Source organism: Zonotrichia leucophrys, chromosome 3 (assembly GCF_028769735.1).
Source record: "Zonotrichia leucophrys gambelii isolate GWCS_2022_RI chromosome 3, RI_Zleu_2.0, whole genome shotgun sequence".
Lineage (NCBI taxonomy): Eukaryota > Metazoa > Chordata > Aves > Passeriformes > Passerellidae > Zonotrichia > Zonotrichia leucophrys.
In genome coordinates this window covers 27,884,990-28,425,055 of record NC_088172.1, presented here as the reverse complement: position 1 = coordinate 28,425,055, position 540,066 = coordinate 27,884,990, and the positions used below count along the sequence as shown (strand labels likewise).

The following is a 540,066-nucleotide window of genomic DNA, read 5'->3' as shown; positions in this document are numbered from 1 at the left end:
ACATCATACACAGGGCTGTAGGAATGTGGAGAGGTTAACAGTGGGAACTGGCCTCCATTGTGGTTGATACAGGGAGAGTTGGGGACTGGGTGGACAGAGCTGGCATTTTAAGAGCAGGAATTTGGCCGATTTTGCTCCTTCTCATGGTGGGTCTAAATCCCATTATATTGATCTAGAGCTGCATTTATGGTTGAAGGCATTTGTATTTTACAATGATTTTGTGGGCTGTCAAGAGCAGTAAAAAACTAAGTGTGGTTGATCTGCTGAGTGGTAATGCACTGAGTTTGAAATGAACTTAAAATGAGTGTATTTCTTGTGTTTTGAGATTCTTCTGATGGACTGGTTTAAGTCAGTGTTTTGCTTTTCATGCACTTAGATAATTACTTCATAATGTAAGTATTGTGATAGTATTGATCATGTATTTAGGTTTTAGCCAATATGATTGAAGGAGTGTGCTTTGTACTATTAGATGGAAGGCACATGTAAACTGCCCTTAGCATGCTGTTTATTTCACCTCAAAGGAAGTTGGGATACACTTTACTCACGTCCTTTGACCTGCTGGCAATGCTCTCCCTAATGCACTCCAGGACACCTTTGGCCTGCTTGGCCACAAGGGCACTGCCAGCTCGTTGTCTGTCCCCCAGGTGCTTCTCCACAGAGCTGCTTCCCACAGGCCAGCCCCAGCCTGTGCTGGTGCCAGGGTTATCCCTGCCCAGCTGCAGGGCCCTGCATTTGCCTTTGTTACATTTGAAACTGTTCCTTTCTGCCCCTCTCTCAAACCCACTGAGTTCCTTCTGAAGGGCTGCACGGCCCTCTGGGGTACTGGCTGCTCCTCCCAGCTTTGTGTCATCAGGGAACTTGCTGAGGAGGCTTCTGCCCCTTCATCCAGGTCATTAATAAGTTAAACAATATTGAACCTTGGGGACACCAATAGTGACAGGCCTCCAACTAGACCCTGTGCCACTGCTTATGACCCCCTGGAATCTGCCATTCAGCCAGTTCTCAATCCACATCACTGCCAGTTCTCAATCCACATCACTGTTCACATAGGCACCTGGCATGAAACATGATTAGATTGCTGAGACTGATTAGGAAAATTGCCGGTTAAAGTTGTTCTTGAACAGCTCTCTGGGGAAGATTGGAAGTTTCAGTAGAATCTGGTGCATTAATGCAACATTATTGCAAATGAATTAGCTTCATCATGCAACCAGAGCAGGCATTTTTTAAGTGTCAGCCTGGGTTTCATTAACATTTTTCAGTCTGCTGTTACTTCATTTTCTGTACTGCAGGAATCACTCTTTATCCAGAATTGCATTTCCTAGAAGCTGAGCAGCTGCTGGGATCCTTTGTGACGTTTAAGGTTCATACTCTTAAGGTAAAGAGTAATCTCATGGAAACTCATGTATGATTGTTTCATACCTGTGAGAACTCAGTGGTGAGAATCTGTGTTAAAAACTCACTGTAAATAAATGTACAGATAGTGGTTAAATGTGAGTGAAATGCTGGTGAGTTAAAGGAATTACCTAGGTCTGATGTCTCACCTGTACTTCACTACTTTTTTACTCCACAGGTAATATGATTTATATCAGTTAGGCTATTACTCATTCAACAAACATTGAACCAAAACTAATTATCTAATGTTCTTTACAAAATTCTGTTACCAAGCCAAGAATCATTCTATGTTCCTGTGGCTGGTATATTGTCTGAAATGAGGAGCATCTACAATTTAAACAAAACTGAAAAAAATTTACTGTACCCCACACTGCTTGTTTTTAATATCTGAACTAAAGAAACGTGATTTTAAAATATTACCCCTCATATGTAGCGTGTGTAAAATGTATATGCACATTTTTGTACTCATGGGGTTTATTTATGGAGTTTAAAGCAGGTTTGAGATTGTCAGGCTTCAGGGGGAGTTGTGAGAGAGAATGAAATAGTTTTCAGATTACTCCATCTTGTTTTGCAGCAGCCTTTTAAATTTGTATTCTTCATGTTTCCAGGTTTGAAAATGGGGAATATAATTTAATTCCAGGATGAAAGGACCGTATTGCAGATGCAGGAATACAGTGAAGCAGTGCAGCTCCTTGCCTGGGAAGGTTGTGCAGTGTCCACAAAAAGACTTGTGATGTTGGATTAAACATCTGCAGGTATAGATGTGTGTGTACCTTCAGGTGTAGTGGAACCTTCTCTGAGGATGAGGAATGGTTTAATGAACTCTAGAGGACCTCTCCAGCCTGATTACTCTATGAATGTTGTAGGGCATAAGGAGGAAACATGTATCATTAATTGACTGGTGTAATTTTTCCCCTTTGTCTCATCCTTCCCCTGAATCACTCACTAGTTTTATCTTTTTATCTCTTTCTTAAAGATTAAGTACTTCTTTTGGCATGTGTCCACAGCTAATATATTTTGTCTGATCTTGAGAAGTATGGGGATTTTAAACTGAATGAAAGCACATAAATCTATTAATAAATTTTACCTCTTGATCATTATCTCTGTATTTCAAAGCCCATTTTACTCAACAACTGGCTCTTTGTGTTGAACTTGAAATAGTTCTGTCACCAAAAGGAACAATTTATAGTAAAACCTGCAGGAAATAATAAGATTTAGCACCACTTATAGTTTATGCAACTGGAAGAAAAGGAATTCCTGAATTTTAAAGGCTCTCTAGGTCACAGAATCATTGTTTCATTTGGGGTGGAAGGGACCTTAAAGATGATCTCGTTCCAAGCCCCCTGCCATGGGCAGGGATACTGTCCACTAGAACAAGTTGCTCAGAGCCCTATCCTGCCTGGCCCTGAGCAGTGCCAGGGATGGGGAGTCTGCATATGCTCTGGGCAACCTGTGCCAGTGGCTCACCACCCTCACAGTTAAGAATTTCTTCCTAATATCTAACCTAAAGCCACCCCTTTCAGTTTAAAGCCATTCTCCCTTGTCCTATTTCTACACTCAGTACATGCCCATGTGCAAAGTCCCTCTGCAGCTCTCTTGAAGGCCTCCTGTAGCTATTGGGAGGTGATCTAAAATCACCCTAACCCTTCTGTCTCCAGGCTCAACAGCCCCAGTTCTCAGCCTCTCTTCATAAGAGATGTTCCAACCCTGTGATCAAATTAATGGCTCTCCTTTGTTTTTTAATTTGACCCAGAGCCTTAATCCACATGGGCTGTGGTTGCAATTTCTGTTGATAAAGTGACATGTTACTTTGTGTTTGTCCTGTAAGTGGCATTTCCATACAAAGTACTTGTGAGTATCCCGTGGTACAGACTGGTTTGCATTCATGTATCAGCAGAGCTAAAATAAGTAGTTTTTGAACAAGTTAATGGAAACCACAACAACCAAACCATCCATATTGGTGGAAATTCAGAAATGTGCCTGCCTGTTGCTGACTGTTTTTCAAGATCTCCATCTTCTTTTCTTTGCTTAGTGTTTTAGACTATGGAGCATAGAAGAAGAGAAGATCTACCTTGAGAAGTTTTTATCTTACTCTTTGAAAAGGATTGATCACTGCACTTCCCTTGATAAATATATTTAATTAGAGTTGAAGGACAATAATTTTGTAGTAAGATCAGGTACAAGTTGAAATGCTCTCATTCAGTGGGGTTATGCTTACCTATAGAGATTTGGGTCAGCTTAATCATGAAGGCAAGTCCTTTTTCCCAGTTAATTCTTCATTGAGTGGGGGCAAAAGTAAAAATTCCATTTCCTCATTAAAGAGAACACTAGGCAGTTGAAGTGGGAAATACCAGCCCAGCCCTAATCAGAATTTATACTCCCAATTCCTGGAACCACCCTTCCCTTCCCTACAGCAGTTTCTGCCAAAGCTGCTTTCTCTCTCTCCTGCTTATTATCTCGTTTGAACATCTGGCTCTTTCTTCTGGAGTGCCTCTCTCTACACTCCACTTTTTTCTATTAATATCAGGATCTCTGGTACAAATTTGTACAGCTACAGCAGAGATTTGAGAATGAGCACTAAAATGGTAATCGTAGACTGGCTGTGTTTATCTTGAGCAGAAAGGATTTGTGTGAGCTTGGAGATACAGAGAGCTGTGGCACCAGAGGGGACTCAGAGAGCTGGGGCATAGTCCTGTACGTGTTACTGGCAATAGGCAGCAGTGTTGCTTTAAATCCCCCCAAAATCCACTTCTGCTCTGTGTGTATGTGTACTGCTGTGCTAGCTCTCCTTCACTAAGGTCTGGGTGCTTTGACTGGGACTGGTGTGTTTTAGATTTTTTTAAAAGAATTTTACCTGCAGCATTAGTATAATTGCAATGTGCATTATATACATGTACATTGTATATACATGTATATTGTATACATTATATACATATATACAATTGTACATTATGTACAATTACGCAAAACATTTAGCATTCAAAAGCATCTGAATAATATATTTTCTGATTTCAAACATGAATATATTTCCTTTCCATTTATCAGCATTTCTTCTGTAAACACATTTTCTTCTGTTTTTTAACCTTTATAATATGCCACAAGTGGAGGCCATACAGCATGGGTCATAAAAGACCACATGCCTACCTGTGAGGATTTAATCATCTTATGCAAGTGACAGTGTTGTGAAAAGTAATTATCTTGTCTGTTGGGGTTCTGCTGATATTCTTGTAAACTGAATCAAAAGGGAAGTTTCATCATAGGTACTTTTTCTCCTTTCCCAGATGTAAATTGTAGATTGCCCAATGGGACTGTGACACTGTTGCACTGAAAATGAGGCAATATTTTAAACAGATCTCCACAGCAAATAAATATCCTCTATCGGAGATATTTTAGGCAGGTTTCAACAAATCACTTTTGCACAATGCCATGGTAACTGCATTGCTGCAATTCAAGTAACACCAGAAGAAGAGGATTGTAGATGATCATTCTCCAGTTGTTAGGACGAGGCCTGACGCTGTTCAGTTTACAAGTACAGACACAACCAAGAACATTGTGTAACATCTCACATGTGCCTGTAGTTGGGGACTGGTGTCACCCATAAGCAACTTAGGCACTAAGGGAAGACATTAGAACGATTGGTAACTTTAGAGGCAGTTTCTCCAGGAGAATGCAAAGGTAACAATCCTTTATTCCTGCAATTCCGTCTCCCAAACCATGAAAGGTTCCAGTTAAAAACAGGAAGAAGATGGAAATTTCTGCAGAGGTGAGGCACAATTCTATGTCAGGTATTCAAGAAATGCTTGTCGTCCCTGGAGTGGTGGGAACAAAAGCTTGCTTCTGTGATGGCTTTTTGGGATAGATGTGAGGGCAGGGCTGCCAGGATATGATGGATGTGTAATGTGACCAAAGCAAGGAGGATTTATTCTCAAGTAGAGATCACCTCAGGGTGCTACAGGGTGAAATGAGCAAACAAGGCAGGTGGCTCCTTTCCTCCAGAGGATCTCTTTCCCGTCTTAAATGATGTGTACATGATGTCTACTGAAATGATTTCTAGAAAGCAATGCTCAGTGCCATCTGTCTTGGCCTTTAGTGATGTTTACATGCTTCCTCTTTATCACAGAAAATAATTGACCTCTGGAAGGACAGGACAGGAACTGACTTCCTGTCACTTATGACACACTGTTTTCCCTTGCCTCTGAAGATCTGGAGAATCAAAGATCTTTCCTTCAAAGAGGCCACCTCCCATGAAACTGAAGGAGTTTCTCATAGAGAGAAATAACTTGGAAAAAGTCACTGTTTAGTAAGGCAGTCAGTAAAGCAGCTGGAATGGAAAATCATTTTAGATTTGGCCAAATGTTTCCCTCAAAACATGTTCCAATTAATAAAAGAGCTTATCAATGTAAATGTCAAATTTTCAAGAGCTGAAACTAATCTGCTGTGATTTAGGGTTTTCAGTGAAAACTTTCAGTGTTTAATTTTATTGCCGTTTTCCCTTAGAAGGTGCAGTTCTGTACTGACCTGGTGTGGCTTCTTGCACTTCAGGGTCTTTTAAAAACTGGATTTCTCCAGCCAGCATGGCAAGGCTGGTACAGCTGGTCAGGTAATGTAAAGTCTTTAAAACTTTTTATCTGATTCTGCTGCTCCCCCTCTCCTGCAACATTTGAAATTGTGGCTTAGATATTTGGGCACTATCTAATCACAAGGATAAAGTGCTGGGCTGTCTGAACCCTTTTAAACTTCTCTCCTATGCAGGCATGTTTTTGACACCTCTAGTTATATTTTCTCTTCCCTGTCCAGCTGAGGAGTTCAGTGATAGAGGAGCTTTGGGGCATCTGGTGTCCAGCTGGGGTCAACCAGCCACTCACAGACAACCTCTTCATTTTTTTAGTCTGTCTTTAGCTGTTAAGTTTTAACAGCCAAACAATTTTGGCACTAAGTGGAAATAGTAGGAATGAAAATTATTATCAATGCTTTTTTCCCCTAGTGTAGTTGGAATTTGGTGACAAGTAACAAACAGCAGCTAAGTGGAAATGATTTCTTAATCACAGGAAGCCTTGGAACTTCTGGATTTGGGACACCCCTACTTCTGGCTTACTTTGTGTATCACTTCATCTAGCTCACTGTATTGAGTAATGCATTTTAGGGCATCTACAACTAACTTCAAGATACGGAACAGGCAGAAGAACTAGATGGGTTTAAGGAGCTGTTATTGTGTAAGGTGCTTGTACAGTCAACCAAGTTCTACTTTATGAGCTTGTGTTACTCCCACAGGTCCAATTTTCTGCTTCTTGGCTAAGACAAGAATTTGGACTGGCCTGCAGGCTTGCTCAGAGTTCAGGTGTGCTTGAATCTCTGAACACAGCTCAGAAATCCCCAGGACAAGGCTGTCCCAAGATTTTGGCAGCATCTATGCCTCCAGCCTTCCCTCTACTATGCATTCTCTGAGCAATCTTCCTGCTCTTTTTTGAAAGCCTTCTGTATGTCAGTGCGTTTTAAAGCTGGTGTATCCAGAAATATCTTCAAAATTTCAACAAGGTACCACAGGCTCCCAGTGGATCCTAGGCAGTGTTCCTCACTACCAAGCTGAAAAGCAATAGAATCAAAACTTTCAAAACATAGGAGATTTAACTTTCTTCCATAAATATTAAGGGTCTATAAAAGTAAAGTTGGCCACTGGGTTCAGAGAAAGGAGTATTAAGCCCTAAGGCAGAAGGACATAAATATACAAGGGACAGTAACTATTCTGGGGCACTTCAGACAGATTCTAAATCAGATGATGTAAATGCCTCCAAGCAAGAAATTTGAAAGTTATTCAGTTTTCTTTGAACACTGTTTTGCATATGGATTTCAAGCATTCAGAGAGGGAAATCTGTTCTGTCAATGGGATCTCATGTGTTTTAGCTGGAGAAGCAGTGGTAACATGTGAGCGAGCTGTGGTGCCATGCTCCGAATCCCTCAACAGACCTGTATCTTGGGTGAACTAAACTAGCATGTGATCATTGAGAAGGACTTTTCTCCCAGTTGAAAGTTCTTACTTGGATACATAACTACCCAAAGGCAGAGAAAGCTGATCTGAATGACTGATACATAATTTTTATTGGCTTTCATGCCAATAAATGCTGTTTGCATTCATTACTGAGAACCCGTTGCACAGGATGAAGTATTACTAAATCATTTCTTAGAATTATTAAGCATAAGCCAGCTTTCATCCCACATGCAGGCTTTGAACTCTTACTGAATAATTTTTTCAATTCATTGTCTTTGGGCTTTTTGTTCCACCTGCAGGTCTTGTCTTTGCCATCTATACAGCTTCCAAAACAATGGGGTTGACCCTGCTGCTTTGATGCGAGATGCTCTCGCTGGCACTGGAGGAGCTTTACCTGTGCTGAGATGATGTTGGCTGTATATTTATTGTGGCAATGACAAAGAACTGCCTGGCTTACTGGTTGCCTGTTGGTTTGGGTGCTGTTGAGGGGAAGGAGTCTGTCATTTTGGGGTAAGAGGAAGTGGCTGTGTAGGTGTTAGGACTCTCAGAGCTACTGGGCAGAGCAGACCATGGTTTCTGCTCTGCCTCAGAGGCCAAAAACTAGCAAGATGCTCTGCTTGGCAAATCAGATCTGCTGTATGCATTTCACAAACCCACTTCCTGGTGACCACATAATTTCCCAAAGTGGAATGAGGATGCAGGAGCACACTGAAAGCTGTGTAAGATTTCTGCTGTTCCATTGCTTCACACACATTCCCAATGTATGTGCTGTGGTGGGTCGCAAAATCAGAACAGATGAGACAAGGACAATGTCTCAGAAGAGCAAGGCAGGACAGAGGCAGGAAGATGGGGACAAACATGTTAGCAGGGCCTGTGGAAATAGGACAAGGGATAATGGTGTTAAACAGAAAGAGGGCTGATTTAGATTATATATAAGGAAGTTATTTACAATGTGTGTGATAAACCACTGGCTCAGGTTGCCCAGAGAGGTGGTGGATGCCCTATCTGTGGAATCATTGAGGTCAGGTTGGACGGGCCTCTGAACAGTCTGATCTAGTTGAAAATGTTCAGAGCTTGTGGCAGGTGGTTGGACTCTGTGACCTTTAAAGGACCCTTTCAACCCAAACTATCCATGATTCAATGATTCTAGAAAGTGAAAGTTTCCAAATCCACAGACTGTTTCTGTCAGAGCACTGTCTTAACTGCTGTGGGAACAAGCTGAAATTTTGGTCTGCTCTGATGGACAAGACTCTTTACAGCTTTGATTTCCTGACAGTATGGCACTCCATACACCATGCAAATAAATGCAAATAAATTTTGCTTTAAACAGAAGGTAGGGAAAAAAGGTGCATTCCCTGCTCTGAAATTGGCAATGTAATTAGAGACTGTATTTGTCAAAACATTCCTACCCCAGTTGCTGTTGCTAATGATTTAAACCAAAGACATCCTTTTCTCTGGAAGATACAATTAGTGAGGAATAAAAAGAATCTTTAAAAATATTTATAAAGAATCAGAACAATACACTGGGGTTTTTCCTTCTATTTTACTTCTGAGGTAGCTATGCTGGTCTGAAGAAAATCAGCAGAGTCTATTTTTGTGTACTTTGTGCCCTTGAAACTCTGTGGATCCTGCTCACAAAGATGACTGGAGCCACAGTCAGGAACAAGTTAGATCTTAAATGCCATTTTTAGTTGGGCTTTATATGTAGAAGGCTTTATATTTTCCCCCAGAGAACAGCTTCAGCATCTGAAGGTGATGATGTAGGTTTCTTCCATGGTTGTAGGATTAGATGAGGGCAATGAGATTGCAAACTGACAGAGCACCTGGGGAGAGGAGAAAATGTTGTGAACATTTGCAACCTCAGATGAGTTGTTTTTATTTTCATGTGACTTTCCTTTGAGCAATGCATAGTTTTGGTGTAGCCATGTTGTCAGACATGTGACATGTTCCTACAGCAGCACCTTCCACCTATTACTCAACAAGCTACCAGCACCATTTAGCTTGGGAACAGCCTTAGCTGGACATGGTTTCTGTATACTCTTCCAGCTTCCCCTTGAAGCCTGTAGATATTTACTTCCACATCATCTACTGCCACTGCGTGGTGTGACACTTCCTACTGCTAATGCTGTACCTGGCTCCATGGCTTCACCTGAGCTCCATTCCAGCTGTTGGTTTTGAGGAAACCAAGTGAGGCAGCTGTTTGCTTCTCATCCTCTTTGTGACAGTGCTGTTGATTTTGCAGACTTCTTTCATGATCCTTTTCAGTTGTCTTTTTTCCAGACTAAGTCCTGAACTATTCAGTAACTTCTTGTACAGAAGGTGTCCCATGTTTGGGATATCTGTAAATCTGCCAACAATTCAAAGTACTTGGCTTTCTAAAAAGCTCTTAATATTATGTGTTGCCTTTTGCTTAGAAGATAGGCTTGGTTTCTGTCAGTTCTCAGGGGGTAAGAGGAGAGGTCCTCCTGTGGGTTCGTAAATTGTTATGCACAGGAAAGAAAGGGTGGCAGACAATAGGCGGTTTCTCTGAGAGGAAAAGGAGAGTGTGGGTGTTACCAGAGCCCCTGAGCACTTCCATGTATTTGTAACTGATTTAGAAAGATAAATCATCACCCAGGAAATTAAAAATAAAGAAGGCTGCACAGAACTGTAGGACAATTCAGTAAACTTGAAAAGAAAACAAAGTGACAGCTGTGTGACATGATGGGACATGGCAGTGGCACATCAGCTGTGCAAAGTAATAGGGAGAAGCAGGAAAATCCAGTCACCTGTAGGGTCACAAGAGTGAGCTCTCAGCTCGTTAGTGGTATTCAGGAAAGATTTTGGACAAAGTTGTCTGAAACCATTGATTTGGCATTCAGCAATAAAGTTATTGGAAATGAGAGGAGAGAAATATTAAAAAAAGTAATTAGTATCTGCCCTATACATAAGCCTCATAAGAGGCTACATAAGAGCAGTACTGGGGATGTTGAGTTCTGGTTAGCTCACTATGAGAAAGGTTGTGGTACAGCTATGCACTGAAGAGAAACAGCATTTTTTATAAGAAAATTAGGAGCTTCCTTGCAAATAAAGATCATAAATGGGGAACACTCAGCTTGGAAATAGAGACAATTGAGCAGTCATATCACAGAAGCCTAATAGTAGGAGTGGTCTGTAAAGGAAGTTTGTAAAACAACTAAGTATTCTTCATGATGTAAGATTACATACTATCAAAATTATCGGGTAGCAGGTTTAAAACAAGCATGTGGAGTTGCATGTATGATAAACATGTACATTGTGAGATCAGTTACCTTAGGCTATTATGGAGACCAAACATAGGTACTAGTCCTAGAAGGGGTGAGATATCTACTGAGCTCTACTGTACCTCAGAACCTGGATGCCAATTCCAGCTCAAGAAACCTTCAGTGATTGCCTGAAGCTGGAAGGATTTGTTGAGGAGCTTGCTCTGTTCTTATCCTGTTCCTTATGCTTCTCCTTACTTATCTGCAATGGAGTAGGGAACTTTGCTCTGCCTGTAGTTGCCTATGAGGGGGCCAAAAGCTGTGAGATTTCCATCATAGGAGCTTAGGAGCAGATTAGCTGAACATATAACTTATGCAGGGTAGGTAGAGCTTATCCTCCTCCAGAAGCAACACTACACTCAGGGTCCTCCAAAAGTCACTTTGTCCCATTCCCTGCAATTTCATGGGAACAGTGAAAGTGCCTACCTCTCCACTTCCCATCTCTGGGTTGTCATCAGGACATGGCAGAAAGGGGTCCTGGGTGCCAAAGGACAAGAAAAGCTGAAACCAGGACAGTGTCAGCAACAGAAGTGCTGCTGGAATCACAGTGGAGGTGGAGGGTCAGTCACACCTCTGAAGGGCACCAGTGCAGACACGCTGGGATGAGGGTCCAAGGCCAGGCTGAGCTAGAAGCAGGGTCTGTGGGTGCTAGAGCCAACACAGTGTCAGTCTGGTGAGTTACTGGCAGCCTGCCCACAGCAGAATGCAAGGGGCAAAATTAGGTTCTTCCAAGCTCTGGGCGAAGCAAATTGCAACCTCTGAGCCTTTAGGAATGAGCTGCTGTTATAACATCACAGCAGAAGTGGTGACAACCCAGATGAAACATCTGAGGAGCAGTTTCACAACATATCTGGCCCATGAGCTTTCCATGGGAAAAAGGGCAGAACATGAACAGGCTTACAGGATGGATACCAGTCTCATCTCTGCTCTTTGTTTCTCCTTTTGGTAAGGTTGTGGTTTTGGAGTGTAAGCCAACCCACAGGGCTCTGTAGTGAGATGCAGGGTGCAGGTGCTGATGCTTGTGCATTTCAGAATGCACATTCTGCAAGAAAAATGGACTGGGGAAGTTACCACTGACTTGAGTCTCCTTCCTGCTCTCTCTGCCCCAGTGATACCAATCCTTGTAGATACCACTGAAAATGGACAGCAAGGGACTTGAAGAGCTGGGAACAAAACACAAAGAAAAAAATCAAGAATTATATATTTGCAATTACAGACATGAATTGAGCTCACAAGGAATTCAAAGAGCAGAGCAAGAACTAGCATTTGCAAATCACATCATACAAAGAAAGATACAAGCAAACAGTAGATTAGTGCATATTCCCTCATGTCCTCTTTAAAAATACCTGAAGATTTATGTGAACTATAAGCTTTTTTTTTTCTTTTCCTCATAGGGTCTTACTCTGAGGTCTTCTGTTATTAACAGACAAGTACTTTTGGCAGGAAAGGGTCTGAACCTCTGACTTTCAATAGTGGTCATCAGCCTTAAGTCTCAAAGACTGGAGATGCATCTAACCACAAACACCCAAGCCTGGAAATCCCTCCTCAGAGGCAAAACAGCTTCCAGGCTCTGACTAGGTACTGTGAAGAAACCTGAAGATGTTTTCCATGGCCATATCATACCTGTTATGAGGCTGAGCAGTCTGAAGTGTTTGATGGCTCCCACCCAAGTCAGCCTCATAGTGTCTACCACATATGAGTAACACCCAGTCTGTGAACCATAAGTAAAACCACTTTAGTATAGTTCCGTTAAGGTATGTTCTACAAATAAAAATTGAGAACAGCTCCCTGCAGTCTACAAATGCCTTCTGCTTCTACAAGTCCTCTCCTTTTTCTATGCAACATCTTTCCCTAATGCTTTTGAAACAAGAGCAACAAAAGAAAATATTTCTAGCTTATTTTAAACTGTTGCTGATAACATCTGAAGTGATTAAAGTATGTTTCATTTGTTTATTTTTGTTATTTTTCATTCATTAAATGGATGGGGCTTTAAACAATCTGGTATGATGTAAGGTGTCTTTTGGAACTAGATGATCCAGAGGATCCAACCCAAACTATTCTATAACTACGAAATGCAGGCATAGAGCAAAAAAAATTAGACCATAAGGGATGTGTTTGTGGAATGAAATCTGGTTGGAAGAATACCAATCCTACTGCTAGTAATCTTGAAGGTGGTATTTCTGTCATCCTGCTGGAAAGTAGAGGCTGACAGAACATAATCTCTTTGTTCCAAAAGTACTTGTGATTTTTTTTTTTTTTTCTGTTTAAAAGTGTGGTTTTGAAGTGTTTAAACTCCGACCTGAATTCCCCAGATTTTTTAGGCAGGACTCTTGAGGGATTCAGGCACCATTCACAACAGATCAGAAAACTGTTGTCTTTTGCACAAACTGACAAGAGAAGTCTTCTGAGCCTATCTGAGCAACAAGATATTTTGGGTATAGGGCTCACCTTGCTCAGCAAGCAGGACAGGTGTCCTTTACACAAAATTTCAGCTTGGATTGCAGACAGAAACAAGGGTTCTACAGCCTGTGCTTCAGACATCCCATTGTGAAGCATTACTCATTTGTACCCATACATACAGTAGAGGAGACTTCCAGAACCAATTCTCTGTCGTGTCTCTTCTTTCTCTCTGTCCAAGCTATTAAAAAAGTTTTGGATAGGTTTGTCAGCTGCACCTGTGAACCAACCTTGGGCTTTCATGGCGGACAGAAAAGGGAAAAACTGAATCTTCCATTTTCTTGAAATCAATTACAATCAAGCATTTTCAGTTCCTAGCCCACCTACAACAATTTTTGTTCGTTTTTCTGTGCTGCAAGTCCCTTGTCTCTTCCCTCCCCCAGTAAAATTTGCATGTTCCTAATCCTAGGATTTACTTAAGCAACTACAGAGGATCCTGAAATGGCTTCTCCTCCAACTGCTTTGTTTCCAGCTGGAGACAATTACCAATTTGTTCAATTCTCACCACATATATTATAAAGATCAAAGGCAGACCTCAAAACATTAGTAACTAATTTCAGTGTTATAGTTCTAATAAAATAAAAGCAGGCCACTATTGGGCAACATCTCTTTTGTATGTGGTAACTTCTTCATTGAATTCTGAGGTTTTCTTCCTTCTCAGATAGAATTAATCATAGTTGCAAGGATCTATGGATTACTGCTGGTTTTAAATTTGAAGCCGGGTAGCAGATGGGAGTAATTTGGTTATGTCCCCAGCAGGAGCTTGGAGAGAAGCAGAAGAGTGTCAATAATTTGTTTTTTCTCATTCTAATAAAATTCTGCATCCAGTGATAGAAACTCTTATTGCAAGGGTCTCACTTTATCACAAGCTTGCTAGCAGATGTTGATTTATTCTATACCAGTGCAAGCAGGAGGAAAAGAAAGTGCCAGAGTTCAGTCTTCTGGAGAACAGATTTGGGCAAGGATAGAAAGAGATAGAAGCTGGATTTACTGTGATGCTCTGCTGTGGGGGCCCAAAAGTCCAAAGTAGGGGCTATTGAAAGGGTCTGGAGAGGGAAAGGTGAGCACTGGTTCCCTCTCTGGTGCAGGTCATCTAAGCCTGAGACTTGCCACCAGTTAGCACAAGCAGACAGGAAAATCAGTGATGATGAGAGCATTATGTGTGAAACCACCTTACCTGACTTGTGTGCCAGTGCTCAGATCAAGGCAGGAGTAGCACCACTCTTGCAGCAAGATTCACAGCCTAAGAGGAGCTTGTCCCTGGGGCAGATGGATGGGGCTTCCCAGGGAAGAGAGGGATTAAAGGTAAAAGACACAGGCATAGGAGCAAGGTCTAGAAACTGAAAATCTAAGATCTATCTTTCCATTTCTCCTGAGATGTGAACTGGAATGCTTCACTGAAGATGATCACTGACATTTCCTCTGGCTGCCTGGCTGCTTCTCTTTCATAATGAATGTGGCTGCTGCTTTTTGGGCTGTCAGTGACTTCTGTTGTGGGTAATCCCTCCCCAGTGTGACCCTCCCGGAGCTCGAGGCACTATGTACCGTGTTGCCATACCTCCACCAGCAAGCAGTGTGCACTGCAGCTCTTGGCTTGGCCAGGGTGATTTTTGTCACTGAATTGTTTTGCTGTGCCATTCTCCCCATTGCTATCCCCCCAGACTATCAGGCAATGGATGAGGTGACATGGTGGCAGAGTGTGTGGGTGCCTTTAGCTGGTCTCAGTGTCTGTGTGTGACAGGCTAATCCCCTGTGCATGGGCTGGGTAGTCAGGGTGCTCTTGTGAGCCCCATCTGTCTGGATGTGCTGCAAGATAAAGGGGATGTCTTAAACCACTGTGGTAAAATTTGTTAGGGCTGTTCTGCCAGAGCCTGGAGTTAAAAGAGACCTTTTCCGTGTAGCAATGCCAGAAAAGATGATCACAAACAACTGGCTGTCACGAGTCTGCTCTGAAGTCCAAGTTTTTGCAACACCCCAATTTAAGCAGTTCCATCTCCCAGCGACTCCAAGAGTACCAATCAATTGGGAAAGCGTCCTGCTCACAGGGAAAGATTTGCTGGAGGAACTTCTGTCATGGAGCTGCATCCTCTCCATCAGAGCAGCATGGAACAAGCCAACCGCTGGCAGAATCTCTGCCCTGGCTGCCAGCATCCACATCACTTGGGGTGGCCCTTCTGCCCTTTCAGGGTTGGCCATGGAGCAGATCATTCTCTTGAGGTTTTTACTTGGACATGAGTTTGACATCACCTCTGTTTGACCTTTAATCTTCAAACAATTTTTATTAACTTTTTAAGCTTAAATAACATGTGGACTAATAATTTTGTGAAAGGTGTGGGTCAGGATTTCCCCCCTTTTTCACATCTGCAACATTACAGATTGGCTATGACCTACCACAGCCGTGTTGTGTGTGTGGCAGCTTGTGTCATTATAGCCCCAGAGGGTTTCTCAAATCTGAGAGCTGATTTATGGCAGTCCACCTTGACCCACACAAACCATTAGCTCACTTCTGACTCTTTTCTAGGTTTCCTGACTTTCTGCCTGGTGTATTTCAGAAGCAGAAGGGAAAGGTGGGATTTCTGCTGAATATAGGCCAGCTCTTCAGCCAGTCACTAGAGTTCTGCCAGTTCTTGCCAGATGGAGATTGAGCGCTGGCTTTGTCAGATGAAATGTTACCCAGCCAAGATTCAGTGGCATCTGGCTAGATATTCTTTGCTTCCTAAGAGATTTTCTATTACTTATCCCAAGTACTTTGGTTGTGGATCTGGTACTATCTGACTATAGCTTTTCCTCTAGCTGCTTGCAGTGAAGCATTTATGTACACACAATCACAGCAGATAAATCTATTAGAATGAGATAATCATAATCTCTTTAATCAGCACATTGTAGTAATCCCTTGTAAACAGACTGGCTTCAGCAAACTCTTTACTAGGTCAGTGTCCCCACTGATCTTTTCCCTCTTCAGTTTTGCTCTGTGTCAGCCATGTAGCAGAAGGTGTTTCAGCAAGATCAGGAAATTAAATGATTGTGTGTACAACCAGGAGCTGATAACATGCTGGTAGTATGATGATAATAGTGCATGCATATGCTATTTGGTGATAACAACTCTAAGAATAGCAATCAAATATATGTAGGAATAATGCAAACAAAAATTCACTGTGGTTTAATACATGGGAAATTCCAGTGGCTCTGATCTTAAGGCATTCCCTGCTCAACCAGCATTTGCAACATGCTTTTATTTGGTTTTCATTTACATTTGTTGCTGCTGACACCGCAGAAGTTAAGTTGTGTTTCTACTCACACACAATGCTCATGTGTTACTGTAAATGTGGGAATGAGTTATTGAAGGAGCAGGGAAGGTGAATTACACATCTGCCTCCAGCAAACTCTCCTTCTCTGAGTTTATTCAGTTGCTGTAGAATCAGTAAAAACATTTCTAAAGGAAAAGTGATTCATCCAAAGTGCTCTGACAAGAGGTCATCTCGCATTCCAAAAAATGGAGAGGAGTATCTCAACAGAGGAAAGCCAGTGGTGTTGCCTGCCTGCAGCCCCTGCTCTGGCCCTTCACACCATGCTGGTGTTAACACTTTTGCATGCATTTTTTAAAGGAGAATGCTTCTCAGTACGTGTTAAGGCCTTTAGCATGCTGGCTACTGCATTGGAGGGACTCCAGGTAAAGCAAGGAGAGCAACTGGTGCTTGGGAAATTGGTGGGGCTCTTCTAAACTGTAAGATTATATTCTCATTTCAGTCAAGAGCCAGAAACTCCAAGCTTGCGCCTCCCTGGAGAAACCAAGGAGGTTTGATGGGAACGAAGAGTGCCTCAGGCATCCCAGGATTTGCCTTAGAAGAGAGGACAGTGTACCCGTTAATGTTTGCGTTCTTTCCCAATTTTTATAGGTCAGCTTTAGCAGGCCTGCACACACTTGAAGAATGAATGACAAGCTGCGTCCAGTCCCGTGGGTCTTACTCATGGGACTAGTCCTTACTCATCGTATCGGCCCCCGCAAGGCCCATGAGCCTGCTTCTGTGATTGAGCCTTTTGGCAGAAAGGCCTCTTCATTCCAATGGGGATCTGCTTGTTTTGCACGCTGTAAAAATGCAGACACCGCTGGAAGGCAGCAGGAGTTCTACCTGTGCGAGCTCAAATGGGCAAAGTGCCACCTGGGGCAGTCATGGAGGCTGGGACAGTCCTGGTACCCCAGTGAAGGTCTGCAAAGAGATGCTCTCAATGTACATCCAGGCACAGAAATTTTTAGTGTTTTGGCTTCTCATCCTGGAGTCTCCAGAGGTTAACCTCCCCCTAAGGTTATGACAGTAAATAGGACCTTCACGTATTTTTAGTTGCTATAAGATGTATGCCATTTAAGTCAATTGAGGAAGGTGGGAATGGAGGCAGACAGTGCCCTTCCATGTGATGGGCTGCAAAGGACATTTCTCTGTCTCTGTTTTACCTCACACAAACAAAAATATTGCCATACTTAACTACAGAGCAGCTGGAATCCGGGAATGGGAGTAAGCCACAATGTGGGCAGCTGAAGACTATAAACTCTGCATTGGACTGGTTCCAGGTGCAGAGATCTACAACCTACAACATCCTAGGCATCCCTTTCAATGTGGCATCTCATCAGCAGCGTCCTTGGCTGTGGGTTCTGAAGCTAGCTGTGTCTTCACTGTGTTTTCATCTCTGTCTGCAGAGATGGATGCATGGACATTGCCCAGTGCAGAATAACAGTGGTGCTTCCTGCCCTGCAGAGCAGACAGTGGTGGGACACAGCAGCGCTGGAAATCTCTTCATTATCTCAGCTTCCCCTTAAAGCAGAGTGTCTGGAAGGAAGGATGATTTTACAGTTAGACCACTGGATTAGCAGAACTGAACAGCTTCTGCCTGTACTTTCCTGTGTGATTTTGAAAATCGCTTGAAATCTGCTTCGTTTTTTTTTTATTTTAGGAATAGGAGCAATTCCCTGTTTCCAAAGTGAAAAAGTTTTGTATTGTGGCTTAATTGTAAAGAAAATGTTTGTGAGAATTTAAGAAGTAACAAATGTGAGAAGCTGATAGGCTGTGGCACTTGAGGGTCCTGTTTGATGGTGGTAAAATGTGTCACAGTTGCAGAAGCCTTCCAAGTTCAATGTTGGTTCTTATTTTTCTTGAGGTGTCTCTTACAGATGCACAAAGTTCAACTTTTTGTAGTTAGAGTGATTTTTTAAGTATTCAGCCTAAAAACAAGGAGAGATTTTACCCTGCTGTGTATAACTTTCAGTGATCTGTGTGTAGGCGAATCTGCCCATGAAGAAAGGTCCTTTCTGATGGTGGGCACAAGGTTGCTGTGGCAGTGCAGTCCTGCACCATGGCCATCACTGACAGACAGGCACAGCACTTGGTAATCTGTTTAAAAACACCTGTTTAGGGTCAGATTGCTCTCAGGAACAGACATCCAGAGGTGCTGAGCGATCAACCTTGAGACCAGTTGTCTGGTTTGTCTCCACTGTCTTTGCTCCATCACTGAGGGTGTGGAGAGAAGGTGAAAAATATCTCAGAGAATTACCTGGTAGCCTCAGATGACATTGGAATTTCATAGTTAGTGGTTTTGATTTGGATTTTCTCATCTATGTTTTTCAATGAGTGGAAGGTGTTTTTAAGCAGGGATCTCCATCCCATTCAGTAAAACAGTGCTGACCAAATTGAGGTGGGAAAGGCTTTGCTGCAGAGACATGGCTGGACCTCAGAACAAAGAGCCAGAAGGGAATGTCCATAAGCAATTTTGGCTGAGGCATCACAGGATCCTTGGGACCAGCACTGGACTTCTACAAGGCCATATTCTCAGCCAGTCTAAGCTGTTGGTGCTCTTTTCAAGACAGCTGTTCTGCAGAGTGTCAACCATCAGCTTATAAACCTGAGTTTCTTCAGAAACTTCCTTGGAACTGATTGGATAAGCTAAGAAGGCTCCATAAATACAAACATTTTAACTGAGGAGTTGGACTTGGCCTGCCCATTTAATGAAGTGGTGGGCGTGTTTCACTGAATCTTGACTGAGACTTTTCGGGTGCTTTGGCTGCCCAGCCATCAGCTCCATCCAGCATTATGGGTTACTGCCCTTAGCTGCTCCAGCAGGCACTTTGGTGTCCCAGCTAGGCAGCCCATCTGCAGCAGCCTCTGCTGCTCTTTGAGGAACACAAGTGGGACAAATTTGCCAAATTTGTCTCAGAGAAAGATGGCCAGCTGGGAGAGGCAGTGTCTTCTGCAAATGCTCCTCCTCTTTCTAAAGGGAACTGATTTTGCAGTTGGTAGTTAGGGAGTTGCTCTGTATTAGCTCTTAAGAGCTCTGCTTTGGCTTGCTTAAACCCATGTTTTCAAGGGCTCTTCTACGTGCATATGTCAGAAGTTTGTTGATAAACCTGGGATGTCTTTTGTAGGAGTTCTGAAGCATCTTCCACAAGCAGTTTTGTGCTGATTAACTGCCACAGTTTAAAGCTTATTGATATTGTCAAGTTGATTGGGTTGTTGAAATCAGTTTGAACATGGTTTTGCTTAAGTCATTTCTTAAACTAGTCTTCAAAGCATGCTACTACATTGGGGAATAAATTTGAGAATAGATGTGGTTTTTGCCTTTGCACTGTGTGTGACCAATTTTTACTTGAAAAACAGTTGTGGTTCATATCAGAGGGTAAATTACTTATTTGACAGTTTGAAAGAATTTGGTAAAATCTCAGATCTTGTCCTTTCTATTTAAGAATATGCTAAATAAAACTAAGGAAGATTGGTTTTAAGAAAGACAGGAAGTCAGAACAAAAACATTATTCACCTTGGTTCATATGCTATAAAGCAGCAGAAAGATGCAATAAATTACAGATACTTTCACAACATCATTAAATATATTTATCTTTTCAAGGTCAACCATTTCCTTTTTGTCAGTGCACTTTGGTTATGCTCTGTTATGATCTCTCTTCCACTGCCAGTCCACAAGACTAAACATGCTTTATATTTTTCACGGTACATTTCCTTACTTCCTGTTCCTGCCTCCTCACGCTCACCCCCAGAGATTTGGGATGGTCTGAAGGCAAGACAGAGCTCCTGCTGTGTTTGAAGATAACTTCTGGTCTGGATGGGTAGTTCACTGTCTGGGTTGCTAATTTTGCTATGAATGGGATTCATAGGCCTCTATGAAACAGAAACAGACTGTTCTTCAGTAGCTTTCTAGTAGGTTTGATACAATTTATTCATGTTCATACCAATCCAATCCCATTTGTCACCACAATGGAGCTTAACCTGCTCTCAAGCTGATCTCTACCAAGATGCTCTGAGCCTTTGGATACATCTGTCCTGCCTCCATTTCTCCTTGTACTGTTGTTTCCTGGGTTGTTGCTGCAACAGTTCTTTTTACAGGAAAGTTGACTCGGTGCTTTTCATTAACCAGGAAAGACAAATCAGTGCCCCAGCAGTGAGGGCACAAGCAAACCCTCCCATTGCTGTCAGCGACGCCATTTGAAGGTGTCACTGGCTCTTCAGGGTGCCGGTGAGTGCTGGTGTTCTGCAGCTGACCATTTCCAAAGCTCTGGTGCTGGACAAGACCATACAAACAATCTCTGATCATCTCCAGCCACAAGGATTTGAGGAGTCAGCACTGCTATGTTATAATCTGTGTGACTTTGGGAATAGCAGGCTGGGGAGTCCTGGTGTAGAGGGTTCCTTCTGCTGAGGGATCACAGGTGTGGCTGCTGTGAATAAGAGGGTGCTGTTGTGAGACACCCTGGCAATGAAAATACCTTTTTCTGGCAGAGACAATCCTGTTCTCAGCCTGTGTGTGCACTCAGAGGTGGACTAGACACCCTCTCCACTGAAGAAGGTTTGCTGCTGCAGCTTGTGTGGTGTCTGGGGGAGTGTCTTGTCCTGCTGCTATGCCTAGCATGGTTTGGACCTAAATAGGTTTGGACCTGAGTCAGTTTGGACTTTCTGGCAATGTTCATTCCTTAGCTTGGGAATTAGCTTGAACTCAGTCTCACTAAGTGGTTTGGATGTTGCCACTCTGCTGCAAAAGGCTGAACTGAACTGAACAGATCAATTCTGGCAGGTAATTGTCCTCAGGATGAGAGAATGGGCCTGGGCCCATTTTATTTGCCAGTATTACTGTTCCCTTTGTGCCTCTCTCTATGTCCAGCATCTGCACCTGGTCTTTCTAAATCCTAAAGATGGCATTGTAATACAAAGGCATGACCTGAAATAGGACTGACCATTCAATATCCAGGGAGACATCCCTTAGGGTTTTCTGCACACCCAAGGTCACCCTGTGCATTCCAGTGCTCTCAAGGGACACAGGAGATGGGCTTGATTAGACAGGCGGGACTGGAGCAACGTAGTCTCCAGTCGTATTTCCTAATAACCTCACAGGAGTCCCTGCCCCAAGAAGTACTAAGACCAAGAGAGAAAAACACAGGGCAACAACGAATAGGGGCTGAAAGTTTGGAGTTCTTTTCTGGCATGGCAGAACTTGCTTGTGGCTTTCACCAAGTTTCTCTAAGCTTTAGTGTCTTGGCATTGAAAATGGAGCAAATAAGTTACTCCCATGGTGTAAACCAAAGAGTAAAACTCATTGAGGATCCATCAGCAGAGTTCATTAGATCAGCAGATGGGAGCCTTTGTGTGGCATTCATTATTTGCATCTCAGACCTCCCATTTTCTATCCATTTAGGAGGTTTTCTTGCCAGGGTGACTTGTTAGAACTGCCACTGGCATCTGGGCATGGGCTGTGCATTTTGCCTGCTCTCTGAACATCGATCAAAGCCTCTGGGAGGAGAACCAGCAACATACTAAATACATGTCAGCTCAGCTCTTTTCGCATGCAGGCTTTGCTTAGCCTGCGAAAGCTCATTGTCTCCAAGCCAAGTAATTGGAGGAGTCAAGGCCCTGTTTAACCTTTCGGGAAGAGCTGCTGCTTTGACATCCACAAAGAGCTGCTTTGCTTGAGGAGCTAAAGGTTCTTTGCAAGATTAGGCTCAGGTATTACAGCCCAGCACATGGCTGCTGGCTGTAATGAGTAGGGGGTGGGGCTGGGATGTGGGAGTCCCGGGGCTCGACTGACTCCTCTGCCTGAGGAATCTGAAAGTGCTCATCTTCCCAAGGACTTTGCCCCAGCCACTAGGAATGAAGCAGAATACTCCTGAGGGAGCTGGAGAAAGATGTTGCAAGCACTCTGTGCCTCGCATTAGATCTTTTGCTTTTTATAAAGTAATGATTAATGCACAGGATAAAACCCAGTCTTCTAGCCCTGAACAAGCAATTTCAGGCACTGGTTCCTGTTTCTGTAAACAGGAATGACTAATGGTTGCCCAAACAAGGATAACTTAGAGATCATTTTGTGATGGCAGACCTCCACTTTAAAGTCTTGTGCTGACACAGCAGATTTGAGCCAGGAATATTCAAAATTCTGGGTTAAAAAGATAATAGTGGTTTTCCTCAGTGTTTGAGCCTGGGCTGTCTGGTGAATGGGGTGAAAAATTCAGGGTAGAGCAGCCCAAATTTTTCCAGGAAATGTTCCACCTGAGATCCCAGTCCCCATCTCCCAGTCAGTGTGCCTGTTTAAGGCAGTCAGGAGTCAAGGCAATATGAATGTTACTCAACAACTGTCCAGCATTCAGTACAGCTGTTGCTTTATACATCATGTTCCATTCTGTTGCAAAATGTCTGTAACAAACACGTAACACCTTTCTTTATTATAGAAGCTATATTCATACAGCAGTTATTTTGGCTCTTTTTTCCCTCTTTAGTTGCCACTGGTGCTGTTTTCAGTGCTTCTGCCTGTGTTGGAAGTGAATTTAGACCAATAGACTAAAGAACTGTCGTTCCTAATCTAGTAGCAATCATAGTCAGCAATTTTGTGTTCAAGTCATCTAGTTAACAAGAGGAAAAATTAATTTCACCACTTTTATTTAACTTTAATTCCTTTGTCCCCTTTGAGGTTGTTACCATGGCAACTCAAGTCACCCTCTGATTGATCCCCATCATTCCTCAGCCTGGAAAAGAGGTTGCTGTTTCTGCTCGCTGCAGCAGGCAACACGTGAGGCATTTCTCCAGTGTCATGCCTGGTATTAGCAAGGTACTCCACAAGCTACTTTGGCATCTTCCCCTCTATAAATCTGTCCAGTCTAATGAGGATCATGGGTTATTTTAGGTGGTGGGCTGTTAGCTACAGTGCTAAAGACCTGACTTTCATCTACATTCTTGTGTAAGCAATTCCTCATGTTTGCTGTCCTTATGGACATTGCAAGAACAGAGGAATCTTGGAAGAGCATTTAATGTACATAAGAAACCCATTTTACTTGCTAAATTCTGCAATAATCACATCTTTAATTGAAAATGAACAACAGGAAAATCCAGGTTCCACATAATGTAATGAATACATTGATTGTAATCAATGAATACATTGATTACATTGTAGGTAATTAATAACACTCCTTTTTATTCCAGAACATGGCCAGAAAGCCAAATGTATCATTAGCACCTACTGAGGTGCTAACTGGGTTAGTATTTATGTCCAAAGAAAGCCAATAATTTTTGGTGTGTTTGAGCTGTGGAGTGGCACTAATATGTATCCTCACACTCTTATAAAACACTATTTTATGTTACACACATTGGGATGATTCTTGCTGTCCAAGCCCTGGCATAAGCCATAGAAATCTAGAAAGAGCTGGGCCAGTGCTTTGCAATTACACCTAACTCATCCCCTGTTGATGCCTTGGCAGGGAGCCTGGTGTAATGTGAGGCACTGTCTCATGACCCTGAGCCCAGAGACTGAGAATACTTAAAGGGCTCTGGACCACAGCTGTTTTTCAAGAACAGTCTTCCTTAAACGTCAATTACCAGAAGATAAATGATTTGATGGGCTGAAATGGTTGCAGGATGGATGCTGCTGCATTCCTGCATTTCTTGAGGAGGCTCCCTGCTTCTTTCTGCCTCCTCTTCTGTCTGTGGCTGGTGCAATGTTACCAGCATGCAGAAAGCTCAGGACACACTGTGATGGACAAGGAAGGTGGTCTCCAAGTCACCTCTACCTGGCTGATGTGTTTTCCATCAGGTTTTTGAAGCTGGGCGTGGAGCTGTTTGCAATTCTTTCGACTGGCTTTAAGTCTGCTTCATATCTGCTCTGTTCTGAAAAGTCTTATATACTTATGATAAAGTTAAAAAATCCAGGTGCTTCTGCCCAGTGAGTGGTACACAGCCAACCTGGAGTGTATTTATGCACTGAGACACAGGACAGAGGTCCTGGTGTCCCATTCTGGGAGTGGACAGACAAATGTTGCTTCTTGGTGAATGCCTACATTTTCACTACAGGGAGGACGTGCACCTAATGGTGTGAAGAGGACAGAACTAGATACTTGTCTTTTTTTCTTTTTCTTTTTTTTTTTTTTTGTTTGTTTGGGGGTTTTTTGTCTCTGTAAGTAGTCACAGAAACCTCCTTAGCAGAAAAAAAACCCACCACAAAACAACCAAAATACCAAAAACCAAAAAGACCAAAAACAGACAAAAAAACCCACCAAACCAAAAACCACCCAAAAAATCAAGACTATGAGGAAAAAAAAATTTAAAATCTCCTGTCTGCTCCAAAAAGGTACTGGAATGTGAGGCAAAAGAATAATTTGACTTTTAGGTTCTAAGCAGGGCTTTGTGGTTGACCACTGCCAATTGATGGTGCACAAAGCCAAGATTTTGAGGCCTGAGAGCAGTGTGGTGCTGGGAAATCTCTGCCCCACCAACCACCTACTGTTTGGCCTTGGGGTAGTCATGTCATCTGTCTCTGCATCTCTGCTTCCTTCTTAGAATAAGCCTTGTCTGTATACACTGGGTTCTCTGGGGTAAGGACCAGCCCATGACATTTATTAATATAGTGCTTGGCATGCTGAAGCATGACTCCTCTGAGGTTTCCAGTTGCTACTGAACTGCAAAATAATTAAAACTGTATGTTGAGGCTTCTTTTATGTAATGCTGTCATCTAGACAGTTGATGCTTATAGGCTTCTAGATTGAATTTGATTTAAACCTCAAATTATGTGTCTTGCTTCCAAGATTATTTGCTTACTGTGTGCTATACTGTCACGGTTACAACCACTGGAGAAGCCCTCTGCATGTGGAAGTGTAGCTGAGCATTTTTCCTGCAGGGCCCTTAGACTCAGACTCGTCCCTGCTCACCCCAAAAGAGCACTCAACAGAAAATACCCTCACAAGCATTTTAGAAAGGGGTCTCTGAATCTGCAAACTCACAAAGTGAGCCTGCCTTTGTCTCAGAGGCCTGAACAGCCACAACAGAAATGCTTGGCAGATCAGAGAACCCTCCACTAGGCACATGATCCTGGCTCTCTGAGGATCTGAGTCCAGGGGAACAGAAGTCTTTTGCAGATTGATGTGACATGGGAAAGCTCTCCTGTCACCAGCTGAACCAATGCCTAATGAGAAGCCAAGTCATGGTGGTCACAGTGTTCCTGAGCTTTCTGCCACTGCAGAGCCCCAGCTGCACCTTGTCTGCTTTGGCTGCACTCAGAGCAGGAACAGAAGTCAGTCGTGTCTGGTGTGGAAGGCTGCAGGGAACACTCCACATATGTTCCAATGTGACACCAGGTCAGCAGCACCTGTAACAGGAGACCCCAGAAGTGCTGGGCCAGATTACACCACCTTTGCCAAGGTTTCCATTTGAGACCATTGACAAGTGTTGGGACACCTACTAGGAGCAGGCTTTTAGTTCTTGTGCCACATTATTCCCAGAGCTTCCAGCTCTTCAGCAGCTTGCAGTCTTTCACATGCTGCTGTTGGCTGTGGAGGCCCTGGTGTGACCCAGAGGGAGCAGATGTGGCTCCAGCAGGACTAAACATGTAAACTATCAATAAGCTCAGCTCTGGATGTCCAAGTCTCCTCTTTGGTGCAGATGGTGTAGCCCTGACAGGTGTGCTCTGCCACATCACACAGGTAGGCAAGCAGTGCAAACTGTGGCAATGAGGTGATAATTGTGGCAGCAGCTCTTTGGCCACAGAGAGCAACGCACAACTTTCCCAGGCATTGTCCTGGGGAAGGCTGTGGGAAGATCAGAGCAAAGAATGAGAAACAATTCTTATCCTCACTTGCTGCACCTGTTGTTGTGAGCATGTGGAATGTGCTATGGAGATTTGTTTACCAGAGGGTGGCTTCTTGATTGGCCAATGGTGATGGTGTCTGGATGGAAGGATCAACTGGGTCAAACTGTACCATGGCTGTCTGTAAGGGTGCAGGTTTCTGAATAAGTATAGTGTAATAAAGTGATTGGTCAACCTTCTGAGAAGCAGGGAGTCAATGCTAATTATTACCCAGCTGGGGGCCTGTGGTGAGAGATAATCCCCTGAGAAGGAGCACAAATTAGACAGGAAATGGTTATTTTCAGTAAATGGCTATCAAATAAAACAACCATGATGGGACAGCTTAAAAAGACTTTTAATTAGTCCATTTTACTTTTGCTGCTTAGTGCTTTATGACTACGGATCTTTTTCTTGCTTTACATTTCTTTGCCAGCCTGTATTGTAGCCCAGTAGCCTATGTCAGGCTTCAGAAGCAGCAAGTTCTGTTGTACCAGAAGCAGCTTGAAAGCCCCCTTAGGTTTTGAAAAACAAAACTTCTGACAAAGGGTTGGTCAGGTACAGTGTTATTTCTTTCTCAGTTTTTTCTGACATAGCAAGAAGCAAGCCTCATTTGAGGAGGATAACACTGGAAGGATGCTACTACCAAAGCCCAGTCCCACACAGCTGTTAGCACTACCTCAGGCACCTGTCAGAAGTGCAATGAATTAGAAAGATTTGTGCCTTAGGTTTAGTGTTGGGGTAGCAGGCAAGGCACACAACTTCAGGGTGGGAAGTGATGCCATGATCACATATCCTACTGGAAGCAATGGAATTCCCTGAGAAGGGGTAAATCAGTGAAGAATGGATGGATGGCACTTACCTGATAAATGATTCCACTGTACTGATCCTGTGTAGCTAATGGGAATGGCTAATGTGTTCTGCACTTTGCAAGTTCAAGGGAGATCACTTCCTGTGACTCCTAGGGCTGCTGTTGATGTTGCCATGGCCAAGAGCTGCCTTGGCTCTGAACAATTCACTGAGGTAAGCTCCTTGCTGACAAGCTTGTTTTGGTTGGACTATTTCCTCCTGGCACCAGAAAAATGTAGCAAACCCAAAAGAGGGGTGGGATGGATCAGGCAGGTGTCTGGCTCATGTCCCTTTGCTACTAGTCTTGCCACAGCTCTGCAAAGGCAGCCTGGTGCATATATCCAGCCCCACATGGTCAGGAGGGGTCAGTTCTGCTGGACAGAGCTGCAGAAAGCCCCTAGGCTGTGCTGGAGGCTTCCCAAGCCAGCCAAAATTAAATGCTGGGCATGGGACTTTCTGAGCTGCTGCCTCTCTCCTGAGGATGGGCGCATACCCAAGGTCTGCTGCCTGGGACTGGGTACTAGCACTTCATCTCCCAGTGTTGATGGAATAGAGGCCTGGAAAATCTCTTATAAGTTGATGGGTTTGGGGCCCTTGTATTTGGATTCTCTGTGCTGGACCTTTATGTTTTTCTTGTTCTAAGGAAGCTGCAAGCACATCTTTTTCCTTGCTAACTTTAGCATTGGAACTAAACACTGGATTTCCTACTTACCACAGCCCTTTCCTAGGAAAGGGCCCAGCTGCCTCAGGCTAGTGGAAGCTCCAGCCTTGGTTTGAATTTCACATGTTCAGGGATGTGTGAAAGAGACATAACAAGCAGTGTAAAGACTGTTGGCAGATATTCAGTGTATACTGAGATATCATGAAAAAGCACACACAGACACATAGGACATGGGTGCAGACAAGACACAGACACACACATCTATGTGTCTATATGTGTGTGAGTGTGTGTATATATATATATATATATATATTCAGGTGTGCCTATGTAACCCCATGTGTGGTTCTGTGTTCAGTTTCCCCCTGGGTATCCACTGAGCTAAGGGCAGTGCCCCTTAACTCATGAAGTCTTTCATCTTGAAGAGACTGCAGTGATGTGGCTGGACCACTGCTATTATCCTTTACTGGGGCTGGTGTCTCCTTCTCAGATCTCCCAGAGCTGCTTGGGGACTACAGTTTTCAAGAAGCAGAACTAATTGTGCCACTTTATTCTTTGCTGGAATTACTTGCCAATTTTCATGAGGAAAGTAAAACACCTGATAAACTATGCAGGTGTGTTTCAGTCCAAATTGTAGGGGTGGGTTTAACTTGCAAAGATCATCTTTGTTCTAGAGACATGGGTGACAGAGCCTTGGCAGTGTCATGGATGCATCTGACCAGCCTGAGTTCACGAGCTCTGCAAGGAGGAATCCCTGGGGTAATCACAGGGACCATCAGGTCACAACTTGGAACGTTGGATCCATTTATAGGCAGCCCTCACAGATATATAAATGCTGCTGCTTTATCCAAAGCCCATTTTTAGTTCAGTAGCCTCTCATAAAAATGTTACAGTAGACAAAATATTCTGGACAGAAATCTGCTGAGCAGAAGAAATCCTGAGTTGGAAAGTACCCTTTCTTCAGTCTCACCCAACCCAAAACACTGGCTAACAAGTTTGAAATTGTATCACTTTTTAATTAAGTACTGACTGATGTTACCTTTAGAATGATGGGCTGGAGACACAGGGTGCTAATGATTAAATAGCTTGATCCCTATGCCATAATCCTAATATTTTGCCAGTTGGCTATCAAAGTATGTCCGGAGCAGAGCAAGCACTTGGCAACTTCACAGCCTCCAGTAATTTAAGAAAACCCTGATTGACTCCCTAGATTATGTTCCTATTTTAATCTATAGGCAGTACCTACAGTTGCTGAAGAGCTGTTCAGCATTTCCTAGGTTTCACAAGCTTTGAGGAACAGTCACCAGGAACTCTTTTTCCCAACAGCAAAGAGGTTTGTAATTTAATAACAGGCTTTGGACAGGAAGACAAAATGTTTCTCCAGGGAGCAGCAGTAGGAGTCCCTGCAATAAAAGACCTTAGTCATGGTCGTGCATGTACAGCTGTAAAGTCACACCTGGCTGTATCCCTTCCTTAGAGGGAAATTGTCTGGGGAACACAATTGCAAAATCCTTTGCCATGGTCCATCCTCTCCAATGACAGACTTACAGTTTTGTCCTGAACTGTGTGATGTTTCTTCAGCTTGGCTGCTTGTGTGGTTTCTGAACCCCTTCATAATCTCTAGAATATTTGGTTTAAAACAGAGCTGTGTTTTTCAGACACTTCCCCGGTACTGCCGCAGTGCCAGGTCTGGCCAGAGGGCTATCCAGCAGCCAGCAAATGACTTAAAGAGTAATTCCTTCTCTGACTGACAAGTTTTAATGGTATCACATTCAGCAAAATGGAACCAGACAGGGTAGGTTGTCCTTCCTAGCAGGAGCTCTCCCATCTGTGGCCAGACATGCTGGGAGCTGGGGCAAACTGGAGACGGAAATCTGTCTGCAGGGGTGGCTTTGGCTGTTGTGATGAACATTTTTGTAACTTTTCCATAGATGGATAACCCCTCCATTTGCTTCAATGATTGCTGATCCTACTCCTTTTTTTCCTTTCATTTCATTTACAGAAGCTTGTAACCAGTGATGCAACTATTGTCATTATTTGGTTTTGGTTTAGCCACAGATTACTTACTCTAAATGCTGCTCTTCTCAATGCAGACCTCTTGACAGGAAAGGCTTTTTTTCCTGAATATCCTACAGCAGTCCAGCCAAAGCTTCAAGAACAGATTTGTAATTGCCTGAGTTTAGCTCACTGACTTCACCAGATGTGAATCCAGGTGTTGTTTCAGAAAAAGCAACTGCTTTTCTCTGTTGGAGGATGTGTCCTTTTCCCCCGCTACAGGTACTGTGTTTGATTGATTAATGCCTACCCACTTTTTGTATTTCCCTACTGCTATTTTTCCAGAAGATTTCTGATCTGAGAGCAAAGCCAAAGTGCAAGATCTTTCTACTGTGGCATTTTCGATTTGATGGCTTTTTAAAGGCAATTTCCTGCAATGATGCCACATCCTCTCCTCTTCCTTGCTCTGGTTTTCAGGGCCCTTTGGGCTCTCCCCACATCTCTTGGGAAGGTTTAATTAAATAACAGTGTGGAGCATAACTCACTCAGTGATTTTCATCATATTGAAAAATGTTAACTCTTTCATGCTGAAATAAAGATGTGAAAAACCCTTTTTTGTGAGATTTCATTGCACTAATTTTCAAAAAAGAAAAGGTGCAAAAATATCCATTTCACCTTAGAGCTCCATGTGTTTTGTTGCTGTTAGCACACTGAATCTGGTGCAGGGATCACATCCCAGCTGTTAATAAAGTTTTTAAGGGTACTTAATATGAATTCATTACTAAACCAACAATTCTGCTGTAGTTGCTCTGGTGTTTCCCAGACACCATTATCTGATCTTCTAATTATCACAATTTTATTCTTGTGTGGGTAATTAACAGGATGTATTAGGGTTCTCTGTGTGAAATGCTGTGTTGTTTTTAACTCCAGAACTTATTTAAGACCACTTCATCAAGGGCCTGGAGCAGTGACCCCAGGTCCCAGTTTCCATGGTGTACAAGAAAGTGCAGGCATGATCCGTGGGACACTCAGCTGGCCACTGGCCAGAGGTCACCATCCAACAGGCACTGATGCTAAATTTTAGTTTAAATTTAGTTTAAGTTTAGGGTACCTGGCTAAAAAATCTGTCAGCTGCAGAGTCAGGGTACTTTGGTGAAGGTGGCAAGGCATGGTGACATCTGCCAGGTAATAGTAAATGGCAGAAATTTCTTGTATCAACCCATCATGAATTTATCTATAGGAGCACCAGGCCTAATTTATTCTATGTTTTCCTTAACCCAGCTCAGTGCCAGAATCCAGTGAGCCAGAATTAGACCAAATTTGCCTCAGAGAGGGCAGCATGAAGCAGAGGAGGTACCCAGAGGAGGACCAGGCAGAGCGGTAGGAGGACAGCTTGAACAGCAATCTTGGAATTTCTTTTAATTCAGCAGCCCTTTTGCATGGATTTTTAGGGCCAAACATTCAAGGGGTGTAAAGCTACCACATTCCTGCACAGCTTTGCTCTGGGAGAGAGGATGACTCAGCAGAAGCAGAAAATGCAGCAGAGATGTAATGTCAGGGAAGGGGTCAAATGTCTACAGTGCGAGACAGACTTTAAAGAGGACAGCAAAGTGCTTTGATAGCATCATGCCAACCTGAGGCAAGTGCAGGGAGCACCAAGTGAGATGATATTAATGTCAAAGCTGTAAACCAAAGCAAAAAACCTGAGTACCTGCCCAGCCTGTACTCTACCTGATATATAATGTGGGTTTTAACTTGGTGCTGGGTACAAAGTGCCCCTTGTACAACACCTCGGGGGGCATCAAGAGCAAGATCTTCACTCTTCATCACTATCCTGTGAAGGCAGAAGGGGCTTTCTGACCTCCTTTTTTCACTTGCTCCCACCTTGCAGAGTAACGAGTGTAGGATGCTGAGGGCCTAGGAAACCTGGTTTTCTATATGAAAAACAGCTCCATTGCATAGGGGAAGGCAGGCTGGGAAGCACAGCAATGCTCTGCTGCCCGGCCCCTCTCTGCCTGCAGTTTTGGAGGCTCAACACCCATGAGTCTCTGCTAACTTTCATCACTGCTCTGTTTTCCCATCCCCTGCACCTGATTTGCCTTACTGGGATTTATTCACCTAAGGACAATGGTGTCAAAAATGAGTAAGTGATAATTCAGGAGAGATAGGATGATATCTCCTGCAAGAGGATGCACATTAAGTTGTCAGCCTCATGAGAAAAGCAGGTGAGACCTTCCTGTTCCTAAAAGTCAGCCTTTGAAAACCTTCACTTGCTGATTCTGTCCCCATTCTCTCCATCCTCCGTACCATACATACTGACCCTGTGCTCTTCTTGAACGTCCCTGCATGCATTCATTCCACCCTCAGTTATATTAATTCCTATGGGAAAAATTACACCCTTGCCCATTGCATCAGTAACCACAATGTTTTCCAGCACCCTGAGTGGGGAGCAGAACATGACACTTACTTTTCCCAATGCTTTGGATGTGCACTCCCCTCTTTGCCATTTGCAAGCCTTGGCTCTGTTGCTGGTCCCAGAGCCACTGCATCACAACTCCTTCCCTCCTGTCCCCACACACCTCCCTCCTGTGCCTTGTGTTTTCCTCAGCAGGAAGGTGTGAACCCTTCTCCAAACACAGAGCTTCACAGGGCCACAGCAATGCCTTGCCTGCAGGAGGAAGCAACCAAACATGACCACATCAGAAGTCATCCAGTGGAGTATTCCAAGTCTAATTCCACAACTACATGGGATGGTGTAGCATTCACATTCTCTGAAAAACATCCTTTCTCCCAGGATTGTTCTCCTGGGAAACTGAGAAGCCTCAGAGAAAAAGAAAACAATTCTTACCTCATTTGCTTCTCCTGTGTTGTGCTCGCATGTGGAACGTGTTTGGAGATTGTTTACCCACAGGTGATTGTTTCATTGGATTCTGCTGTGAGTTCTTTGACGATTGGCCAATCAGGGCCAAGCTGTGTTGAGACTCTGGAAAGAGTCACAAGTTTTCATTATTAGCTTTTTAGCATTGAGTAAGTATCTTTTCTGTATTCTTTTGTATAGTATAGTATAGTATAGTATAGTATAGTATAGTATAGTATAGTATAGTATAGTATAGTATAGTATAGTATAGTATTCTTTAATATAGTATCGTATAATAAAGTAATAAATCAGCCTTCTGAGAACATGGAGTCAGATGCATCATTCCTGCCTTCGTCAGGACATTTCCCAGCAAACACAATAGGATGGAAAGTAAGATAAGGAGGAGAGCTTGCCTGCCCTGCTCACACAGCATGAAGTCAACACAGAGCTGTGGTCTATCCAGCCCATGTCAGGCTGCAGGCTCATCCCACAAATGCTTCCCCGTGTGGGCTCTGGCCAGTGGTGACATGGGAAAGCAGATGTTTCTGTCCTGAAAAAGCAGTAGCTGAATCCTGTATTGTGTTTACATTCCCAACAGATATGCAGTGTGGAAATGTCTTGAAATAGGAAGTAGTGTCCCAGCTGAACAAGTTAAAGGCATGAGATGAAAAAAAATTACTATCATCATTTCCTGAGAGACTTGCCAAATTCCACATTTCTGTCCTTGATTTGCACATCCTGCAGATGTGTCTGCTCAAATTTCCCTTCTGGTATTTTCCTCTTACACGGTATGTCAAGCACATTCACTTGAGTGAGGAGCTGGTATCAGTAATGATAAGTGAAACACCAACTGTCAGGAGGCAGTGTGAGGAAGGGGATGTGAGCCAGCACACGCACACACTCACGCACACACACACTCACACACACACACACTCACAGACCCGGCCGTGGATGGGCACTGACACGTGTTGTTACCTTTCTAGGCAACCACAAATGGATCACTGCTGGGGACTGCAGGTGAGAAACAGTATCTGCACAGTCCTGAGTGCTGCAATATGTTCCCCATGAGATGTTAAGAGCCATCTTTATTAACAGAGATGTACATTTGTTCCCTATATTGCAGCCTTGTGAGATTTGGGGACCACCTAACAGAATATTTCCAAATTGATTTCCAAATCTTGTTTAAATGGAAAACATTTCTTCTTGTCTCTCAGAAGATATCATCTACACATTTATTAGTGGGAACTGTTGGGACATATTCCAAAGGAGCTGAGGCAGGCTAGGAAAGCAAGGGTTTGCATAAATACAAACTGATTTTAAGATTATGGTTCTGATTATTACTTTTTTGTAATAACCTAGGCTTAGAAGACCTGATCATGAGCCTGCACGACAGAGATTCTATAAAACACAGCTGATACCTCCCACCAGACCAGTCTCTGACTCCAGCCAGATGCTGACTCCCACTTGCTGTCTCCTCTGGTTTATCCATGTGGAGGTCAGAGCAGGGCACAGCTAAATGGTCACCTGGAGTGACACCTCCAACAGGACCTGACCCCATTCTGATACAGTCAGAGTCATCTGCTCAAGCAAATGTGACCAGTCAACAGGCTTGGGAGCATAGGACTTCAGGCTAAGGCAACTAAATACCAACTTCTTCTTGCAGCAATTTCCCCCAGTCAGGCAGGGGACACCAGATGGCCAATGCTCCCAAAACACTGTTTCTGGGCTCCTGCTTCTTGCAGGGTCTATTCTTTTCTCTTTATTTCTCTGCACTGGGTTTTATTTGGAGGGGCTACAGTGCTGTGAGGAGCTGCAGAGGTGAAGGTTGGGTTGGAGAGGGAGCTCACCAGTTTGCAGGGGACAGCAAGGGTCTGGGTGGATTGATCAATTGTAAGGAAAAAGGGGAAACTAAGCTAGTCCTTGCTTGGAATGGCACAATATTATGTGCACAAGCAGTTGTGGGTTTATCATGAGGGACAGAGCTGCCCAGTGTGGTAGATCTGTGTGGGAGCCATGTAGATGCCCTCAGCAGCAAGCAGGCAGTGCTGGGCAGGCAGTGAAGCACCAATGACTCTCTAACAGACTAGTGATCGGATGGGATTCCCCACATTTCTCTAAAAATGGGTTTGCAGGGCCTGTCAAAGACAGGAGATGCAATCTGACAGACCTGCCGTGTGATGTGGTGCACCAAACCTCATTGTGCCTGCTGCAGCTGGATAAAGGAGAACTCTGTCAAAAGTGGTTGTCATGACAAAGAAATCACCAAGGAACAAGGGAAAGATAGTATCAAGGGAAGGAGATAAATTAAGGAGATGCATTTTGAATGTATAATGGGCTGGAAAAGTTGTCGGAACAAATATTGCCCGAGGGAGCTGGAGTGCAAGTCCAACGCCAGCCACGAGTGGAAATGAATTCGCAGGGTAGATCCCAGCTCAGCCCCAGGAAGCTGAGCACCTCAGTGCTCTGGGCTGTCGAGAGGCCCAGGCCAGGAGGAACAATAGCAAGAACAGATTAAATGGAGAGATTAAGGTCTTGTCTATACAAGAAAAGTTGTATCAGTTTATTTAGATGGATTTGGAGTGATGTAGTTCAACTGGAGAAAACCCCAAGTGTAGGGGCACTTCAGCTCCAGCTGCAGTGCAGCACAGCCTCACCTTTGAAGATCCAGGACCAGATGCCTATCTGAGTGTCTGAGTGCTGCTGAAATGCCTTCCCCTCAGCCAGCAGAGGTGGGGTGAGGACAGACTGGAGAAAGACTCTGAGACACCGAGGGGCTGTGGCTGCAGGCGCTGGGGGCCAGGGCCCCCGGGATGCTCCAGGACACCTCCCTGTGCTCCTGTGAGGCGTGAGAGCTATGGGGCAGGTGATGAAACTTGGCACAGACACCTGTGATGGTGCATGGGGAATTTCCATGCTGAGTGTTTTTATGCTGTCTAGTCCAGGTGCTAGAGGAGAATGCCATCGGAGCAGGGGAGGATCAGGACTTTGCTGGGATGCAGTCTGAACTGACATTGCCCTGTTCAGCGAAGTTTCTTCACATTTATGCGGCTTTGTTTCTCCTCCTGTGTGCTAATCCATTGAAGGTGATTAGGATTTATTTTGCTTTTGGAGCTGCCTAATTAATGAGTTATCCTCTCACAGTCTGCCAAAACGGGCAGTAATTTTCCTTTAAAAATCATGCACCAGCCATTCAGCAGCAGCAGCAGCTGAGCCCTGATGTGCCATTACAGTTGTGTTTTCTGAATGCAGTGTGAAACTGGCAGCAGAAAAATGGGACAGCACAAGCCACTGAGGCTGCACTGACAGCTCTGCATCACTCTGAGAAAACAACTTGCACTTTTTCTCAGTCTGTAGGAAAAAAAAGGGAAAAAAGGACTATTCTTGATGAGTTGATCCTATCAGATGCTGTACACACAATTTCATGCTTGGTGCACATCTACTGACAAAAATATTAAACTAATATTGATGAAACATTGGTTTCTTGGTAAATCACTGAGCACTGTGTGCTGTGGCCAGCACCCTCCACTTGCATGCACATACAGAGCTTGCATAACTCCACAGTGAAAGCAAATGCTATTATTAGTTTGTAAAGCAAGTTTTGTTGAATTTGGCAGACAATGTGCATGTGTAAATTCCCCCAAATTAATTAAAACGTTTAGAGAGATGGTGGAGATAGTAGCACTGCTCATCTAATAGATAGTTTTAACAGGTTCACAAATGCTTTTATGTAATTAATTAATGCTTGGCTACCTCAGGTGAAATGATCTGGGCATGCATGCTTCCTTAAATCAGAGCAAAGGTGGAGGGGAAAATTCATGCTCTGTTTAAGCAGCTTTTCATCAAATTTGGTCTGAAGCCCATTGTGGGTTTTAATTTATCTCTGGAAGACAAAAGTGATCTGAACTGACTGTATGAGCAGAAGATAGAAAATGCATGAAATAATAAATAATGCCATGGTGCTTGCCAGCACTGAGTGCCAGAATTTTCTTCTTGCCTGGTTTGCCTGGTTTAGCTCTTCCATTGTAGAGGCAGAGTGAAGCCAGGCTCAGGCCAAGCCAACTGGTCTGGTGCCAGCCCTGTCACTGGTATGATGGCATTGTGGTGGCTTTGCGAGACTCGAGCTGCTTAGCATTGGTCACTTCCTGCAAGAGAAAGCATGGGATGTTTTGGTGCATGAGCCACCCAAATTTAATGGGATAGATGCCAAACAAGGAGAGCTACTGACATCTGGAGTCAGCCCCCTGTCTATTTTGTGCACAAGGACACAGGGACATGCAAGTGTGAAACACAGCAACGAGACAAAGACCTCCTAGAAAAGAAGACCCACAGCTTAACCTGAAGATTTTCTGAAATTACTGTATAATTCTGATGTGCCTGGGAACATGGCTGAGGAAAATAACCTTTTTTTCATCAGATGCCAGATATGCTGACAGTGCTAACTGCTGATTAGTGTACCATATTAGTATGTACTTACTCACTTTTTGTTAATGCTCACCATGGTGCATTGCCCCTGCTCTAATAGGTAGAAAGCTGAATTTTACTTTTACTGCATTATCAAAATAATTCTTTAATAAATAGCTGTTTGTTTTCCCTGGGCGAAATCAGGCAGAATTAATGACCTCAATATAAAACAACCAATCTGAATGCAGATGAAGGTGAGTGGAGAACCTTCCCCTCATTTTCCTCTGCAAGGAGGAAGATCTGAGCCACCAAGAGAATCAACTTGGAGACCTACCATCCAGTTTTCCTCTCTTTGCTTTTCAGAACAGCATTACGCTTTAAAATCTTACTTATATAAAGCACAGCCACGTAAGCTGTGCTCCTTTCAGGGAGGTACTCAGCTGACTCAGACTCACCTCTGTCCCTTCATGGAGACAAGCTGGGTACAGCTCAGGAACACATCCAGCTTACTACCTAGTGTTTTCCAGTTCAGTTTAATCAACCTCTGGGTATAGCACAGCCTATTTCAGTCCTCTGATGATGAGGCATCTTCTCATCATCATCACTTGTTCATCTTCTGACCTTAGGAGATTTGCAGCCCAGGCTGCATGTGTCCCAGCTTTAATATATACATATAAATAGATATGTATACATTTTTCCTGCTCCCTGAATGCCAGGGACATTATATAGCCTCATGGCCAGGTTATTCTTTTCTGTGTGCAAGAGAAAGCTCATACTCAGCAGCCTGGTGATACTGGAAGCCAGGTCTCACTGGAAGTAGGCACGGTTCTAGAATAGGGATATTTCCCAGAAGTGGATAAAGTAAGTTAAGATGTGCTCTGGACTGATACCAATGCTCTTGTTATGGGTAGGGTTCCCTTGAGCACACTTACCAAATCAGATCAATCAAAAGCTTTGGAGCGCCTAAACCTGTATATGTTCAACAGTTTTTGCATCTCTGTCCAGTTTGGGACCTTTTGGAAAATCTTCTTAGGAGCATCAAAGTTGCCAGGCACATTCTTAATGAATGACCTCCAAGATTAAGTGCTGCTGCAGAGCAATTTCAGGTGCTCTGCATATTATTTTGTGAAGCTCATTACAGAAGTTGACAGGAGCACTGCTGGGAGGCTGATGGCACTTTCCCCTGGTCAAAGTAGCTGGAACACAACTCATTTTCGTCCAGGTAGTCACCTGGGGATATCTTGTGCAGCTCTGGTGTTGAATGGATGCTGAATGAGAAAGCCAGCAGTGCTGCTTCCTGCCTTGCCTTCGGTATTTTCTTTTCCATGACTGTGATGCCCAACGGACGAGCTCCCACCCTGGAAAAATGGCTTGTGAGCTAGATATCCTGCACAGCTGTATGTGAGAGTACTTCCTATTTATTGTTTAAAGAAAATCTCTGGAGTAAATTGTGGAAGAAAAACATGGGTATAAATGTGGATTAGGTTACTCCCTTGTAAAAGACACAGCGCTTCAAAGAGTGTGAAGCAAAGTGCTCACATTCTTCCTTTGTTTTTGCTTTGCTTCCTTTGACCAAATCCTTTTCTAGGATTACTTAAATCCTCAGAAGATTTTATCTCTGCTTGCACTGGTACAGTTCTGAAGTAACATCACTGGCTCCAGATCTAGGGCTGTGCAAAAAGAGCAGTCCAGTACCCATCCTCAGTCATCACATTTGAGCATTGCTGTAAATTGCTGTAAGACCTTGCAGAGCTGTATCTGAATCAGGGCCTTGTAGTGTCCAACACTGTTCCCTCTGTTCCCTTCTCTGATGGAAAGAGCATCCTGGCCAAATGGGATGTATGATGTAAGTCACATTTACAACTTCAATTACTCCATGGATTTCTTGCCTGTCTCTTATCATTCCTTGCTTTTCATCTTTCTTGATTTTCTTTATGTTCTTTTCCATCTTTTATTCTCTCTATGTTTATTTATCCAGGTTGCATATTTGTACATTCGTAAGTATGTGCACAGCTATAGGTACACTTTTTCTGGCCTGTCATGTCTTATGAGTTTATCTCATTCTAGCCAAATATGTATGTATGTATTTGAACATATAATCATATAAACATATAAAGAAATAAATATTTTCCTGACATCATTCTTACAGTTCTTGGGAACTGTATTTCCGAAATGTTCTGGCCTTGCTTGACTTGCATGTTGAAGATTCAGGCAAGAAAGAAGCAAACACCATCTAACGAATAAACAGAATCCAGCCTTTTATTTGCCAGAGTATTCTTCTTTGTGTCCATCTGTTCTCACTGTGAAGGGGTGTCATCAACAGGCACAATCTCTGCTGCTGACCTGTGAGGTCTAGCAGCTCATTCAGCAGGGTTTGGTTTGCTTCCCAAGGATCTCTGTAGCAGAGATCGGAGAAGTTCAGCATGATGGAGCAGTTTGGAGGAGCACAGGTCTGACTTTCAGGCTCAGCAAGAGCACACAGTCACAATAAGCCTCCTACAGCTACAGTGTAAGATTACTGATCTTTGGTGGTTGGGAATCACTTGCACCACAGTTACAGTTTATATGGTGATGGCCAGGCTGGATGTGCCTGCTACTCAAACCCCACAAGTCTGGCTGCATGGGGAGGGATGCAAATCACCTCATCTTTTTATAGCAGGACATCAACATTATATAATATATTAGCATTACGGGCACTTTAAAAAAAGTATTCCTCAACCATGGTTTTGATCTTAAAGTTTGACAGTGAAAAAGTGACCCTCAGAAGAGCCTGTGCTTCCTGAATGAGTTAAGAGGAGAGTCTGTGCTACTTCTGGATTCTCTTCTCTGTGGCATCAATTGAATTTGGCCCAAAATTTTGGTAGTCTGCAATTCATGGAAGAAGCAGATCTTCAGATTTCTTTTTCTGAACAAATCTATGGGACTGTCATTCAGACAGCAAAACCATCCACAGGCACGGGGAGTCTGTACAAAAGGCTCAGTTTTAACCTTATGCAGAAAACCAAGGCAGTCCTGAGAAAGGGGAGGCAGCCATTTCACTCTCTTCACTGAAATCCTTCCAGAAGAGAGACAAACCATGTCCGTGTCCTGGAGGAAGACCTTACTTTTGTTCTTTCTTGTTGTGTTTCTTCATATAAACATATCCAAGACTGAAAGTATTTGGCTGTTCTTCCTGTCTGGAAACATAAGGGGAGTCATGATGATTAGGTAAGTTAGCTGTGGGGTGATGCATCTCACTGCCTTAACCACCTGAAAATTAGGTGTCTTGGCTCCATGAATTCTCCTGGCTCTATGAGCCAAGGAGGAAAAAATTGCACCTTTGCTGAGCAGTTCAGCAACTGCCTTAAGCACCTGTCTTGGGACAGGATGACTTACCCTCCTGAGGTGTTTGCCTCTCTGCCTTACCTACAGAAGGAACGTATACAACCAGCTCAGACTGAATGTGTGATTTTTAGAGTGGAGTAAGCCATCCCTGTATGTCTGATTTCCTAGGCTGTGCCTCCTCAGTCCTGTTGCTGTGAATGTGCTGCTACCACAGCTGAAGTCAGCTGCCACTGTTATCATCTGTGTCCACAAGACTGCTGAAATGCAATGTCCCATCTAACAAGGACGCTCTTTGCAGGCAGATTTTCCATATCTCTTTTTTTGCACAGACTAGGAGGTCTCTCATTTTTTAGCATGAGTACTTTATGCAAGGGGACTAAAAACCTGTCCAACAGGGGTAAGGATTCACTGAGCAGCTGTGTCCTAGCTGCTCTGTGTCAAAACATCCCCATATATAGTTTTATCAGCTGGTTTTGGGCTGTTGGTTTATATCTAACATTGTTATCCTTTGGGACAAAAATACAGCGGTGCCTCCTGGACAAGTATTTTTATGCTATTAAAAACAGAACTCCTTTCCTTCCCTAAAAAACAGCTCCAGTAGAAGTCACTTTAAAAAGTAGATAATTTGCCGTCTACTTCTGGTTAATGCTTGATTTACATTGTTGTTACTGGGCCTTGTAAAAAAGGGCCGCTCCTATCACAACATTTCTAGATACAAAAGCAGTCAAAACCAGCCATTTGAAAGTCCTCTGCTCTGTAACCCAATATTATTTAGCTATGGCTTTGATCTTGAGCCTGGAAAAAATCTTTTCCTTGAAACATTGAAAGTTTTCTCAATTCTAATAAAGCATCAAAGGTGATACAGAATGTAGTTCAGCCCCTCTCCGTGTTAATTCACTTCATGAACCCAAAAAAATATCTTTTTTCCCTTATTTCAGCTTTAATTTCGTGTTTTCTTTGCAGTGTTGCTGATGCTCGGGGAAGTGGGAGGGAGGGAGAGAGCGCTGGGTAACTCCAGGCACAGCACAGCCAGATGCTTCCTCCCACAGGACTGCCAATGCCCTGAGCACCTCGAGACGTCTCGTGAGCACAGACTGCTGCTCCTGCCAAATTGCAGGAGGGTTTTGGGGATGGAGGCAAATATCCATTGAGTATTTACTTGATGCTATCAAACTCATTTGTCTCCTAACCAAAGACAGAGTCCCCAGAGGTGAAATTCAGTGCATCAATCCACCGCTCCATCTTTTGAAAGGAACATCATTAACGTGCCTAACACATGAACAAATGTGGCTTTGTTCCATGTTACTTCATTAATGCATTATTTAGGGTGATAGATTTGAAAGCCAGAAGGCACCTTCATGATGACTTAGTCTGATCTCATGAGCACCACAAACTGGTAATCTAGGCAGTAACCTGGGGTTGATCTGTATCATGTATTTTAGAAAAATGGCCAGTTTCCCATGGCAGTTTGGACTGATCTCCCTAGATGTGCTGATTTCCAGCAAGAGGTTTGCCAAAGGGAGAGCAGAAAACACTATAGCAAAGCTGATGTTTGCTGTGCAAATCTGGAACAGGAGTTTCACCCTAGGAAGCCAGACAAGCCCAAATACAAACAAAGATGGAAACAGCACTATTCTGTAGATCTGAATTTAGATCTAACCTTTGGCTGAGGGCCTATTTCCCCTCTTAAATCGGAGTGGAAAGCAGTTGACTCAAGAAAAAGCATTCACTAGTTGAATATCACGGGTGAATTCTGAAAAATTTCACCATTTTGGACTCCTGTGGAGAGAAAGATTTGTTAGTCTGGAAGAAAATAAATATCCTGAGAAATGTTGGTAATTTTATGTTTTTCTTTTCAATTGAGAAATCTGTTCTTGGGTTTGAGTGTACAGTCAAAAAAGGCTGAGCTATGGAAATGCATTTGTTTCTGTGAGCTGAATCCATGAACCTGTCTATGCTTTCTTTGCCATCTTGCTTTGTGAGCTGCTGGAAATTCAGGAATTTTTTGAAGTAGACTAGAGAAGACTGAAGGAGCCAATGTCCATCCCTGGAAACATCTTCCATGAGGTGGCTGCTCCTGCAAGGCTCTGCTCTCCCCACAGGGTGTGACAAAGGATCTGATAACTGGCATGTCACCAGTTATCAGATGGAGTTGGAGCTGGATGGAAGAGCATCCAGTCCACCTGGTGCCAGACCTGACTTTGCAAAACTGCCTGGGGAAAGAAAGAGATTAACTGACTGCAACACAAGTGGGTTTTGTCAAGTTAAATGGCTGGGTTAGGGACTGAGCAGAAGCACCCCATGAGGGGATACTCTGTTTGATCTGTATTTGAAAACAATGTCATAATCATATAATTCAACAAAATTCCAGGCAAGCTGTTGCTGAAGTGCTGTGGAAAAGTAAGTGTTGGGAAAAAAAAGGCAGTGGCAGTCAGGGGAGGCTGTGGTGAAGCTCTGGGAAGATTATTGATTTATTGAATGGAGGTCAAAACTACTCAGCAAAAAGGCAGGAAACCTTAGCACAAATAGGCTCAATGTGGAAACAAGGAACTTAAACATTGAGCAGGAAAAAACAGTGCACACAAGTGTAAATGAAGCATTTAGAAAAGTTAAATAAGGAAGGTCAAGGCTTTCCATGACACACATGAGCTGGTACAGTGCAGCAATACGCAAACACCTCTCAAGAGGCGTGACTGGCACTGCTGGCCCTTGCACGATGGAGGAGAGGCACGAATGGAGTGACGCATGATGAATTGGCTCAAGTGCCAGATGAGTCCAGAGTTCCTGGGCTCAATCTACTCAAGGAACAATCTCTTTGGGCAGGGTCTGACCTCCACCCCTGGGTCTGGCTGGCAAGACCACAGCACAGCCTCCCTGCTAAGCTCTCTTATCTTCCAAACCACAGTGGCCACATCCTAACTACCTGTGAGGAATGATCTCTCCCCCACGCAAACTCCCAGCCTGTGCTTAAGAAACTCTTGGGCAAGCACTAGCTGGCCTGGGACAAAATCCTGCCAGGGATCATGTTAATGATTCTGTTTAGCTATTAGTGTGGGCATAAGGGACAAAGAAATCCAGTATAAGCCCTTTGCCTGCTGCATGCTCATTTGAGGCGTTGACAAAGTCACTTCCCTTCTGGGCAATTTGTGGTGTTTTTTGATTGCCCAGTGACTGTGTCACCTGGAAACCAGGATGAATCCATGCATCCACTCAAAATCCAGCCCGGGGGATACCAGTACATTCCCTCAGTGCTTCAAAATGGCAGAAGTTTCAAGTAGCAAAATCCTCTCATAATGTCCTTTCTGCCACTTGGTGACTCTCAGTTTTCCAAGGTGTGACCTTCCTGAAGTGAAGGTGTGGGACAAGCTGGCTCAAGAGGGTGGTATGGAAGGGCAGCACCATCAGGCTGGAGTTATGCTGGAGCAAACAGACTGTTGCAGGGTTTTGGCACGTGGCTCCTCACTCACACCTTCCCTGTTCTCCTAAACAGAGACAGATTGTGTTAAAACCTCTGTGGCTGCTCCCCACAGCAGTTCTTGAGACAGGAGCTCAAGGCTCCCGCACGGTTCAGACTTCTGCTCCACCCCACCCTGCCTTCCTCTCGGCTGTCTGCTTATGAGTGCAGCTTTCCTGGCCACAGACCTGTCAGTGTATATGCAATCACATTTGTTTGTGTGCATTCATGAAAAGGCAACGCAGAAAGCAGCACTGGCACATGCAGCTCATGCTGGCTTTGGAGAAAAGTTGTCTGCATTTGTTTGCTTGCGCTTTTCATTACGCAGCCAAAGTTGTACTGGCAAGGCTGAGATGAGTGTAAAGTGGTTTGCCTGAAGATCCTTGCTGCAAGACAAGAAGGAGCAAAGCTCTAGAGAAAAACGTCTTTGCAGTGCTTTTTACTAGAGTTAGTAAAGCATTTGTTAAAGAGCTGCTTTGTTGATCACAAAGTGACTCACAGGAGTGTAAGAACTACCTTTGGCCATCAAAGCTGAGAGCTGCCTAACCACAAGTGAATGCTCAGGTGAAGAGTTTACATGGATGCATACACAGAACATGTTGTTACAAGCACCCAGTGCTTTCCAAATCTCACTCTTGTGGAGCTGGAGACAATTGACCCATTGGGATGAGTGGTGTATCCATCTCCCGTCTCTCAGTCACTGTGGAACTGCAAATTTTAAAATGCTGCATTGGGTTTTAAACCCTGCATCTGGGCTCTACAGAAGCATGTAGTAATGAATTCCACAATGCTATTTGTCAATGGTTAATAACATGGTTTTGTTTGGTCCAGACCCATTAAACAATGATTTCTCCAGCTGGCCCTTAGTTCTCACCTAATGATAATACTTGCTCAATATTTTCTCTTAATCCATCTCCTTCACAGGATCATCCTTTTAGAAATTCCACTCAGTTTTCCAGTACCATTTACCCTTTCCCCATGGCAAAGCTGTTCCATACTTGTGTTCATGCTTGTTATCATCCTGGAAAAGTTTCACAGACCTGCACAAACTCCTTACCACTGGTGACAATAATTGTGTGCACATCACACACCAGGGTCATATTTCAGAGAGCCACGACTCCATGTTTCTCCATGGTGAAGCAAAGCCTCTTGCTACTTGCATATACCTAGAGCTGATCTTCCTATGTGAGCCACTTTCCATGAGCTGACACTGAATTTTGCTGGCCAGCCTCTTGACATTGCAGAGCTGTTTGGTTTTTCATCAGGAGCTTTAGGTTGACTGGCCTCAGTTCTTCTCTCTGAAAATGTTGTCACTGCACTGTCCAAAATACTGCATTCAAATTATCACGTGTTTGATGATTTTTCATAAATCTCAGCCCAGTGCCTGAGGAGAAGCTGCCTGGGAGCTCTTAGTGTTGGTCCAAGGCTTGGGCAGGAGGGTCCCTTGTGGCGGTGGGAGCCTGTTCACCAGTGAGAGATGCTCCAGGTTCCCCAGAGAAGCTGTCCTTATTGGTGCCAGTCCAGACAGAATGAGGTCCATGGGGTGGAGGTGCTCCTCCTCGTGAAGCTCTTTGGAGAATGAGGTGAGGCACCCCCTGCATCTGTGGCTCTGAGCATCAGCCTCTGCTCTCCCAGCAGCAGCCACACACCTGGCATGGCTGTGCAGCAGGACAGACCAAGCCAGTGACGTGCATGTCATGGCTGAGGACACAAAGAGAAAGGTGCCATGGCTGTGCTCTGCCAAAAGGTGAAATATGAGTCTGGATAAGCAGGGGACGGGGCCAGGAGTCAAGTGTGGACTGTCCCTCAGCATGAAGAGGGTGGCCATTCTGTTTGCTCCTCTAGCTGTGGGTAGTTGTCCATAGCTGGGCATGCCTTCTAATTTGTAAGGTTCTTCTAATGTTCCGGTGTGGATAGCAGTGCTGGAAAAGCACAGAAAAGACCACAGTGCTGATCAAAGGTAAGGAATGGCTCCTGTCCAGGGGGTGGAACAGACTGGGAACAGAGATGGCTGGAGGAGGATGAGATACACATCCACAAAGTCATGGCTGCTAGGAAGAAAGCACCTAGGGGATCACTGTATGTTCCAGTAACAGAATCGGGGGATGCCAAATGAAACTCCCAGATGGCAAGGTCACTGCAAAGGAAAGGAGGCAGTTGTGCTCCCAGGGAGGAGGTGAAGGTGTGGGTCCCAGTGGTGCCAGAGGAGGTAGGTGCTCAGTGTTTACACAAGCTCAAATTAATGGAAGAATTATCCATTGATAGTTATTAAGTACAAAACCGCAACCTCTGCTCCAGGATATCCATGAAGGGTGGAAGAACATCCTAGAGCAGCAGTTTTATAAGCCTGTCCTTTTATACTCTTCCCTGGCATCTCTTTTTTGCCAGGAAGGGAAAAGATCCTGAGATAGATGGATCCTTGATCTGGCACACATGGGCATTCTTAGGAATGCAGGTGATTTCTTCACAGGAAGACAAAAGAGGGTTTTTCCGGCATTTGGACAATTTTGATCCCACCAATGGTATGAACTCAATGAAACAAGATTATGGTTAAAACAACTCCATAGGACACCAGTGCCCAAATCCTTTTGCGGTCCTTGGCCCAAAATGGCTGCTGAGGTGCCCATGTATAAGTCAGATCCAGAAAAGAGGAGCAACATTTCTATAAGAGAAATGCAGTGCAGACAGAAAAGCTGGTTGAGTTTGTCGAATATAGCCAGATGTGTTGGGTGGTCTTGGTGTCCCCTATGCAATGTTTAGGCTGATCCAGCTTTATTAAGTCATTCAACTTGGCAAATTATGAAGTGTTGAGCTGTGTCTGTAGTCAAATTATAGCGTTGTACTCCAAAAATCTATGTATGAGAGGTGCAGCAACAGAACTGGGTGCTCAGTGATGTCAGGTGGAGCTGCACTTTCTTCATAATGAGTTTTGTTTGGAAAGAAATGCTGGATGAGATGACATAGTTTTTGGGACTGCTGAGGTACTTCATGTGCTTGAAACCAAGTGAATGCAGCATATGAAAGAATCAAGGTCACCCTTGAGATGTGGGCCACCCAACCTGAGATCTTGGCTCAGCCGCACAAGAATCATTTCCTCAGCCTGCCAAAGCATGAACCAGGGGTTAGCCTGTGCTCGTGTATATCATGGTGTTCATCTGATAACACTGCCTGATGATTAATCTCTACAATTAATTGCACATTAATATAGTTCACTGCATCATATTGAAATGGCAACACAGATTCTCTCCTCAGCAAAACAGAGTTTTATGGCTTGTAATAGAACACATAGAAGAAAGAACCTTATTTCAAACTTGTGTGATGCAGAGTTGTTGAGTCCAAGGGTCACTTGTGTTGTGATATCCAGCCATCCCTCTCACCTTTTTGACACTCTACATGCAGCATTGGTTGTTACTACTCTGGCAACCATGGACATGGAGAGATTGTGGTTATTTTGGATGGTCTTCTCTGCTGAAAGAAGGAGACTGAATATCTGCACCAAGCCTCCTCTGAACCCTGGGCTGTACTTCTGTTGGGAGCGCAGTATCATGGAGCTGCTGTGGGGTGGGATTCTGTCCTGGTTGTAGCAGATAAGAGAGCATGCTGGGCTCTCCAAAGGGCTGTGAGGCTGCTCTGAGGGTGTGTGCCTCACTCCTCCCATGGCTGTCAAGGAGCTTCTCCAGGAAACTAAAGTCATGATTCAGTCATTTCTTCCTCTCGAGCTCTCACAGCAGCAGGCAGTTCTTCACTTTGGGTGTGAAGATAGGATGGCCTCTGTCTAGGGGAAGGAGAAGTCTTCCTAAGTTGCACCTATTTCACCTACAAATGACACAGTGAAACACTGAATGGGAGAAAGTGCAGTTCCTTCCTACAGGTGACCAACCTGTGCCATGGGTGCCTCATGACAGCACTCTCGGACCAACATATCATTTATAAAAAGCAATGGACCCAGGATGTATTAAGTCTGTGAAGAAACCAGCCATGGCACTGTGGTCTTCAAAGCGGAGAATCACAGCAAAGGAACACAAGAACGCCAAGACCATGCAAATGTCAACAAAAAGGAATCACCTCAGAGTATGTGCAGAAATGCATAGGTTAAGCTGACCAATGAACAAGTCTTGCACAACTTCTTTGTTGTAAGTTCTGTAAAAGCCCATAAACTGTCCAAAATATCAGCTTTGCAAATTATCACCTAGCACCCTTCTCTGCTCAATGTGGCATCAAAGGTTGGAAGGGGGATCTCAGCTCCATGTGCTCATCGATCTGGCTCTCTGGGCAAGGACCTAAACACCAGCTGAGGGACAACAGTGCAGTGGCTGGATGACAATCGTTACAGCTGGTGGAGAAAAACACAAGGCAAAGTTAAAGTTTGTAGGGACAGCCCAGCGGAACTGAGCAGGTTCTGCTCTGCTTCTTAGCCTTCTTAACCCATTCGGCACCAAATGTTGCAAATTCTGCACACTCCTTGGCTCTGAGTTATTTGTGGAAGGAAGAAAGGAAACCAGATGGAAAAATAGGAAATCTAAGCCACACTTTTAGAAGCAGAGAGAAGTTAGCCCATACTTGTTTGCATATAGTTAAGCAATGGGTGCCAGGAGGGAAGCAGGCAAACCCCACTCACTTTTCTGGCAGTAAATGTGTCTGCAGCACTGCACTGTGGCTGTCATTCCGTCGGGTGGGGGATGCTCTCGGGGGTTCTCATGTGACAGGGCACTCATCTGAGAGACGCTGAGTGCTACATGAAAATAGAACTCGTGAGCAATAGGGTGATAAACAGAGCAAGAAGAGGACACCTGAGAATTTGCAGTTGACCTGAGGCCATGGCTTCTAGTCTGGCTGGCCACCACCACACTGTCCTTGTCCCTGTGAGCGTGGGGCTCAGGCTGACCCAGTTACTTGCTTCCAGCTGGGGGTCAGAGGGGTCCTGGCTGCCAAGTCCTGCCCTGACAGATCTCCACAGGGAGTTCCCAAGGTCCCAGCACAGGGCAGCCACCAGCCCACATGCTGCTCTGACACCGGAATGGGCAGAGGAGCTGAATCTCCCTGAAAGTAATGTGATAGATGGACAATGTCTCCTTCTGGGACTCCCACATTATCCTCTAATGAAATAACCAAATTTTACTAAGTAGAAGTCACCACAACATCCAGATGAGAATGTGGATTGCCTTCTGAAACATGGGACCCCAAATGCTGCAAGGCAATGCAGTTCATGCTGGTAACTCAGCAGATCCACTATGAATTTAAGGAGAGGTTCTCAAGGCTAGGTGACATTTTATGGACTGCACTGAGGTGGATATTTCTTAAGTTGTTTTGAAAGACTTACAAAAAACATGTGTGAAAGCCATGTGAGAAGAGGAAAGGCCTCAGGTGGTTTATCCTAACCCTAAAGAAGAGCACATGGAAATGTTGAGAGAAGTTCCCAATGTCAAAAGCACAGATCTGATGAATGACAGGGCTCACATTAGAAGATGGAGTCTCTGTAAGAAGGTGTTATCAGAAACTTTTGTCTCTCAATTACAGAAGTCAATTAAAGAAGTCAATTTTGTCCTTCAATTAAAGAAGTGCTGTTTAAGCGCGTTGCTGTCAAGTACGGGCTTTGGCATGAAACCATTCAGTACAATTATCCTCAGTCCAACAAACTGGTGGAAAACCTACAAAACTCAGAGGAAACAGCTGTGGCAAGACAAAGAGAAGTGACCAGAAGGCAGATAAATGGAAAATAAACATGGGAATGCTCAAGAGTTAAGAAATGGAAGGAAGGAAACACAAGTATGTAATATATTAGCTAAACTGTCTCTAATAGCCTTCATCACATGGTGAAAGAGCTGAAGAATTGACAGGAATATAGAAATTCAGTTGTGTAGAAATGGGGGATATGTTTTAGAGAGATGTATATTGAGGAGTCCTATGTAGGTCTGGGAATTCCAATCAGGGATAGCTTCATCTCAGAGGAACAAGTGTAGGAAGCTGCTCTCTGAACACTTATCTCTCATTTGTGAGCACTTGCTATGAGTAGTAATGAGAGGTTTGCCTTCATGGTAAAAAAACCCAAACTGCTCCTCCCAGTGAAGGACCTTTCTGCTCTTATCTGCTGGTGCTTGGCACAACTGAAGCTGGGAGCAGCAGTGCCTGGCCTGCCAGAAACCAAGAGTAAGGTCACTGGGCAGAGAGCCAAGACAAAAGGCACTCCAGGAGAGCTGGGATCCGTGGGATTGCCAATTCTCTGTGGGGAAGAAGCTGCCTTTTCTGGTGGTACAAAACAATTGCCATAAGCAGCTGTGGTGAGCCTTGGCTGGGTGAGGTTATCCCAGAGGACATATGGGAAACAGGCAGCATGTCCCCCGAAGGCAGACCAGAGAGCCCTGAGCTGGCTGCTCTGCCCAAAAAAGCCTCAGAGGAGCCCCAGCCACAGTGGGCTGAGAGAGCTGAGCCCCAGGGCATGGCACAGCCAGAGTGAAGGCCCTTGTGGTGCTTTGTAGCAGCGAGCTGATGTTGGGCTGGAGACACCCTCCACCAGAGCCCAGGGTCTGCACAAGCTACACATGCACGCACTCTCTGGGCTCTCCTGTCTGGAGGAGATGTGTGTGCTACATCAGCCTCTAACAGAGGTCACCCCTTATATAAACTGCTGGGAAATAAACTCAAGAAAAATTGCTTCATAAGATCATATTTTTCATAGAAGGCGCTGGAGTGGGTGGGTTTTCTTTCAGAATTCAGTTACCAAAAGAAAGGAAGAAATGCTCAGCTCTTCTGGTTTAGATGCTGAGTCTCTCTAGAATATGGCATAATTAATTTACTGTTCTGCCCCTTCTTCCCTACTTTGAAAAACAGACAGTGAAATCTCAATGCCATGTGACTTTATTTAGAGCGTAGATTATTTATACAGATCATAAATGCAATGTCAGGACTAACCATGACTGTGAAATGGCTTTTCTCGCAGTATGAGCACCGGGTCTAAATAATTAATGCTTCTGAGGCTTCTCCAAGCCCCCAGATTCACATGGCACCAGGGAAACAGGAATGCTAATTGTAGAATCATCAGCAGCTTTGGTGGACAAAGCTCTGAACTCTTCTTCAGCTCCTCCATCTCTAAAACTGGGATGTCTGTCGGTTTTACAGTCACGTAGTGAAGACTGATTTATTGTTTAATTTGTGTTAAGAATTAAATAAGTGCTAAGTATTATTATTATCAAGCCAGAAGGGTGAGTCAATGACCTGTTTCCTATCTGAGCTTGCCTTCAAGGTTTGATGTTTCTGGCAGATTACAGGAATTGAATATCTGCCATAGGCTGTATCCATATGGGGATGCAAATAAAGCACTTTTTGTAGGTATTGTGTTGCTTCATGCCGTGTGATTACAGAATAAAGGTGCATAGATTAAAACTACTTTGGTGTGCACAGCATCTCCACAGGCTTTGCCATTCTGGGAATCACAGCAGTAGGTTCCTACAGGCACCTGAAGAGATGGGGACATGGGGCAGATGCATAGAGGGGACAGGATGTTTGGTTCTGCTCTGCTGCAGATTTCCTGTATGTCATTTGCAGGTCAGCTGGGAAAACCCTCACAGACCACTTTGGAAAAGCTCAAATGTCACCCACCTGCTATGGCTGTTCAGGTAAATCCAGGTGTCATTTGGGCCGTGCAGAACCAGTGACATTCCTTGACCGTGCCAGCAAGCAGGGAGCTCACCTATCTTTGCCAGGTAGTCACTGAGTGCAGTGCTAGTGTCAATACCATTTCTACTAATTATTACCAATTATTCACTGAGAAGCATCATTAATTTTGCTGAAACTTAGGGGATGTATGTCAACCCCCATGCTCTCCTGAGCTGATCCCAGAGAGCAAAGTCAAAGTTTGCATTCATTACTCAGCCATTCCTTGGCCTTTCCCTGTTTTCCCTTGTCCCCTGAAGCCATGTTCATTCCAGTGGAAGTTCTTACAATGGCCCAATCTTGTCCCCATCAAAAACAATGGGATCTTTGCCACTGCCTTAGAAATTAATATCTGAAAGGTCATAATTAATATCAGGATTAAGGTAGACTGAGACACTCAAAGCAAAATACCATCTTTCCAGAAGGAAAATGCCTTGTCTGAGCCCTTTTATCCGGAGGCTACCGGGAAAGAATGTTTAGTTTGGTTTTACTGTTCGGGAGTACGACCTCACAAAAGAGTTTTTTGAGTTCTCGCAACTCAAAAAACTCTTCATTTGTTAGTGAAATAAACCTTAAGGAATTTTATCAATATTTCTTTTTTTTCAGTTGTGACTGTATAAAATGAAGTCCTGAAGCCATTTCCTACTTATTTAAGTAGCTCAAAAAATAGATTGCTGAATCCCGACCTTTTGTGACCAGCAGCCCAACATTCTACTGAGGTTGGGCTGCTGGTTTTGAAGCTATGATTAATTATCTACTGCACCTTTTGATACTAAAATACCTGTGCAAATCTGGTCCACAATTCCCAAGGACAAGAGGTAAGTGGAAATGGAAAGACCACCTGCAGCTTCTGTAAGAACTCTTCATGTGTCCTTGCTGCTGTGAGCTCTTCACTACATCAACATAACCCCATTCTGTTTGGAGAAGTATGAAATATGGTGTTTCAGAACTGAATTTTTACTCCATTTCTTTTCAAGTTTGAATGTAAGGAGTCAGTCAAACACTAAATTCTGAGTCAATTATCAGTCTTTGTCAAGGGGATCAGCACTGGCACACGATCTTGCCTGATCCTGTTTCCACACACTCACCTGTTCCTTGTGTTTGCTTTAACCACTCCCTTGGCTTTGTGTCTCACTGCTGACTTGGCACCATGCTTCATCTCTCCTTTTTCCCTAAAACAGCCTCCCACTCATGCTTGTCAAGTGCCCACCATCCCCCATCAAACATACCTTTATCCCAAAGGAAGCTCCTTTGCAATCTTCCCTTGGTATCTCAGAGTGAGATGGTATCTGCCTCAATAAACTGGTGAACGTCTGTGCACTGAAGTCAGCAGAAGGTCAGCAGGGCTGATGCCTGCTAAATTTTGTTGTTAGTGGGTCGGTAATTGTTTTGCAGTCCCATAGGCCTGGTGCTGACAGCCTAATTAAAAGCAACAATTTGCCATAATGTTCTGGAATTTCCGCTGATGTTACTGCTCCGTTATTCCTGTTTGAAAGTCGGCTGAATTCTGGTGTCATCTCTTTCCTTCTAGGAATCACCCCAAGCCAGGATCTTACCACCATTACATAGCAGACACATTTATGTCCCACAAATGCTTTTGGCATAATATATGGAGCTTTACATACCTTTTTCTTGTATTGAATATGTTATCATAACCATTAGGATGAGTAATACAAAAATAAGAGGAACAACCATCTCATTTGGTAAAAAAATTAATGGCAACTACTGAGGCAGTCTCAAAAAAGGAGCCTAGAAAGACAGAAAACAATGAAGCTGGCTAGGTATGGAACCTGCTATCTGCTTGTTATGCTTAAACAAGCAAAACTCTCTAGCTACTGCTTGATAAAGTCAGCAGAAGAGAAGACCTTTGGGATACATGGATGCTTGCAGACAAGGACAGAAGTGTGACAAGAATCTGAAGATGTGATTTTCATCTTTATCACCTTGCTTCCTTGGTCTGTTTCTAAATCTACCTCAATAGTTGTCTTTCATCCTAAAGAAATCTTTTACACAAGATAGATTTTTCCACATGCAGTGGTGTTGCATATACCCTCCTTGTCCAGGTCCATCTCTTTGGCAGGAACATGCAAATAAAAAAGGTGGGAAAGATAAAGACACCAAGCAGTAAAAAAGAGTTGAAAAAAATGTAGCTTACACCAGCATAACAGAGAAAGAAATTATGGAGACCTGTAGGTAGAAGGAAGAAAAAACAGATATCAAAAACCTAGGACTTATGTGGGCAAGCAAAAGGAGAGTCTGTACAAATGGGCACTACTGATCAAGAAGGATTTCTATTGTGGTTGTTCTCATGTTTGCAGAGAACAGCAAAGTATCCTAGCTTGCCACATAAATTGTTCTGGGAGTCAATTTGACAACCAGTTTTAACAGGTGGCCAGAGTAAATCACAGACCTGTCAAGCGTAATGCCAGACTAGATGAGATACATGGTGTTAGGAGTTAGCAGTAAGCCTGCAAAGCATGGAGGAAAGCATGGATCAGCAAGGAAAACAGGGTCTGGACAACTGCCAAAACCCAACCAATTTCAGCCTTGTAAAATGGATTGTAACAAATGGCAGACTTCTTTGCTCTATAAATAAAAGGAGAACAAGGAAGAGGAGGTGGTTCTGCTTTGCAGTGAAAAGCAGCAGAGATGAAAGATAATACAGGTTTGGCTCCAAAATGAAATGAGTACTTCACTTAAGTTTGTCACAAGGACACCAGGGTAAAACCTGTATGCAAGGACACCTTGTCTAATGAGAGACAAGGTTCTCTATGTAAATGACAACTATAGCAGTGTGGTAGAAGCAAAAACCAAAGGATTCACTCTGTATATGCCAAAGGGAGCTGATTGTATTTTTCTGGCAATATTAAAGAGCTTCTAGGTGAAATTGCAGTTACAGCAATTTCAGGGGTAATTGCTGAAAGGTCAGGGTACCAAATCCAGCTTGGTGCATCCTGGCTGTAAGGTTGCAGTCATAGTGCTTTGAAAGGTGGATGGAAAGCCATCTGGGAACCATGAGCCATTAGTCTCACACAGAAGTAAATAGATTTTTTAAGAAGTGTGACTGAAAAGCTAATTGAAGCCATGTAGGCAAATGGAAATGAAAAAATACTTCATCTAAATATGAAGACTGTAGAATTAACACATTTCTAAACAAATGATACCTTAGGAAACTGCAACAGATCTAGTCTACTTGGACTTCAATAAGGTCTTTGTTATTGCACCCAATGACATAATTACAAAAGAGTGAAAAAAAAGGTTGAAATGATCATTACAAAATGGTGAAAAAAAGAGGATGGCAGATGGATGTATTCTGTGGGAAGCTGATGAGCCTGAAGGAGAAGCCTCTCCACAGAGGATAAGAATTCAGATGGGAAATGCTTATATCCTTATCAGTGACTGCAGCAGGAATGGCAAAAATCCAGAGTGTATTAGTAAAGTACAACGATGGCCATCACAGGTGCAGAAAAGGACACTCACAAGATGAAGCTTAATTTCCAAATTTGCAAATGCAATAAAAAAGGACTTCTCCATTTAGCCACTTCTGCAAGCTGGTTAGATAACTCTCCCATTTCTGAATGGTCTCTCTTTGTTTCCTGTGACAAAGAGACAAGTGATTCTGCAGGAGGTAAATCCACTTACTCTGTCTTGGCTATGTTGGCTTGGCCACGTTGCTCAGAAAAAAAGTGATGTAAACATTTATTTTGGCCTGAGTACGGCACTTGTAGAGCAAATCGGATGAACAGGATGATGTCAGTTTTCATTTTCTGATCTCAGCTTGGGTGTAAAGATAAGACAGATAAATAGTTCTTGGGCAGGTCTGTCTCTTTGCAGTGAGATGATGAAAACCAAGGAAAGGGTAAAGAAACAGGGAAGAAAATTGCAGACCAAACACCCCTGAGATGGCACGACCATGGGAATGGTCACTGTGGGGTGGGTGGAAGAGGAGTTTAATACAAGGCTGCCTCCAGGCTAGCTGAGGAGGCAGCAGCAGAGGGGTAAAGATTTCAGAGAAGTTGCATACAAATGGCTGTGGTCCTCCTTGGCTTGCATCAAGGTAGCCAGAAACTGAGCCAGCAGCAAGGGACAGGTGAGCCCCATGGCTCTCTTTGGTTGGGACAATCCCTTGCCTTCCTGTGCCATGGCCAGAGCAGCCAAACCCTGAGACTTCACCCACAGGGACACAGAGTTCAGTTTTGCCTTGACTGATGGGAAGTCTCAGATTAGCTCCAGTCCAGAGTAATGTTGCAAGCAGGGCCATCTGCAATCTCAGGCCTGTTTAGCACCACTGCCAAAGCCAAGCAGATTTCTTTAAGGACTGACAAAGGAGCACAGCACAGAACACACTGCATCAATGAAAGGCACAACCTGGAGCATGGCAGTGCTGGGCAGAGCTCAGCCGGAATCCAGGGAGTGTGGCAAAACACAGTTGGTGCAAAGTGCCCAGAGTTCAGAGGTGGACAACAAGACCTTGCAGAGAGGGAGGAAGAGCCTCTTGGGCCACAGACCTTGGAGGATTCAGCACTCATCATCCTTCTCTCTTCTGTTCTTTATGAACATTTTAGAAATCCATTAGAATTGCACCAAGTGCTATTCAAGTCCTTGTCCCACCATGTTCCCTACCTACATCATCACAGCAGCAATTTGCTCTTTTTCTTGAAGTGATCCTGAAGCAATCAGGTGTTGCATTTTTCAACCTCTGCTGGCACTGTGCAGCAGATAGACTGAGCAGCACCAGGGAGGCTGGCAGGCTGGCAAGCTGTGCACTTAGCAGCTCCATAAAGGCACGTCAGAGAATGAGTCATTGTCGAGCCTGCAAGAGACAAAAAGATTGATTGCAGAAGAACTGAGAAATAGATTTGATGATGACTCACAATATTCCACCCTTTTTGCATTCACAGACCTGCCAGCTGATTCATAACTGCATTCTGCTTTGCTTCTCCTCCCTGTCAAGATGATCCATCAAACAGTGTCCATCAATTAAAATTTCCACTCAAAAGAGGAAGGTGTATGAGGGAGCACCCATCCCTTTCTTCACTCATACCCGGTAAGCCCCGTGTTCTGCCCTTTAGCCTGCTGTAAAGCCTATAATTTTTGGGAAAGGAGGTGATATAGAGCCTGTACAAAAGATACCACAAACACCCAGTGATGGAGGTAGGGACAATTCCTTGCTGAATGTCTAGTTTTATGAAGTGAGATTTCCTGTGTTCTCTAACTTTATCATTATTCTGAGGTCTGCAGAATTTTGGAGGAGTTTATCCATGATGGGTCACTGTCTGTTTGCTTCTAAAATCAGGTGAGACATAAGGAATCACAAGCAGAAGGCAAAAATCTCAAGCAGATGTCATTGGTTGCAACTTGACAAGCAGTTCATAACGCTTCTGAAAATCCCACTCTCTGTTTTTAATATTTTCCAGGGCACATAGAACTCGGGATAGAAATCTTTTAAGAAAAAAAAAAAAAAAGAAGTCAGATTTATTTTATCTTGCAAGGCGTAGCCATTTTGGTCTTTTGCCTACTTGCCTGAAGAGTGTTGAAAAAAAAGGCGAATAAAATTAGGGAAGGGTAAATACATGTCTATAGCAAGAACCAGTCAAACACATACAGCTCTTATCTAGCATACAGCTCTAAAAAGCTGGAGGGTTGCAGGAGTGTTCACCCAAGAGGTCTCAATGACTTCACCAAGTGGTGTCATCTGCTAACACCTTTCCAGCACAGCTGATTTAGCTTCCCATAGCTCAGCTGGGCTCTCACTGCCAAATACATCATCACCAGTAACATGATTGGGGATGTCTGTCTATGTGAGGCTGCTTTTCTTGGACATTACAACTGTACAATCACCTCTCCTGCACCCTGATCCCTGAGGAGGCACCATGGACTGCACCCTGGCAGAAAATGGTGCTCTGGCCAGTTATTCACCAGAGACCTGCTCATGTTGTTGCAAACAGAATTTTTAGCAAAGTTGACGCTGTGTCAAAACTCAATGACAAGACAATGGTCATCACCGTTCCCAGGGACACTTGGAGTATGAAGTCCTATGCTATGACCAAGTCAAAAACTCCTCCTGGTCCATTTGCCAATTCCAGTATGGAGCAAAGGGGCAGTCACTGACCCTGTATAAAGGAAGAAATCTCATCCTGTATTCCAAACTTTATTACTTAATACCTCAATTGTACTTAATGATGTGTTTTATTTTATAAGCCATTTCAGTTTATGACTGTTCTCTTGGGTGGATTAATCTCTCATTAGTGCCTCATGTTTGAAAGGGTTGTTTTCCCCCGTTAACCAATTTAATGGGCTCGGCAGGACCCTGCTGGGTGTGTGCTGTGCAGTCTGCCCGCGTGACTCGGGGCCAGCTGGGCTCCCTTCCTGCCAGCAAAGGGACACTGTGCCACTGCACAACCTGCACTCTGTGGGACCCAGTGGAAGGCTGCAGGAGCTGGGATAATTTAGCTTGGAGGAAACAATGCTCAGGGAGGTTCTTATCACTCTCTAGAATTACCTGAAAGGAGATTGTTAGAAAGTGTAAGAAAAGAGGAAGTGGTCCAAAGTTGCACAAGGGGAGGTTAAATTGGATTTTAAGAAAAATTTCTTCATGGAAAGAGTGGCCAAGCTTTAGAACTGGCTACCTACATAAGAGGTAGACTCACCACCCCTTCAGGTATTATTTAGAAGTTGCACAGATGTGGTGCTTGGAGGTGTGGTTTATTGGTGGACCTAGCAGTGTGAGATTAACGGTTGGACTTGAAGATTTCAGAGGTTTTTTCCAACCTTAATGATTCTATAACTTTATGCACTTGTTTCTACTACTTCTTGTCACTGCCAGAGTGTCCTACCCCTGTGAATCCTGTCCATTCAGAGGCAGGGATGCCAGCCTAGGGTGGGGCAGCATGTTCTGCACGGAGGGAAAAAGCTTAGTTCCTCCACAGCCCTGAGGGGAGCTGGGCATACAGGGGGAGAATGCTCAGGTAGCATAAAGTCAGGCTACAGCCAAAGTGGGAGGCAAATCCAGGCTCCAGAAGTGATCCTGCCTTATAAATGCAAATAAATACATAACTAAATATTAAAAATATAATTTATAGCCTGTGGTAAGTAAAACAAGTGAATTATCCTTGATCAAGTCATGCACAGAAGCAGAATTAAGTGGTAGGATTTCAACTTACTAATGGTGTTTGCCTTTACCTACAGACATCTGTGTATAAAGACAGATCATATTTATGCTTTTTTTTTAACAGGGAATATGAAAAATAAGTATTAAGAGATGTCTAATTTACACAATTAGGAGTCAATATAATAGAAACACTGTGATGACTTAGCCTACCATGAGATCAGCTTTGTCCTTGGTCTTTTCAGAGAATTATAAGGCTGGAGGAACCCCAGAAGATCACCTAGTATCTTTTCATTGATCTTGCCCAGCAGAATGACTTGTTGGGGCTGACAACTGCACACATAGAAGCCTCTCTTCTTATCCACCTAAATAGGAAGACTATGAATGAAAAGCTTACAGTGAATAAGATTTTATATTCACTTTAAGCATATGTGTGAATAGAGGAGGGTAAAAGCAGCCATCTGCCAAGGGATAATTCATATATCTGCAAACATGAGAGCCCACAAAAGTGCTGACAGGCACAGAACACAGCAGAGCAGCATGAGCTCATTTCAAGACAGGCATTTCCCTTTGGTGAGTGCATAGCTCACAACGGTAAGTGCAATTTGAGTTGGGCACAGCCCTCTAAGCAATACCACACAGAACCAGATCCTAATCTGCTCAGCACTTTAAGGGCCCTGATCCTGCAGATGTTTGGGTGGGGAACACAATTCCCCAATGACAAGGTCCTTGCACCACGGGGAGTGCAATGCACAGTCCAAATTTGGCACCTGGCTTTGTGCCTGTGTGCAGCCATACTCCAGGGAGATCCCCTGGCAGTGTAAAGGGCACTGATGCAGGACCTTCCCTGTAGTTCTGGCCACTAGACCAAGGAGAATTCAGAACTCCTGTCAGATTGCAGGCAGGAGGAGTTGGGAAGAAGGTAGTACTGATGTCCATCCAGAGATACAACTTGAACCGCCCCACTGGTGCATGCTTACTCTGGCTCCTCTGAAGAATCTGCTTTGGGTAATTTGACTCTGTCAGCAGACTGGGCAGCAAGGAAGGTTCCAAAGAATGATGAAGCCATCATGAAGGTGACCTTCTCCAGTGTCTTTTAGGCTCAGATCTCAGGCCCCAATTCAAACCAGCAGTCACAAGTGTGCTAAAGAACAGTAGCTTGCAGGACTTGAACTGAAGGTTAAATTTGAACATGAGAGGAAGGCCTTTTCTGCACTGAGACTGTGGCTCTATAGCTGGTGTTCACATATCAGGGCAGGATGCATCTCAGTGAAAGCCTTCATGTCCAAAGAAGGGTCATGAAGCTGTTGAAGGGCCTAGGAAGCAAGTCCTATGGGGAGCAGCTGAGAGAATTGGGGTTGTTTATTTTGGAGAAAAGGAGACTCGGGGGGGACCTTACCTCATCAACTACCTGAAAGGTGGTTGGTGAGGTGGGAGTTGGTCTCTTCTGCCATATCTCAAGTAAAAGAATGAGAGGAAATGGCCTTAAATCATGCCTGGAGAGGTTCAGACTAGATATTAGGATTTTTTTTTCCACTGAAATAGGGTTCAGGCATTGGAATAAGGTGCTCAGGGCAGTGGTGGAGTTGCCATCTCAGGAAATGTTCAAGTGGTGTTTGGACTTGGCACTTGGGGACATGGTGGTGCTGGGTTTACAGTACTAGATAATCTAGAAGGTTTCTTCCAACTGTGGTGATTCTGTGATCCTGAGGTGAAACTCATGGGTGGGTGTCAGGGGGCTACTGCTTTTATAGTCACTGACACCAGTAGTGCTCAGATGAGCTGCACTGAAATGAGTTACCCACTACTCAAAACATACCAAAAGCTCTTGGGGACACAATAAGACTTAAAGATGAAATGATATATTAAATAATTTCTAGAAATGGAGGATTCATTTGTTCACAGCAGATATTGCACTGTGATCTTCAAACACGTAGAAAAAAAATGAAAGATTGCTTCAACCAGCTACCTCATTTCTTCCAAAGAAAGGTTACTTTTTGCTCTTTCAGTCCCTGTGGATCACCTTAGAGACATTTATGGTGGCTCATCTAAAAAGGCAGAAAGCAACAGTACTGGTGCACAATAGAGCCATGACCTTAACTAGGACAGCATTTCCCAGAGTAGCTTTGCAGCCAGAAATGCTGTAACATGTACACAGACCCAAACCTCCCTCCAGCAGCCTCATGGTGGCTCACCCTCATGCTCAGGATTCCTGCAGCTCTGGGGATGAACAACTGCAAACACATTTTTATCAGCTAGCCCAGCAGGAAGAAGCAAAACTGCCCATATCCTTTTGTTTCTCCTTTTCCCACAAACCCTCTCACAAACAGCTGAGCACTTGAGAAGTGAGCTATGGGAGGGTCAAATGTTTTATCTGAGTCACACCTAAGAATTGCAGTTGCCTTCTCATAGCCCCATTGTAGCTCATCTGCAGGCCATCCCTTGTTGTCTTACAGCACAAGAGTTCTATTGTCATTACATTGCAAGCATTCCATATTGCTGGAGTTTTGCACCTCCTTGGTGTTTCTTGTAGGCAGCTCCTCCAGGCACTGTCTCCTCCTTATCCTCACAGCAGCCACCTGACACCAACTCCCCTCAGCCAACCAATCCACTCTTTTATAACACTCTTCAGATTGGCTACAGGTGTGGCCTGTTAACATCAGGCCTGCTCCTAATCCTTAGTAATTGGTTCAGCTGCAACTCTTTAGGGGATAAGATTACAGTCTATACCACCTTCATTTACCCACACTGTATCCCCCTACAATCCCTTGTGGCAGAAATGTTCCCCAAAGGTGGGAAAGATGCCACAATTATCTCAGACAGGGAACAGGAGCAGGGGACAGGTCTGGGTTTTGGCATATTAATGCCCATGAGGTTGGCACAGTCCCTGGAATGGTTTTGGTAGAGACATCCAGTAACATTCCAAACAGTGGCCAGGCCCAGTCCAGGGGATAGCATGGGTCAAGGGCCACCAACAGCAGCTCTCTTTATGTCCATCTGACTCTCTCTGTCAGAGACTTGTGTTGCCTTCTGTTGGCCTCAGGACCAAAAAACCCACAACCCAATTTGTTTGCCAGTGCAGGAGTTGCTGATGCTTCTGCAGAAGAAAGGTTCATTCCTTTGTGCTCCCCCTACCCTCATTATTGACTGTCTGGTTCCATGAGTGCAGAAGTTTTAGTATGATTTTTTAGAATGTCTGGTGGTGAAGCGCTTGTTTGTCAAACCTTTGGAATGTTTCATACAGCAGTGCACTGCCTCTTTCCAAGTCTTGCCGTGGCTGGAGGTAGGCCAGATACACAAATCCAAACATAGATTAGGTTAAGACTAGGACTCAGTGTTTAAGACAGGGTTAACTTTAATTTTATTTATTTAACTGCTTTTAACTATAAATCAAAGGTTTTGTATTAGATTTGAGGACAATGATTTTCATGAGAGCTTGCCTTGCAAAATTTAACCTCAAAATTTTTTTCTGATATGCTCTGACAGTGAAATACCAAAGATCAGTATTACTGAGCCTGTTTTATGAATATTAAATTTCATATTTAGTTCATCCAGTGGTGTCTCTCTGTCTTCTATTTCCTGAAAACTTTTGCCAAATACTCTTGGGGAAAGAAAGATTTTATTCCCTTTTATTTCTAAATGGGGATGTGTCATATTGACATTTTGTAGTGCCTTCTTTCCAGCCACAGTGTTGGTGGCCATGCACAACATTCAGCCTCATTAATGGAGTCAGTTGCAATGGATCTCAGGATCTGGTTACATCATGGTTCACTTGACCACTTAAATCAGCCTGGCTAAGCTTGCTCTGAAAAATGAGGGAGTGAAGATAGCCAATAAAAACTCTTACAAAAGGAATGAAAAGTGAAACCATATCATTAGTAGCCATGGACCAAAAATAGAATCCCAGAATGGTTTGGGTTAGAAGAGACCTTTAAAGGTCATCTAATGCAACCCCTTTGCAATGAGTGGGGAGATTAACTAGATCAACTTGCCCAGAAACTCATCCAACCTGACCTTGAATGATTCCAGGGATGGGACACCTACCATCTCACTGGGAAACCTGTGCCAGGATTTTACCATATTTAATCCACAGATTCACTTCTTGTGCTGTCACAGAGTGCTATAGTGGTCCTGGCCACAGGGTCCAAAAGGGGTTTGATGAACTCATGGTGAGAGGTCCATAGATGGATACTAAAATGGCTGGATGGTGTTGCAGGCCTGGATGTGGCAGTTGACCAGGAAGGTGACCATGCTCACATGCTCTCCCTGAATAGCATCTCCTGCTGTTGTCCTCAGACCCTGCCTGTGTCTGGATCACTGCTCTGACACTTCAGGTCCTTTCTAATGTCAGTGTCTACTTGGTGTGCACAAGGGAAGGATACACAAGGCATGCTAACTGTTCCTGAGAGACCTCTGCAGTGCCCAACCCACTCAAAGGCAGATGGCAAAACATCACACCTGGAGTCAAGAACCAGAATCATGCAGCTGAGCACAGTACTCACACCCAGCTCCTGCAGGAGGGTGAGCTTCAGGGAGGTCAGTGTTCTTATCAGTGTAGTAACGGTGCCAACCACAGAGATCAACAATTCCCTTTTCAAATATGTTTCTAAAATAGCTCGTGTATTTTCTCTAAAGCCTGAAAAAGTTCTGTATGCATTCAATTCAGCAGAGTTTTGATTTTAGCAGGATTTGCAAGAGGTGTCTGCTAATGTTTTTTCTTCTTTTTCTTCTGCATAAAATACATAGGAGAAGAAACGGGCCAAATGATCAGTGCCAAATACCACAACTAAGCATACTTTGTCCATCATACGTGTCATTATCTTTATTATGGCATTTCATGTGGATTATAAAATGTCATAGAAACGTCATTGCTGCCTCTGTTCAAAGATATATAACAACAATAATAATCCCTTGCAAGTTTTATTTTTTTATCTGTGGATGTCAGAAGCTCTTTAAAAAGGTCATCATCATTATCCTCCCTTTATGGCAGGGAAAAAAAGACAAAGGCCAAGCTGTTCCTTCTAGCTTTAGGCATCTAGGATCCTTCTGCCGTCAGTGAAGGAAGACAGTAAAATAGGCATATGCAAGGAGATCTGAGTCCCTTTTTGGAAGGGACAAGTTCCCTCTGTGACTCCCTGCTACCCATGAGTCCCTGGAGCCATGCTGTCAGAAATCTGAAGTCTGGGGGAGGAACTAGAGCCTGGTCATTTGTGCCTGGTTTCTACTCATTCAACAACAGAGAATGCAACAGAGCCCAGCTCCTGATTCCCACCCTCATTCTGTGTGCCCTCTCTTTCTTTCTGAAATAATGATGAGGTGTGCCTCCAGCATTACCCTGGCTGCCAGGCTAGCATGATGTGCTGCTTTTGGCTGGGGTAGGGTTAATTTTCTTTGCAGTGGCCGGTATGGGGCTATGTTTTGGATTTGTGCTGAGCACAGAGTTGATAATGTAGAGATGTTTTTGTTTTTGCTGAGCAGGGCTTACACAGAGCCAAGGGTTTTTCTGCTTTTCTACTGCCACACTGGCAAGGGGAGTGCGAGTGCATGAGAAGTTAGTCAGAGAGACAGCCAGAACAGGTGACCTAAACTGACCAAAGGGATATTCCATATCATAGGACATCCTACTCAGTATAATAGAGTGGGAGGAAGAAGGATGAAAGGGGAGATCTTTGAAGTGATGGTGTTTTTCTTCCCAAGTCACTGTTATGTGTGATGGGGCTCTGCTCACCTGGAGATGGCTGAACACCTCACCTTGGGAAGTGGTGATTTAATCCCTTGTTGCTTTGCTTGCATGCATAGCTTTTGCTTTCCCTACTTAATTGCCTTTATCTCAGCCCAAGAGTTTTCCAGCTTTTACCTTTTCGATTCCCTCCCTAATCCTGCTGGTGGGCGAGGGAGTGAGAAGCTGTGTGGGGCTTGGCTGCTGTTGGGGGTTAAACCTTGACACATAGGTCCTTGTGTAGACAAGATTTAATGCTGGGTTTGTGGTAGGGCAATTTTTGTCTGCCCATGCCTGATGGTATAGTAGATAAATTACTGAATGAAACATACACTCAACATACTCTGAAGCCTCCTAAACACCCTGTGTGAAGTACTTTATCTGAGAAACCTGATCTCCCCACTGCTGTGTTACCTCTGGCAATGGCTCTGTGGGGGAAGTAAGGTGGAAGCAGAGCTAACCAGCATGCTCCTGTTGCAGGTCCACAGAAGCCAAGTCATGACAAGAAATTCACCCAGCCGGCTCTGCTTCCACCAAGGACACTGCAAATCAGCTGCTGGTCATGAATCATCATGAAGTCTGATCTTGAAGTCTGTCTTTGGCAGTGGCAATGTCCTTGAATTAATGTCTTCCGTTGTGAAAGTAATCCAAACATCATCACAGTCTCCCTAATTGGTTTTTTTTATTCACAATGGAGGGTATCAGGGTTATTACCATTGATTTCACCTACAGCACAGGCTGATCTGGTGATTTTCCCAGCATGTTTCTGATAAGGTTTTCCTTCCTGGACCTCCATTATACTGTAATTCTCCTGATAAAATCTATCACAAGTATCTTTTAAATACTGCAACTTCCACACAGGAAATGTTTAAGAAACATGATACTTATAATAGAGAAAATAGTGGAGTTATTAATATAATTCTGCACACACATACTACCATTAGTGTCAGTATGTTAATACAAATGTTAATGTAGGCAAATGTAAAGTGCACGAAGGAGTCTCACAATCCACCTGCAGAGAGGTGCTGTGTATTGAAGTTGCTGTGCATTTATGCACACTGAAAGGCATTCAACCTAATAAGATGCCCCCAAAGTTGGGACATGGGCTGTGAAAGCCACTTGTCTTGTAGCCAGCAGTCCTGTCTGCCTGGGTTCTGACTGGGTAACCAACCTTACATGCAGGTAAATTCACTGGGCATATCCATGCCTGGTCTGACAGCTGTCTGGATGTCCACATCCAGTTTGAAGAGCTCTCACTTTTCTATAGTGCTAAGAGTCCATCTCTGCAGCGGACTTGAAGCCAGGATGAGTTAATTTTGGAGGCTCCTCAGAAGTTAGATGGGCAGTGACAGCACAGCATTCTCCTCCTGCACACCAGCCAAGTGGAGAAGTTGTGAAGGAGAACTTTGATGCTGTGCCATGAGAGATCTCTGCTCTTGCTATCTCACCTGGGAACACCCAGGTGCTGAATGAGGCTGAGTCACTGTGCAACCAAGTGTGAGAGCAGGGAAAGCAGGAAGGAGAAAGTCTGGCTCTGGCCTTGTGATCAGGGCATTCATCTGATGGTTTGGGCACAGGGAAAACTAAACCTCTGACAAAATACTCTAGCACCATAGCTCAGCCTGCTTTGAGCAGGAGATTGAATTGGAAAGAAAACTCTCAAAATGCTCTCAAGTTAAAGAAAAAGTTAAAGGTAAATCCAAGGCTTTACTATATCACAGTAATCAGTTTAATTTGTTGTCACCCATGGAAAGACTCAAGAAAATAACAGCAACTAGATAACTGCAGTATGATTTACCTGTACAGTACAAGCTGCTTATTCTGATCAATTCTCTCATACTTTTTGCTTCAGTATGTTAGTACTCATGGACTAAAACTCAAGGCATTTCTCCTCCAGTGCCACTCTGTGTCTGAGGCTGTATTCCCAGCACTTGTTAACAATAGCATGCAGTGAAGGTCACTGCCCCAGGCCAGATGTGTGCATCGTCACAGGGGACTGCAATACTGACCAGAAGGACTACTAGAGAATAACCCATGTTTCATTTTTATTCTGGTTTTTATTCTCCATGCCTTTTTATATGAAATAGCACCTGCATATGAAAAATTAGGCAACCACTGAAGGATATTTTAAAGTCATTAACAGTGAATATTTAGATTATCTTCTCATCCTGTTGAAACCCAAAAGGTAGCCTGAAGACCAAGCTACAATATGACATGGGTAAGAGCAGAGTACTCAAGGTTTTCATTCCTCAGAATACAAAATACTTTGGTCTCACTGTGAAGTGTAGTTCAGCTCTCTCCTGGTAAAAGCATTGTAACAAGGCTGATAACAACAGGCCACGTGCTGTACCTGTTGCACAGCTACAAATGCAATGAAAACAAAGGCCAAATGTTACCTGCCTTTGCAAGGACAAGGTCATTTGATCACAGCAGAAGAAAACATGCCCAGAATTTGGCTAAATGTGTGGCCTGATAACAGCCAAGTCCTGGCACTGGACTATGAACTGCTGTGAAACAATTACCATTGGTCTGTTTTGTTTAGTCATAAATAATTCTTATCTCTGCACCTCCGGAGCTCTTTTCAGTATCAATGGGTTGATCTATGCAATCTTCCAGTGGTGAAAGGGAGGCAGTGCTGATCTGGGGCACCCCAGGCTGACCCTGGCCAGGAGCCTGGGCTCTGCTCTGGCAGCAGACACTGCTGCTGGCTTTGCTGAGGGCTGCCTGCATGGCCCCTGCAGTGTTCCAGGTCTGCTTGGGCTAGGGGACCCACCTGCCTGCAAAAGGCAAACTGTACTTTCTTTTCTACCTCCCTTCTCCCTTCTTTCATGGATTTTGCAAAGATTCTTGTTCTTGTCTATATCCAAAGGACTATACTAGGAGCAGAGTCTGTCTCACTCCCCATTTTGAGTAAAATCCCATTTATTTCAAAAAAGTGACCACTGGATCTCCCTGATTGCTCTATATCAAAAGTCTTCAACATTACAGGTACTACTTGCTGTACATCCTGAAGACATACTTTTGAAAAATGCTCCAGCAACCAGCTCATCACAGATTTTACACAACCTTTCTGAGTTATTTTCAGACCTTATTTTTCTCTTAAGAGTCACCAAAGCACAGCACCTGCTGAGCCAGGCAGTTGTGCACCAGCTGCGGGACGGCAGCCGAGGCTGTGGCATGGCATGGGGGCGAGTGAGTGACAGGGACACGGAGCAGTGACAGGGACACGGAGTGTTTGAGTCATCCCACACGCCCGGGGGGAGGGCAGAGGTGTAGCTGGGACCAGCACAAGGCACGATGCTGCACCGTGGGGACGAGGTGCTCAGCAGAGCTCCAGAGCAAGCGTAGGGCACCTGGCTAAGGAAGCATCCCTGGAGGCTGTACCACCCTACAAACACCTGAGTCATAATCCCCTGTCCTCCTCCTTCCTCCTGGGAGTGGCAGCAATTTGCTATCCATGTAAGCCTGCCAGAGCAAACCCCAATCGGAGGCCTAGGGACAAGCCTCCACCCTATTGTCCACCTACACCTCACCCTCCTGTTTTGGAAGGAAGGGAACAGGAAAGACTTTGGCTCTCTCCTCCACGCCTGGGCCCCAGGTCTAAGCAGCTCTGAGCTGTCAGAGGTGGTTTTTCCCAGGATGGTTTTCTTCCTTTTGTTTAGGTTGTTTGGGATTTTTTTTTGCGTGCAGAGGAAGAATTTGTTCTTGCTCTCCATCCCTGTGTGGGCATGCTGCCAGACACTGGCTCTCAAGCTGGATTTGGCATCTTCTCTTTAAAGGTAATATTCCATCTACAACACCAGACCATGGCTGGGTTTGCTCATCCAGCCTTTTCAAGGTTTTACAGAATAACTCTCCAAAGGTTTTACAGAATAACTCTCCAAAGGAGGAAACATGTCACTCCCAGTGATTTTCTCTTCATAGTCAGGGATGAGTGAAGCTCTTGGTAAAGGACTCTTCCATTTAAAAAAGCAGATCACCTCCTGCACTCATCTAATTGACCAGTTTTGTAAAAAATAGAGTGGATAATGAATAATCATTTATCACCTTGGAATCTCAATTCCAGCAAGTTATGGGGAAGCATGTGTCTGTCCCAGTTCTGTATTTCCCTCCAGTCTGGACTAATGGACCATGTGCATTAATTTATTCAGAGATGTCTTTCTGGTTTCCCCATTTAACCTACTTATCTTAAACTATCTTATCCTATTTGCTGCACAATTTCTAAAAAGATCCTACCCCAGGACAAGATCATTCTTGTGAAATTTTTGTGTGTATTGGTTCAGTTTTGGCAAAGTTAGGAGGTAGTTAAAATGAGACCTATAATGGAAAGCTAGCTGCTAGCGACTCTCCATTATACATGTCTACCATGCAGGAGAGTTGTGAGGATTAATTAATTTGTGTTTGTTAAGCACTTTGAGATCCTAAGATTAAAGGTTCTGTAGAAATGCAAATTGTTATTATCATGATAAATTCTTTATATGAGCTCATATATTTTGCCTTAGAGGCACAGTCTCACCCTGAGTTGCGTAGTTGTACACGTAAATCTTCAAACATTATGATGAAAATGTACCTCTGAAGGCCTGATGCTTCCTACTCCTCTACCACTTCATGCATAGAGCTGCCCTTGATTTCAGGCAGGTCCCATCAATGGCACAATTGTAGGATTCAATTTGTTTAGGAAAAGACTATTGTATGCCCCCAGGCTTCACATTGAGACACACAACTTTCTGTCTCACTCCATAAAACCATTACTTGCTGTCAGTAGTTATTCCATCTTATTAATGAAATGACTGAATGGATGACAAAGTCTGGATCTGAATTCTGACCCTTCCAAAACTCAGGTTTTCAGAGGCTTATTTAACCTGTTAGAGAACAAGGGAGGTAAAAGCCCACTAATGGATATAGGATTGAATGTCATTCCTGACACATAAGATGTGACTCCTTGACCCTTTCCCCTGCATGATTTGGCAAGCAAAGGTTTTCAGGCACAAGTTGCCCAAGGACTATTCCTCGCAGGGAGCCAGGCCACAGCTGCACAGTCTTGGCAGACCCATGATCCTCTCCCAGAGACAGCTCTGCTTTTCCTTCCCCCTTGCACAGGCTTGAAGCACCACTGCCCATCCCCTGCCTGCAGAGGTGTTTGACCATCCTGGTCAATGTCCTTGTCTGAAGCACTGGTCCAACACAGGGGCTGTGCAACAGACAGCAAGCAGAATCCTGGGAGAAGTGGCCACCCTCTTCCATGCCAACATGCCTCTGTGCCTTCTTTGCCACATCTCTGGCATGCAGACACCTCAACTCACACCATTAGAGGACTGAGTCAAAAAATATCATAAGGTTTATTTGCATCACCCATGGGCTTATCTGAGTGCAGAATACAGTGCCAGAAATACCAGCTGTAAAAGAAGTCTCCTGCCCAGCCTCACACCCAAAGTAGGATTATCAGCAGGCACCAGAGCAGGTCAGCCACGGCTTTTCCTCGCTTAAGTTTGAAAACCTCTAAGGATGACCACCCCACCTCTGTCTCAAGGTTGCACTACTCTCCTGGAGAAGAAGTTTCTCCAATATCCAACCAGAACTGCCAGTGGCACAACTTATGGCCATTGCTCTTCCCTATAATGTCTGACAACGCTGAGAATTTTGCACCATCTTTGTAGCTACCATTGAGATAATCACCTCTTAAACTGCTCTTCATCAGATTAAACTAATCCCAAATTAAACTCCAGTCATAATCTAAAATGTGAGGTTTTCAATCTGAGGTGTTGCTTCTTGGCTGTTTGCAGTGGGTAGTGTGTAGGGAACATTACAACTCATTCATTTCCTGAATATGACATTGTCTTTGTCAAGAGCAAGATGAAGAGTCTATTAAAATACAAAGTGCTTAAACTCTGCTATACCATCTTATATTGCCTACAGAATCCATGAATTAACTATAACAATGTTAGAGTCAAATCTCATTATTTGGCTCACTTTTGGTCCGTGCTGAGCTCTTACTGAGGATGATGGTACTCAAACACCTTGATGTATCAAGTATATTAAACAACATGCATATGAGAGCACTGAGTTTTAAAATTTTTTTTTTTAATATATTTGTCTCAAATCTGTAACTGTGAAGGATTAGACAATGCTCAGGCACAAAACTGGTGCAGTAATGTCAGAGTTATGTGCTTCACCTCATGGCATGTGAGGTTTTGAACTAATTTTTAACTGGTCTACTAAGCCCAAAAAAGGCAAATCAGAAAACAGATCCATAAGCATTTCTGGAGCTGAGCTGCAAAGCAAAGCTTTCCAGTCACTTCACAGGAATTTTGGTTACTCTGTCTCCTTCAATTTAGCCGTTGCAAGGAGTTATTTTAGTTGTCAGAGGTGGTTTTTCCTAGGATGGTTTTCTTCCTTTTGTTTAGGTAGTTTGGGATTTTTTTTTGCGTGCAGAGGAAGAATTTGTTCTTGCTCTCCTCTCCATCCCTGTGTGGGTGTGCTGCCAGACACTGGCTCTCAAGCTGGATGCTCTGACTCAAAAGGATGCGACATCACATTGTAGCACTGAGTTGCAAGAAACTGCATTCAAATGCCTAGAAAATGTGTAATAAAAGATGATGAAAAATGTATCCTGGAAACATTGTTTTCTCTAACAGTCTTTGTTGGATGACAGGGACGATTTGTAGGTTTTCTTTTCTCCGTGCCAGTGGACTGAAAGGTGACGAAGAGCTGCTGCCCCAGGAGAGCTGGAGGTCGCCCCTTGAGATTCCCCCATGCATATCCTGCACTCCACAGCCCACACAGTACCTCCACCTCACACAGGCCCACATCTCAGCACACCCCTATCAGGAATTTACTCTCTGCAATCCTTGGTAACTCACTGAATCTTCCTCTGAGTCACTTTTTCATCCATAAAGTGGAGTTACTATTTACCAGTCTCCATGAGCTGTCACAGGGCTTGATTTCTTGAGAAGCACAGAGACCCTGAATAGGCTGAGAGCGAAGGAAAGCAGCTGAGAATTGCCAGACATTGCCCTGAGGTTTTCTCCAGCTGCTGTGGTGGTGCTGGCCACTTCATCTCTCTCCCACTGGGCAGCTCTGCCCACCTGGCCAAAGCTCAAGGAACCTGGGGCTTGGCTCTAGCTCCTCCCAAATTTAGGGCTCTGTAAGATCAAGGACACCCCTCATTCAGCAGGGTGAGGGCCCACCAGGCTGCACTGCAAGCTGTAGGAGACACTGACAGCTATAGGGAGTCAGAGAGTCCTCCCCATCCCCTGTCCCTCCACAGCAGCAAGGGCCCTGCATGGAGAGAAAATGAGGAGGAGAAATATCAGGAAGATATGGGCACAGTCTCCTACCAACAAATGCTTTTCCAGTGCCCTCTTCTGGAAAACGTTTTTGGCCCAAGCAACTGCTTCATATAAGGTAGTCTGAGACTGGTGGTGACTTGCCAAGAGCTGCAGGAGCATCCCCCAGTTCTTCACACCCAGGATCTGCTCTGCCCCTGTGACTGGTGGAGCTGGGCAGCTGCTCATGCCCTTCAGAGCAGCTTGGCCAGACCCCCAGGGCACTAGCCAGGAAACAGGAAGCAAAGGACATGCCTCCTTTTTTGTACCTGGATATGCCTGAAAGCTGCTCTTGACTGTCCTCTGGCACTGGGACCCAGGGGTCCTGAACTGGAGCACCTCCTGCAAACATTATGCTCCTCAAAGCCAGCCCTTGCCACCACCAGCTCTCAAGGATCCTCCAGAGACAAGAACTGGAAGGAGGGTTAAATATTTGCTAATCCTATAATTTTGAGGAGCTGATTAAACATTGCTATTAAATATCTGCAAAATGCATGAGTTCCTCACGTAATTGCATCCTGTGGTTGTTTTTGTCACCTCTCTCCCTTGGAGCAGCCCAGCCTTTGCTCCCCAGCCTCAGTACAGCTCCATTTTGTCTCAGTGGCTACCCACTGGTCCTTGTCCCCCTGCCCCAGCCAAGGTCAGTCATCTGGGACACCCCTGGGGACAGCCACAGGCTCTGCCCCAGCCAGAGGGGAGAAGGTGGAGAGGAGCAGAGTTGTGTAGGAGTGCTGAGGCCAAGTGATGGCCATTGTCACTGCCTGGACCACAGCCCCTGCTTTTGAGCCAGCTCAGAGAGCAGCTGGCTCCTGTGGTGGCAGCACAGCCCTTCCCTTCCCTCTCTGTCTGCTTTTCCAATGCTTAATTCCAACTCAGACTACTCTGTGAATCTGCAATCCCCATTTATTCACAGTCAGCAGAAGAAAAATGAAATTAATTTTTATCTGCTGCCCACAGAGCCAAATCTAGTGGCATGTGAGCCCCATTATCTGCCCTGTTAACTGGCAGGGGAGGTGGTGTGAAATTCCTCAGGGGTTTTGATGAGTTATCTCAGCAAAGACAATGCTTGTGCAGTGGCCCCACTGCAGCAGAATTACTGTTGAGGGCAGGTAGTGTCCTTAGGACCAGCTCATGTAGGTGCTACACACTGGGATGGTTTTCCCCACTCCTTGCTCTTATTTAGAAAACTTTCTGTAATTGATGCCAGGATGTGTGATGACATACACACACATCAAGTGTATATATATTTATTTAAAGTACTTTAGGATATTTTGTTCCTTCTTTCATTAAATTATTTTAACCAAAACCAGCACCTCTGTCCCCTGACATTTCTTTTGTCTGTGTCCCAATCCACCTTTTGTTCATTACCTTGGTGTTTTCATTTATTTCAATCCTTTAAGGGATTGTTTTGCAGCCCCAGCCTGGTGCCGTCCACCCCCAAACCAGCTCCAGAAGGCAGGGGATATGGGATGGGCAAGGACATCCCATTGATCTGCTGCTGCCTGAAATACAACTGGTTGAGCTTGGTGGGAGAGGTGGGAGGATGGAACCTCTGAGGCCAGTGAGCACAACCTTTTGCTTTGCTCCACAGAGCATCCCACACCCCACAGCAGCCAGCACTTCCCATCACTTTTCCCCATGTAGGACAGAGGGCTTTCTCCACCTTGCAGTGCTCACTCACAGCTCTGCAGGAGGGTAGGGGCTGCCCAGATATCTACTTTCATAAAGCCATTAAAAGAGCCTTCGGTGACTTGGACATGGGGGCAGGAGAGCCCTGAGCTCTGTCCTGCAGCAAGGGCTGCAGAAAGGTTCCTTGCCTCTCTTATAAATGCTCCAGAGGTGGCTGGGTGTAAAAATCACTTTTTCAGCATGGCAAGGGCAGCTCCATCCTCCTACAAACATTGACAGGGCAGGAACTCAGTCCATAGGGCAGGGACTTAGTCCATCTACCATGGGGCGAGGCTTGAACTTTTTAAAGAGAGGGGGAGAGGAGCAGAAAATGTCTGTCCTGACAGGGGCAGAAAGCACAGTCGCTCAAGGCTAAACCAAAACTGGATTGAAAGGATCAATTGATACCTTCTTACCCTGGACGCCCATTTCTAAAACAAGCCAGTAATACAAAATAACCTTACAGTGGAAACAGCTACCGGTGTCAGAACCAGATGGAAAAACTCTGGTCAGCGTTATGGGAAGTGTTTTGGATAACACCTTCGGTGGTCAGAGGTGCAGGCAGGGGCAGCATCGCTGCGGACAGCAGCCAGTGCCGAGCACAGCGGCACAGAGCACCGAGCACAGAGCCGGACACATTGGATGGCTCTGTCATCCCACCGGCACGCCAGTGTGACACACTCTGTGTCCCCTGGCTCAGCAGTGCTCTCCTCCTCCATCTGCCAAAGGCATCGCTTGGAGCCGCAGCCCTCCGGCCTCCTGCAGCCGCTTTTTCACGCTAAGGCTGCGGTACCGATCCGGGAGTACCGAACCGGCGGCGGGGACCGCGCGGGCCATGCACCTGCTGGCAGCCCGCAGCGCTGGGGCCGCGCACATCACCCCGCAGGTGGATCCCGTCCCGGGCGGCCGCAGGGGGAAGGGGCCCCGGGTGGGACACAGCCCGCGTAGAGGCTCGGCACACACGGCAGGGGCCGGGCCGGGGCCGGGCCAGGGCCAGGGCGGGCGGGGCGGGCGGGGGGCGCTGTGCACCGTGCGCATGTCCGGCCGTACGTCACAATAGCGGCGGTGGGAGCGCGCCCGGTCCCAGCCGATCGCGGCTGGTTTGAGCTGGTGCGTTGCCACAGCGACGCTGCGGCGCTATAAATAGGAGCGCGACGGCCGTGGCGAAGCTTTGTCAGCCGCGGCGCCCCGCTCGCCCCGCCAGTCCCGCTCCTCCTCAGCCGGTCCGGCGCTCCCGCCCGGCTCCGCGCACCGCGCCCGGCTCGCAGGAGGAGGGGGAGGCGGCTCGGAGCGAGGGGATCGGCCGCCGCGGGGCTTGACAGCAGCTCCGCCACAGCTGTGAGGTGAGGCGGGCGGCGGGCTGTGCCGGGGAGCGGGCGGGCGGCGGAAGCGGCCGGCACGGAGCCACGTGTCTGCGGGGCCGCTGGCAAGCGGCGCGGCCCGGGCTGGGCGCCGGTGCTGCCGCCGGGCACGGGGAATCCCCGGCCCCGCTGGGAGGCGGGAGGCTCCGGGCGGCTGTAAGCGGGCCAGACCGGCTCGCCTGGGGAGCATTGGCGGCGCTTTCCGGCAGCGGGGGAAGGGACGGCCCCGCCGTTGCCGCCAGGCTGTTTCCGGGGTGGGGAAAGGCAGGTGCGTGGCAGGAACGGGGCTTGAGGCGGCCGGGCTCGCCCTTGGGCCGAGGGGCGCTGCCCCCCTGCACACCCGGCGGGCACTGGCCTGGGCCAGGAGCGGATCAGAGAGTCACAGAGTAGTTTGGCTTGGAAGGGACCTTAAAGACCATCCAGGTGTAACTGCCTACGGCAGGAACAACTTCCATTCGACCCGGCTGCTCAGAGCCCCGTCCGATCTGGCCTTGAATAGCCCGAGGGATGGGGAGCGAGCCCCTCTCCCGCGGAGCGCTGCTCCCCGTGCGTCTCGGGGTGATGTGAGCTGTAGTGAAGGTGCACTCGGGGTGATGTGAGCTGTAGTGAAGGTGCACCCGGGGCTGACAGGCGCCTCCTCGGGAAGCCGCAATGCCCCGTTGCCGAGGCGGGCAGCGCAGCCCCAGCTCGGCCGCCTCGGGCTCTGCTGCGGGACCGTGTGGCTGTGCAGGGAGAAGGCGTCCGGAGCACAGGGCAGCCGGCCCCGTCCGTGCAGCCCGCAGCGCTCTGCGGGCTCCGGAGTCAGGGGCGCCTCGGGCACCTTTTCTAGACGCAGCTTGGCTGTTTGAATGCCGAGCCTGCAGGCATGACTCAGCTCTAAGTACAGCTGCTAAATAGGGAAATGTTCTGGAGAACGAATTCTAAATGAGCATAAATTGCCTTTCTTCTGGAGAGCTGCAGACACTTTGCTCACAGTCCAAGTAGAAACATCCTTTGGGAGGCTACAGTTTGCACCTACATGATCGTGTTCTGTCTATATGCTGTGTAATTACACTGTAGTTAAAATTGTGCAGTGAGGTGGAGATGGAAAGCTTGCAAGAACTTTTTAACAAAATCTGTTGTGGCCAGTAAAAGTAATTTCCCTTTTACACGTTAAAAGGCAAAGTGCTGTTCATGCCGTTCTCTGCAGTAGGGAGGTTAAACTAAATTCTTTCTGATGGTGTCCCCATCTCTTAACCACAGCTGAAGTCCCTGAACTGCTTTCTGCAAGTCTATGATGAGATGCAACTTCTCCTTAGTAACAAGCACCTCCTGAGAAGTGTTTAATTTGCTACTTCTTATGGGTCTTTCAAAGAGGCTTTAAAGAGAAGACTTTAATCCAGCTTGTGGTAGAATTATCACTGCACGTGAATGAGAGCAGAAGGAGAATGAGGTTCAACGGATTGTTGGGTTTATTAGAATCAAAGCTTAGTCTAGTTTGAATCTCAAATTTAATTTGTCTCTGATAAGTGAGAAATGATCAAAAGATATGAAGTAGTTCTTGTTGCCATATGTTTCTGAAGGTTGAAATGAAGTGTAACTGCTGATGTTTCAAAGTTATTCAACAAAATTCAAATAATGTTGTTATACACATATATGGAATTAATGATTCTGTTGGGTTTTTTCTGTTGATCTTGTTAAACTGTAACAGCTGTAAAACATCATTTTTCAATTGGTTTATAGCCAGACTTTTTGAAAATAAAGGAAGCAGTAACATAATATTAGTGAGTAATTCAGAGTTTGCATAGTTTTCAGTCCTAGTCTGCATGACTAGTTTGAGTGTAAAAATTGCTGAGAGGAGGAAGGAGGCTGGATCCCGTTACATGAATGACTGGCAGTGCTGAGGTCTTTGAAAGGCAGCACACACTCTGCTTAACAGCTTGATGGAGAAGGCTGTTGTTCTGTATTTGGGCTACCCAGTGAAAGGGTGGCCCATGGACTTCATGGATCATGGATGGCAGAGGAGTGTGCTTTTGCTCCTTAGTTGTAATTCTCAAGGGACTTTCTACTTAGCAGACAGATAGATTTCTGTTAGCAATGAAGATTTGTAAGATCCTATTCTAAAGTGCTAATTGGGATCCCTGTTAAAACTTTTTCTGCAGGTCAGAGTTAGGAACCAGTCTCAAAGTGTGTATCTGCCACTCATGACAGCTGAGGTTCTCATGTAGCTTGGAGGTCTTGAGTAGAACAGGGAAGCTCTGACTACCAACACAGCAGCTTCAAGTAAAGCCCTGTTCTCATGTCTGCTTTATGCATAGTCTGAACTGTATTGAGAATCCAGATATTTACCTGGCTTGGACATAATGAGAGTTGTTACTACTCAGAAGTCAGTAGTCTTGGATTCTATATTGGCAATAAGTAAATGCTTTCTTCTGAAACTGGTGAGCTAAAATAGTGCTTAGGAGTTAAAAAAAAAAAGGTCATAAGTAGATGCTAGCCTTAATATTAATAGCTCTGATGTGAAGGAAAAGACAGCAGAAACTTCCAGGGAGCCAGACTAATAATAACTGACAGTATTTATTTGATAGGTTTTTTTCTTTGAGCAGATTCAGAACATCATAGAATTGTTGAACAGAGGAGAACTTGCCTTTCAGCTAGCAAGTTTATTTTGGCCTGCCTCCTTAGTTCTGATTACATCTGTTCTGTCATCATGCAAGTGTCTAATCTATGCAGCTAGAAGTGATCACTGTAGGAGCTGTATAATTGTAAATTACATGAGCACAAAGTACTGCTCATATAATGACTGTGTGAATCTAAGTGAAGTATTGAATGTAAACTATATAAACTCAAATTAAGTAACTTTTTTTTTCCCAGTACTTCATACCCGAGTCCTTTCACGTAAACCTGAAATCTTGGAAGTCATGAGTAACTTCAGCAAAGAAGAATTTGAGTTGACCTTCCTTGATGAAGGCTTTACTGCCAAGGATATCCTTGACCAAAAAATAAATGAAGTGTCATCTTCTGTAAGTATGATGGGAAAACCACTACATTTCATGATGCTACAAACTTATAAACTAATAGAACAAGTTGTCCTTGCAAATGATCCACAAGACAGCCCCCTCAAATGCTGACCTCTAGCCTTATCCTGTTATCTGTTGTTTGTAAGGTTAAGATGTGTGTTTGCTCTAGGATGATAAAGATGCCTTCTATGTTGCTGACCTCGGGGACATTGTGAAGAAGCACATGCGGTGGCATAAGGCCCTTCCTCGGGTGACGCCCTTCTATGCCGTAAAATGCAACGACAGCAAAGCTGTGGTGAAGACTCTTGCTGTTCTTGGGGCAGGATTTGATTGTGCCAGTAAGGTGAGATCTCAGCTGTCTTCTGTTCTGTAATGCTGGTATCTGTGCAGCCTTACAAGCCATGTTGGTGTAAAATTAAGCATAACTGAGTGGTGTTGTTTTTGTAGTTCTGATTACATTAATCATCTATCAAGAAATATCTTCTACAAGTGTAATCTGTTCTTTCTTCAGACTGAAATACAGCTGGTACAGAGCATTGGTGTGCCTCCTGAGCGAATAATATATGCAAATCCCTGCAAACAAGTATCTCAAATCAAACATGCTGCCAGCAGTGGTGTGCAGATGATGACATTTGATAGTGAAGTAGAACTAATGAAAGTTGCAAGGGCCCATCCAAAAGCCAAGTAAGTAATGCTAATTGTTCTATAATTCTTCCATGGGTTCCCAAGATACAGAAATATCTGCTTTATCTGAAACTTGTTCTTTATTAGTTTAAGGTAGTCTGCAAAACTATGAAATAATAAACATGCTTTTAACCAGTCAAATCTAATCTTGTAGATTTTACTAGCACTTTAGGAAGAGATAGCAGAGTAGCTTGTATCTTTAAGCTCAATCTCATTCTGAGATCATACCTGCCTGGTGATGATGTCTGTTATATTGAAACTTAACTCCTCATTTTTCCTGTTCCTAGGTTGGTCTTGCGCATTACCACCGATGACTCCAAAGCAGTCTGTCGTCTGAGTGTTAAATTTGGGGCTACACTTAAGACCAGCAGGCTTCTTCTGGAGCGTGCAAAAGAACTTGACCTTGCCATTGTTGGAGTTAGGTGAGCTGACAGTATCAAAACACAGTTGTACTAAATAAGTTTCCTTTAAATGGTCTACCTGACAATAGCCCTGCCTTTGCATGTGATGACATGACTTAGTACAAAACTTCTTGAGTAATTTGCCAAATAGCAAATGATATTTTGTATCTTTTTGTAGTTTCCATGTTGGAAGTGGATGTACAGACCCAGAGACCTTTGTTCAAGCCATTTCTGATGCCCGCTGTGTGTTTGATATGGGAGTAAGTCTAGTTCTGCTTTCTCTGGAACTACTGCTCGACTGTTGTGGCAAAACTGAATGAAGTGTACAACTGTTATGAGGTTAAAAGCTAGCTAAGTCACTGACTTGATGTTGTTGGAATTTTTTAGGTCCTGGTAGCTTACTTTGACCAGCTTGGCAGAACTAAAATTGGCAGCTCAAACTCAAATTACTGTTACTTGAACACGTGTTAGCTCTGTTTCAAGTGTTAATGAAATGACTTCACATTACTTTTTAAGCTAAAATGGTAAATTATAAACTGACATAAATTTTAAACTTTTCTTGACAATATTGCTGTTCATTTCATTTTAGGCTGAACTTGGCTTCAATATGTATCTGCTTGATATTGGTGGTGGCTTCCCTGGCTCTGAAGATGTCAAGCTTAAATTTGAAGAGGTATATAGCTTTGCTAAGAAGTTCTCAGGTTGCGAAGTCTGCTTTGAGTGTTGATCTGGATTAAATAAAATCTTGCTTTTTCTTCTTGTATGCAGACGCATTTGCAAAAATGTGTCTGCTTGGTCAGAAATGTAATTAAGAGTGAAAGAGGAATTAATCTGAAAACTAGAAATTAGATGAGCTCATTAGATACATAGTTAAATGACTGCACAAACATGCAGAAGTCTCAAAAAGTAAAGCCAGTTTTAACTACAGACTTGATTCTTACTGGCATGGACTTCTTTCAGTTGGTGCTGTACTTGAGACTGAATAGATTGGCACTGCTCCCAAACAGGGTGAAAGGGTGGTCCTGAGCCCATACTGTCCTTAGGGGTGGCAGCATATGAGGTCAGTGTTGGATTTGATTTAGGACTGGCTTTTGGATAATTAGGTTGTTCAGTGTTTTCCAGTCTGCAATAGCTCTGCTTTCTGAAGAGACAAGGGGGCTGAATATTGCTGGGACTTCCACTTAAAGCAGTGTTGTCAGAGCACCTTCTAACCGGAGGAGGTGATAATTGTTACATGCTAACACAAGGATACAGCAGGTTACATTAAACATTTTTTTATAATAGTGTGAGCCAACATTGTAGCCCTTTTGGTAGCTCCTAATGAAGTCTGGCTTCTCATAGTGCAGTATGGGCACGTGTGAGGCATCAAAAGCAAATTATATCATTGGGCTCTATGGCATGATACAGTCATGTTGCAGTTGGAGGCAGCTTCAGGATAACCTCAGAACCTGGAAATAACTGTTCATGAAGGCAGCTGAAGTTCAAGTATGATGGGAAAGCTCTCTGTATGCTTATGATCCCATGAGATGACATCTTTAGGATTTAGTAAGCTGTGGAATAGTGCATAAGTAGCAGCACTACAAATCAGATTTGAAGTGTGGGGACTTGCAGGGCATTAATGATGGTTTAATGAGCCTAGGAGGGGTGATTTCCTTCAGCCTCAAACATGACCTGCTTTGTTACTTAAACTTCAAGCTGCAAGTGGTGTCTGCTTTTGTTGCTTTGTATATAGTAAATTTAATTGCAAACAAGATTTTGAATAAGAAAAGAAACAAAAGCCATCAATAGAAATTACAATAGATGTTACATGTTTCACTAGTATATAATTTTGAATTTGAGGGTCTTACTTCATTTCAGATGTCTAAGGTAGCACCTGAGTAGCAGCTGAAATTCTAATACTAGTATCTGATTTTTTCCCTAGATCACAAGTGTAATCAACCCAGCACTGGACAAATACTTCCCTTCCGATTCTGGAATAAATATTATTGCAGAGCCAGGAAGATACTATGTTGCATCAGCATTCACTCTGGCAGTCAACATCATTGCAAAGAAAATTGTGTTAAAGGAGCAAACAGGTTCTGATGGTATGTAAATCAAGCCTTAGACTTACATCTGGCCAACTGTGCGTGTCTTTCCAAGACTTTTTCTCACTGGTGTCTCAACTTCTTCCAGATGAAGATGATACAAATGACAAAACACTTATGTACTATGTGAATGATGGGGTCTATGGATCATTCAACTGCATCTTGTATGATCATGCACATGTTAAGCCAGTGCTGCAAAAGGTATGCCTGTTCAGAAATATCACATACTAGTCACATATCATGGGTGTAGGAGAATCCTTGTCACAGCAGTCATTTCTCAGTTCACTGCTCTTTTCATGTTGCCAGACTCTGGCATTTAACTTATGAAGCACGCAGTGGAATTAACTCAAAGCCAGAGGTGAAGAACCTGCAAGCAGCTCTTCCTTTTCTTCAGAGGGGAAATGTTACACTATGATATTGCTTCTGGAAGTTCTGTTTTGACAGTCAACTAATTAAACTCCACTCTTCTTTAGCGGCCTAAGCCAGATGACAGCTGCTACTCCTGCAGCATTTGGGGACCAACGTGTGATGGCTTGGATCGGATTGTTGAGCGGTTCAACATGCCCGAGCTGCAAGTTGGTGACTGGATCCTGTTTGAAAACATGGGTGCCTATACTGTCGCAGCAGCTTCTACTTTCAATGGATTCCAGAGGCCAACAATACACTATGTGATGTCAAGACCAGCATGGTTAGTAACTAAGTATCTTAATTGATCAGTACTTCTGAGATCACTGTAATAAATAGCTCGTATCAGTTGGCTACCCCTTAACAAGCAAGGGTAGTTTTGGTGCCACAGCTCTTGTAAAGCCTCCTGGTGTGGGAAAAAGGCAGTGCTTCTGAAAGCTTTTGCTGTGTGGTTAGAAAAATGCAGATGCTACTAATTACTTTTCTCTGTTGTACATGCTTACAGGAAAGATGGTTTTAAAGGGGCAATGTTAGGAGACTTCATTAATCTGGATTCTAGCTAGTGTTTTATTATTGCACAACATACAGAATCATTATGAATTCTTTACATTTAGGTTCTGTGATTTGTAATCAGAGACCAGTCAATCACAGTTATAATATGTTGTCTTCTGAATTACTAGCTTACTGCAGGATGCAGAGATATTCAACAGTGTTGCTTCACAGTATGATCTCTATGTTTGTTTGAGAGCTATTCCTTGGTTTAGGTTGAGCTCTGACTCAGTGCTCAGTGCAGAGGGCTAGATCTCCATGGGAAGTTATTAAGCAGGTAAGTAAAGAAAGCAGGACTACCTTTTAAGTGCAAGGATACTGTGAAACTGCAATTTAAACAGCAGTTTAAAGTAACCTGTGTGCTCTGCATTGCAACAGAGGTTAATGGATTGCACCTTCTGTAAAAGTGGGGTTTCCTGTAAGAGGAAGCCCTTACCTCTCTACTGGTACCTGCCTGCTGAACTGGCAGAGGACTTTTGGGCAGAAGTGTTACCCTAAAGCATGATTTGCTCTGCTATTGGGTTGGTTTTGAATTTGTTGAAAATCTTTAAGTTCAGGGGAAGTCCTGACATAAAAGTAAGAGGAAGCTTCCTCTATTCTTCTACTAACCCTGCTAGTATAATCAGGGCTTTTATTTTTTCTTTCCCTTAGTGAAACTCCAGTCAATTGAAGCATTTTTCAAAAACATGAAGCCTTTCAACTTCCCTTAACACTCCAAAACTGTGTCTAATTGAACTAAAAATGGCTCTGTGGGAGAATAATTTGTTTTTTCACTGTATCGCTAGGTTGCTGTTAAAATTTAATACTTGGTCTGAGGCATGCTGAGCTTAATTATGCAAACATAACTGTAATCCAAGGCCACAGCCCAGCCTTCTTTCAGGCCTATGTGTGTTTTCTGTTTTGGCAAGAATATTCTGTGATAAAGGCTGGCCTTTAACTGAGAGGCATGCATCAATGAGATTATGCTGCAGATCTTTCTAGGACAGGCAAAAGTCTTTTGGAATGTCATCTACATATTCTAGAGGTGAACAACTAAATTTGGGACTAGAAACTGTGAAAGATAAAGGACAAGATGATTACGTATGTCTAAGTAAAAACCAGTAATACATGAGGAGCCATGCAGTGGCACAACTGTTTGCCTTGCATACCTAAGATAACTAGAAGTATAAGGTGACACCAAGCTGAGTGTTGCTGTTGACACATCTGAGGGATGGGATGCCACCCCACACTTGAGGGACTGGGACAGGCTTGAGAAGTGGGACCGTGGGAATCTCATGCGGTTCAACAAGACCAAGTGCAAGGTGCTCCAGCTGGATGGGGGCAGCCCCTGTTATGAACCCAGGCTAGGGGATGAGCAGATCCAGAGCAGCCCTGCTGAGAAGGACTTGGGGGTGCTGTGGATGAGAGGCTAGGCTTGACCCAGCCATGTGCCCTCGCAGCCCAGAAAGCCAAACGTGTCCTGGGCTGCATCCAAACCTTTCTATGAATCTATGAATTAAGTCCAAAAACTCAGTTAACTGAAGTTCTTATGAGGTTGTGTTTTAGTACAGCTCTTGTCTGAATATGGAAGGAGTTGCTTGGTTCTTACTGTTCTGGTCAGCTCCTTTCCTAGTCTGTTATCCATACTTTTTCTTGATTCAAGGTACCCAGTAATGTGAGGCTGTGGGATAAGTGATAGTCATGTTGTCAGGGATTTTCACATCTGAAATTCTGAACTACTGAGCACTAAGACAGTAAATCTGAATAGCATGAGGTATACAGATGTAACTGTATGGGTGAATCTTTGCAAATCTAAATCCTACACAGAAATGAAAAAATCATTTCTGTGTAGAAATGATTGGTATTGGCACTTACCCTAAAGCGTAGCCAGCCACAAATGACCTGCATGGTTTCTGCTTTTATTGTTTTTAGGTTTTTTCCCCTCTATGATAATATCAGGATTCCAGATGATGCATAAAGAATTAATTTCATATTCACTGACAATTTAAAAAAATGTACCTTACATTTTTAGGTAGATTGCAGTGAAACAGTTTTTTACTCACTCTTTATTTTTTTTTCTTTCTAGGCAACTAATGCAGCAGATCAAGGAGCAAGGGTTCCTAGCTGAGGTGGAGGAGCAGGATGTTGCTAGTCTGCCAGTCTCTTGTGCCTGGGAAAGTGGAATTGAATATCCAGCAACTTGTGCTTCAGCTAGTATTAATGTATAGGTAATATTTAGTAACTAAGTGCAAGGTTAGTCATTGAATTTAGGGCATTTGGGGGACTGTTAACTTAATTCTTGGTAGAATTTTTAAGTGTTTTTTTAACATTTAGGTTTGGCATAAATTCAAGAAAAATGACTAGGAGATGGGTCACAATTATCTGTGTTCCTATGGAAACTATTTGAATATTGTTTTATATGGATTTTTATTCACTTTTCATGTATGCTACTAAAGACTGACCCTCAACTGTCAAACAAGTATTTGTAGCTTGTGTATGGCAGAACGGGCTAAGCTTAGTGCTTTGTGACCTACCTGTTTTAAAATAAAGTATATTGAAATAACTGACCCTGTGTTTCATTAATCTGTAGAAAATTAATGTGTCATAGATGGCTCTTACAGCATATGTGAGGGCCGACCCGGTGCTGCAAGCCCAGAACTTATTAATAAATGGATCTCCCCTACCCTTGCTCTCTCAACTGAAGTGAAGGAAGCCCCCTCAATGGATAGGGAAATGGAGTTGTCTTTCTTCATATGTGATTAGAAGAAAGTTGACTGTCAACAAATTTAATATTGTGTGAACTCTTGTGAATTCACATTTATTTTTCACTACTGGACATGTGTGTACCAAGTTGCATATTGCAGGTTCAGTGCAGTGCTGGTTTTCTGCAAGGTAGTCTGCAAGTGCTGTGGCCAGCACTGGTGGCTCTTTATAAACATATCTAGTCATTAACGAGAGAACAGAGCACAGGCTGCACAGGTGGCACATTGCTTATGTGTGCCAGAGCTAAAACATGGTGCAGGAAAACCCAGGAAGCTGAAACTGTGGCTGACAGGCTCCCTGCCCTGCGTTGCCTAGGGCTTAAAGAGATAAGAAATGGGACTTGACATCTTTTGTATGTGCAATACGATTAGAAGCTCTTATTTAATGTTATGAAAAGATATGCTACCCTTCTGCCTTTGGATTAAATGTGATAGCTCCTGGTATTACTACTTAATACTAATACAGGGGATGTTGGTGAAAAAAGAGTCTGCTTATTGAAACAGAGAATTCTGACTTATGTTTAACCTGTGCTAGTTTGCTGCCACTTTTTGCACTAAAATTAGAGAATGTTTCTGATAAACTAATTGGTCCTACAGCTGGATTTGATCTATTTGCCAAAGGGTCCTAGACTGCAGGCATGCCATAGCAAATGCCTGATGTGTAAAGAGATCTTAATGTATTGAGTAAATACTTAAAGCTTTAGCTAACTTGAAGTGTTAGAGTTTAAAGGTTGTCCAAAGGTTGGCATTGCTGATAGAAACAGTGACACCAGCAAGAAGAGAAATAAAGCTGTTTTTCAGCTGTGTACAAGCATCTCTGAAAGGCAATGTTTAACCTCCATTCTGTGCTTCCAGCAGAAACTCTCCATTAGCTGAATTAGTAGGGTAAACAAGAGTGATGGGTACCTCATTCCTGAATCTCTTGAAGCATCCCAAGTGACTTTCTTTATTTGCTTTATTCCCAGCTTCAATCTTGTGATTAAAATGCCACTTGCCTTTATTCTTATGCATATGGCAGACTTCAGTACATACACATAGTGGAGCCATAGCCTTAATCTCATAGAAACTCACTGCATCCAAACCAGGGTTTCCTTTAGCTTCTCCAAATTCAACTGGAAATGTAATGATTCTTATATTACGTCTGTAAACAGAAGTAGTAAATGGTAACCAAATGCTAATACTGTAACAGTTCCACATCTTGCTCTGCCAAAGCTAAGTGTATTTGAACAGGTGTGCAGAAAATATACTCTGAGGAGCTGCAGTTGTGTAAGGCTGGGGCTGTTTTGAGTCAGAAGGAAGTTCAGCTGTAGTAGGTATCATGTTTTGTGATACCTGCACTAGCACCTACTTGTGCTGATGGGCAAGTAGCACAGTCTGTTTTCCCCTCCTCACAGCTGGTGGAGACCATGTCCAGCAGGTAGTTTAAAGGCAATCACTTATGGAAACTAATTAGTGAGCTTCACTGAGAAGAAGTTAGCAGGCTGCCAATTAATTTCTTCATCTGCATTTCTCTTGAATGGTTATTTTAGCTATTTCATTAGGTTTTATCTCAAAAATCCAAAATTTACATCTCTACTGGAGGCCAGGACTGTAGAAACATGCTAACCAGCATTTTGATCCATATGATGCTTTCCAAAAGAAATGTAGCTGATTGTAATTCTTTACCTTTCTCTCCTATGGCTGGTGTGTCATAGACTTGGCTGATGTTCTCTAAGCCATGTCTAACAAATGTGTCAAGTGTTTAAAACCAGCTAATCTGAAGCATCTCCTGTATAAAAAAAACCCAATGAATTTTGCTAAGGGACTTTTAGTACTTTCTGGGTGTCGTAAGTGTTTACAATAATGCTGGTGTGTCTTTAAGTAAGGCTTAACTTTCTGAAGTTATGCTGAACAGATATTCTGGGCTTTGGGATACTTCATCTCACGGCTGCCTGGCTCCTGGCTTCCATGGAATCTTAGTTGTCCATTTGTTAATTGACTTTAAAATACCCCAAGTGACAGCATTTGGTAATAGGGTGACCGTGGGTATTCCCAACAATCCACAGTAGGGAAATTTGTTTATTGCTGAAGTGAGGACTATGTAGGACAGCAAAGACGTAACAAAGTAAGCAGTGAGCTCATATGGTTTAGTTTGACCTTCCCTTGACGGCCTTTTGGGACATGAAAGCCTTTGCTCTGTTTTGCTGTGTTTATTAATCATATCTAGTTGTTCTAACTGCACATCTTAATTATTCCTCCCTGGGGCAGGCTTGTCTGATACAGGAGGAAGGGAGGAGCTGCGTGCCAGAAAAATTGAGATCAGCTGCATCTGTCTGATGTAATTAGCTCAACAAATATTAAAGTCGGAGCCAAGAATAGCCTGTGCCTTTCAGCTTGCTCCTTGTTAGCCTTGCTCTGTATGATGCTCTGTTTGTCTTGTCTGTCTCACTGTGGGCTTTGCTGGCACATTGGCAGGGACTGTGCCATCCCTGCTCCAAATGTCCCTGGTGCTCACTCCACTCACTGGCACCAGTGATGGCGATGTTGATTCCCTTGGGATCACACATGTAAAACAAAAGTAATATTTGAGGAAAATACCAAGACTTCTACCTGAGATGGCTTCTCATCACCTCATTTCTCTTTTGTGTATAGTGAAGATACTTGAGATCTAACTTGAGTTTAGTCCCCATGTAGCCATACATGTCCTGTACTGGAGTTCAGCTGACATTCTTTGGTGCACAGGTAGTTTCATATACAAAAAAAGCTGAGAGACTCTCATCCTCTGGAATTACATCAGATGGAAAATCTAAGGTGGAAATGTTTTTGGAGAGATTGGAGAATACTGACACAGAGTGAGAGGAGGTAAGGGACAAGGGGAAGTTGCTGATGGCCATGTACCACAGGGCAGAGATCCCTTGTCTTACTGCATGACCACTTAACTCACATTTTACTTTTTAAGCTGCTGTTTTCTAAGCTACCACATAGGCCTTGCAGACAAAGTGTCAGTGCCATGGCAGAGTCAATTTTGCTGCCTCACTTTCACCAGCAGAGAAACCCAGAGCTGGGAGCAGCACGGAGCAGGGACCCCATGGCTCCACCTGCAGGAGCAGAAACAAACCTGGTGCTGCTCGAGGGAGCTCTTCTGCCACAGACCTCATCCCCAGAAATTACTATCCTTTAAATAGGTGTTTGCAGCAAGATTTCCAGATCAAAACCAATGGTCTTCCACAAAAAAAAAAAAAGTTAAAAAATCATTATTATAAAATCATTAATATCAAAGTATTGCAAGAGGACCTTAGATGAATATTATTTGACAAAAAAAAATCATCGATCATTTGCAATAATTGTTATTTTTCATTTTTTCTTGAAAAAAGCGCTGATCAGTACAAAAAGAAGTGAGAGAGACTTGCTTTGGAGAGTGTCCCTGGTTTTGATTGCATCACCTGATTTTCTTTACAGTTTGAAGGCAGTTGGTATCTCCATGGTAATGGTCTGGTTTCAGGACCCGTGGTCACAAATGCCTGCAATTCAAATTTGACTTAAGCTCACTAAAGCACTGTACTTGACCACCCTAAAAATACACTGAGAGTGGGGAGCATATTTGGGCTGGGACTTAGGTTTTGGCAAGCTTTGCTCTTGCTCTTCAGTTGCTCTTGAGTTGCTCTTCAGAGCAACTCAACTACGGTGGTGCCACTTTTGGAAAGCTGATGATGAGCACCCAGAGGGGCACAGCCACCAAGATGGCCTTGGCAGGATGAGTCTGAGGGTGAAGGTGAGCCCTTTGGGCATGAATAACACTGGCTCCTTGAGTCCCCTCCACTTCAGCATGGAGAAGTCACAAGTGTCGCAGGGAAATCACTGGCAAACAAAGGGAGCTCCCTTCAGGGAACACACTGCAGTCTTGTGTGTCCATGCAGCCTTGCAAGTATTGCTAAAGTCCAGTAAATGTTAGACCCTTATTTGAATGTGTTTCTTGATGCTTACACTGCAGCAACAGTTTTCCTCTATGCATTAGTCTTTGCCTGAAGACAAAAGCATTAGCATGCTGAATCCAACCCTTCTTTTTCTCACTCATTTTAGAGACTTGATCCCAGTCTTAGCCACAGTATTCCCACAAAAAAGAAGTGCCTTCCAGTTACAGTTTCTTCAGTTCATGCTCTCTTAAGTGCTTTGCAAAGACTAATTGGTTCAGCCTGCTTTTTTGGTATGGAGCCAGCTGCCATGTTCCAGTCCAGAGAGCAGCCAGTAAGGCTGGGCAGCAGTTCAGGAAGGGAGAGAAAGGCAGAGACTTTCAGACCAGTGATGCAGAGACCAGAGCTTCCAGCTGGGTTGCTACCAACACCTTATCACTGCTAGGGATGAGGAGGCTCAGAGTACCTTGAGAAGTCAGCAATGACTGAGTTTCTCAGCAAGGAGCTGAGAAAGGGCAACTGTAGCAGCTCAGTACAAAGAATTCCCTGAATATTTTACAGGTATTATTGAGGCTACCTTGAGACAGCATTTCCCTACTGTGTGAGAACAGGATTTGGACATTCAGTTGGCATAAGCATCACCTTTTGTATTTGGCTACTAAGCTCACTAGCTGGAAAAAAGATACTGGCAGTCTTGCAAAGCACAGGATTGCAGTGCTTGGAACAAGATAACACGGATGCAGTCTTCAGTAAGAAGTGCTGCTACCCTTACTGTGAGGATAAGAAGAAAATAACCAATTGCATTGTTAGATTAAAAAAAAGCCTGCTTAAGAACTCCATTTACTTGCTGTAAACTATAGTTCATCACTAGCAACAGCATTTCACAGTAACAGCTCAATAAATATTTCTCAACAACGGCTGTCTGTTGAAGGAAGGGGACCTGGACACCAGCTGGTTCATCACAGGTCCCGTTTATTGAAGAAAGCATCAAACACTTATACAGCAAATAATAAGCTTATGAATATTCTGTAAGCCAAGCAATCTATTGGTTAAACTATACCATTAACTCTTCCTCATTCCTTAGGGGTTACATCTCTCTTTTCTCATGTCTCTTTCACTATTTGTTATCATACTACAGCTAGGCCCAAGGACACACTATCTTACAGGTGTCGGACTTGGAATTAGACACGGCTTTGTACTTTTCCAGTCTCTAGTCAGCTAAATTCCCAACATTTCCCCTATTTTTTTTTGGTTTTTTTTAGAAAAAAGCAAAGTTCTATGGGCTAACTGTGTCACACTCTTTGCAACACAAAAATAGACAATTCTAACAACTAAACAGTATTCTCAGCTAGCAAGGTTTCTCTCTTACAAGGGATCTAAGCTAGGGAAACAAACCAAAAAGGCTATCACTATTTATAGGATATGCTATACAACAGATACAAAAAGAATTCTATGTGCTACAAGGCTCAAACAAAACTCAGGTGTGCTAATACAACCTACAAAAATAAGCTAAAGGAGTAACATGTGCGCAGGTTTCATCTGCTTCGATTGTCTGGTAAGTTAGCTTTCTATTCTCAAACAGCAGATATACTTCAAACAGGAACGGCTTTACTCACAAATGCTTCTAATTGTCCCTTTTAACTAAAGTTTTTCTGATGTTCACGACAACACTTTGCACACAAGTCATAAAATAGATGCCTAGAATAAAAGCATAAATCTATCCAACACCACTTAAACTTAATAGCACTTAGACTTAAAATACTTAAAATATTTAAACTTAAATATTTAAACTTAACAGAACTTAACATCACTTAAACTTATCTTTACTTAAACTTAACAGAAATTAAACTCAACAAAACTTTAACTTAGCAGAACTTAAGTTTAACAAACCTTGCCCTTAACAGAACTTAAACTTCACAGATTTTTAAATCAACAGAACTTACATGTAAAATCACTTAAATTTAACAGAATTTAACTTTAACAGAACTTAACTGACTAAATTCTACATAACTTAAACTTAATATAATTTAAACTTAACAAAATCTAACTTTACTTAAACTTAATAACACTTAAACTTAACAGAAATTAAACTGAACAGCACTTAAACCTAACAGGACATAAACTTAACAAAACCTAACCTTAACAGTATTTAACATTTAACAGCACTTAATAGACAATTTAACTTAAACTACTTAGCAACGGATAAAACTTTATATAGAAATAAAATATAGCATTTATTATAACTTACTTACAGGCCTGATTCTAAAATACTAAGCTAAAACAACTTTCTTCACGTGTTTGCTGCAGCATTTTTATACTTGAACGCACTTAAACATAAGAAGGTTGTTCAAGGTATACCTGTGGAAAAATTCTTTTGAATTCAGTGCTTGCTTTTACCTCTACCACGTCCAAGCAAAGCTCAAAAATACAAAAAACACACTCATTACATCTTACTTATACAATCGCTTTAACATATCTTTAACATTTTGAAATTTTTCAAAATACAATTTCAGAGTTTGATGTTCCACCGACTGAGTTATTTTGGCTTCTGATATTTAAAGTCTATGTTAATGCAGGTGATTTTGACAGCATAACGGATGCTAAGCCAAATCGGCTGAAATTTGGTTCAACGCATTCACCACGCTGATTTCTCTTTCACAGTCTCTGCCAGGAAGAACAAAAAGTCTTTTTAACTTAGGCGAGGAACATCTTGATAGTAATGCTCCTTGGTGTCGCTTCTTTATTATCACTGGTTTCTTAATTGCAGTAGGGATCTTTTCTTTTGTTGACAAGAGTCACATTTATTACGGCTGTTAGGTCTAAAACTGAAGCTTTTTGCCGGCCGTGGGGCGGAGGGAGAAAAGCTGGCGCTGGAAAAGCGCTCTGGTCCCGCGCCGCTTGTGTCGAAGCAGGCGAACCCCCCGCGCTGGGCTCCTTGTTTCGCGAGACTCGCCGGCGGGCTGAATCACTGCGCGCGCCGCAGCCAGGGCTGCACCTGGCGCTGCAGCCATGGCGGCACGGGTCGCTCCCCCCGTGGCAGCTCCGCTCCCCCTGCGGCTGCCACCGCTATCGCTGCTGCGCCCATGCCGAGTTCGGAGTGGCACAGCCCCACAGGTGCCCCAAGCCGCAGTTGCTGCCTTGCACTCAGAGACATGCTGAAGCAGTGTATTGTGCAACACCCGCCATGGCTTGCCGAATTTCTTTGCTGTCTTATCATCTTCCAACACTGCTTCCCATTGTATATCCCCAAATTTTCTCTATTCCAAGAGTTCATAGACCGTATGTGGGTTAAGGAAAATCCCCTTAGCATATCCATAGGCTAATAACCCTGACAGCTCATTTTTTAAATCTATCCCCTTTACCCCTCGCCATTCTAGATACGTGGCGAAAAGATCATATGCTGCTTGCCTATCCATACCTATTCGTAAGCGCGCTCTTTGCAGCTTTCCAGGATTCTGGCAGCACATAACCGGGTCACCGGTTATGAACCCCGAGGGTCACCGATGTGAACCCCGAGGGTGCTCCTCAAAATTCTGGCACCGTCCTGGCTGCTCAGGACCCAACTCCAACTTCCTCGACCGTGGCGCATCCTCCCCCTTTTTCTTTTAGTGCGAGACAAGGGAGTCAACATTCGAGGTCACCATTTATCGAGAGAAGGGGACCAGGACACCAGCTGGTTCATCACAGGTCCCGTTTATTGAAGAAAGCATCAAACACTTATACAGCAAATAATAAGCTTATGAATATTCTGTAAGCCAAGCAATCTATTGGTTAAACTATACCATTAACTCTTCCTCATTCCTTAGGGGTTACATCTCTCTTTTCTCATGTCTCTTTCACTATTTGTCATCATACTACAGCTAGGCCCAAGGACACGCTATCTTACAGGTGTCGGACTTGGAATTAGACACGGCTTTGTACTTTTCCAGTCTCTAGTCAGCTAAATTCCCAACAGCTGTCCCACTTTTCTGCAGTCAAAGCACGCATTAAACAATTAAAGCATCTGACTGAAGTGAAAAGCAAAACAAAATCCAGTTTGCCAGAGAATGCTCATTCTGGGGAGGGAGATTGCTCCTGCATCCCGCCAGGATGGCTCTCAAACTCCTCACAAGTCAGGTACTATGGGACTCGGCTTCTTCTGCCATCTGGGTTTCATTCCCCTGTGGGTTATTTGGGCAGCCTGGTCTGGTGGAAAGGTGCTTCTTCCAGGGGCAGAGTGTTGGAACTAGTCAGTCTTCAAGGGTCCCTTCCAAACCAAGCCATTCTCTAACTCTGTGATTGATTCTATGATTATAGCTGGCCGTAAACAAAGCAGGGAGTTGTTCCTCTGTGATGGAGCCAAGGGAGATCCTCCCGGAGATAAGGACGTGGTGACTAATTAGCCACGGAAAAGCCCACAAGATGGAGCTCAGCTCAAAAAAAATGCATCCAAGAAACTTTGCCCGTCAGAGCCAGGGAAGGAGGAGGAAAGGAGCGAAACAGGAAGCTTTCAAATGAGTTCCACATTCCCGATGTTAGAGCACAGCAGGAGTGAGATGTTACTAGAGTGAACAAATGCAAGTAAGAAAGTACATGGGAAAAGTATGTACAAAGTAATAATTAAGCTATTGCACAGCTCGAAAAAGCCCCAGCCAAAGCACTCATCCCATCCATTCACAGAGATGGGAAATAGAAGATGTGAGGGCTTTAATACACAAAAAAACTTCAAAAAGAGCTGGGATTTCTTTAATTTTTTATTAAGGCTGTTACCTCAAATGTCCTGTCAGCTTCCAGTTGCCTGCTTGGAGCCCAGTCTGAGGCTTGGTTCTTTCAGCAGCTACTTCTGTGATGTTTTTTATTATTCTCTCTTGCTGGGGTTAATTTAGGTTTGCTGTTGTCAGTTTTTTGTTTTGGTTCTTTGCGGGGTTTTTTTAGTAAGTGTATGGAACTGATTTATGCCACCTTCTGTAGAGCAGCTTTGCAGGATTGCTGATGTTAAGTCCCATTGGACACAAGCTGAAACCTGGAAGTCAGGCTGGACGCAAGGAGAAACTTGTTTCATGGGGACAGCCAGGACTAGTGGGGTTGCTCCATCTCTGGAGGCTTTTGAGACCTGACAGATCAGCTCTGAGCTGATCTTGCAATTGATCCTGCTTGGAGCAGGAGCCTGGGCTAGAGACCTCTTGAAGTCCCTTCCAACCCTAGTGTGCTTTCCATCACCCTGCTCCCGAGTGGGTCTGGCAGTGTCGTGGGGCTGAGCCCTGCAGAGCATTTCCCTCACTTCAGCAATGGGGTTTGCCAGCACTACCAGCCTTGGCTGCCTGCCCTTCTGTGGGCTCTGCTTGGGTTTGTGCTCCAGTGCTAAAATGGATCTAAACTGGCCAGCAGCCTCTGAGTAGCTGCTGAAGGGAGGGGACCCAGTCCTGCCTCAAAAACATGAAAAAGTAGCCAGGAAGAACTGGTAATGCATGTTAAACTAAAGACACAGCGTTGCTGCTGGACCAAAGGGAAAAGTCTCATCCTGTTCCATGGAGCGAAGATTCCTCACCCAGGAGCCCTGACCCTTGCAAGGTGGCCTCTCACCCTCCTAAAGCAGTTTTCCTGTGTCCCCCAGCTGAATGCGCTGATCGCTGCTTCTTCTCCTGGGACAGCTGCGAACATTTGGAGGGAGCAAATGGCTCCAAAAGCTGAAAAGCCTTCCCAGCCTCAGGTTTAGGGTACTGCTGGTGTCCTTAGGACGGTGGGAGAGCCGCTGGATCCAGTAACCATGCCAGCAGCAGGGCAAGGGGGTGTCCTCCCCCGGGAGAGGGGAATGTCAGGGAGGAAGGATGTGGCACACAGAGCCTGCGGGGAGCAGGGCCCAACGATCCGCAAGTCTGCGGCCGCCGAGCCGCCTCACGGCCCGGCCCGGCCCTGCAGCCGCTACCGCTGCACGCCTGCAAAGGATGAGCCAAAGGAAGTGACCTTAAAGCTACCTTCTCTCAGTGGCTCAGAAGAGGAAAGCTGCAGCAAAGCGGTACCGTGGGCAGGACGTAGCCGAAGAAGGCGGCGCGGGTGAGGGCTGAGCGGCACCATGGCTAGATGGCAGCAGCGGCCCGCGGCAGGGCCTCGCTGCCCGTGCCTGCCGCAGCCATCCCCGCACTGCGAGCCCGGCCGCTGCCGCCTGCCCCTCAGCAGCACAGGGCCTTAGCTCCGGGACCTTCTTCCCAAGGCTCTGCTTATTGCCTGCACACTGCATTTCTGGGAGAAGAGAGGAAATTTCTTTATTACCAGCAAATAAATTGACTGGCACTGAGGCAAGCTGAGAGAGAAACAGAGCTTGCAGGGTAAACATAACTCCTTAAACCTTTGGCTTTTGAGCTCAAGGAAAGATGGTGGGGAGGGAAGAGGTCAGAGCAGAAGGGCCCAATAAACCTGCCCAGGGTGCATCCCTCCAGCAGCTCCCAGTGTTCTCCTGCCATATGCCACCAGGTCCAGGGGTCTGTAGGACTCAACAGAGACTCCCTGAAGTGTCTGCAGCCGGTGAGAGATAAGGGCAGGCTGGAAGAGTGAGGGTTCCCTAAAAACCCCTCTGCAGCAGATGAGTCCAGCCCTGCCCAACTCCCTGCACTCCCAACCAGAGAAGCATCTCATGGCTCAGGGAGAGCTGGAGACAGATGTCTTACAGTGCCTATTGCATGCATGGAGCTCACCCCTTAGCCAGGGCTGGACAGCTTAATCTGGGTGTGCCCTTGGATGCCCTGGGAGAGGCCCTGAGTTTTTCCCACTGCTATTGTCTTCTGCAGAAAACCACCCTGCTTATGCAGAAGATATCGGTGGGACTGCAGAAAGACAGAGCACATTTCTGCTGCCCTGGCTTATTGATACTGTCCCCAGTAATGCATAGGGACCCTCTGCAACCATCCTCGGCCATCCTGCCAGCTCCTCTATTCTTCCTGAGAGTCTGTGCACCAGCAGAAAGGAAGAAAAGAAAGAAAAAGTGAAAAGGAGGAAAAAATACTAGTCTGGTCATTATTTATTACTATGAGTGTAAAGCGCTGAATTGCTGATATCTAATGAGATTGTTCTGTCCTGAGCAATACCACACAATAAAGTACAATTTATCTTTGGGAGAGATGGATGCAGCTGAGCTGGTACCAGACTCAGGACAAAAGAGCATTGACGTCACCCTCAGGAGTCCAGCAGCAGATGTTTGACATCGTCTCCAGCCTCAGGCCAAAGGTACAAGCCTGCTACACAAATTACCAAGACAGATTCTCTGGCCTGCATTAGCTGCAGGGTCAAGAGGGGCTGATCAAAATGTTCCCTGCCTGCATTAGGCAGCTGGGAAACCTCTTGCCACTGCTCTGCACAGATATGGCTGACACTCTATGTGATTTAGCCAGGTACCAGCTGCCATGTAGAGAGTTTAAATTGTCAAGCAAAGAGCTAAAGGCACAGAAACATGGGCATGCAGACTGCACAGGGGGGACATGCTGTGCCAGAGCAGGGGTGGCAGGTCCTAGAGGCCAGTGTAGCCCCATATGATGAGTGCAATGCCCAGGGAATAATTTTACCCAGGTCAGCATCATCCTAAACTGTAAGACTCTCCAAAAGCTTCTTTGTCCTGTAAGGTGAGCACTGACTTGATATTTTCAGACCTCTACTCAAAGTGATCCCAATACCATTTAAATTTTTATCTCAACGTGCATGAATGGTTAGAACTACTGTTTTTTAGAGACATTTTTAATATTATGTAACTTAACTAAGCTTTAGTTAATGGGTAGTAGTTTTGCTGCCTCAGAATCAATATGGAGAAAAACTTCTGCAATATTTTGCCTAATCTCTAATGATCCTAAACAATCTTGTATCACCAGTAAACTTCTATCTATCTATCTATCTATCTATCTATCTATCTATCTATCTATCTATCTATCATCTATCTATCTCTTTCCCTTTTCAGACCATTTAAGAATGTGTTAGCTCTTCATTCCTGTGGAGATCACAGATTTATCAGGCACAACTTCCATTTGTAAGAGCTCATTCTATCTCTTCCCTTTATACATCACATTTATCTAGCATCTGCAATGTCTGTACTTTGCTATAGTTTCTACTGATTTTTTTCTGGTCCAGATATGAGGCTTACTGATTTGGAGTTCCTTAGACCATGCCCTGGAGTGACTAAAAGAAACCCCAGCTAATAATTTGGTATCGTGTTTGCTGGAGGCTGATTTTAGAAAGAGATTACACTCATCCTTCTGTTCTTTGGGTGCACCCAGGTGGCTACCACCTGATCCAAGCAATTTCTTTCTGTTCATTTAAGCAGGCTGTTGGAAAGCTTTTCCTGTGACATTTCAGGTGGCAGCACCTCCTCTGCCTAGGTTGCTGTCACCCATAGCAGTGGTTGCAACTTTGGTTAAGGGAAAGAAATTAAATATCTTGGCTTCTCACCACCATGCTGGTGGCATAAAGAGTAAAATATCACTATTCTGGGATGAAAAAAACCCCAAACTTGTTACTTTAAGATACATGGATAGAGTTAAAAACCTGCCTGGGTCAAATACATTCACTTGAGCTCTTCTCACATGTATGAAACCCCAGCTTACCCAGGTACTCACTGTGAAACTTCATCCTTTCTTCCAGGACACAGTACAGCATGTCTTTGGGCTCCAACTCCTTGTAACTCCCTAATTAGTCATCCAGATGGCCAGCCAGCCTACTAAGGCTGTGGTCAGTTCTCTGAAGTACCAATAATTCTCCCAATCCCATGGGCAGAGCAAGTGAACTTTGAGCTTTGTTTCTGGAGGCAAGTCCACCACGCCAGCCCCTGAAGCTGAATCTTAACACCTCCCCAACATCACTCCTTTTCATATTAAAAATAATTTCCCTCTGTTTTTAAGGAAAAGGCATGACCTGGAGGCAAGCTGGAGGGCAAATCTCATTGCTGTTCAACAATACAGGTGGCTACATACCATCAGTGGGACAGAGTCCCTGACCTTTCAGGGCTTGATTAAGCACTGACTTTCAGGGTGTGCTGGGCCACCCAGAAAAATCTACCCACTGTGTCAATGAACTTCTGGTGCAGGTGAAGAGAGGACACAGGCAGGGATGACTACAGTGCTCCAGTAGCACCCCCCTACTGCACTCAGAAACCCTTTCCTTCTGCATCATTGTCATGCACAACATGAGAATGTGCCATTTTTCCTGCTTGTGCCCTTTTTCCTTCATACACCCACAGCAGAGAAACCAACTGATCCAAACTTGGCAGACACTTCTCAGAAACCCACTCCAAATTGAACCCATTTCCTAGAAGCAGGTTTCTCTTATTTAAGCTGATAATTTGTCCTTATTGCCATAAGGTGAGGAAATGACTAGTGATTGAAGGGTGATTTAAATCACATTACTGAGGAAGGAATCAACTTCAGCAGTCTCTCTTCAGAAAAAGCCTTTAAGACAGAGCTGCGGTGCTGACAGAGATGAAAATTTTGAAGTGACTCAGACTTCAGGACAGAGGTGGGAATTGCTCATTCTAGGGAAGAACAAGGCAACCCCAAAGGCAGGACATTTAGCCTTGTCCTTAGGAAAGTGCTTGTGAGTACAAAGCAGCGCAGTAAGGAGCAACACTGTCAGTGCCATCAGCTTTGTGCACTGCTGGACATCAGCTGATGGACATTTTCAAGAAAGTCCCCTTGCTGCCAGTGCCTGCTGCCTGCCCACAAGTTCAGCTGTGAGGTAGCTTGCTGGGATTTGTGGGACAACCAAAGCAAGCAAGCATGGGCTGCTGGGGGAGATACCATCAATTGGTGCTGGCTCAAGCATAAAAAGGAAGTTTAAAAACACATGCCACATAAGAGCACTGAAATTTGTAGCTGGGTGGAAGGAGCCTAACAAAGGCAGCTGGCACTGAAGAAAATAAAATTAGAAAAATGATGGTGTAAATGCAAGGAACAGCACAAACCTTGCTGGTTGATGGTAGAATCACATGGTAGAGTTGGAAGGGACCCACAAGGATCCTCGAGTCCAGCTCCCAGCCTTGCACAGGACCATTCCCAAGACTCATACTATGTGTTCAGCAGCATTGTCCAAACACTTCTTGGACTCTGTCAGGCTTGATGCTGTGAGCTTTGTCTTGAGAATCAGCCACCAGAATATGGAAATTCACCTTAATTGTCCTTCACAGTCCTCTTTGTCCCTTTCCTTGTATTCTAGGTGATGCCAAATTCCACCAAAAGTGCAGGGGAGTGCAAAGCACAAGTGCCTTGAGAGTAACTTTGCCAGACAATTGCTAGATCAGAGAAGAGAAAGAGAAGACTTGGATCCCTTCAACTGCCTTGGTTGCCAGGCCACCCCATGCATGGTTGCTGGGCAGGGATGTTTTATTCCTTTGAAGCATCCTGCCTAGTGTGGATGTGTGAACTGTGCAGAGAATGTGAACATGGGGGGCTGCAAAGTCACCCCAAATAGAAAGTGGGGTTTCAAACAAGTGGCTTTGCTTTGAAAGGAAAAAAAAATTGAAATCCTGGCTCCTTTTTTGTGTTTCCATAGCAACTGAGGTGTCTCTGGCCTCTGCTGTGTGGACAGCATCATCTGGATACCATGTGGTGGGCACAGGAGGGGCCACATAGAGATGCAGGCAGGGTGGCCAGCGTCTCCCTCACAGGCACCCCAGGAAAGCATCACACTCAAAGGAAAAGAGGGAAAAGACCTTTCTTGGTCCTTTTTTTTGTTTGTTTGTTTGGTTTTTTTCACAGTTTCTAGCAGCAGTGCTGGCAGTTATTAAAGATCTAAGCAGAATTGGAGTTCTCGAGTTTCCTCAAAAGAGTAGTCCTGAAGGTTTAACCAATGTGGCCTGTGATGCCTTGGTCCCAAAAGACATTGGGATCCTCATGGGACAGCTGGAATCCCACAGGGGGCTGCTGGAGGAGCCCTGCTATATGCTGCAGCTGTCAGCAGGTCCCACAGGGGACTTGTGGTGACATGCCTGAAGCACCAGCAACTCAACGAAAAGTGGATGTGGAATTCCCTGCCAAGTAATTCAGAAGGGTTCAACAGCTGCTTTTAAAGCTGACTTAAGCCCTTCCTGATTAAAAGTGAAGTTCTTCTCTTACACACAGTTATCTTTAGCCCCCAGGGCTACCCAGGTGGGGCACAGCAAGGCTATGGAAGCCAGTTTCCCCAAAGATCACATTTCTCCAGAGTGGTCAGGGTGTCTGCCAGCAGCAGCTCCCGAGGCCTCACTGCATACGATGCTGCTGGTGAGATGGAGGATGGTGCAGTGTGGGGTAAACCCTGGCACCTGAAACCCATTTCAAGCACCAGCACTGTCCACAGCGTGCAGGCAGCCCTGCTCCTCCGTGTCACCACACACATGCAATGGCACTGTGTCCTTCAGCAGGCATCAGACCTGCTTGTCGTGAGCCTCACATGTATTGATAGTTCATAAGGAAAGCAGCAAATAACCATGGCTGTGCAACACTAACATCTAAATTAGCTGAGTTTATTTTATTTTCTCTAAGGAAAGTGTCTGTAATGTTTGCGTTTTGTTCTTGATCATTAATGGCATATTAAGGCACAGTCTGTGCACTCACCTTGTCCCTGAGGAACCAGCTGCCAGCACTGTGCCTGCTGCCCATGCATCCACTCAGCAGTGGAATTCACCCTAAAAAGGGTCCAGCAAAATATTAAAGAAAAAAATAAGGAGGAAAAAGACAAGTGTTCAGTCATTGCTGCAGCCCCAGGAGTGTGGTGTTTGTTCACAGCAGCTGGGTCTGCTGGGAGGAGGGGTCTCTTCTCCCACCCCATTTTGTGATTGAACCTTTGCACCAGAGCGAGGAGGCTGAAGCTCCCACACAGCAACCCAGAGGCAGCTGGAGATGGGAAGCCTGCTGCTCTTACAAGCTGCACCAAATGAGGGCTCCATGTCCCCAAGAGGATGATGCTCCCAGCTCCAGGCTGTGATGCTCAGCACATGGCATTTCTCCAGACTGCTCCCAAAAGACTTTAAAAACCATTCACAAGACTTTAAAAACCATTCACAAAGACATCTTGCTCCCAAAAAACCCAAATGAAAGACAAATTCAGGCAGAGGATTATCAGTACCAGCTCTGTTTCTCCCTAACTCAGTTCTGTTTCTCCATAAGAGGGGATGAGCCAATATCCTATGAGTTAGCTGGCACTCTCCTCTGAGCTGGGCGTCGCAGTGTTTCTTCAAACAAGCCTGATTTTTTTTATTGCTCATTATTCATGTTTGGTTTAAGACCTGGCAAGGAACACCCCAGCCCTGCTCCACAGATCTCCAGCAGTCTCATAGCTATGTGTAGAAAGTGTGGGATGGGCTGTTCCTGCAGCCACCACCACTGCAGGGATGCAGAAAGAAAATTCAAAGATGCAGTAGAACAGTTCTTAGAAACAGGAGCAAGGGTCCTACAGAGGTGAAAAGGAGATGCTGCCTGCCAGACACCTCCTCTGGAGCTCACAACTGCTGGGGCAAGCTCAGCACAGTACTGGCTTGGGCTGGTTACAGCCCAAACCTCGCATGGGAGGAACAAGGTGTTTCTCTTTGCATGTGCCCAAAATGGAGACACCAGTGGGAAATTGCAGTTTGAATCTTCTTCTCGTGCAAACAAGTCTCAAGGAAGGATTAGAGGCGTTTTAATACATAGAAGAAATACATGGCTGCTCTTGTGAGTGAGGAAAGACTGGAGCAGAACCATGCACAGCCAGAGCCCAGAATTACACAATCATTTAGGTTGGAAAAGACCTGTAAGGTCATAGAGTCCACCACTAAACCATAGCCACATCTACACATCTTTTGCATACCTCCAGGGATGATGATTCAATCACTTCCCTGGGCAGCCTGTTCCAATGCTTGATTACCTTTTCAGTGAAGAAATTTTTCCTTCTATTCCTAAGCCTCTCCTGGTGCAACTTGAGGCCATTTCCTCTCTTCCTGTTACTTGTTAGTCATCCCCACCTGGCTACAACTTCCTCTCAGGTAGTTGTAGAAAGCAAGAAGGTCTTCTCTCAGGCTACTTTTCTCCACATGTTGCTGATGAAAATCTAGATTCAATCCTGTCTCAATGTATATATACCCGCATTAGGCTTTAAGGATAGCACGCACTTGGAAACTAAAAAGCAAAATGCAAATAGTGACTGGAAGGTTGTCTGTGTCCTGACCTGGGAAAATCAATGAAAATTTATGTTGGGTGACTTTGACATGATGAGACCTTTAGGCAGGATTTGTCCCTGCTGCTATTCTCTGCTGCAGAGAACCCATCCCCAGTGCTGGGAAAGAGAAGGTACAGCCAAGTGCCAGAGAAAAACGGGCTCCCTTGCTTACACCTCATTTCCTGAAGAATGGCCTGGGTAACACTGCCAAGACAAATTTCACCCAGCATGTAATTTGTCATAATTGCTGTAATATATCTGTGACCATCTTGGATTTTAGAGTGTGACCCACCTTCTGCACTAAGTTCCCATACTGCTTTATGGAACAGTTTATTCAAAGAAAAAAAAATGTTAAGGAAGCTACGAAAGTCCTGGACGAAGGATTTGCATTATTTTGGAAAGATAAAAAAAATGCTGGGGTGGGTGCCCTGGAAGCACAGCTGTGAACTGGCAGTGGTCAGAGGTTTAGTGACACAGCTCCCAGTGCCAGGTACAGGGTAGAGATGACACTAAAGATGTGTTCAAAGCTACAGTCCACAGGCAGGGAGGGTTTGAGGGAGCTGATCATAACCCACCCAGGCCCCAGCAACACTAAACACCAAGGTGTGGGAATGTGTGTAGAGAGGAGCAAGGAAGGGATCCTGCTTCTCACTTTCATGTGACAGATAAGTCCCTCTAGTGACAGCTCAATCAATACAGATTTTGTTTGTGATAAATTGTTCCTCCATCAGGAAGAGCCAGCTAGCTCTTAAAATAACCCGCCCAACTGGTGATGGTGACCTTGCCTGTCTGTCCCCACAGACACCAGGCTGCTGCCATGACAGCTCCTTGCCTCCTCTGGCAGTGGTTTCTGACTCGTGGCTGAAAGCCTGGGATTAACCTGACCCTCTGGTGATGCACTGGCTGCCCTTTGGGCACAGTGAATATGAGAGTGTTCAGAAGTGTGTCTGCATCCAAACCACCACACTGGATATGTGTAGGCACCAGGTAAGGTCTGCTTGCAGGCATGCTGCTCCCAGCGATGCAGGCATGTCTCCAAAGCTCCTACACAGAGATGCTCTGCTCTCCTCTCCCACCTTTTTCTTTTTCAATAAAGCATCTCTCCTCCCAAAAGAGATAACAGCAATTATCAGGTTCATCAGCACTGTATCTGCCCTGGTGCAGCACAGGGAGCTCAAAATGCCAGTCTGCCCACTGGACCATTAAAGTCGATGGCTGTTCCTAACCTTTAAATATGAATAGAGCCCTGCATAATGGATCGAGGACTATCCATGGAGACCATCTGCCCCGTGCTTGCAGAAATGTTCACGTTGTTCTTCACAGGAGTTTATTACTCAGAGGCTATAGCTAAAAATACATTGCAAAGGGCCAGATTTAAAAACAAAGGGCCAATTCAAACTTAGCAAGGGAGACACCCAAAACTGAACCCAAGCACCACTGCCAACCACGCTGGAGTTAGGCTGCAACCAGACAGACTTTATCCAAAAGGTAATGACATAATTCTGAATTAGCTTAACAAGACCTGCAATTCATACAGAAAAGCCTGAATTTATGTAGTAATTAGCCAGAGCTTTCAGAGTGTTCAATATCTCCATGGCAAGAAAATAATCACATAGGTTATTAAAGTGAGGTAAAAATGGACACAATTATGAGATTTTTTTTGTACTAAACTACTTTTACTAAGTTTGACTCAATTTTTGACTAAAAATACAATTCACAAAAACACTTAAACTACTTTACAAGTTGAAGTTTCCTATTAATCACCTGGACTTGATTTGCAAAATGTTTAACCCCTCTACACAACAGTCCCTCAATGAAAGACATTCCTGAGAGCCCAACAAGCAATAAAGCTCTCTTATCTTTTCATTGATTTCTTAGTTGGTTTTGAACTTTGCCTGTATCAACATGCAAATGACATCCTGGAGAAGGAGCCTGGAAATAGTTCTGAGTCCTTGTTAGCAGCCAGGAAAGCAGAGACATCCTCCAAGGAGCTGCTCAAGCACAGCCAAGATGAACAAAGTCACCCAGTGACTGTGCATGCACCTCAGCCTGTGAAGCAGGTCTGATTTTCAGAGACCTGCTTGGCAGCAGCAGATAAAACCCTTTCCAGTACGCAGTTGGCCTTTTAATGAAAAGGTCCCCCATATCAGAAGTCACCTTTGAAAAGCTCAGCCTGGTTGGGCTTCAGAGCATCTCTCATTTTCCCTGGGATGCCATGCATGTCTGTCTTTCCTGGGCATCTTCCTTCACCTCTTCCCAGAAGGCAAGCTGGGAGTATCTTACTCACATCACTTGTGCCAGTCCCAGTCTGAAATGAAATCATCTTGACCTGAAAAGAAGAAACTCCTTAAAAGTCATTAAAACAGTGAGAGATAACTGGAAAAACCCCCAAATCTGGGATTGGATAGTTTAAAGAGGCAAAGGGAAAGACAGAAGAAATTGGGTCCGATGAAGCAGGACACATTCCCAGTGTCTGCATAGGGCTGTGCAGGGGCTTGTCAGACTGTGGCGGGCAGGAAACTCCATCACGGATACCTTGGCAGAGAAAAAACTGTAACATCAAAGAAATGGGAACTTTCTAACCTCTAAAATTTAGGTTCTTTCAGTTTCTTTCTGCAAAAACAAGGTAAGCTCATTTATCAAAATAAGCTTCTGTAAGGAGATTTTTTTTTTTCTCCATATGAGAAGAGTTTGGGCTTTATTAAACAGCTACTTAAACTTGCTATTCACTACAGTCGGCAAAGGAAACCAGAAGAAGTGAGATTCCAGGAAAAGGCAGTAAAATTTCCACTTAGAGAAGCAAATGAAAAAGAGCTGCTGCATTTATGAATGCTGCAGCAAAACAGTTTTAAAATCTTTGGCACCCAAAATATCATGCAATGCTTGACTGATTATGCCTGACTAATTTTAAGAATGCAGAAACAAGATTCAAATGTTGTGGTCCACCTCAGAGGTACCATCCCAGGACAAGGTCAATGACATTTTTTCACACTCTCAGAAGAATTCAGAAATTATAAAGCCCAGTGGCCAGTTCACATCTAAACAGCTGCTTTTGGACCCAACCCATGCAAGAAGAGTCATTAGTGTAAGAACATCTGCAGCACATCTAACACCCCAGCATCTCCTGGCAGACAGACTGACAACATGAACACAAGCAGGCTGGAAACAGACGATCAGCTACTGTGGAATTAGATTTTTTTCAATAGTTGGGCTTTTTTGCTGGGCTCGCCCTGGGAAAGCAGGCAGGCTTCTGATTAGCATCCCTTTCAGGGCTGCCTCATCAGCAGGGTGTTGTGGTTGAAAGGACTGTTGGTTTAATTGATCAAATTTGAATTTCCAGGGGAAAAAGTGAACACACTCTCTTGCTGGCAGGACTGACACAAGTTTGTATTGTAGACCAAGTCTGATTATATGTATTTCCACTTGGATATTGCAAACATTTCTCTCTCTTTCTTTTAATAAAGTATTATCACGTACTAGAACATTCTAGTTCACCAGTACTAGAACATTCTACACAGCAAAAATCCCTTCCTTACATGCTCAACATTAACTTCAGGCCAAATAATTTTTTGATACTTTAGTTTGCAGAGAGGGCAGGCTTATGCAGCTACTGGCAGACCTGATGAATGTGGAGAAAATTGCTTCCCATGCTACCAATATCAAATGTTAATCCAGCAGGTAAGGTACCTGGTACCTGACAGGAACTTTATTTTAAAAAGCTGTGGCCACGGTAGCCCAGCCAGCAGGGCCAGCAGCTTTTCCTTCATTGTCTTGAGTTGCTCTGCATCCAGCAGGAACTGAGTTGTCACCTTTCTGCAATCTTTACCCTGGATTCAGCTGGGATGGAGCTGGATCCCACAGGCACTAAGACCACTGTGTTAACCCAGCCACAACAGCCAGCTCCCAAAACCCCAATGCATTTAAAGGCAATGTGTCTCAGACAAGACTGAGAGGTGTGCAGGGAGCCATCCTTGCCCTTCCCCAAATACCTAACACTAGGAACTTGGTTCATGGCTTAGATCAAGACAGGCAGTGACAAGAAAAGTAGTCTTTTATTTCAATTAATATTTCTTGGCATTAGGCAGATATTAAATAACACTGGAATGCACAAGACTATTAACATATCGACAGCAAAAGGGAGGAGGTGTAGCCAAGTTGAGAACAGCAGTGCCAGTCACGTCACCTCGGGGCACTCAAAAGCCATTTAACGCAGCAACCACCAGAAAGTAGGACTCCACTGAGAAATACAAAATGAGGATGAACTCCTTTCAGGCCTTTTGTTAATACAGTAATACCGGAATGACTGACAGTAAAAATGAACAAATATTTGCATTCAGGAATTAAACAGAGTGAAATATCCACAAACTGCTAGTCATGCATTTCTTTTGGAACAGCAATTTGCTAATGCATAAATATCACAAAAAAACAATCTCCAAGATCTGAATAAATCACAGACAACTAGAAGAAACAAAGCTTGAATTCTATTTTATGCCTTAAATAGATGACCTAAATATTTAAAATTTTACTTCACCATATATATATAATTTATATATATATTAAAAGAAAGTAAAGACCATTAGATAAGTGCAAGCAATTTTCCTCAAAAAGAAAACTGGAACCATGCCCAGGAAAGCTGCTTTTTTTTTTTCCTTTTTTTTTTTTTTTAAACTTTCCACTCCATTCAGTCCACTTTTTTTTTTTTTTCTTTTTTTTCCCCCCAACATAGTAATTTCTGAAGCAAAATAAATTATCTACCATCTGCTATTTTGGGTAAAAGTCCTACCTAGCATCTTCTCGGGAACTACGGGAACATCACCTTTCTCACGGACTAAGTGAAGTGGTATCTTGCCAGCCATTGAACTCTCTCGTAGCTGCATGTAAACAAACCTTTCGAATAATGTTTCAAATGTGCAGAGTGAATGGTAACGTTACGGGGAAGCAGAACCGGAGCTGCCGCAGGAGAACTGCACTGGTGTTAGTGGGGGAGCGAGGGCTGGTTCGCTCGGACACACGCGCACACACACAATCTGGCAACGGGGTCTTATCCGCGAAGTGTGGAGGGATGGTTGAGAAGGCATCCGTTTGCGAGCAAAGCTTGAAGGACACAAGCCGAGGTTCTCTGAGCACACTGTCCGCTTTCATCAGAACTGGCTCGCGCTACTGGGGTCGCACTGTAACAACCGCACGATGGAGGGATCGCTCTTGGCACCTTTGATGAACTCTTCCAGCGACAGTTTACCTGACAGGGAGGACAACCAAAATGGAAATTGTTTTTTAAGAGTCAGTTGTTCCTGTCACCATTGCTGTAGCAGAGAATCCCTCCTCACCGAGGCAATGTAACATCTATCTAATCTATTGCAAAGGCATCGAGGGGAATTTAGCGCAATGCACAGCAGCTAAATCCTACTCAAGCCTTTAAGCCCAAATGCATTTTTCTTCTGCAAAACAACCCAGCATAATAATTGCTATTTCTTTGTTTAAAAAGACAGTCCCAAAACTAAAAACAACCGTTCCAATAACATTTGGCAGCTTTTTGCTCAGAGCCAGACTATATGAATAACATGACACATGAATACAAGGTATGGTACCTGAACACATGTATGCTTTGAAATGATGCTTTTATTATTAACACTTGAAACCTAAATATTCCAAATATCCCCACTTTGTCCTCTTGTTTCTTGTGACATGTGGGGCTGAGCAGTCATGGCTTCTCTGGCATCTACAAGGTTGGATCGGGGTTTGAGCAACCTGATCTAGTTCAAGATGTCCCTGCTCATTGCAGGGGTGTTGGGCTACATGACCTTCAAAGGCCCCTTCCAACTCAAATTATTCCATGATTCCATGACTTGCTGCGCCCTACTGGGTGTACAGGAATAGGATGGTTTTGTTTTTTCTTTTTTTACAAGCAAAGTCAGCCCTGGGGCACACCTACTGCTATGTGTTGCTCCTGAGCATTTCTGTTTTATACATCTTTAATTTAGGACAGAGGAATTGACTTGGAGGGACCTTGTAACAATCTGAGGTGCTGAAAATTGATCTCTGAAGGAGCAACCACCCCAGCATCCCCTGGCACCAACAGTCCCATGGAATGTCATGGTACAGCAAGGAGGAAATATTCTATCTGATCCTTCAGACCTCATGGTGGGGTGACCCAGCCCCCTGGCAGGTAGCTAGCATCAATACTCCCCTGCTCCAGCATTCAGAACCATGGCAGAAATAGGATGTGGCAACATCAATGAACAAAGAAATTTTCCCTATGAAAACGCAAGGCAACAAGCACCCTGCTGCACCCCAGACACCAGATTGATTACTAGACATGTCTAGATTATTAGACATGTCTAGTAATCTCCCATCTAGCTTGTGTACTCACCTACCCTACCCTCACACAACACCCCAGGGCTATCCTTACCCACCCCAAACTGCTATGCTCGAGACAGGACCCACGCACAAACATCTTGCACTTGGGAGCTGCCTGCTGCCACTTTTGGCCACATGCACCCAAAGAGAGAGAGGTACCAGCTCATTGTGCCAGTTTGCACCAGCCCCAGGATGCTACCAGCCTGTTGTGGAGATGGAAGAGGAATGACCCTGGTGGCCAGCACTGAAAACAGGTTGAACAGGGAGGAACTCCTCTCCCAAGTAATAAGCAATAGGGCAAGAGAAAATGGCCTCAAGTTGCACCAAGGAAGGTTTAGATTGGATATTAGGAAAAATTTCTTCCCCAAAAGGGTTGTCAAACATTGGAACAGACTGCCCTGGGCATTTAAAAGATGTGTAGATGTGGCACTTAGGGACATAGCTCCATGATTCCATGAATGAGCAAGCCTTCCTCTTAGAGAAATTACAGAAGCTCAAAAACCCGTGGCACACTAATTTCTGGCTTTTAAGCTAATGTTCCCAAACCAAGTGTTATTAACAAAAGCAGAGGTCTCCTAATTATCAGGATATTTACTGGTTTGCCCTTTGCCCTGTATTACTTAAAAGCAAAGCCCAACTCAAAATCTATTTGCAATGCCCAACAGCCAGATGGGAAAGAAACATTTTCAGCCACCAGACACACATGTGCAGATGTTATTCCTTGGTACTGCATGGATTGCAGGGCTGATATTTTACTGGGAATAGGATGATTTTATTTCAGCAACAAAGTGCAACAGATGGAGGATGCATGGATATGGCAGATTTTGGGACCACTACTCTGTTACACATCTGCATGCATTGCTACTTTCTGCAGACCAAAAATATTTTAATCATGTTATTTTAGGGCCCTCCACATGTTAAGCCAGGGGATGAAGTGCTAGTTTTGATTAAGTCAAAGGTAAAATACTTGAGGACTTCAGCAAGGCCAGGAATTTGCCCTGGGGACTGCAGTAGCAGACACCAAAATGCAGCCATAAAATCCTCTTAAATCAGACCCTTTATGTACATAAAATTGTATTTTTTCAAGTCTCCATATCTCAGTGCTACAATCAAGTTTTTGCTCTCACTGAGCACATCAATGGGACACAGTTCCTGACTGATGTGGGCAGCTGCCACCTCAGCCTCTGACAGGGTAATTCCCAGGCAAAAGCTCCACCTCAACAGGGAATAAAGGAAACATGTCATCAGGCTGATGAAAAAAGGAAATTGATCATTTTTTGCTTGTATTCTTCAAACCCAAGGAAATGAGCCAGCACAGGTGGAGGGGTTATGATGTGTGCACTGTCAGATAATTGATCAAGGAGCTCCACAACCTGGCTTGGGAGCTGCTACAACTCCCTGATGCTCATAGTGCAACAGAGGTGTGTGACCATGTGTTTATACATGCCATAAACACACACAGAAAATAAGTGTTATGGATCTGGGGAATTTTTGCTTTCAGGTGCCCTGCCACATTCAGGACTCATGGATACAGATGACAAACCCAGGAGTGCAACCCTATCAAGGGCAGTGGGAACAAAATCTTGTGCCAAGTTTGTGCTATGTCCGGAGAAAACAACCCAAAGACATGGGGATTTCAGAGGAGCCTTTGCAGAAGGGAATTAACCCATGAAATGCCAGGGAAGGACTGCTCCCCTATCAGCCCCCCAGCAGGAGAATTCACCCTCTGTTCACTGCTCACTTATTCATCCTATTTATCATGACCAGAGATGCTCAACAAGGTGAGGCAGAGGCCAGAGGCACCAGTGGGGACATTCCTACCCTTTCTTCCCTCTCCCAAAATTCTGCCATCTACCACGGCTGGGCTAGAAAACCTCTATTTCCAGAGCTTAGGAAGGGGTGCCAGTGGCAATCCTACCGTCATTGTTTGTGTCCATCTGTCTGAAGATCTTGTCTGTTCGCTTCTCGGGAGTGGATTCATCCTCTGGCATTTTCATTACTGATGAAACCATTTTGTAAATTGCCTGAGTATTAAAAAAAAGTTTAAAAAAAGAGATATAAGAAAAACATAACCCAAATGATAAAGCATGGGACAGAGGAAAAGAATTTAAGCCTGTAGCAACAAAAAAAGACAGCTGACCTTGGCAGGCAGCTGCAGGACTTTATAAACCAAAATGAATGGGAATTTCTGACTGCAGCTTTTTCTTTTTTTTCTTTCCTGTATTCATTTGTGCTTCAAAAGAAGAGCTGGGTCAGTTTAACTGAAAGCCAGAGTCTAGATTAATGTATGAGCAGGACTGAGCTGAAATAGAGGAGACAATGGTGCAGCAGGGCTAAGCCAGTGCCTCTTTCCTGCCTCTCACCCTCCACCCAGTTCTATGTATGCATGTGGGGTGCTACATGGATTATGGCGAATATGAATACACAGCAATAGGCGTAGTTTGCCTTTGGGGATGGGTAAGGAAATGCTTCTTCTGACTTACAAGAACACGAATAATGAGAAGACCTCTTTAGAGTGTCTGCAGTCCTAGACTTCCACCTAAATTATCCCACCCCAGCCATGAGGACCAGTGTCAGGGCAGTGGCTGATGCATGACTCCCTTGCACTGCACAGGACACACATCTCAGCTGCACAGCGGGTGACAAGCAGCCAGTGCCGAGGCCAAACCCCTGCCAGCATGTGGGGTAGGGACACAGGGGACTGTGCTGCCTGCCCCCACTACAGCCTGTGGTATACAGGTCCTCTGCCTTTGGGACACAAAGGCATGCTACAGCCTTTCATCCAGAGTTCACATTCCACATTTGAAGATTCAAAGCATTAACTCTGAGATTAATCAAGTCAACAGAATTTGCATTTAGGGTTTTTGATCCTGTGAACATCACACTAAGAAACTCCCAAGAGAGCTGCAGAATTTTGGCCGCAGGCCAGCTCACAAGTGCCCTGTTCATATCTCAGGCCTTTCCTCATCTGCATCTTGTAGGTCCCATCATGGGTCCTACAAAACCATGGGCTCAGGAGCCTCCCTGGGGCAGGAGTGACCCAGCTCAGCCCATCCGTCATCTCCAGCTCCAGCTGTCTCATGGTGAAGAGGTTACATCACCACAAAGAAGATGTCCAACAGAGATAATGCTCACCTGCACTATTTCTAGCATTTCCCCACGGCTGATGTACCCGTTGCCATCCAGGTCGTACATACTGAACGCCCACTTCAGCTTCTGCTCCAGCTTGCCCCGGGAGGTGACGCTCAGGGCGATGATGAATTCCCTGAAGTCGATCGTCCCGTCGCCATTAGTGTCAAAGGTGCGGAAGACGTGCTCCGCAAACTTCGACGCGTCGCCGTAGGGAAAAAAATTTGCATATATTTTTTTAAACTCTTCTACAGTCAAATGGCCCGTGGGGCAATCTTTTAGGAAGCCCTTGTACCACTCCTGTAGCTCGTGGTCTGTGAACTCGGTGTTCTCACGCAGGTCCTGGAGCACCTCGGGGCGCAGCTTGCTGTTCTGCTTCCCCATCCTCTTCTGGGTCTGGGTTCAGCAGCTGCAAAGCAAGAGAAAATCTGCCTGAGCTCCAGCCACACTAGGCAGAGGGGGCTGGGGAGAGGTAGAACCCTGCTAGAAACAGAGGGTCCCCCTGGGGCAAGGGGGAAAGAGGAGAAAAAGGATGCTATAAATCACCAGGAAAAGACCTCATTTAATTTGGCTTCCTTTCCTCTCCTCTAGGCTCTCTCAGTGACTAATATGCTGTGGAGGGGAAGGTAGCTCAGGAGGAAGTATTTCGGAAATATTCGTTCTTCTTATTAATCCTTATTATGTGGCAAATAATAAAGCTCAGTATTTTAGTTCTGTGCTGCAGTCCCACTCCTCCATCACACGGCTTGCAATGCCCAGCTCTGGATTCCTACACAGGCTGATCTGCTGCCATGACTGAGTGGGAGCGGGCAGGGACAGCAGCAGTGATGAAATACAAATCCATCTATTCAAAAGTGAAAGTAAATGCAGCTGAACAAGAAGCAAGAAGGGCAGGTGGCTCCGTGCCTGTCATGTTTGCATTGTCCAGATGCTCTTTGAAACCCTTTGGCTTATCCAGCTTTTCCTCCCTCCCTGCATCCCTTGCCCCACAGCAGTGGGAGCTTGGTCCTGTATGGTGGGGCTTGGTTGGTGCTCCTTGTGGCACCTGAGGGTCACTGGAGGGTGCAGCAAGGGTAAGCTCAGCACAGCCCATGCTCAACAGCAGCACCTCAAAAGGCTTCTCCCTCTTTTTCTCAGCCATGAAGGCAGCATGAGCAGATGGATCACTGCTACAGCAGCACCAGCACAAGGGATTTCATCCTTTCCAGCCCTCCCAGAGAACCAGAGAATAAGGCTTTTTAAAGCAAAATGTTTGGTAAAGCAATTCTTTTCATGTTTACTTGGGTTTATACTTTTAGAGAAGCTTATTCAGTAGGTTCAATATTCCTTCACCAGGGCCAAAACACATTTAAATCCAGGATTTCATCAGGATATCAGGAGAGGGCTGGGTCTGTCCTCTCTCTTGACAATGTCCGTGTTGTGCCACATAAGGTGAGACTGCCTGGCAATAGGAGAGCTATTTCAGCAAAATGAAAGATGGTCAATCTGCACTTAGGCAACAACAGCAAATAAACAAATCCTTGATAATTTCTTACTTTTATTCCTTGCATTCTTTCATGGCTACCTAGGAATATCAAACTGGGCTGCCGAGCTAGAGGTTGAGTTGCATGTCCTTCCTCATATTCCAGAAGTTTATTCACAAGTGTGCACAAACCCCTGTGACTGGTTTGCATAAATGATGTTTCTCTGCACAGACTGTTGTGCCTGTTGGGTTTGCTCAGAGCCAATGCAGAAGACAGGTTAGTAATAGGCCAACACTGCAGACTACCTGGAAACTGCAAGAGCTGAGCTGCAAAGCATGCAGAAACCAGGAAAAACAGGGGCTAAGCACTTCCCAGAGAGTAAAAATTCCAAGCATGCATAAGAACCCAAAAAAATTTAAAATGCTAAAGGTCAGCAAAAAATAAGCTGCTCTACAGCAGAATGTAAGCTTATTTTATTTGTATTCCATTTAGTCTGTGCACTGCCTCAGCAATGTAAAAAATCCACATCCTGCTCTGTGGCTTAATGCTCAGAAACAAACAGCTGCTCGTTAGTTCCGTGCATTAACGGACAACTGTGTTATCATTAGCACTTCTGTTTTCCAGAAAAGCTGCCAATACTTCAACTCCAAAGCTTTATTTTTGTCCATTATATTGCAGAGTTTTCTCCACATACCTGACATGCCTCTGCTTGCTCCCAGAATGAAGGGATGTTACAGCTCCTGGTCCCTGCCAGCATCACCCTAGGAGAGCATCAGGCTGCCCTCCAGTTAAACCACTAACTCTCAGCTACTGCCACTGCCTTTCCATCTTCCAATCTTCTCTGCCCCAGATAGTAATCCTTGCAGTGCCGAGGGCAGAAAACACAATATTCCAGTCTGCTGAAGTCAAATTGCAGAAAAGAGCAGCTTGGAGCAAATAATGGATCAGATGTGATCCATTTTTTTAAAGAGCAGAAATTTTAATAGTATGTTCCTCTCCTAGAGTGAGGAGGTGTCTGCAGTTTCCAGCCTTCAGTGAGCCCCTCCACTTCATGATTCCCAGATGCTTTGTAACAAGTAGTGTCTGGAAAAGCACTCCCTGCCTCACCAAGAAGTGCCTCAGAATTCCCTGGGAGAGGGGCAGGAGGAACAGCAGAGCCCACTTAACACATAAGCAGAAATTGCCTCAGCTTTATTGACTCTCAGGGTTAAGGACGGCAAAACTTTCAACTGGTAGTTAAAAGAGGTTTGTAAAGGTTTAATATAATTTCTCCCTATTGCTGTAGTATCTTTATCATTCCTGTTCCCTTGAAAAATAGACACCCCTAAACAACAGAGAGGTAGGGTAATCATTCTAGACTATTTCTCCTAGTGGTAGATACATCTTGTTATTTGAAGAGATGCTCATTAAATATCAGCTTCAAAAGCTTTATATTCAAGCAATCTTTGCATTCAAAAGATTACAGGCCCTTTCAACCCTTCCTCCTCTTTCACATCACTTGATATCAGAAGATGTGCAATGCTCTGAACACAACCTTTTTTTGCATATGAGCTTTCTGAAAGGCTTCATAACGTGTTCAGCCCAAATGCAATCCTGCAGTTGTAACCAATTTCACGTGAATAATTAAATAACCAACATTAACATTAATTTATTAAAGCCCATCTAAAAAAACCAGCTTTGATTTAAATTGTGTTGCAGGTAGCTCCTTCAAAATGAAATGCCTAAATATCTCATTAATCATGACAGCAACCCCTGCTGCTGGCATCCAACTGACATTTCATTCGATTGCTATAAAATGCTTTCATCAAATCACTTTCCAGAGGCTCAGCAGCTGATTTAGCCACAAGACCACTCAGAGGATGGCTGCTAATGGAAATCACAGGGAGCAGGGCTGGGATGCTCTGGTCAGTCCTGCGATTAGGGCTGTGTTTTGTTGCTTTTTAAACGAGCCTTTACCAGCTGAATTGTTGCAGTGGGTGTAGAAAGCAAAGCAGAAGAGACATCCTTGCACCCAATATTGCCCTGGGCAGTTAACAGAGACCTAACTCCATCATGGCTTGCCTTTCCCTCAATTCCCATCACACCAGGGTGAAATCCAGGGAAGAGATATCACATACACTGCAGCAAGGTCTGTCCCTGCTTTCCTTGATGAGCAAAAGCCCTCAGAGCATCTGGCACTATCACAGCAGTAAGAAAAACAATCCAAGGAATGCCCTTGAGGTGATCAGACAAGGAGCATCTTGGTTGTCTAAATGCAGAGCTGAGGCCTTAGCAAGTCAATCACTGCGCGTGAAAGAGACCCCGGGCCATGTAAGGCTTAAACATGGGGAAATGCAGATGCACTTTTGTTCCAGTTTCATACCAAAATTTTTGTTAAAATTATGTGGTACCTGTTCTAATTCTAATTAATTCTAGCCGGGCCCAAAACCAAGCTGCCAGAGAACTCCCACCTGAATGTAACCTCTGTCCTTCTAGGCTTACAAAAAATCAGTAATAATCTCATAGCAAAAGCCTAATAATGAGCAAAAAGGTCTTTTACTGAGGCCAAGACACACACTGGTGTCCTGGTTTCAGCTGGGGCACTGTTCATTTTCTTCCTAGCAGCTGGCACAGGGCTGTGTTTTGGATTTGAAAATGAAAATAATGTTGATAGTACACTGAAGTTTTAGTTGTTGCTGAGCTGTGCTCACCCCAAATCAAAGACTTTTGCAGTTTCCTGTGCTCTGCCAGTGAGAAGGTGCACAGGAAATTTGGAGGGAGCACAGCCAGGACAGGTGCCCTGAACTGAACAAGGGGATATCACTCCATGCTGTCATGGTCAGAATATAACTTGGGGGATTTGTCAGGGCAGGGGGCTGATCACTGCTCAGGGATGCACTGGGCAGCAGCTGATGAGCAATTGTACTGTGCATCCCTTGTTTCTCATGATGTTACCTCTCTCTCTCTTTTTATTATCTCCCTTTTCACTACAATTGTTATCATCATTATTATAATAATACTTCCTTTTATTTCAGTTATTAAACTGTTTTTATCTCAACCAACAGATTTACCTTTCCCCCCCAATTCTCATCCTCGTCCCACTGCGGGCTGGGGTTAAACCACAACATAGGGCTGTACAGCACTGGGTGAGTAACTGTAGCAAAGTCTGAAACAGCTAAAGTAGCAATTCTGTGTTTTTACCAACAGATGGACCGGCTGTCAGCTTCCCCACACTAAAGTACTTGAAATACTTGTCACAAAGCTCAGTGCATCCCACTTTCACAAGAGCTCTCTGTCAACCACCAGTCACAGCCGGTAGAAGTGTGTTTTGACCATGTAACCCAGAAAGCCAGAGACCAAACCAGCTTTTTACTGCAAAGCTTGTGAAAGCAAAACTGCCTTGAAATGAGCTCATCATGGGATCCTCTCAGTGAATCAGTTACAGCTGCAAAAGGAGGAATAACTCCTTAGAGAAGTATTTCCTTGTGCAAACCCCCTTGGATGCTAATTTAGTGCTAATAAAAAGAGGAAAATTGATGAAATGCCTGTCTATAGGACAGAGGTGCTTTCCAGCTGAGAAAGGCAGTGCACAGAGAAACAGAACAAATACTCTTCATATTATGTGAGCTATCTGCTTTGCAGGGGGGAAGTGTAGCACCATTTCTCTTGCGGTGCTCACTTATAAAGCAGAATAAGTGTGTCAAATCTGTTACAGTCATGAAGCTGCTCCATGACTGCAGGAGCCCAAAGAAAATGAACAGCATAAGCCAGGCAGCAAACATTGCTCTGGGTTGGTCTGAAATGCAAGAACCATTTAAACAGAGGTGGAATATTTTTTTATTAAAATACCTAAAGCATCAGACTTGTCACTGAGGCTCTATCTTTAAAAGTTTGATCCTTGTATTAAAAAAACAAAAACAAAACAAAAAACCAACAACAAAAAACTCCCAAACAAATAAACAAACAAAACCCCAAACAAAAGCTCCACAAACAAACAACAAAACAAACCAACCAAACAACACACCACAAAAAACTCCGCACAGGTAGTCCAAAGGCAAGGCTGAGGCACTGAAGATGTGTGCTGGCACAGTTCAGGAGCACGCCCTCGAGAGAACATTTCCTGCACGGGCAGCAGCAGCTCTCACCAGCTCAGCCACACACAGAGGTGCTCAGGAAGCCTCCAGCTCCCGCGGGCCAAGCTCTAAGAGGGAGATGGGCTCCCACACACCCCAGCTAGTGATGGTAGGTAAAAAATGATCATGCAGCAACAGGCTGCAAAACAGGATTATAACAACATCCTCTGGACCGTGCTTTGCCGAGGGCTGCTCAGGGGTTCTGATCTGAGCTGGGGATGGGGGGAAATGCGCAGTTACATGGGCTGGGACAGATAATGAACTCCAGAGTGAAGAGCAGATTTTGTTACATGTTTTAATGTCAGTATCCTAAGCAACGAGCGTTGCAACAGACAAGGCACAGGATATACAAACACGTTGCTATAGATATCTGGTCCTGCCTGGTAAACTCGTGTGAACTTCTTTCCTGCCCTGCGGCAAAAGCTGACACCCACATAGCAGCCACTGCTGCACCTGTCGCATTTTCCCAGGCTGCAGACACCGGCCCAAAAGTAACACCTTTGGATAAAGTCTGAATTGCAAAAAGGAGTATCTTCACCTCTTGAAAAGCTAATAATTTAGCAGTGAGATAAAAGAAACACCTTAATCAATAATGCTGCAAAAAATTCAAAGCCTGCAGGGTTTGAGATGCAAAAGGCTCCTGCCAAGAGGGGCTGAAGCTGCTTCTGTTGCTGCCTTTGGGGAAACAGAAAGAAAAACGAAACCTGACAAGGGAAGAAAAGGCCAGCCTAAATAAATAAATGGTCTTTTTAAATTTTTCACTTTCAGTGACTAATTCTGCTTTTATTTATATAAGAAACATTGCTTATTTGCAACTTACTTTCAAGTTCAATCCTTTTCAGAAGTTTATTAAAAACAGTGGGTGAAGGGGAAGGACCACTCAGTGTACCACCCACATTTCGGTTTCAGAAAACTCAGTAACAATTCACATACACTCATTGAATGTCCTTCGAAAGGTAGAGTGGATTGGTAAAGAGACCTCGAGCCACCTCACTGTGTAAGTTTACCCATAAACACATACCCAGGAACTATATGGTCTTGAAAACCTGATTCCATGTCTGGGATGAAAATCTATTACAAAAATAACCACCTACCCCTCACTTTGCCAAAGAACAATATAATTACAAATTCTCCAACCCTGCAAACAGCTATGTGAGACAAAGGCTGGCATAGTCATTTCACAGAGTCAGCTGCAAAGGCTGAAACAGAATAAATTTGCTCCCATCTATTGAAGTCACTTTATTCAGGATTATATTCCTGATTTACAGGGAAAAATCAGTTAGTCACTGACATGGAGCATCAGTACATTAACCTGAGAACCATTTTACATTCGGATCACAAGTGTGTGGGGAAGAGGCACTTGCAGATCCCCGTGGCAGGATCTTCCCAGGTGCTGGAGTCACTGCAAAGAGCGTGGGGATGCTGACACCTGCTGCACCCATTGCTGCCCACTGTGCCCACCAGCACTGACCCCCACCAGCAGAGGAGAGTTTGCCATGGATCACAAACTACCCCCAAACATCCATGAGTTGTTGCTAGTGAGTAATAAACAAGACCCATGTTGGGACCAGAAACATGGCAATTCTTTGGGGAGCTCTCCATGATGTTCTCCATCTCAGGGAGGACAGCTTATTACTGTAAAGGGCAAATATTCCCAATGCAGTAAGAAAAGCACAGAAATATTTCAAGTAAATTAGGAAATTGGGTTAATTTGGGTGGGAACAATTTGGGCAGTAATGCAGCCTGTGATTGCAGACAGGAAAAGAAAATCATGAGTGGATTTTCCTCATCTCCTCCCTTTGTCCTTTCTTTTTAAACAAAACCAAGGGAGAAGCAGCCAGTCCTATTTTTTTCAGATGCTGTGCAAAGCTGGCAAGGCTTAAAAAAATTACAGTTTGTTTACACAATATTGCAGATCAAGGAAAACATGTCTGCACAATGTCTTAGTGCACAAGGTTTTTTCTGAGAAGGTTGGGTTGCATGAGGAAAAACCCACGTCATGTTCACTGAATATAGTATTGTAATACATAATTTTTAATAAAACTCATTGAGTGCTGGCCTGCAGGATAGGGGAAGGATCCTGATGGGAACTGGGAAATCAGAGAGAACACTTTTAGAAAAAGAGAAGAAAAGTGACAAAGATTAGCACAAGGCACTGTGTTGATAATATAATTAAAACCACAGAAGTAGCACAGTTGGGCTGTTTTGTCATTAGATTTTAGAAGCTTCCTATGATGCATTTATTTAATTGATGAAGGTAAATCACAGAAAAATTCTCTACAGAATAATCACAGCCCTGAGAGAAAGGAATCCAGATTAAATTTTAGAATAATTAGTCAAACTCTGGCAGTAAGAAGAGCCAGCCAATGGCACCTGAGCTAATTCCACAGCATCAGAGCCACTCCTGTGGAGAAGATGGAGAGTTTGGGGACAAGGACACTGGCTAACTAGACAATGACCGATGATACCCAGCCCTCAGGCATGGTCTGCAAGACCATCCTCACCGCTAATGATACCCAAATAAAAAAACAAGGAAAAGATCTGACATCCTTTCATTCCCCAGCCGCAGGTACTGCACTGAGATAGGGGGCTTGGAGGAATCAAGGGCATTTCAGGGTAGCTACTTTGAAAAAGAGCAGGGAAGAGAGTTGGGTTTGCTTCCAAAGAGTGAAAAGAAACGTTTTTATTTAACTAAAAAGCTTTCTTTAGCAGGTGTATCTTTAGTGAAAATGACGCCTTGAGAGGCTACCTAGAACAGAGGCTAGACAGTGTTAAAGGAATAAAGTAGGGATTCACTAAAAGGCCTTTGAAGGATACACCCTGGGCAGTACAAGTGCCCAGCTGAGGCTACACCCAAGATGGACTCCAAGTCACGAGTTTTTACACTTTTAAAAGTTTTGGTCCATTTACATATTGGGGTTAATTGTCCAGTTACAGCTTCAGGTTATGAAGTCCCATCCTCCCAGTTTGCTCTCCTCAATTTGCTGTTTTTACACTTTTTGGGCCTGAAGCTGCAACAGCGTCCTTGGTTCTTGGCTGGAAAAGGATTGTTTTGTCTGACTAAACTGTGAGGAGAACTTGCTAACACTTTATATGAAGTTCAGAGTTACACACTAATGCAGTACAGAATCTGGATAATATGAAAGCTAAAACTTAAGGCATCAAAAATATGCTACAAAATGTGGCTTTGGAGATATGCCAACCAGCTACCTCTAACAAAAATTCAACATTAACTAAAATTATTAAGATATACTGGCGGGGAAAAAAATCAACCAAAAGAGAAAGATTCTTTGTTACTAACATGTTCAACGTCTAAATTCACAGCTATGGCTAACAATTTTTACTACTAATACACAGGCTGGTTTTGTTCCAAAAATATGACATCTAATATATATGCACTCATTTTATTAATCAAGGTTTCTAAGGTACCTTTTTTTAAAAATTGATCATCACTTCAAAATAGCACAAAAGCCACTAGTTAAATTCCTTGTAAAAATACTAAAACAAAATTTTTCTCAAAACAGTATCTTATTTCCCCTTCAGTGGCAAATAATAGCAATCAAATTGCTTCACAGCTTTATTTTCCTGTTTGTTGAGTGAAAAAAACCACTGAAGTTTCAAATCTAATAGCAAACTTAGAGTTTAACTTTCCTGGATTTTTCTCCTTACAGAGATGTGAATTAAAAACTGAGAGTGAAATAACTACATGAGAACAGCACCCCACTCATAAGGAAGGAACCTGGTTCTGCTGGATGCAGCAATTCAAGGAGCAGAAGACCAAATCTGCTGGTAGGAATCAGCCTGAGCTCCAGAATATCTAAGGATATTACTCAAGTTGGTGCATGTGACTGTACCAATCTCACAGGGATTTTTCAAAATTAACTTTTAGAACCAGGGAGCCACAATTACAGTGACTACTATCTTGTGCAGGAAAGCCATGGACCCTGGATAAAGTGTCACACCAGGAACATGATGCAAGGTTTGTGTTCAGGTTATTATCAGGGCAGCCTTTGTGCCTTGAGAACACAATGGCAGGCACCTTGTGTTGGATTATAGCAACATTTATGGTGGGATGTGGACACCCAGCTGTCCTGCACTGTCCTGCTGTCCTCCCTGTATGGCAAGGACTGCCCATGCCAAGGCACACGCAGGCTGGTGGCTCCCCGTTTGCCCAAGGCAGTGCCTTGATGGTGTGAACTCCAGAGCAAATGATCACAGGGATGAGCATGGTGCTCCTGTGAGGTGGATCCCAAACACAATGGGCCCTTTTGAGCAGCAGTGATATGACAGATCATCTCTCTGGCCATGCATGATGCTCAGGGATGTAATAATACCTTCTCTCACCTCTCACTTCAGCTTCCATCATTAAAAATGGGAGAGGTATCTCCAGAAAACAGCAAACAATATGATTTTGTGACTAGTTCCTCTAAAATCCCTACTAAAATGGGCCCCATGCCTTCACTCAGCTGTCAGAGAGCACGGACTGGACTCTCCCAGCTGTCAATACCAAAGCAAGAGGAGGCTGGTGCAGCAGCATAGCAGGACACCTCCAGTCCCAGCCCACACATTTAGTAGCTGCAACTTCCATTAATCCTGAACACTCAAGAGTTTGATTTGCTCTTAAGTGCATTCACTATAAATTATGCAGAAGAACAATATGACTGTCTGTCTCCTAGAAAGGGAGTGCTCCATATCAGAGGAGAAAGAAGAGATACTGGTAATTTTAGGGGCACCAAGAACAGCCCTATGAAAATCCTTTCTGTCTTCTGGCATTTCTGTGTAGCGTTTATGTCCTGGGTTGACTATATGATGCTTTTATCCCCAATCGTCTCATTCTGTTTATGTTGAATAATAATAAGTTTTGTACCTTTAAGAGTGTTACAGAGAGTGAAGGGGGAGAGAGAAGAAGCGCGCAGTTTGTTTTCAGACACTGCACTCACTCCTCCACATTCCTGCTCCTGACTGTGTTGTCTGCGGACAGACAGCGGGACAGAGAGCTTTTTTTTTGCTTTTTAGTTAGTGTTAGCTAGCTGGGGGAAAAAAAGTTCCCTGGACTGTTTTTTTCCCTTTTCTTTGGACCTCTTGGAACTGCTCTGGACTGAACACCCAGGAGAGCACCGGCAGCTGCAGCTGTGGCCCACTGGGCCGGCCCTGGCCTGCGACAATTCCAGCACTGAGAGACTGATCAGAGACTGAGTGAGCTGCTGCTTGAACCCGGGGTTTTCTCAGTTTGTCATCTCTTTTAGAGTGGCAAGGGGTCTCATTGTTTTGATACTGTTTTGGTCTTATTGTTTAATAAACAGGGTTTTTTTTCCACCTTTCTCCAAGGAGGTATTTTTCTTTCCTCCCGGACCAGTTGGGGGGAGGGGCCGATTGGATCTGCTTTTCCCACCGGAGCTCCTTTGGGGGGATTCTTCCCCAAATTTCCTCTAAACCTGGACAGTTTAACACTACAATGCAAATCATCTTGGAAGCAAATCATGCAATGTGCACTCAAGACATCACTTTTCTCATTAACCTCCACCACAGGGCTCCATCCCCAGCAATACCCACACCAAAAGTGTTTTTCTGAGCACTGTGGGTGAGGGCTGCCTGAAGCTGAGCCTTTCTTAGCAGGCTGGCTAAGAAACAAATGGAAAATCAAATCATGCTGAATTTTATATTTATATCTAACTGATGCCAGTAGTGGCCAAATGGGTGTATTTTCTTCCCTAACTGGGTATAGTAACAGGAAGGAGATGTGATAGTTTTGAAGCAGGAAGCATCCCAACAGGCGTGGGATGAGAAGAGCTGACCTGCACCTGAGACCACATGTGGGACACATCCTGTCCCACCGCCTTGGTGCCGCATCGGTGAAGGTCTCCATTGCAAAAACAGGAAACCTGTCTTCTCTCAACACTGATGCTGAAGATGGACTTTCATGTTCACATGAGGAGAAGGGGATGAGGGAGAAAATCTGCTCCTGATGTCCCCTTAAAATTGCTCTCTCAGGTGGAAGGATCTTCATGAACTTCATTTTAGCAAATGCAAAAAAGTGCCTAATCCGTAAGGTTTTACCATATCAGGCCATGGACAGATAAGCTTTCCTGGGTATGGCCACAGCAGGTGGTCAGGATACTGATCTCAGCCATTTTGTAACATCTTAATTTATCACTCTGGTCTCTGAAAAGACCCTAAAATACACCTGGTATCAACTACTAGTCTGCTCCACTTCTAATGGGACTAAAAAAATCCTACTCAACCAAATTCTGCATCTTTTGCAAACCAAGATCCACACTAGGCTGATATTTTTGGTTTTTTTTTTTTTTTTGTTTCCCTTCACCAAGGGTAACATTATCTATTTTCCTGGAAGCCTTCAGCAACTTTTCTGCAGGAGGAGAAGGTATCCTGTGCAAGAAACCATGTCAACAAGATCTTTCCGTAAATGCAACGTTTGCGTAAGATCAACACAATAATTTATCATTTATTTTTTCCTCTTGAAAGGAACAGGAAAAAAGTGTTTAAAGGCTGTGGCAGTGGTTAAAAGGAGGGCTCTGCTGGTGGAGGATGGTGCAGGAATTGAAAGTTTCTGAAGTGATGCCTTCTCCTGGGGGGTGCACACACATCTTTCAGCACACAACAGCAAGGCCGTTTTCCTTTACCTTCAAGCCTGCTAACAGCTCTTTGTTGGCACTACATACATTAAAAAAGGGAAGGCCAGCAAATGTACCACCCTCAGGGTCAGAGGAGTCAGTTCTACAACTGATAGAGATGTTTGGACACTGGCATTGGGGGAGAGGTTCCTGCCAGAGGAGGATGAAGTTTTATTTGCTCAGCTGAAGCGAGTCTGGACTATGGAAGAACCAGGTAAATCCTCCAGCTGACACTCTCCCCTGGCTGAGCCTGTCATTCAGACTCTTTTTACTCCCCTGCAAACACAGGCATGATCCTGCTCCTGGACTTTTTTAAGATAAACAAGGCATAACAGAAATAACCCCACATTTCCCCACCCCTGCTTTGAAGAGAGTAAGCAGTAGTACATTAAAAGCATTTTAGGCTCTTGCTTTCTTGTGGCTAACGTTATTTTTTTAGCTTCTTGGCCCTCTGTTGCAGAGATCATGACTTGTCAGACTTATTTTGAGACCTCCTTTAAGTTTCACCACTAAAAGTCAGTGGCAAGAATCAAATAGCCTCCCAAAGGAAGGTCGACCCCCATATTTCCTCTGCAACCGACATTTCCAACTGCAGGAGGATGGTGGGGCAGAGTAGACAGATGGGCATTTATACATGCCATAGCTCAGGACAGAACGCTTCAGCATTTGGTGCCCAAACTCTGTTTTAGAAAAAGAGAGGAGCTGCAGCTAAGGATGACCCTGCTGAACAATAGCACACAGCTCTGGCTGCGTGCTGGGTTTTGGAGCGACTCCAAGCAGGGTGGGACTGTAAGAAAGTGGACAAAAGCTTTGGATAGAGATCTACAGGGAGGAAGCGCTTCCTACTTCCTTCACAGAAAGGACCAGGGCTTTAAATAAACCTCCTGAGCTCTGCTGAAAGAAAGTTCTGTCTGACTGGGACCCAGCTGAAGGCTGATGGGGCTCTCCTAGGGAACTCTGCTGCCTTGCTGCAGTTTCCAGCATGCTGGTGGGAAGTGGGGGAGGACTGCCCGCAACCCCATTGTGACTCGCATCAACTAGACAAAAAAGCCTGTAAAACCTCTGACAGGGCTTTCAGCTCTGCCACCAAAGGTGCAGAGCCAGACTTGCCCATCAAGCACATCTTTTGAAGAAAAAGGTATATCAAAGTGTACATTTACACTTTGTAAAGCCATTGCAACATCATGCCATTTCTCAGACCCATTTACCCTTTAGCCCTTTCTTGTGTGGCCTATGAGGCTGCAGCAGCACGTTTATTCTGATGGACAGAGACATTCAATCTGTTCCATCCCCCTCAGCTCCTTTCCACCTTCCCCACCTCTGCAGCTACATGGGATCTTCCAGCCTTGCCTCTCTCCTTCCTCTCACATGGTTCCACACACAGACCATAAACATGGGAGCCAGGATTGGAAGCAATACCAATAAGAAAATGACTGGCACTTACAAAAAACCATCCCCCTCCTAACAAGTACCAGTGGAATATTTACTTTGCTTGGATGTAACAGAATCAGACCCTAAATACAATAATACATACTTGCAAACATCCAGATCTTTCCTCTGTACAGTACCACATCAATTATCTTATCCATCCATTTTAGGGTACATATTAGTTGTAATAACCCCAAGCTTCCCTGTTCTCCATCCTGAGCATCAGCCCAGAGCAAGAAGCCTGTTTGTTGTTTTTCAACCTGTCCTTAGTCTGCTAGAGCATCCATTGATTATAACCCAAAAGAAGACTTGTGCTGTGCCAAAATTGCTAAAATTTACATCTCAGACATTTTCAGTGGTGTGAAGATTTAATAACAGAAAATAAGAGAGAGAAGGAAGGAAACTACAGGTCTGAAAAATATCAGGCTAGACAGATTAAGAAGCAATGGGGAAAAAATATACCCCAAATTACATTCTCACAACAAAAACAAAGCTACAGGCAGGTCAGAAAGAACTGAGTTGTGCATACATTGCTGGAACAGTAAGAAATGGCTTTGCCATTTCTTCAATGGGATTCATGGGATCGAATAAGCAAATTTCACACTCCTGGAGGAAAACAATTATTTCATTAATGTCTTTGAACAAAGCAATTACCCAGCAGTTTGGAACAGACATCTGTGATACTGACCTGCTGAGACAGCCATTGAAATTGTACTTGGTCCAAATTTGTGAGAGAAAGTTCTCAACTGCTGTCCTGCTTTACAAAGGAGCAAAAGAGTCAAAACTACTTCTTGTAGCAATTATATGCTAGGCTCTGGGTTCACTGGGCAGCAAACTGCTCTCAATACATGTCCTCTTCTTATAAAATTCCTGGATTTTCCCTCCTAATCACATCCCATGGCAATCTAGCACTCTGCTGTGGGGGGGTCACTGTTGGGCCGAAATAAGACAAAGTGCAGTAAGAAGCAGCCCACGCCAACACCAAATTTGCAGCCAAGAACGAGAGAGGCAGAACTGCTCAAATGCCAGCCCTGGAAAGGCATATCCACCACTGGTACACACTGAAGCAAAGATACTGATTGCCACTATTCCTGCAAATTCAACATAGCTATTATAGGTTGTTTCTCTATTTCATGTTGTTTCCAAGCTGTCTTAATGTCCTACTAGCTTTTGTTACTCAGCTTTGTCCTAATGGCTTCTGTACAGACCTATGTCAGCGTGGATGTAACTTAATATACTTTAATGCAGTCAATGATCATTATTTCCAGTATTCCTGAAGACAAGATGCTCCTCTTGGTAAAACGATGTTCAGGCCCTGATATGGCAGATATAGTGTCAGTCACTTGCTTTCTTCCTGAGCTTTATCCCAAAAGCCGGCCAGGCTTTGCTCCCATCACTCCAGTCATGGCCTCATTCCTCTACTGGCTCAAAAATCAACTTCTAACTTCACCTCAAATATATTCAGTGCTGGTAACCACATTTGCTCTGGTCCCAACAACGTCTTGTCTGGAACTTCCCCTCTGCTGCACACAGGGATAGAGAGCCATCACTCCCACATGAGCCTTGGCTTTCCTGGTTTAACTGAGCAGGTTCTTCTTGCCTCCTCTCAGACACAAAGTGTCCTTTCCCCGTGTCACAGAAATCCTCTCCTGCACTTCATGCAGTGACAGCCTCCTGACCCCTGGCACCGCACGCACCCTCTCAACACCAAGTTTCCTTATCTGCACTGGGAACTCTTCCAAGAAGGGGATTTGCCTTTTGACCTTAGTGCCTTGGGTCAATCTGTGTTCAGCTCTGCCTGGGCTCTCCTCCACACTTCCAGTGAGCAGCTTCTCCCCTGTTCAGGGACAGACTTACCCTGTGTTTCATGCCTTTTTTGTTCCTGCCATCCAAAGGGGTGCCCTGCTCTCTCAGAATGACATCCTGATCTTTTTCCAAGCTGATGGCAAATGGCAGTGTCATGGCACCAGATACGTGATCTGATCCCTGAATGTGGAGCTTCAAAACCCATCTGCTGACAAGGTCTAATGGATGAGATGTAAAGCTCAGAGGAAAAACAATGCCAAGATGTAAGTGCTCCAGCACATTACTGGAACATCTCCACATGTAAAACGTAGTAGTGCGAGTCATACAAGGATTTTTCCAGTTTCTTCTCTAGCTCTAAGTGACAGGTGAATGAGGAGGACCACTTTTATCACTCATCCAGTGCATGAACAGGGAAGAATAGCCTATTTGTTTTAAAAACAAAATAGTAGGGCTGGACAAAGCCAACCAAAGAACCAAATGTAGCCACACCCTCAACTAGGGGAGACCACAATCACTCTCTATTTGCTACCCAGGATCTGTGTATTACACATATGTATTTCTATTTTATTCAAAACAAAGGTGTTTTTTTCCTCATAAAGGGTGAGACTCAGATCTGGCACATCTGAGGAACAGCTGAAACAAGCAGAAAGTCCATCAGGCAGTTTGATCTGAAAATACAGTAAAAAAATCCCCCCTCACTAAGCAGTGAAAAGGTGACTGAAAATACCCCTGAATGCTTCAAGCAGGCTGCAGGCTTCTTGGAGTGTGAAGAGTTTCAGGATCCACTGTAGGGGCAGCAGAAACAGTTCAGCAGATATTCATGCACGCTTACAAGATCCATGGTGCTTGTAGTCAATGAGAGATTTGCTGCTGAGAAAAGCAGGTTTTTTTCCCTTTTTAAAGAAATTTTACATCAAAAGAAATGTGTCTTTGCTGCTCTAACCCACGGGTGGGCCAACAGGGATCTAGCACAACTCTTCCCCTAGCTCCAAACAGCATTTGTACCAGAGCAACACAACATGATCGGCAAACCAGAAAGTCCCTCTGGACTGGATCACTGTGCAAGCCAATGGATGGGGAGAAACTCTGCAAAAATACCCCAAGTTTGCCAGAGTTTTGGGCTATGCCATAATGGCATTTGGATGTACACTGGGGCATGCAGGCATCTTTGGCCAGGCACAGCTCTGCTCAGCTGGGCACTCACTCTGATGGCCCATCACTGCTGATATGTGACTCATTAAAAATGTCTCAGCATGCCATTGAAGAAAATTTGTGTGTGCATAAACCCCCCCATATTGACTTTTCCTATGGAAAGTGCTTCTCCACCATGTGCTCCTTTCAGCAGGGAGGAAGCTGCAGCAGCACGTTCCTCAAGGCTGCACCACAAACTCATAGGGGCTGCAGGGAGCACCTCAGGAAAATTTCACAGAGCTCCTGAAAAACAGCACCACTCTCTGCCCACAAATAACCCCACTAAAACACATCCAATTTCTTGATAATGCTGTTACTGCCAGGATTTCCAAGCCTGCAGCTTTCCAGGAGAAATCCATGGAAATGCATGCACACACTCCAGAGCATACTACATTTGATATGAGTAGCCCAGTTTCAAGCATCCACACAAGCAGTGGATTTTTTCACTAAGAGCACATCCTAGGCTAGTACAAGTTAAAATTAACTAATGGCAAAGCCTACTGCTCCAGCTCTGCAAGGGGGAACACCTGCCAGTGACTGCCCCAAAACAAAAGCAAGATGCTGAAGAGCTCCTGCTGCAATGCAGAGAAGTGGCAGCTGAGATCTTGCTTCTGCTGTGCCAGGCACTGTCTACTGGGCCAAATAGAGCCTGTTGCTGTGCCAAAAAGGGGGTAATTCAAGCTGAAAGGCAGCTGATAGGGCTTCCCTGCTTTGCCAGGCAGCTGGCTGCAGAAACACATTTTGCAGCAGCAAACATCACCCTGCACTGATGAGGTGGAGAGTCCTTTCAAGTCAGTCGTTAGCAGGTCTAAAGGTGGGCTAAAGACAGAGGAGCTGCCTGATAAATGGCAATGCTTGGCAAGCAATTAAAAAAACTTTAAAAAAAAGGTTATGGTCCTTTTTCCTATGCTGCCTCCCAGTCCATTAAATAACACTACATTTACCCTGACTGAAAATAAAAAATTCATGTCTTAAACTTGAAGAACAGTTTTTCCACTCGGAGGAATTTTGCTTACCTTCATCAAGCAGTAGTGCCAACAGTTGTTAAAGTACAGTATAAATATTAGTCCTTGCCAGTAAACAGATGCAAACTTTGGCACCAGATCAGACTGAAATAATCACATAATCACAGAACGGTTTGAGTCAGAAGGGACCTTTAAAGATCACCCAGTTCAACCCCCTGCCATGGTCAGGGACAGCTTACACCAGAACAGGTTGCTTAAAACTCCATCCAACTTGGCTGTGAGTACCTCAGGACATGGGGCATTCACAACTCCAGGCAACCTGCTCCAGGTTCTCACCACCCTCACAGTAAATTTGTTCCTTATGTCCAATCTAAACTTACCCCCTTTCAGTCTAAAATCACTGCTCCTTGTCCTGTCACTACAGGCCCCTGAAAACACCCCACCTTTCTCCATGTCTTTTTATAAGCCCCTTCATAATGAAAGACTGCAATGAGGTCTCCTTGGAGCCTTCTACAGGCTGAACAACTCCAACTCTCTCTGCTTTTCCTCGTAGGAGAGGAGCTCCATCGCCCTGACCATCTTCATGACCCTCCTCTGGACTCACTGCAACAAGTCCATGCCCCTGCCTGTGTTGAAGGTTCCTGAGCTGGACACAGTGCTCCAGGTGAGGTCCCACCAGAGTAGAGGGTCAGGAACACCTTCCTCATACCTGTCAACATCTCACGTGGAAAAGCCCATCTGGGGAATGCCAACACGGATTGAGCAAACCTGCCCGACAGACTGAAGAATATATGCACAGCTACACTGGGCCACAATAGTTAAGCACTCCATTTCCATGCTTTATTTATTTCTGTTTAACAAACTAAAACCCTAAGTGCCAAACTGAAGGTTCAGTGACAACTCATACTAAACAAATTAGCCACTCAGATCATTAAAGCACTCGAGAGATGCTTTCCTTCCTTCTGTGTATGCTCTACTAATCTCCACACTTCCCTCAGTCTGATAAAGCAATTAAAAAATCCATTTCACTTTCAGTTTCTGACCAGAGAAAGCACTACAGGTTCACAAGCTACTGGGATTTTTTTTTTAATGAAAAATGTTATTCTTCATATACTTTCAGTAAATAATCCCAGTGAATTTAGGCATGAAACAGATCCCCAAAACAAAATAGGCAAGAATGTAAACTTGGTGCCTCTGCCTCAAAACACTTCCAGCCTCACCTAAGGCGTGACTCGGCTGTAAAGCAATTTATTGGAGCAGAGAGGCTGAGTGATGCAGGAGTGCTGCAGGCACGGCAAGGAGGGCAGGGAGTGCAGTACTCAGGCAGTTATGCAAGCGGGGAAGCACGGGGTGAAAGGACAGGAGGGCTCTGCGGGACAGCCTGCCTCGCAAAGCCCATAAGGAGCTTTGGCAGCGCCCGGCTGCCCCGCCGCCAGGCAGGTGACAGCAGCCAGCCTGCAGTGCCCTGCCGGCAGGGCCCAACCCACAGACACAGCCACAGGTGACAGCAGCCAACCTCTAGTGCCCTGCCGGCAGGGCCCAGCCCACAGACACAGCCCGAGGTGACAGTAGCCCCACAGCCACAGGTGACAGCAGCCAGCCTGCAGTGTCCTGCCGGCAGGGCCCAGCCCACAGACACAGCCACAGGTGACAGTAGCCCCACAGCCACAGGTGACAGCAGCCAGCATGCAGTGCCCTGGCAGCAGGGCCCAGCCCACAGACACAGACACAGGTGCTTTGCTGCTGGCCTTTGCGCTCATGGCCCACAGAGTGAAGCCTGTGGGATGCTGAGGAAAACATCAAAAGGGATTTGGTGCTTTCTCTGCCATGTATTTCAGGTTTAATGGTGGTTTTGCTATCCCCACCCCCCGGATTCTCTGCTGAAGTGCCTGTGGACAATGAGACTATTGAGAATTTACTACAGCACGAGATTAGTTTGGGTTTCAGTTTCTGCTGAGCCAGCTCATTTCCTTCCACGTTCTTACAGGAACAGATGCTAAAATATAAAAGGGCAGTAAGCATCATAAAGGCAAAAAAGGAAAACCCTTCATGCAACAGCATGAAGTTAAAAATACTTTTTCACAGCTTTAGCCAGAGCCATTCAATAGTTTGCTCTGCTGTCTAATTATATTACATAAAAGAGGCAAGAGATTATTATTTTTTTCTTAAGAACAAAAAAACCACAAACACATACACACCTCAAAATAACAAAACCCCAGCCAAATACCCAACAACTAACTGGCCAAACTGGCTGGATTAAAATAAATGTTCAAAGAAGCTAAACAGAAAAATTAGTTTTGCCCCCTCCCATCATGCATGACTGCAGTGCTGCCTTCAGACACCAAATTCAATTGCTGCAGCAATTAGTCACAAAATTCAAGGCGAGCTGAAACTGTCAGATGCTCCAAGAGCATCCCTGTGCTAGAATCAATTCTTCCCCCACAGAGGCAAACCAAACAGATGGACAGCCTGCAGCTCATAAAAAGCCACAAGCCATCCCTGGGCTGCAACAGTAGCAAGGATGAGGTGATGACAAACAAACTCCTGGCCCTTGTGCCAGGGCTCCAGTCAATGCAGGAGCACCTCTTCCCTTGAAGCACCTCTTCCCTTGGAGCATCTCTTCCCTGGGTGCTTTGGTGCTCGGTGGCCACAGACCAGAGCATCCCCACAAGGCCATGCAGAAAAGGAGCCACCAGGGCTGAGATTTGCTTTAGGAAAAGAATAGGTGGAAAGTAACCCAGATTGCCCAATTGCATCACACCAGCCATGTTTCTCTCTCCACAAAGTTACATTAATCAATTTTATTCTTTTTCAGAAAAGTCCCAAGTATGGCAAGATGCTTCTCCATGCAGCTCTGACATTCAGATGCTTTGCCAGCTAGATGGGCAATCTGCAACCCCTACTGACACTGTCTAAAGTACCTTTTATATACAGACATAATATCCATTATCCTCTGATGCTTTTAAAATGCTTCTCATTAGCCACCCCAGATGTGCAACCCACTGCTCAACAAGCCCACACCTTCCTGGTGCCACTCCACCAGCCCACAGCTGAACCTGCCTGCACCATCTCCTCCAAACTGTGGGGAAAATACATTAATATAGACCAGAAAACTGAGATCACAAAAGACCAAAGCCACTGATTACCCATCAAGTTGCTTCACTGCTTGATACAAATTTTTCCAGGAGGTTTCTAAACCTCTGAGAACTACCAAGCTGTGAAGTAAATATGCAATGTAAATACAGAGATGTTGGTAGGACTAATGACATGAAATCACTGATAAATTTAGGAGGATTTTCAGACAAATCTTTCCAAACCATTCTTTTAGATTTAAGACAAGTAAGGCAGCTTCATGGAGGTTCAAACAAGGTGGAGTAAAACAAATTTAGCTCACACAGATAACATAAATATCTCTGCTGGCAGCCTGGGTGAGAACCAGGCTCCACAACACCTTACTGAGGACAACCTTGGGGAATTTCAATCATGCTTGTAAAGAGCAGAGAACATGATACAACTTCCTATTGCTTTTGTCAACTTATTCATAAACATCTTCATATTATGAACATTTTAATCACCTGTGCATTGCCTACACAGTGTCATTAGGTTTTCTTTCAAAACAAACAAACAAGCAAAATGTAGTAACCTTAATGGAAAAATAAACTCCCAGAGCAACTCTTGACAAACACAGCTGCACCATCCCTTCAGCCAGGGGATGCCTTTCTCCCTTCCCTGCAGCTCTCCCAGAACCGGCTCAGCAAACCCCCCAGCACGCACTGCTCCTCCCTGGCTGGAAGGCCAAGCCCCAGCAGCTGGCACAGCTGGCACAGTCCCACAGTGGCCAGTGGCTCAGCTCTGGCACCAGTGACACCACCCTATCGCCACACTGCTGCGTCAGCACAAGGGGCTGCCATTACATGACATGTTTTTGATGGCTTCACCATTTCTCTGCTTGCTCACCCATTTCACCTAGACCTCTAAGCCATCCTAGACCTCTAAATTACTCTCTGGAATTTAGGTTTTAAAGTCAACCCCTTCCCTCACTGCCAAAACATACACTTGGGGCTGATGGAGGACCTAAACATTCACCCCACAACAAACATTTATGGGTGTAGAGGAACTTGGCACTTTGGTGTAGAGCCATCCTGGGTGGGACAGACACCAACTGACTGCAGTGTCACCCCCCAGCACCCAGAGAAGGAACAGCCCTACATCACCAGCCCCTGTCCTCACTGGCTGTCCAAGAGGGTGCTGGCTGCCCTGTACTCACCCCCTCACCTCACCCCTCCAGGTGCCCTGAGCTCCGGCAGGAGGATCTCCAGGCTGGATTGGCCACCCCATCCCTTTGGCTGCTCCTTCACAGCCCTGCGTGAACCAGGAAGTGGAGGCAAGCCAGCAGTTCATTTTTAGTGTTTTTTTTTCTCCTGTAAATAAAAAGCAAAACCGCATGCACAAACCACATGTTCGCGCTCACTCCACCCAGTGAGGGGTTTTACATTTCGCATCCTTCCAACGCTCAGAAATTCCTGGGCAATGATGTAGAGCAGACATCCACAGATTCCATTATGCCCCTCAGTACCCCTGGTCCTACACTGGCAAAATAAGTCTCTCAAACACTGAATTGAGTCTCTCCAAGAAGCAGGCAAAGCCTGAAGAGAGAGGTCAGTGAGGGTGACTCTGCTCTCAGCTTGTCTCCCCTTTCCCTCCTTCCCAAAATCCATCCAGGACATCCACAAACACTGGCAGAAGTTGCAGCTCACACTTCCAAAGCTTCACTGCAGACTCTTCGGAGAAAGAAGAGCTAGTGTGGGATTATGAGTCCCTTCCCATGAGTTCAACCACAGCTTTGAATCCCTACTAACTAACTAGAAGCTGGGTCTTGCTTCTCTTCTGCAGCTCCTCAGACATCATTCCTTGTAACTCCTTTGAGTGTTCCAGATAAACAAGCTACAGGATCTCAAGTGACTCCTCAAAGTGACACTCTCAAGTGACTCTGAAACTTTAGTTTCAGAGGTGCAGCAGGTGGAAAGAGTTAAAGGGTTTCCCAGCAGCAGACAGTTTTACAGTCAACAGGTTGAACTTTTGAGCTAGGACAAAACCACTCATTCACCTTAGGAACTTTAGGTACAGAACCTCGCTTCCCTCAAAGTTAAAATAAAAAGTTGAAAGATCCCCTGGTTTTTCCAAAATGTCTATTGAAACTTCACCTTCTTTAAAAGGGAGGGGGGTATTAGGTCAGTACACACATTTCTACACCCTGAGCAGCAAGACTTCTGAATCTAAGCAACAAAAACTTCTGAGGAGCAAATACATTTAACAGAAGGCCCAGTTTGTGCCCACAGTTTGATGTGGCTACATTCAGGCTCTAATGGCAAAATTACCTGTTTTCAACTTCTGTTCAAAGAGAAACTCCATACCAGCAGAGTGCCACTTAGACATGAACATTATTCATGCAGAAATGCCTGCTTCAGAGCTCTGAAAACACTAATTAATCACAGCACTGGCTTTATGAGTGATCATTTGCAAACGCCATGCCAGCTCTGCACCACCCTGAGATTGCTGGCAATGCCTCATCCCAAGCAGAAAAATGTCCTCACTACTTGCTGAACACAATACTGCTTGGACAGCAAGTGTAAGCCACCAGTTCTGATGAAAACAAACTTGAGGAGACAAAACAAGGCACTTGAAATCACAAGAAGGCATCTGCCTCATTTTAATATCTCCCTACTGACTTTTACCTCCAAGACAAGAAGAATTTGGTGAGTTTGCACAGCAGCTCAAAGATGCAGTTGACAGCTTCAAGCATTACAAGACTTGAAGACATAAACTTTGTTCCACAACCCCAACAAAAACATTATGTTTGTGTTTATAAAAAGGTGGAAGTTAAGATGGTTGGGTCACTCTAACCACTATGCTCCTCTACACTAGGATAAAGAGTAGATTCAATGCCGCCCTGCCGATACCTTAATTAATTCAAAAATCTGTTGGAAAAATTGGCAACCATTTTTGTATATTTTAGGAAGCAGAGCTGAAGTGGAACATCTTCTCCCAGTCCAACCTAACAAACACGTGGTAAGCTGTTGGCTTTAGGACAGCAGACTATGTTAGCTAATAACCATCCCTTGCTCCACTCTGGCTCAGGCCTCTTGGCCCATGTCACCCTGCCAAACTGGGTTTTCAAACCAGCTCATTGCTGGTTGTTGTGCATGTCATTAGCCACCTTGTCCATGCTTTATCCAATGATTTACTGTGCCCAACCAGCACCCTCTGAAAATGCACCAAGGTGCCTGGTGCCAAGGTTAATTATCCCCTTGCTTAAGAGCTGCAGGTTATTTTCTGTGGAGTGATGGAGAGGTGCATTTGCTGGGCAAAGGAAAAGCCTTATAAAGTGCCCCATTTCCTGAAGGAGCCTTAAATTTAAATCTACTTAACTAACTAACCCCACTGTGCAAGGAACGGTGTGCTTACTGTTAGCAAGTATCACAGAAACACCACAGTCAGCTACAATTTCCTTGCTTTGCAGGAGCAGCATATTCCCTTTCCCACTGCCTGAGGCTCTGCCCCACCTCTCTGCCAACAGGGCAGATTTGAAACTGCAGTAACACCAGCCTCCTGCTCCCCTGCCTTAACAAGGGAGCTCCCTCTTGTCTCACCACAGTGGTGGGCACAGACACCCCACAGAGCAGCACCAGAGGGCTGAAACATGCTGCCAGCCCCCTCAAGGAATGCTGGCACAGAACCCTCAGTCCAAACATCATCAAGTTCCCAAAGGAAAAGCATTCAAGTGTCTCCTTCCCAGCCTCCAAACCTACAGATTCCCCCAGCTGCCCAGCTGACTGTGTTTATTGCTGTATCCTTCACGTTATAGGTCAACATATACCAGAGAGACAGCAATTCTCAGCTAATCAGATTTCTGTGCAGACTGACAAATGGCTCCCAATAAGAATATAAAAACCCAGGAAAATCAAGAGTCTCTCTAATCAACTCACTTGATATGATGCAGTAAGCCTGCAGAAGGCTCACACACTTTGTTAACACATTGGATTGCACTTTGTGGCAGGATCTCAGGGGGCTGGTAGCAGTGGGGGGACCCCAGCCCAGGCCAGCTGCTGGAAGGAACATGTTCCTCTTTGTGCTCCACTCAGTGCTGTGTTATTTTGAAACTAATTCATGTTAATTCCTTGACATACTATTAGTGTGCTTGCCAAATGCCAAAGCTTAAAACTGGAGTGTGAACACACGCTCACAAAGGAGGTTCTTGCTCCACCACTGGATTATTCCTGCCTGGAAACTTCGTATAGGTGAGTCCTTCCTATCTCCCCAGTCAGACTTAAAAAAAAAAACATGAACTGACATTGCCAGTGGGGTGCAAAACTAATCCTATGGAGGCAAAGCACCTTGCCTTATTACCAACTCTGCAGCTCTGCTACATTATGTCCCTCCAACGTCCTGATCACACACACTTTACCCCACAAAGCTCACTCATGACTGAGAAGAGCTTCAGAAATATAATGATATCACTGACATATATATGGCACCCCTCCTCTTGCCACAGCAAGGCTGATGGTGACAGCAGGGCACTGCATGCTCCAGGAGCTAAATGGCTGAACCCAGTGAGTCAGGAGAGGAGGAGATGGTGTGCAGAGAGGCAGGTGGAAAATCACGGCCTCCTCCTCCACAATGGCTCCCAGCTGCTCTTAGAAGATGATGAGGATTTCCAGCTAAAACACTGCTGCTCTCAGAGGTCTGGCACCCGAGCTGCTGAGCAGGTAAAAGAGACTGTGAGTCTGTCAAGGTCCCTGATTAGGTGTGAAAGAAAAGCCCTGTGCACACAATACTCTTACTGAGGCTATAAATAGTCCCCTCTGCACCAAAGTTGTGCATACTGTACTGACACTTGTGACTTAATAGGATTTCCTAGGTAGCTTGAACCAGCTGGGGCTGCTGCAGGGCAGCCTTGCTGAGCCATTTTCACAACACATGCATGCCACTGTGACTGGGGGGAGCATAGGGGATTATCCTGTGTTTTCAGTGTCCTGATCACACTGAGGCAGGAAAAGACTCTGAGAAACTCCTAGAGGGGTGTAATGCATTTGCATGCACAGCATAAGCAGGAGAAAACTTCCAGGATGGCCTTTTCCAAGGAGCAAGCTTATCTCCCAGCTACACATCAGAACTTACTACAAGTGCAATTTTTTCTTCTTTATATTCATCCTTTTTTTACAGTGCTGGAGAGAGATAAGAAACAATATTCTAATAAAACATATAAGTTTTATATCAAATAATTTAAAAAATTATTTTCCTGTTCAAATATATAATGTCATTTCAGTTCCTGTAAGTAAATTAAACCAGTTCTCCCACTAATGGCTCGTTATTGTCTTCAAATATGTAAGACAAGAATTTAAACATCTCTTATACTACTTTATTCCTTCTAAAGAAATCCCACCCTGTTTGAGTTACTGTCTGTTAACCTGGCAGGCTGACCTGAGAACTGTTAACAAAATAATCTTTTGCTATACTATTTCCACTACCTCACCTTTGCCTTTGTGGTGCTTAGCAGCCTGCCAGTAGTGCTGGGAATTATCAAGTTTTGCCCTGACCCTTGGGGCATGTCCCAGATGTATGCCCTGCCCTCGGTCCTGAGGATGAGCCACGCTGCTGAGCCTGTGCCACCTTCCAGGGTACAGCCACAGCATTGCTTCACCTCCCCTGCCTCATCTCTTCCATCACCTGATAAAGCACTCCAAAACCTGTCTGCTCATGTGCTGTGGAAAAGCCAAAGCTGACCCTTTTATGCCCAAAAGGCACAAGTACCAAGGTACCTGACTGCACAGGCAGCTATTCCACTTTGCACTGTATTTGTAAGGGTTGGGCACCTGGCTGAAAACATCACCCCAGCACCTTGGGGCCTGAGTCCCAGACCAGGAGGCAGTAAGACTTTATGTTGCACAGATGAAGAATAAAAGGATGTTTTCTGGTGCCTCACATTCCCATCATCACTGCCTCACAGACAACTTACCTCAGCAAGGAATGATGTAGGACAGTTGCCTATTGGACATTCCCTGCCAGCCCCAGCTTCCTTCAGCTGCTCCATCACCACAAGCAACACAGAAACCCCCGAGAGCAATTGTACACATCCATCCACATGCTCAGTACTGCACAGAGTGGGCCCAACCTGCTCAAGATGAGCTCTCAGTCGTGCCTGTCACCCTGGACATGCTGTGTCTCCAGGGCTTAGGGATGCAAACTCTCTGTGCAGCACTTCTGTGTTTTTCTGGAATGACATTTGGCTATTTGGAGCACTGGGAATTTGTAACACAAGAAGAAGAAATAATAAAGTTGACCTCAAGCTGGTTCAATGCACTCATTCTGAAACTAAAGTAGCTAGAACATGGTGCATCATTTTTTCCTACCACAGTCTTAGCTGTTATGGAAAATGCAGCAATGAAGAAAAGGGCTGGCTCATGAGCTAAAATTACCTGTCTGCACCTCATCTGCTCCTTCAGTGCGCTCTGTACATCACAGCAGTGATACACATAGTGCTTGCATGGCTATCTAAGAACCTCAGGCAGAAGTGATTGCAAGAGAGTCATGTAGTTCAAAATTTCATTAAAGAAATGGCTATAATACAATCACAAGCCACTCAATGCACTGGAGACTGAATGTTGCTAAGGAAAATTATGAGCCTCCTCCTGCAAATATCCTTATCTACCCACAACATAAAAAGAGCCAATAGTGTAGCAACATCTATATTCAGCACAAGGACTAGACCAGAATAAGGTGATCATTAAATAGTTTAAAACAAAGACAATAGCAAAATGTAATGAGGCTCAACAAACCAAGTGAAACAGGGCTGAGAGGCTGTGCCAGCTATGCCTTGCACTTAGGCACCTCTTAGGAAACCTTTTGTAAGAGAAGGAAGGACAATCAGCTCCCCAAGAGCTTCCACACTGGATGGATGATGGACAGGTGGCTCCTTTCGCAAAACCCATTTTCTTTATTCTGCACAGCGGATAATTCAGCTCAAAGATAAGGGGGAAAAAAACAGAGAGGGAGGTAGGGAAAATGCTTGAATGCTAAAATAGGCAAATTACTGAGCTAGAAAATCTAGATTAAATCAAGCATTCCTGCAAATGTGTAATAGAGAAACAAATGGCTCCCATCTGGAAGCTCAGCAAATTAACTTGGATCCTGGTTAAGACAACGGCAACCAGAGTCTGCTTCCAGAAATGTAAATATCCAGTGTTCATTTGCAATCCAATCACAGGCTAAAAATATAAGACAACTTGGAGTGGAAATCTGATTTTGTGTCTACCCTCCTAATGGGAAATAAAACAAAAATTCTTTAGACACAGCAATCTGGACTCATTTTTCCTGCTTGGAGAGATGATGCAAGATGTCTTTCCACCAGGAAAGTCTTTCAGCTGCTTCTGATTGCAAGGCCACAGCTCACATGTTGGGGGCCTGACTCTTGTTCATCATATTCCGGTTCCTCATCTTCTTTTCCATTCTGTGACCCCTGGCTGCTCCACTGTACTGTCCTCAGCTCTGTTTATTTATACCACTTCATTTGATTCTTCTTACTAAGAGTATTCTAGTTCCTTTTTCCCCCAGAGGTTTATCTCTGGCCTTCCAGTAAGAGAAGGGCTCTTGGTCTCAGTTTGCAGATGGAGAACTCAACCACAGGCATGAAGCAGGCTCAGGACTAAATTTAGCCCAGAAGAGGATAGTCTTTCTGCCTGTAGATCAGGAAGGCAATTTGGAGCAGGAGCCTATTTTAGATGCTCTCTGGGGGTGTCTGCCTCCCTCTTGGCTATAGAGGGTCTGGGGAGACCAGCCTTAGACTCTGAGCATCATCCCTGAGGACCTTTAGATGCTACAAGGGGAAGGAAAAGCTATTACAAGTTAATGTCATCCACATGGTTGAGGAGCTGACACTGAAAGAGAAGTTTTAGGGTGTTCCACCAGCAAAAGGCATTCATGGAAAAAAAGGACATTTCTCTGTGTATGAGATACGTCCTTCTGTGATCACAGCAGGCACAGCCAGGAGTTTTAAACTACAGAAAAAACACCTCTAGAGACAGGATAATCAGGAAAATCAATTAATTCCCACATCTGGTTTTAATAAACAGATGGGGGGATTGGTAAATGTGGACAAAAAAGCACATAATACCCAAACTCAGGAGGGCAAAGAGCATATGAACATTAATAGCAGCAGTAAGATAGGATGTTAGATAATTAGCCAGAATTCACAGATGATGAGTAAGAAACAAGAGCATGGATTAACATACTGATACCAAGAGGAAGGGCACTGCAAGACAAAACTCAGGCAGCAGAATAAGAAACTCCAAAGGACTGCAGTGGTATGGGGTCAACACAACTCGGAAGAAGGAGGGGCCACATCACAGGTTATCCTACACCCTACAGAGCCTGCATGGCAGTGCAGTGCATATTCCCAGGTTCACAGCAAGACAGAAGTGCCAACAGGGCTTATCTTTCTGTGGGACTGCAACTTCCCAAAATACTCAACTGAAGAACCCACTATTAACGTAAAGAGCTGACCACAGATATTCCTGGAAGCAGAAGACAATTGTAATCCTCCAGCTGCTGAACTAGAAAAGGGCAGGTCTAATTTAGACACTGTAAGTAGCTAAAAGTCCTCAATGAAAGCAACTCTGGAGGCAATTGTAATCATGGAGAGGTGATTTAGGGAAACACAAAAATTCATCTTTTCAATTTCCCATAAGCTTTGAGGAATCTAAGGAACTCAGCATGGAAGTCAGCTGAATGGAAGTGCTCAGGAACACACTTGTAAGAAGCTTAGAATATCTGTATGGCAAAGATGAAAAAAAAAAGTTGGTACTGAGCAACTCCAACCAAAGTAGGGGAGATATGTAGGGAATGAGTCCTGATCTAAATGGAGAAAAAATCACCAAAAAGGGATTTTTAGGGCTAAGCAGAGTGTATGTGAGGAATGGAAAAGAAGGGCTGCTCATCAAAGACAGCTGTGTCAGAGGTCAGGAAACAAAGGGGGAAAGAGAAATTGCCAAAGTCAAGTTGAATTAGGTCATGCAAATAAAAATAAAGAGCAAAGATCAAAATGTTCTTCAATGATACAAATTTTTTTTTAAAAAGTACAGAAAGTGGAAACTAACAGTACTTGGCTGATGTATCTTAAAAGCAGAAAGAGCTTTTGTTGTTACTGCATCAGGATGGGGAACGCAGATGGAAAAAAATAAACTCACAGCACTGACAAAAAAATCCTTCAAACTATTAAACAGCCCATGATCAAGCTGAAACTGAAAGTGTTTCTAGTCAGGGTGGAGGTGAAGAGCCAACCCCCGGGGGAAAGTATCCAAGAGGGGAGCAATTTGTTTGGGCTGGAGTCTACTCCCTGCCCCCTGCAACTCCAGGAGATTGGGCTTTGTAATCAACACAGCCTCATGAAATCTGCTATTTTGAAATGTGCTGACCACAATTACCTCCAAGAGAAACCTAAACAAGAGGATGATGAGAGTGTGATGATGTGTGATGATGAGAATGTAGCAAAATATCTTAAAAATGAGGTTAAATGGGGTCATTCCACTTGTAGCCTCATCCCACAGCACCCAGAGGCAAAGGTGCTCCTGATGCTCCCCTTGCATCCCTTTTCTGACTTCAGCACAGGTCTCCCAAACTTGGAGGTTGAGAGGAAGAGAGACTGTTTATTTATAAGCACTGGTCATTTGAGTCCTTTCTGAAGAGACACCAGAGCTGCCCCACAAAACAATAATAATCTGTTGCTGGGTTGGAGCAGTCTGTCTCACCTTTATCTACTAAAATTTGGTAGCAAAGGCATTAAGACCAAAACCAAGCTTTCCTCTGAATAACCTTAACATAGCACAGATATCTCCCTGAAGCTCACTTCCAAACTTCAGCATACTGAGCAAATGCAAAGTACATAATTTACGAGCACTTCAGGACTGTTTCTTCTACTGTATGGAATTAAGAAAGGTGATTCATGTACCTGAAAAAGCTGGGACTGTAAAGGTGGGCAGTAGGAGCCAGTGTCAAAGTTTTCTCATTCTCCAATGAAAGCATCACTGTCAGAGCACAGAGTTCCCTTTAAGGGACAAGAAAATATTTCCAAGTGCAGACAAAATGTGCTATAGCTTCATCGAGTCGTGGTCAACCATGCACACAGCAACTGGCTTTGTGCCTGATGGTTAGTTATTGAGAGCTAAATGCAAAACCTCTGCAACAACAGAATTGGCATCACACAAGCCAGACAAGCAAACCTATTATTGTCCAGAATTATTATTACATTGTATTATTAGCCAAAACAACTTAAGGAAAATATTAAGAAGCTGTGAGTAACTCCATGACTTATGCCCAGCTCCACTGCTGCTCCTTGGCTCCAAGCTGGCTCAATGGGGCATCCAACCAAATGTATCATTGCCATTCAGAGTAATGAGGAACAGCATGGCCTCTAACCTCAGGTCACATTTGAGGACATCTCTTTAAAAAGGAAGACCAGAACCAGATTAAAAATTAAATTTAAAACCAGAACTAGCACAGAGGCTGGTCCACAGCACCAGCAGGTGTTGAGAGGGTTCCTCTGAGTCAGTTGTCCCGATGCAGCTCAGTACACATTGTTAAGACTTGTAGCTGTAAAAATGTTAAAAATGTACAAGTCTGTAGAACTCATGAAGAACCAAACTGGAATCTTTTCTGTGGTCTTGCCTTTTCTGTCACAAACTATTGGATTTTACAGTGTTTAGTCACCTCTCTAAACTCAGCAGCATATTCAGCTCCTAAACTAAGCATGAAAAGTTCTCCCTCCACACTACGTAGCCAAAAGCAGAGACCTCCTGAGAAGAAAACCAGAATATAAGCAGGTACTCCCCTTACAAAGACTGCTCCAGACAAAGAGATGACCAATGAATATTTTCCCATGCTCTGCACCTATGCCACTAACACAAAGCAAAACATTTGTGATCTCCCATCAACAAAATCTTTCAAGTATCGTTATTCACCTGGATTAAAACCGTGCTTGCACTTGAGTGCACAAACAAATCCAGCCAACCCCAAGATAATTTAAGCATGTGCCTCAAATGAAATACAAGACTGAATGTTCTGGCTCAGGGCAGTTTTCAGATCCTTTCATTACACACTTTTCAATGCAGGACAGAAGCACAATGCTGAAGCAAAGGAGAAGGCTGAAAAAGAAGCAGGTCACTCATCACAATTTATTTTATGGTCAGTGTTCTATCTTCAAATCAGACTTGGAGGAAAAGAACAGCAGGAAAGAGGCACAAAACATGTTTCAAAGACACTACTGCACTGGCTGTCTGGCAGTAGATTAATCATTTAGTTGTCAACCTTGCAATAACTCTAATTGTTTTGGAAGACATTCATATTGCAAAATTGTAAGCACATATAGTAACAGTGAGTCAAGCTGGATCTAACCCTTCTTCATTTTACATTTGCTTTAGACATGTTTTCTCCAGTACAGAAAGAACCAACTTAAAGGAAAAAAAACCCCATCATGTAGATTAGAGTTTATTGATTACCCAGACACTAATTCCAGCCCAGCTCTTTGAGATCTCTCCAAGGGGAAAGGAAGAGATGGTATTTACAGAAACTGCTTCTAATGAGAAAACCTTAAGGCAAGGAAGGTGAACCTGAGAGCAATGAGTACCAATTTTATAGAATATAAACAACTATTTGCTCTTGTAATTTCATTTGCCTTTCTAACTACAGTCCCTATTCTCTACCTTCCTCCAGAAACACCCACTGCCAGGCAAGGATGGCCAAAGCTGGATTACATCACTGTAACTGTGGGGAAAACATGTTATGATTTGCTTAAGCTCACATTTTTCAGGGAAGGCCTTAAAAAGGCTTTTAAAAGTTTAAATCAGTTGAAAAAATTTGCTATAAAAATCAGTGTCACAGAGAGACTGCCCCTTTTTCCCCACTGATTTGAACATCACACTATTGAATAGAGCTCTACGATGAAGGACTATTTTATTTCTAAAATAAAACCCTGTGTCCCAAGCAGCTAAGTTCACTTCAGAGAGGGCATCAGAACCAGGGAAATTACTTTCTGAAAAAGAAAAAAGAGCTACTTCTTCCAAGTCTTCTCCTTTAAAGACAATTTTTTTGATGGTAATTATGAGGTCTTTTTTGTTGGCTACAGACCCAAGCCTGCAGGACCTTCACACGTTTTACTGCAGGCAGAAGACACTCACTCCTGCAAAGCTAGTCCCTGTTAAACTCCTGGGTTATAACTAGGGGGTGTCAGGGGTGCTGAAGCTCCAACACCTGCAACGAGCAAGGAGCCCTGACCACGGGAGTGTCACCCCTGCCCTAAGAGCCCTTGGCTCTGCAGGCACCAGCTTTGCCTGCATCAGGTGTGAAGTGCCTGCACTTCTCCCACTGCCTAAGGAAGGGAGCTAAAAAAGCCCCAAATGAGCATAAAGCAACTACACTTTAAAGAATACTCTGAGCTGAGCTACAGCTGAACTTGGATACAAAGAGATTTGGGTTTCATGGACAAGCAGCAATGGCAAGAGAGGAATTAACTAAACAGACATTTGCCAAATACAACTTTCAAAAACAATTTTTCAGAAAATGGCAATTTTGGTGGAGTGTAGGAATAGATGGAATGGACATTCTCACAGCATCACATTTTTATTTAGAGAAGACAACCGGAGGAAAAAATAAATACATTTTGCAGATGGTCTGCCTCTGAGTGGTCCTGATAAAAGCTACTGTGCCCTGACTCTGGGCCAGCCACATTCCATTTCCAACTGCACAGCCTTCAGAAGCATTAGCAGTAATTAAGAAGAGGCAACCATAGTGATAAGCCAGATCTCTATAAAAGAAATACATGCTGCACTGATATTTTTTCTTGCACTGTTAGTGGACTAACAAACATGGTACACTCCTTATAAAGACATTTTTCAAGTCCTTCAGCTATTCTTCCAATGTTGACTCACTGAATCCCAGATGGGACTCTTGGCATCACTCATCCCAGCAGGTCTCCAGGACAGCACCAAAGACTTTATGTATGGTCACCAAAGAGATACTGCTCTTTCAAATTGCCACACAAGTGCCTGAAGCACAGTTCTTGGGAATTCACTGTGATCTCACAAAAAGCATTGAGAACCACTGATCTAGTCCAATACCTTTCATTCAAATAATTTCTCCAAGAATTTTGGTACCCAGTCACCACCCATTTGGCCTGTAGCACCTGTTTTCAAAAGATATGCAACCCTGACCTAAAAGCCTCCAGAGCGTGAGAACTCCCCATAGCCAGAAACAATTCTGTTCAAACAATGATGTTCTTCTACGATTAAGCAAGCAAAGGATGCACAGGTTTTGCTGTGGTAGAGGTAGGATAGAGAATTTGATCATTTTGTGTCATCTCCCTGTTTGTACCATATATAACTCACTGCTCACTTGTGCAGCTCACTGAAAGATTAGTTGGCTCATTCAGACAGGCAAGGGTAGACTCCTAAGGCGTTTAAGTGATTTGGGGCAGGATGATCATCTGTCTCCTCCCTGCCCACAATTAACTGTTCCATGGCCCCTGTCTGTGCTAGGGCTGAGCATGCTGGGGAAGTGAGAAAAACAGAGGAGCTGAGCTCCTTCCACCATAACTGGGAGCACCTCTTCTCCCTCAGCCTTCAGTGGTTCAAAGGACGTTGTCACAAAGGGAATCATTCCCATTGATGATCCAGGATCTTGCTTATTCAACCTAAAGCTCAGTGTTTCAAACAGCAAGGAAATTAAACAACAAAGCTTTGCAGTAAGCTAATAAGTCGTTGTGTATCTATGCTCAGATGGTTGTAAGGAGCATGACAAACTTGAAACAGCCTGCAAATTTCTAAAATTAAATAGTTCATGGTGTTACAGAGGTCAGCCATCTGTTCAAATGTTCATGTTTTAGTTAATATAACTCTTCTGCTTCCACTCTTCTCCCCTGACTCAAGCATACTCCCTAGGAAGATGAGAGTACAAATCCCTAGGAGAGAATATGGCTGAAGTCACCACCACTAGACAGCCCTCCTCTTCCACAGAGAGCTGCCCACAGAAAGCACCTTTGCGGCAAGGACAGGCTACAGAGGCAAACAAGAAAAGTGCTGGAAAGAACAGTGTATTATCCAGGCCTCCCCAGGATCACCAAAGCCTGCAGAGAGCCAGGATTTCTGGTGAGAAATTTGCAAGGTTTGCAAGAGAATTTATCAGGTTCTGAAAGCTGCACACAACATCCCTGATTTGTCAGGAGACCTCTGGCCCACCCTCCATCCCATCCTTCCTAATCTCTGCTCAGTCTTGCAGAGCTCCAAGGAACATCAGAGAGCATTTGAATATTCAGCTTTAAATTGCCATCTCATGACAGGAAGAAAGTGAAATCTGACTGCTCTCAACAGATTTCAATACATTTGTAGTGGAATTGCTTTCTTTATATAAAAATGGAGCTATCTGGAGTTATTCAGCAAGCAAGGCCAGCACGAGGCTGAAGCTGAGTTTATAGAACAAGTGGGCTCCAAGTTGTTTATGGTATGAAGAGATATGATGCAAAACAACCAAATTCTGCTGTTTAACATCCTTTCACAGTATGGGTTATTCTGCACTCTCCGCTATCTCTGGTAATAAAAGGACCATGAGTTCTGATGAAGGTGAAGAATGAGGGGGACAGGAAGACAGAAGCCAAACAAGCACTTTCAGGAAGAAAACAAACTTGGGCAGGGGAAAAGCCAAAGTCAAAAAGATGTGGAAGTGGTTGACTGAGAATAGGCTGGTCTTCTGCAACCATCAACCTGCTAAAAATGTATCTTCAAGGAAACTGGCCAATGCATTTTAGATATGGGTAGCCATGGTCCACCAGGACATCTGGCATGAAGGAAAAGACAAAACATGCATCTTTAAACCTTTGGCTTTAGGCTGGGAATGATGTCCTCAAAGGAGACAAAGCAACATGCTGCTTTATTGTGTATAATTTTAAACCAGCAGGAGTTGAAAGAGGTTTTGATAAAGACATTTGGATAAAATTCTGTATAACAGAGCTATTGTGCAGAACTACCTACTGAGTTAAACACTAAGCTGAATTTAGATGGAGAAAAGCGTCCCCATACTTACTTCTAAACCCATTTTGGAAGAGGTGTGAATTCCTGGTATTGCATATGGCTTAATTCAGTGTAATAACAGTGAATGAATTACTGGAAATATTACCATTCATTTTTTTCTAACACCTCCAGTTTAAAGCCTAGCGAATGCTTCACAGCTTGACCTTTGGGATGAATGCAAAAGCAGTACTACAGCATGAAAACAAAATATTTTCCTGCTTTTTTTAAAGTCAATACGACCTGTATTATTTGAAGAATGGTAGCCTCGGGGAATCTGTTTCACTGCAAAGCCATTTAGGCAGCTGTCATTAGTTTAAAAGCTCATTTTTGTTTAATGACTGCTGTTTCACATACTCCCAATGCCATGTATTGTAACTGTCATACCTAAACCTTAGATTTATGAAAGCATACAGCAGCAGCATTATACTCAGGGGTCTGCTGATATTCCCATTATTAAACCATTTCTTACAAGTTTAGGCATAACAAACCCTGTGTTCTGCGTGGGAGCTGTCATGGAGGTGGATGCTGCTCAGTTCCCCCAGGATGCCTGGCTGTCCAGGCAGAGACATCATCATCCCCAGCTGGGGCATCTTGCAGAGCTTGGGAGAAGAATGCTTGAGATGCAATGAGAAATAAAATAAAACTTATGCATTTGTTTAGATATTCTTTATCATCACGGGAAGGATTCAGAAGGGGTGGAAAGCATGACAAGGCCCACTCTCCTACTAAGTCCCACTTTATCCAGGGCGCAGAGAAAACGTGGCTGGAGGGGAACACTACCACAAAGTTGCTAAACATTTGGAAACAACTGAAGAACCAGATAACCTTCAAAACCAACTCCCTTTTTCTAGAGTCCCAGGCTATGATCTTTAAAACACACTGATTCAGGAGGACACTCAGAAGTCACTTCCCAGGTACCACACAAAATGCATAATTTAGTACCTGTCGGCTGTGAAATTCCTTTTGCACTTGCTATCTTCTATCAGTCCTCCACTCAGGTGCCACTTTGCAGGTAAATTCACCTCCCACTATTTTTATAGTGGAAAACAGGGACCATTCAATCCTCTTACCTCACTCTGTGACTGAAGAGCTGAGTCTATGAACTCTACTTGGTCAAACTTAAAACAAAATGACCAACCAAAATGAAAGAAAAAGGCTCTTTTCTTCAGATTCAAAACAGTTACAAAACGTGAAAACTCGGGGAAGGTATTCCTGGCATATTCTGAAACCAGTGAGCATAGATTTTACATTTTCAATTTTATATTTTCAGGCACTTGTATTAACATACTATCTATTGTGCTCCTTGTTGCAGTGTTAAAATATTTCATTATCATTCAGAGAGAAGGTATTTTCACCTAGAAAAAGAAAGGATTTAAAAACAAGCTGCCTTAGTGATTCCAGTATAAATTATCAGAACTAGATAATTAACTATTCTGACAAATAGACAGTAATTTAAAGAACAACTAATGAGACATGATCTACATTCATAAGGATATGTCTTAATACTGATGTGCAACAAAACAATTTCTGGATGGTAAATACCTAAAATGAAATTTCCTCCCCAAATTACAAAAAGTAACATTTTTCCTGAATTATTTTGCCTGTGGCATTTCATTGAATAAAATGACAAATTATATCCTCTTTGAAATTCAATGAAGGCCAAATACGATTTTTTGGGTGGAATAAAAACTTCTGTAGTTTAATTCACTTCATTTTTACTGTAACAGATTTACTACACTCAATTTACTGATGAATTCAATATTGAGATAATGAATTTTTGGGCTTTAGGGTATAAGATAGTCAGCCAGCAAGTATCTAGCAAAGAAAATCTCTCCCACCACTCCTGCTTGAAATCAGGAACACAGCTACAGCTGGGACCTACAGCCCAGTCTTCTTCCAGCTCTCCAACCCGGTCTGCACTTGAATAGAAAACAAAGTAGTTTAGTTGGAAGAAGACCCAGAGTGATCATCTAGTCCAACTGCAGATCCCAGTGCTTCTTTCCAGACAACAACAAAATCTAGACAAGGGAATGATGGCCACGTCTGCTTTTCCTAGGAATTCGTTTCAGCTCTCTGGAAAGGAACAGCTGGATTTTGACTGCTAAGAGACCAGATTTTATGGTAGCCCAAGGGTGATATTTATAAATACCAAAAGCATAGGGAGAAGGAAACAAAACTGCCTGGCTTAGCTGAGACTCTCTTTGTTCACACAAAAAGTTTGCACCTCAGCAGCCCCACTGGTGCTCTGCTGGAACTCCACTGGAACACTGTGCAGGAGGAGGCAACGTCTGCACATGACAGCAGATGCACACGCAACACTTGGTGCTGTTGGGGAACTCCCCCCCTCCCAAAAAAGCCCCAAAGGAAGCCTGCCAAACCAAACCATTAACAAAGCAATGTGCATCCTATGTCAAAATTATCCATGCATTTTGTTATGGCAAAATTGGCACTTTATGTTCCTTTACCCTAAATGGTGTAATGGAGAATTCACCAGCTGATTTCCATACCTGCTGCAACAGCTCATGGTCAGCAGGGAACAGGACTCTGCAAGAACCTGGCTGGGGATCTGCACTGGCAAACCCACAGCATCTTCTCCCCATTCACTGGACACTGTGCTGCCCGCACAGAACCATGGAGCACCCAACCATTACCATATGTTTCTTTTCTACTTCAGACAGTAGTCAAGCAGTTATTAAATGTTATTCTGCATTCCTGGTAATTAAGGAGAAGGTTTTAACCCCCCCCCCCCCCATATTAAATGTCCCCCTTGTTTCAAATGAAGGCTTGATGGGGATGGAAATGCTCCTTCTGTCTCTCTGTATGTGATACACAACTGCAGACCACACTCAACACAGCCATGGCTGCCTCCCACTGCCTTTGGGTGCCATGAGCCACTTACAGCAATTAAGCTGCTCACCAGCCAGGCTGTCCCAGGATACAGAGCCCAGGAGGATGCCCACATTCAGCCTCTCTCTCCATCACCCCTCCTTCCAAATGCCGATGAAGGTCAGAAAGGTTCCCAGAAACTCCCCCTCAGGAGACAGTGCTGCATTCCCAGCCCTGAAGCAGCCCCCATCCAAGTGAATTCTGGAGGTGGGAAGTCTTAGGAGTGGCAATCTCCATTTTACTGAGTTCCCCAGAAAGGGAGCTGCATCCAAGCAGCTTTAGGGAATATTTCCCTGGGCTACTGTAACTGTGCTATGCAATTCCTAGATCACCAAAGCAATGCAGTGAAGCAGTTTTTGCACCCATCATCTTTGCAAACCATGTTGACTTTTAGTGGTAACTCCACTCAGCAAAGGAACTTATTTTGATCATCTTCATATTTGTCCCAGTTGAGGAAAATCAGGCCTCATCTCATTGCATTCCCTTTCCAAGAAAGGCCATGATTTTTTTAGTTCCCCTCTGGAAACACAGTGGTTGGCAGTCTATCCAACCTGCAGGCATGCAGCTGGACAGACAGGCTGTCTGGAGATATTTCTGACTGCATCCCTTAGCCAAGCTCAACCCTAGGATGCACGTTTATCTTTGCATTACCAGGGTACCAAGCTGCTGCAGGTTAATGAGAAGGACCTGAGCAAGGTAAGGATCCACTCTAAATTACCATTTTTTAAAATTAAGACTGGTGGGGCCTGATATAAAAGCCAGCAAGGTGGATGGACAGAATTGCTGGTCTCATTTGCTTGAATTAGAGGGGTCCTCAAGGCTTCAGGTGGGTGAAACCCACTGCACTCCCTTGGTGACTGCCCAGGAAACTCCACTGAGCACTCCCAAACCTTGCTCCCTCTTTCACCAAAGCCCCCCACTCACACCAAAGCTTCTCCCAGCAAGTCCCTGACAGCAAAAGCCAAGGTACCACCTTATTTTATTCTGAGCCTGGCTAGCACAGTAGAGGTCACAGGAACATTAAAAATGTAATAACTCACTGTAGAGGAGAGAGGGAAAAAAAAAAGTGTTGAGTTCATGACTAATCTTTGCAGCTCTTGCCATAGACAGGATTTGTACAGACATGTTGATTTTTTATAAAAATAGTAAATCGTATTACACCCATGCTGCAAGACCAAAGATTCACAACGATACCTTAATACAGCTTAAATAAAAATAGTACTACCTGAGTCAATCTGAGCATGATAATGCTTGGTAATCCCACACTCTTAGGGGATGAACAGTTGTATAGCAGTGAATCAACACGAGATACTTGCATTAGGAGCCACTCCTTTTTCATGCTACATAGCAACATCTCTACAAAATGGAGAAGGCAGGTGGAGTTTGGGGGAGCACAGTGGGGAAAACAGGGCAGTTACAGACCCTTGCTATCTTCTAGCTTGGAAATCTTGGCTAAGTGTTTACTTTTTTAGAAAGAAAGCCTGCTTTAGTTCCCATCACAGTAAAGAATTAAGGAAAAAGTTTGAATTTTAAAAGTTTTTGAAAAGTGAGCAATCCCAAAGCCTGTGAGCACTCAAGAGATTCATTCATAAAACAAACACAGCTGAACAGCAGTGTTGCACAGTCATTCTGGGTTTTTTTTCTTAACATCCTTGAATGAGCAAACAGTGAATATGGAAAGTAAAAGTGCAGTACAACACAGAAGGTCTAAACAGAGGAGACATCAGTAAAACCTATTTATAATAAGAATGTAAAAGCTGAAGACTCGAATAGCAATTTTTAAAGGTGGCTAAGGAAAAAATTGGAAGCTTTGATTGAAGACATGTTAAATCATAATGAATTACTTTCAATTACTTTGTTACATAAGCTACTCACAAAAGGTGCTTCATTTGCTATTGTGCTCCCATTTGTTCTTTTTTAAGACACATTTTCCAGTTAATTGCACTTCCATCTCCCCTACCTGTACCCACAGTATAGATTTATGTATGGCAGACATGTGGCCCTCACAGCTCCCTCCAGACAGGAGGAAAGGTAACAGGAAAAGTTAACAGAACTGAAAGGTCTTCCTTTCCCTAAGAGGACTTGAGTTTGGGCTCTGAAACAAGGCAGATTTTAAAGGCTGTAGTGCAGATAATGCACAGGGGAAGGAGAATACAGCCTCAAATTCCCACATCTTGCCTGCTCCCTACTCCTTCTCTGCCCTGGTGCTCAGCCTGGCACTGCTGCTGGGATTTTTTCTTCACCAGGAAGGGTGATCCCATGGGACCCTTCCTGGATATGGGGATCCAGGTAGGCTGTAGAGAAGGCAGAGAAATGCTGACAAGGGCAGTAGAGGCAGAGCCAAGCTGAAAGACACCAGGACTCCAGGATGAGGAGATCCTGGTGAGGGGGGACATCCTAGTGATGACCAGAGCCAGGTCATGGGGACATGCCCCTGCCCTTGCTCTGTGCACAGAACAGCATATTTCCAACAAATTTCCCAACACCAATTGCGAGAACATTCCCTGACTTCCAGGTTTTGCCACAGGTGATCCTGAGATATGTTCAGAAGTTCAGCCGTCCAGTACTTCTTGCACCCTCCCACTCAAGGGGACCCCCCCTTCCCACAAACACAAAGACTGCAGAGGTCTTAACTCAGCTTTCAGTTTAAAAATAGGATGTTTCTCAAAGCCAGTTTGGTAGGACAGATCTGTCAGTCTGGCTGCAAAAACTTTCACTTTCATGTACCAAACACACCAGAGAAGCAGGGAGCCCTGTTCCAGACTCAGAGCCCCACGTCCCTGCCAGCAGCAGGCAGTTTCTGAAATGATGTTCACACCACCTCATGTCCCATCCTCTGCCCTCCCTGGCCATGGGCCACAGCCACTTATGTGCTCTTCCAGAGCCTCACAGAGGTCACAGCAATGCCACCACACCAATGCACTGCACCCAGACAGAGACAGCCCTCCTGACCACATCCCAGCTCTGACCTCCCAGCACAGCCACCCAGCAGCACCCTGGAACAGGCCAAGGCACGGGGCCCCTGGCCCAGCTGTGCATTCAGGTGTCCTGTGCAGGGTGGCCTTGATGGGTGCATGTCCCATCATGTGTCTGGCTCCCTGGGCTTCCCTGCCCAGAGCTGCTTATGTGCTTACAGGCAGAAACACAGGTAAGCAGCTTGCTGCATCAGACCTGTGCTATCCCAGCAGGACAGCATCCAAATGTCAATTCCCCGTTCCATGGCCAGCACCCTCACTTCCAGATGTGCTTAGCTGGGGTAAAATTCAAGCTACTTTCAGGCAGGCTCATATACATTTTAGTTTCATACTTTGTTCTGAAGCCATCCATGTGCCACTGGCCACACATTACATTTTGGAAAATGCCCATCTGGCTCAGCACTGGTCTGCCTTCAAGTCTGCCTCTTACTCCATGTTAAACATGAACTGATACAGCCTGACCAGTGTAAGGAGCTGTTATGCTCTGGAGATGTACCTTCTACTGATATGGATCACATGAATTCCCAAACTGAAATCATGGACAGACCTGGACTTGAAAACATGAGGAATACAGACCATTGAAGCATCAAAGAATGTGATGTACAACCACCCAACAACTCTAAGCTCTGTTAGCAAAAGTGCATCAGGAGCCCAAGCTCCTAGGAAAGACCACAGGAGCTTTTCAAAGCACTACCCAAAGAGACTACCCAGGAGAAAGACGTATTAAACAAACAGTCAGGAGTATCAACAAGTGATTTTTTTACTCATACCCTGTTCAGGTGTTACCTGAAACAGGAAAACCCAATTTTAAGTACAATTTAAAGAGACAGTTTAAAATTACCTGGATTTTGCACACATGGTATTACTGTCATCCATCTCATACTCCTCTCTGTCCTCAGAAGAAGAGTTTTGTTTCATTTTTCAACCTCTCAAAGAAGATCCACTGAATATTCAGGTCCCAGTACAGAAATTAGCAATACAAACCATGCAGGTTTACAATACAGATCCCATCCTATCTGCAGGGCTGGGGAAGAGGAGGGTTCATAAGCTACTGCTCACAAGAGCATTCTGGTGAAAGGCATGTGGGATTCGTGATTTGGGCTCACAAAACTCAAGTTTTAGGAACGCAAGCCTCAATATAGAAAATAAGTGTACGACAGCTTACTAAGGAAGGAATGCTGAAAGAGGGAGTTGATAAGATATACATTTAAGGGATGTTAAGTAAGCCCCTTATAAATACCAAGTAACCATTTCCTAGCACAGTGAACACATATTTAGGTTAACAGACACACCAAACTCCATCATCCTCCCCATATTTAAGTTGACAGACACACCAAACTCCATCATCTTCCCCTGCCCTGAGAAATGACCAGTGCAGATGGTTACATTTCATGTGGATGGACACTTCAAATCAGCCTAGGACCATGTGTATCAAAAGGCATCTGATCTATGGCAAGTGCACAGATTTGGAAGACAGAGGAGTCCATTAGAGGTTTGGGGCACTCGGCCATGGTTCATTAGTCAGTCTGAACACACAAGAGCTCTAATGGCCTGTATCCTGTGCACTAGGGAAATGCAACGAAAGAATGAACTTCCTGAGGAATTAATGGGTAATTATATAATTTGGTTCATCTCATGGGAAAGAAAACTAGAATTGAAAAAGGAAATAGAGTATGTATTTCTCTAGAAACAACGAAAACAAACAGTAAAGAGTGTTGCAGAGCAGAGTCTCAGCTGGCACCATCGGAGAGACCAGCTCCAGCAGAGGAAAAGAAATTGCACTGATTGACATCAGCATTTTGCACCTGCAATGGCACCAATTGGCAGTTCTTAGCAATCTCATCCTCCTGCAGCTCTTGACTGATTTAATGTTTCACTTAATCACAAATAAGAACCTAATGAAGTGCATAAAAATGAAATACGTGGAAGCCTTGGGTGCAGGCAGAACAAAATCAGTCACATGTGGCAGAGATTAGCATGGGTTATGCAGCTCATATAACTCTCTGGAAGTTGCATTCCTTTAGATTAACACCTTGGACAAAACAGAAGGGAAAAAAAATTCTGAGATTGCTTTCTGACACAGAAAACACCGCCCCAGTGGGATGTGTAGGCTTTTAGTAAAAAATGCAGCATAATTTGTACAGATTATCTCTAAAGTCAAGTATTTTTTTAGATGTAGCAGTTCACTTATGCAATCTCAGGAAATTATTTTTAGTTCAAAGGTTATTATTAAGTGCAAATCTTAACATTTTGACAACAAACCCCTGCTTAAAGATTAGCCCTGCCAGCTTTAAAATTAAAGCACACCATTAACTCAGCAAATGCAAACTTCTGCACTCAATGCAGAACAAAAAGCCTGCATTTTCTATTTCTCATTTAGTTTTACTATTACTAAATTATAGAGTGCCTCAAAAGGAGCAGGGTCTGCAAAGTACTCACCACCTATTTTGGAATCTCTTCAGAGAAGGTCCACAGGGCCCGATTACCTGGAAGAGAGGGCACAAACCAAACATGCTTTACATTACAGCTTTTCTCTAAGTGACAGTCTTCACACTCTTGGCCTCTCCTGTAAAAGCTACTGTTCCCAGTTCAAAAAAAAACCCCAGAAATAGTCTAAACATGCAAAAACCCTACTCCAGTTCTTACCCTACAATGGGAAACAGCTTTGTTGTGTATTTGCATTTTATTATTTGTCCTGAAATAAGAAATATTTCCATGTTGAAAAATGTACAGATTTGTCTTGAATTCAGACAGCAAATTCTTCTGATGTTCAACAATCTGTTGAAATCACCCTTTTTATTTTAAATATTTTTTTGTAAAAATTCATCTTCCAAAATAAGGAAGTCTTAAGTTCAGATTCAGAAGGTTTGCTTAGCTCATATCACAGAATATTACTACACCAAGATGTAAAAACTGGAACAAAATAAAGGAAGAATATGAGAGAGCCAATTCCAAGTTTACTGCAGCCACTGAGCATTGCTCTGAAAGGTTAGAAATCACTTTTCTTTCACTGAGCATGTTTCTCAAGGAAAAAAAAATAAAGCAATTTGCATCCCATCAGCATCTGTCAGCTCTGAATGCTGAGGGTTCATCAGGCTTCAAGGAGTCACAGATAAGAGCACCAGGAGCAAGGTTCACCTTCTCCTGTGATTCCTAATCTCTCAAAATCTGTGGATTAGAAAATCGAAAGCAAGTGACTTGCTCAGATTCCTTCTCTCACAGAGCTGATCATGATTCTCCTCCACCAGCAAGGCCAAGTTCAGCTGGGAAGAATTCATCTTCTCCAACCCAATAGACCAACTTCTTTCCTGCCAGATCCCTGTCTGACCCAGTAGCCCTGTAATTTCTGCAAACAAGTCCCACTGTGTTTAGCTCCCAGGTGCCTCCAGCCCACACCTAGCACACACATGTGGCCTGCCCAATGTCAAATCCCAGCCACAGACATCCCAGACAAAGCCTCCCAACAGCCTCCTTTTGACACTTCACCATCCCTACAAGGAGGAGTTCCTGCTTTTCATGATCCCACTCACACTCATTTCCACTGGCCCTAACCCCTACAGACACAGGGTTTCATATTTCTCCCCTTACAGCAAGCTGCTGCTGTTTGCAGACACTGTAAACTCCTCATGCCAATCCCACACCTCCTCTCCAGACCAAACACCCTTATTCCTTCCCATCATTCCCCTTGAGTCCTGTTAATCAGATCCTTGCTGGCCTTTTCCATTTTTTTACATCTTCCCTCAGGTGCAGTGCCCCAAGCAGGATTTAGTACTCCAGCAATACCAAAGCACCAGGAGATCCCAACACTGGACACAAAGTCCATCCCCCTGCTTATGGAAGCATGTGTCTGCTGCTGTTGGGGCAGGATGATGCTGGAAAAGCAATGACCCACCATGACCCCACAACACTTTTCAGTGGAAGCCCTCCAACCACCCCTGAGTGTTCCATACAGCCAACCCACTCACCAGAGATAAATGCAAGCCCACACTAAAAGCCTTCTGGTGGGAATGATGGACCCTCCAAGGTCATCTTCTGGTTTCAAGTCCAAAGCTACTTGAAAATCAAATAACTTTCTCCCCCCAAGTACTTGTAATATCCCCTAGTTTGGTGCTACTTGTTGAGTATTCTATCAAATGCATCAGTAACAATGACCCATGCCATTGGGTCCACTTTTGGAAATTCTCACACAACACTACTTCTGAGCTTGTTCACACACAGAAGCTAAGTCTGGATCATGGTCAGCACACCAACCTTGCACTATCCATAAGTTTCAACCAAATTTCTTTTCCTTAGGGTTTTTTTTTTCTATTAATATCAAAACATCACCAAAAACCTAACTAGGATTGGAGTAAATCATATAATCTGTTCTTTTTCTATCTACAGGACGTGTTAGCCTGCTCCAGAGAGTAATTAGGATGTCTGACATTATTTGTTCCAAACTAACCCATGCTGACTGTTACTCATAAGCACCCAGAAGATGACTAGGTGGGAAATAATTTATTAACTTCCAGAAAAACACTGTAATAAAAGTCAGAGTGACTGCACTGCGATTCCATCTCCTCCTTTTAAAAAAATTAGCACTATATATTTTGGTTTTTGATTGTTATGGTAACCTCACAAATTCTCCACAGGTTTTCAGAAGTAAACACCAAGAAGAAATTGAAAAGAAGTCAAACAGCCAGTGGAAATACAGCTCCTTCTACAAATCACAGAACAAAACAAGTGTCACAGAGGGTATCCTGCCCTGACTTGGGGTCACCAGTCACCCCCTGAAGGTGCCCTGATGACTGGTAAGTGATGCTGCTTGAATGGCTTGTACTGAAGACCAACCTTCCCACGTGCATCATCCCATCATCAGGGGAGCAGTTTCAAACAAACTTCCCTAAGGCCCAAAATGCCTAGAAGGAAAAATAAGTGCAAAGAGAAAACCCCTTAAGTGTGTGCCCCCTAAATGACTGTATTCCTATTTTATCCTGGTAGCTTCCCTCATCAGGACAGATTTTAATTACACCAGTCTTCTGCTCCCAGGAAGTATATTCCAATATATTTTCTATTACCATGAAATTTTCTGTTACTCTTGAGATCCCTGGGCAGGCACTCATAATGTTGCAACCTGGCAGCAACAAAAACATTTAAGCAAATAATTTTAGATTCAACATCTTTTTATGATAAAAACTTAGTATCCTTATCTTACAGAGAGATGGATGTTATTTCTCCAAGCTGCAAAACAAAGGAACCCCAGTGGAAAAACAACATAGGGACAGAACTTGGTCAATGGCAAAATAGGAAACACAACCCACAAACTTTTACTTTCTCTTCTGTGTTGCTGCTACAAAATTGTTGTACTTTCCCCATCCAACAAGTAAAATAGTGCAATTTATTTGGCCATATTTATATGCACAAAGTAAATGGAATTTGGCATCCCAAAAGACTTTCAGGGATGTCTGAAATAATATAAAACCATTGTTCCAACCTGCAGGAGTAGAGGGTAACTGGATAGCACACAATAATTTCTATGTTTACAGTCCATGCAGTATTCAAATTCACTGACAATTAAAAGTATGCTATAAATGAATTAGCAAAAGAAACTCATGGCAGAAATTCAATTACAAAGCAGAATTAAAGGAAGAGATATCAGAAACTTTTGGAGGCTGGGCAGGAAGAGGTGAGTGCATCAGTCTACTATTTTCAGAGCTGCTAGCAAAAAGCTTAAGAAGACTGCTCCAAACAATCATATGTAAAGATCCTCCTTACAAAGAGAGCTTAACTGAGAGATGTGAGAAACCAAACTGACAAATTATTTTTTCAGAACACATTTTGATCTGACAGGGGTAAAACTCCCTCTGAGAGGTCAAATATCACCCACCCTTGCCTGTCCTGCAGGCATTGCAGCTCTGCCATGTCCTGCAAAATCCTTGGACAGGCCTTGGCTTGTACCAGAGGCACTGCAGACACCTTTTCTTTTGTCTTGTTCTCCAAAGTGATTTTAACCCCATTCCTTTACTTTGAGTCATAGGCATTACATTTTCAGCAGATTCTTTCTGCTCGATGGAGAAGCCTCAAGTGCTGTGGCCACTTTTCTTCCCGTACTGGTCCCTGTTTCACCCTGCCCTGTTCCAGCTTCCATGTGCTCCCCTTGGGTTGATACTACCCTTCATCAATCTTGATGCCAATTACCAATAAACCTCTCCCACACCTCTGAGGTTCAGCTTTCATAGCTGCATGAAGACAAATCAATACTGTTATTAACACTGCCACGTTTGTGGGTGGCGTGCCCTGCCTGCAAACGCCCCACGCAGCAGCTGAGATACTCCCAGGACTACACTAAGGCTCTGCATTCCTTTATTTGCAATTTCTTTTCCAAGTAGACTCTGCTATTTTATAAATATGGGGTGGGGGGTTTTTAAATCTTTTTCTTGCAAATACAAACTGATGAAGGCTTGTAGGACACATAGTTTTGCCATTCCCTTCAGGTATGGGCAGCAATACTCCAGGGACAGGCAAGAACTAATTGTCCTGCGGCTTTGCAGTTGGGCTCAATGGTCATTGCAGGATCTTTACAACTGAGCTGTTCTATTCTATTCTAACTTTCCTCCAGTGCCCCCCAGCCAGCTCACTCATCTCCCAGCACTGCACCTCAGCTTTGGTTGTTCACTTCTGCACATGCCTGTGGATGCACCCAGACAGCACATGCAGCCATGCCAGTCCTTGTGCTGCTGACCAGCTGCTCTGCAGAGTGCCCACTGACCTCTTCCTCTAATGCACAGTCTCTTGCCACTCACATCTCACCCCCTTCTCCTCCCCATCTCTCACACCAGGCCCATAAGCCACCATGCCTGGAGCCCATCTCCACATATGATTCAGCCCACAATGCCAGGAAACAAACTCCCTGGCAGAAACAGAGGCCCCAAGGCCCCCACATTCCAGCAGAGCTGTTGGTCAGTTCACTCTGGCCACCAAAGGAGCACTGCCAACCTGACTTAAGAGAGCCCAGACACCATCACAGCCCAGTGCAGGCTCCTGGGCAGGTTTTGCAGCCCTTCCTGACCTCCAGGGCGCTACACTTAGGGAAACAGACACCGGCTAATGTAAAAGTGTTCTTCTCAATACCCTGATGTGGCTGCAGTGCAGAAACACCTTGGACTGTGCATCACCTGAGAGGCTGGTACTGCTGAGAGAGATTGATGCTGTGTCCACAGCTGCCCTCCTTTTTCTGCCTCAGATTCCTCTAGGGGCACCTCTCCCATTACCATTTCACCTAAGCAATGTGCTTGTAACACCCTCAGTACCTACAATAATAGTAAGAATGCCAGAGCATGGAGGAAACCCCAGGCACTGACAGTATCAGGAAATAGCAACAGGGAGGTGTTCAAAACATTCTTTGGAGGCCATGTATTGCTTATTTGGAACACCTTCTACACCTATTGGCTGAACAGCTTTAACAAGCTCCCAATGCTGCTTTGATTTCACATGCTGTAAAGCAGCCTGCATTTTTAGCAGGTGTCCAATTCCTGCCAGCTCTCTGCCTCCAGGGTTTCCCTTCTGCAGTTTACTTAGACAACCTTCCAAAATAAATTTTTGCAACCTGAAGCCTGTTGCTGTATCACTGGTACTTACATTTGTTCACAAAGCCACCCTGACACTGCTTGGTGAATTTAACCTGCAACAGTGAAGTGAAATGCAAAGCCAGGCCCATACCTCAGCAGGGAAAAAAACCCAAAGAATTGTGGAGGTAGAATCATAGAACAGTTTGGCTTGGGATGCACCTTTAAAGGTGATACAGCCCAACAGCCCTGCAATGAGCAGGGACATCTTCAACTAGATCAGGTTGCTCAGAATGCCTTCCAATGTCACCATGAATGTTCCCAGGGATGGGCCATCAATCACCTCTCTGAGCAACCTGTGTCCATGATTCACCACTCCCACAGTAAAAGACTTGTTCCTTCCATCTAGGCTAAAGCAACCTTCCTTCTGTTTAAAACCATTACCCCTTATTTTACCATCAAAAAACCAAACAAAACCCAAAACAATTTAATTCCACAAAAAACCAAACAAAAAACCAAAACAAACAAACAGAAAACTCAAACCAAACAAATAAAAATGCAGCTTAAAACAAAGGAGAGTGGGTCTGCTGGGTGTGGCAGGGCTGGTGGTATAATCTCTGCCCTGCTTTCCTTCAGTTTCCCTTGGCAATCGGTCTATCAGGTAAGTCAACAAGTCCTTGAGAGCACCAGATATTCACCTGGGAGCTTAAATGAAACTCTCCAAGTGAGTAAGAGACCCACATCCTTCTCTGGAAGGCTGTGACACTCCTGCCCAGGCAGGAACACCATGCCTTAGCTGTGAGACATCAGAGGGGGGCTCACAGAAGTCACAGAAATCCTACCAAATGAACACATCTATTGCCTTAGATTTTTCCTGTGAGATTTTAGAAAATGCTCCATGCTGCCCTATATATGTTCATTGCACATCTGCTCTGCTGGAGCTCTCCTTATAGCACAGCAACGCTTGGAGCAGACTCCAAAATGGCAGGACCTGCATTAGTACCTTAGGTCTGCAGTGACTAACTGTTCCACACCTCCAAAACCCCCATTCTGAGAATTCCCAAGGGTTTATTTATTGAACACAGCTGCAACGTGGTGGTTAAACCATTGACAGCCTGAAGCCTTCTGTACAAGAGTCTTATGTCTGACTGATGTTATCATAACAAGCAGTGATCCCTGCCAGGTTCAGGGAAACAGCAGGGAAATCAACAGGAGCCAGAAGAAGCTTGTGCAAAGGAGAAACCTGCATGCCAACCCGGCCTTTCATGAAACACATCATGGGTACTCCACCACACATTCATCTGGGTGGAGGCAGAAGGAATTCCCCCAACCCAAATTTCCAGGTTGTATTTCTGCATTATATGTCAGTTTTGGCTCCCGTCCCTCCTGACTTGCCTTACTGAATCACAGATCTGCTTAGATGTTGGGGTTTTTTTCCCCAAGAAGGCTATTGACAAATGCCACATACTGCCTGGTCTGACTTGCACTCTAGCAATCAGCCTTCAGCTAAACACAGTACAGACACCTGGGGACAGAGCAGTGCCAGTTATTTATCCTATTTTCTCTTAAACTTTTTTCCAATACAATTAACTAAATTGTGCAATTACACATTCATTGGCCAGGAAGTTTCTCTCTTCCCCTTTTTAGCCCCTTTTTGAGTTGCATTTCCCTGCTTCACAGGATGCTCTAAACTAAACATTACGTTCAAGTTACACAATAAAGATTTGGGAGTGATAGAATGAATGAGGAAGGTCACAGGAAGGGAGGTATCTGCTAAAATAAGATTTGCTAAGCAGCTACACAGGACCTAATGTCAACTGCCTTTTATTACAGCAGACTAATTTATACTAGCTAAGATACCAGATGGAGGGACAAAAGAGATCAATAGTTGAAATAGTTCAAAAATTTTCCAAGGACTGAATGAAACCTGAATTAATTCAAACCCCAAATTCTAGTGATATAAGCAGTTATTCCAGAGCCAAGGTGCCTCACATAACCTTAATCCTCTCTGCATATTGAGGCTCTTTTATGGTACACAAAACCACACTCCAGCTACAGAATATGCAGCTGCATTTAAATTAAGTTTATCACAAACCAGTGCTCCTGGGCAAATCATTTATTAATTTAAAAAAATCTACACACTCTCATCTTTATAAGGGGAAAACCATCTTGGAAGGGAAGCAAAAACCAGATGCACCAGTGTCTTGTTAACCTCCACAGAGCTGGAAAAGCAATGTTAAGTGCAAAACTTCCAGCACACATCAATTGCAGTTTCAGAGGCTGTAAAATATCAACCTCAGGTGACAAAGATTTCTCTAAGCTGAGGGTCTTCCCTGCTCTGCCAGGACAGGCTGTCCCTTCCTCACAGGCAGCCCTCCTGCAGCGCACAATTCACCTTGGCACAGCCTGTCCCTGCACAGCCAGGGCACGTGCAGGTGGGGCTCTCCGGAACACATCTGGGCAAACTCCTCCTCAGGAGCCACAGGGACACCAGGGCAACCATGCTGGAAGTCCCCTTGTCTTTTTGCTTGGTGGGAGCCAGGACCTGCAAGAAGCCAGGCTCCTGGAGAAGTCTGACAGTGACCACCTTGACGTCTTTGAGACCTGTCACCATTGCTATTCCAGCCAGGGATTTTTCCCTCTCCTTTCATCCACTTCTGACTACCAGTTAAGAAATGGCTTTAAATGGAGGCTGATATCATGAGCAGGAGCCTGGCATCTCCATGGCTTGATGTGGGCAGCAGGGTGAGATGGGGGAGGCGAGGAGACAAGCAGTGACGAACTGGCACCTGCAAGCCCCCCAGCACAGCAGCCACAGGCTGCGGCCAGAGCCACAGAACCTGGCACAGGGATGTCACTGTCACAGAGAGACATGGCAGTGGTGGCTCGCCTTGAGTGGCTCAGCCTGTGGCACTGCTCTGCCCCAGCACCTGCACACCTTCCTCAGGCCCCACTGCATCTGAACACTGGGCAGGACACAGGGAGTGTGCTGGCACAGCATTACACCCCTCGTGGTACTCACACACCACAGTCTGTCTTTCCATCTTTCCGTCTTTCCATCTAAGGCTACTCCACCTCAAGGCACACTTCTCACAAACCCCTGAGAAGCCATTAATATTCAATAGTCAGCCTAGACTTTTGCATGCATACATACACCTTAAGGACACCAAAACTTCTACTACAATGTTTTTGCAATGCTTTCCTGGAACTGAGCAAGCAGTGCAGAAGTTTTTGTTGGAAACATGTCTCCTCACCAAGCATAAAAAGCCATCAAACCCATTAGTGATACATAGAAGACCCCAGCACCAGCAGTGGGCATCAAACATCTGAAAACAAAGCTCAGCACAGCGAATTCAAAATGTCCCAACACAAATGGGGCTAACCTACACCTGGCTGTGAAGCCCCAGTGCTCAGAAGGTGATGGCTCAGCCAAATCTGAGGAAGATCATCTTTGAATGTGTCCAGCAACAAATAAGAGCTCTGAAAATGGCAAGTGCACCTTCATTTCCAAACCGTGCCTTCTGAATTACACCCATAAAAGCAAGCACTCAGTAAATTCAGCTGTTTCTGGTGCTATCAGTTCAGAACAGTGTGTCTTACTTAAGGGACGGGACTTCTGGGAAGCTACAGCACGCACCATGTGAACAGCCTGCCACCAGCCCCCAGCAGGGGCCATGAAAGACACAGGGGCCATGAAAAACACCAGGAAACCTGAGAGAAGAGAAATCACAGTTGGTGTGACTGATCAGACCAGATCTGACAAACCCCATGTGCACCAAGACATTTTGTCAGAAGAGAGACAGGGAGATCCCTCCCATGAGACGCTCAGCAATTGCATCCATCCTCCATGCTGGACAGTCCAGTGGTACCTCAGCAGCTGTCAGCAATGGAATTTCCCCCACAAAGATTCCTCTATTCTTTGTGACTGGTAAAGAAGCATTGCTGGAGTCACAGATTATTCAGGTTGAAACTCATTGGAGGGCTGCTCCATCTGAACAGGACAAGACGGATTCTTTGCTCCCTTGCAAATCCCACCAGGTCAGGAGGCTTCCCATGGGAACAAACCTGGCTGGGAAATTCAGCCTGCAGGTTCAGGGAATCTTTAAGGAAATGGGAGATGAGGGCTAGAGAATGAATTAAAGCGTGATCTTTTCCTGTCTCCTTGTAACAGAGCTTTAGGGCCAGATTTAAGAAAGAATGCCATTTTAAGAAGCGTGACACCAGCAGAACAGAAAGTTGTGGCTGCAGTCTACAGAGCTGAATCTCATTTACTTTCAGACCATTACCACCGCTTCAATTACCCTCAGTTGGAATGAAATCTAATTTCCATTTAAAAAATTATCTTTTGATGCATCTTTTGATAACCCTAGAAGAAACCCTGACTGTCCTGGCAGAGCTGCTGCTCCTGGGATGAGCCTGGCACAGAGGATCACAGCACCTCAGGCTCACACTGTGCTCCTTGTGGGGACAGGCAGATGCAGTGACCAAATTCCTGACATCCAGAGAAGGGGCTTCAGTCATCTCTGAGAGTGCAGTACCCAGTGATGAGCAGGGGAGCCACCTGAAATTAAAAGGTCTCCCAAACTGATTTCAGCCAGTTTGCTTCACGTCAAGCATAAGCCAAGGGAAATAATTTCCCATGGGATTTGGGGAAATCAGGCTTCTTACATCAGGGGTGGTCTTGGTCTGTCATCCTCCCCCTGGATGCAACCATCCAGGGTTCATTGCACAAAGCCACTAGAGAGGCTGACACAAGCACGTGCTCATTCCCATTTAAATGGTTCTGACTTTCAGAAACACATGTGATTCCACTACTGTCAAACATCTGTGTTTTCAACCCACGTTTTATTTGGCATAAGTGCCTCCTTTAATAAACTCTTACACACAGGAGCACCCATTTTCTGGAAAGCCTCCCAGAACCTCTGTGAAGCAAAGCTGACATACATGAGCTCAAGAGCAATAAAACCCAGCCCAGCAAAAATTGTGGTGACTAACCATGGAGGGCTTTACACTGATCCCACTTTCTTCCCCCCCTGTCCTTGTACAGTGACTCCAGCTCTCTCAGTACAAGAGCTTTAGGAGAGTGGACACCACGGAGGGGAGATCAGAGAGAAGACACAAGACACAGGGGTACTGACTGTTGAAAAAGAACCTGGAATTGGATGGAAGCTGGAAGGAAAAGCAGAAAGCCCAGCTTGTTCCAGGACAGTGCTTTGATCACCCTGCAGATGATGAAAGGCAGCTGCCTGTGACACACACTGGCCAGGCAGCTCCCGCCAGGCCCCTGCTCCCAAGCCGTGGCTTCAAGCTGCTGCCTTCCCTCCAGCTCTGGCAAGGGAGATACAGGGTTTTCAAGTGTCTTCTAACATACTGAAGAGCTGTTGCTTCTAGGCCTTTCCCAAGCACTGCAAAGTTTGGTTGCTTTTATTTTTTGAACACACATTTCATAACCCAAGTCGGTGCTAATGGTTACGCATCCACAACATCTTCCCATGGAACTCCCACTCTCCTCTCACACACTGGCAGCTTCCAGCCAGCAACCCCCAACTGCCCTGCAAAGAAATTTTCCCCAGATAAGTTTTAAGAAAGAAAAAGTGATTGTGTTTGGAGAAACTAAATTTGTCTGCTAAAAAAAATAAAAATAAAAAAAGCTTTATTTAAGAGAAAAAGGAAAGGATGCCCTGCCTATGCTAACTGGCTTTGACAGTGGCTATCTGCATTGTGACCAAACCAGTGAGCTTTCTCCCCTCACACAGTGGGCGAGCTGCCAAGAACAGAGCATCCTGCGCATAATGCCCTTTTGAAAGAAAAAAAGAAACCTGAAAAAAACTCCTGCTACCTCCGAGCAAGGAGAAGCTCCTTCCTGCAGAGCCAGGCCAGGCTGTGAGGAGCAGAGGTGAATGAGGAGCGGCAGGGAAGGCTGGCGAGGCCGGCCTGCAGCACGCCCACGCCTGGCTCCCAGCCCCCTGAAGGCATTTCTTTTCCTCCCTCCTCCCTCCGCCGCCCCCGACTATTCTAAAATGACTTTGCATGAGCCACACGCCAACTTCTAGGCACAAGGCACCGTGTATTTCCTTATTCCATGCCCAAGCTATACCATCCATCACGTTTTTATTTTCAGCAGATTACAAGAATCTGGAGTTTACACACAAGTTTACACAAGTACACGCTCCCACTCCCAGACAATTCGTGTGAAATGCTTCTTGCACTTCCATTGCTGGGAAGAACGTGCCCAAAGCAGGTATGCTGCATGGTTGGGGAATCAAAAACAAACCCCTCTGCCACTCTGACTAGTCCACCGGCTAATTCATTACGATAAACCCATTGTCCAAAACAAAAACATTATTTAATTGCTAAACCAGCTGCCCAAGTTTAGCTGTTGCTCTTGGCAAACATATCAGGATCTCAGTACGCCTGTTTTTCAGCAAGTATCTCTGTAGGTGCAAGCCATGCCTTCCACCCTTGAAGTCTCTGTCACCAATCCAGCGTTTTCCAACCTAAGTGGATATTTAAAGGGATACCATCAGCTTAAACACCTCTCTGAATGCATTAAGATTACAGCAACTGAAATACTAGCAAGCATCCTTCTTTTTTCCCCCCCCGCCCCGAGCTGTTAAACATGCAATTATGCAGCTGCACTCTTCCCCATCAGACAGCCTGATTTCCTTTAAAAACAGAGGGCAGAAAAAGAAAAAACAGAACATATTTGAAGGAGTCACCAAAAAAGCTGGCAGAAGCTCTCAGAGGCTGATCCCTGAAGTGCATGCAACTACAGCTATGTCTAAGTTTTCTTGCTGCTTTTTCAAGTAGATTGAGCCCCTTCAGACAGACAGCTCAATCACTGGGAAAGACATTGCATGCAAGGGAAGAAAAAGGCTGGCCAGGTTGTAGATGGCATCTTTTGAACAGAATGCTGCTTGGCATGTGTTTCCACATTGATCACCAGGGAGAATTCCTTAAATTACTTGCTACTCTTTTTGAATTTAAAAAGATACACACCTGCAGGACAAGAAACACAGAAACAACCCAAGTAGCACTGCCATTTGTTTCACACTGGTCATTCACAGGTATCTACAAACCTACTGTGCAAATGATAAGCAGCATTTCTTAACAATAATAATAATAATAAAGGCATCTTTCATGCAGTGCAATTCAGAAAAACTGCAATACTTCTTAGACTACGAGACTGATCTGCCCTCCCCCCCTCAGCTCCTGCCTTCTAATTCCAGCACAATCAGAGCGGGAGAATGCATAATTCATCCTGTGGCCGACCCTGTGGGTCTCCCAGTCATTAAGCAACACCAGACTTCCAGAAAGGTCACATTTCCAGGAGAGTCAGATGAAAATTCTCTCCTATCCACTGAAAGACTCCGAGAGGTAAAGTAAGGAACTCCTCATGGAGCATCTGCCCCCACTGTTCAAGGATTCACAATTCCTCTGCCAGCAGAGCATGACAACAGGCAGAGGATATCTATCTGGGTAAGTCGAGAAATGCAGAAATCAGTGGGTTAATTAGCAGGTTAGCAAAACAAAACCGACTTGTGGAACCTTTTATGCAACAAAAGACTGATGTAGTGAAGATAACTGTTTGCATTGCTTATACTCTCCGGCTGGGAGAGGGTTATTGGAACAATGGAAATTTTAAGCACTGATTGAAAAATAATTTCTGTTCATTAAAGCTAAACTTCAAAAACTTTGCAAAAGCAAATCCTTTCATTATCCATGGGTAGGATCACACACAGTACAGTAACACGGTTAACACAATGTAAGCTAAACCTCTTGCTAAAAGAAATTTAACTTGTATCCAAGTTAAGCTCAATGAAGATGCAGATGCTGGACACAAACAATTTTCTAATACAGATAATGAACAAAAAATATGACAGAAAACATTTAAAAAGAAGAGTCCGTATTTCTTCCATGAAATGGAAAACACATTGCATTTTTTCCTGAATCTGACCTAAAAGTCATGCTTGAAGGAAATTCCAGCATTCTTTGGAAAAGTGTGAGATCCTCTTCCCATGAGTATCAGTGCATCTTGCACATGCAAACAGCACAACATCATTGCTTACAGTTTCACATCACTGAAAGGAAGTAAAAATCCCAATGATATCGAATTTTAATCCACACTGCCTCCTTGGTCTACCAGGATTCTTGTCTCTCCCGTGTCAAATTAATCAACACTCAGAAGAATGTTGCCTTGCTTGTAAAAAAAAAAATCACGTCACATGTGGATTTTTAATTGCAACATTTCTAAACCCAGATTACATGCTTTCTTTTTTTATCTTTTTTTTTTTTTTTTTTTTTGTGGAGTCATAATCCAAGTTTAATGTTGTTTAGGCCACAAATTAATCTCTATCCCCATCTCCCAACAACTGCCCATGTTACTTCCATGGCCATGAGCTCGGGTGGTAGAATGGGGGCACCACAGTGCCAGCTGCGGCATGCAGCGAGCCAAGCATCGCCTGCACCGGCAGAGTGGCAGCCTCATCTGAGAGCTAGAAAGGTTTGTCTACACAAGTTCCTGCCGGTGCAAGCAGCCAGCTGCAAGAGCAAACCCCACTCCAGCACTGTAGCTATTCCCTGAACGGACTAAGCTATGCCAACAAAAGCACTTTTTTTGCCAGCAGAGCTGACTCCTCAGCAGAGCTCCTGACAGTGTTGCAACAGCCACTCTACGGTGGCACCCATTTTTTTCCCCTCACAGTTTCCTGCACTTCCACCTCTACACAGAGAAAGGCAAGAAGCAAAGAAATGCAGAGAATAGGTGTGAGGACAAGGTGATGCTGGCTGGCCAGCACCTCCTCACCGAACCTAAGGAAAATGTGAGATGATCTACCTTGTTCCCCAAGCCCCGCTACACTACATGCAGGTGAACACACTCAGCTCCAAGATCCATTCACCTGAATCAAAGGGTCCCCAATCCAAGCACCTGAGAAGAGCTGAGGGGTCAGGAGCAAGGCAGATGCTCGGCCCTGGAACAAGCACTGAGGCTCCTCCTGGCTCTGCTCCCTGGCCCAAAGCACCCGGCAATGCTGGTGGACTCCAGCATTGACAGCATGATAGCAGTGGCAGCTGAAACAGACCCCCAGCCTTTGCTCAAATTTCATCTCAGGCTAGAAGAGCTTTTGAACCTAAAATTATGACAAATACCTCCCATTAGGAAAAACAGAAAATATTTTGGGGAGGGAGTAATTGTTTCCTCCTTTCTTCCTCCCACAGAGAAAATCTGATCTTCCTATCAGATTTTTATTTGAGAATGGGATTACAGAACATTGCTCTGCTATGGTGCTTGACTACAAGTATTCCAGGGAAAAAGCTCAGGATTTTGTCACATAGGTATAAATCACCCAGCCATGAGCAGGAGACACAGACCTACTGAGCACCCAGCTGTTTTTCTCAGCAAACCTTTCGTTCCTGACAATGCATTAGATGACCTTTTCCCAAACCGAGCAGGAACTTATTTACATAGAAACTTTCTTGTAAACACACTTGCCTTGTTTTATTTCTTATTTCTTGCAATTCTCCCTACTTCGGCAGCTGGCAGTGTGTGCTGGAGCCATGTGCTCCAGCAGGTCCCCCAGCAGCCTGATGCAAACCACGGCTGGCAGATGCCTTTGCCGCCACAACCTCACAGGAGCGGGGTGTCCCCCCTTGCCCGGATTCCATGGAACTGGGGTGACCTTGGCCGCAGCCATCCGGCCTCCAGCACAGCCCCAAACATCTCTCAGGCGGGGAGACGGACAAAAAAGCAAACTCACCGGAGGCAAACGCCAGCATTTTTAAAAGGCCGATTGGGAAGGTTGGCAATAGGAAGTCCGGGTCTGTAGGAGTTGACTCAAAGGGCCCTGCAACATTCATGCGTCGGGAACTTCTCCGGGTAAACCATTAACCACCATAAAGCAGCGCTGCGAAACGCCCCTCACCATCGGGGAGGCTCTCACACAGCCGAGCACACACGCGGGCTGCATGGGGATGTGCACACACAGATGTACAGATATCCGTACACCCACAGGCGTGCAAGGACACAGACACACACGGCTTGGGGTTTTTTAAGGGCAGGGGAAACGCTGGCAATTCCCTCCGCTCGGGGCGAGGCGAGCGCTGACACCGCAGCCCCGCCGCTGCCGAGGGGGATCCGCTCGCATCCCCCGGGCGCGAAGCGGGCGCCGGGATCCGCTCCGCATCTCCGGGCGGCGAAGGGAGCAGCCGCCCCGCTCCGCGCCCGCGGGGATGTGAGAGAAGCGCGGAGCGCCCCGCGCCCACAATCCCGGCAGGACGTTCTGAGCCTTCTCTCCCCGAAAATACCCCCGCCAAAGGCAGGGATCTCCCCCTTCCCTCCAGCTTCGCTCTCCGACAGTCCCCGCGGCAGGAGAGAGCGCGCAGACCTCCCGCAGCCCCGCCGAAGTTTCCGCGCCGCTCCGCGGGCAGCGGCGGAGCAGCCCCGGCTGCTTACCCGGCTGGCGGAGCGGGGTCCCGGGGCGGCCTGGAAGCGGCGGCGGCGGCTGCGCGGGGGCGCGGCGGCTTCCTGGGAGCTACAACTCCGCGGCGGCGCCCGGGCGAGCCGCGCGCCTGCGGAGCGGCGGCGAGCGGGGAGGAAAAGAGGAAATGAGCGGGAGGCGCATTGGAGGGAGGGAGGGGGAGGAAGGAGCCGTCGCCGAGGGACCAGGGAGAGCGAGGGACGAAGCGCAACTTCCCCGGCGGGGCAGCGGGCGCGCCGGGGGGCGGAGCGCACCGCACCGCACCGCACCGCCGCTCCGCGGCCGCCCCGCGGCGTGCGCAGCGCCCGGCCCCGCGCTGGGGCCGCCCGCCGCCGCCGCTCCCGCCCGCCGGACACTTGGTATCGCCCTGCCCGCCCTGCGGGGCCCCGCCGCGGGCAGGAAGTGCGGGGCCGGGGGGGCAGCGCGGAGAGGGGGCTGCGCGCCCGCGGGGAGCTGCGCCCGCCCCGCTGGAGCTCGCTGCCGGCTCCACCGGCACCGCGGGCACCGGGAGCGGCGCGGGAAAAGTTCTGATTTATGATGTTGGAGGGTTTCACCACCTCACTTTTTTTCTTTTATTTCCTTTTTTTTTTTTTTACCCCTAAAACAAACAAGGGAACGGCGGACAGGGACCTCTCCCGCGGCCCCAGCTCGCCCCGGGCCCTGCACGTATCCCGTAGAGCGGCTGAAGGTGCCCAGTGCCTCCCCTGGGTGCGCGGGGACGGAGGGGGGACCGCGGCAGCGGAAGCCGCTTGGAGCTGCTGCTGGAAGCGAGGGCAGCCCCTTCCCAGCACACGGACCCCAGGCTTCCCTCGGAACAGAGCAATGGGACAAGCCAAGCCCCCTGCCGCCGCCGTGCCCCCGTCCCGTGTCAGAGTGGGGAGCGGCACAGGTGAGCTTGGTGCCGTCGGCTGAGTCCGGACGGGTGCCGTCCCTATCGCTGGAGACAGGCGCCCACCCTTCCCTCACTGTTCTGTGCGAGACATGAACTTGCAGAGCCTCTCCCCGTACCCCATCACAAAATGGAGGGGATTTAGGGATTGATGCTAATCTGCTTCCCGAGGGAGGTGATTGGAAGCATTGCTCAGAAATACGGCATGTAGCACAAAGTGAATCTTCCTGTTAGGATGTTCCTCCCCACCTGCCCCCTCCAAGCTCCTGCCCAGCACATTTTCAAGTCAAAAATATATGGAGAATTTAATGTAGTTGTCACTGTGCCTTATCGGTAGCTTTCACTCTGCCTCCCCTTATAGGATTCTCCACAAGCACCTTCAGTGCTGTCTTGAGATAAGAACTGAATAGAGCTGAAATCAAGGCCACACTGGGTAAAAGATACTAAAAGATCTAAGTGACAAAACGGGGGAGGGGGGAGGACAAACAGAAAAATTTCAAAACCATCAAAGCAGTTTTTCAAAGCTTATCTTTGCATTAAGTCCAACAGATTTTCATAGGGACAGGGGAAAATAAAAAAAAAAACAAACAAACCAACCAACCAAAAATACACAAAGAAACCAAACCTTTCACACTACTCCAAAGCTGGAATACCTTGAAACTGGATACATAGATGCAAAGAGAAGAAAACGTTACAGAGATTAAAATGTTACTTAACAATAACCATTTTCTCCAAGGCCCTTCAAAAATAGTTGAACCATCCTGCCACTTTAAAAAGAAAATAATAAAAACGTCAGCCAAGGAAAAGAACAAACTTGGAAACTAAAGCACCTGAACAGTTTAAACTAGAAGCAACTCAACCCCGAATATATAATGGAAAACTCTATCTAACCATCAGCACTGCCAACTTCACCTGCTTGAAGCTGGATTCTCCTCGCAGGAGACATGTGAGAAATGCCCTTGATTTCCCAGCAAAGCCTTCCCCGTGCCAGCATTCCCAGTAAAGCCTTCCCTGTGCCAGCATTCCCAGCAAAGCCTTCCCTGTGCCAGCAGGCATGGCTGGACTCGAGGATGCGGCTGTGGCTCCGGCCGTGCCACTCTGGCTGCTCTGCCAGCCAGGGCACTGGCACAGGTGACAACACCACCCTGCCCAGGAATAGGTAGCAATGGCACAGGTACCTACTTGAGGCCTCCTCCAAGATTTACAGCCCTCAGGGCTCATGTCTGGCGAGAGAAAACAGTTTATGGTGCTCTAGCCCAGTTTCATTATCAGCGTGGTTGTCACCCACAGCGGGTTTCCCTCTGTGTGGCGCTGCCCTGTGACCTGTGGCGGGCAGGTTTTGAGATGAGACCTGCAGCCATTTCTGGGGCTGCAGCAGCTCTTCTCCAGGCTGCCCAGGTTCAATGGGGATTGGCAGCTGTGAGCACTGTGTTCTGTGTGGGTCTCTGTGCTGTTCTGAACCCCGCTCAGCCCAGCTGTTAACGTGTCTGTCAGAGCTGCCGGTGTTGGGAGGCTCAGGGACATTCCACGGGCAGCAGGTACTTACTTATGAAATGCCTGTGGCTGCTGCTCTCTCCAGACCCTCTAATGTATGTGTATTATCACACAAGAAATTGCATCAACACTGAAAATAATTCTGTATTCAACAACTATTGGGGAACACACAACAAGATCCAAATGAGATGTTGCTATCATTTATGCCCAGCTTCTTGCTTCAAGAATTGCAGCTTTTCAGCACGCAAGCTGGTTCATTCCACATAGACAGCCAATCAGAGAAATACCACCAAGATGACAGATGATTTAGAGTCTTAATGCTTACTAAAGATCAATTCCTGAGTTACAGAAATCCCTGGGGAAATTAAGAAAAATGGCCATAGAAAGCTGACAACTGCTCACAAACAATCTGAGATGAAAAGAGGCTGCAGATCCATTCCTACAATCAGCTTGTGAGGGCTGCTTCTCCCTTCCCAGAAGAGCAGTGGAGCTGGGGAAGAATCTAGAAAACATGTCTTATGAGGAGCAGCTGAGGGAGAAGGGGTGTTTAGCCTGGAGAAAAGGAGGTTCATGGGGGACCTTATCACTTCCTGAAAGGAAGGTTATAGCTAGGTGGATGTCAGTCTCTTCTCTAGGTTAATAAGTGGTAGAGTAAGAGGAAACAACCTCAAGGGAAGTTGCTAGAGAAAGTTTAGATTGGATGTTAGGAAAAATTCATTTATAGAAAGCATGGTCAAGCATTGGAATGACTGCCCTGGGTGGAGTGGTACAGTCACCATTCCTGGTGGTATTTAAGAGATGCATAGATGTAGCGCTTAAGGACATGGTTTAGTGGTGGGCTTGGCACTGTTAGATTAGTTGTTGGACCTGATGATTTTATAGGTCTTTTCCAACCTAAATGATTCTCTGATTCTGTGAAAACATTTGCAAAATTGGTCCCACTGGGTATATTTGGCTTATTCAAAGTTTTTCTTTTGATGGGATGTGTTTGCTAAGCCTATCTGTAATAATCCCATGATGACCCAGCACGGACCTTCACAAACTTAAATCTAAAACTGCTTTGGCATGTCACCTTTTGTTTGATTTTTTCTTTCTGCTTTTCATTCTGTTTCCACAGTTAGGAGTGAGAAACAAAGAGGGATTAAATTTTATTCATTTGCATCATTCCAACTATATGGAATTTGAAGATAATGTGTGATTTTTTTTTTGCTGTCTGGGGTTTAATTATCAAAGGATTAGATGGAAACTAAGGTATTTGAGGTGTGTGGCTTTTTAAATTTCTTCTGTAATAATGTGAGCTTCATAAGGCTATTGCTAATCTTGAGTTACTATCTGCCTTCCTGTGGTTTGCCATGATTAACTGGAGGAAGAGATTAAAGTGGTATTTACCTTTTTTGAGCAGTTTATCGACTTGACCTGGCCAGCCCAGCGCCAAAAAAGCAAAGGAAGAAAATGCTGGCAAGGATTAAGGATTGAGGTCCTCTTTTCCCATCGCTCTTCTGATATCTGCCATGATTGTTGGGATGGAAAGTGCTGGTGGTGTCCTTGAAGGTGACAAAGTGTTCCAAACATGGCCAGGCATCTGGCAGGGGAGGCTGTTGTGGGTCAGGCTGGCTCTGATCTGCCTCTCCCAGAAGAGCCAGGACTTGCCTCCTCTGCAAGCAGTGACAGCCAAAAGCAAGTCTTCTGACTTTGAGCTGGGGCATCCTGGTCATCCCCACTGCAGCCCTGGAAGCACACAGCACCTCCCCAGGGGAAGCATCAGGCCAGCAGCTTTGCCTGGGAAGGAGCTCCTGCCTGGCTGGGCCATGTGCAGAACAACCCTGCAGGAGAGGCTGGAGGAGCAGCCCTGAGGCCCCCTCCATCACTGAGCTCCCTCACAATGTTTGTTTGATAAAGAAGAAAGCAACGTTTCAAAAGACAATGTAATTTTTTTTTTTAAATCCTCTTTTAATCTTGTTTTTGGAAATCCCTTAATGAGGGATCACTTTAAAGAAATTCAAATGAGTATGATAATGGAGACATGAGCCTGTGCTATTTACCTGTGATAAAACCAAGCTGGTTGGCAGGTGCTTGGGGAAATAAGAAAAATTGTTTATCAGAACATTATTTTCTTTGATAGATTTTGAATTCCAGTGATAAACTGATGGATGCTCATCTATAAAACCTCTTATCTTTGTTACTAAATGCTGGGGCTTGAACCTTTGCCCCCTCTTTGTTTAAGAGCTTTAACCCTCTTTGTGCTCCTCTGCATTTCCAAGTCAGACCAACCAAGCAAACACAACTTGGGAAATGCCAGCTGCATCCATGGTTCTTATTTTCTGTGCAGGCAAGCAGCATCACCTGAACAGGCAGACCTAGTATTTAATGTCCTACCCAAACAAATATGCCAAGGGGTTTTGCCAGTGCTCAGGATCACAGAAACTGGGGAGTGAAAAAGAGCAGGTAGACTTTTACAATTAATTTTCCTGTCAAAGCAAGATTGTTCCCTGCAGTATTTTCTAGTGTACTTCCCTGGCCTATTTTAGATGACCTTGTAGGATGGGGAGAGGCAGGAGAAGGAAATCTGCTAGCTACCTCAGAAGGCTCTTTGTCTACTTTGACTAATATAACATAAAGCAAGGGGAAATGAGTGTTCAGAGAATGTAGCTACAACACAATATTTAATGTAATTTTTGCATGTTTTTCATCTCCAGCCTACTTACCATGCCTACCACTATGCCAGTAACACCAGCTAGATGAAAAAAGGAAGTAACAAAAACAGTGTCAATAGTCCACCTTTGCATGATTGCTTTTCTTTCTCTTAGCAGGATTGTCTTGGGTGCTTTCTTCCCCTGTGAGGAAAAATAAATGGTAAGAGCTGCAATGATTGGCAGCAAGCCTGAGAACAGCAGATGTGAGCCTGCACAGCTGGACAAATACAAAAATGCACTTTCTACCTACATTTGTATTAAGGTTACCCCAGGGATACCCCAGTGCCTACGGGAGGGCCTCAGTATTTGAACAGCCAAAGCCATCAGGCACATTTACATATATGAGAACACTCGGTATCCTTTTCAAAGTCAAAAAGAGCAACAATTAAACCAACATAAAGGAAAATTGGCTGCGTGGTTTTTCTCTCCCATAATAGAAAGACTGAGGGTGGAGATATTAAAAAAAAATTAGGCTTGACAGAGGTGAAAAATTTATGAATTAAACTGACACGTTTTCATTTAATTTACTGTTGTCTACCCATTTATTACATGGAAACCTAAAAAGGACCTGATTTTGCCTCCCAGGCTGCAGTTGCTATGTCAGACACTAAAGTTAGGTGTTTTAGACAAGATTTTAATATTAAAGTTTCTTACGCAAAAAGAGAAAGACTTTGCTAAATAAGGAAAATGTAAAAGCTTCATTTCTCACTATGGTGCTTTGCTAGAGATTTTCACTCTGGGCTTTGCTACAATATTTGCTGGGAATCATCATCAAACAAAATTTGGGGCCAGGGGCATTTTAGCTGTATCTATTAGCAAAAAAAAAAAATGGAATTTCCTACATTCCATAGCCTGCTCATGATTATTTCCAGTTGCATCTACCAGCAGCCCTGCTGTGCCACAGGGTCTCTGCATAAGCACATCCACCATCAGGGCAGAGCCACAGGGCCTTGCGTGTCTGCCCATGGTACCCTGGCATTCCCACCTGGGCTTGGCATTCCCACCCAGGCTATTTCCTCATGCTGGCAGCAGCAGCAATTTCTAAACACAAAATGACATGTCTAATTTGGCTGAGCAGAAAATAACAGAGAGCCCTTGAAATGGATGAGTTCCCACAGAGAGAAGTAGCCACTGAAAAACTCGTTTCTGTGAGATGTAACAGAGTGAACTCGGGTTTTGTCATTGAACATGGCAAATTTATGCTGAAAAAGGGGGAATAGAGTAAGAAGACTCAAGTGTTTCACTGCAGCAGAAAGTACCAATACTGTTACTCTTTTCTATTTTGAAACACAACTGGAGAATGCAAAAGTCAGAAAATAAGTATGAAAAAAGCCACTGATGTGTCTAAATGAAAAATAGTTTTTGCCTTGCCAAGCTTTTCTAAAGCCAGGTATTTTTGTTCAATCAGAGCAATAAAAAATAATATTCTAAGCCTGGTGTTTCCCCACAGCAACTTTCAGTTTTGCTGAGACCACTTTTTTCCACGTGGCTGAACAAAAGAGAAAGATAAAGAAATCTGACAGCACTTCCTGGGATGCTGGAGCCAACAAGATGGTGCTGTGGTGCCCTTCCAGCCTGCGTGCTCTGGGACAGCTTCCAGAGGCCTGCAAAAGCCAGGGCACTGCACTGGCAGCAGGATGCTGCTTCCCCAGCACCCTGGGGTTAAGGGACTTGGCACCGTGCTTGCACTTCTCATCCAGGGCTCAGACCTTGCTGCTGGGCCACCCATGTCCTCATGCTGCTCCCCTCAGCATGAAACCACCCTGAAATACTTGTTATTGACATTAATTTCCATAGTTAAGGTGGGCTTATAGAAAGACGGGGGTAGACTTTTTAGCAGGGCCTGGTATAGCAAGACTTGGGATAATGGGTCTAAACTAAAAAAGGGCATATTTAGACTAGACAGAATGAAAAATGTTTTACAATGAGGTTGGTGAGACACTGGCACATCCACCAGAGATGTGGTGGGTGCCCCATCCCTGTAAACTTTTAAGGGCAGGTTGGCTCTGAGCAACCTGATCAAATTGATCTTATTTCAGAGGGTTTGGCTAGATGACTCTTAAAGGTCCCTTCCAACCCCAATCAATTTGTGGTTCTGTGAAAACAGAGTGCCTCATAAAGCAGCACTTCCCATGGGATTGAGGTCTCCTGCTTAGTACCTGAAGGCACAGCCATGTGGATCAGTCAGTGCAATTTGGAGAAAGTCAGTTTAATTTTGGCACTGGCAGTGGAGCACTCTTGTATTGCTCATGTTGGTAATTAAGAGAAAGCAAATCACAGGGGAGGACACTAAAAGTATTAATTAACAACATTTTCAATGAGAAAAAAGTTAGTAATTTTGGAAAGGTTGCTTTATGCCTGAAGAAAGTACTGAAATAGGGTAATCACACTGTTGGACATTTGACAAATGCACACTAGTAAGTAAATGGGGGTATTGATTACACATTTAGATAATCACCAGATCCTCCATGCTCCTGCAGGCATGTCCTGATTCTCCTGCCTCAAGCTTTGACTTCAAATGTGAAAGCCACACTTAATTCCAAGCATGCAGACAGCCACATTCACTCCCTGGCCCGAAACACCCACGGGTGTTTCCCATGAGCTGAGTGCCCAACAGGGGACCCACAAAGCCGCAGGGGCCAGGCTGGGGTGGGCACAGGGCAGCAGATCCCCCAGCTGGGGCTGCTCACCCAGGGGGATGTCACACCCAAGGGTGGGGGACTCCTGCTGGAATGGCTGGAATGGGCAGGACTCCTCCCCAGGGCAGGCTGCTTTCCAGCCCTGCCCAGCATCCTGCACTGCCTTTGCCACAGCACTACCAAAACATGCACTTTTTAAATAAACCTACAGAGAGACAGGCAGCAACTTTGCAACTAAAAAAAAATCTCACAGTTTCCATGGATGTTTGATCACCTTTTATCACAACACAAACCATGAGGCAATCTGCTTCAAGAAGAGGATATTTTCCCCTCTCCAAACAGACAATAATCCAATAAAAGAGCCCACTAGCAGGATCCTGGACAATGTGTGACGCTGTGTTATTATCACCATCCCATTGGTGTCCTGGCAAGATACAGCCATGCTCAGCTGATCCTCCTGACAGCATTCAAAGGCACAAGGTTTATTGGAGCCACAGCAGCTCCTCTGAGCTCCAAATGCCATGCAAATACCACCAGATTTTTTTATATTATCATTATACCAGGTGTTTCATATCAAATTATATCCAGGCAAGTAAGAGAAATTCAGTTATTTACTCCATGCTGGTGGTATCTGAGCAAAATTTATTCTGACAGAGGTTTTAAAGGCATGCCTTTATGCTGACAGAAACTGAGAAATAATTAAGAGCATCCAAAAAGTTCCTAAACTAGAGGTATTCCTAAAAGTGTTGGACTGGGTCACCTCTCCTGTAAGAGTTTCAGCACTGATTAATTAATATGCAGTTTGGCTTCAACTAGGCAAAGAACATGTTTCTGCCCTTGCACACATGAGCTCCCAAAAATGACACAACTGCTGCTTTTCTTTGGTATCCTGTCAGAAACAACCAGCCTTTAATGGCACATAAAATTTAATTTTTGATAACAAAAAGATAGATAAACAAATTACACTGGCAAGGGCAGAAAGCAAAAGTAGGGACTCTGGAGCTTTTGGGGTCTTCCAGTGTCTTCCTTTTCTGGCCTTCGCTAAATATGTTTTCCTTTCAGACTGACAATGCATTTTTCCACTGGAAGCAAGGCTGCTTGTTCTGAGTCATCACTGCAGGAGCTCTCCTGTTGTAGTGGGGTTCTCTGTGCCTGCCATGGGTGGCAGCCACCCCTCCCTCAGGGCAGGTCCCATCTCCCAGTGGTGGCATTGAAGTAAAAACACAGACATCCTATTAATAGCTAAACTGTAGACAGCTCCAGATGTGGAATTTGGTTTCTGAAATTACAGATTCAACCAAGCCAGTCCTGAGCCAGTAAAATTCAGTTGTGTTTCCTCTGACTCATAACTGTTTTTTTCAGAAAGGTTTTTAGCAAAATTTCTTCAGCAATTCCTCTGTTGTTGCCTGACTCATACTGAAACACCAAAATCATTATTAAAGTGAAATCATAGCAAAGGGTGTGGGAATACTTGCTGTTTATCAGTTCAGAATGCTTTAAGAAACATTTTTTGCTATGAAATGTGCTTTGTCCAATAATAAAATACTCTATTACTTACAAAAGCAAACAAAAATCTGTCATATGAGGCACCGAGGAAGTTTAGCACTTACAAAAAATTTAAAGCAAGGTTAATTTATTCTTCAATAAGCCTTAATTTATTCTTCTGGCACCTGTGTAATATTTGTGCTCAGCATCCCACCCAGTTTCATTCTGAAGTCCTGTCCATGACAGTGGAAAGGGGATGCTCAGTGTGCAGCAGGAGCTGTTCAGGTGTCCCAGGATGAGCAGTGGTACAAAGGACACAGCTGTGAGCAGGGATTCCTGATCATGGGAGCAGAAATCAATGCAGAGCTGGGGGCAGAGGTGTCCTCACAGCTCCCCTGACAGAGCAAAGGGGTGGGAGACAGGAGCCAGGCTAGTTAGCAGTCACTGAAGCCTCTGCTCCTGGGGAAAAGCTCCAAACCTGCTCTGTCAAAGGGAGATGTGCTGCAGGAGGGCTGGCATGGTGCAGGTGTCAGTCCCCCACCCTCCCTGTGGGTTTGCAGCATGGAAACAACAACAGCCCTTTACTGATGGAATGCTGTGCCTGGGAATGGCCTGGCCCCAGCTGCAGTGGGAGCCCCACCAGCCCACCCTGGGCTCTGCAGTGCCATAAAGCTCAGAGCCCTGTGGAGGTGGACCTCAAAGGTGTGTTTTGGTGGAAAAAAATGTTGCAGCAACGATTTGTTTGCTTTTGGAATTAAAACTCAAACTGTCGTGGCAAAAGAAGGGACTGAAGAAAATCCCCAGGTCTAGGAGCTCATATTTACCTTCTCACCAGCTCTGCAGATACTTAATTTGAATGTTGCTTCATCTCCTGTCTCCCTCATGTATCATCACTAATTAAAGTACACACTCTGCATTTACCCAGAGGAGGATGTGGGAGGCAGAAGAGGCTCAATCTCATTTGCTGCTGCTGCTGTGCTGCCTCTGCAGAGCCAAGTGCAGGGAAAGCAGGGTCCTGCTCAGGGCCTGGCAGGGCAGCACAGACCTTCCCCTTCCCTGCTCTGGGTGATAGAAACCCCCAGTGTGTGAGTGCTCTTTCCAGGGGAAGGGGTCCCATGAAAGAAGGGGCTCTAGCTCCTTGGGAGGATGGGGTGAGCCTGTTAAGGGCAGGAGCAGCACCTCCATGTGGGCACATCTCCCCCCACACCTGCTCTGGGGACTGCTCAGGCCGAGCTGAGCCTGCTAGAGGAGCTGTGACAGCAGCAGCCCAATAGGTCTTTGATTTGATGCCTCCATAACCTCCAAATATTCCTACTAACTTCCTGCTCAAGTGAAATTCAATCAAAGCTTTATTTGGACACATCTTCCCCAGCCTGCATCCCAGAGACCCCTCTTACAGTCCCCAAGAACCTGGCCATTCCCAAACACACACCCACTGTCCCTCAGCAGCAAAATGAGATTGCTGACTTCTCCTCCCCAGCTTCTGGTTCCAGGCTAGAAACCTGTGTCCTCCAGTCTCCAGTGCACCCCAGCCCCACCCCAGCCAAAATGTGGAGGTGCTTTTGGCAGTGCTCAGCTCTGCAGCCACCCTGCTCCTCATGCTCACAGCAGCCCCAGGTGCCCCACAGTGCTACAGGTGGCACCAACCTGAAACAGGGAAAGGGAGACTTTAAAGCCTAAAAAAGCCAGGGAGGGAATACAGACACTTTTAGCCTCAGAGATTATCTGTGCCTCAAAAGATTCAAGAAGATGGTGTCAGAGGAGAGCGTGCTGAACTCAGCACGATTAACATTTGGACAAAGTCTTTCCCTTGTCCCCATCTGAAGTTCTCTGCTCTATATGAGTGAAATGCATCCATGTCCATAAAAGCTATGGAAAAGCACTGCTGAGAACTTCTACAGCTCTGAATAATTAATTCACAGAACTATAAAAAGCTACAAGGGAATGAAATTTAGAAAAATCTAGTTTTAGGATAATTATAGTTCAAACCAGGAGAGCACTTGGACCCAAGACGGATGCATTAGTAGGACAACTGAGCATAGTGGATTCAATTCAGACTTGGCAGAATTGCACAGTCTTACAGACAGCTCCTCCTGAGGTGGATTCAGCCCAGGGAGAGAAAGCAGCCCCTACCAGATAACTTGATGAAGTGAGAAGAAGTCTACAGTAACACTGCTTGGTAGGGAAAGCATAAAAGAAAGGAGCACAATTGTTTCAGGTTAACATTCATGCCTCAGGTGTAAATAGGGAGTGATATTTTCTGAAATATTTTGTTACATGCTAGTTTAACCTGTTTCCCTTCTACTTCAACTTCCATGTCTACTGTGTATTCCTAAAACTGTTGGGTTGGGTCCCCTTTCCTGTAAGAGTTTCAGCAGTGATTCAGCACATTGCTTCCACTGCCATGTCTACTGTGTTACCGGTTCATAAAATCCCAGGTTTTTTGCAGACCATATCACATGAAGGCTTTTTTCAAAGGCCCGGATGCTGGAATTAATGTGTGGCTTGCACACACAGATCTTCAATTTCCTAACCAGTTATATTTCCAGTCCATAGCTTTCATGGCAAGTTTGAAAACATTAACCCTGAGCCGAGTCATCAGCAAGCAAACACAGAAGTTTTCTTTCATTTTCCTAAGTTTAAAGCCAGTCATTTCTGTGCCCAGTTAGATGCTGAATCTTTGGGATTGCCCATTTAACTCATCCCTCTCAGGTAGGGAGATGTGGGATTTTTATAGTTTGTGTGCTAACACATGCAGCCAGGCTGTGTACTGGGCATGTTTCAATTGAGTTCTGGAGGAGCCAGTGTTGGGTGACTGGTTTATGGCAGATATGCAATCCCAGAGCCCTCAGCATCTCACAGATCTCCACAAGACTCTGCACAGGATCCCCCAGACCAACTCTGCATTTATTTGCTGTTTTCTGGTAAAAGAGCATACCCACAGAGAGGCAGGAGTTTATTGCTTTTCCTTAGTAACAGCAGCAGATCACTTGAGAATTCAGTTCTATGCAAGCCAGAAGGGGCAGGCTGCTCACAGACCAACAAGGAGATTATCACTCCTTCAGAGGAGCTGTTTAAATGCCCAGTGTCCTGCTTGGCACAGGACCAAGCACTTCCAGTCCTACCTCCTGACTGAGGACACATGTGAATTGGCAGAGGGTCTGTCCTGTGTCAGCTTCTGCTCCCACAAGCTCCCTGCTATGGCATTATTCATTACCAGGACAAAGTTACTGGGCACTGCCTTAGCACATCATCAAACAAGGATTCTTTTCATAGTGGTGAGCTGTGATTTTCCAGAGACTTCATTTACTAAAAGCATTGGTGTCTTCCAAAGCAAAAGGCTCTGCTATATGGCACTGCCATTCAATGTGCACAAGAGAGGTGTGTACTATAAGCAGATGTCCTCTCCTTCATTTGCAGGTACAGGAGTTATTTGACTTGACAGGAAGCAAATGGAGAGAGGAAGGAAGAATAACTGGATCAGCCAAAAATGCACCCAGCTCTGCTGTGGGGCTCCTGCTCCAAGGGGAACAAGATCCATTTCTCTGAAACTCAGCTTTATAGGGTTCTAAAGTGGGTGGCAGGTAAAGCATCCTGTTTTTTTCCCTTGTGTCTGAAAACATTAGGGTCAATTAAAGGGAAGAGCATCTGCTGAGGGTTCAGATGATAGAGAAATGGAAAGTATGCCTGTAAGCTTATGGATAAAGCAAAGCAGGTGGGAGCTGTGGGCAGGAAAAGGGCAGAATGACAATTGAAAACATAGATGTTTCAGTGTGAATATAGCAGGAGAAGAGCCCATGCAATGGGAAATTGCTCTTCCACACCAGACAGAGTGATGTGCTGGGTGTTGAGGAGCGGAGCTTGCAGAGAGTCCAGCTGCCAAACAGGGGCAGAAAACACCCCAGGAGCAGAGGCTGACTGAATATGGATTTAGCCTAAATATGTGAAGCCTGAAGGGAAATATGATCCCCCATCTACATAAAATGTTTTCATAAATGGATGTCTACCATAAGCAGGAGCAATGAGTTTGAATCAAAGCAAGCAAAAATTCAGAGCATGCATGGGAAAAAAAAAAATCCTGCAGGTAAGGACAGCAGTTAGGGACATTGAAATTTCCATCATCCTACATACAGGTCAAGCAGGGGGTGGTTGGAAATTATGAAGTGGTACAACCCGCCTTGAGGCTGGAGAAAAAATTAAATGAGCCCTTGTGACTCTTTCTAGCCCTGTTCCTCTGTGATTTATCAGAGGATTCACAGCTGCAGCTTTCCACATTTTCATGGTTTAACAGTGTAGTTCAACACTGCAGTGGAGATGCTGGGAGAAAGTGGAAGCCCTCTTGTCTAAGCCCAGTGACACCTCAGCACTTTTGGAGCAAAGCCCCCATGAAGTCACCAGCAGGCTTTGCTCTGGTCTCCTCTGGAGCTGAGAAAGTAATGCTCATTGCTTTTCTCTCCATTTCTGGGGAGCTGAAATATAAACAACAAATTACAGATGGGTCAAAATAAGAGCAGAGTTTCTGCTATTCAGCTTCCAGGTTGCTTAACTCTTCTCTTTCCATCATTCCTTGTCAATCTCTAAGTCTCTTCAAAATCAAGATTAAAGAAAACCCCCTCAAATTCCTGTTCTGGAAGTGCCAATGCCAAGCTGTTCACTTTTGTGAATTTGTTCTGCTTTTGCAGCAGAAATTATTCACAAATTGAGATTCACATGGCCTTTCAGTCTCCCAGAATCTATTATGAATATACTGGCTCAGGCCTAATTTCTTCATGTGCTTTCTTGGAGGCAAGGAGCCTCCTGCTGCTGAATAGCATGGTGGGTTACAGAGAAGGACAAAGCATCTCAAAGGTGTTTAACCTCTTCACAGATACACACCTCGAAAGGACAAGGGAGAGAAGTCAGAGATGCAGCAGGAGAATCAAGCAAGACATTTTCATCATGAGGGTGAATAGTCCGGCACTGGATGTCTTATCCAGGGAAGCAGTGTTTTCTCCATCCTAGAGTTTCAAAATTCAGTGAAATGTGGACAATATCACCTAACTTTTAAGTTGGTCGTACTGTGATCAGAGATGGGACTAAGAGCTGAAGGACAGTTCTGTGATGCCAAAAGTGTTAAATCAGAAACTTCCTACATGCCAGCAGAATTTCCCATACTTTTTCATACCAAGAACATACTTTTCCACTGTATTTACATTAGGGTGTGTTTCCAGGCTGCCCCAGTCATACCCAGTGCCACCAAGCAGCTGGCCCAGGGCTTGCTGCTGAATCTGTTCCATCCCACCCCTCATCTCTCCTTGTCTCACTTCTCCTGCTGGATTCTGTCTGGAGTCTTGTTAATAAGGACAAACATCTCATTCCCTTGCTTTGTTTCATGATAACAGTATAGATACATATATAAATATGTTCTTTAAAATAAAATTCAAAGGGAAGAAAAATGAACACCCTTTCTTTCATTGCTGTGCCACTGCAGCATGGGAGAGAAAAATTTATGACAATTCCTCTCACTTTCTTATAGCATTTGTTGGGGTTTTAGGCCAAATGTCAGCCAGAGAAGACACGCCATAGCAGTAATGGCTGCAATCAGAGCAATCTGAAAATGCACTTTGCAAATTCTGAAAAGCATTCTCTCTATCTGAAAAGAGAGAAAAACCCCATGAAATCACCAGCGTGTTACTCAGATCAAAATGAGCACGTATTTTTATGCAGGCTTTGCTCACAACAGATTTTGCTTTCACTGGATCTGCTGGATGCCTACCCATGATTACAGGTCACCAGGAAGGGCAGAAGCCATTTTGACTTTCAGAGCCTGGGTGATTTGGCAAAATAGGGCTATTAGGAGATGACTGTCTTGTAAGCAAGCCAATTTTAGTGCAGCTCTGGAAGCTCTACACTGATGTAACCATGACATGGATGTAAGGAAACCACCCTGTCTTCTTGTAACACTTTTCTGCCTATTAGCTAGACAATAAATTTTTAGGAGTATTCTATTTCTTTGCATAGAGGTCAGATGCCTAAAGCCAGGATGACGTTTAAAACCAGAACTTCTTGGTTAAAGCACTAAAAATGTGAGCAAAATGAACGTACCTTTACATCCACCATTGTAAAGGAATGTGCAGGGCTGCCAGGGCTTCCATCACCTCCATGGTGGGGCTCTCCTGAACAGAGGGGTGCTTGGTTGTAGGTGGTGCTAAAAGAGCCTTTCTGGGTGCTTGCACAGGCAAAGGATGGACGAGACAATCGATCTGCCTGGATTTAAAAAGACAGATTTATGAAGAATAATTGCCTTCTAACTTGGCAGACAAGTGTACTGCCTTGAAGGGACTCACAGCTGTGTCCTGTTCTCATGGAGTTAACTGAGCTCAGAAAAAAACATTTGATCTATTCTTCCTGCCTTAATTCAACATAGCTGAGAACCTCCCAGGATATTTCTATTTGAATTGCAGCAGGCTTTCCATTTTGATGTGTTGGCAGTGAGTATCTGTCACACTGATGGAATTTTCTACATGGAAAGTATCACCAACACTTACAGTAGACAGTAGCATATAGATCACCCAAATGGCTGACTGTGTACTGTAGGAAAAGCAAGATGGGCTACCTTAGACTATTAATGCAGGTTGCCTTGAGCAACGCGAGTTCTGCAGCCAGAATCCCAGATTTTGTACCATTTCTGAGCTAGATTGACAGCTGGCATTTAGCTTCATTTAAAACTAAGCCACAAATTGAGTACATAACAAATAGATCAGGCAGCAGCACCACTCATGTTCATAACAACCTTCCAAACTTCATCTATCATGTCCTGCAACTCTGAGAAAGATGTCTGGCTCTCACTTTTTAAAAATACAGATTTTTCATTTTTAAATTTTGTATTTGCTCAGTACTTGAACACAGCTGGAAAATTCCTGCATAACCTTCTTCCCAGGGAAGAGGCAAAATCCCCTGCAGGGGGATCTTGAAAAGTGACCACAGAATTAAATGAGTAATACAAAGCTAATGAGACTAGAAAAAGAAAGAAAAGAAAATTTCATCTCCAAACTGAAGCTTTTTTCCTTCTCTGTTTATTTCCTTCTCTCGACACAGTGTTGCTTCATTAGGTCTATGTTGATGGTATCAGCAGTGAAAATGGCATTTATAGAAATATGATGCAGCCAGCAGGAGAACCAGTTTGCAAACCCTCTCAAGTGTTACCTGTGTGCCCTGACTCAGACTCCAAAGCTCATAATTTATGTTCTTTTACTTATATGAAGAACATGAGTAAAGTTGTAGAATAATTTCCAAGGTAGATCATTCGTACTCAAAGAAAATGTCCCATGGAAACTGTCTACAGGATAGTGTTACTTTGGGACGAATCCTAAATTCTCTGGGTATGTTGACCACATTGCTTCTTCACTGAAAATGTGTCTCAAGGCTGGTTTCTCTAATGCAGACCTTTGCAAGGCAAGAAAAAGCCCATAGTGATAATAATAATTTTACTGAGGGAACTATTAATAGTATCAACAATATTTGCAAGGCTCTGTTGCATGCAGAGGGACCAAGACATTGCCCAGGTCCATGTTAGGACTTCGGTCATGCCAACTTCTCCCTTCACTCTGCAGGAAGGAAACTCTGAGCTTGGTCCCAGCCTGGGGACTGAGACTGCAGGGGACAGGGCCAAGGAACTTCTCTATTTTAGTCTCAGTCCAAGTGCAGGTGAGGCAGCACTCAATATGAAATTTACATTAATATATTGTTAACATTAAATGATTACATTATGTGTTTCTGCTAAATCCAGTATTTGAGGGTTTTAAAACCTGCCCAGTTTTAAAAGTAAGACCCCAACACACTTCTTTGTACTGATATGGTGATCAAAAAGGACAGTTTAGGCCATTTCTGCCAGAAAAGCCTCTCCCTGGAGGGAAACTTTTCAGTCTTGCTTGAAATATCCGTTCATTTCCCTAAATGAGAGGCCATCCAAAGGTCTGGTTCATGACCTGCATATTCAATTTCTTCTGGCACTTACAAGACATGCATATACTAAATGCATGCAGATCTCAAACAAGGCTTCAGGAAAAATTTCCAAATGAGTAAGTAAATTCAATTAACTGAGTTTGCTCTTAAAAAATCATTATTTTTTTTAACAGTCTACAAACAACCATTCAGTGACCATGGGATGGTTTGTATTGCATCCCATCAAGGTGGTCAAACTCAGGGTGTAACTGGCAGCACAGAAGAGGTTCCTTCCATGTGGGAATGTCATAACTGCACTCCAGAAAGGTCTGAGAGCCAACAGCCCCTCAGTGTGCTCTGGGGGCCTGCTGAAACTGCTCAGTGGTCTCCTGGCCCTCATTCCCCAACAAGGGTGCACCTGATCTCCCTGCAAGGTGAATCACCTTCCACAAAAGCCTCCTCAGCTGGATTTGAGAGCACTGATCTCATATTGGAAATGTACTGCTCTTGCAAATGTTAGCTCCAAAAAATACTTTGCAGAGATTCAAGGCTACTTCTTCAAACCAAGCCTGCATCAGTCATTTACAAATGAAATACTGCTGCTCACATCTCCCTGGCACTGAATGGAAGCACAAAGCACTCCACACCCCCCCCATCCTCCTTCCTTCATGACTCACTGCATCCCTTACTCCTTTGCCAGCTTTTCCCTTCTTCTCCCAGTTAAGGTATCACACTCAGTCTGCTCCAGCTGCAGGAATGTCACTTTCCTGTGATCAATGCCCTGTGTCTACCCACTAATTTTAATACCTGCCTTGTCCTTTAATTATGTCTCGGCATTAACCCTGCTCAAGTGCTGTCAACCCTTCACAGTCCTTCCCTCAAGGAGAAAAGCAGACCCTTAACCCAGATGGCAATAAGTGCTAGGGTTCAGCATATATGGGGAATGGATCACTTCAGGTTTAGCATAGAAACACACAGAGCTCTATTTTCTGCTGTCAGGGTTAATACAAAAGGTATTAAATTCAGTCTATCCTGTCTCCTGTACTCCCCTCCTTCAAAGTGTCACACATCCTGCAGTATGATGTGCTCTGCCAATCTGTCCCAGTTCTCTTGATGAAGCTTGGAAAAGCAATTCATTCCTTAGCTGATATTATACAAGATATTAGAGTGTTCTGAAACATGTCTGCCAGCATTTTGATGGTATTGTTCAAATGCTATCACTAGAGACTCATCTGCTTAATGTGGCAGCAGTGCTCCTCTGTGGTGGCTTGTCCCACTCAGTGCCTGAGGAGACCTTGTACTGGAATGTCTCAGGCCTTTTCTGCTTCCCTCTGATGCACCAGCCATCATCTCTTGTGTGTGTGAGATACCTCAATCACCCCTATGCTCCATCCCAAAGCAGCCCTTACCCCACTGGGCTGCTTCGATCTGTGAATCCCTTCAAACTCAGCTCATGGAGCTGACAGCAAACCTTCACCTTCTATGCAGGAGGACATTCACATTTTAATTGGTGTTATTTCCAGTCCATTTGTTGGGGAGCATGCTGAAGAAACTCACCCATCCTGAATTTTGTCTTAGAAGGTCTTATGTTCCATTGATTACAACCCCACCCCACTGTCTTCTCTTGCTTCACATTTCAGCTTCTTACTGTGCTTTTTACCCTGCTCCTATTCCTACCATCCAGATTACCCTGTCTATCTCTACATCTGTTCTCCACTCACTAGTCTGTCTCCACCTGCTTTTCACAGCTTTGCCTTATGCATCCATATGCCTGAACTGCAAGTGTGGCATTCCTTCATCCTTGGCTTCCAAGCCCGATTACAGAGGAAGAATTCCTGAGATTATGTTGGGCTGGAGCCTTAAATCCAGAGATGAAATCACTTGAGAACTCACCCTCAGCACCATATATCTCAAGTGTAAGTGAAATAGTGTTTTTTTTTTTTTTCTTTACAGAGGTTTATGTCTTGGCCACATTTGAGGAGAGGGAAAAATGAAAACTGTTCCAGTTGCAAACCAAACTCTCCTACTGAGTTCATTTCCTGCTCCAAAATGAGGCCCTGCAGTTCAGGCTAAAGAGATCCAAGAATTCTGACTTAAGGAAATTAAACTGGTTCGTGTCAGGCTTTTTCCAAATTTGATGGATCAAATTTGCTGAAGCTTGCAAAGCCACGAACCTCTGGGATAGGTAGTATAATATGTCATTAATTTGGATTCAATCTTATTTGATAAGGAGGAATCAACTGAAAACAGGAGTTGAGAATGGAAATTGTTTAGTAATTCTAAATTCACACAGCTGTGAAAATTTAAATATTCTTCTCCTCCAAGAGTCTGGAAGCACAGAGAAAAGGTGATGAAATATAAATTACCAGGAATAATATTCATATTTAGTAAAATAAAAGATTAGACACTAAACAAGGTTTATTTCAAGTGCCTTTAAAAAAAGTCAAATTTTGGTGCTAGCAGTCATCTTTAGCCCCTTTAAAATGCCCAGTTACAGTTTCTGAAAATAGAAAATGCAAGATTAAGTTAGAAGCTGATGGAAGACCTTCCATGGTCATGTGTTACAGCTCTAGGATTCCATGCTCAGTTACCCACAAAAGATGTTTCTCTGTATTACCCTGCACCATACTGCAGAACATGACATTTTCAAGTAATTTGGGCCTTTCATGGCTTTAGTTTACCCCCATTTAAAGGGTGTTCTAGCCTCAAAGCAAAGCTGACATTTGTCCTCATTTGTTGATGGCAATTACATGTTCACCCAGCATTCAACAGAACAGACACTCAAAAGTTGCCCTCTGAGTGTTACCACGGTATGAATTAACAACATCACTGCTCTGTCACCAGCACAGCTTTCCCCCAGCTGCTCTGTCCCCCTCCATGGCTCACATAAAGCAGGTGTCATTAGTCCCTCTCCAGCAGCAGCAGTAGCTGCACTCTGCCTCCATTCCCACCCCAATCCCAATGCCGCAGGACGCTTTTCCCAGCCCAGTCCTCTTTCACGTGTCCCCTTTCACAATGGTCTCTGGACAAGAGTGGGAGCTCTGTCTTCCCCTTACTGAGTACCTGCAGCTCCTTTCCAGAGGAGGCTGGGCACTGGCTTTTCTGGATTTGGGGATCTACTCCACCCATCTGTCTATGGTAAACGAAGAAAACCCAACACCTCTGGGTTACAGATGTGCTGGACCTTCTTTCAGCTCTTTATGCAAAGCTTTCTCCTTGGAGATCACAAGTTGCTGGATCTCTTTGCACAGCACAGTCCCTGGGCACACAGCTTCATCCCACCACACTCATCCTCAGCCACACATGCCTTCTCCAGCTGCTGTCACAGCCTTGGAGAGGACTCCAGCACTGCAGAGGCCCCTTTGCCACCCCACCTTCACAGCATCACCCTTACTGACATCACTGTGGTTGAGGTGCTGCTGTTTCTGACAAGAAACCCTTTCAAACAGCCAAGCAGGGCCAGCCACAGATGCCTCCTGCAGACCCTCACAGAGTTATAAAACTCACACAGTGTGACCACCATACCTACACAGCACGTTAGCCACATCTGCCACTGCACAAAATTCTAACACAGAGAGCCAGAGAGCATCTTCAGTCATTTACCACAAAGAATGACACAAACTTCAAAGAGAAAATACAGCTGCGAGTTTCAGTAACTCAGAAGAAAATATGCTCTTGCAAGACTCCATACATATATCTTCTCACATTATGTAAAATTAATTTCCGTATCAGACAAAGCCAAAGAATTATTAGGATGAAAGGTCACTTAAAATGATCTGTGTTACTGATTTTATCAGCCAGTACTTACAGCTTTAAAAAAGTCAATGCCATCTAATAGTGTCCATATTTCATCTGTTGAGAAATCTAATACTCTCAGAAAGGAAGCAATATCAGACTGCATGGGCAGTCTTATGGGGAAATACAATTCTGAGAAACAATAAGGGGAAGAAAATCATGGAACCTAGATAATATGCTGCATTTATACACAGAAGAGGAGAAGAGGAAAGAGGGAAAAAACAAAATTATTGTGATGAATAGTGAGAACATCTTGCAAATAATGCAGATGCCAACATAAGATATCCTTTATTTCTGGAGATGGTAATGAAAGAGATGAAGATTACTGCAATGTCACTCCAATACTGTGAGAGCACTGTCAGTCCTGTCAATAATCCCAGTTACAGAGCTGTGTGTGTATGCAGAAGATATCGGTTTCTGAAATTCAGGAGTGCAGCAGTAGATGTCCCATATCAACATCTCTTTTTCCCAAATTTTGTGTTGTCCACCTCCACCCATAGGCTGCTGTTGACCCTATGGTAGCATCCAGATGCCCTGACTTGGGGTCCTGTTGTGTGAGAAGCTGCAGTTTCAGCTGGGCAGGGCTGTGGCTCTCCCAGCAGGTACCAACACGTGGCTGAGGGGCAGGCAGAGACACACAGTGCCCAGGCAGCAAGGGAATCCTGAAACAGGAGCGTGCCTTTTCTTCATTCAAACACACTCATAAATGTAAGCACAAGGAAACCTAACTAGATTTATCTAATAGCCATGAAAATCTCTCTCTAAGGGACAATCTTACCTCTCAATGGGCAGCATTGGTGGCAGAGCTTGCTTACTCCCTCACCTAGTCCAAGGCATGGCCATGCTCATTTCCATGGCCTGTATCAAGTGGCAATAAAAGCAGAGTAAAAGAGGTGCTTCTGCCTCCTGACAGAAGGATTGCAGCTGTGGCACGTCAGGACATCATACATGGAAAGACAGAGCATGTTTCTGCACTAAGGCGGGTGAGCTCAGTATTGGACACCAAGCTGCCCCAGTCACTGGCTCCCAGCTGCTGTGGCAGATTGTCTCCTTTGATGTGCACACAGACACCTTATTCACCCTTGCCAAGCACTTCACCTTGTCATCCCCAAGGGCCAAGCCATGTGCAGTGTGGCCAGCCGGGTGCCTTTGCTAGGAGCTGTCCCCTCCCTGCCACCAGCTGCCAGGCTGGGAGAGCTGGGCATGGGAATTGTTTCCAGCAGTGCTCTTACCACAGCTGTGATTCCACCTGTCCCCACATTCATTCACACATCCTCATGCACCTGCAATTATCCAATTATCCCTTCCTGCTGCCTGGTGGGCATTGCCCCTAGGGAAGGACACCGTCCTTTCCGAACTGCTCCAAGCCACCCAGACAGGCAGAACCTGCACAGTAGTCCTTATCTCTTATTTTATCCCATGCAATTTCTTGTTCCTGTTTTATATTAAGAGATATTTTTTTTCTCCTCCTCATCTTTAAAAAAAAGTCAGCTTTGTCAGTGTTCTGCTGCCTGAGCAATTGCAGGAGCACTGCATTAACTTAGGGGACAACACTTCCAACACAAGGCTTGTTTTGAAGCTGGTAACAGCATTACAGGTATTTTGCTTTGGCAAGTTTAGCACATGAGATTTCAACATTTAACACCCTTCCTTTACATTGTAGTTCTAGTCACATTTTCTTTGCTTAAAATGTGGGGTATTTTTTGGTTTTACATGTTTAATCTGCTTTTTAAGAGAAGCTCCATCTCCTTGATCTGGTCTGTCCACAAAAATACCACAGTCAAAAGCATCCTGCCGGATTATACTACATCACTGATCTGGGGTGAGCACATCTGCTCTCAAGTTCTGCCTCAAATCAGCAATTGAGATACTATCTCCCTAATCAGTCAGTCCTTATATTTTGCTTTAAAAAGCTGTATGTCACAAAACCAAGTCACCTGACTCCCTGAAACTTTTAAATTATTATCTACATATGCATCTTATGATCAAATCCAATGTGTCTTATCTGAATGCTTACCACTGTGCCTTGTTATCCCAACTTAAATCTAGTTAGGAATGTTATTCACTATTGTTATTTAAATAAGAATCCGCTCCTAGAATTACCTGTTTGATCAGGACTTCTGTTCAGTGGATGAATTTCATGGTCTTACTGAATTAGGCCTTACATTATCACAATTATGTGCAGAAATTACATGACCTTGTTTTGTATTTCCCTGACATGAAATTTTGTGTTTCCCATTAGCTCCAGATTTTTATCTGATAGCACAGTGATAATTTCTCCCTGAATGCCAAATATAGTCTACTTGGCAATTACAGACTCAAAAGAGAAGCAATTATTTTGCTTACAATGCTTCATGAATTAAGTTCCCAAAGGTTGAGACAGAGGTGTCATCTATTCTCCATGTAATCTGATATTTGCATGTTGATTGAATCCTCCTCCAGGAAGGCCACCCTGTTTAGCTCATCAGAGAAGAAGCAAGAAAGTTAATTCATACTTCAAAGGGGGTAGATGAAAAAGAGCAGCCATTACCAGAACGAACAATTATCAAAATGAACAATTACCACGTTTCTGTTATATTAGAGGTAAAACACACACGTGCATAAACAAGGCCAGGCCTCCTTTGTAGTCAATGGGTTTATGTGGATTTGTTCTGGCTGGGAATCAGATCAGTGCTGAAAGAGTCCAGGAGGAGCCTATGGAAATTTAGGAATCTCTTAGTGCCAGACCTCACCCAGCAGAAGCTGCAGCATGAGAGCCATTTGCATGTCACTACCAAGGTCCCTGAAAATCAAAACTTGCCCAAGTTCGGTGTGTCAGAGCCATTACCAAGAAGACTACCTGGTTTGTTCCAAATCAGGAGATCTCTGTTATCAATAACTAAGTTTAGCTGGAATAGCTGCTAAATTGCACCAAGATTTAGCCGGAATATACTCAGGTACCCAGACATTTGCCTTTATTTACCCTATTGCCATAAACCAATATTGTGTGTGACTCTCTGGCTCTATTGGTATTTTGCTTAGAAACTTGGAAGGAAGATTATGAGATTAGGGCACCTACAGTGGCAGCAGCTCTCTCCTAAAGGGTGGATTCTGACCACCTGCAATCTTCATCAGTTGCAATAGGTTCTGTCAGATGCAGATTGAAACAAATTAATTTTATTCATATCTTGTATGAGTTACTTGAATCTAAAAAACAAGTCATTCTTATTTTCTAGCATTCACCAGGATACAACATTTTAAAACTTAACAAAAGACTGAGATACATGAGGTACTATCTGAGGACTGGTGGATAAACTTTATCTGTACGTCTGGTTTGCAAATTTTTATTGTAGCTCATAATCTCTTGTTTTACAATATAAGTGGAAGATTTATTCTTTGCATGTGGTTTTTTCCCTAGGTAATTGGGATCAAGATTTTTTTGTCTAAAAATACAGATACAAAGCACAATAGCAACTTAAAAATAAAAAACATACAACAATTATTTTGGTTGTATAGTCCTTAAATCCTTAATGAGACATGACTGCTATTCAAAAAGTTTCTTATTTATTAATTTAGGCATTGTCTATGGTAAATTAATTGAACTGGCCATCAGTAACGACAGGGTCAGTCAAGACATTGAAACCATTAAAACTGCTCTCCTCACATCCCACTTCTATGAGAATGCAGAAAAGTCACATTCATTTTTTCCTATTTTGAAACAGTTTTTCAGCTTTCAATTAATTTTGCTTTGAGCTCAACTAGATGAACTTGCTGAAAAAAAAAAAACCCACTGCTGAATTCCTGCTGAGATTAAATAGCTGTAAAACTTCTTATTTTGACAAAAAACCCACCCTGTTTTAGATGCTTGTGAGGTGGTTTTTATGAGCTTTATGGTCTTACTTTTTCTAGTTTTGAAAATAAGCAATGTTATTCTTAAATAGTCTATTTATTTTATATCAACCTAAATTCTCAGCTATTATAACAAATTCTGCCCTAATACACTTTTCATAGTTTCATATCTCAAAACAGATCTTGTGTTTCATTATTTGCTTCTTTTAAAAATCTGGTTTAAATAAATATCTTCTGTTTTTTATAGCAACATAATTTTCTATAATGGCAAATTAAATTCAATGTGAATAAATAGACAAGAACAGCTCTTGCTTTACTTCCATGATAGTGGTTTCTGAGCAATCCATTACTACTCAGGAAAAGGATGCTAAAGTTATAATAGATGTAATGAGCTGTAAAGATACTGAATAATGATATCAAAAAATGTTGCTGCTGACAAGGAGTTATTTAGAACAAAAAAAAAATTGAAGAATTTCAGAAGGATCTCACTGAGCAGTACTTGGGCAGCAAGCTGGCAGGTAATTAATGGAAAAATACAGTGACACACATGGAAAAAATCTAATCCTGCCTAAGATGAATTTGAATTATTTTTTCCATATTGTTAATAGATGGGATAGTTTAGAAAAATTCAGCACAGTTGCAGTTAGAAGTAGTGATAATAAAAATAAGGAGAGAAGCAAAGGACAATAAAGAAATTGTCCTTGTGGTGCTGGGGCCACGCAGAGAGCACCTCCAGGTCTCGGTGCGTGAGTCAGGTGCCCTCCATCTCCAGCAGAATTGATGAGCTGGGAGGGACACAGGGCAGGGCAAGGAGGGTTCACGACTGGTCATCCTCAGGCCAGCGAGAGACAACAGATCAGAGGCACCACAGAGAGCTCCAAAGTCCAGGTGGGACAGAGAAGACAAGCAGGATGATAATTTCTCAGCCTGTCTCCTATCAGTTTTATTTAATCCTCTCCAGCTGGACAAAATTTTGAGAGTGCAGAAAATACCTGATTACACAACATCTCTAGAGCTCCTTGCCACAGGTTACAAAAAGCCTGTGGGTGCAAAAAACAGAGTTACACAAATCTGGAGGAGGACAGGAGCCCACTGAAGAGCATCAACCTGGAGAAATACCACCTGTGCCTCTCGACAGATGGGAGGTGCAGATGGAAAGAAGGTGTGAACATGTTACCACACGCTCACTCTCTTGCTTCACTCTTCTATAACTTTGAAAATAACCATGTTTCTGGGAAGGGCTGGATCATCACCTAGGCAGGTTTATGCATTTGAGCAATTCCTTGTGCCTGAAACTGTAACCTATATTATGCTCTTATTTTTCATGTTTTACCAGGCAAATCCATTCTCTAAGTATGATACCGGCATCATGCAGATACTGGTGACATCTCAGAAATTAAATGGGAAATACTTCTAATGGAAAAGCAAGCAATATTTACCTTTCATTTCTATTTAATATGCTTAATTCTGGTATTGCAGATAACAAAATCTGTGAAGGTGCTAAAACACTTGCAATTGCTGAATGATTTCAGAAAGTAATCAGAAAACTATATTAGTCTGATTGCTGCAATAGGAAAAAAGATTCAGTTATCAAATAAGTCATAAAAGATTCAAGTATCCTTGACCACTGCCTGCCTCCCTCGCACAAAGCACATTTTTATATCTCCATGGATCAGAAAATAACCCTGATGCTCAGCATCCAAATGGGACCTCTACAGATTGACTGGAACTCTACCCACACATGGTATTTAAATTCCCAAACTGACAGCAACTTAGAAGGAACTTAAAACAACAGAAACCCAACACTGCCTTTTACCTATCCAGGCATTAACATTACCTAAATGGACAGCAGTACATAAAAAGAGCTTTTAGCCATTAGAACATAACCCAGTAATATTACCATGGGTTTACATCTTTAAATTAGTGAGCTAATTCTACATCTTACCACAGCAAGCAGTGGGACACTTTGCTGCTTAAGGATTTGCAGAGGTGTAAGTGCAGCTGGAGACACAAGAAGAGCTTTCATATCTAGGTCTCATTATTTTTAAAGAATGTGATAACCAAGTCGTGATTGATGAAAGTGTTTTCATCCAGCCTCTTGGGACAGTGTGGCCAGCAGCAGCCCTGGCTGGCTCTAGCTGCAGTGGAGGAGGGCTGGGAAGGCAGCCAAAGCCTGCAGCTGCTCACTGGATGTGACAGGAGGGCATGATGAGCAGAGGCCAGCTAAAGATGGCAAGGAGAGAGGGTAAGGGACAAAAAGGAGCATCCTGGTTTCTCAATTTTTTCCGGTTCAACAACTCGATCACAACATTACTGATATCACCAGGCTGATATTTAGCCCTTTGTTTCATCAATTCTCAAGCCCTTTGTGTAGAGTGGCAGAGCCACGTCTCCTCCAGCCCATCTTCTGCCAGTGCATTGCACCACCCTGCACCACCCAGGCACTCAGTGACAGCCCAGCCTCACATCCTACTTTCTCAAAGACTTGTGCTAAGAACATCTGCCAGCAACAAAACCAGTGTTTATCCAGCAGACTTCAAGAGCCAAAAGGTTCCTGATTTAAATCTTCCCAAGCGTTTCCCTCCCCACAAAATCAGTGTTTTGCTGTCAGGGAAACAGACACTGAGCACTGATCTCTGCACTTTGGTCTGAAAAACAAGAAGCACTTGCCTCAAACCATTCAGATGAACTAGACTGTCCACCACTGGACACAGTTCAGATGTTAATAACGCAGGGGTTGACAGATGGAAAGAAAAACATTTCCTCCCCTTTCTTTGCCATGACCTTGCTTTCCTGGCAGTTTGGGAAAGGGGGACCCAGGACAGCTGGGATGTGAGGGAGCTGGTGTATGTGGCCCCCAAGGAGAGCAGGAAAGGGATGTTCATGGCACATCCAGCCCCAGAACAGAAATGAAACAGCTGAATGATACCTCTGAAAGCTGTAGAGCAGCCAGACTGAGGAGGGATTTCTCAGGTAGCCCAGCAAAGAATCATTCAGAGAAACCTTTGCACGAAACCAGATGGCCCTGAAGAGTCCCTGTCTGTGGGACCCTGCCGTGAGAGCTGACCCAAACCTGCCGACAGATAACCCCAGCCCAGGGAAACTTCTTCCTGGCTCCAGACCAAGACAATGCCCCCTGAAATTTCTTGGTTAAACGTAGATGGCAGAGTCCACCAAACCAAACCCTTACCCAGACAAAGGTCATTTATCTCCCAAGAGTTCTGTGCACATACTATAGTGAAAAGAGATGATGTTTACATTATTATTAAATTCTGATCATTGTCAACAAACCTGATGAGCAAAAAAGACCCCAAGCAACTAAAATATTACAGGGAGAAAAAATGCTTTTCTGGGGATATTTTTGAAAATGCTGGTGCTGTAGAATCAAGACTCTGTCTAGGAGCCTTCAGCATCTTTCCTGTTGCCAGTGAAACATTCCCACCTTTGAAAGAATTTCAAGCAGCCATGATCAACCCTGCCACCAGCCGTGGCTGAGAATGGATGTTTGGGAGCCCATCTCCAAACCTGGCTGAAAACCAGCATGGGGTGCAGTGGAGCAGTGGATTTGACTGTTCTACATCTTGCAGAATTGGACTCCCACTGACAGCCTATTTGATAGATTGCCAACAAAAGGGGAGGCATCCCAGCGAATGATGATCTCTGTAAAGCATTTGAATTCCAAAAGGCCTGCTTCTTCCCAGTAAGGACAGTCAGCAACAGGAGGGTAGCTCTGAAATATTGAATGATTGCAAATATTTTGATTCACAAAATATCTTTCATCCAAAAGGGTCATTATAATTAAAATTACCATTAAATGACAGTCTAGCCTATAGCACTGTAGTCTTGGTTTGCTCCCCACTTTAAAGCCCCAATGAAGTTCTTGAAGAAAATAGTGATTCACAACCCTCATTTACTATTGAGTGCCAGAATTTCACTAATAATTAATAACATTACTGTAGCAGTGTCCTATTATACAAATTTTTTCACATGCACAAAAGAACACACTTGTCAGCTGTGGCAATGGGAAGCAAAGGATCCACATCTCATAAACAGAGAAAATTTAGATCCAATTGCTTAAGTCATACTGAAGTTAACCAGAAATTATCACTGCAAGAGGAGTCAGGCTTATAAAGTTATCTTTAGTGACATTGACCTACCTGACTTAGGAAAAAAAGTCTGTGTCAAAGATAGGAAATGAAGTCTCTGATTTAAGTTGAAGGTTTTAAAGATTTGGCAGCACAAGTCCATAGCACAAGAGGCACTTGGTGCTTATTTGACCAGAAAAGTTCACCCTTTCCTTCCTGGGGTAGAAGCTCCAGTGCTGCTCCCTGATGTTCCCATCTGCTGCTAGAGCAGCCAAGCCCAGGGGCTTTGACAATGTCATAGAAGCAGAAGGGACACCCAGGAGCTGGCCCAGGCTGACCATTCATTCCAAAGGCAGCCCTAGGGATCAAGCCAACACAGCCTGGCTTTTTAAATAACACCAGGAATCTGTTGCCCTTGTGGACAATAAGAATTTGGGAAAAATTTATTTGCTTCCACTGAGATTATTTTTGTATCCCAAGTCCCAAAGAGCAGCCCTGTCACTTTCCAAGGATGGAGAATAAATAAAAACAGAGAGATAGAGGAAAGAATTCAACATGTACAAGCTGGGACAGGATGTAAAGACACCTCCAAGGAGGCACAAGAGCTGGAGAACTGTGGGAAAGCCAGTGAGATTTTCAGTGTGGAACATCACAGGATGTAGGACTCCCACTGGACGTGGGAAAGGCCATTGAAGTTGCTGCCATGACTGGCAGTGCATTGGTGGGAGCAGTGCACATATGAATAGCCCTGTATATATGAAAAGATATGGTCAGGAGTTATCTCTATTGGGAAGAAGTGAGGTGGAACCTGGGTAATTTTCATTAATTCAGGGATCTTCTATCTCTCACTATACCAATGCATGCACTAGTAAACCATTCACTGTGAATAAAACTTTTTTCATACAAATTAATTTTTTTTTAAATTCTATAAGCCTTCCATAGTTTGCTATATAAGAACCTGTCTATTTTATGATCCTATTCATTTTGGCAAGTGCTGAATTCAAGAGTTATGCTGATGTAGAAACCTTTACCAGTTTAATGTTCCTGTGAGTCGGAGGATCTTTGATACAGCATGTCTACATTAAGAAGATCGTTATTATATTTTGCCTCTCAACTTAATTAAAGCCTCTTTTTATGAAATGCTGCATTTGTAACTACTTTTCCCTTCCTGAAATGAGCCATCTTGTCTGGTACAGTAATTACAACAACATCATTGAATCCGTATTCATAGCCTGTTTTTAAAATATCTCCCATTTCTGAATAAAGACTAAAGATGTTGGTGGGTAGAAATGCTGATAAGATGGATCTCTGTGGCTACATTCAGTCATGGATCACTCAGCACACCCCTTAACAGGAACAGAAATTGTAAACCACCAAAGGATGACACCCCCAAAGTTTGCATTACAACAACACTGTCCTCAGCCCTGCCACGCAGCCACCATTCCCAGAAGCACAACAGGATACGGCCAACCACTTTTTTCCAGCTGGAAGTTATAGTTAAAATCCATCAATTCAAGCTAGGAACTGAATGAGCTGCATTGGTGAGACCCTCCAGGGCTGAGCACCCATGCCAGCTCTGCAACTGACTGATAGCACAACCACAAGTGACTTATTTCATCTCCTTGTGCAAGAATTTCCTCTCCAGTATTTGCTTCACATTTCATTATATGAGGAAACTGGAGACATTTTCTCATTAAGAGAGTGAGCTAGTTTTCTAAAACCTGCAAGCTACACCCACAAACAACTGTTGACATTAAGAAAGCATTGTGCCTTTAAAATGTCATTCTGGAAGTCTGAAGATTTCCATTTCAATGTTTTAGAGAATTTAATAAAGAAAAAATTAATTTTAAAAGGAGCAGCACATTTTAGGTGAAAACTTTTGACCCAGTTCTTCTCTAAGAAAATTTAAATTGGTTATCTTCATCAGTTTGTCAAGTTTAGGCAGGTTACAAAAAACCTCAGGATTTCGAAGACACCAGCAGAACATATTACAAAAACTTTAATGTAAAGAAGAAAGAATTTGTCTGACATAAATCTGCAGCTGTCAGATTCAACTGACATGGATAGAAAAAATTATCAATGCTTAGAGAAATTGTTTTAAAAATAATTTCAAATCCCCCCCACCAAATATATGAGGAAGAAAATTTATTCCTTTCTGCAAAAACTGCTATTGGCGTGCAGTAACTGAATCAAAACCTAGATACCCTGAATTATCTTTAATTGGCTCAGCTTTATCAGGCCTTTAACATAATGCTAACTGCTCACCCCTCAGCCACAGCTACATACACATTTATGGAAAACTTTTCATTTTCTTTGATGCAGAATTGCAAGTAAGGAGGGTAGAAATGCCTGGCATTTCAACCCTGCCATCTCAGATCAGCACCAGAATGTAACATCATCCCAGTGAGGAAAGAGAAAGGAACATTTATAACAGAATCACACTGTCAAAATTGAAACAGGAGTCACCTCAAGCCATGAACTGGGTTTGTTATGGTTCCCAATTATCATTTTATTATTCTTCTACATCTCTTTTCCATATTTCCAAGACTGCAACTGCTCTGTTCTTTAAGAACAACATTTTCAAAAGGACCTGAGATGACCATGGTAACCACTCATATACAGGGATGTCAGCTCAGATTTGTACAAGAATGCCAACTTATATTAAGTGCAGTACATTTAAGAGCTGAAATCCTGCTGTAGATGGCAAAACCAGGAGCTTTACTGAGCAGAATGTGGTCCCAGAAGGTTTTAGTAATACATGGAAATGGATATTCAGTAAAAGCAATGGAGAAAGCCCAAAATATGGAGATTTTGTCTGGGCTTTGTTACCATTTCTTTCCTCATTATTAAATAATTCAGGGAAGACCCTACACAAGTTTTTCAGAAAACACCCTTCATACACATCTATGTAGAATCTTGTCCACTGAGCTGACAACCTGCATCTTCAATGGATAATCCTTTTTGCTCTGCACAGTGACCCAGCACATGCAGTGGTCAGGAGTGCAAAGGACACCCTCAGTGTGCAGAACAAGTTGAGACGTTTTAGGACATATTGTGCTTGGCATGGGAAAATAATGTGGAAGGACCTAGAGGGAGAAAATCTCTCCATAATGCCTCAGCATGCTGCCTGATACAACATGAAAACTTGGACACTGAAATATAATTTTCTAAAATACACAATAATGAAATATGCAAATTTGGCCTGAGTTTTTAGAAACTCTGCTCATTCTGGCCAACTTCCACTTGGTGTACCTCAATAAACCATGAGAAAAGTCCCCAGATTCCCAGGGACAGAGCATAATGGCCACAGGGCACCCATGCAGAATGTGTACGCCAGGAACAGAGTCCTTGTCACCAAGGCACAGTGGAACCATTCCCTCTCCCAGCTCAAGGCAGCCACACTCTGCTGCTGTGCATCTTCATGCTATTAGCTGAGGGCCATGTGGTGTGGAACCCTGCAGTGCCAAAGCACTGCTTCACCACAAAACACTACAAACCAAAAGGTGGATCTCAAAGCCAATAAGAGAGTGTCACCTCTGAGACTTTGTTCCACATGCAAAATAAGATTGTACGTACGAAAAATCAACTTTCAGGTAAGATGTCAGCCAGTATTTTCCTTGCCATCCGTGACCTTGCAGGGCAGATATTTAGAGGAATGGAGTACCTCTCCTGTAAAGAAAGGCTGAAAGAGTTGTGACTGTTCAGCCTGAAGAGAAGATCCTGGTGTGACCTTATTGCAGCCTTCCAGAACCCAAAGGGGGCCTACAAGGGAATTGGAGGTCATTTTACAAGGGCATACAGTGATGGGACAAGAGGGAATGGCTTCAGACTGAAAAAGAGTAGGTTTAGGTTGGATGTTGGGAAGAAATTCTTTACTGTGAAGGTGATGCGGCACTGGAACAGGTTGTCCAGAAAAATTGTGGAGCCCCGTTCCTGGATGAGTTCAATACCAGGTTGGATGAGACTTAGAGCAACCAAGTGGTCCAGTGAAAAGTATTCTTGCCCATGGTGGGGGGGTTGTAAATGTGTAATCTTCCAACCCAGGCAGTTCTCTGTTTCTGTGATTCTATCCCAGCCTCTGGGCTAAACCTTGGTCCCCTCATCGAGGCTCTTAGTTTGCAGTGTGTCCTGCTCAGTCCCTCCGAGCCCTAAGGAGAAATCTCTCTCTCTGAATCCAGCTGGAAGCTTATCTCAGTAGCTGCCTTACCCAGTGCTTATCTCAGCAGCTGCCTGGTCTCTTTGGCCTCTCCTGGCTCTCTGCGAGGCTGTGCTGAAAATGTGCTTTCCTTCCCTGGTGCAGGCAGGCAGTCCTCTTTCCAAATGCAGTCCCCGCTTCACCCAGGATCAGCAGCCAGAAGAAGACAACCAGGGGGGTATTCCTGGTGCCTGGTTTTGCCCTGCTGACAGCACACAGAGCTGAGCACATGAAGATCCAAATCAGAGAGCACCTGCACATTCCCCTGCCTGTGGCCGAGCTCTCAGGAGCTGCAGGCTGGCTCTCCCTGCCTGCCATGTGACAACAAAAATGCTTTTTACACAGGTTTCTATGGGAACAAGGCTTAATGCTTCCACACTTTCTTCTTGTCTCCTTTTAATAACTTCTGAACCCTTCGGCTCATCCCAGCCAGAAGTTGACAGAGGAAGAGAAAAAATGCAGACATATTCTAGTTCCTCAAGAATTGTAAGCACAAGGGCTGAGCAAGCAGTGGAGAGAGAAAACATGATGTAAGAGGCTTGACAAATGGAAAAGCTGTAGTCCAAGCCACAAATCAGTGCCAGCTACATGAGCCTTTTTATGAGGTCCCTCTGTTCCCTAAGGATAAGACATCCACGGGGCCAGGATGCGACTGTCAGATATCACACTGGAAACTGGGCTTCATCCATACCTGTGCACACAAAACTGCTTGTACCTCCTTATCATCCAGTAGGTAGAAATATAAATAGTACTTGATTCTGGAAATCCTGAGGGATGAAAGATCAGTCTGAGTGTCACACACTGCTGGACAGAGTTTCTCCTCTGTTTTTAACCCCAGCTTTTCCTCAAGATTTTTATTCAAATTTTTTAATTCTGTTTTCTATATCAGTATCAATATCTGCAAGCAAACTTGCATACACACTTTCTTTTGCTATAATTGTATGACCAAATTGTTAAAACTGGCAACATTGGGGTGAAAATCTGTATGTTGTTCCTGTTCCTATATTGCAAACCTAGCTCCAGCTGATTTGGAAATTTTATCTTAGTCTGTAATGGGCTTAGAATTGCAGCTCTGCTGCATAAGGTTCAGCAGTATTCACAGTTACTGCTTTGGAAATTGCAGAATTTAATCCCAAATGAAATAAATGTCATTACAAACTGCTGTAGAAATAAATTTGACTTCACACAAAGGTTTCTAATTTTACCAACAGATAAAATCTTATTTTCAGGTGAGTGAGCCATGTCATAAAGAAGATAGAAGGTCATACTGAGGGCTTTTTTAAACTGTGTTGTTCACCTGGGGATGCTACAGAGGAATAAGGACAGGGCGTAAGTGGTGTTTTCCCCTATGGCAGGTTCTCAGCTGACAGAATAACTAGAGCGTAACTCAACAAAGGCATAAAAGCTGCTCTAGGACCACTGAATATTCTGCCTGTCAGTATTTTACTGTGTTTGAAACGAAGGATCCTTACTACATTAAGAGAAAAAATGACCAGCTTGCCAAGCTGAAAGATTTGAGGCTTGACTGTACTGTGAACTCCTCCTGTGCTCGCCAAATGAGAGCACCCCGAGCACCAGACCCCCGAGGTGCCCAGAGCCACAGAAACTGCAGCAGGGACTGCCTACAGCCCCCTCCATTAGCAGCTTCAGGCAAAAAGACTTGCCTTTGGCTAGCAAGAGCCTAAACTGATGGCTTGTATTTGCAGTGCTTCACTTTTTGACTGCTGTTTGCACCCTATGAGTTTCTGTACCGAGACGCTGCTGCCGAAGCCGCAGGTAAAGTGCTCAGAGCAGCCTTAGCAAGAGCCTTCCCCAGCCCACACGCCACAATTCATGTTCCTCGTCTCAGCTGTGCCATGATTCACTCCTTCTCCTGCGCCCTCCCAAGAAATTGTATTAAGTCCTGTTGTGTATCTTGCTAAACTGTGACATCCCAGTCAGGGCAGGCTTTTATTCTTGAACCTTGATAGCAACAATAACAGTTTAGCAGGGATACACACTGTGCACAGCAAAAAAACAAAGACCCCAAAAGGTTCTCCTACATTCAATCATAAGAAACAAAACCCTGTCTTTCCTTGTAAATTTTGCTGTATTACTGTGACACTGGGTCACAGATGTTAGTCTCCTCCTGGCATTCTCTCTTCCCACAGTTCACATACAAACGATTCTCTGAGGTCTTGAGAAATCAGCATAACATGAAACAGTAGATATGAAATGTGATTTTTTTTTCCTTGGATTTACTCATTTCTACAATATCATCGGAGGAATATCTCAAAACAATCCCAGATCTGTTTTTCCTTACTAGCTCATTTAAATTGTCTCTTGGGTACCCTAACCTACTTTCTGAGACTATACAACTGCCTTTCCTTGTAGTACGCTTCCTTTGCAAGTTTTCCCTTTAAAATAAGGTTGGGTATTTTATTCTCAACTACTTTGGCTTTTGTTATTTCCTTAAATAGTACTACAGTCATTGAAATACACAATCTGTATCCTGCCTTATGTCACAACCTAAATAAAAAAAGCAGTAGGCTGGTATAAAAACCTAGACGTATTACAGAGCAAAACTGTCATTAGAGGGAGAGGAACTCAATTCTCCTGGAGTAACTCAGCAATGTTTTCTACTTCATAAACTTCCATAATGTCTCCATTGAAGGAAAAATGAAGCAGTACATTTTGACCTGAGAGTATGAAAGAGGTTTACATTATTCTTACTTTGAAGATGGATGAAAGCACCTGAACAGCTGTAATTCAGAAACAACCACCTTGCAGCAGTGTTTTGCTGGGCTGATCGTCTTCCCCAGACTTTCGTGACCCACTGCACAAGTATTTGTTCTGTCTGCCCTCTAAGAATGCCTTTTCATTAGGCTTCAGTTTATTATACTTTTGTCTTTCCCCTCAACTGTCTTTTTCCCAGATATTTTCATCCTTTGCAACTTCCTACTTTGTTTCCTCTAGAAAACAAATTCAACTGTTACGTAGCTAGTAATGAAGATCAGGTATAAAATTTTTTTCCCTTCTGCAAGTCTAATCCCTTATGAGCCAGACAATCATCAAATTTTTAATTCTGTGGCATATAAAGTAACTAGAAGAATCTTTAGTTGAAATTTAGTTGTCAGTTGCTGTACTCAACCAAGTTACCCCTCTAAAGGAATGAGATTTTAGTGTTGAGGAGCCAATGTTATGCAAAACAACACAGCCTTTTTAGCAACCATACTGTAATAACTTGTGCATTTAGGATACAACCACCAGTAGAGTTTGTAGAGGTTTTCACACTCTACACACACTGCAAGTATTCCTTAACAGTGAACTTGCCTTGTCCAAATTAAACTACATAACTAAAACAAGGTTATTGACAGTTTAGGATACACCCATTGTTAGAAAGGTTTCACCAGTATTGGGAAAACAAACTGAGCATGTCAGGGAGATGGCAAAAATGTGAGGCCTAGTGACCCCTGCAACTTCATAAGAGAAAAATGTGAAGTGAGGATCAAGCAGAAAAGTGCAAGGAGGAGACAGGGGACACCTCACCCAGGGCCTGCTGAGAGGTAAGAAAAGTGATGGGCTGTGAGGCAATCACCATTCAGACAGGGGGAATGAGCCCTCTTATGTCACAAGGGCACGTGTGTATCTGGATCCTGTGGGGCAGCAGAAATGTTAAACACTTCAGGAACTGTAGGGTATCTGCTATTTTCCAAATTCAACTAGCTGGGTATAATGGTACAGCACCTAGGTCTGTGGAGTCGTCTTGTACAGTCAGGGCTCACAGGCACTGGCACAAAATAAATACCATCCCTTTGGAGGTGTAATAGCACTCACCCATGAGGGATTTCAGGATTTACAATGCCAAAATAGCACTTAACTCAGTGGGCAAATTTTCTCACCCAGAATTTAGTGAAAGTGAACCAGGGACCCCAAGACTTGGAAGAGCAGTTTTTAAGTAAACCTGGATGCAGAAGGCCATGGAGACGTCTCCCTAGCCCTCAGTCTCACTGCAGAGAGGAGCTAAGAACAGGGACATAGTGGGTTAAACTTGATTTTTAAGCTCTGCTAACCCTTTCAGGCTTTGCCTGAAGCCATTCCCTGGCTCAAGGACCATGTATGGCTCTCAGCTGCCTGTTCTACAGTAAAGCTGCGTATTTTGGCACAGATATACCACATCTGCACCTGCTCACAATTCTCTACTGCAGTGTGTGCCCACAGAGCTCTTCCAAGGCCACATCTGAGAAGGCTTCAGTATCAGGACTGGTGTAATGTCCAACCTCTGCTTCTGTGGATGCATGATCCAAACCCCACAGAACCTACACTGAGGAGCTGGCAATTAACCTACCTCATCTGGATGGTTGGATTTAGACCTTCTGCAAGAAAGAACACCTCCCCTTCACCATTTTATCTCCAGGTAGATGACAATATGATTTCTTTGCTCAGGAACTGGCCAGGTTGTGGTTTTCAGCACCTGTATGGAGCCCATTCTCTCTTTGTAGTCTCTCAAATCCCTTTAGATCATATCTGACCTTTTCACTTAGCAGCTTCCTAAGCAAGAGGCTTAGTTACCCTTTACTGTCATCTATAAGGAGATCTGGCTTCAAATCTGCCAGCCAGGGGATCCAGGAAACAGGACTTAGAAACAAGCACCAAGGGAAGGGAAGCCAATGCCATCATTGAGAGCAGTTGAAAAAGAGGGACAATTGTGTATGCACTAAAGGAAAGGCAAGCCAAGGAGGAGACATCTGGATCCTGAAATCTCCAGAGGCTGTGGCAAGAAAGAGGGCTGACTGGTCACCAGGGCAATGCATTGGTTTGACAGGACATGTGGATAGCCTGGTGCAGGGGCAGTGTCCACAGGTCTCTCGCAAACCCTTACAAGTCTGATGAGCCATGGTTCATTCTGCAGGCTCACGACAGACACAGAGAGCTGTGAGCACTGAGCTAGCAGGTGGATCTGACACAGTGGATGCCCCACGCCTGGAGGTGTTCAGGGCCAGACTGGATGGCCATCTGAACAACCTGGTCTAGTGCAAGGTGTCCCTGCCCATGGCAGGGGGGTCAGAATGGATGATCTTTAAGGTCCCTGACAACCCAAACCATTCTATGTTTCTATGACATTGTGCACCCACAAGGTTTGCAGCCCCAGCCTCTGCTCTGTCTCCGTCTGTAATTTGCAGTAGTACATTGCTTTGGGCTTTTTTTGCAAACTGCCTCAGCCAGCAGGCAGAGCTGGATGGTCCTTCTCTCATTGGCAGAAGGTTCTCTCCTTGCTGGTGGCCAACTAAATTCTTTCCCTCGAACTTTGAGTAAAGTACCAGTTTAATCTCAAACACTGACTAAAACCCTACTTCGATCTTAAATTTAAAAATCACATCAAGCTTTTTGAAAAAAACCCCAGGCCTTCATTATCATGAAGTGGGGAGTTAATCAAAGGATGTTTTACATTTTCCAGGAAAGGAACCTCTGAAGCATTTCCACTTAACTTGCTGGAATTTAAGGAACAAGCTAATTAATTTGTGGCTTCTGGAAGAACTTGAGGGCTTACTGTAAATTCTTAAAGACCCTTTAAAGTGATTTAAATGCTACAAAAAGTACTGAGACACCCCCCTTGGAGACTGAAAATACTTTATTTTCTGCAGAGGGGCTCGAGTTGCCCTCTCAGCCTCAGTAAAGCAACATGACTTGGACCAGCTAACCTGGGGTTGGAAGGCAAGTGTTACCCTACACTGGTTCTGGTTGAACAGACCTTTACAAGGACCCTTTCTCCATCACACACACATTTGTCTTGAAGCTTGTCAGAGTTCATTGGAAGACAAACTTTGCACTAAACTGCTATGCTGAATTAGGTCCTTGCATGTGGCTTCTCTGTGGAGAAGAGTAAATGTCAGCAGTTACAGCTGTGATTCTCTGCCACATAAATTGAAATAATACCAGAATTAAGCCAGAATGCCATCTGCAAGAGATGATAGAAAGGTAATAACAGCTTTGGCCTTCATCTTCAGAAGAGATGTAACTACTCAGTGTTTTGAGGAGCAGCTGAGCTCACACAGGTCTGCTCAGCCTGGAGGAGACAGAGGGGAGAGACCTCATTGCAGCTATAACTTCCTCTTGAGGGGAAGAAGAGGGGCAGGCACTGATCTCTTCCCTGTAGTGACCAGTGACAGGACCTGAGGAAACAGTCTGAAATTGTATGAAGGGAGGTTTAGGCTGGATATTAGAAAAAGGTTCTTCATTCAGAGGGGTGGGCAGTGGAACAGGCTCCCTCTAGCCGCATTTCTCTTCACAGAGAAAAGCAAGGCATGACTTCCCAAGAATATTTCTGGGTTTCACATTCTCTGAACTTCAGAGAAGGGAAGGACAATTCTTATCTTATTTTCTGTGCCTGTGTTTGTGCAAAAGTATAATGCATTATGGAAATTGTTTACCCAAAGTGATGGAGGTTTTTTTCCTTGGCCTGTCAGGGCCAAGAAATGTGTGTGTGTGTGTGTGAGGACTGTCGGCTGACAGTCATGAGATTCTGTGCATTTGTGTGCAGAGTTGACTGCTTGGCAGATTCAGTTTAGATGTAATGTAACATAGTGTAATATAGTATAGAATAATATAGTACAATAAAGTAATTAATTAGCCTTCTGATAAGATGGAGTCAGATGCATCATTCTCTTCCCCTCATCAGGCAAAAATATGATCAATAGCTCCCCAGGCAAGTGCTCACAGCACAAAGCCTGAGACGATTCAAGAAGCTCTTGCACAATGCTCTCAAGCAGAGGGTGTGGTTTTTTGGGCTGTGTTGTGCAGGGCCAGGAGCTGGACTTGATAATGCTTGTGAGACCCTTCCACCTCAGAATATTCTCAGAATATTCTGTGATTCCCAGAAGCACCACTGAGCAGTAGTTAAAGCCACTACAAAGGCTTTACATTTGAGAGTTGGGAATTCACAAGGGCACAGCTTCTTCCCTCTGTTTGAGTACTTTACACCATATCCCATTTTTCTCCTCATGTGAGCTGCCATCTCCCTCCCCAGACATTAGCTCCAGATATTCTGGCCCCTGATTTTGGAGCGATCCATCACATTAGATGGATGTGAGAACAGCTGGCTCTTCTGACTGAGTCGAAGGATGCCTCTTCACTCTTTAGCAAGAGTAGGCAAAGGTAAGTGACTATAACACAGCAAAAACACAGCACTTCCTACTGCTCCTGTGCTTTAACTTTGAAATTCTACTTCATCCCTCACATCTTGCAAAATTTCTAAGCCAGTTTCCTTGGAATCCATATGGGAGAACCCCAGTCTTCTCCCTAGTACAAGCTGTAGCTAGGGACTGGTAAATGGTTCATTCCTTGTCAGCAGCCTGCACCATTCCTGCCATTGCCCCTCGGTCACCTGGCTGTACTACAGGAAACCTCTTTCCCTCCCCTCAATTTCCTCCAAACCTGGACTCCAGGCAGGTGGTGTCCACTCACCACAGGTGTCTCCATCTAGAGTGAGAGCAGCAGACCTAATTTTTTGTACTCCCAAAGCGAACTCACTGCTCCCAAAATTTGGAAAAGGAATGAAGGCAGCTTTAGGAAGAATTAGCCTATCTCTTTGAGGGTCCTTCCCTCTCTCTGGAGTGGGTACATGGGAATTCAACACACAGCTCCCACAGATCACCTCCAAGACTCAAGAACCTAAATCCTCCAAAAAGTGCTCAGTAAGGACTTTAGTGCACACACTGCTCTGCTTTCAGCCTGGCAGGAAATGCCTTCTTGTCAATCTGCACACATTATATGCAACATTGAATACAGGGAGGAAAAAAACAGGTGACTTTATGAGAGGAAGGCTGGCAGCAGAACTTCTGACTGCTACTACACTTCAGAGCTCTGAGCTTACTCACTTGCATGAGCAAATCTGAACCACACTGAATAATTTATTTTTTCCCCTTTACTTCACTCCTGTATTGATTCAAAGGGACATCTAACATGCCACGAACTTAGTATTGTTACAACATAATCACATGTGAAGGAGCCAGAAAAATATTATTTGGCCTGATAATATTGTTTCCATAAGAAAATTACAGTGGGGCATCAAAGGGAAAGGAATTATTCTGAATGGCAGTTCTTTAATCTTTTTATTTACTTAAGGAAAAATGTTGTAGTGGATAGATAGAAAAACAAGCATTATGTGGAGGTGAAGGCTAGAAATGGGAGAATATATTCTAATTTTAAAGAAGTGAAGTCTAGAAAATATTTAACACAAAAAGGAGGTATATTTTTGTGAGGATTTCTGTATAATCTAAACCCATTTCCTCTGCTTCACATTGACGTGACATTCTAAAGGAGCACTTTAGTTCAAACCAGAACATCACTGCCAGACCAGTTTTCCAGACCAGCCAGTGGGTTGATATCCTAGCAGGTTTGCACAAATCAGAAAAGCCAGTGGCTAAACTCCACTGGCAGAAACATATTGCAGCCCTTCTTCTCCTGACTCATTAAGCAGCTGACAAGCCAAGTCAGGGAAGCATTTAACATTATTTCCCACTTATAAAGGACCCACTCAAGAACTTTAAAGAGCACAAAGTCCTCAGTATCAAAGAGGAGCCATAGTACAAATTCACATCAGAGAGACTGTGACAGTAAGAGGACTGTCACAGCTCTAGCATGAGTAGCTCCAACAGCTTGAGTAAATGTCCTACACAGAGCATTCAGGCTTATGCCTTGCCCTGTGCTTCATTACAGAGCTACCAAGAAGATAATTCAGACTCCTCCTGTCCTTGACTGTGCCTACAGTATCACTCACTGAGCAGCATCAGTTCCCTTGCACAGAGCACCAGAGGAGCATGAGGATCTGTCCTGCCCAGCCTGAGTAGGGGCACCCAGAGCCAGCTCTGCTGGGACCTGCTTGCAGTCCCTGTCACCCTCGTGCTGCACCATCTGTGCCAGTAGGGAACACGTGGTGGTCCCTGGGCAGCTCCAGCCCCTTTAGCTGCTGACACAGACAGGTGCCAACATTGTGCTTGCAGGTGCAGCTCACACTGCCTTGCACTGAGAGCAAAGCGTGACCTGACCCCAAAGGAGCCAGCTCTGCTCTCCAGCTCGGCTCAGCTCTGCCAGAAGGTGAAATCCCAGAGATTCTGTGCTGCTGGAGCAGCTGGGTCCAGTGACCATGTCCAAGGGGACTGGGGATACCCCAGCTCAGCTACTCGAGGCAATTTTATGCAACTATTCATAGAAATGTAGATTTTTTGCATCAAAAAATGAAACTGTGGCGGACTGGAACTGTTTCTTATTGTTTTATAGAAAGGGCTCTGTCTTGCAGAGGAGTCCAGCTGGGCAAACCTCTGCAGCAGTGGGGACCTTCATGAACAGGGGCCAGGGCAGAGGCAGGGACAGCTACACCCATGCTGCTGAGAGCTGAGTGTGGACTTGAGCTTCATAACCCTCTCCAGCCCAAAATGTGGCATGGACCATTCATCTGTAGAACCTTTAAATCTCTAGGGTGAAAATTAGGAACACCTCTTAAAATTAAAGTTGAACCACTGCTCTTAAGAGAATGTGCATTTTTACAGCCATGGATACTATAAATGCTGTATTAATATATGCAATTGTACAAAGCTACAATTTATTAGTTTCAATGTCACTTAGTATATTTAATCAGTGTACAAGCTCTTTAAAGGGATAATTCAAAGTAATTTGACACCCTTCATCTGCAAAATCAATGTTTTGCAGGTTTATATAATCTGTGGAACTCTGTTAACACACAAGCAGAAAGGTCTCTCCATTGTCAAATTTCAAGAAAAAATGAGAGGAGCAACTTCCATTAGTTCTGAGAAGTGGGGACAGCCAGGAGCTGAAGATAAAAATACCTAATCACTTCTAACCCAAAGATTCCTGAAACATATGGACACTTTGAAAAGAAAATGTGAAGTCAGAATTGGAGAGCTAATATACGCCTCATTAAATGAATATTTTTCTAATATTTCTTTATTCAACCTAATTTTCATGTCAAATTCTAGCACATACATTCAGGTTTTTTCTAAATTTAATATGATAACAAGAAAGTACTCAGGCTATTGTAAAAAAGCTAACAGTACTCAGGAATAAAGTATCTGTCCATCATCCCTATGGTTTTGTATGTGCTTAGAGAAGGAAGAAAATCCCTGAAGAACTTAATATTGTGGTGAGAAAGCTTCGCCTAAAACCCTGTCTGATTAAAGACATTTAACAGCCATCTAGCTGGACATGCTTCAACATTTCCACAAGTTCAAGTATTGAAAAAATTAATTCCCTTCTGTAATTTCAAGGAGAGTGTCCTGCCAAGATGCTTGACTCAAGCTGCTGTGAATATAGGAGGAACAATTTTAAATTTACTTCTACAATCCAGCTCTACATATATAAAAAAGCAGAGAAATCTGAGGCAGCCTTCCACTGTTTCTGCAAGTCATTATTATTTTGTACATTCACATTGCTTAACAAAAAGATGCAAGAGTTTATGTCTTACATTACAATAGAATTATTATCTATCCCTTTGGCATACTCTTACACTTGACAGTCCATAATGAGCAAATTAGTAGGTAAAATTTGCATAAATTACATTATCCCTGTTTTTACAGGCCTGTATGAGATTTCTCAACTCACAGAAAAGAGTAAATCTCCTCTCCTTTCAGGGGGTGTATTTTCAGATGCTGCAACAACTACCAGTGTCATGGTCATCATTTAGGTGGAGCTGTAATTTCAATGACTAGGAATGTATAAATAACACTGGGATTCAAACCTAGATGGTGACTGTTGTCTCAGTTCAGCACCTTCATCATTCCAGGCCAGGAGATCCTGGAGAAGTCCCTTGTACAGCCAACATCCAGGACCTGGTGCAGGGGTAGGAATCAATAACACCTTCAGCTACCAAATGGTTATGTTGTCATGGTCATCCTCACAGGCAGATGACTCTCCCTGTAAAAATATTTTAGGTGGATCTCTTTGCCTTTTGGTGGCTGTTAAAAGAATTTCTACATAAAGCTGATTTTAAATATACTGCATACATGCAAACTGTTGTTTAAGGAAACAAAACAGCCATCAGCAACAATGTTATAGACTGAGTTATTCAGAAATTAGTATTTCCTCTCCCAGGGGTATTTCAGATCTCCCAGATTTGTATTTCAGTCTGGTCACACTCCTCATCCTTTTAACAGCAGCCTTGATGGACATTTGCCAGAACCTCTACCCAGTGTATCTTGGCTTTCAGAGACTTTTACCTCCCTTTCTCCTCCAGCCCTCACCCCAGACTCGTGGGGAGCTCCATCTGAAGGCTGTGCCCCCATCCTGCTCCAATCCCCTTGGCTGTGACGGAGGCACCAGCAGCTCAACCACCTCCATGTCCGTGGGCTGCTCATCTGGGAGGAAACTTTATTGCAGCTCCATTAGTGCCCTCACCAGAAGGAGAGTTTGCTGCCATTACCCAAGGACCTGTCCGATACAGAACCACTAAACCTTTGCAGTGGAAACACAAGCATCTGCTGATGGCAAGATTTTGCTGTTTGCACAGCCATGAATGGACCTCTTCAGTCATGTCCTTCCTCTTGATGCAGGTAAACAAACCACAAGCACCTGCCAGAAAACATTTCTCCCCTGGTCACATCTCCCATCTAAATCTACACTCTGAATTTTTTGTGGATGTGCAGTGCAGGAAAATCTGAGGTAAGTTCAAAATGGGAATGTGGTTTTTGGATTTTGTTCAAGCTCTGCTGTCCTTTATTAAAGGTTTGCTCAGGATGACATTAGAGAGGGAATTAAATTGCATCAAGTTGAATAGCATAGTCATACTTTGCAGAAGGTATTTTGATTGATCCTGCACTCCTGAGAATGACTTAAAATATGGACCAGGTACCACCTTACTGGGAAATATTAACAAGAAAGAACATCCTCCCAAAAGAGGACAATTCTTTTAAAATTATTTGAAATATTGGATAAGTGAATTTTTACAACTGGAGACCTAAGTAATGCATTTGTGAAAGTAATGCTGAAATGCATCAATGGGCAAGCCTGGCAAAGGCATTGCTTTACATCCTGGAGTCTTCCATGTGCTTAAGGATAAGCAGTCGCTTCCTGGCTGCTGCAGGTACCATGCAGCCACTTGCTGGTGATATCAGAGTGACAGATGTCTTAGTCCAGACCAAGGGGTCCATGTGGAAATGGGCTTTCCTATCTGCTCAGAGCCTCACAGGAACCTGTGGAGCCCAGCCAGACACAGATCACATGCCAAGGACAATGTTCAGTTTCCTCACAGCAAAAGAGCTACTAATGGGAGCATGGAAAAACTATGGTACAACATACTGGGCAGCACACACAACTTGGTAGCTGCCACTGAGTCTGTGTGAGACTCCCCTGTAAAGGTTCCAGTTACCATAAATTCTCTGTTTGTGGAGTTAGGCACACCACCTCCAATAGCTCCATGTTCTGCTATTTCCCATTAATATTTCCATAGCTCACACACCATGATCACAACCTTTTTTTGGGTCCTCTTTCATCCATTCACCCTGTTCTGAAATCTATCCTAAAATGGCCTTCCATTCTTATTTATAGGCAATGCCAAAACCCAGTTCATCAGCACACTGCACTTTGTGTGGAGACCATTATTGCAAATATTGCTGGGAGTTTTCCCACAGGGACAGGCCCAGGGAAGCTCCTCTAGGAAATCCGTGCTGCCAAAGCTTTCATCCTCACAGCATCCTGCCTCCTGTAAGCCAGTTCCTCACAGGCAGTGCAGCTGCTAAAGCAGCAGCAGTTCTGCCTGCCTGGCATTCCTCCCTGCAATCACACCTCATTACTGTATGCTCAGTGCAGTGGCACCTTGCCCTGTTCACCAGGCACAGGTAGCAGAATCCACCCTTACTTTATGCCTTATTCTATCCATTCTCCCTTGTTTCAAAAGTTGTCTTCAAGTCTTTTAGGCTGTTGAAGTCAGACTAATGAAACCTATTCTACTGGTACTCACCAGCCTCAAAAAATTATGTAATGAATGCTTAGGAAACCATCATACATTTCCATCAAGGATGAGGAATCTGTATCAACAGAAAACAGCTTTAATCTGCAACTTTGTTTTGCCCACTGCACACAAGAAAGAGGGGCTAAAACCAGAATAGTTGTAAAGGGAGGTTAACTGGTATGAGCAGAGATCACAATTTGTCATGAAGAGTGAAAAAGGATGGTTCATTTTGCTCACCCTGGGCTGAGAAGAAATATGATTGCACTTTCTAAATAAATACATCACAAAACAAGGCATAAACAGAGGGAAAATTTTTTATACTGTAAATGTGGCACAAGTGATTACCAGTCCTGGAGACAGGGTAGCCAAGCTAAGCAGTATCCATCTCCATATAAAGCAATCAATGCATTTAATAATGAGGCACTATTGTCTGCTATAGGAAGAAGCCCAACTCAGTGCTGCTGAAGTTGTAAACAAGCTTTCAGAAAGTGTAGTTCCAAGCTTCCAAAATGGGAGCTTGCCCACCTCCCAAGGATCATTCTGACTACCCACCTCTGAACTCTCCAAGTCCCTCTGTTGGAACATGGGACCCTGGGGAGTGAGGAAACAGCAGCACTAAATTCTGTGTCCAGTGCTGCCTGCCTCTGCTGGAAGCAGCAGCAGCCCTGGGGTTTTCCCTTACTCAGTAAAGCAAGTTCAGCCCCCTGATCAGTGCAATGTGCACACACACACAGGAATCAGCCTATTCCTGGGCTGTCCAGCTGCCTCCATTCACCTCCCTTGGCTGTCCTTCCTAAGGGCTACCTCCTCTCTTCCCTCCCTCTGGTAGCACTTCCCATTTCCCTCACTTTTCTTCTTTCCATGGCCTCTGCAGTGTACTTCTGTCCCCATCCTGTGATGTGTTGATTTGGGGGAGAGGGCACCCCCTCTTTCCTGCCCCATGCCAGGTTCCTGCTCCCTCCCTACTCTGTGCCTTCCTGCAGCTCCACTCTCCCAGCAGAAGCTGAGAAGTTCCCCTGCCAAGGGAGCCTCTGCTGCAAATACATCCTCCCAGAGCAGAAAGCAAGGCTGCATCAGCTCACTCTTAAACTGCAAGTTTTTGCCTGGGAAAGCCATTCAAACATCACAAACAACAAAGAGACCGCCTGGATACTGTGCCATTTTTTGTAGTCACCTTTTGAGTCCAGCCTCACACTGAGCCCATTATTCCTGTTCTGTCCTCACTCATTAGCAGTGATACTCCATCCCTGACCTCTTCACTGTTTCCTGTTGTGTACCTGTAGCCATCACATTTCCTCTCAGACAATCTTATTTAAGCTCAGGATGTTGTGATCAATCCTAGATTTCTCAGCTTTTCCACCCAGGCTTAATTTTCAGACAATTTTGTGGGCTTGCTGCATGCTGAATTCCCTTCAATTTTGTCTACTGGAGACAACAGAATTGTTTATCAAGGTGGACAGCAGTACTATGCTTTCACACATGCTAAACCCCAATCTTCCCTTAAAACAAACAATTTGGCAGCATGGGTGGCATATGTTTTCTTTGGATCCATCTTTCACTCCCAGTCTCTCGATCTCTGATGCCTCCTTCCCCATCTCTGTCTCAATTTCTCCTAATTAGTAGTTCTTGTGCATAAAATTTTCTAGCATAATTATTTGCACAAGTTGTCCGATTATGTCATTTGAAGGCTTGTTTTGATGGCCTGTCAGATGTATCAAGATGACCTCAAATGAGGGCAGCATGTGTAAAAATGCAGAAATTGCCATTTTAATGGGGTGTGAGGATAAGTGCTCCTGCAGCCTCAGCCAATAAATGCTAACAGTCAAAGCCCACCAGAGATGTGAACACCTCTCCTTGCACTGCACTCCAGGGAAGAATAGTTCCCCTGGTAAAGAAAATGCAACAGACACTATTGATTAGCTGGAACAAAGAAAGATGAGTGCTATAACTAAAGAAGGCAGAGCTTCCTAAGCATTTCCAAATCATCCCCCACATCACAGGGTCTGTCTTCCACATCCCTCCAACCCTGGTGTGTACAAGCAGCATCTGGGCTAGGAGCAGCCTGGTGAGGCTGCTGGACATAGCAGTGCCCCAGACCACAGTAGCAAGCATGAGCTCACCGAGGAGGCACCAGTAAATGCTGTTTCTCTAGCTTTCATTTTTCTTTCAGACTCATTAAATTTCATTTTATCTCATCATCTGTAAAACCACAATAAAACATGTAACAAAAGTAAAGGAAGGGAACTTCAAAACAAAAAGTATCCATATACATACAGCAACCTGTTCTCCTTAAAGAGAGAAAAACTACCAAAAGAGCATTATATGAGCTATTTCATACTTTATTTTTGCATTTATACCATATCTCAGCTGTTGGATCACAAAGAAAATTCAGAAGAATGCAATCCTGATGTTGTAAATTAGACATCTCTGGGATGTCAATAACTCTAATATAACCTCTGCAGGTTCTCTAAACAGCTTTAGTCTTCACAGATGAAGGGGTTGACCTGGTAATTCCTAACAGGAAGAGGCTTCCCTCTGCTTTCACTGATCACTGTAGGAGACAATAACTCACAATAAAGCTTTCAGCCCAGCAAGATTTCTCTCTTCCCTCCCTCCTTTTATATTTGTACATTCAGACATGATCTCTCCAAGTGTTCAGTCTGCATGCTGTGTATTCCAAAGGAAATAGGTTTCCACACACATGTGAAAGGAGACTCACAGGTAGATTTCTCTCAGGGGATGCTGAATTGCACCATCCCTTTCAATGTGTTAAGACATCTGCAAGATACATGCCAGTGGGAAATTTCCGACTCACAAAATGGATGAGGCTGGAATGGTCCTCAGGCCCATGTTGCTGGGTTTCTCCTGGAGGACATCTCATCCAACCTCACCTTTTCAGAGCAGGATGCTCAGGACTGTACCCAGTCAGGTTTTGGCATCTCCACCAGCAGGGATTCCACAGCCTCTCTGAGTAACTGTGCCAGAGTTTCGCCACCCTCGCAAGAGGAAAAAGTGTTCTCAGATGGAATTCCATGGGGTTTAACTTGGGCCCAGTGCCTCCTGCACTGCCAGCATCTGGCTCTCTCTCCCTTACTCCCCTCTCCCTTCCTTACACCCCCCTCTCTTCCTTTCCACCAGGTCTTTATACACATGGAAATCCAAAAGAGCCACCAGCAACTTTAGCACCCAAATTCAGCATCAGGCAAGCGTTTTCTCCTCTGAGAGTGCTTTAGGGCCCAAAAGGCTCACAGGGGATTTCACAGTGAGTGACAATGCCCTGAATATTTTGGGCTGGAAGCCTGGAGAAGATTTGCTTCTGAGTTTTTGAAGGCAATATAACTTGGAAGAGTGGTGGTGTATAATACCAGTTCCAAATATTTCTTTGGGAACACCTGAAAAGGACATATCTGAAAATGAATTTAGCTCTGGCTTCTAACCTGTGCTTATTTTTAGCAAAGTGTAGGTGTGACAATAATAAAGATAGTGATGTCTTAAAAGAAATTATGAAGCATGACATTTATTTTCACCCTTCTTCAAAATCCTTTTTTATTGATCTGACTTGTACAATTTATAACCATGGCTGTATAAAGATAAGAAAAGGGACTGGGCATGCCTAGAAGTGAACTGTGAAAATCCTTTAAATGCTGCAGAGCTGAAAGGTAGCTTTAGCCACTGAAGTGATCTACCATGATGATATATTATCTGCTGAACAATTTGCAACTAATCCCATACTAATAATATGTGTTGATCATCTGTGAGCCAGAGATAGTGTGCAGGACAGAAGCCTTCAAAAAAGAAAATTAGAAATTTCTATATGATGTTATTCACTTCAGGATCTTCACAGTAAAGCAGACAAAATCAATGTAATAAATACAAGTGCTTTACTGAGGTCAAATGTGGGATAAATAGTTTAAATATTTGACCAAAGGAAAAACATTGTCTCTTCAGATTAGTGAGGGAGTAGATTCTAAGAAATACAAATCATGTTTCCAATTTGAAGTTTACTTTATTTTACATTTGTTTTGTCTGATGGACTTTGTGTCTGCATAGAAAGGAAGCACAAATTCTGCAGCTGGGAATCAAATCTAAATTTGCAGTGCTCAACAAAACTTCAGTGGTAAGAACTGCCTTTACCTAGCACAATTATACTTCTAGCATGGACCCATATTATGTCCATGCTTGGTGCCAAGCCAAAGGACTTGTTACCATCTACAGGACTTTCCTTCTCTATGCAAGAAAAATTCAGATTAGACTAAGTTTGCTCTAACTATCCTACTAATATCTTGTTATCTCTTCCTAGCACAGTGCTCCAGAATATTTTTGGTTGGTGCAAGGCAAGTTCTCCATAACCACCTTTCCCTGAGTATTTTCATGAAAATGCTGTCAATTTATTCATGACACCATCATCCCAGACGTTCCATGGTGTAACAGTTTATACTGGTATATGCAACAGCTCGGGAAAGCTGCAAGATCATAAAGAGTTGAGACAACCCAAATAAAGAGGAATGTTGCTGAAGGATCACAACAAATCTCTGATGCTGCTCTGTACCTCAGTAGACAATCTGGATAGATTTATTCAGCTGGTTTATAGTAGTAAGGCTAAGGATGGCTTTCATCAGTGTCTACAGCACAGCTCAGTTTTGTTGTAGCCACAACTGAGACAGAATTTCATTCCGCAATATTCACTGAATGGAAAACAAAGCAAGCGAAACACAATAACTGGCCCCACACCAAACCCTAATGCCTCATGCTGCAGGTACCTCAGGGCACCTGAGCACCCTCCTGCAAGGCTCTGGGCTAGTTGAACAGCAGTTCACCTTCTTCCTCCAACCCAGAGAGCTTCAGCCAGGGCCTCGTCACTGGTGACAGCCTCATCTGTTGGAGAAAGGGAAATTCTGGGGCTAGTTTAGGATGAAATGAAGCCTTTATCAAAGCACCAACTCCACAGCCTGCACTGCCTGTGAAAGGCTTTCCAACTGCCTCACACTATGTATGCAACACATACATGCAAAACTCCTCCTCTCCAAGTAACTTGCCTTAGAAAAGAACAGAAGAACCACTGAAGTGCGATACATATAAGTCACATCACTTAGCAGAATCCCAAGTAGCACATGGTGGTTATAGGAAGCTGCAGCAAATGAAAGTGTCTAGAGCAGAATGAGAGTATATGCTATGGCTAGTAATATATGCAGCACAAACGTTTTTAGAAAGAACCATCTGGGTGGTGTGTGTTACCACGTTGCCACTACCACCACTCTTCCTTTTGAACATTTGGGGGTCTTGATAACATCGGGGGGGAGGGAAAACAAAACCAGGAGATTTTCTGTTTTTTCAGCACCTACCTGTTGCACAGGTCAGATCAATAGAATGTTCAGAAAACTAAATTGCAATAGAAACAGTTTTCATGCAATGTGTTTCAGTGAATTCAGTAACTCTCGCTATGACTGCTTTAAGTACAAAAAAGACAAACCAAACCAAAACAAAACCAGCTTGCTTCTCCCTATCTTTAGCCATTTACAGCCAAATTTTCATGAGCATGACAACCTCTGACCCCAGGCTTACACCTTTTAAGACATTGCATTTTTCCAGTGTTTTCATCAAATTCCTTTATTTTTTTCTTCTATTTTCCCCCTTCTCTCTATATATATATGTATATTGACTAGATCATGTTTAATTTAAAAAGCTACTTTTTCCTCATTCAAATTTCCCAGAAAGAAGAAAAATTTGTTTCAACGTTTTACAAGGAAGATTTTCACAAGAAAAGTTTTTTTTTGATTTTTGATATCCCCTGGGCTACTCCACTTTCAGCTTTCCCCTCCTATGCCACATGAACAGGGTGCATTTTTCCAGAGTTCATGGTCCTTACCTATTGATTTTTCAGATTTCTGAGAATATAACAAGCAAATTTGCAGTTAATGGGGTCATGCTAACAATTGTATCTTAAAACAAACACCATGGTTGGTTGATATTTGAACAGCAGTCAAGTTTACTGAAGCAAAAATATTTATTTATTTATGCTTTCCAACACTTGTTGCAACCTGTCAGGGTGAAATGCAAGGGGCATTGAGGAGTACAGTAATCTATGCTGCAGAGGGGATGAAAAATTCTAGCCAATATATCAAGCAGGACTGAGCAGACAAGAATCTAGATGAAGTTAGGATAATACCTCTGGAGGAAAAAAAGGAGGAAAATACCTACTGTATTTTAATCTAATTAATGTGAAGAGAAATCGATAATCCTACATTTTAAATAAACTTAAAAAAAAAAGTGGGCAGCAGGAGAGGTTTAATTAGACATGTATCTTTTGTCTACTTAGACACAGAGTTTTGTTTGGAGAGCTCTTCATCAAGTGCCAGGGCTCACAGTAACAAGCAGTGCCAAGGCTGCTGCTTTTTGAGTCATAGGTCAAAGAACTAAAGGGAATGGCAGGGCAATTTTTCAACAAGAAGGAAATATTGGCCCAAAATTAAGTCACAATGAGTTACAGCTGGTGGGAGGAATTTGGAGACGTGCCAAAGTGAATTTTGTCGCTCTTGGTTAACTTACTGGTAGCTTTAGTGCTCGGGAAACAGGAAGAATAGTGACAGAAACAAACAATGTGCAGTAGTGGCACCCACACTGCCCCTGTCGTACTCACCCACCTGGGAGCCAGCGCAGGCACTCGCAGTGTAAGTCAGAGCAAATTTTATTGCTTAATACAGTTTGATCTCCCAGTGAAAACTTCAATTTCACCTCTGTTTACTTGGAAGCTGCTAGAGAATTATCCCTCTCAATATCTGTCAGGCAAAGAGCACATCCCACCCCTGTGCTGAGAGCATGAAACTCCCCTTTGATTGAAACATCTACACCCTGCATAATGCAGGTTTGACAATAGCAGTACTGTAGTCATTACTCTGATGGCAACCAAATATTTTCCCTCCTTTCCCTTATTTTTCAAGCCTCTAAGCTTTGGTGACATCACACAATTAATTTACACTAGTCCCTCCTGCCCCAGAGAAATACAGTTTGAGGCTTTTTATTTCTACATTAGTAAACCACATCCCTGATTTTTGATAACTTTCTTTGCAGCAGGATAATCTGTGTTCACTGATCCCAGAGCAGCAGAAATTCCTGCTCTGTTTTAATCACCTGGACTCAGCCAGCACATCATGAGAAGATCAGTTTGTACATATTTTAGAGACATTGGGAATAGCTAAATTCCTAGCACAGGTGGAGGCTTGCTGGCACAACCAAGAGGAGAAAGCCGTGGCTGCCATCACAGCAGGCAGACACAGGTTATTTCTGTGTACCAGCAAACTCCGGCCTTGCTTAACTGGTTCAGCCACAGCAATTCTGCAAGTTGTGATTTAGGAGATTGAAACCAGATATTAGTTGCCAATTTTTATCTCTCTTCAGGGCCTCTCAATTGCCTCCTTTTCCAGTTTCATGTCACAGACCTATTTCCAAAAGCTCGGTATTTTCAGAAGTTGACTTGCAGCTTAACTTAGAATATCAGCTCTGAGGCCAATGTCCACACTTACCAGTATTTAGTTGACTCAGTTCACTGAGAACAGTTCTGATTCCTCCTGGCTGGTAATTACAGCATCTGTGATATGAACCTGGTGTGCTTCAGTGTGCTGATTAGCACTTGGGCTCGCTTTAGGCTCATCCACGCTAAGCTTGCCCTGTTTACAGCAACTAACACTGAGATTACTCAGTAATTGCACTTGTGGGAACTGTAGCAACTGTGTTAGAGCTCAGTATGTTGTCTGCATCACTACTGACCACATTCAAAGTTAACTCAAGCAATCTCCAAGGAAATCTCCTTGTCAGCAATCTGTGGTCAGAAAAACAACTATAAATATGTCTTGAAAAAAAAAATGCACAGCTCCTTCTCTGTACATACACAACTCAGAAATGAATGTGAATCAACACAGCCCAAATTGCAACTTTGAGAAAATTCAGCTAAATAATGTGCATGCTAAAATTATGTGGAAGAGGGGACCCTCATGAAGAAGTTTGGTGCAACACAAAACCTGAGACATATCAACAGAAGGGCTCAGTGCTCATACTCTCTAGAAATGACAAAAATAAACACTAGAAGAACCAGAAGGGGAAAAAAATGGCATAAGTATAAAATTTCCATGGTACAGTCCAAAGAAACTGATGAAGACAAGAATGTCTTACAGCTCATTAAAATAAAAGCCAAATTAACTGCTTGTCCTCATGATTTCTTACTTGAAAGGCACAATAAAATAAGGTATCATGAAAAACGAAAGGGTTGACTGCAGTGGAGCCAGGCAAAGAATACTTTTTAATGGGAGCATAGGGAAGGTAGGAGAAAGAGGGAACAAATTAAGACCATGGCTGTCTCCCTGCATAGCATGTGACACCATCTGATAAACTGAGATGGAATTCAAGGTGTATCAATATGGCATCAACAAGGATCAGTGAGGATATTCTCAGAGGACACTGGCCCACAAAATGAGTGTCTAGGAATTCCAGAATAGCAGCCCTCATGCTGACACTTGCTGGATTTCACACTTTATTTCACAACGACCTACAGATCATCCTTTCCAAATGGCTTATATATGCTAAGAACATCTGCCAGGACTCCAGCTCTATGGGGAGAGTCCTAGCAGCAACTTGACTACCTTTGCTAGAAGAAACAGGACTGAAGCCATGTATGAGAAATTTGTCAGTATGTTCCCAATCAAATCACGCACACAACTAACCTACTTTAATGTCTTTTTGTTAAGTCACCCAAGCAAAGCAGTTCTTACAAGTCTTACTGACCCCCATATCATCTAATTTAGAAGATGCAGGAACAATCTTTTAAACTGGACTAGTAAAATGCAATGGGCTAAACTGAAGCCTGTTTGCAGTCTGCTTTTCACTTCCTGGGGGATGTACTGTTTCATGTGTGATAAGGTTGAACACACACTGTTCCTTACCCAGGAGAAGAGCAGCAGCCTGCTGACAGGGGACAGCAGAGGCGCCTGCCACAGACAGGGTTTTCAACACACCACCAGCAGACCAAACAAACATCTAGCTGGATTGCCATGCCCACCAGCTCATCACCATAGGAAAACCTGGAACATGCCTCAGAGCAGATCTTCTACTGATATCCGGGAAGCTGCTGTAGGCATTCTGGATTGGCTTATCTTCCTATTATAGACTCCCTGCAGCTTTTCTAAAGGTAAACACCATAAATGAAAGGCCCTTGGCAAGATCAGAGTAATTTAGTTATTAATTTTTTTTCTTCTATGCTTGTCTTGCTTATTTTTATGGGTGATATTTAATCTTCATCTTTCCTACATTATCTTACCAAGAGTCGCAAAACGTTGCCCATTCTCTTTGTTTTTCCAGATGAAAGAGGGTGCCCTTTGCTTCCCTCTTCCCTGCCATTATTTCCTGTTTCTGCATGATCTGCAGATGCTTATAATAAGTCTGGAGCAGATCCATAAGAAGGTAATTTTGTGGAGCAGAAGTCCTATAGTTAGCAAAAGCTGGTAGACAATGCTACTTTCAAGAAATAGAAAAACTATAGTTTAGTTTTGATTGTTTCTGCTTATCTTCTGTCAAACACTGTTATCTGATATAAAAATAACCTCCCTCTGGCCAGCTTGATTTCTAGTGATGGGAGATGGGGAAGAACTCATTCCTTCCCTCTGAGTAATTGTCAATAAGTCCAGCTGGCCCTGCTCCAGCTAATTCAAGGAGTCTTAGGAAAAGCATCGACTAGGCAATGGTGACAGAAGTAGGATATTTCACATCCCTGTTTTTAAAACTCTGCAGCAGTAACCTCACACTCCTTCAGGGGAAAAGCAGCAGCAGGAGCAGGTTGGAGCCTAGGGAAGAGGGAGGCCTCTGAAAGTCCAGAGAGCTGAGATAAACACACCCAACCACAAACCTCTGCTTTTTATCAAAGTACTGATTTCTCGTGTACATCTGCCCCCATCTTCCTCTCAGATGTTTTTATAGATGCACCTGAAAAAGGAGGCAAGTGGTGTAAGATGAAGTGGGATACATGCCTGGCTTCCAAAGACTTGCTTGTCCATGTTGCAATCTCTCCATTGCAGGGCTTCTGGCAGAAGTGGAATTCTGCAGCAGGATTTCCATGCTTAGAGCCATTTGCATATGTTTATTGTGAAGACTGAAGAAGGCAGGCAGTATGAGCTGTCATCCTTATCTGCCTGAAATCACTTGTTTGGTTTGTTTATTGTTTTGTTTTTAACTGTGATATACGATGACTTCAGGAAGAAACCTTTATTTGGAAGTGTAAATAAAATTAGTTTATCCAAACTCAGTTTTCTTGTCTTACTCTTCTTATTCATTCATTTTCATTTATTTTCTTCTTCATTTGATCTGTGTTCTCCATGTCTAGTCTACTCTTTCCTCTACTCATGGCTTTACTCAGGGCTCTTTTATTTCTTTATCAGCTCTTCCTGTTTTCAAAAGGCAATCTCACTCTTTTTCTCATTCTAGCATTCACACCCACCCTTTCACTTCCACCCCCTAACTGTCACCCATGTCTCTTCATCATTTCCTTTGCTCTCTTCCTTTTCTTACCTTCATTGATTTCTATAAACTCTACTGAAGAAAAAAAGAAAAGGAGGAAAACTGCTGCCCAGCCCAGCAGGGGAGGCAGAAGTGAGTGGGTAGGGAGGTCTAGTGGCAGGCTGACAGCTTAGGATGGGAGGATGGGCAGAAGTTATTTTGCTGCTGTTAGCAACAGTGCTTTCCTTTCTCATTTGTGATCACTGTTGTTTCCTGCCTTTCAGCTTCTCCTAAAGGATGTGCTACGGTATCAGCAGGGTAACAGAAATATTTCATTCCTTAGAGGTGAAATGTTGTAACCAGAGAGAGAATGGAAATCGAGTCTAAATGCACCCAATGTAATCTTTAAGCACCTAAACCAGGGTTGAAATTCTCATAGGCTCACAACTGAGACAATGGAGACAAAAGCAATATCAGAAGGAGTCAAGTCTTTTCTTGTTCCACTGACTATGTGGGAAGATTAGGAAATTTACTTCTCACTAGGTAGCACCTATGGATAGGCAGAAAAATATCCAAACTCAAAGATATGGAAGTCAGAGAAGATCCAATAGCAGCCAAAGATTAAATGTCTCTTAAACTCACCTTTTTGCATTAGACTACACAGCCTCAGACACTCAGAGGTCACAGAGGGCTGATTCTAAAACACATGTGTAGATCTCAGGTGTCCCTGTTGGGGCTGGGCATGGTGTTTGATCCTCAGACTCCAACCCAGCTGAATGCAGGCAAAGCCATTGGGATGGAGCTTGTGCTCACGATGACCAAAGAGATCCCACCATAGAGCCTTTCCCCACCAAGAATCAGTAATAACTAGATGCATGCTGTAAAAAAAACCCTTCTGTGATGCACCTGAAATCCTCTTCATCAATATGCTAAATCTGCACAACAGATTCATCAGTGGATTATTTAATTTACATTTTTAAGATACTACAATGCATCTGCAGCTGTGGCAGAGAAGGTGATTAGATCCATGATGATAAATGTACTTGGAAGGGACATTATTATTAGGTAAGTACTAATTGCACTTACTTTGATATTGTGTTTTCCACAAGTTAGGAGAGCTCCTTTTCCCAGTGAAGAGTTTATTAAAAGAACAATCAAGATTTCCTATTGCAGTCCTGGAGTACTTGAAATTCAGAAGGTCAGAAACAGAGAGGATTTTTTGTGCCATAAAACCTGGGTGGAGATCTTACATGGTTTTAACAGGCATAAAGCTATATTGAACCTGATCATTTTTAATGTCATCAAACACTCTCCCTGGCTGAAGAGCTGCTTGCATCAGGTTTCTGTGAGCTTAAGGAATTAAAACCAACCCAGTGGCCCCATCAGGGGCAGCTCTGAAGCTCCCTCCTCAGTGCAGCCTTTTCCCAGGCATTCAGTGAGTGCATGCTTCTTGCCCTGAAAGAGCCAGGGTGTGCACTGCCTCCATCCCCAGCACAGCAAGGTGGGCTCTGCCCTGGCCTGGAAGGGAAAAAATGTCACTGTGGAGAGAGATTGATGTTTCTGTAGCAATAGTAGGAAGGACAGTGAGGATTTAGGAAGGAGAGAGATTTTAGAAGGGGAGAGATTAAGGACCTGACTCTGTTATATTCTCTTCATAGGAGACCATCACTGGCCCATGAGCTGCCAGAACAAGGACAAATATGTCATTCTGGAAACTGTGCAGTTAATGAAGCTCAGATCCATACAGATTTGAAGCCTATATGTCTATCCTTTTCCAGTGAATCAAACAGCTGAAGTAGCTAAGTAGCTCAGGACAGAGAGCTGAGATTTGTGAGGAGAGGAGAGGGTGAAAAACCCTGTTGCGGTATTGAGACAGAGTAAGCAGAAGGCAGGAGCACCAGAAGCAGAAAATAATAGTGGGGAAAATAAAAGTAAGGTTTGGAGTTCTTGAGGTGCCTCTACATTGTATGGATACCCTGCAGGGAGGATTTGGAGGCAGACAGAAAACGGATGGGGAATTGGAGTGTGAGTAATAGAGCAAATACAGTTCTCTCTTAATAAAATCCAAGTCAGATCTTATTTTTGTTGACAGGAGACAGTGATTTCAAGCAAGTTTTTCCCATTTATGCTATTATGAATAAGATCAAAATGCAGACCCAGAAGAAGCCAGGATACATTATAATCAGCTCTTTGAAGTTCAGGGAACAAAACACAGCCTGATTGCAAACAAGGGTAGGAGCACTCTAATCAGTGTACCTTTTCAGATTAAGATATATTTAAAGATTTCCAAATAAGTGGAATCATCAGGTGAGTAGAAAAGAATACATTAGACATGGAGAAAAAATAATATCCTAGTTTTAATAGTGCTTGGTTGGAAAAAGCTCTATTTAGCTTCAGAAAGAAAAGTTGAGTGACATCAGATACACAGATTAGGAAGGAATAATTTTTGTCATTTGAAGAATTTTATTTTCTTTCAGAAAAGAACAGCAGGTTTTGAAGATTTCACGAAGCATGCAAGGATATCAATCTATCATAAAAACAGAAGGACAACTGAAAACAACTCAGAGTAAAGAATTTTCTGGAATCTATCTGCTATTATAACTCACCCTTAAAAATCAGCAGTTAAGAAGGAAAGGATTTGCAAAGAGCAATTACAATTTACTATGAAAAGCAGAGATTAATAGGCAGTAACTGGAGCAATTTAAAGAGGGGACAAGTATCAATACTATCTTTAAATGTGTAAAACTGGAAATTACATTTTTTAATTCATTCTCTACCAAAGTATGGAAACCGTCAGTTTGTGTTCTAACCCAAACACAATCTTGGACAGTAATAGATCATTGCCTAATGTCTTTCCAGCAAATAAACTTTAAATCCAGTCCCATGCTAGCTGGGGAAGTTCCCTGCAATAGTCCTTGGCTTGCATTTATGTGAATTGATTGAAAGTCCCCAAATGCTACATTAGTCAGTCTCCACATGCTGCATAAAGATGAGCACTCAGACAGCAATTAATAATAACTTACTTGGCATCAAGTAGAAGAGATAATATCTAAGGCTGATGCTGGCATGAAAATTAAATGTTATATTTGGCAAGAAGTTTCTAAACAGACCATAAAGGCTCAGGTGCTTTAATGCACATTTGTTTAAATGCCTGTTCCTTTTTCCCCCTCTGTTGTGTTTCAGTCCCTGTAGTCTGTAGTTTGGTTCATTCAGAATTTCATGGCATATGTTTTTCCCTGGAAACACATCTCTGGATAGCTTCCATTGCACACCCTTTCTCCACCCAACCAGATGACAATGAGTTGCTATGTTTCTTTTCTTGGAAAGACACATGGAAACCAGGGGAGGGAGGAACTAATTTTTACTTAAGAAAGAAGGAAAAGGAGCAGACAACTATGGCAGTGTATCTCACTGAGAATCCTAAGGGATTAAGAAGCAAGTATTTTGCAACTAATACACAATATTTATCCTTACATTATCTTATAGGAAAATGGTACTAATAAAATTCATTGTCCAAATACAGTTTGCTTTTGGAAAAAAAGGCCTAAGGGATTAATCTCTCCTCCTTTTGTTGGGCTTTTGCTTAGCACAAGAATATGGAGAAATTTTATTTTCCAAATAATCTTCTTTCTATTCTGTCATTTTGAATTTCCCCTAATCAGCTATTTTATAACAAAAAAATGTAATTAAAACTAAATCCCTGACAACTTCTCTCTGGGATTTTGCTATTATTAACCATTTAGCTCTCAGAAATTTCACTGGCCTTTTATTCACTCTCTGTTATGTCCCTGGGTTTGTTTTCTTCTCAAGACCATCCTCAGTGAAATTCTGGGGCCACTTACCAGGATGTTTTACCATTATTTTCCCTCTTGATCTTTCTGCCTGCATCAGTGCATTGAGCTGCAATGTTTTAGTTTGGATCATGGGTGCAGCTTTGAAAGGAGCTGTCAGGCAGTTGTCTCCACTCTAAGAGGAGTTCAGTGCACAGGACCAGGAGCAGGACCTCACAAGCACTGAAATGCACTCAGTGTGGAGCCAGGCTCATCACCAGCACTTGCAGTACAAACCACTCCTGCCAGGGCACACAAGACCGAGCAAGCCAGTGGGAACCCAGCCTCTGCACTGGCTGGCAGTGCCAAGTCCTGGGGTGGCAAAAAATCAGTGAATATGAGGGCTTGAATATGAGGGCTGAAAGCCACCACAGCCTGCAGGGAGGGGGAACAGCAGTGATCATCCTCATCTTTCCTCCCAAGAGCTCCTAGTGCCTCCCTGCCAGCCTGATTAGCCTTCAGCTTGGAACAGAAAACACTGTGCCACCTTTGGAGACTGCTCAGAGACCCACTAGGGCATCCAGCTCAGTGGAAACAGCATTGCAAAAATCAACCCACTTTTTCCTCATTTAATTGGATGCAGACTTTGTTTCTTGATTGAAATTTGACATAGTAGATAGGAATATCAGAATAAGTCTGCTAACTACAGCATTCTGGGAAGTAATTTTCACTGGTGCAAAGCAGCAAAGGAAAAAAAAAAATACTCCCACATAGATCCAACAGCATTTTGGAGCTGTTTTTTCACAGATTTAAAGGGTTAAACTGCAAAGCACAGGAGGAAGACCTTCTGTCTTTTCTTTCTTGATAAAGCACATAGAAATATTTCAATTCATCTTTTCAAGAAAAAAAACATGGGCTCATAGAGGAGTTAAAATGCTCATACAGGCTCATGTCTCTAAAATACTGAGAATTTTTTGTCTGCATTTTTTTTTAATAAGCAGGACTCTGATTATCAGTGTCATGCATAGCAGCTGTATTTTTATGAGTCAACAGAACTTCTACCAAAGCTTCTTTGGCTGGAGGCAGCATATTATCAAACTAGTCTTAGCCATGCTGGTGCCAGTGAAGGCCAAGAAGGATTTCTCTCTGTAGCATCTGGGGACCACCATTTTCATGCTCTACTCAATGCAGTGGCACATCAATGAGTTTTGAATGAAATCATGTCACAAATATGTAACCTCCTTAATCCTACGCAAACTGAATAAATAAATTTAAAAAACCTTAAAAACAAGAAGAAATATTTATCAACCTAATCAATAAATGGGTTGCTGGTACTGTAGAGGAAAAAATCTTTTTCTGCTTTCAAAGATTGCTACTAAACCCGAAAATGCTCTATTTCTCAGTAAGGTGGTTTTAAAAATAATACTCTATTGCTAAATAAAGTGATTGTTACATAATAAGAATATGCTTAAATAACCAAGATTGTCCCTTTTATTTTGTACTGTGAAGCAATTATTCAGGCATGATGAATATTTTCCAAGAACGACTGTGCTCCAAAATTAATCGTGCTGCAGCATTGTTCTATTGATCCATTCACTGTTTTTAAATAAAAGTAATGTGCTGAATTTTCAGAGCAATAGGCCACACAGAGCTTCAAAGAATACTCAGGACAGTGTCTTCTGTCTGTCTTGCCCTCAGATCTGCTGGGAGACCATGGGCAATTCAATCCTTCACTCACTACTTGGGGGAACCTTCATGTGAAGTAAAGTTATGACAGTTCAAGAATATTTCTCACATAAATGCAGTGAAGTTTAGTAACTCCTGTCTAGGATGAGCTGCAGGTTCAGGATGTGGTGTACCAGTGAACCAAACATTAATTGGCTATCAATCATGCTCTCTGAACATAAGCAAGAGCTATCTTCCTTTTAAATAGAGCACATTTAGGTAGAAAAAAGTATAAAAGTTATTAAATGTTAAGTTGGCAGCATTCAGAATAATCTGCTCTAGGTTTTTATACTCAAAATATTTGAGAACTATGGGTCTGATGAAGGAAAAACCCAATAGTGTAACTTTTATGTAGGTATTACAGTGTCTTAAAGAGGAGACAGGCAGCTGAGGTAGCAATACCAAACCACTGGGGGCAAACCAACCATCCTCATGGTAGAAACCATTCTGGACAGGGTCAGTGTAATTGTCCAGGGTACAATATTGGGTGACATTTGCTCCCGGCAGCTGCAGCAATGAGCACTGAGGGGTTGCAGCAGAGGGGCAGCCTCCTGGTTCTGCAGCAGGGTCCAGGGAGGTAAAACCTCCTCTTCCTCACACCCTCAGCACTTCATGGGGCTCCCAGTCCGCAGGAGCTGCTGAGACCTTTGCTCATGGAGAGTTCTATCTCAGTGGGTGTATTTGTCTGAAGGGAACAGCCTCTCTGGCTCCAAAGCAGGGGCCAGCTGTGCTTTAAAAGAGGCTCCTGGCCCATGAACTCTGAAACAAAAGGTCAGCCAGAGGTCCCTTTATTTCCAGAGTAAGATGAGCCATTGTAGGGGTGAATAAACCTGACTAGCTGATACGAAGCTCATTATGATGCCCATACCCATTTTTGTCCAGGAAAGTAAACCTGATCTCTTGGAAACAATATCTTGGGCTTTTATACAGTAATTATAGAGAACTAAGATCAGTATTTTTAAATGAAAGTGATGACAATGCTTTATGGAATGAGTAGCAACAGAGCTGATTTAGATCCTTTATACTGCTAATGAAATGTGAATAAGTAGGAGTCTCATTATCTGCACTTTAGTGTATGCCTTAGATTGTTCATTATCCTACCACTTAGTGAATTGGTATCTGTGCATATGAGTGATCCTAATGGTTTTTACACAAAAAGTTTCCAGCTTTGTTTAGAAAGTGGTGTTTTAATGATATTTTGGTTGTAAGCACAATATCTGCATACTAGCTGTATACAATGCCTAATGGTTTGCAGCCTCAAAGAAAAATTGTTTCAACAAAAACTAGATATTTTCTGAGAGATAAAATCCTGTAATATATACAAACCCTTTTTACTATGCAATAATTAGTATTTTCCAAGCATTCACTTCAAAAATGAGGCTTTCAAGCATTCTGAATCTCTTGTATTCATATTGCAGAGAAAGAAGATCAGAGACAGTAACCTCTTGACCACCTATGTTTGCAAAGAAAGGACCAGCAAAAAAAAAAAATCATTAGAGAACGATCTCTAATCCATGGGCTATTGCAGGAGGCAATAGCCTCTCTTATTCTGTAGGCCATAATTCAGCATCTTGCTTTTCCTGCCTCCTGTATTCTTCACATTGGTTCTTCCTGAAGTCCCCTCAGCTGCCACTGGTAGGATTTGCCATCCCAAGGAGGAGATGACACAGATGAGTGTGTGTTGGAGAGGCTAACCCCCCTGTCAACACACCTAATAAAATAAATAATAATAACATTCCATTTTTTCCTAAAGCTCCAAGCAACCCTGACAGAACTTCTTCCAAGTGTGACGGGACTGGACTTAAGTACATTTCCTTCATAGTTAACGTGATGCCTCCCAGTTTAATTAGATCTGCTGGATGTCTCTCTGCCATCTGCTCCCTTCCAAGAGCCAGCACCTGTCAGCATAAGCTCCAGCACTGACTCTCCAATGACTGGCAGAAAATATTTCCTCCTGTCCAAGAGGACAGACATTGTTTCCTAAGAAACCATCACCTGAGGGTGTCATCCACAGCAGAAAATAGACCACCCTAACTTTGATATTTTAATTGGATTCTCCTTGCTGTACAGTATCAGACAAGTGGGGAAAATGATAGGAGAGAGTAAAAACAAATATTTTAAGGATCAAGGAAAATGCTAAAATTTAAAAGGAAAAAATGCTCTTAGGAATAGAACACAGCCCTGTTTCACCAACACACACATCTGCAAACAGGACACCTTCTCTTCCCTCCTTTTTTTTAAATTTTCTTTTCCCTGTATTTTCTGTGTCTCACATCTATATCCCTCTAAGTTTCCAGAGGTCAGGAAAGCTCACTGTTTGAAGGACTGCATGAAGGGAAGATGTTTCCCTAACACCAAAAACTAATTTGGAACCAGGAGGCAATAAGACTCATTTTAAGAGGACAGATGACTTCCAGTTTGCATTTGTTGGCTGGAAACAAACCATTCATCTAAAATTCACTGGGGCTGAGATTTCTCAGGTGAATTCCCGGCCCCATCAAAGTCAGTGAGCATTTTGCCACTGCCTACACATTCAACATTTCTTGTGCAGAGAACCTGGAAACTACTAATGTTTTCACACACAACACACACACACCAAGGAAAATATTTAGAGCAAAGAAGAAAATTAATGCGAGTTCTAATATATCATGCTTTATCTACAAATAAAACTTAAGAAAGACTCAGCCAACACTGGGATATCATGGTGATAGCTGGTGTTCTAATTAAATATCACCTTGGAGATCATCCCTCACAGTCAAAAAGAGCCAGCAGATACCAATTTCTCAAACATGTAGCACTTAGATGAAACTCTGAACAACATTTGAAGGTTAAATAACATAATCAAGGAATTTGATCCATGATTGCTGATACCTCAAAAGAATTTTCTATTCCTTCTTCATATAGCATGACACCACTTCATCTTTTGTGCCTTTGAAAAAGGAGCATTATTGTGTCTCTAGCTTTTTGTATCAGTTGAGCTCTATGATTATTTTTCATTTTCTTTAACATTTTACTGTTTCTACTAAACATTTTTTTAACCCACATTTTTTTATTTGTATAGCAAGTGTCATTTCATCTCTGTTCATCTGGTAGAGCACTGCTATGTGAGGGGGATGCAAGTTGAAAAGTTAAACTTTCCACATTTTCTAAAAATTAAATAAATGAAACAAACAGATTATTTCCCCTCCACACCTCCCTCAAATCTGTGCTTTCTTGGAAAAGTCAGTAAAACCATACAGCTCTATCTTGGTGAATGTATTTGTATTCTCAAGTAATGGAGCTGAATTGGTGTTGTTATGTGTCAATGCATTTTTGGGCACTAATCCAAGCTTAGAGGTATATTGGAAGAAAGCAAAACTCTGATCTTTCCAGAATGCTGAAAGCACTGCCCTAACCTCATGAAAGGGAATAGGAAATGTGCCTTCAGCTTCAGCAAGCACTGGGTTATAGCAACAGTTGCCATCATTGATTATGAATATACCCAGATGTTCAAAGGTACCTAGCAGGTTTTCAAAGGTTCTAGAAGTCTAAATGCCACTGAAGGCAGTGTTGGAATGGAATAGGACATTTCTTAAAAGCCACAGCAGGCACCTGAAAGCAGCTGGTTTTCCAAGAACTCAGACTAAAAATCAGAGTTTTCTGAAAACTCTTCTCCTACAGGATTATGATCTTCAGTTGTCATTGAAGTTTCTGCAGAGATTGTCAGGATTCTTCCTTCATCACATCACAATGAGGACCTTGCAGGCAAACCTGGCATTTTTGGAAGCCACTATCTTTTGAAATATTAATAACATACCTTTTCAATCAATTCTTTGATCAGTATACATCATTTGCTGGTTTAATCTTTTCAAATACAATTTGAGCAGATGTCCAGACATATTTTTGCTCCATGTTCTATACTGGCTTATCTTCTCTTAGTCCAATGGTATTGGAAACAGCAAATATTAAATAGAGAGGAAATAATTACATCTAATTCTGTAAATTTTTACTTGCAGATCACCTATGTAGGAACTAACAATGCAGAGATATTGCAGTTCACATTCAAGTGCTGTATATCACACTTACAGGAATTTCACTCTCCTTACATCCAGGGAGAAGCTAGGACCTGCACATCCCTTGAGTTACAGGACATCAGGCGCAGCTTCCCTTGCAATAACTGACCTGCAGGATGTTTATTCACCTCCAGGATTGGGATACACATTTCACCTCCAGGACTGGGACATGGATTTTCACTCATGACCATAGAGGGTTCATTAGACACCTAAGGCCGGTCCTTCTGCTATTAGCATTTTTTGCCATTTGCCCTAAGCTGATGGGAAATGAGAAAAAGATGCCACATGGCAGCGGGCTGGTGGAAGGTGTGTATCCATCCCTACACAAATATTAGTCCACAAACACAAACCATTTCCATGAGGGATCAAACTTCCATCTCCCTCCAGCTACTTCCTGAGGGCTATTGTCAGCATCCAGATCCTGAAAGGAGATGCTGCAGCAATTAATTCAGAATTAAATTTTCTCCCATCTCCATTTCTGAAAGCTTATTTTACATCACAAAGCCTCCCATCCCAGACCTGTGGAGCTGTAAAGATGTACTTGGGATTATAGCTACTTTATTATTCACAGACATGTTTTGACTCCATTAAAGCCCAGCTGCAGATGTAACAGGTTACAGTCTATTTGTGAAAAAGAACATTTTCCTTCTACTTTGAGAGTTCAGAGATACATTATTTGATGTTTTCATCTATTCAGGCAATTATACCTGAATCATCTTGATGCATCTTGGAGGAAAAAAAAAAAATCAGATTCCATGGGGGCTGCTACTCAACAATGTAAATCATAGAATCATAGAAAGGTTTGGGTTGAAAGGGATCTTACAAACAAACTAGTTCCAACCCCCTGCCATAGTCCCAGATGTCCCTCACTGGATCAGGTTGCTTGAAGACTCATTGATCCTGACCTTGAAGCCTTCCGGGAATGGAGTACCCCAACTTTTCTGAAATGGCTCTACTGGTGTTTGTTTTTTGTTCAGTGAAAACTTCTGTGGCAAAAATAAACCTCAACACTTGTCTCTGAGTCATGAACCAGTTTTCATTAACTGAGAGTTTCAATGGAAAATTTTCAGCCAGCCTTAATCATACCTATCAGCAGGTCTGTAAGGCCCTCCCTGAGAGTTTGTGCCAGACTATCATTTTAATACCAGGAAACTGGCTGAAATTCTAACTAAAAATAGAACAATAAAATGTTCAAGTACAAATGCCATAAGCACTAAGCAGAAAGGCTATTGTGAAGAAAATCAAGGCTTAACAATCTAGAATTCTACCAGCATATTAATAAAATCAGGGCTGAAACAGAACTGGGTGATGATATTTGATTGGAGGACCAGAAACAATTTGAGAAAAACCTTCATTATTTTGCAATTAAAATAACAGCAATAGAAATTTGAAAAGAATAATAGAGTCATTAAGGTTGGAAAAGAGTTCCAAGATCATTGGTTTCAATCTCTGACTGAACCTCATCATGCCAACTAAACAACAGCACTAAGTGCCATGTCCAGTTGTTTCTTGAATACTTCCAGGGATGGTGATTCCACCACCTCCCTGGACAGCCTGTTTCAATGCTTAACAAATGGGAAAAAACTCTTGATTTCCAACCTGAACCTGCCCTGGTGCACCTTGAGGCCATTTCTCTTGTCCTGTTCCTGGTTTCCTGGGAGAAGAGGCCGACTCCCATCTGGCCACAACCTCCTTTCAGGAGTAGCACAGAATGATAAGGCCTCCCTCAGACCTTTTTTTTCTCCAGGATATACATGCCCAGCTCCCTCAGCCAGTCCTCATATGCCTCACTCTCTACATCCTTCCCCAGCCCACTGCCCTTCTCTGGACATGCTCCAGCCCCTCAGTGTCTTTCCTGCCGTGGAGGGCCCAGAGCTGGACACAGGGCTTGAGCTGCAGCCTCACCAGCGCTGAGTGCAGGGGGTGATCGCTGCCCTGGTACTGATGGCCAGGATGCCACCGGCCTTTTTGGCCACCTGGGCACAGCCTGGCTCATGTTCAGCTGCTGTTGGCCAGTACCCCTAGGTCCTTCTCCACCAGGCAGCTTTCCAGCCACTCTTTCAGCAGGCTGTAGCAATGCATGAGGTTGTGGTGACCAAAACACAGGAATGTGAGGAAGAAAAAGTTGAATACTCTTGTGCAACAGAAAAAAAACCTGCCAAAGGTAGGTAAAAATGTATTGCAGGTAGTGATAGGTTCTGGGCCAAATAAATGGCATCTGAGCAGTCCATCCTACAGATTTCAATATTTAGGTTAACATAAAGCTCTAGAGATACAGATGCAGATAAAGGGACACAAATGCAACCTGATGACACTGCACCTTGCATCATTCCTCTCCTGGTCCCTTGGTAGCATTTTACTTGTATCACACACTACAGGTGCTAAAAGAGAAAGGAAATGAAAGGCGTGGTGACCAAAAGAAGATTTATTTTTTAAGGAAAGGATTAAGACACAAAATGGAAAATTTACCTTCTTCTGAAACCTGGCACAAAAGAACTGTGTATTAAAGATTAAGAGTTAGTGTTTCTTCAGCCGTGCTCCCACAAGATATCAAGCCCTGTAATGCCAAGGTTGCCATGGATATCCCTATTGATTAATAAATAGCGTTATTAAGTCCCATGTAAATAGTGAATAACTGTCAGTTCTGAAAGAGATATGGACTTTTTAGGTAATAGGCTTTTTTTTTTCTTAATTAAACAGCAGGGCCAGCTGAACATTTCAACTTCAGCTTAAATTTCCTCCCCTGCTTCACTTTTTTGTGTTTTGTTAAGCAAGTACATCCCAATAGCTGGTGTACACAAGAAAAGAGGAAACATCAAATAAAACACAAATTAAAACCAAGACTTGTCCAGAGTCCAGGTTCATCTGGTCAAAAGTCAAAAAAGAAAGAAAGGGATAACTGCTAAACAATAAGAGAAATACTGGATTATTTCAGAAAAGCCTTCTAAAGATAGCAGCTCCAGGTCTCTAGGAATAAATTTGTCTCACTGGCAAGAACAGATTTGTCTCATAACAGCAGCTACAAATCTCACTGCTCAACATCATCATGTAAAAGCTCTGAAAATGTTCTTCAGACATGAACTGAGCAGCAAACTCCTGTGATACGATGGAGAATGGGGCTTGTAATCTCATCAAGAGAAGCTGAACTTAAAATTTTCCTGATGCCACAGTAACTCTGCAGGAGAAGTACAGCCAGTGTCAGGCTCTTCCCCCTTTACAAAAAGTGACCTTTGTAGGTTACAAGATGAAACCAGCAGCAGTCTGAGACCTTGAGAACCTCCAGTGGTTGGAAGAGCTGGGAATGACCTGGCATGGTCCATACTCTAGTGCTTCCCTGGTTTCTGCATGCAAACAAGTGCTGGGGCTAATGAATGCATGACTGAGTGTGAATGCAGGCATGCTGACTGGTTTTTCTGCAATATGTGTTTATTTTTTCCGTAAAGATTATTGCAAGTGAGATGGTGCTGGCATGAAATTTATCCAGTGGTTATCAAACTCAGACTGTAATATGCACACGCCTACGAGCAAAGAACATGCCCATGCCATAACTTACACCAGAGGTGCCAGCCACAGGCGTTCAGCCAGGAGCAGAAACAAAGCTGGGAGATTTAGGTGAACATCCACAAGCACCATGAATAAATAAAGAACCACCAAAGCTCGAAACCATTAACGCAAAGACTAGGTCCTAACCAGCTAAAGGTACAAATTCCTGCTTTTGTGGATAGCAAATTTGTAAAGGTAATTCACATCCTAGTGAAGGACAGAATGTCCAGTCCAGATGAGCCAAATCTGTGTGGCTACAGCAGCAGCAGTAGCAGCATAACAGCAGTTCACATCAACTGAGAATCAGGTCTAAACCTGTAAAAAAGGAAGTTGAAAATAGAAATAAATAAATGCATTAATTTCCTACTGCTAATTGTTTGTTTAGCTCTGTTTAGGAACAAAATGCTGAAAAGAAAAAAAACCCAAATTATTGTCAGTCATTTCTGGGTTGCCTAAGGTAAGAAATATTCTTCTCAGCTTGTTACTTAAGTATATAAGGCAAAGTTAAACACAGACTAAATTAATCCTAATGAAAAGATTTTAGTAACACCACATGAAGAGGCTAGCAATTAAAATTTTCAGTTAAAGATGTTGTATTAACCATCTTCAATAGACCATCCCATCTCTACCTACAATCCTAACAGAAACAAGATCCTGTTGGTTTTATCTTACTGTAGCTAGACAAGATAAGCCTTTGGCTGGTGATTTAAGACTGGCCTTCACTAATTGCTTGATGACAGCTGCCTCAGCACCTCACCTTCCTTCATTGTGGAGGAGATACAGCAGAAAACTGGGTTTCAGTGAAAGAGGATCAAGCTGCAAAACAGATCCTTTTTGAGGACTCTGAGTGTACTGCACATATTGTAAAAATTCCCAGCCCCTTTCAGGACTACTGGTACTATGGTGACATAAATACAGAGAGCTGCCTAGAATTTTTAACATTATTGACATATCAGACATACAGTTATTTTGGTTATAAAATGAAATCAACAAGATTTTGGTTTTCAAAAGCTGCAAATAGAAACATTCTTCATTGCAAGGGAAAATATTAAGGTCTTTGGACAAAAAAAAAGCCATGAACATTTTCAAGAGGTATTTTTACATTTGCCATTAAAGTCTTTCTTCAAATTGAATTGCCTTTGAAAAAATGTCAAGGGCATATTTTTTACTCTGTCCTGTATGCAGAAGAATCATATACTAAAGAACTTACTCTGAATAGGCACTGGGCATGATCCTATCAGACAGGATTTTTTTCATGTAGCTTTGGAAGAATTTTTCAAGTGAGAAACCCCTGAAAAATGTGAATACCATTCTAAAAGATGGTTCTTACTAACTTTGTGGCTCGCTGGTACCACTCAGCTCCTGCAGACAGGTCACAGGAGTGTGAAAGCCTAGCAAATGTAGCAGTGTAAATGCAAAATGGGCTCTCCTCCAGGGCCAGCTCAGAGCTCATTGCAGAAGCAGGAAAAACTGAGCTCTGCTGCCCTAGGGAAGAGACGATAAGCAGAATGCACTGTTCCCTCTGTAGGAAGAGGAACAAAGAGGAGACAGCAAATGTGAAGTAGAAGTCTCCTGGAGAGTCAGGATCTGGCTTGTGCTGCAAACAGGAACAGTGCAGCTGGAGATCAGTCACAGGGACAACGTTGGCCCACATCTATCTGCTGCTCCACACCCAATCTTCAGCCTTCTTCACCAGGGCTCCACTATAGCATCCATATAGTATCCATAGCTTTTGGTGCCTCCCTCTCCTGTACCAGCAGCTGTCAACACCTCTGGGATTTCAAAATATTTGGGAAAACATGGCAAAATATATTACTCTTTCCCTCATTGCCAGCTGCAGTAGCATGAAGTATTGCTACTTGACAAAACTACTTGACAAAAAATGTCACACATGTGTCTTTACTGTTCAGTTAGATTATCTTAGAGAAGTGTGAAGGGCTAGAACAATTTTAGGATGAATCAAATAACTTCATTCCCAAAAGCTCAATAAACACAACACCAAAGGCTTCCCTCTTGATTTATTTGCTAGAGAAAGCCATCATGGCACATTTGCTGTGGTTGAATCCACCATGCTGGGCACTTCAGCTTTACCTTGCGGGAGAACAAAGTTAGACAGGAGGTTGTGCTGGAACGACAAGTTTAAGACTTGAAAATTAATTTAATCCAGGTCTCCAGCCTTGTTAGTTCATTTGTGCTGTCTTGACCTCCAGCAGCCATGGTACAATGCTCAGAGCCACCACAGCCAATTGAAAGGGTTCAGCTCATTAAGAATTTTCATTTCTTGTCTGAGCTCCTTCAAGAGAGTGTCATTTTGCTTTAATGAAGTCATTGCACATGATACCATGGTGGTTTTATGAATATGGATTTACCTTCTAATTACTTCAGCAGTTAGAGAAAGGGAGACAGGAAAGGCAGAGATTTTTAAGGGTGCTACCATGCAGTTCTACACCTTCTGCAAAGGCCATTTCTTGCTTTTGTTTGTTTTAGATATTTCACAGCGGTTTGTTTACTCACAGCTGATGCTCTTTTCAGTGCAAGCACTCCCCAGCTCAAAGAGTTTGCAAGGAACAGTTTATTAATGGTCACATTATGGAGATATAAGGATAACATAAGGGTCATTGACTTCTACATAAGACACTCAAAGAAAGAAGAACAGAAGGTGGGAATAAATGCTTAACATGGGAGACATTCAGGACTTCAGCTATTGGTGCATAGTGTAAGCACCATGGTAACTTCTCTTCATTGATTAGGTCATGCTCTGGTAGTTTTGCAACTAAAATTATCTGGATGGCTCATTGAACTCAAAACTTCACTGCCCTACCAGCTGTGGTAGGCTGGCTCAGCCAGGCTCTCAAAGGACTTGAATGTTGCTCTTGATTTTTCTGAGCAGCGAAGGGAATAATGCAGAAGTACGTGTGGTGCTGGCACTCAGAGACAGGAGGGATAACCTTTGCTTTTGTATTTGTACACAAATGATATTAGGAAGCTCTCAGAAGTGTTTCAAGTCCCTGTGGGCTCCCAAGGAAGAGCTGGCCACCTGCTACTTCCCACTGTTGTATATGCAAGTAAGGAAAAGACAGAACATCTTAGCTTCTTAACAAATAAACAAGCAACCAACTGAAGCTTGGGCTATTAAACAAATCAATAGCATTATACTAAACCATAAGGCTCCTTTTTCTCAGAACACCAGCATTTTAGAGCCTCCTTATATTTGCACTAGACAAATACTTAAAATATCTCAGCAATTATTTCATGTTGGCACAATAATAGCTTAACTAGAATGGATCTTCTTATACATGAGAATACAGTGAATGATTGTCTTGCTAAGAAAAGCCTAACCCTTCAGAGGGTTCGTGTTCTTCTTCTAATGACTCACTTTAGGAGAGGTAGATAGGCAGGAAGGATGATTCATCTCAGGACACCTACTGTACACTATTCTGGAATACATTTTTCTTCATCTCTCTCCCACTCTACCTATCAGAAAGGGATAAACAAAACCATAAGTGCTTGTGGATTGAAAGAGAAGGGGAAATTGGCTAAAAGTCAATGCTGGCAATGGGGTGTCTTTACAAATGAGTAAAATAGTGGTGACGGCAGCACGCTGACATTTTGGCTTCACAGGTCAGATTGACCTTAGCAGATATAACCAATAAATCTGTATGCCTCAAGATGCAATGCTGAGTCAAAAGTTCAGCTAATTTCTCATGCTTTGACTCCAAGCTTTTGCAAACTGCAACTTGTATTCCAAGATCTGTTTCCTCTAAGAGCCCAGGAGTGAAATTTCAGGGAAAACGAGAACAGCTAGCGATTCAGTCACAGGCTGGATATAGCAACAGGAAAATGACAGTGTTATGATTTTCTGAAACTCACCTTTGAGAAGAGGTCAAGAGAACCATCTCAATAATATACTTTGATGTCACAGAAAATTTGCTAGTGGTTCAGCCATGCATTAAGTGCAATTCAGGCACTAGCAAGCCCGGCACAGTCCACTGACTATTATCCTCTCCTGATCATAGAAAAAAAAGTTGTTTCCAACATCTCAGGTATGGAAAGGGATGACATTTACTAGATCAGGTCACTCAGGGTCTCATTCAACCTGGCCTTGAACACTAACAGATATTTCTGCTGGGAATCAGTGATACAGACAGAAGGGATCCAAGGAGTATCAAAAAGGGTTACAGTGGTGTGGTCAGCATGCTGAAGAGATGGGATGTCATCCAAAGGCACATGGACAGGCTGAAGGAGTGGTCCCATGCAAACTTCATTAAATTCAACACAGAAAAATGCAAAGCCCTGCACCTTGGTGACGGCAATCTCAAGCACAAACACAGGCTCAGTGGGGAATGGATTGAGAACAAACCTCAGGAGAAGGTCTTTGGGAATATTGGCTGATGAGAAACTCAGCATGGCCCAGCCATGTGCCCTTGCATCCCAAAAAGCCAAACGTGTCCTGGGCTTCATCCAAAGCAGTGTAGGCAGCAGGGGAGGGAGGGGATTCTGCCCCTCTGCCCTGGTGAGACCCCACCTGCAGTGCTGCACCCAGCCCTGGGGTCCCTGCACAAGAAGGACATTGTTGGAGTGAGTCCAGAGGAGGCCACAAAGGTGCTCAGAGGGATGGAGCACCTCTCCTGTGAGGACAGGCTGGCAGAGATGGAGCTGTTTAGCCTGGAGAAGTGAAGGCTCCACGGGGACCTTAGAGCACCTTCCAGTGCCAAAAGGTGACTACAAGAGAGGTAGAGAGGGATTTTTTACAAGACCATGCAGTGATAGGACAAGAGGGAATGGATTTAAACTGCAAGAAAGCAGGTTTAGGTTGGATATTAGGAAAAAAATCCTTGACTGTGAGGGTGGTGAGGTACCAGAACAGGTTGCCCAGAAAAAGTGTGGACACCTCATCCCTGGAATTGTTAGAGATCAGTCTGGAAGGGGTTTTGAGCAATCTAGCCTAGTAGTTGTTCCACCACACAGCACAGGGATTTGGAACTACAGGATCTTTAAGGTCCCTTACAACACGAACTGTCCTATGATTGATTCAAGCAAGCTGTGTTCCAGTCTGAATAGTGATACAGGAAAATAAATTTTAAGGTGGTGTTCATATGCCCAGGCGACAGATGCTCAAGTCATTTTTAACAATGGCCAGAAAAGGAAAAAATCATCTTGTAAAAGCCAAGGGCATTAGTAAAGAGATTGCTGAAGCCTGTTCAGGGATTATGCAACTGCAGTTGGCTTAAACATGCACTTAGAAACACTAAGTGGTGATTTAACAGGACTGATAACCCCGATAACCCTATGCAGCAAGTGACTGAATACATCTGCAATTGCAAGTGCTGAAGATGTCAGGATAGGATTCATGGGCTGGAAATTAAGCAGAAAGCTGCATTAACAGAGGGAGGGCATTTGTAAAAATGCCATGGGGTAATTTATGACCACATTTAGTGACAATTTAGTTCTCTAGCTCATCAGAAATGCACAAGCTGCAGCAAAACATTCCATCCTATTAAAGCACAATGTCTGTGGTGAAAGAATTGCCTGTTGAAAAAACACTGCTACATCCTGTGATACTCCAGATTCACTTCTGTCCTCTGAACTCAGGTTCAACACAGATACATATCCTATGGCAACTAACCTGCAGTGATAGATTAAAATAAATGGAAGTCAAGGGAGAAAATTATATGTAAAATATAAACATTGCTGTCTGCTGGAAGCTTGCATGCCCTCAGTTAGGTCTAGCAATTTCATTCAGCCAGTCTGGATCTGTGACTATTTCAGGTGACTTTAAATCAGCACAAGTTTGTAGGAACAAACTTTCTTAAAAATATGACTGCTATTTCATTGTTTCCCTTGGAGGCCTTGCTAACCAGGGATGTAATTATAATGATGATAACAAAGTGATAGCCTTGTGTCTGCTGAGCAAAAGAGACCATGTGGAATTTAAATTCTCTTTAGATGGGCAAGTAAGTTTGAGCTTCTTATAGAACCAAGTCCTTGAAGAGTGTAGCTGGCTTACAAATACAAATACAGCTGAAATTTTCCCACAGAAACAAGTTAGCTATTACTGGATAACTTCAGAAATCCAGACTCTGAAGCTTGCCTTACTGAGTATGTTCTTCCAGCTCCGGTGGTGCCACTGGGAGCATGGCCCAAATCCCCACCCTCAACACAGACTATTCCTGAGTTAGGGATAATAAGATAGAGCACATTTTCATGATTATGTATCCACAACATTCTGGAGTAGTTTTTCAAAGGAGAATTTGCTGGGTGAACACAGAACCTCTGTTCAGTAGTGAAAGTGATGATGACATAAATATCTGCAAGAAACCAATTTGTAGCTTCTGAAAGACAACAGATTCACCAGGCAACTCCAGCTGATCATCCTAGGACTTTTCACAGACAGGCACATGCCTGGCAGCAGAAAGATGGGTTTCCCTTTTGTTGCTTATACATGAGAGCTGTCTACAGCCTCTGTCCAAGCACATTTCTGAGTTCAGTATTTATGACCAGAACCCTCATAAAAAGCCATGCTTTAAGAAAGGCTGCCATGATTCAGGTTTTTAATTTGGATTCAGGATCAAAGCTCATACAGACTGCTTCTGTATCAAGAAATGAGGCAACACAGGCAGACACTGGGAGTCAATGGTCTGTACTCTCAGGCTGCTAGAAGAGTCCTGGCAGTCTGTGCAAATGCTACAGCATCCACCAAAACCCTTCCCAAGCTCAGAGAAGTTGTTAGCACAGACCAGATTTTGCCCCCAGCAGGCACTTTGAATGTGGCCTTCCTATTTTGAAGGCTGAATTTTGACAGTGTACGTGTGCCAGTAGACCTCAATACTCAAACACAGTTTAATATGTGTTTCATTTCTTGGTGGAAATCTATAATAGATTCTGAAAATTTCATCCTGCATCTAACTCAAGAGTGGAGTCCAGAGCATCAGGGTGAGATTTAGGGATTATGAGAGACCACCAGAACACACTGAGCACTGCACTCTGATTTGGCTCGTTGGATCTGGAAGGGTCTTGTTATCTCAACTCTATCAGTTGAGCTAGGGATTTCTAGCCTCAGTACTACCACAAGTCTCCAGCTGGCAAAGGCTTAGAGCCTTGGTCTGGTGCTGGACCTACAGATGTTCCAGTCTCAGTGACTCTTTGCACCCATCTCTGACTGTCCAGGAATGGGAAGTTCCTCCTTTTTCCCTGTCACTCCATGCAAGATCCAGGCTTCTGCTGGTCTGGCAGCACCCTGAGAGCCGAGGCAGGCGATGATGAGAACTGAGCACACACCTGCCTGTCACCAGCCAGGGAAACCCAAATACATCAACCTCAGTGACAGCTCTGGTTCTCTGCAGCCCAGAAATGAGGCACTGCTGGCTGATAACCCCCTTGACAGACTGAGGCTGGATAAGCAAAGCAGGGCAGGCTTTCCAACAACCTTCGCCAAGCCACAGGGCACCTTGCCAGGAGAGATATGGCAGAGCATAAAGCATAACTATGCTGAATGGTGCCTTGGACTCTCATTCAGGTTCTCTGCTCTGGGCACTGCCTTGGCTTAGTGGGATAGTTGAGAATGTTGAAAAATCCTCTCCTGTCCTGGACCAGATGTTTGTGTCCTCCTTGCCCGCTGTGTGACCTGTCCTGCGCCATGGAGGAGCTGCTGCGTTTCATCTCCATCTGTCCAGAGTCTTCCCACTGCCAGGAAATGATGCCATCAGGAAGCATTCAGTAGCTGCACTGCCCATGGGTGGATTTGATGGATCTGGGCCAGAGACACACATGGGTTTTGGGCTCCATATCCACAGAAGACTGCAAATAAAAAGAATGAAGCTCTCGTGAATGGAGAAGGTTGTAAAAGTGGCTGTGTCATCCTGCTCTCCCCTGAAAGGTGGAAGTGAGATGCTGGCAATTTGGGATCACTTGTGGGAGTAGATTTGATTACAAAACTTTGTATTTGTGACATTTCTGTAAATGTCATTCTTCTAAGATATATACTCTGCACTTGAGTCAGGCTTTTTCCTTCCGATAGCTGAAGTGTTAATTATTAATCATCGAAACACAATTACTGGCACTCTGCTCCCAGAGGAGATAGAGGTTTAGCTTACAGTGGTATCCTCCAATAACATAAATTCTTACACTAATTCTTTTCTTTAGCAACATTCACATTTACCAAAGACACAAGCCACGGCTGCACGTGTGAGTACATGTGCATGTAATTTATGAGATTTGATTAACTGTGGGTCCACAGTCCATGTATAAACCTCTCATACTATCAGAATAAACAGTCCTTTTCAATGGCTGGCTCCACACTATCTTTGTTTGTTCTCTATCTGCCACAGGTTAACTGGCTCTTAACACTGATCAGAGCTACTGGTTTTCCCTGTAAAAAATAACTCATGAACTGCAAGGTTTTGTCATGGACCCCCAACCCAACTTCCTTGTGCTCTGTCTACAGTCTCTTGTTAATTGTTGGTCCCCCTGTTTAAAGGAGGAGCCCCCTAATTCTGTTTCACAAAAGCAAACTGTCTTCAGCATTATTTGGTTCTCACTAAACACTGACTTTCTTGCTAAAAACTGTATTCACCCTTAACCAAAAGATGCTTGCAGTGACACCAGGCAGACTTCTGAAACAAGGCAGCTTTCAGGTAGAATATGGTGTGTGGGGGCTCTGGTGTTGGAATTACACAGGAAAATATGCACACAAGCTCATGGCTGCAATGTCCCTCACGTCTCAGGCCTCCAGCAGGATTGTAGTCATCTCAGCAGCATGTAACTGAGTTCATATCAGTCTGTGTGCCTTGGCTGCCCATCATTAAAAGCTCATATCTGACCACAGGTCTTCCATCATTTCAGTGAGATGACTGAGTTCAGCTGTTGACAGCTCTTCATATTCTTTCCATGCCAACTGGGAATAACATCTAGCTTTTATTTCCCAGTCCCAGAAATGAGATTAATCTTCCTGTCCTAAAAGATCACAGCACTGAAATCAGCAAGGAAATGTTCATGCTTTTCATAAAAATAAATTTCCCATAATTCCTACAATCATATTTTAAGCTTGGGCTGATCTTGTCTTCTTGGATGTCCCCTGCTCAGAATGGCAGTGAAGTCTGTTTCAGGCTGCCAGCTCAGATGTACCACAGTGATAAAGGTTATATCCTCACATGAGCTGACAGCCCCACACAAGGCAGTATTTTCTTATATTGCCTGTTCTTTGCTGAGTTTCAAACTGCTTCCCAGAAAAAAAATAACAGAGTGGGATTACAACCCTCTTTGGAGAGGAAAGCAGAGCAACATACAGAAAGCACCTGGCTGAGATCAAAGGAATTTGACCATGTGTTGACCTACACATGGCTGCAGATTAAACAGGGAAGGCAGGAGCATTTTCTTTCACCACTCCCTTCCTGAGTACCCCAGCAGGGTCAACACAGCACACTAAAGTAAACTGAGGTGGGTGTGAGGTTAATTCGACTTCCCATTAGTTGCAGTCATTTGTGAGCTGCTGAACAACCCATCCAGAGGTCCTTGCCATGACTTCCAGGGCACAAGCAGGCAAGCACACACTCACTCCTGTTGTTCCAGTTTAATCTGCTGCCACATATGTGCCAACACTGCCATTTAGTGTGCTGGGCCTGCTGCAACAGCTTGGGCATGAAAGACAACACTAATTGCAAACAATGATCCTACACAGAGGCAGACACATCACTACCTGTTGTAAATCCCTACCAGCACAAGATGTTGAAAAGTGTCAGAGGTGGGGCTACCTTTTACAGAAAGTAATAGTGAAGGGTGATAGTGGCAAGAGCTCATGGAAATATGATCTGAAATCCTAGTGAGTTCCTGTGAAAAAAACAAACGAAGCAGAAGAAAGAAACAAGCAAACCAAAAGAAAGAAAGAAAGAAACACAAAAACGAATATGTTTTGTTTGCAAGTAGAAAGCTATCATCCAAACTTTAAAAATTTCATTGGGATTAACCTTGTGATTCAATTCCTGGTCTTACTGAAGCTCAATAACCAGATGAAACAGCAATCGTTAGTCATCTTAACCCTTTCTCTGGCGAGTCAGGATATTCTTAGCAAGTATTTTAAGCAACCCTTGATCTACTGATATCCTCGAAGCTACTCAAATGCTTTGATCTACAGCCTTGATCTGCAAAGACAGCTGAGACTTACCCTGCTCAACAAAGAAAACCCCCAACCAGCTAGCCTTGCAAATGCTTATGCTTCAGTGCAGGACCTGGCAGGTTTTATTTGTAACATTGCTCCAAGCTTTGTCATGGGTCTCCCTCTCCACCTATTCTCAGATGAGATTTACACCCTTAACCCCTTAGAGTTTTCACAACAGGCCACACAGGCAGTCTGAAAGCTGCAGTGCTGGGTAGAGGTATCAGCAAGCTCTGAACAAATCTGCTGTGGTACTGAAGGCTGCCCACACATGGCCATGGGGAGCTGATGTGATGCTCTGTCCTGCTCCTCCAAAACCCTCAATGGTGCATCCTCCATTCCAAGTCTGAAACCACTGGTGGCACTTTGCTGACCCTTGCAGATGTGCTGCCCTTCACTCACCACAGGCTGTCCCTGCAAGCTGCCTTGCCCTCCTCCTGTGTCTGTATTTAAGCAACTTGTCAATCCACCCCCAGCTCCTCCTGCTCAGAAATGTGCTGCCACACTGTGACGGTGGTCACAAGGGTTGCAGGTGAAGAGAGGAGACGAGAATGTCGACCTCATGTTCAGAAGGCTTGATTTATTATTTTATGATATATATACTACATTATAACTATACTAAAAGGAATAGAAGTTCTCAGAAGGCTAGCTAAGCTAAGAATAGAAAAGGAATGAATAACAAAGGGCTGTGTCCCGGCAGAAAGCAAGAACAGCTCTGCTGTGAGTGGTCAGTAAATCCAAACATCCACAGGAGACCAATCACGGATCCACCTGTTGCATTCCACAGCAGCAGATAACCATTGTTTACATCCTGTTGCAGAGACCACAGCTTCTCAGAAAAGAGAAAAATCCCAAGAAAGGATTTTTCACAAAAAATGTCTGTGACATCACACCACTGGGGAGATGACACACGATGTCCCTCACCAAGAGCCATTGATGCAAATCTCAGCCAGCACTGAGCTAGCTCCTGGACATTGCCATGATCTGAACAAATAGTTCAGGTAGCCCTTGGAGAGATGGGAGCCATATCCTGTTTGGCACTATCCAAAGCTCAGAGCCCATCCAAAGAAGTTGAGAGACTTGGTTAGGGGTCAGCATGGTGCTTGATGAAATTGGTGCTGGATGCAACAGCAGAGAAAGAGCAAGAAGAGACTTGAGGAGAGAGTGAGAGAATATGCGTTTCCATAGGTCAGCTCTCCTCAGAGACATTAGAGGTTCATTGTAAGAGATATAAAAATAAATGTCAGATGGCTCTCTCTTGATTAATCAAGCTTGGCTTTGCTGTAGAGATGTCTCCTTCAAATAGCCCTTTTTCCACTTGAAAGTCAAGGAAAAAGCCAGAGAGCATCTGACTCCTGAACAAGCAATACTGAAAGCAATTCAGGCTTATTTCTGTGGACATGCTTCCCCTATTATTTTAGCACAGCTGTGTAATCCCTGAGTAATTAAAACGTCTCCTCAAAGCTGCCACTCTCTTATGCCTTCTGATCTGTGTCAATGCTGATCTGTTCAGCTGTGTAGGAATATTAAGAGTGCCTGATATAACTAAGTCTCTTCAGCTTTTATCCAAATGATCTCTTCAACATCAGCATCAGCTGAAGAGAAGGACAAATTCTTCTTTTAATGTAATTTCAGATTAACTGTTGCTTTGAATGCAATTTTAGTCTATTTACACCAGTCTGATAGGTATCAGCATTAAACAGCAGCAAAGCATTTCAAGAGAACATGAAGACATTTTTAAATATATCAAGGGATCAGAGGTAGCTGATTAAGAAAACCATTAATAATTTGATTGAATATGGAATTGTCAGTCACTCAAAGCAGCTGAGACCTCTGGAAGCCAAAAACACAATTAAACAAGAAAAAACTGAGTAAAGATGTAGAGTAAATGAGGAAATTAAGAACCCAGTGTAAAAGCCACAAAAGGTCATCAACATCAACCAAGATGGGTCTGGACCATTTGCATTTTGTGGGGCATTCACTGCTCTGCAGACAGACAAGCTGCTCTGCTGTGACAAAGCAGACTTCGAACAGGCAGCTTTGGGGACACATGGGTTAGGACCATGTGAAAGAGAGAAAAGTAAACACAAATACAGAATCTTGGTTAGAAGGAGCATCCAAAAAGCATCAGGGCAGAAAATAAGTACAAACGGAAGCAATGTGACTGGATGAGCAGTGTGACAGATATTTGTGGAGGCAATTGGCAGCAATAAGAGCTCCCTCTGCAGCTCCCCTGTGCTTGGGCTAAGCTCTCAGGAGATACCAATGCCATACCCTCCCTGATGGCTGTGTACCACCCTTAGGGACTTCTCTATACACAGCACCACGTTTGGTCCTGGCTACAGGAGAGAAACCAGAGGAAAATATCAGCAATGGACTGAGGAGCTCTTGCAGAGCAGTACACACAAAAGTGGGATACTGTCTGACAAGTCAGGGTAGGAAAATGCAAAACTGCAGATACATACGTGCAGGACAGAAAGACAGTTATTAGAGTAATGTTGAGGTGACAACATTATTCTTGTTTTCTTGCTAAAAATCCCAAGGCAGTCATATCTGGGATTACAGGTGACACCAGGGCACTCTAAAACAAGGCTACACAAATAGGAGAGCCAGGCATGGGGACTGTCCTAACTCCAATTCTTTCCTGCCACCACACTCCATGATTTCTACACTGTGGGATGTGGAGCCAGGTCTTGCTGAGCCCTCTGTGGGTGTCCTGAGGTGAGCAGGCAGAGCAGTGCTGTTCGCACGCAGACCTGCAGCAGTGATCCCTCCTGACTGCTCCCAGAGCCATGAGCTTGTCTTGCTGAGTTTCCTTCAGATGTCTCAGATCCATCTCTGCCTTGCATTATTAATTGCAGCATCCACAACCACATCAAGTCTCATTTTCAGTACTACTACTAAACTATTTTCAGCAGCTTATTCTCAATGCCTGTCCCTTGGAAATGAGTTCCTGTTCTGTTAACCCTTTCATTGCCTCTGAAACACTGCAGATATCCTAGAGGCTGTGGAACTTCCTTTCAGCACAAGTCATTTTCCACCCTGGAAAAATGTGGGATATGCACATGTAAGTCCTTGATATCCAGGAGATAGCCCAAAGAGTGACTGAGCAGTGACCACTCCTCTGAGACACCAAGGTCTGAGCTTTCCCACTGCATTTCCTCGTGTAGGTCTGTCCCTGTGCTTTGTGGCCATCCAACAGACTGGCTGGGAGGTGCAGGACCAGGCCATCTGCTCGCTCAGGAGAGCTCTTTTGCACAGCACTAACTCTGAGAGCAGAGACACTCATGTCACTCTTGCTCCAGAACAAAGGCTGGGTATCAGTCTTGAATTACTCCTATATTACTCCCAGGTGCCCCCACTGACACTGGTCCTGAGCTGATCTTGTTCTTCAGTACCCCCTGGATCCACCATCCTTTGCTTCTACAGCAGAAGGGTTTAGATATGACAAAGATCATACATGTGAAAATAGACCCCTCTTAGAAGAAAAAAAAAACCCCACGTACAAATATTTATATAAAATTTATTAAGACAAAATGATCAAGACCTTTTCTCATCACACAAAGCACTGCTTTCCACACCGTGGGCAGGCTGCCCTGTTCACAGGATACACAGTGGAGCAGGCAGGGGAAAACAGAGCAGGTAGCTCATCTGCAGGGAGGGCACCAAGGGGTTTGTGAGGCCAAGGAATGCCCACTTGTGCCCAGGGATCCTGCAGGGAGCAACATGGCTACAAACTGCTGCAGCAGCAGCCCTTGACACCCTCAGCCACAGTAGCTGTTGCAGGGCATCCTTGGGTTCACAGTGGCTCTGGGAAGAAGGACATGCACTGAGCACCAGTGAAACACTGCTCGGTTTGGGCTGTGTATCTGTCTGGAGGGAGTGAGACAGCAAAAGTCAATTAGTACAAGCTCTAAGCACGGATGCTTTCAACTCCAGCAGCCCCTGATTCAATTGGTGGCATCTACCCAGGCAGCAGCTGTCACCTACCTTTCCCTCCAGAGAGAAAGGAAAGGTTTGTATGAGCAATCAGGAGCAGCAATTTTCCTTGACAGAAAAAGTCTGGAAAACAGAGAACTTTGTGTCTGGTATGCAGGGGTGTCCTGTTCCAGGTCTTGCTTTCTAGAGCACACATCTGCATCCAGTTCACTTTCCACACCTCAGCCAAATATAGCCCTTTCCCAAGCCCTCAGCATCCTCCTTGCACCCTCCTTTTTTTCTACCCTTGATTTTCCAGGACATACCCAGGGAAGCTGCACACATACTGTCTGCTCCTTTGAGCTAAATGTTTAATAGCTTCCATATCAAGGAAAGCACTTTTCTCTATCTTGCCTTCTCCTCTATTTTTCCAGCTTCATTATCCCTTCTCCATATATTATGACTCACTGTTAACTTGAGACCACTGGCTGCCTCTCCCTCCCCCTTGCCCAGGAACTCCTTACATAAATCATTGGGATTGCTGAACAAAAAAACCTCAAAACCAAACAAAAAATTAACATGAGCAGATTTATTGCTGCTTTTGTTTTCTCAATGCACAGACAAATTAATATTATGGAGATTAGGTTCCTTTGCTCAGCTTTCCCCAGCACAGTGCAATATGACAAGAAAATCCCTGTTCTGTGGGGAAAAAAAAAAAAAAAGGAAAAAAGAGTGGATAAACTCTGCTATTGTACAATCACAAAATCCTGAAGAAAGAGGATTATTAAAGTAGAACACAATGTGAAATGTAATCAATACAAAGACAGACTAAGATGACTCTGAATTGCAGAGGGACAACATCTCTTCTGTATATGATGTGTGGCAGGTAAGCCAGGGAAGGGCTGCTGCAAGCCCCATGAGTTTAGAAAAACTGTGTGTTTTCCTGGACTCTGAGCTATTCACAATGTCCATTTCACAAGGAGGGAGAGAGAAAGTTGAACAAGTCTTTAAGGGTCATCCTCCTTTCAAATCAACTCAAAGCAGAGTCTTTGTCAAGCTGACAGGACCTTATTGCTAGGTGGAACCATTGAGAGTTACAAAAAACATTTGTAACCAGAATCTTCCATAAAAGCACATAAAGAGCATCTGAACTACTCCACAGACAGTAGGGATGCCAAAATACTTGGCTATTTTTCTGACCTGTGTACAAGAAAGAAATTTTAAAACTGTTTTTCATTAATCTAAAAAAGTTACAAAGTGAGGGGTCTGTCTAGATAGGTGCATGCCTTCAATCTCCTCCATGGAATAATTTCTGGGAAACATAAGGACCTTTGGTAAGTTATTCAAATTAATAAGTCTGTGAGAACTGTGGACAAATAGCCCCTTCAATCCAAAACTTTCTTCCTCCCAAATTTATTTTCTTCTGTGAATAAATCTACAGACACTTTTACAAATGGAAAGTCAAGTTATATAGCGAAAGTCCTACACTTTTGAGGCAAGGCCATGCCTCAGATTTCAGTCAAGTTGCCACAGAAGTTCTGGGAACCTTCACCAAGAAGGGCTTCTCAAGAGCTGTATTCATCTTGGATTTCCAGGCTTCTGACTCCTCACTTTATTTTGTTTCTTAGAGCATTATAGTATCTTCCCAAGTCATTCATCCACTTGATCTGCAAAGATTTAATCAGTGAATTAGCCCAGAATGGCAATTTCCACCTTGAAAATGCTTTAATGTTCTAATACTTCAAACACCTTCAAAGCTATTTAATCACAATGATTCTGGGAGATAGATGAGTAGAAATCCTAATTTATTTTCAAAGAATATGAGTTTCTATCCCAGAAGTTCAAGCTCAGGTGCTGTCCCCACCCTGGACACTGCAATATCCCATGTATCAGCCTCCCTGTGGATCTGGACACCAGTTCATGCACGTGGCCCTCTGAGCAGGCTTGCCATTGTGTTTGGGAACCCAGACAGGAATTGCCTCCCTTGCTTACCTAAAATTCCACTGATGTGGACATAAGACACAATCTCTGAAGCTTTTTTCCTCCATCTGCCAGTATAAATCCTGCTCCCATTAGGTGTTATCAGCAGGACCAGCTAAGTGGTGAGATACCACCCTGGAACGAGGGAACCAAGTTCACCCCTGTTGCACTTAACTAAATGGCAGGTCCGCCCACACACTCTGAAGTGGAATTTTGCTGAAGGTAAAAATCAAGCTGTGCCTCTGTCCTCTGCTTCCCCCCCCCCCCCCCCCCATCTCATGCAGTTTAAGATGACAGTTCAGCGTATGTAAGTTATTATGGGATGCCTGTGCATCATGGTCGCTGGTCTGGACCACTGCTATTCTTCTCCTACACACACAACACACCCATGCACACACAGAAAAGCTGCCAAGTGCTTATATAATCTGATGTGTCAACAAAGCCCCTGCCAACTCTCCTACGTCTGGGGACTTTAAGTGGTTTCAACTTGTCCCAGACAGAGCATTTCAAACATGTGAAAAGTTCCCCTTCAAGTGTACCCAAAGCCAGCCCATCCAAACCCATACTGATTCTTGCTGTGTAAGTGGGAGAACACAACAAGTTCAGTTGTTGCTAAACAAGTACTTGAGAAAGCTCAGGCTGGCAGCCCTGCCTGCTGCTAGACCCCCATCCTCCCCTGGATGTGCAGCACAGCCAGCTCTGTGTCTGTGTCTGAGCAGTCACATGGCATCCATCTGCCAGGTGGGTGTCTGAGCACTCTCTTTGAGAGGCTGAGGGTTACATGAGACAGCTACAGCAGACAGGGCACACTGCTGCATCTCTGAGTGACAGCCCTTGGGTGCAACAGCCTCATGCAAGCCAAGGCAGGGAGGATCTATAATTTTTTACGCAAAAGGTTGTGGTCAGGTGATGGCAAAAGTTTATAAATCTGTATGTAACTTAGTTCTGGTTTTGTCTTCCCAGTGCTATGAGAGGTGGGGTCCCTCATGACGCCTGATGTCTTTTGTCAGGCATGTCCTCGTGTCTGATGCTGGTGGGGGCTGTACGCCACCACTGCCTGGCACAGCTCTCAGCCTGGTTCTGGGTGTGGAGAAGGCAAGTGGATTCACCTTTAGATCCTGCCAAAGCAGGAGGATGTGAGTACACAGCAGGAGACCCCCTTCCTAGGAGACAAATGTCTTTGCATGTTAGGTGCTGGAATATCCTGACTTTTTTAATGTTGCAAAGCTACCTTTGTATTAAAGCTATTTTTAAAATTAGTTTTAATGCACCATGGCCACATGTATTTTAGCCTACAGAATTAGCAAAGATTAACTTCAATGGTATTGTTTTCTTAATTGCTTTGCTGAACTGTAACTTGATGAAATTCAAGACTGAAGAACTTAAAGCCCACAGGCATCCAGAAAACAAAATTCAGTTTCAAAACAAAGTTACCAGCATTCAGCTATCTTCTGTACTGGGACAAGTTTGAGGGAGTTTTTGCTTTTTTAAGTTTAATAATTACAGCCCTGCAAGACGCAGAGAAGGACAGACAACTTCTGACCTCTTGGTAGCCAAACCATTCAGGTAATCAACCTAAAACATAGGAGACCTAGATTCAAATAACCAGGGTTAAAGAAAGCAAAGAAACTTGGCACCATGAAGACCTCTAACCACTGGGCTCCATATACTATCTAAAACAAAAATCCTGTTCTAGACTCTACAAGTCTGCATCAAGCTTTGCACAGCTCTTTAAAATGGCTGTACTTTGATCAGATAGAAAAAACTGCCATTAAACACTTAAGACTCCTTCAAAAAATGAAATAAATCTGTTTTGAACAAAAGGCCCAGCCATAATTCTCCTTCCTGTGTCAGTGTTAGTGCTTAGAAAGGTGCACACTCCTATGGTAATGTCAAAGCCCTTTCTACATGCAGAAGGGCCTCCTTACAGAGTGGCATCTCTGCCCTGCAGCTGTGCAAAAGATGCTCTGGCAGGTCTGCAATTAACCCCTTCCCACCTGAGGAGGACCCCTGGCCCCTTCTGTCCTGGGCCTGTGCCATCTTAGGAGTCTGAGGCAGGTGAGCAGCTCAAGTCGAGCAGAGACATCAGACAGTTTGACAGAAAAATGATGACTCCTGACTTCAACATTGAAAAAGGTCCATGAGCTAGCAAGATAATGAAGCTATTAATGAAAAGAAACATCATGCTGAGGCAGAAACCCATATGTGGATATGATTCATATATTTGAAAGGTCTAGAGTAGAATTTCAGTAAGATAAGCACAGCTTCCACACTCAGACTAAAGTGACTGGCGTCGCTGCCCAAAATGTAAGAAAAAAATTCATGGTTTTGTTGAGTCATTTTTCAGCCCACTGAACACATGCTCCAGAGCTCCTGCACAGAGGCAAAAATACACCCTGTGTACACACTGTCTTTATGACCCCTCTTCTCCCTCTCTCCCTCCCTCCACATCCTGCACCTCAGAGTTTATTACAGAGGTAATGGTTTCAAAATCATTCCACAGAGATAAATCTCAGAGTGTGCAGTGTTACACTGGCTTGTGCACCCAATTACCACTCAAGAATGTGCTAAATTATTCCATGGAAAGAATGAATGCTCCTCTTTCCTGTTTACTTTTCAGTATGTGAATATTTATTTTCTCGTGTCAATAATTACTCTAATGTTTCGGAACACTCCATTTAAAACTGGCTTTCATTCATAGAGAGAGTCATTCACAGAGAGAGCCATTTTTGAATGATAATGAGGCAATCAATGTTTTTAAAGGATCTTATTTTTCAAGTGAAAATAAGCACAATTTTACAATTTCTTCTCAAAATACAGGCTAATTTTTCAAGAAGCTTAAAGGAAATACCAATGCCACTGCAAGCATGTGATGTAATTTTCTAAGCTTTTATTTTTAAGACTAATTAATGATCTGGATATCTCAAAATACTTAATTTGAATCTAACAAGAAGGAGATTTAAATTCAGGCTGTTTCCAGTGTTTTTACCAATGCAGAATATTTATGATTCTCCTTCCATTTTATTTGAACTGTGCTGGCATTACAGGACCTAGAAGGAGGGTCAAAACTCTTCAGATTTTATGCTCAAAATCTTCAAAAATAACCTTGATGACAGAAGAAAAGTGGGATTTATTTCTGTTAGAAAGGCACTGTAGCGTGCATGGGCTGAACTTCACAACCCAAATCTCTTTTTAAATCTGGAGTCATATGCAGATGGAGTCAGGCAGCTGCTTACAGATTAAATGGATACAGATTTGTCCCTCTGTATGACTTGGTGACTGATAGGAGCATTCAGAGACTATTGAGATGAGATGCTGGCCAAAGGTCCTGGGCTATTAAGAGCAGTGACTTCCCCCACACAAGGCTTGGGGGAGCATCAATATGAACACGGGTGGCCAGACCACGTCAGCAGGGGGTTTCTGGTTCAATGTGCCACAGGAGAGCCTGCAACACACTGCGCTTCCCTGCTCACCCCCACCTGGAGTCATTGCTCCTGATGGTAGAAGGGAAACTCTCCATGAGTCAAATGGCAATAAGAAATAGAAGAATGTCTTGTGAGAGCAGATCATGGAAGGACTGTGCCCTCATTCACACAAACACACACTCTCTCATTCCTGGGATTGGGTATTGCAGTGGCACAGCACCATGAGCAGTAAACATGGAAAAGGCAGAACATAAGGGTAAAGGTCTAAACAATGCCTTCAGGAATAAGGTGCTGCCTGCTTTGTTGGCTTCGTTTGAAACTCAGTCAAGAGAGTAGAGCTGTTGGGAGTTTGGCTGGCTAAGGACTGGAAAAGTACAAAACCGTGGCTAATTCCAAGTCCTGCACCTGTGTAGATAGCGTGTCCTTGGGCCTAGCTGTAGTATAATAACAAACAGTGAAAGAGACATGAGAAAAGAGAGATGTAACCCCTAAGGAATGAGGAAGAGTTCATGGTATAGTTTAACCAATAGATTGCTTGGCTTACAGAATATTCATAAGCTTATTATTTGCTGTATAAGTGTTTGATACTTTTTTCAATAAACTGGACCTGAAGGACCTGAAGGACCTGAGGGACCAGGACCGGTGATGAACCATATGGTGTCCTGGTCCCCTTCCTTTGACATAGAGCAAGAGAATAACATGATGCTCCACTACAGGCTCTCCTCCTTGCAGGAGAGAAGGGGTTCCAGTAGGAACCCTCAAGAATAGTTTGTGTGGTGGTTGCAGTTCATAACAGACAGGAATCTGGACCTGGTCCTATGACAAAAGCTCCACGGAAGACATTTGACATGTATTTAATGAAAACACAAAACAAACTCCATCACTGGTGTGGAGTTTTGGCTTAACCACTTCTCATTAGATGATCCCAAGTGTTTTAATGTGCTATGGTACTTGAGCTCTGAGCTGACTAAATATTTTGTGCTTCCTTGTCAGCTTATTATAAAGTTTTCAACTAAGGAGGACTTGAAGTAATTCTTGTCAATATGTTTGTACTTCCTTCCTACCTATTTGTCAAAATTTAAAGAAAGGCTCCCCTCAATTGTAAATGTGCAGTGGGATACATTACTCATCATGTGCAGAAGACACATTTTAATACAAGAGTATTGCAGAGGTACTGCTGGAAATCCTGGAGTCCCTGCACTAAAGTACATCCCTCCAGTAATGCACACCTTGCACTTGTCAGGCTTCTGTACACTAGACTAGCTTTGAAGGGCAGTAAAAATTAAAGCACAAATAAATGTGTACTGCATCTGTGTTCTCCTCTGTCAGAGGGTTTGTATCTCAGTTCAGGGGTAATGCAACTATTTGTGCATTGGAATTTATTGCAATAACACTTCTGTGCACTGACAGGCAATCTACCCAGGGGCTGGGAAGATGATAATATCTTAATTGAAAATTCTTACATAAATTCAATAGGACAATTACTTGAGGACAATTAGTAGAGAACCTGCTAAGGGGACTATGTTGGCAACTGGTCTTAATGATAGAAAAACAAGAGAAAATAATAGAAACACTGGGGAAAAGGAAAAGAGGAAGAGAAGGCACCAGCAGTGGTATGCTCATGCCAGCTGTTGCCATGGTGCCTCAAACACCACTCAGGACAGTGCTGGTCCACCCCTGGTAATCCCAGTGTGATCCTGGTCAGAAGGGGATCTCCATCAAAGGCAACCCAACACCATAAGGGATGGAGTTTGTATTCACATCATGCTTGTACTCAGCCTCCATTTTAGCAGTGGAAGGGCAGAGGCCATCCATGCAGCACACGATCTTCTTGTGAAAACTGATGTATGTCAATGTTTCTTGAATAACTTAGAGCCAGCACAGCATGTTTGCACTTGGTCAGCACTTTGCATCACAGAGAGCAGCGTTTTCAAAGCTCTGTGAGGAGCCTTTCTGACACACTTGCCTGTCATGGCCTCTCTCCCAGCAATGCTATTAATACTGCTGCATGGGCAGGCTTAAATCACAGCAAAATTGCAGGTGTGGACACAAATTACAACAGTTATTGACAGACAAATAAAGAACATAATCTCATGATCTGAAAGTCCACTCAGCAGAGGCACAGTCAGTATTAAATACTCTTTGCTTAAGAAGTTCCCAATTGTATTAGATATTCGGGTGAAATTCAGTTTTCCTGAAGTCAGCAGGAACATTGCCAAGGTTGTCAGTGAGGCGTTAATTTTGCAGCCTGGCTTTGAAAACCTTGTTCCCTTTGTTAACACTGGAATTTTGGCTGCTGAAAAGAGCCACTTTTGTTCGAGGCAGCCAATTTCTTTTTGTTGTGGCTGCTGCTTAGCAAATGCACAGCAGCCACAACATCCTGACCACAACATCCCATTATAAATGGAGAAATAAATGATGAGCAGTACAATCAAAGCTGCTTCTCCCAAAAGATTTTAACTCCATCCCAATAGACAGCTAATTCTTCTCCCCCCAGTCCATCCCTGCTCATGAGCCTTGTGTTAGGGGCATTGTATGCCTCACATCCACCAAACACAGAGCAGCTCTGCTTCTGTAATGAGGTTTCTTTATTCAACATGACTTAATCACACAAGGAGGTGGGTAAAATATTACATTTTTCTTTCTTTGAGGATCTATAATTTAATATATATGTATCTAACTTATTATCTGGGTACACCATGCTAAAGTACTCAAACATGTATCAGTGGAGCTTGGTTTGGTTTGGTTTCTTTTGACCAAATATTTACAGCCAGAAATATGGCTAAACCCCAGACTTCTTGACTTCACATCCAGGCTATCAAAACCAAATCAGCAAATCATCTCTCTGCATCCTATTAACTCACCAGAGCTCTAGTTTCCCTCTTGATTAAACAACATTTGCCCAGGAAACACACTCTGGTTTCATTCGTGTACTTTGTGGTTTGGGGTCTGTTCAAGCAATGGAACTAGATCAGCTGGTCCTTCCTAGCTGCTGAGCATGAAACCCAGGCTCTGGCAGGATGGCACTGGCACTCTCTGAGTGGAGCCCTGCCTGCTGGTGATCCCTCAGCAAGATCAAAGTCAGGGGACAGCGTGCTTCCAACAACAGCCATCAGTGATCTCATTCAGTCTGACGTGCCTCTCATGCTCAAAGCCTGAGCTTGCACTGACATTGCTGATGCTAGGGGAGCAGCCTCCCTTAGCAAACAGTGTGCAGGAGAAGCAGATTAATGTTCAGGCTGTTTTCTCCAGACCAGCTTTATTCTGGCTCTGAGGACTTGACACCCACCAGAAACAGGAACACGCTCTGCTTGTTCTGTCCATGTGAAAGGAGTGTGGCCTATGGCACCCAACAGGATTCCTTGGTGGCAACCATGTCCCTGGAGGTGGGGACTAGCAGGATCTTCACTCAGAAGTGAAATTCTGAGTGGACTACAATGCTGATGCAGATGCATTAATGATCCTTAATCAATCCAGATTTACACCTGCTCTGTGATCTTCATTAAACCATGGAATATTTTTTGCCTCTGTTCCCCACCTGCAAAAGAGGATTATGGTGCTTCTTTGAGGATATATTCACTAGTACTTCCTTGAGTATATATTCACTAATGTTTCCAAAAGACACTTGAAAATTGTGATGATGAACATTCAAGAGTAGAAGACATTTCAGCCTCACATTTCTGCAGAGGTTAACACACAAATTTACTCTGCTATCTAGTCCTTTAGTCCAGCCAGTCTATGATGAATAACATTGAAGAGGGTTATCTTTTGTATTTTTCCAATATTCATTAGAATTTCTGAATCCCCTGAAACATTCCATGCTGGTTGAAGCTGCCAGTCTTCTGAAGCATTTCTGAAGAGCTTGAAAGCATTTTGAAGAGCCCAGTGCAGCTACTGGGTTTCAGTCCTCATATCAGGGCCTCCGATGTTCTCCCATCCTACGTTCCACTTGTGATCACTGTTACTGGCTGAGTGGTGGAGGCTTTGTACCCACAGGTACTTCTCCAGCTTTCTCTGAGACAGATAATTGGAGTGTGCAATTAAGTGCTACTGACAGCAGCTTTGGAATTGAAAATGTTTTGGGTCAACATCTATCGATTCCAGCAGAACAAAGACTACAAGGATTCACACATAAGGTGCAAATGACCTAAGGATTTTGAAAAGCTTTTTAATAATTATATGTTCCATACTTGCTCTCCATTTCTATCCTTCCTGCTTGTACACTCACTGCCAGAAAACCAGATAGCTGCTCTCAAAGGGAAAGGGAATAGTCCAAAACTCACAGAAAAGGCCACAAAGAAAATACACACTGCCTTCCCAACAGACCACACAGCATCTCAGGTATGGTAAGACAGGGACTAAAGCTGTTACTGGCCTCAGTTCACTCTCCCAGCTACACCAGTTAGTTTGTTTGAGACAGGAAAGCAGACACCCACACACTTGTTCATGCTGAGTTTGTTGCAAGCTGGACACAGAGCTCTCAGTCCTCCACCTCTGAAGACACACAGGAAGAAAGTCTGCTCACAACATCCAAGAGTGAGCCTTCCTCCTGTCCACACCACCTCACATGCCACTGCCATGCTGGGGTGAGGCCAGGCAGCCCAGTGTTGGAAAATCCTGGATTTTCTCAAGATGCAGGTTTGGAAGGTGTCCGCTATTCCCTAACAGGAAAAGAGGGAAAACTGACTGCCAGAGCAACTGGAGCTGTTTAAGACATAAAGAAAGCTGTGTGCATTTGATGATCCCTAGGGGCAGAGATCTTGGCAGCAGTGTCTCTCAAGGCCATTGTCACACACCACACTGCTCACAGCCGTGGGGATTCAGTCTTCTCCATGCAAGGAAACAGGCGGCAGGACACAGCTCCACAGCTCCTGCACGTGTGGGAAAGGGGAGTAACAAATTGTGTGTATGCACAACACGAGATTTATGGAGATCAAGAGTTCTACAGACACACTAGGTATTTAAGGTCTCAACATAGCCTGCAGACAGCCAGCCCTGGGGGCCAGTACATCCTAAAATAAACCCTTTAGATCCCTGCTCAGTGGGGTCACTCCCCAGGCTGCCCTGTCAACATCAGCTGGACTCACACTCACAGCTGGACCCAACAGGATTTAAATGCTGCCGCACACGTAGGCTCCTACTCCACAGTCAGTTCCAGACTGAAACCCTGCCCAGGTGTCAGGGTGCCTGTACTCAGACTGCAAATTACTTTCCTGGCCTGGTCTTACCCTCTCATGTATCTGCTGCTGTTGATGGATGAGACTGGCAAAGTCTTCAGGCTCAGGTTCACTAGCTAATGCCTCATCCTTCAGTAAAATGAATACGAGGACAAAAACTTGGCACAGACAACCAAAGGGTAATATTCTTTTACGTGAATCTGATTTCTGGACTAAAAGCACCTTTCAGCCTTATGCATTTTATGGTAGCAATTTATTTTTCTCTGTGCAACCCACACAAGTGGTAGGCTCTTCAAAACTATTATCAGTAAAGTGCCTTTCTCTTAACACATTAAAATCCTTCCATTTCTAATATTTGCCTCTTTTATAATTTAATGGTGCCCAAATCAGTGCTTGCCAACAGAAGCAGAACAGAAACACAAGCTGACAGTCACCACAGAGAAGCATCTAACTAATGTTTCACCTTAAAAAAGGTGACAGGAGAAATCACCACAATATAGATAAAACACAAAGCAGAACAGTTACACAAAAGCAATCATTAATTTGGAGTCCAGCTTCTGACATCTGCACTTCTGGACCAAGCGCCTGGGACCAGCCATTCCACACATTTCCAGGGAATGGAGTTGCTCACACCCTCAAATGGTAGTCACAGCAAAAGGAGAGTAAATCTCCTTAAATCCCAGCAGGCTGATACGGGTTTACCACAGAAATGGTGTTATCTAATAGCCTTGGTGATGTCAGACAGGAGCAGCAATACGGACCAACGGGCTCGTGCTGCCCTCCTGGAGGCAAAGCCCTTGGCATCAGGGCTTGAGCGTGGCCGTGGGGCCACAGACTGCTCTGGAGGAGGTCCAGAAATGTGGATAGGATATGGCCAGTGCAGGCTACAGAGCTCACTGCAACTTTTCATCCCATAAGGGTTGAATTTATCGTCAGGTTTGAGTTTCTTGTGAAAAAAATCATGCATTTGTGACAACTGCCCTGGCACCTGCCTTCAGCCCTAAAGCCTAAAAGCACCAGCCACCTTTATTTCTCTTTTCCTCTGCCTTCTGGCTCTTCACATCTCATGAGAGTGGTGATCATGAGGGGAAGCCATGACAAGCCAGGCCAAATTCCTGAGACACAACTCAGACTGTGGTGGGCTGTGAGCTTTTCAGGCTGGAAAGTTCCACCTGAGCAACTTGAGTGCAAGCAGGCTGCTACTGCAAGCCAGGCTACAGAATGTTTTCCAGGACCTGAGGACCTTCCTATTTGGAAGCACCTCCAAAATACTCTTTGTCCTTGAGAAGCTTTCCATATCCATGTGGCACAACCAGCAGTCACCTAAAAAAGTCTTCCAGTTCACTCCTGTGACTATTTGGCAACTTCCAGGAAGGCAAAATTCAGCATCTCATCACTACCACCGAAATTTTAAAAAGCTGCTGAGCTACTTTATCCTTGAACAAATCCAGGAAAAATTACAATAACCATTGATTATAATTCTTGTGTGAGGGTCAATGCACTCGTGGCATTGTAACCTCATTTACTGATTCAGTGCATGAATAATTCAACTTTTTAATGCAAAATTTGTATGTTTCAATTGTTCTTGAGCTTCACAAATACAGTAAGCTTCCTGAGGCTTTAACCTAAGCTACACTCATCTGCATTTTTTATTTACCACATTCACTATTAAACCAGAATTATCTTCAAGCATTGAACTGCCTTGCAAAGTTATCACAGCTGGCAATCTCAAAATAAATCTTTAGAACAATAAGAAATGTTGGTTCCTGAGTATCTGTCCTAGGGGAATTTCTTTTGAAGAGTAACATAGCCCACAGGGGTTTTTTTGCTAAAGTAGAATAGTCCGGTGTCTTTAAAAAAAATTTTAAATTGGATTTTGCAAGTATTCTTATAGCTGAAAGCTGGCAAGTAAAGCTAAACACAGCTGCCTCTCTCACTGGAGATCTAAAGAGCAAAATACCAGCAGCAAGTCCTTTTCCCATTCAAGCCAGAAAGCCTTAACTGAGGGTAAGGTTTCACCCCACATTTTTGAAGCAGATTTTAAACTGTCAAATTCTCTCTCTCTCTCAGAACTAGTCTGTCTGTCTCTCTCTGAATCTACACATGCACAAATAAACATTTGCTTATGGTCTTGCACAGCACCCTTTAACTTCTGTTTTCAGTCTAAGAGGGCAGAGTCTTAGTAAATGTCATTATTTCACTGTAGTATTTCCTATCAAAAGATCTATCTTGAGCAATTAAATCTTCCAGTCTATTTTATTCTATTCAAGGACATGCTTTTTGCTGCCAAGAGTTTAAAAATATACTTATTAATCTAAATGTTTATTTTGGAGGCACTGGGTTAATAATTTCCCCTGCCTCACACTTTGAATCTATATTTCTTTCACACAAAAGTGGGGAAAAAAAACAGGAATTGCAAGAGGAGTTTTAAACACCTCCTTTCCCCAGCAGCCATCTCTACTCTAAATGTCATCTGCAACATGTTTACAACCTAATAGCACCACTATTCCCAGTGGGAAACTCCAGATGTTGGAGCAAAGTCCTTTCAAATCCCACAGCACTTGTGCTGCTGCCCTCTCGGATCTGTCCCTCTGCTGACAGAGGAAAGAAGGGGAAGGAGCAGGCACTGCCATCAGTTTTCCCACAAGATGCAGATCCTTGGTTCCCCAGAGCATGCAGAATCCAATCAGTGTGTTACACCATTACTACATAAATGTCAGGAGTGGTCTCAAACTGCTGAGCTCCCTTAGACTTTACACCTCCTAAGGTGTGGAATAAAGCACACAAACCAGAGGGACACACAAAGCCTCTTAGTCCATTCAGCTGCTCCAAGGAGATGGGGCTAATCTGTAACAAAAATCAGCCTTGTTAACAAAATTCCCATTTAGGTTTGGATAAAGGCTGCCTCAGGATCAGGAAGGTGGTTCCTCAGCCTTTGTGTTCTAGTGTGCTTGCTCACAGAGCAGAAACCAAATCTTATGGCTTGAAGAAAATCACTGGCAGGATTCAGCAAAGCACTGCTGTTCTCCAGTTAGACACACTGACAGGTGCTACAGGGATGGATCAGTGATAAGCATTACTGAACTGAGAGAAAAAGGCAAAATTACTATTGGTGCACCTACTTGTTCTTTGTATTCCTTTACAGACGAAGCTTTCCTGAAATTGTCTGTTACATGCCACAAGGCCATCTATTCCAGCCACCTTCTAAAGAGACTCTGACACTGTATTTCAACAAAAACCTGCAATCAACATCTTAGCCAGCTCTGTTTGCAAGTTCAGCACAGTCATCTGCTTAATTTTGAATGAAAGAGCTGAGTGCTTGGCAAAACTGGTAGTGGCAATGTACAACCTGAACAGGCTGAAAAATAATCTCTCTGTTTCTTAAAAATATGCTTTGATATTAGCTTGGTTTCCTTCAGGCTCATAATAACAGGCTGAAAACAGAAAAGACTGTAAGGAGTTTCTGTTCAGTCAGGGAGCAATGCAGAATTGTCAGCAAGGCGAGCTTCTGGTGCAGGGTCCAATTCCCCTCATCTTCCTCTTGCACATTGCTATGTTTAGGCTCATAATCTGATTTTATCCATGTAGTCCTGTCCACCCCTCTGACAGGAAATGCAGACAGACAGCCTTTAAACCACACTTGCATTGAGGTGCCCATGAGACCAGGCAAAGTGGGATCAGCCCCCTCCAGGTCTTCTGTTTGCAGTGCTGCTCCAGCTGAGCCTTCCCAGGGGTGGAGCAGGGACACAGTGGTGGCAGAGAGCCTTCTCCCACCCCACGTGAAAGCAGCATGTGCCTTGGTGTCATTCTGAAACCTGCTGGTCAGGTTTGACCACCACTTGCCCTTTGCATTTTCGACTTTTTTTCCTACTGAGATGCCAAAGTCACATTACTGAATGCTTGGTAATTAAACACAGACTGCATAAAATGCCTCCTTTAAGTCTTCCACTGGCAATTAAAGTTGTTAGAAGGAAACACGAGGCAAAAAAAAAAAAAAAAAAGGCGGAAAATATGTAGGTTAAAATATAATTAGTAGTTATATTTATCACTGAGCTAATTCTGAGTGGAAGCAAACGAGGTGCCAGACTGCAGGCAGACATGGCCACTTTCTGGGAGGCCCACAGCAGGTCCCAATCTGCTGCTCCAGACTGTTTTGCCACTGAGCACTACACTGAGATGCAAAAAGAGTAAACCAATTGGTATCTGAAGAATTTGTTAAAAGGATACACAAATTCTTGACACACAATTACTCCCAAAAAAAAAATCAACGGGATTTTTTACTCCCACTCCTTAGGTCTGCAGAAAAACTCAGCCTACATATGTTAAAACGGAAAAAAAAATTACTTCTACTAATATTTTGTATCAGACATTCATTAACAATTATATAAATCTACTTTTAAACTGCTCATTTCAATTCTAAAAATCAAAACCTATTCTTTCTGCATAGCTTTTAAGCACTGTACAGCTTTAAAGCACTTTTTGGATGAATAGAGGGGAAGGTGTCTGAGCTGTATTTGAATCTTCATTGCTGAAAGCCAAACCTTTTCAGTAATAATCACATTTAGCTGCAAATATACTGATCCCTTCTAGTAACTATTGCCTCACATCAGAGTTCAGCACCTCAGCAGCGAGGTCTGATGCAATCACCTGACACTTCCCTTGGCATGGAAATTTGGTATTGTAAAAACCAACCTATTTAGAGGGTTAAAAACCAAGTCCCAGGTACTGAATTGACTGCCACTGGATTTTTCAGTTTTGGGGTTTTATTTTTTATGTTAAATATTTTAGGTGGGAGGAACACAAGAGTTGTCCTGCAGAAAGCCTCAGCCTGGTAGCAGGTGGGGTTTGGGGTACACAGAGTTTCCAGGGCTGGGATGAGAGAAAGGAAACATTTCCTTTTTCTCATCCACAAAAGACATTTAATTTGAAAGCCACTGAGGTACAAAATGGAAACTTGCAGTTCCCCTCTTTTCTGGCTTACTTTTCAGGTGAAACTGTACTTTTCTTGAGTGTCATGAATGCTGTACTGCAAAAGGTTATTAATAAATAATAACTTGAGTATGTATACAAGATCATTATTTAATCTTTCAGTAATCTTTTTCTATGCATAATTTATTAAATGTTTTATTTATTGCTCATATTTATTAAAAATTGATTATATTTCTTCTACCTAATGTCAATTTCCAGATGCAACCAATTATTAATATTTAATAAATTGAAAGATGCATGGAAAGAAATATAAAAAAAATAGAGGTGCTCACTCCACATGGACGTATCTCTCACTACATGTTAAGCAACCCCATCCTTTCTTTCCACTCTGGAATTGCACTTTAATTTACAATTTTAATTTACAATAAAATGTTTGAAGCTCCAAACTCACCAACCTCTTGCCTCAAGAAGCCTGTGAGATTTGGTTCTGCCAAGGAGAGACTCTGAAACTTAGCACACATCTCTGAGCCATCAGACTCTGCTTTGGAGACATTTGCTTCAACCCCAAAGCCTAGAGACAATAAATAAATAAAAACTCCAAATAAATAATATGGATGGAAAGCTTCCAAAAAACGTGAAGATATGATGCCACATGGCATAAGGTGATTCAAAACATTAATTCCAGATACTTCCTAGCACTTGCACATGGAAAAACAATTCTTAGATTTGCTCCCAACATCACTGGGAGCTGGGGACACCAGCAGATCTCCTGGGGGACACTGCCCTGCACATCATTGTAGCTCCAGCCCAAACTCCTCTTTAGCTTTTACCTGTTGCCCTGACACTAAGCTGGCAGCGCATCCATCCTTGTTCTTGCACTAGCCTGAGTGCCTGGGGGCAGCTCCTTGGCTAACCCTGTGCCTAGGCTCATCAAGAAGCCCACTTGAAAGACCAGAAGTGTCTTCATAAGCTCTGAGGTCTTTAAGACATGCCTGCTGTACAAAACAAAGCTAGAACACTGAGAAACTGGAAACAATTAAAAGCAAAAATCAAATAGTAATGACTTGGTTGTCTGGAAGGAATTGAGGAATGATTAAAGCAATTAAATCTGGATAACTTGGGTAAGAGATAACTGCAGAGAAGCACTTCCATAAACTTGAAAGGCTTAATCACCATCTAAGGGGTGATGGCACGCACAGAATTAGAGCCTGCACACAAACGATGCTGGGAGATGCAGGGGCATGAGCGGGGGACCTCAAACCCTGGGCAAGGCTGGGGAACCAAAACTCTCACAGCTGAGAAACTGGAGGTGTCTGGGCAGGAAGAAATTGATGAGACAACGGATCTACCCTCATTGGTGAAGCAGATAGAACAAAATAGCAGGTCACATCTCCAGAAGGAGACCTGCTAGGAGCAGGGCAGGGACAGGGAGAGCAGTAACCAGTGAGCTCTGCTCCTCCTGCCAGCATGCACCTGGAGCTACTCACTGCATCACTCTGCTGGAGCTTCAGCCTCAAGGGTTCCAATGATGTTTGAATTGACAGGAGCTCTGTCTGAGTCTGATGCTTCCTCCCACCCCTCGCTGCTTTCCACACACCCAATACAGATGTAGAAATTAGGCTGCAGGCAGTGAGAGCTGGGAAATTAAATGTGATTGCTGGATAAAACTTTGCAAGTGACAAATCCAATGAGCTTGTTTTAATCCTCTTGAACTGCTAAACACACTGACTGCCTGGGCCAGTGCACAGCTCTGTGTGGCAGAGCCAGGGACAGCCCTTTCTGAGGGACACCTGCTGCCAGCTTTGATTTGCACTTTGTTCTGATCTGTAAAGCTGAAAAGCAGTGTTTATGGGCATTATGTGTTTGCATACAAACCCTTTTAAAGTGGTAGGGGTGCACCCAGCTCATGTGCCAAGTAGGTCTTGCACCCATTTCTGACTGTTTATGGCCATAGCACCTGAGAAGCTGCTGCATGGAGCACAGAACATGGAGCAAAGGCTCTGTGCTGCTGCCACAGTGCTCCTCCACACTGGGGCTTCCCTCCCAGCCAGGCAGAGCTGTACCCCAAATGTGCCCCCCTTTCAGCCAAGCTGCTTGCAGTTACCTGCCTGTTCCCTGGGTTGCTGGGGCTTTAAAACATTCCCAGCACAGCCCTGCTGCCCCTTGCTCCTTAGCTGAGATGTTATCCCATGTTCCAAAGGTGCCAAAAGAACCATTCACAATTTAGCACCTTCCCAAGACTCCAGAATCAGGTTCTTCATCAGTCCTCCCTCAATATTAAAAAAAAAAAAAATCTGTACATGTGCCCAAGCAGCATTGTAAAAGCTAGCAGTGTAAACAAAGGTGAGCTTGAATGTGCTCAGGATCCTGCTCCAGGAATTCAGGATGTGAGGGATCGAAATTCCTGGTTCAGGTACCAGTTCTGATCCTGTAATGTCTTTAGGAAGGGGGCATCATAACTAATTAAGGTGCTGAAAGATGTAAGCAAATCCCATTTATCATGGTGATGAATTCCTGCCAATAGCTGATGGTAAAGCCTTGCACTCCAGTACAGGGGAGCTGAGCTGGTTTGGGTGAGCACCACATCCTGCTCCTTGTCCATCAGTGCTGCTCCTCACAACTTCATGCCAAATCTTACAGCAGCTGGTTTGGAAGGTTCTGTTCCAGAATCATGATATTGTGTTTTTGTTGTTACTTTCTCTTTTATGCCCCCACCAAAAAATTTTCAAAACCGAACTGAAAAATGTCACCCAAATTTAATATAGAGGGTGAGAAGACAAAACAGACAACACACGTTTTTAGTTTCATTATTTCTTCCAAACAAAATCTTGCTGTTTTGTTAAACAACCTCAATTATCTACCCAGGTGATTAGAGTTTAAAGAACATCAGTGTTATTTTCTAACAATCAGGGGAAACATCTCAATTAAACAAGAGTCTGAAAACCTTTTCCCATTGCTCCCTCACTTTTAAGGCTCCCTGCATGTCCCAGGCAAGTAATTGTCTGCTCCAAAATAGTAATCCTCTCCACAGAAAATAATAAGTCCAAAGTGCACCCTGGCCCCATTCTTTGGAGTCTACCAGCTCATTTTTTTACTGTTTCAGTGCAAAACCACAGAAAAAAAATTACTTTGTCATGATCCCACCTTATTACTGCCTGATGTCCATCACCCACAAAAATCCTCCAGCTGTCAGTGCTGAAGTCTCCAGTATTTCCTAAGGCATGGACTCTCAGAGTGGAAATTTTCCTATGGAAAGCATTTTGAAAGCAGCTCCCTCACACAGTATTCCCTTATAGAGTGTGCAGCCGTTTCCAGGGCAATGTGTGACATCTCCTCCACTGCAGTTAAAATCCTTCCAGATTAAGGCAAGAGTGCAGAAACAGCCAAGTGGGAGATCAGTAACATGTAATAATTTTCAAAGTCTCTGTCTCACTTATCAGTGCAAGCAAAGTATTTGCTTTTTCAGATGGGTATTTGGAATTACTCTGCATATGCTGGGGTCCTGAACAGTTTCCCCTGCTCCTGGGGGTTTTGTAGCCTGGGTTTGGGTGGTTGGTGGCCTCACTTAAAGCCTGGGCAGGGTCACCCCTCTTCTCTGAAACGGTCCTTGAGCTGAAGTCTGGAGCAGGACTGTCCTCAGTCCCTGCCTGAGCTACCCCACAGCTTTGCTGTGACCACGCTGGATGCCAGCCTGTTCCAGCTGATGTCCGGCCCAGCCTCAGGCCACGCCCACCTCCATGGAGACACTTCATGCCCTGGGCTGGGCCTGACAGAAAAGGTACGAGCTGAAATCTGTGACTATTAGTTTAAAAATTTGACAAAAATATATGGGGTTTGGGGGGAGAGGGGGCTGTAGGATGGAGACACTCCAGCTGAATAGTTTATCTGAATTCCTATGTTTCACAAACAAATTATTTCGACAGACATTTTTGTTCCAGTTGTTGTTATAAATAATGTCTAGATACACTTACAGTAGCATTTTGGTCCAAATCAAAAGCCTGCTTGTGGAACAAAATCTCCTGATGATGACCCCTACCTAACATTGATTTCCATCACTGTGGGGGAGTGGACCATACAAACTTGTCTCTTTCTGGATGAAGCTAAATCCAAAGGTGGGCTTCCACTGCCAGTGGATGTCCAATCCATGAGAACAGGCTGAAGCTAGTCTGAAGTGTCCTTAGAATGTCCATAGTAGAAACTTTGGGTCTTAAGCATTGGTTTTATCCAAAATCATTTGGTTAATAGGACCTTCAAATAACTTTTCAAACTATATATGAACTATCCAGGCATTTTGGGTTTCTATCTCATTAGGATAAGCAAATACTACTTGTAGAGAACTTGCACTATGTGAATACTCAGTTGGCTGATACAAAGACTAAAAATACTTTCTCTGAAGCTACAGTAATTTTTGCAAATCACTGATTCCGGGTTTTTTTCTGAACATTTTATTTCAGCATATTGAGGTTGCCTGTATCTTGTTAGAGTTAACCCAGTGATGACTCCTTGCATCACGTATTTCACATTTGTGGTATGTACATGAAGAGATGTCACAAAATGAAAATTTCCTGAAATAACAGAATCACAGATGCCACCATAACCAAAGGTCTGTAAAAACTGAGTCATTTACGTTGCATCAGAGGAAATAATTTTTGTATGAAAAGTTGATATGAGACTGTAAACAGTTAGAACAAATAGAGCAATTTTTACTTTCTTTAAAAATGCAACACAAGGGAGACAATCTGATGATTAATGCAGGCATTAGAACCTTGAAGCTAATAGCTGTATGTGTGGGTTCCACAACCACCCACAGACTGCTTCCCAGATGGTGCATATGAATCTTGTGTAGAGGTGCCCGGGGCAAGGTATGATGTGAAAGGAAGTAAATGTAGTAAAATTTGCCACAAAATTAAATATTTGAAGAAAATAATAGCTCACCACCTCATACAAACTATGGAATGTAAGTGCCCTTCCAGCAGGAACAGGAAACAGGAACTGGAAAGTCAGCACTGACTCCATAACAGCTGATCATGAAACCTCATCTCACTGCAGCAAACAGGACATTGGGCAGTCGGTCTGTTCTGCCCCATCCTTTTCAGGTGACCTCTTGGGAACTGTCCTTGTCAAGTCCTGAAAGAGCTCATAGTTTCAGCTTTCACAGGACTGCCCAGCATGCCCTCAACAAGACCAGTAATTAAAAGGCAAAAGCCCTTTGACATTTAATACTTGGTACAGTCACTGAATTTTAAGCAGTCACACAACAAAGATTAAGATAGAAGACAAAGTTAGGAAGCAAGGTATGAGGAGCAGGCAGATATTAAGGATAAAAATACAGCATCACTTCCCTCACCTTTCCAGTCAGAGAATCATTTTGTCCCAGAAGTTATTTGATTCTACATCATATTGGTTTGTGGTTTGATATTCTCTTTTTTGGACTAGTCCAATTTCATCCATGAAAAAAAGTAATTGGCCAGAGGTCTGCTTCTGTGCTTGAAACTTCAATTCAATAACCTCTCTTCTATTGTATTCCACAGAGATCCAGAAGTAATGTGTGCTCAGGATATGAGAGGAGTGATTCTCTGGGAGAGCTGAAGTTCAATTCCTTTATTTCATTTCAATAAATGGAGGTTGACTTTTAAATTGGCAGATTTGTCAAAGGTGATTTTTTTATCACAATTAAAAGCTCAAACATGTAGTGGTCTTATCAAAAGAAAAAAAAAAGATTTTTTTTTCCAGATTTCTGAGCAAGTATCAGCCAGAAAAAGCAGAGTGAAGGGAATATGACCAAAATATATTTTCACAAATACGATAATTTTAAAAAATTAATTTGTTCCAGCTGTGTTTGCTTCTCTCAAATAGGTAAATAATTCTGTTATGGTTACACACATTCTTACAAAAAGAAGATTTTGGAAACTCATGAGGATTCATGGAAAGCAAAGTTTACACAGAGGAGGAAATGAGCCAGACAGGAGTCAGACGGCACTGATCACAACCAGCACTTCAAACACATACAACTACCCATGGGAATATTGGAAAGAATTATAGCAACACCTTGTGCAAGACTTCAGACATGTTGAACTCAGCCTTGGACAAACACTGGGTCAAACACAGCAAGTGTCAAGAAATGTCACTTTTTACGATATTTAAAACTGTGATTGTCTTACCTGAAGGACCCCAGCCTGAGAGGGTTCTAGTTGCTTAATTTATATCTGGCTTTAATATTTATATTTATTAAAATCTTACATAGGTTTATATTTATCCAAATGAGGAACAACCATCTTTGGATCTGAGAAAGCCATCTCCCTAGACAGCACAGCCAGGAATGCTGAGTATTTAAAGCAGCTGATGCAAGGGGGGGGAAAAAAGAGGCTGGAAAGACAACAGCTTCAGCTGTAAAGAGGAGACAGCTGTGGTGTGGTGCCCACAGAGCACAGCTGTAATTTCAGCCCTGCATGACCTGCAGCCCATTGTGCCCTAACACAAATAAGTTGAACACTTGCTAACGCTGCAGCTGTGACAGAGCAAAACGGAGACAAGAAATCCTGGTGATAAATACCCTGAGCAAGGTGTGCAGCAAGCCAGATCAGCTGGCAAGCCAAATGGTTTAAAAGCCCAGTTTTGAGCCAGCCCACCAGCCTGCCCTGCTCAGGAGGTGCTAAGACCCTTCTGACACCAGTGGCCAGAAGAAGGACAGGCTCAAGCTGTGGAGCAGTGGCACCAAGCTGGTGTGCCTTGAGCCAGATGTGGAGCTCTTGTGGCCAGCGTGGCTGGTGCAGCACAGCTTGCACGGCTATCACGAGAATGGCGCCCAGTTGCCAAAATCAAAATAAATGTGGGCACATTTATGCAGGTGCTGTGGATCTTAGGACAGCACAGCCTTATGCCTGCGACCCTGGTGCCATGAAAAGCTCATCCATGTGGGCTTCCACTGTGGGAAGATGCCTTGGGTACCAGAAGCAGCAGTGGGAAAGAGCAACTGTAGTATTTAGAGGGAATGTAAAAGGGCTCACTTCCACCCAGGCAGTTTTCTCTCAATATAATTTTTTGCCAACTGATAGCAGTTCATAACCATGCAACTGGGGGAATCCCTGTGCCATCTGGAGCATTTCTGAATAGGAGTTTCATAAACCATTATGCAACACTTCTTCCTTCATGTGCATATTCCCAGGAGGGCATTGTTGTGGCCCAGGCAATGAATGTTTTAAATCCTCACAAAACTTGATCAGCTCTACCCTGCATTCCACCACCTTCTGTCAGATGGCTCCACTTGGCAGATCTTGCCATCCCACTCTGAGCAATATTTCAAAGTGTAGTTGAGGATCCTCCCCATTCCTCTACACAAGGAGGTGACACGGATTTCTGTTTCCCTCCATGGGTTAGTCACATTGTGAGTCATAAGCAGAGCACACAGTAGCACTACCAGACTCACCACCCTTCAGAGATGGGGAAGGAGAGGCCTGGCACTGCATGCCACAGTCCTGTCCCACCAGGCTGACATCCACCTGGTACTGTTCAGTCATCCTGGAGACGTCCAAAACCCAGCCCAAGAAGAGGACCAGGTTTTTTTTTCCCTGCAGGCATCACCCAGAAAAAGGCAGGCTTCAAAGCTGTCCCTGCCACACCACTAAGATTAGCACAAATATTCACTGTCTTCATCCCAGAATGGTAATACATCTAGCTGGAACTGGGTCTGCCTGCCCCATGTGAAAGCCATCCTGTCCCTATCCTGTTGCTTTCTAGCCACCTGAGGAAAGCAAAGCAGGGCTGCCCACCCTCTCCTGTAAAGCCCTTTGTGATACCGCTGAAGGAAAAATGGCAGGTTGGCAATTCATGGAGTGCAGATTAGTTTGTGGCCTCCAAGAAAAACATACCCTGGCACATTGTGAACAGCTGTGAACAGCTTCTGCAAATACAGAACTTTCTTTTTATTATATATAGAAATCTGATTTATTTTTCCAATGGATTAAGTGGTTTGTGAGTAAAATGCATCCATCTTTTCAGTGGCTTTCGAAAGAGAAGTGCTTTGCCTCCTGAAGGTCTCCAGCCACACAACACCACCATAAGTCCAGCAGCATCGTTATAGCCTGACACACTCCTGCTGCCAGCAGAAGAAAGGACAGCAGGTGCTGATTCCAAATAACAAATGTACTTGGCCTCTCACTGCAACCTCTCAGGGCGCAGGGACATTACTTGGTGTCTCTCCTCTTTCCAGAGAGTGGATAGAGGTCAAATGTCATGATATACACATGGATACATCATCTTTGAGATCTCTCCATCAGTACTGAAATGTCTTGATATTTGCTGGGCAGTAGAGACTGACAGATGGATGGATGGATGGATGGATGGATGGATGGATGGATGGATGGATGGATGGATGGATGGATGGATGGAAGAAAAGACCAATGGACACAAACTGTGTGGTCTCATTGCCTTTGAAGACCACACTGATGTGAGATAGCACACACCATCACAAACCATCTGGTGGCTGAAGTGGTCAGGCTGCTATTCTAGCATCAGAAAGGTCAGAAGTTGGACACGTTTCTTATGGAGGTTGTCTCATAAACAAAAAAAAGTGGAAACCCATCTTTGTCTGTGGCCTGTAACAGCCTTTTTGTGAGCACTTACAGACTTGGTACAGGAGAGGATGGCAACCTGATAATGACAAATGAACCCTCAGCATCTCAGTCAGCCCTGCTGCTTCATTCTGGTAAGATCATATTCATCCTGAATATGAAGCTCTCTGTTCCTCTGAGGTGGACATCCCCCTGGGACACCCTGCAGGCCGTCTTCTGGACCCTGGCACCCTGGAGTCACTCCATCACTGCTGCAGCACAGTTGGTTTTTTTAAACTTTCCATTGATTTACAACTGCTCCAGGCAATAATGATCCTGTTAGCTGCATGCTCTTGCTTTCATTAACAGCTCTTCTTTTCCTCCTCACAGTCTGTGAAACCCTCTTGTATCTATCTGCATGTCTGCCTCAAAGCAGGATTGCACTCTGCAGAGCAGGAATTGTTTTACTCTATTTTTTTTACCACGGTATGTGGCAAACCACAGCACATGGCAAACCATCCTGTCTGGGTTGCATCAGACATCAAGGCTTCCTCTCCAGCAAAGCCCCCAGCCCCACAACATGGTCAAGGCTGGTCTGAGTGCAGCAGGAAGCTCAGGCCGCTGGAGGCTGGTTGGGGGAAAAGGACCATCTCAGGGCAGGGACCTCTGCAAGACTTGGTGGCTCAGCAAATCTTTCTTGCTCTTTTAAAAGTACATTTCTAAATGTGCTGCCTTGAGGCCAAAGAAATTCCCAGAACATGCATGAATATTTCAGGAGAATGGAATGTGTCTACTTTTGTTCTCTAAGGCACAAAGGAGGAAAAAAAGGGTTATTTTCTGATTTCAAAGAAGATATTCTTAGTACAAACTTCCAGCAACACATCCAGACAAACACACAGAGAAATACTAGCTATATGAACATGTATGTGTGATTACCACCACCACCACCATTTCGACAGAAGCCCACCCTGGTAAACCTTCTTCATGTTCCTCTGCTATAAATCATTTATCTTAACACTTGATCTGGAAGTAAAGCACTTTCCCTCCCAAGAACACACTAATTGACAAAGGGGAAAGAAAAAAGCCAAGGAAAATTTGCTTTGCCTTTTACTGAAAGCCCCAGTAATGCACTGTCCTTGCTCTCTTTTCATGCTCAGTACCCAGAATGGCTGCAGAGCTGTTACCAGGCTGTTGGGCAGGGCTGGGGAGTTGAAATTTATGTATGGAACCCTTAGGGCTAATTGCATGTGCCACCTTTCAGGTGAACAGAAAATTCATACACTTGGCCTGTATTCCAAGTGACAGCCCTATCCCCTGTGTCACATAGACATGTTTAGAAAACAATTTTTTGTCCTTCATTACTGAGCATTAAATCTTAACTAACATGCTGCTGAGCTGAGAAATGCTCTTTGTTTCCAGCAGTGGATCAGTCCCCCACTGATGCTGCAGGCTCCTGATTTTGTGTCCTTCCACCACCTGCCCTCCCTGCACAGGACACCCAGCCAGCACAGCTTCAGGGCCCATGTTAGCAAGCAGGATGGCACAGAAACTCAGCCCCCATGGTTGGTGGGAGGCACAGGAGTGAGGCTGGGATGGGACAGAGTGTTCTGAAGCAGCTGCAGACCAGCCCAGTCAGTCTCTCTGTGCTTGTCTATACGCCCATGTACATTTACTCAGAATATTTCCACTCTGATCAGAAAGCCTGATGAACAGAACCTATGCATTTCAGCAGCTGTTCCTAAAGGCTGAAGCCTCAGCAGGCTGAGGTCAATGCTGGGGGTCAAGGCATTAACTATTTTTTTGTGCTAATATGGAAAAAATAAGTAATCCTCTGTTACATGGCTTTCTGGCAAAGAAGTCTGATCTCTGCTTCTTGTAGATACTTCCATTTTGTAACACTGCACAAGAGGGGATCCAACCATTTGGAAGTTGATATAACCAAATAAAATAACTGACACTCTATTCTTATTATGGGTATGTGCTGCTAACATTTCTCTTCCACCAACGCTTCACACACATCCAGGGAATGATGCAGTCTTTGAGCTGATTTACCACTAACCAGTTGAAACAACAAACCCAGAGGAATCAAATCCCCTCACATTCTCATATCTGAACAGAAAGCATTTGAGTGGTCAAACTTGTACTGAGCTTTTCAGAAAACCAGTTTGGAAAGGAATTCAGGGAACCCTCCAAACCATCTCAATGCCCTAAATCCTCCCACTGGCTGAGGTTAGAAAACATCTGGGGTCCAACTAGACTTCATGCCTCAAGAAAATGGTCCAAACAGCAGCGACAGACCAACATTTTATCTGGCAATTTCTTTTTTTTTCTGACTGGAGGTTTCCAGCTGCCAGCTAAGTGTAAATTCTCCTCACTTAAGGCAGGTAAATATTTCCTTGAAACAGTGCCATGAAAAACAGGAAAACAGCCCCACTGTGAGTCATTCTATCTCAGGCAATTTTTCATAATTGGACTGCATGGAACAGATTCCTCTTGTTATTGGTGTGATATCAGATAATAAAATAAATAATTTGCCACTTTTGTAAGCAGAAGGGAAACAAAACAGATTTATAGCATTGGGATTTGGAAACGCTTGTTACTTGCTTGTTTCCCATTTTGTGTCTTCTCAAGAGGTTAAATAAAAACATCAGTGTCTGTCTGCAAAGAGTTACAGGGGAAACAACAGTGTGTATTAAATTGAGACTTCAGAGGGGAATTTCAATCAGTGTATTATCAGGATGTTCTGACAAAGTTTAAAATCTCTAGAGATAAAAACAGTTACTATAACTCACAGCTATTTGATGCTGATCTGTGATTGCTCTTACAAGCAAAAATCAGGAAAAAAAAAGCAAAAATCAGAAAAAAAAGGTTGAAAATTTTAGCAGAAATTAAGGAACATGAAAGACAGGAAGGAAAGAAGAGGAAGGTGCAACAAGCAGAGAATCACATAATAGGTAATAGTGATGCAAAGCTAAAAGAAAATGCCTCAAAGTAAGAAAGAAGTCACTTATATTTCATACTGAGAGATGAAACCTGAGAGTGCATTACTGCAAATTCTCCATTTTGGGATGTCCTTTCTAAAACCACGTGTCTTAGTCAAACATAATTCAGAATGGGAGTAATAGATTCAACTTGAATCTCTAAAAGGATAAAACAGAAATAAAAGTAAGAAAGGATAAGCTCAAGCCTGCAGAGTCTCCTTCATCAGCAAAGCCTCAGCAAGTCAGAGTCCCTCAAGGAGAAGGACAAAGTGCCAAGGGAAGGATAAGCAGGGTTGGCTGTTGGGTAGATACAGTGTCAGGTAAGGCAGTGCCAAATGCCCCACCAATGCCAAATCAGAGTGAACCCAAACTCAGGCGGGGGAGATCCATCTCCTCCTGGCTGAGAGGCTACTGGGAGCACTCCAGTGGTGCAAGGCACACAGTAGCATTCAGGAAAGCCTCTCTGAAGAAAACAGTGAGATCATGAAGAGCCTGAAAGCTGGAAATCTTTCCAATCTATGGCATTAGCAACGGAAGGAGCCCACAGGGCTGCTCAAACCTGCCCTGGAGGTCAGAGGCCTCCCATATTTCCAGCTGTCCTCCAGGGTCACAGGCACCCACCCTAAGCCCAGAGCAACCCTGGGTGTACAGGGAGCTCCTGTCCCCTGCAAGCTCTGCTCCCTCCCTCCTCCTCTATGTCCCTGTCTGTGCCAAAAGGAGAGCACATGTCAGGGTAGAAGCTCAGCCCCTATTTTGTGTCACCTCCTGGAGGATATTGTCTCTTTCCATGTGCTGTATAGGATGCACAAGGCAGCACCATGTGCCTTCCCTGGGCATCAGATGTTCTGGGTAAATGGTGAAACACCCCTCAGACTGCCACTTGCCAGCTCTGCTTCTCCCAAAAGGCCACTCAAGATGTATCAAAGTCACCAAATCAGTGCATTTGCTTTGCACAAATTCAATTTTGGAGTTTCTCATTAATTCAGAGACATGAAATGATAGACTGAAGGTTTCAAAGCTGCTAGGTATGACAGATACTTTGCTTATGCCTCACTCTCACTTCAGTTCATCTTCCATGCTACTTGATACTTATTTTTGAGTAGTATATGCTGGTATGGAATTACAGACTAAAATCTTCTGAAAGAAGGAAATTTCTTCTGTAAATTCATTGATCACCATGTAAACCATGGAAAGAATAACAATACTGTATTGACTAGCCCCCAGATTAAACACGCTGAAGGGAAAAAAAAAGGAAGACATCTCACCCAGGAAAAGCAATTTGAGTTTTAGGAAGCCTTCCAAAATTCAAAAATTATTGTATTTAAATACAAGGAAGGATTATTGCCAAATAATCATTACTCAGACATATCTCAAGTGTTGTAGACTTCTGGAAGAAATCAGAAAAGAAGAAAAATCAGGAAAAAGACAATCAACAACTAAAGCTGAATTCTAAAAACACATGACTGCTTCAGCCTTCTCATTGGGTCTACTATGCACAAAACAGAAACATGTTTCAGAATTTGGCATTCAGAGGCACTGAAATTATTCAGTTACTGCCGTCACTCACTGGGAAACATGACGTTCCATCACATGAGTCATCTCTGCAAGGAAATGGGCACAAAATGTAGTGTGATGCATGCTGAGGAGTCACAAGTACAGGACCCAAAGAGAGAGGGAGTTTCTGATGTGTAACAAGAGCATGACTTTTGCTGATACCAACTGTGATCATGCCTTTAGCTTGGAGCATGGGATGGGCCATAGCGAGGAGGTGGCAGTGCTGCTGGCACCTCCCTGGAGGAGACCCCCTCCAGGCGGGAAGGAGACATGGAAACATTTTCCTACCTGCTCTGTGTCTGGTTGTTAGCACATGTTGGATAAAAGCACCCAATAAAACCAATTACTGCAGCCACTGGACTCTCACCATGTAGTGCAGCAATAAAACAAACTTGCAATAAAACAAGGGAATTTTCTGGGGCTGCTCTGCTCTTTCTGGTGCCCACTAATCCATGGCAGAGAAGGGCACTCATCTATCTCATTTAAGTCCACTTTAGATCCCGAAAAAAGCCATAACTCTCTGCTGAGCATGTTTGGGGAGAGCATACCAAGCCCTCAGCATCAAAGCAGAGGCAGGTTGACCCTCTAGAAACAGCTCAGCTGCTGCCGAGCACCTGGAGACCAGGCAAGGCAGCTCACATCACTGTCATGGTCTTCAGGGATGTGTCCCCCAGTCTGGCATAAATCCTCCTTCTGCTCAGGTGGGTCTAAATCTGTGCTATATGTTCCACTTGGTCTGGAGTCCCCAAACCCTGGGCATGCCCTCCACTGCACACGAGGACCCTCCAGCCTCACTCATTGCCAAGATGGGAATGTGAAGCTTCTCCACCTGAAGCTCTTGATTCTGGACATCCTCAGAAGCAGCACACCCAAAATTGCCCCAAACAGCAGCTGATGCTCCTTCACAGTGGCCCCTTTTCCCTCTTATGTCCCAGCTAATGCCCTTGACCCCTTGTACCTCAGAGATACACACCCCAAATGCAGAGCTCATCTTGGAGAAGAAGAGGCCAAAGACTTCCTACAGCATCAAGTACACAGATTTTATTGCACACAGTCTTCCCTTGCTGCTGTAGCTGCTCTGCAGAGTAGCTGTGTGGCACAATTCAATGCAGCTCATGACCCGTTCCTGTTGTGTGTGCATCTCATGCCCTTTGTTGCAGACAGCTGTTATTTATTCTAAGAGTGTCTAAAAGTCTTCCTCAGAAAAATCCTCCACAATTTCAAATGCCATGATTTTCTTTATCTCCTTTTTGATTCACAATCATACTGGGAAATTGCTGGGGATGTTTTCCCCCTTCACTTTTAGAAGTCAGGATTGTGTTTCACTTGCAAACAAAGCAATCTTACAGTCAGCCTCTTCCCTTAATGGGACATGCTTAATTTTTTCACTTTGCAATGAAAGTCCTTGATTAGCTAAAAACATGTATTAATTACTATTTTATTATGAATGTCCAGTGCATATCTTTTCAATGCAAGTACTAAAGAACCTAGACTGCATCTTAGCATGTTTGTGATCATTTGAAAAAATTGCCCTGCCTCATGGTGACGTAGGGAATCTCATCAAGAGACAACCCGGACTATGTGAAAGCAGTATGTGTACAAAAAGCATTCAGACAAAACCAGTATGGTATCTTCACTTTAAACAGGTCTTGAACAAACAGTTTGTACAAGGGCCTAGAAAATAGCAAAACTGAAGGAAACAGAAAAGTTCCAAATGAGTGGTTCATTACAGTGGAAAACAGCCAACCACATCTGGTCCTGCAGGTGGAAGTTTGCCTCCATCACCACCCAACAAAACTCCCAAAGGGCAGAAATGACATTCTAACTGTGTTTGTGGTGGCTTTTGATTCCCTAGCATGAAGGACTATATGAATTTACAAAAGGTCAAGGAGCAGTCAACAATGTGGTTTGTCTCAAGCCACATATTACCTATAGGGGTGTTCAAAAGCCCAAACACCAGAGAAAAGAGACCACTTGACTTGTCAGAGGCAGGGCACAGCCATCCTGGCTACAGAAGCTGCTGAAGAAGGACCAGGAGGTTGTATCTGGCTCCCTCATGTCCTTGGCAGCTTCCTTTGAAAGCCAGACATGGCTCAGCAGGGGGGTGCACTCACATCCTCCCTCTTGTGATCACCCAACAGCTGAGCACAGGGGAAAGCTGTGGATTTCCTAACCACAAAAGGACACGTGTCTAGAATCAGATTCCTTGTGGGTGCCAACAGCAAGATTGAGAGCTAAGCTCTTTTTTGAGTCATTCATCAGCTCAGATGTGAGTTGTCAGCCATTTGAACGTTTTTCACAAAAGCTGCCACACAGTCTGTGCTCTTTATCCATCCTCCAAGTATAGCAGTAGAGATGTGTCAGACCCACTATTTTCATTTATTAAAACTTTCTGCCTGGTTTGGCAAACTGGAGGAAAGTTCTAGATAGAGCTGAGCATTAATTAACCTTCTTGCATTCTCCTAAATCTCCAGTTCAAAGCAGTACATACTGTAAAACGTAGGGGGAATGATTCTCTCTCATTTAAGATATCCACTGAGATCCTGTGTCAGACTTTCCCTGCAGTCAAACCCAGGCCACTTCCCTCATGCTTCAGAGACTTCCAAAGCTTCTGTCCAGAGCATCAGTTATGCATCCCCCAATTTTTAAAGCAAAAGAGTTAGCTGAAACATAATCAGAGAATGAAGAAGGCTTTTAGGATAAGTCCAGTTCCTCATAATTTTTAGATACCCTACTTAGGTTAGCAGCACATGGTTTTATGACTTTTTGAAGGGAAAAAGTTGGAGCATTGAAATCCAGGAAGTCCCATATGACAAAAAGGGGAGCAATATGTTGGCACTGCTGGGGTGAAGCTGTGGGAACCTGTGTCCTGTTCCCAGTGGAAGCCAGGGCTGTTGTGTCTTGGTTTGGAAAGACAGGTGTTTGCTAAGGAAGGCAGGAGCTTCTCTTGAAATGGAAAATAAACTCTCTCCCTCTGAATTATTATACTTTTGAAATTAAGGGGTTCTCAAGCAAACATATGGAAGTAGGAATAACAGTTCTTTATAAGGAAAAGTAAAAATGCAGTAATATAAACCAATATTAGCAGAGTCAGAATACAACCTGACACCCTGTGGGTCAGGGTGTTGGTAGCAGTCCCATTAAATGGTGGCTGCAGCCCTCCTGCAGTGACAGATGAGGTTCTGGTGGAGCAGGGATCCTGTAGCAGGGTGGAGTTTTCCTCTGAAGGTCCAGTGGTGGTGTAGATGGACCTGGTCCTCCTCTGGGAACTCAGCAGAGAAGAAAGCTGCTCCTCCAGGAATCCAGTGGGAAAATGCTGCTGTGGTGTTCTAAGTCTCAGATTATATCCAGGTAGGAATGTTTGGCTCCTCCCCCGGGGCAGAGCATCTCCCAATGGGATGATGTAATTTAATCAGTCATGCAGTGAGACTCAATGGCCCATTAACAGAAGATATTTCCCCAGAGGGAGGATTGGTAAGGAAGAGATAAAGAAAACTGCCCCTCTCTGGTTTTGACAGGTGGCTTATTAACAGAAGATGAGGGCCCCACCTGATTCTAATGGATGGCAATAGAATACATACCCCTTGCATTTGTAACCTAAGGCACGCTGCCTGAGGCTGTCCCCAGGAGAAACCAGGCCTGTTCACATCTACTGTCTCAGCTGCTCCTAGGAGGGATCCCTGTGGATTTGGTCCAAATGCCCTGGGTGAGTCCAAACAGTTTAACAGTGGGTCCAGAGATTCACTAGTCCAAGCTCCCTACAAAGTCAGCAGAGAGGAAAACATTTCTGTAGGCAGCTCAGGCTTTCAAGGTCCAAGTCTGGGCATACCTGCTCTCCCTCTGTCCCACAGAGTCTGAGGCAGTTGAACTCCTGAGATGGATGGTTTAGGAGGAAGTCCACAAGATGAAGGTGGACACAAGGTTCATTTAGAGGGGCACTCACAGCTGAGTGTGGTTTGGAGGGATTGGAGACACTGGGCAGGGAAGAAGCTGGTCAGGGTAATACTGTACCTGGGCAGCCTCTGGGAAAGGGGATGGTGCCTCCCCAGAGGGGACAGTGTGTTCTTGCCACCAAAATGGGACAGTTAGCTGAAACCAGTGGGAATTGTGTTCAAGTACCATGGAGAAGGGATACAATATTACACCACAGAAATCTGTAATGTATTTACTGTGAGGAAGCTGAAGGCAGAACTCTAATCCCACTCAGTATTCCTTTTGTAAAAGTACAACAGTCTTTGCTTTTAACAAACCTGTTCTGCCAAGAGTGCTTGAAAGACCTTTGAGTTGTGTGAGGAGAGTCCAGCTCCTCTAGGACCTGCAGCAACTGAGACTCTGCATAATTTGTAATGTAAAGCATAACTAGAGGGAAAGGAATCCCAGGAGTTAACAGGTTTAACTCCACTAATTTCAATAAGTTATAGCACTGACTCCAGGCCTCAGTTCAACACACTATATTTTTAGTGAATTGGATGCAAAAAATAAACAAGTTTTTTCTGTAGTTTTTAGGAAGACAAAGTATACAGATTCTGACTTTTCAAAGCTACTCCCAGGAAAAAGGCAAGAAGTAAAAATGAGACACTTCAGGCTAAGAAAACAGCAGCAAACTGAAAAGCTCAGAATGGAAATAACCTTCTTTGTCCAGTAACTCATGATTTAGGTATAATATTCTGGCCCTGAAACTAAAGCTGAAGGAGGCTTTATTACAAATGCAGCTGCATTTTTAATTAGACAGTGAAAAGTAGTAGGAAAAAATAGCATAGGAACAATTTTGTATGGGGACTGTGTGACCTAATAGCTGTTTTTCGACTCTAATATCAATGATTTTGTGCTCTAGTTTCCTTCATCAACTGACTGGGGACTGTTTTTTAAGTCATTAGGAAATAGGAACATACCAATTTTATTTTAGAACCACAGAGAAATGGCACCTACCTATTAGAAAAAATGTGGGAGTTTTATTCTTACCTAAATTGATTGTGCATTCTTTAAACTAACTGGGCTGATATAGTGGCCATGCTTTTTCTGCTACTGATAGACAGAAGAGAGGAATCAGAGCCCATATGATATTTCCAGACAGCAAGTTACAGACTGAACTTGTAGAAGTGGCAATTCTCTGTGTTTCCATAGCAACCCAAGCTGCAGTTGTCAGTAATTAAAATTAACTCCATAGTTTTATTGGAATGCCAGGAGCTGCCTTCTCAGATGATGGAGACAAAACAGAAGCCACAATTTCTGCAAAAATAACAGTTTTCTATATACGGCTCTGCCATTCCACCAGCAGCATTCAGCCACGTTGCATCCTAGTTCCTGCAGTGCTTTTCCCGCATCTGTTTGACCATCAGTGGAAAAGGTATCTAGAAGATGTTAACCCAACTCCCACAGCAAGCCCAGAGCTTTGCAGATGCTGACACATGGTTCTCCTGCCTGGGCAGTCCTCTCTCCCCAGCCTAAGAAAGGTGAGAACAGCCTTTCTCCAGGTCAGGCTCACCTGGAGCCCACTGAGGCTGGGGCTGGTGAGTGGGTGCATCCTGTGACAGAAAAACCCATTGAGAGAGTCTTGCCAGGCTCTGACATGGCTTTAGGGTGGCTGCTTTCATTCTTAGCCATCTACCCTGAGCTGCCATCCTCAAAGCAATGTCTGTGCCACAGATCACAGCATGGGCAGGGCTGCAGACTGCAGCAAGCAGTGGTGCTGGTGGGGAGGGGAAAATTGCAGCCCTCCAACCCTCCCCAGCCTCCACTCCTTCTAAAATTCCCTAGATAAAGTGCTTGTCACCCAGAATATACCTGCATCCCAAGTAAGGGAGACAGGGGGAAGCCCAGCACTAAGCCCTGGCCATCAAGCACTGCTTCAGTCAGGTGATTTCTTGCTCTGCCCTGAACCTTCCCCACCGGCTGTCTGCAAAGCAGGGTTTGCACATGTGTGCTGAGATGGTTCACTGCAGGACTCCTCCCCAGTGTGACCATTAGTGTGACTGATCTGAGAAGAGAGCACCGTGTTTGGCTCCCTCTGCACCCCCACTTCTCCAGAACCATCCTGGATGGCTTTGCAACCTCGCATGTCCTGGTGCTGAGTAGCAGCAAAACACCACCAGGATCATGGGGAAAACCCACTGCTGTGGTGGGCTGCAACACTTCTCTCATTTTCCTTTAGACAAGTGAAACTGGAAAAATGCAGTAAAAATAATAATCATAGTTTTATGTGGGGCCCAGGGGAGAGCCAAGGCCAAGTGCTGATAAGTGTGGATGTAGCCAGCCTGCTCTGGAGGGAGCAGAACCAACATGAACCTGTTTGTTCCCCTTGGCCTCCCACACAAAGATCAGTTCCTGACTCTCTTTTATTTACTAGTATACACAGAGAGTACTGAAAACTAGTCCTGTGTCCAAAAAACTCCTAACTTAATAGAAAAATACATTATTTTGCTATTCAGAGAAAGATTATATTTTCCAACTGGCTAAGTATAAATTGAAATTCATCTCTTAGGGCCACAGCTTACCAGCAGCTAGCATCTCCAGCAAAACAGATTGTCATTAGTTGCTCTTAGTTGTTAGATAAGCCAAAATAAAGTGTTATATTAATAAAAAATATTTTCCTAGCATCTACCCTGAAAGGATAGCAGTTTACAGCAATAGAAGTACCTGCATTTCATGCTAATAATTCAAATGAGGCAAAAAATTGTAACACCATTGATTTATATCTTTAGGATGAATGAGAATACAAAATATATAAAAAACCATACCTTCTGCAATGAAGCCTTAAGGGGCTTCTATGGAAACTGACTTCAATAAAGAAGGCTTGAACTAGAACACTGAGTTTAAAATCTTTTTTTAAACGCAGTTTGAAGGAAAATTTTGTTGGGTTTTTTTAAGTTTGGAAATCAGCTTTCATTTTCTGCTTTCTCGTTTCCTTCTATTTAGACAATAAATACCTGGAAAATTTTGTTCTTCCTAATTTTCACCCCAGAAAGCCTCAAAGCAGCAGTTCAAGAATCTCTCACGGAGCAAACCAGAAGTGCCCCAGAGCTATGAGATTCAATAATCCATCCTGCAGATGGAACAACTCAGTCACACTATGATTATTGTTCACCACTTCCAGCTCTGATTTCATGCTGAAACAGAATTCTGGTAAAGGCACAACCCACAATTTCCAGGAACGTCCATACAAGCAGCACAGCTCAGTGATGATCATTCAGGGCATGTGCACAGGAAGGGTCTCTTTGGAAGCAAAGCCATGTTTAGAAGTCTCCAACTTGCAGCTTGCTATACAATGCTATCAATAGTCAAAATCCTGCCAGGAGTGACAATATTTTTCAAAATGAGCTTGTGTTGCACCGGGGTTGTATTGGCTGTATTGCTGTGCTGCTGCCTTTGACTGCTTCCTTTCCCTCCCACTTGAAACTTGATAAGATCATGGTGGGAAATGGAGCATAAGATGGACAAACAATGCTGTTACTCCATGAGAAATGCACTCAGGAATAGAGGAAATCCTACATTTCCTTATGAAGATAACTTTTCAAATAAGACTTTAAGCAAATATGCAGTCCTAGCCACAAGGGGAGCCTGACGTGAGCCAGGCAAAACTCCAAAATGTGTAAAGGGACACTTAAGCCTCTATCTAAAAAGTGTCTAACAAGTGCCAAGACAGAAATCCATATCCACACCTCGGGCTCGAAAAACTTAATGCCAATGAGCATTAAACTGAAATGTGTTCATGCAGACTGCCCAGGAACCTCTCTAGCTGCTCCACTGCATCATCCTGCCTCTGGTGCTGGAGCAGTCCCCCTAGAGTGCTGAATGTGTCCCACATGCAAAGGGGATCCCTGCAGCTGCCAAAACAGAGTGACACTCTGGCTTGTGCCCCTCAAGCAATGCACACTATATGCACCATGCCACAGGGTTTGTTGCAAGGATGGGGTGGGATGCAGAGCCAGAAATCTGTGTAAATGTGCTACCATCCCACAGGAAAAAATTCCCCATAGGGAAAGAGGGTACATGCAGGAAAGAAGAACAAGTCAGCAAATCCATCCTAGCCTATGTGGCCAAGGGGTCCTCAGGACAGCCCGTGGTTTTAAAACAAAGCACATGCTTAAGAGTTGCATTAGAAACCTTGTGCTGCTAACCTTGTGAGCAGCAGCACAGCTTTCCCAAAGCAAGCTGGCTGGCTGCCTCTCTGCTTCAGAGGCAAATTGTATTTGAGGTACATACACCAGGGACTTTTCATATGTATCACATATCTGCACAGATGTTTGGTGCAGTAGGACACAACAATCTGTGAATTGAGCACCTCAGTTTAGGAGAGAACAAATTCATCTGATGCAGCCTTGGGTTCAGTACTAGATGTCAACAAAAGAGAAGGAGAATTCAATCACCTTCATGCAGGTGCTCACTTCAAGCCCAACACACTTCTTTCACCTCAGGGAGGGTTACAAGTTTCAGAGCCAGGTATTACTAGGCCAATTTTTTCTGACCAGACAAAACTCAGGTCAGCAAAGGCCTGCCCAGAAACTGGAAAGCAGACTTTTCTGCATAGCATGATAGAGGTAGGAACGAGGGGGAACCCCAACTCTCAGCATTGCCTCTTGGAGAGCCCAGAGCTGCAAATAACTTTTCCACTCGTCCTGCTCAGCAGGACAACCTCAGCAGCAGCAGGGAGCGTGAGCAGGGCTGGCAGAGGCACTCAAATGCAGCCAAACCTGGCAACACCACTCTGCTGCCTGGTAGAAGTGGAGAGAGATAACAGCAAGAAAGATTTAAATTAAAGATATGGCTTCAAAACCTCAGCAACCGCACTGAAGGAGTTGAAACCTGTTCTGTGTGTATCTCTGACCTGTCAATGGTGATAAAAATGCCTCCTTTCCTCCTGCTTTTTTATATACTGCTACACAGCTAGATTCCAACATGCAGGCATGGCTTCTCTATTTTGTCATGGTTGGCTGCATTTTTCAGAACTCTTTCTTTTGACTTCATTAAACTTGAATAAAAAGAGGTCTATTAAAAAATGCAAAGGACTAGTTTTTCAAAATCAACCCTAGCCTTCAATTTTTCAAAGTTAGAGCACTGCGTCTTTCATTTGGTTTCATCCCACTGCAAAAGAAAGGAAAAAACACATTTAGAGGGTAACCAAGAACATAAATGTCTCAGGACCAAGCAGGACAATCCAACACTTCCTGCCCCATTCACAAGATGGGCTTTCCATGGTTATTGGTGGGAGGAAGAGATCTTCCCAACAGAGCCCAGAAACTGTCCCTGGTGAAGTGGTCACAGCACCAAGCCTGCCAGACTTCAAGAAGCCTTTGGACAACGCTTTGAGGCACATGGTGTGGCTCTGGGACTGTCCTTTGCAGGGCCAGCAGTTGGACTTTGATTATCCTTGGGAGTCCCTACCAGCCCTGGATGTCCTTTGATTCTATGACCCAGAACAAGAGACAAACTGCAGAACTCCAGCAGATCTTCTGTAGAGCCCTTTCCTTCCCTGCCTGGCATTAGGTGCCTGAGTTTAAATCCTTCAATCAGCTGTACAAATATCCACAGATGTGCATTAAACTTTTTCACAGCTGTGATCAACTCTTAAAAGAGCACTTGGCCATATCTTCAGGAACTGGGTCAGAGCAATCAATATTTTCCAACCACACAAGACAGAAATTTTGGGTCCGTTTTGGATTCATAACTAAGCACCCATTTTCAAGGTGATCTTGTCTCTCAGGCTTCTAAATCAAGCTGTTTTTAAAAGGTTAGCAAACAATAAAAGCTCCATATTTTAAAGAGCTTAGTGCACAGGGTTAAGCACGAACTGTTGCAAATTGTCAGTGCTCTTCTCACATCAACGGGACAGGCAATGACATTTGGCTTGGGCAGCAGCCAAGAGATGCACAAAAGCTCAGGCTTTTTGAAGCTTAGAAACACTTGTATAGGTGTCTAAAATGACAACTTGGGTTTCTGGGGGACGTCCAAGGAGGACAGACAGACAGCATAGTGGACTCTGCCAGGGAACTATGTCTCTGAAGTTGGAAAGACCACTGCCAATAAGCCTGGTGGAACCCACTGCTTTAACGAGTAACTCTCCACCAGGACCTGTTGCTGCAAACAAAAATATGATGAGAGTTTAAAATGTCAAATTAGTCAACATAATGTTTTTTAATTCACAGTAACGGCCACCAGAACAGCTGCTTTGTCTAATATTTTCCTTCAAGCAGAGAAGACCACAGCAGCATTCCTGGCATAACATGTAACACAGTAAAAGTCTTCAAGAGTTTTTAAGCATTTTTTTCTGTGAAACATTCAAAGCGAAGGCATCAAAGATCAGGAAATATGTGACACCTGCTCATTCCCTATATCTGATGGAATCTGGGGGTTAGTTTATATTGTCATTGGCTTCTGGTTGTTTCCTGCTCCAGACCAGAAAAACAATTTTTTTATGACTACTTAGGAGGAGGAATCAGTTTGGATGTTTCAGACCTAAAATCAGATCTGTAGCTGAATCTCCCTGAATTAAAGTCACTATCCCTCATTACTGGAAATATCAGACAATCCTCTGAAAACCATCTGTCATTTAAACCATGTTGCCTTTGTTCAAGCCTTTTGAATCTACTTTAATTTTCACAATGCAATTGTACAGCCAATACCTTTATTTAAGCTGACTTTATAAGGCAGGCCAATGCAGGCAGGAAAGGAAACATCTTCCTCCAAACCCATAGGGACACTCAGGCACATATTTATCCCACCTGCATCAGTGGGAACAAGTGTAGGGAAGCCAACTATTCCACAGCACGATTCAGCTCTCCCAAGACTCAGACCATCTTAGAAAGTGACCAGCTCTTTCCATTACCATACAGATAGCCAGAACTGAGAGGTGTGCCTCACCAAGGGCTGCTGTTAAGTGCTTAAAATTGGGATCACTGGAGAACTATGGCAGGTCTGAATACAGCCTGAAGTGTCTTTTAAACTGCCGCATTATTTAGCTGGACTGTTCACTTTGCTTTCTGTGAGTGTTAAATTGGAAGACAGTTCTAAAATACTCTATTCTAAGTACCAGGGGTTTGTTATTCAAAGGTTTTCATCCATCTCAGAAACTTTAACTATCCTGCAGACCTTGATAAGCTCAAGTGGGTACACTTGCTGCAGACCATGCCTCGTGGTCCCCTCACCAGCCAATTCTTTGTGAATACAAAATTGCCCTTGCTAGTAACAATGAGCACCAAAGCTTCTCCTTGAGGCATCTTGGAATATTTCCCTTCAGCTGCCTTGTGAAAGCTGTGTTATGTTGGAGCAATATTTGTAAAGTATTTTGTTAGACTCTGGCTAATGAAAAACCATCAAAGAATCTTTTTAAATCAAAGAGACCAATGACAGACTTGTCCTGAGCAGCAGACTCACCGTAGATTATGATGGACTCTCATTGTGTGTTGTGCACTGGAACTATATTTCCAAAACTAGAGGGGTAAAAGGAAAAAAAGAAAAGGGGTTTTCTTATCCATGAGCAATGGATGGTATAAAATTTCTCCCGGTTTGAAGGAAAATTAGAGCTTAGATCTTCCAGCTGCCACTAATTCACTTGTAACAAAGCATGATCAATTATTGCTATAAACAAAGCACATTCCAAAACAATTGAGGCTGAGGCAATAAAACCACCCATTAGAACAGACATGTTGGACAGGCTCCAGTCAGTCTCATTTAGGTGAGTAATTTAGGCAATGCTCCACTGCAATTTTAGGCATCTGGCCTGGGAGATGAGGGAGAAGTAGACAGCTCAGGCAGCCTGACACACTTCTCTGGAGGTTTCTTCTGGAATCAGTGGAGAAGAGCGAGGGCTGATAAAGGCGGGGGAATACAGGCAGCCCTGCACTGGACAGGGACTCTGTCCTGCCATGTCCTGCAGGCTGTGAGCCCACCCAGGAGGTGCCACAGCCAGGAGGGTGGAGGGCACACAGCCCCAGCAGGACTGAGCTCAATGTTACCCCCTCTGGTAGAGGAGGGCAGCTGGGGCCACCTCCCCTCACACAGGGGACTCTGCAGGGGCAGCTGAATAACGCCACACACTGCACGTGGCGCCAGTGTGTCCCACCATCAAATTCTCACTGTGCCTCCCTTGGCTCAGCCTCAGGGGCTCAGAACTCTCTCAGACACCACCCAGGCTGGCCTGGGGATGGCATGGGCCGTGTCAAGGTGCAGCCCTCACAGACTGGAGAGTAAGGGAATATAAATGTATGGATGCAAGCTGTGCTCTGCCAGTTGTCTCCAATACAAAAGAACAATCTCTGGCCCATCAATTTATTTGTTCAGATACAGCCACAATCAAAGCAGGGTTAAGAGTCAAGCTCACTTTCCCCTCAAAGGGGGCCTAACACCAAGGCTCAAGTACCATATTTTCTAGCTGCCCCTCACCTGAACTCATGACACTGTCTCCAAAGGGGACCAGCTTTGTCAGGAATAGGGTCCAGTATAGGTACTCAGCATACTCCATGGCAGATTGTCTCTATTACTCTCCCACAAACCCACCCAGGCAGGCAAGCACCATGTGCTTATGATGGTGGAAGCAACCACTGGATAACTGGAAACCTATTCCATGCCACTGCCTGGAACACTGTCCTGAGCCTTGGAAAGCAAATCTTATGGCAACAGGGCACCCCAGAAAGAATTGAGCCAGACAAGGGGACTCATTTCCAACACAACCTCACAGACATCTGGGTTGAAGAGCATGGCATTGTGTGGGTTTATCACATACCCTGTCATGTGCCAATCTCCAGGAAAATTGAATGATAGAACAGACTGTTACTGAGAGCAGTGGGTGGTGGGACCTTCAAACAATGGGATACACATTTAGCAAAGACTGCCTGGGCAGTCAGCACTAGAGGATCTGCCAGCTGTGCTCAAGCAAAACTTCTGCATAGTGTAGAAGGGGATAAAGTCCCTGTAGTGTGCACAAAAAAAGCTTCTGGAGAAAACAATCAGTTATTCCTGCATCAGGCAATGACAGTCCATCCATGGGATTGCTGTTCTCAAGGATCTGGCTGCATTTGGTGGGTAATGTGGGAGGATAGGGAAGTCAAAAGTTTTGTTCCAGGGGATCTGGTTCTGTGTGAGAGCAGCCAGTGATTTGGGTTGTATGATGTTAATTGCCATATAACACTGTATATGATGGCACTGTTATATGATGCCATATAACACTCATGTCACCACTGCTGGGCTGGCTACACGCAACATCAGGGGCATTACAGTAGGAATCACCCACATTCATGAAGAACAAACTTTGATGAGTCTGAGCAAAGACAGAGCCCAGATAGAGCTGAACTAGCACAGCAGTGATGGAATGACAACTGACTTCAGCACGCAAAAATCCAACACCACACACCACCTCTCCTGTCCCAAGAAGTAAAATGACAGATGAGACCCAAAGTCATGGACTAAATGAAGTCAGTGGAGCTGTTAGGGGATGGCACATAGACTAAGGGAATGATATCTGTGTTTATATGTCAGAAGACAGGAAAAGTGATGGTGGTTACTTGGGATCTATGGAAAAGTGTGGGAGCTGTGCATGACATAAATTATATAGAATAAGGGGTTAACATTGCTCTGATTCCAGCTAGGATAGAGTTAATATTATTTCTAGTAGCAAATATAGCGCAGTGTTTTGGATTGAGGATGAGAGCAATGTTGATTGTTATCAGCACACTGGTGTTTTAGCTGTTGCTAAGCACTGTTTACACTCAGTCTAGGACCTTTCAAGCTCTCACCCCATCCCACCAGCAAGTAGGATGAGGCACACAAGAAGCTGGGAGGGGACACTGCTGGGACAGCTGACCCAAGCTGGCCGAAGGGATATTCCATACCATATGGCTCCATGCTCAGCATACAAACTGGGGGGAAACCTAGCCAGAGGCCAGTGTTTGGGAGCTGGCTGGGCATCAGCTGGTGGGTGGTGAGTAATACATTGTGCATCACTTGTTTTGTACACTCTAATTCTTGTATCATTGTTATTAGTGCTGTTATTTTCCCTTCTGTTTCTGTCCTATTAAACTGTCTTTATCTCAACCCACGAATTTGACTTTTTTCCCCAGTTCTCCACTCCACTGCAGGGAAGGAGAAGGGAGTGGAGGAGCAGCTGTGCAGAGCTTAGCTGCTTGCTGCGTTACATCATGACACACAGCAGTCAGGACAGCTATAAGGTGCTGGTGTAGGTCCTCTGTCATGTAACTTCCCCACAGGTGAGGTCCCTGGAGGAATCTCTCAAGTGCTAGACTGGAACATTAAGACCAGTATCTATCACCACCCCTAATGTGACTGCAGTCCAGCTACACAGTCTCATCTATTTAGGCTGCTCTGGACAAAGACCAAGTGGCTCTTTGTCCAACCCTGGATCACCAAATCTTTTGAGGTGACCTGCTTCTGAGAACTGGCACATCTATTCAACCCTGAGCAATTGGCATTAGTCACCCAAGGAAGTTCTATGCCAAGGCCAAAGAGAAGTACAGAAAATTCTGGGAAGCTGATGGACAGGCTCGTCCAAGGTTTCAGTTGGGTTCAGAATGGTGGGATCCACGCCAAGATAGCAGGAGGAGCTCATCCTTGAATGCCACTCAAAAGGCAAAGTCAGATTTATTATTATTATTATTATTATTATTATTATTATTATTGTTATTATTATCCCTACTACTACTACTACTACATGCAGAGCTGCCACACAAGTTTCTGATACTGAATAGCAACAAGTGGCAATGCGAAGGTGTAAGAAATGTGTGAAGCATTAACTGTTTCTGATTGTTCCAGATCATCCAGCAACCAACATTTTGGAGAATACTTGAACTGGGTGCTACACTTGACTTTTATGCTTGACTGACACAACCAACTGTCTTCCATATACATTTCTTCCTTTTTCTTGTGTGAAATTTTCTGGTAGCAATGCCTTACATTCTGATGACACTCTATTATAAAATACAGTGAATAATTATCCTTTATTCAACTCTTCTAACCATCTGATATCACCCCCAGTCATCTCTTGGTGTTGAAATTTTAGTCTATTCAGTGTTTTCTGCTATAGAAACTTTCATATTTCTGATTAACTTCCTCTGCAACTTTTTATGTTCTACTGCCTTTGCAAAATTTATTTCTTATATAAAAATATAAGAATATATTTCTTTAATGTAAGAAATATTTCTTATTTCTTCTATGCAGTTAGGTGCTGCATAAATTCTGATTACATTGACCTAAATCTGCTTGCTCCTTGATTTTGGGCAATATCTACCAGCTAGGTGCAGACACACGTTTAGATTTCTCTTTTTGCTCCTACTCTTCAGCTCTGCCAGTTCCCCAATGGAATCAGTATTACTTGTCCTGTTACAGCAGGTCAAAGTTTTGGGATGTTGGATTTTTGCTACCCAGACTATTTTTTAAAAGTTATATTTGGGGAAGAGGAAGTATCTGATTTGTGAAAGGCAAATTAATCTAGGACCCACGCCCCAGCTGTCAGTACCTTTTGGGAAAAAAAACAGACAAAATCAACAGAACCTTTTAGTTTAGATGCCATTTATTAAAATGCAACATTCACATTGTCTGCAAATAACAGCCAGATGAAACTTGTTGGAAGGTTAAGTTTCAATTACAGCTGACATTTCCAAAACACCGTGTGATAGAAAAGCCTTTCATACCCCCAAACCCAGACAGTCACCTCATATCTCCTGTTTTGGGTCATCAGCTTTTCAAAGGGTCATCACTGGCAAAATCCACTGCAGAGATAGTGGCTGGCATTTTTGTGCTCCAGCAATCATGGGAGCCATCAACACCAGAGCCAAGTAAGGAGAGCAATCACACAGCATTCCCAGCAGCCTGTGGGATGCTCATGATCAGCACACATTGATGCTGTGATTTCACAGGAGATATTTGATTGTACAGGCAAGTCAAAAATCCATACGTGTGAGGGGAGCAAAGGGAAAACGCTCATCCATCAAACATAGTGGTTTGGGGAAGAATGGTTTGTCTGGGATTGGAGTGTTGTTTTTTCACCTCTCACAGAATTCCTATGAGTCTCAGACAAGCTGTTTATGCCAAGTTTAACAGAGGACTACACAAAGTCTTAGATAAGGATGGGTGCCTTTGGTTCTTGTCTTTCTGGGCTCCTTCTGGGCTTCTCAGGCTCATGTGACCAGGGCCCGCCCTCCATGGGTATTGAGAGCATCCTTCCAGAGTAACTTCTTAGGTGTCTTTGAATCTACTTTCCAACTAAATACCTGCAAGTTTCAGCTACTCCACTAAAAAAAAAAAGAGTTGGTTTGTGCATTCTAAAATGGAGAGATCAGGCTGGAAAACAAAGAGGCCCGCAAATCTCCAGTCATGCCTGAACTCAGAGAGGCGGAGCATCACCATCCCTGAATTCCCTCGCTGTTTCTCTGGAGAACCTGGGCAGGAATACCTGGGTGGGTTTCACAGCTCATGCCTGTGAGCTGGGTGGAAATGTTTGGAAATGCCCTCATCAGCTGCAACACCTTGAATTGCATATTTGTGGCTGGGATTGTCTATTGATTACAGCCAATATAATCAAAATAGCCTCTTGCGAAAAAAGGGTCTGTCACTTGGGTTGTTGGACACTACCAGAATATCCATTTGGAATAACTCTGGTTATAAGAAAAAGCTTCTCCTGAAAGTATATTCTGAGAGTTTCTTGTACCTCTGCAAGCCCTTTGGGAAATGAGACCCATCCAAGGAACAGAATCTTTCAAATACAGACATATGAGTCACAAAAACACCATCTAAAAATGCCTGTATGTGAGCAGATTTGTGCTGCCCAGAGTATAACTAAAAATAAAGGAATAATCTAATAAAGAAAACTACAGGAGGAAGACTAAATGACAGGAATTTTCTTGTAATGTGCCCCCAGCTGGTCTAAGCAGCTTCTGATTCCACTGATTGAGATGGTTTTGAGGCACAAGCTGTAGGGTTAGATAAAGGGCTGTTCTTAATCTGACTTACTTGAAAATACACAGCACACATCTGTCTCTTAGCTGCAACAAAATATTTATCTTCATCTTTGGGACAGGAAAATTACAAGATCAATTGAAATAAAAAATGTACATGTATCATGCCCATCTCCCCTTTGCCTTGAAAAATTATAAATATTCTAAAACTCCAAAGCAATATTCATAGTTTTGGCTAAACCACCTCTTGACAAGCAGAAATTTTACAAAACTACCCAATACAAGAACAGCAGCTGAACGCCCTCAGTTTGGGAAGAAATCTTATTTAGGAAAAGGTCTTTTCACAGATCCAGTCTCTTGCTTAAGGCTATTTTGTACTAATAACACTATTTGGAACATCAGTAAAATGGACTGACCACTGCACCCAGCACAGCTACTTAGTTTTCTCATCTTTCAATCACCTGACAAATCTTGCATTATTAAGATGCATTTCCCATCTACATGCAGTACCTCAAGCCATCTTAAGATTTATATATTGCATTAATCTTTTCATTGATGAGCACTTCCTAATGATGGGGGATTTTTGTCTCCCTTATTTCCTCCCTGAAAGCATTTAGCACTGGTCAGATTACTTGGCCATAAATGCTGAGTGCTGTTATGTGCACTGCAGGCTATTACCACCAGCTCCTTTTCCCAATGAGAGACTGATCTACACCCACGGCTGACAGCTCTCCCTCTGACACCACCTTTCTGATCACAGCATATCTTCTTTCATCCCAGCAAGCCCTTAAAATAAGGCTTCTGACCCAAGCACCAACAAAGTCATTGGGCACCTCTGCCCACTGTGAACAGCAAGACCCAGGAGTCCCTCTGATCTGCATCTGATGTCAGGATGAAATACACATGGGGTGTGCATCAGCCTCCATGAGCAGACTTCAATGGGAGGAAAATCAGGTTGCACAGATGCGTTTCAGACAACCTGCTGACAGAGAGCACTGAGAGATCAGGAGCTGAGGGCTTGCCAGGACCTGGCCTGATCTGTGCTCTGCATGCAGGTGCTGCTTCCCAGGAGCACTGGGTGCAGTGCAGCACACCAGGAGCCGTTTTAATGTGCATCCCTGGAGCCTCAGGGCACCCACTCCGCAGGGAGAAGCAAACCAGGGCATAGATAATGGAGATGAGCTGAAAGCCCAAGTAGGTATTTTATGCCTGTGTATTACAGGTGAAAATCAAAGGGAAAAATCCACTCTTATTTACATTTTATGGTCATGGAGGGCATTGAAAAGCTGAAGTAGTGCTGCTGAAACCCAGTCTGGGCTTTGATGAGCTTCAGTTAGATAAGATGGGAGGGTTATGGTCACTAAACTAGCCTGTTTAATTGAGCTGTTTCTTCTGTAAAATCTCCAGAGTGCTTCTTTTAAAAATGTGTTTAAGAATACAATTCTAAAACAAATATAATCAAAAAAATCTCATTATTGGCAAGGAAGATGATTTACTGGGCTAACTAAGATTAGTGGTACCTTAGGTCTTTTCCTCTGATAATTTGAGTGTGAATACACATAGCATTCCTTTGTTTTGCTTTAAAATAAATCACTTGCAAGTATTTGGAAATGAAATGGTACGGTCATTTCCTGCCTTAGGCTGACTCTATTTCTGATAGCCCAGTGCTTTCCACTAATACAATAATCCCTTTTATTGTAGAGCGGTATGCAGCTTGTTGTGATACCATTAAGGAGCTCACTGAAGGACACAATGGAGTGATTGCCCAGGGACCAGAGATGTGTGACCTCAAAGTGCTCAGCTTTTCTCCAGTTGGGGGGTCCAAGGAGTGCATTTACAATACACAACAAAAGAAATACATTTTGAATACAACCCATGGCTAACTGAATAAATATTGGAAAAGCTACTGCTAAACACTGTATTCATACAGTACAAATAGCAGGAATTCATTTCAACTGCTGAATGCCAAGCAGTACATCTATTCTTACAGTCATATTTTTAACTACTTTTAAAAAATATTTACCACTTCTCTGCTAACAAAAAGGTAGTTTTTATCATGATCTTTATTTTTGTCCTAAACCACTTACATGCCTTTTTGATCCTTGAAACCAAAATTTTTCCAAACTTTTCAAAATAAAGTCATTGTTAGTTTGTACTGCACTTTAATTTACACATTGATGTATTCTTCTAACCAGTATCTCACGCTTCTCTTTTTCCTCATTCTGTCCTAAATCATGAAAAATAGACAATTTATTTCAGAATCCAGTGCATTACCAGGAAAATAAATCTACATTGTTTCACTGCATCCTTCCATTAAAGACTGCAACCCTTTCTCCAGAAATGTCAGCATACATACCAAAGAAATTATATCAGCTCAAACTGCCTTATCAATGTACTCAGATTTACTAGTCTAGCCTCTGAACTGCAGCAAACACGGTAATAAATCTTGGCAGGAAGAAGTTCATTCTGATTGTTTCCTCCCTCAGATCAGAAAACCAAGCATGCATGGCATTATAAATTTTTCCTCATCCATAGTTAAAGGTGAGCTGTGTGCACCCCCCACACAGCAGCACCCCCCTGCCCCGATGGGAAATGAGCAGGAGAAGCTTGTGCTGGCTTGCAAGCAAGTGGCATTTCTTTAAGGAGGCTCTGTCAGATACACAGAGTGTTACACAAACACAGTAACCTCAGACAACTCACACTTCTGCTTTGGGCATCCAGCAGAAGTTGTGAGGATCTATAGTTCATTGTCTGTCCATCCCTGGCTCCAAGGATCTCTGTTTATCACCCAGGAGGGTATTACCCCCAACCCCCATCCCACCTCACAGTCCTCCACCTGGTGCTTCCCTACAATATTTCTGAGTTTAAATAATTCCCATCTCTCTGCCTACAGAGCATAAGACTCTGAGCATCCTCCTCCACAAGATGCAATGCCCCAGGACTGAACCTCAGCAAGTGTGAGAGACCACCAGCTCTCAAACAAGGCAGCATCTTTTAGGAGCAGAAGGCATAGCCTTGTTTTCCACCCAAATGAGGAAGTGCCTGCCTCATTAGGTGAAAAGGGGCTCAAGAGCCCAAAGAGACCAAGGCCATAATCTTAGTGTGTCTGTCTCTAGGCAGGGTGCAGCACCAGAAGTGGGGCCACGATGGGTAGGACAAGAGATCCCAATAGGAAATGCTGTTTAGGGAAAGCATGCAAGCCTCCCCACTTTCTCTGATCCATTCTGAATGCCCTCTGTTTGCTGATGGATCTGGTGAATAGTAGTTCTGTCTTCACTTTATCCACTGCCTTCATCACTCCCACACTAACTCTTCTCCATCCTGCAAAGTGACCTCTGGGCCCTGTCCTCTCCTTTCTATTTGTTAAACTCCTTTCCCATTTGTTACCTTCCCATTGCTAACCTTCCCAGTAGTTAACCAGCTTCCACCCTGTACCCAGGCTCTCCTCCTGTAAGCAGTGAGGCCGCTTCCTTCCTTGAGCAACATCTGGTGCTCATCCAAGTACCCACCCATCCAAACACATGATGTATACTGCATCCCCTCCATCCACCAGCTTCCTGAAACATTCCAAAACTGCAGCCAAGTACCCACCCATCCAAACACATGACGTATACTGCATGCCCTCCATCCAGCAGTATGGATGCCATGGGACAGAGAGAGGAAAACGGCAAGCGCTTCTCACAGCGGCTTGTGAGAAGTTTTAGGGAGTTGTAAAGACATGAAAACTTGTTAAATATAAACAATCTGCAGGTGGTATTTTTCTACTTCTTCTTTCTCTTCTTCTCAGTGTGTGAGTGTGAGGAAGATGTTTTAGTTAGTTAACCAGTCAAACAGAATGTATTACATCACTCTATAAAAACGCACGTAGTTCTCTTGAATGAAGTCTTCTTTGCTCTTTTCTACAATACTGCCTCCTGCCTGTTCCTGTGTTATTCTCAACGCAAGAGTGGCACACCAGCTTTCTGAAATATTTCCAAAACTGCAGCAGGATGCTGGGGCAGGATTCCCTTACCATGACATCTCCTTCTCAGGAGTTATGGGAACATGAAAACTTCTCAAGAATACTCAGAAAACTTATTCTTTGAAGTCCAGCACTTGACAGGGGATGGAAGTCAGAATCATGGTTCATCATCCCCATGAACAGAGGAACCCTTGGGTTGTTGGGAATTACACTGCCAGCTCACCAGTTATCAGGCATAAAGAGAGGTTACAAACCTTGGCCTGCACTATCTAATTCAGCTATTGGAGCTAATATTTCCCACATGTTTTCTTCACACTGATTTCACTCCTTTGACCCGCAGGCCCTGAGGAATGCACCCAGTGTGGTAATGTCTTCAACACTTTCAGCAATGCATTCATCAAAGTTCCAATGGGCTGTTCTGCAATGTCTTAATGTCCATGAAGTCTCATTTATCACTAAGATCCCTTTTATATTTTTCTACCAATTCATTACCTTTCTTTAGATGTATCTAAGGAACCTTTTTACTCTTGGCTTGAGTGTCTTTTGTGAGGTGTTTTCCAAATGCTTTTTTCAGCCCTCTTATTCTCATGTTTAAATTTAATCTCAAATATTTTATGAGCCTTGCCATTACTTTAATTAAAAAAATATTTGTTTTTCCTGGACAAAGAAAACTCTTTGTTTCTTTCCGATCTTTGTCTTCTCTAGGGCCACTCAAACTTTTTGTTGACCACGTTGTTCTTTATCACTTTTTATTTTTTGATTTTTGGCACACATTTCACCTGTGTTTCTAGCATTTCAGACTGTTGAGGTAGGTTGAGCTTGTTCTGTGTGACTTTTTTTTACTAACTACTGCCTTTTAATGTCGCTCCTTGTTTCTGAATGTAACATCTGCATGCTGAATTAATTTGTCCTGCTCTCTCACCACAATGTTGAAACTTTTTGCAGTGCAGTTGCATCTATAACCACCTCACCCACTAATGACTCCCAGGTAAGACCCAGTACACCACTGAAGAGCAAATCCAGGGTGATGACTTCCCCTGTGCATCCTAGGACTGCTTGTGATGTGAACCCAGCATCCATCACCATTGCCTCATGTAGGATCTCTGCAGGTGTCCCACATTAGCAGAAGCAACAGAATTCATTAACAAAAAAAAAAGAAAAATGGGAAGCACGCATTATTTCCTTTGGTTTTAGTGATGCACCCCATCTTCTTTATTCACTGTTAGATTGCAGAACTATACATCACAACGTCAGTTCATTAAAAAAGTGAATATTCTCTCCAAAAATCTAAATACTCACACCTGAGCATGTGCCAGATGTGTTTACATCAGGCTCCTATGTCATCCAGCTGAATACACTATTTACATCCAGAGCTGCCTTCTTCATAATGAATGTCCTTGAAAATGTTGTGATAATATTCTCCAGTGGAAAAAAAAAATTGACTACATATAAATTTCTACTAAACAAGTTTCTTAGGAAGCAATTTCATGATGGGAGAAGAATCTATTCCCCACCAGCTCTAATGTTTACTTCATCACAGGCAGAGCCATCACGTAAAATTTCTCCCCAAGGCATCATAAATAATGCCACAACACACTGCTCCATTTTTTAGCATCAAAAATTCAAGACACAAATGGCAGAGGCAGTGGCCTTTGTGAATGCTAAGATTTGTTCCCTTATAAAGCTTAGTTATTACCAGGTATTCTCAGAAAGATGTTATCACTGTATCATGCAATTACAGGACTTTATGTGATGGCAGACTACTTTACAAGAAGAGCATATGGAAAATACAAGAGCAGATCTATTGGTTTGAAGATGCTTTTGATTAAAGCACTGAAGCTGGCATGACACTTCTCAAGCCTTTGAGACTATCTATGTTTCAGAAATATCACAACACAGACATTTTCTGACAGATTCTGTTTTGGATTGGTAATATCCTCCATAAATCTGTGCCCGGAATCCAGTGTGCACCAAGATCTTGAAATTTGATGTCAAGGACTGGGAAACCACAAGAGTTTAGATAGAAGAGAAGAACTGCTAAATTACAGGAAAATCTCCAAACATGGGTTATCTCATGCTCCAAACGATCCCATTTATTTCTGCAGCATCTTTGGCCCTCGTGTTCCTTTACAGATGTTGTGGCAACATTTTTAGTTCTTACATGGGCTAAACTAGTTTCTGTGGTCTCGGATCTCTGCTTTAGAAGAAAATACATAAAATATCATGGTTGAGAAAGCCTGTTAATATTATTATTAAGTAATTGAAAATACATTATTTAGTTTCAAATAATGTCACTTAACAACTTATATAGCTACTTGGTAGAGACAAAGCTACACTGTACAAAGAATAAATGCATTTTTTGCCTCCTGTTGTATCTCTACTATGTGGAGGACAAATTCAAATTATGGAAATAAATTACATTTAAGAAAAAGGAAGGTTATGCTTAAATAGACTATAATTGACTAATACAAGAAATTCTAAAATACCTATTAGCAAAAGGAAAGAAATTAAATCCTTTCTCTTTTAATTCATAGGAAAAAAAAATCACATAAACATTTCTGCCAGAATTTCATTCTTCCATACCAAGGAAAATCAAAGGCAAGAACGCCTGTTTTCTTTTTAAAGGTCCTATTTTTCTCTCTAGCACCTGAATTCAGCCCAGTGCCAGCTGGGGTAAAGGAGGCGGATCGAAGGAGCCAGAACAACACTTCACAGGTTTTTGGAAAATGTAGCACCTTTTTTGCCTTTTTTTTCCTACTTTTTCTTCAGCAGTTGCAATAATTGTGAGAACTACTGGTCTTAAAGCAGTCTAAAACCCTTGCCTGCAGAATTTTTCTGCCAACTCCATGGCCCTGGGAGCTACCTTTGGAATAGAAGCTGAGCTGCCTTCAGCCAGAGCCAGCTTTGCAGCTCTGGGCACATGGAGACATCCTCTCTCCTGGAGCTGGTGAGGAGGGAGACAGAGATCTGGGAGGAAGAAGTCTTGTCCACCTCATGTTCAGCTGTGGGAGCCTGGCAGATGCGAGGAGCTGGCCAGCAGCTGGCTTGAGCTCCGGGCCGTTCCAGCTCCCATTCTAGCACCCTGCACAGCACTTCTAATTAGTTACATCCAAGTGTTTCAAGGTTAGTGTTGGCTCTAAACCAGGGAAAATAAATAAGAAAATTTGATCATATGCTTTAACCTTCAGTTCATGGTTGTTATGTGTCAGAGAAAGAAGTACGTGCTGTCACTTTCAAGAGGAAACACGAGCAATGAATTAATCAAGTTTCTGTCTCACTATCTAGCTGTCACCTGGCATTTATTAATAAAGGACAAGTTTGTTGTCTTATGTGATTTTTCCATGGTGGCTGGCCAGCTGGTTGGTAGCAGTTCCAGTTGCAGAAGTGCCTTTTACTTGCCAGCCAGATTAGCTCCTTCCCAGATTCCTGGGCAACTACACAAGACTATCTGACTGCGTCAATGCAGATATGAGTGATAGTCAGTGACGTGGTCAGACAGCCCCACCAAGCACCTGGGCTCTGGGCAGCTGGCAAGACCTTGCTGGGGCCAGCAAAGGTCCTCAGCTACCAGCTACTGGGCAAGAGGATGCTTTGTAGAAATTCTCCTCCGGAGATGCCACTCAAAGCAGAGCACCGGTATGTCCATGCAGCTTGTTGGAAAGAGTCAGGCAGCACCAGCACATGAAACCTCGTCACATGGTGTTGTGTCCACAGTCCACAGTGCTGAGCTTTGGGATGCTCTGAGTGATTGCCAGTTTTCCAAAGTAACAAATTGCAGGGCTTTCTGGATTGACAATCAGAAGCTGCTTCATCCCAAGGATCAGTGTCCTGGAAACTGCCCTGTCCCAACCTGGCCATGAAAAATTTACTAGTAAGATTCTGCCCTTGTGATAGACATGTTGACAGTAACATGGACTAGAGTTGGACTAGATGATCATTCTAGGTCCCTTCCAACTGAAATAGTTATCCTATTCTGTTCTATTCTAATCCATTCTATTTCCATTATATTCTTTCTGCCTTATCAAATTATGAAAGGCCTGAAATGCACAACAATACAACCCAGCTATTTTTGATTCATTTGACATGCCTAAGAAGAAAATTTGAGATCTCTATGGAAACAGTGAGATTCATCATAGGAAATTTATTGGATGGGTCAGTCTCTTCAGGTGACTTGGTGTTAGATACCAGTTATTTGCTTATCTACTTTTGTCTGGAGCAGATGGACAAGCTGCCCCACACAAAGAAACCACATCATTGTACAGCCCTGTGCCCCACAAGTCCACAAAGAGCAGTAAAACCAGTCATTTTCATCAGCTACTCCAGGTCTGAGGCCTCTCCATCTCACTTTCACCTCCTGTTCTGCACTACAAGGGAAAAGCAGCAGGGTCTGCCCCAGCACACCAAGGGCGGCTTCTCTTGTGGCCATCAGCAGGCCATTCCTGGAGTAAGATGACACACAGCATGGAGCAGGGGGCACAGACTCAAATTGTGTATGTTTGCAGGGAGGCACAAGTGGTTTTACCTATGAGACATTTACTGATGTAACCTGTTTGCTGGCAGGGGGGTAAACTGAGGTACTGCCCACAGGACAACAGGCAGGATCTCAACTGCCCAGACAGTGACACCTGGGAGGTCAGGGATGCCTGTCTCACACATCTCACCAAACAAAAGAGGATAGAAGCCCTCAGAAGGGCTAGAAAGGATAGAACTCCTCAGAAGATATTCACATGAGCAAGGTCCAACAGAGCCTGGAAATCTTTTGACACAGAGAGACACGACTGGAGGGTAGGTGGGCAGAGGAAATCAGTCCTCAACTCTCACTGACTTTCAACCTGACTCAGACACATGAATGTCCTTTGCACTGTCTGAAAGCTTCCCTTACCCAGTGCACTTAAAACAACAGTTATTTAGTTTTGCTGAACTGCTCAGAGCTGATTATGCCTTCTTATCAAAACCAGAGAAACAAGTGGTGCACATTTTTATGTACACTGTGCAAAATACCATCAAACAGATGTAGGTGTAGAGATGCTATTTGTGAGATGCACCAGCTGGCTCTGCTGCCCCTCAAATGCAAGGTACCCTGCAGTCTTCATAAAGGTCATGTATGTAACAGGTTGAAAGCAAAAATGTGATGTCTGAAGGCAAAAGCAGGCATGAAATAGTGGGGTGGATTTTGATACAGCATCTAGTTAGGATTTTTAGAGAAGAGAGAAGGAAGATCAATGGGCTCAAAATATAGTTTGTTTTTTTTAAAAAGAGAGTATGTATTGAGAGACTTCTCATAGCATGACAAGTTTGGATAAATTTTCAAAACTGGAGATGCCAGAGTTTCAGAACATCTCTATGCAAACAATTAGGAAAACTCATTTGCACTGCAGCAGTAATCACAAAAGTACAGAATCCACTCTCCTGTAAGGGCATTTGTGTGAGCACTGGCTTGGCTGACTTGCATGTTTGGCAGGTAAATATAGGGGATCTATTATTTCAACACCAAAGGCAATATTTCAACACATCTCTTCTTTCAGAGCCTAAGGTTGATTTTCAAAGGTGATCTAAAATCAAAAGCTGAACAGTCTGTTTCACCTCTCAAAACAGGACTTGAGCACTTTCAAATATCCTCCTCTTAATCTCCATTGACATGCATTGTTTCTGTTGCTCTATTCTGGGCAGTGAGGCTTTTGTAAATATATGAGTCAGTCCCATAGTACTGAAAATGTGAGCCTTGTCTTCTGCAAGGTAGTAAACCCAAGGGTTGTTTTATGCCCACACATCACCCTGGATTTCAATGGAAATAGCAGAAGGATGCCAGTGCTCCTCCAATAACTACTCTAGCAAAAGTAGGGCTTAAGGATCAGTGCCTTGGTTGTCACTATAACTGGTGCATCCTGATACCTTTTGTATGGCTATGTAAATAACTGCAGGGGAAAAACATCCAAACACAGAACAACTGTTTCAGTGACTCCCTGCCTGGGTGATGGAACAAGTAGTACTGAGAAACGATGTGACTGATGATGATCCAAGGCAAATTATAAATGTAAATTGAAGTGGTGGGGGGCAGAGAGGGGAGAATTAAAAGACCACCTCTTGAATAGATGGAAGTTGAGAAGTTGATCTGTAAAATAAACACTGTGTACAGCTATACTTCTGTCACATGCAAGCTGGAGTGAGAGGAGAACGTGGCATCCAGCTCTGAGCTCAATGCTGCAGCCACAGAGGAGCCGTGCAGGAGGGGCCTGAGCACCACACGCTGCACAAGAACAAGAAAATATCCAGAAGGGCAGGTCAGAGCTGTGAAACAAGGGATGCCAGTAATAAGTTCCCAGGAACTTCAAGTCATTTATCTCAGTTCAATGACAGGTTTATTCATTTATAACGTGTTAGGAAAAAAATGGTGCTTGAAAAATAATCCAAAAAATTCCTTTGTCTCTTAGGCTTTGCATATACATAGCTGCCCTGTGCTGCTTTCAGAAAATAACCAAGACAGACATTTTATCTGAGGAACACACATTTTCTTGTGTTTGGAGGTATGTCAGGCTGCCATTTATCATCGTATAAGCAACACTGAAATGCCACTGCTTTCAGATGAGGATCTCTCATCTCTGCCAGGTAGCAATTTAAAAAATATTAAAAACAGGCAGGTCTCATCACCAGTGAATATTGGACCAACACATTGTCCAATACATTGGCTCCTTTAAGGGTTTCTTTCTTATTTGTATTTTAGGTTTTACACTTACAGTAATAATTTCAACCAAAGCACTTTTTATTTATCAGACACAAGCAGATGTTCACAACTCATATATCACAGAGTCACTGAACAGTTGAGGTTGGCAAACACCTCTTGAAACCTGTGGGATCTCAGCACCTCAGGACTGAGGTGCCGAGTCACCAAGACCACCCTTGGGGGGCTCGGGAGTCCTGGAATGTTGCCAGAAGTGTCTGGTGGCTGGACTTTGATCCTACACAGGAGACGACACCTGTATGAGGATAGGATTTCACCGGGGTGAATGGTGAAGGGATTAGTTAATTAGAGGTGAAACACAGGGTTTAGGATTTCTTGTACAGGGGGGTTTAGAGAAGTAAGATGGAGGAATTGGGGCGTGTCCTGTCCTTCTTCTTCTTCTTCTTCTCCTCCATCTTCTGTGGTGATGGTGGCACTTTGGGATTGGTCATTACTAAAAGTGCACCGGGCAATAAGGGTGAAAGGTATTGGGGAAAAATGATAAATATTGTATACGCAACTTTGGGTATAAAGATAGGTGACCGCCCCGGAGGGCAGGGTGTGTGCTCATGGCTGGCTGCTGAGCAGACCTCTGTCGGCCCGAAAGAAAATCTTTTAGATAAACAATTAATAAACACAGAGACCGAAAGAAGAACTGAAGCCTCTTCTCGTCCTTTGATACGCGGGCTGCCCCAAGGCCACCCCGGGTCTTTCCAGGCCCTTCAAACAGCCGAAAACCGGACAGAAACCATCCTGTCAAACTCTCCAGCTCAGGCAGGGCCAGCCACAGCAGGTTTCCCATGACTGTCCACCTGGGGTTTGGATAGCTCCAGGGATGAATGCTCCATAACATCTTTGAGCAGGAATATGCCAATTTGAGCACCCTCAAAGGAAAGAACTGTTTTCATGCATCCAGACTAAATTTTCCTTTTTTTTCCTAATTTGCACGCAATGCATCTTGCCAGGAAGATTCTGAGAAGAGAGAAGTGTCTGGTTCACTCTTGTTCACTTCCTCCCATCAGGTATTTATGCCCTCCTCAAGCCTGCTCCTCTCTAGGTTGAAAAGGCCCAGCTCTTTCAGACTTTCAGCACAGAAGAAATGCTGCTGTGTCCTCGTCACCTTCATGGCCCTGTTCTGGACTCAGTTCAATAATATATCCATGTCTCTGTACTGAGGATCCCAGAACGGGACCTGGCACTCCTCATGTGCACTAATCCATGCTGAGCAGAGGGAGAGGTCCTTTCCCTTTACCTACTGGCAGCACTCCTCCCAGCACAGCCCAGCAGGCTGGTGGCACAATGGGCCATGGTCAGCCTGCTGATTCCAGGAGCCCCAGATCCTTCTCTGCTTTCCGGCTGCTCTGCCCCCAGTCCGTACCAGGGCATGGGATTGTTCCTCCCCAGGTACAAGACTTGGCATTTCCCCCTTGTTGAGCTTCACAGGGTTCCTCTCTACTCAGTGCTTCAGCCTGTTGAGGTCCCTCTGGATAGCACCACAATAATCTGGTGTATATTTACTCTCTTAAAGTCTTTGGAAACCTCTTTGATTCACCATGGTGGCACCACATGGAAATTTAAATCTCAACCTGTTGCAATCCTTCTACCGTGGAGACACCCCACAAGGAAGAAAGAGGCTGCCTTTTCAGGAAAAGTGTCTGTCTCACTCCTCAGACATGGATTGAAATTTATTGTCCTGGCTTGTTAGTCGAGGCAATGTTTGATTTTGATTTGAAATATTTCAAGGTTTGCTATTTCTCCCAAAAGGCACGATTCTCTGTAGCAACAAAATCTTTTTTTCTCAAACCAGCTGTACCACAATAGCTAATCTGGTAACAGAGAGATTCTACAAGGCAAGAATGCTCTGAGATCAGAGGGAAAATACACCAATACCAGTGGGGCCACCAGCAATGACTAAACTGCATTTATTGTTTTACTGTTCACTCCCTCAATGCCAGGAGCCAGGCAGCAGGCTGTGCTGACTCCATACAGTGTTTTCGTCTGTGCTGAGCTCAAATCCCACTCACACCCTCTGATACTCCCACTTATCCCACACAAGGGTTGTTGCTTTGTGACTGGTGGCAGCCAAGAAGATACCTGTTCTCCCCCATCCATCAGGATCTGGGGTAGAGAGAGACATGGGCAATTCTCTGCCGTGAGGCAAAAAACAAAGATCTACAAGAGCAGGCATAAATTATGCTTGCCACCACTCTCCTAATCTCTAGGAAAGGCATGCAGACCTTCGAAAAAGCACTTTTAATGTATGCATTATTAATAGAAAGCTAGTGCACAGTAATAGCACTTTCTGCTACTGCTGCTGTCTGCAGCAGGACGAAAGAAGGCCACCAGAGAACCACTAGCTCTGGAGGAGAGGCATGAGTGATTATTATAAACTCATGAATAATTCTGGTTTACACTTGAAAATTGCACTTGTACACACTCCTCTCCCAGCAGAGGCATTTTCAAAATGCACAGATTCCCTGAGAATCCATGTTCAGATGTTTTTGCCATTGCTTTTATTTAGAAGATATGTAGACAGGTACTTAGTGGCATGGTTTATTGGTGGAGTTAGCAGTGTTAGATTTATGACAGGATTGAGTCTTTTCCAACCTAAATAATTCAAAAACCACAGTGAAAAAGGTAAGCTTTCCATATAGCAGAACATCTAAACCTTCTGCCTATACAGGCCTGTAACAACAAAATCACAAGTTTCTTTCCTGAATCTGAATGCTTCCAGGCAAACCCAAGAAGAGCAGAGCACAGATGTACTGAAAGGATAAGGGAATTTCCTTTACATTATTCCCATTTGTTATTTCAATGATGGTTTAATCCACAGGAGTTTAAAGAACAGCTTTTATCCTACCTCAGAAAATTCCCAGATCCCAAAGCAAGCACTCTGAAACAACAATTTTACTTAAGTGGTGTGCCTCACTGAGGAAAAGCTGACCAAAAGCAGGTGTGACAGTAGCAAGGGAAGAGCTGCAGGAGTTGATCAACCATCTCAGCCAGCCCTGACCATGATGGGAAGCTGAGGCACAGGGAGGGCCTGAGACCAGCCCTGTACAAAGCTGGAAATAGCTCCTGCTTTTGGCTCACACATACCCATGAGTGTCACTTCTTCCAGACCAGGCTTTTTCTGTACAGACTCACCTGGCACCACAGCTCTCAGCTCTTTCCTTTGCCCTGCATCACCTCTTGTTTCTGTCTGGGGATAGAGAACCACAAAGGCTGCTGTAACAGGCAATCACATTGCTGGTTTTGGGTGTGATTTACCAGAAACCATGACGTTCCCTCTCCCTCCCGCACCACATAATTCGTGTTTCCACCATCTAGCTGCAAGGGCAGGGTGCTGCAAAATGAAAGTTGAATTTAAGCTGTGATTGACAGTTATGGGAGTATCCCCCAGAGAAACTCTGCCTGAATCTGATGGTAGAAGAGCAAAGATTATTGACTCACCAAGATCAAGGCTGTACAAGGGAGCTCATGGCTTGTGTCATTTGACTCAAATAGTCATTTGACTATTTTTGGGTTTGGGTCATTAACTGAAAGAGATGAAAAATCACCCAGTTCCCAAACCAACAGCTGTGCATCAGCCTTTCAGTCAAAGTGAATTGGCAAAAAACTATTCTGATTTGAATTTTTAGGTCAGGCTGTACCAGAACTTCATAAACTGCTCACACGTGCTGAATTTTTTATAGTGGTATTTTCAAGAGAATGGTCATTAGGTTGAACAGTGTTTATTCTGGCAGATACTACTGTTTCCATGGCATGCAAGAAAGGAGAATTTTATCTTCTAAGTAGAAGGAAGATAAGGTCATGGTAACAATCCCCCATCTACTCATCACATGGCCCCTTCCTCTCATCACTCACATTCAGAGTATCCCCCACTGTATTAGCAATTCCTGATTTCTGGGAAGCATTTCCTTTGCAGAGGAATATTTATTTATTTATTGACCTATTCAAAGCTTTAGGCATGTACAAAGTTTAGTCTCTTAACATTTTGTGAGCTGCCAGTGGAGGGAAGAATTCCAGGAGTCACTTGTTAGTTATAATGAAGCCAGACTGTGCCCTCCTAGGATGCACTTTGTCACTCATGACGGCAATGGGAAGCGCTGCCGTTTATCTGATGGCAAAGTGAGCCTCTCCCAGGCTGTTTTGTCCACAGGGAAAGCAGCTGGCAACCTTGCTTTCCTGAGGAAAAGACGAGCAAACATCCCTCCTCAAACCTGTCTTGTGGAGAGGCACAAAGCACAACAATGTGCTGCGTTTTGTTTGTTTTCTAGTTTTCATTTGCACATTGAGTCCTAATTTGTGAAACAACTGTTCAGGCTCAGATCTGTTTTGCAAATCATTGTGAATTGAGCAGCAGTGGCAGATTTGTTTCAGCCATTTTTGTTGAGCATGGTTGAATGTGAAACAGTGTGATTTGGAAAGAACAGGCAAAATGAGAGGAGAGTTTTGAGCTGCAAGTCCCTTGGCAGCACTGCCAATCCCTGTGCAAAGAGTAATTCACATCTTTTCTGAGGTTCCTGCTTCAGAAAATCATGACCAAGTCAGATGCCACCTTGAGATATAACAGTGATGTTTTAATGATACCACAGTGACACAGCCCCTCTGAAACAATGATCTCAGGACAAATAATTTAGTCTTGTTTTTCAAAATCTTTTGGTTGCAGCTAGGATTTCCTTAGGTTCAATTCCTAGAACAATAAGAATCTCTTCCCAAAATATGGCCAACAGAAACTGAGGGAGGCCATATTTCCAGGGAAAACACCTTAAAGGTCTCCCAGTCAGTGAGCAAACAGCTGTTCAAATGCCCCCACATTTCATTCACTGCTTGCAAGCAGCTGTAGGTGCAATCAAAATAAAACGATGAGAACAGCCTCACACCCTCCAGCTTCTGTGGTCACTGCTTGATTTGCATTATTGAGCAGTCTCACAGCGTCTGCCAGCCAAGGCACCGCCCTGCTGCAGTGTCAAACTGCTGCATCTTCACTGAGCATCTCCATATTTACCTAAAAAAAGAGACTTACCAAACATAATATATTTATCCTATATCTCAAGCCACCTGCGCATTATCATTCCAGTAACCTCTCCAGCAGGAAATGAACTCCACATCTTCACAGAGTAGAAATGTGAAAATTAATTGTTAAGCTACAAATGGATTGTTGGGAAGCAAAATGTGTGGAGGATTGTTCAGCCAAAATTAAACCTCTTATCTATGGAGAAAAGAGATTTATCACTTTAGTATTTTTGAGCCACGTTCAGGGATTTATTAGTGATTGCTTAATTAAGTATCTGCAAAAAAGTGTATACCAATGTGTGTGAGTGTACAACTGCAAGTCAACCAAGAAAATGTCCTGAGCTATAATGGGGTTTATGCATATATATGCATATTTGTATGTATATGTGTTGTATAAGTACATAAAGCAGTGCCTACAAGTCCCCTGCAGTGATAAAAAATTAAGTCAGAAATATGGTCATGGGAATGTTGAACTCACAGAAGAAGAGAGCTATTCTGTCTTCACTTCCTCTTCCTTTTGAAATGTCAGGAGTGGATTACCTTGACCTCTGTATATTACATATTCCCTTTTTGAATGTCACACAAGAGGAATAACTGCCACATCAATATCAATATTAATATTGTCCTTCTCGAGCCAGCCCAGGCAGCAGAGGAGTACAGTGTTAGTGGAGGGAGCACATTAACCCACCAGCTGGTGAATTCCAGAGCTCAGCTTCAAAGCCAAAGTCAAAGGCTACACTGTGCTGGGCATTGTTCTCTGGCTGATTCCCTGCAGCCATGACCCTGCTCCACCAGAGCTCCAAGCCCATCCCCAGGGTGGACAGATATCCAACAGCTGCCCATGACCCATCCAAGCCCCTCTGTGTCCAGGTCAGCAGCTGGGCAGCATCGCGGCAGCACCACCAGCACGTCTCCATCTCTACTCTGTGATCCTGCTGCCTTGCTCAGCTGCAGGGCTGTCTAAAAGCCAGAGAAGGCAAGAGGATTTTCTGTGCTCTTGATCAGAGTTTATAAATCATCTGTCAGTGGAGTCCATCCCCTGCCAAGCAAACAGTGCTTGAAAGAATAAAAAATAGGTCTTCACCCTAGTGCAGAAAAATTACACCTGCTATTACTTCTGAATTTGAGATTAAAACATAGCAATAGCATGACAGCCAAGCAAACCAACGATACTGCACTCTCTCTCTTCTGGTCAAGTCTTCCCCTTTTTTTTAAGTGACCACATTTTCTCATTTAATCCCATGTATTGCCAAAAGGTTTTTCCCCTTACAGTCACCAGCATCTGGGCTTACAGGAAAGTGAGTAACAATGGTTATGTGCAGGCAAATTAATGAAACACAATCTCTTCCTCCAATGCCTGTCATTAACAGAGGTCCAGCTCTGCTGCAGCCCTTTGAACCCCTCATGGAAAGGAAAGCTGAACTGGAATAAACAAGAGGAAAGATTGCCATCCAATCCCTATCCACCACTGTGCTTTCCATTTATTACATAACCACCAACCACCAAAGCACAAAATGGAGACTTAGGGCATGCAGAGCTGGCACTGGACTCAAAAACTTGATATATACCACAATATTAGTGAAAACAGGATGATTTCGCTCCTTCCCCCAAAACCATACCATGTTAGAAATCCCACATGCCTTATCACACTAAGAGGATTCCTACCACTGACACATTTCAATGTTCAGCTAACTAGAATTTACAAAGGCTGCAGTCACTTTGTCCTTGTCTTCTCTACAGAGTGAAGCTTCAATTCCCCTCTTCAGCCTCCATGCCCAGCTGGTTTTGGGTGGCCACTTCTCCCAGTGTGGTCCTTGCCTCAGTGTGCTCACCCATGCCCACTCTGCAAGCTCTGTACTGCACCGAACCAGGCATGCTCCTGGTGCTTCATGAATGCTAATTAATGGGACATGTGGAATGGCACAGAGATTAAAATGCAGCATTTTCTCTCACTGAAGAATGATTAATTTCTTGTACAGATGTGAGTGTTGTGCTTTGTTAGCAGGACATTGTGTGGCAGATAGGCACACACACAAACAGCGCCCCATCGGAATATTAATTAGTGCTTCTGTATGCAATTTATTAAAAAGACAGTGTTCCACATTCCACAAGACTAATGTCACAATTAAAATACTTGAATAACTCTCATGGTAATTTCCATAGCCAAGTGCTCATCCATGCCTACACACTCAGAGGAAACAGAGCTGGAGAGAAATTCAGTTTAGAACATTTAGATCTTTAGCCAAGAAGAGCCAAATTGGGAGAACAAATGGAGGATCCATCTCCAAAGCCAGGAATACACTGTGCCCAGTGGGAGTCTGCATCAATCAATCAATCAATCAGCTGTGTTTTCACATTTTTCATATTTGGCAGCTGGTAGGATGATCTAGTATCACACTGAGGTTAACTCCCAGTAGCGTTCAAGTCAGGCCCAGAAGCACACACAGGAATCCCACCAGGTCCTGTTTGCTCTCTGATTAAAACCTAGTTCTTAGTAAAACTGACTGCCTTCCCTCCTGTGACTGTGTTGACTGACAAGACCACCACAGTGTCACTCCTGACACTGGAGCTTTTTCACTGACTTGACATACTGCTCAAGTGACCATCTGATTTTGCTGGTCACAGGCTGCAGGGCAACTGCACTGCTGCTCTGGCAGCCTGTCCAAAGCAGCAGAAGGCCTGTGACACCTCCAGGCTGCCCAACCACATTCCAAAGAGGACACCACCACTTTGACAGATACCTACCTCCATGTGAAAGAAAGACATCCTTCCCAAAACAGTCCACACACCAAGAGGAAAATGGCAAAAATCAACAAGCCCAGGCCACAGAGCCCTCCATTTTCAAAGATGTATTATCTAGGTTCATGAGATGGGTTAACACAGAGTCCTCAGCTCAATTTAGGCTGTGAACACCTTGGGTATAAAAAATTTCCCCTTTATTTAAAGGGGGATCTGCCTGTCTGGCACAGCTGTGCCATGTCCTGATGGGACCATCCCAGCAGAGACCCACCACAGCTCCAGCAACCAACCTCAGGAGAAGCTGGGGCCTTGGCTGCAGGAGGAGGGATGATGGAATGACAGAAGTGCTGGCAGGGATGAGTGATAAGGGAAGATGAGCATATTTTATCTGTCACTGTTAAACTACATGGAAAGTGGCATTGTATAAAGAAGTAGTCTGCTGTTTCTCTGAAAGAGTTCTACCTTGATATGTTCCATGGAAAAAAGTTTCTGAATAATTTAAAATCAAAATTTGTTGTCTTCCTTGATGTCCAACTGTTCTTTTCTCTTCCTATTGCACTGACAGTAGAACAGAGCACAACAGGGCAGGTTGGAATATATTTTTCACCTTATTAGGTGAAGCTTCTTGACATTTATGGCACTGTTTGACACCCCACTGAGCTGCTGCATTTCAAGAAATTTGTCTAATGTTTCCACCAGAAATATTTTTAGCTTTTCTCTTCTGCAAAACATTTCAAAATTCCAGCTTTTCAACCCAGTTAAGGACAGAGACAAACTTCATGATGCTGGAATGTCTCACAGTACTTACCATTTCAGTGGGCTGCAGTTCAGCTGATGGGTATGTGTAACACCAACCTCTAACTCCATCCCTTCTATAACTGGAGAATTTCTAAGATAGGTTCAAGTACAAACATCAAACCTGACTGCAGGCAAAACTGAGCATGGTTTTCTCTGGGGCTGTGAATCACATGTGATGCTGCTAGAAATGAAGGATATCATGTATATCAAAACCAAAAATCCAACCTTACAAAAAAGGGCTATGTATTCAATATTCACTTTGCTCTAGACATCACAAATTATTTCCAAGCACATTGGTCATATCTCTCTCTCCAACCCATGTCAAGGCATACTACTTTGTCAATGCTAGTTCTGCATTAATAGATATTAATGGCTGTTTTTTCTCAGTTTCAAATTGACCCAAGATCTTCAGTATCTTGACAGGTTACTTGAAATGACTGTTCAAGTCAGCTCACATTTGTCACATATTTAAGTCACAGGTATTGAGCTTGTCAGCTGAATTGCCAGTATTGGACTTGTCAGCTGAATTTTTCAATTTGATGTCAGAGAAAACCAAATTGTTATTGACACACCACAGGAAACATCCTGCTCTCTGGACACAAAAAGTGAAAGGTTACCACAAGGAGCACCTGGGGAATTAAGAATATAAAAAATGGAAGAATGGGTTGTCATGAAGTCAGTAGGCAGTCCTGAGAAAAAAGAAAACAATCTATTTCTGCTTTTTGATATTCTACAAAAAATTTCCTTAGCTGAACCTTTGTTAGTCAAGCACAGTAGGGCTCCTGGCTTTCCTTGGTCCCACCAGATTTTCTATTCCTCTTGGAAGACTTTTAATTCTGGACCTCAAGTCTGTGCTCCTTAGGCACACTTGGTTTTGCATCATTGTTGGAGATGAAAGATGGTTGACAACAGTCATTTACCTGTAGTCAAGTCTGTAAAACAAGAGTAAAATGTTTAGCTGTTAGTCTAATAAGTAAAGCAGACATTATAGTGGTTACTGTATGTTTAAAATACAAAACCAACATAGTATCCAGAGATAAAAAAAGGGTAAGAAGGGAGCTGAGCTTCATTCACAACTTTTCATACAAAATTATTGAGTGTAAGAGTTGTATATGCTTTTGTGCTCAGCTGGGCATTCATTTTTCAAGCTGCCTCTTTGACGGATAGATGGCCACACAGAAGATGTGCAAAGCAATGTCAGAGTGTGTGCAATAATTTTTAAATGACATGGTGTCACAGGGAATCATCTCTAATAACAAAGGCTCCGTGCAGGGTGATGACAGTCCTGAAGAGGATCCTGTGATACTGAGCCTGTCATGAGCAACACAGCTTCAGGTTTCTTCCTATCCTTTTTTCCTGACAGTCACTTAACTGAAAGCACCACCTGATGAAAACTGGCAGCAGTGTCCTAGGGAGAGAAGGATGATGACATAAATTCAATAACCAGGGATCTTCACCCAGAGATCAAATGAAAGCCTGAGAGAGTTTCACACACACTGTTGTTTGGGTCAAGACTAGTTATTAGGCTTTCTTTTTCCCTTGGATTTTGAAAAGTATATACTTGCTGTTCTTCCAGCACAGCAGCCAGTTAAAAGAAAAGAACTACCTTTTATCAGTGGTAAACCTTTTAGCTGTGCCAGGTGTGGTTCCCCTCTCTGTGACCTTCACCAAGATCCCTTGGGAGCTCCGTTCCACCCCCGTCAGTGGGGAGCAGGAGTAGTAACTCCATACAAGTCAATAAATTAATCCTGGAACACAATGGCTGAGTCAGATGTGTACATTTTGTCCTTGATATTGACTGCAGACAACCTAAAGGTGTTGAGTAATAATTTCCAGGATCCCTTGGCAGCAACCCCTTGAGCAGCTGCCAGCCACTGCTCTCCACATGGCCATCTCCATGCCAAGGTGGAACTAAACTGCTTCTGCTCAGCCTGAGCACCTAGGGACCAAAGGGAAGCCTCAACACTACACATCTGGACTCTCCTACTGCTCCCCAGGCTTCAGAGGTGACCTGGGCATGAGAGATAAGGGTCCCTGTGAAAAGGCAGAGAGCGAGGGGCGAGCGCCTCAGCCACCAGCACAAAACCTGCCCTCGCTGCTCCACCTCTGAGCCAAAGCCTCACCAGGCTGTTACTGGGAATGCCTTTCCAGAGGGCTTAGTGCCATGGTACAGCAATGCCAGCAGGATGGCAGGATGCCACAGATGGAGCCCATGGGTGTGTGGCTGCACTGAATTCCCCAGGGAGGGATTACGGCTGATGTGTTTGATGAGCAGATTTATTCATGCACGGGATGCAGTCAGTCTCCTCATCTTCCATCTATTTTCTTGTAATTACAGGCACATATGGTTGTGTTTCGTAATTAATTTCCACAAATTAGAAGCATTCAGAGAAGGCTGCTTAGAATGAAACAGTCAGGGTGTTATGTGAGTTTGTCTTTACATTAATTGATTTTAAAACATTTGTAAGTAAGTTGGTCGTTCCAGCTGCAACAAGAAGATTTGATACTTTCAAAACTCATTTTCACTGGGGACCTCAGGGCCCTTGGTGAATCTAAACAAAATTAAATTCCCAACACTGTTCCATGGCCAGAAAATAATTTTTCCACAACTGGGGAGACAGAGACACAAATAGTGAGGGTTTCAATTCAGCCTTGTCATAGAAACTGCAGCAGGGAAAATTTAGGTCAAAATGTTTTTGTCAAAAGAGGAGAAGAATCCACAGGAATGATAATAAGATCAATGCTTCAATTCATATTTTTAGAATTCCCCTTTTTAAATGGCAAAAATGGTTTCCTGCTAACATATTACCAAATCATAATAGCATCAGACTTTTTACTACAAAGAAGCACTGTATGCATTGTTGTAACTACCTGGATTTAAAGAGGATCAGGGCATAGACCTTAACAAGTGTCAGAAATCCTGGCAGAGCTTACAGATGTCTTAGGCCATGAAGATTTACTTTGCTTTTACTTCAAGTATATGCCATTAAGAGATACTAGTAATTCAGTACTTGACACACAGAAATAAATCTGAGAATAATAAAAAGGAATTAAGAGGTCCTGACATTTCCCTGAATACCCAGAAGAATTCCTGGAAACTGAAGCAGTGGAATAATTCCCCAGGTAAGCAGTCTCCCATTACCTTCCAAGTTTAATTACAGCCTTGGATGTATGACTGGAAAAACAAACACCAGTGAAAAAATTCTGCCCTGTCAATAAATATTTTCTATTTCTGATTTGCCTCAGTATAAGACAAGCTTCTCCTTTTTTTGATATAGAGATTGAGTAAAAGATCTCAAGATACACTGCTACTTTTCATTGGCTCCCTACAAATCTCTCCAAACAGAATACTCTGCTTTCACAGCTCAGAATTCAAATATTCTCTGAATTGACATAAATTCAATTGCCCTGCAGAAAAATAATAATAACAAAAGATCTGCTCCAGGTAACTAACAAAACTTTCTTTAATGACTGTAGAATACAAATGAAATTCCAGATATTTGAAGATTTGTCTCCTCCCCACACAGCCATTTGTCCACTACTGTTAGCAGTCAAAGGAATTATTCAGGAGAAACACAAACACTGTAGGAAAGTATTTAAATAAATATGTAAAGCAGATTGCCTTATTCCATTCCTTTATTTAGAGAAAAAACACAGTGAATTTTGTTTGGCATTTCCTGATGAATGTCCTTCTTAATAATTGCACTTAATGTTCTCTGGCTGTAGACTTGTGGAAAAATTCAAGCTAGAAGGGACTGTTAGAGGTCCTCAGTCCAATCTCCCACTCAAAACAGGACTAGCTTCAAAGCCCTTCAAATTTCAGGTTTTATTACCCTGCAAATGAGCTCTGGACCAGTAACAGCAATCTGTGTGGTGCTGTAACATTTAGAGCAGAACCAGAGTGGCCAAAGATGCCACTTTGGGGCAGTCTGCTCCCTTGCAATCTGAAGGTAGTTTGAATAAACCCGACCTGTGTGTGGATTTTGCGCTTCCCTGGGCCCAAGGCTCCCTCCATGCTGCACAGGGGTGCAGTGGGAGGCTGCCCACAGGCTCCAGAGCCCCATCCCAGCACTGCTGGGTGCCCATGGAGCACAGGAAGGGCACAGGGGGTGCAGGGCAGCCCAGGCCACCTCCAGCTGCCCTGAGCCCAACTCACCCAGCACTGTGCTGAGCCCAGCACACAGCCAAGATAAAGCTGGAGCACCTGACATGTGTGTGCCTGCTCCCAGAGCTGTTTTTCACCCCTCCACAGCATCACAGCCATGGAAGAAGCACCAAGGCTCCTCAAGGCAGAACTCTGCCCTCTCTGACTGCATGAATTAGATCCAGACCTATTCAATCCAAATTATTATTCTGAATACTGTGGTGGAGAGAAACAATGCAGGCAGTACCACAGAGGTGAGACTAACAGAGTTAGATCTCCCAATCTCCAATGGGATTATCATGGCCATTTCTGACAGTCTTTGAGCCCAGCAGCAAAACCAACTGCACTCCCCCAGCACACACAGAAACACATTTTCACAAGCAGTGAATACCTTGTAAGCCAAGCACTCCCTGCACTTGCAGCAGCAAGGGATAATTCACAAAGTGGCTATTCAGAAAACAGCATAATAGAAATTTAATTCTGCTGTCTGAAGGATTTGCAAAAATCATTTGCCCAAGGAGAAAAATAACATCAGAGAGTAAAAGCATGAGCAACTGGGTGTGATGGCTGTGCACCTCCCTGCCTTTGCTCCAAGAGATGTGACTCAGAAATATCCCACACCTCTTCTGCAGCAGCAGCAGCTCCCTCCTGACTCCCAACAGCGCCGCGCAGGTGAGCAAACACAAGGAAATAATGACAAGATGGAAAAGTAAATGAGGGAGAGAGGATCCCACGTTATGTAACACTGCGTTTAAAGGATTAATTGGGACAGCCTGATAAGGATGAATTGAATGTGTGAGAGCTACAGTTTTTTTAATTGAGCAGCTTTTCTCCAGGGAGGAGAGCTAAGTTTAAACCATCTGTCCAATTTCAGTGTCATTTGCCAAGGAAATGATTAAATATTTTAAGATTAAATCAAAAGCTGGGAATCAAGGAGAAGCCTAGAAATTAACGATTTTGGGGTTTGTTTTACATGCAGTAATATGAAGTTCAAAGTTGGTGAGTTTTAAATGCCATTTCTCCCTCCTGCATGCACATACACATTGCACATATGCACATCCACAGTCAAGAGAAACACTGAGACACAAGGCAACATCTGAGTGAGCCAAAGCCCACTGTGCAGCAAGGGACCAGGGGAAAAAAATAGAAAAAAACCCAGAAAACTGTGAGAAAGGTTGGGACAGCATCTGCCACAGAGAGAGAATCCAAAAAGGCTCCTGGGGTGAAGGATCCTCTCATGGGTGCCTCAGGGGAAGACTGAACATGGCAGCACTGACCCCACAAAGTCATCTTCCAGGAGTCTAAGAGCATTTCTAAAGTGTGACAAAGGATCTGAACTACAGCTGCTAATCACAAGGTAACTGAAGAAATATGGGATTTCAGAGGATGGCTCATACAAAATCCGTCCTTCACCACCCCCACATGTTCTGCATGGCGCCCACCACCCCTCATGTCCAGCTGTCAGGTGCTGACCAAGGTAAGAGAGAAGTGAGGGCACAAAACAGAGCTCCTGTGCCAGCAAGTCACTGAGTATCTGCTGGGGTAAGGCAGGTGGCCAGAGTTCCTGCTTCCCTTCCCGTTCAGGGCATGCTAGAAAGATTTTCCCTTTACAGCTGAAAAGTATCCAGCAGTCAGGACTGGAAAGAGGCCTGCTGATAGGATTACCTGCTTGGAGTGGAGAAAGGTTTGTCTGGAAAGTCACTTAGCTCTCCTGACAAACACAGCACATTCCACTTAACCACAGCAGTCATGCTGTGCCCATTGCTGAATGAGGCTGGTGGGAGCTTGGTCAGGATTCAATTTTATATTAAGAAGCCTGCATTTCAGATGCTTACATTTACACTGAGTGCATAAACTCCCATCACAGTCCTTGGTGTTTTGGGGATCATTTTAGTTCTCTAACCAGAGTCAATGAGTGCCATTTGAGGGTGCTCAGGGTGTCTGCAGAGGGCTGATGGGCTCACCACAATGTCTGCACAGACCTGTGGGCTGCTGGAGACACCCAGGGACCTCCCAGGACCTCTAGGTGATGAAAGGCACTGGTGTTTAGGACACTGCATGTTCTTTGTGACACCCCTGGGCTGTGGAGCAGGGCTCAGCCAGCACTGCCTGCAGTGCCCCAGCAGGACACCAGCCCATGGAGGCACCTTTTCCACAGAGAATGTCCTCCTACTCCTGCCCGCTCCACTTTTAATGTGTAAATCCCTGTGTGCTCCCAGGCAGACCTCACCCTGCCCTGGGCACCCCAGACCACGCTCACTGTGGGTACACAGAGGTGCTGTGGTTGCACTGGAATTTAATCAGAGGCCAGTGACAGCACAGATTTTTCCATAAAGTCTTAAGTTGCAGCTCCAAGGGTTAAAGGGAAAACCTTTGCTTTTATTTCTTCTTATTATAAAGGAAGTTTCTGTCCTTTCTCCCTAGGAAGAAGCCTGGAGAACACGAGGAAAGCAAACCAAACCAATTAAACCAAGGTGAGCATCATTAGCATTTTCCTCTAAAACCTGATTATTTTTAACCCAAACTCATAATGGCCCAAGAATTCTTGCTCCTGGCAATGCTGTAGGAGAGGAATTAATCTCAGCTTTATCCAGCATTCGTCTAGCCTGTCACTGAGAGCTCTTTTAATGGCAATGAAGTGAAACAGGCACTTTCATCTCAGCAGGTGTCTCAGACACCACATCAGATGTTGGATATAAAACTTCACTAACTCTGGGCCAAAAAAATTCATATCCTAGCTGATCACTGCTGCAAAATGATAATAGATTTTTTGAGGTGTCATTTAATCAGGTTTTAAGACATAAATGTTATTTTTGTAGGGCAGCCAGCTCCTTAACCTCATTTACAGATTTTTTAATTTCTGGTTTTATCTTCCCTCAACAACTGGTGCATTTCCTAATGTCCAGCTAATCACATTCATCAGCTTCCCTTTCACCCTTATTAAATATTGATTTGTTTACAGAACTTTTCAAGCCACATCTTAATCAGAACTACTTTGTAACCAAAGTCATTTTTATCAATGAGAAAAATACCATTTTTTCTTCAGGTATTCAAATAACCTTTTCACATTATTAATTTTTATTCTTTGAAAAATAGCCATTTATCAAGTACGCAGATTATGCAACCACTTGTGGAATTTACCTCCTGCTTGCACAAAATCTGTCAAACTGGAGTATGATCTCTTGCATCCAGGAAAAAAACCCTCACTCTCTGTCCAGTGGTTTCTGTACCCTTGAAACAACTCTGATATTGGCTTCTCCACACGACAAATAAAAGGCAGACCTTTCACTATGGAAAGAGGATTTTTAACTTATAAAACTGCACTGTGAAGTTTTATAATGCGTTGTAATTTCTGGACTGCAGGGCTATTTTACTACGAGCAGCAGAAGTTCTTGAGCATCTTGACTGGAATAGTGAGGCATTAGAAAGAAATCAAATTCTCAGCATATCCATTAGCATTTATTTCTTGGTGAAGAAAAGACATTTGCAAATATGGGAATTTTTAAAGTGAGAGTATCTAATATTTTTCCTTCCTTATGAAAAAAGCAGTTATTATTTTGTATGCAGAAATATTTTTTCTGTTAAAGAAGTTCTTTAACCACTGAATTTTCTTCCCCTTTTGACAATATTATTTATTTCCAACCTGACTTTCAATTTAATGAAAGAAACTAAAGCTGCATTTCTTCCTGGTAAATTTAAAATAAATCAGAAATGTTAAGATGAAAACAATCTTCATCAAATTATAAATCATATTTTCTTCTGCCATTGCAAAATATGTTGAAAAATACAGTCTAAAATAACCCAGGTACAACCAGGCTGTGTGTCTATTTTAAAACAAGTTTATTGGATATTTATTCCTTTTTGTTGAATTATACTTTCTACACAAAACCACAGCTTGTGCAGACTAAGATTTAATTTCTTGCTAGAGCTGCTTCAGAGGAAAATTATAGAAAAAGGAAGGTATGACCGAACCAGATTCCACAGTCCCTTTTTTTTTTTTTTTTCTGGTAATTTCTATCTCGTCTTTAGAGGACTTTGTTGTTGAAAGACAGGAAAATGAGAGAAACTCAGTGCCTGTGGGCTGATCCCTCTGACCAAAGTGAAATCACCAGCCCTGGTGCAATCAGTGAGCACCAAGAAGATGTCTGCAAGAATTTTGTCAGAGTGAGGGCCTGAACCTTGGTGGTGGCTCTAGGGGGGACAGGCACCCCTTCCCAAGGAGCCACAGCCTTCCTTTTTAGCACCAGCTGTGCTTAAATAATTACAGCCTGTTCCAGGCTGGAGCACTACTGATGAGGAACTGGAAGAAGAGAGGATAGGAAAGCACAGGAAGGCTGGAGCACAAGTCCTAGCTTGTGCAGGGGGCAGCAGAGGGAGCTGGGAGCGTTTAGCCCAGAGAAAAGGAAGCTCAGGGCACACCTTATCTAGAACTATCTGAAAGGAGACTGTAGCAAGGCTGGGGTCAGCCTCTTCTCACAAGCAGCATGCCATAGTACCAGAGAAGATGGCCTCACCATCTAAGCTGCACCAGAGGAGGCTTAGATATTAGGAAAAATTTCTTAACTGGAAAGGCTGTCAAGCATTGGAACAGGCTGCCCAGGTAAGTGGTGGAGTCCCCACACCTGGAGGTATTTAAAGATGCAGCACTTAGGGATGTGGTTTAGTGCTGGAATTGACAGTGCTGGGCTTATGTCTGGACTTAGAGACCTCAGATTTCTTTTCAGCCTAAATGATTCTGTGATTCTCTGATTCCATGTTTTTATGAAAATAAAAGGGAACTGAGAGTCCAAGACTCACATCACAAAATCACCTTGCCAACCACTAAAAAGATGTTTCCATAGTTGGCTTGATTCATTGTTTTAATTCAATTTTCCAGCTCCAGCTGCAATCAGCTTCGGGACACAGCTGGTGGAAAACTTCTCAACCCTGCCAGACCACCCTGGGACATTTTGCTGGGCAGCCACACAAAGAAAAAGGGGCTGTGGTTGGGGCTTGACAATACACCCTGCATTGGCTGCTACATGAGGTGCTGCCAAGAAAAACCCAAGGCCCCTTCATGTCTCCTGAGTAGGAGATACTGCTGGTCAGCAGAAATGAGACTGGGAAGCTCTGGCTCTGGGGCCCAGCACAACAGCCCTGCTCTGTAAGCTGAGAAGATCCTGTGACATAGGGATTCCATTGAAATAGCTTCTTGGATAGTAAAGGCACTAAAACGGGGAGGAGTACCATCTCCTAGCAGCAGAACCAGAGAGCAGCCTGCCTGGGTTCTGCTGCAGATCACACAGTTACCTTCTGGGACCTTCTGTGCAGCCACAGGCCATGGGCTCCAGGCAAGGCATCCCCAAGAAGGAATTGTCCATGAGGCTCTGGGTGCAGCTTCCTGTTAAACTCTGTCTCCTCTGTCAATCAAAAGTCAATGTGTGTCCTACAACACCCTCTCCCTGCTTGCAAGTTATACCCCATGAGACCACCAATGAATCCATTCTGGCATGGAAGAATCACAGCACAGACCCCCTAAATAAAGCTGGTGCACTGTCTGCTGTGAATTGCTAAAGTAGGTTAAGCACCTCTCCTCCCAAGGCAGGAGATTCATGACTACAAAGTGTGTGGTGTTGCTGATATTCCTGTCCATTGTCATAAACATCTGTGTCAAATAGCCAGAACTCCTCAGATCTCATTCTTGTGTAGTGCAGAGGTGTGGGTGTGTAGTTTGTGCACATCACTGCAGAAGTGCAGGCCAAAAGCTGAAGCGCACTCAAACTGAGGAGCTGTGAAGCTGCAGAGGAGTCTGAGCCAGACACGACAGCTCACTGCCCTCTGCCAGCTCAGCCCTCCCTGACAGGAGTGCCCAGAGATCCCACTGCCGCTCACAAAGCAGGCACCTCCCCCAGCTGGCACACGCCTCTGCAGCACTGAACTAGACCAGTTTTGTCCTGAGTACACCGTGCTCTACCCAGCTCTGTAAGCCCCCATTCACTTCAGGAGATTTCAGGCAGGACATGTTTTCTTCCAGCTTTTTTAATGCTGACTGATATTCATGAAAAGTTTTGCTAACCCGCGAAGCAGCAGGGGAAGGGATACGGAGGAGGAAAATTAATGTTAGTACAGAGACATTCTGCACGACTTCAAGACAAAAAATAGCCAGGGAGACTTAAAGAGACACAGCTAATCCAATAGCTTGGATTCCAATGGTCTTGAAATAAAAGCAGAAATGAAGGCAAAATATTAGCATGAATCTAGGCAGTTGTATGGTCTGGGAATTAGGAACTGTGGCTGAATCTCTACACTGAGAGAGATTTTTCTGGAGAAACTGAGACTGAAGTAAGTGCTGTAACCTAATTTCAGTGCTCCAGAAAGCCAGTGGCAGAGTCAGGACTTAACTGGCCCAAGCCCAGTGCAGTGCCTTTTGCATATTGCCTGCTATGCTAGCAAGGTGACCCCTACATCCTCATACTCCTACCCAAAACAGAGAGGGAAACATTGTCTTCACTGAGATCAGGAAATAGATTATCATTAACTTGGACTCAATTCCAACCCTAACACCTGTCTTGATGGCAACAGAGCGCCATTGGAGCAGCTCATCATAGCAATTTTTTGTGCCAGAGTTGAACATCTCACTGGAGGAGGACCTCACCTGGTGTTTGCTGCCTCCCTCAAGAAATTAACACACCCACTGTGGGGAATGTTTGATAGGAAGGATGTCTTCCCTCTCCAGGAGACAAGTGGCATGGCTGAGGTGCTTTGCAAAAGGCACAAAATGCACCCACAGTTGTACCACAATGACAATCTGATATCTTCCAAAGACCTCCAAAAAATGGTTTTCAAAGGGATCTGAAAATGATCCCTACTTCCCATCATATCTGAGAGGGACATTGCTGTTGAGAACAGCCTTTAGCAAAACTACTTTAAATGAAAGTGCAAATGACAATTAAATGAAAAAATAATTGGCATTTAATGATCCCTTTTATGTACTTTTATTTTCTGGGTAAAGTTTGGTGTGATGGGTTAAAAACTAGATCTAGATTGTGCCTCTCATGCATCAGACAGGCTAACTATAAGACACTGAGACACTTGAAAGTCAGAAATGTAGGTGATGTTGATAACATCTTCAAATAGTGCAATAATAGCGTTCAGTCACTCAAGGTCTTTCATTTTTGGAACTGCCCCATATGAGCGTGACATTCATTAGTTCAAACCTGTATCGTGCTACAGCAGTTTGGAAAAAAAAAAAAGAAGTTACTAGGAAGAGTATTAAAAATTTCATGAAGTAGTTTTTCCCTCAGGCATTTCTTTCAAGGTCAGAAAGCCTCACTCTTGTTTTTTCTGCTGGCATGAAAACATGCAGAGAGATTATGTGATGTGAAGACCCACACCTAATCCTGACCTTTAATTCTGAAAAACCTTCATCTTTACACATTTTTTTCAAATATGACTTTCTTTGATCTCCATGAAATTAAGAAAAATATGTGCCCTGTTCCCTGGCATGCCTGCTGTAGGATGCCCACATAGAAAACTTCTTAGGGACCAGCAGAGCCTCGTGAATAAAAACTGCTCCAAACCCTCCTTTACCCAAGTCAGAAGGAAATATTTATGACAGCTGAAAGCTATGAAAAGGGCTGCATCTCTCAGCTTTTCGCCTTCCTTGTAGCAAAGCAAAGTTCACCTGGTTTGTGGTGAGGGCCCATGTTCCCCCAGAGGATCCCATGCAGGGCCAGATCTCAGGAACTGCCTGCTCCACTCTCCATCCCAAACCCCCAGCCCCTGCTCTCCCCATCATCCAGCCCTTCAAGTCCTCAAACCAATGCTTACAGCACTTGATCTCAAGGATCATTGGCAACATCAAAAGGAGAAAGACATTCATTTGGGTTCCTCTGCCAGATAAAGCATGGCTATTCCCAATGTCGCTTTCAAACATCAAGATTTTCAAAATTGGTTGAAAATAAGATTAATGGAGTTGTGCATGGAGGAATTCTATCACCATTAAAAACAGAGCTTGTCAGTATTTTATGACTTTTCTTTCCACTCAGCTCCAGCCCTTTTTTTTTCCAGAAGAATGCATTTGTTATAGTTCAGAGGTGTTTTCAAAAAAAATATTCCATTTTCTGATGACAAAATTTATCAAAACCACACAGTAACAAGGAAAAAGATTTTGAAAGCAGCAGTGTGATTTTGGAACCTAAATTCTCCTCTGTAACAATGATGAAGACCCTGTTCTGCCAATTCGTCAAATTTGGCTTCAGGGCTCCTACAGGAACACAGGAGTTCCAGGAGCAAAATCACCCCATCAGTTTGGTACAAATTCACCTCTAAAGTTTTAAGTTCCTTATTTATTTTTTTGAGAACTTTGTATTTATTAGAGTTGAGTACCACCTGCCCAAACCACCCTAAATTCAGACAGGAATGGTCTCTCTTAAAACCAGTTCAAAAACTTGAAGTTGATGCAGCCTGTGCCATGTTTTCTGGCCAGTTTGGGAGCACAGTTGCATTCCCAGCAGGCTCTGACAGGCAGCTGGCAATGCCCAGTGCCCTCTCCCCTCTGCTGTCCCAGCTTCTCATGTTTGCAGTTTGATGTCCCCTCTGGTTGTGCAGACACAAGTTTTCACAGGCCTGCGATGGTGTCAGGATCATGGGAATGGTCTGGGCTTTCCAAAAGACAAAGATCTCCAACAAGAAAAATAAATATCCATTTTTTCAGGCTCCTTAGAGTTGATAGCATAGCCCTACAAATAAGAGCAGCAACAAGAGAGGAAGAAGTGACAGGACTCTTCTTTGGGTGGAAAAAAATATTTTTAAAAAATTGTAGATGGCAATCCAACCTGGCCTTACTGAAAATCAGGAGGACCTGATGATCTTAGGTTCCCCTCTAAGACTTTTCCCCCCTCCCTCAGGTGCACACCCTTGATGTCACCTGCTGATGCTGGTGCCCAGAGCTCCAGCCCCAGATCCAGAGCAGGGCCAGCTCTTCCTGCAGGCCATCCCCAGCCCAAGCTCAGCCAGCATTCCACACACACTGTGTCCCTGGCATTTTGACTCATACAGTGAAGAAAAACACCCTAAAACAAAGCCCCAAACCAGTGGAGTTTTGTCGGTATGCCATGGCAGGATTCCCTCATGGCTTCACAACATGTAAGATGTGCAAGGAAGTGATTGAGTCATCATCCCTGGAGGTATTAAAAATATATGTAGATGTGGCACTTGGGGACATGTTTTAGTGGTAGACTTGGCAGTGCTGGGTTAATGGTTGGATTCAGTATCCTAGAGGTATTTTCCAATTTAAATAACACTGTGATTCTAAATTCAAAGCTTCCTGCAAGGTAGAATTTCATAACCACACCCTTGTGGCAGGAGTATCTGGTAGGGCTGAGCTCTCAGTGCATTCTTGCCCTTATGGGAGCACATCAGAGCAGTTCTTCCACCCTGCTCCTGCTGGGACATTGCAACTTTGAGACCACTGACCACCACCCCTCTGTGAAATTTAACTGCAACTAGCTTTTCTGTGCATGTACAGGGCTCCTTCTTTCCAAGCAGAATGACAGATGCTCTGGCACAGACTGCAACTCTCAGCTTCATTTCCATAGGAGGTCAGCCTAAAATCTTGTAGCCACAGATACTGCAGTGGATAGCTGGGCAGGCAGGATCAGCCCAAGCAGCTCCCCCCCATCTTCTCATAAATGGAATAAATTACATCCAGGAGGGCCCTGAGGCTCCTGAGTCCTGGGCCAAACCACAGCACTGCATGCAGGCACAGCAATCCCCAAGGATCATGATCCAGACCAAAAGAAGCCTCCTCTAAAGTGACATCAATGGCCACAAGTGAGCCAGCTGAGGGATGTGCCCAAGGGCTGCACACAAGCCTTGGGGACCCAGGGAAGCTCAGAGCCCACGGGGACCCAGACCAGTCCCTGCTGCACACGAGGAGCAATGACTCCCATGGCTGGCAGATGAAGAGCAGCCTGACAGAACACAATGCCATGCCCTGGCTTGGCACTGCTCAGACAGACACAAGCCTCAGCTTCACTGTTTTACTGGGCACAGTCCAGCAAATCCATTTACTCCCCAGCTAATGCTCATTTTATCACCCTCTAATTTTATGAGAACTTCCTAACACAGATAGCTCCTGCACTGTGTACACAGAAGGCTTCAGTGCTGACCTTTAAGGCTAATGGCTCTGTCTGCATTTGAGATATTTGGAGTTGTGCACTCAAAGTCAGATCTTGGGCTGACAAGCAATATTGGTGAGCACTCCCAGCAGGCAAAGCAGCATTCCAGTCGTAGGTGTGCAGGGAGTCTGTGTGGGCATGGAGCAAAGGAGCTGTCCTGCCCTGGGATCAGGATACTTCTAAGTTCAGTACAGGAAGGTGCTGCTGCTAGCTTTTGGGCAGCAGTAGCATCTTTTCAGCTACAGAGGCAAAATCTGAAAGCAAAAGGACCAAAGGATCTAGACTGGCTCAGTGCTCACCACCAGTTTTACTTTCTTCCTTGTAACACCCAGGCAAGATGTTGAAGCAAAGTGTCCAAGCAGTGCTTTCTGTAAAGTTCATGGTTCAGTGCTGCAAAGTCTTCTTGGGATAAGGTACCACAGCCCTGAGGTGGCTGCCACTGCCACCATCAGCCTCTGTCCAGTGGCAGTCCATCCCATGCCCTGACCCCTTGTGTTCTCATACCCATTAGAGTCTACAAGCCCTGTCTGCACTCGCTGCCAAACACAGGAAAGCGGTGCTCCAGAGAGCTTTCAACATAGAAAGAGCACACCAGAGAGGAAAACAACATGGAATGACTGAGCTGTCCATAGCCAGCCTGGTCCCTGAGCACGGTGCCCACCATGAAGTTATGATTAGGAGTTAAGTTTATCTGTTCATGCACCTTGCAGAACAGCACATTCTTGCAAAAGCCAGTGTAATTGATTTCATCATACTTTTATCATCTTACTAGTAAGATATATGAGTGCTCATATCCTCTGCTGGACCAGCATAACCTTGGGCATCGGGTTACCACATAGCTGAAGGCAAATGGGAACTTTCATTACCTGAAAGGAGACTAACACTTATTTTAAAGTCCCAAAAGGCAAGCAGAATTTTGGCATTACAATTGTGTTTTTCATCAAACCTTCATGCAGATGGAAATCTTCATATAGTATAGAGCTGTGTTAGAGACCCACACAGAAGAGGAGGCACTTCATATCTGCACAGAAATACTTAGAAGCAACAAAGACCTGGTCAAAGGAAAAGAGAACAAATAAAAAAATAGACATTTCTTCTCACATCTGACTACAACACCTGGATCCCAAAAGCAATTTTCAAGTAATTTCATAGAAACATTTATTGTCTCCAGTAAAGTATTTGCAGACAGTGAAACCTGGAATGGCTAATAGGCACTTATCCATGATCTGCATCTAAGGAGTTGCCTATTATTAGTTAATGAGCAGACAGCAATTCAGAGTTCTAATTTTAGCACCAACACATGCCAGGAACTGGAAACAAAAGGAAGCAAAGAGAAACAGGCCAGGGCTGAATAAAAAAGGATGTTCTGCTGCCTTTCCATCAGTTGTAGAAACCATCCCACCTGCCACATCTCTGACACCAGAGAGTTTCGTCTCCAGACAGCAGCAGTCACACCACGGTGTGGAGCAGAAACACAGGCACGGCACTGACCCCAGAGAGGAGCCAGTCTGCACCTCCCTCCCTCCTCAAGGCAAGCTCAGGTCTCCTCTACAGGTCCTGATCCGCCTCTAAAGCTGTGCAAAAGAAATGCTGCTACTAGAGGTTCCAAGGGCTGGGCCATGTCTTGGAATATCTCTTCCTCTTCTAAACCAGGACATCTTTCAAAGACTTCACTGTCAGGCTGGAGAGACCCAACAACACCATCCTAGTGAGGTGTGTGTGACTGCTGTGAAGAAACAGTGGATTGGTGATTGGTGCTGCAAGGACTCCACACCCATCAGGGAACAAGGATCCAGCAGTGTCAGTCATGGTCAGCCCCTACAAATACCTAAGAGAGGTTTAAACACTGAATTGTAACAGCGGAGCCCTGGCTCTGCAGAGAGGCTGGCAGATTTACACATCTTTGGCTTCACAGCTCCTCATCAAACATGGCCAGGCCCTTAACTAGGCGTCCAGAGCAAACAAAAGCTGAACATGGCACTGTGACATTGCCACTTTTCACTTAGCAGGCAGGCAATTATTCTCATGTTTAATTGTATCTGATGAGTGACACTCACAGGCCCCATGCTGTTTAAAATGTGACATATTTTATTTATCATAGCAGCTTCTACAGTTCTACAAATGGATGACACACAGTCCATTATCATTTTGGAAGCATTATTATTCACACAAACATGTCCCAGAACCTTAGAAATTTTTTTAATTCTTTTTTTTTCTACATTCCTTTTAAATTCAGAATGCAAATTCTCTGTCTTGCCAATGAGATTTCCTCCTCCTCACCAACCCAAAATAAATTAGAGAACAAGCTGCTATCTCTAAAAGCTTTATAAATAAAACATACAGCACACACACACATAAAGGCTACAATTTCAGAGTACTTTTGTATCCTGGATGGATTTAGAGATGTCATTGCAAATGCACAGATGCTGCCAGTCACGGGCGCTTAACAAGCGCTCTGAGGTTTGACATCCCATCAGACTGCAGCCCTTTGTGGCAGCTGGGGCCTCCCAGGGCACACAGAAACATGACAATTGCTTCTATCAAAGAGAGGAAATAATGGCAACCACACCGGCAAATACATCAAGGGACAGAACTGAAATTACTCTTTCCTGGCTCAACTAAATAAAAAATTATGACAGTTCAAAAGAAAGTTAAAAGTTTTCTGGAAGTGGCTAAATCACACTATTCCAAGCTGTCAGTGGAAACATTTGCTTTTTTCTTTACCTCAAAAAGAAACCATTTTTCGAAAAAAAAGTTTAAAAATTGACTCAATTTGAGTTTTGATTTTTCTACTTTTTTTCCAACCAAAACAGACACATTGTGAGGAGAGAGCAAGAAAAGAAAGTAGTTCCAGAGCTAAGAAATCCTGTTTACTCCATGAGATTGTGCTGGTTTTTAACTCAATTAACACAAAGCTGCTGTTTGGGCATGGCCCATCTGTCGGTGATGCCCGCAGGGGATGGCTCCCCGGCAGGGACAGAGGCTGCACCACAGCCTGAACACCGGCTCCAAGCTCTCCCTGCCTTCCAGCCCTCCAGCCCCCAGATAAACAGGCAGCAAAGGTGGAAAAAGGGTAAAAGAGAAAAACTGGAGTAGAAAAACAATACTACATTCCAAACTGAATAGCCTGAAACTTTTTAACCCATGTTTGGAAAAATGAGATGTCATCTATCAAAGCTGTCCTCCTGTGCCACCAGCACCCACTGTGGGCCAGGAGGCAGCTCAGGCACTGCCTGAGCTCACAGGGACTGGCCACAGCATCTGTGTGATCCCAGCACAGAGCAGGCAGGGAAGGATCACCGGCTCTTTAGGGCTTAAAAGGCTCCCAAGGGATCAAACAGATGGATTCAACAGCCAAAATGGGCTCTGCAGACAAGTGCCTGTCACAAATGCTGTTTTCCTGAGCCAGATCACAAGTGCGGTTAGCTTCAAGAGCCACGGTGGCCACTAAAAAGCTGAGACAAAAAAGAGTCATGCTGGAAGTTTTAAAAGGTGAAATGCATTTTAAACATTTTTGAGGTCTGGCTCATTGGCTCTGCTCCTACAGAATGCAGGACTGTTAGACTGTTAGACTTCACCTGAGCAGATAACACAGCTCTAAATGCACAAACTCCACTCTCAGCACGAGGCACACATGGAAGCCTTGCACGCCTCTGCCCAGCCGAGGTGATGCTGACCCCACAGCTGCTTGCCCAGCTGGGATGGGCTGGGAGACTGCTTGGGGAGCTCCAGCCCTGACCAACCCCCTGCAAAGGGAAGCTTCTGCCCTCACTGGCATTTCCCATGAAACAGGATACACACAAACTTCATACCATCTTTTTCTGCCCTGAAATGGGGAATTTCATCACCCATGTGGATGTCTTTGCCTTTGGAAAATGCTGAATTCCTGGCTCCAGTAAAGACCACAGTAAATAGACCTAAGGAACAGCTTCCTCACAGCCATTAGACTCACTAACCTCCATTTTCACTGCATTTCCCCTGTTCTTGGATGAGGAAGAAGAGTAAAGGGCACTAAGCTGACCTTCAGCATCCCCATGCAGTATTTCCACACTTTCTCCCAGCCCGTCTTTCTCAGTTCCTTTGCAAGCAGACAGCCCAAACCTGCTTTGACAAACCTGACACCACAGGGGCTCATCACACCCTATGTCTACTCTGCTTTTGGGCAATGGGGCCACTTTTTCCCAGCTGTCACTCACTGCTGTTCAGTAACCAGGACACAGCTGGCTCTCGGGCCACGACAGGCAGACAGCTACAGCAACACAGCTCAAAGCCAGAGTCCGTGGGAAGGTGGCAATAGGCAAGGCACAAAGGAGAAAATCAAGCCGCCATCTTAAGAGTGATTTCAGTGATTCATAGGAGGCATTTTAGTCAATTCACTGCTTAATGACTTAGCAGCACTGGCACAAGGTCAAATCACAAATGGTAAGAGCATTTCTCCAAAGCAATCACTTATTTCTCTATTTCCAGCTCTCCATTTCAACTTGAAGAGCAGCACTAAAAAGGAGAGAGAAATCAGCTTTCCATCTAAAAAAGACTTGTGAGAAACCACAAGTGCCAAGCATATTTCCTCTCCACCCTTGTCTCTTTTCATACCGGCCCAGTTCCTTAATCTGCTACAGCTGCCACTTCTCCAGTGGTGAAAAATATTTGTAATATACATTGCTGAATGTAACAGAAACACTGAAGAGCAACTGGAGATCAGTTAAACAGCTCTATCCCTAAGCAGCAACACGTTGAAATGCAGGAAAGACAAGTTATAACCAGCAATGGGTTGATGCAATGTACCAGGTTCAGTAAAATCTACCTGCAAAAATAAATCCTACTGAAGTACAGCTGATGTTGCATCCTATTTGCATGTGATCTTCATGTAATTGGTGGTAATAAGATGACAGATAAAGGCAAGAAAACCAGAAAAACATGGTATTAATTATGCAAACTCCTTGGTTCTAAGTCCTAAGCACATCAACATATCCACATCGTAAGAGATCAGGAGAATTCCAAGTAAAAGCTTGTCAGCCCCTGTCCTTTCCTCCCAGAGGGCAGGAGACAGCTGAAGCAGCACTCTGGGATCAGTGCCTCTGGTCCTCTGACCATGTTGCCCCCGAGGGATCATCTTTCACTTCAAAACCATCTTTAGCCATCCCTCTCCCTTCAGACATGGTTTATTAAAAGACTTGCTAGAGGAAGGCTGACATGGGATAAGACAGGGAGAAAGCATGGAGGAGCCCAGATATTCTTAGCTCTCACAGGTCTGTGGGGACATCCCTAGGTGGGGCTCTGAAACAGACAAAAGAGCAGATGGTGGTAGCAGCAGATAAGAGCCTTCCCCTCATCACTGCCCCCTCCAGATTTGACTGAGGCATTTAGTGAGCATCCATTCCAGCCATCCTGGATGCTATTTCTACGTGTCCTCCCAGCTGTTTCCACCAGACCTGAATCCCTCAAGTATTTTGTATATGCTGTGGTTTAACCACAACAGCTCAGCCTCACACAGCCTCTTGCTCACCCTCACCAGTGACATGAGGGAGAGAACCTGAGGGATGAGATACAGGCAGTTTAATAGCAAAAGCCACATGCACAAGCAAAGCAGAACAAGGAATTAATTCACCACTTCCCATGGGCGGGCAGGCAGTTCAGCCATCTCCAGAAAAGCAGGACTCCATCACACATAACACAGACTTCTAAGAACAAACACCATCACTCTCAACATCTCTGTTTCCTCCTTCTGCTGCCAGCTCTTTGTGCTGAGCATGAGGCCACACGGTCTGGGATGTCCCTGGGGTCAGTCAGGGCCAGCTGTCCCAGCTGTGTCCCCTCCCAGCTCCTTGTGTCCCCCAGCCCACTCACTGCTGGGGGGGGTGAGGAGCAGAAAAGGCTCTGTGTGAGCCCTGCTCAGCAATAGCAAAAACATCCTGGTGTTATTAACCTTGCCTCCCTACAAACCCAAAACTCAGCCCAATATGACTTAATGTGCAGAAAATTGTGTTTTGCTGAGACTAGGGCACTTGCTTTCAAAAACAAACAGGCCAGAAATGTTTCCTTTTTCAAAACCATCCTAATTTACTGATGTTCACTCTATCAGAGGTACCCTAGGAAGGGGTGGAACCTGAAAATCTCATTCTTAATGAGATGAGACAACACACTACACCTGAGAATTTTTGACTATGGGTGGGGCTAGTTTCAATCCAGGACAGAATTTCACAGGCTCACAGTGTTATACAACCCTTTTCAGTTTCCAAGAAAACAGTTCTCTTTCATGCTGCCTTTTATTATTATTATTAACTGAACAAACTTGAGTGATTGGGACATACAACATGACAAGAAAACAAAGATGGTTTGAGATGAGCATTTTTCATTTGTACTGCTCTATTGGATTACACTAAGACTGTTGACCTTATTAAGATTCAGGTTAACAACCCACTTCAGAAATATCTATGTGTGCACCTGAGTGTTAAACCAAATGCATGGAAGACATATTAAATCAAATAAAGATTGATAGCTTGCTGCTTCTATCCTACCAGTCATCCAGGCACTGCTTACTTCTGCATATACATGAAATAGTGAAAACTGAGAAGGATATTTCTTTGAAGAGAGGTTGCTCTCCCTTCAAAGCACACCTATCTTTACATAGGTACCTTTGTTGCACCTTTTTACTCCTTGCTTGTCCAAATCTAGCACAATGCAATGTGTGTTGTGTATCATCTGCTGCAAACCAAAAGCAAACCTGGGCTTGAATTCAGTCCTTCCTATTTGCAGAGGTTATAACCCTGAGATGAGCCCCACCACTTGCCTAGGAATCAGGTTTGAAAGAAAAGACAATATCTGAGAGGCAGAAGCTCTGAAATACATACCTTTCAAGGACAACCTGGATTTATTTTTGTTAACACACTCAGCCACAGCCGATTCAGACAGTGCACATATGAGATCCCCCAGAATCCCTTCCCACCATTCCACCTGGGATGCAATGAAAGGAGCCCAAAGAACTACACCTCCACCTCTGTTTGCCCCTGGTCAACCAGGAGCAGTGATGGGGAGCAGGATTTACCAAGACACACAGGCATTTTACTGCACCAGTAGTCAAAATTCTGCCTAAACCTCATCTCAAAGCTTTCTCCTTAACCCAGACATATCCTGTGTGTAGGTACCACCACCATTCTGGGTCTCATTCTCAACATCCTCAGCAGCAGAAACAGACTCAGGATGATAAAAGTGTTGCCTTATTTCAGGTTGTCCTCCCAGGCCTCCCATGACTAATGACTTCATTTCCTGATTACAGGAGGAAAGATAATATTCCTTGCAGCTGAACCAGACACTGCAAAAATCATTTAAGTGATCCCACCAAGACAGGGAAGCACAGGATCCTAGCCTGTCTCTGGCACATGCTCATATAGTTTGTTCTTGAAAACTCTGCTGATGACTACTTATAACCTTCCCAGATGATTTATCAGTGCATTCTTCCCTTTCTAGTTAAAATGCTCTTTCTTCACCCACTGTGAAAATTAACCCCACCCAAGCTGGGGTGCTCATGGACAACACCACAGCCTGGTGACTTCTGGCTTCAGACACAGCACTTTGCCCTCATTCACTCCATAATTCTTTTGAGTGCAATACTATGGCAGTCTCATTCTCCATCTAGCTCCTACCTGACAGATCCTTTTTTCCATCATATCAAAATCATAACAAATTCTGCTTCCCTTTTTTAAGCTCTTCTTTGTCTGTTCTGCTTCTCTCATACTGTCTTTTGGACACAGAGTTCTCAGTAAAACTTTTTAAATCCTACATTAACTTCTCCTTGCAAGCCTCCTGTGCCCCAAAGCAGAGGGATTGTTCTGTCAGGGAGCTGGTGGCTGGTGTTGGTTCAACACCATCACTCCTGCTTTGCACCTCCTTTTGCTGCACCACCTTGCCCTATCTCATCTTAAAGCAGACATGAGGGTCACGATACAGCTGCTGTGCTTAACAAGCCTCCTCCAGGCCCCAGCAATAGTCTGTGCTCACTCCAAGCCTCCAGGACACATGTGGCAATTAGATTTCACCTCTGCCTCTAAATCAAGCTAAATTATTCCATGTTTGCCACGGCTAAAAGCAAATACATGAACAAGACCAGAAGGTAAGGAACAGCAACTTGTTATGCAGCAGTCACTTGAGTCTGAGTCCTTGATCTTGGCCGAAAGAGGTCACAAGATCTTTCTCCCCTGCAGCACTTCATAAATGGGGTCCAGCTGCCTTGAGGGAACTGCAATTAAAAGTACTCTCCAGAGGAGCAGAGTTCCTCTGACAAAGTATTTCTGTATTCCTCTATATTAGGTTCTGATCCATGAATAAATGCAGCAGGCTTATCTCTGTTACTCTGTGTTTGCTTTAGTAGCTAGCATGAAGCCTGCATTTATTACCCAAATCCTGTTTCTAAATCTCACTCCCAGATAAAGCAGTAATGCCATGGCTGCTCTGCTCCGATTGCCCCACAGCTTTTTTCTTTCATAAGGAAAAAACCACACCTCTACCCTGCCCTGACTGACCTTCTGCCATCTGACATTGCTGCCAGAAACACCCTGGCATGTCCCAAGTTGCCATCCTTCCTGGGAAATCAACACAAGGGTCATAGTGACATCTCAAAGCAGACCCACACAATTCCAGTCTCCATTAATTCAAAGACTGGAAAAGACTGTGGTTATCTCCTCCAAAGTGGCAAAGCTGCACCTGGAGCCTCACTTCAGTAGCAGAGAGCAGTCTCCAGTAGGTAGGGGAGGGTCTCACTAAGAGAGCTTCACCTTTGTATATGCTCCAAGTGTTTTAAGTAGAGGCTGATAATCAGAAAAAGCTCAAGACTTTCCCTTTCTGGGAAGCTAGTTGGCCCAGGGAGCAATGCTCTCCCTGTGATACTCCTGCACTTCCTCCCAAACCCCAGAAGAGCAGTGCTGTCTATAAGAGAGATATTATGCTCAAGGAAAGACATAGGAAAGTTGTTGAGATGAGGAAAGGAAGCTTAGAAAGCAAAAAATACATTAAAAGAGAGAGCAGCCAGGAGGTTTTCAACAGGTACAAACTCAAATAGCTTTTAAAGCAATTCAAAATTCTCCTCTCCTGGCTCTAGTGAGATCAGCAGAGATCAGATCCCAGTTGCTCACCAGATTACTTCATCTTCCTCAGAAAGCAGAGCAGTCTGAGGGAAGGTTAAAATCTGCTTAAGACAACAACAACAACCCGGTGTTGTCAGACCAGGGGACCTGGTCAAGCTTGGCGGGAGCACCCAGAGCACCCTGGCAGGAGCACAGGGCTGAGGGAGCAGTGAGCTATTCACCCATCCACCCTCGGCCACGGGCTGCTCGAGCAGCTCTGGTGGGTGAGCACCTCACAGGGAGCTGTGGCAGGACATCCAGCCCCTGTCCTGGCTGGCCCAGGGACAGCATCTCACCCAGCACTGCACTCAGCTGCTCAGTCACCTCCTGTGAATGTCACCTCCACCAACCCCATCTCATACCCCTTTGAAGGGGGTTGTGTGCTCCCTCCAATCCTCCAGCAAAGGACCTCATGTAATCAGCCCCTAAACTGGGTCTAATAAAGTGATCTGCATCAGCTTTAAAAAAAAAAAAAATTATTCTGTCTTGGTTTAGGGTTTCTTTAAGCCCCCTAACCCGGCTCATTTTGACCATCCAAAGCTCCTGGACAATCATACATGACATGCGATGGGACAGCTGGGAACCTCCGGAAGGAGATCAGGGATGCAAAAGGAACCTAACAACAACTGGAAGCATGTCAGGCTCCCACAGAGCCAAGGTCTCAGAGCCACAGGGGTCTCAGATGCAGCACTCCAAAGCAGTTGTGTTATGTTGGAAGCTGTTAATTTAACACAGGTTTTTTTTTAGGCTTTCAGTGATTTATACAGATTTTAAGCAAGACTGGTTAAAGCAGTCATTTTGCAAGAGCTATGCCATCCATGTAGCTGCCTTTAATTACAAGCAACACCAAAGAAGCTCTTTTCCACTATCAGTTTTCTCATCAGTGCTCCTTTGGGCAACACTCCTTATTGAAATAAAACTTAATTTTGACAAAGAGCTTTTGTGAGGGTTTTTAGACCAAATACTTGACTGCTTCTAGAAGCCCAGCTTGGTACCAATTAAAAAACAGGGCAGTGTGACCTAGAGAATTCAAGAAAATGTCATCACCTACTGTGAGCTCCTGGGCAGCAGCTCTGTTTGCTAAAATTAGAGGAGCAAGAATCTTTGTTTTTAAACATGCCAGATTATCATCTTTTAAGTAAATGCTCCAGTGTTTCAACCTAGTTCATACAGGAAAACCTAACAATTTTTGTGTAGGTTGCTCTGACAAAACCTGGCATGTGCTGGATTTTCTAAGTGAGGTATTTTGTTGAGTAAGTGATGGAAACAATTTTTAAGAGGTCAAACCCTAGGACCTGTGAGCTGAAAATTTTACTGAAATCAGGTCCCACTCTATATGGACAGAAACTTGCAGTCTGCATTCTCACAGCAGCTGCTACCTGTTTTGTGCCAAGAACACAACAGGCATTGTCCAAGACAAGAAAAAAGACAGTTTATGCCCTAAAAACACCTAAAACCCAACAGACAATGTGAACTGGAGGCCTTTGGGGTGTTCTTCTTTGCACAAATACTACAGTTCATCAAAAATAAACTGAAGTATTTGAAAGGGAGAGGAAATCAAAATTTTGATGACTTGATGGTGAACATGGTGGTGATGCTGAGTTGACAGTTGGACTTGATCTTAAAGGTCTTTTTCAAACTTAAGGATTCTGTTATTTTGTGATCTCTTGGATAGTTTGCATCAGCCCAGATTAAATCTTCAAACCAGGAATCATTGTACAGCAAATCCCTGCAGGCTATGAAGGCATCCAGCTTCTCCTCCAGCTTCTCCTCCAGGATCCTGTGATCCTGCAAGAGAGCTACCAGCTGCCTTCATCAGTGTGCCCACGAACATTGCACATCACATCTTACATGCAATATTCTTTAGATTTTAATGGAGAACTAGTTCTTCTCTATGATCATCTAGAAACCATATGCAAAGAGCAGAACTGCCTCAGAATCTAGATTATGTAATTTATTTTCACCATTATTTTTATCCCTGTTGAATCCAGACAGACTTTTCGATGAAGAATATAAAACCCTGGAGTACATTTATTCAAGCAACAATCCCCCCAACTTTTGAGTCTTTCTCTCCTAGTCCAAAGTCTCCTGCAAAGGGCATCACTCCCTAGCACAGCTTTTGTATCCATGGACAGCTACACAAAAAGACATGGGGACCATTTAGAGGTCTCATCCTACCAAGTGACTGACTGTGGTGCTGTAAGCAAAATTCAATGAGGAGAGCCTGCAAGATCAGCCTCTGTGCTTGTTAGCATCCAGCACAGGGCAGCTGCTTTGGCTGCCTATTGACTGAGCAATCGACAACAATCACTGCATCCAGCCACAGAAACATCTGAGGAGTGCAGTGCAGGAATGAGGGAGGCATCCAAAGAAAATCAGCTGAAGGGCCTTGATCTACAAGACAATTATAAGTTTCCAAGTTTGCCAACTAAACTTCAGCATTACCCTTATAAGAAATCTTTTGTACGTGATATTTTGCTTGTCTGCCTGTAACAATAAACAACTTAAACATTAATTTTGCTGCTCCCACAGCTGTAAACTCTGCAGATCAGGATCTGTCTTCTATGCTTGTATCTAGGAGCTCCTGAATCAAACCATCTACACTGAAATGTCATGGTGAGGCCTCAGAAGTATCCCACACAAGTTACCAAAAAACTTCATGTCTTATGCATGTCCCTGGTTCTCTGCTCCCCAGATCATCAGTTCTCTCCCCAAAATGTTCTCACTTTGCAGGAGAGGGGCCTAATAATCAAAGGCTCTTCCAGAGGAGGATTTACAGGAGGTTTCTAAGAAAGGTGAATGACCTGAAGGTATGTCCTTTGCTGTCTTCCCACTGTTTGCACACATTTAAACTGAATTGTATTTTTAGACAGATTTGAGTTGGGTAATTTCCTTCCAAGTCCTTAGGAGCTATCACAACTCCTCAATGACTTATCTTCATAAAAGTCTCAGGAGAGCCTGGGAACGGACCTAACCCAGAAAGGAACTCTGTGCTCAGTGAAACAGCAGAGTTCAGGACAAGACTTTTAATTATTTCCCCTCTAAGCTCCAACAAACTTTCCCCTGGCTGGGTTCACACCAGTTCAGTGACCAGGCATGTCCAGGCCTGATAAAGGCAAGAATATTCAGCACAGAGGTTTAACACACACAGTCCTTACAGCAACATCCCACCTATTCCACAGATGCTTTTATCAAAGTGTCATGGTTTGACCAGGAAGGAGTGGGAATTCTGGGAAGCTGTGGTCAAACCAATGAAGGTTTTGGGTTTGAGACTGGCGTCCGGTGTGGCCAGTGGGGTTTGGACACACCTCCGAGAATACACAGGGGTTAAAAGCAAGGCACTGCCCTGGCACTTCCTCTTTTGGACATCGTCGGGCGAAGAGGTCAGATCTCTCCCCCGCCCGGCCCGCTGCTGCTGGGCGGGGGAGGGGCCAGCCACGCGGTAGGCCTGGGGCCTGGACAGAGATGGTGTTGAGGGGGCTTCGGGGGGGCTTCGAGGATGGAAGGGTGGAAGGTCCCAGAGAGTCAGCCCTCGGGCAGCCAGCACCCCCCCCCCCCCCCCCCCCCATCCCCAGGAGAGCAGCCAGCCAAGGAGGAGAAGGAGGGAGACTGCCCGGCCGCAGCGGCAGCGTGTGGGCAGCGTGCGTGGGAGTCATTCCGGGACCGACAGACAGAGACTGAAAACTTTTAACCCTTTCTTGCATGATTGGGGCCTTACAAAAATGCTAATCCTCCTCGAAACTGAATAAGAAGGGAGATGAGAGATGAGATGACTTGGCCCGGAGATTGTGGAGATGATTGGATGGGGAGAGATGATTTGGAGTGGCCTTTTGGCTGGACTTTTTCTTGTAGCCATGGACTCAGTTGTTCCTGTGACACAGACTGCATTTAGGGGGAGGCAGTGCCTCAAAACCAGGAGGGTTCATTTGTGAGGACCCCCCGGCCCCAGGGGGTTGGAAAAATATGGGGGGGACAGTTGTCCCAAAAGCAGAGACTGTGCCTTTTTGGAGTGAGACAAGGCATCCTTGAAAGACCACCCTAAAAGCAGCTCTGATCCATGTCTCGGTGGTGAGAGCACTGGGCATGGAAGGAACATGTCACAAGCGGCAAAAGGACTTTTTTCCCCCGGGCGGTGCCGAAGTGACAAGGAAGCATCCGGGATTTCAGTGTGTTTCCAGGAGAAGCCTATGGAACAAGAAGGACTCCTTTCCTCTTCATGAACTGCAGTTTGAGTATACTAAAGTGTCGTGCTGGGCTGGGCAGTTGGTGTTTTTTGAGAGAATGTATTGGATTGGGAAAGTCAGGGAGTGGGGAGGAGGAAAAGTGGTTTTTGTAAGGTTTTCAATTTTTTTTTTCCTTTTCCTTATAGTCTTTCCCTATTTTTCCTGTAGTTTTAGGTAATAAAGTGTTATTTATGTTTAAGTTGGAGCCTGTTTTGCTTATTCCTGGTCACATCTCACAGCAGACACCAGGGTGAGGCATTTTCATGGGGGCACTGGCTCTGTGCCAGGCTCAAACCATGACACAAAGTCACCAAGATCTGACACAGCTCAAATGCACAAGTGTGCTGTAAATCTTGGTGCCACATTGCCAGATAACTCCAAAACAAATAATTATTGAAATGGTCCCAAACAAGTTTGTGACTGTTGAGAAAGGACTAATGGGTTACATTGAGAGGGTAAAAACTTCCTTGAGTCTGCTCCCAGCCCTTAGTTTCATTGCACACAGGAGCCAGCAAATTAAGACTTGAGCTATTATAAAAATTTGCATAATGTCAGAAGCATTTGGTACCCTGAGGATGATGCACTCAGCAGAGTCTGACAGCCAGCACTAATGATGGCAGTGATTTCCAGTGGGACCAGAGCCTGGACACAGCAGAGGCACCACCACCAAGACAGACTTGATGCTGGCCACTTTGGTGTCCTGCATTTTAAGCAGCAAATGCAAAGTTTCCTTGGCACTTGCAAAAGATAATCAGAGCAGGAGAAGCAATCAGACTAAACAGGCACTGTCCAACCACTGCAACTAAATACATTATAGCTTCACTTTGGATTGACACTGCATGGATACTTTATTTAGAAAACAAAATGTTTATCTGTTTTCAGAGTCTTTCAGCTTCCAAATAGTTAAGCAATTGCCATTGTTTTCATTTCTACAAGGAGAAACTGAGAAATTATTCCCAATCACAGAGGGGCTAGATAAGTAATCACACATACACAAATCACAAATCCGTGACCACAGGAGAGTTTATCCTCCTCTAACTTCTGACCTGCCAACAAAACCAAATAAAAATCATCTGCTCACACTTGTCTACAGATAATGGAGTTATTTACTAACTAATCTTCTCCATGAACAATATTTCAAGCATTCGTTCCTCTCCATCTGCTTTGCTGTTTTATCCAGTGTGATAAACATAGGAGGTTGTTTCCTCAATTTTTTGTTCATTTCCTTCTTATAATTAACCACACTAGCTTTTTACAGCAGCATGAGAAACACCTCATTCCCTGTTAAATTGTCAATAGATTAAACAACAACTTGTTATATCCTGCTGGACTTACACCATCTCTAAGAAAAATGATCTGGATAATCACCTTTCTGTCATATCCTCTGTTACAGCTTAGCTTTTGGGCAGGGATCAAAGATATAAGATGAAAATTTACAGATGAAAATATATTTCAACCTTCCATCTATCCATAAAAAAAAGAAGAACAGAAAGAATACCATCAGCAAACACAAAGTACTTCTCTGCAGATTGATAGTTGGTAAAACAATCTGGAAAGAGTCCCTGACCTTAACTGAGCAACCTCTGAACTGATGCATGATCCCAAGGTCTGCCATTTGACCAGAGCACAACCACTACCCCATCACAACCACAGCCAGAATTAGATTGGAACCCAGAGACAAGAAACTAGACTTTATTGATCTTCTTACCTGGAATTCAACAGCACTGTGGGGAGGCCAGAAACCTGGACTCATGGGCTGAGCTTAAACTTCTCCTGTCTGGTGATTTCCAGGCAGTGTCTCTTTCAGAAAGCCAACCAACTACTTTTAACTTGGTGTCTGGATTTGCAGCTTCCTTTAGAAAGCTTCACATGAGTGATAAACTTGTAAATATAAAATGAAAATTGAATCATTACTGTTCCAATTACTGAAATAACCTGCATTTGCTAGAATTTTATTCTTTTACTTGTGCTCGTTAATAGCATCTAAATGTCAAGCAAAAAGCATCTTTGTGTCTGTGCATTCATCCTACTGTCCAAATTTATTCACCCAGCAAAGGTCAGGAAATTGCTGAATTACAAATGCAATTGTTTAGAGCAACTTTGTGCAACTTAGTGAAAGCTGCACTCAATTTGTTCAACCCAGCATCCTGAAGTTCCCATGGAAAATTTATTGTGCCAGATATATTAAGTGCAAATTGCATTATAAATTCATTTATAATTAAAACTGCCATTTCTGTGCCTCCTGCCATACCCCACTTTCTGCTTCAGCAGACACATCACTCCAGCCCTTGCTGTTTCTGTTTTAATCTGTGTAACAGTTAAATCTCTCCATACTCCTGGGAAATTCATGTACTCAAGAAACTGAGGCAGGAGTTAAGCAGTATTTCATGGAATGGTCTGGATTGGAAAGGACCTTAAAGATCTTCTAATCCCAGTCCCCCTGCTGTGGGCAGGGACACCTTTCCCTAGACTGGGTTGCTCAGAGCCCCATCCAGCCTGGCCTTAGAGCACTTCCAGGAATGGGGCCTCCAATACTTCCTTGGGCAACCTGTGCTTCATCATCTGCACAATAAAGAATTTCTTCCTTCCTAATATCTAATCTAACTCTGAAATGATGGGAGTGGGAGCAGAGAAGCTGCCACCTCTCCACTGGCTTTTTCTTACCCCTTCCCAAGACTGAGCTAAGCACAATGGCCTCAAAAACAAACGTGGCCAGCCTGGACTGCTGCTCCATAGCTCTGCTTGACTCATTCCAGTGATGACATAGGAGTCACCACTGATTTGATCTTCTCCACTAAATGCCCGCAGACACTGAGGGAGGAGCCACCAAGGACGCCCAGCTCCTTGCACTGATCATTGCCCATCTCTTCACGTGCCTCTACCACTGCTCACTCCTGCAGGAGACATCCACACCTGCCTTAGTCCTGCCCCAGGACAGAGAGGCCCCAGCCAGCACAATTTCATCTCTGAACCTGTCCCAGCATCTTGCTGGCACTGGAACCACAGCCCCCGGCCTGAGCAGGGGACAGCAGGCATGCAGCCTGTACCCCTTCCCTGCTCCCCAGGGTTAGGAGGCAAACAGCTCCTGGTGGGCTGTGGCAACCCAAATCAGGGCATCAGCACACAGCAGTCATTCCATAAAACCCAGACAGCACCTGCCAAGGGAGAAGAGCAGGGAAGTGTGGCATGTGCTTGAAAGGACTGCATCACTGGGGGACACCTCTGGTGCTGAGCTCAGCTCCACAGTGGTACAGGCATTTCTTACCACAGAAAATCACACACACACAGAGGAGTCTGTCACAGACATCTTTTGTGAAAAATCCTTTCTTTAGGATTTTTCCCCTTTCTGAGAAGCTGTGGCCTCAGCAACAAAATGTAAACAATGGTTATCTGCTGCTGTGGAATGCAACAGGTGGATCCGTGATTGGTCTCGGGTGGATGTTTGGATTTACTGACCACTCACGGCAGAGCTGTTCTTGCTTTCTGCCTGGACACAGAATTTTGTTACTCTTTCCTTTTCTATTGTTAGCTTAGCTAGTTTCTGAGAATTTATCCTTCTATTCCTATTAGCATAGTAATAATGTAATATATATCATAAAATAATAAATCAAGCCTTCTGAACATGACGTCAACATTCTCGTCTCTCTCTTCATCCTGAAAAACCCTTGCAAGCCCTGTAACAGGCATCCACAAAGCCAGTACTTCTCCCTCTGATGTGATACACAGCACAAGGTTAACCCACCCACCCAGAGCACCCCTTCACTTATCTCTCCCACCAGAGCAGTCCCACAGGACAGCGCTGGTTCCAGCATCACCTCCTCACTGTGGTAGCACCTCACATGGGATCTTGCTGGGCCAGGACTCAGGTATAAGCTTTCCTTGTGAATTTCCAGCTTAAAGCAAGGTGATGGTATCCTTGGTTAAAAGGGCACTAGAAGTACAACTTAATTACCCAGCATTACAACACAGCTCTTCTGAGAGGCTGCAGGAGGAAATTGGCACTGTTCTGATGGAATATTCCATGTGGCTAACAACAATTTCATGCAGCCTCAGAGAGGACAGTCAGTTAGCTAAATCTGTTGAAAGGTAAGAGTGACATGCAGTGTTATTCTTTCCTTACATGTAGTACAACTATATATTTTCAGGCTATATAGCTTATGTTTTTAGATGAGAAGAAAGCAAAATAAGAAAAAAACATCAAGCTGAAAATAAATTGGATGCAGTTCAGAAGGACAGTGGAAAAATACAGAATGACAAAGAGATGGTAAAGCAGCAACTTAATAAAAAAGGATCGGGGCATCACCACTAATCACAAGCAAGCAGTGCCCCACAAGCATTGTGTGCATCCACACCAGGCAGAATGAACAAACACCCTGCAACATCTGGGAGGGCTGGAGGCAAGTATCACCCAGGAATCAACAGCTCTAAGATCTCAACAGAAAACCTAAATGCAGTCTTGGACATGTGTTTCAGAAGGGACACTCAGGGGACCAACAAGTGTCATCAGTGACCAGATATGCCTGGCCTTAAAGGAAAGGTTGGACTAACTGGTGGTGAGGCAGATAAGGAGGGAAAAGGCTGAGGAGAGACTTGATACTTCTCTTTAAAGACATGAAAAATAGATACCAAGCAGAGGAGATTAATTGTCAGGAAAACCAAAAGGTTTACATCAGAAGGAGACAGAGTAGGCAAGAGAAAGGATTTAACAGTGAGGATAGTGAAGATCCAGAGCAGGTTACCTGGAGGTAAGGCATAAAGCCTTTGTTTGGTGCATATAAGTAAAGTAATTCAGGCAGAATTCACCCTGTCTTGGGACAAGGGATGGCCTCTAACTTCTGCAGGTAAACAAACCCATGCCTTTTGAATCACTCTCTCCTTTAGGACCTCTAAAGACAGCAGCTCTCATTGTGCTCCAAGATGTTCTCAGCATCACTTGAGGATGGGATTTGCCCTGCTGACAGGAACTGAGAGGCACAGCAAGAGACCTGGAAGAGATGGTCCTTTTGTCTGTTAGGCTGCAGGTTGGTAGGAAGAGCCACTGGCTGGCTCCTTACCAGCAGCAGTGAGCAAACCAACCTGACCTCACAAACACACTCACTCATTTATTAATTGGGAAAATAAATCACATGAAAAAGGGACATGAGCAGTGTCGGATCTCAAGATCTCAGTCCTGAGATGCTGAGCCTCCGAGACCACCTTGGGGGGCTCGGGAGTCCTGGAATGTTGCCAGAATGTCTGGTGCAGGACTTTAACTCTACACAGGAGACGACAAGGATGAGGCTTCACAGGGTGAATGGTGAAGGGATTAGTTAATTAGAGGTGAGACACAGGGTTTAGGATTTATGTACAGGGGGGTTTGGAGGAGTAAGATGGAGGAATTGGGGTGTGTCCTGTCCTCCTTCTTCTTCCTCTTCTCCTCCATCTTCTTTGGCCACGGTGGCACTTTTGGATTGGTTATTACTGAGAGTGCACCGAGTTATAAGAATAGATGGTATTGGGGAAAACGATAAATATTGTACACGTAACAAAGGGTATAAAGATACGAGGCTGCCCGGGAGGGCAGACAGTGTGCCATGGCTGACTGCTGAGCAGATCTTTGTTCGGCTGAAAGAACATCTTTTAGATAAACAATTAATAAACATAAAAACCGAAAGAAGAACTGAAGCCTCTTCTCGTCTTCGATACGCGGGCTGCCCCAAGGCCACCTCGGGCCTTTCCAGGCCCCTCAACAGCCGAGATAACCGACAGAGCAGAAAGAAGCCTGCTGCACCAGAGGGGAAGCTCAGCTCGGCTAAGAGCCTTCACAGCAGCACATGGGGCTTTGAGCTGTGGAGGGCACAGACGGTGAGCAGCAGGCAGTCTCCATGGGAGGCCACAGAAACTTGTGCTATGCTTGGTCCACAAACTCTTTTTCTTATTGGACACATACAAAAAAAAATTTAAATATCTAACAGCTCCTGTCAATATTAATTCTCCCCCAAGAGGCTTGCTATTCACAGCAGGATAACTAAAGCAACACTCATTACTTTAATTAGTGAAGGAGACAAAAAAATACAACCAGAGCTTGCAAAACAGCCACTTTTACTTTATTTGAAATGCCTACCACAAGCCCATACTTCTGCCCATAAAATTTCGAAGTACTCTTCTGCATGTGCTGTCTACAGAGCACAATTTCTTTCTGCTGAGGAGAGTTGCACCCCAGCAGAAAATGCACTTCTAAAATTTCTCAGGACAGATATATCCAGAAAGATATTTTATAACTGGTACTATGAATCCCAATGCTGCACCAAAGCAAGTGATACAGATGCAATGTCTCCAAAGAGACCAAGAGCCAGAAAGCCAACACGTTTCTTCAGCACCCTAGTGTAGTGGTAGTTTATGTCTGGAGTACAATTCCAAGCCATGGCTTAGCACAAAGAAAACAGGCTTTCATAGACTTTTTCCTTTCAATCAGTCACTCAAAATTCCCTTGCCAGCACTGAAAATTGGTCACCTGCTTTACCCTTTTCTGTGATCAGTCTAGATCTGAACAGGAAAGCAGGAGGCACGCGTGGTGGATTACACAGTGAGACCCTGAGAGAGAGCACGTCTGTCTGAGCAAGGTTCTGCCACAGCAGTGAAAGACACAATTAGGCTCATCATTTTTTAATTAGGAAATGACGTGTGATTTACAAGCCTTAGTGCAATGTGGTATTTGAACAGCGAGGAGTGACATTTCCAAACAGCATCACAGGAACCTTCTCTTCCCCTGCCCCATCCCCCCAGTCATTTAAGCAAGTCATTCAGACAAAGAGCAAAAGTCCTTTGTCTGGGTTTTAATCCAGACTAGTGGAGTCCTGTATGTGCTCTTTTCATTCTTTTTTTCCATCTTTTTTCCAGCCTCTTTTTCTTTAATAAGATGCAGTTTCTCCCCTGCAGTCAGCAGTGACAATAGTGACTGTAGCTGTCTGAATTTCAGCATACATAACCAGAATCTGAGCTTCCCTTGCAAGAAAGTTCACCAAGTCTAGGAGAGAATTATGCACCCAACAATCCAGCCATGTCAGAGACCTTGTCTGCTGAAGGGCTGTGGGTGGCATGGACCCACCATCACCACTAGCAGCCTGATCCTGCAGCCTGCTCCTCAGCCATGTCCAAGGTCAGAGCCACATCCATTATGTGAGGTCAATATAGAGTGCATGAGTGCAAAAGCTCAGAGTAGTTGTGTGGAAGGAGCTTGCTCTCAGCACACAAAGCCTGGTGGCTCTGAGAAGGAGGATGCTTTGCTCACATCTCCTGCTGCTCCAGAACCCACAGCACTGCAGTTACACATCTTACAGGCTGTATGATCACCTCGTACATCCTCCAACCACAGCTGCAGCAAAGAGATACACCAGCTCTCCCCAAATCTGGTGAATCTTTTTAAGCCTTCATCAACCAGGAAAAGCCAGGATGGTCATGGCATCTTTAGAAACCCATGGTGCCAGTACCCACCCAGGCTTTGGGGGTCACAGCCCTGTGGTGCACTCATCCCAGCTCAGAGGTTGTGCAGTGCACGCTCAGCACTGCTGGTGGGCACTCTGAGAGCTGCCCAGAGCACACAGAACTAAAGCTATGGAATGACAACTCTAAGGGATGTGGCTGTGACTTGCCACTTCACTGAGCTACAAAAGGAAATTCCTCACATGCAGGCAAGGCCTAAGCATAATGCAGCATCTCCAGAGGAAACATCTGCTCACTGGTACATAGGGGCAGAAGAGTTTTGAGAAACACAGTGAGAAAGAGTAATTGAAGACACCAAAATCACAGGTAAAAATCTCACTAGCAAAAATAAGAGGACTGAAATATTAATATTGCCCATGACTGCAGGGGGAACACAGAGGAGAAAGGTGGCAGACAGTACTTCAGACTCAGAGGCATGAGCCAAAGCATGACTTTAGATTTACAGTAGAGATGGATTACCATCAGCAGTCACAAGTAGATAGAGCCAGCCTAGGCATCAACAGAGACATTCCAAATACAACACACCTTTACACATAAAACCCCACCAGTCTGAATGGACTAGCAAGAGCTTGGCCACCAGTTTCAGGTGCAAGGCAATTATTCCCTTTGGCACACTCCCTCCACCTGTAACAGTGATGTGTGAGCACAGTCCATGCTATCTTTGATTGCAACCTGAGCAATGCCCCAGGTCATCACAAAGCCTCAATGAATTTAACAAGCCCTGCAGCATTACTGGGAGAAGTGAGCACCAAAAGGGAAAATATCCAACAGTCTACCTACTAAAAGAAAAAGCAGTCTTTATGAGGTAGCTCTTAATTTTGGAATTGCATTTCTAGAAACTGTACTTTCAACATAGTCATCGGTTGTGTTTTTTAAAAAAAGACATTTCTTACTGTTAAGGCTTTATCAGAGCATTCACACATGAAATAACTGATAACCCTTACACATTCAAAACCAGATTTTTTTTTTCTATCTACATCTTTCCATAACGACCAAAATATCCCACCTTGGGATTTGACTTTATCTGGAAGATTACTTGGATAATCTCAATTAAATTACACCTTCAAGACAATTAAAAAATGCTGCCTGTGGACTGCAAGTGCTTAAATATCATTAAATGGTGATACAGCAGTAATTTATGCCATCCTTGGAACTTGCAGCTCCCAGCCTCAGACTCAGAATTCAAATCTCTGTAATTTAAATCTTGCCTCTCTCTAAACTGAATAAAACATGACCTATGTTTGTTTATATTCTCCATATTTCATTCACGGTAGCTCTCTTCCATGCAAGTCTCAAAGACAAGCTCTGAAATATAGAGGACAATCATGAGGTATTTGTGGCTTATCTTACTCTGCTTTTAATTCACTTCACTGTTAATTTCATTACTAAAGAACTCCAGAACAACTCAGTATTTTCAGTATTTCTTCAGTTTTGTTGGGGTTTATGCATTATTCTACCTAATTCCACGTAGATTATTGAAATCGATTTGGCACAGTCCTATAATTCACCTTTTCACAGAATCATTAAGGTTGGAGGTCTTCAAGATCATCCAGTCCAACCATTAATGCAGCACCACCATATTGGCGCCTAAACCATATCCCCAAATGCCACGTGCAGATCCTCTGGAACACTTCCAGAGATGGTCAATCCACCACCGGCCTGAGCAACTCATTCCAATGCCTAAAGACTTTCAGAAAAAAACAAATACTAATATCTAAACTGAACTGTCTCTGGTGCAACTTGGGGCCATTTCTTCTTGTCAGTCACTTGAGACATGGCACAAGAGACCAATCCCCACCTCACTTCAACCTCCTTTCAGAGCTGGAGGGAGCAATGAGATCCTCACTAAGCTTACTCTTCTCCAGCCTAAACTGCTAAACAGTTCCCTCAGCTGCTCCTTGTAAGAGAAGTTTTCTAGACCCTTCACCAACTTCATTTCCTTTCTCTGGACCAGCTCCAGACATCAAAGTCCTTTTTGAAGTGAGGGGCCCAGAACTGGACACAGCACTCGATGTGTGGCCTCACCAGTGCTGAACAATCTCTTCCCTAGTCCTGCTGACCATGATTTTCCTGATCCAGGCTTTTCTTTTCTCTCCCACTGTGGTATCAGATGAGTTTTGCAAGGGAGTCATCTACTAGGGTGATGAAGAAGCAGGACGAGCAGCAAGCCTCAGCAGCAAGGGAGGCAGGAAGAGTTCTTGTCCTGTAAATATGTTTCCTGTCCTATCTGAGCATGGCTTTGCAAAGGTAACACCACTAGTGGTGTTATGAAGCACTAAGTGAACATAGGTGGAAGGCTCCAAATAAGACAGGCACCAGGCAAGAGAACATATCCCTTAAATTCTGCTCACATTTCCCAGCCAGAGGTGAGGGAAGACATCTCTTGTACAGCATTAATGGGAGCTTTATTAGGAACATGAGTGAGTGTGGTCCAACTCCTTCAGCTGCCTCAGGCACTCAGACTGGCACCTGATTTGGGTTGTTTAAATTAACTCCAGGCTCCAGAGTCCCTTGGGGCTGGGCTCATTCTGTCATTTCCCAGGTAAGAATGGAGGAGCCCCATCCGGCTCGTAACTCACAGGGAGAACTTCACAAGGCTTCCCTCACCATAAAAGACTTCTGCTTCCAGGTAGCCAAGCCACAAAATGCACATTGCATGTCTTAGGAAGCCAAAGAGCAGGAAAGAGTGGGGCACCTGCTCCTGAAGGCCACAGCACTGAGTTGCTGGAGGCAGCTGAGCAAAGCCAGGCTGCCTTCAAGGATTCTGCAGCTTCAGCATCAGAAGGCCCCTACTCTCCCCATCCCCTCAGATCACTCACAAGCTGGCCACCCTCCCCCTCAAGTATGAATGCACATTCAGAGGCTCTCCCTGGCCCAGCAAACACCTGGCTGTGGAACATAATAGGGAAAAAGCTTGACAGGCAAAGGACAGCTCCTGTGGAGCACATCACTTTAAGCCCACCATGAGAGCTGGCAGGGTGACCAAGAGGGGGACACCTCCTGCAGGGACCAGCTGCTCACTGCTGTGAGCCCAGCACTGCAAGCCTAGAGGAAATCTGGCTGGTAAGAGGACTGGATATTCTGGGGTTTTAGCCCCAGGTTCTGGGACAGCTGCAGCTGAGGTTAGCCACTGGCTGCTTTATAGCAGGTGGATAAAACATGGGTGGTGGGGACTCAGTTCTAGCCCCTTCTGCTGATTGCAAACAGCTTTTTCAGCAGGCTGAGCTAAACACAAGGGGTTTTCCCCTATAACAGGGCATTCAAGAGTTGCCAAGCAGCCATAGCAGAGCACATCCAGGTGCAGACTGCTCCTTCAATCTACGAGGGAAGCATGTTTGTTTTGCAAGACAGGAGAGATGTGCTTGACTGGTTTTCACTCCCACCCCAGGGAAGGCTGTGCATCACCATTCTGTTTCTTCACAGATCTAATCATCTGCTTCATCTCTTCACCTTGCAAAAAGCTGCTGCAAGGAGCAGCCTGGTGATAAATTGGCTGCCTCTTACACTTCAGATCCTTAACACAGTCAGCAAACTTCTCTCCCTCCACGGACTAGGCTGCCCAGAACAATGTTTCCCAAACAGGCCAGGCTTGGCCTGGAATACCCTTTGGAAGATGCTATCCCACAGCCCCAGGCAATCTTGAGCATCTCTGCAAACACAGAACTTGCTAAGGAATGGTCCCTAGTTGCCCTGGATCTAGCTCTGGAGTGAGCTGCCACAGAAAATAAGTCCAGTTTTGGAAGAGGGTGCACCTCTGAGCAGCAGATGGGATCTGACAGGCAGTCTTTGTCCTCATCACTGATCTTTTCAGCATAAGGAAAAAATACTACAAGCTTCGGAATTTTCCCTACAAGAACCTGTGAAACTCATTAGCAGCCAACAAACAGAGGGAATTCTCCATTTGAGGTGTTTTCAGGGAATGAGACTGTTAGTGCAGGAAAGCATAGAAGGCACATTTTCTGGGGTTGCAGGTCACTGTTAGACTGCAGGAATGTTTATACAAAGGGTCTGTTTAAAGTCTTCACATAGAGGGTCAATAACAATCAGAATACATAAATGTTTATACACATTAGCAAACATATAAGCTAACATACAAATTGCTTATGCCCATCCATAATACCTACTTTCATCTTGTTTGTATTACATACTCACATCCATGGCGCTTATGAGGATCCATGGAACAAGTTAATCTGTGATACAGATTAGGCATGACCTAAATTTTAGTCTGTATCTCTCACGTGTTCTCTCAGGACAGAGATTTTATTCAGAGAGCTCTGGTTCCTGTAGGTGGCCTCTGTGCCCACAGGGGCTGCTGCAGAGCTCGGGTACCTGCCTGCATGGCTGCAGACACAGCCTGAGCATCCACTCCACGTGAGCTCAGGGCTGCCTGCACCCACCTGGGCAGAGATGCTCCAACATCCCTTTCTTCTCCTTTCACCCATATTCCACAGACACAAGCATCACACAAAACAAAAAGGAAAAAACAAACAAACAACTGAAAAAAGACCCAATATGAACCTCACTGCTTGCATTCTTCATCTTGGCTGCCTTGATGCTACAGCGAGCACAGCATCAGGGCAAAGTGGGAGGGAGCATGTGCAAAGAGAGACAGAGGGAAAACAGATCACACAAAGAAATAAAAACACAAACCAAAACGTGTAACAGACAAGATCAGCAGCAAAAGAGGCACATTCAGGAGACAGGCACTGATGAGGCTGCCAGGTGAAGCGATGAGAGGAGCAGGCCCATGGCTGTGGGTTCAGCAGGCTCTGTGATGCTCTCATGTCCATCCAAACAGCCACCCCACAGCTGCCTTCTCTGTGCCTATCCGCCTTGGCTGAAACCAGCATGCAGCAGCTCCCAACCCACCAGGCAGCCTTTACAAACTCAGGGATAACCTGTGAGCCCAGGGAGGGCAGCTCTGACAGATGGGCAGGGCTGGATTTGGCTGCAGGGGCTGCAGCTCCTGCCTGCCACTCGCATTAGTGTAAGCTGCCCTCCTCGGGTTCACCACTTCAGCAATCACATAATCCCTGGGATTTAGGCAGCAAACAGAGTGCCTGCTCAGCAAAGGTCTGGAAAAGGTTGTGTGAGGTACAAAAGAGGGAACCAGAGGACTGGCTTGACCCCAGTGTGATACAGGGCACCAGCCGCTGGGCAGCACTGAGATCCCATTTACAAAACCCACAAGCTTCAGAAGCATCAGGGACATGATGTGATTCCAGCTGTGTAAAGCTGGAATTCCTGGCACCAGATGTAAATGCCAAAACAAGAGTTAATCCCTAAGATTGTGCCATTCATTAATAGAAATGAGGCACCTTCCATCCCTCTGGAAGCTGTTATCTGACACTGGTCAGATAAGCTGTCCCTTCCCCTTCATCAGCTCTAAGGGGTACTGGGTTTACCAGCCCAGATACAAATTTCCTTGTCATAAGCATAGAGACTTAAATGACACTAACGCCAGGACATCTCATGCATGGCACTTGCTTTTCATGCTACCACAGGCCTGCTCCATCCCAGCAGCTCATTGCCCAAGATGAATAAACTTTGACAGTGATATTTAGAAATATGCATCTTCTGCATCATATCAGTGAAGTCTGAGGGCAGTGGCTTTATGTAATAATTAACAACTGTTTGGGAAAATTATTCATTAAGTTTTAAGGGCAACATTATTTGTCATACTTGGAAATGTGGCTGCCTTGTGGGAAATTACTCTTCTTGCAGACAGTACAGGAGGCCTCTTGAAAAGTGAAGACTTAGCAACAAGTGCCTGATTATGAGAAATGCATACTGGATGCACACTGAAACCCCAGCTAGCAACATATACCATGGTACTTCAGCACTGACCTGGTGCTCCCACACCTCAAATCCCATTTCAAGGCAGCAGCACCACAAGCAGAGCTAACAAAACCAAGCTTTAGCAACCTTCAGTTCTGTGAATGGAGCCACAGCCCTGCAACACAAGGCTAATAATATTTTTTGGACACATGGATCTGGGTAACACAAATGACACGGTGATTCAGCTTAATTACAAACTTCCTGTTAGAAATATCAAGGTTCTTCCAATGGCACTGTCAATTGTTCTTCTGACTCATCCAGTTGTTCCTGTAACCTCACAAAACAAAACCTTTTTTGACCCTTAAGGTATAAATAATTAAAAAACCCATTATTTTGAAAGAGTACCTGGCAATCCATAGTTTCTGGAGCACCATAGTAACACACAGAAAGAATTACAACATTCTGCTTAGGGACAGTGGCTTTTATTAGAACCTCCACTCCCTGAAAGACAGCTGTAAAACACCCATTCATCCCTCATTTGGAAGAGGCACATTAATTCCCCACACCAGGATGGTCAGATCATCACTAGTGAAGGGTGAATCAGAAGTCCATCCATTCCAGGCCAATCTTTCAAGATCATTAGTTAAGAAAGTCTTGCTCATTTGAGACACAGGCTTGAACCTTCCTGCAAATTAGTTCTACCTTAAAGCACAGAGCTAGGGACCCAGCAGGAAAAACTCAAGGGCACTGGCACTACACCCATTTCCATCTCAAAGCCTGATCCTTCCACGTGAAAACAGGAGCCTCATATCCAGGTTCAGGGAGAAAATACATTCATGGTAAACAGAGACAATTCAGCCAACAGCAAAACAATTCTGAGCCTCTCTACCTCAGCAGAACCTCCAGCACAAAGCAAGAAGCAGCCTCCTTACCAGAAAGCTCTACAGGCTCCCAAAGTAAGAATGTTTTTTTTTTTTTAAGAAAAAGCCATGTTTTTAACTTACCTCTCAGGAGGTCTTGAACATGATTTGCAAAGCCTCAGGACCAAGTGGGCTCCCACAGCACACAACAGAGCATCACCCCAGGCTCCTGGGAGGCATTAAGGCAGCAGTCAGTTAATTAGGGTAGGGTTTGCAAGAGTCTCCCAGCCTTCTCTCACAGACAATACAGAGTGGCAGCATTCACTTCAACAAGGGCAGGATCAAGTTATTTGTGGCTCACAGTAGCCCACTTCTTCCTCCTCAGGTTTTTGTCTCTCTTTGGCATAAACAACTTGAAAAGCCTGTGCAGCTAATTCCCAAGTCCCACACAACTGTGAGACTTCCTTTCCAATCCCCCTTTGGTGAACTCTAAAATGACACACGGGGCATTAACAACCCCCATAATAAACCCTCACTAACATGACTTCCAGATCTATTTTTTCCATTACTCTGTATTCTATTTAAGAGCTTGATTTTGGGAGGCACAAAAGGCCTGATTTTCAAAGATGCTGTGATTGAACAGGGAGTGGGGAACAGAGATGTACAACTCTTCTGAAAATCACAACTCACACCGTGAAACCAAACACCAAAAAAATTACCAGCAAGAACTCTATTTTTAGCTATCCTGTGTCACACCATTCACCATCCCCAAGCAAACTTTCTGGCAAATATTTAGACTAAGTCTCAGAACCCCATGCTTTGTCAAGAGAGCTCAGTGATACCTATAGCAGCTGCAGGCACAGCACCTGCAGCACTGCAGAGAGCATCGCTCCAGCCCGTTACCATGGCACTTCTAGTGGGTTCTGCCTGCTTGCATGTAGAGCAGGCAAGATAAACCTGTTATGTTTTTAATATGTGATAAGCAGGGCACAACTAATCCCCAAATAAAATGGCTTTCAGGGCTCATCTAAGCCAGGCATTTGAATTTTCACACCAGGCATTTGTGGCAGCTCTGAAGCGCACTTTGCTGTTGGAGAGCTGTTCCTGGATGGGTGTTGGTACAAGTCACAGTCAGAAGCTGCTGTGCCCAGGGGTGGTGAGGCTGCAGCAGGAAGGGCTGAGCTTGGGCACCACCCTGCAGCCAGCCCCATCCCCTGCCAACAGCCACATCCCAGCACCTCTGGGCTGGCAGCACTGTGAACATTGAGGATTGCCTCAAAGCCACCCAGGTAAACACCCAACAGAGAGCCCCTGCACTTGCGCAGTTCAGGAGATGTAACACCTCAGCTTACAGCACAGCCCATTTAAAATGAATTTTAGATGAATTTTAGATGAACTACCAGCACAGCAATACATGGGGTTTTTTTGCTGCAAGTCAGATGCACTCCCCCTTCTACCTGCTTTAAGTATCACTTGATGCTTTTTTTCAGCAGCAGAGATTCAGGCCTAATAAACCCACCTTTAACCCCTCAACCTCAGTTCACAATGTGATTGCACCCACATAATTATTCCTGGACTGACACTACCCTGAGCTGAGAACCAACCCCAATTAGAGGATCTGTAGGACAAAACAAAAAGCCCCTCTCTGCTCTCTTCTCACCCCATTAAATCCACCTTTCTGCTTGGACTGCTTTTATCTGCTGAAGGCTTCAAGGAGAGCCATGACCTTGATTCCTGAGGGAAGGAGTTAAGATTAACAGACATTAGGATCTCTTCCCACTGAGGGCACTTGGGGTGGCACTTTAAGAAGTCCTTCTCTACAGGAGCTGTACTGCTTCTTTGCTATGGCCCCAGCACCCCAAAAAGAGCACAGCACAGTCCAAAAAGGGCTCTCAGAGAGGTGAATAAGAGAGAGAACAAACAGAGGTCTGGCATTCACTAAAATACATGACATATCTACAAGAAAACCACTCCTATCCTCTGCTGTCGTGTTGCATGGTGAATTAGCACATACAATGCACTTCCATTTACAGAATCACAGGGTTGGAAGAGACCTTAAACATGATCGAGTCCAACCCGTTCCCTGACACCTCAACTAAACCACAGCACCGAGCACCCCATCCAGTCTGGTTTTAAACACATCCGGGGATGGTGACTCCACCACCTCCCCAGACAGGCCATTCCAGTACTTTATCACCCTTTGTGTGAAAAACTTTTTCCTGATATCCAGCCTACATTTCCCTTGGTGCGGCTGGAGACTGTGTCCTCTGGTTCTGTCAGTTGCTGCCTGGAGAAAGAGACCAACCCTTATCTAAATGCAACCACCCTTCAGGAAGCTGTAGAGAGTGATAAGGTGACCTCTGAGTCTCCTTCTCCCCAGGCTGAGCACCCCCAGCTCCCTCAGTGGTTCCTCACAGGGTTTGTGTTCCCAGCCCCTCTCCAGCCTTGTTGTCCTTCTCTGGATACACTCAAGCATCTCAATGTCCTTCCCAACTGAGGGGCAGAACTGGGCACAGCACTCAAGGTGTGGCCTCACCAGTGCCAAGCACAGTGGGAGAATGACCTCCCTGCTCCTGCTGGCCACACTGTTCCTGATACAGGCCAGGGTGCCACTGACTTTTTTGGCCACCAGGCCACTTAGTGCCATGTCTGAGGTCATAAGAAACGCACCCATGCTGCAAATCAGGCAGCTCCCCCAAAAACCCCAGCAGCCTGTACCCCATTGCCATGACATCCCGAGCAGAGCAGGATTTGCACATGGAGCCTCTTGCCCCGCACTCAGCAAAGCAGGCAGCGTGGAGCACATCCCGTTCGCAGGGGAAGGGAGCGAGGGAGGGAGGGCTCCTGCAGGCAGCTCTGCCCAGGTGTGACAGCCACCTGGCACTGCACCAACAGCCGGGGCTCGGCACTGTCACCGAGCCGCTGGAGCAGCCGCTGCTTTCCTTACCAAGGAGCCCCCCTGGTGACAGCCACGCGTACTGCCTGCGACAGGGAACGTGTCACAGCACAGACTACTGCGCAGGGAGGCAGCTGCTGACAGAGAACGAGAGAGGTGGCAGAGCAGTGGGGTGTGAGCAGGCACCAGGGCATGGAAACACCCTTCTCTGCCCGGAGACCTCCAGAGCCACCTGTGCCACCCCAGGGGCACGGCAGCACCCTGCTGTCCTGCCGCCCACCTCCACACCAGCGACCAGCTGGGACATGACTCGCTTTAGAAAACCCTTTCCCAAAAGGCTTCTTCAAACAAAACTACTCCATCGTGGTGAACAATTTTCCCTAAGCCACACGAAATTCCCTCCCCGGGGGAGCCTGCAAAGTTACACTTGAGTCTATGGGCATATTTAAATGTTTCACAATCTGCCTTTGCATGTGTTATTTGGGGATATAAGTGGTGAAATCACATCTGCTTCTTGAATATCTACACAGCAATATTTAACATTTTATTTGAAATATTTTTGCTTTAATTAATTTAAATGCAACCCAGCCATCCAACTCTTCACGTATAATCCCAGGGATTTAGCAGCAAATGCAGCATCACAGCTAAATAATGGAAAGGTGGCAAAATTAAAAACTTACCATAAAATTAGCCTATTTAGCATAGTAAATAGCTTTTCAATTTGACAAGGGATAACCATTTTATGAAAATGTGTATTCAAAATAATCCTGTTAGGTCGCCCAACGTTTGCCAGTCTTAATCCACACACTGCAATAAACCCTGATCAGAATAAGTTTTTCAAAGTCTGTATATCTGTATATATTTATAGTATTATCAAGAGTAACTGCAGTAGTTATATCAATAGAATGAGATGCAATTTTCACAAGCAGTAATTGAAACAGCAAAGTTATTGCTAACCCTCCAATAAACCTAGTGTGTTCTGCCTAAAGTTATTACCAAATCCAATATACACTTAATATTTCAATTTCTTTTATGAGTGAATTACATTTAGTCCTCCTTATAGCTGACATTGCATTTCAGTGACATTGAAGAAATTTACAGCCAGAACAGACACTAAACACTTGCCCCAGCCAATATTTCACTATCTTGAAATGTCCCTTCCTAAAACACTCCCTGCCTCCAACCCTGTTTCTTACCTTCACCCAAGAGCTGCTCATTGCTCCACAGTTTCCCTGCCAAGCCACTGCTGCCTGCTGAATGTTAACTTTTAAAGCAAGGAAGTGCAGGGGTTTTGGTATTCCTTTTTTGAGGTTCACCTTGAAAATAAGTTCAAGAAGAGATAAATCATTCAATTAAATACCAAGAAGAGACAGACATAGGGAAATTCAATTGTCACCATAATCTTTGCTACTTATACAATCAGGATTAAACTAAAGTAGGTGGCACCTCATGAGTGCTGTTTGTGTCCTTAATCAGAAGAATCCATTTCAATGTTTCCCACAGCAGAGATCCAAGGCTGGGAAGATGGAGATCCATTCTGAAGCACTTAAACATACTCACTGCAAACTCCTGGATCACATCAAACCAAAATCATTACAGGAAGTGCTAGAGCCACCACAAACAACACTGCTGAAGCCAAATGCTTCATCTTGGTTTTGAATCATATCACGGCTATCCTGCTTGAGTATTTGGGAGATAAATGCTGACAAAATATTTTCATTTTAATGAGGCAACATCTTCCAGAGAGAACCAGGGAAGCTTTGGCCAACACCCGTGAGAAAGCAGACTCCCTGCAGTCCCTGGCAGCAGAGCAGCCCACAGGGCTGCAGAAGGATGCTGGAAAACAGCAACACAGGGCTGGTGTTTGCTGCTGCCTGCCCTGGATCCACTCGAGCTCACAAATGCCTCTGAGTCAGAGCACTGGGAACACCTTGGGGAGCACCTGGGAGCTGCATTCTCACTGAAAGGACAAACAGGTATGCGGCTCCCTACCTAAGAGAAGGATAGGAAAAACCCCTGGCAATGTGGCTAAAGGTATCAGAAACCACCAACAAAATGTGAAATTAAAAGCTGTGTAAGTGCTGTGTAAGTGCTCATCTGCCAAAGATGCGGATGAGCATGAAGCAGGAATGTGGAATAAACAGAAATGCACTGTCCTTCCCTGGTGCTGCACCTTTGTAGCCAGGGATCCAGAGATGCCCCTTCTCCAGGAATATATGCAGGAGATACTTAGATTGCAAGAACTGATTTGCCTGAATATTAGTCCTTCTGCAAATCAATACCTGCAGGCATCTTTCTCTGGGGCCAAACACCTCAGTCTTCATGACTGGCTTCATTACCCCACAATTTGTTTGGATAGCATTAAGTCCTAGCTACCTGACAATCCATTTACTAGATCCTTGTTAAAATGAAAATCTAGCAAAAAATCAAACTCAATTCTCTGCTAGGCCCAATCCAGGGCATGCAAGAATGACCCAAGCCATCCCTGATTGTATCAGCAGCACTTTGTAACAGAAGTAGCGAGAAGTAGCAGCATCCCCTGACCCCAAAAAGAACAGAAATACAGCTCAACATTTTTAAGGTTTTTTGCAAGCTCAGCACTCCAGATCTGGATACCTAAAAACTGCAAACTCTCCCCTACTTTCAGCTAAGTCCTACAGTAATTAGAAAACACAAATTACTTACCAGTGACAGGTAGCAGAAACTGGCCTGCGATATTTTTTTTCTCAGTCTGCAGCTCAGAAGCACTTGAATTTATCCAGAACTGGAGTCTTCACCCTTAGGCCAAGAGAAAAACCTCAACACATGTTCAGCATCAGGGAAATGCTCCAAAGTGCTGTATGAACAAAGTGGTATCACTTGTGGCACAAACTACATACTGTAAAATAAACAGGAGAAAAGCAGGAGTAATTTGGTTATTCAGGAGAATTGAAAGAACATTTCACTAAGGTATTTTTCTGTAGATATTTGAAGTTAAAAAAAAAAAAAAAAGAGAGAGACTAATAGCTGGTATTTCTTCTTCACCCAATCCAGGGTCCCACACCTATCTCTAAGAGCAGATACTAAATTACAAACACTACCATTTATCTGCTGATTAATGATATCAGGAAGATCTCATCACTGGGGGCTGAGATGTTCTCTAAAGGGATTTTCCCCTCATTTCTCTGCAGGCACAGGAAGCATCAATATTATCATTATTTCAAAAATCCATTGGGCATAACTTGAAATGTAAAACCAGTGTCTGACACATATTAGACATTTTTCCTATTAGCTGCATCTTTCACCATTCATTTCACCATTAATGTAAGGATTGTTTTACCACAGAAACCAAGACAGTCTATGTGGCTCATAGGATTCCAGGAACAGTTCCAAGGGATGAATTCCTAATAAAAAACTAACTGTCCATCAGGAAACAGGACATGGGACTTAACTCTGCAGCTCTTAAACCTGTCCTGATGAAAGCATTTACATCTCACAGTACATTTTGCACAAAAAGAGGAGCCAAAGCTCCATTACGTAATCAACAGCTTAAGATAAAGCAGGCTGTGAAAAACAGGCTTGGAATAAGACAACTCCCTTCACTCCCTGCTTCTGCCTGGTCAAGTTTCTGATTGAGAAATGGTGTGGAGAAAGTGGTTACCCCTTCAGGACTCACACCACTAATGTGCCTTCAGACTCACAGGCTGACTGTGCCCAGCTGCAGATGAGCAGCTGCAATTGTTCTCTGACCTCTTCTGGGCACAAATTCCTGTAATCACCCCAGGAAATTTGAGAAATCAGGGGATTTTCTACTTGTTACACTCTGATGGTGCAGTTACTTCCTGAGGACGTGGCTGTCATTGGGTTGCTTCTTATCATTGTCAATCACTGACAAGATTTCAACATTTGACACGTAATGTGAAGTGAAAATGTGTCAATTAAGGAGTGATGGAAGCTTTCTTACCTGAACCCCTGTATTTGGCTTTTTTAACAAATCACAGCAAAAAATGTAACAGGGAAAACTATGCTTGAGGTTACTCCTCTCCCATTTTATCTGCAGCTATTAAAAGCCATTAATTGTAACAGCAATAAAGAAACTCAGGGGGTAGCTAGGGATCAGTTATGCATAAATTTACCACTGACATTACAGCATTGCTGCTGCATCATCAAACACATCCAGTTTTACTTATCCCTCAGTATTTTTTCCTCTACTAGCCTAATCACTTTCCATTTTTCTGTGGCAATTGCAGACAGCCATTCTGATTCACTCACGAAGAAAAACATCTGCACTTTCCTCACTTCAAATCACTCCTGCTTCTTCCAACTCCCCTTCAAAATATATTCCAAAGGGCCATTTCAATTTTCATTGAAATTTATCTGAGGGAGTATTAGTTATTTTTTCAAGGAAATAAAGACTTATCTCCTCAATTCTTAAGCGGATCAAGTGTCAAATTGGAAAGTAATCCGTTTTCAGTAAACAAGTGTTCCATCAAGACTTGGACATAATCTGTTCAAACTAAGCAACAGCAAGACATTTCAACCCTTGTGAGAACAGAGAATTAAAATAGGTGGGATCAATTCAGATGCACAGCTTTTCTCCAGACTGTACAGGAAAAACTGCCTTGCATTACAGCAGGTACACATACCAAACCTAAGGCGTTTAAACATCAGCAGCAATAAGATTACCAGCAGCCACAGCAAGCCTTGCTCTCCTGCTGAATGACTTCTCATTCTTATCTAATCCATCTCTAATGGGTGCACAACTACAGTATCTATTACCCCCTAAGAGCAATGCTTGGCTAAAAGGAACGTTCTTCCTGCCGCCCATTAAAACTGATTACTTGGCCATCATATCCATTCCTAGCAATCCTATATTATGTTGAAAATAGTTGCAGTTTCTATTTCCCAGGATTGCAGACAGCAGATTAAATCTTTCTGCCCTAATTGTTTGCATATTGATCCTTGGCACATACCAAGAATCAAATGGGAAGAGATGGCTTTAATACAGGTAGACCCTACTCATAGATCAGAGGTTTTACCCTTTTTCTACATCATCTAAGTACATAAATTAACAGATTTGAATATAAATTGAATGCTGCTAAATCATACTCGGGTCCAAACTAATCTCAGTATTTTATCACTGTCTCCTTTGTGCCCAAACAATATAGCCTTAACTTTCTGACTTCTGATACTTTTATCACTTAATTTGATCAAAGCTTTGACTGCTGAGAGAAGCCAAAAAAAAAAGCACTAAGCCCAATTTGCTGAGACGGAAATGCTGGTATTTAGGCAGAAGCAAGCATTAAATTTCAATGCTTCAAAATAATGTGTCTGACTGTCCAATTTAGCACATCCTATTCCAGCTCCTAATACATTATTCTCAGGCCACTGCAATCACTGACCTGTTAGCAGCATCAGGGCTGCAAGGCCATTATTAGAGCTGTCAGTTCCTCGTCTTCAACTCCAGACTTGGGAGGATAGGATTTTTTTAATTATTTATCGGGGTTTTCTCCCTAGGATTGCCTTGTGCATCCTGCTAGCTTCACACTCAGGGGAAGAGCAGTCACACACCACTGCCCTCAGCGCAATCAGGAGCAAAGCCCAGCAAGCCTCTTCATTTTACACCGAGGCAGCACTCTCAAAGAAGCACCACATATACTGTGCTTTAAAAGAGGGAGCACTTGAGCAGCAAGAAGCAAATTCCCTCCAGTTTCTTTCCTGTGAAGGAAAAGGTTTTGAGTTTTATAAAGCCTGTTCACTTCAACTATGCTTGAGGAAAAAAGGCTTGCAGAACATTCCTTGGTGAATATTATACTGAATAATGGATAAACTCCTTCTGTGAGGCAAGGCAGTAGCCGTTTTCAGTCTATCCCACTGTCATCTCATCTCACTGCACATCATTTCCAGGAACTCTGAGACCAGAGGGACTCCTTCACACCACACATACACAGTTATATAAAGCATGCTCATTTTTACTACTGTTTAGTGTGGAATAACCATGGTGCAGTGTATACATTGTTTTCACTACTGTTAAGTATTAAAACCAAGACTTAACTGGCATGATGAGAAGCTCAGAATACTGCACCAGCCTGATTTAGATGAATTTACCCTGAAACATCATCTGTTTAGTGCAGCCTGAAAGTCAGAGCTAAGCACAATTTCACTTGATATCTGTAAACCACATGACTAAGCAGCTATTTCCTGAAGACCCTGCATTTCCTCAGAAAAGCTGCAATTCAAAAGGAAATCAGCACACAGCTTTGCCCATTGGAACACTGAAGCCAGTACAACGCTGAGTCCAACCAGCTCTTTATTACATCAAATACTGTTCCCAGGTATTCAAGAAAAAGCAATCAAGTCCACCAGTCAGCTACATGTTATTTTTCAGTACCCAGAATATCCCATTTAGTTCTTCACCTTTCATCCCAAGTTTCTTCCCATTCTTTGATATATTTTAAGATGAACAGTTTAATTCAGAGCACCATTTTTAAATTACATACCCAGAAAGAAGCACAAGTCATAAAAGGGTTAGGCTGCAAAAGATTTTGACATGCATTTTACTATTGCTGAATATTACAAGAGAGTTGTTTATTTTAAAAATTAAAGTGCCAGGTTTATGTACAAACTATTACAATAGTTAAAATGGTAAACTTAAAACCTGCTAAAAAAGCAGTGAGGTCACCATGTAGTTGCCTCCAGAGTTTTCTAGACTATTTAACAAATTTACAACTGAAATTTTATAACTGCTCCTCTGTTTATGGTGAGAACAGCAGAAGCCAGAGGTCAGTGCCTACAACCTCCCACCTTGCAGAAAGAAGTACCTGTATCTTTCATGGAGTGGAATACAATGTGCTGGAAGATACACCTGAGCATCCTATGCATTAATACCATTGGTAAAATCTAATTAAAAGGAGTTTTACTGCTGGAGCTACGCCAGCCTTCTAAAGTACACCAGTATCCCCACTGAGTGGGATTTCAGTACAGCAATCAGGGCACACTGACTCAGCACACACTGAGTGTTCCCTGTGGAAAGCAGGGCAGGGTGTAATGAATGCACGTGGTCCCAGGTCACTCAGAACTCTGCATCCAGGGTGAAAGAGTTGTCTGTGGGCTTGGACATGACTCCCATCCTCTGATATTCACCTACTCGCTTCTCAAAGAAATTGGTCTTGCCTTCCAGAGAGATGTTTTCCATGAAGTCAAAAGGATTCTCTGCTTTGTATATCTGAAACACACAGGCAATTCTGTAGTCACCACAGGTGCTCACATTTTCAGTATTCAAGAGCTTTAGAGACCAGCTGGAAGGAGCCATCAGCAGCCTTACTATGTAGTGAACAAAAATCTCTGCCCCAAGCCTTCTCTACTCTATTTGTTCCTGTCTTATTTTAGCTGCAGTAAAGCAGCTAAAGAAGCACAACTACTAAGACAGCTTTTCCCACAGCATCCTTTTGCTCTTTGTTCTGTGAGTCTCCAAACAGAATGCAGCAGCAGAACTGCTAAATCATTTTACAAGTTAAAACAATACTGCTGTAGCCAGTTTAGGATTTGGATTTCTGGAGGAAATTAACATTGTCTTTTCCCTATGAAGCATTCAGTGTATTATTAGAGGCTCACCTTGTTAAATCCCAGCTCCAGCATAAGCCGGTCTGCCACAAACTCGATGTACTGTTTCATTAAAGTGCAGTTCATGCCAATCAGCTTCACAGGCAGTGCCTCCGTCAAGAATTCCTGCAGATAACAAGCATTTCATGTACACAAACTGGCATTCACTCTATCATCCAGGTTAGTTTTATGCCCAACAGCTCCCCAGCTTTGTTAGATTGCAATGGAGCTCCTAAACAAGAGGCAGACAGTTACCTGTTCTATGAGAACAGCATTCATGATGATTTCCCTTACTCTCTCCTCTGACGGTTTGTGTATCAAGTGCTTGAACATGAGGCAGGCAAAATCACAGTGCAAACCCTGGAAAAAAATTTCCAGAAAATTATTTCAGGAACACTGATTTAAGAGAACGGATTAAGTGGCATCACCTTTGCCAGGTTACTCTTTCTGCCTCACCAGAAGGCATCACAGGCAAGTTCTGCCAGCGTAAGGCACAGCAGCTGTGAGCACTGGTGAGAACCCTCCAATACTTTAGAGGAAGTAAAATGCTAACTTCATTCACATGCTTCAGCAAGATCCACAGTGACACATGTTTACACACTTTAGTGAGCTTTATAGCCTGCCTGTTTCTAAATATACTCCTGTTTTACAATGCAGGCTCCAGTTGAGTGTCATTACTTTGAACTACTGTGGCACATTACCATCTTAACTGCTAGAATTTGACTCATACCTCATCTCTACTGATGAGCTCATTAGAAAAAGTGAGTCCAGGCATTAATCCTCTTTTCTTCAGCCAAAAAATTGATGCAAAAGAGCCAGAAAAGAAGATTCCTTCCACAGCTGCAAAGGCCACAACACGTTCGCCTGTTGAGAGAAGATTGATGGTAATACCACAGAGAAAACAGGATTGATACACAAAAGTTGCAAACTCCATCCTGCAAAGGAAATGAAGTTGGTTTTGCCTGAGTGTATTATGGGCTGTGCTTAGAAATTATTGAAGATTTCTGATCATTAAACAAAACAAACATGAGAGGAAATGGGAACTAATCAGAATAGCTCCTAACTAGCTGAAGCCAAGGCTCCTTCCCCCTGGGTCAACCCTCAATACTATCCTTTTTCAGATGGCTCACTAAAAGGAGCAGTCATTTTGGCAGCTGATTTCTGCTCATCTTTGGCCATGAAAAATGTTTCAGTACTAGTGAAATAATGATTTGTACCACCTCACCTTTGAGACAAGACAGGAGGAATCACCAAGGCAGAGGAGCTACAGTCCCCAGGCAGACATGTCTACTGGATATAGATGGCCATGACATGTCCTGACATGTGGCAGCAACTTACAGTTTGATCATGTAGTCAGGCACATGATTGCCACATGACCTTATTATTCATCATGTCAGCAGTTGTACAAAGATCTCCTGTCAGTAGCTCATTTGAAAATGAAAATTGTTTTCTTCACATTCAGAATTATACCAGTCTTATACTGGAAAGCATGTACTCTCTGACACCAACAATCCCTGGTAACTGTGAAGTCTGGAGAAATAGTTCCTCCATCTTTAGGAGAGGAATTTCACTTTGTTTCCAATAGATGTACTCACCATATGTTGCTTTCTTGTCCCCAATCCAGCACATGGCCCAATCTGCCTTCTTTTTAACACATGGCAACGTTTCAATAGCATTGAAAAGAAATTCCCTGAGAAAGATAAAACTCATTAGGATAAGACATCAGCAAAACCAGCAAAATGAGGATCCACTGCCATAAACAGTATTGATCACTTAAACATGCTCTGCACCTTCATCCTGGTAACTTTCTCCCTCTCATCTGGCACCAATGTAGCTGTGTTTGTTCAAATTTAATTCCTTTTTCCTTCACACACCCATCACATCAGCACCAGCTCTCCTGAATTGCCATTACACTATCAAGGGGAGAACTATTTCACCAAGTGCTCTTGGACAAGGCTGTCCAAACTAGAGATTAACCAGGATCCACCTTACAGTAAGAAGGCATCAGACCTCTCACATAGGTATGACACAGAAAGCTTTTTAAGTAGCAGTAAACTCACTTAAAACTAAATATACTCCCTCTGACTGCTCCACCCTTCACATTGTGTAATTTATTTCAGTTCTGAGTGATTCCAGTTTCACTCTTAATGTAAGCAAGGTCTTACACCTCAGATGAAAAAAGATATTGTGAAGTAAAGCTGCTCTTAAACAGCAGTAGCTTTTTATATAAGCCTAATTTACATCCTAAAATTAGCCTGAAAGCCAGAGAACAATTGACAGGCATTAGCTAAATTCTGAATATTTACTGAGTTCTGAACTTTTCATCATCAAGGAATACAAACCTCTCCTGTGAGTCCTTAATGTAGGTGTCAATGAGAAGACTGTACATTTCTGAATGTATGTTTTCCATGGCAATCTGGAAGCCATAGAAACAGCGAGCTTCTGTGATTTGCACTTCTTGACTGAACCGCTCCACCTAGAGGAAATAAATAAGCATTTGCAAAAGTGTTTGTGATTTCCATGTTAGATGCATTAATGCTGTATGGATCAGTTATGGGTCAGCCCACAAAAATCTTTGGATTAATTCCAGATATGTGGATTGCTAACAGCAATATACAAAGCAGCAACCCCTCAGAATTTCAAGTCAGAAGGTGTTCTTTGGTCCCATGGGAAATGGGACAATGTTTTAGTTTTACTTATCCCCCATTAGGAAGAGCACAGAGCGTAGGAGCAGAACAAGGGCTGTGAAACAGCCAAGTGCTGCTGCCGGGCAGCACTCAGTGCCAATGGGGATGGGCAAACTTGGAGATTACAAACCCAACCCCAATTTGGTAATTAACACAGGACAGCCCCATGTCTTCTCAATGCTGTAGCACTCCATGATCCAGCAAACCAGCTGGATCAGCCACAGCAAACAATCTGAACATGTGAGTTACCTTGTTATCTACCCAAAGCGGTATTTCTGTGGGGACTTCCTTCACACTCACCAAGTTCTCATTGACAATGCCATCACTGGCAGCAAAGAAGGCGAGGACATGAGAAATGAAGTACTTCTCCTCAGGCTTCAGGGACTCCCAGTGCTGGAGGTCTTTGGAAAGGTCCACCTAAAAAATTACAGGATAATTAAGGCAGGGATGCTCCGGGGAAAGGCCCTGCCCAGGGCAGCGGTAGAGCGGCCGTGGCCGCGCATCCCTCACCTCCTCCGCCGTCCAGAAGGAGGCCTCGGCCTTCTTGTACATCTGCCAGATGTCGTGATACTGGATGGGGAAGATGACGAACCGGCGGGGGTTCTCCCGCAGCAGCGGCTCCTCCTCCTCCACGCCCCGCGGCACCTGGAATGGCGGGAGAGCGGCTCGGGGCGGGGCCGGGCTGCGGCGGGACACTGAGGGCGGCAGCTCGGGGAGAGCCCGAGCTAGAGGGGCTGGGGGGACGGAAAGAACCCTCTGAGGGGGCTGGGCGAGGGGGAGAGACCCCCTGAAAGAGAAGGGCCCAGGAAGGTGGAGAGACCCCCGCTGAGGGAGAGGGGCTGGGGCGGGGGTGCAGTGCCCGGCGGGGACCGTAAGGAGACACCACCGATGGGGAGACAAGAGTGGAACGGGGATTCAGGAGCCTCCGGGAAACAGGACAAGGGCGGGCGCGGTACCCGGGCGTTCTGCACTCACCGGATTGCCGTCACCCTCCTGGAAGATCTTGCGGGCCGCCTTGCTGGCCAGCACACGGGCGCTGCTGAGCGTGGGGGGCTGCGAGGAGAAAGGGGCAGGGTGAGCTCGATGCGGCGCTGCCAGGCGGGGGTGGGAGGGTGGGAGGGAGGGAGGGCGGGCGGGCGCTCACCGTGTTCTCCTTGTTGCTCAGCGCCAAGCCTTTCATGGGCGACAGACTCTTCATAGGAGACTGGTTCTTCTTGGGCGACACCTGGGGCTGGTCGTGGCGGGTGGCGAGCGGGGTGCGGGTGGACAGCATGGCTGAGAGTGCGGCGGCAGCAGGAGGAGCGGCGGCAGCAGGAGGAACGGCTGCGGTGGGAAGAGCGCCAGGAAATGGAAAAGCGCCCCGCCGGTCTTTATATGCCCTTCGAAGTTGGCGCCAGAACGGCCGGCTGGCCACTCACAGCCCTCGCCACGCCCACCTCCGCCCGCCCCCGCGCTCCCATTGGCTGGTGCCGCGGGTGGGGCCCCGCCTCCCATTGTCGTGGCGACGGCGGGAGCAAGGGCCCCGCCCTTCGCTTTGGCGCCAACGGCGCGCGGAGAAGGCGGGCGGGCGCGCGCGGTCCCGCCCCGCTGCTGCGGCTCCTGCAAGGGGAGCTCCGGGTGCGGGACCTGCGCCTCGCCCTGCCTGGGAAAGGCTCGGCTGCCGTGCAAGAGTCCACAACTCGCGTCTGGGTACGAGAACCGAACCCGGGCTTGGGGTACAGAGCTGGAAATGGCACTGAGCCTTGCTTTCCCCTTTTCTGGCCCCTCCTACCTACCCATTCATCTTCACTTTGAACGCTGATGCCTGAATTTGGATAGAAATTCCACATTCCTGCATTTAGAGGCAGAAATTGGCTTCCTGCAGAAAATGAATCCGTGTGCCACCCGGTTTCATGTGTTTTAAATAAATAGTACAAGAAAAAGGAGAACACAGGTATGAAGAAGAGGTGAATATTCATAATTTCTAAAAGCCAGCAATTTTTTTTATTAATTAAATTGCAACATTGATTTCCTTGTCCATTTCCACAAGGGGTCTGCTTCTGTCAGCTAAAATGTTTTCCCTGAAGCAGTTTTAATGAACCAAGAGCTCCTTGAGACTTGGAGGCCCCTCAGTCACACAGAATTCAGAATGGCCTGGACTGGTGCCTGTCACCTCAGCGTGTTCCCAGGGACAAAGAGTTACGTGGCCCAGCACTGTGCTGTGCTTGGCTGGAGAAGGGGCAGGCAGAGCAGGAGCAGAACTATATTATGGTACTATGTTAAATTTACTGCTGTGGGTTGGGAAGAAAAACAAAAGTACTCTCCTCCAGCACCACCTTGGACACTGGAAATTCAAACAGATTATTCATTTTAGCAGGTCAGGTATTTATGCCAAAGTCATAAATACATCTCCATCCCAGGAGAGTGAGCACCGCAAAACCCCTAGTAGGGGGCCAAAATCCTAGCAGGCAGCCTGGACAGGCACAAACACATTCCTGCTCTGTTCCAGGTAGTTGGTCCTAGAGGCAGGAGTACCAGGCATCTCCCAAAAGGCTTACAAGCGTCCCTATCATCTCCTGCCATCTCTAGAGCTGCTGGGAGAGTTGGCAGAGAGCTGGAGCAGCCCTCTTCCCATCCCACCCCAATAAAGAAGCTCCAAGCCACCACAAGCCCTGGGCCAAGGGCTGTCACAGTGCCACAGCTGTGCTATCTCTGCAGTCCAGCTCCTGTTCTCAGAAGCCCGTGGCAGGGCACCAAAGCCTTGTCCTGAGCACAATGGCTCTGCAAGGAGAAAAAAGCACCAGGGAGAGAGAGCACAGAGAGGGTCTATAAGGAAGCATTGCAGCTCTGTGCTGCTGGATCTGCCACAAAACGGTGTTTAGAAATGAGTGCCCATGCTGAATGTTTCTGTTACAGCAGTTTAACCCAGCTGCAGTGTTCCTCCCTTCACATGCATCCTACTCCAGGAGGCAGCTGCATTTTGGGAGTGACATCTTCACAGCAGCTCTTTGGCAGAGATGGATTAAAGGCAGTAAGCTGCTGCCCTGCTCTGAAGTGCTCAGCATCAGGGATGGCAGGGATAGTGACCAGGGATGTCAGCTAGCTCCTGCCCTCTCTTTGGGTGTGTGAAAGAATGCCCTGCCTTTATGGCTTCTGGCCACTAGTTCTCAGTACTGTGTGCTTAAAACAAACAGCCCCAGACTTGTATCAGTTCCTCGCCTCCTTTGTTGGCAGGAATTCAGACACTCAGGTGGAAGTAAGAGCAGCCTGGGGTGTCTGGGTGAGGCAGGTGTGGGCTGTTGTGTAAGCACCCTGTGTGCTTGAGGTGCCCCCAGGCCCCCACGCTGGCTCCCAGCACCCAGCTCCAGCCAGGCCCTGACATTCCCATCAGCTGCACGTGGAGCTCAGCCTCTGGCCCAGCCACTGCTGTTGTGGTTCCCTCAGTGCCAGCATGGCAAAGCCCTGACTCCCCAGGCACAGCCTACAGCCCCCAGGGCCCATGTCCCCAGCCCCTGTCTGCTTCCTCAGGCTGGCTGTTCTGGGGCTCTGGGCTCACTGACCTGCTGGTAGTGCTCAGGGCAGGGCTCTCCTTGCTCACAGGATTGCTTTTCTTCCATTTTAACACAGATTGCCTGCAGAACAGATAGACAGTGACTCCAGCTTGCTGACTGCCTCCCACCACTGCAGCAACTGGTCTGATGAAAGTCAGGGAGGAGAACTGACTCATCACTAGCTGAGGATTCAGTGTTTTGATGGTTTTCTCCTGGTTTGTTTGCGTGGTCTCATCCAGCCACATTCATCCGTGCCAAATCCTGAAATCCTCACCCACTGCTCAGCTGGTAGGGTTGATATTTGTACAGAGCACCATGCTCAAGGGCCCCTGCTGTGGTCTGAGTCCCACATGCAACACAAAGAAATCCAAGTGAATAAAAGCTGGGACAGGGTAGGTGAGCAGGAGAGGCCACCAGCCAACATCTCTGAGATGGTCAGCAGTGGTCTCAATGGCCTCCACTTTCTCCAGCAGGTTTGGAGGTAGGCCCCAGCATTTCCTCACCCAGCTGTGCTGAGGAGAATGCTCCACATCCCTCCAGAACTGATCTGAACCTAAGGACTCAAAAATTTGAATGAAAAATTTCCCCCAATATCTGTCTGCCTGTTGAGAGGTGGTCACCCTCCATTTACTCCAGGATTTATAACTGCAACAACGGAACTGCAGGGCCTAGGCACTTCAACAGGCTGCTTCACTGAGAAATCTAGAACAGAACAAAACAAGTCTTCATTAGCATGATTCTGGCTGGATATCACATTTGCCAGTGCAGCCCAGTCATTTGCAGCACCATCTTTAGCCATCTGCTTACCTGACAGCCTCTTGGAGATAATGGTCTGTTGGAAAGCAAAACTCTCACAGGGTTAACATCCCCAATGCCTTGATTTTTTTTTAAACTGTAGTTCTTGCCTATTCAGGGTCCTTACTCAACATTTACAACTCTCAGGACAAAGTCTCAGGTGGTGTATGACCACATATGGCAATGTCATAAATGGAAATGTTTCTTTGCTGTTCAAGAAACTCAGCATGGTGCTGCAGATACAGTCACACAGAGGCCAGGTAGATGATCCAGCACTGAAAGACTTTCAAGAGCTGGAAACATGAAGCTTTCCAAGCATCTGCACTTCAGCAGTCAGTAATATGCAAGAGCAGCACTGATTCTGGAGCCTTCCTGAGGACCTGTGAGCACACTGGAGCTGCAGTAGCAGGGCCCACATGGCATCCATACCTGTGCTCTAGAAGGGTGTCACTTTTCCTGGCTGGGAGCACCTGCTCCTTGTTTCCTGCAATAGCAGAAGGCAGTGCCTCCAGCCTGTGGCCCACCAGTGCCAGTGAGGTGTCTCAAGCAGTCAGTGTTTTGGGCTTTGCTTTGGTCTCAGCTCCTGCACTCTGCGCATGGAGATTGGGCCTGGCATCTTGCTGCACATGGACAACTACCAGTCTGCCTCTAGCAGCCAGTCAGTCACCACAGAGCAGTGAGCTTTCCTGAGGGTCACACTCCTCAGCATTTACTCATCCTGTTGGAGGGTGCAGCCCCAGGTCCTTCATTCCTGGGCAGGCCTGTGTTGGTTTTGTTGAGCAGGGCTGATGCACAGCAGCACTTCTGGGACATCTCCTCATTGCCACCATACACACACAGTGGTCTGAGCCACCCTTTCCCTCCTGCTCCAGAAGACAACCTTGCCATCTTAGTAAGGCAACCAGGAGCCCTTCTGTAATTCCAGATGGTTGCAAAGAAAACCAGCCTCAAACCTTGAAAGTCAATTAACCAAGGAGACAAAGGTGGGACTTAAATCATTTTTCTTAACTGGGTCAGCAGGGGGCAGCTTGGTCACCACCCAAACCTTACTCACAGGGAACTCGTATGCATTCCACATCCCTGCTCGGTCTTCTTCCAGTGACCTTTTCTTCTGCAGCAGAAACTTTTTTTCCCCCTGGAAAATGCAGATTATCTTCAACAAAGAGGATAGCTCCCACTACCAGACCTCCTGATGAACATTGGCATTCCTATCCTAAGAAACCACCTAGTCAAAACTGTCATGAAAAGACAGAAAGGATGTTGCTCCAGATGGCCATGACATTTGCACTCATCCAGCAGGGCAGAGAAAACAGGGAGATTTATCACTGAACATTTTTCTGGTGGCATCTGCCAGACACTTCCCTGCAGAGCATGAAAACGTTCAGTATTTGTCAGGATTCAATTACAATTTTGCCAAAGAAGGGACTGGGAAAAGCCAGCTCCTTTCATGCCCTATCCTGTTCTGCCATGGCAATTTCATTGTGGGGTCTAGCAGTGACCCCATGGTGACAGGAGAAGGTGCAGGGGACTGTTTACCTGGTCAGTCCCTGTGCACAGGGCCAGTGCCCCCCATGAAAATGCCTCACCCTGGTGTCTGCTGTGAGATGTGACCAGGAATAAGCAAAACAGGCTCTAACTTAAACATAAAGGACACTTTATTACTTAAACTACAGGAAAATAGGGAAAGACCATAAGGAAAAAGAAGAAAAGAATTGAAAACCTTACAAAAAAACCATTTTCCTCCTCCCCACCACCTGACTTTCCCAATCCAATACATTCTCCCAAAACACCCGGTACGACACTTTAGTATACTCAAACATCAGTTCATGAAGAGGAAAGGAGTCCTTCTCGTTCCATAGGCTTCTCCTGGAAACACACTGAAACCTCGTGTGCTTCTCTGTTACTTCGGCACCGCCCGGAAAAAAAAAAAGTCCTTCTGCCGCTTGTAACATCGTCCTTCCATGCCCAGTGCTCTCACCACTGAGACATGGACCAGAGCTGCTTTTAGGGTTGTCTTTCAAGGATGCCTTGTCTCACTCCAAAAAGGCACAGTCTCTGCTTTTGGGACATCTGTCCCCCCCATATTTTTCCAACCCCCTGGGGCCGGGGGGTCCTCACGAAGAACCTTCCTGGTTTTGAGGCACTGCCTCCCCCTAAATGCAGTCTGTGTCACAGGAACAACTGAGTCCATAGCCACGAGAAAAGTCCAGCCAAAAGGCCACTCCAAATCATCTCTCCCCATCCAATCATCTCCACATCTCATCTCTTATCTCCCTTCTTATTCAGCTTCGAGGAGGATTAGCATTTTTGCAAGGCCCCAATCATGCAAGAAAGGGTTAAAAGTTTTCAGTCTCTGTCGGTCCGGAGCGACTCCCATGCACGCTGCCGCTCCGGCCGGGCACTCTCCCTCCTTCTCCTCCTGGCTGGCTGCTCTCCTGGGGGGGGGAGCTGGCTGCCCGAGGGCTGACTCTCTGGGATCTTCCACCCTTCCATCCTCGAAGCCCCCCCGAAGCCCCCTCAACCCCATCTCTGTCCAGGCCCCGGGCCTACCGCATGGCCGGCCCCTCCCCCGCCCAGCAGCAGCGGGCTGGGCGGGGGAAGAGATCTGACCTCTTCGCCCGACGATGTCTCAAAGTGGGAGTTCCAAGGGCAGTGCCCTGCTTTTAACCCCTGTGTATTCTCGGAGGTGTGTCCAAACCCCACTGGCCACACCGGACGCCAGTCTCAAACCCAAAACCTTCATTGGTTTGACCACAGCTTCCCAGAATTCCCACTCCTTCCTGGTCAAACCACGACAAGAGCATGAAAACGTTCAGTATTTGTCAGGATTCAATTACAATTTTGCCAAAGAAGGGACTGGGAAAAGCCAGCTCCTTTCATGCCCTATCCTGTTCTGCCATGGCAATTTCATTGTGGGGTCTAGCAGTGACCCCATGGTGACAGGAGAAGGTGCAGGGGACTGTATACCTGGTCAGTCCCTGTGCACAAACTGGCAGCAGTAGAAAGGATCCCAAATACATCCAAGAAAGTGAAAGATGAGCTAGGAATACTCCTATATAAGAAGGCAGTAATTGACCCTGGGAATTGAAACCAGGAGAAAAAAAAAAGATAAAATGGAAATTAGAAAACTAGAGAGAGGCAGTTGTTCACAGCACTTAGGGGAGCATGAAAGCACAGAAAAGTGGGTTTATGTTGGACTTGCATTGAAAGGGATAACCAGAGGTAGATAAATTGATGCAGGTCTGATATTAAATGAGACAGAGTCCTGTATGGGAATGTAATGGAAGACAAAAAAAAGATTGTCATCCATTATCCTTTTGGCAGTACAGTCAAGCTGATAAAAAAAATCCCTTGCTTTATAAGGACACATTTGATTCACTGCTTTGTGACACTGAGAGGATTAAAACTGGCTAACTGATAGATTTTAGAAAGTCACTGTTGGGACACATCATTACCAGCTCAATGTCCTGAGGTACTTGCAAAGTTTTATGTGGTAGATGTTGTGGGTAGTGAATGTGTGTAAAAGTAACCTGTCCTTGATATTAATGAGGCTAAATGCAGGATCATGCACTAGGGAAAAAAACTGAAGGCCACATTTATGAACTGCTGGACTGGCCCTGCAGAGAGATGCTCTGGGGTGGTGATGCATAGCAGCTCCATCAGCAGCCTCCCAGGCTAACCCATGGTCAAGGGAGCAAACCAGATCCTCTGCTCCATTGGCAGAGGGACTGCAGCTGGAGCCATGACTGCTTCTCTCCTGCCCTGTGTGGGACAGGATCCATGGGGCAGTGCCAGCATGGACAGGATCCATGGCTCAGCTCCAGGTTCAGCCACCCAGAGGCAGGTGTCTGCTCATGGGTGGGGTGTGGAGGGTACCTGAGACATTCTAAAGCATCCTGCCTCACCTCACTGTGCCAGTCCTCCCAGCCACACATCTAGGCCCTCCAGAGCCTCTGGAATGGCACAAATATCCATGTTTAGGCAACAAAGTCAAGACATCCAATGAGTTTTCTGCATGTCTAAATGCATTGCCATTATCTCAAACCAAACCCACCCCCTGTGCCCAGTCCCAGCAGCAGAGGGTGAAAAGGGTGTTGACAATGTGGGAGCTGTTCAGAAGGGAGCTCCAGGGCATACTAGAGGATTACAAACCTCCCCTAGGGCAAGATGCTGGAGCAGGCTGTCCTGTTCACTGCTGTGGGAACAGCTGGGGAGCAGCCAGGTAACCACCCCAGCCAAGCATGGCTGTAATCAGCCAGTGGGGAGAAAAGGCATGAGCTCTTGCAGCTCTGAACAGTCACCAGAACATGGAGTTCAGAGAGAAGGTATTTCCCACCAGGGGTAACTATGCATTAAACAGCTTTCTTGAGTGCATGGCAGATTCCTCAATTCCCAGTCATGATTTCAGGATTTCACATGACAGTTTTATTCAGGCACGTTATGTTTTGCTCAGCAGTTACCATCAAGTTTTGCTGAGCATAAAAGGATTAGGATATCTTATTTTATTAGTTCTTTTTTTCTGGCATCCATCAAGATGTGCTTTCATTGCACAGCAAGCTCAAGGGCCTGCCAGGAGCTTCTTCCCAGCTATGCCTGTTGGCACACCTGTCTGAAGAAAGGGGGTGGGAAAGAATCTTCAAGATAAGGTTTTAACATTGAAAACATCAATAAATAAATAAATCACTGATATTTTGTTGCAGCAAAACACTTTGGTCTCACATCACTCCAGCAGAAAAAAAAAAAAAACTCTATAAAACAGGAGACAAACAGGTCTCTTACCCACAGAGCCCCACTGGTGCCTTTTTCCTTTTTTTTTTTTTTTTTGTTTTGTTTTGTGTTGTTTTGGGTTTTGGGGTTTTTTGTTTTTTGTTTTGGTTTTTGTTCTTTTTTTTTTTTTTAGAAATAACATTAAAATGGCCCCAAGCTCCTGCCAGCAGCTGCCCTGCCCTGAGCAGAACACACTCTTCCCTATCTTGTGCTAGCAGTTATCAAAACACTTTGCAAAGGAAATACCAGAGGTGGAGATAAGCACTGGGTTAAATTCAGCCCCCACTACACTCAGGTTTCCATTCTCCCTATCACCTCCTCCTCTGCCCCAGCTGATGGGCCATTAATCTTAAAACCCAGAGAAAGTTGTGCCACTGGAAGAAAGCAGCTTGCTGGCCAAGCTGAGCAGCCTTCAGGCACACCACCTGGAATCAGGCACTACAGGGCTGCTTCCATCACACTGCTTCCACAAAACAAACACCTCTCAGTGTACAGTATTTATAGTACCCTATAAATAACCTATAGCAATAACCTTAGAACTCAGAGAAAGTAGTGCCATGGGAAGAAAGCAGAAGGAATTAAGGTCATCACTGTTTTCCTAGGTGGCTGACATCACAAAGAATTAGTTAACCACCAAAAAATTATTCACATGGACATTTAAATGCTGAGAGGAATGATCACCAGATGAGAGCCAAGAGCAGGCCCTTGTCTCCCACAGCAGTGCTAATGGTTAGGGAAAACACACTTTAACTTCTGGCCAAGTATTTCCAGCTCTCACCATTGCCAGGAGGAAATTGTGCCTTTTCCCAAAGCCTTTTCCTAATGTGCTCACACTGCTTTCATAGAGGCACTAATAAAAGGGGAAGATGTCAGGGATTGTGAGGAACATGCACCTGCAACTGCTTCATTTTTCCAATCAGTCCAACTGAGTGCAGCCACAACTCATGTAAAGTTGTGTTAAATAGAGAAGAAAGCTGTATTCAGCTTGCCTGGCAAGCACAGGAGGAGCAGCCACAGCTCAGAATTTTATTACCTCTCAGTGGGGCTAAGCTGGCTCTGCTCCCATTGATTGTGGAGACAGGTGAGCAGCTATTATCTGCTCTGATGAGGCTGAACAGAAATAGAGCTAAACTAGACATATTTAGCAACAGGGCATTTATACAAGTACCCGATGATGTAAAGAATAACCACCACCCTGCTGTCAAACCAAAAAAAGCATTTGGCTGTCTGCCTTGAGCATGGTCCAGGCCTCAAGGGGCACGGGGTGCAGACATCACCACCTTCCTCCACAGCTCTTACTCAGCCTCCAGAGTCAGCTGGGGCTTTTGATCCTAATTTCATGGTGTGAGCCTAGACTTTAGTGGGTGAAGTTCAGTCCCCCTGCAATCTACAGCTTGGCAAGTGGAGGTGAGAGGTGGGAACGAAGCATTGCTACCTTACAGAGGTGGAGAGGCCAGATGTGAGAAAACACTGCAAAGCACCACCCCTTTAGCCATTAACCACTCTGAGCCAGCTAAATTCAGGGCAGGGGCTAAAAGCAGCCCTGCCTGTTGCTGCTGAGGCAGGAGAGACACATCCCCTGCCCCAGGCACTCAGTGATGCTCTGCTTGGCACACCCTGTGCCACAGAGCAGCACCCACGCTGGGAGCAGCACACAAGCTGCAAAGCTCTGAGCTCCTTCTGAAGGGCCAGGCAATGGCAGGTCCCGTGGCTGGGAGTTCTGTACCAGCACAGAGCAGCAGCCGGCCCCTCAGGGCTCTGGCACAGCTCTGCAGTGGCCAGGGCTGAGGAGTGACCTCGCTCACTGAGTCCCATCCTGGATCTCCTGCTGCTCCCCAGGCTGCAGCCACAGCATCATCAGGGGTTACAGGTAGCACAGGGGGGAACAGCCTTCAAAACTGGGGGCCACAGCCAAATCACCCCACAAAAGCAGTCAGCAGTGCTGTTAACTCCCAAGGGACCAGGACCTGGCAGGGAGGACAGAGTCGTGCAAAAGGAAATGCTGCTGAACTGTTCAGCCCTCTGCATCCCCTCTTTTGAGCTCCTGGATGTAATCCAGGCTGTGTGTCAGGGACAAGGGGACATCCTGGGTACCATCGGTGACATGTCCTGGAGGTAAGCAGTGGCTTTCCCAGGCATGCATCACTGTCAGGTTCTCCTCTCCCTCAATGCCTGCTACTGACTGAAGCAGTGGGACATCTCCACGTGCATTGTGTTTTGAACTGTGCAGTGTCAGAGATGAAAGCACTGCTGGCTGCACCCCTGGGGTCTGCTCATAACTCCAAAAGGTGACACATCAGATGCTGCTGTTTCAGAGGTGCTCATAAAAATCATCAACTGAGGTAACAGAAAACAGTGACCTCTGTCACCAAATTTGTCACCAAGCTGCAAATTCAATGCCATTTTATAAGCATATTTTCAGACATCTCACTGTTAGCTTCAGCCAGTTCAGCTTTATATAATATTGTACAACCGATTAGGATTGCTTTACATTTCTTCTGGATTTAGCAAAAGAAAAAACATGGTGAAGTTGGGGGGTTTTATTGGGTTTCATGGACCCAAAGCCACATTAGCCTCTAGGCAGTGAGCTAGAAAAAAACCCATGTTTCTAATCCAGAAAATCTCCCTGGTCTCTATTAAGCATTAAATGACTGGTTTATTCACCAGGAGGATGGTAGAGGGTTTTTCACTCACAATCCTTTCAAGATTATTATTATTCTACTTAAAAGACCTTGCAATGTCTGCTTTTGAGTCTAATCTGTGTTAAACAGGAGCTGGGATCAAGCTTTCTCTGGTGAGCTAACAGAAGCTTTGTTCCAAACTCAACTTCTTTATGAAATGCTCTTCTGGAAACGGTATAAAACAAACATTGGTGGAGAAAAAAAGGAAAGAGAAGAAGAAATTATATCTTTCTTCTTCTCAAATCAGACCTCTGCTACTACAGTTACTCCCTGTGTTGTGCTGAGTCCTTTTTTGTGATCCGCCTTAGCTCAGACCATGAGAAAATCCCAGTCCTACATGCATTTATTAACAAGCTCAGGTATATAAGGTTTAAAAGGCTCACTTCTGATAAGAGAAAATTAAGAAAAATAAGTAAGTACATTGGGCTTGCAAAAGAGCAACAGCTTGCTTAGAAACGCCTGTGCTCAGTAGTCAAAGCTATCATCCATCATAGAACCATTTTAAAAGACCAGACATTTCCTTTTTCCCATTTTTAAATGAAACTAGATGAAAAGCAATCAAAATATTCAGTAAAATGTTTGTCAATGCCAGCTTGTGTTTGTAATATCATGTAGATTACTAAGATGTTTGTTCAGCACGATTAATAGTATTTAAAATAAAGTCTATGAAATAGCCACATCAGAAATTCACATAAAAATTGGAATATTACCAAAAAAGCTTAAGAAACTAAATAAAAAAATCAAAGGACTGAGAATTTCTCATGTCTCACCAGGTGACATGAATTTAATTCTCCTTTATAAGAAGTTATTGAGTCCAACTTTAAAAAGGTCTTTGTTCCCCTTATGTCTTCAATGACAATTTAAGGATACAAAAGCAGCACACTCTAAAAGTCATGGCATGACTCTTCTGGCTAATAAAACCACAGAAGCCCTGGTACAACATTGAAGCAGTCAGTGTTAATGGATTACAGGGTATGGGGCAGTCCTGCTGCAGAGGCATCCAAAGCACTGCAGGAATGTGGTGGGGCTCCCGTGGGTTTCTGTCCAGGGCTGCTCCTTCTCAGCAGGTGGCAGAGCATTCAGATTGTGGCCTGCTTGGATTGCTCTTGCCATGGAGAGCTAGAAACACTGCAAAAAGCAGGCAGGGACAGTGACTGAGGCTGCTGCTCTCAGCCCCAGTGTGCAGCTGCCATGCTTGGGAGGGCACTCCATGCCAGGCACATCCAGAGTGACCCAGGGATGAGCAAGTTCCTCTTAGCTGGGTGCAGGAGGCATCACCACTCGGGCACACAGGGACAGACACAAGTGCACAGGAGAGCCTGGTGCTTGGCATGTTCTGCCTGTACTTTGTGGTGTGATCTAGCATGTGGGTGCATCCCCCAAACACCACTGTTGGGGTGTGGACACTTCTCAGACCACTGAGTGGCCAGGGGCTGCACAACTTCAACCCTGTCTTCAGTGGGCACAGCAGGACCCATTCTGCTGGGTGCTGAGTTTAGGTACAAGGAGCACACACCTGAAAAAAAGAAAGATAAATTCAGTCACAGAGCCAGTTAACAGCTGAATGAAGAATAAAATCTGACCTTCTCACTCCAAGGCAGAGACCTATTGCCAGTGGTTCCCACTGTATGTTTTCCACAGACCCCAAGAGCCTTCATACTATTTTAACAGATCTTCAAAAATCAACTAAACCTATTGTCACAACAGGCTGAGGCTCACACCTGTAAGATAAGCATCCTTTGGGGACCCCTCACCTCAGAAGAGAACACAAAGATCTGCTGCATTCAATCCAAGAGCTCCTGAATCACTGCCAGCTGTGCAGCAAAGGCTCTTTATGATGCTGTGGACTGGCTCAGCTAAAGGCAGCATGGCCTTACATTGCTTTGTGGGAAATGAGCCACCATCAGCACAAAGGGAGCCCAGCACAAGATTTTATAGCACCCAATATTTCCATCCTTATTACACCAAGGTGTCAAACAAGATCCTGAAGATGCAATGGCAGCAGTTAGCATGCTAATGGCTTCACTCATTTTCAGCATCCTACAAACCACCCAGACTGGGAAAAAAATTGCAGCCTGCCTTGGTGTTAGCACCTTGCAATTAAATCCTCACCTTTCCATCTCTTGCTTGGAGCAGTCTTGCTAGAAATAGTGCAGCCATGCCTGGCTTGCCACTTTTCTCACATCTTTATTATTCCAGCAGGCTGGGGCCACTTGGTTATTGAGGGCCAGCGATTCATAAGCTCTGTGGAAAGCCATTTCATGAGAGCACAAAACCCACACTGGCACTGCTCTGTTAGACACAGCCTTTGGAAGCTCTGCAGTGAAATCCATGTACATTTAGAGGAGACACCATAGTTCCTGTGCCTGTAACTGCACCTGGTGAGTGACCCTGCAGGGACATTCACTATTAGTCACCCCTCTGGGCTCCAAAAGGCACAAGGGGATGTCTCTTTTGTCAGGTGTGCAGCACATTGCCACAAAGGAAAGTGAAGGCAGCCTCTTCCACAGCCTTTGTAACTGCAGTTGTAAAAGAAAAAAAAAAACATAAAAAACAAACCCACACAAAACCTTTTAATTAAATCAGTTACTTCAAAACCAAGACCTACCCACATTAGCATTAAGTCCTTCTGGGAAGGAGGGAAGTGTTTGTGCCAGCCAACAAACATCTCTGTCCTCTCTGCTTTGCCCTTACAGAAAGAAGGTAACCACATCCACCCCAAGAGGGGCTGGAAAAGTTCATTAACTGAGGGTTACACAACACTTTCACAGGGAAGCCATGTGTTTCCAGTTTCATTTTGTTATAATTAGGGTCACACACTAAAGCAGTGTCTCCAGGACTTTAATACCCAATTTGTGTAAGGGGCATTTCAGAAAACTCAGCAAAACTTTCCTTGCTATTAAGCAACCTATTATTCCCACATAAGTACACTCGTGGCTTACAGATGCCCTGACATGTCTCAGAAGAAGCAGGTAGTAGGCAAAAAATTTGCTTTAACTAACTCTCTGATGCAGGGAGGTTTATTTACCCCACTGCTAAAAAAATAAAAAAGTAAAAAAATGTTCTGCCTTCATTGAAAACAAGCTTGGTTCAGGTGGCCATGTGAACACAAGAATGGAGGGAAGGCAGAGGCATTGGTGTCTTCTGGGCTAAACCCAATATATTTTTCAGGACTGGTCAGCAGAGGTGGCAAAGCTGTGCTGTTGATTGTGTGACCTGAGCTGTGACTTCGCTGCAATGTGGCACTGACCCCAGGGTGAGGCCCTGGTCTCCTTGGGCCCAAGGCACCTGAGCAGATGTGACAATGAGCTTTCATATGGTCTGTTAATGAAGGTCACTAAAGGCCCTCAGCAGATACATGGTTTGATATCTCTTGCACAAACCCATGTTTCCATTTGATCACTGTCAGATGGTATTTGAGTGCTAATACCTACAAATACCTGAAGCACTTGACCTTCTTCTGGAAATTTTAGCCTGTGTTTTGAAAGCACAGACATGACTGCATGTCCTGCTGAAGTGCTGCTGACATTTCATGACATCCTGCAGCTGGCTAGACAGGGACAAGAGCCCTAGAGGAAGAAAAGGAAAGATTTTGCAGAGATGAGGTCCTGGTGGTATTGTACACAGATATTTAAAAGCAAGGGCATAAAGGGTTATTTAAGGTCACAGTAATAAACAGTTCAGCCTGCAGAAAATCAGAGTAATGGCAGAAGAAACTCACATGTGAGACTAAAGGTAATGAGTACATCATGTGACAGATTCTATTATTTTGTTTGAAATTATTTTTCTATGGAGAGCATCTCTGCTCCCTGGGGTCTGCCCCCATAAAATACCCCCATCTGCCCTGTTCTGCTTGGGTTTTCAATCTCCAGCCTCACATAGGTGATAAATCTGCTAAGTCTGTAATTTACTCACATGTATACCTACCTCCAACTTTCCAGAAGTTTCAGAGGAGATTCAGAGGGTCCATCTGTGCATGTAAATAAGGCTGGACAGGGCTTGTCTAGGAGCAGGGCCCACCTGGCACAGCCTGGCCACCTCTCCACAGCTCCATTCTCTTCACACCAGTCTCCAGTCTGAGAGTTAAGGGTGTAAAGCTGACCTCCCCAGCACCTGTGGAGGCCAAGGAAAGGATGGACATTTTGAGAGAATAATAACTGATGGATCTGGTCACACAAATGAGTATTGGGAGTCATCCTGAGCAAAGAACCTGAGCATTTCAGTGGCCTCTGTGTAAAGGTGAAAAGACAGCTCCACCACTGAGCTCAGTTGTTTCTACTCCTCAGGAGCTGGGCTGTGTGCTGTTTTCCCCTGTGCAGACTGGCTGCATGCACATTGGCAAAAATACACCCTCCTCTCCATGTGGAATGTGATTGTCCAAGCAATCCCAGAGTTGGACTTGTGGTCCTCACTGATCCCTTCCAACTCAGGATATTCTCTGATTCTGATTGCAGCCATGGGCTGTCAGTGCTCAATCACAACATTCATGACTCTTCTCAGAGCAGCTCAGCAACAGGACAAAAGCCACACACTGGAACAAGGGAAATGAGTTTTTGCGGTGAATGTGGTCAGGCACTGGAGAAAGCTTCCCAGAGAGGATGTGGAATCACCATTTTGGAGATACTTAAAAGTGCACAAGACCCTGAGCAGCCCAATCTGGCTGGCCCTGCATTAAGCAGAGGGTTGGACTAGAGCCCTTCTAGGGATGACACCTCTAGGACATCTCAAATGGTTCTGTTTTCCCATGAGGAGATTCACTTTGCTGGAGTCTCTGCCCCTCCATGAGCTGGAAAAGAAAAAGTCTGCCTTGCCAGCAGTATCAATTTGCCCATCTCCATTCCTAGTGAAACTACTCTGTGTTTGCAGATGTCAGAAGAGATGCAGTGAGCTTACAAAACCAAAACCCTTGGATCTGTGACCCATATTTCTGGGGAGTTCAAGGGAACAATCCTATGTCTCCTCCTTCCCTTTTTAATTCCCAGCAGCACAAAGATGAAAGCAATGCCAGTTCCTGAGCTCCCATACCTCAGGCCTGCCTTCTGGAAAAGCACAGCTTGACATTTTTAACTGCATGCTGAAAGGTACATTGGACACTAGCTACAGTCTGTACAGGTGAATGTTTCTATAAAGGAAATGCTTTTAAAAACTTCCTTGTCATTAATCCCTACAGATGTGAAATACCAAACACTGTACAAATTCTTTCAACTAGAAGAATGCTAAGGCTTCCTCTGAGGTAAAAGCACACAGTTTTGCACATTAAAGAGAGGGTAGATGAAAGGAAGGTCTCTTCACAAGCGATTTCATCCTGTTCCCTCCACCCTTCGCAGATAAAACCCTGGGAGGTCCTGCCTTGCCTCTCCCTCAGGCCACCCAGCTCTGGTCCCGCCTCCACTCCATCCGGGAGATGGATATGCCCTATCACAGGCCAGCTCCAGAAATCTTTGTAACAAACTCATGTTGTCTCCAGGACTGGCGAGGAGACACAGGTTTGCTAGCAGCAGGATAGGTGATGCATACCATGGAGGCAGCAGGCAGAATCCCAGCACAGCCATTCCATGGCCTGTGCCATAAAATCCAACATTACCCACATGCATGTCTTTATCCCAGGTCATCTGTGAGGCATGGATGTAGCTCAAGTCTGAAATGGGCTAAGGGCAGAGGGACTGCCAGCACAGCCCTGACAGCTCCCACAACTCAAACATGTGTCTGAATACCAGGTGAGTTTTTTTACTTGCTGGTAAGGCATTCACCTCAGCTGTTTTCTTCCTCTGTGCAAGTTAAACCAGTTTGATTGCATCTGTATTTGGTGGTCCCTCTCCATCAGGCTTCCCTGCTAACCAGGGCTTGGCCTTGGCTCCACAGAGCAGAGTCTTTAATGGCAGAGTCCCAGGTTGGTGATGATAAAGGCTGCAGAACTCAAGGTCCACCAACCTAACAGTGTCTCAAGTCACAGGAGTTTACATTGCCCTTGACCCCCATTTCCTCTCTTGCAGGGCTCCAGGCTCTCAGGCTGGAACAGAAAGCAAAGGTGTGGGTGTCAAGAGAAGAGGTGTCCCTGGGCATGGACATCTGCAAGGCTCAACTTGGCAAAGTGGACCAACAGCAATGCCAGGTGTCACAGCTGCCTTTTGCTCCCTGGACAAGCATGACAAGGCTGTAGCACATCTGTGCTGGGTAAGCAGCAGGGAAGTGCTCCTGTTGCCCCTTGCCTTCTTCCAGGCTGGGACAGGGCAAAAGCCACAGGAGAACTGGTGCTGTCCAGGCAGCAAAGCAGTTTCTGCTGTACAAAGCCAGGCCTGTCACCTGCCTGCTCCCCTACACCCTGCCTGGTGTCACCCCAGGCTTGTGCAGGTCTGCTGAGGTCCAAGCCCAGCAGCAGCTGTAACTCCACTGAAGTCTGGGATTTAGGGCCTTAGCTGAAATCCTGTAGCCTTCCAAACACCGGGAATGGAGCCTGTCCAAGGTCAGCCAGCTTTCAGAAACCTCAACCCTGTCCTCCCTGAGGATGAAAAAAAAATCTTCACAGATCTGGAACAAGAACAAAGTTTCTGCAGGAAGGGGAGGCTCATCTCTTGCTGATTAGTTTCACACACCCACAGGATCTCTGCAGAGCTCTGGTGCTTCTTTACACCCTTGTGTTTACTCAACAGAATAAGAGGCAGCCATCACTAAGGGCCACCCACAAAGTCCCACTGTGAATACCAGGACAAAGGGAGGAGAAAGATGTGGCTGGGGAGCCTCAGCAGGACACACAGCAGGGCTCTCTGCAGGAGAGAAGCCCACTGGGGATGGAGCAGGGGTGTGGAATCCACAGGGCATCCCTGTTGAGAGATATGCTGGGGTTGGGAGTCACAGTGGGAAAGATCAGGGGAAGTCAGACTTGAAACGACCTGGGACAAACTCAGAGGGGCTGAGTGGAGTCAGGGGCAGCATTTATGCTACTGGTGATGTGAGAACACCACATAGACAGCTTGAGTCATCCCACTTTGGCAACAGCATCCATCCTGTGGCCACTGAGTGGAATTTGCAGCTTTCAGTCACTGGTGGGAACACAGCACTACCAGGTGGACACCAGCTCATCTGCATTGTGCTGTGTCTCACTTGCTGTGCAGCTTTCCCCCCGCCTCCTCCACTGCAGGTGATTTTGGCCTTTTTCCTCATCTGGCCACAGTTTGGGACTCACAGAGGGACTCAAAAGGAAGGGCTGTCTTATGAGCACACGAGCTGCTCACACAGGATGCACTGTCACACTCCAGCTGTGGCACAGCTGTCTCTCCAGTGTGCAGAGATGCTCGGGCAGGAGCCGGCTGCAGCTGCTGCTGGTGGAAAGGCACCAATGGCCCAAGCCCTCTGTGCTCCCAAAGGAAAGATGGCAGGAGGACAGTGTGGTGGGAGACACAAAAGACAACTCTTTGGTGGGCTGGGTCTTTATTCTTGTGGTTTTGAACAAAGCAGAGCCCATCCCTTGAAATGTGGGAAGCAGGGAGAAAAGAAGTATTTACTGGCAATGCTTAGGTTGCAGTAAAATCCAAGGTGTGTTGAAAGAACACTCCTAAAAAATATGCTTTTATATTTAAACATCTGTTCTCAGCAGGTTTTTTGTGCATTAGATGAGTCAAACTCCAGCCCTGGGCCAAAGCCCATTAATCACACCGGGGCAACCTCCCTCCCTCCTCCAGCTGTGGCTTCCCTGCTGCATCCTGGCCCACAGCTGCCGAAGGGTGGCTCTTCAGTCAGGGAACTGGCCTCGCCTGCTGCAAAGCACCCACCTTTCCAGCTCATCTCAGCCAGGAAAGGTGTGTGCAGCGTGAGGGAGCAGAGATGAAACAGGTTTAGGAACATTAACTCCTAACCCTCACCTTCCAACTCAGCCTCTTGGACCTTTCTTCTCTGCATCTCAATGGCCTCTCTCTTGCAGTTATTTTTCTCTGGGGAACTTGTGGAGGCGAAGCAAATTTCCTCCTCCCACTCCCCGTTTGGGTCCCCAGGCAGACAACACTGGCTCAGTCCTCTTTCTCAAGTCCAGCAGAATTTCACAGCACATCAGCTCAGGACATGGCACAGACCCACCAGATATAAGGTCTCTGCATCAAAGCAAATACCTGAAGAGCTGTCAACATTAGAAATAAATTTTTCAGAAGGTTTTGGGTCAGAACTGTAGGAAAACCCAAGTGAAGATGTTATCTGGGTAAACATTTGGAAAGCCAAGTGATAGATGCTGGCTCTGCCTTGAGCAAGGTACACATTGCCTTTGCTACACACAAGTTAATGTTAGAAAGGCAGATTAATATATAAACTTGTTCACTGAAGGGTAACACCAATCCAGCAATTTGCAGTGGGGAAATGAAGGTTTTCCTGCTTGTTCTATAGAGACTAAATCTTACTGTTTTCTTCTCAGAGCATGGCAAAAGCTGTCTAAGCTAGCTTGAAATCTAAGCAACCTTCTGATGGGCATTCACGGGCTTCTTCTAACAAATCCACAGTGAAAGTCCGTACCAAGACCTCCAGGCTCTCTCCAAACGTGCTATGGTGTCCTCACAGTGCAAGGCAGGAGTGTCCAGGTCCTGGCAGTGGTCAGCCAGCATCCATGCCGTAGTGGAGGACAGCCAGGAAGGAGCAGCATTTCCCCACGCTACATTCCAGGGAAGTGGATACCCTGTGAAGGACACCTGGGAAGCATGGGAGAAATCACCCTTTCATTCAGCAAGCAAGAGGGAGAGATCCATTCTGACCTTATGTATTTAACTTTGAATTTTAATCCTTTTTGTGGTTAATACAGGTGACTACAAAAAAAACCCTCACAGTTTTCCAGAACTGTTATGACAAGGGATTGCATCCATCTTTGTTGAAGCCTTGCTAAAAACACAGCAAGTATTAGGAAAGAAAACTAAATCTAAACACATGTGCTGTGATATTTATTGTTACAAGATGAGCTCCTTCAATGAACTAACTGCAAATAGCTTAGACAATTTCTGGTGGGAACAAAAACTTGGAAAAACCCAGTTCCCCAGGTTCTGTTTTGATTGTTGCATTGGAGGGAGATTGTTATTTTACCCAGCAAAGAAACATCTCGTCTGGCTCTCTGAGGCTCCCATCATAACTCCTGGGAGTGCTGCAGGTGCCCATCACACCTCACCAGGGTGAGCAGCAACACAGCCCAGCACAACACCCCTCCCAAATTCTGGTGCTGGGATCTTCTTGGGGTGTTTTCCCTGCCAGGGGAACATGTCTGTGGGGCAGGGGGATGTTCTCCCATCTTCCTCACCCCTGCCTGGCACCAACACTGCTGAGTGCAAGGGCCAGGTTGGGCTGGGCTGGGCTTGGACTGGCTATAGCCATGGAGATCTGTCCTGTGCCCAGAGGATTGGTTGCTCCAGGAGTTGAAGACAAGAGACCAAAGACCTGAGGAAGCAAAAAACTCAGGCTCTGCATCACAGAAGAACAACAATTCCTTGGCTTTAACAAAGAACAGGTCTGAACTAGAGGGTCTCCCTTTGAGGTCAAAGTGAGGTGTAGGATAGGGTTTGTGAGATCATCCTGAAGCAACCATGGACTGGGGAGAAGGCAGGGAACAAAAAATGCTGCTGGAGCTGGCTGCAATTTTTCACATGCCCTTTCTCTTCACTGATGGAAGACTGTCAGGAGAGAGGAGTGACACTCCTGCCTGTAGTCTGGGGATAGGATGAGACATGGCATGAGGCAGAGTCAGGTATGAGTTAACAGTACGGTTTAGTCTCATAGCTGGGGACTGAGCAATCTGAAAATAAGATCTGAAAGTCACATTTTGTCCAGGCAATTGCATGCCTCAGCTCCACTTTGGCCTTTGCTCATAAAAGACCAATCAAATTCTACAGCAGGATAAAGAAGTGTTAGTGGCTTCCATGGATAATGGTAATCTTAAAATAATCCCACATTCCTCAAATAAATGTGATGGTTTAGAAAGACTTGGGTGTAAATATGTACACGTTTAAATGTGGGTGTATATGCATGTATGCATTTATCTCTCTAATTAAATCTTTTATTAGAAGGCATGATTGAAGGGTGCTAACAGCGGGCATCCGTAGCATACATCCTTTTCTTTCCCAAAGCAGAGGCTGAGAGTGCCAGCACAGCAGGAGTCAGAAGAGGCCATCTACCATGTAACTCCAGCATCATTGTCCAGAAGATCTCCTGGGCTTCCACAGGATTTGGGAAAAGCCAGGAGGCAGCACTGCTGGCTCCCTCAACACTGTGCTTTTGATGTGAAGGATTCTGGCTCCTTACTGGTCTGGCTGGGTGCCATGCAAAATTGATCCACATGCCACATTTGGCACTTGTACTACACACTTCCACCCCTGCTCTTGAAGATCAGCCAAAACACTATCCACTGGCCCTGCTGGGAAATGGTCTTAAAAGGCACCAGGCAGTCATAAAAAGGAATTTGCCGATTTTAATTGATTTTTCTAAGGAGTCATGTGCTTATTAGGCCTTTAGCTTTTGGGAAATTTTCTTTTTAATTCTCACCAGTCCTTCAGGGGCAGGGAAATATCACTGAATGGCCTCAGAGCCTTTCAGTGTCACTACTAAACCACAGCAGCATTTGGGATCACTGCTGCTCAAACACTTTCCTGGCTCCAGCAATGATCTGCTTCAAAACACAAGGTTTGGCTCATTTTGACAGCTGGTTTATGGAGCCAGCATTGCTTCCAAGTGAATCTGGGGAACTGTCCTGGAATGAACTGTTTCCATGGGGGCAGCCAGGAAACTTTCCAGGAGGCTCCACTCCCTCAGAGACAGCCAGCAGGGATGGAGGAGGAGGAGGAATTTGCTCACTTCTTGTTGAGAAGAATTTTTGTCTCTGATGTTTGCAGAGCCTGTTCCCCTTCGGACATTTTGTTTGGGGCTATTTCATCCCATATTAGCTCCACCATCTCCTCCTCAGCAACCAAACCTCATAATTTTCCCTTTCTCCAAGACCTGCCTCAGATCCAAAACAACTTTGTGACTGGCCTGGCTCTGGACCCAGGGCTCTGCATGTGACATCACACCCCCACACTCCCAGATGATCTACTCTTCTGCCAGAACATCCTTCTCAGTCACAGTTTGTGTGGGAAGGGACCTATGAAGGTCATCTAGTTCAACCCCCTGCCATTCCAGTACACCCAGTCTCTCAGAGCCCCATGGCTCTGACCTTGAATGTTTCCAGGGACTGGGCATCTGCCACCTCCCTGGGCAACCAGTGCCAGTGTTTCACCACCCTCTTTGTTAAAAAATATCTTCCTTACATCTGGTCTACATCTGCCCTCTTTTAGTTTAAAACCTTACTCCTTGTCCTGTCAATACAGGGTCTAGTAGAAAGTCTGTCCCCATCTTTCTTGTAAGACCCCATTGCTGTGCGCTCATCTCTCTGGCAATGATCTGACCTCTCGTTGCCTTCTTTGCTCCAGCCCCCTCCACTTCAAATTCTTGGGCTTTACCTCAGTGGTTCAAGAAGAACCAGCAGAATGACTGACTGGTAGATGAAATCATTGCAGTCAGTGCCGAGGAGCAGCAAAAGGAATTACCTGTGTGCCTCCTGCCTTTATCAGCCTCTGGCTTGAAAAGGAGGGAGGCAGAACGGGCTGGACACCAAGCAGACACTGTACTCCCGTGCCCTCCGTCCCTGGAGGGAATGCCAGCCCTGCCTTTCATATCTATAATCTTCCACTGTCGAACAGTGTGCAAATATTGAACTGCGGGAAGCAAAGAGCAGCCGAGGTCGGCTGGGGGATCAGCTCCACAGGCTAGACAGGCTGTCGGGAAGCAGAGAGGCTCAGTGTGTGGCCATCGGCTGAAGGCCTGCCCGGCTGGCTCATCCCTTGCCCGGGGGCTTCCCTGTAACCCAGGCACACGGCGGGACCGCACTCAGTGCCGCAAACCCGCCCCGGGGCCATCCCCCGGGCTGGGCTGTTCTCTGCAGGACCCGTCCGTGAGAGCTGTGCTAAAGTGTAGCCCAGGAGTGCTGCTCGTGCTGCAAGGCCCCGAGGATGACAGCAATGTCCTCCCGCAGCCCGGGGAAATGTCTGTAAGGATCTGGTGCTTGGGAGGCCCGAGCTAACGGGCTGGGCTGGAAACTTTTGGAAGGGACAGGGGAGCGCGGCAGCCTGCCCAGAACCGCGATCAGAGACGGCCGCGCACCCTCCCCGGCGCCGCCGCTCCCTCCCCCGGCCCCGGGGCGCTCCGGGGTGGGATTCTCCTCCCGAAAGGCTCCCGGACCGCCGAGCGCCGCTCCCGCCCCGGCCGGGAGAGGCGGCGGCTCCCGCGGCTCCGGCCATGGGCAGCGGCAGCAGCCGGCGGCGGGGGCCCGCGGGCAGAGCGGGGCAGAGCCGGGACCCGCCGGCCGACGGCGAGGGGGCGGCCGCAACTCCCGGCCCCGGCTACCGAGCCCCGGCCGCCGGCGGCAGCGCCGAGCCCCGGAGCGGCGCGGAGGCGGCGGGAGGCGGCGGCGGGGCCCCGCTCCAGCAGGCGGTAAGTGCCCGCCGGCCGCGAACGGGACCCCCGACCCTCCCGGCGGTGGCCCCGGGCCCCCTAGCCCAGCCTAGCCCAGCCCAGCCCGGGTGTCCCCGCCGCCCTGGGCAGCCCTGCCGCAGCCGGCGCCACCCGCCGCGGCCGCGGCTTCCTCCGAACATCAACAGCGTTACATTCTTTTGATCTCCGCTGCGAGCCAGGCTCCAGGCTCTGTTGCGTTTTCTCTTTGCTGCTCTCTGGGCGTTTTGTCTTTGCTGTTCTCTTGGCGTTTCCAGTCTCCGATGCAAGGCAAACACGGTCCCGAGAGGGGCCATCCCGTTTTTCGGTCTCCCAGTGCTACTGGCAGTTTCTTTTCCTGACTTGTAGAAATATGTCGACTTTTTAAAGTTCGGTTCCTGCTTTTTCCTGGGTCGGGCTCGTAAACAGAAGGTTTAAAATGTGAATATAAAGCTGCCCTTTAATGTTTGCCAATCCGCTGCAACTGCAGTCTGGCTCGTCCTAAAGGCACATTTCAGTCTCTAACAAATAATGGATTTGCTTCCGAGGGAGTTGAGATTTATCTTTTGGGCTTTTTTTCCAATCCAAGAATAACAGCAGCATATATATCAGCTGGTGATGAGGTCAAAAATCAACGACATCTTTCATCTTAGCTTGGCTTTGGAAGCTGTGTGTTTTTTGTTAGATAAACACTGCTCTCCACCGAAAGTTGTCAAAATAAAGTAATAAATTCAAAAATTGAAAGAAATATTTAGGACCTAGGAACATTCTTCATTGCATGCCTCAGTTTTGCTGTTTAGGTATCATTTCCATCACTGAGCTGCACATCAGTGGGTTAAGGATTACTTTAATACAAACTAAATTTTCCAGTCAGAAACTTGGCAGGGTTCTGTATGAGAACCCTTTATTTAGACAGGTTTTAAAGAAAAACCTCGAAGTAAGGTTTGGAAATTGAAGAAAAAAAAAATAGACATCTTGTACTGACATATTGTTTTCCTTGCTCTTTAAACTCCAAACCCTCCTGCAGAATGAATGGAGCTTATTCCAGCACTAGTTTCTCCTCTGAGGGCCTCTCATTTAGGAGTAATCCTCCTGACTTCTCCCATTTGTCCTTACTTATCGGAATAGAGGCTGCTAAGAGAAGTCTCAGGTAGTTTCAGGGCAAACTTGAAGCTTTTCTTGGTAGCCCTCTATTTTCCTGAACCTGAGATGGCAGAGTAAGTTGTGGGCTTACTAGTCTGACTCCTTAAGGCCTAAAAAGTCCCATGCCTGTGAAAAGGAGGGAGGAAACAGTTTGGAGCACCAGGTTTTGGTTGTTTGCTGGGTGCAATTTAGTCTCTTAGGTTGTTGTGCAAACTGCAGTCCCACCCTTCCCAGGAGGCTGGGGGAGGCAGTTTCTGGAAAGCGGTATCATCTTCATTGCATTGCTAGTAATTTTAGGGCGATTTCTCTCAGTCTTGACAGCTTCTAAAGTCATTAGTAGTTTCTGTCTTGTGGTAGGAAGCTGCTTGCTTTGCCCTGTTCAGTTGTCCAAATTGGAGGATAAGCAAAGAAATTTCAGAGAAGAAAGGATGAGTTAATTCAACAGAGTTAATGGGGGAAAGGTGAGGCAGGAAGAGGAAAGGCAGCAAGGAGGTATCACAGTAAGAAAGTCTGATAAGAAATAGCCCCTGAAGGAGCAGATTCTGGCCAGTGGAAGTAGAAGAGACCTTTGACACCAGTCAGAAGAGAGCAGAAGTGCAAACAGGACTCACTGTTCTGCTGTGACAGCTGGGTTTCTCCTAGGTGTGATGTGCATCAGTGTTGTGTTTCACAGCTGAACCCTGGCACAGTTTGCCATCCAGCAGCGAGCTGGCAGCACTGATGGGCACTCAGGCCAGGTGACAAGGGCTGGTGGAGCATGCAGCTGCCTTTAAAGACTTGAGCAACCTTAATTATATTCAGATAGTGCTTGGGAGCAAAAAGGGTGAAAGCATATCACAGTAGCAGGCTGGGAACCAGATCCTGATGCCTCACATGCCTCAGAGCAGACCCCAGCACCTCTTTCAGCATTAAGCATCCATTTTCAGCTTTGCTCTCAATTCCAGATGGTTGTATGTGCTATTCCTTGTTTCTTTACTCAAGACAGAAAAATGTAGTTGAGATTTTGCAGGTGCTGCTGCAGCACAGAGCAGGGGTGGCAGCTCTTGGTAGAAGCTAGGGCAGGGGCTGTGGCCTCAGGCATTTCCCCATTGGTTTTCTGAAATGGAGGAATAATACAGACGTGTTAGGGTTTCAGTTTTAACAGCTTTTCCCATGGCACCATCTCTCCTCCTGACTGGCGACAGGATGTGATTCCATGAAGCAAATCACCCCAGCTGCAGCACAGGAGTAGCACAGCTAGAGGGTGTATTCACCAACTTCTAGAGGGACTGTAATATAATTTTAAAGCACCCGAGCGTTGAAAGCTTTGCCTGATTTTTTCAGCCAGATGTTTTTTCTGCAGACTGATGTGGCACAGCGTCACCTCGTGGCTGCTGATCCCCAGCTGCAAACACAAAAGGGTCCTGAACGGACATTAAATGCCATGCCCCATTAACTTCTTACAGTAACTCAGGTTTATTTTTCTGCTCTTGTTAAAATGTGCTTCCCTGAAACAGAAATTTGATCTTTCTGATTCCACGTTGTTAGCAGTTTATTTCAACATTCTCTTCCTGGTTGTATTAATAATCAAAAATGCCCTCAAGTCAAGATATTGTGCTACACTTCCATAGGGAGCATGGGCCCTTTAAAAATGTCTTCTCCAGCTGAATATCTGGGACTCCCTGAACTTCCCAAAGTCAGATTATTTCAGATTCTGGAGTTAATGTCCAGTTGTAGATCTGGCATTTGCTGAGTTAAAGGTCTTCCTCTCTGCCCTATTATATTTCTTGTCTTGTTCAAAGTACCTGAAACTTCACCAGAGCCCAGAAGCAGCGAGTTGTGCTGTCCCCTCAGCCAGCATCACCCTCCCAGCACAGCTGTGTTGCACCTGGACTTGGAAAATTGCTGACTAGGTATTCTCCACAACTCCCCCTTTCACTTGGCAGAGCATGGGTGGCTTTTGCCCTGGAAAATTTGTGATCTAAAAACTACACCCAGGGCATGTGCAGAATAGCTGGGAGCTGCTGTTTTAGTTGGCAGGAGAGGAGAAGCGTGGGAACTCCTTGCATCCCTGCCCACTTCCTGTGCACCGCCTGCTCCTAATTCCTTGGCTGGCCAGAGGATGTTGCTGCAGACCAAAGCAAAGCTGGAAGTGCTTTGCCTGGGAGTGCTTTGCCTGGGCTGCAGCTGGGGCCTTGCGTCACGTTTGGCACCTACTGGCACCCTAGGTAAGCTGCTTTTTTTAGCCAGCAGTACTGGCTGTGGGTTGGAGAGGCTGATTCCAGCAGTGCTGCCTGTCTCAGCCCCAGTCCCGGCAGTGCTGCAGGATGATGCCCTGCTGTGGTAGCAGCAGTGCTGCCTGTCTCAGCCCCAGTCCCAGCAGTGCTGCAGGGTGCTGCCCTGCTGCTGCACCCGAGGGCTCTCCACTGATAGCCTCCCTCCCTGCCACAGCAGCAGTTGGCATTTCAGCTCAGACTGACCCACCAGTCCAGTTCATGGAGTGTTTGTGTAGAGGGATTTGGGAGGAGCAGAGGCAGGGAAAGAGGCACTGGCATACATGTTTCAGAATCCTGCATTGTTAAACCACACCTCATGGACCAGCACTGGCAGAGACCACACTGCTCCTGTGTAGATACTTAACGTGGCTCAGTCACTCCTTGGATGTGAGTTGCACCTGAACTGTACTCAGTCTGTATTTCTGCTGCATCTCAGGGCTGTATCCATATGGTAAACTGTACCATAGCAGCTGCCTGGCCCTGGAGCATGATGGTCTGCCCCACTGAGCTGGCATGATTTTTGGTTAGGACCAGCTTGTAGTCTCTCAGATAATGACTGGGCGTTGCTTAGGGACCAGCACAGGAACCATCTCAAAGAGCTTGAATTTGGCCTCTCAGTTTTGGAGACAATGTTAGTAGTCCAGACTGCAGCCAGCTGGTTTCAGTGCAGCTTGGGAGCAGCTCTAGAGCCTCCAAAGGTACATGGCTCCAGATCACCCTGTGGAAGGTTCCAGGAAAGGGTGTTCTCATCCAGCTTATTCACAGCTGCTGGAGCTGACAGAGTAAGTAGGGGGTTAAGGGCTGGCAGGGCCATGAGGAACTTGCACTGGACTGGGGGGAGTGGGAAGCTGCACCCCAGGAGTGTTGGTTTATGCACGCAGCAGAGAGAAATAACTCTTGCTTCCAGCTCTCAGCTCTGCCTTGCTCCTAGGAGCTGCTGCCCTAAGGGATGGCTGAGCTGTGTGAGCAATGACTGTCAAACCATTCCACCCCACATGTCATGACATTAAATTAAATGTTGATACATGCTGGTTGAGCTTAATATCCAAGCCTTTAAACTTGGAGGAGGGGATGATGTGGGGCTTTGTGGCACAGCAGACGTCAGCAGAGGATGCCTGTGCTGAGAATGAGGTGGAAAACGAGGAGACACGCCACGGTCTCGATGAGTAATAAAAAGATGACTGCAAGCTGCAGAAAGGAGAAGCTGACTTCATTTAACTCTTCCAGGACACAGGCCAACCAGGCCAGCAATTACTTCTTTAGCTGTAGGATAGGAACCCATAATATTAAAGTGTCCTGACATGCACATCATGCTAACCCACATAAAGGGCTAATACTAATTATCTGCTGAACTTGCAAGACACCCATTACAGCACTCCCTAGCCGGCTGGGTGGGGTCAGTGTTTATTGTGTCTCACAGCCCCGGGCAGCCTGTGCTCCGCTCCCTGCCTGCTGCCCGGCACACGGTGTCACCCGGGCACCCTGAGCCAGGTGGCCTTTGCCTGCAGGAACTGGGAGCAGCTCCCAAACTGTGGAGACTCTCATGGCAGGGAGAAGGCAGAGGCTGGAGGTGCCTCTTGTTTTCGCTTGCCACCATTTTTGATTCATGCACTGGATGAAATGTTGGTAGACATGTACGTGTGCCAGTTCCAAATTCTCTTGGGCAATAAGTATTGCTGCTGACAGATCCCTTGGAAAAGGTGGGAGCAGGTTTTGCACAGAGAAGCAGATTTTGCTAACCAGAGCTGCACTATCCTGATGACGAATTAATTCTGTCTTCCACCCACACAACACGTACAGCTCGTAATATGGAGGAGTCAGCCACAAGGGAAGAAAAAACAGACAACCTACTGTACAATCCAAACCCCTCCCTGGAATGATCCAAGCCCATCCTTTGCACAGAAGTATTGGAAGCTGGGTTCTCACTGTAGGAAAAACATCATCAAAGCACTCTGAAAGAACTCTATTTCCCTTGGTGCTGAGGATGAATAATGTTCTTCACCTGGTGGAAGGAAACTCAGGCCTCAACAGTAGTCCAGTGGATGATGGATGAGGAGCTGCATTGTGGGATGCAGTCCCAGGAGAAGTCAGCCATCAGAGCTCAGCATGCTGTTCTCCTGGCACTGCTTCTTGCTCTTGTTGCATGTGGGACATTGCCAAGAAACAATCATAAATAACCAGGAGAGAACTGTCTTACCTCACTGTCAGCTTTCTCACATACCCTTGTCTCTGCTTGGACCCAGAAGCTCTTTCTAGAGTAGTTCAGCCTCTTCCAGAGAAAACAAAGTGTTGCCAAAGAGCAGGGACTCTTCTTAAAGGATGTGGAATGCCTTTTGACAGGTATTACACTAAAACTCGATGAAAAACTGGCAACATCTTTTGTAATTTTTTGACAAAAGCAGCTAGGATGGGAAACACAGTGTACAACAGATACCTTTTCTGGCTCCTGAAACAGAAGCTACTGAGGGCTCACCTGGAAGAGATGCTCAGCCAGAGCCATCAGAGAAGTGTCCTTGCTGCAGCTCTCCTCACCTGCTGAAGCATGGGAGCCAAAGGTGATCAGAGCAGCACAAAGGCCTTGCAAGAGGCAGGAAAGAACTGAGCAGTTCGCTGCCAAGCACCTCTCTATCTGCCTCGCAGTGTCTGAGACCACAGTGTTTAAACCTCAACTCCTGTCCATCCCCCATGAGAAGCAGCTGAGGAAGGAGTGCAGTGAAAAAATATCCTTGCAAATTGAAATCAGGTGTCATGCAATACCCTGCAGACTCCCAGGTGGACATTTCTAGCCAGGGGATGGCACACACAAGCCTGACCAATATGAACAGATTTTAATTGGCACAGAACTGTGTGTGAAGCCATCACTGTTGTACCAGCAGTGCCTGTAGTGGGGCATTGTCCCTCCATAGCTCCCACACTTTCCAGCACCAGTCCCGTGCATGACCTTGAGGCAGCACAGGTTTGAGCTATTCTGAGAGCATGTACATGATCTTACTGAGGAATCACTTGATCCCATCCAGCCCTGCCGAAACACAGCAGAGCATCAGGCAATGGCTCTGCATTGCAAGCTTTTCCACACCTCTCCCTGGTTCCTTTGCCTCCTGTTGGAGGTTAGGTTTCCTTCCAGGGATTTTTTTCCCCATAAGTTGCTACAAAACACTAACAACGGGGTACTTGAGAAAAACAAAAAAAGTGGCCACACTCAGGGGAGGAGGGCCGGGCAGGTAAAGGATGGGACTGGGGCACGTTGAACCGATCACGCCACTGCTCCCAGGAGTGACTTGGAGGAGGAGGAGTGTAGCTTTGTCCAGTGGTCTGTGGGCAGAGCTGGGGCTTCTGTCCCCAGGACAGCCTCATGAGGTTCCCTGTATATTGAGATGACATTCGACCTCCTCTGTCCAGCTGACATCTTTAGGTTAGGGTGAGGGGTAAAAAGGGTCTTAGCAGATACTGGATTCTGTTGCTCACATCTAGACATCGCTTCGATCTGTCAATTTTGTGTTGGCTCGTTGTTTTTAGGGGGTTTTGGCTAGGTTTTGGCTAGGTTTGGTGAGGAGTGTCTCCCATTGCATGCTGGATCCGATGTCATTTGCATGCCAACTCGATGTCCCCTCCTCTTCACTGTCTGGGTGCCATCCTCCAGGAAGCAGCAGGGTGTTACTCGACAAAAGGGGGAATTCTTAACCATCAAGGACAGGTAGTTAATGAAAACAACAGGTGATTACAATAACAAACAGGTGATTACAGTAACAAACAGTTAGAACTCCACCCTGGCAGCAACTAGCCCAACCTGTGAACTCTGCAACCTTTTAAAAGAATGGGCAGCTGGTTTACTCACAGCAAGGTGCTGGCTCTATCTCTTGGCTTCCGAGGAGCAGGGTAGGAGCTGCTGCCTGGGAAAGGGAATTTGCTGCTGCTGCTGCTGCTGCCAGAGCCCAGCCCGGAGCTGCCCCTTCTGCTGTGGGGTGAGCCTCTGCTCATGAGAGCAGCCACTGAAGTGGGACCTTATTAATCCTCACCTCACTAAAGCAGGGACCTGTCCCCATCTGCTCGTGTGCCCGGGATCCTGAGCTCGCCTCTCCCTGCCCTGCTGGGAGCCAGGCCGCTGCTATCCCACCCCTGCTGTCTCTTTGCACTGCTCTGAGCTTTCGCTGCACTGTAGCCCTGCACCTCCTGCCTGCTGAGACATCCTGCTGGCCCTGCTTGCTGCTCTCTAGAGTTCTGCTGGGGCACCAGCCAGGTGATCGGCCACCCCAGGGGTTTGTGAGGCAAAGCCTCTCCTCCGTCCCTTCCCCTCTGGGCCCAGCCGCCATTGCCGTGTGCTGCCCGCGCCACAGCGCCCCCTGCAGCACGGGGGAGTCACTGCACCCGCCCTGCCCGCCGGGAGCCAGCAGCGCCCCCGTCGGCCGCGCCCGGAACTGCACCGAGGGGAAAGCGCCGCGGCTGGGGCGGCCGGGCCTGGGTTTGTGTCTGTGTGGTGTTAGTGCCAGAGCTGGTGTGGTTTGTTTGCTTTATCATCCATACTTGTAAAGAACTGTTATTCCTGTTCTCATATCTTTGCCTGAGAGCCCCGTAATTTCAAAATTATAGTGATTCTGAGAGAAGGGGTTTACATTTTCTATTCCAGGGGATGCTCCTGCCTTCCTTAGCAGATGCCTGTCACTCAGACAAAGACACTTCCCTTTTTTCCTGTACAGAAAATATTTTCTTCTGTTCCACACTGATGGAACAGCTTTTCATTTCTGTTTGCAGGAAGGCCCTGATTTGCTGCAACCTGTTTAACTTGTTTGTGTTGTTGTGGGATTCAGGGTAGTTTGTATGAAGGAGGCCTGCCAGCTTCAGGATTGCACCTCAGAAACAGCAATAACAAGCCAAGATGCAAAGCCATGTCCCACTCCCTTTCCCTGTGAGAATACAGTGAAAAGGTAGAAGAAGATCATAGATATATTATTCTCAGTAGCACCTGGCTGCAGAGGATTCATTTTAATACTGGCCCAGCTGGGGACAAACGGTGCCATCCCTGCCCCCCATTTTAAATACCATTAGGTTTGGCTTTGATTGCTCCCCAGGTATGCCATTAAAAGCTTGGGGATTCCAGCATAGGGAAGATGGATGTTTCACCCCAGATGGATAATTTTTCCAGGAAACATTTTTGTCAGGTGAAAATTGGGTTGATGTGGCTGTGGCTTCCTTCTTTAGCAGGTATTTTCCTACTGTTACCTGCAGCTGGTGGCACAGTGGCATTCATGGAAAACTGTGAGGTTTAGCAGGCCAGCATTCAGGGATTTTGATTCTGTAGCCAGCAGCCACCCAGCTGTCCTGAGTGCTGAAACAGAAACAGCAGAACAGGGCTAGGAAAGGAGAGTGTCTTGTACCTGTATTGTCTCCACAGAGGTTGTTTGGAGGTTTAAACCAAACCAGGGAGTTTAAACCAGGACATGTTGCCCACTGTAGACAGAGATAGGTTTCATAGAAAGAAATAATGGTTTGGGTTGGAAGGGAGCTTTGAAGATTACCTAGTTTCAACCCCCCCATCATGGGCAAGGACATCGTTAACTAGACCAGATTTCTGAAAACTGCATTCAGCCTGGCCTTGCACACTGCCAGGGCTGGGGCATCCACAGCTTTTCTGGGCCACCTGTTCCAGTGCCTCACAACTCTCACAGTAAAAATTTCTTCCTAAGATCTAATCTAAATTTGCCCTTTCAGTATAAAACCATCATCCCTTGTCCTGTCACTACTGGTCTTGTAAGCAGCCCCTCTCCATGTTTCTGTAGACCTCTTTTAAGCAGTGTAAGGTTGCAGTAAGGTTTCCCCAGAGCCTTCTCTCCTCCAGGCTGACCAACCCCAACTACCTCAGCCTGTACTCACAGGAAAGGTGCTCCATGTCTCTGGTCATTTTCATGGCCCCCTCTGGACTTGCTCCAACAGGTCCATGTCCTTCCTGTGCTGAGAACATCAGACCTGGATACAGCACTGCAGGTGGGGTCTCACAGGAGCAGAGTAGAAGTGGAGAATCACCCTCCTTGAATTCAAATTATTTTAACTGTCTTGTCTTCTATCCTAGGCTTTGTTACCCAGAAGCCCATCAAGCCCAGAGAACAACAACCTTGACCACCAGTGAGTATCCCCTGCTTTCATGGTATCTTCAGCATGGGGAAAGCACATGGAAACAAGGGGCCTTTATGCTTTTTCTTCATTTGTAACACTGTACAGAAGAGCTGAGAATGGTGTGAAGTGGTTTATAGCCCTAAATATTCCACCCTTTTACTTATTTGCAAATTAAAAAAAAAATCAGATGCTGCTTGAAAAGATTCAGGCTCTAGCTCAAGTGTAGTATAGAGGTTGTGAGCAATCAGAATTTTGGGTGTCCTCATGTCAGAGGCACATTGGAGTAGTTAGTGCAAAGCTGTGGAGAATTGCTCCAGCAAAGAGCTCAGGCCCTGATTCACCTGTGGGCTCTGCAGCATTGGAAAAGCAGAATAATGTCTCTGCTCCCCAGAAGTCTTAAGAGAAAGCCCATCGGGTGCTCCAATGCTACACCAGTTAGAGACAAGAGTGTCCCTCAGGGACAGGGGAATGGTGGGGACCTGCTGCTCTGGGTGCCAAACAAAAGAAACCAGAAATTTTCCACAAGCAAAAGCTGCCCAGAAGAGTGAGCCTCTGAGTCTGCCTGCACCAGGAATGGGAACAGTCTAACCCATGCTAAAAAAACAGGTGAAATGAACAAGCTTGGAAAACTATCTTAAAATATCAGCTCCTTACGTTAAAGAGCGACTCTCTTCAGCATTAAGCTCTGACTCTCATGCAGCCCCTCTGCTCCTGCAGCACTCAGAGCAGACTGATCTGCAGATGCTGCTGTGTGACCCACTAACGCCCAGCCGTGCTGCTGGCTGTGTCAGCAGAGCCCAGGCACTGCTGCAGTTCCCCTCCCACTGCTGCTCTCCCTCCCAGCTGGCAGGGAGCTCACCTGGCAAGGCTTGTACAGGTGCTCTTGCAGGGACTTCAACTTCTCCTGGGCTTCCCAGCATCCTCAGTGGGCTTTGGGCTGTGATGCCAACTGAGTGTTCTCCTCCTGGGGTGCACAGCCAGCCCTGCCAGGCCCCTGTGCAGCTCCCCAGGCACCCACTGGCCCCAAACATCCTGCCAGGGCTTCTCCCTCCCTCTTTGATGTGCAAGTGGGAGGTTTGAGACAGCAGAAAATGTTTTCTGATCTGGGATGACAGAGCAGGAGATTATTTTCATTTAGGTAACATTTACTTTATACGAAGAGTCCCATAGCACTGCTCATGTGTGAAGTGCCTGTACTGCCTGAGATAAGCAGAATTGCAATTTCTGCTGGCAAGAACTATGCAAACATTTTTTTGGAAATGGCCCAGCACCCAACAAATTTTTGAAGACATCAAATCAATTAAAATCAAATCAAGCCACAGAAAGAGAGGTTAATGTGCATGTGTAGGTGTCTCATCCTTCACATTTCTGTGGCTGGAATCATTCTAGGTAAACACTTTGCAAACAGCGAAAGTCAGCCTTGTCTTGCTAGAGTTGCTGACTGAAGAAATTCCCATAAAGCCAATTAAAGGAGAAGCACATGCCGAGGAAGGAAAGAAGAACTAGATAGGCAGTCACGCGAGAGAGAGGTGGGTGTGCACTGCTGTCCTAGAGCATGGCCCTGTGTTCAGACACCACACGAGCCTCTGAACCAGCCCCTGCCGAGTACTTTGGATGTGCTCCTGCTTGGGCTCTGTTACCTCTCATCCTCACTCCCCCAAAATATTCTGGGAGCTGCTCTCCAGCTTCTGGTAGTTCAGGGGTGAATGACACAGCCCAGGCACACAGGAATGATTTTATAATTGCTGCCAAGGCTCGTGGCACTGGCACGGTTACCGGGGCGTTGTTCTGACCCATTTTTCAGCTGCTGGGCCTTGCAGAAGGCATTTTAATGATTAACCCTGGACTTGCCCATCCTCAGCAAAATGATAAAAAACACTGGCCTAGATTCACCCCAACCTAGTTTTCAGCCACTTAACTCAGATTTGTGCCTGGGAGTTTGTCACCCTAGTCATCCATCAGGGCCATTGTCACAGGAGCCTGCAGGCAGCTCTCCCCCACACCAGGCACCTGCCTGACGCCAGGGATATGGCACTGACAGCCATCCCCACGGCTGGGATCTTGCTCAAAGGTAGTTTTGCTCACTATTGGTGTAATTTTGTCCTTTGCATTTCCTTCTCCACATTGCATAGTTCATTGTCTTTTCACTTAACAAAAAATCCGCCCATAACTCCTGCTTCCCTTAAGAAACTTTAAATACCGAGAAGCCTGTAGCTGAAATAGAACACATTTCTTGCTTTCCTCTTTCCTAAATTGCTTTGCTCCAGCCTCTTAAATCACTTTTACTGCTGCTTTCTACACTCCCTCCAAGCTGTTAACATTTTAGCAGTGAGGCGCCCAGAAGCCTGCCCAGTAATCCTGATGGAGCTGCACTAGCCTTCTTTTTCCTTGCTGTCCTATCACACTGCAAATTCGCCTCGTTGGCTTTTCAGCTAACTCCTTCTCTCTCAGCTTTGCTCCTTCACAGATTTCTCTCCTTCCCCAGAACATCTGGGATTTGAAAATCTTTCCGCTCAGGGTACTGACCAGTTACTTTCCTGGCTGGAAAGTGTAATAGCCCTCAGGTGGACTCAGTGTGTGTGAAGCCAGGCTCTGCAGCCCTGGCATGTGGTGACAGGAGGAGCAAGGTGCCTCCTCTGCTGCTGGAGCAGCTGGGGGAGCACAGGAACAGGCCTGTGGGCCACCAGCTTTTGTCCTGTGCACATCATGAGCTTGAGATTTCCCTGCCTCAGCTGCTCACTGAATTCTAGGATCAGCAGAAATAGCTGCACCAATGTGCCTTTGAGATGGAGGTTTAGGTTGGGATGGCCTCAGGAGGTCTCCAGTCCAGTCTCCTAGCTCTGGCTCCAGGCTGGAGCAGCTGTGAAGTCAGAGCAGAATGCTCCAGGCTTTGTCCCATCAGGTGTTGAAAGCCTCCAAGGATGGAGCCTGTACAACCACACAGCCTGTTCCTCTGCTTACTGTCCTCAGGGTACAGAAGTTCCTCCTTTTATCCAGATTAAAGCTCCCATTTTTTTATTTCAGTTTTCCTGTATTAAATGATACAGAACTTGGCCACAAATAGAAATAGTAAGAACAGCTGTTTGGTTTTCCTTTGCTTTTGAAAGAAATGCAGCCCTCTCTTTTCCCCTCATTTCTGGGGTGTGCATAGGAAGTGGAGCCTGCTTTTGCTTTTTCCAAAGCACATCTGTGTCTCAACGAGTTTTACCTGGAGATTTTCTCCATGCAAACCAAAGCATGGAGAATAATTAACAGTGGGAAATTATGTAACTGCTAAGAGAAACAATGGCTCTTCTGTGGGCCTGCAAGCAAGCTGCCAGGAGCTCTGCCTCTTATTCATCACGTAACATAAAATTAGTTAGAGGATTGTCACAATGCGGAGTTTAAATCAGTAAATTGTGTGCTTTAACTCAGATTTCTGCACTTCCTTTTCCCATTATTGCTTTGTAAATGCTGCTGTATGGTTCGAGCTCTTGGACCTGTAGCTTTCTTCTCAGGCCTTACCTAGTGCAGTGGAAATCAGATACCCTGCAGCCCTCAGCAGGAGAATGAATAAATGGAATAAGCAGAAGAGTCCAGTTACTAAATCCTGCTTGCTGCTAGTAGAACTTGCCATCAAGGGCATAGTGCAGTGTAAGTAACTGTAGAATACCTACACTAGCCAGTGTCACCAGCTGGCCATCAGGTGACTCCAGGAAAAACACCAGGCTATTTCTGATACTCAGGGGGCATGGCAAACACAGCGTGGTCAGAGCAGCAGGGCTGGACAGGAGCCTGAGGATGCTGCCTGGCCCAAGGAGAGCAGTGGAAATGCACCTCCTCTGTAGGACAAAGTGCCCTTAGAAAAGCATTTCAGGGTTCTTTTCTTCAATTTTGACTCTACATTTACGTACCTGCTTTGGGGCAGTTTCTGTGATTTTGTCTAGTAAGCAGGTCCTCAGTTTTTTTTAATTAAAGGATGCTAATGGATGAATTTTATTCATCCCATCTGCAAGCTGGTTGGGATAGATCTCATCCTTAGAGGAGTTCAATAGATAACAAGTTTGGGACAGATCTGGAGCCATGCTAGTGGATATGAAAATCTCTCCTCTTTGGCAAGGAACTAACTGACACACAAAACTGAAACATTTATTTCTTGTTTACTTCACTAGTGGATGGTGACAAAGTCTTAGTTGACATGGCGTGGCAGAGCACTTTACAGTTTGGATTTACCAGCTCAGTTCTCCACTTAGCTCTGCCCCGCACCATGCCCTCCATTCTGAGGAGCCATGTGTTCCAAGCCTGCCAGCCCGGCTTGCTGAGCTCCCAGAGCTCTACAAGGCCAAGGAGAAGCATTCCTTGTCAGCTGCTGGCTCCTCTCTGGAGTCCTGGAGGACAAGACCAAGTAGGCTTAATTGGTGGCATGAGGTACAGTGGTCAAAGCCTGCAGAAGACTTGTCACTGTTCTCCCTTATGCAGGTAGGGACAGATTTCTCTTGTACCCAACAAAAACCACCTCTGATAACACCAATAAAACCCCTACCAGTTCCCTTTGAGTCATTCATCAGCTCCCACTCATGGGAGGGCTGTGCTGATGTGGAAACAAAAGCTGTAAGAGTAGTTTGGGGGAGCTGCATTCATATTTTGTTTGAAACTCAGATTCCTTATGAATGCGAATAATCTCTTTTTGCATAAAACCTTAAAAGTAGCATAAAGATTACACTGTCCTTTAGCTGGGCCTGGAGCCTAACTCGAAAGGTTCTGGGAGCTTGATCCTGGAGCGCTGTAAGGGTTGTACTGTAATGAACTCCCAGACTGAACTGGGGCCAAGTGATAGCAAATGTCAGCAGGCACTGTGCCAGTGGGGTATGGGAACCAGACGTGACAGAGTATCCATGTCTCAGCCAGCCACATGCAGCTCAATCTTTCCATTCACAAAAAAAAAATGAAGCAAGGATCTTGTGTCTTCAGAGCCTGATTGTCTCTCACAACACCACTAACTCACTCCCTTCCATGCCAGGTGCCCAGAAGGCAGCAAGAAGCCGCTGGGGCAGCCCACGATCCTGTACGATTACTCGGAGGAGGAGCTGATGGCCAGCATCGAGCGGGAGTACTGCCGCTGAGCCCCCAGGGAACGGCAGGCACAGCCCGGGGCCAGCCTGAGCACAGCTCCTGTGGCACCACAGCTGCACGGCACAGGGGCCTCTGCAGGGGACTGGAGCATCGGGGGCTGCTTGGGAAGCACTGAGGAGGAAGTTCCCTTGATCAGCTCCCAGGGAGAACAGGAAGATCCTCACCAGCTGCTGATTTCTGATTGGTGCCCCTGCAAGAGGGACCAATTCATCTTAAAAATCAATATTTAGAAGCTCATTTCTAAATGCTGTTTTTAAAGGAACATGTACTAGAATTAACATCCTGCTAGAGGTGTTGAAATGTGGTGCTTTGAAGGAAGATCCTGCTTTGAATCTAGTAAAAAATTGCAGCAATATCATCTGATCCAGAACTTAAGGAGATGTTGAAGGAAATTCATGTTTCTGCCACTTAAAATGTGCCAAATTGCACTTGTGCAAGCCTCAGGTTCGGTCTGAGTTTGGTACTGTCTCTTTCAATCTGGTCCCAATGTGGTCCCCAGTATGGGAGATAAGAGGAAAAGGGGATTGAACCCACCATCTAGTGCATAGCCAGTGTCATCCCAGAGTTCAAATCCCACCACACTGCCAAATTAGGCTCCTGGGAGCCATCAGGGAACACAGGATTTATATGATCCCTTTGGGGCAGAGTCCCAGCATAGGTGTCCTACCTGGGCATGGATCCATCCCAGTGATGGGAGTGAAAGCAGGAGGCACATCCCCATTTCAGTCATCCTCCTCAAGGGGTACTTGCATGCTCTTGGTGAGCAGCTGCTTGGGATCAGTTTTCAGAATTGCTGCTTCTAGCCTTTCCCTAATATTTCTTGCCCTACAAGAAAAATCACTGCATTTTACCATTAGCTGACTGCAAAGTAAACCAGAATGTTCTCTCTCCTAAGGAAATAGTATTTTCAGTGCTCTCAGACAGGGAAGCCTGATATTTTGGGTTTCTGCTTTTATTATATCTGCATGTTAACATATTATGAGTATCTACTTATTATCAGAAGTAGAAAATTACTTTATTTCTATCTTCTGCTGAAGCATAAAAGACATCAGACGAAATTTTCACTACCTGTAAATGCAAGAAAAAACTACAGACACCTCTTGAGATGCTGTATTTTAAGTACTTTATGATTCCTGGGACCTGTGAAACACAAATAAATGCATCTGTACTCTGAAGCCCTCAGTGAAGGAATCAAATGTTCTGAAAAAGGCTCTCTGAAAAATCATGCTCTGGTACCTGCAGAGACTAAGCAGGATGCATCCCTGGGGGATGGCAGGTGGGATGCCTTGAGGGGGGCACCAGGTCACAGCCCTGGCACACAGTCTCACACCCCAGTTGTGTTCCCTGCAGCTGCCTTCAGCAAGGCTGGGCACTGGGAGCTGGGGAGCCCCCAAGCAGCCCAGGGTGGGCAGTGGGAGGGAGCCAAGCTCCCACAAAGCTGTGCATGCTTGGAGGCAGCAGCTCCCAGCCCACCAGCTAGGGCATGTCGACAGGACCAGGCATAATAAGGGTTTAAACTGGAAGAGTCTAAATTTGGGTTTAACATAAGGAAGAAATTGTTCACTGGAACAGGTTGTGAGTGCCCCATCCCTGGAAGTGTTCAAAGCCAGGGTGGATGGTGCTCTGAGCAGCCTGGTCTAGTGGAAGATGTCCCTGCCCATGGCAGGGGGATGGGACTAGATGGTTTTTAAGGACCCTTCCAACCCAGGCTGCTCTATGATTCTGTGATACCTTGGTGGCCCAGAAATAGCTGGAGGAGAGAGCAGATGTCCTTGCATTGTTGGGAGAAGTTGGGTGGGCCCTCTGGAGCAATGGCTCTCTAACCCTCCTGGAAAAAATCCAGTTTTGAACAATAGCAGTTCTTTCACAGGAACAGTCATTTTTAGACCTATTAATGTCACTGATCTGTGGCAGGATACAGTTTCTCTGCAGTTTATGGAGAGCCCACTCACCAGATCTCCCAGAGCTTGTGTTAGTTTTCAGCAGCTCTCAAAGACCTACTGGGAGGAACAGAATCTGCCTGTGGAGAGCAGAAAAAACACAGTGACCCCAGCACCACAGGGGACCACAGTACTCTATATTCTTTTGTAATCACAATATTGGTTTCTATTTTCTTTGAACTTGGATTTCATTCTTTCAGCTAAGACCTTCCTTCTGTCAAGGTCCCCAGAGTCTCTGGCACATGTGAGGAGATATTTCACTGAGCTGTCACAGCTCCCCCCTCTTTGTGTTTTGGATGGCCTCCAATGACACAGCAAACAGAGGGGAGCCACGCTGCTGTCAGACCATGCTGTGACAGGAGCAGGCAGGGACCAGGGCTCTGCCTCCCCCAGGTCACCCTGCATGTCCCCTGCCTGCCCTTACAGGGCTGCTCTTGGTGACTGGCCCAGGTAACAGCTCTACAACCCACTTCAGACTCTCCTACAGGAAAGCCCAAGTATTCACAATTACAGAAGTGACTAATTAAAAATAACACCTAAGCAGAACATATTGTTAGGCTGCAAAAAAAAAAAATCTCTACTGAACACAGCAAAGCACTGGGCTGCTTTATAAAATGAGCTTCTAAAATAACCAAGAGACAAGCACATTTCTGTATCTGGAACAAAGGTGCAGTGGGTTTCACAGATAACCTTTTCAGCATCACCAACAGAAAAGGAGGAGCTGCAGAAACACAGGAAGGTCCAGAAAGGAGTGATGCATCTGGGACAGTCACTGCACCAGGGAAAAAGTGCGAGAAAGAACTTTGGGGATGCAAGGAGGGACCTCAAACTGCAGTATGGTCTTGCAGGCTTTCTCTGTGCCATAAAATGATGCAAGTGCAGACCACAGAGCCAGCCAGCAGAGACAGCCCACAGCTATCTGTCTTCTCACCCCATGCAGAACAGGATGGTGGTACCCAAGTAGGTTCCCAGTCTGCCCAAGAACTGATGGGGACTGTGCTCCTCCATCTGGGTCAAACTGCACCCAGCTCCATGCCCAAAAGGGACAGCGGCAGTGGGGCTGGTGCCTGGGAAGCCACAACTACAGTTTAGTTTCCTGGTGTCAGTGTAACTCTGCTTTTGGTCCATCTTTTGCTCACAGAAAATAGGACACCAGATCACTTGTAGGTGAATAATAGTATGAAAGCAGTAGCTGCCCACAACAGATTTCAAGAGAAACTTCTTGAATTAATTGGTTTTTACACTATAGAGATCACTGCCACATCTCGGGGATGTTGTCATCTTGTTGCAGGGGTTCCATACTGTTGTCTCCTTATCACAAAAGTTCCCTACCTTCTTGGGGGCAGCCCCTCAGAGCACTGACTCCTTCTTCTCCTCACAGCAGCCAACTGACTCTAGGTCCCGTCTCAATAACCAACCCACTCTTTTATAGCACACTTATACTCATTGGTTACAGCTGTGGCCTGGTAAAGTCAGACCTCTTCCTAATCTTTGATAATTGCCCAGCTGCAACTCCTTAGGGGTAAGATTACTTTCTATACTATCTTTATTTTCTTATATCCTATACCCCTACAAATGCTGATATCCAACCAGCTGAATTATTGAAAAGTTTGTTTTCTTTTCATGGTATTTCTCTATAACCACCATCAAATCACAACTGCTTGAAGGACAAGAAATTACTCAGCTTGCCAGTACTTCCTACCCCTAAAACAGTTTGCTGGAATTAAGCAGGGCTCTGGAGAGTCTCTTACTGATAATTTTGGAAACTACCCTCCTGTTTAATACCCACAGCCTAAGACAGGATAGCTGACAAGTGCTTTTGAGCTGACACTATTAATCTCCATTAATAAACCAGCGAAAGGCTATTATTTTTAACCAAATCACTACATTATTCATCTAACAAACACAAATGCTACATGCTGCATTTTGCACTAGTCCAAAAGGAGCAAGAGAGCCTTGCTCAGACAGAGCCTCTGCCCCAGCAAGGGGGGCACAGGGGCCCACAGGCCCTGTAGCTGTGCCACAGGAACCTCATGGAGCTGCCCACCACATCTGCCAGCTGCCTGGCACAGACCACATCCACAGCAGGGCTCCCCCTCACCTCACCCTGGACACAGGACATGGCAATTATTTGCACAGGGTGAAGTGGATTTATCTGGGCAGTGATAACCAACAGAGAAGTCACTCGGAACTCAAGAGATGCTACAAGAGAAACAATTAAACCTAAGGTGTGATTCCCATCTGGGACAAACTCTCCCAGGAAAGGGTATGCTCCAGTTTCCTCAAGTTTTCTGCATGTTTTCAGATGTGTCCATTGTCTTCTGCACACATCAGCACTTAAGTCATCAATTTCCTTCTACACCTGAGGGCTGAAGCAGAAGAGGAGGAAGGCTGCATTTGACAGAGGATCCCAGGACAGCCTGGACTGTGAGGTGTGGCTGAGGCTTTGCAGCTCCCTCCTGGACTGTCTCACCATTTCCTCAGCCTGCAGGTTGCTGGCTTTTGAGTCATGATTTACTCTTGCTGCAGACATGGAAGCAATTTGCCTTCTCCCAGGCAGAGTCTGCCTGCCTCAAGCTGCCTTGCTGGATGTGAATTCAAGGTAAACAGGCAGATGGGCTCACAGGTTAAACTCCAAAACCAGCCTGATTTATCCCTGCAGATGAACTCAAGCCAGAGGCAACCCTGGGGCAGGACTCAGCTCATGAGATGGCAGATGAAAGATGGTGGGTACAGATTTCACAGCTGGAAAGAAAAAATTAGCCAGAGCTGCGGCCTCAGCTGGAGGAACACACCAAGCATGCAGGATGGGCCACCTCTGCCACCTCTGCAGCATCAGAGTGGATTCACTCTCCCAGTGCCCAGGCTTGACGAGGATCAGTGCTCATGGGTTTGCAAGCCAGCTCAGGCTTCTGCTCAGCCCAGGGCTTGGCTGTACAACCACACAGGGTGGTGTGTGTAACAAGCAATGCCACTGTCTGCAAGATGAAACATAAGCCAATAGACATGTTTGAGCACAAATCCACTGTCCTTCAGAAAATGATTCCTTTTTATGGATTTAGAATGGGTTCAAAACAGAAAGCCTTGCCCCCAACAATGCTTGTGTCAGCACAGGGGTAGTTGGGAAGGCTTTCTTGTATGCAGGCTGTTTTCTCTCACTGGATGAAGCTGTTCCAGACTCCAGCCCCATTAGGATGTGGACTGAGTGCACCTCCTGGCTACATAGGACAGCTCAGACCGCAGCGTGTAAGGAAAAGCACGAGGGTGAGCACAGACTGAAATCCATTGCCATGTTTCACATAAACAAAGCCAGGGAAACAAAATAAAAATCAGCAAAAAAAAAACCCTACAACAAGTATTCTTAGGGATATAATTGGATGCTCAGAAAAATCTTCCTTGAAAAATAGTAGGGACAGGTAAGACATCTTCCCCTGGGAGACAAAGGCATTGTGACAAACTGCAGAGCCCAGGGGCTGAAGTTTTTGCTGTTCTGCCACAGCATTAAACCTGCACCTAAGCTTTCCCTTCCAGTTGTTCTCCTGAGGGGGAAGCAGAACCAGCCACGAGATCTCTTTTCACCTTCCTCACACGTGCAAGAACAATGTGCTCCTCTGTGGACAAAGCCTTGAGTCACTGCTCCCAGGTCACTCCCTGAGGGCTGCACAGACTGAGCAGAGAAAGGCTGTGACAAAACGCTGGAATCATTACACCTTCTCCCTTTCTGCTGGAAATAAACATTTCTGCAGTTCAGGAACTGGTCAGAGGGAAACAGCATAAAAATGTAGGTGTTTACTGCTGCTGTCACCATCACTGGACACCTTTTTCCCAGCTGAGACTGGGAGGTAACACCCAGCCTGCCATGTCCCCACCAGAGCAGAAAGAACTGGGACTAGCACAGCCACCTTCTGAATTAAGTTGTCATTTCTGCCTTATTTCTAGCACTCACTCCATGCACAGCTTGTGACACTAACAGAGCAGCACCCAGCACATCCCTTTCAGCTGCGGGAGGCCAGGCTGGGAGTGGTGTGGAGCTGGGAACTCTTGTTCCCAGAGAGCAGCCCCAAGGCCTGCTGGGGGTGTGCACCTTCTACCAAAACCACAAGATGAGTGGTGTAAAATCACAAACAAGTGAGCATTGGTCAATTTACAACAGGATCAAAAAAATCCAACCTTTACAGGGAAGTGAATTAGCTAGCCCCAAAGTCTTCCACTGGCCTAGACACACAACCTAAACCTGAAGGATTTACATAGTTCTGGAATGGACACCTCTGAAACCTGAAAATCCATGATTTTTTTTATGACTTAAAACCAGTCACATTACATACATTTTATTTAATAAAAGTTAAAAACACGTACAAAAATGCAGTTCCATTTCCGTAAAATATAGGCTCAAAATAAAAAGACTGAACAGTAGAGTTCAGGCAGTAAAGTGCAAAGACAGCAGCTATGCCAGTCATGCTTAATCCATAAATAACCCTTAGACAGCAGCAGGAAGGAACAGGCAGAGCAGACACAGGCACAGCTATTCACGCACATCCACAGGGAACGATCCGCACATCCCAGAGCGGGCTGCCAGGAACTGCAGGCCAGCCTCACCCAAACAAGGAGGGAGCAGCTGCTTTTCCACATGGTGACACACATACATGACACACTTTTAAAAGTCTGTATTCTCCAAGTCCACTGTTTCCCCCCCAGCCCCGTAATGCAAAAAACATGACAATTTATATAATTATGACAAGAGTTCCCAAATTGTTTTCTCAGGTGAGCACCATAAATAGTCAGTCTGTAAAAAAATGAAGTGCTAAACGGGCTACTAAACTGAGACAGGACATGCTTCCCCTGGTTAAAAGCATGCAAAAACAGCATCCAAAAGCCAGACTTCTTCTTCTAAGAGATTTCTGAGGGAAAAAAAAAGGAAGAGCAGCAACATCTCTTTGTTCACCACAGAAACTTGGAAAACTAGGTAGCAACAGAGAACAGCAACACCACAAGGATCCACTTCACCAGGCAAAGAGGTTCCAGCTGAGCCCTTTGGAGAGTCCAAAGCAAGGTCCACACACACCCACTGGCACGTACACTGGGATTGCAGCACGTGTCAGTGAGCAGGGTGTGGGCCTTCACAAGGTCAGGCACAAAAACTTCAGTACACTTAGCACAATACTCCAATTTAGTGCAGTTTGAAAACTTACCACTCTTAATTATAACTATAGATTTTAGTGTAAAAAATGACAAAATCTGCTTTAACTGAAACAGGTCTCTGCCAAGTCAGCACCTCCATAGGTGAGATCCATGCTTTGCCCATCCTGGGAAGCAAGACCAGGATTTCAGAGCAAAGCAGTAAAAGAGAGTGCATTCCTAGTTATCCACAGTTGATGCATATAGGAAGAACAATTCTCCTCAGTGCTCAACTAAGCTTCAGTGCAGGAGTGGCTGAAGGGAGAAGAGTCCAGAAGGAATAAGCACTCCAGAAATATTTCATTTGGGGGGGGGAAGCTGTCTCCCAGCAAAACAGCTGGTGCTTTCCTGCACTGTCAGCTCTGCTACAGTACACACACATTCCTCCTGCACCTGGGAATGGAGCAGTCTGACTGTGCTATGGGCATTTTGTTACTCACACCATGCTATTACAACACAGCACTCCTGCAGCCATTGGTTCCATTTCTTAACTATTATTACACTTTGTGTAAAAGAAAATCCATTCAACAGGGAGAGTGTATTGTTTAATAGAAAAGGGTGATTTTATACAAAGTACTGTGGAGAAGTATAAGGCCACATGAAGAGCATCATCAAGTTGACATCGTGGCTATTTCTTAACTCAAGACACAATTAGTATTTCCTCTGGTGCATTGATACAGGTAAAAGAAAGCCTTGAACTATAAGGTGCACAAGCATCCACAATACAAAAAAACCCTTTAATTTTTTTATTTCTCCTCTACTCAAAAAATATAAAGAGAGACCCACTAATTTTTCATGGGCTATCTTGCCATTTTTGCATTTTTCAGTTTATTTTGATATGTTGGTTTAGTAGGACCAAAAATAAAGCATAATTTTTAGTGTCAAAATTTCTAAACAGTGTTTGCACTTCTACCTCCATCAGAGAAGTCTGGCTCCTCCAAACTTTGCTTCAGTGGCATGTGGACTCGAGAATGCTTCTACCAACAGCCACATCAGCTTCTACTTGCAAAGGGTATGAATTCCTAAAATGTGAAGGATTTCAGCACTTGTATTCTCAAATAAGGTCATTCTGGTATGGTTTGTTTTAAAAACTACTGACTCACTTTGATCTTTGATCTACCTGCACAAGGGGGGTGCAAGAGCACTAGCCCATGGCAGGATCAGGATTTGCAAGTGTGAAAACCAACAAATATGTTATCAAATGGTAAGTGTTTATAAAACACTCTGAATGCAATAGTTTAGGTTTACTGAAAAGGAGTTTCCAAAACTCTGGGTCTCATCCAGCACAGCCCTACTAATGCAAGTAATTTGCCTGCATAACAAGACCTAAATGAACAAATACAAAATATATTTGGTATAGAAAATAGTACTATAAAAATTAAAAACCACCCTGTTTTACTGTCCATCAAAATATTAACAGCAAGCATTACAACTTTTTTTAACCTATTGCCAAAATAATTTCCAAGGAGTTCTACTTTCCTGAAGTGCTGGTGATTGCAATTGCCCAAGTACTGAAAAAAATCCAACAGGGAAGGGATGAGGAAATATGATAGATTTCTCACATAGCACTATCAACAGAGGACCTAAACTGCAGGAAACTAAAGTACACACAAACACGGGGAAAATAAAAGCCATTGCCCATTCTGCTGCTGCCATCGGAGCTCTTCCTGATCCTCAGACAGTCTGCAGAAGGCGCCTCTTCACTCTAGCCCTGGCAGGCGGGTGACGGCACGGGGATGAGCATACTCAGAGCACTGCTGCTGCTGCCCTTGGGCTTCTCTGCCGTGGCAATTCTGCTGAGCTTGCCAAGCTCTGTCTGCCAGCTGGGGGTCTTCTTGGTGGCCATGTGGCGGCGGGTGTGCTTGGTGAGGTGGTCGCTGCGCATGAAGCGGCGCTCGCACACCGGGCACGAGAACTTCTTCTCGCCCGTGTGCGTCCGGCGGTGCCGTGACAGTTCATCCGAGCGGGCAAACTTCTTGTCACAGCCCTCCCAGTTGCAGCTGAAAGGCTTTTCCCCTGCAGGACATAAAGGAAGCGTTTGTTACTTTTGAGAAGCTATGTTGCAGTCTTATCAAAGGGCTAACTTAAAATCTGCCTTGCAGGAACCAGTGAGTTCACAGAACTGCTCATATGTGCAGTCAATGTAAGATTAAGCTAAAGTTCTGTTCCAGAGAATAATAGCTATCATTTCTACTTACTTCCTTGTATCTCTCTTTAAGTGTTCTTTAATCAAGTGTGCTTTTTCAGTTGCCCAAAATCCCAGGTTAAAGAAATAGAGCCTTCATAAAGCTGCCTTATCCTCTGACTGAACCAGAAGCAAGCCCCTGCCCCCATCCCCATGCATCTGTATCTCTCTGGCTGCAGCATGTCATCCACAAATACAGGAGGCAAACAGGAAGCCTGGAATGGTGCCTCAGTGTCCTGCTGCTCCAGTGATCCAGTCCTGCACACAAACACACGAGCAAGCACTCCCAAGCAAAGCCTGTCCTGCCAGCCCCCAGAGACCAGGAATGGCAGCAAGGCTGCCCACATCAGCTGCTGCTCATCCTGGGCCACTGCTGGACATCCCACCTGTCCTGAACAACCACAGCTGCAACTACTGCCTGCAACTCCCACAGGGCTCCAGATAAACATCCACCATGTGGCCCAAGATTATGGGGACACTTTGAGGCAGAAGAGAAGGGGCCCAAACAGAAAGGACACCCCACAGGAGTGTTCTCATTTCAGGTGTTGAGAGTAAAGTCTGTGTCGTCTGGATGTGTTATGATCTAGCTAGTCAGCATGCAGAGAAAAGGCAGAAAAAGAAAGCTGAACCACTCTTCCTCCTGATCCTGTAATGGGAACTGGCTAGTGAGGGGTCAGTGTGTTTCACCTGCCACTGTATCTTAACCATGATACAGGGACACACCCAGGCTCCCTATGGATCAGCCACATGCACAAAGCAAGGCACTTGCTGATAGTCTGTTTATCCTGGAGCACCAGGTTTAATTCAGTGGCCTCTCAAGCCAGGAGCAGAAGCATCATTCTACCTCTGAACTATGGTTTACAAGAATTATCAGCTTCATGTAGAGGTTAAGCTCTTTCCCCAAAGGAACTGTAAAGACAAGCTGCCAAACTAATGCAAATCCCATCACACAAGCTGACATCCAATAAACCAGTGACTGTAGGTAACAGCAGCCAGGGGAGAAAAGCCAAGGAAAACTAAAAATAGACAGAACTATTCTATACCAATCTCCCACCATGCCTATCCTTCAACATCAAAAATAATCCCTGAGAACTCTAAGTTTTAATTTAACAAGATCCTGGAAGCAGAAAAAGGCTAAGTAAAACACATGTAGACTGTTTCCCCACTGACACAATTTATGGAGCAACCACTTCATATTAATTACAATTAATTGTCATTTACTACTAAAATTCCCCTTTTGCAACTGAATAAACTGTTACACTCTCATAGGAGCTCTGCTTCCTAACACAGCAGCCAAAAATCTCAATGCATTCCCATTTATCCTACAAAAAACTCTGGGGGAGCAAAACAACGCCAAAGAAACAAAAAAAAGCAGTTTCTGAGTTTCTCTTTTCTTTTACTCATGTGACAATTAAGACCAACTACCTGTACTGTGTTTTGCCTACACCAGACCTCGCCATGCTCCAAAACAAGGGACTTGCACAATTCATTTCCATCTAGTCCAGATGGCAGGATTCCACTTAGATCTAAACACACGCACACAGACGGCAAAACTTCACTCCAGCTAAAGCCTGTGAAATTCAGCTAACACTACAGGGTCAGCTGAGGTCTCAGAACAAAGTACATCTTGTTTTGCCTGTCCATGGAGAATGAACATTCCTTCCATCCCCGAGATGAGCAAAAGCTTCCCCATCACCTGCTCCTTCCCTTTCCCACCCCCTCCATGCAAAGAGGAGCACCCCACACAGGCAGAGCCCCCCTCACGCACCGGTGTGGGTGCGCAGGTGGGCCTTGAGGTGGGAACTCTTGAAATAGGTTTTCTTGCAGCCGGGGAAGTCGCACACGTAATTCCTCCGCCTGGAGAAGTCCATCTGGGGGGCACAGGTCTGGCCAGAAGCGATGAACACGGGAGCAGGGGCGAGGGGCAGGAGCTTGGTGCTGCCCACAGTCACCAGGGCCTGCGGGCACGGCGGCGCCTGCGGGACAGCGGGCTGTGGCAGAACCAACATGACAGTCCCCTGAGCCACAGAGGGGCCCATGAGCACAGGCTGGGGGAGCGGGGCTGTCTGGGGCAAGATGGGCTTCATGGGAGCTGAGAGTGCTGGAGCTGGAGGCTTCACATAGGCATTAATCATGCTGCTTTGTCCATTTAAAGGGATCATTTGACAGAGAACCTGGGGGCTGGAGACGGGGGCAGGTGTCACTGGGGTAGCTCTTTTTTGCAAGTCATTCTCACAATTCTTTGGTAAGTGGGTTTGTGGCGAAACAGGCCGGACCGGTAGCTGCCCTTTATTGGTCACAATATCACTGGAGTCATGTGCATAAGGCTGATGTGCCGGAGAGGTTTTGTCGATTAAATCATCCGCAGCCCACGTGTCCTGTGGCAGTCTGGAATGTTTTGGGTCATCCGCTTCACACCAGTCTCTGGAAGCGCTGCAGCCCGAAGTCACCTTTGTTTGCTCTTGCACGGCAGGAATGTGATGGTAAGCAGAACTATCACCTGTGTGCCGTATGACACTTGTTGCCATGGCCCTGCAGGGCGGAGGGGCAGGGAATTCAGAGATCACTGGCTTCTGCCTGCATGGTGGCCCCACGCTGGGAGCAGACGGCCTGGCTGTGGGAGAGGCACCGGTGGCTGAGGTGACCGAGCAGGCAGCTGTGTTTGCCATGACTGTCCTTGGCTTGGAGTAGGTCACCTGTGAGGACAGGAGCGTGGCTGCCGACATCTCAACGAAGTCAGGGCTGTGTGGAGGGGTCATGCACTGCAAAACAACCCGTAACAGTGTGCATCAGTGTAATTCCACGGCACAGTTTTCCCCTGTTTTCACTCTGAAAAATAAAATTACATGCCCTCTCCCAGATCTCAATGTGCCTCTTAGAACAAACTGAATAAAGTCTACCGCTGTGGTTTAATCCCAGAGGGCAAGGAAGTCCCATGAAGCTCACTCATCCTCCACCCCCCAGATGGATGGGAAGGAGAATCAGAAAAAGCTAAAACCTATGGGTTGAGATGAGAACTAGTTAATAATTCAAATACAGGAAAATACAATAATAAAAATATAAAAAACGCAGATAAAAAAAAGAGAGAGAAATAAAGCTCAAGAGCAACAAATGATGCAGAGTACAACTGCTCACTACCCACCTGGCCTGATCCCAAGTAGTGACTGGCCCCTCCTGGCCAACTCCCCCCAGTTTATACACTGAACACTATGCTCTATGGTATGGAACATCCCTGTGGCCAGATTGGTCAGTAGTGTCTTATCCATGTTCTCTCACAAGGCTTCTCCTCCTCACTGGCAGAGCAGGAGACACTGATAAGTCCTTGGTTTAACTGCTGCTGAACGGTGCTTACTCTAAAACATCAGTGTGTTATTAATGTTATTCTTACCTTAAATCTCAAACACAGTACTCTGCCAGCTACTAGGATGAACACTAACTCTATCCCAGGTGAAAACAGGACAATATCCACCCAATATTCTATGCATTTACATCATGCTCACACTTTTAAATACATCCCAAGTAACCACCATTACTTTTCTTGTCTTTTGATACAGGTATCATTCCCTTAGCCTATGAGCCATCCCTCTAAAACATCTGCTGAGCTCATTCATGGATTGCTTTGGGCAGGACAGGACAGGACAGATGGTGTGTTATGTTGGATTGCAGCCTACTGAAGTTAGTTCTCATTCCATCACTGCTGCGTTTGTCCAGTTTCATCAAAGTTTGTTCTTCATGAATGTGGGTGATTCCTACTGTAATACCCCTGATGTTGCGTGTAGCCAGCCCAGCAGTGGTGACATGAGTGTTATATGGCATCATATAACAGTGCCATCATATACAGTGTTATATGGCAATTAGCATCATACAATCCAAATCACTGGCTGCTCTCACACAGAACCAGATCCCCTGGAACAAAACTTTGGACTTCCCTATCTTCCCACATTACCTACCAAGTGCACCCAGGTCCTTGAGAACAGCAATCCCATGGATGGGGCTGTCATTGCCTGATGCAGGAATAACTCTGATGGTTTCCCCAGAAGCTTCTTTGTGTGCACTACAGGGACTTTATCCCCTTCTACACTATGCAGAAGTTTTGCTTGAGCACAGCTGGCAGATCCTCTAATGCTGACTGCCCAGGCAGCCTTTGCTAAATGTGTATCCCATTGTTTGAAGGTCCCACCACCCATTGCTCTCAGTAACAGCTTATTCTATCATTCAATTTTCCTGAAGATTGGCACATGATAGGGTATGTGATAAACCCACACAATGCCATGCTCTTCAACCCAGATGTCTGTGAGGTTGTGTTGGAAATGAGTCCCCTTGTCTGGCTCAATTCTTTCTGGGGTGCCCTGTTGCCATAAGACCTGATTTCCAAGGCTCAGGACAGTGTTCCAGGCAGTGGCATGGGGCATGGAATAGGTTTCCAGTTATCCAGTGGTTGCTTCCACCATCATAAGCACGTGGTGCTTGCTTGCCTGGGTGGGTTTGTGGGAGTCGGATAGAGTCCATTTGCCAGGTGTCCCCATAATTGTATTTCAGCCATTGTCCTCCACACCAAAGAGGCTTTAACTGCTCGTCTTGAATAACAGAAGTGTGTGTTTCACAACTATGGATAGCCCAACAAGAGTGTCCATGGTCAAGCCCACCCCTTGATCATCACCCCATCTACATGTTGCATTTCCTCCTTGATGGCCTCAGATATGGGCTCACCAAGCAATAAATAATTCACTCTAGAGAATCTTGCCAATCCAGATCCACCTGAGCCACTTCAATCTTAGAAGACTGATCCACCCATTGGTTGTTTTAATGTTCCTTGGTGGCCCAAGTCTTGGGTACATGAGCATTCACTGATGGACCCTTACAACCAGGCTCTCCACCCAGGCAGCAGTACCTTGCCACAAGGCAGCAGCCCAGATGGGTTTACCTCTGCTCTGCTTCCATCACTGCCACCACTGCACCACAGGGCATCTGCCACCACCCGTGAATCAGCACAGAGATAAAGCATTGGCTGTTCTTCCTGTTCAGCAGTGTCTAAAGCCAATGTTCACCTCTGCAAAGTAACTCAATTCACCTTCTCCTTCAGCAGTTTCTGTAATTTTTTGTAGGCTACACCATACAGCCACTTTCCATCTTCAGTGCTTTCCTACAACACAGCAGGAATCTAACAGGGCATACTGTTTCTCATTTTGGGGTAACTTATTATACAATAGAGTCTCTTCAGCATATGTCATCTCCTCACCAGGTGGCATCCAGGAGTCTGCCCTCTCACCAATCCCAGGAGTCTTGGAAGTAATCACTGAGGTTTCCTACTTGAGAATCCAGTGTGACCAGCAAGACCCACTCATTCCACACAGCATCAGCTACAGGATGTGTAGGAGACCCATCCTTTGCACATCCAGCCCAGCACCAGGAATCAGGATGCCAGGGGAGCTGTGTTCAGTACCAATCATTTCCAAAGCAGCTGGATGCAAGCTGCCAGTATCTGTTTTACAGCTGGAATACAGTGGGCTTCAGATCCTCTGTACCCCAACTCCAAAACTCTAGAAGCTGACCTAATTCTCCCCTGTGCCTTCTACCAGAGGTTCCAGGTAGGGCCACTTTCTTTGGCTGCAGTGTAGAGCACATTTTTTGTATCTTGTCCTGCCTGGACTGGCCCAAGGGCTGGGGCAGAGTTAATTTTCTGCATGAATTATCTCCTGTTTAAGTTGTTCAAAGGCTTGTTGTTGTTCAGGGCCCCATTTGAAATCATTCTTCTTCTGGGTCACTTGACAGAGAAGGCTGACAATCAGACTGTAATTTGGAATGTTCATTCTCCAAAACCCCACAATGCCTGAGAAAACTTGTGTTTTTCTTACTAGCTGGTAGAAATGTATCTGTTATTTTGTTAATCAAATCCATTGGGATCTGATTACATCCACCTTGCTATTTTATTCTTAAAAACTGCATCTGCTGAGCAAGCTCCTGGACCTTACTTTGTTTTATGGCAGCTTTCACAGAGATCTGGACTATTTTCTTTCCTTTCTCAAAAACTTCTGCTGCTGTATTGCCCACAGTGGTACCATCAATATATTGCAAGTGTTCTGGAACTGGATTAGTCCATGGCAAATGGTTCAAAGTTTTGCCATGTGGGTTGGGGACACTGACTTAATCTGGATCTGTGGGTGACTGTGCCTTGCTCAGGTCATAAGAAACCCCTCTGGTACAGTTAATTCCCTCAGGCAGCAGATGTGTCTCCCCACAGCAGCCCACCTGCCCAGGTGACACTGCCTCTTTCCTGAAGGGATACCTTTCCTTCACACTTGACCGAGTTGCCTCCACAGGCTGAAGACTTGTGACATTTTTCCAATCACCTCGTCAATGCTCTCTTCCCTAGGAAGTCATCCCAACTGCTAAGCTTCCCTATCTCCTAATTCCAGCTACTAGCCCCACTGGAGCAGCCAGGTGATAATGTGCACACCTGGACAGCAGCTGAAACCTCATCACATCCCTCAGGGACAGGGACTGAGTGGTTACCTCTTGTTCTGTCTCTTCCTCCATCCAGTTTTTGTGATGGCCCTGCTTCATCCTCCTTCACTAAATGACCTGACTTTGGTGTCCATTTCTTCTTGTGTACAAGGAAACTGATAATGGCCCAAGCTCATCATCCTCTGCCTCAGCTGCATCATCCCCGGCTGGGGTCTGAGTGGTCACACTGCATGTGTGATGCCAGGGTCTGAGCAGCCACAAACAATTGCTTAACCCTAAACAAGACCTGAACCACATGCCCAGCTCCTGCTCACTCACAGACCATGATTTCAGCATCCCAAGGATATTAAAAACTTCCAAAGTTCCCATGCCTGGAGAAGAAGGGGAAGATTGTGCATGTCTTCTACACAGGCTGGCTCTCTGAGGTAAAAAGGCAAACAGTGTCACTATTAGCAGCTTCTGATAGGTGGTTCCCCAAGTACAGAGGTGATGACAGAGGAGCTGAGAGCATGAAAACCAGATGAGTTTCAAGGGCAGCAGTTCTGTGCTATCACATAATCCAGTGTTACAAAGTACAACAAAATGATAACCTTAGCCCAGCCCCCAGAGATGATACCATAACACTATGGGGAAAATACACAAGATGTAAATTGTTACATAACACAACAACCCTGATAGCAAATAATTCAACACTGTGATCAACAACTAATAAACTAATAAAATGAATCCTGATAACAAATTTGTTTCAGCACAGTCTGGTCAGATCTGTCATAGAGGAGAATCAGAAAGATAAAACTCATGTGTTGACACAAGAACAAGTTAATAATTGGAATAAAGTAAAATATAGTAACAACAATTGTAAGAATAATTACAGGGAGGTACCAAAGAGAAAGAGCAATAAAACCCAAGAGAAACAAGTGGTGCACAGTACAATTGCTCACCACCCACTGGACAATGCCCAGGTCCTTCCCAACATCACTGGTCATCCCAGTTTTTATGCTGGGCATGACACTCTATGGTGTGGAATATCCTCCAGGCCAGTTTGGATCCCCTGCCCTGGCCATGCTACTTCCCAGCTTCCTGGGCACCTCCTCACTGGTGGGAATCTGAAAAGTCCTTGACCTGGGTGGGGTAAGCACTGCTCAGCAACAACTGGAACATCAGTATGCTACCAGCATTATTCTATTCTAAATCACAAACACAGCACTGTGCCAGTTACTAAGAATAAAACTTACTCTGTCCTAGCCAACACCAGGACACCACATTGCCTTATCTCATGGCCATACTGATTAAGCTCAAAAGTGTATTAATAAAAGGAGGGCAATGAGGCAGCTGTAAACCTACATAAGACACTGCAAGTATACTCACTGCACCAAAGTCTTTCATTCCTTTCTCCTCAGCAATGGGCACAGCTGTAAGAGGCTATGAGCAGAATAAACAGTCCAACAATAGATAGCACTACTCCACTTTTCTATTTCAAGCTCCCAGCAAGCCCTAGATCTTTTCTCAACGATTACCTCATCGTTTCATGGCTACCTTTTAGATAAAGACAAATGAAACTGCTCTGTCCCTTCTTATTCATCCATTTCTCTCTATGCTGTCTTCCTGCATCACCTCTTCTTCCTGCTTTCCCACTGAAGGGTATCTCCTGTGCTGCTCCAGAGACAGTGTCAGCACTGAGCAGCAGGAGATATTATGGCAGCTGCATGTCAGGCTGCTCTTATCTCAGCCTCTTTCCTCTACTATTCCCCTTTTACCTGGCAACTGCATGCTAGATGCCTACCGGTTGAAATGGGCCTTAACACTCTAAAACCCTAATGGCACCAAGCCTTTTTTGAATACCTACTTTTGTTGCAACATAAATTGAAACAAAAGAAAAAAAACTGGATTCAACCAACATTAGTCAGCTGGAGTAGACCAATGTCTGGAGAAATAACAGACTACATGTACAAACACATAATACAGAAACTAATTAAATTGCCTATTTCATAATGGCAACGTGTACTTTCTCTTACAATGACCAGTGAAGCATAACATCATCAAGCGCCTTTTTTCATACAGTGCCTGCAGAAATGCTGATGCCAAATCACCAAGGCTCACTGTGCCATTCCTACTCAAAGTGCTCCAAGGAACCTACAACAGCCATCTCGACATCCCTGTCAAATCCAATAATCTGTCAGCAAGGGCTTTCACACCTAAATTTAACAAAAGCCTCTACATTTGCTATACCAGAGACAGCAAAAAACCACAAACTCAACATGCCCACCTCACTACTCTGTGCACAGCACAGGCTGTGGCAAAGGGACACCTGAGCAAGCCTGTCTTTTCCAGCCAATTTAAAGCATTGCAGGGCTGTGACACCCTCGTGTGGGGCATATTTGTTTGGTATTCATGCTTTTCTTACCAGTGTGGATAGACAGTCCTTTGGAAACTCAGCCGGAGCCTCGGCGTGCATTGTGAAATCCCCAGAATCCGAGAAGGGCGTGAGGGGCCTTATCTTTAATATGTCAGCTTTCTGTGATCTTTGCCCCCAGGAGCTCATACAAACAAGGGCTTCAACAGCTTCGATGTCGTTCTGCTCCAGGGTGCTGCAGGTGGACCTCTCGCTGTCATGGCGCTGCCGCTCTCGGATGGACTCGTAGATGTCCACAATGTCAACCTGGGTGCAATCGGATTACCGGCTGTTAGCACGAGTCAGACACAGAACTGACACCACCCACACACTGTCTGCTCACAATGAAGGTCAACTGAAACAGATCCCATGCCCGTGGCAAGACTTTTACCAGCTGGCTCATCTCTCACTCTTCCCCGAGCAGCTCGTCTCCACACTCCCTTCTCTTAAAAAAAAAAAAAAAAAAAAAAAAAAAGAAAAGGAAGACATGTGATTTTCCAGGAAAAGAACAGATATGTGTGTGGCTCACATTTCCAAGCTTACTTTCCTGGATGACACTGCTCTGAACAAACACACCCCATGCTTCCATACAAGCATAAAAGAGGAAAATCCTGACTTTGAACCTTGTTTAGAGAAGGCTGTTTCCTGAATCCAAAAGACTATTCAGCACTAATCTCATTCTAGAAACATTTAGAAGATAAATTTCAGCTGCCGGTAAGATGCTTTAAGGTATGACCATTGACTTGGAGTACTGCACATCACAAAAGATTTTTAATCCTATTTTTAACAGGGAAGCCAGGATGGGGAAAAGATGGAAGGAAAATAGTTTTCAAAGTACAGTGGAACTGTTTGCATTGTACTTCAGAAAAGCCTGATGCTACATAGGTGCTAGGTATCTAAAACACACTCTGAGTAAAACGAAGACAAATGTAATCATACTGACATATTTCCAATTGCAAGCATCACAGAATATTTTTGTGTGCATGTGTACACGTGCAAAACACTTGACTTCTCTGCACAAGGATATCCAAACTTCACAAAGCTCTCACAGTGCTTGGCAGTGGGTCCAAAAGCTATGCTAGCCTGATGGGTTATTACTCACATGCCAGCTCAGTCTCAGCTAGGCATCCAGGCTCCTCCAGTCTTTAGACACACCAACTAACCTGAAGGCTGAGATTCAGAAGTGTGGACCAAGCCTCTTGAGCCTACTGCTGTTACACAGAGTGTTTATGTACTGCAGGAAAAAGGTTTTAACTCTAAAGGCAACACCGCACAGTGAGCATGGCCTCAAGCCCTAGAAGGAATTCTACTCATTGGGTAACAGCACATACTCTAAGTCAATGAGTTTTGTTACTGAGTTAAGTAATGTGGGATGATCCTTATTGAACAGTGTCACAAAGATGGAAAGCTGTGTTTGCACTCTAGGGATGTGCAGGCAACCCTGCTAAGCATCACGTATCAAAAATATTGGTACTGCACTCACAGAGGACTTTCACCTCAAACATGAGGTACGAGGCATGGAGATGTCACGATCTGGGGGCTGGAAGGGGTAAAAGCAATTAACACGTTGGAGAGAGACTTCTAAGAATTTCCAGTGAAAAACGGTGAGAGGAAAACACGGATGTGCGCCTACAAGCCTGGCACTCAATGGCCTGTGACACCGGGCCACGCCAGGCGAGGCTCGGCACCGAGCACAGTCTGCCAGCGCTCCGCCAAGCGCGCCTGCAAGCAGCCAAGCCCACGGGCTGATATTTTCCAACCCTACGTTTCAGGACAGCAGCTTTCCCTGAAGAGACATTTAAAAAAAATGTGCCTCGCTTCCTCAAAAAACACCCCGAAATCCAAAAAAAAACCTCACAAAAAAAGCTCTTTCTGCAGACGAGCGCTGCAGCGCGGGCTCGCCGGCTGCTGCCAGGGAAATGGGCAAGCGCGCCGGGCGCCTGTCCTCACATCACCCCGCCGGGAACGACGTGCGGGATGCGGGCACGGGCAGGGACGGGCGGGAGGCGGGCATAATGGGCACCGGCAGGGACGGCGGGATGCCGGCAGGATGGGCACGGGCAGGGACGGGCGGGAGCGCGGGCAGGATGGGCATCGGCAGGGCGGGTCGCTGGCGGGAAGGATGGGGCACGGTCAGGGAGCATGGTGGGCGGGCAGAGCGATGCGGGCAGTGCGGGTCGCTCCCGGGCAGGACCCACCGTGCAGGCAGTGCGGGTCGCAGGGCAGCGGGCGGGCGGTGCCGGGGGGCAGCGCGGGTCCCACCGCGGGCAGCGCCTCCCCCCGCCCGCAGGGGCCCCCACCCGCTCCCCGCCCCACGGCGCTGCCCGCGGCCGGGCGGTGCCACCGAAGGGAGGATGGCGCGAAAGGAAGCAGGAGGAGGAGGAGAAGGGGGCGGAGGGCAGCTCCCACCCTGCCGCCGCCCCCGCACGGTGGCTGAGCGAGGGCCGCCCCCCTTCCCTGCAGGTGACCGGAGCAACACCCGCTCCTGAGGGCTCTGCCCTGGCACTGCCGCCCCGCACCCGACGCCCAACCAAGCCGCTCCCCGCCGGGTGAGTAGCGGTCCCGGCCGAGGGACGGTCCCCGCACTGTGCCCGCCACCGAGCACGTGCCCGCGATGCACTGGCGCTGGCCATCCCCACCGCCCCCGCTTCCATCCCTCCCTCCGGTGCTCACCGCGGGCGCATCTCCCATGTCCGAGCAGGGCGAGCCGTGCATGGCGCGGCTCGGGCGGGCGGCGTTGGCAGCGGTGCTCCCGGGCAGCGGCAGCGGCGGCAGCAGGGGCGCGCACACAGCGGCGGGAGCGGCACCCGGCAGCGCCGCCTTCTCCCGGCCCCGCCCGCCGGGAGCGGCGCGGCCGCGCGCTGGGGGAGCGCTCCGAGCGCGGCCTGCGCCAAACAGCGCGGGGGGAGACGGTCCCGGCCAATCAGCGCCCGCCGCCGCCCGCGCCCGGCCAATCAGCGGCGGCGGGCGGCGTGATCGCGGCGTGCCGGCGGGAAGGGCGGCGCGTGGGCACGGCCGGCGGGAAGGCGGGGCGGGGGCGGGGCTGGCAGGGGCGGGGGAGCGCGCGCTGGAAACTGGGGGAAAGGTCGGGGGCGGGCGGCGGCCGGGAATGCCCGCGCGCGGGGGGCGGGGCCCCCGCTGGTTCCCGCCCCCCCCGCGGTGCGTGCGGCGCGGCACGAGCGCTCCCGCCAACCGCCGCCCGCGTGCGTGCGCGGGAGCACCGCCGTGCCCGCGGCTTCCCGCCAACCCTGCCAGCTTCCCGCCAACCACCGCCAGCTTCCCCGTCTGGGAACGGCGCCCCTGCTCCCGCAGCTTCCCGCCACCCGCCGCCAGTTTTGCCGTCGAGATCCTGCCTGCCACGTACGACAGGGAAGGGATCGAGTGCCTGCCCGGCCACGGCACTGCTTTGCTGGAAAAAGGATTTGAGGCCACAAACAGCCTTAAATCTCCTCCCAAAACCTGTGAAGGGTCAGTGTGATGGATCATTGAATGGTGTTGGAAGGCCTCCCCTGGGCCAGCCCAGAATGCAGCTCTTAAAAGCCTTCAAGTCACAACATATATTCTATTAAAAAATGTGTGTTGTTTGGTTTTTCCTGTCCCCAGCCCTTGTTTTCATTTTCCAGGGGCAGCCGAAGTGTGTTGGCCCAGCAGGATTTGTGGTTGTACTGAGCAGCACCAAGTGCTGGCAGTGGCGGCACCGAGCCCAGCTGGGGCAGCTCTGCATCTCACAGCCTGCCAAGGGACAGGAAAGACCTGTGTCCCCAGGGGGGTCAGACCTGTGTCCTGCAGGCCTCCGATGGCTGCTGGCTTTGCCAGCACTATCCCAACCCTGCCCCTTCCCTTATGCCTCCTAGACACAGAATGAGGACATAAAAAAGCATTTTATCCTGCTGAATTATCTCTGTTTGTTCCTTCCCTGATTTCTGAAGACGTTACATCCTCTGGTATCCACACAGAGAATCATCTTGAACCTCTGGGCACCTTCTGCTGTCAGCTTCATTTTGCCACTGGGGTTGATTTTTTCCCTTACAGTTGCTCCAAATCCCCGTCTTTCCCTGCTGCCCATGCAGTTTCTAAAGCTTCACTGCACTGTGCTCATCCCCGCTCTCCATTGCTGCAGATTTCAGCTTTTCCAGCCCTGGCCCATCCCAGCCCACCAAACAAGGAGAGAAAGGGATCTCCCCGGCCAGCCCTGTGCCGTGCAGGGGTTTCCAGCAGCTTTCTCTCTGTATTTGCGTGAGACTTGCTGTGCTGGAGCCCTGGCCTCTGCTGTGGGATGGGAAAGAAAATGCTGATAATTCAAACTGCAAATCGAGTTCTGACATTGAAGAGTTTTGTTCACAGAAGGGAATCAGTTGTGTGACAGAGAATGGAAAAAGTTTGTGAAAATGCTGTCAGTGACTAAAAAGCACAGCTGAGGTGGCACAGTGGGGACACGGGGTTCGTGCCTCTCAGTTGCATGGATCCTTTTCAAGAAAAACCTTTAGGGAATCGTAAAACTAGGAAAATACTGCTCTATTTTGCATGTTTTCCAGTTCTGCTGTCGTTGGGAAGTGACTTGTGTTTTTCTCCTTGCTGCCTGTTGTAACACATGCAGCTCCTGCTCAGAGCACTCACTCGCACAGCCTTGGTCACTGACATCAGGGACTTTTCATTGAGTCAGAGCATCAAAGGCAGCACAGCACCTCGCCAGGGAAGAAGCTGTCACAGGGCAGCAGAGTGGAATCATTTCTCCTGACTCCCAACAGGGTGTTTCCCATGTCACACACCACAGACTCTGCCCACGTGTTCCAGGTTCCCCAGGAGTGCTCGCTACAGCTCGTGGGTGCAAGACCAGTTAAAAGAAATGATGCTACAGGTCTGTACTCCAACTTGTGCTGCAGGGAAAATGTGCTTGATTGTGTTCTCCTTGCTGAGCTAAAAATGGCAACTCAAGTTTTTTAAATAAATCCGTGGAACTCTTACCAAAGTCATCTAGTTTGCCTTTGCTGCTGCCAGCTGAGGCAGTGTTAGATGAGGAAGGAGCACCTTCACCCTCACATCAAATATCAGGGATCTGAACCCCACAGAGCCTGAGCCCCAGCCCTGGCAGCCTTAGAGCTTCTCCCTCTCTCCCAACTCCTACTTCTCCCTGCTTACTTTCCCTTCCCAAGGCTGCATCAAGGTGAATAATAAAGCAGTGAACATTATCCTGCTTCTTTGTACTTGTGCCTACACCCACTGATTTCCCCGTGGGTTTCACCCAGCAGCACAGCTTCCTGAGCAACACACAGTGAGATCCTTGGGATGATCCATGCTGGCTGCAGGGAGTAACCTGGAACAAAGCCCAGGTATCCTCAGTACTCTGTTCCAAAGAGCTCAGAGCAGCTTCCCCACGTCCGTGACTGCGGGATGCCTGGCTGTGGCAGGGTGACAGTCCCTGCATGGCTGTGGCAGGGTGACAGTCCCAGCCTGGCTGTGGCAGGGTGGTGTCCCTGCATGGCTGTGGCAGGGTGACAGTCCCTCCCAGCAGGGCCATCCTGCACCAGCCCCCTCCCTGCAGTGCTGCTGCTGCTGTGGCATTCTCTGATGGGGCTCTGCGAGGGCTGTGGGGTTTTATAAAGGGCTGTTTGACTCAGATCCCTGGCAAACACTTGAGAGAAAAGTCTTTGTCTTTGTTGGAGACACACAATGCCTTTGTTCCGAGGTAGGAAGGAGCAGATGTGAGTGGCTGCAGTGCAGGGTTGAGAAGGCTCTGCTCTGGTTATCTTATCCTTTTGGCTGGGATGACAAGAAAGAATCAAACATCCTGTGTGAGTAGCAGGGAAAATAATTAATACTGGAGACTGAAAATAACAAAAGGTCATGCAGGCAGCTCTCCTCCATTCCCTTTTTGTAGCTAATTATGCCATAAACCATTCAGAAGAGACCGAATGGGGAATATTATGGGCTCAGACAGTTTTCCTAATATTTACCAGTAGTTAAAAATAGACCAAAGCAGTTGTCTGGGGTGCAGCTCTACAGTTACTGCATTTTGGCAGCAGCATCTGAGCTGGCTGCATACAGCAGCAGGCTACAGTAGCAAACACACAGAGCCTAGCAAATGGCTAAATAAATATAGATATCTGTCTAAATAAATATAGATAACTACAATCAGTGCTCCTATGCAGGGGTCTTGAGAAGATACATGGGAAGAAGTGAAAGACTGCAATAGGATGCTTGTGGTGAGACGTGTGAGGATGCACCTCTGTCCCCTCTCCCTGCTCTCTTGCGAAGGACAGGGCAGTCAGAGCTGCCACAGCCCCAGATTGTCCCAAACCATGCTGGCTGGGCAGGCAGAGGAGAAATGGCCCAGCAGAGGGGAGCTCTGCCAGGTCTGGCTGTCACCAGCTGATGGAAATGCTGCAGGCCAAGGGCAGGAGCAGGAGCAGGACAAGGACCTGAGGGATTCACCCAGGGGAACAGCAGAGATACAGAAAGTATCTATAGTCAGAGTTATACACAGGGTATCTCTGAGAAATAGTGGGGGAAAGGGATAAAAGGGACAACTATGAAGAACAGAGATGGGAAGAAGAAGAGAATAAAAGAAAGCACGCAGACCAACAAAGAATATTTCTTGGTAGAATAATTTTGGAATACAGAAGTGATAATAAATCCACGGGCTTTTACAAAGACTGGTCCGGCTGACACGAGTGTGTGTGAGGGCTGTTTTGGGGAGCTGCCTCTTTGCTGTGGAGCCAGCGTGTCCCGCCGGGCTCAGGCTGCGGGGACAGGGACAGGGACACGCTGCGGGGACAGGGACACGCTGCAGAGACAGGGACACGGACACGCTGCGGGGACAGGGACACATTGCCGGGACAGGGACAGGGACACGCTGCGGGGACAGGGACACGCTCCCGGGAGAGGGACACACTGCAGGGACAGGGACACGGACACGCTGCGGGGACAGGGACACGCTCCCGGGATAGACACACGCTCCCAGGACAGGGACACGCTCCCGGGACAGGGACACGCTGTGGCGACAAGGACATGCTGCAGGGACAGGGACACGCTCCCGGGACAGGGACACGCTGCAGGGACAGACACGCTGCAGGGACAGACACACGCTCCCAGGACAGGGACACGCTGTGGGGACAAGGACACGCTGCGGGGACAGGGACACGTTGCCGGGTCAGGGACAGGGACACGCTGCCGGGACAGGGACACGCTGCGGGGACAGGGACACGGACACGCTGCAGGGACAGGGACACGCTGCCGGGACAGGGACACACTGCGGGGACAGGGACACGCTGCGGGGACAGGGAGACGCTGCCGGTGGAGCCGAGGGCAGCGCGGGCCGGGACTCGGAGCCAGGGCAGGGCAGACGTGCTGTCCCCGCTGTCCCCGCTGTCCCCGCTGCGTGTGGCACCTGCCCGAGGCACATCTCGCTGGTGCCGGGTGTCGGGTGGCGCAGCGAGCCCGTTGTCCGCCTACGTGTCCGCCAGCAGGGACAAGACAGACAGCAGCCCGCGCCCACAGCCGGGACAAACCAGGCCCTCACGGGCTGGCCCCAGCAGCTCTGAGCCAAAAGTCAAATTCTTCCTCGCCTGCATCGCCGGTGCTCGCTCTCAGAAGCAGATTGAGCTCTGGTGCATGGGTGAGCATCCAGGGAGGGGGACACAGCCAGCACTGCGTAAGGAAACACAGCTGGGTTGCAACAAAAGGAAAGGCTTTAAGAGAAGAACCACAAAAACTGTTTCCTCCTCTATTTTAGACCCAGTGTGCTGATAGAGTAAACACATGCTGCCATTTTTTTTTCTTCACTCCCAAAAATATGTTTCTTCACAAAAAAAATATTAACTGCATCAAAGACTTTGTGAGCCCTGGCAGTACTGCAGGGACAAATCACCTCGCAAACAGATTTGTTATGAGTATGTGAAACATAGTGTGTACTGAACTAAAAGAATCCAATCCACAAATACTGATTACAGGTGTGGACTGTCCACAGGTCTGCTGTAATAGAAATAAAGAAGTGACAGTGATAAGTGTGACATACTAGTGCACCATCTGCTTGCTTGAGTGCACCATCTGGGTTTTCTACTGCTGCTGCTATTTGTGCCCTGATCTTATTTTAGAGCCACCAGGAGTTGGATTCAAAAACCAGCAAAAATTAAAATTTTAATTTTATATTTTACATTATTTATTTATTTAATTGTTCTTATTGCTTAAGAGGATGTCTTCATTGTTTTCACTGTTCCCTTGACCTCAGCATTACTGTTAGCTAAGCCTACACATATTTTCTGACACACAGTACATTAAAGCATTAGCTGTGCTGATGGACACTCCCCTCTTTTGGTCATCTCAGGACTTGTTGGGGCAGGCATCAGGCCTATATGCAAACATGTGTTTCATCCTGAGTCGCCTTAACAGCCCTGCAGTGTTTTCTAGCAGCCCTCAGGTGCTGGAGGACATCCTGTGTGACCAGAGACTGACTCCGGGACCACTGGATGTCGTTCCTAGGGGATATTGGCACCACAGGGGCAGCAGTGGCCTGGCATCGGCAGTGCTCCCCAGTACCAGCCCTGGCATCTCCTCTGGGACATTGTCCACGGGCACCCAAGTGTTGTGCAGCACCAAGTAAGGAATGGTGCCCATGGTGGTGGTGGGGATGTGGTTGCTAACCCATCAGCAGGTTTATTTACAAACTCCTCACCACCCACTCTGGCTACACCATCACCTTCTTGCAGCTTCCTTGGGCTGCGCTGTGCCCACTCCCATCTCTGCTCCTGGGTGCAGGGTCTGCATCCTGCTCGCTGAGAGCTTCCTTTGCCTCCCAGACACCCCGGTGGGCAGAACAGCTGAGCTCCCACAGACACCTGCAGCTGAGCCAGCCCTGCTCCCTCAGGGGTGCAGGGTTTCTGTTTCCCTCTCCAGTGCCACGTTTGTCCCATTGGGCGTCACAATGCCAAGTGCTGGGGGGCAGGGAAAAGCTGCAGCTGGCGGGACAGACACCAAACCCAGGGACAAGGACACGTCCCTGGTGAATGACAGCCAAAGCAAAGAAGGGCATGAGCTGAGGAGATTGCTTGTAAAGGTAACTCCCCCTCAGTGCTTGCACTCAAACTATGCCATCAATGATTTTATACCCTGAGCAACCTCCTCCATAAAATGCTGAATTAACTATATATTGAGGGACACAGTCAAGTATAGGATTTTACTGCTGAAAAATACATTTTCCATTAATAGTTAAGTAAATTAAAAAGCCACCTTCCAAGCTGTTTTGGGGAGAAAAGTCAGTGGCAATTGAGTTGTTTAATAGTTTAGATCCCTGTTCTAATATCTGAAGGGAGGTATCTCACCCCAGCAATGGCCACATCCCATCCCTGCCCCAGCTGAGGAACTGGAAAACTGCAATTCCTGTTGTTGTGATACTTCCTTGGCAGCATTGCTAGTCATACATGACTCAGTCAGCTCCATTCACTCTCTGGGCTGCAGAACAGACCCTGCCTGCTGCTTGAATCAAGTATCCAGCCAGCTTGATGCTTTTTCTCCTAACTAGTGCTTGCCTGGACTTACTCACTTGTGCAACTCCCCTTGTGCAGTGGAGATCCTAACACCTCCCTTCAAAAGCACTTTCCTACTTAGTTTTACGCTATTTACTTTAAAAGGACAAGGAGTCCCTACTTTTTTCCCAGCATGGGTAAATCCTTACATCAGCCTTGGGTGTGCACTTCCCCTTCTCACTGCTGCACTGCTTCAGGATGTTAGGAGGCACAACAAGATAATGTGAAATAAACTCGGGTTCCGATTCTGTGCTACAGCTCTTCTGTGCATAGCTGTGCTATTTTCCCTTCCTGAGTGCAGGCAACACTGTTTGCACTCAGTTTCTTTCCCCTCGGGCATCCTTCTACGGTGGCAGCAGAGCAGAGAGCTGAGCAGGCACCACGTCTGGCAGTGCTTTTCCAAGGGGTGGATGTTGTCCAGGGATGCCCCTAGCTGCACACCCCACTCTGGGCTGCTGCTCTTCTCTTCCCCATGGCTGCAGCTCACCTGAAGCAGTCCCAAATCACCACCTCATCTCTGATCTCTTGCTGTTATTTCCTCCAGGAGAGCCAGCACAAGACAAAAGGCACAATCCCAAGCACAGGAGGAGTTTCAGAACACCAGGAAATACTTCACTGTGAGGGCAACCCAGGAATGGGTTGCCCAGAATTCTGTGGAGTCTCTGTCCCTGGGGATGTTGAAAAGCCCTCTGGGCAGGGTGCTGGGCAGCTGACTGGGGGTGGTTGAGCACAAGAGTTGGACCAGGTGCCCCCAGACATCCCTTTCAACCCCAACCATTCAGTGACCTGGGAAGAGTCTGAGGCTGAACATTCACAGTCAGTTCTGCTGGATGGGAAAGGCTCTGAACTGGGGAGAAACATTGTTTTTACCCCAAAACCTTCCCTACACACCCAGTAACTTCCACCTTACAGCCAAGCTGAGCCCTGGCTGCAGCTCCTTGTGCTCCACAAACACCACCCCACCTTTTCTCCTGAGCGACTGACCCAAACAAGCTGAGCTGTGAATTCCCTGCCTGAGTACCTCAGCCTGACTGTTTGGGCCAAACACAGATTTGCCTGGTTGGCAGCTTGGTTTTTGCCCCAGCTCAGGTCAAGTCCTCCTCCTCCCTTCATCAGGGAATGAAATCCCAGTGCTGCTGCAGCCAGCCAGGTCCCTGCTGGGCACATTTCCCCCTGCACTTTATGGCATTCACACGCTCTGTCACGCTGGATTACATCTGCCCGAGTGCTGTCGTCAGGGAGCTCAAATATGGTTCATGAAAGCCTCAAGATGTACCTTTAGAGCAAAATAACAGCAGGGTAATGGGTAGATGTAATGCAGCGTGAAAAAAACCTTGAGGATCAGAGAGAGAGGGTTTTCAAAGCAGGGTGATGGGGGAAATTCCTCCAAGAAATTAAATATTGCACAATTTGATGGTGTTGAAGAGCATCATTAATCCCCAGCACTTAGGAGCTGAAAGATGAACCTAAAGAAAAGAAAAAGCACGAAGGAGAGTGATTTAGGGTCGAAATCATCATCTTAATTTTTCTTTCTCTTGAGATATCTTTCAAATTTTCAGTCCTGGAGGAGGGCTCAAAATTTTCCTTTGAAAAATACAGTGGAAGTCAGAATGGGGTCTTGGGGGTGCTGCTGGCCATTCATGGGGCAGCATTGTGGTTTCTTGCCCTGCAGCATGTACAGAGGAGCAGGGACAAGCTGTGCCTCTGCAGAGAGGAGGTGGATTTGGGCCCTTCTCTCACCAAAACCCTCACATCTGCTGAGGCTGGGCAGCCCAAGGCATTGCAGCAGCCCCCAGGGCTGGGCTGGGGGTCACTCGCAGGCAAAGCTCTGGACAGGGCTGCCATGAGGGGCCAGCTCATTTGGGAACAGCCATGTAGCACAGCAGGGGGTGATTCAGGCAGCAATGGATTGGTTTTTAGCTTGCCATCTCTGATTTTATAACTGTCTCCTTCTGTCTCAGGCATTACCCTGACCTGAGGCTTTGTAGACAGCAGGTCTCAACCAGCCTCTTTGCCTGCAGCCTGGGCTCTTTTTTAAGCACACAAAGCAGAGGCAAGTGGGAGGGCAGAGGCCCTTTAGGACATCCACAAGATGGGGAACCCAGCACTGCTGCTCCCCAGAAATGCTTGGTCAGCACTGGCTGACAGGCACGGAGCATTTCAAGTGAGAAGCTGTGGGAACACAATCTGCAAAGCCGACCACTGTGTGATCACTTCTCCTTTATTTACTTATTAATAGCTCACCTACTTGTTTAGGAAAAAAATCAAGCAAGCCTTATCATGACAAGATTAGAAGCACCATCAAACCAAGCACTGGCAACAGCCCCTCCCTATGCCCCTGGCACTGCTGCCTGGCAGAGCCAATGCCAATCCCTGTGCTCCTGTGCCCTTCTCCCAGACACCTGTCACCCCCTGAGCAGGGCTCATCACTGCTCCCTGTGTCCCTGCAGACAGCAGCTGCTCCAGGCTGTCTCTCCAGGCCAGTACTGGGCTCTGTCTGGGCATGTTCTGATGGCTGGGGCAGGCAGGCTGGCTCCATCCAAACTCCTGGGCAGTGGCAGCAGGACAGTGCCCTGCTCAGCCCAAACCAGCAAGCTCAGAAGCTGGAAGAGCAGATTGAACAGGCTGGCAGGGCCAGCACTGCCTGGCTGGGGCTCCATCCAGCTGTCCTCTCCTGCTGGACACTGAGGAATTTCCCTGGTGCTGAGCAACCACAGGACTCCATTCACTTTTCCCCAGGTCACTTCACCCTGTCCAAATTTCACTCCAATTCCCACTGTCTTTTTCACTGTCTTTTTCAGCCTGGTAGCAGCAGCCACCAGCACAGCATGTTCCACCACCCCTCACTGCTGTAATCCCTGAGCCCAGGGCTCTCTCTCCTCCAGCTGTTCAATCCCCAGGACACCCAAACACTGTGTTCCCACTCATCAGAGCTGCTGCCAGGCTTTCCTCTGCCTTCTTCCCAGACTGCAGTGGTGGTGAGTGACCTGCAGGCCTGCTCTAGGCTCGGGATGCCACCTGAAGTGACCAATTCTGCAGCAGGGACACACCAATTCAATTCAACACTGGTCACCAGCTGCCATTGGCACATGCATCTGCAGCCTGCAGGGTGGCCGTGCTGGAGGCATGACAAAATAAATCCTGCTTGAGCCAGAGGGCACACCAGCCACCCAGAGCTGCGTGCACAGGTACACGGATGCATGGGGCAGGGCAGCACTGCCCTGTGGGAATAGGAACCTGTGGGATGTGCCAAAAACCCCACAACCACCCCAACCACAGCAGCTACTGACACTAGCCAAGGGGGGAAAAAAGCCAAACATTCCTTCTGCAGCATTGTGAACTATGCAATGTTTCCAGTGGCGTGGCAGGATAGTCCAAGGACAAGCAGCTAAACAAGTTCTGAGAACTCACATATTAGATCAATCTAAATATTGTCTAATATTTAATAATTCAATTGCAATAATGGCTCCAATGATCTAAAATACAAACCAAATTGAGGAGCATCAAAGCTCCGTGCTCTTGCATGTGCTCTTTGTCCTGTTTGTCAAAGTTCCATCAAGAAGCTGGAGGGTAATGCAGAATTCAGCTTTCCCATACAAAAAGAGGTCAGATCTTAAAAGCCTAACTAAATGTTTTCACTATTAGAGCCCTGAGTCATGCCCCAGGAAGAAGCACTGAGTTCCATGTAAGGCTCCCTTCCCTGGGAGCTCAGAGCTGCATCTCTGGAGGTTCACCCTCACTTCCTCTAAACTCACTTGAATAGGAAAGGGCTGAGGGGTGTCAGGAGGAGGAGGGAGTGCTGGCACAGACATCCACACACACACACACCACGTGAAGGCTGAGGAAAATGGTGGTGCCACCCAAGCAGGGAGGAGGGGGAGCAGCTCCTTCTCAGCCAGCACTGCAGCAGATTCTGTATCATGCTGAGGTTTGCTGTGAGATGGCCACACACCAACTGTGGGGTGTGGGGGCAGAACCCTGCTCAGTTCCAGCAAGCACAGACCCAGGTGGAGATGACACAGGGCACCCCCAGCACTGGTGCATCCCCCAGTCATGGCAACTGCAGCATCTTCCTGCACCCGGGGCAAACCTGTGAGCAGAGCCTGCACAAGAACTACAAATAAATAAGGAAATAAGGAGAGGTTTTCCGGGCCTTTTCCTAGCCCAGAAATGTTCTGCCACCCACGCTACTCCCCACCCAGCCCCAGCGTGCTGACACAAGCCCAGTGACTGGGAAATGCCAGCACAGGAGCTGCTGCAGGGGCTGGGAGCCAGCTACAGCAAAAGCTTGTTGAGACATTTTCTGAGAGTGAAAAAGAAGAGGTGAACACCACTCCAGGTACCATGGTGCTAGGATTATGCTGGAGATGTTAGCGTGAATTTTGTTTTCAGTTTGGGCAAGTCAATGTCAGCAGCTTCACTAGTGTTCCCCAACACACCTGAACTTACCCATGGATGTTCTGCTCTCCTGCCAAAGGAAAAGGTCCTATGGAAGCAAATGCTGCAGCTTCCCCACACACTGAACTGAATGAGGTCAGCTGGAATAAAGCAGGGAATGAGAATGGAGCTGGCCATCTCAGGTGGGAATAACAACAGCAAGGCTGGCACTGGGATTATTTTCTTTTGCAAGGAGAAATGAGGAAACAATCACCAGGGTTTTATAGATTCCGTGTCAGAGGAAAATTGAAGGGATAAGAGCAGATGCATTTGTTATATAGAAGACTCATCATTAGAAATGAACATATAAAATTTAATAGCTTGGTTTAAAATACATTTTCAATTAAAAAACAGCAGGCAAAACAAAAAAAAATCAGTTTCATAAAACATACATGACATTGCTGCTACTGTTATAAGACCCGTGTCCCAGAATATCTTATAGTGGAAAACAATTGTCAGATTTAGTTCACATACTTCATTAAGCAGTAAAAAGAAATAACATTCATGTCAATCTTACTCTATGGAGATTCTAAATCTACTTCCCTGACCCTAGACCAAGTTTCTGTAATAAAACTTCCACTTTCAATAAAAATGTGTAAATATATATATGTATTCTATATATCAGGTTTTTTTAAAAAATTCCCTTGCCATAGTAGAAGGATTCCCGTGGCTGCTGAAGGGAAGCCCGAGCAGGAGCTGGTGCTGGCTGGGCAGAGCTCCCATGGCTGCTGTGCCAGAGGTGCATTCCTGTAGGGGGTGGCAGCTGCTGGCCAAGTCTCTTCAGCACTGAGCTGCACATCAGCCTCTCCCCTTGGGCCTGAGCCCACACGCTCTGGCCACACAGCCACAGCCACAGATGCACCGGGGTGAGTTTGCTGAGGGGAGCTTGCAGTGCCCAGAGCATCACCAGCCCTCTGTGGGGCCCATCAACAAAAGAGGAGAAGGAAGGAGGAGGGGAATAGAGGGGGGAATGGAATGAACCAGCTCAGGATTGATCCAAATACAAATTCCAAAATACTGTATTTTATATAAATCATTAAAAAAGAATGTGGGGGGGACTTCAAGTGGTCACCTGGACTCACCACCAAGGGAGAATCAATTACACCTGTGACAGTCCAAGGATACCTTTGCTCAGCCTGGCTCTGAGGACCTTTGATGCCAAACCACTGCCTCTATGGGCAACCTGCTTTCTCACTAGAGAGAACTGCCTCAACACCCAGCCTGAAATTCTGTGATTTACATCCCTACTCCCTGTGCTTGCCATGGATAGGGAGGACATGTCCATGGGTCGGGAGGCTGCTCCCATCAATCATCCCATCTGAACATGAGTCCTCACCAGGCAGAGCATGCAGGCCTTCCTCCTCAGAAGCCATGAGCCTTGGCCAAAGGACCACGTGGTCCATGCTCCAGTGGAGACCTTGGCAGTGCCAAGCAGAGTCAAAGAGGAGGGGGGGGGTCTCCTATTTCTTCAGGTCATGCTCCTGTTGATCAACTCAACGTGGCATCTGCCTTCCCCTTCCAAACAGCACCATGACAGAGCTAAGCAATAGCAGGTTACAATTTGTTAACCATTAAGTAGAATCATTAATTATTAAGTAAAATCATATGCTACTTTTCTGGACTATTTCTCCAGTCTTTCCAGGTTGACCTTCATGTCCTAGGTGAGGTATGTGCAGCTTTGTACTGTCTGAAAATGTTACAAACCTCTTTCAATACCCAGATCCCTAACTAAAGCCTCACACCAGACATGGCACTCATGTTCATCTGCTCACTATCTAACTGAGGTTTGTGCCTTAGTGCTGCCCTTTAAGTGCTCCTCTTTCACTTGTTATTAACCAGAGAGTGCCTTTCCTTCATAAGCACATGCACAATGAGTAAATAGCACAGGGCAGTACTCTCTGGGGGTGCCTGGCACACCCAGCTGGGGCTCAGGATGCCTGCTGTGCCCACTGGGTCTCTCCAGCTCAGCAGCAGGTCCATGGTATGTACAGACACCAAGAATGCATCACCTACTTGGAGGCCCTACTCCCTGCTAACACTTCGCCTGCTGAGCCATTTTGGCACCTTCCTCTCTCAAAAGCCTTGCCTGTGATTTCCACTTGTTGACATCCTAGGCCTTGCAAGCTGGCTCCTCTAGCTCATGGGTTCATCCAGCCTGAGCTGCTGGTGCAGACAGCATCCAGCTGAGCCTTAAGTACACTGCTACAGAAAAAAACCCACCCCTGGGGAGACCTTCTTCCTGACCCTCAAACATGAGACTGCAAGAGAACTGCATCTGTCCAGCTCCTCCTGTGAACCAGCTCAGACTCAGCCCAAAACACCTCCCAGGACAGCAGTACCCAGCTGTTTCAGGACTTAGTGGCAGTTCATGACAGAAACCAGGACTTCCATCACCTGCCTGTGCATGAGGATTTAGGAGAGAGCTGGTATCTTTTTCCTTCCACACAGGAAGATCCATGTGTAACAAGCAGGTCTCTTGTGCCTTCTATGAATGTACAAACGTGTGCTCACCTGTGGTGCATGATAAGGGTTTGTCCATTGTTAAATATCTATGTTAAATATGATTTCTCTGTATATGGCATCCTTTTAGATGGGCTTCATTGCATATATTCACGGTATATACAGAACACCATATTTTATATATATTATATATTGCTTATATGTACACATTTACAAACCTTCAAAAATATATTGCACTTATATACAATATAGCTTCATCTGATGAGAGTTCACACAGTTACTAAGGCGAGTTCTTCATAAGCAAGGCAGTTTTACATTCCCCCCAAATGACACAAGTGATTTCAACAGTCTGCCCTGGTCACAAGTAAACATTATAGACTTTTCTCCAACCTGCATGCAACTCCTACCAATGTCAATCAGTAGTTTTGCAGCTCTCCCTAGCACAAAACAGTCCAGTAAAATGGTATTAGCTGATAACAGGCTCAAACATGGTTACTAAAAAGATAAATAAGACATCACCAGTCTAAAAGGCCACCTTACAGGAGATTTCCCCTCCCATAGCTACTAGTGGTTTATACACTAGTAAAAATATATACATGCTCTCCACTTAATTGTCAGTCTTGACTTGCCCATTTCAAGTGCAAATAAGATCATGAGCAAGAACACAAACACAAATGTATTAAGCAAAACCACTGCTCTGCTCCCCAGAACAAGTCAAACATCTGGCTTTCTTCTGGAGGTGATTAGTGTTTTGCTCAACATACTGAATTATGGGAAAATGTTCACTTGAGACCTTTGTTTAAAATCCACAGTGATCTGCGATCTTAGATCTCAGTCAAAGTCAGCTTGTAAGATCCTCCAACCTCTTCAATCTGCAGCTGGAAGGTATCTTCATTAGAATAGTGTTTCACAATGTTATCATCCATGTTGACCAGAATTCTGGAAAAACAAAACAGATCAGGTATTTTACAGTTCAAATGCCAAAGGCACTCTCAAACCTAAAAATGCCTGGACTATCCAAGGGTAACACAAGATCCTGCTCATCTCCCTCTGACTCATTGCTTGCCACAGCAGATCTGGCTGTTCTGACCCAACCCTGCCATCAAGACTGGCAGCCACACTTCTCAGGAGCTGAATGGAAGGATTCAATCTGGCTCCTGGACCAGGGAGGGAGAGAGATCTTGGAACCAGCAGAATCCTTCTGAAGCTGCAGACACCTGGAGCTCTGAATGGGTTTGCTAGTCAGTTATAAACCATCAGCACAAAACCCTCCAGAGCTTGCACAGAAGAAACCACCCATGCTTGGCCACTTCTTTCATTTGCCAGAAAGGTCAGTCCCTGTGTGTTTGTGTGCACACATGCACACAAAGCTGTGCTTAGCAGTGGTTTAGAGATCACAGATTTTAAGCTTTTTGCAGCTGTTCTGGTGGGGTAATTCTGCTATGAAAGCACAACTGTGGAAGGGTGTAATTTTCTGGCTAGAAGGAGAAAGGGCTGAGACACTAAACTGACAACCACTTATAGACAACCCAAGAAAATTACTGAGAAATTAAAAGATAAAACAAAAGCAGACAATGTTCAGAAACTCAATTACTTATGCTACAAAATAAAAAGATTAAGTATGGCCTCTGGGAGAAACAGACACTTCACAGCTAAGTTCTCTTCAATTTAGCCCACAAAAATACAACCAGGGTTTGGTAATTGTAGCCAAAGGCAGATATAGTAAGCCCAGACACCACTGGAACAATTTAACATGGGTTGAAGGATGTTCTTCATCACTGGGAGTCTTTTAACAAACTGAACTTTTCTTCCTCTGACATGATCAGCTCTGGTTCAAATATCAATTAGCTCAGAGAGGTTTAGTGACTTGTATTTACCCAGGAAGCCAGACTACATATTTCTATAGGGCCTTCCCATAGTCTTCAGCTCTGTGGATGATGTTGTGTGTACCTGTGTGCACACACACATAACAGCAAATGGCATTCATACATCTGCAGTGCATGGAGGAATTATATAGCAGATGTGCCTATGGCTTTGAAAAAGGTCTTCATATTCTTAAGCAGTTAGTGCACAGGTACATACTCACCCTTTTTTACATTTTTTGAAGATTTTTCCTATTTTATCAAAAGGAACATCATACTTGTCAGATATCTAGAACAAAAGAAAGCAATGATCGGTGAAGCAAGGAGACTGCTGTCATTGTCTTTCGCTTCCTATTTTACAGAAAGGAACAACCACAACAAAAAGCCTGCAAATGAGGACAACTGCTCTGCCCTATAAAGGTAACACTAAATCCCAAACTATAGTGTAAATGTACAGATCAGAACCCCTTCTCTGCATTTAGCTAACTTCTGTACAAAAAATGTAACCATGTTTGAATCTGGATACTTCTCATACAGCAACCTCCTGCCCCTACTCTCAAAACCCCACCCACTAAAAACCCACTCCACACCCTGACTCTCATTCTCTCTTGGCCCTCTGTTCTCTTGGCATACTGAAAACCATTTTTAAATTTAGTGTCAGAGGGATCAAGTGAAAACCAGTCATGACAGTGGCTGAAAGAAGAAAATAGCAACAGAGAGAGGACCTCTGCTGCTAAGGGCATGAGGCGATCAGAAACATTCTCCTTCCCCAGCAGGGTGACACCAGTGTGGAGCCACGGCCACTGACCATGGCACTTCACTGCACAACCTCCAGAAAGCCTTGAGGTCAGTAACCTAAGCCTGGTTTACTCTGGCAAACTGCTCTGTCACACCACAGTAAGTACCAAGCCAAGACACTGCTTTGACATGCAAATCTACAGGGAGTTTCTCCCAAGCTACAGCTGTGAGCACTTGGTTCCTTGCTTTAAGAAATCCGAGTGAAACAAAGGAGGTGCAGCTTCACTTCAGGACCATGGGGTAAGGGAGGACTTCACAGCCTTCAAACCCTCTCTCCATGAGCCCCCACCCTCCAGCTGGCAAAGCCTCACAGCCAGGAAGAGATAAAGATTCTGGTTACACAACTATCTCTACAACCAAAAGTTAATGGCCAGACCTGTCTGCACATCCCAAAGCCCCTGTTCCCTGAGCAGAGGCATTAGTCACAGAAAGAGACAGGCAAGTGTCAGTTCTGAGCTCATGCCAAATATGACACCATTCCTTGGACTTAAGCTCTGTACTTCCCTTGCTCTGCAGCAGCAGGGATAGTGGAAGGCTATTTTGGAAGTCAAGCAGCAGAGAGCAATTTCACACATGTGTGCACAGATATATAAAAGTGTTCAGTAACACACAGAAGCTGGGAGTTGCAGCTCTGCATTACCAGCTTGTGAAAGGTCAGTGCAAGGCCCCAAACATGGTTTTGAAAGGCTGAAACAAACCCAAGCCACTGGATACATTCTGAAAATCTCTCCATCTCCTAGTAAAAGTACCCCCTCTGACAAGAAGAACATCCAATCATCAAGTCTCACAGACCTGGATCTTCAAGGAAGGTGTCTTACACCAGACCCACAGATGTGTACTTAAAAGACAAGCCTCCTGAATTACCTTAACAATAAATTAAAGCATTATTTGCATTCATTTGTATATTATTGAAAGGAAATCTTTCTTATTGTTCTTATCCAGAAGGGCAGAAATGTGTGGACACAAGCTGTGACACAAGTCTGACTCCTGTGACTGACCAGTGTGTAAGGACTGGGTAGCTAAGGCTTCTTCTCAAGGACTACAAAATGACCTCTACTTACAGCTTCCATGAGGCCTTTCAGAGATGGTGTCTTCAACATCAGTGCATCAAAGACTTCCTCTGACTCTTTTCGGACATACAGCAGCACTGGAAAGCAATTTGGAGAGGAATTAACTGTGCAATTGCTCCTCAGGAAAAATCTGTGTCCCACAGTGGCTAAGCACACAGGGACATTCACTGAGGACCTTATGAAGAAATAGACATACATACATTCAATATTCATTTAACACTGTAGCGCAAACACACACTGCTAGGTTGGCTCAAAACTTACTTCTTGCACATAAAGCCACTGTATGCTCAAGCCTCTTTATTGTCAAAATACCTCTGTATTTTCTTTATTTTCTCTATTATTAGAAAAAAGGTCATAGTTGAAACAAATAAAGGAGAACACAAAACACAAATCTTTGACACTCTTGGATTCTTCCATATCTTAGTCATCTGCCATAAGACTTTCCACAATCAAATGATTTGACAGATGCTATCACAGCAGGTGAAGCCATCCTGGCCAGCTCCTAATTTTAAAATAATTTATTTGTACAGTTCTGCGCTCTTCCTACACTGTCTCATCTTTCTTCCTGCCCCTTGCTGTGTTTCAGTAATACTCTTACACCAGAGCTGACACACAGTGCAGGCCTGGTCTGCTCTAGGAGGGGAATGAAGAGCAGGAATCCCAATTAGGTGAGCATCCCTCGCGTTCTCAAGCTAGCACAGACTCACTGCATGTAACATCAGCCTCATTAAAAACTGCATTAAGGCTGAGGAATTAGCCAGGAGAGCAAGAAAGCTTGGACTTTAACAGCTTTGCTGTCTTTAATCCATCTAATGACCAGCTATTGCAGCCTGGATTGTTTGCAAGGGCTCATCAGGCACAGCTTTGACACACCTGCAACATGCAACAATTATGGGCATTTCTAATGGAACAAGGTGAACTCAGGACAGCACAGCACCTTGATGCATTGCCCAATTTGCCTGTTAAAGGCAGCTTTAAAAAGGGAGGACTGTAGATTTGAAAAAGGAAGACAGGACACACAGTCTCAGTTACAGCACAGGTCAGATGAGAGTCAGCCAAAGGAGAGAGAATCTCATGGGGCTTCTTTTATGGCATACAGCAACATGAAAAAAACAAAAAGTATGATTTCCTTCTATAAAATTCATCCTTCCTTACTAGTTTATCCAGACTGCAGAAGTGCAGCCCCATTATGGTCAGACTTGCTAGACTTAGCATTTGCTTCTTCATAGGTTTAATACTTCAATAGGTTTAATACTTCAAGCTTTGTTCTGGTCCTTCCAAACACAACTATCATCAATCAGGCACACCACCTCCAACACCCCAAAGGGACCTCTCATCTCCTTCCACAACACCACAGCAACATGAACTTGCAAAGACTGAAACTCAGTTAAAAATCAGCTGAATATTCTCCTAGCTTGGATTTCAGAGGTGAACATCCAATTTCCTGGCACCATGAAAGATGCAACAGTTTTACACCCAGAGCCAGTTCCTGGTGTTCATTGCTTATAGTCCTGGAGGGGATTTCCCCAGTATTTTGTAGCAGATTACATGATGAATTCTCTGCCCCAGTCCATGAGGGACACTGGTAAGCTGCTCACCTCATCTTGACTCTCTCCTTAGAGGTTCAGAGCCCATTATTGTCTGAGTTGGCAGAAACACCCAGAAATTCTCACAATCTAAAATATTTACAGAGCTCAACCATATCTTGATACATGAACTATCACTACTCAAAGCCAGAAAAATCAGTCTGAAGTATATATCAATATGAATTAAAACATTCTTTAACCTTAGATGTCTCTCTCTATCACGATGTATAAATACTCCAAAAATTCAGTCCCTGAAAGAAGAAAATACCTCTTTTTGGCTCTTCTACTCTGGCCATCTTATTTGGAGTAGCAATAAAGTCCTCTTCACCAATATAAGCTCCTCTCTTCAGGTTGGAGCTGTCGTTGACAGGGCAAAAAGTTAGCAGTGGTACAATTACAGGGACTTGTCCCTCTGTCTGAGGGCAAGCTGTCAGGAGGTTGAAGGGCAGATCTTACCTTTCACCCTCTAGCTCTTCTGAAGCAACAGGAAGGACCTTTAAAAACAAAGGGGAGATTTTGTGAGTATTTCATCCAGAACTAGAGTTAATTTTCTCTTATAATCTTTCAACGCTAAATCAAATGACACTTTGGCTGCAAAAGCCAGTAAACATCTTCTTTACCTTTTTTCATATAAAGTAATGAAGGATCTCAAATGAGACACAGGAACAAAAAGAAGCTAACTAGCTTCCTCCCTGGACTGGTGTAGAATCTTCTGACAAAACTCAGTACTAAGGCCTTTGTAAGAAAACATGCAGGAATGTCAGGCTTATGGATACAAGTTTATTCTCCATTCTTTGCTAGGAGTTCAGGCAATGCTCTTAAAAAGTAAGGTTTAGATTATGTTAGAGCATGGCAGAACTCCTGGCACAGCAAAGTTCCAGATTTTGAAACCTGGCTGCATGCTAATTTTTCCCCTTCCTGTTTCTTGTAAGCTGGAACTTTCCAGGAACACTGAGGCAGGGCACCCTGGCAGTGGATCACAGAGCTCACACACATGCCATTTCCTCAGGGTGGATTTTCACCCTGCAGCCAGATCTGGAGGAGTCTGTGCTGTACAACAGCACACCAGGATCCCAAGGGATGCTACAAGAAAAAACCACCCTGCAGTTCATGCAATGGAAAAATCCTTTCAGGTTCACAGAAACTGGACTCGATAGGAAAATTACTTGATGGTGAAAGACCCCCAGTTAACTGCAGCCAATGTATCTTGGAGGAACATTTCTTGCCCACATGAGACTCAGCCTGTATTTGATTGCAGCACTGATGCACTCTGACATTGCATATGTACACACACACACAGCATCCCAGGCCTTTTGCAAAAACATCTCAGAGCTCCTCATCCCCACAGCCATGAGCTTTACTCACGTGAGCCCCACGCTGCAGGTTTGCAAAGTGAACATCAGGGATGAACAGGACAGGCTGAGTGTCGAGGTCCATGAAGGGCTTGAAGATGGTGATGTCAGTGCGTTTGTGTGAGGGGAGCATGGGCACTTTGACATCAGAAACTGTGGAAACAAAGATCAGGCTTGAGGATACTGAAGGCTCTGATGGGGCCCTACATCATCTAAAAGGTACATACACTGCTGAACAAGGGTATTCTGCAGTCAGGGTCAAAGCAAAAAGCTCCTGTGGTAAAGGAGTTGGAACTTTGGTTGCCTCCCTCTCAGCTGAGGGCCTGTGCCCTGAGGGTTTGTTTCTCAGAGCAGTCAAAGCTTTCTCCACCTCTCCAACTGAACGGCTCTACTTTGTTTAGATATTAATTAGGATGGACAATAACGTGGCATCAGCCCAAGAGAGGAACTGAGGTCTTCCATGTACCAAGTCAGCCATCCAAAGAGAGGGCAAAAATCAGTCCCGGCCCCACCTCCTCCCTCTCAAGTCCCTCAAAAGCTTGCTGGTGCTCCTATGCCAGGAGGATACAAAGAAGAAAAGGGACAACTTGTGTGTTCCCAATTGGGAGCATCTTAAAGAGACAGCACCAGAGTAGCTGTCAGCACCACAGAGTGAGTACAAACACTGGTTTGTGCAAGTTGTTATATTTAAAGTTACATTTTGATTCCATACTTCCAAGTTTCACATGCTAGTTCCTCCCATTGTTCATCCTGGTCACCTCAGGGTGCCAGTCCCTAGTCCATTCCCCCAGGATCTGTCTCCCACAGAGCCCTTTGGCTCTCACAATGTACCAGCTGATGTGACACAACCCACCAAGAGGGCAGACTTCATCCACAAAGACCCTCTGAGGAGAAAGTGAGGCAGAAGGTACCTTAAATCACATTTCAGACACATTCATGTCAAACTATCACAGTTGAAGACTTTATTTTACCAAGTGGAAACACATCCATCTGAGGTCAAAACAACTGCAAACAAAATAAATGTTTTTCACACAGAACCATTTCTCATGTCCTCGGTAGAAAATACACTATTTTCTCCTTGCAAAATGGATTTTTTTTTTTAAAGATTTCTCAATTTCTGTAAAAATAACTTTGCCCAAAAGCCACCACCTGTTTCTGCTGTTGAAGAGCTCATGTACACATGACATTTGTGATCCTGGAGGTGAGTATAACAGCTTATGGCTTCCAGGAATCAAAAACTTCCCACATAAGAACCTAAAAGCCAAAGATCATACTTTCCAGGAAAATAAGGATCACATCAGGCTAAGCCCAAGCCTGGAAAATTAACATTGGAAAGCAGCTTTTGTCAAATCATGAGATCCTGGGCAATGTGTACTGAAGCTGCCTTTCCTTTCCAGCCAGGATGCCAAGGGTTGCAAACAGGAATCTTCTGGGAGCCGCTGGGGCTGCTGCGCTTGTGAAACGCTAACAGTGCGCTAAACCTGCCTCTTGTGACGTGCCTCGAAATAAACCAAAAACCCAGCCCTTTCCACAGCTTCCCTTGAGCAAATGGGATCCCTTCAGCACTATGTTCTGAAGCTGCTCCAGCAGCCTGTACCTGCTGTGTCAGGAAAATCCTGCCTGGCGAGCTGGAGGCGCGCTGGCTGAACCAGTCGGGCTGCGGCAGCGCAGCGAGCGACAGCACGCGCCTGCCCCGTGCAACAGGGAGACACATCCTCCTCTGCTGCTCAATAACCACTCATCCCAACACAGCACCTGCCAGCTGCAGCAGCTAAAGGAAGATGCTCAGCAGGAAGAAACTCTTCATCCTTTAGGTAGCGTGGAATGACTTGCTTTGGACCACTTTGCTCTAGAAGAGTGAGCATAGGGCTGAGAGGGTGGAGGCTCAGCTTCAAGGCTGCCACAGCCTTCCTGATGAGTTGCAAACATGTCTTTAATGTAAGTTAAAAACCTAAGTTTAGGATCAAGCTGAAAATATTTGGAACTGATCATTCTCACTGCCACCTGAATTGGGAGGGTCTCTAGCCCAAAAATCCCACCCTCACCTCACCACTTCAAGGGCTACAAGGCATCCTGACTGAATACACAGCAGGACCCTGTCTTGGACAGAAAGAACTATACAGAATGAAACCCTAAATGACTCAGTGTGTTGCAAAACACAACGCCTGTTCCATAAGGAGCTGCTTAAAACAAGCACTGGTCCATAGAGGATAAACATTAACTTGAGAGTTCTACTGCACAAGCTATTTGCAGCCAAAATGCAACCCAATATTTAAAATACTGATATAAAAAGTTCTACTTACAGGCATTCAACTGAGAGCTGGGATCAGTGCACTTTCCTTTTCTTTTGCTCTGCTTTCGCTCTTCATCCCTGATCTTCCTCTCTGCTCCCTGTCAGACAAAAGATTAAGGCAAAGCAATGGGTGAGTGAAGAAAGAGGGGGAGAGAGAAAGATAAGATATTTTTAATTTTTTAGGTTTTTTTCAGCTGCAGAGGGAGGAAAACCAATTCTTCCAGAGCTACGTTTGTGGAGGTCAGTTCCACAGTACCCGAGCTGCCGGTTTGCCAAAGTGTGTGTCAACTTTGAGATCTGCTTACTTCTAAGTCCTACCATCTAATGAAATCCAACAACAATATCCAAGATGTAAACACTTGCTTTTCTTTCAAGTCAGATTGAGATATGGTGACAAAAGATACCCATGTCTATAAGGATTGTGTAAAGAATTAGATAAAAGTATAATTGAAGTGTTTAAAACAATAAAGAATTGCAGGTTCCCCCAGTTTAGGAGATCCCTTGCTTATCATTAAAGTCACACCACATTTGGATCACCAAGTGCAAGATACCCCCTGCACATTTCACACAGAGCCTGCTGCAGTTGCACCAGCCTCCGCTGAGCTCAAGCTGCAGACATGCACTGCTTTAAAACAGGGATAATTTCTTCTTTTTATCAGGGCCAGGTCATGGTGGAATCCACAGATTCTCTAACTGGGTTCATGCCTGCACTGTTTCTGGCCTTCCAAACCAAGCAGCAGAGGGGACAGTGCCATATTGCCATGTTTTCTGCAAGGTGCAGACAGCCATGACAGAGAAAGAAAAGGAAGAAAGAAGCTTTGGAATAGTGTTTGTTCCTCCAGCTCTGCCCAGACCTCACATGTGACTGTGGGTTAAGTCAGGGATGTCACACTGCCAGCAGCATGAAGTGATAAGCCCACAGGAGATCCCCAACACTCGGTCCTTGTGTCAGTCCAGGTCACCAAAACTGGTACACACAGGTTCCAGCTGTCTCCCAATGCCCTCCTGCAAAGCGGGGCAAAAGGTAACAGCTACCTGGCCACACCAAGCCATGATTTCTCATTCCCTCTTCTTCAAAGCTGCCAAAACACACCCACATCCTTGTGTGGTACTGGAGGAACACTTGATTAGCTACAGAAAATGAGGTGTCAAAACTCCTGTGGCCATGGGGTGGGAATCTGTGCCTAATGGTGCATGGGAGAATGGGAACAGCCCTCCTCATTTTCCAGTAAATCAATGCTCTATAGATGCCAGGCTGCCTATGCCCTGCTGATAGCCCTGGGCTTATCTGCACCAGCAATAAAAAGGAAAATTAGCCAAGATATTTGACACACATTAACACATATTGTCTTCGCTTCCACCCAGTGAAGGGGAAAAAAACCAGCTTGAGGCAGCTGCAGTGAAAGGGAGAAGACACATGAAGACATAGGCATTGCCAGCTTTGCTTGACCCAATAAAGCTGATATAGCCCACTGCAGTGAAGACATCCCTCCTAAACCTCAGCACAGCTGCACCTGAACCCCTCTGTGTCCAGTGCAGTCACAACATCTCAGCTTTACAGCAGGAAGATTAGATTAGGTTCCACATCTAATTTTTACCTTTCATGTGGAAATAATAAAGTTGTGCTACTCAAACACTCTGCTACAGAACAGCATCTGCTTCCTTGTGGAGAACACGCTGATTCAATATGAGCACACATTTTGAGAAAACCTCTGCCCTCCCATTCCCCACTTGAAAGTCAACTTTGATGCAGGCTACTGAGGCCCAAGTAAATATGTCTCAAAACCCACATTAAAAAAAAAACGTTATGTCTTGGTAACAGGCTTTTCTGCCCTGCCAGCAGAGCTCAGGGAGCAGTGGTTTCAAACTGAAAGAGGACAGTTCCGGATATTAGGAGAAGGTTTTCTTCTGATGAGGGTGGCGAGGCACTGGAACAGGTTGGCCAGAGAAGCTGTGGATGCTCCATCCCTGGAGGTGTTCAAGGCCAGGTTGGATGGGGCTTTGAGTAAGCTGGCCTAATGGAATGTATCCCTGACCATGGCAGAGATCTAGATTAGATGACCTTTAAAGATGCTTTGCAACCCAAACCATTCTGTGATCACTCAGCTGAAAGAGCAGCTCCGTGCTGCTGCCCATCAATGCTCCAGCAGCCTTGCACCCACTCTTTCCTTCCAACAGCATCCCACTCATTTGTTCCTACCATCCCATGAAGGCCTCCCCACAGCACTGCCCCTTGCTAGCAGGGTAACAGCAGGTCCCAGAGGGCAACACGAGCTCTAGCCAGTGAAACAGCGAAACCCTGTATTTAATTCTTCTCATGTGGATGCACAGCTGAGGTTCCATTCAGAATAGAGGAGGTCTTCTTCCTCTGGGACAGGTCAGCCTCATCCCTGCTCAGCCCAAATACTGCTGGGCTAAGCCTGAAGGCAGCTTGTGCCATAACATTCTACAGGATGACACCATTATACCCACACTGTCCTGGAACCACACAGGAGTAGATGAAAACCAAACATCCCAGGCATTGCAAGCACAGCCTTGACAAAGGAATAGAGGAGACATCTGTGTTGGTGGCCACAACTTCATCATGTTCTGCTGGTGTGCGTTTTTTCCAACAGACCTCCACACCACAGGCTGGGCCCTCCATGAAGAAAACACGGGTAACAGAACTTCTACAGGTACGAGTGGTCACATGAGGACAACCACATTCAGGGATGGATATAATAGTAACAATGGTCCTATAAATATTCACAAGCAGCTGGTTGATTACATACAGTTCAATATAGGGCAGAAAACAGGGCAGGTGCTCCTTCTGAAATGCCAATGCTCTTCAGGAGCCTGAAGCCAGCAGCCAGCATTGGGGTCCATGAGTACATGGGGTTTGTGTATGATATGACAGCATGCAGGGCTACAGGCATGGATTCTCTGAGGGGATGTTTATTCCAAAAAGCAGCTTCCCCATGCCCAGCAGAGCCAATGCCAGTCAGCTTAGGATGGCCAAGGCCCATCAGCAATGGTGGTAGTGCCTCTGGGATTATGTATTTAAGAAAGAGAAAAAGTGTTCTGCAGCAACAGCCAGGAGCAAAGTGAGAATATATGAGAGAAACAGCTCTGCAGATGCCAAGGTCAGTGCAGAAGGGGGAAGCCAGGCACTGGAGCAGAGATGCCCCTGCAGTCCATGGCGAAGCAGCTGTGCCCCTGCACACGGAGGTCCATGGGGGAGCAGAGATCCACCCACAGCCTGTGCAGGACCCCACACCAGAGCAGGGGAATACCAAAGGCTGTGATTTCATGGGAAGTCTGTGCTGGGGCAGGGTTCTGGCAGGACCTGTGGCCCCATGGAGAAAGGAGCCCATGCTGGAGCAGGTTTGCAGGCAGAACTTGTGGCCCTGTGGGGCACCAACACAGGAGCAGCCTGTTCCTGAAGAACTGCACCTCATGGAAGGGACCCATGCTGAAGGTGTTTGTGAAGAACCTGTGGGAAGGGCTCATGTTGGAGAAGTTTGTGGAAACTGTCTCCCATGGGAGGTACCCCATACTGAAGCCAGGGAAGAGCGAGTGCCCTGCACTGCTGCAGGGGACAAGGGAGAGAATTAGGGAGTGAAGTTGAGCCTGAAAAGAAGGGAAGGGTGAAAGGAAGGTACTTTAAGATTCCGTTTTTTATTATCCTATTATTCAGTATTATATATATATATATATATATATATATATAATTCAGTATTTTATTATCCTATTCTGATTTTGATGTACATTTCTCCTTCCCTTTTTCCCCTCCTCTTTTAATTCAGGTACAATTTGCAAAGTATCTGGAGGAATAAATCAGGATAGTAAGTCAAAGTCCCAAAGGGAAATAAAAGATGCACTGGCATTACTATATTACTAGAGTTGCTGAAATTTCTGCCATGGCTTGAAGGAAGCCATTGGAGTCTATATGCCGGCTACACATCAGCCTTTTTATTAACCAATTTGTCTTATTAGCAGTGGCACAAGCCTGACAGTCATTTTAGCATTGTGTCAGTAATTGATTGGACAATTCAGGAGTAAAAGATCCTCCCTACCCTGTATAAAGTCTGTCCTTTCTGTATTGTAGAGAAAAAAGGTTGATAGCACACAGGATTCCCAGATTACTCTGGTGAAAAAACAATAGATGACACAGTTGCTTCAGTCTCATCTTGAAAAAAGAAAAAGAAAACAGAAAAAGAAGGAAAAAGAAAAGCCTGAAGAAATCTCATGAGACCCAAGCCTCTCAGGCTTACTGGCAAGTCTTTAAGATGGCTCTGGAGAGCTTTGCTAAGTCCCTTTAAATTCTCTGCAGAAAGTATCACAAGAGGAGCAGCTACAGACAGCTCTCCCAGCTGGGAGGAATGCAGAGGGACCCATTTAAAAACCCACAGATGGACAACTGAACGTGGCAGGGTGAGTTAATGGGATGCTACAGCAGGCGCACAGTGCAGAGGCACTGGATATTTTGGGAGGTAAGGGGTGACAGAACAATGGTGCATGAGATGAATCTTTGTGCCACTGTCCTAGGGAACACCAGGCAAGACCACACACTGGTCTGGCAAAGCCAGCACAGGACCAGAGAGGGGGGTGACAGATCTGCCTCAGCCCTGCAGCTGCACTGAGAGGCATTTGAGCTGTCACCTGAAAGAGTCTGCCCTATGGAGATGGAGTCCAGATTCAAAGAATAAGAGGCCTAAATCAAGCAGGATATCAGCAAAATAGGAAGTCAACATGGTTCACAGCAATCAAAAGGAATGGGGAAGTCCAGGAAGCATTTATCATGGCCTAGAACAATCTTGGTCACTCTGGAAATAACATTACACATTACTTGCCCTGGACCTTCAAGAGACTGCTCAGGCAGGAACAGGTTATGAAGATTGGGAAATTGCCTTTCTTTGCCAACTCAGTTAAGCTTTTACAGCTACTTTCAGCTCAGCTTCTGCTGTTTCTTTCATAGCTTCTGTTGAATACTGGCTTTAGGATAGGCATTAATTCTGTGTGCTAAATTAGTTAGGCAGAGCAGCTAAATTACAGCACCCATTCAGCTTATAAATGGGCTTTTTTATGCTGCTGTATCTCACAGTGGTACATCTTTTGTTCACAAGCTCTGCAAGTTATTGGTTTGGGGGTGTTGGTAACAAATGCAGTAGGAAAACATGAAGAAATTTAAAAGGACCAACACAACAGAACCCGGGCAAAAAGACAAGCCTGCACTTGCTCCAGTCAATGGCAATGATTTCTCCTGCTGAAGGCTCTTCCCAGTGTCAGTATGCCACTGACTGACCTTTCTCTAAAGTCAATGCTCAGGAACTTAGCACTCCAGCATTTTGAGAGCAGCAAACTGAATTGAGGTCATCATAACATGTACGAGCCAAGTAGAAGGGGTTGAAATGTTTTAAACACAGACAGGACTTCTCAGTGAGTCAAAATAGCAAGTGACACAATTAGGGAAAGGAAAATAAAAAGCTGCTAAGCTGTGGAGCAGCCTTTCCAAAACAGTCACTGCACATTGATTCAACCTTACCTTGTCGCAGAAGACTTTAATTTGGCAGTAGGCTCTGTGGACAGGTTTGTTACTCCTGTTATTGTAGCTGTAAGTGTCAATCTGAAGATTGAGGGGCAGGCCTTTCACTCCCTTCTGAGAGGAAAAATCTGTGCTGAGGCAGTTGACAGAAATGAAAACCTGCAGAGGAGGAAAGCAGCAGCTGTCAGTAGTGACACACGGACTCCTGGCTGACCACTGAGCAAGGGATACCTGGGGAGTGCTGAGGCCCAAATGCTGTCCTTGCCACTACAGCAGCACCTTCTTTCTTCTGGGACACCAACTAAAACCCACAAGAAGCAATATAACATTCTTAAGTCTTTACATAAGCCACTGGAGGGGACAAAGCCACTTTGTCCAAAACAGATTCCATCAGACCCTCCTAACTTTAGAAAGACTCCACCCACCCATCTTTCCAGCCAAGAACTCTCAAATGTCACCATCAAACTTTTAGCAAAAGGGATGATCCTACAGTCAATCCTCACTGCTCAGCATTTATTAGCATCTTGGTAAGAACACAACCATGTTCCAAAAAACTCATGTTACTCTGGGTAAGTTAAATCTTTCCATGAGTTTGACACGAGCACAGCTTATGCTTGAAAGCACTTGGTTGAGGCTTTTTTCAAAAGGCTATTAAAAACTTTAAAAAAAATATTAGGCAATATGTAATCTTTAAAAACAGAAATAACACCATTATTCCAGTGAAGGTTTCTGGGCTTCACACTAAGTTGAACACTTGGAATATTCCTTAGTAAGACCTTCAATACCCTGTTAACATTCAGCTGGAAAGGGTAAGAGAAACAGTTCCATTATTACAAAAAATTAATTATAGGGAAAATTAATTACACGTAGGAACATATCTAATTTCATTTTCATAACTGCTTGAAAAAACAACAAAGAAACCCTCTCAAAAACACAAATCACACACAACCAGAGAACAAGTCCAATGCTGCTTAAGAGAATAAAGAAATATCCTGAAGTGGATATAAGCAGATAAACCAGAGTACTTTGTATCTAGATAATGGGCTTGCAGCGTGCCAGGCTTTTCTACAGACACAATGCCTATTACTGGCACACCTCAGAAGCTGTGAGGATTAATTACCAGGAATTTACAAGCCACCAAGACCTGCAACAGCTTCTCTCCTCTCTGCCTGAAGAATAAAGGCTGGGAACTCACTGCTTTAAAAAATAATCCAAGCGTTGGGAGCCAGGAGCACCTTCCCAGAGATTTTGCAGGAGCACCATGCCAGCCCCCGATGCTCACTTAGGTGGTGCCTCCAGCAGCACCATCAGAGCAGCGAGCTGGTGCCACCTCCCGGAGCTGCAGAGGCTCACACAGCCTTGGGAGAGCTACAGGCTCTGGCTTTGCTAAGGGCTGCTTCTCAGCGTCCTCTTTGCACGGCTCTGAAACATCCTTTACCACTTTTAACAATGATGGGAGATGGAAACGTAAAACCCTGACCTGCTGATAGTTTGTAACCACTGATTTTTCCCTGCCATGTATAATAGAGCTGTATAAAAAGCTGGGGCAGGAAGGAAAAACAGTGCAGGAGAGGGACTTCTTGCAATAACCTGTCTGAGTATTGGAGATTCACACGCTGCTTCCTGAGAGGGCAGCACAGCTGCTCAGCAAGCAGCCCCCCTATTCCCCCCTGGGCACACCATCCCAGAGATTCCAGTTCCCATGTCCCCACCAAGGCCTGCTGGGCCAAGGGACATGGGATGGGTGAAACACCACCCACCCAGCCCAGGCCAGCACAGCAGCCCCTGACCCACACCGCTGCCTCTGTGGGGGCTGAAGCCAGGAACACGTGAAGGATGCCAGGGCAACTGGTGCTCAGAGCCTGCTCACCCTCCAGCTGTGCCCCAGCATCCCAAACCCACGCTGTTTCAAGACAACTTTTTGTGAAGGCATTAAATACACAATCTCTAGTCAGGAAAATTATTTTAAAAGAAGCTGTTTGCAGTCTTTCCCAGACTAACCCAAAGGATGGCTGTGCGTGCTTTTATCCACCCCACCTCCCTTCTTGCTACCTTTGCCTTCACAAGGACATTTTGCCTGAAGTGCTGGTACAGCCCGGGGGAAAGCTTCAAGGAGTTTGAAGAGCTGCTCTCACCAGCTTAGGAGTTTGGTAATCAGATGTATGCATACACCCTGAATAATTGCATTCCCTGAGCAGGGGTTTTGTTTTTTAAAAGACCCTCAACTCTGGTGTTTGCATATTTTTACATTTTAAATTTTAATTTTAAATTTACCTATACTGAATATTCGCTCAACTCATTTCTGTATTAAAAAAATTGCTACAATCTTTAACAAAAACATGCCCAAGCAGCCACATCAGCAGGTCCACCACTGTCTCAAAATTTCTGTGAAATCCCTCAAATGAGTTTCACACCACTGGACACCAGAAGATTCAGTGTGCAGCATCAGCAGTTCACTAGCACATGGTGTCACTTCTCTTCTGAGATTTCAAGTTCATGGTTTCAGTTTTTATGGCTTACCAGCCTCACAAAGCCCACTGGGCTGAAGTAGAAGAGTTGGTCTCAGCACAACAGACACATGTTACTACAGCAGAGCTGCACAGGTATCCCATGGGAATTTAGGACTGCCTGTCAGATATCAAAGATTATCCTCCTACTTCAGAGTCTCCTCATTTGATTAGCTTTGGCTTTAAGCAGCTGACTTCATTTTCATGCCATTTAAATCTTCAGGACTCTAGGCAGGAGATGACAACTACAACCTAATCATGTCTCTGAAGCAACAGAGGCACCAGCCTGTCTTCTCCTGTTTGTACTAAACCATTTCAGCTCAAAAGGAGCATCTACTTCTCCCTACCCACCCTGTAACTCCTATTTTGAGCAACTTCAGGTTCCCTCAAGCTTCACAAAACAGAATTTTCACAAACAGCTTTTCCCAGTTTGGGCTAAGACAGTTTCAGGTTCTTAATGTACAGGAATATTTGACTTACATTAGAAGTAAAATGTAAGGCCAAGTGACTGCATCAGCTATATCCCCACCCCAAAATTGCCAGAAGAAAGAAAAACGTAACCACAGAAGTTGCTCTGCGTCTTCAGCCTGCTGAGCAAGATTCCTTTTCATGTGTCCAACCTATTTTTCTAAGGGCAGTTCCGCATTCTCAGCTATATTAAGATTTGTTGTTACTTTTAAAAAAACATTTTCATCTCACCTCCCAAGATTCAACATAAAGACAGCACTTAAAAATAGAGCACTGTCAAGCCTGGGCACTTACACACATGAGTCAAGCCTTCAAAAGTTACGCAGATTTTCTTTAAAACTGAGATTTGTAAAGGGATTAGAAACCTGTTCTCGAGTTATTTTGCTTGCTTGGCAGTTGAGCCTCTAGTCTATATTTGACTACATATATCTAGGCTATCACATAGCCAGGCTTTTCTCTCTAACCCAAGACAGGCTTTATTCCCTTTTTTTTTTCTGTTGATTTTTTCCACGCTTTTTCTAACCCTTTTAAAAAAAAAAATCTGAGATACTCATTGAGGCAAATGGCTTCACAATGGTGGCATAACAGATAAAATCCAACAGCATGAAAACTGTGAGCTGCTACAAGCTGCTAACCTCCCACACCTGGCATTCACCCCAACACTCCAGAGCCTCCTTTCCCCAACACCATGCTGGGCTTCCTGCAGCCTTTGGGGCAGCCCAGCTGCACACAACAAAAGAATGAACGCAGAAGGATTAAAGCACCTCCTCTGGGATCATGCTGGAAGTTAGCGTGGGAAGAAGTCAGACCTCATGACTTCTCTGTCTGCTTTAACCATCCGACCCCTCATGCCTCTCCTCACCTAAGGTGGGAGGAACACACCGTGCCTACACTCAAATCCACGAGAAACAATCTTCCATTTTAATAACGCAGAAAAAAAATTAATCCAACAGCTCTGCCGTGTGCCCTCAAGGAAGGGCAGCAGAGACAGCCAAGTTCTTTCCACACAGCACCTTTTTTTAACAAGATCTGCCTTTCAAACAAACCAGGAAAAACAGACATAATTAAAGGGCAATCAAAGCACTGCAGGAACCTCTCTGTCAGCGAGATGAAAGATGCCTTTTTTAAATGAAGGCTTGCATACCCAGATCTCTTCTCCTCAGTTTATCTTGGACGACCAACTTTTCTGTCACACAAAAAGCACTGGCAATTCTGGTGAGTCCAAAGGCTACATATGCAGCAGCTTTAGATGAAATGTCACCTTGTGCAGGCTCATCTGCCCAGTTGGAAATGAGCAGTGTAGGTTCTCACCCATGGCAGCTGGGGCTGCCACAGGCAATGGGGAGCAACTTGTGTTAGCACATCATGAACTCTGACCAGTGAGAGCAAACACAGGCACAGGTAGCACTATCCTGCAAAGTCCTGTACATCCTTCTGGATAAGGATCTACACAGGCAGACCTGGGACTTTTCCAGGCTGATCACCTTGCTCCACATTTATTCCGTTTCAAGAGAAGGCACGTACATGGTATTATCTCCTCCTATTTATGAACCTATATATTTCTGTGTCCAAAGGATTAAGACATTACTCAACAATCCAAGTCCACTGGATATTTCTTTCTCTATTAAAAATTCAGGTAACAACCTTAGCTCTTTTCTAACACTAGTACACCAAAGCCTCTCATTTTAACCAGTTTGGGTTGGAAGGGACCTTAAAAATCGTCAAGTCCAGTCCCCATGTTATGGGCAGGACACATTTCACCAGACCAGAAGGCTCAAAAGCCCATCCAACCTGGCCTTAAACACTTGCAGGAACGAGGCACCCACAGCTTCTCTGGGCAGCCTGTTTCAGTGGCTTAGCACCCCTCACAGTGAAGAATTTCCTCCTAATACCTAATCTGAATCTGTCAGTTTGAAGCCATTCACCTTTGTTCTGTATCACTGTAAGCCCCTGTAAAAAGTCCCCCTCCAGCATCTTTTAGGCCTCCTTTTGGTCCTGGAAAGTGTTCTAAGGTCTCTCCAGAGCCATCTCTTCCTCAGGCTGTACAACCCCAACTCTTCAGCCTGTCTTCATAGGAGACATTCCAGGCTATGTTATATTCAGTCTATGTTATATTCAACTTAAATTGTCTGTATGTTTTTGATCTTGGATGACTGTGTTTGTACAGAATACAGAGTTTGGAGCCTACAATACAACAGGTTAAACTGCAATTACCTTCTTTCCAGGGAATGCAGCTGCTTTTCTCAGCCTTGGCTAAATAGTTTCAATGTTATGCCCAAAATACAGTAGGCAAAGGGATTCCAGCGGATCTAGAAACCATTTTCCTGACACAAAGGCAGTGTATCCCTCTCCCATAAAGAAAAATTAACCAGAATCCTAAAGTTTGTAATTTCAATGCTGACAGCTGAAATCATATGGTTTCTCTAAAGGCTTGGACAAATATAAACCGCAAAGAGGAAAAAAAAACCCAGAGTATTTTCTAAAGATTGGTCCCCATGCGTTTCCTCTACACTGCAAACTGGTTGGATGGAAAACATCTCCTGTCCAACAGCCTTATGAAGTACACCAGCAGAGTTCCAAGCCCTTCTGAGAGGCAGAGCTGTCAACCTGGGCACTGCCCTGTGCCAGTGTAGCTACGTGGCTTCCAAGATTGGCTCTGGGAGAGAGCCAAGCAGCTTCAAGTGCAGGCAGGGCAAGCACAGGTCTGCCTGCACACATCCACGAAGGCATGTCCTAAGAAAGCAGCTCTGGGAAGACTCTTCTGTATTTAAAAGAAAAAAACCCCAAACCCACACTTTGGTAAGATCACCTGAGAGGTGGCTAATCTTACTGCTCTCACATTCGTTTCTTCACCTCCCACACGCACCACAGGTTTTGCATCAGCAGGAGGTGAGCCAGGAAATAGATAAAAAAATTGGGCAATTCATGCACCTGTGGGCTCCTGAGCCGCCTCCTGCCTTTGGGATCGGATGCTCCAAAAAAGGCTTGTCTGGCACATGGCTGACAGGGCTGCATCCGCTCCAGCTCTGCCAGGCAGCCCCAGCACCATCCTGCTCGCAGCCCAAGAGAGAGAGTTTGCATTCAAACCTACCACTCCCAATCTGGGTGACTTACACAGAGGCCATCGTGGGTCCCACACCATGTCAAGGAATGACAAGTGGGAAATACGATCCACCTCCAGATAAAGAACATCCTCCTAGCAAGTTTACTCCACCATCAAAACAAAAAGGAATGGTAATGAAAGGAAAATACATATTCCTGCTCCCAAAGAGCAATGCTGATTGTTATTCCAACCTGTTCTGAGGCAAGGAAATATAGGAAAGTCTCTGCTTACACCACCTGGGAAACACGAGGATAATGGTTCCCAGTCCTACTGATGCTTCCTCCCACCCCACGCTTTGATAAGATAAAGCTGCTGGGCCAGGTTTTGTAAGGTTGGTTGGAAAGAAAGTAAAAACAGCAGTTTGGAAAAAACCAGTGAAAACGTGTTGAAAAAAACCCGAACAACAAATAAACAACAAAAAAACCCCACCAAAAACTCCCCACATCAACAACAACACAAGTCTCCAAAAACAACGACAAAAGCTGAAACACAACAACAAAACACAAAACAGAGACTTAAGTCTATAAATGCACAAAAATGACTGAAAAGAAAGAGTTGCCATCAGACAAAAAAGTAATAGAGAAAAGGGAAAAGAAAAACAAAAAAATCACCTCTTAGTTTTCTCTATAGAAAAGCAAATGTCAAGAGACTTTCCTTTCAGCTTTGGGAAACATCCTGTGAGCTCCTACTTGGAAGGCCAGACAATGGCAGAGGCTTGGGACATGAAGGTCAGATAAAATACTAGGTTGAAAACTTCTACTTGGCAATGCTTAAAATCAAGGGTGGCACATGCTTGTTTTCCACAAAGCCCAGGACAGAGCAGGGAGAGGTCAGTGTTAAGAGGCAGGTAAGCAATACTTGCTATGACTTTCCTCAGTCACTGCTCCAAAGGCCCTGCGTACCTGCCTCAAAGTATTTGTGGTCTGCAGCCTTGGCTTCACACCAATCTCTTTCCTTTAAGTATGTTTGACTCATCACATTTCATAGTTTCATTTCCAACTAGTCAAACCTGTACCTCCTCAATGCTGCTGAAGGTGGCAACACCTTCTTTAATGAGGCATATGACTGCTGCTTCATTACAATGGCATCCATATAAATGGATGCAATATTCATCAATCAAAAAAGTTTAAATTCTTTCTATAGTGAACACCAAGGGAGGATTAGGCTAGAATAAGCTCCTAAAATAAATCAGTAGTGTACCACCCAGTCTCACTTCAAGTTGTAGCAAGAGATCCACCCTCTCCAAAAACTGAACTCCTCTAAACAAAATAATCTTGCCAACACACAGGAGGATCAGCCAAGAAGACCACCCTAATTGCCTAAATTTTTATTTCAAAACGCTATCCCAAATTAGATGCAAATTACCATAATATTAGGACCATTCCACTCTTCTTGGACCAAAAAAAGTAATAAAAAAGTACTCTTTAATTGCTCTGTCATTCAAGGCATCAATTAAGAGACACTAACAGCATCTTCCCTTTGGTGAAAGGCAGCAAAAAGCTCTGTCACAATATTCTTGAGCTCAAAATGCCTGTTACACTCTCTCCATGTATTCCCTTTTAGTAGAATGAGTTTTGTCACACAGCATCTGGCTTACAATGACTTTTTTTTTTTGGGAGGGAAGGAGTAGGAGGACAATAGAACCCTTAATGTGCAGTGACATCATTTTTGGCTGCAGTTCCATTACCCAGCCTATAGCAAGCCAGACCAAAGACCTCCACGGGGCCCTTCTCTGGGAGCTGCTGGAAGCAATGCTGCCTTTCAGAAGGGGTGCCCCAGCACACAGGCAGGATCCCTGCCCTGTCAGAGCTCCAGAAACGGGCAGGAGGCTCTTGCAGTCACTGTGCAGACAACAATTCACCCTGTTCAGACAAGAGGCCCCAACCCACCTGCTCCACAGGGCAAGAGCTCAGACAGGATTTGAGCAAAGCAGGATCCAGCAAAGCCAGTTAACCCTGGGGAAACCAATCTGTCCAGATTGTTCAAGTGCCACTGACCTGAGAGCAGGCCATGTCCCCAGGCCAGAGTTAAGGGACAGAATTTGCTTTGCAGCCTAACGGGTAACATAGCAGAGATAACAGGACAACAGCCAACGTTAGGAAGAGCAGTATGAAACGTGCATTTAGCTGCACACATAGTGGCAATCTTCATTAAAAGACCTTTATTGGCTTCCAACCAAGAAAAGGAGGGCCTGGCATGTTGTACAGACCTGGGAAGAGATGGATCCCAGCCTCAAAAACTTGTGACCTGAAACTACAACCATTTACTCTGACTAACATGGGGGACACAGACACAAAAAGAGCTGCAAGGATTCCTATTCCCAACTTCTAACATCCCCACATTTCAAAGACAGCCAAGCCTGCTCAGTGAACAGGAAGGGGCAGACACCTCTAGAGAAAGCTGCACCCCAGCTCTAGACACCCTAATGAAGTCATAGGTGCAACAGATGATGAGCTTGTGTTCAGACATCTGAAAGCTTCTCTGCAGAAGAACCCCACCTTGACTGTCTGCCCACGGCAGACATCCATCATGGGGTGGGAAACTGTCTGAAGTCTCCACAAGCCTCAGGGTAACTCAGCTACACATCTCATCAGATCATGCTTCCACTCCAGCAGGATGGCTCCTGATTGAGGAGCTACACTGGCTTTCTTAAATACCCCATTCAACAACCCATCAGTCATCAACTGATTTTCTAGTCCACCCTCTTCCCTTTTCTGCTCACAAAGCATGACTGCCTCAACTATTCAACTATTCCCTTGTCCTGCTCTGGCAGGTGATGGGATCAGACCTCACCCCTAACACTGACATCTGAAAGCCCACCTGAATCACTGCTTACCCCTCTGCAGTGTCTCCTGACAATCCTTCTAATCCCACTCTCCTTCAAATCTCAACAGAACCACTTCAGGGCAGGTTGCCTCTTTCCAAGTCTGGCCTTCCTCCCCAGCCCTCGTTCCCTCCACTGTCTCAGAGCAAGGAGGCTTTGGATGCTGGGCTCTTTTCCAGTTTGAACACACTCTTGCAAAGGTCAGAGAATACTTAAAGCAGCCTCTGTTGAGAAGCGGCTGCTTCCAGCAGCTCCTGTGATGTCCCAAAACAACAGAAGAGGGCAGAGAGGAGCAGCCAGAGAGAAGCACATTTGCTCTGAAATCCATGGACACGGTCAGGTCCCAGAGTGGGCAGTGTTTGTCATGCATGAAATATCCCTGGTTTCTACACCCAAGGGCTCACTAACAGCACAGCAATGCAGGCAGCTGTGGGGCAATTCCAGCTGTGCAGAGCCAGGCTGTCCAATGTGTCCAGCAACCAGAGCCCTGGCCTTGCTCTCTGCTCTCCCAGCACAATACAGCTGGGAAATTCCTTTCTAGAGAAGGAGCACATGACTTGTATTGTATGAAAAAAGCGTTTCTTCACCAGAAAGGTGCAGTTTACTAAACCCCCTTAGTGCCCCAAGGGCACTGGCAAACCACTCTCAGGCAGGTGACACCCTCCTGAACACACACACTGGCAGAGGTGCAATATTCCTGTACATCCCCACAAGAAGGCAAACACATGGTCCCAGAGCTGCTACGGGCAACCCCTTGTGATAATATGCTATTTCTGCTTCAATCTGACACACACCCTGCGTGTCCAAATGAGTAACTACATCAGAGAGCCCAGACACAGAACTTCATCACCTCCCATTTGACATGGCTGCACAGGATCAAATCATTTCCACAGCAAACTGGAAGCAAAAGCAAGAGGGAAACGGGAGAAGCAGCAAGCCCAGAAGAATCACCTGGCACTGGTCCAGGTAACTCTAGGGCTCAGGAAGCAAATTTCTAATGATCAAGGCTTGCTGGCTGGTTAAACATACTGTCCATGCAGCACTTCTGCTGTTATTAAATATAAACACTGTATTTATTTTTTTTTTATTGCTGTGAAGGAATTTCTGTAACATCAGAAACTCCGCTCTATCTGTTCCTAGCTTTCTTCATATACTTTAAGACTGCTGTCAGGGGTTGGGGGGAAGGGAGGGAAAGGAAAAGAGAGAGCAAGAGCATACAAGGTAAATGAACCATGCAATAAAAATTGTTGAAATTGGCTCAGACATTTCCTGATAAGATCAGAAGTAGAGAAAGAACTGCAGATCTTCTGGTGAGAAATTCAGTCACTGAGAAAACACATCCACTCAGGGAAAACATGAAGTTAAACTGACATTTAAGAACATGGAGCCCTTGCTAAAAATGCCAATTCTTTAAATACTGAAATCGAGGGTGTTTTTGTCTTAATATGATTCTGATCCCAAGAGTCAAGGCTTGCATATTTGCTATCAACAGCCCCCTCTGAAAGTTCATATAAACCAGGACTCTCAGTATATGGATCTCACACACTAAGACTGTGAATCTGGAGGCAAATCTGCCTCTGTAGCTAAAAAAGTCTGTCTCACAGCTCCCCATACCATTTCATCCCATGAAGTTGAGCCATGAGGTCAAATACCACCAAGAGGGTCCTTTAGAACTTTTCAAGATGCTATTGGCAATTTGATTATACACTGAAACTACTCATTCAGGGGTCTGTAGAGTAACTTGGCAATAGCCACCTGGTAGGAAGGGATGGCTTTCCTTGGGGCAGCCACAAAGCTCTCAGCACCAGCTGTGAGCCCTGCTCCTGAGTTAATGGCCTGTCCCTACTGCTGCAGAGTGGCTCAGCCAGCAGAGAGGCAGCTGCACAAAGTGCTTCCAGCTCCTTGAGGACTTGCATTGTCCTGCCTGCATGATCCACCCCTGTGTGCAAATCCTAAGCCTTTGCATACCTCCTAGACACCGACTCCCTGCGTTTGTTAAATGTTTGACTGGCTATGGCAGCAGGATAATACTTAATGACTGCTTTTGACAGTTCTTCTGTTTGTTCACAAAGTGAAGTGCTTCATGTTTTAGAAATCATGTCAGCCTTTTAGCATCCTCCAGCAGATAAGGCCCTCCCTGCCAGCCCTCTCAAGCCGACTGAAGCCAAATCTGCTGAAAAGGGAATCCTGGCACCCAACACCAGACTCAAAAGTAACATCCCACACATTGCAAAGCAGAACTTTCAGCAGCAGCACACACACAGCTCCTCACTGCTGTCTGCTACGCATCCCAAACTTCTCCCACAGAGCTGAAACCTAGCAGCAGTCTCCATACAGTATTTTCTCCACAGCCCTTGTGCAGGACAGTGCACAGTTTGTGGTGACAGCAAGCTCTGTGCAGTGACAGCAGCCCTTGCTCCTCCTGCACAGCAGGAGCACACACAGCTCCAGAGAAGGAGCTGTGTTCTTTGCTGAGAGTTCCCATGTTCCCCCAAGCCAGGCTCTCCCTAGACATGGCACCCTGCAGCCATCAGCATTTGTCCTTGTGATGCTGGTGACTACTGGGACTGCTTGCTGGTACCACTTACTAGCAGTGGTACTAGCAAATTTCTAGTGATCAAGGCTTGCTGGCTGGTTAAAGAAACAGCCAGTTTCCAAAAATGAATGGAAACCACTCCCAATTTTTAAAGAAAACCCAGGCAGTAATAAAATTCTCAAAAGAAAATTCCTTCACTTTGACTCTAGCAGCTAACCAGTGAGAAATGCCTCTAGAACTGGGCTGGCTCCATGCTTTGACTTTTCCTTGAACCTACAAGATACACAAGCCTTTTCCAGCAGCCAGAGTGGCTCAAAAAGCTGTAGTAAGCTACTAGCCAGGGAAGCTTCCAGTACCTAGACACCTACAAAGGCACCCACAGCTCTGAGGAAAGATCAAACCAGAGTTCACCAGGAGGCTGTTCTAGTTAAAAATAGGTCACTGGGTGTTGGGATCCGGGGTTTAAGCAATGCATGCCGCAGCTGCTCCCTCTCTGGTGGAAGGCAAGGTCATGGCTGGAGCCCCAGCTCCCCTGCAGCTGCCCCCTACACCTCCCTCACACCTCCTCTGCTCCAGAATGCTCCCTCTGTGCTTCCTTCTGTCAGTACTTGTCTCTCAGGCAGCCACTTCTGCCAAGAACCCTAAAGCAGTTGCAAAGCTCTCCCAGTTGCACATGCAAACCCTCTTAAGAAATAGCCAGAAGGTTTTGCCTAATGTAGGAGCGTAAACAAACTTGTTACATGCTAATCACCAGGTAGGCCACACACCCTTCCCTTCCCCCAGCCCCTGAATCTGCTCAAAGGACAGGAAATACGATCATGGTCACATACCTTTGCTTCCTCGTTGATGTCCCAGGTGAAGGATATTGCATTGTAGGCGATCTCCTCAATGTTGCTGATGGTGTTGAAGCTCTCCTTATAGTCAGCTGTCACACAGAAGGGTTCATGAGGGAGGAAGAAGAGATATTACCTGAGTTCTTAATCACATGAAGCAGCCAGAAACTGTACCTCTTCAGCAGCCCCTTGGGGGGCAAAAAAAAGCTGAACTGTACCTTAGGAATGGATTTTTAAAGAGGCTGGAAATGGATCTCACACACAAAAAAAACCTCAACAAACAGGAGGAAGGAGCAAAATGGAACTTGCAAAAATTCTAAACTAGAAACTGCAGTGACAAAGGCAGATCCCAAATATGAGGTGTTTCATGCTAAGTGCGGGAAACTCTACCCTGTATGGCAAGGACATAAGCTCTCAATAAAACTCCTTCAATAACAAACAAAGATTTGCATGCGCGTCTGCTTTAAGTGCCAAGTGATTAATCCCTGCTTTGATTCACAGAAGGAAGGGACCAGGAGTACAGCCCAGCCTTCAGCCAGAGAAGGCTGGAGCCCAGCCAGCCCCAGCCTTGTCTGGAGGCAAGTGGAAATTTGCAGTGTTTTCTTTTTTTACATGTACCAAAGACGAGTTGTGAGCAAAGCTGTGGGAAGGAGGATCATTAGGCTCAAGGTATTCCTACAAGGATCTTGTCCTTTGAAGAAACACAATATTTAGGACAGCCACTGGGACTACAAGCTGTGACTTAGCTACAAGTACCAGGATATTTTAAGAAAACCTGTTGTATGGAGGGGATTGTTGGATTTCCCAAGACAAAACCCATCAATCAAAATACTAAAAAAAAAAATTAAAAAATCAGCCTCTTTAATAAGTTCTAAAAACTACAGCATTAGTTCCAACCACAAACCATCTCTGGGCTTTCAGCAAAGCTATGGAGGGCAGAGAGGGATCCAGAAGTTCCTTAAAATAACAAAGCTTTGGCAGAAAACGGAACCTTGCCAAGGAATTAAGTCTTAAGTCTGACATCAGCAATGAGAGTGTTCCTTACCTATGTCAATGCATCTTTGTTTGGCTGTGTGCTGTCTTGAGTGCCAGTATTTCCAGTGCCTGAGCTGATCTTCCCTTGTTTTGTCTTCAGCAAACACAACCATAATGACACTCTGAAAGGAGAGAGGGAAAGATTAAAAAAAAAAAACCAAACAAAAACATGAAAGAGAAATAAAGAAAAGGCCAGAGAGTACATTTGGTTTGGAGCTTTAGGCTTTTCCACTTGAGGCACTACAGTATACCTGGAACACCATTGCCAAACAGGAAGGCAGACAACAGCACTTTCTGGGTCATAAACAGAGATGAGCAGAACTGCTCTCCTAACCAGAATTCAAGGATCTCATTCCAGGTGTTGCATCACCTTTACACAAGTGCTGACACCACTTCTTAACAGTCTGAGCCAAGCTGGGCTGGCCTGGCAGTAGGTGGACAGCAAAGGAACGAGCACTGACGTAAGAGCACAGCTAAGCTGGCCTTTGTGCTGATGCTCTGGTCGAGATTGCTGCACTTTAAGGTTACCACGGTGCACACCCTCCCTCCCAAGAAACCACAAGTGCTGCCACTCACTCGGACTTTACTGATGGGGTGGTGGATTCCTTCAGTGCTGCTGACTTCTTTCAGCGTGATTGGGTAAAATTGACCTTTATTCAGGTAAGTCATTGTGCTGTCCCCAGGCTTCTGTCGGAGGGACTTGGAGGCTTCCAGAGTGTATTCAAAGTTATTCCTATAGAGTGAAGAGGGTAGTGATTGCTAAGGCATTTTCCTGGAAAGCTGATTAAACGTTCCACATTTAATTTGGAGAAATTCCAAAGTCGTTAGCTGACTCATTAAGCCATCAACAGGCAAAGAAGTTGGAAAACAGGATGAGCCCCTTTTCCAACCATTTCCTTCATGAATGAACATTTTAAGAGAAGTTCTTGGCAAGCTAAATCCTAAGACACATCAGCAGGCAAGACTGGAAGGTCCCTATTCAGGCTGAGAGCAGCAAGCTGCCCTCAATGAACAGAAAAGTATCTATTAGCAATTTAATTAAATTCACAAGTTAATAAGCTACTCAGCGGCCATCACCCTCTCAGTCAACTGCAACTATCAAACAAGTTGCTCCCCTCCTCTGGAGCTCAGGTGAGTTTTATTTCTCCTGTTTTTGATGTAGATTTCCAGCAGACTGAGAGCAAGACAAGCACACCAGGGAGGGGGGCACAGATGGAAGCAAACTCCCAGATCACTCCCAGATAGTACTGCCTCTTCCCATGGGACACAGATTTGGTGCAAGGACCGTAACTGAAGATGGGTGGTATTTACAGTCCTCCAGGTAGTTTTCTTTAAAGTATTTGTTTTCTTTAGAGATACAATATTATCTTTACAGCTACAATTTTCAACTGTGAAATTCAAAAAAGCAGACAATTGTGGGTTTGAGATGCACAAGCCCCCTCAAAATCCAACTGTGACTTGGTGCAAACTGGCATGAGTTGTACTGCTTGCTCATGGACAACTAAGAGAATAGGAGGATATGGGAAATGGGAGCCTTAAATCATTACCCAGAAATGCTGTCAAAAACATAATCTTCTGAATTCATGTTGGCCATTCGGAGATTCAGTTCAGTAGGAAAGAAAACCTGGAGTAGACAAAACAACAATTAACACTGCAGCAAAAAGAAAAGTCAATACTAAATAGATACTCCTTACCACAGAACTTCTGTCAGGCAAATTGTTCACCAGATAACAACTGATTTTTGGTTTCAACAAACAGGACACTTGAATAGTGTTTTAATCCAAAACTTCTGGGTGTCAACTAAGCACAACATCTAGTAAGCTTTCCAAGTCAGCTTAAGGCAAAATTTTAATGCTTTCCTAAATCTCAAAGGGTAGAGCTACACAGCTCTTTGAGGTTTGGCTTAAAAATCAAAACATGGTTACACTGCTATTTTCAGTTGGTATCATAAAACAAAACCCATAGATTTTCTCACTCAAGGGCCCTACATAATCCAACTGTTTTCTATGGACACACACCACACCTAGAAACTGGCAGTAAGGAAGCTTACATACAGTCACTTCACTTTGGTACCTGCAAAGGCACCACAGAGTGCTGAACTCTTGCAAAACCTGGCTCTATGGATCGAGATAACTATTTCCACACTCTGCAAGCCAAAGCCTCTGTCACTAGTCAGATTAGTCATTCACTTTTGATAATGATTGCATGTTGCGAAGGTTCTATTTACCAAGTTTTAATTATGCACTTTTCTGGGAAAGCCTTCTATTTCTAAGCCACTGGACAGCTTTCTGTCATGTAACAAGAACAGTTAAAGACAGAAGTGAACCTCTCCATCCAGATCAAGACAGACAGACAGACACACGGCAGCTGCCTCTCCCGGTACCTCTTGCACACCCTCCTTGAACGTCTCCGAGAAGGTGGAGTCTGGCGTTCGCCTCTGCGAGTTCTGGGGCTGCGTGCTGGAGCTGAACTGCTCGGGGTTGAGGTTCCTGTCGAAGACCACCACGCGCTCGGGCGGCTCGGGGTGGTACACGCCGGGCGGGATGCCCACGGCAAAGCCGTGCGCCTGCGTCTCCGTCTTGATGGAGTGCGTGGGCATGGTGGCAATGGAAACCGTCACCGTCGTGTCAGGGGTCGTGAGGTGGCCTCGCTTGTCCATGCCCATCTGGGGGGTGTGTGGAAGTACAATATTGAAAGGCACATTTTTCAGAACCTGGACCCTGTTTTCTCCAGCAGAAATGAGTGATTGTTCTGTCACGTTTGGGATGCTGTTCCTTAAAAGGGCAAAAAGAAATCAGGTATAAATTATACAGCTTATTTTCTCAATAAACAAGAGCTAGAAAAGCTTTTCAACCTTTTGGACAAAGACAGCTGACACAAACTCTCCTGCTCCTGCAGCTCAATCCTAACCAGAAAAGCTGAGAAACTCATTAAAAAAACCCCATAACTCCTCTCCCACTGTTAGTCATCCCACCTTGGAGAGTAATCACCCTGGAGCAAAGGGTGAGGGTTCACAGCCCAGATCCTCACTGCCTGGAAAACAGCAGACCAAACCTAAGCACTTCCCACCACACAGTGGCACACACAGGCTCCACGAAGCTGCTCTTTGGCAGAGGGAGAAGGACTGACAGCAAGGTTGCTGCTCCTCTGCCCCAGGACTGTGCACCACCTGGGAAGCACTAATAGGGAAATTACACCCCTCGTTTCATGCACAATCCCCCAAGAAAATCCGCACCAGGACTCCTGGGAGTGGTTTGCATGACTTGCCACTCTCCACCCCACCACACTCATTTCTGCCAGGACAGCACTGAGATCTGTGGCTGAGCTGACCTCATGACTAGTAACCACTAAGTCAGCCTGCCCTCTCTTTCTCCCTCCCCACCAATTGGTCCTGCCCCCTCCTTTACACCAATTCAGACATTTCCCCTGCCTCCTTGGTGAGCCAGTTCAGCTTGCCTGGCTGGCAGAAAACTAGCCAGCTTTTCCTTCCCTGTTTGGTGATGGATCAGTGTGAGACCCAATCTGGTTCAAGAGGAGCAGTGGGAACACATGGCTGGGAACCCGTCTGCTCTTCTCGACAACAAGTCACTCACTCAGTTCAGCCACACCACAAAACCTCACCTCAGGTCCTTAAAGCATTCTAGTCTGTCCAAAGAAGAGGATGGTAGGAGTGGAAACTGGCTTGAGTGAACCTCCCATTTGTTATATTTACCTAATCAGTAAAATCTGCTTGGGAGGCATGAGAGAGGGAAGGCAGGTAGGGGAAACCAGACAGAGGTTCCAGAGAACACAAAGGAAGTCCCCAGACAATACAAAACCAAATCACAAGCACTTTGCAGAGCTTCCCAACTGGCCCATGCATGACACAGCAATGCTGCTGGCACCTGAGAACAAAAATCAGCAGAGAGCAACAGAAGTAACTCCATGAAAAATGGAAAGTGTCACCAGTGACTGCAGCCTAGAGGGATGCCTGCACCTAAAGTTAGAGAGCAGCTTTTGCTGGGCTGACTATATGACATCAGCACACCAAAAGCAGATGGATGGCATTAAGCAGCAGTTTGAGCCCCAGTTCTTCACACCATGGTTCAATCTCCATCCTGTTCCTGAGGCAACACAGAGGCACAGAGTAAAAGCTAACAATTTCTCTCCACACTGCAGCAAGTTACTTTCCTTCAGCAGCTTTGCTGGTTGAGGAGGCAATGGAGGAAATAGAGAAGCAACAATAAAAAATAATACCTTTTGTTATGGTCTTGTTCAGGATGTTCTACCTCAGGCTTGGCTGTTGAAGATCTCCTCTCCCTTGGAACCTGAGAAATTTAAGACATACTATAATTCAATTCTTCCTCCCATACAAAAAAATTAGCTCCTTAAAATTTGGTCAAATTAAGGAAGCCTTGCTTTGGATGCCAGGCCAACCCCAGGAGATGCCCCACAGACCCCTACACAGCCAACTCAGTTCACATGTGTCAGCCCTGAGCTCTTGCCAGCAGCAGGTGGTGAGAACACCAGTGCAGAAAATGATCCATCCATGGCTGGAGCACAGTCCTGGGGTGAGCAGGACCAAGAGATTTCCCAAGGTTTTCTGGCAGTGCAGGTTTTCTCCTCTGCAGGCTGGCAGAGTTCAGCTTGCTGGATGAGCTCAAAGCTTGTGAAAAGATGCTGTTCCACAGCCACTTCCCCAAGGACACGTGCTCTCCAGGCCATTCCCTCTAAGACCAGTTGAGGCTCTCCTTTCTCTTCTGTGATCAGGGAATTTGGAACATATTGAGACACTACAGCTCATATTTGTGTATGGCCACACAAAACACACTGGCAAAAACTATATTAAAACTTTTATACACAAAATGTAACCAGCATTCTGGATTTAAGACAGCTCAGTATTACTTCTTGTATTTTATGCCACAGACAGGATTTGCCCTGAAAACACAACATCAGTCAAACAAGTCACCTTGCCCACACACATGCCATTTTCCTGGCTGCACTGCAAGGCCAAGGCTCACAGGAGAAGGTGAACTCTTGGAGCTGTGCTGGCTCAGCTCCTTGCATGGAGCACATAACCAGCACTCCAGCAACCCAAACAGCTGTTGCAGCTGCTGGCACAAGCCTGTGTGCTCAGGTCCCCTCAGCCACACTGCAAGTCCACACAAGCTCTCCTGCCAACCCACACGTAAGGCCTAGGACTTTTGTCACCCTCATCACGCCTCCTGAACGAGCAAAGCAAACATCTTCTGGTGTACGTATGGAGGAGTGAACTCCCACCACACTCCTTCACCAAAGCCTGCTCAGATCCTGCCTCCATTTGCCAGCCTGGGTGCAGGGTGGGGAACCACTTCAGCACGAAGGCAAAGGCTGAGGGCACACCGGCACCAACAGCGTTCTTCTCTACACAGCTCTGACTGGAAACTACATCCTCGTTCTTACACCTGGAATCCCCAGAAACACCAGAACTCTTTGATTTCCCACAGTAACCAGCAAAACTTGGAGAACCTCTAGATGGAGACTGCTGGGAGACCAGCACTAACTAGTCACTGAAAAATAAGAGTTTTCCAACCTGTGTTCGGCCAACACTCCCGAAAGAATTTTTATCCAAAATTTGTTTCCTATAAAGCCTTATTAACCACAGTTGAGCAAGCTCAGTAGTTAAATGGAAGGAAACAAAAGTTTTTTGGTTTTATTGTTTTGGGTTTTTTTAATAGGAAGGTGATCTCATCAGCTGCCTTTAATATGCAGAGGGAGCGTATTAGAAATGCCTCGACGTCATCTCCCTATAACATTACTCCATAGCAGCCCTCAATAAATCTTTCAACCTCCAGCCATTCTGCTTTATCCAAGTGTGCAGCCTACCTGTTCTTCCACCAATTTTTTCTGTGCACCCACTGATACCCAAACATAAGAGGAAACCCTGAAATAGGCATTAATGTACAGCAAATCCTTTCTGCTTTGCCGAGCATGAAGGATCAACATCAACATTCTTTTTGTAAGCTACAGGTTTAGAAATCAAAATTGATCTTGTGGATTAAAATTGTTCTGGTGAAAGCATGTTGTTGTTTGGGTTTTTTTTCCCCAAAAGCACAGAAAGCACATGCACAAAGCAGAAAGGCAGTTTTCTCACAAAACTAGCTGAATAACATCCACATCAGTGAGTCTGTGGCATTTTGTCATGCGTGTGTGGAGTGTTAATCTCCATATTAAGCATTACAAGAATATTTCGGTATGTAAGACATATTCAACTCTTAAAAGGGCAGGCAAGGGTTTTGTCTGCACCGGGCAAACTCATCCAGTGCTTCAAGAACACAACTGAGGCTGGCAACTGCACTCACCACTGTTAAAAGACACAAGCCACAGTGCCAGGCAGGAGAGCCAAGTCAGCCTCCTGGCCTTCCTGCATGCTCAGCAAAGGAATAACAGGCATCTCCACCCGGTGAGCCAGGCCACCATAACACAGGCGTCCCAACACAAGCAGGACCCCTCCCTGCCTGGAAATGCCTGCTGGTCCCCACTGCCCTGGCTAGAGATAACTATCCTAGCTTATACTTTTGGTATTCGGGAAACAGAGCTCAGCAAAATGCACCCCATGCAGACCAGAATGTTCTCTGACTGCTCAGCTCAGCTGTGAGCACCTAGGAAGGCACAGGTCTCCAAGAAGACCACAAACACTGGGCAAGACAATCACTGCTATCAAAGGATTAACAGATCACAGCAGCTGAGGCTCACTGAGGGTTAGAGGGATGCAGACAGCAACTCTTTCCGGTGGACACTTCAGCCCCACACACCACCAAAATCCTGTAACTGTATCTTAGTATCAGCTGAGCTTAGGGATCCTGTGAGTAAAAGGAGTTTCTTACTCCATGTATATATATATTCAGGCAGGGATCTGGTACGAAAGTGTCACTCTTTATGACATTGCCACTTGCAGAACCTGGGGTCAACAGAAAAAGTGCTACTCAAGTTGAAAAGTAGCAAAGTGCTACTTAACTTTTACATCAAGATCTTTTTACAGAGCTAAAAATAAAACAGATTTTCAGAAAGAGAGACATAGGGTTTTTTCAATTTAAAACCCACACTGTTTAAAGTCCTTGTGATCTGTTCACAACTTCTGTAAGATCCTCTAGCAAATGACACCTTTTCCACAGGTGGAACACGAGCTCTGCTGGGTACCAGAGCAAACCCAGGCCAATCTACCTTGTAGTAATCATAGAGCAGTCCGAGGGCAGCTGCACTGTCTTCATCCCCATTGATGCTCATCATAGCTTTGGTAGCTGCTGTGAGGGGATTTTCAAGAAAAGTTTTCCAGGCCTCATCTTCATTGGTGTAAGGACGTCTCTGAGAGTAGAGAGAGTCATTCTGAAGAACCAACACGGGTCTTTTACTTGAATCATAAAAAAAAAGAAGAAATAAAAAAAAAAGTCACCTGTTAGAACACATGAAAAACATTCCAAAAGTTCTTCAAAATTAGCTGCCCCAGTTTCAAGTGGTTCATATTCTGATTCAGTGTACTGCAAGGATTAGTCAACACAAAAAGAAGCCCAGAAACTTAATTCTGATCTCACTCATGCTCAGAGTAAATCAGGATTAATTTGACCAAACTCAGATGGATTACACCAGCCTCTACAAAAAGACAAAGCCATGTAAGAGCACAACTGACCTGCTCATGCTCTGAATCCAACCCAGAAACAGCAACACACTTTCTGGCCAACCACCTACAAAGCTCCAGCACATCCCATGTAAAACTGCCAAGGCACAACCTGATCTAGTTCCCATGTGGAACTAGAAAACGTGCATTAATGAAACATCTCTTTTCTCCAGTGCTTTCAAGTGTCTTCACTCTCAGAACAGATCTAAAAACGCCACCTAGAAGCTACTGATAAGTTACAGATGACATGGGGAAATTGGTAAAGGGGGGTTCAAATCAATTAGGCAGTGTTTTTTCCTGACAAGGGGGAAAAAAACCAACTTACTGCCTAGTTACAGTTAAAATAATCCAGCATACTAGTTTGAAACACACTCAGATGAGTGAAGAAAAAGGAAAAAGATGAGTTATTCCCTTTGTGCTGTAGTATATATATATATATATATATATATATATATAAAATTATATTTACTCTGAACATTTGGAGATTGCTGGGAACCAACTCCAAAATTACTTGGAGATTCTGTCCACAGACAAGAGCAAGATGTGTAGAAAATGTTGTCCTGCCAGCCTAGATAATATTTTTCTGTTCTATTGTAAAACATATGCTTCATCTTTTAAGTCAGCTCAAGTTAATTTTTAAATCTGACTTTTAAACCAGTTCAGTTTTCTTTCCAGTGCAAGTTTAACATTAGTTTACTGCAGATGGGCTGGGGGAGCAGGAGAGGCTTTTTAACTTTCCTAATAATCCCAAACTTGACATTTTTGGTGAACTGGCTACAGTTAAAATAGAAAAGTAGTTATTTAAAAACAACTACTCCCACAAAAAAAAAACCCCAAAAAACCAAAAAAAAACCAACAAAAAACCACCAAAACAAAACAAAAAAACACCTTCACATCCTTTTCCTAGTAGGGAATCCTTCTTTTCATCTATTTCAGATACATTCAGAGACTGAAATATACTACAAATACAAAAAGTTGTGAAATAGAAAGTTGTGAAATACTCTAATCACTATAATCAGCTTAGCAGTATCCTACATTTATCACCACCTTCTACCAAAAAGATTGCAAAGCAAATTATGCATTCGACGCTTTATCAGTTACACAAGTCACCCTGCCGAGCTGCCGTCGCACAGCTTGGCTGAGCTGAAGGCACTGAAAGCAAGTGGGAGTTTCCAGGACTTGTAAGAGCACTTTGTGGCTATAAATCAGTATTATGTAGCTGAAAGAAGAGCAAACAAAAATGACAAAAGAGACAAGTTCTTGCACCAAGCCCGTTCTTTAGGTCCTCATACGTATTTGTGCACACACTGAGACAGACACCCAAACGCAGAGGACAGCTACTTTGTATCAAAGTGAGACGACCCACAGAAGAGAAAGCAGAATTTTCTTTAGGGACGTGGTACAAGCTATTGTTCTTAATATAAAGGAATCCTCAAATATCCATAGCAAATGGGAAGACTCACAGAGGAAAAGGCAACTGAAGTAACCTGGGTGCAGTTCCCTTGATCCATCCCCACCAAGCTGAAGGGCTAAGTCAGCCTTGCTGAACTCACAAAAACACTATGCTGATTCCCTCCAGCAACACAATACTCACATGGGAAGGGAAAATCATCAGAAAACCAAAAATACTGAGAACGAAAGCCTCAATTAGCCAGAAGCCTAGCGAATGCAAGAGCTAAGTATTTCTGTGTGATTTTTTATCATTGAAACACCGAAATTCAATGCACATTGGCCTAAAGGTAACCCACCCACCTAAAAAAGCACAGCAAAAGTTATCTACAGAATTATCAAGAAAAGCAGTGTTTGGCAGGAACTCCCTACTTCAGGGGAACCACAGCTTCTTTCACAAAAATGAGAACATATTGATAAGAGAAGGCAAACACATCTTTTTTTCCTACGTTTTAGAAGATAACCGGCATGCTGATCTGCTCACACAGTGGTAGAAGTCCAGCAGAGGCAGAAAATTAAGCTTCATAGAGCAGTTCTAATAACTTCCCAATTATACTTTCCACTTGACCACAGCGGGAGCAGAGAAATACTACAAAAAGCAGTGACTCTTTGCCTGTGATCTATACCCCAGCCTGGGATGCTCTGTGTTCAGACCACAGAAACGATTCCTCCCTCCTTCGCTGCTGCAGGTCCTGTCCCTGTCACCGTGTGAGCCCAGAGGCGCGCAGCCACGCTGTGCCCGCTGCTGCACAGAGCTCGCCCCAAACGCTGGGGCAGCACCACGATGGCTGTCACTGCTGCGCCACAACAGCAAAGTGCACGTACCCAAACCGCTACCACCTCATCTACTAAGTGTCACTGGAAATAAAAACACCTATGAAAAATCCTAGTCAGAGACATGAGTTAAGCCAGCTGCTGCATTGGAGTCCTCTTCCTAGAAAGTAGCATGTTGAAACAAAAAGTTGGGTTTAAAATCCTACACGTTCCCTAGGAAACGAGCGCATTTGAGTCACCAATCATTCAAAGCATAGAAATTTTTAAATCGGCTCTTGAAAGCAAATCACTTCAGAGCTACCCCATTTTCTGGCACCCAGGTGTCCACGGCCACTGTCAGCAGATGGACACGGTGACAAGTGCAGCAACAGACCCGAGTCCGTAAACACAGCCTGGGATCCGCTTGAAGGCGACGTCTCGTACTCAACACCACGGAGTTACAGAACACACACACCTCGAGCTCAGTTTAACTCGTTCAGGACCCAACTTCGGCTACTCCGGGGTCGCCCCAGCCGAGCTGGCCGGGAGCCGCCCTTACCTGCCGAAGTCCACCTTGCCGGAGGGATGCGCCTCGTAGAAATCCATGGGGGCGGCTGCGGCCGCCGGGCAGCGGCGCGGGGGCTCAGCCCGGCTCCCTCGGCCCGGCAGCTCCTCCCGACGGCGCGGCCGCCGCCACCGCCGCCCGCATTTAAGGCGCGGCCCGGCGGGGCGGGGGGCGGCCCCACGCCTCGCTGCGGGTGTCGGGTTTCAAAGCCGGCCCAGCCCCGGCGCTCGCCCCGCGGGGCGGGGTGGCCGCCGGGGTCGCCCCGCTGCGCCGCCGGCTCCCCCCCGGGGCTCAGCCCCCGCTCCCCCCGCCGTTCGCACCGCCCCGCCTCGCCGCAGCCTCCGGGTGCTCCCCCGAGAGAGAGGAGCCAGGGGGGCGGACCCGTGAGAGCGGCTGCTCCGGCCCGGCCCCCGGGCGGCGAGCCCCTCTCGCCGCAGCCCCCCGGCGGGGCGGCAGCACCGGTCGGACCGGACGCGGTACTTCTTCCCCCGCCCGGCTCACTCACTTGTCGTAGTCCTGTGTCATGTCTGGCGGAGGCAGCGGGCGGCAGGACTGGCCGGGCGGGTCGGGAGGAGCAGCGCCGCGCACCCGCCGCTCCGACGGGTTTTGTCGGCTCCTCTCGCCCGCTCAGGTGCTCCCGCAGCCGCAGGTGGACGCGCGCCGCGCCGCGCCTCCCATTGGCTGCCGCGGCCCGAGGGGCGGGGCCGCCGAGTCCCAATTGGTCGGGCGCACTCGGGGGCGGAGCCGGCGGTGTGAGGGCTCCGCGGGCCGGGGCGGCGGGACAGAGCTGCGAGCGAGGGGACAGGCCGGGAGCAGCCTGGTGTCCTTCCCGTGCTAAAATGGGATTCCCTTCTCCCTCTCTCCCCTCCCATGTAGCTTTATTGCTTTTTCATGTACTGCACCCACTTTTAGAAAAATCTAAACTCGCCACAGTCATATGAATTGTCTTTACTACGGTCTTAAAGTGTGCCGCGGCAGGTTGACGTTGGACATTAGGAGGAGTTTCTTTGCGAAGGAGCGATTAGACATTGGAATGGGGTGCCCCGGGAGGTGGTGGCCTCCTTGGCCTGGCAGTTTTTAAGGAAAGACAGGATGTGGCACTGAGTGCTCTGGTCCTGCTGACAGGATGGTGTTTGGTCATAGGTTGGACTCGATGATCTCAGATATCTTTTCCAACCTAATTGATGCCGTGAATTTGCACAAGCATGGCACCAGCTGCTAAGGGGCAGCATGCTGATCCATGTGTTACTCATTGCCTCTCAGATGAACCCGGGTTTGGGAAGCAAGGGACACTTACAATGTGAGCAGTGCTGAAACTGCATCAAAATGCTCCAGTGTAACACCAACAGCAGCATCACAAACAGCAGATTTATTCAAACTGGCATGCATGAAGTTAAATCAGATCTTGAGTTTCTCCTTGAGAAATAGGGGTGGGAGGTTGCTTGTCTAAGTAACAAGTTGAATCAAACCCATATAGCAACAGTGCTATCTATCATATGTCAAGATGCTTCAGATAGCTACTGTAATTTAAAAGTATGCTCACTAATAAGAGGTCTCCTTCTAGGTCAAAATCTCTTCTCTATTTGTACAGGATATACTCCAATGCAAAATTATAGAAGAACAATTCAATTCAACCGAAGGAAATATGAAACTGAAGACAAACTTTAACTAAGGGTCTAATCCTGGAAGTTGCTTAATATCCTCTGATTGGATTACAGTTAGTGTTCTAAAAACAAAATATTTTGTTTGGATCTGCAAACACTGCCATTAGGACAGCAAAAGATAAATACCAATACTGAAGTAGGATCTCGCTCTACAAAGTGAAATGAACTGATGTAAATTTCTCTTTATGACAAGCAATAAAAACTATTCTATATTTTGAACTCATCTTTAAAATGTAATTCAAGATTACATAGAAGAAATTTCTTATCTGATCTCACATTCAAAAAAAAATACTGTCATCTGATCAAGAGGTTGGAAAGTTACATTTTTCCAAACAAGTATAACTTGCTTTGTTTCCGATACAAATTACAAAACCAGCTCAAAATCGCAAGTACTGGGAAGGACTGCTGACTTTCTTGGGTGCCATTCACTCCTCGTGCTCCCCGCTTCTGTTCATAGAATTCTGGGATGTGCAGACACAACAGCTGCTTTTTGGCACAGGGGCACACTTTTCATTAACAATAAAATCTAATACTGCCCTGTAGCCATAGGTGACCCAGATGCAGTATGTGCTGGAGTTCAGTCACATGTTTATATTGCACCCCAACTGCTAAAATCTTAGTGATGTGCCACACTCGATATTTATATTTAACTAGAGTTTACCATGATTTTATTCCAAATAACTCAAAGCTGTTTGTCTCTGCAAAAGGGCTGCCTTTACTTAACAGCCTGATCCCCTGATGAAAACTTGGTTATCACCATAGCAATCACTTCCACATTCAGGAGACAATGATATAAACACCGGATTGTGACACCGCTGACTAATCTGCTGGTCACAATCTAGACTCTGCAACACCACTTGTAGGTGTATTTATGTGATGTCACTAACTGGGTTGCATCACCACCAAGTAAAATCGGGCAAGAAGCACAAGGGGATTTAGCAGAGCTTTGGCTGGGGCATAAAGCCATGCCAGCCTGGTGGGGCAGTGCTCTGGCAGGACTTCCCTTGCCCTGTTTGACTGCCCTTCCATCCAACTTATTCCTTCTCTCAGCCCTTTCACCTCAAATTCACTGCTCTCCTCCACTTTTCATGCCCTTCCCTTAACCTCTCCCTCTGCCTCAGTCCTTCCTTCAGCATTCTCCTTCCTCTCTTCACACATTTGTTTCCTTTTAAACGAATCCCACTCCAAACAAGGAAGGACCCCCACCACACTCATACATCACTGGCACCCATCAGGTTGAGCACTGTCCCATCACGCTTGCCCCTCTTCCCAGCCTGTCTTTTCACACTGCTGTGTAGAGAAACTGCAATTTGTTCTGGACAAGAATTAGCTACTGTTATGACTTACCTAACAAATATGGGTTTAAAATCTCATACCTGATAATTATCATCTACATGCTCTGGTCATTCACACCTGTGTAATAAACAAACAAGTTGCATCAGGTTTGTGGCAGTACTTTTGATTTCACAAAACACGGCAGGGAGTCAAAACAAGATACTTTTTGCTTAATCTGAAACCATAAGATACAACAGCTGGGCTGCAGAGCTGGATGTAAAGAGCAGGGAAGCTCCTATGCTTTCCATTACACAGCACACCAGGCAAGCTTTCCTTCTCTGCCAGCAGGCCTGTAGTTGCTAAGGATAGACCTGGAAAAGTGAGCCCAAAGCTGATCACTGACCCCTGCAGAATAAGCCTGAAGACATTAACAAGATTAAAAACAAAACCAAAAAACAAACAAAACCCCAAAACCTAAACAAACAATCATAAAACAAACAAAAAAACCGCAACCCCCCCAAAAAAAAGAGCCCAAACAGAGTTTCACAAACTCAGGGGAAACTGAGGTGAAAGAAGGCACAAGGGAAAGAAATACACGAGTGACAGTGGAAAAGGAAGCTGGAAATGCCTTGTAAGAAAGAGATGGAAAAAAGATATAGAATAAATGAAAGCACAATGTGTGAAATATCAAACAAAGAAACAGTTTGCTTTCCACTTCAGTCATATCCCTATATACAATCTTGCAAACATTCCTTAAAGATTTTCCTTTTGATTCTGTATTTATCCCTAAAGATAATGTAAATCTTGTTAAAATTAGTTACAAACTACTCAGGGCCAAGAGATGTAGTTCCATCAGCCAGACTGAGGACACACTGAATTTACTACAATATAAATTCACCAATTTTGCAGCAGCCTCTATATTACAAAAAGTCAGCCTAAAACCTAAAATTTTATTGATGATAAAATCTTTAGCACATTTCACTGAGCACTTCTCACCTCTGGTCAATATTGTGCTCCCTCTGGGGCTGACTGCTGTGCCCATGGGTCCTGCCACACGGGCCCACACTGGTGCTGTGAGAGGACAGCGGGTGCAGCTCCTTTGGTGCCCACTGTTCCCTGCCCAACCCACTTTGCTCCGCAGCACAGAAGCCACCAGCTGCCCAGTTGGGAGTTATGAATGCCCCCGGTCTCAGTTCAGGAAACAACTGTTTGCCACAATTTTATATCAACACAGCACAACAGAAGCACCCCAGGATCGCAGCGCAGGCACTGAACACGCTTGGTGGCATTGTCACAAAGCTGTGGCAGGGGCTGCAGCTGGTGAGCAAAGTCACTGCTGGGACAATGGGATGGTCTGTGAGCTGACACAGAGTACTTCTACAACAGAGAGCAGCCGTATGAGACTACCAGAGGAAAGTGCTTGTATTTTCTTCTAAAAGCACCTGATGTGCTGCTGGAGGCCGAATGTAGATGCTGAGGGCGGGGGAAGCGTGTTCTGGCTCTGGAAATGCTGCCATGAGCAGTTGTACAAGGGCAGCAGTAACCTCACGTGAGGACAAAGCTTCCATCTCCTGTCCCGGTAATCCTTACTCTTGCTCACCATTTCAGCAGCATCCGCATCCTAGCAGAAGGAGCAGTGAAAGACCTTTCACATATGCCTGTTTCCACAGCTTGGCATCTCCTTTATGCTCTCCCTCATCTAACCTGGCCAGGAACAAAGAGCTTCACACATAAGGAGCTACAGGACCAGTAACTGTGGAGATGCTGGAAAGCATCCTGCATTTAGCATAAGGACAAATGCAGTGAGAGACACTGCTGTAACCAACCCACACACAAACATCCTCAGCCAGGAAATATCTACAACCATATGTGCTGGGAAGCCCTTTCCATCTGAGATCAAAATAGAAGATTCATTACACAGAATCATCCTGACTTTTCTCCACCTGTGAAGGACAAAACTTATGCAACCTGACATGGGGAAAGGAGAGATGATCTAGGGCGCAGACACCTTTGGGGATTTAACGTATCCAGACTTTACCTGTCCCAAAGGCCCTGTGGGTCCTGGCTCTTTTGCTCCCAGCCCTGCAAGACTATTGCCTTGACAACTTATTACAACATCCTGAATTTTTTATTCAGAACAAGCAGAAGTCCTATCTGTCTAGAACAGGAGAAAAGCCATTTGAGGAAGGGACTTTTGAGATTTCCAAGATGTTATGAGAAAGCAAGATACTCATTGCCTTGCCTGCAAAACTGCATGAAATTTTCTTAAATCTCTTACGCATGATTGTTTCAGGGGTTGTGCTAAAAAATGGGTTAGAAAAGATGAAATTGCAGTGAAGCCCATGCAATACACTATGGCAAATAAATTAGACTAGCATTGCTTACAGACATTGGGCTTTGCTGATTCTCATTCTCTGGTTAAATCAGGTTTAGGCCTTTCACTCTGTGTAACTCAAAAACCTCTCCTTCATGTCTGGACTACAGCAAAACTTTGAAAATAAAAATGTATTTGACTGAGATGAAGTTCATACTGAGAACACAGACTACACTGATGTAGTGAAAAACTACTAAGGGTAAAATACCAATTGCGCTGAAGGCTGTGCCTTTCAAAAGAAAATGAAATATTTGTTCTATTTCTCCAGCAAAACAACAGAAAGCTTGCATTTAGGAGAATTTGTAAAGCCAGATTACTTTTGCCCATTTAAACACACTTTTTTTCCCCTAAGACATAAAGTAGGAAAAAATCAAAATTCACTTTAGAAGGCACATCAAGATCTTAGAATAACTGATTTGCTATTAAGTTAATAATTAATTAAGTCTTCTCAGTATATACTGTTTAAAAAGTTTATTCTAAAACCCCCACTTGCCTTTATCTATGCACTTAAGAACAGTCATTCAAATTTTAGAGTAAGAAACTAAACAAGGGGAGCCTCTTTTACTCGCATTTTACACGGGATTAAGTACAAAAAAGTAGCTGAGCTTTACCTGGGCACTTTCAGCAACTAGTTACAGCAAGGAGCTGTAATTTCCAGGCCGAAGAGAGGCGGCTGGAGGTGCTGTGCGGCGCAGCCACCCTGCCCCGCGGCGGTGCCCGCAGCTGTCTGTCTGTCTGTCCGCCCCGCCTCCGGCCGCTGCTCACTGCGCTCCGAGCAGCCGGCCCAAGAGAGCTCGGCTCCTTCACCCAGGATCAGGCACTCCTGGGGCTCGTCAGCTTCTTAAACACCATTACTCCAACCCTAGTGTTGATTGATTAAACTGCACAGAACGAACAAAAAGCATTTTTGGGGCGCACCCTTTATTTTAAACCTGACTCTTAGCCTATGTGTCCAGAAGGCACACGGCTCTTGATGATTAACTGCAGCTTTATGCCAGTTTATTAAAGTACAGCCTTAATTTAGCCTAACATCTAAGGGAGCTTTCTTACGTTTGTAACAATGAGCACAGTATTTTTAATTTGCGAAGCTCAGATTTTACTGCTACAGTAGTTTTAGAAGAAAGCTCTACCTATAATTAAGTGTGTAAGTCCTTCAAATAAAGACTTCTGAATTAAATTAATCCTTTATATATACACTGAAGTGTCTTTTAGATAGGTAATTCAAAACTTTAACAGATATTACAGTAAAAAGATTGAGATGCTTTCAGTCATTTGAGCCAGCACTGTTGAAAAGAGTGACAATGTGTATTACACTTCTATAGATTTTTAACTGACACAAATATTCTTCCAGAAAAGTACAAACACTAACTTTACCAAATACCTACAACTATTAGTAATTCATTCAGGTGAGGTCAAATATAATAGGGGATGGCTAATTTTAAAACACAAACACAGACACGAGAGGTGATTTAAACTGCTATGTTCCAAGTCCACTAATGTAAACATCAGTTCAGACACACCTCGCCAGAAGTCTGAGGTATCTAGCACAGCATGGCAGTAGATGTAGACATGCTGCCCTGTGCCCACTTACGAAATCTCTTAACACATACAACCAAGTAATAATTCAGTCTCTTTCCTCTTCCCACATCAAGCACAGTTTAGTGCTCTATGGCTAAAACTATGCCTTCTCATCTGCCTGTTAGTCACTTTATAGGACCATTGCTTTAAATCCCTGTTCTGCAGTAATTAACTAAAATACCTGAAAAAGCAAAAACTTTCACCCAAACTGTGTCTTTTGTGTCACCCCAAATCAGGACACCATATTACCCCCTGCCTCTATTGAGCTAGCCAAGCCTCCTGGTTTGCCAGTATTTCCATGTAACTATTAAAACTTTTAGTAGTCCTGTCTGCCCTGTTTGTATGTGAAATACCACTTTACCACTTGCTCCAGACAGGTAGGGCACATCACCTCTCCTATCATTCACCTGTTCCCAATTTTTAAACAACTTCATGGTTTAAACCCTTCGCAATCTACTCACTGAACCGATTACCCTTCCAGATTACATCTCATTGAAGCCCTTGCTCAGGGAGGAAGTCATTACTCTTTGTCAAGTCTGCAGGCACCATTTTTCTTAATTATAACAATGCTTAGGAACAGTTGTTGGTTTTGATCAAACAGATTTGGTAAATTCTGTACTCTGTACTGATGGTTGGAAATGATGACTTTAATTTCATTGAGCTGAAAGCAGCATAATTAATCTGGGTATCTACACAGCATCTAGGTTCAATATATCTATATTGTTATGGTGTCTTTCATGGTGTGGCAGCACCCAACTTCATATACATGTCCTCTGGGACAGTATAAAAACATGGTGTATAAATAAGATCCAGCATGAGAAACTGGTGGAATGGCCAGGGCACAAGCTGCTGAAGATGCTGCATTATAAAGTGGTCAGAAGAAATTCAAGGCTTTAACAGACTTGCAAAAGAAGAATGACAGGAGGATCTGGCAGTTAGGATCAGATTTTATAGTAGGTACAAAAGTATCTGCAAAATCTGTGAAGCCTGAAATGGAACTTGGACCTGAAAGGTGTTAACCTAAATGAGAGTCTCAGGCACAACAAGAGACTGGGAAATATACAACATGCAAGGAAATGTAGAAAACAGTGCCAGAGTTGTTCCGGAAGAATTGGAATGTTGTTTAGAAATACTAAAGAAAAAACTCACTGCAATGACAACATTAAACAACTGCTTTTTTTATTTGTTAACATAGTATTTAAAAACAAAATAAGAAATAGAAATATATTTACTGTCATACAATGGTAGGTAAAAAAATAGGTATTTTAATTGCAAAATCTCACAATGTAATTAGATGCTAATGTCATGTCCAGTACACTCAAAATATGTACAATTATGCCCCAAAAAATGGTAATTTCACAGCTTCCTGTTGGCTCTGATGCAAATTAATGAAATAAATGGTCATTAACAGTTTCCTTGGCAGTTTCCTTTCCCAGTAACAGTGACTTAAATTATAGATAAAATGACACTAAAACTGAAGTACAGTAGTCGATGTCAGCACTCCCATCTTAACAAAAAATGTCCATAAGACAAAAGAATCAGTGTAAGTTCAGATGTAATACCATGGTTTGGGATCCAACCAACTAATTTACATGGGTTTAATACTGGAGGTTTTAGGCCTTTTTATCTTCCTTAGCACTGTGTTGTATTTTAGTTTTTTACAGAGTTTTTTATTAAAAAGTCTGTGTTCTATCATACACACCTCATCATGGATATAAGAGGGTTGAATCCTCAGAAGAAAAGAGAACAACCCTAGCACAAAATGGTAACTCTGGGGAAACTCCACTTCTCTGTAATGAGCCAGATGACCACACAATCTGAAAAGAAATGGAGAGAAAACAAAAGCCCTAAATTACAAGTACATTTAGTACTTAGCTAGCATTTATATATTAAACTGTAATTAGAGACAAACTTTACACTTTACCAACAGCATAAATCACAATTCTAGTTTACAGTGTTGATTCCTGTGAAGTGATCCACTCCTGCAAAACCATGAAGTATAGGACTGAACCAAGGTATCTTCAGAGCTGGTGCAAACACACTAAGAAGAAAAAGCCACTATAGCTCCTTGCATTATGAATCAGGATCTTACTCAGCCAGGCAAAGAATACATTTTTTGACTTTCAGGACTAAATGGAATCTCTGTTTGTTCTTCCAGCTTTTAGAAAATGTAGCAAAGTCTTAAAATGACTACCTCACCCTATGTTTTAAATTTCTAAGACTATCCAATTCAAACACCTTAGGTTCTTTACTCTGTTCTCTCTCCACAGGGTTCCCCTCTCATCTCATCTTCCTGACACTATGTCATGGGATAATAACCCATTCATTTATTGTCCATTGCCTTTGTGTGCTAAATACAAATTACATGTATAGAAACAAGAGAGAAAAGCTAAATTAAGTCAATGGAGTAAAAGAGTAACATAGGAAACACTCAAGCAAACACTGATGAGGTCAACAGAAAGTAATTAGTGCTGTAGCAGCCTTCTGCTTAATTATTTTGTAGCTTTTGTGGTTAAAATGTTAATGAAAATGATGAGGTGATTTTATTGATGAAGTATATAATGAAAATAGCAGACTAGATTTGCTGGTAACCAAACAAAAGATGACACAGAGGACAAGCTGCAGAGATACATTAAGTTCACCAACTTAGGTTGGAAAAACACCAAACTGGATAAGGCTCAAATTTAGTTTAAAATACTATAAAGTTTCAATTTTTAAATAAAGACACTGTACATTGCTATGGGGGTTCAGGTGTTAGATTCACCTATAAACTCTATACATCTTCTAACTTACTAGGTATTGCCTTGGGATGTGGAGAAGCAGTTTAAAATGTTCCCTGTGTCTGATTCAGAGCAGCTGTCTTAAATACTCACCAGAACAACAACTGGGATCTGTCTGTCCCAATTTACAGGTAAGTGTGCTAATTACTAGACTATAAAGTCATTTGCTCGCTCCCTCTGGCCCAGCAAACATTTACATTTTACCTCAAACTGGAGGAACAGCCAGACCCGTCCTGAGTGCCAGGCAAGCTGCACTTCAGGGAGCACAGTCTGCTCAAAGCCTCCCAAAGTCTGGCACATTGGAAACCTGCAACTAGGTCTCTCATGCCATACATCCCATCCTCTGCCCTACCTGACACCTCCCAAAAGAATTACAACATTTTTCACACACTGTAGTACCTCATCACGTATGGAATTGTACAGTCCTTCAGCTTGGAAAAGACTTTTATGAACATTGAGTGCAACTCCTGTCACCTAAAGACTTAGGTGTAATAGCTTAGGTAGAATATAATAAATAGAACAATAGAATAATAGAAAACAACAAATAGAACAGCAAATCAGTTTAGAATCCAGTTTAAAACAAAGTTTTAAAATAAAACATAAAAAACATTTCACCAAGCATTTGACTGATCTCAGCTTTGCTGACACGGTAATTGTACTTTAGTCCCAGGAATAAAGCATTATAGCAGTCCTGTTAGGCCATGCTGATTTTTAAATATAGAGAATTTGTAAGTTTTTTTTTAGTTCTACTCTACATACACAGAGGATAAACCCTCATATCTGAGGGAGTACATGTTGTTTTCCAATGTTAAATAAGTGTCAGATGTATACTTAACTACTTGCATTGCAAATGATATAATGGGAAATTTAACCGGTAAGAATTTAAATTCAAATCTTGTTTCATGAAGGCTATGACAGTTTGCCATTAACATTTTAATATATTACATATGAAAATATAGGTTTAAAAACAGACTTTGCATGGAAGATTATTCACACAAGCATACACCGAAATATCCACTCATTCAATGTGTACATAAGATTTACGCAAATCTGTGGTAAAAGGATTATTACCTCTACTCCCTTAAAAAAAAAAAAAAAGTTCTTATTCATACAAAAGAATGAATCCATATAACCAAACCTCTTGTAATGCAACACTGTGCTTACACTATTCCAACCCATTTATGTCACCGTGGGTATGTGAAAAGTAATGTGAAAAGGAAAATAAAGATAAGCAAATAAATCCACTGAAGGACAGAAAAAACAGCATACTCATAAAACCCAGCTATTCTCAAAGGGAATGGAATGCTTTAAAATCAGGACCAGACTGCACAGGGGATATTGATCTCTGAATACCATTTCAAATTATATACCAGATAAAGATATCACATGTTACTCAACAGACAAATGAAATCTCATTTCACATGAATGTAACCAAACCTTCTTTCAAAAAAAAAAAACAAACACTTTTCAATAGCATACATGAGAAATTCAGGAGACTCCAAGCCAGCTACAGAGTTGATCTTCTTCATTGATATTCACCAGTACATTCCTCTTCTGGATTAGGGTTTCATAATACAACCAATAGCAGAATCAAAGTCTGGTATATGATCCAGACGTCATTGTGATTAAGGCCATCAAAAAATCAGTATAGTGATTTAGAAAATTAATTTTCTGTGCTTTTTTAGAGGCCAGGGAGGAGAGGAATGAGACTGTTTTTCCATTCTCTGGAGAGCTGCATCCCAAATATTTTTATAAAACACTGTAAAGAAATGAAGTGAGTATTTGCACCTAGCTGCTACTCTTGCTCTGTGACTCTAGTTGTTGATTTTGTCTCATCTCTCTTCTCATAAGCTCATTTTGATCACTCTTCATGTTACAGTTTGTCTACTCACAGTCCAAGACTATCCATTCCTCACACACCCCTTTCTAGAAATGACTGTAACTGTATGTGAGCACATAGCTGTGCACACACCCTGTATTTGTCATTTGCAAAAATGTATGTACAGGACTTTCTTTTCAGGAGAACTTTCCAAAATTTATTTAGCAAAAATGTGAATACTTACTTCTCATTACACAGTTTAACTGTACACAGCCAATAGTCAGGGTTCATGACTGTCAGTAAACCACATTTTTCTTGCAAAACTCCCTTCAGGCTATGCCCGTGAAAACAACTCCCATCTGTGTTTTCTTCAGACCAACTTAACTGAAAACTTGAAGGATTTGGCTTTTCAGCACGTTGCACTGAACCAGACAGCTTGCCAAACTGATTTTGTAAGTTCACAACCATTTCTGTGCAAAGAGAAACAAAATAAACAAATGTAAAACTACTAAGTACCAGAACACTGTTTAGAGGTGAGTAGTACAACAAGAAAATGGGGTATTTGTGCTTTTTAATTTTTTTTTTAACCTCTGCATGAAAGACTGAGAAATCCTGGAAGTCTCTAGGTTATCTCTGCCACCCTCTTTGCAGGTTTTAGTGAAACATTTTGAAACATAATTCAAAATGCTATGTCTTTTATACCTAATGATATTAGTAGTGGGGCACTCTAAAACATTCCTGCAGGTAAAACCTGTAAAATCCATTTGATACTGCCAGGATATTTATGCTGATAGAAAGCACATTCATACACACATGGATTGAAGGTTAAGCTTTTCATGAAGCAAATTTCAACTGGTAAAAAACCCAACAATAAAAAACATCATTCCATGTTTGCCTGCTGCTAGTGGATGAACGACAAGCTTTTCTAAGTTATTGAGGTTGAGAAGGGAAAGAAGGTATCATGATAGATCAGCACACACTGTATGACTGCCTATGCCTTGTTTCTCTAAGATAAAAAGCAGGTTAAAAAACATTGTTGGAGCTTTAGCTGCTTTTTATGAGTTGTATTTAAAGGAACACATTCATGTAGTGAAAAAAAAAAAACCCACAGGGAAAAAAACCTCCTAAAATAATCCAAGGGCTGGGAAGTTTATCTTTCAAGATGACACTAAAATCTATGATCAAAATCAAAGGTTCAGGAAGGTTTCTGAAAACCTGTACCTTGTACATAAGTGTTCTAGAGCACTGTCTCTATTGTGGTACATTTGCTTTAAGATCAATCCTGCCCAGTTGCAATTATGAGATATTCCTGCTCACAACGTTATGATAAAGCCCTATAATCTAAGTGGTCCTCTTCCAGCTCCAAGAGAAGCAGAGCCAGAAGAGGAATCTCCTTTCCTAAAAATGCAGGAATTAAAGGGCATCTGAGTAAATAATCAGCTTGAAATGAATACATCTAAACATGATTTTCCATGGAACATGACTTGATGGCAGGATCACTCCAACAGGATTTTGAAGAGTAAGTACTTAAACAAACCCCCACTGCATTCTTGAAGGAGAAATCCAACATGTGTAATTCAAACCAAATAGGATTATACAACTTGTTTAGAAGTCCCTGAACCAGTCACTTCCAGAAACTGAAAACATATAAAAAGAAAAATACCACTTGCCATACTTAATATGTCTCTCCAAATACCTGCTGCTTTCTGGATAACATAAAATGTAGAATGAAGAACTCCAGATCTAATTTGGCTGAATAAAATTCTGGTTTTCCTTATTTCTGCAGACAACTGGGGTTTTGTGGTTTTGTTTCTTTGCTTTTATGTCAATACCAACTCCAGAAACTTCTCACAAGTACTTCCAGAGCTACTAAAATTCAGCAGCTGTACCTGCATTCTCACCACATGGTGCTGGCTACGCAAGTAAAGCCTTCCTTGCTTTTTGCAGAGGATTGCAAGGAGTGGGAGAGAAGAGGGACATGCAAGATCTACCAAAGGACATACTGGGATATTCATACCAAAGTGTTCAAGAAACTAAAGGAGGAAACAGACAGGAAAGCTACAGAGGAACGACAACTCACGAGGAACAGTGACATAAAGGCAAACTAGAGAAGATGAGGACAAGAGCACTCATTCTGAGACATGGCTCAGTAGGTTGTTGGGAAGACTGGCAAAGGCAGTTTCAGCCATGCATGTTTGAAAAATTCTAGCCACAGGTTGTAAAACAGTACTACATTAATTGTACCCAGAGATGAAAGAGAGGAGACAAAATATTTTAAGATGTAAATGTTATCAGTCACAGCTGAAGATCTATGATGGGAAAAGTTGGAGCAGATTTCTGTGTTGCTCGGAAGAAACAAAGTTTACTCACGTCTTCTCTTTAGAACTTTAGATTTATTCTTGACTGAATAAAACAATGGCTTTTCACATCTCCACAGATACCTATCAGTAAGAGACATAAGAATTGTTAACAAAAAGAAAGCTGGACCAAACGAATAAATGAATAATAAATTATTACAAATACTGCTAAAGTTTTAAATTAAAAGCAAAATAATCTAATGCTTAGTGCTATTAAGAGCCACTGCCCCTCCAACATATAAAGGAAATCTTTCTCTGAGTAGGCAAACCAAGGCATGTTAGCCTAGATCTACTGTAATCAGTTAATTGTTCAGCTGTATAAGCTATTTTTCACAGTAAGTGAGCATTTAATAAATAACCTGGATAAAGCTTATGAGTATAAATAGAAAATTAAAACAGTGATTTAGTAATTCTATTCACTCAAGCATGGTGAATGGATATATGGAACAAATTCTAACTTTTTTTCATTTCTGTAGGGATCAGAAGTTCATGCAGAACTGTCTACCTTAAAAAAGAAGTACTTAAAAGCCTCTTACTTGGCTTTTTCTTCATCCAGTTTCTTTTGCTCCACATCCAAGGAATGTTTTACCACCTCATACCACTTCTTGAATTCAAAATATGGGCCCCCTGAATAAAACATACACACTTTAGTTTGGGAAGAAATGAAAGAAATGACAGAGAAGGTCTCCAAGCACTTAGACCCTACATCTTGCACCTGTATACAAACTAACCCAAATGCTATATGCTTAAAGAAAACACACTTGATCTAATAATTCTGTAAGAAAGAGAAACATAGAAATGAGGTGAAGAGACAGCATGTCATAGGAAGTGCAAAGAAGTCCCATATCTTAGGTTTCATTGATTTAGCACAAGTCAAACCTTTTCCCTCTCTTCTGGAAAGGTAAGCCTAGAAACTACCTCCTCTCTACCAAATCAACTAGTTCTCCACTGTGTGGAGTGGCCTTCAACCGTTTCAAAGTTGAAATCAAGGGATTAATGAAACTATGCATCAAGCTGAAGTTTAAAATAATAAAATCTAAAGAAGATCAGATGCAAAATTTCACCAGCTAGTTTCACCAGCTCCCCACTGTCTATCCCACTACCTATGAAATCTTACAGGGCTGGAAAGATAAACTAGACAATGGTCTTCATATCAGTCTCTCATGGTTTGGAGCACAGGAACTTCACTTGTTGATATGTGAACAAGCATTTACCAGCACATGCAAAAACATGAAGACATAGGACATTTAGCAGCACCTTTATCACTGATCCTCCAAAGAGGCTCAAGACTCAAGCAGACCAACTGGGATAAGAATTCCAAACAGAAATATGGTGTAGACTTATATATTTAAAAATAATCAACTCTTATCCATGTGGGTGGAATATCTGCATTGTGAATTAACCAGACTTTGCATTTCCCCATGGCCTGAGCTGCACTGCATGCGATGCTTGCGTCATGCTCAGCTTTGCCAGCCAGCTGTTCAAACTCTCCTGAAGGTGCATACACTGTTCTTACAATCAAACTTATGTACCTTTTGTATTATTTGCATTTCTGCTGTTTGTATTATCCTGCTTCAGAGAGTCTAGATTCTAAAATCATAGATGGTCTCAAAAAGCAAGAGATACATGAAAGGAACAAAGACCCCTCAGCAGTCATTGAAATTCAAAGGTCTGGATACAACTTCTTTTATCAGCTCCTTAAACCCCGAGGTTTAAGTAAATACTCCTAAATTGCTGGGAAAGCAGTGTGGGAGCCAGTAGAAATTGGTGTTAAACTTTATATGAATTATTAACATCTGTCACATGCAAACCCATTGTCAGAGACACAATGCTGCACTGTAATAACCCTTCACCTGGCCAGTACTGCTGGTCTGACATTCATGTAGCTGAGCTGACTGGAAAATACACAGCTCTGATACACACATACATATACATCTACATAAATCTCAATCACCTTTTATTTGAACAAAACCCATGTTCTGTGAACTGCACACATGTGGATGTGTGCAGTTCACAGAACACACACAGCAGGTAATTATAACTATCTATTGTACTGCTTCTAGTGTGGTTTGAAGAAATGTAGGAGCTGAAATACTATTTTTAATTAAAAAAAATTGACTAGAGAATGGATAGTAAAGTTGAGAATGGAGTCAACATAAATTGAATCTTTAAAACTCAGTATTAACCATTATTCATTTAAGCACTCTAACTTTGGGAAAATGCCAGAGGCAGTTTTGAGCTCTGGCACTGATCAGTCATCTAACAGAAATTCTCTCATCAGCTCCTCTGTGCAGCTGCTCACCATCACCCCGACATCTTAAGCACAGGGACAACAAAACACAGCACATGGATCATTTGCACCAGCAGATTTTAAAGTAAAAAAGTGGGCAAAGAATGAGCTGTTAATTCCCAAGGGCAATGAGACTTGTTAATAAGGGAGAAACCCCATTAAGACATTAATGAGCCTGAGCTTGTAAAGCAGTTGCACAACTCCTCACTCCTGTCACTATCATGTACTTCAAGTTTTCAAGGGAAGTAAAAAGGAAAATAAAAATCCACCATAAGTTTGTGTTTCCACCTTAATGTGAAAATTACCAGTTTTAGTTAACAGGGATGTCTCTAGTTACAGCAGTAATTGAGCTCACACATGACTAACACCATAATTTTATTATGGACCTAAATTTTAAACAAAGCATCAGAAGGGTCAGAATGACCCAAAACTGGATAAAAGGCCTTGCAGATAAACTGCAACACATCTTGGATCTTATCTTCAACAGTGATTTGGATCAGGCCATGGAACATCTTCCTGAAGATTTCTAATCTCTGATTTGGTCTTTCTGCCCTCAAAGAACCATGTTCACACCATTATCTTCTCTATCTTAATTGCTGCTAGCTTTTCCACACTCTCTCAGGATTATTTGGACTAAGAAACTAGATTACATCTGAAATATGTTACACACTAAGACATTTTATTTAACAAGACTAAACAAGTTTGGATTTTATCATAAATGTGGTTTGATGCCCCTAGTAAGTATCTGCTATTTACAATCAAAGTGTGCTCCCTTTTCACAGCGTATCCATTCATCTCCACCTACCACACATAAAACTCTAAACCAAGAGGCAAACATGCACAAGTAGAAGTAGAAAGGCACCCAGCAAAATGTGTACCAAACTCCCCTATCCCAAACAAAAAGAATTGTGCAGGTACACTGAGGCCAGTTTACATGAACAGGATCTACTTTTCTCTCCAAATAAAATTTCCCCTTAATGAATGACAAAAACACATTTTCATGATCAATAAGAAAAGTCTTTCTAACCCTGATTGCAAAACAGTTTCATTTACAAAATCATTACACTGCTTCTACTAGAATATTTATATACCTTCTGTGTTATTTTTATTTCTTTCTTCAGCAAACTCTGAAAGCAACCTGTAAAAAAATTTTTAAAATCAGGCTCTTTTGTAGATCCAAATGCTTCACTTTTCACATGAAGTTCAAATACAACAGACAAAAATGTCATCCTAATTTTATTCCAAGTATCAGATAAAACCCAACTAATTTTAAAAGTAATTAATATTGCATGTTTAAAATGCCTTCAAGTGTATGGTTTAAGCCACTGAACTTAAGTGAAATTCCAGTGGTATAAATTTAACTCTAAAGAAAGAATGATCAGAGACAAGCATTTGCACTACTTGAAATTTGAGGGTTGCTACAGATTTGTCTGTACACTTACCATTCATAGTGATCATCTAATAAAAACAATAATTTGAGCACAACTACAATAACTGCTGCAGCAAGAACATCATATTTCACTTTTCTTGTTGACTTATTTCCAGGTGTTAGAGTCAGGAAATCCACTTCTCCAATACCAATCTTTTTCACCACTCGACAAGTCCAATTATGCAATTCATCTGATTAACATAAAAACATAAAATGTAAAGACAAACTAGAAATGTTTTTACAGTGCAAATATGTTGGGCATTGAGGAAAACACTGCTTAGGTCTTTCAGGACCATTTGACAGCCATATTTTTTCGGTTGAGGAGTATTTTTGGATACTTTTAAAAATACTAGGCAACCTTCACTGTGCTTACATGGAAAACACTTGTGACTTATTATATATTCATATGGAGAATAAAAAAAGTCATATTTAATAGTGCTTTGATGTTACTTGAATAATATAGTGAGATCATCCTGAATATTCTTGCAGGAAAGCCTACTGCAAATCCACATAAATACATTTTCAAAAAAAATGCCCAAAAGCAAAAAACTTGTTGCAAACTTTTTTCCTGCATGTTGACTGACCAGGCCTGGCTGCACAGAGGAGGAGCAGGGCTGGTTGCAAAGCAGCTGGCTGTGCATGCAGAGCAGCTTGGTGGTGGCAGGGCAGCACTGCTGCTCCCCAGCAGAAGCTGTGCCAGGGAGATCCAGCTGCAGCCCCACAAGGTACACAGCAGCCTATCTATACAGGCTCTTATTACTCTGCTTATTTTTCGCAGATACAAATCCCCCAAATTTCTCACCTTTCCTGTTCAGCAAGAAATACAGGAGTTGATTACATCACCATCAGATTCCACAAAGGTTAGCAATGTATGACTAAGTACAACCTTAATCCAGCTGTACTTATACCCTCTTGCTGCTTACAAAGAGTTCAGAAGGAACCTGTTTTCAATCCTCTTACACATAACAGTAAAAGTCAGAAAAAAAGTGGACACTAAATTTTCTTATAAATACTAGAAGCATATTTAATTTAATTTCAGATACATAAAATAGTCTCTTAGTTGGTATTTAGTGTCCTTTAACACTCCCAATTCATTGCCTTCTTTTAGGAGTTGTTAGACAACAGCAGCAGCCCTTTTCAATTAAAAAAAAATGCTTATACATGATAAAAATCTAAATTGCATGGAAAAGGACAATATATTCCTTTTTTGCAATAATTTTCAAGCACTACTTAGTTTTGCATTTCTCTGTAAAAGATCTGAAAATAACAAAAATGCAGCCTTTTTTTTTATTGAATCGATACTTCACCATCTGTAAAATAATGTAATCCTCTATGGGATCACAACAGTGGTGTAAAACTACAAAATCAGAATTACCACTCCATAATTTTAGCCCTAAACCTTTTGGTTATCATCTCTCCATTCAATTGTCACTAAATGGAAAAACCAAACACTTTTATTCATTGTAACTAATTGCAAAATAACACAGTAACTCCCTCCCCTACTATGAACTGTTGGAATGTTTTGAGAAAAAAATTTACAGGCTACTTGTCTGTTTAACTCATCTTCAGTCACAAAGATATTTGATAGAAAACTTGGTAACCTAACAGAGAGTTCACATACTAGGACGTACTGGTCTTTCCTTGACAAGTCAATATTCAAGACTTCATTGTAGGACAGACAAAAAATGTCAATACTTATATATAATTTCAGAACTAAAATATAAATCAAGTGAGACAGAAGCTGATCTGTCACACAATATTAAAATAAATAGTAATATACAGTATTATATAATACACAAAATATATTCTTTGTTAAAGAATATTCATCCATTACTACATATGAGAATTTCAGAGCTAAGCAATCAGGTCCCAACTACATTAATCATTTATCTGAAGTTAATGTATCACATGGATTCAACAGGCACCTTTTAGTTCACATGGATACTGAAAGATTTACAATGAAGTATCCACTCCACAGCCTTACAGAACCAACATCAGAGTGCCCCTGCATATCTGGGCCCATAACACATACTCTAAATGTTTGAGGAAGGTGCTTTCTATAGAAAGAATATCTTTCAGTTCAAACTGAAATGGGAATAAATTAGAAGGAAAAGAGCAGGCACTTTGAAGTAGTAATTTAAGCCTTTTTGCTAGAGTTTAATAAACCACAAAAAAATTTTATCAGTTCAGGCTAGGGAAAATATTTACCAGGTAAATTAGCTTCCATCAAGTACTTCATGCACAGCATGTCTGGATGAAGAAAGCAGCTTTCTGTTATATCTGGAAAACGAGGCAGGTCTAAAAATGCTGCAAGCTCATGCATTTTGTTGAATACTTCTTTATATTCAGGCCATGACTGCAAGACAGGATTGGAGGGGTTATACATTTGCTCTATTACCATATTTTTTAACTATTAAAAATTATTGATGTTAAATTCGGAATTGTTTAATACAGGATTATTTATACAGACTCTTTTAGCAAACGATGACTAAACACACATGCAAGAATGGAGCCACTTACATTACAGTAAATTACAGCCATTACAGTACTGCAAAGAGAAACTGCTAGTTTTAAAGCCCATGAAATACAAAAGGAAAAAACAGAAAGTTGCTTCAGATCTTCCACCACCTCACTACATTTCTTGTGAAATGCTCATTATGCATCCAGAATCTCCAAAACTGAGAGCTTTGGGAAAAAAAAAACCAATAGAGATGTAACTGAGGGTGAACTGTCTAAAGAGCTGGGAGGTCAGAGAAGCACAGAAGGTGGAGGCTGGCAGGGACTGCTTGAGACCACTGGGTCCAAGCCCCTGCTTGGTTCAGTTCAACCAGGCTGCCCAGGAGCATAACCAGTCAGAAACTGAACATCTCCACAGATGGCAGCTTCCAAGGGTTGTGGGAAATCTGCTCCAGTGTTTCACCAACTCCAATGTACAAAGGAAAAAAGATTTTCTTTCCCCTTACGCGTAAATGGAATTTCTTGTATTTCAATTTGTGCCCTTTTCCTCTCATCCAGTCACTGGATAGCACTAAGGAGGATCTGGTTTTCCTCCTTTGCAGCCTCCTGCAGGCACCACACCATACCTGCCCTGACTATCCTCCAGCTCCAGCATGAACAGTCACAGTGCTCTCAGCTCCCCTCATCTGTCAGGCCCCACTCCCCCATCTCCAGAGCCCTTTACTGGACTCTCTCCACTGCATTCATGTCTCTCTTGTACTGGGGAGCCCAGAGCAGCACCCAGCACTTCTGATGCACCTCACCAGCGCCAAGCAGAGAGGAAGGATACCCTATCTCCATTGAGGACTTGTGCAGTCACCAGAACTGCTCAAATCCTAGTGACAGTGACCTTGCAGTGACACCAGCCAGCTGCCTCAACACTTGTGCAGCATCTCATCGCAGCCCATGAACCTTCATATGTCCACTTCATTCACATATCCCCTAAACTGCTTCTTAAAAACTGAGGCAAAAAAACCCAATCATCACTTTAGCCTTCTCCTTGGTTTTTGTAATCATATTCCCATTCAGCACCAGGCCCATATCCTCTAGAACCCTTCCACAGAATCTTTCATGTTATTTAGTTAAAAAAAAATCCATATTTGCATATTTATTAGTGACTATAAATCTGAAATTCTCTTTTTGAAACCATTGGCTGCATGAGAAAGTTCTCACAATTTGTACTGAGGTTTGCTGCTATAGGAGAATATAAATTACAGCAAGATTTTGACATGTTTATTCATAATGAACTCAGCAGGACCTGAAGTTTGCGTAAGTATGGATCTGAGGTTTGACCCTCATTTCACAATACCTGAGCTACTTCATTAAATATTCTTAATTTTCTGTAGTTACTTCAATTTACCTCTAAAAGCAACAATTTCAGTTGTTCAGGCTACTTCAACATTTTAAATGTATAAAAAGCAATGATTTTTTTGCCTTAGCTAGGGATTTTTCTAATTCAGCTGAGCACTTTATCATGTATTCATATTTTATAAAGTCAATTTGTAAATTTGGAACCTTCCAGTAAAAGAAACTTAGCAGGGCTTTACATTTTGTGCACATCTTCAAAACTTTCCTGAAGAAGAGTGAGTGCAGGCTTCTGCTCTTTTTTTGGTTCAGATTACAGAGTAACTGTGTTTACAACAAGACATGATGTGACCTAATGTAGTTTTATTCAATAATTTGCCTTCATTTATTTTAATATAAGCTCTGTAGCCAATGCTCAAATTTTGTTTTGAGTGATTACCAACATTACGCTCTTTTTAAATGATCTCCCCTCAGACTGCAGTTCAGACTTGCATGAACACATGCTAAGGCAAATGAATAATTCTGCTCTCACCTACTATTACACATGTAACTTTTTGTAACAGTTAGGAAGTTGTATCATGTTCATTACAGTTTCTAAACAGTGTTAAAATTGGCTTAGACTGCTCCAGGACTATCTTGAGAAACAAGTAAAACTTGCACTACCAGAGCTCTGCAGAAGACCAGGCTCACAGTACTTCCCATTCCTTCTAAAAAGCAGTGCTAAATTGAATACCAAACCAATCTTGGAACAAAACCTGAATCATATGTAACTTCTCTTGAGTGTACTGGGAGAAAAATTAAAGTCCCACATAATTCAAATAAGAACATTACATGAATACTATTCATAATCAGATAGCAAGGAAATATGCTTTCCCCTAATGAAAAGCAGTTGAATTAGTAGCTTCTTAATAATATATCACAGGTGAAAATAAATGAAGACACTGGGAATTTAGTCATTTGAAGCATTCCCATTCTCAAACATCAAACTATCACCAATAGAGTTATCCAAAGTCTAATCTGACACTGAGCTACTTTAAGGAATACAGATCTTAACTGGAGGACTCCAATAGACACCTTTATCACCTTTCACCTTGGCTTCCCTCCTTGTACCAGGGCAAGGAGACAGCTTTCCTGTCCTAGGTATTGGTCAATCAAACCTTCTTCCCTCTGCCCACTATCTGCTTTTGGTTCAAAGCTTTTGTTTGCAATCTGCAGAAGACAACTGGGTTCTTTTTCAAAATGGCTAGAGAATGCTTAACTTTGCAATGACAACCAATGCTTTTTTTTTCCTGAAGACAAAAAAGTGGTATAAAAACTACAAATAAAAATTAAGACAGAGCTACCACTTAGATTATTTTTAAAGCACTGTTAACAGACAAAAACTATTCTTGATGTGTGTTCGTAAGAGATCAGAAAACACTTAGAATGTGCATCCTAATAGAAGATAAAGATCAACCAAATCAACTGCTGTTTCCCAGGGTTTAAAGCCTAAGCCCAAAAACATTCCCTGTAGTAGTCCCAGCACTGTGCCACAATGGTGAGGCTGAACTGAACCCCTGCTTCCAGCAGCACAGTCACCTCTGGAACTGGGAGCTGCAAGCACAGCCACATCCAGCACAAGGTCACACCTGCCTGGGGGACAGCACAGGGCTGAAAGGCCAGGGCTAAGGACACTGAAGGGGTCCTGCAGTAACCAAGCACTGGCTGTTTCACCAGTCACTGTATGCCCTGTTCATACTCTGCTTAACTCTGAAAGAGCTGTGGGTTCACATAATTTGACAAATTATTCTGTCAAATTTCAAACATATTGGGAGGGTTAAAAGAGAAAGAACTCCCAAATTCCACACAACTGACACAGCAAATATTGAGACAATATTAAGTAAAGATGCAGCAAACAAACAGCCTCAAAATTAATAAAAGTTACCACCTTCTACTCACCTATGTATCTCTGAAAAAAAAGAACCTGATAAAACAAGTTGCCTTGGAAGTCAACCAGCAAATTCACTAGGAAAGCAAGATCCAGAGCCAGGGCCTCCCTCCTTTAGTTAAAAAACTCTGCCTCCAGCAACCCATGATTAAACCCCAAGGGAGGAGTACTTGGACAATAGAGGACAGTGTTAGATCATATGCCACACACCTTCCAAGTATAACTTTCACTTATCCAATCATAAATTAAAAACTTCAAGATGTATTTCTGTGGTATATATTAGGACAACTCCCCTGTCCATCACCACATGAAGTTACTAAGTTCTCACCTTGTTTTGGGAACCTGGGAAACACAACAAAAACCACATATAAAACTCAAGTTACAAACCCTTAAGGGCACCTAATAATTCCAGGAAGACTGACAAAAAGCCCTTTTAAAGCTATTCCACCTGCTAGTCTTTTCAGGTGTTTCGCAAGCTGGGATTCCTCCAAGACTGATCAACAACGCTGACAGAGTCTGTAACTTGTCCAGATGGGCTACAGAGGTTGCCAAGACCTTTTCTTAAGGTTTGTTTTTAAATCTTTGTCTCTTATTCCCACATATGACAAATAAGGGCACTCCAGAAAGCAGTACAGAAGATTAGTATTACTTGAGAGTACTTTCCCCTGCCCCCTGAGCACAAGAGAACAAAATACACATCGTTGAGTCAGTGAAAAAGTGTCTATAACAAGATTTTCATAATGATAAATATTCATTAAACTATTTAAATCAGTTGTCTTTATCTTTCAAAGTTACATGGCATTTTTCACCTGTATTAGAAAACAACAAACTGGTTTTCAGGAGCAGAGGAGCCAAACTATTAGCATGATAATCAGATCAAGTAACAGGTAATTGTTTTGAGTAAGCCAAGATTGCAGCCTCTCCTACTTGTTTGGACAATATCAGAATATTGCTGATCAACAAGCAGAAAACAGTATGCACTGGCTGGCTTTCTAGAACAATTTGCAGGCTCCCTAGTTTCTTGTTTTAAATGTGGTCTGACTGACTCTCTTCTTGGATAATTGTCTAAGCCACTTCCTTCACCCGTGTCAGGACAATATCACATTACTTACATATTCACAATATTCACAACTCAGCTTATGTTATAATGATAATGTTCTACTATTTCTGAAAATAAATAATTATACAGTTATTCTAAATTCTTCATTTTATATTTTCCCTTTCATCTTTCTTTCCTGTTCAGTACTTTTTTGCAGCACAATTCTCTTCCTTTTCCTTCTACCTGTGCATTTCCATCCTGGGATCCTTTTTTCCCCATGCCTGCACATTCTCTGAAGTTTTACCTATGTACATTCTCTGAAGTTCTACCTGCCTTCTGCTGCTTATATTCCACACTGGACATTTTTCCCAAGGGATTTCTTTAATGATCATTTAATACTGGAACCTAATAAGATCTGAATCATTTTTTCATTATCAGCTTTTTGTAAATCTTAGGGAATCTTCTAGTGTTTAGAGTTGGATATGCAAGGCTTCATCATTTTTAAGATGACAAATTCAACTTGGACTGAGTTTGAAAAAGAGTGTACTAAACTTACCAGGAAATGGATTAATAAAGCCATTCAATTTGTAGGTTTGGAAAACAACAAGTTATGAGGGTTGAGGAATGGGTTTTTGCAACACAATCCAGAATTCTGCTTCATACCTTGTGTAAAGCAGGGCATGCTCATAGAATAAAATAAAATATATTTATTGAAAAATAATACACCAAATGGCTGCCCTAGTGGATGTAAAGATCTTTGAATGCTGCCTGGATTGAAACACACATTCCCAGGAACCTAAGCTGGCTTTACATTTACATAAGGTAAAATCAGGTACCAATAATGAGCAGAGCAGTCAAGTTCTCTATGGCACCTGGCTCACCTTACTTTGCTTCTGCTGCTTAACTGGTTCACATATATCTGGTCATCAGCAGCATGAGCCTGATGTGGGATGACAGCAGCCACAGTGCATGCAGATTGCACAAAAGACTTGACAGTAGAGACAATAACTGTATTAAATGTGAAATTTACACCCAAATTAGTATTTAAAACTGAAGGAAATTATCTTGTGGACCAATTATTACATACTAGATCATTAACATGGTCACAAATTATATTTTTCATGTTTTTTGTATATTCTTACAGTACTACTAATCTAGCTACCTCCCACATAAACCTACACCAACAAATACAGCCAATTTATTTTAAAACAACATAGGTTTTCCCCCTTGCCTGACCTCTATCTACCTCTCAGGCACAACCACCATCACACCTGAAACAGCCACAAACGAATGTAATAGCCATCAAACACAAATTAAAGGTACTTTAACATTGTGTAGCACAATGAATACAAACTTTGAAAAAATAGGAAATACTGAAACTTTTTTTTTCCATTTAACCTAGCTGGAAAAAACTTAATGTAGGCAACTTTGTAATGGTTAGATTCTGAGCAGTCTTTTCAGGAAAGCCTTCTTTGTCAGAGCAAAAGGTATACAGAAAAGACATAGGCAATGTTTGAAGAGACTCTTTAAAGGTCCCTTCCAACCCAATCCCAAACAATCTTGAGATTCCATGGCATAGTCAACACTGTCACCACTGCTGTACAGAAACACCCCAGGCTTGTGATTGGCTGGTGAGTGTGAAATTGGACAGGGAGGAACCCCTGCCCCCTGCTCCTGCCTCCTTTCCTCAGTCACATCTGAAACAGGAGAACAGACTCCAGGAGCCCCACGTCTGACTCAGTGCACTCATTTTTACATGGACTGTATTAACCATGAAATTTACACCCAAATTAGTATTTAAAATGAGTGGATAGCATTTAAATGAGTGGATAGATTTCTCCAAACCCTGATATCCATGAATCACATACAGATGCTGATGTAACAGTGAGAGGGTGTGCCTGGAATTATTAAAAGGGAACCAAATGACAAGAAGAAGACAGGTGAAACTGCTAGAACTCCATTTAGGTAACTGCAAAGAAATATGCATCTCGTGGAATTTCTTCCATTAGAAAGACAAAGAGACCAAGCACACAAGTAAAGCTGCTCCTTTACAAGCCTCCTATCAAGCAGAAGGAAGAAACAAAAGGAAATCAATTTGTTCACCTGAGAGGCAGACAGGCTGCCCAAGTTATCCATCAGGTCACATATGGGCAGAAGGGAAGAAAAAACCAGTCAGGATAGTTTTTGAAAATCACAGAAATCACACTGGCAGGCTCTCACTTCCTCTCTCTCTTTAATAACTGTCTCAGCTGCAACAACTACTACATCCTAAAATCCCAAATTACTCCTGGTCATTGCTGTAGAGCAAGAGAGAAGGGCCTTTACATAGCAAAAAGATTAATTTTAGAAAATGACTCAATAAACAAAGTTTATGTCTTTTTGAGAGAAAAAAGGTGCTAGACTGCATTAAACCGATCCAGGCAGTTCTTCTTTACTGAAGAATTCAAGATGGCATGAGGATGAGCCAGCAACCTACATACAAAGAAAAAAGCCATCTGAACGTCTATTACCGATGTACTTCTTTACTAGGGAAAAAAAAAATATTTGGCTGCCTAATAGGCTTTTTAATGGGCTACTTTCAGAGGAAGACATATTTTTCATTACATGATTCCTGGTTAAAGTGGTTTTTGAATAAATGAGTTTCAATATTATTAAACCACGAGAGACACGTGCTTGAGCATTACATTGTTCATGTTCACAAGCAAACTCAGTCAGGTATCACTTTTCCAAAAACTGTAGTCTTTCTAAAAACACAAAGAGGACTCCAATAAGGAACTGAACTGTCATAATGTATTGAAATCTAAGAGTTTGGAAACAAATTTTATTGAATTTCATAAATACTTCAGTAAGTTTGTTTTCTTTCTTCATTAAGTAATGCTTAAAGACAGGTATGGACAAGCTAGAGTTTCTGTTACACAACAGCAAGCTCTCATGATAAACTTGATTACAATAACCCTTTCAGCAGTGAACTTCCTCCTCAGCTTTTTTTCTTTCAAATAAAAGCCTCACCCTCGCTTCTTTTCATTCCGCACTACTTTCTACCCTGAACAAGTACTGCATGCACCTGCTAAAATGCACCAAAAATACAGAGTTAGGCAGAGAAAAAAGCCCCTCTGATGGATACACACCCACCCCAAAAAAACCTTAAGATTACAAGGTACCTCAAAACACCAGCAGACCAAAGCAGGAATCCCTTCTTGTTTGGGAAAGTAAGTGCAGCACAGCTGATTAGCAGAATTTGTATAGATAGAATGTTATCATTCTCAAAAGATTTTTTTTTAAATAATAAATAAGAAAGAATACCTTCTGTCTGAATTTGAATTCTTTAAATAGTTACCACTGAAAACAAGAAATAAAAAAAATCATATGGCAATTAAGGTCATTCAAATTTTAGTCAGGAAAAGAAGTTCTTACACATTAGACCTGGAATATTTTCCAGAGAGGAACATTTCAGCAAATAGAGGAACATGTCTAAAAGCCAGTCTGATGGATAAGCTTTCCAGGGAAGCAGAAAGCTGTTAACAATCCAGTCCAAACTCTCCAGGAGAAAACAGCAAATATTTTGACCTGCATTTATAAGTTCATGAACAGATTTAGCCAGGAATTATTCTGTCTGAATCAGACCCAAACTAAAATATATATATGCAATCCACCAAAACTTAAAAGTGTTATGTACATGTCCATAAGTCAGCAGTTTCCTAAGAACTGTGTGATGACTTGAAGATGTGCTTTAGCCAGTAGCAGATTATTAAGGGATACAAAATCCTTTCAAAAAGCCAGTGTGGAAAAAAAAAATACAGGCACCATTTTACAGCATTTGGAAAATCTTCAGGTTTCTTCATGACTGTGGCACAAACCCACCCCAGACCCTCAGGCAGGTGTCTTTGTCCCAGTTTTCCACCTTGGGACAGAGCAGCACAACACCTGCCCTGAGAGCCCAGCCCAGCAGCAGTCTTGTGACCAGGGGGAACGATCAGCATCAAAGGAGGAGAAAGGACCAAAATATTCTGCAACTGAGTTGGTTTCACGTGGCTTGTACTAATGCAGGCTTGAACTCCATATTAAATGAGGAAAAGGAAAAGATTCCAAGCAGCTCCCTACTTCCTGCATGCTGAACTCAGACGCTATCTCGCTTTAGAAACAATATGAGATGAAATTGTAACGACTACACCCTAGAGCATTTATACAGTCTCAGCTAAATGCACGTTCTCTTCAGTAATTCCTAAATTTCATATGCTCAATTGTAAAACTTTAATCAGCATTCAAAGAAATGAAAAGAAGATAGAGTATTAACTTAATCTGTTCACAAATCAGGACCTGTACTTGCTGTTAGGGCCAAAAGAGGACTGCACAGAACCGAGGACTGCTTAAAAATATTAAGGGTAAAGTGCAAAACCCCTTGAGCTGCGGTCCCCGTCAGCCCAGGAACTCCCCCATGACCTAGAATTTATTTATTCTTACATGGCTTTTCATGTTTCTCTTCTTGCTACATTCCTAGGCCAGGCTTCTTGCAAGTGTTCCTGCTTTCTCCTGGCATTGGGATCATCACTACTACTCAACAGTAAGGAATTTTACATTGTGAGTTATTAAACAAGCAATTCCTTTATAGTTCCTCCATCAAAACAAACCAAAAGGTCACTAGAAAAATACAAGCTATTTTTCAAATAGAAAAGTTTTGCTTAAGAAAAATGTGTCATATTTACTGCTTAGAATTCTTTGGTGTAGGCTAGACATACCCCTTTTATGCAATGATTTTGTGTACTTTTACCATTTAATCATTCCTCAACATTTTTCAAGTTGAATAAGAAACACTCTGAGATCCGTAAATGTGAAACTTTATCAGACCATATTTAGTTCACTTAACTTAAAGGCTTGAACTATAACTTTTAAAGAGTTGTTCTAAGATAACTAGTTAATGAAAAATGAAGTTTTATGATCTTTAAAAAAGTCTCCCCAGAACACAAAACCCACAAACTGAAAGCTTAACTGAAACCCCAGAACAAAAAAAAAAGTGACTGTACCACATCAATCAAAATAATCTATTTAGCCTTGCACCCAGAAGCGAGCAAGCAAAATGTACAGGGAGAAATTTAAGAACCAAGCAAGCCACAACACTACCAAACATCTGTCCAGCTTTGTACCTTTTGTGGTTGACTCAGCAGTGAGATCTCACTATTCTTTTGTTCCCAATCTCTATTCCTCCATGACATTTGTACAGTCAGCATCTGGCCCTTTTAACATCCAGAGCATCATTTAAGGCAAGGAATTTCACCAGTCACCCACAAAACGTATGAAGCCACATCTGCTGCTGTTTGATTCTGAGCCTGTAAACCAGCAACCTCTGCTGACACCTCCCAGTCCTTGAATTGGAAGAGACATTGAACAATTGCCTCCTGAACATGTTCTACAAACTACCACCACATCTTCCTCTTAGTCACCTCTTCTTTAGGTTGAAAGATAAGTAGATAATATTAATTTTTTCTTGTGAGAAAGTTGTCTCTGTTTGATAATGCTTGTTGTGACTCTGTACCTCTCAGTTCTTCTGCAACAAAAGGAAGGGTAAGAAAAGCAAAACAATAAAATCTCTGTATAGTATTTAAGATACAGTACATTATAGATTCATACATTAACATACATTTTTTTCATCTCCATTCTTCATTAGATGTCAGGATTAGAAAATAACTTTATTGTAGCTGGTCTAAAACAACTGTGTGTTCAAAAACTGCATCATAAAGGGACTACAGAAACCTGTATCATTAAAATCACACAGGTATTTAAACTAAGGCTGCTACCTGAACATAGCAGCATTGATAACATCAGCTTTCAGAGAACACTGCAAACCAATTTTTCTTTACTTAATACTATTTTTTCCACCTAGAATAAAGATATTCCTGTTAGCTGTTGGACAAGAATGAAGTCTGAGAAATTTCAAGCAGTATTTCTCCATCTGTGTTCTCCTACCTATGAAGCTACAAGATTGTATATCTCAGTAGATGCAACAAGGGGAATATTTGACTTGTTCCGAACTGCTCACATAGAATCTGGAATTTTATTAAGGAAAAAAAAGAGGAAAAGTGAAAAAAACCAAAGACTTAATTTTTTTTCAAAATTATCATTCTTCTTTAAAAATTCCTTCTGCCTGTGTAAGTAATCTTTGCATGTATCAGCAATATGCATTTTACTTTTTCCTAAATGGTTTATTCATCAGAAATAGTCAGCAGACCATTTTATTTAAAAAACCATCTTCAGACTAGAAAATTATTTAACTTGCTACTAGCACAGCATTGATACCACCTACCAAATCAGCAACACTAAAACAGTCACCAAACATTATAAATCATTTCCACAATAACCATTTCAGTACAATGTCCTCACACAATATTCACAATACAAGAGTTTACAGAGAATTTCACTCCTTAGACAATGGGACAAGAAACATAAAGCCTTAGAACAGTGATTCACTTCACCTGTCCCTCCTAGAAGAGTACTATAATTAGGAGACTGAGTCCACACCCACAACTAAAGAAACACCAGCACTTATGAAATACTCTCAAGTTTATGAACTTCTATTCACATACTCAAACTCTGTAATGAAGCAAATTCTAATCCTTTGCTTTTAAGTTGATGAAATTACAGTACCATAAATAGCATCTTTGATATAAAACATTAAAAAAGAATGTACTATCATTTGCTGTATGAAAGCACTCAGCCACATTCCATTCAATTTAGGGTACAAACCAAGGAATTACAGGAGAAAACTGAAGGGACACATTAGCCTGAAGAGCAAGACAAGTACCTATATTTTTAGTGATGCCAAAAACAGTCATAGTGAGATTTCCAAGGATCTTCAGTGGTCAGTATTACAGTTTCATATGAATTTATGCCTTGACCTATGACAGAGCACTCTACAGATTTCTAAGTAGCACCATCCCCTCTGCTTTTCCCTGAGCACTTCATGGTTCAAGGATAGAACTCATTCTTCCCTGTGGTGCAATGATGGTCACCAGTGATCTTTTATTAAGGGAGAAGATTATTAATTCTTTCAGTTTGAAAAGAATGATGAAAAAGTCCTTAGGCTTTGTTTTCAAGCTTTGCAAACTTGCACAGACCTCCAAAAGAGCTGAGTGTAGGCAAGAAGAGAGAAGTACCAGTACTCTAACAACAGTCCCTCTGCTAATCTCTGTCCTTCCTTGCTGCCTAGATTTATGTGGCCTAATGAAAACACAGTAAGTGAGAGAGCAGCTACTTTTCAAAGCTTCCCAGGGAAGATCCTATCTAAGTTTATACACTTCAAACACAGTAAAATACCTGTGATATGCTTCTGACTGCAGGAAACAAAACAAAAGCAGCACAAGGTATCTAAACCAAAATGCAAACAAGTGTTTCCAATGTGAATAAGCCAAGCAATACACCTAGATACACGAGGGATAGTTTCCTTGTGTTAGGTACTGTAAATCAAAGAATTAGTTTTCAATAAACCCATAACACTGATGCTACTTCTGGTCAGAAGATAGATAAATTATTCAACCAATCCTGGCGGCATATTTTACAAGAACCTCCTCACATTTAGTAACAACCTGGTAGAGATTATTAGAAATTACTGGGGATTGAATGCCAAATTCTTTCTAAAATTGAGCCATTATGCTCAAAAGCTAAGGACTAACCAATTCCTGCTTTTGCCTGTATATGGCAGGTCAAATCACAGAGCAACTGTCTTTCCTTAATCCATGAGAAACCCTCAATTTTTATGTTTTCCTCCAGGCTACCTGACAGTTCTTCTGCCCCCAACATTCACAGGGAAATCAAAATCAGGAGGCGTCTTAAATTACTTAAACTTTTCAGCCAAATTTACAAAACAAAATGGCTTTTACTATGCTTGAACAAAGCTGAATTGATTCACATACATTTTTGTGGCACATCTCCATGTAATTCAAAGCAGCTTTACTGAGCTACTGAGTTGTTGGACAGTCACAAGGCACAAAGTGTTTATGTGGTACAAGTATTAACAACCCTGTTCTGATTGTAATATTGCCTGTAATGAAGAGAATGAGAGTAAGGATATAAATGTGAGGCTCCATATCTTTAACCCATCTGCAGTAGTGAAACTCTGGAACATATAATCCTATTTTAACATATATGATTAACACTACATGTCATTTATAATGTGGAAGACAAGTCCCACATGGGGTAGTAGTGCACAAGGATACAAGTCCTGAGTTTAAAACCTTTTCTCAAGTAGACCTTTCCAAATACAGTCCTGGTAGGTCACTACATTCCCAGACAGATCTGCCATACTCCTCTTTTTATTGTGGGATAATTGGACAAAGGGAAAACCACCAAAAAATGATCCCCCTTTTTGAAGCAAGGGGAGGCATTTGACTGCAGTGCTCAGAGGCATATCCTCGATAAAAAAAAAAGAGACAAGAAACTACAGATATTCTGCAATGAAACACAATGTAAAGGTGGTTAAGTTGTAAGCACCAGGGAAACTTAAAACCCAAGCAACCCAAAAATCTTGAATTTCAATGCCACAGGTAAATAGGTATGTCATGAAATAGGAAGAAAAGCAAGACTGTGATATAACTAGAAAAAGAATACGAATCCATTGCATTAAAATCACATGTAAGGAAGAGAAAAATTATGTCTGCAAAAAAGTAAACCACTATCTGATAAAATGGAGTATTTTACAAAGGAGAGGCCCAGATAATTTACACACAAGAAGCTTCAAGGAAATAACTGAGGAGTTCTCTGAAAAACAAATGTTGTTTTTTAAATAATCTTAAGAAATTCTAAACATCAAAGGGCTCCCCACTTTAATATGCAGTATTTAAAAAAATGTAAAAGGGGAGATTCAGGAACTGTAGAATGATTAGCTTGGCATGGATCCTGAACAAATTAATACTATGGCAATGGGAAAAACAGAAGCTAAAAATATCCTGTCAGTCAAGCAACCTTTGTAAGGTCAGGAGAGGAGAGGAGAGAGTGGACTGAAGCTCCAGCTCCCATAAGAAGCTGATCTGAAAAACCTTTTTCCTTTTTCACAGTAAAGTTCAAGGGGAAACAAATCAAAATTACCACTAAGTCTCACTGGAAGAACATAACTCATACTTTAATCAAAACTCAAGAGCTGCTCTGCAGGAAAGAGCATCATGAAGAACAAAGCTGCAAAACAGAATGCTTGATTTGCTAGCAAAGGAACAGCCTGGCAAATTCATCTCAGAAATCAGATCTCTCATATCATCATCAGAAGTGAGACTGAAGCTGACACAGAAAAATCAGTGACAGAAGGATTAGTGCTAAAGAAACACGGATACCAAAGTGCGGCCAAGAATAAAACCAAGCAACATTTTAAAAAATGGAAGAGAAGAACAAAAAGAAAATACAAACTACAGAATACTGCAGAAGAAGAAACAAAAGAGTTGGAAAGTTTCCAGGCAGAATAGAGAAGAATGATCATCTCTCACACTCTTCAGGGAAACCTTTCATTCCTAAATAAAAGAAAAGAAATTTACTAATCCAAGCTAGGGAGGGTGTGTGTGTAAATGCATAAGAGCAAGGTATGTACTCCTCCAACACAAATAAAATAAAGCCAAAGCATCATACAGAACAAAACACTTCATGCTCCACTGGCATATTCTCAAAAGAGCTGAAGACTTCCAGTCTACTTTATGAATACATTATAACATCTACTTCAACACCTATCACAGCACACCTTTAGGGAAAGGAAAGCCTTGCATGAATTATAGAGCACAAACATTTGTTTTCAAACTGGTCAATTTTCCATCAAAGCCAACATCAGTTCATAATGGAGCATTAATTAAAAGTCCTTATTCAACTGAACACAACTGAGCTGCCCAGAGCTACTGGCCTAATCCAGCACAGAAAGAAACATAATATTAATGTAGAATGATAAGCCATTAAACATGAAGGAAACAAGGTATCAGCAAGAAGGTAAGAACAATAAGCTTTCCAGTTAGGTGGGATAAAAGGGAAAAAAATCATGGCATGTGAGTTTGAGTTTCATGATTCATCTCTCTTGTCCACAACAGTGATTTATGACTAGCAGAGTATATTTCTGTTGCTTTACCAGGATGCATTCAAGAATTTTCCACAGGCAAAGGTAAGGAAGAACGCTAACATCATTCTCAGCTGGAAGTTTGGAAAGCGTTTCTGTATCATGGAAAATTCTGAGGAGTAACACTAAGAGTCATTTAAGAATCAAGACATCCAGGGATGGAAATAGGCAAATTAGAGCAGAATTCAAACTAAACAGTGCTTCTGTTAATCTAAGTTGGAAGTTGCATGTGTAAAAAGAAACAAAAAAAAGCTATACTAAGACAATCAAAAAGTAGTATAGATGGTAATTTTATCATGCTGGCAAGGTCAAATCAAATCTTTTTAAGTAAGTACATTCCTTGTTACAGGCAGCAATACTCCGGATCATACAAAACAACAAACAAAAAACATGAGAAAAGAGAGGATGGAATTGAATTACAGAACAAAAAAGGAAGAATTTTTAAGATACAGATTCCTAGGCAGCAAGGTGTTTCAACAACACTGTCAACACTAAAACATTCAGTGTCCTTGTAAAACCTGTGGATTTAGAATTGTGCAGCTACTTCCACCTAAGAGAAAGGGAAGGGGGAATGGAGAAAGGCTTCTAGAGAGAAGCCATTCTGTGACCACACTCCAGGGCAGAAGAAGTGGCAAGGATAATTCAGGAAATACCCATTCTTTTTGTCTTCAAGGACAAGGTGGTAGACAGCTCTGAACAGAATTCAACTAACCCACCAAGCTCAACTTCCTCCAGGCCCCCCATCCCTGGGGGAAAAAAAGAGATTCTTAACTCATTTCTTCCTAAAGTTTTCTTTTAAATTTGGAGAAGAGACTGAGAGAAGGGAACTTCTCTGAGGTCCCACATCATGCTCCTTGCCAAGTCCAGATACTTGTGCATCCAGAGACAATCACTTCCAAAGCTCTTTAGCACAAGAGGATCTGAAAGATGCTTATGAGACTACACCTATCCTGCTGCACACAGCACATACTCCAAAGTGACGTGGTTGTTATCTTCAGTACTTTAGTAAATCACATTGCCCAACATCCATGGGAGTGACCTGCTTACCTATATATACACATATATTTAAATTTGTGTGTGCATGAAGAATGTGAGAATCAAAGCATTACTTTTGGACATTAAAAAAAACTCCACTTACAATGCATTAAAGGTAAAATAAACTGAAAAATAGTGTGTTTTATAAAAGTAATGAGAGCTAAAGGTAAATTTGAGGAAGGAAAGCATAACCAACTTTTAAGCCCAAGAAAATAATACTTGAGAGATAATTTGGTATATAATCCCAAGTCAAAATGCATGGCAAGACAGACCTATGGCAAAGACAACTTGTTGATAGCTCAAGGCAAAAGGGATGCTTTAATCAATTTTGTATAAGGATCAAGATAAATCCTTAAAAGCAAAGTGGAGGATGTGTATCTTAAAGATGTATCCCTACTTCATGCAGAAATAAAAGAGGGAATTTGTGTGCAGACAGATTATATCAATAAAATAATACAAGCTGAAAACAAATTATTCAGTGAACTTTATAGATACTAATAATAATTTACAAACACATTTTAACTCCTATAATAATGGGTTTTACAAGAAATAGATATCCTAAAATTCTAGATATCCTATGTGCATTAAAAAGGGAACAAAGGTGACTTCCACCCAAAGCAGAAAAGATGACTGCACTTATCAAAGATGTATTGGGTACTGGCACAAGCCTTAGGATGAGCAGAGATCTACTGTAGTTAATTTGCAAACACAAGGAAAAAAACCCTTCACCTCCTGCACAGAACAAAACCAAACACTTATATATCTTATTCCTCCTTCAAACATACAAAAAAATTTTAATCAAATGGAATAAGAATACTTCTTTTAGAAAAAGGAAATTTTGCTTTTCCTTCCTTGTACTGGAAGTTAGAACTTCTGAACAGAACAGGAGCATCTTGCTGTTGCTGTAGTTTGCCCTGTTACCCTTCTCACTGTACCTTTAGGTAACACCTATTTTCCAAGGGCTAATTTCTAATATACACATGATTTAATAGAGGAAGGGATAAATAAGATTACTAATAAAGTAAAAGCTTAGAAAATTGACTCGGAACATTGGAAAGAGAAATACATATGGAAGATAAACAACTAATTTTTTCTCAAAGATCTTCTATAAAGTATTTTGATCCTTCAGACAACACTTTTGAGTAGTACTTCTCTCTAGCTAGGCCCTGACACCTGTCTAACAGTTATACATCATGATTAAAGATAGTACAGAGAGCTGGAGGCTCCTTTTCTCTTTATGAGACAGTCATGCTCAAAGCTCCCACACCTCTGGACAGAAGTGTTCAGATATAACCATACCTTTGTGGCAGCTATTTTAAATAAAGTTCAGTTTTAGCAGAATGAAGAATTATGCCCTTCTTGTTAGCTGTTCCACTACCAAAATATGAAGGGCCTATTTGCCACCTACACTGAAAAGCTGGAACAGAATACAAGGCATTCTGGAGGTTGGAAGGGACCTCTGGAGATCATACATGGAGTCCAACACCTCTGCTGAAGCAGGATCAACTGCAGCAAGCTGCTCAAGACTCTGTCCCATCAGGTTTTGTGTACCTCTGAAGGCAGGGACTCCACAGCGGTCCAGGGCTGCCTGTTCCAGCACTCAATCACCCTTAAACAGTGAAAAAATTTAATATTCAAATGGAATTTCCTGTTTTTCAGTTTGTGCCCTGTATTTCAGTTGGGTACTGTCCTTCCACTGCACACCACCAAGAGGAAAGCCCAAGGCCATCCTCACTCCTCCCCGACAGACATTTATACACATTACTGACATTGCCCCCAGCCTTCCCTCCTCAGGGAAAATCCCCCAGCTCTCAGCCTCTCCTTGTAAAGCAAATACTGCAATCACCTCTAACTTCTAAATAGGATGCAACACAAGGAAAAACTGTCAGTGATACAGACTCCATTCCTAAACTACACAACAGAGAAATTTATCAGATGGGAAGCCTGAAACTTGTCCCATTCCTTGCATATGGAAAACTATTACTGACAAGTTATAAAAATCCCTTTGTGCATGTACACATACACATGCCATTACACAGAAAGTAGGTGACTCACTTCATAATAACATAGCATTTACTTTTCTAAGACCTGTAACAACTTCAACCTTGCACAAATTCAGCATATTTTGAGTATGTGGGAAATTGTTACTAAAATAAGCCTTTAAGCCCCTGAGAATATTTATATACAAGATGAGCCTCATCAAGTTAGGCTCCATCTGCACTTAACTGATAAAGTGATATTTAGTATGATTCAAATCCTTCAAGTTACTACAACAAAATTACTTCTTGATTCAAATTTGGGATGCAAAGGACACAACTAAATGCACTAAAAATCTGTTCAAAATTAAAAAGGAGTCATATGGAATAGTCCTGTCAGTTATCAATATTTTGGAACATGTCTGCAGCTTATATTCACCAGACTTGAAGTACAACAAATAAAGGCATTAGAGCAACTTACATACCTGGTTATAACAGCCATAATATCATAAAGGTTTTTAAGATAATTGTCTACAAAATATTCAATACAGAGCAAAGCAGAAAAGAACATAAGCTATATTTTCAGAATGGAGTATTACACAATCTCATTTCCTGCTCCAGGACAATAACCTCATCTCCTGAATTTCTCAAAACTCAGATGCCAAAAGTAGACACAGTAAGACATTGGTCATCTCAGTGCTGCAGTGAGAAACGTGATACAGCAAAGAAGCTAGTAGGGATTTTGCAATTATCAGCCTCATGATGTAGTAAAAAACCATTAAAACTAAATACAACCAAGTATATGCCTTACTAAAGTAACATTGAAGGTAGAGTAAGGAACAAGGAGCAGATATTTCTAAAAAGAGGAAGCCCCAATAATAATGGAGTGGCTGGAAAACAAATGGTACAGTAAGCCTACAGAACTACACCTATATATCTCAGTGAAAACACAGTTAAGAGATTACCTGGTTAGTGTGCATATCTACTAATGCTTTGGAAATGAAGGGAGTAGCCCTATCCTAAAAGGAAACAGTAGGATCCTCCAAAGGAAACTCATCTCCTCTCGGTGAACCAGTTCTCCCACTTTCAGGTATGCTACAAGCTTTACAGTTGCAATTCACAAAATAAAAACTCATGCAGAAGATGAAGGCAAAGAAGGACAAAGACTTAGAACCAAGTTTATACTCATATTTCAACCTAACATATTTTCTGTTAAGGAAATTCCTAAGACAAAGAAATCAAAAGCTTTTATATTAAATGATTTTTAGAAGTTGAGGTCATAATTCTCATTTATCCAGACAGGAAAGCAGTAACACAAACCCAAAAATGCTAAAACTTCTGAAGGGTCACAAGCCCTGAACAACTCATGACCTCCTGAATATAAGCTACATATTGGAGAATGTTAATGTTACTTGCAACATCATCAGTGAGGGCTTGGCAGAATTGCTGCTTTCTGTTCTTAAAAGCTAAGATTTTATTTGCACACTTCAAAAATCCGTAATAATTTTTTATCTGCAACAGAAATGCCATTGAGCAATCGTTACAATACATAAGAATCTTAACAAGGGAAACTAAATTTCACTCAAGACTGTATTACTATTCAGTTCCTAGAAGAGCTGTATTGCCTTACGTAGATTTTAGGTTTGATATATTTCAATCAGTACAGCAAGGAAGAGAACAAGGGATAGCATCTAAACCATATTTTATTAAAAGAATATGGAATTGCAAAAAAATTCAATAGCTATTTCAGATAAGCACCAAAAGGGATAATATATGGCCATTACACTTGAAGCTTAATCCTGTTTCTGAGTGTTTTGAGAGCAGTTCTGAATACCCTTTTCTCCACAAGTACTTATTGATTTCATTCTAACTTAGGTAATCAGTATAATAAGACTGGTTAAAGATTAAAGCACTCCAAGTCACAGAGTGCACTAGGTTCTGCCAGGCTCCAATACTGTGAAACATGAACTGTATTATATAACAATAGATTTAATCAATTTACTAGTACAGTGACCAAAATAATTAAAATACCACTAAATAACTAGGTTTTGGTTGGGGTTTTTTTAACTTTTCCTTTAAGAAAAACATTACCTCTACACAAAAGATCTTAAGATCAAGTCCACATAACTTCATTTTCTCTGGAAAATGCTGGAAAACATTCATATATGGAATATGCCCTTCAACAACAAACCTGCATTAAAAGAAAAATAAAGACCAAATCAAAATAATATATAAGGTAACAAATTAATGTGTTCATTATAAAATTAATATACAAATCACCTTTTGATTTGAAATAACATCAGTATTATGGCACCTAAGCAATTCAACCTGAAGTTACACATTGGAAATGTCCACAGAACAAAAACCAGTTCAATCATTTAACAGGCTTTTAAGTTCAAGCTGAGATGTGACTGACAAATGATAACATTATGGCAGTAAGCATACAATCAACAAGCTTACATGGAGTTTGTTCTACACATTCTTCAACTACTGCATTTCTTGAACTGCTTTAAGCCTCCTTTGAATGGCATGATTTTTTTTTTCAAAATTCTCAAGCTTTAAGTAAATTTTACTTTTAAAACACAGACTTTCTGCTGGAGGAGTTTGAATCGGATAACACGATAGGGAAGAAAATCACAGAATGTGAGCGGATATACAGAACTGAAGCCACATTACTTACATTTCTATGATGATACTTTTCAAAAACATGATTACTGAGGGATGAATAGAAATGGTTTTAATAAATAAAAATAGTTTCATTCTTATTTGCACACAAATAATGCATCTTTGTTGTTAAAAACTGGTTTTGGTAAGTGGTTGACAGTATTATTTGATATTTTTCTTGAAAACACACACACACATATATATATGTAAAAGACGAGACTTAAAAACAGATACCAATAAAAAGCCACCACTACACCAAACCCCTCCTCTTATCCAGCATCTTAGCAGACACCCACAATAGGACAAGCAAGCACTGAACAAGCACACATCCTCACAAGGCAACACACCCATTCCACACTAAGGCACACTGGTAGTCTACCATAGGACTAAGCTAGAAATGCCTTCCCATCTCCTCCTCTCCAAACCAATTTTGTTAAAAGAGTACATTAAACCTGAATAAGTTAACATTACAAACAGAGAAGACTCTAATATCAGGACTGAAAACAATTTTCTTCCCTGCTGATGAGTGTTATCTCTCTGATCTTGCTACATAGATTAGTAACTTCTTAATCTACAAATATTTAATGTCCCTTCTGAGCCTACAGCAATTCACAAGCTTACCTGCTATCTCCCTGTTCTGTGCCTCATCACTATTTGTTCCATGTTATGTAGTGTGTATCTATTGAAGTTGACTAAAATTCTGTTTAAAAGCTAGTTACTGCAAAGTTTACAGTTACAGTCTACTTTTTTTTAACCAGTCTTATCTGAATGTTCAGTTTAATTGAAAAAAATTAGTTAAACCCAAGATTAAAATAAAAAAGTGCATTTCATGATTGAAACTGTCTCATATAGTTAGAATAATTTATAATGATTCCTGAAAAATAACAGCAATATGAAAAAATCATATTGCCCAACAGCCTTTGTTCCAAAGCTCTGCTTATTAGTCTTTTAAGTGAAGAAGTAACAGGTGGTGCACAGTCCTTTCTAACCAAATGGTGTAATGATCATTTTGCAAGTGAAATTTCAGTAGCTTTCCTCAAGCAGCAGCAACAGCATTTCCTCCCCCGAGAGGAGATGTGCGCTGAGCTCTCATGAGGGTGCTCTCCAAAGCAGCCCCCCCACCATTGCTGGTCCTGGCCACCTTGCCTGACCTGCTGAGCAGCTGGCACATCTGTTCCTTAGCTCCTTTTAGCCACCCACTACACTGAGGAACAGAAGCTTCAGGTATGGTCTCACAAAGTTGATTGAGCCAAACTAAAAGCTCAACACAACTAGCAGGACCTCCCTCCTTGTGAACCAGCCATGAGCTGCTGGCGCTCATCTCTTCCCCAAACCTAAATCACAAGAGCAGCAGAAAACCACCTGTTACACTGTTGCCAGCAAGGCTTCTTTCATCATCTAAAAAACTGTGGAGAGGCTCACAGATGGCTCTGCAAGTGAAACAGTTGCCAGAGGGAAGGGGGGGCATGACACAGGCAGGAGTAGAGGGAAGCAGGACCTTCCCCTTTCAGCAGCAGTGATGCATTACTGGCTCAGCTGATGATAAGCTTTGGCTGACACACGCTAAGGCACAGTCACACCATTAGCTGTCAGATATGAAGGCCTGGAACCAAGGCACTGAGAGCAGCAAACGCCTGAGCCAGCAGAGCAGCAGCTGGGAGAGCACAGAATCAGGACCTTGTTTCGGGTGTGGTGTGGTGGTGATGCAGCCAAACCACCCTCACAGCTTGCTGCCTCTGAGATGGGAATCCCACCCTCCTTCAGTCCCCTGCCACACATTCCTCCCTGCTGACAAAAGCACTTGTGTGACTTCCCAGAGCATCAGACTGGAATTAGTCTCTTCAGGGTTTCACTCCAACAGACTCAGATGACTGCAGGAACATTACTGCCAGCACAAGGCAGAAAGGGACAGCAGTGAAGCACTAAAATGTCCAGTGAACCTTTTACAAAATTTATCTTCTCTAGATCTACTTCTTTCACCTAATAAACCATAAACCACATGAATGCTAGCATCCATGGCAAGAGAAAGAACAGGAATGTTTATGCAAGACCACGGCACCAAGAACTTGGAGCAGCTTAAACTGATGCTGGAACCCCATCCCTACATTGCAAGAGACAAGCAGTGTCCACCAAAATATTTTTTTTTAAAAAAAGTTTTCACTAATTTGGTTGTACCAAGTCAAAGCACTGCAACTGTTTAAAAGTAATATCTTTTCTATCTTAAAATTATTGTCTCCAGAAAAAAAAAAAAAAAAAGAATGCTCTTTCTTCTCAGGTTAAAAGTTGTTTTTACATTCTAAAAATACAGCACAAATACCCTGTTGTGAATAGAATGTGCTGATCATGCAAATTTTAACACTTAATACAGAAGTACAAATCTGGAATAGCACTTCAGAACAGCTTCTTTTGTCTGCTGTTCCTCCAAACCTTTCATTTAACAGACAGATGGTCAAAACACCTGCAGGACTATGTTCTGTCAGGGAGGTGCTTGAAAACTTGGCTGGCAGATGCAGTACACAGTCCATGTTCTTTTAATTACAGCAGTAACATACATTAATAAGGCCCAAGTATGAAAAAAATCCTCGGTCCTCAGCATGCTAGAAGGAAGTGATGCATTTGTTAAAGCCACAGTAATGCCACAAACTGATTATAAGTTTAGTCTTGCCAGCACAATTAGGTATAATCTCATATGAAAGGCATTATTTCACAGAATCTCAAAAGTCTAGCATCTTGAACAAAATCCAACTACTTTATTATTTAGATGAATAATATACATCATATGGACTATTGCAAGACTGCTCGCTATGGAAAAGGATTTAATGCGTAGCGTAGACATGAGCAGAAATGCTGTTGAAAGTGTTATTTTTAAAACAAAATGTTCCTGTCAGAGGAGGTAATTGTAGTGTTTTTCTGCTAAGTGTGTCAAGTAGCAAGGAGGAGTGTATTTTTGGTGTTGTAAATCCTTTAAAAGCTGGCAGATTGCCCGACTGTAGTGCCTAAGCATGTATCACAAGGGAGGAGTGGTAGTCAGCTGACTTCAGGGTACAGAGGAAACCAAACTGAGGAAAAAACAAGGCAGAACTTTAAACAGAACTCTAATTCAGCTGGTTTAAATAAAACAATTTGCCTACAAAGACTTAAAAGGTAATGCTGAATACTTAATGCTTTCTCTGCATAGTTTTCATCTTCAGTCTGTCGTTATTTTGTATCTTAATGCATGCAAAAATGTGAACATTGTCTGATTTTTTAAACTTAAATATTCAGAAGTCAGAAAACAAGTATTTTATGGTAGTTCACGCAATTTAAAATTCTTTCTACTTCTTCATCAAACTTGTTGAAAGGCAAAGACCTTAAGGGTAGGGAGGGAAGCATGATAACGTAATTACAGTCTTATATAACTATCATATCATGGTAAAACTTTGCAATACAAATAACATTCTTTTAAACTTCACTTTCTGTACTTAATCCAGTTCATATGTTCAGTGCATTTAAAGTTACTGAATCATTGTGATTTATACAATCTTACACACATAAATTGTATCTAATTACATTATATATTCTCATTCAAATAATCTTATTTCAATTTCCAATTATTAGTTTTAGATTATGCCTTTCTATGCCATATTTGCTACTTGATTTTTAAAATCCTTTTCCAACCTTTTTACTGCTTTCATGTTTTCTCTAAATCCATTCAAGTGTGCTCATCTCTTAAGGATATTAGTCCAAAGGATAGTCTCCAGGTTCTTTTTCCAGGATCTTTTCTGCAGTCTCCGATTTTTAATGTGCCAAACACAATAATTTACCATTCATATGCAAACAAAACTATCTATCTTCCCTCTTGACAGCTGACTTCAGCAGTTGTTGTTTGGTTGGGTTTTCTTCCAACCACACCATTGTACTAAGACAGAAACATGAGATGATGTCTTTGCCTGGTATGAGCCAACAATGCTTCCAGAGACAGTTTCCAAGGTACAATAACCAAAGAATATATATTTAATTATTAATTTTTGTCTCCAAACAGAATGGGGTAACTAATAATTTTTTAGTGTGAACCAGTTGCTCTGTCCCAGAAATTGTAATTTATTACCTGGATTTTTGCCATATACAAACATTATCAGACAGGTTTTACATTATTTATTTGCTAATCATTAACAAAATTACTAAGGAAGAAGGTAGCCAGTAAAAATCTTGCTATTGAACACTACTTTTGAGTTCTACTATTTCTTAATCTACTCAATAAGTACTTTTGTATTGCAGGATATTAGTTTGAATTCTGAATATTATAGCATTTTAATGAAAATTTTACAAGCATCTTTTATGCAATAGCATATCCAGTTATGCAAATATGCAATGGTTTGTGCAATTCTGATCAATGAAGGCAACAGCCACCCCTAAAGTAAAACCAAAGGGTTAAATTGTTTTGCATAGAAATTGATTATCTAGTAGTAACTACTGTACTTCAAGATATAAAAAACCCCCCTTTTGGAAAGTAGATGTTTTGCAAAAAAGATCCTTGAATATCCATCCCTGTTGGAAAGTTTGTACAAAGCTAGAAAAGTGCAGGTGGAACCTGGCATGCCAGGGGAGAGAGGCCACGATGGAACATCAGGCTCTGGGGGAAAAAGCCCCTTACATTCATCACACTTTCATCAGCTACACCAGATGTAAGCACCACAGGTAGGGGAAAATGTACCCACTGCCTTGCCTTGTAACTCACAGGTTACATATTTGAAAAATAAAAATTAAAGCACTGAACTTTCAATCAGTTTTTCCCTTACTTTGTCTGAGTTTTCAATTTGATTTGCCAATGTATTTACTTGAGTATTTCTAGTCTGTATAGTTTGGCCGAGTAATATTTTTTCATCATCTGTTTAGGAATACTCAGTATTTCAACAGTTGTTAATAAAGGGTATCAGAACACAAAAGGTTTTCCAAGGAAAATCTAGGAATTCCTGAACTTATTTAGTCCTGATTTAAAATATTTTTTGCCAACAAGAGTTGATGAATTATTTTTCATTCCTGAAGTAAAGTCCTTAAGGGAAGTGTTCATGGCCTTGTAGGGGAGAGAAGGGAGCTGCACTGTCAGCAGTAGCCTGACAGTCTCCATTTAGCATCAAACCCTATTATTAGAACAATTTATTTCTACCGTATTAAAAGGTATTATTCTGAACTCTCATAATTACAGATACAAAGATATGAAGACAAAATGATCTTCTTATATTAATTTCAATTCCATTGCATGAAGTTACTTTGCTGCACTTCAGATCACTGTATACTGCTGGTATTGTCTGCATGATGACACTGATGTAAGTCCTGGAGAATGTTTACTCATTTAATTCTGACATGCTGACAACAGCAAATATCACAGAAGTGTGGCCATACACACCTCCAGCAAGTCTTAAGAATTTTTAAAGGAGAAGGATAAAAAACTTCTCTAACTTCAAAACCTTCTTCCTTGCAGGTCTTTGAAATTCACTGCAACCAACAGAGGATGTCCTCCAACAGCAGCTGCACAAATGGTTATGACAAAGGAAAGACAAGACAACTAAATATAAAGAACTTCTCACTATTACAGAGCACATTCATATGAGGGCAATAGTACAGATCTGTTTTTGAAAAAATATTATTGTTTATAAAAGCAACAATTCTTCTTTAGAGACCATTCATACCTTAAGAGCTCGGACAATGTAATTGGTTCTCTCACCCAGAGCAAAGCCAAGTAACAAAATGAAAGTGTCATTGGCATTGTCATCCTCAGTTTCTCCTTTTGGTTCTTCATTAAATACAAGCTGCCATCTACTGATCCAGAGTACACAGAGGTGCTTTCTTGGGTTTTTGTTAAAAGAAAAGAAAAAAGGCAATTGATATGATAGATACATGAACCAAGCATGCAAAAATCAAGATAAAGGAACATACAAGACTTGTTCAGCAACTAGTAACATTTTGAAATCATCACTTTGAATTTTTTGCTTGTTTGTGTGCTTTTCTATGAAACAATTTAACCCCAATTTATTAATCTACCACAATATGAGAACCTGTTTCACAAAGTGCTATTCCACTTGACTAGGACATTAACTCCTATAGAACATATAACTAGTAGTACTTATGAGCCGGAAATACTGTTTTCCATTTGAGACTGTGAGGAAACAAGGGAAAATCTGATGCACTTAAATCAATGCCTCTGAGTTTGGGATTAAAACACAGTTTTAAACTTCAACACAGGCAAGACTTTAATGAAAAAGTAATTTACAATGCAGAAATGTTACTGATGTTAAAAGTCTGCCCTGAATCCATCTGTCCAATGAATATATAATCTCCAACTGTGGAAACAAAGGTATTCTTCTAAAAAATGTATATAAATTCAATGTCAAAGAAATAACTTTAGAACAAGAATGCAGGAAATAGTGAAGAGGGTGGGAAAAAATCCAAATAAATTAAGACCCAAACCTCCCTACTTCCTTACTCAGGTGAATCGTTAAAAACGAAGAGAAACCAAGAGAAAAGTTTGTTTAGTAGAGTGATTTATGAGTTTGGAACCTTTTCAGCAGTGAAACCTGAGAGTTCAGAAAAAGAGGATTAAAAAAAATTAAAAAAAAAATCTGTAATCCTCTCTTCCCTACATCATGACCCAGCCAGGATGAAGGAAAATGTATCTAAAGCACACAGGCACAAAATGTCAGCATTGACTCTGCAGGGATTTTCCTCACTTCACTTCCCCACAAACTGTTCACCCGTTCAGGCAGGAATGGCGAGAGCTGGATCCACAGCTCCCCGGCTGGAAGGGCAAGGGCAAAGAGCCCGCTGGAAACAAGTGGGACCTTCCGAGAGCCCGGCAGCTCCGCGGGCTGGCGACAGCCACACCTGCGAGGCGCCAGGGTCAGCGGGGCAGGGCCACAGCGCCCGCAGGTCGGGGACACCGCGCACAGCGCCTTCCAAGGCCGGGCTGCGGTGCCACCTACCGGCCCCGGAGCCGGCGCTGCGGGCACGGCACGGCCCGGCACAGGCACAGGCAGAGGATGGGCACAGCCCCGGCACAGGATGGGCACGGCCCCGCCACAGGATGGGCACGGCCCCGGCACAGGACAGGCACAGGCCTGGCACAGGACAGGCACAGGACGGGCACAGGCCTGGCACAGGATCGGCACAGGATGGGCACAGGCACGGCAGAGCCCCAGCACAGGACGGGCACAGGCCTGGCACAGCCCCGGCACAGGATGGGCACAGCCCCAGTACAGGACGGGCACAGGCCTGGCACAGGATGGGCACAGGATCGGCACAGCCCTGGCACAGGATCGGCACAGCCCTGGCACAGGATCGGCACAGCCCTGGCACAGGATCGGCACGGCCCCGGCACAGGCACGGCCCAGGCTCTCAGAGCCGGCCCGAACGGCCGGTGCAGAGCAGCGCATCCCAGCACGCACAGGGAACAAAGGCAGGAACACGGGAACATCGGTTTAATCCCTGCAGTCAACTGCTTCACCTTTCACATGGATACCTGCGCTTTAAGGCAGCTCCGTGACTGAAGCTTCATTGTTAATTTCACATTCAACTCAATTTATTTAAAATAATCCTCATTATATTTGTGGCCTTAATGATAGCACACAATTTCCTTTTATTTCTTCCAGCCTATGCATGGCATGACAACACACAGTTACACACAGCTAATAATTTAAGAGTTTTATAGGCTTCTCTAGCATTATCTCAGCACTATACTCAGTGGAATTTGCTATTAACCCTAGATGAAAATAACAAAAAAAAAACAAAGCCAAAAAACCAAATGCCATCGGGACAAGCCTCTTAGGGAAAGAAGGGTGTTGAGCTTTCTAGTCAGTAGCAATAACAGCTCAGCAGAAATGACCCTAAAGAAAATATTTATGAATCTTCACAAGAGTTTACAATAGACTAGAACACACACACATGTTGAATTTCAACAGAAAAAACTATTTCTATGTTTGTCCGATTTCACTGACATTTACTTTAAATATCACTGAACTCGTAACTAATTTCAAGTGATTTCAGTGAAATTGATGTCTACTGGAAGCTGAATTCAATCTCTGAAACAACTAACCAAGACAATAAATTATGGCCTACTTAGGACTACCTTGCTGTTCTAAAACTTTAAGCAGCAGACCTATAAAAGGCACAAGTACTGAGGAAGAAAGGAGTTACCCTAGACACTAAAAAGGGGGAGGAAATTCAAGGGAATACTTTCACTAGAAATTCTTCACTCAATTCTTTCCTTTTTGTATTATATTTGTATACCACCCAAGATTCTACATGCACAAACATACAGTGACTCCTTTACCTCAAAATGTTGTCATTTTAATATATAAGGAAGAAAGGTTCTAGTACAATATTTTAAAAATTTTGCATCACCATTTTTATACCTTTTTTTCCCCCACTCCCTAATTCTGTCTGGAGTTTTCTAATTGCTGCTGATCAAATTTCTCACGCTTTTACAACTTCTGGACTCAACAAAATAAAAAGCATGAAAAAAAAAGATTGCATTCTTCTGAGGGTAGAGAGGCAATATCACAGAAAAACAGAAACATGCCATAAGGATAGTACATAATAGAGGAATAAAGAAGGAGAGATGGATAAAGAAGGAAAAAGTAAGCAAAGAATAAAGCAAGAGAGAAAGCCATCCTAAGTTTAAAACACAAGCCAAAGCTTTCAAATATGCCTTGCAATGCATTTCCAGTATCAGGCATTGCAGCATTGTCTGGTATTACACTTGCCCAGCAGAACCTAATACTCCAATTCTCTACAACATTCTAATGAAGAAGTTCAGCATTCTGTAGGTATTTTCCTGTTGCTATTGTGAGCAGAAAAGAGAAACTGATGGAATGGTAAAATATGATTTTTCATAGAAGGGGTCATTGGGAAAGCAGTAAAACGACTGTGGAGACAAAGATACAGAAATACCAAAATAATGTAAAGAAAAAAATTAAAAAGCTAAATATATGTGTGGGAGAGAAAAAAGAATACACCCCCTTAAAGAACAAATAGATGTTTTTAACATCAAAGTCATGACAGACAGCTCTGCTATTGGTTAAATACAGTTTAAAAAAATGGTTAAATATGGTTCAAAGCTGCTGTGTTTGTGAACATCTAGCTTAGAAGATATAACAGCAATTTTTTCCCACTCCAAACAGGAGGCATGGAGCAGACTTGCTATAAACCAGAACTTCCTCCTGCATTTCCCACTGTATTTCCAGGTCCTGTTCAACTTTTATGTCCTTGGGTGGGGGTTGGAGGAGGAAGTCTTCTATTTCTGGTAGAATATAAAGTGTCACACAACACTGAAAACTTTACAACTTCCAACCAGTTCCTCCAATACACTGTACACAAATATACTTTAAATCTTTTTATATTTAAAAACTACAGAAAAACTAGATTTCAGATAGTTCAGCTCACTGCTCCTACCTGAGACCTTGCTCACTGATGAGGCAAAGCTGCAGTCGGTCTGCAGATCCCCCTCACTTTCAGAGAGAGACAGCAAGTGCAGGAGGCTGGGTCTCTCTGGGTCACTGTCCACATCAGTACTGCTCTCACATACCTGGGGGTTGTAAATAAATATTTGTATTAGCTACTTTTAGTTACAGTTTTGATCTTAATAAACCACATAAAGCATGACAGATGCAAAATTAACAGCAAAAGTTAAAACCCAAACTGTTCACATTTTTACTCCATGAATCATCAGTAAGTGGGGAAAAAAAAAGAAAAAAAAAAAAGGAAGTATTTTTCAAGGATTTCTCAAGATCAAAAAACTTCCAGTGACTACATTTTAATCTGCTACAATGACCAGAAAGTTGGCAACACACAGAATCAAAGCTTGATCAAATGAGTAACTTCAAGAGAGCAGGCAGGAAAGGATGGTGGCTGATGATACAGTTTGCACTGTCATTTGTATTTACTGATTATCTATGTCAAGACAAAGCAAAACTTTTAAATAAGCAGTTTCAAATAGTCACAGAAATATTCATCTCTTGAAATAAGACTCCAAAAAACTCTAAAACCCAGTAACATGGACATGTGCAAGGCTGTTTATATGATCTCCTTCATACGGAGGTGACATTATTACCAGCAAGATACGTCTCCTAAACAAAGAAGATTTCTGATGTTGCTTTTAAAAAGATACCAAACATCTTATGGAACTTGAGCTTTCACTTACTGATAATGTTTTGACAGTTTCCCCAGCTGGTCTCTTGCAATATGCCTGTTTGCTCTTCTGAAGGTAACACCTCCAAAAATTGCACAGAATTTCATCCTGATAAACACAAATGGATGGTAAATGGTACAATGTTTACAAGATCATTAATTGCTGAGAGAACAGAGTGTAATTTCTAACTCAGGAATCTGAATAATATTCCATGTCTGATTTTACCAACTGTGATTTATAAAATACATTTTAAAATTAACTGAGAAACAAATTTTTATTTCATATGCTCAATGATTTTAAACAGGGACTTGTGTGATTCACTTTAAAAATTAAAATACTTTAAAATCCCACTTTCTGTAACACACACACACACAGAATGTACAATTCACACTGACGTCTACGTACCTTCATTTGTGGACATACTCCTAATGCTTCTAGAGCTTCCACTTGTTTCTTGAGTACAAGCTGAAAGCCTTCACAAATATACCATTCACAACCTCCATCTAAGGAAGAAAAAAGGGGGACTATGTTTGTTTGTACTATTTTGGGTTTATGCACACATATCCCCATATCTCTATTTAGTAATTTCAGACCCTAGTGCATAAACCAGCTACACTGAACACTCCATTAACTTCCATTTATTCACAGCCTTAAACGAGAAGAAAAGTTACTGAACAAGAACTTCACACATTTCCCAAGAATAATATAATTCATTATAATGTCTAGTGTGGCATTTGTAATTGAGCAGAGCATTGTTAAATTACCAGTTTAAAAATAACTGAGAACCTGCCATTAAAAATGAAATATGAACATTCCTTTCCCACCCCTGACACAGAAAACTGGAACATTACAGTAGTGAGTCAGGCAAAAAACAGCCAATACCACTTTGGTGCTTTACCATTCTCTCCCATAGAATCATACATGTTAAATAAAAGAATATCCCAACTTCTAACAAATCCTAGCCCAACATGAATTTCACAGGGAGTGGGCCTGCTCCAATCTACATTCTACTATTCTAGTCACTATTTCTTCAAGGCTGTATTGCAATTACATTTTGCCCTTATCTCTCTAAATTTACTACTAACCTTTTCTACAGGCTTTTGGTTTAGAAATTTTCTCTGCATTTCTCAACTCCCTTTTCATTCCTTCCACACCTGTTCTTCACCACTTTTGTTCTGAAACACACCTTGCATCTCACCATCTTGGGCATTATCTGCCCAAAGCTTCTGCTTTAATGACGCTGCTCTTAACTGCTAACCAGTGAGCTAACAGACACAGCTTACTCCCAAACATTCATGGAATACAGTGTAACATGACTGCATTCTGAAGGTAAGGATTTCTTTCTCAAGAAGCCTGGGGCTGGCTAATGACCTTCTCAACAGGATAAATTAAAAGCATGAGTGGTCCAGACTTTAGAAGCAATACAGGATAAGGAAAAGTGGAGGGGTCCTTTTCACACCTCCCTTCACTTCCACACAAGTGCTCTTCTGGAAGGAATGTAGCAACCCACTGCCTCTGCAACAGAGCAAAGGTAGATGAGCATATCAGAGAGAAAGATAATCTCTTACTTTATTTGGCATTTTAATGCAGTTTTGTTTTCTGAAAGTGGCCACTACAGTAAGAGATGCATCCAGCCAACACAGAATATCCACACAGCTCTAGTGGCAGCTTTACCACTACATCCTTATGGCCCAGATCCTCCTATGTAATGACCACTGTTCTTCTGAATATTCATAAATTAAAAGTAGAAGAATGACTCTGGATGAATGATGCAGACTGGTTCAGCTACTGGAACTGACTGTTTGAAACCTCTTGCATGCAGTTTGTGTGTAAGCTGCAGGGCCCAGTGCCTGTAATACAGCCAGACTGACACCGAGAGCTGGACCACCATCACACCTCACCTGCCAAGACAAACAACCTCTCTGGTTTTGTGATGGCCATCACAGGGGAGGAACAAAGGATCACCACATCTGAATGCATGCCTCCAGTAGCTTCAGTGAGTATTTGCTTCCAGAAATCAAAGCAGCAGTAGTACATGGCTCCATTCAATCAAAAAAAACCCACCTCTGGGCTCACCAGAGGTCACCTGTGGCTCAGGAAGCCACCAAATGTGATCTCTGAAGGTTGTGGCAGCATCAGGGAGGTGCATTTTGCTCCACTCCTACAGTCTTTCTTGCCTATCTGCTTTTGTTTTCCACCAAAGACATAATGGTCTAGGTGAACAGTGGCTGAACAGCCACCCTTCTGCAAAATACAGACAGAAACTCATACATACCATTTTTTTCCTGCTTTTTTGAACCTTTGGAGATTGTTTGGACTCTTGAATTAGTAATAAAATCAGTGTTTACAACTTCTCTAGTTCTCTGCAAAAGAGGAATACAATTTAGCAAAAAAAAGGAGCCAGGTCTAACTTGCATAGATTGTCCCATCATAAAACATAATGAAAGAATTTACTCAAAGTTCCTAAACTAACAGAAGATGAGACAGTCTGAACTTTTGATTCAGAAATTTCAAAAATAGACAATTACTATCATGGACACACAAGTGACATGCATCAGGGTTTGTCTAGATTTGGACTGCACAAAAGGCAGCAACACCCAGACAATGCTTCTAAGGCACCTAGAGAGCACACTGACACCACAGCTACAGCAACACAGCCGGTCAGGATGGCTCATTCTAAATGTTGGGATTTCAAGGAACATTAGTTTTAAACAGTGTCAGCTAAAGCATGAAAAAGGAAATGCCCTCAATGCTTAGAAGAAAAATCTGTAATTTTCTTATATAAAGTCAAGAAGCAATCAGAATAAACCTTTTCCAAGGCAGTAACTCATCTTTTTACCTCAGTAACGTTGTGGCAAGATCTACAATAAAATCTGCCTCCATCAGTGAGACCCCAGTTCACTTCTGAACACTGAGCACAGCGCTCGTTAAAATCTCTCTGAAAGAAAGAAAAGCCAGAAGACTTTCACAATTGCTTCAGTAAAACAAATGGCATTATTGCTGGCCTACTGCACAGCTTCTGAGATGATTTATAGTGGAGAGGATTTACAGCCTCTGTGTTAGCTCTGGCTGGTAACAAGCGATCAGCGCACTTGCCATGAGCCGCAGTAACTCTGAACGCGTAATTGTAGCTGGGAAGCGCCCGTGTGTGTGAGCGGCAGAACAGCAGGAATGGTGATCCACGCCTCGCACACACGTGGAGCGGCTTTCAATACAGCCACCCATCAGAAATTAAAAAGGAGACACAAACTCGAGTGGGAGGCGAAAAGAAAATTATATTTCTAGAACTGTAAAGAAACACACGCGGTGAGAGAAAGCCCGCACGAGCCGGTGCTTCCCGGAGAAACGGGAGAGGGGAAGAGAAGAGGGAAACCCGCAGATTAAAACTAAGTGGTTTCCAGAAACGCCCGCTGCGTGCGTGCTGGGGAGAGGCAGCTCCGCCAGGCCCGGCTGAGGGGCGGCCAGCACCATATCCGCGGCCGGCACCACAAACCCGGCCGGCACCGAGCGCTGGCCAACCCCGAGGGGCCGGGTACGGCCTCGCCCGCCGCCTCCGGGCCCCGCTGTGGGCAGGGCAGGGCCGGGCCGGGCCGGGCCGGGCCGGGCCGGGGCAGGAGAGCCCGCCAGCGCCTCCCCCTTTCCCCCTGTCCCGCCGCCCGCAGCCGCTGCCCGCCCGGCGGGGAAGCGCCCCGGCCCTGCAAATCCCGCAGCCCCACCGTGTCCTCCTCGTCCATGGCGGCCGCGCCAGGGGCGCACCATGGCAACCGCGCCGGGCGACACCGCTTCCCGCCTGGAAACCGCGGCCCCGGCGATTGCGTTCCGGGCCGCCGCGGGCCCCCGCCAGGGGATCACGGGGGCTCCAAGGGGTCACTGCGCCTCACGGAGGGGACATAGACCCAGGTGTGGGACATTGGATAGGAGCAGGAAATTCTTTCCTGTGAGGGCGGTGGACGCTGCAGCAGGGTGTCCAGGGAGGTTGTACACGCCGCGCCTTTGGAAGTGTTCAAGGCTGGCTTGGATTGATGCCTTGAGAGGCTCCCTGGACAGAGGCTGGGCTGTGGTAAAGGACTAAAGTCGGGATTCACTAAAAGGCCTTTGAAGGATACACCCTGGGCAGTACAAGAGCCTGGCCATGGCTCTACCCAAGATGGACTCCAAGTCATGAGTTTTCACACTTTATAAGTTTTGGTCCATTTACATATTGGGGTTAATTGTCCAGTTACAGCTTCAGGTTATGGAGTCCCATCCTCCCAGTTTGCTCTCTTCAATTCTCTCCTTTTTACACTTTTTGGGCCCGAAGCTGCAATGGTGTCCTTTGCTCTTGGCTGGAAAAGGATTGTTTTGTCTGACTAAACTGTGAGGAGAGCTTGCTAACACTTTATATGAAGT

At 44.3% G+C, this 540,066-nt stretch overlaps 7 protein-coding genes and 1 long non-coding RNA gene across 14 annotated transcripts; 2 read left to right on the top strand and 6 right to left on the bottom strand.

The window, feature by feature from the left end:
- The first annotated feature begins 74,269 nt into the window (after positions 1-74,269).
- Positions 74,270-84,243, top strand: ODC1 (ornithine decarboxylase 1). Its single transcript, XM_064707716.1, has 11 exons — positions 74,270-74,556; positions 77,428-77,576; positions 77,743-77,916; positions 78,085-78,257; positions 78,545-78,679; positions 78,837-78,918; positions 79,248-79,331; positions 80,580-80,742; positions 80,831-80,943; positions 81,216-81,430; positions 83,762-84,243. Exons 2-11 carry the CDS (start codon positions 77,475-77,477, stop codon positions 83,901-83,903), a joined length of 1,383 nt encoding a protein of 460 aa, XP_064563786.1. The 5' UTR covers positions 74,270-74,556; positions 77,428-77,474; the 3' UTR covers positions 83,904-84,243.
- Positions 84,244-105,485: 21,242 nt separating this feature from the next.
- Positions 105,486-360,931, bottom strand: HPCAL1 (hippocalcin like 1). 4 transcript variants are annotated; one of them, XM_064707714.1, is made up of 6 exons: positions 360,773-360,931; positions 185,813-185,974; positions 154,946-154,992; positions 110,945-111,347; positions 109,728-109,833; positions 105,486-106,691 (listed from the first exon to the last, which is right to left on the bottom strand). In XM_064707714.1, the coding sequence occupies exons 4-6, from the start codon at positions 111,320-111,322 to the stop codon at positions 106,594-106,596; spliced, it is 582 nt and encodes a 193-aa protein (XP_064563784.1). In that variant the 5' UTR covers positions 111,323-111,347; positions 154,946-154,992; positions 185,813-185,974; positions 360,773-360,931; the 3' UTR covers positions 105,486-106,593. The 4 variants fall into 4 exon arrangements, with proteins under 4 accessions (XP_064563784.1, XP_064563782.1, XP_064563783.1 ...); XM_064707712.1 differs by lacking the exons at positions 185,813-185,974; positions 360,773-360,931 and adding an exon at positions 170,504-170,819; XM_064707713.1 differs by lacking the exons at positions 185,813-185,974; positions 360,773-360,931 and adding an exon at positions 169,809-170,047.
- Positions 360,932-369,795: 8,864 nt separating this feature from the next.
- RRM2 (ribonucleotide reductase regulatory subunit M2) lies at positions 369,796-375,134 on the bottom strand. The gene is made up of 10 exons (XM_064710137.1): positions 374,937-375,134; positions 374,768-374,845; positions 374,303-374,437; positions 374,093-374,209; positions 373,448-373,581; positions 372,701-372,795; positions 371,836-371,969; positions 371,361-371,465; positions 371,118-371,231; positions 369,796-370,728 (listed from the first exon to the last, which is right to left on the bottom strand). The coding sequence occupies exons 1-10, from the start codon at positions 375,063-375,065 to the stop codon at positions 370,576-370,578; spliced, it is 1,194 nt and encodes a 397-aa protein (XP_064566207.1). The 5' UTR covers positions 375,066-375,134; the 3' UTR covers positions 369,796-370,575.
- Positions 375,135-397,650: 22,516 nt separating this feature from the next.
- On the top strand, positions 397,651-413,841 carry CYS1 (cystin 1). The gene is made up of 3 exons (XM_064707711.1): positions 397,651-398,051; positions 407,511-407,563; positions 412,554-413,841. Exons 1-3 carry the CDS (start codon positions 397,857-397,859, stop codon positions 412,654-412,656), a joined length of 351 nt encoding a protein of 116 aa, XP_064563781.1. The 5' UTR covers positions 397,651-397,856; the 3' UTR covers positions 412,657-413,841.
- On the bottom strand, positions 412,720-416,006 carry LOC135445361 (uncharacterized). The gene is made up of 4 exons (XR_010439515.1): positions 415,939-416,006; positions 414,619-414,686; positions 413,334-413,491; positions 412,720-412,856 (listed from the first exon to the last, which is right to left on the bottom strand). It is a non-coding gene; the product is annotated as an uncharacterized LOC135445361 (long non-coding RNA).
- A 2,976-nt stretch (positions 416,007-418,982) lies between these two features.
- On the bottom strand, positions 418,983-433,638 carry KLF11 (KLF transcription factor 11). The gene is made up of 4 exons (XM_064707710.1): positions 433,497-433,638; positions 430,836-431,090; positions 423,735-424,728; positions 418,983-421,797 (listed from the first exon to the last, which is right to left on the bottom strand). Exons 1-4 carry the CDS (start codon positions 433,536-433,538, stop codon positions 421,487-421,489), a joined length of 1,602 nt encoding a protein of 533 aa, XP_064563780.1. The 5' UTR covers positions 433,539-433,638; the 3' UTR covers positions 418,983-421,486.
- Positions 433,639-445,254: 11,616 nt separating this feature from the next.
- GRHL1 (grainyhead like transcription factor 1) lies at positions 445,255-491,483 on the bottom strand. Of its 4 annotated transcripts, none has more exons than XM_064707708.1 (16): positions 491,357-491,483; positions 482,215-482,401; positions 479,269-479,339; positions 477,416-477,806; positions 476,580-476,656; positions 475,609-475,765; positions 475,043-475,154; positions 473,995-474,089; positions 461,727-461,885; positions 456,213-456,300; positions 453,923-454,062; positions 453,014-453,051; positions 452,826-452,914; positions 450,963-451,048; positions 449,328-449,392; positions 445,255-448,180 (listed from the first exon to the last, which is right to left on the bottom strand). In XM_064707708.1, exons 2-16 carry the CDS (start codon positions 482,278-482,280, stop codon positions 448,066-448,068), a joined length of 1,749 nt encoding a protein of 582 aa, XP_064563778.1. In that variant the 5' UTR covers positions 482,281-482,401; positions 491,357-491,483; the 3' UTR covers positions 445,255-448,065. The 4 variants fall into 4 exon arrangements, with proteins under 4 accessions (XP_064563778.1, XP_064563776.1, XP_064563775.1 ...); XM_064707706.1 differs by lacking the exon at positions 491,357-491,483 and adding an exon at positions 485,938-486,037; XM_064707705.1 differs by lacking the exon at positions 491,357-491,483 and adding an exon at positions 485,427-485,525.
- Positions 491,484-493,478: 1,995 nt separating this feature from the next.
- On the bottom strand, positions 493,479-539,469 carry TAF1B (TATA-box binding protein associated factor, RNA polymerase I subunit B). The gene is made up of 15 exons (XM_064707704.1): positions 539,394-539,469; positions 538,517-538,615; positions 537,953-538,040; positions 536,083-536,180; positions 535,690-535,785; positions 534,942-535,074; positions 531,185-531,341; positions 524,943-525,042; positions 505,207-505,354; positions 503,012-503,189; positions 502,661-502,707; positions 499,816-499,906; positions 499,293-499,363; positions 497,167-497,392; positions 493,479-494,140 (listed from the first exon to the last, which is right to left on the bottom strand). The coding sequence occupies exons 1-15, from the start codon at positions 539,409-539,411 to the stop codon at positions 493,912-493,914; spliced, it is 1,779 nt and encodes a 592-aa protein (XP_064563774.1). The 5' UTR covers positions 539,412-539,469; the 3' UTR covers positions 493,479-493,911.
- Between the last annotated feature and the right edge of the window lie 597 nt (positions 539,470-540,066).

Excerpts from the sequence above, each read along its gene's own strand:
- TAF1B (XM_064707704.1), bottom strand. Across the intron at positions 538,041-538,516 it reads CTTGCCACAACGTTACTGAG|AGAACTAGAGAAGTTGTAAA; the intron begins GTAAAAAGATGA and ends CCTCTTTTGCAG. Across the intron at positions 499,907-502,660 it reads AAATAAAAATAACACAGAAG|GGGGCCCATATTTTGAATTC; the intron begins GTATATAAATAT and ends TGTTTTATTCAG.
- ODC1 (XM_064707716.1), top strand. The coding sequence starts at position 77,475 with ATGAGTAACTTCAGCAAAGAAGAATTTGAGTTGACCTTCCTTGATGAA. Across the intron at positions 80,743-80,830 it reads GGAGCAAACAGGTTCTGATG|ATGAAGATGATACAAATGAC; the intron begins GTATGTAAATCA and ends AACTTCTTCCAG. Across the intron at positions 81,431-83,761 it reads GTGATGTCAAGACCAGCATG|GCAACTAATGCAGCAGATCA; the intron begins GTTAGTAACTAA and ends TTTTCTTTCTAG.
- GRHL1 (XM_064707705.1), bottom strand. The coding sequence starts at position 485,473 with ATGGATTTCTACGAGGCGCATCCCTCCGGCAAGGTGGACTTCGGCAG. Across the intron at positions 475,155-475,608 it reads ACCCCATCAGTAAAGTCCGA|AGTGTCATTATGGTTGTGTT; the intron begins GTGAGTGGCAGC and ends CTCTCCTTTCAG. Across the intron at positions 449,393-450,962 it reads TGAAAGGCCTCATGGAAGCT|ATATCTGACAAGTATGATGT; the intron begins GTAAGTAGAGGT and ends CTTTTGTTCTAG.
- KLF11 (XM_064707710.1), bottom strand. The coding sequence starts at position 433,538 with ATGCACGGCTCGCCCTGCTCGGACATGGGAGATGCGCCCGCG. Across the intron at positions 424,729-430,835 it reads AGGACTGTCTATCCACACTG|TGCATGACCCCTCCACACAG; the intron begins GTAAGAAAAGCA and ends GTTGTTTTGCAG. Across the intron at positions 421,798-423,734 it reads CCACCTGCGCACCCACACCG|GGGAAAAGCCTTTCAGCTGC; the intron begins GTGCGTGAGGGG and ends TATGTCCTGCAG.
- HPCAL1 (XM_064707714.1), bottom strand. The coding sequence starts at position 111,322 with ATGGGGAAGCAGAACAGCAAGCTGCGCCCCGAGGTGCTCCAGGACCTG. Across the intron at positions 109,834-110,944 it reads AAATGCTAGAAATAGTGCAG|GCAATTTACAAAATGGTTTC; the intron begins GTGAGCATTATC and ends TTTAATACTCAG. Across the intron at positions 106,692-109,727 it reads GATGGACACAAACAATGACG|GTAAACTGTCGCTGGAAGAG; the intron begins GTAGGATTGCCA and ends CCTCCCTGTCAG.
- RRM2 (XM_064710137.1), bottom strand. The coding sequence starts at position 375,065 with ATGCTGTCCACCCGCACCCCGCTCGCCACCCGCCACGACCAGCCCCAG. Across the intron at positions 372,796-373,447 it reads ATTAAGGACTCACAGGAGAG|GGAATTTCTTTTCAATGCTA; the intron begins GTTTGTATTCCT and ends TATCTTTCTCAG. Across the intron at positions 371,466-371,835 it reads AGCTCATCAGTAGAGATGAG|GGTTTGCACTGTGATTTTGC; the intron begins GTATGAGTCAAA and ends ATTTTTTTCCAG.
- CYS1 (XM_064707711.1), top strand. The coding sequence starts at position 397,857 with ATGGGCAGCGGCAGCAGCCGGCGGCGGGGGCCCGCGGGCAGAGCGGGG. Across the intron at positions 398,052-407,510 it reads GGGCCCCGCTCCAGCAGGCG|GCTTTGTTACCCAGAAGCCC; the intron begins GTAAGTGCCCGC and ends CTTCTATCCTAG. Across the intron at positions 407,564-412,553 it reads AACAACAACCTTGACCACCA|GTGCCCAGAAGGCAGCAAGA; the intron begins GTGAGTATCCCC and ends CTTCCATGCCAG.